This window comes from Molossus molossus, unplaced genomic scaffold, assembly GCF_014108415.1.
Source record: "Molossus molossus isolate mMolMol1 unplaced genomic scaffold, mMolMol1.p scaffold_m16_p_13, whole genome shotgun sequence".
NCBI lineage: Eukaryota > Metazoa > Chordata > Mammalia > Chiroptera > Molossidae > Molossus > Molossus molossus.
This window is the reverse complement of record NW_023425348.1, coordinates 9916710-10381705: the sequence shown is the minus strand read 5'-3', so window position 1 is coordinate 10381705 and position 464996 is coordinate 9916710. Positions and strand designations below refer to the sequence as shown.

Genomic DNA, 464996 nt, shown 5'->3' with positions numbered 1-464996 from the left:
GAATCGAACCCAAAACCTGGGCGCCTGCCCTGACCAGGAATCAAACTAGGTCTGTCCACTGGACGACACTCAATCGACTGAGCCACACGGGTGGGCTAACATTGAGTCTTCTGACTCATGAATTGCTTATTGTACCATTATTTTAGATTCTTCTTTAATTTCTCTCAGCAATATTTTGTAGTTTTCATTTTACAGGCTATATATTTGATCATTTTACTCTTAAGTGTATATAATATGTCCTTTACATTCATAAGAACATTGTCTTTAGGTCTTTCAGATTTCACCATTTTTGAGAACCCCACAATAGCATATTATCTTCTGATGAAATATACTTGAAAAGTTTAAGCAATTACTTGATATCTGCAGTGAGTATAACAGTGTGTTTGAGGAAAGTCAAGAACCCCAATGCCAAGCCAAAACACACGCCCTGTCTACACATCTGGCCTCACTGGCTGAGTGGTTTACTTTCGTTAAGTTTCATTCTAATTTCCAGCCCATGAAAATGACAAATCCCAATATCATGGATTTTCAGGGTCTCTCTCAAGACAAAACCCTGAATTCTGAAGGCCGAGAGTCCACGCATGTTTCTGTCCCAGCACCTCTGTCTCCAGCACTGTTTGTCTATATGTCGCTTTTCCTGACCAGATATGAGTTCTTCTAGGGCAGGAGCCTTGTCTCCTTAAACCACAGTGCCAGGAAGTGCATATAAATATTTCTGGGTAAACTTTCAGGTTTCAAGAAAGAAGACCAGAGCTTCCATAAAGCTGTCAGCCGATTTCTCAACAGAAACTTTGCAGGCCAGGAGGGAGTGGCAAGAAATAATTAAAGTGATGAAAATCAAGGACATACAACCAAGGCTACTCCATCCTACAAAGCTGTCATTTAGAATTGTTGGCCATCTCTAGAGTTTCCCAGACAAGAAAAAGCTAAAGGAGTTCATCACCACCAAACCAGTATTATATGAAATGTTGATGGGTCGCCTTGAAGAAGATAAAAAATATGAACAATAAAATGGCAATAAATACATATCTATCAACAATTAAATCTATAAAAAAAAAATGAGCAAGCAGAACAGAAACAGACTCATCGATACAGAGAACTTTTTGTTGGTTGCCAGACAGGAGGGGAGTTGGGTGAAAAAGATGAAGGATTAGAAAATACAAATTGGTTGTTGGACTGATGAACCTCAAAGGGAAGGTGGGAGGTGGGGTGGGAAGAGAGAACCCAAAGAAATTATATGCATATATGCATAACCAATGGACACAGACAATAGTGTGGGGAAAGCAGGAGGGGGGTGGGACTGGGAGAAAGGGGGTCAAGGGGGGGAAAAGAGGGATATCTGTAATACATTCAACAATAAAGATAAGTTTAAAAAAAAAAAAAAAACAGAGCCCTGGCCAGTTTGGCTCAGTGGGTAGAGTGTCGGCCTGTGGACCAGAGAGTCCTGGGTCGGTTCCCGCTAGGAGCACGTACCAAAAAGAAGAAACAAAAAAACAGAAAGAAAGAAAGAAGACCAGGAAAGCTGAAGGGAGCAGATTCTGGAATAAAATCAGAAATAGAAACCAGCAACAGGAACCCTAAAAGGCTGACAATGAGTGGGAGCTTGGAACGCAGGAGATAACCTGGCTTAGTCTAACTTAATTCTGGCAAACGGTCTGTTGGATCTTGTATGCTTTATTCTTTTTTTTTTTTTTTTCCCTTGGTATGTGCCTTTAGCGGGAACCGAACCCGGAACTCTCTGGCTCTCAGGTCGACATTCCAACCACCAAGCCAAACCTGCCAGGGTGCTTTATTCTTAAAGATAACGTCCAAGTAATTGACAAAGTGAGCTTTGGCCCGTTAAATGTCTTTTCATTTCAGTAGATATTTACTGAATTATTATTCTGTGCCAGGCACTCTGCTAAACCATGATTGGGGGAGGAGGGAGATGAGTAAGGTAACATTTCTTTTTTCAAGGATCTCACAGTCTCGTGATGGATACAGACTCACAAATCATTCTAATATTATGTGGAATGATAGAGGAGAGCATTGAGTGCAGTACTCTGAGAAACAAAAGGAGTTTTTAATCCAACGTAGAGGTGGGTGGTTGGAAAGGCTTCTAAGAAGGCAAAAACTAGTAAATAATTTCCTAATGACATGGATGTCTCTGCTATTAGAGACTCACTCTGGACAAGCATACGTTAGGCCTGGGGTCACAGAAACCCAGCCTCACCCTTACATTAGTGAATAAATTAGAATTGCCCCCAATCATGGATGGCCCTATTACTGCTCTTCCTATCAGTACTACGTAAGATTATACATACTAGCAGTGCCAGGTTTCTGACTACCTGTGTTGTGGTCTTGGGAACCTCACAGCCTTTTGTGTTTGGTTTTACTCTTGAAGAAGGGAGCCTCCCGAACAGTGTTCCCCCGATCTCGCTCTGCCTTTATCAAAGGCCTCAGGGATTCCTCCGCCCCTACTTTTAAAACAATATGTTTTTATTGATTTTTTTTTTAGAGAGAATAGAAGGGAGAGAGAGAGAAACATCGATGTGAGAGAGATACATCAATCGGCTGCCTCCTACACGCCCCCCACTGGGGAATGAGCCCGCAACCCGGGCATGTGCCCTGACCAGGAATCGAACCAGTACCTCTCAGTCCATAGGCTGATGCTCAATCCACTGAGCCACACTGGCTGGGCTATTTTTTAAATATCTTTTTATTTTATTTTTTAATCCTCACCCAAGGATATTTTTCTATTTATCTTCAGATAGAGTAGGAGGGAGGGAGGGAAGGAGGGAGGGAGGGAGGGGGAGAGAGAGCGAGAACGAGAGGGGGAGAGAGTGAGAGAGAGAAACATCTATATGAGATAGAGACATCTATTGGCTGCCTCCTATATGACCCCTACGGGTACCGAGCCCACAACTTGGGCATGTGCCCTAACCAAGGATCAAACCTGCAACCCTTTTGGTGCACAGATAACATTCCAACCAACTGAGCCATCTGACAAAGGTGAGAATTTCCTTGATTTTTAAGGCTGAATAATATTCCATTGTATGCATAGACCACACTTTGTTTATCCATTCATTTGTCAATGGACATTTGGGTTGTTTCAATGCTGTTATGAACATGGGTGTACAAATGTCTGTTCCAGTCACTATTTTCAGTTCTTTTGGGATATACCCAGAAGTGGAATTGCTGGATCATATGCTAATTCTTTAATTTTTTTATTTTTATTTACTTTTTTTTTCAGATAGAGTGGGAGGGAGAGAGGAAGAGAGAGAGAGAAATATTGATGTGAGAGAGACACACCAACTGGTTGCCACCCACACCACCCCAACCGGGTCCGGGGACGAACCACAACCAAGGAAGGTGCCCTTAACGGGAACCGAACCTGGGACTCTCTGGTCCATGGGCCGACGCTCTAACCACTGAGCCAAACTGGCCAGGGCTAATTCTTTAAATTTTTTTTTAATCCTCACTCGCAGATATTTTTCCATTGACTTTTTTAAGATAGAGTGGAAGGGAGGGAGAGAGAAACATTGATGTGAGAGACACATTGATTGGTAGCCTCCTACATGACCCCGACCAGGGTCAGGGATTGAACCTGCAACATTCGGTCCACCAGCCAATGCTCTAACCATTGAGTAAACTGGCCAGAGCTGTTTAAATTTTTTTTTTTTAATGGAATTGGCATACTGTTTTCCACAGTGGCTGGACCATTTTCCATTCCTACCAGCCATGCACAGGAGTCTCAATTTCTCTACATCTTTGCCAATACTCATAATTCTCTGTCTTCTTTCTTTTCGTTTCTTCCTTCCTTTCTTCTTTCCAACATGTAGCTAACTGCCTAACCCCCAGACTTTCCAGCCATATAATTTGGTCATAGCTCTACTGTACAGAATTATAATTGAACCAAGGGCTTAATAACAATAAAAGTCTGGGGGCAAAGGAGGAACATCTGTCACAAAAATAAATTAATAAAAAATTGCAAAAAAAAAAAAAAAGTGATTAATCTCTTATCCAATATGTGATTGGCAAAATAACTTTTTCCATTCTGTAAAATAAAGAACAATAAAAGTGACATTTGTACAGTGTCTCACAGTTTTAAAGTCTTATCACTAGCGTATTTAATGCTAACATAACCCTGTGATTTGGTGTTCTTATTCTTCATTTTCAGATGAGAAAACTCAGTTTGCAGAGGTTGAATACTTGGCCAATTGTTAGCCAGTAAGTGACAGCTCTGGGATTCAGATCAGGTCTTTGGACTCTATGTTGAGGCTGCGTTCTGTTTTCTAAGCTCCCAAAGGTCCTGGTGTTTTTCTTGTTTTGTTTTTCTAAACTTGTATCAATTGTTTCAACATAAGACATATGTTTCTTCATTTTTAGTACGAACTTAATACTACGAGTATGATGGGGTTCTGCTGTTTGAATTGAGCAAACATGACATCCTACAAATTTTACTCACCTGGTTAGGGCCTGTCATAATGGTATACTTGAGTTTATGAGCGAATGAGGCCCTGAAAAATCTATTTATTCATTATGACTAAAGTAGCATCAATTCGATTTGATTTATTTTCTGCAAGTCTGTAAGAATATAACTAACTGCAGTTGAACCCAATGGTAGATATGGAAGACCTTGAAACTGTGGGCATATTCATATTAACTGAGGATCTTGTTAAAATGTATGTTCTGACCCAGGCCGATTTGGCTCAGCGGTTAGAGCATCGGCCTGCGGACCAGAGAGTCCCGGGATCGGTTCCCACTAAGGGCACATACCTCGGTTGCAGTTTTTCCCCAGCCCCGTTGGGGTCGTGTGGGTGGCAGCCACTAGGTGTGTCTCTCTCACATCGATATTTTTCTCTCTCTCCCTTCCTCTCCCCTTCTCACTCTATCTGAAGATAAATGCAAAACAGTATCCTCAGGTGAGGATAAAAAAAAAAAATTGTATGTTCTGGTCCAGCTGGTGTGGCTCAGTGGTTGAGCCTCAACCCATGCACCAAGAGGTCGCCAGTTCGATTCCTGGTCAGGACGCATGCCCAGGTTGTGGGCTCGATCCCCAGTAGGGGGCATGCAGGAGGCAGCCAGTCGATGTTCTCTCTCATCAATGTTTTTATCTCTCTCTCCCTCTCCCTTCCTCTCTCTCTAAAATCAATAAAGGGAAAAACAATTTTTTTAAATGTGTGTTCTGACACAAGAGGCTGAGTGTGGACGGAGCCTGAGATTACGCATTTCTAAGAGGCTGCCACATGATATCCTGGCTGTTGGCCTTGGAACCACACTCTTAGTGCCAAGGACCTAAACAAACCCTGAGAACATAGTCTCTGTGGTACTAGTCCTGCTCCACACGTGGGTCCTTTGAAGTGGAACCCACCCCTCCAGCCCTAGTGTAAGTGATTTCTGGATCAGCCCTTTGGTTCTCCTTACTGACACCGGTCTACTCAGAACATCGCCGTTGGCTTGAGTGACAACCTGTACAATTCTTTCTAGACTGCTCTCTCTGGGGGCGAGGCCCCATCTCTGGTCCTCCTCATTAGGTGCTATTTCCGGCTAACAGCACGATGATTAACACTATCATGGTGTGATGGTCTTAGCCCTAAGGAAGAGCCGCTTGGATCTCATCGTTGACCCAGATAGATACAGAATTTGCTTTGCTTCCCTTCACATGGACTTGAATGCCTGTTTAGGTCCCTGGTCCCACTGTTGTTTCCGGTAAGAGGTAAGGTAGGGGCTTGTAGGTCGCATTTGATGGGAACAAGACTGAAGGTAAGACAGTTCTGGGTTAAGATGGCAAACTGGACACACATCTAATTTCATTGCCTCTCAAATAACCACTGTAGCTACAGTAAACATATTTCTAATTCATTTTTTTTAATTGAGAGGAGGTACTTTTAAAAGAAAAAAGCCCCTGCCCTGGCCGGTTTGGCTCAGCAGTTAGAGCGTCGGCCTTCAGACTGAAGGGTTGCGGGTTTGATTCCTGATCAAGGGCACGTATTTGGGTTGCAGGTTGGACCCTCAGCCTTTACCGGGGTCATGCGGGAGGCAACCAACCTATTTGTCTCTCTCACATTGATGTTTCTCTCTCTCTCTCTCTCTCTCTCTCTCTCTCTCTCTCTCTCTCCCCCTCACTCCCTTCCACTCTATCTAGAACTCAATGGAAAAATATCCTCAGGTAAGGATTCACAAAAAAAAATAAAAATAAGTGCTCAATAAATGTAGCAGCTACCAGCTGTTATCAGTTTCTTCCCCAGCCCCACCCCAGGTTCTCCTTCCATATCTTAAGGCAGGGGTATGGGGCATTGCTAAAGAGCTGGGTCCTCCCTGGTTCGGACAGCCCCTCACTTTCAGTCCTATGCTAGGTCAAAATGGCAAAAAGAGAGAATGATGTTGCAGCAGCAGTTGCTCCCCCCCCCCACACACACACACCGCCATATCCTTTTCTTCTATATAGTAACAGAATTTCCAGTTAGGCACGTCACCAGGCTGAGGACTGTATTTCCCAGTCTCCCTGTATCTGGGTGTGGCTGTGTGATTAAGTTACAACCAATGTGGTTCATTTGTGTTTCCCGCACAATATGCATGTTCATCTTCTACAGCCTTGATTTGTCCGTTGGGTCCAGCATCTCCAGAAGTTACCTTCTTCCTGCTTTATACCAGGAGAGGGTGAAAAATATATTGTGACATTAGGCATTCGACAACATTTTTGTTAACGTTTCTTTTTAAAATGTTAATTGCCCGGCTGGGGTGGCTCAGCGGTTGAATGTCGACCCTGCACCAAGAGGTCACCGGTTCGATTCCCCATCAAGGCATATGCCCAGGTTGTGGGCCCGATCTCCAGTGGGGGTCATGCAGGAGGTGACCAATCTATGTTATCTCTCATCGATGTTTCTCTCTCTCTCCCCCTCTCCCTTCCTTTCTCTCTAAATCAATAAAGAAATTTTTTTTTAAATATTATTAATTGATTGGTTTATAGAGAGGAAGAGAAATATCAATTTGCTGCTCCACTTATTATTATTTTTTTAAATTCTCACCTGAGGACATTTTTGCATTTATCTTCAGATAGAGCGAGAGAGAGAGAGAGAGAGGGAGGAAAAGAGAGAAACATCAATGTGAGAGAGACACGTCGAGTGGCTGCCACCCACATGATCCCATCCAGGGCCAGGGACAAATTGCAACCGAGGTACGTGCCCTTAGCAGGAACCCAACCCGGGACTCTCTGGTCCGTGGGCCCATGCGCTAACCGCTGAGCCACACCGGCCGGGGCTCAGCACTGTGCTTATTTATACATTCATTGGTTGGCTCTTGTACGCGCTCAGGACGGAAATCGAACCTGTAACCTGGTGCATGTGGGCAATGCTGTAACCAACGGAGCTACCCATCCAGGGCAGAACGCTTCCTTTTTTGAGTAAGCTAAAAAATGGGTGCAGCTTTCTTCCCTGGTACCCCAGATAACACAAGCAGAAAGCTCCTAAGATCCACAAGTTCTAAATACAAGATGGAACGAGCCACAGAGATCATATACCCTGTTAATCCATTAATAACAGGCAAAATAATCTAGAGAAGTAAAAATGATAGGTACTTCAAGGAGTAGGTATTGAATGGGAAAAAGCCAAAGGCAGCCCTGGCTGGTTTGGCTCAGCAGTTAGAGCATAGGTCTGAGACAAAAGCGTCATGGTTTCGATTCCCGTCCAGGGCATGTACCTACGTTGCAGGTTCCATCCCCAGGCCTGGGGTTGGGGTCACGCAGGAGGCAACCAATCCTTGTGTCTCTCTTACATCTTTCTCCCTTTCTGTGCCTCCCTCCCGTTCTCTCTCCCTAAAAACAATGGGAAAATATCCTCAGGTGGGTGAGGATTAACCATATTTAAAAACAAAACAAAACAAAAAGGCAGATTTCCAGCCAAGACAGGCGGGTAGGTAACCTCAGTATCGCGTCTTCCCACGACCACATCAAAATAACATCTAAACTGTCCTGGCCAGTCTGGCTCAGCAGTTAGAGCGTCGGCCTGCGGTCCAGAGAGACCCAGGTTCGGTTCCCGCTAGGGGAACGTACCTCGGCTGCACTTTGTCCCTGGCCCTGGTTGGTCGTGCGGGTGGCAGCCACTCGATATGTCCCTTTCACGTCGATGTTTCCCTCTCCCTCCCGCTCTGTCTGAATAAAAAAATGGAAAAATGTCCTCAGGTGAGGATAAATAAATAAATAAATAACAACTAAACTACAGAACTAACTGACACCTAGCTGGATGGAAGTCCTACGACTATGAGATTAAAGAAGCAGCCACATGGAGACTGGTAGGAGGGGCAGAGGCTGACAGGCTGGTCCCACACCCACATGTGACGGATAAAAATCAGCAGGACACCTTGTCTGTGAAGGTCCTCCCTGAGGAGTGAGGGGTCCCCATCCCACACCAGCCCCAGCTCAGGGTTCCAATGCCAGGAAGAGAGTCTCCATCACGAATCCCTGTCACTTCTGGCTGTAAAAACCAGCTCCGCCCTCCCCCCATAAGAAAACAAAGACAGTCCTGGCTGGTTTGGCTCAGCGGTTAGAGCGTCAGCCCACGGACCAGAGAGTCCTGGGTTCGGTTTCTGCTAAGGGCATGTACCTCGGTTGCAGTTTGTCCCTGACCCTGCCTGGGGTCGTGTGAGTGGCAACCAGTTGATGTGTCTCTCTCTCTCTCCCTCTCTCCCTCTCTATCTGAAGATAAATGCAAAAATGTCCTGGGGTGAGGATTTAAAAAAAAAAAAGAAGTATAGCTCTGGCCGGTTTGGCTCAGCGGTTAGAGCATCGGCCTGCGGTCCAGAGAGACCCGGGTTCGGTTCCCGCTAAGGGCATGTACCTCGGTTGCAGTTTGTCCCCGGCCCTGGTTGGTCGTGCGGGTGGCAGCCACTCGATGTGTCTCTTTCACGTCGATGTTTCTCTCTCTCTGTCTCTCCCTCCCACTCTATCTGTGCAAAAAATGGAAAAATGTCCTCGGGTGAGGATAAAAAAAAAAAAAAAAAAAAAAAAAAAAGAAGTATAAATTGGTTGTTAGACTGATGAACCTCAAAGGGAAAGGAACCAGGAAGAGATAAACCAAAGAATTTATGTGCATATATTCATAACCAATGGACACAGACAATAGTGTGGGGAAGGCAGGAGGGGGGTGGGAGCCGGGAGGAGGGGTCAATGGGGGGGAAAAGTGGGGACTTCTGTAGTACATTCAACAATAAAGATAAGTTTAAAAAGAAAAACAAAAGCCAAAAGTGACTTCTGAAATATTGGAAATAGTCTTCAACTGATCTGTAGGTGGCTAAATAGGTGTAATCATATAAACTTTGTGTACTTGTAAATTAAAGATTTGTGAAATCTATCCCCTATACGCTTTTTGTCACAGTAGGGGCAAGAGTGTCCAGCAACTTTGTAGAAATGAAAAATATAAGAGATTCCCTCTGCCTCTTAGTGTACAGTCTGTATTTCCCATTTTTTAAATCTTCTGCTTCATGCCAGATATTTCTTCTAACCTACCTTCCATTTCATCGAGTCTCTCAAGCTTTGTCAGATGTACCACTATACCCATCCTCTGAGTTATTCCAGATGCTATTTTTTGGTGTTAGAATTCCCAAATTGTTTCTTTCCCACAGTTTGCTGTTCAGATTTTTTTAAAAAGTGTGTCTCTTGGAATACAGGAGGCCAGTTACTTTATATTATGTGTTGATAACTCACATAATTTGAACCCCCGTGGTCCTAGTTCTATTGTCTCATTTCCCTCAGCTTTGTCCTCTTATATTTGGTTATTTTTTATTGAGTTCTCTACATTGTATATTATAAATCTTAGATCAAGATTGCTGTCAAGCCCTGGCCGGTTTGGCTCAGCGGTTAGAGTGTCCGCCTGCGGTCCTGAGAGACTTGGGTTCGGTTCCCGCTAAGGGCACGTACCTCGGTTGCAGTTTGTCCCCGGCCCTGGTCAGTTGCGCGGGTGGCAGCCACTCGATGTGTTCCTTTCACATCGATGTTTCTCTCTCTCTCTCTCTGTTCCTCTCTCTCCCTCCTACTCTACCTGAACAGAAAATGGAAAAATGTCCTCGGGTGAGGATTAAAAAAAAAAAAAAAAAAAAAAGTGCTAAAAAAAAGATTGCTGTCAAAGAAGTTGTCCTGCTGAGAGACCCTGTATTTGCTTCTGGCTGATGACAGTGGGGGGATTAACCCTCCTGATGGTTTCTGCTTCTGAAGGCTTGTCTGTTTCAAGCTCCCCCAGGCTGTGTTCTCAAAGACTGCAACCAACAACAACCCTCCAGCAAGACACCAGACCGCAGTTTGTCCTCCATGTAGGCCGGCGAATTGGTCAGAATACATCCTCAACTTCTCAGTCGCTCAGTGGCCTCTTCTGGACGTGCGGCACCAAAATGAATCCTAAAAGGTCTGACCGGCGGAGATCACATCCACAACACAAGGCCGGTGTGGAACCAGATGGCTTTATGGACACGCCTGGGTGCGGGCGGGCGAGTCGCACATTTCAAGCTCAGCATGGAAATCTCTTTGTTCTCTGGTTTTTATAGGCCCAAACTACAGAAACTAAAAAAAAACTACACAAAAAAACCCCACATTCTCTGGGCACTGCGTAATTGGTTTGAGGGCTGACACAAGTCGTCTCCGAGGTAAGGAGTCTGCTCTAGCAGAGGTCTGAGCCATCATTAATCTCCTTCCTGTTTTATGGTCCCTCCGAGTTTCCCAAGGCCACCATTAACCCCTTATCTTTATGGTTCCTCTGGGTGTCAGTCCCGGGTTTTTTAGAAAACTGCTCCGGTGTTTACGTGCAGGAATAACTAGTCAGAGTGGAATTTAATTTTGTTAAAACATTATTAACCCTTTCAAGTCCCAGATACCACAATCATCCCTCTAGGTTTCCTTTTGCCAGATGTTGGAGCTACTTTCTTCTGTGCCTTCTCTCCTGTGTCATTCAACCCTCTTTTCTAATATCTGAGCAGTACTCAGTGGGAGGTTTGCTATATGTTATTTATCCATTAAGAGCCAGGAATTTCCTTTTTCTTAGGTTGTATGTTATATTGCTACTTAGGCCAAATCTATTCTTGAAATACTTTTAATTAGTCCTCCCAATAGCTACTTAATAATATGAAACTTAGGCACTGTGATACATTATAGAAATTTTATCTCTAAGCCTTTTTTTTTTTATCCTCACCCGAGGACATTTTTCCATTTTTTGTTCAGGTAGAGTGGGAGGGAGAGAGAGGAACAGAGAGAAAGAGAGAAACATCGATGTGAAAGGGACACATCGAGTGGCTGCCACCCACACAACCGACCAGGGCCAGGGACAAACTGCAACCGAGGTACGCGCCCTTAGCGGGAACCGAACCTGGGTCTCTCAGGACCGCAGGCCGACGCTCTAACCGCTGAGCCAAACCGGCCAGGACTCTCTAAGCCTTTTGGACAGTAAGGCTTTCTCCTAGAACTATTGAATACCCAACTTTGTACTCCTATTTATTTATTTATTTATTTTTAATTAATTTATTTTTTATTAATTAATTTTTGTTACAGATGTTTCTCCTTTTTCCCCCACTGATTCCCCCCTCCCCCTGCCTCCCTGCCCTTTCCCCAGTTTGTTGTACATGTCCACTGTTCATGCATACATGCATATAAGTTCTGTGGTTCATCTCTTCCCCACCACCCCCCTATTTAGGGGATTGTCAGTCTGTATCCCACTTCCGCGTCTCTGGGACTACCCCACTCCTCAGACTGTTATGTTCATTATATTCCACAAATAAGTGAGATCATATGAAACTTGTCTTTCTCTGGTTGGCTTGTTTCACTTAGGATGATACTTTCCAGGTCCCTCCATGTCATCTCAAAGGATAAGAAGTCTTTCTTTCTTACAGCTGCGTAGTACTCCATTGTGTAGATGTACCACAGCTTTTTTATCCATTCGTCTACTGATGGACACTTGGGCTGCTTCCAGATCTTAGCTATTGTAAATAGTGCTGCTATGAACATGGGGGTACATATATTCTTTCTGATTGGTGTTTCAGGCTTCTTAGGATATATTCCTAGAAGTGGGATCACTGGGTCAAATGGAAGTTCAATTTTTAGTTTTTTGAGGTAACACCATATTGTTTTCCATAGTGGCTGCACCAGTCTGCATTCCCACCAGCAGTGTACTAGAGTCCCCCTTTCTCCACACCCTCACCAACACTTGTTTGATGATTTGTTGATGGCGGCCATTCTGACAGGTGTGATGTACTCTTATTTATAAAGTGCTCATAGGCTAATAAATCAGATAGTGCCTTACTCACTTTATTTCCATTTATTTTAGAAAATCAACTTTTTTCCCCCATGAGTAGATTAAGAAGGCTTAGACTAGCCTGTATTATTATTATTTTAAGCCTCCCCCAAGGATATTTTTCTATTTATCTTCTGATAGAGTGGGGGAGAGAAAGACAAAGAGAGAAACATCAGTTTGAGAGAGCCACACCTACTGGTTGCTTCCTACATGACCCCGCCAGGGCTGGGGACAAACTGCAACCGAGGTCCATGCCCTTGACCGGAATCGAACCCATGACTCTTTGGTCTGTGGGCTGACAGTAACTGCTGAGCCAAACCGGCCAGGGCTAGCATATATTTTTTTAAATAACAAGGCCCAAATTCAATGATTTTTAACATGCAAACCTTTATTAATTTTAAGTTGACAAATCTAGAAGTTATCATATAGTGTTATGAATAAATTATATTTGTATTACATTTATAGGAAACATTCAGAATGTTTTTTTAATGTTTTATTAAATAAAATATGTTTTATTGATTTTTTTTTAGTGAAAGAGAGGGAGAGATAGGAACATCAATGTGAGTGAGGAAACATCGATCGGCTGCCTCCTGCACGCCCCCTACTGGGGATCCAGCCTGCAACCCCAGTATGTGCCCTGACTCAGAATCTAACTGGCCACCTGTTGTTGCATGGGATGACACTCAATCCACTGAGTCACACTGGCTGGGCCAGAAAGTTTTTAATAACTACTTTGAAATGCTTTCTAACAAATTATTTTTGTAGATATCTAGAAAGGTATTATCATAAATCAAATTCTAACTTTGGAAAAGACCATTTTGCCTTAACTTGTTTTTAATTATGGGCCCATCTCCTGTACTATATTTGTCCTTATTGGCAGTACTGCTAGGTAAGATGTTACATGGATTACAATATATTTTTCAACTGACTTTTGTTGTAATTTTATTTATTATAAGTCTGGTTTAAATTGCAAACCTAAACTGCTTAACTTAGAATCAAAGTAATTATATTGTTTTTAAACATACCCTTTCTGGTATATGTGAAGCTAATCTACACCCCTTCCCCCCTCCAAATACTACTCTAATTAGGAATATAAAAAAAAACAAAATTTCACCTATTGTTTCCTGAGTCTATTTAAAGATACTTTTAAATACAGGGAAAAAAATGTGTCCGCTTTCAGGAATAACATAATAGCTTCACTTAACTCATTCAAGACTCTTCTGATTGTGGTACAGCTAACACAAATAACATCACCCTTGGAACATGTACAAAAGAATGAATTAAACATAAATGCTAACAGAGCTCTCAATTTCCCATCTTTTTGGAAAAAAGTGTTTTTAAACTGCCAACTTTTTTTCATATTGTTAATCCTCACCAGAGGATATTTTTTTCATTGATTCTTAGAAGAGTGGATGGGAAGGAGGGAAAGAAATATAGATGTGTTTCAGTTGGTTGCCTCCCGCACTTGCCGATCTCCTGCAACCCAGGTATGTGCCCTTGACTGGAAACCGAGCCTGAGACCCTTTGGTGGGGAAACTGACACTCTAACCACTGAGCCAAACTGGGCAGGGGAAACCCAGACTTTTCTTTAAAGAAGATATGCAAATGACCAATTAGCACATGAAAATATACTTAACACCACTGGTCATTAAGGAAATGAAAATTAAAACCACAATGAGCCCTGGCCAGTTTGGCTCAGCTGTTGAGTGTTGCACTACGGACCAGAGAGTCCCGGGTTCAGTTACCGCTAGGGGCACATACCACAAAAAAAACCCACAAAAAACAAAAACCCACAATGAGATTCTATTTCATACCCACTAGTATGGCAAAAATAAAAAAAGACAGATAATAATACAAGTTAGCAAGGATTTGGAAATTAGAACTTTCATATGTTATTGATGGAAACGTACACTAATACAGTCACTTTGAAAAAAGAGTCAAACATGAAGTTACCATATGACTCAGCAATTCCACTCCTAAGTATATCTAAATGAAATAAAACATATGTTCATACAAAAATTTGTATATAAATATTCACAGCAGCATTATTCATATCAGACAAAAAGGAAAAATAACCCAAATGTGTATCAACTTACTGATACATAAAATGTGGTATATCCAGGCAATGGATTATTATGCAGGTATTAAAAAAAATGAAGTACTGATACATGCTACAACATGGATGGACCTAGAGAACATTATGCCAAGGGAAAGAAGCCACATATTATATGATTCCATTTATAGGAAATGTCCAGAAGAGACAAATCCATAGAAACAGAAAGTAGATTGACAGTTGCCTTTGGCGGTGGGGGTGGGGGTAGAGAAGAATGGGGTATGATTACTACTGGCTACAATGTTTCCCTCTAGGGTGTGTGGACAAAAAGGGGCCACATACTAACCTGACAAGCTCAGGTAAGGCCTGTGTGGCGGCCTTACAAAAGCACAGGTCTAAAGTAACCACAAAGGATGGTCTGAAATTAAATCTTTTTTTTTTTTAATTCCTCACCCAAATATTTTTCTATTTATCATCAGATAGAGTGGGAGGGAGGGAGAGAGACAGACAGAATCATTGATGTGATAGAGCCACATCAACTGGTTACCCCCTGCACAACCCGACCAGCAGGGGGGACAAACCGCAACTGAGGTACGTGCCCTTTACCGGAATCGAACCCGAGATTTATTGGTCCTTGGCTGACACTCTAACCACTGAGCAAAACCGGCCAGGCCTGAAATTATAACTAAAAGCAGTTTATGGCAGGTCATCATGTCCTACACTGGCATCTTCCCAGACAAAGGTCAATCTTTACTTTAACAAAACCTGTCTATTGTGTTTTCTCACCTACGATAACATATCTTTGGAAAGTCAAAGTAATTTTCCTATTTCCGGACCCCTCAAAGCACAGGCGCCGCTCGGCAGAGACCACAGGTCCCCTCATTGTTACTGAGTTCATTGTTGACTGTTACCTGTCCTGTACCCACCTGTGTAAAAGATATGCGTGTCTATAATTTTTCTTTTTTAAATCTTTAGTGTTGAATGTATTACAGACGTTCCTCGTTTTTTTCCCATTGACCCCCTCCACCCCACTTCCACCCCCCTCCTGCCTTTCCCCACACTGTTGTCTGTGTCCATTGGTTATGCAAATAAGTTCTTTGGTTTATTTCTTCCCATCCCTCAGGCCCCCTTTTCATTGAGGTTTGTCAGTCTAGCAACCAATTTGTACTTCTTAATCTCTTCACCTTTTTCACCCATTCCCCGAACCCCCCTCCCAACTGGCAACCAACAAAATGTTCTCTGTATCTATGAGAATGTTTCTGTTCTGCTTGTTCATTTTGTTTGTAGATTCAATTGTCGATAGATATATATTCATTGCCATTTTGTTTGTTTATATTTTTTATCTTTTTCTTCAAGAAGACCCTTCAACATTTCATATAATACTGGTTTGGAGGTGATGAACTCCTTTAACTTTTTCTTGTCTGGGAAAGTCTTTATATGGCCATCGATTCTAAATGACAGCTTTGCAGGATAGAGTAATCTTGGTTGTAGGTTTTTGTTTTTCATCACTCTGAATATTTCTTGCCATTCCCTTCTGGCCTGCAAAGTTTCTTTTGAGAAATCAGCTGACAGCCTTATGGGAACTCCCTTGTAGGTAACTAACTGCTTTTCTCTTGCTGCTTTTAAGATTCTCTCTTTGTCTTGAACCTTTTGCATTTTGATGATGCTGTGTCTTGGTGTGGGACTCTTGGGGTTCATCTTGTTTGGGACTCTCTGTGCTTCCTGGACTTGTATGTCTGTTTCCTTCACCAAGTTAGGGAAGATTTCTGCCATTATTGTTTCAAACAGGTTTTCGATTTCTTGTTCTCTCTCTTCTCCTTCTGGCACCCCAAGATGCGAATGTTGGCACACTTGAAGTTGTCCCAGAGGCTCCTTACACTATCCTCATTTTTTTGGATTATTTTTTCTTTTTGCGGTTCTGACTGGGTGTTTTTTGCTTCCTTAGATTCCAAATCGATGGTTTGCTTCTTGGCTTTACCTACTCTACTATTGAATCTGTGTAAATTATTCTTTATTTCAGTTAGTACCTTCTTCATTTTTGACTGTGCATCCTTCATTTCTGACTGGTCCCTTCTTATGCTCTTGAGGCCCTCACTAAGTTCACTGAGGTTCTCACTAAGTTCATTGAGCATCCTTATAAGCAGTATTTTGAACTCAGCATCTGTTAGGTTGCTTATCTCCATTTCACTTAGTTCTTTTCCTGGGGTTTTGTTCTGTTCTTTCATTTGGGACCTGTTTCTTTGTCTCCTCAATTTGGCTGTTTCCCTGTGTTTGTTTCTGTGTATTACTTAATGAGAGGTATGGGGCTAGCTGAGACCAGATGCTGCTTGTTTGAAAGAATTTAGGGAAACCTGAAGCAGGCTTTGGCCGGTTTGGCTCAGCGGTTAGAGCGTCGGCCTGCGGTCCAGAGAGACCCGGGTATGGTTCCCGCTGGGGGCGCGTACCTGGGTTGCAGTTTGTCCCTGGCCCTGGTTGGTCATGTGGGTGGCAGCCACTCGATGTGTCCTTTTCACATCGATGTTTCTCTCTCTCTCTCTCTCTTCCTCTCTCTGCCTCCCACTCTATCTGAACAAAAAAAAAAAAGGAAAAAAAATGTCCTCAGGTGAGGATTAAAAAAAAGAAAGAAAGAAAAAAGAAAACCTGAAGCAGGATCCAAGACAGGCCTATCCTATGGTTAAGCAAGTGGCAACAGCTTGGGTGGGCCTGAAAGTTGGGTGGGGCGGGGCCTCAGGGAGTCACCAGGGCGGGGCTACCAGTGTGAGCCAGGTTGCTGGGGTCCCAGATATGGCAGCATCTGCTGTCCCAGGGAAGGGCTCACCAAAGGAACAAAGGCCTCTGACAGCACGTTTGTCCTGGAGAAAGCCCCCTCTCCAGCCCTGGCTCCAGTGCCAAACAGCTCAGTTCTTCCCTGTATTTCTCTGGGGCCCCTGGAGCTGCCTCCCCTCTGAGCTTAGAGGGAGAGAGTCCGATAAGTCCGTGCGCGGGCCCTTTAGGGAGCTGCCTGGGGCTCCAGCCGCCTCAGCCTCCCTGAGCCTCAGTTCCCGCTGGTTTTCCAGCCAGAAGTGATGGGGACTCTCTTCCTGGCACTGGGACCCTGAGCGGGGCACCTGGTGTGGGACGGGGACCCCTCAGTCCTCAGGGAGGACCTTCCCAGCCGAGGTGTCCTCCTGATTTTATCCGCCACCCGTGGGTGTGGGACCAGCCCCTCCGCCCTCCTCCCAGTCCCGATGCGGCTGCTGCTTTAACCCGTAGCCGCAGGGCTCCCTCCAGCTCGGGGTCAGGGGCTCTGAGGACGGCTGTTCTGTAGTTAGTTGTCACTGATGTGGTTGTGGGGGGCGGACACCGCGTTACCCCGCTGTCCTGACCGGAAGTTGCTCATTTTTCTTTTCATCCAGTCCCCGCGGTTCCCGCCTTGCTTCCCCCCCTCCCTGATGGGTCACCGATGATTCCATGTGACCCACTGGCGGCTCCTCTTTCGATGGTGACGAGGAGAGAAGGCGCAGAACCGCCCCGGAGCCTTGTCTCGGTCCTTGAGGCTTTGCTCCCGGCCGCGGTCCACAGTTTGGGCTCAAATAAACCCACAGATTCTGCACAGGTGTAAATGTTTCTTACGTTGACAGGTGATAAAAAATTTTGATACTTAGATCATGGTAGTGATTGCCCAAGTCTGGGAATAGAGCAAAATCATTATATTGTACATTTTATTTTTTATTTTTATTTTTTTTTATTTTTTTTATTTTTATTTTTTTAATCCTCACCCAAGGACATTTTTCCATCTTCTGTTCAGGTAGAGTGGGAGGGAGAGAGAGAGAAACATCGATGTGAAAGGAACACATCGAGTGGCTGCCACCCGCACAACCGACCAGGGCCGGGGACAAACTGCAACCGAGGTACGTGCCCTTAGCGGGAACCGAACCCGGGTCTCTCAGGACCGCAGGCCGACGCTCTAACTGCTGAGCCAAACCGGCCAGGGCTATATTGTACATTTTAAATGGGTAAATTTTATGGTATCTAATTTATATCTCAATAAGTAAAACTGCAACTGAGGTACATGCCCTTAGCGGGAACCAAACCCGGGTGTCTTGGGACCACAGGCCGATGCTCTAACCGCTGAGCCAAACCGGCCAGGGCTCAATAAAAGTTTTAAATAAATAAAAAAAAACTCAGTGGGACGGAATTCTCTACTTTACTAGTAGAGACCCAACCTAAAAAGTTCAAGAGGGGGCAAAAAAATACATATATATGTGTGTGTGTGTATGTGTGTGTGTGTGTGTATGTGTGTGTGTGTGTGTGTGTGTGTGTGTATTTATCAAGTGTTTCATCGAAGCACCGAAGGTCTCTGTCAGAACAGAGCCTCTCAAGGAAACTGGTGGGAAGGTTCAAGTTTGCACTAATTTTGTTTGTTTCGTTTCGTTTCATTTTATTGAATTTATTGGGGCGACACTGGTTCCCAAAATTATACAGGTTTCAGGTGCACAGTCCTACAACACACCATGTATACACAGTACTGTGTGTTCACCACATCAAGTCAGGTCTACGTCCATCACCATTTATGCCCCTTTCCCCTCCTCCTGGCCATCACCACACTGTTGTAGTGTCCATGAGTTTTTCTCTCTTATTTTTTTAAAATATGTTTTTATTGATTTTTTAGAGAGAGAGGGAGAGATATAGAAACATAGATGTGAGAAAGAAACATTGAGCCCTGGCTGGTTTGGCTCAGCGGTTAGAGCGTCGGCCTGCGGTCCAGAGAGACTGGGGTTCAGTTCCTGCTAAAGGCACGTACCTTGGTTGCAGTTTGTTCCCGGCCCTGGTTGGTTGTAGGGGTGGCAGCCACTCGATGTGTCCCTTTCACGTCGATGTTTCTTTCTCTCTCTCTCTCTTCCTCTCTTTCCCTCCCACTCTGTCTGAACAAAAAAATGGAAAAATGTCCTTGGGTGAGGATAAAAAATAAATATTGAGTGGCCGCCTCCCACATGCCTCCACCGGGGGTCAAGCCCGCGACCCAGGCATGTGCCCTGACCAGGAATCGAACCACAACCTCTCAGTCCATGGGACAATGCTCAATCCGCTGAGCCACGTGGGCCGGGCTCTTTTTTTTTTTTTTCTCAATATCTCAACCTCCCTCACTGAGCACCCTTGCCCTAACAGCTGTCACCCTGCTCTCTCTGAGTCTGTGAATATTTTGCTTGTTAGTTCATTTTGTTCATTAGGTTCCACATATGACTGAAAGCATATGGCACTTGTCTTTCTCTGACTGGCTTATTTCACTTAGCACAATACTCTCCAGGTCCCTCCATGCTCTTGTAAAGAGTAAAATTTTCTTCTCTGTCTCCTTCTCCCTTGTCTTCTTTTCTTCTCCTCCTCCTCCTCCTTTTCTTCTTCTTCTTCTTTTTGAGCCTTTAATTGCTTTTATAACTAAAAAACATTTCTAAAATTTTATTTAGCTTTCTGACTGTGTTTGTGCCTTCGACACTTTCACGATTCTCTGCTCCTCAATAAGGAAAGCACACTCAATCCTGTGGCGGACACATTTAGCACGCGTGGGTCCCCATAGGCCCTGCTGACATGTTGTTTTGTTTCAGGCAACCTCATGAGAGCTTGAGGTCTCAGAGCACCAACTCTGAGAAGTCGGCCTGGGCACACACCACATGCAGATTTGGGTGCTTCCCCAACCTTCTTGGTGTAAAGGTAAACAACGTGATCACCAGGGGTTCGGGACAGCCTCGTTTTATCAGAGGCTGTGTTGGAGTACAGCATCTGGCGGTGTGTCAAATGCATGACCATGTTGGATGCTCAAAGGCATAGTCCCCAGAGGGCAAGAGTTCCTTCTTTTTTTTTTTTTTATAGCTGAATAGTATTCTATTGTGTAGTACCAGAGCTTTTTATTTATTTTTATTTTTTTTTTATTTTTTTTATTTTTATTTTTTTTCATCCTCACCCGAGGATATTTTTTTTCATTTCTTTTTTGTACAGATAGAGTGGGAGGGAGAGAGAGGAAGGGAGAGAGAGTGAGAAACATCGACGTGAAGGGACACATCGAGTGGCTGCCACCCGCACGACCAACCAGGGCCGGGGACAAACTGCAACCGAAGTACGTGCCCTTAGCGGGAACCGAACCCGGGTCTCTCCGGACCACAGGCCGACGCTCTAACCGCTGAGCCAAACTGGCCAGGGCTATTTATTTTTATTTTTATTTTTTATCCTCACCCGAGGACATTTTTGCATTTATCTTCAGATAGAGCGGGAGGGAGAGAGATCGATGTGAGAGAGACACATCGATTGGTTGCCTCCTGCATGACCCAGTCCAGGACCCTGGACGAACCCAAATGGAGGTACATGCCCTTGACCAGAATTGAACCTGCGACTCATTGGTCCCAGGGTTGATGCTCTAACCGCTGAGCCAAACCGGCCAGGGCTCGTTTTTTAATTGGGTTGTTTGTTTTTTTGGTGTTGAGTTGTGTTATAAATTTTGGATATTAACACTCTTATCACATGTATCAACAAATATGTTCTCACATACAGTGGGTTGACTTTTCATGTTGTTGATGGTTTCCTTTGCTGTGCAAAACATTTTAGTTTGATGTAGTCCCACTTGTTTATTTTTTCTTTTGTTTCCCTTGCCCAAGAAGACATAACAGAAAAAAATATATTTCTATGAGAAATGTCTGAGATTTTACTGCCTATATTTTCTTCTAGGATTTTTATGGTATTGAATCTAACATTTAAGTCTTTAATCTATTTTTAGTTTATTCTTGTGTGTGGTGTAAGAAGGTGGTCTAGTTTAAATTTTTTTTTGCATTTATCTGTTCAATACTCCCAACACCATTTATTAAATAGACTATCTTTACCCCATTGTATGTTTTTGCCTCTTTTGTCAAATATTAATTGACTATAAAGGTGCAGGTTGTTTGTGTGTTTTTTTTAATCCTCACCCAAGGACATTCTCCCATTTTTGGTTCAGATAGAGTGGGAGAGAGGGAGAGGAAGAGAGAGAGAGAGAGAGAGGGAGAGAGAGAGAGAGAGAGAGAGAGGGAGAGAGAGAGAGAGAGAGAGAGAAACATCGACGCGAAAGGGACACATCAAGTGGCCACCACCCACATGATCCAACCAGGCCGGGGACAAACTGCAACCGAGATATGCGCCCTTAGTGGGAACCGAATCTGGGTCTCTCTGGACTGCAGGCTGACGCTCTAACTTCTGAGCCAAACCGGCCAGGGCAAGGTGCAGGTTTATTTCTGGCTCTCTATTCTATTTCATTGATCTATATGTCTGTTTTATGTTAGTACCATGCTGTTTTTTTGTTGTTGTTTTAATCCTCACATGAGGATATTTTTCTATTTATCTTCAGATAGAATGGGAGGGAGAGAGAGAAAAACATTAACATGAGAAAGACACATTGATTTGTTGCCTCCCACATGACCCAGGGCTGGGGACCGAACCAAAACCAAAGTAAGTGCCCTTGACCGGAATCAAAACCGTGAGTCTTTGATCCAAGAGCCAAAGCTCTAACCATTTAGCAACTGGCCAGGGCCATACTGTTTTGATTAGTATGGCCTTGTAGTATAGTTTGATATCAGGTATCATGATTCGTCAAGCTTTGTTTTTTTTTTTTCAAGATTACTGTTGTTATTTTGCATCTTTGGTGATTCCATATAAATTTTTGGAATATTGTTCTATATCTGTGAAATATGCCATTTGTATCTTGATAAATAATGCACATGAAACCATTCAGTCCAGGAGGTTTTGTGTTTTTTTTTGGCTTAGAGATTTTTGTTTTTTTTGTTAATCCTCACCCAAGGATATTTTTCCAATGATTTTTAGATAGAGTGGAAGGGAGGGAGGTGGAGAGAGGGAGAGAGAAACATTGATGTGAAAAATGACACATCAATTGGTTGCCTCCCACACAACCCCAACCAAGACTAGGGATCAAACCTGCAACCCAGGTATGTGCCCTTTTTCAGGATTTGAACCCATGACCTTTCGGTCCACAGGCTGACGCTCTAGCCACTGAACCACACTGGCCAGGGCAAGACTTTGTATTTTTTAAATTTTTAAAAAATCCTCACCCAAGGATATTTTTCCATTTATCTTAAGATAGAGTGGGTGGGAGGGAGGGAGGGAGAGAAACATCCATGTGAGAGGGACACATGGACTGGTTGCCTCCTGCATGACCCTGCCAGGGTCGGGGATGAACCACAACCGAGGAACGTGCCCTTGACTGGAATCAAACCCATGACTCTTTGGTCTCCAGGCCAATGCTCTAACCATTGAGTAACTGGCCAGGATGTTTTAAAACATGCACGACCTGACTATTTTGTCAGGGACACTGACCTCTTTTCCCTTAGACTGTCAAATAAAAATATGACAACAGCCAACACAACAATAGCCATGTGGTGTGAATGAATCAAAATCATACCTATTTTTTTTTTTTTTTTGGTCAGATCAGCAAAACATACAATATATTTTGGGGTGTGCCAAAGAATTTTAGTAATTATTTTATGTGTGCCCTGAGATGAAAAAGGTTGAAAATTGCTGTCATAGAGTAATACAACAAGTAGCAAGACTCCACAGGTGATGACTAGGCAAGCAGTCATGGTGGTTTGCCACAACTCCTTGGTGGCTACATTTTGACAATGAAACATAATGGCTCAGAGCAGTGCAGTTTAGTATTTACAACACAGCAAAAAGCAAGAGTACGGCCTTATTTGCTTATTCCTCTTGCCCTTAGGCTCCACAGGATGACACCCCGGCCCAGATGGATGCTGCACAGGCCATGGGTTGGGCCACATGGCTGGTAATTGCATGGCTAAGCGCTCAGCATCTTCTGTAGTAGCAGCAAATCAATGTCCCTCCCCCAGGAGAAAGCAGACAGTGGTCACACCACAGTCACCTTGGTCTACTCAGCTGCTCACACGACTATCTATTGAGACTGCTCTGTATCAGTGAATATTAAGTTTTATGTTTTGGTTCCCTCTACAGTGACGTCCAGGTCCCCTAGCAGACTGCCCCTCCCAACAGGGGGGATTCCAGGGGCTTTTGTGGCCACTGCCGTAAGCAGAGGTAAAGGGCACAAGGGGATTCTTTCTCCTGGATTCCGGACAGACAAGCAGGGAGTGGTGGGTGTCTGGTATCATTTTTACCCGTTCGTGGAGGAAGGAAGTCTAGGGATGCAGGTTCTTCATCCCAGTTCATGTGTCGCTCTTATCTGCTAATGTAGGTAGAAGGCCTCGGAGAGAGGAGAGGTCATGATCAGGTCCTTGGGTTCAAGTTCACTCTTGGCCCTGTTGGGGGAGGGGCAGGTTTATACCAGATGCAGACTCCACTTTTTAAAAAATTTGCCACAATTTTTATTTGCAACGTGGCCATTTTGTAAGGCTGGGGAGTTTGATCTCAAAAACAATGTTCTATTTAAGGTCCTTTTATACAGAAATTGCCATCATGACTGATCATATATCTTTTTTTTTTATCCTCACCGGAGGACATTTTTTTGTTTTTTTGTTCAGATAGAGTGGGAGGGAGGGAGAGGGAGAGAGAGAGAGAGAGAGAAACAGCGACGTGAAAGGGACACATCGAGTGGCCGCCTCCCACATGACCCAACCAGGGCCGAGGACAAACTGCAACCCAGGTACATGCCCTTAGCGGAAACCGAACCCGGGTCTCTCTGGACCACAGGCCAGCGCTCTAACCGCTGGGCCAAACCGGCCAGGGCCTGATCATATATCTTAGTGTTGCAAGACTTACATGGTAAACATAAAATTCCTTATGCAACACTTATTCAGAAGTGTACACTCCACGAAAAACAAAAAGGCATTAATAACAGCTACTTCTTTTTTTTTTTTGCTCTATTTTTTTTTTAATCCTCACCCGAGGATACTTTTTCAAATATCATCAGATAGAGTGGGAAGGAGAGAGAAAGACAGAGAGAGAGAGAGAGAGAGAGAGAAACATCAATGTGAAGGGGACACATCGACTGGTTGCTTCCCAAATGACCCTAACAAACTGCAACTGAGGTACGTGCCCTTGGCCAGGATGGAACCCGTGACTCATTGGTCCGTGGGCTGATGCTCTCACTGCTGAGCAAAACCGGCCAGGGAGGTAATAGCTACTTCTTTTAAGGAGATATGCAGGTAACAGGGATGAACACTGAAGTACTAGGATAAGTTGATGACCCTGGCTGGGGTGTCTCAGTTGGTTGAGTGTCGCCCCATGCACTGAGAAGTCTCCAGTTGGATCACGATCAGGGCACATGCCCGGGGTTGCAGGCTCAATCCCTAGTAGGAAGCATGCAGCAGGCAGCCAATCCATGTTTCTCTCTCCCTTTCCCTTCCTTTCTCTTTAAAATCAATAAGTTGATGACAAAGCTAACACAACTTAATTGGCATTCCTTTGGGGGTGGGGAATTAAACTCATCATGAGAAAGTGCTTTGCATGCACAGGGTTGTATCCGTGCCACCATACGTCACAGTAGGCTGCAGGCTCCACTTTGATACCTGTTGAAGGAGTTGAGTTTTCTCAGGAAACCAGAGGTTAGTGGAGGGTGGGGACTCCCTTTTTGATCCTGAGGATGTAGATAGACGTGTGGTCTTAGTTCGGTGCAGGGGTCCGTGCGCAGACTCCCTCTTCACTCCTGATGGTCAGATGAAAAAACTCAGGGAGACAAAGTCCTAATTCCTACCACTGGTTCACGCTAACCCCTGCTGAAGAAGGGCGCACTTACTCAAATGTTTCTTCAGTCGTTGTCTTGCTCTGTTTTTTACTGTGGTAAAACGTATTTAACATTAAATGTGCTGGTTTTTTATTATTATTATTATTATTGATTTTAAAGAGAGAGAGGAAGGGAGAGGGAGAGAGAGAGAAACATTGATGAGAGAGGACATCAACTGTTCGCCTCCTGCGTGCCCTCCACTGGAGATCAGGCCCACAGCCTGGCTATGTGTCCTGACCAGGAATCGAACCGGCGACCTCTTGGTGGGTGGGTGGAATTAAATATATGCACATTGTTGTACAACTGTCACGAGCATCTATCTCCAGAACTTTTCCATGTTCCCAAACTGAAATTCTATACCTATTAAACACTAACTCCCTACTCTCCCCCCCTTTTTTAGCCCCTGGCAACCACCATTCTACTTTCCGTCTCTATGAACTTGACTACCTATTAAGTGGGGTCATAGAGTATTTGTCCTTTTGTGACTGCCTTGTTTCATTTAGCATAATGTCCTCAAGGTTCATCTGTGGTGTGTCCTATATCAGGATTTCCTTCCCTTTTAAGGCTGAATAATGTTACATTGCATGTAAATACCATCCTGTGTTTATTCGTTCATCCATCAATGGACACTTGGGGACTCTTTGACCCTTTTTTTTATCCTCACCTGAGGATATTTTTATGTTTATCTTCAGATAGACTGGGAGGGAGGGAGAGAGAGAGAAACATCAATGTGAGAGGGACACATCGACTGGTTGCCTCCTGCACGACCTTGACCAGGGCTGGCGACAAACTGCAACCAAGGTACGTGCCCGTGACCGGAATCAAACCTGTAACTCATTGGTCCGAAGGCCGACACTCTAACCGCTGCGCCAAACTGGCCAGGGTGATTTTGACCCTTTTGATAACAATTTCTGGGGAAGCTAGAGGCTCCTTTTCTACCCTGATAATGGAGACAAGAAGTCCATACAATTTGATCATAATCGTAACTTAATCTTTGGTACATAAATACTACTAACATTGGTCCATGCATGGTCCTATTATTTATTTATTTTTTTTCCACATCTTTATTGTTGGATGTAAAATGCATTACAGATGTTCCACATTTTTCCCCCATTGATCCCCTCCTCCCCACTCCCGCCCCCCTCCCACCTTTTCCCAAACTATTGTCCGTGTCCATTGGTTATGCATATAAGTTCTTTGGTTTATTTCTTCCCACCCCCCCAACCCCTTTCCCTTTGAGATTTGTCAGTCTAGCAATGAATTTGTGCTTCTTAATCCCTTCACCTTTTTCATCCATTCCCCCAACCCCTTTCCCAACTGGCAACCAACAAAATGTTCTCTGTATCTATGAGAATGTTCATGTTCTTCCTGTTCATTTTGTTTGTAGATTCCATTGTTGATAGATATGTATTCATTGCCATTTTGTTTGTTCATACATTTTATCTTTTTCTTTAAAAAGACCCTTCATCATTTCATATAATAACGGTTTGGTAGTGATGAACTCCTTTAACTTTTTCTTGTCTGGGAAAGTTTTTATATGTCCATCGATTCTAAATGACAGCTTTGCAGGATAGAGTAATTTTGGTTGTAGGTTCTTGGTTTTCATCACTCTGAATATTTCTTGCCACTCCCTTCTGGCCTGCAAAGTTTCTTTGGAGAAATCAGCTGACAGCCTAATGGGAACTCCCTTGTAGGTAACTAGCTGCCTTTCTCTTGCTGCTTTTAGAATTCTCTCTTTGTCTTGAACCTTTTGCATTTTGATGATGATGTGTCTTGGTGTGGGCCTCTTGGGGTTCATCTTGTTTGGGACTCTCTGTGCTTCCTGGACTTGTATGTCTGTTTCCTTCACCAAGTTAGGGAAGATTTCTGCCATTATTGTTTCAAACAGGTTTTCAATTTCTTGTTCTCTCTCTTCTCCTTCCGGCACCCCCAAGATGCGAATGTTGGCACGCTTGAAGTTGTCCCAGAGGCTCCTTACACTATCCTCATTTTTTTGGATTCTTTTTTCTTTTTGCTGTTCTGGTTGGGCGTTTTTTGCTTCCTTATATTCCAAATCGATGGTTTGCTCCTTGGATTTACGTACTCTATTATTGAAGCTATGTAAATTATTCTTTATTTCAGTTAAAGCCTCCTTCGTTTCTAACTGTGCAGCGATCGTTTCTGACTGGTACTTTTTTATGCTCTTGAGGCCCTCACTGAGTTCATTGAGCATCCTTATAAGCAGTATTTTGAACTCAGCATCTGTTAGGTTGCTTATCTCCATTTCGCTTAGTTCTTTTCTTGGGGTTTGTTCTGTTCTTTCATTTGGGACCTGTTTCTTTGTATCCTCATTTTGGCTGCCTCTCTGTGTTTGTTTCTGTGTATTACTTAATGAGAGGTATGGGGCTCGCTGAGACCCGATGCTGCTTGTTTGAAAGAATTTAGGAAAAACCTGAAGCAGGATCCAAGACAGGCCAATCCTATGGTTAAGCAAGTAGCAACAGCTTAGGTGGGCTTGAAAGTTGTGTGGGGCGGGGCGGGGCGGGGCCTCAGGGAGTCAGCAGGGTGGGGCTACCAGTGTGAGCCAGGTTGCTGGAGTCCCAGATATGGGGGCATCTGCTGCCCCCGGGAAGGGCTCACCAAAGGAACAAAGGCCTCTGACAGCACGTTTGTCCCCGAGAAAGCCCCCTCTCCAGCCCTCGCTCCAGTGCCAAACAGCTCAGTTCTTTTCTGTATGTCTCTGGTGCCCCTCGAGCTGCCTCCCCTCCGAGCTTAGAGGGAGAGAGTCCGCTATTATTTAAAAAAATTGTTTTTTCTTGCCCTGTCCAGTTTGGCTCAGCAGTTAGAGCATTGGCCCGTGCACCAGAGAGTCCTGGGTTCGGTTCCTGCTAAGGGCTCGTGCCTTGGTTGCAGTTTGTCCCTAGCCCTGGTTGGGGTTGTGTGGGTGGTAGCCACTCAATGTGTCTTTCTCACATTGATGTTTCTCTCTCTCTCTTCCTCCCTCTCTCCCTCCTGCTCCATCAGAAGATAAATGCAAAAAAATAAAATAAAAAATATTGTTTTTTCTATATTGATTTTAGAGAGAGAAGAAGGGAGAGCGAGAGAGAGATAGAAATATTGATGAGAGAGAACACTGATTGGCCACTTCCTGCATGCCCCACACTGGAATGGGGCCCACAACCTGGGCATGTGCCCTGAGTGGGAATTGAACCAGTGACCTCTTGGTGCAGGGTCGATGCTCAACACTGAGCCACACTGGCCAGGCAGTCCTATTATTTTTTTTATTATTATTATCATCTTTTTTTTTTTTTTTTTTTTATCCTCACCCAAGGACGTTTTTTCGTTTTTTGTTCAGGTAGAGTGGGAGGGAGAGAGAGGAAGAGAGAGAGAGAGAGAAACATTGACATGAAAGGGACACATCGAGTGGCTGCCACCCGCATGACCCAACCAGGGCTGGGGACAAACTGCAACCAAGGTACATGCCCTTAGCGGGAACCGAACCCCGGTCTCACTGGACCGCAGGGCGACGCTCTCACTGCTGAGCCAAACTGGCCAGGGCTATTTTTTAAATAAATACATTTATTTATTTAATAAGATAATAAACTCACTGCCTAACTTATAAAATGGAACTCTGCCAAGAACTCATATCTGTTTATTTACTTCTTCCTTATTTCCTTGCCTACCCTTAGTGTTTTTTCATACATTTTATCACACTATTTATGCTTGAAAAATACGTTGTTCATGACATTATTTGTCAAACCCAGTAGAACGTTACAGCACAAGGAGTGAACATTAATGTATGCACCTTTTTCAAAAATCAACTTGGAAGACAGGTGATCCTAAGGTAGAAAATAACCTGGGACAAAATAATCTAACTCTATCTTAAACGATGTAATTTCACTGAAGGGGGTGGGGGGGAGAGACATAGGCCTAAGGAACTTGGGAAACTGTAAGACTAAAGACAAGGACCTGTACACAAGCATTGTACTCCAGTTGGTACAGTCTTTTTCCCTTGGAGGCATGTGTTAACTACTCGAAAACCACTGTACGAATATAATGGGAGTGAGCCATTTACGACGTGGATGGCAGATGGCGGGGGCCAGGCGTCTGGCTGTTGGAGGGAGAGGTTACAGATAGGGAACGAGGGCAAGTTAGAGTGAACCATATGTTACTGAACTACAGTGCCATGTATCGGCGCGAACTCATGTTAGCTTAATTTAGACACTGAGAGATGTAGAGAGATAATTATAATATGTGTATATATAGGTGTTAGCATAGGTATGTTTGTTTCCTAGCTCTGTCCTTTGAGACCTACAAGCAATGACACCCAGTAGCAATGAGGACACTTAGCAGTTAGAGCTTGGTTTCTTTCTTTTTTTTAAATATGATTTTATTGTTTTTAGAGAAAGAGGTAGGGGGAGAGAGAGAGATAGAAACATTGGTGAGAGAGAAACATTAATTGGCTGCCTCCTGCATGCCCCTCACTGGGGATTGAGCCCGAAACCTGGGCATGTGCCCTGACTGGGAATTGAATGTGTGACCTCCTGGTGCATGGGATCATGTTCAATCACAGCCACACTGGCTGGGCTAGATCTTGTTTTCTTCTTTTTTTTTTATTTTATCCTCACCCGAGGACATTTTTGCAGTTTATCTTGAGGGAGAAAAGGAGGAAGAGAGAGAGAGAGAGACATCGATGTGAGAGAGACACATTGACTGGTTGCCACCCGCACAACCCAACCAGGACCGGGGAAAAACTGCAACAGAGGCTCGTGCCCTTAGTGTGAACCGAACCCGGGTCTCTGATCCGCAGGCCGATGCTCTAACCACGGAGCAAACCGGCCAGGGCCCTGCTCTGCTCTTGATGAAGCTGTTGAAACCTCAGAGCACATCCTTGGGGCTTGACTTTGAGCTTCACCACAGGAAGTGAGCTGCGTGGGTCATTGGTTGGGGAACAAGATCCCCCAGATAAATCTCTTCCATTCTGCTGCTCTGATAGGAAAGGTGTGTGTTCTGAGAGCCTAATGGGAAAAAGGGGTTCAGGGGTCTGCATTCAGCATTCAGTATATGAACAGCCACTTAGTCCTCCTGTTTTCCTGTGCCCAGTATCCTCCAATCCAGAACCTCTCTGTTTTACCTTCTCCATTCATGAAATTGAGTGGCACTCTGTCTTTCTCAAGTCACTGTCACACACCCTCCTGTTTTAGTCCCGACCCCACACCCACGCCACTTCCAGGGGTGCTTGGTGCTGCTAACTCCTGTGTCCTCTGAAGATGTGGGATGTATTTCAGGCTGGTTCTCAGATTCCCCACTGCCATTTTGGGATCTAGCTTTCTCTGTTCTGCCAAATCAATAACCCTTTGACTCTTTTCTTTTTTTAAAATTTTATTTATGTAAAAAAATTTTTTTTCTTTATTGATTTTTGAGAGAGAGAAAGGGAGAGGGAGAGAGAGAAGGAAACAGATGAGAGAACATTGATTGGCAGCCTCCTGCATGCCCCCCACTGGGGATTTGGCCCACAACCTGGGCATGTGCCCTGACCAGGAATCGAACCTGCGACCTCTTGATGCATGGGGTCGACGCCCAACCACTGAGCCACACGGGCCGGGCACCCTTTGATTATTTTCTACTTTCCTTCCTGTCCTAGTGGGGTTTTCTGTCTTTCTTTCTTTTTTTTTAATCCTCACCTGAGGATAATTTTTAATCGGGCTTTGTTTTTCTTTTTTGAACTTTATTGTTGAATGTATTACAGATGTCCCCCTTTCTTGCCCCCATTAACCTCCTCCTCCCTGCTCCCATTCCTCTCTTGCCTTCCCCACACTATTACTGCGCCCACTGGTTATGCATATATGCATATATAGTAAGTTCTTTGGTTTATCTCTTCCTGTCCCTGCTCACCCCTTTCCTGTGCGGTTTGTCAGTCTAACAACCAATTCGTACTTCTTAATCCCTTCAACTTTATCCCCCATCCCCCCAAACCCTCTCCCATCTGGCAACCAACAAAAAGTTCTCTGTATCTAAGAGTCTGTTTCTGTTCTGCTGGTTCATTTTGTTTGTAGATTCAATTGTTGATAGGTATGTATTTACTGCTCATATTTTATTGTACATATTTATGACCTTATTCTTCAAGAAGACCCATCAACATTTCATATAATAACGATTTGGTGGTGATGAACTCCTTTAGCTTCTTCTAGTCCGGGAAACTCTGTACATGTCCATCGATTCTAAATGACAGCTTTGCAGGATAGAGCAATCTTGGTTGTAGGTCGTTGCTTTTCATCACTTTGAATGTTTTTTGCAACTCCCTTCTGGCCTGCAAAGTTTCTTTTGAGAAATCAGATGACAGTTCTAGGGAGCTCCCTTGTAGGTAACTAACTGCTTTTCTCTTGCTGCTTTTAAGATTCTCTCTTTGTCTTGAACCTTTTGCATGTTGATGATAATGTGTCTTGATGTGGGCCTCTTGGGGTTCATCTTGTTTGGGACTCTCTGTGCTTCCGGGTCTTGTATGTCTGTTTCCTTCACCAAGTTAGGGAAGTTTTCTGCCATTATTGTTTCAAATAGGTTTTCGATTTCTTGTTCTCTCTCTTCTCCTTCTGGCACCCCCAAGATGAGAATGTTGGCATGCTTGAAGTTGTCCCAGAGGCTCCTTACACTATCCTCATTTTTTTGGATTCTTTTTTCTTTTTGCTGTTCTGATTGGGCGGTTGTGCTTCCTTAGATTCCAAATTGATGGTTTGCTTCTTGGCTTTAACTAGTCTACTATTGAATCCGTGTAAATTATTCTTTATTTCAGTTAGTGCCTCCTTCATTTCTGACTGGTCCTTTTTTATGCTCTTGAGGCCCTCACTAAGTTCATTGAGCATCCTTATAAGCAGTGTTTTGAACTCAGCATCTGTTAGGTTGCTTATCTTTATTTCGCTTAGTTCTTTTCCTGGGGTTTTGTTCTGTTCTTTTATTTGGGACCTGTTTCTTTGTCTCCTCATTTTGGCTGTCTCCCTGTGTTTGTTTCTGTGTATTACTTTATGAGAGATATGGGGCTAGCTGAGACCCGATGCTGCTCGTTTGAAAGAATTTAGGGAAACCTGAAGCAGGATTCAAGACTGGCCAATCCTATGGTTAAGCAAGTGGCAACAGCTTGGGTGGGCCTGAAAGTTGGATGGGGCGGGGCGGGGCCTCAGGGAGTCAGCAGGGCGGGGCTACCAGTGTGAGCCAGGTTGCTGGGGTCCCAGATATGGCGACTGTCTGCCGCCCCAGGGAAGGGCTCACCAAAGGAACAAAGTCCTCTAACAGCATGTCTGTCCCGGAGAAAACCCCCTCTCCAGCCCTCGCTCCAGTGCCAAACAGCTCAGTTCTTCCCTGTATGTCTCTGGCGCCCCTCGAGCTGCCTCCCCTCCCAGCTTAGAGGGAGAGAGTCCGATAAGTCCGTGCGCGGGCCCTTTAAGGAGCTGCCTGGGGCTCCAGCCGCCTCAGCCTCCCTGAGCCTCAGTTCCTGCTGGTTTTCCAGCCAGAAGTGATGGGGACTCTCTTCCTGGCACTGGAACCCTGAGCGGGGTGCCTGGTGTGTGACGGGGACCCCTCAGTCCTCAGGGAGGACCTTCCCAGCTGAGGTGTCCTCCTGATTTTATCCGCCACCCGTGGGTGTGGGACCAGCCCCTCCGCCCTCCTCCCAGTCCCGATGCGGCTGCTGCTTTAACCCGTAGCCGTAGGACTTCCATTCAGTTTGATTTCAGGCGGTTTTGAAGGATGGTTGTTCTGTAGTTTAGTCGTAACTTTGATGTGGTTGTGGGGAGACGTGATACCCTGTTACCTCCCCGCCGTCCTGACTGGAAGTCCGCTGCTCCCCTTCTGACTCCTGGGAGGAGAGATGCTGCTCCCTGCTGAGGTCAACCTTGATCTCCTTTTTCGTCTTCCAGATGGGACAGTAAGGGGCCAGTGAGAGTGTCCAGCCTCCCGTCCTGCCTGTTTCCCCGTCACCGGACATCCAATGATACCTGATGATCATGACTGTCTACTAGTGATATCATTTATTTTCCACTGAGATATTTCTAGTAAAAGGATGTGTTATCAATAATTAGCTCGGCTAACAGGCCTAAATCAGGGTTGGCACAGGCAAGAACATCTGGTCATCTTCATCCTCTGTCCTCTAACTCACTCCAACCAGAGTGAAAACTGTCAACTATCGTCCAAATAACCATTCCTTCCACGTGGATCTCTTTAGAGTCCCCACCTGTCACACGGGGAAAACATTAGAACCTATTCCATAGGTACATCATAGGGCTATTGTAGGTTAAATGATTTAACATATGCCAGGCACTGGGACGCGTGTTCAAAGATATTCATTGTAATAACAATAGTCTGAAAGCATCCTAAAAATCTATTAGTATATGGCACTGGTTATGTACGTAAAGGTACTTTCATTCACGGAATTATGATATACCGTTGACCTAAGATGACTTGATTTTCTAATTTGTCCAGGGCAGTGTTAGTGTATTTCCCTTGTCCTGCGGAATTGACAACAACCCCCCCCCCACACACACACACACCTTTTATTAGAGAGAGAGAGGCAGGGAGAGAGAGAGAAATATTAGTTTGTTGTTCCATTTATTTATGCATTCATTGGTTGCCTCTTGTATGTGCCCTGACTGGGGACTGAACCCACAACCTTGGTGTATGGGACAGTGCTCCAACCAACTGAGCCACCTGGCCAGGGCAACCGCATCCTATTTCATGCACAAAAATATTCTGTTTTGGACTTTGTTATATGGTCACACTTTTTACATCTATATGTGTGGATATGGAATTGTCTTTCAGACAATTTACTGTCTTTCAGATAGTAACCCAACAACCTAATAATTCAAATAAATAAAAGTAAAAAATAAAAAAATAAAAAAGAAATAGGATTTACAATTAGACACAGACATGAGCTCGTGTGTGGGTGGCACATCCACGGAAGAGAGTGATAAATGCGTGTCAAGGGGGAGGCAGAACGGAGAAACTGGGATCGGGCAGCTTGATTTGCCCCCCCCCGAACTTGTGTTCTCTCTCTCTCTCTCTCTTTCTCTCTCTCACACACACACACACACACACACACACACTAATGAGGAAGAGCCTTGGCAAGCGTCGGAAGTCAGCTCCTGAGTATTTTCTCCCAGGAGCTGCCTGGCTGCCTCTCCCTGCCAGCTGCCCATGAGGCTCAGTCCCCGAAAGAGCCTCGGTGGTGTTGCACGAGGCAGGTGCTCAGAGAGTCGCCGTCAGGGGCAAGTGGTGTTCAGGAGGCTGATACAGGTTCAGACTCGGCGGTGCCAGGGTTCATCAAGGCTGGCGGCCCCACCGCTGGCACCGGCAGACTTTTGTGCGGGGGCAGGGTTTCAGGGAGTCGTCGGGGTGAGGCAGCAGAATCCATCAGGCCCAAACAGTCCCAGATCTGACCCCTGAAAGGAAGGCTCTGCGGCAACTGGACTTGCGAGGGGAAAGGGGTCCCCGACCTAGAGCCACACAGCTCTGTCTGTCCCAGATTCTGCCAGGAGCCTGAGTTCAGTGGGGGCACACCAGGAGTCAGAAGGGGGGAACCAGTGCATCTTCCATGAGGGGAGGCACCATTCATGCTTGGGTGAAGGTGGGTGCAGTGGCCCCTGCCCCAGAGCCACAAAACTTAGTCTGTCTTACGCTTAGCAGGGCCACCAGGAGTCGAAGGATGGGGCTAGAGGATCTCTCCTGAGGAGGAGGGGTCCATCAGGTTCACAGGAAAGTGGGGAATAATACCCCCACCCCCACCCTGGCCGGTTTGGCACAGTGGTTAGAGCATCAGCCCGTGGACCAGAGAGTCCCAAGTTCAATTCTGGTCAAGGGCATGTACCTCGATTGCAGTTTGTCCCCGGCCCCTATTGGGGTCGTGTGGGTGGCAACCACTCGATGCGTCTCTCTCACATCGATGATTCTCTCTCTTTCTCTCTTCCTCCTGCTCTATCTGAAGATAAATGCAAAAATGTCCTCGGGTAAGGATAAAAAAATAAATTAAAATGACTCCCCCTCCCCAAAGCCACACAACTCAGTCACGGAAACCCCCCGAGTCTGCTCGGATCTCTACACCCTGGCTCAGGCAGCTGACTCCTCAGTAGGGCATGAGCCCCACAGGGCAGGGTGACAGGGAGCCCAGAGGGTGGAGCTATTGTAATCCCCTAGGCTGATGCTCTAAGAAGGGGAGTGCTCCACCCAACAAAGGTGGTGTCTGCAGTGTGGGAGACTGAGTCAGCGCAGGAGTCTTGGTGGCTGTCCCTTCAGCTCTCTCCTCAGAGCCACAAACTCCAGCCTCTCCTCCCATGAGCTTACTCTGCTCCTCCCTCCCTCTGCCCGAGCCCAGGGTGAGTGGCTGTGAATGAAATTTTGTGCATTGGCCCTTTAAGAGGACACCTGTGTCTCTAGCAGACTCTTGTCTGTCCCTGGCAGACAGAATCTCCACTGATTTTCAGAGCCAGGTTTATGTGGGAACCTCTTCCTGGCTTTGGTACTCTGGACTGGGGAATTGGGTGTGGGGTTGAGACATCACACTCCTGAGGGAGACCCTTTGCGGCTGAGATGTCCCTTCAGAATCTCAGCCACCTGTCATAGGAGAAGGGCCAGCCCTTTTCACACCTCTGCCCTTCCTACCAGTCTCAATGTGTCTTCTTCTGTAAATCCTTGGTCATTAGACTTCTGTTCAGCTGGTCTTAAATTGGTTATTCAGGTTGATAGTTCTCCATTTTAGTTATAATTCTAGTTTGGTCGTGAGAGAAGATGAGTGTACCTTCCAGTACTCTGCCACCATCTTGGATCTCAGGTCCTTACTTTTCATCACCTTGACTATTCCATGCCAGTCCCTTCAGGCCTGCAAATTTTCTGTTGAGAAATCAGCCGACAGTCTTATGGAAGCTTCCTTATAGGTAACTAGTTGCTTTTCTCTTGCCGTTTTTAAGATTCTGACTTTAGCCCTGGCCGGTTTGGCTCAGCGGTTGGAGCGTCGGCCTGCGGTACAGAGAGACCCGGGTTCGGTTCCCGCTAAGGGCACGTACCTCGGTTGCAGTTTGTCCCCGGCCCTGGTTGGTTGTGCGGGTGGCAGCCACTCGATGTGTCCCTTCACATCGATGTTTCTCTCTCTCTCTCTTCCTCTCTCTCCCTCCCGCTCTATCTGAACAAAAAATGGAAAAATGTCCTCGGGTGAGGATAAAAAAAAAAAAAAAAAAAAGATTAGAGAAAGATTCTGACTTTAGCTGTGGCTGGGTAGCTCAGTTGCTTAGAGCTTTGTCCCCATATGCCAAGGTGGTGGGTTTGATCTCTGGTCAGGGCACATACAAGAATCAACCAATGAATGCATAAATAAGTGGAACAACAAATCAACGTTTCTCCCTTTCTCTAAAAAATCAATTAAAAAAAGACATTAAAAAAAAAAAAAAGATTTTCTCTTTGTGTTTAACCTTTGGCATTTTAATTATGTAGGCTTCTTTAGATTCATCTTGTTTTGGACTCTCTGAACTTCCTGGACTTGTATGTCTATTTCCTTTGCCAGATTAGAGAATTTTCCCATCATTTTTTTCTTCAAATGGGTTTTTAATCCCTTGCTTGCTCTCTTCTCCTTCTGGTACCACTATGATGCAAATGTCGTTACACTTGATATTGTCCCAGAGTTCCCTTAAAATGTCTTTATTTTGTAACTTTTTAAAAAATTCTCTCTTGAGGGTATTTTTTTTTTTAATTTATCTTCAGATAGAGTGGGAGGGAGAGGGAGAGGGAGAAGAAGAAACACGTATGTGAGAGGGACACATTGACTGGTTGTCTCCCGCATGACCCCAACCAGTCAGGGATGAACTGCAACTGAGGTACATGCCTTTGGTCGAAATTGAACCTGTGACTCATTGGTCCACAGGCCATCGCTCTACCACTGAGCCAAACTGGCCAGAGCTGTCCTTATTTTTTATTTATAGTTATTTTTTTATCCTCACTGAGGATACTTTTTGCATTTGTCTTCAGATATAGTAAGAAGGAGAGAGGGAGGAAGAGAGAAAGAGAGAAATAATAATGTGAGAGAGATACATTGAGTGGTTGCCACCCACACAATCCCAACTGGGTTCAGGGACAAACTACAACCAAGGTATGTGCCCTTTGTGGGAACTGAACCCAGGACTCTGGTCTGTGGGCCAACGCTCTAACTGCTGAGCCATACCGGCCAGGGCTGTCCTTATTTTTTTTAATTACTTTTTCTGGCCCTGGTCGGGTAGCTTAGTCAGTGAGAGCATCATCCCAATACATCAAGGTTGGGGGTTTGATCCCCAGTCAGGGCACATGTAATAATCAATCAATGAATACATGAATAAGTGGAACAGCAAATCAGTGTTTCTCTCTCTCTCTCTCTCTCTCTCTCTCTCTCTCTCTCGTCCCCTTTCCTTTCTTTCTCAAAATATCAGTCAATAAAAATATTAATTTTTGTTTTTCCTATTCAGATTGGGTGCTTTCTCACTATCTTGTCTTCTAAATTGCTTATTGTTTTATTTAATCTGCTGTTGCTTTCATGTAATGTATTCTTCCTTTCAGGTATTGTATTCTTAATTTCTGTCTAGTTCTTTTTATGGTTTCTATCTCTTTATATAAGTTCTCATTGAGTTCATCTGTTCTTCCCCTAAGTTCATCGAGTGTCTTTTCTTTTCTCTTAAATCTTTATTGTTGGATGTAAAATATATTACAGATGTTCCACATTTTCCCCCATTGACCCCCTCCTCCCCACTCCCGCCCCCCTCCCACCTTTTCCCACACTATTGTCTGTGTCCATTGGTTATGCATATAAGTTCTTTGGTTTATTTCTTCCCACCCTCCCAACCCCTTTCCCTTTGAAGTTTGTCAGTCTAGTAATGAATTTGTACTTCTTAATCCCTTCACCTTTTTCACCCTTTCCCCCAACCCCCCTCCCAACTGGCAACCAACAAAATGTTCTCTGTGTCTATGAGAATGTTTCTGTTCTTCCTGTTCATTTTGTTTGTAGATTCCATTGTCGATAGATATGTATCATTGCCATTTTGTTTGTTTATATTTTTTATCTTTTTCTTCAAAAAGACCCTTCATCATTTCATATAATAACGGTTTGGTAGTGATAAACTCCTTTAACTTTTTCTTGTCTGGGAAAGTCTTTATATGGCCATCGATTCTAAATGACAGCTTTGCAGGATAGAGTAATCTTGGTTGTAGGTTCTTGTTTTTCATCACTCTGAATGTTTCTTGCCATTTCCTTTGGGTCTGCAAAGTTTCTTTTGAGAAATCAGCTGACAGCCTAATGGGAACTCCCTTGTAGGTAACTAGCTGCCTTTCTCTTCCTGCTTTAAGATTCTCTCTTTGTCTTGAACCTTTTGCATTTTGATGATGCTGTGTCTTGGTGTGGGCTCCTTGGGATTCATCTTGTTTGGGACTCTCTGTGCTTCCTGAACTTGTATGTCTGTTTCCTTCACCAAGTTAGGGAAGTTTTCTGCCATTATTGTTTCAAATAGGTTTTCGATTTCTTGTTCTCTCTCTTCTCCTTCTAGCACCCCCAATATGCGAATGTTGGCACGCTTGAGGTTGTCCCAGAGGCTCCTTACACTATCCTCATTTTTTTGGCTTCTTTTTTCTTTTTGCTGTTCTGATTGGGTGTTTTTTGCTTCCTTAGATTCCAAATCGATGGTTTGCTCCTTGGATTTATGTACTCTATTATTGAAGCTGTGTAAATTATTCTTTATTTCAATTAATGCCTCCTTCAATTCTAACTGTGCATCCATGATTTCTGACTGGTCCTTTTTTATGTTCTTGAGGCCCTCACTAAGTTCACTGAGGTTCTCACTAAGTTCATTGAGCATCCTTATAAGCAGTATTTTGAACTCAGTATCTGTTAGGCTGCTTATCTCCATTTTGCTTAGTTCTTTTCTTGGGGTTTTGTTTTGTTCTTTCATTTGGGACCTGTTTCTTTGTCTCCTCATTTTGGCTGCCTCCCTGTGTTTGTTTCTGTGTATTACTTAACGAGAGGTATGGGGCTCACTGAGACCAGATGCTGCTTGTCTGAAAGAATTTAGGAAAAACCTGAAGCAGGATCCAAGACCGGCCAATCCTATGGTTAAGCAAGTGACAACAGCTTGGGTGGGCCTGAAAGTTGGGTGGGGCGGGGCCTCAGGGAGTCACCAGGGCGGGGCTACCAGTGTGAGCCAGGTTGCTGGAGTCCCAGATATGGAGACTGTCTGCTGCCCCAGGGAAGGGCTTACCAAAGGAACAAAGGCCTCTGACAGCACGTTTGTCCCGGAGAAAGCCCCCTCTCCAGCCCTGGCTCCAGTGCCAAACAGCTCAGTTCTTCCCTGTATGTCTCTTGCGCCCCTGGAGTTGCCTCCCCTCCAAGCTTAGAGGGAGAGAGTCCGATAAGTCCGTGCGCGGGCCCTTTAAGGAGCTGCCTGGGGCTCCAGCCGCCTCAGCCTCCCTGAGCCTCAGTTCCCGCTGGTTTTTCCAGCCAGAAGTGATGGGGATTCTCTTTCTGGCACTGGGACCCTGGTGTGGAACGGGGACCCCTCAGTCCTCAGGGAGGACCTTCCCAGCTGAGGTGTCCTCCTGATTTTATCCACCACCCTGGGTGTGGGACCAGCCCCTCACGCCACCACCACCCCTCCCACCAGTCTGGATGTGGCTGCTGCTTTAATTCCGTAGCCGTAGGACTTCCATTCAGCTTGATTTCAGGCGGTTTTGAATGACTGTTGTTCTGTAGTTTAGTTGTAACTCTGATGTGGTTGTGGGAGGACGGATACCGCGTTTACCTCCCCGCCATCTTGACCGGAAGTCTCGAGTGTCTTTATAACCAGTGTTTTTAACTCTGTATGTGGTAGATTGCTTGCCTCCATTTCATTTAATTCTTTTTTTGGAGTTTTGTCCTCTTCTTTCATTTTGAATATGTTTCTTTGTGTCCTCACTTTGGCTGCCTCCCTATGATTGTTTCTGCATATTAGGTAGATGTGTTATGTTTCCTAGTCTTGGCAGAGCGGTCTTATATAGTAGGTATCCTGTGGGGCCCAGTGGTACATTCTCTCTGGTCACCTGAGCCAGGTGATCCAAGGGTGTCTTTTGTGTGTGTTGTGGGTGCCCTCCTGTTGCAATTGAGCTTTGATGGCTGTCGGCACATCTGTTGGTGGACTGACCTACAAGCTGAGTGGATGTGAGGACTGGCTATGACTACAGCTGATGAGCTATTGTGCAGGGCCTCATCCCATGAGGTGGGACTCCCTTTAGCAGGGCTCTGGTGCCGGCTGAGTCCACCCTTAGTGTGTGTTGTTTGTGGAGCCAATCGGGTGATGCTCTGGGTGTGGTCTGCAGCTGGCCACTGGGAATGTTCCTTCTAGGGTCTCTTGGGAGGGTTTCAGTGCAGGCCCAGTTCAGGTGCTGCCTGTGCCCAACCTAGACCCACAGAGTGATCTGTGATTGGTAGCTGCTTGTACTGACCTTGAAGGTGCCTGGGAGAGGCTATGCTGTAAACTGAGGCTGTCTGCCACTCTGGGCTTGGGGCCACTTAGCAAGGGGTACAGGGCATGCCAAGGCCAACTGCTGCTTGCTTGGGGTTTGTGGACCTTTGCGAGATTTTAAGAAGGTCTTCAGTGTGGGCCAAGGATGGCTATTTGTGTGGCGTGGTGGCTAAAAGAGGTTTGGTTCGGGGGCATGAGTTGGGTGGGGCTGAGTCTCAGGGCGTCACCAGAGTGGGCAAGCATGTCAGCCAGGTTAATGGAGATTCAGATTTGATGCCTGCCTGCACCTGCAGGCTGGGTGGGGGACGGGCTCAACAAATGAGCAGTGGTGCCTGACTGTCCTGTTCAGGAGACAGCTGCCCCTCCAGCCCTCACCCTAAAGTCAGTCAATTCATTTCCTCCCCATACATCCCTGGTGCTTTTTTAGCTGCTGTCCCTCTGCTAGAACTTAGGGCAAGTGTTTGTGAGTGAGTCTGTCTCAGGCCCTTTAAGAAGAGACTTGGGTCTATAGCGGCCCTTCATTGTACCCAGACAGAATCCCCACTGATGTTCATAGCCAGGTGTTTGGGGTACTCTTCTTCCCAGCACTGGTGCTCTGGGCTGGGAAACCCTGTGTGGTGTTGAGGCCCCTCGCTTCAAAGCAGGGAGCTCTGCAGCTGAGATGTCCCTCCCTGTATCTAGTGCCACAGGTGGGTGTGAGGCCAGCCCATTTCATGTCTCTGCCCCTCCTACCAGTGTTGAGGTGGCTGCTTCTTTACATCCTTTGTTATAGGAGTTCTGTTCAGTGAATCCTCAGGTGGTTCTCACGAGTGGTTGTTTTATAATTTAGTTGTAATTTTGATGTGGTCATGGGTGAAGGTGAGCATAGCATTTTCCTTCTCTTGACTTCTTTTTTTTATTATTATTATTTTTTATCCTCACCCGAGGACATTTTTCCATTTTTTGTTCAGATAGAGCGGGAGGGAGAGAGAGGAAGAGAAAGAGAGAGAAACATCGATGTGAAGGGACACATCAAGTGGCTGCCACCCGCACGACCAACCAGGGCCGGGGACAAACTGCAACCAAGGTACGTGCCCTTAGCGGGAACCGAACCTGGGTCTCTCTGTACCGCAGGCCAACGCTCCAACCGCTGAGGCAAACCGGCCAGGGCTCTCCTGACTTCTTGACTGGAAGTCTGCAATAATTTTTTCAGCGCTCTCTGAACTATTGTGAAATCAATGTTATAATAATACCTATTTTATAGCTGAAGAACTGAGATCCAGAGAGGTTCACTAGTTTTCTAACGGTCACATCGTGCATACATTTTGGAGCCAGGATTTCAATCCAGGGGATCGGGCTGTGAAGCCTGGGCTCGGAGTAGACAGAATGTTTGGGACACCCAGAACAAGCTGACTGAGTTTGGCAGGGATTGTAAAAATCATGAGCTGAGCCGTACCTTGAGAAGCAGCAGACTTTCAGATAACAGATGAATGAGCTCGAGTAGTGTTCCAAACACCAGGAGGAGCAAGAGCAAAGGGTAAGGAGAAAGCACGACATCTGGGCAGTAAAGGAGCCTGCCGCAGTTCTGAGTGGGGGCCGGTGGAGTTGGAAAGAAAACCGACGGAACTTGAGAAGCTGAGGAAGGTTGGGGTCAGGCTGCAGAAGAGTTTGGATACTCAGTTCTGAGAGTTTAGCTTTACCAAACAATGGCTACATAAATTCTTGGTGCTTGGAAGTTCCCAAAAGAAAATCTCTAGGAAAATCAAAATTGTTCAGAGGTTGGTGGGAAGTGGAAGGGCAGATGACCGGATACCTGCTTTGTTCTGCATCCAGCTCTCACTGGGATGTGGTCTCGAGGTTCACTGTTTTCCTGGCCGGGCAGAGCTCAAATCCTACTACTCTACCTCATCCTATCTTGCCCCTGTTTTTAACTTAAAATTTACCTAAGCCCTGGGCAGTTTTGCTCAGCGGTTAGAGCATTGCCCTGCGGTCTGGAGAGACCCGGGTTCAGTTCCCGCTAAGGGCACGTACCTCGGTTGCAGTTTGTCCCCGGCCCTGGTTGGGTCATGTGGGTGGCAACCACTCGATGTGTCCCTTTCACGTTGATGTTTCTCTCTCTCTCTCCCCCCCTCCCACTCTATCTGAACAAAATATCGAAAAATGTCCTCAGGTGAGGATAAAAAAAAAAATAATAATAATTTAAAAAATTTACCTAAGTGTTATCATCTTAAGTAAGAATAAAAGGAAATAGAGCCCTGGCTGGTTTGGCTCAGCGGTTAGAGCGTCGGCCCGTGGACCGAAGAGTCCCTGGCTCAGTACCTGCTAAGGGCGTGTGCCTTGGTTGCAGTTTGTCCCTGGCTCCGGTTAGGGTTGTGTGGGTGGCAACCAGCCGATGTTTCTCTCTCTCTCTTCCCCCCTCTCTCCCCTCCCGCTCTCTCTGAAGATAAATGCAAAAAATGTCCTCTGGTGAGGATTAAAAAAAAAAAAAAAGGAAATAGAGCATTTTAATTTTATTTTGGAAAATAGAGTTAAAGATCACATATGGGTGTACAGTTTCTTAAAAGCAGATTATTGCATAAAATAGACATTAGAATGAATATAATTAGTAATTTTTTATATATATGATTTTAAATGAGTTTTAGGAAAAAAAGATGCAGCCAGGATTGACTTTTTCTTTCTCACTGAGCGCCTTCAAGTTCTCACAGAGCACTAGTGTTCTTCAGAAAGTGCAGGGGTGCACATACTTCTTAGGCAGATTGTTGCAGAGAAATGATATAAATATTTTAGCATTTTCTTTTTTTTTCTTTTTTTTTATCATCCTCAACCGAGGACATTTCTCCATTTTTTTTTTTGTTCAGGTAGAGTGGGAGGGAGGGAGAGGAACAGAGAGAGAGAGAGAGAAACATCTACGTGAAAGGGACACATTGAGTGGTTGCCACCCGCACAACCAACCAGGGCCAGGGACAAACAGCAACCGAGGTATGTGCCTCTAGCGGGAACTGAACCCGGGTCTCTCCGGACCTCAGGCCGACGTATTTTAGCATTTTCTTACATCAATACTTTAAATACATTTAGAAGAGGAAATCAGTATCATTTTTTTCAGTAGACCACAAACATTGGTATATGCTAAAGTTTGGAAAGATAACTGATTTTGGAGGTCGAAAGGCCTGGATTTCTCAAATTAACCTCTTAACTGGCTGTGTGAGCCAGTTATCAGATAGGTCCAGTAACTTGACTGCCTATAAAGTGGGAATAATACGTACTTTATAACCTTGTGAGTAGGAGAGTGTTTTCATTGGACATGTAGGGTGGCATGATAAAAACGTCCCACTTCCAAAGACTGAACTATACATGTTTAGTAAATCAAACCAAAACGTACAAATGTCTACTTTGCTCACTTTAACTCTGCAGTTAATCCACATTCACGGCGTTAGTTCTGCCCTCACTCATGCCTAGTTTCAGTGAGAGTGGCTGGCCAGCAGCATGCTATGGTTCAGGTGCTTTTGGCATTTAGAAGGACATTAACACTTCAGTACATATCATGTACTAGACTGTAATCAGGTTCCTCTACGTATTTCTGACAGTTTATTCTCCTCACAACCCCATGAGTGGCAAACAGTTTTCCAGAAGAGAAAACTGAGGCTCGCCCGGCTGGTGTGGCTCAGTGGATTGAGCATTGTCCCGTGGACGGAGAGGTCCCGGTTCGATTCCCCATCAGAGCACATGCCTGGTTGCGGGCTCGATCCCTGGTGGGGCATGTGCAGGAGGCAGCTGATTGATGTTTCTTTCTTTCTCTTTAATTATTTTTATTAATTTATTTTTGTTACAGATGTTTCTCCTTCTTCCCCCATTGACACCCTCCTCCAAATCCAATGTTTCTTTCTCATCGATGTTTCCATTTCTTTCTTCCTCTCCCTTTCTCTCTTTGTAAAAGTCAATAAAAACATCCCTGGCTGGTTTTCTCAGTGGTTAGAGCGCCAGCCCAAAGACCAATGAGTCACAAGTTCAATTCCGGTCAAGGGCATGTACCTCGGTTGCAGTTTGTCCCTGGCCCTGGTCGGGTTGTGCGGGAGGCAACCAGTCAATGTGGCTCTATCACATTGATGTTTTTGTCTTTCTCTCTATCACCCTCCCTCCCATTCTATCTGATAATAAGTAGAAAAATATCCTCGGATGAGGAATAAAAAAAAAAAAAGTCAATAAAAGCATATTTTTAAAAAAAGAACCCTGGCCAGTTTGGTACAGTGGTTAGAGCGGCGGCCTGTGGACCAGAGAGTCCTGGGTTCAGTTTCCACTAACGGCACGGGTGAGGATTAAAAAGAAAAGAAAGAAAGAAATCTGAGGCTCAGAGATGAGCTTAGAAGTGGAAAAATCCACTAAAAAGCCTAGGTCCAACTCTAAAACCCTTGCTCTTTTTACTCAGAATGCCAGACTACTCTTTAAAGATGCCAAAAGAATGAAATTATTTTAAAAATAAAAATAAGTGGAAATGAATTTCGCCCTTAAGAATTCTTTTTAAATGCCGCAAGAACTATGGGGACTGAAGATATCCTTGGGCGGCACAAAACCACAGTGTGGACTGTTCCCTAAGCCTAAAGCACCACTGTAATTTTAGCCCACTGTCCTTTTTACTTGGCCACAAAGAAATCCAGCTTCCTGGAGCTGGGTTCCATTTGGATTCTAACTTTCTGGCTCCTGATGTGGGCTTGTGGTTTTCAACTGCCTGTACTTTAAATAGAAAGGACTAGAAGATCCTGGTGGACTGGAGAAAGGAGTGCCGCTACACATCATGTAGTTAAAAACAGGGGCCAGCAGGTGTCTCTGCAGACAAGGGAGAAGGTTCCCTTTGGCCTCCGAGGGAGAAGGTGGATTTTCAAGTTTAACTGAGGAAAATTGTGGCGGAGATGAAACAAACAAGGTAGGTCAGCTACCTACAGAAATCACCCCTAATAGAATACATCTGTCTTAGCCAAAGCTGGAAAAGCTGGTGGAAACCTCAACAAACCACGATCTCATGCGTGGAAGCTCCGGTAAAGCTCCGTACTGTCTTCTGAAACGTGCACTTCAGAGGCTGCTCCCGAGGCAGGCTCGGCAGAGGGAGGGTCTGCAGTCAGGAGAGAGATGAGAACGAAGGGGAAAGAGGAAAGATAAGTTCTGTGGGTTGTGAACCAGAAGAACTTCAACATGAGGTAGATCTTTGAAGGGTGTCTTTATTTTTATGGACAGTTATAAATTCTAGAATTTTATATACACTTGTATAGCAAAAGAAAAGGATCCAAATATGCCAGAGTATTAATTAATATTTGTTGAGTATCTGACTTTTCATGTAGGAGAAAGAGGAAAAGTATAAGAAAAAATATTTATTAGTGTAAATATTAGGGTTTTGATCACAGAGTAGCTAGGTGTACCTCACCTTAGCAGCATATACTTTTGTGAACAAAGTTTTCCTGGATGAACTTTTTTTCTCTATTAAATGTGTTTCCCACAACTATGAGGTATCACTTCACACCTGTCAGAATGGCTGCCATCAACAAATCATCAAACAACAAGTGTTGGCGAGGGTGTGGAGAAAAGGGGACTCTAGTACACTGCTGGTGGGAATGCAGACTGGTGCAGCCACTGTGGAAAACACTATGGTGTTTCCTCAAAAAGTTAAAAATTGAACTGCCATTTGACCCAGTGATCCCACTTCTAGGAATATACCCTAAGAAGCCTGAAACACCAATCAGAAAGAATATATGTACCCCCATGTTCATAGCAGCACTATTTACAACAGCTAAGATCTGGAAACAGCCCAAGTGTCCATCAGTAGATGAGTGGATACAAAAGCAGTGGTACATATACACAATGGAGTACTATGCAGCTGTAAAAAAGAAAGATCTCTTATCCTCTGAGACAACATGGAGGGACCTAGAGAGTATTATGCTAAGCCAAACAAGCCAAGCAGTGAAAGACAAATATCACATGATCTCACTTATTTGTGGAATATAATGAACTAAACAAACTGCTGAACAAAATTAACCCAAGACGTAGAGGTGGGGTACAGATTGACAAGCCTTAGAGGAGGGGGGGGTTTGTGGGAAAAGAGATAAACCACAGAACTTACATGCATATATGCATGACCAATGAACATAGACAACAAAGCTGGGGATGGGGCAGTGGGGGCGGGGGGGGAGAAGGAGGGTGTCAATGGGGAAAAATGAGAAACATCTGTAACAAAAACAAATTAATAAATAAAAAAATAATAAAAAAATAAAAAATAAAAAAAATAAATAAATGTTTCCCATTGATTTTCCTTATAAAACCCAAGGTGTATTTGCCTGAGGACAACATTGATCCTAAGGAATAAAATAGTCACATCTAAGAATGGAGAAAATCCTTAAGAAAAACATACTTAAAGATGTTTTGGTTGATTTAAAGGGTAATGAGATGCTAGAACATATGCAAAGCAGTAAGGGTAATTTTTATGTTTTGTGTAGTAGTTTGAATGGTTCTATTAAAAACAAAAATGTAAGCTGAACAGAAAATCTTTGACTGACAGCTTATTTAGCTTCTTTTTAGCTCCTTCAAGATATTTTACAGCCGGAGACTATGTGCTTACTTTGACTGCTCAGACCTGCTTCTGGGTCCCAAGGGAAGCATTTGGAGATGACTAGGTTGATCCGGGATAGGAGCAGGAAAGAGCAGCCTCACAGCTGGGGTGGGAAGGCAGAACACAGCCCTAACGAACAGAAGGCACCCGTTTGGCTCACCGGGAGAACCAGGGCACACTGAGTGTTCCGACAATGTACATCCAACAGTACCCTGATTTCTGTGTGATGACAGAATTTATAGCTGGCTAATAATTCCTGGTTTGGGAGAAATGGCATGTAAACATTCTACGACGTTGCCTTTTGGTATACAGAAGTTCTGAATATGCTACTGTATCAACCAAACGCTCTTACAATGGTAGCTTTTTTCAGAGCAGTACTGAGTGGGGCCAATGTAAAGTGAGGGGCTGGACTTTGCTCAAGGTCCCGATGGCTCTGGGAATCTGGGGCTAGGTCGTGAGGCTGCGGTCTTCTTTCAGGTTGCTGGGAACTGCTCCGCATCGGGCCGTGCGGGCCTTCGAATTCTAGGAGCGGAGGCATTGGCTCCCACCGCTCCGTCACTCTGGGTCAGGCCTCAGGTCCTCGAGGTCTTGTACCACTTCTAGGAGTTTCTGAGAGTCTATCATATCCACCACGAATGCCTTGCTTTGCCCTTTTCAAATTCTAGAAACAAGACACAATGACATTACTAGAAAAATGCTTCATTTTCATCTTTGAATCTATCTTTTGCTTTTCTTGAAAAGAGTGAGTTGGTGCAGAGACTGACCAGGAGCTGGGTGGTGGCTGGCTCTCTGCCTGCCTCCGGGACTGCAGGGCCTTGGAGAATCCAGCCCGAGTCTGCGGTGGGGCAGGGACACACCTGCCCGCAGGGTTTCTAAGGGCAGCAAAACTCCTACACGACAAGCAGAGTCTCTTCATGGCATTACTTAGAAGCGAAGCCGTCAGAGGCATTTCAGTCAGGTTTATTTTTATTTTTAAAATATGTTTTTTATTGATCTTTTTAGAGAGAGAGGAAGGGAGAGAGAGATATTGATGGGCTGCTTCCTGCATACCCCCTACTGGGGACTGAGCCCACAACCCTGGCATGTGTCCTGACAGGGAATCCATCTGGGGCCTCTCAGTCTATGGGACGATGCTCAATCCTGAGCCACACGGGTCGGGCCTTCAGTTTGCAGTCTGTTGTGCTTTATTTCTGTGCTGAGGTGCCTGCTCGACCCTGCTCTCAAGAACTCTCAAAATCCTCTTCTTTCCTGGGTCTAAACTGAGCTCAGTCACCCTGGGCTTCTGGAGAAACAACTTGTCCTACTGGCTTCTACTTCAACAGGGTTTACAAGCAGTGGGGAGAGATCCCAGGCTTCAGAGGTAAGCAAGCTGCCTGGGTTTGTTTGCATCCTAGTTCTACCACTTTCTCGCTCTATGACTGTGGCCACTTACCTTAATCCCTCTGTGCTTCCTTTTTCTTCTCTGCAAAAGAGGGATGATAATATAATCCGTCTCATAGGATTGAGTTCACTTCCGTAAACTGCTTAGCATAAAGCCTGGCAAACTGTTATTACTGACTTTGAGTTCCTCCCAAACCTGAGTCGTTGGTCCTCAATAAATCCTTATTAAATACATACATCTAAACTGTTTTCTTGTTCTCCCATGGTCTTTGTTAATCAACTTTTTCCCCAATCTATATTCTCCTCACCAAAGTGAACTCTTCAGGGGGCTCTCCAGTAAATCTGTGTCCAAGTCTCAATAGGACGCACCATCTACTGGCCTCAATCCCTATAGGCAGGGGGCCAAAATGACATAACACACAACAGGCACATTCTGGCCATTGTTGGGGACAAGAGTGACATGCCTTTTCTCTTTGGAAGTTAGACCAACACTCCATTATCTAGTTTCTCTCTACAGCAGCGGTTCTCAACCTGTGGGTCGCGACCCCTTTGGGGGTCGAATGACTCTTTCACAGGGGTCGCCTAAGACCATCGGAAAACATATTTCCCATGGCGATTCATAACAGTAGTCAAATTACAGTTATGAAGTAGCAACAAAAATAATGTTAGGGTTGGGGGCCACCACAACATGAGGAGCTGTATTCAAGGGTCGCGGCATCAGGAAGGTTGAGAACCGCTGCTCTAGAGGCTTCTTTGTTTTTGACACTTGATGTTCCACTGATCTCCATGAGTAGAGGAGAGGCTACAAAGTCACTATGAGAACAGTTTCAGTGCTGCTCCTCCGTCAGAGTTCCTCGCCTTACCAGCCAGCTGGGGTTTCTGTTGAGACTCCCCATTCCCTTCCCCTCCCCTCCTGTCCTTGAGATGGTAACACTGGGACCTCGGGGCCCAGAACCAAAGTTAATGTACAGTCCTTGCTAAAGGCAGGCGAGTGGGGTCATGAAATGGTAACGAAAGCTGGCCACATCATTTATCTGGGATTGATTGATGTCAACCAATGAAAGGGTTTAACCAATGCAAGAAGCCTGGTTCTACTCTATCCTTATTTGCTAGTAAAGGAGCCAATTAGTGTTAATTGTGTTGGCAATTTGGAACAGCCACCAGGGAGTTGCTACAAGACAATTGCAGAAGGACCTCTCTGTCCCATTCTAGTCTCAGCCATTACTCATAGTCAGATGGGGAATCAGAGTACTTGCAAATACCTTTGGGTCAGGGAGAGTAAACACAAACTCTTCTCACACATTCGCAGTGCCCTGGATGTCAGTCTTTAATATTGGACATGCAGTGACCTGATGATACAGTTCTGCTTTTGAGAGAGACAAGTGTGGATGGACTGAAGGGAATGCATTTTACCATGTTCACAATCTCACAGATGATAGTTCAGTGAAGGCCGGAGGGGGTGCAGGAGCAGAGTGGAGGGGCACAGTGAGGGAAAAGGGGGAACATCTGCAGTACTTTCACCAATAAAGATTTAAAAGAAAAAAAAATGTTCACAATCTACCCCCCCATCTTGTTATTGATGACCCAATTACCTACTCTTCTCCATCCCCACCTAAAGCCGCTAATTTACTTAATAAGAGAAGATGGGGGGCGGGGGGCGGGGTGGGGGAAGAGTGGGAGCCAGTGAGTGGCTCTGGAGGGTGAGGAATGCCAGATAACGGAAGAAAAAGACAAATCTGATCACCTCCAGCGTCCTTGAAGCGTACTAGTAAGGATGGCATTGTCACCTCCTTATTTGTTTTGCCTCACAGACGGTTCTTCTCGAACTGGGACGTGGCTCCCGGACCCTGCGCAGCCCTGCTTCATCAGGGCGACACCAGGGACGGAAACGGGACAGCGCTGTGGCCCCAGACCTGGCGGAGGCGAGGTGGAGGAGGGGACGCGCCTTCTCCGGCCCTCGCCCACCCAGCAATCGCCCGCGTCCGGCCGGCCTCCCCGCCCGCGCGCACGCAAGTCCCCGCGTCCCGACCCTGAGCCCGGGCCCTCGGGCTGGCTGGCCGGGCGCGGGGCCTTCGGGGGAGGAGGATGTCGCGGGAGGGCCCTGCTCGCCACCTCCCGGCCGCGGCCGCGTCGGCCCTGTGTCTCTTCCTGCCTCGGGCGCACGTGGCACGAGGCGGGCGGTTCGGGTGATGGGGCAACATTTCGTCGGGAGGGAAGCGGGGCGACTGCCGAACCGGTGCAGCGGTCGGGGCAGGGCCGCCGGAGCGAGTCCGGCACCGCCGCCGCGGGCCAGGCGCGAAGCCCCCGGGAGCGCGCAGGGCGGGCACACTCGGGGCGCCCCCGGCGGGGAGCCCGGAGCCAGCGCCGGGGGCGCAGGCCCACGCGGGAAGGTCGAGCTCGCGGGTGAGGTCACCGTTGCCATGGCTCCGGGCAGTGACGCGCGTCGGCACGTGACGCGCGGTTGCCATGGCGCCGGGCCCCGGCGGCGCGGGCGCCCCGCCCCGGAGTGACGTCAGCGCGGCCCCCTCCTGCTCCCGCCCCCCGCCCCCTCCCCGCCGGCTCCCCGCGGCCCCGGAGGTTTCACTGCACAACAAGATGGCGGCGGCGGCGGCGAGCGGAGCCGGCGGGGCGGCCGCGGCCGGCGCGGGGGCGGCGGGGCCGGCGGGCCGCCTGCTGCCCCCGCCCGCCCCGGGCCCTGCGGCCGCCCCAGCCGCTGTGCCCCCGGCGGCCGGCTCGCCGCGGCCCCCGGCGCCGGCCTCCCGCGGGCCGGTGCCCATCCGCATCGGCCACTACGAGATCGACCGCACCATCGGCAAGGGCAACTTCGCGGTGGTGAAGCGGGCCACGCACCTCGTCACCAAGGCCAAGGTAGGCGCGGGGGCGGCGGGGCGGCGGGCCGGGCGCCGGGCTGCGGGACCGGCGGGCGCCGGACCTGCGGGGGCGTCGGGCGCCGGGACGGGCGCCGAGGAGCGGGCGGGAGGGGTCCCGGCGCCGGCGGCGGTCGGAAGGGGTTCGGAACTCGGGCCGAACCGCGGGCCAAGCTCGGAAGGCTCTGGAACCAGCAGGGAGGAAGCCCCGGGGACGCGGGCAGGGGCACAGGAAACGTGGACCGGGCCGGGCGCCGGCAGGGGAAGCCGGCCGCGGGGGTTGCGAGGGGAGCGGGCGCCGGGGCTGCTCTCGGGCTGCGCGCCGGGCGCGGGAGGCCGGAGGGACCTGGTCCCCCCCAGAGACGCCGTCAGCGCCTGGTCGTCCGGCAGGGACAGATGGCGGGATTGGAGGCCGGAGGACAGAAGGACCACTGGAGGAGGACAGGAGCAAAGTGGGGAAACGCTGGGGAGAAATCACCTTGCCTTTCCGCAGCGATGGGCCCCGGGAGCAGAGTGGGGGCGCGTTTAGGGCGGCGGTGGGTCACCAGGGGTTAAACACTTGGGGAGCGCTGGGTTCTGGTTCGTGGAGTTGTCGGAGGGTCTGGAATTGTGGGCGTTGTGGAACCCAGAGGGGCTCTCGTGGTGAGGGGACAGCCTGGTGACGAGGAGGTGTAGGAAGGACCTGGACGCAGGAGGACCCCCCCTGGGGCCCTTCGGTTCTCAGGGGAGCCGCGGAGCTGTGGTGGTGGAATGGGCCAAGGTCAGTTAGGAAGCCATGTGTGTATACGTATACGTTTTACTGTCAAGTATCCTTTGGGAGGAAATGTGGGTAGCACTTTCCTGTCGTCTTTTTCTTTGGGGGTGTCGGAATCTCAGGCATCAGGCGGAGTGGTTTGGTTTGAGGTGGACCCACAGAGCCCATCTGCACTCCAGTTTTTTCCTTCGTTCAGCCTCTCACTTGGAGGAACTCTTCCAGGGTAGTCATTGCACCATCTTGGAGATTGCAGTTGGTTTCCCCCAGCCCGCTGATGAAGAACCCTCCCCGCTGCTGCTGCTGCTGCTTCCTACCCAAGCCACATCAGTTCCCCTCGCCTCCTCAGCGGCCTCCTTGTCGTCACCTACCTGGGTTTTGCTTTTATGGCAGTGGCGTGTTTTCAGAAGCCAGCGACTTATCTAGGCCTTCTCTCCTGCTCGCTCACCGCCTGAAGTTCCTTCCCCCTCGTTTCGGCCCTAGACTACAAGGGGCCCTTGTAGTGGCAGGGTGGGTGCCTGTGGACAACTGATTGGTCAGTTTCACTTCCTCTGGGGAGGGGGTGTTCTTCAGCCTTTCTGGCAGTTTTTATCCGAGGGCCTCAAGTCTGTAGGTCTGAGCTGCGGGAGATAACACAGTCCATGGTTCCCCATGTTACCCTGGTACCCTCCAACCCCGGGGGTGGGGGGTGGGGGTAGACCGGGCCAAGACTCTGGTGCATCTCTACCCCCCTCACACCCCCAGTGTTTCCAGTTCTGTTTACTGTTGGCCAAGCCAAACATGTTGACAAACAACACTAGTTGTTGGAGCCTTGTTCCTCGTTTTGTTATTTCTTTTTTGTACTGTTCCCCCCCCCCCCCCCCATCACATTGATCTCCTGTGATTACTTTGCTCTGACTTTTAGGGGATGTACTCCATGAACTTAATTGGTTGCCTGGTTTATAGTATCTATGACTTAAAGAATTTTACATCTTCCAGCCCTGGGATACACCAAAATATTGATAAAAATGTTTTCTGACAGGGTTGTTGAATGTTTTTGGAAATGCAATTGCAAACAGTTGATTCTTGGCGTTATATATAAAAGAGACATTTCTGTTTTCAGTAGTCAGCAAAACCAGTGGCTAATTATGGCTGGTCTGCCCACTTTCTAATTTTCCTGTGTGTGTTTCTTAGTTTTTCTCTGAGGCTTTGGTATCCTTTAGGACTGCAACATTTTAAACATCGGCTTGTTTATAAATGGGTATCACTGCTTATGTTGGTTTTAACTTTGATCGTTTGTGGTGTGGAATTATGCAATTCCTTTGTATGGAAATATTAAAAATCTTGAATGAGACTGAAATGGATGGTTTGGACAGTGAGTTCAGTGAATTAGTTGCATGTGTGATGGGACCACACCAGCACTCATTTGTGTTTCTGCAGCAGTGTGCAATTTCCTAGTTACAGTACAGTTACAAGTGCCCTATCTTTTGTTGCTTAAATTACTCTGAGAACATGAGTGAAGCTTAATTCACAAGGAGTTGTCATGTGCTCTGGGTGAACGGTGAGCATATTTTGGCCTGCTCCATGCCTCGTCTGAATCCACTTTGGAAGGGTTTCTCAAATGCTGACAGCTTAGATGTGCTTAACAGCTGCGGACATACAGTATGATGGCCTGTTAAGGCCATGGCTGGTTATATAATGGCGAAGAAGGTGCCTCGGTTACCAGCAGTTACAGAAGCTGCCTTTTCAGCTGCTCAGGTGGGTAGATTTTTCTTCCCATGCGCTGCAGCGTTTACCTTACTTCTGCAGTCAGGTCGCTTGGAATCAGAGAGCTATTTTTCCCCCCATCTTTTTCCCAGAATGTATTGTTTTTGTGTTTAGTCTTTTAGAGGTATGTTTTTTCTTCTGTCTCCTTTTATCCCTGCTGGCCAGTGAATGGTCTGGGTTTTTCTTATAGTCGTATAGAACAGTTAGACTCAGGTAATTCAGATCGTATTTGTGTTGGCTGGAGGAAGCTAGGTAGTAGGTGTTTCTGAACATCAAAGAAATATTTATGGTCACCTTTCCTTATATGTACTGCCCATTCCAAGGACTAAAAGGCTGATGTACACTGCATTTATTGACTGAGCTACTTCACTCTGTCCAACAATAAGTGGTGAAGCTGGCCCTTTCCCAGATTGCTAACTCTCAGACCTCCTAGAGAAAGACCCTGGGATGGATACATCAGTAGAGAAGAGGCAGTATTTTTCTGTTTGGCTGCTGTGACTTTCGCAGCCCCGCGTGCACCAGCCCAGAGTTGACGCTGGCAGCACTGCAGTGCTTGGGGTGTCCCTGCAGAACAGTCAGCAGGAGGGGGTGTTCGTCTCTGACATACTTTGGTCAGCAGCTCACCCTGGCTGTCTTTGTCTTGCCGTCTTTGATTTCCTGTTTTTGGAGGAGCCTTAGTCTGGGATTCTTCGCCTCTAGTCTTTTGGTGGAACACTGTAAAGTATTAAAAAGATTTAAAAAAGAGATTTTCTGCTCTCAGTTACTTATAGTCTGTTGCTTGTGCCCAATTATACTTTCACTGGTTGGATGAATAAGAACAAAGAGTAGATATATTTTGCATACATTTTTTAAGTATACATGACTATAAAAGCCATTGGTCAAAGACTTAAAAAAAAATCCTCACCTGAAGATATTTTTTAAACATTAACTTTTAGAGAGAGAGATTGGGGGGAAATGGGGTGAGAGAGAAGGAGAAAAAGAGAGAGAAACATCAGTTGGATGCCTCCCATATATGCCCTGACTGGGAATTGAACCTACAACCTAGGTATGTGCTCTGATCAGGAATCGAACCTGCAGCCTTTTGGTGCACAGGATGATGCTCCAACCAACTGACCCACCTGGCCAGGGCTCAAATGCTTTTAATATGTATTTCAACAGTATTACATATCTCTTCTCCATTATTGGTTTATAAGAGTTGGACTTTTGGATAAGGCTGCTGCTTAATAGCTGGATGATCTTGGGTAAATTATTTAACTTCTCTGTGCTTGGGTTCCCTCATCTGTAAAATGAGATGACAACAGTATTTACCTCCCAAGTTGGGTATTATGAAAATTAAATAATAATAATATATGTGAAGCTCTTAGAACAGTACCTGGCATATAGTAGGCATATAGTTAGTGTTATTATTATCATCATCAGATGCTGTCGTAACAAAGATGAGTAAGACAGTCCCCCTTTTTGACCTTTCACCCCTTGGGAACATTTTACAAATGCACATGCGATTCATTTTGTGTTGGTAGCTGCCATGCTGATGATATGCTTTCTGGGTGGAAAAGAAGTTTGTGATTATGTCTGGGGCCACTCTGAGATAGTTGGGTTTAACTCCTGTGGACTATGGGCTAATTTCATGAAATTGGGAAATTGGGATTTTTTAAAATCCTCACTCGAGCATATTTTTCTATTTTTATTCAGATAGGTGGGGGAGAGAAGGGGAGAGAGAGAGAGATGTGAGAGAGGTATATCGACTGGCTGCCTCCCACATGACCCTGACCAGGGCCAGGGACGAACCGCAACCAAGGTACGTGCCCTTGACCAGAATCGAACTCTCAACTCATTGGTCCGCAGGCCAACGCTGAAATTGGGATTTTTAAAACAATTTTTCATTAGTTAAACTTTTTTTTTTTTTTTTTTTATCCTCACCCGAGGATATTTTTCCATTTTTTGTACAGATAGAGTGGGAGGAAGAGAGAGGAAGGGAGAGAGAGAGAGAGAAACATCGACGTGAAAGGGTCACATCGAGTGGCTGCCACCCGCACGACCAACCAGGGCCGGGGACAAACTGCAACCGAAGTACGTGCCCTTAGCGGGAACCGAACCCGGGTCTCTCCGGACTGCAGGCCGACGCTCTAACCGCTGAGCCAAACCGGCCAGGGCTCATTAGTTAAACTTTTAAATAGCTATGAGACTTATCTAATGAAAACTGTGACTGATGCTGGCTTTTATTTGGGCTTCTTTGGATTTTCTGTGTGTTTGTGTTACTAATCTTTGTCACTATGGAACAGAATTTGTGTGCAGTCTTTTCTCCAGAGAGTCCCTTACATTTGGTGGAGAACGTGAAGAAATATTCTTGCAAGACTTAAGAACACATTTGCATTTGAGTGCTCTTAGAAGTCCAAAGTCAGGATTCTTAACTTTAGATATTACACAGAGGAAACATTTTGCCCCATGACCCCATTCCAAATGTTGACCAGCCAGGACACATTTGTGGACTGTGGTTTAGTGCGGACTCATTTTCAAGGGGAGAAAAACTCAGTTGGCTAATAGTTTTATATCCACTTCTAAGGAAGACTTTAATGAGGCACATGAGGTGATGCTTGTGCTCATCAGAAGGCTGAAAACAAGATTCGTTGGCAAATAGAAAAGAGAATTATGTCAAAAAGAAATTGAAAGCGATATTTACATTACATTTGAGGAGATAGTTCCACCCCAGATAATAGAAATGCCTATTGAAAGATGACTAACTTCATTTTGATACTAATGATACTTCATTTGTGATGAGGTTACCTCCTTTGTTAAAACTTTGTGAGGAGCTAAGATTGGTTTGGACTAGTATCTCTAGCGTCAAAACACTAGTGTTCCACGTTCAGCATCGAGCTGTTTGTCCGAACGTTCTGACTCTGGTGCCAGCTCCCTAGAAAGCCAGAGATCCGGCTCGAGCCAGAGGTGTCCGGACTGCTTCCTCCTGCACCAGAAGTGCTGCTTCCTTTTCCAGGCACCTCTGGCTGACGTCTTCAAGGCCACGGCATGGAAGATAGCAAGATGGACGCTTTGAAAAGCAAAGGAAATCCTCTCTCTTCATCAGAGCCTCTGTAATTCTAAAACAACAACAACAAACTACTTAAAACGTCTCTGACAGAGATGGAATCTCTTATCTGTTCATTTATATATTTATTGAATCCAAATTTTGTTCAGGTTCTATCTTGGACTCTCTTATTTGTACACTGATAGACGAGAGAGAACAAGCTCTCGTGCCCTGGTCGGTTTGGCTCAGTGGTTAGAATGTTGGCCTGTGGATCAAAGGGTCTCGGGTTCGATTTCTGGTCAGGGGCACGTACCTGGGTTGCAGGTTCAATCCCCAGCCCTGGTTGGGGTTGTGCGGGAGGCAGCCAATCCATGTGTCTCTCATTGATGTTTCTCTCTCTCTCCCTCTCCCTTCTTCCCTCCCTCCCTTCCTTCCACTGTATCTGGAAAATTAGTGGAAAAATACCTCTGATGAGGATTAAAAAAGAAAAAGGTTTTGCCTTCTTGGAGCTTACTTTCTACAGGGAGGAGACAGATAAGAAACAGGTTAGCAAACAGTGTAGTGATGAGCACTGTGAAGAAGTCACCGGGCTGCCCTGCCGAGTGTCTGGGGAGGGCGCCGCTTCAGCAGACGGTAGGGGACACCTTTCCAAGGTGGTGCCGATTGAACTACCCGCATGATGAGAAGGAGCGTCAGCCGGAGAAGATTTGGAAGACAGAATAGTCAATGCAGAAGGAATGGCAAGTGCAGAGGTTTTGGGGTAGAAGAGAGCTTGGCTTTTAAAACAATTAGACCCAAGGTCATGGTGCCTGGAGTTCAGCGAACAAGGGGGAGGGTGGTGAGGGATGAAACCGGGAAGCTAGGCAGGGGTCTGATCACAGGTTTATAGTTCATTTTATGGAGCTGAGCATGAAGCAGAGCACTGACATCATCTGATTTATGTTTTTAAAAATTCATGCTGGTTATTTTATGGTTAAGGGTAAAAAAACTTTTTCTGATGCATTTCTTTAGATGGGGGAGGTGTTCAATTTTAACAACTTATATTCTTTCACATGGTGAGAGAATGGCATACATTTTGCCCTTAAATTAAACATGATCAGCCCACAAATATTTGTTAATTTTTGGACACAAAAGATATCTTAGGGATCTTCTGTTTCAGTGCTTTCTTTTCCTGAATCTAGAAAGATGGACTTAATGGAGTTTAGAATCTCAGGCCTTTAGGGGCTATTAAAGTAGTTTAGACCAATTACCCAGTAGATTCATGACTCCCTTTGGTATCTCCACCCTCCTTTCCCAGAATCCTATAGCTAGTTGGTGTGGGAGCTGGAATTAGAATCCAGGCATCCCAGTCTCTCGTTCACTCTGCTCTGACTCCTCCAGGCACAGGGAACGCTGCCCTTGCCTTCGGAGCACTCGCTCTTCTGTTAGAGAAACAGAATGTACCTGCTAAAGTCGAGGGTATGTATCCTCTCTAGTAAAGCAGACTCTAAAAGTGAGATGTCATGATGAGAGGAAACATTCCCACTAGGAGGAAGAGATACTCCAACACTGTTTCACCTGTCCTTGGGCATCATGTCACTCTGTCACTCCTGCCGCTCGCCCGCAGCCCCATGGATCCATTGCTTTGCCTTTCAGACTCCTGCTCCAGCACCCCTTGGTGCTCCCTTGACACGACTAGGTGTCCAGAAAGCCTTTCAAAGCACTAAGGTAGTGAAAAAGGAAAGGAACAGAAAAGGCAATGACCATAAACACAGTCTGCCTTATATAGTTTTCCTTTGCCACTAAATACAGCTTGCTCCAGGGAATAGGAGTGATTATACTTTTGCTCTTGGGCTGGGCTGCCTTTGAAGGTACCTTTCTTAAATGGACTCCTCATTTACCAGATCACTACCAGTTCCCAGGGCATGGTGCCATCTTACAGCTCATTAAGAGAACTGGTCACCAAGATACGAACCTTGATGACACAGGTAGGGGCCAAGAGAACCGCTTATCTAGGGCTTCTCATGTCTTACGTGGTTCTAGTGTTTGGTCTAAGAGCTGCACCTGCTCCCCTGGTGCATGACCTCACTCATCAGGTGAGTCCTGACCTCTTCTAAGTGAGTAGCTTGGTTCCCTCTGGCATTATACATACAGTACAGGCCAGTCACACTGCCCTGTGGATGACTGATCATCCAGAGGAGGGAAATCATGTACATTCTTGTGGATTTTTATCCTAATGTAAAACATAATTGTTAAATGAGTGGCCGAGGCAGTGTCTTTGAGAAGTCTCAACAGTCTTGGATGAATTAGCTTCAGAGAGCTTCTTTTAGATTTATCTGTTCACAATAAAGTTCCATCAGTTAGTACAAAACTATACGATGAATTGTTGCAGTTATGTTAGGAACATACAAGGTGGGGCGAAAGTAGGGTTACAGTTGTTTGTATGGAAAATAATACAATGATTAATAAGTAATACTACAAGAATAAACTCTTTCGCGTACTCACAACTGAAAATCTACTTTTGCCTCATCCTGTATTTCTGTTTTGGAGGGGTGCAATGCACTGTAGACAGGAGTCTAACCACTGAGTAGTATTTCATCTCGGAAGTTAGGTTTTCAGAGAGGTGGGAACCAGGTTTCGAAGACTCAGCCTCCTCCTAGAAGCTGAAAAGGAAGGAGAAGCAAACCCAACAGCTCTTGAAGTTTGTCTGTGTAGGTTGGGCTCATTCAGTGGGATACTCGGCCAGTTATCCTAAACTATATTTAGATTTAGATTAGAAAGTTCTGAGAAATTATCAAATTTCTGCTTAGTTTCAGCTCCAGTACGTGCTCACCAGCAGTGTGTTTTACTTCCAGTCTGAAATCTAGGTCGGCTTACCACACTACTTGAGATTGAAATTTTTGAAGAAGAAATTTTTCATTCATTCCAACCAAATCATCCATCCATCCATCCATCCATCCAATAAACTTTTGAAAAAATATTTATCAAAAACTGATGCATGGCACAAAATTTAAAAAGTACAGATTTGTATATAGTGAAAGTAAGTCTACTCGCCACCTCAAGACCTCAAAGACACAGTTTTTTAGTTTTGTTTCACAGATATTTATTTAGGACTTCTCAGGATCAGTCTAAATGCTAGATGCTGTTTATGCTTTGACATGCTTGAAATTTATAAACATAATTTTACTTAAAAAAAAAAAGAAAAAGAAAAGAAGCGCTGGCCACTTGCTGTTTGCTTCCTGGTCAGGGCGCAAGGCCGGGACTCAGCTCCATCCCCGAGGGGCATGCAGGAGGTAGCTGATCCAGGGTGATCAGTGCTTTGCTCTCACACTGATACTTCTTTCTCCCTTCCTCTCTAAAAACATAAGTACATTAAAAAAGAAGAATATATCTAACTTGTAATGCTTGTTAGGAGGCACAGGGCGATGAGTTAACGTAAGTTCCAGAGGGTGGGGTCTGGTCAGTTTCCCTGCCGTGTCCCTGATGACGGCGATGCCTGTGGACGTGGATTTGGTGAATGGATGTAAGGAGTGAAAAATGGGGGCTGTTTCATACTCTTAGTACGTCTTCGAATTTTACTATTGAAATTTCTTCTCTCTAGTTAAGATGTTAAATAAAAGTAATTTCCTACCTTTTTCTCACAAATCTCTAGCTAAGGAAATTTCACAACCTTTCTGGGCCAGTAATTTATTTTTGGCCTATCTCGCGCTTTTATTAAGAAGTATATCTGGAGTAAACCCTGCAATTTAAATTCGAGTCCCTCACTGGAAGAATAGAGGGCTCTTTCATATCCAGGCCCGAGTGGCCCGCCGTCCCTGCCCGCTGCCCGGAGCCTCCCTTCCCAGCGGAGCGCCCAGGGCCTCGGGCTGCTGGCACTTCCGGAGATAACTTCAGACTTCGTTGAGTTACCTCTTGTTCTGTTCTTTATACTAACTGAGCTGATTTGACAAAACAGACAAAAACAGAACAACTTTCTTGTCACTGACCCTTAATATTAATGGGTTGCTTGAAATGGTTCCTACCCTTAATGGATTCATTCAGCTAGTTTTTGTTATATCATCTGTGTGCAAAATGTAGCAACTACTGGTCCTAGAAAACAAGAACATAAATTTATTCTTGTTAGGGTAGAAAAGGGTTAAGTTAAAGGAGCCGTTGAATGCTTGCAGCTTGAACTTGGTAGAGGAGGAAGGTATTAAGCATACATTCTCCACCACCTTGCCCTACTGTTTTCTGATTAAAAAAGTAATTTGTGCTTGTGGGAGAAATTTGTGAAAATTCAGAAAATTGTAAAGAATCAGAAGGAAAAAATTTTACATATAATCCTGCTACCCAGAGGCAGTAGTCGTTAACATTGCAAAGTACATAACTGGGATCATATTGCTATACTATTTTATTCCCTTTCCCCTTGACATTTGTTACAGCATTTTCCCCTCACCAGAAACTATTTGAAGCATCAATTTTAATGGATGTGTACTTTTCCATTACATATGACTACTGTTAATTTTTGAAGCTTTCTCTTTTTTTTTTTTTTTTATCCTCACCCGAGGACATTTTTTTTGTTCAGATAGAGTGGGAGGGAGAGAGAGGAAGAGAGAGAGAGAGAAACATCGACACGAAGGGACACGTCGAGTGGCTGCCACCCGCACGACCAACCAGGGCCAGGGACAAACTGCAACCGAGGTACGTGCCCTTAGCGGGAACCGAACCCGGGTCTCTCGGGACCGCAGGCCGACGCTCTAACCGCTGAGCCAAACCGGCCAGGGCAGCTTTCTCTTGATTTAAGGTTTTTTTTCCCAGTTTTTCACTGTTACAGATTTGCTGTGATCATTTTTGTGCACAAATCTTTGATGCATTCTGATTTTTTACTCAGAATAGATTGTTAGAAGTGAAATTACTGTGCCAAGGACAGACATGTGTTTGACACCTGACATCTGTCTTGCCTCCTTGCTTTCCAGAAAGGTAGTGCCAGGGTTAGTCCCCTCAGCAGGGTATGAGAGACCCTTTATCTTGTCTCCCCTCTGTCTTTCTTGACTTGGGAGCATGGGGCTTCTAACGTCTCTTCTGCGTCTTTACAGCTAGGGTGATGCTAGATAGAGGACAGGTCACAAGAGGGTCAGAGCGGCTGCCTAACCCTTCTTTCCCAAACCTGGAGGAGGAAAGAAAAGAATAAATGTGAACCTAACCTTTCAGGTGTTCTTTATGACTCATCATTCTCTACTGATCTTTCACAAAGAGACACAAACCTTTATTGGAGAAACTGATGAAGGAAAGAAGAAATGTTAATGAGAAATAGACTCAGATTCTGAACCTTTGATTTTTTTTTAATAGGTTTTTATTGATTTTTTATGTTTATTTTTTATCCTCACCCGAGGACATTTTTGCATTTATCTTCAGACAGAACAGGAGGGAGAGAGGGAGGAAGAGAGAGAAACATCAATGCGAGAGAGACAAATCGACTGGCTGCCACCCACACGACCCCATCCGGGGCCAGGGACAAACTGCAACTGAGGTATATACCCTTAGTGGGAACTGAACCTGGGGCTCTCTGGTCCTCAGGCCAACGCTCTAACTGCTGAACCAAACAGGCCAGGGCTGATATATATATATTTTTTTTTAAAAGAGAAGAAGGGAGATAGAAACATCCATGTGAAAGACATGTATCTATTGGCTGCCTCCTTCATGCCCCCTAATGGGGATTGAGCCCACACCCAGGCACGTGCCCTGACTGGGAATTGAACCCGGACTTCTTAGTCCATGGGACGTCGCTCAATCCACTGAACCACAGCAGCTGGGCTGAACCTTTGATTTTTAAATAACTATTCTTTGATAAACTTGAGTGAGATTTTCAGAGATTAATGAAGGTTGTAAATCACTTCTCCCTTATTTTATTATTATTTTTATTAAAAAATTTTTTTTTCTTTATTGATTTTATTTTATTTTTTTATTTTTATTTTTTTTATCCTCACCCGAGGACATTTTTTCCATTTTTTGTTCAGTAGAGTGGGAGCGAGAGAGAGGAACAGAGAGAGAGAGAAACATTGATGTGAAGGGACACATCGAGTGGCTGCCACCCGCACAACCAACCAGGGCCGGGGACAAACTGCAACCGAGGTACGTGCCCTTAGCGGGAACCGAACCCGGGTCTCTCTGGACCGCAGGCCGACGCTCTAACCGCTGAACCAAACCGGCCAGGGCTTCTTTATTGATTTTAGAGAGAGAGGAAGGGAGAGGGACAGAGAGACAGAAAACATCGATGAGAGAGATACATCGAACAGCCAACTCCTGCATGCCCCCACTGGGTATCAAGCCTGCAACCTGGGCATGTGCCCTGACCTGGAATTGAACCGGTGACCTCTTGGTACATGGGTTGATGCTCAACCACTGAGCCACACCGGCTGGGCAACTCCTCTCTCATTTTAATGGTGAAAAGATGGTGAAGGAGATTGTAAGGGACAAAATTATGTAATAAATATGGTGATGCAGCAGTCCTATCGTGTTTGGCTTCTCCTTATGCACTATGCATTACTAGGAGATCTTTATGCATACTTGGGTCATATGGGGATATCGTTCTTAGAATGTTTTGGGGTTACTGTTATATTTTGAGCGTATGATGATGTGCTCTTTTCTTTAATCTCCAGTAGAAGGCCTCTTATACAATAAGTTTGGGTTATGATTTGCTTAGTAAATTGGGCAAAAAAACAAATGAAGCAGGAAAATCAGAAATATCGATGCATATATACTTTAAAAAATTAATTTATTATTTTTATTACAGATGTCCTCCCCACCTTGACTCCCCCTCCCCCCCGCCTTCATCCCACTGTTGTCTGTGTCCATTGGTCAGCATATATTTATATAAGTTCTTTGGTTTATCTCTTCCTGTTCCCCCGGCCCCCTTCCCTCTGAGGTTTGTAAGTGTGTTCCCTACTTCCATGTCTCTGGATCTATTGTATCAGCTTATTTTGTTCATTATAGTCTACAAATAAGTGAGATCATGTGATACCTGCCTTATTTCACCTAGCGTGATCCTCTCCAGGTCCCTCCATGCCATCTCAGTGGTAAGAGAGCTTGCTTTCTTACAGCTGCATAGTACTCCATTGTGTACATGTACCACAGCTTTTTTTTTATCTCATCTGCTGATGGACACTGGGCTGTTCCCAGATCTTAGCCATTGTAAATAGTGCTGCTATGAACATAGGGGTACATATATTCTTCCTGATTGGTGTTTCTGGCTTCTTAGGATATATTCCTAGAAGTGGGATCACTGGGTCAAATGGCAGTTCCATTTTTTGTTTGTTGTTTTTTAATCCTCACCTGAGGACATTTTTGCATTTATCTTCAGATAGAGCGGGAGGGAGAGAGGGAGGAAGAGGAGAGAGAGAGAGACATCGATGTGAGAGAGACACATCGAGTGGTTGGCACTCACACAACCCCAACCAGGGCCGGGGGTGAACTGCAACTGAGGTACGTGCCCTTAGCAGGAACCAAACCCGGGACTCTGAGTTGCAGGCCGATGTTGTTAACTGCTGAGCCAAACCAGCCAGAGTCCATTTTTGGTTTTTTGAGGAAACACCATACTGTTTTCCATAGTGGCTGCACCAGTCTGCATTCCCACCAGCAGTGCACTAGAGTCCCCTTTTCTCCACACCCTCGCCAGCACTTGTTGTTTGATGATTTGTTGATGGCGGCCATTCTGGCAGGTGTGAGGTGATACCTCATTGTTGCTTTAATTTGCAATTCTCTGATAATTAGTGATGTTGAGCATTTTTTCATATGTCTCTTGGCCATTTGTAAGTCCTGTCTGGAGAGTTGTGTATTTAGGTCCTCTGCCCATTTTTTAAATTGAATTCTTTGTTTTCCTATTGTTGAGTTGTATGAGTATTTTATGTATTTTGGAAATTAAGCCCTTATTTGATACATCATTGGAAATTTGTTCTCACATACAGTTGGTTCCCTTTCCATATTGATCCTTTGTTTCTTTTGCTGTGCAGAAGCTTTTTAGTTTGATATTGTGCCATTTATTAATTTTTTTTCTTTGTTTCTCTTGCCCTAGGCAATGTATTGGTAAAAACTCTGCTATGTTTGATGTCTGAGATATTGCAGCCTACATTTTCTTCTAGGATTTTTTGTCGTGTTGGTTATTACTTCATCTCTTTTCATTAATTTTGGTCCTCTCTATTTCTTGGTAAGTCTGGCTAAAGGTTAATCAATTTTGTTAATCTTTTCAAAGAACCAGCTATTGGTTTCATTGATCTTTTGTATTGTTTTTTCAGGCTCTATGTCATTTATTTCTACTCTGATCTTTATTATTTCCTTCCTTCTAACTCTGGGTTTTTCTTTTTGTTCTCTTATTCTTTAAGTTGTAGGGTTATATAGTCTATTAGAAATTTTTCTTGTTTCCTGAGGTAGGCCTGTAGTGCTATGAACTTCCCTCTCAGGACTGCTTTCATTGCATCCCATAGACTTTGTGTTGTTGTGTGTTCCTTTTCATTAGTTTCCAGGAAGTTTTTGATTTCTTCCTTGATCTCATTGGCAACCCAATTCTTTATTTATTTATTTATTTATTTATTATCCTCACCCGAGGACATTTTTCCATTTTTTGTACAGACAGAGTGGGAGGGAGAGAGAGGAAGAGAGAGGGAGGGAAACATCGACGTGAAAGGGACACATCGAGTGGCTGCCACCCGCATGACCAACCAGGGCCGGGGACAAACTGCAACCGAGGTACATGCCCTTAGCGGGAACCGAACCCGGGTCTCTCCGGACCGCAGGTGGACGCTCTAACCACTGAGCCAGACTGGCCAGGGCCCATTCATTGTTTATTAACATGCTATTTAGCCTTCGTGTGTTTGAATGTTTTTGAGGTTTTTTTTTTTTATTGTATTTGGTTTCTAGTTTCATGCCATTGTGATCCAAGAAGATGTTTGATATGATTTCAGTCTTCTTGAACTTGTAGAGACTTAATTTATGTCCTAACATGTGATCTGTCTTTGAGAATGTCCCGTGTGCACCTGAGAAAAATGTATATTCTGCAGCTTTGGGTGAAATGTTCTGTAAATATCAGTGAAATCCAGCTGATCTAGTGCATTGTTGAGCATCTCTGTTTCCTTGTTAATTTCTGTCTAGAAGATCTATCCAGTGATGTCAGTGGGGTGTTAAATTCTCCTATTATGGTTGTATTGCTGTTGATCTCTCCCTTGAAGTCCTCCAGAAGTTTTAAAATATATTCTGGTGCTCCTATATTCGGTTTACCAGGGTTATACAGTCTCTTGTTTGATTGATGCCCTTAATATTATGTAGTGACCTCCTTTGTCTCTTATGGCCTTCATTTTCTTTAAAAAAACATTTTTTTAAATTGATTTTAAAGAGAGGAAGGGAGAGGGAGAGATAGAAACATCGATGAGAAAGAACATTGACTGGCTGCCTCCTGCATGCGCCCCACTGGGGATTTGGCCCACAACCTGGGCATGTTCCCTGACCAGGAATTAAACAGGCAACCTCTTTATGCATGGGTCGACGCTCAACCACTGAGCCACACCTGCTGGGCATGGCCTTCATTTTCAAGTCTATTTTATCAGATATGAGTATTGGTACCCTTGCTTTTTTTGTTATTGTTACATTTGCATGGAAATTTTTTCTTCATCACTTCACTTTCATCCTGTGTGTCTTTTTTTCCAAGGTGGGTCTCTTGTAGGCATTAGACACACACACACACACACACACACACACACGATGTTTTGTTATTCATTCAGTTACCCTGTGTCTTTTGATTGGCGCGTTTAAGCCATTTACATTTAAGGTTATTATTAATAGATACTCGTTACCGTTTTTGTCATTTTTTTTTATCTACACCCGAGGACATTTTTCTGTTCTTTGCTCAGATAGAGTGGGAGGGGGAGAGAGAGAGAAACATCGACGTGAAAGGGACTGCCACCCATGTGACCCAACCAGGGCCCGGGACAAAGTGCAACCGAGGTATGTGCCCTTAGCGGGAACCGAACTGGTCCCTCTGGACGCTCTAATTGCTCAGCCAAACCGGCCAGGGCACTATTTTTATTCTTTATGCCTCTGTTTTTTTCTCTCTCTATTTCTTCTTCCTTTTTTTTTTTTTTTTTTTTTTGTTTACAACAATCACTTTAAGTTTTCCTGTAGTGCTGGTTTTGGTGGTAGTAAATTCCCTTAGCATTTTTTTGTTGTCTGCGAAGTTCATTATTTCACCTTCAATGTTCAATGATAGCCTTGCTGGATAGAATAGTTTTGGATTCAGTCCCTTGCTTTTCATTACTTTGTGTATTTCAATCCACTCCCCTCTGGCCTGCGGTGTTTATATTGAGAAAGCAGCTGACTGTCTAAAGGGTGCTCTCTTGTAGATAACTTTGTCTCTTTCTTGAGGCCTTTAAGCCTCTTTGTCTTTAAAGTTTGCCTTTTTTTTTTTTTTAATCCTCACCGGAGGACATTTTTCAATATTTTGTTCAGATAGAGTGGGAGAGAGAGAGAAACATCGATGTGAAAGGGACCCATCGAGTGGCTGCCACCTGCACGACCCAACGAGGGCTGGGGACAAACTGCAACCGAGGTACATGCCCTTAGCAGGAACTGAACCTGGGTCTCTGGGCTGCCGGCCGATGCTCTAACCGCTGAGCAAAACTGGCCAGGGTTAAAGTTTGCCATTTTAATTATGATGTGACTATGTCTGGGTCTTTCTGGGTTCATCTTGATTTGGACTCTGTGTTTCTTGGACTTGTGTGACTTTTTTTTCCCACCAGGTTAGGGAAGTTTTTCTGTCATCATTTCTTCAAACAGCTTCTCTATTTCTTTCTCCGATTCTTCTCCTTCTGGTACCCTATGATATGAATGTTGTTACATTTTGTCTTGTCCCAAAGCTCCTTTGAACCCTCTTCCTGCTTTTCAATTTTTTTTTTTTTCCATTTGCTGCTCCAATTGGGTGTTTTTTTTCTACCTTATCTTCTAACTCACTGATTGGTTCTTCAGCTTCTTCTAATCTATTGAATCCTTCCAGGGTATTTTTTATTTCAGCTATGTCATTCTTCATTTGTACTTGATTTTTATTCATAGCTTCTACCTCCTTTTTTATGCTGGTATAGTTCCCACTGAGCTCTTATAATTCTCATTAAGTTGCTTGTAATTCTCACCAAGTTGTTTGAGCACCCTTAAAACCATTGCTTTGAATTCTTTATCTAACAAACTGCTTGCCTTCATTTCATTTATTTACTTTTCTGGTGATTCCTCCTTTTCTTTTTCTTTTCTTTTTATCCTCACCCAAGGGCATTTTTGCATTTATCTTCAGATAGAGCAGGAGGGAGAGAGGGAGGAAGAGAGAGAGAGAGAAACATCAATGTGAGAGAGATACATCGACTGGTTGCTACCCACACGACCCCAACTGGGGCCAGGGACAAACTGCAACCGAGGTACGTGCCCTTAGCGGGAACTGAACCTGGGACTCTCTGGTCTGTGGGCCGATGCTCTAACTGCTGAACCAAATCAGCCTGGGCCTTTTCTTTAATTTGGGGGCTGTTGCTTTGTCTCACCATTTTAGAAGTCTGGTGGTTTGGTGCCCTAGGACGTGTAGCAGGTCGGTGTGTATTAGATAAGACTGCTGTGCTTGCCCTTCTTGGTGCGGTGGTCTTTTCGTGGGACCCAGTGGGGCATTTGCCTTGATTGTCTGAGCTGGGTGCTCTGGGAAGGACCCTTGTGTGAGGTGTGTGGACTCCTGCTGAATTTGGCTCTTGACTGCTGTTACCTGTTTGTGAGTGGGCTCAGCCCTCAGGGTTGTTGACTGTGAGCTTCAACCCTGTCTGCCAACTCTTATAAAGATGTTGACAGAACAAAACAAAGCAGAACCAGACCAAACCAAAAAGAACCCCCCCCAAAATCAGCATCAACAATAATAAAAGGAACAGCCTCAACAAAAGTATTAAAAGACAGAGAAACAAACCACAAAAGACACCCATGCACATGCCTAAGAATACTAGGAGGCACGAGACCAAAATAATTAGAAGAGGGTCAAAAAGAAAATGAACGTAAAGAATGCAAGGCAAAATCAGACCAAACCAAAAAGCACCTGAAAACATAGCATCAACAATGATAAAAGCAACAGCCTCAACAAAGATTAAAAGACAAAAAAATGAATAGAAAACGCACACACACAGACACACACACACACACACACACACACAGTCACACACACGGATCATACTAGAAGGTGTGAGGACCAAAAGAGTTGGGAGAGAGAGAAAAGATGAAAACAAAGAAGGCAGAGACCAGAAATAGGGTCTGTATGAAAAATAAAAGGTATAAAATAATGAAGCAGTAATAATACTTTTAGAAAGTAATAATGCTAAACTGAATAAAAATATAGAATAGGAAAGTAAAAAATGGAAGAAGAAAAAAAATTGAATTAAAATTTAAAAACACACACCAAAACAACCACATCATAACAAAAAACATTTGGATCTGCTGTGTATGGAGCTCACTAGATTTTGCTCTGTCGTTGTGTCTGGCCACTTGGTATGTGGGTCCCTGTCCTCCCGGGCAGCTCCCTGGTGCAGGCCAATATGAGGTGCTGTCCTGCCTGGCCCTGGGCCTTCTGGCTGGAGCCCTGCAGGGCAGATCCCAGGTAGTCCGGTGGGCAGGGCTTCCCTAGTCCAGAGTCTGGGTCTGCTTTGGGCCCTACCCCTTCAATGTATTCGTTCTGGGCTGCTTTTTCTTGCCCACAGCCCTGGGCTCTGCAGGGTATCGGGTCCTGTCAGGATATTTTAAACAGATTGACCCTGAGAGAGGTGCCTGCAGCTTACAGGAGGGGTAAGGCAGTCTCTTCCTGTCCTTCCAATGCCTCAGCTCTGCCTGGGTTGTTGGCATCCCCCACTTCACATCTTCTCCTGTCCCCTGTCTCCGCTCCCGACTCCCAGTGTTTCCAGTCAGCTATTTTCAGGCGGTTTTTCAAGCTGGATGTTCTGCACTTTAGCCTCAAGTCCTGTCCTGTGCTAGCAGCAGGTGCACAGAACTTCCTTAGGCTTCAGCCATCTTGCCTCCAGTCTGCATATATACTTTTACTTCTTTTTAATGTTTTGTTTTTTAAATTGATTTTAGACAGAGAGGAAGGGAGAGGGAGAGAGCGATAGAAACATTGATGAGAGAGAAGGAACATGGACTGGCCGCCTCCTGCATGCCCCCCACTGGGGATCAGGCCCACAACCTGGGCATGTGCCCTGACTGGGATTGAACTGGCGACCTCTTGGTGCAGGGTCGACGCTCAACCACTGAGCCAACCAGCTGTGCTGCATATATACTTTTAATATTTTATTTTAAAGTATACATATTACCCTGGCCGGTTGGGCTCAGCGGTTAGAGCGTCGGCCTGCGGTCCAGAGAGACCTGGGTTCGGTTCCCGCTAAGGGCATGTACCTCGGTTGCAGTTTGTCCCCGGCCCTGGTTGGTCGTGCGGGAGGCAGCCACTCGATGTGTCCCTTTCACATCGATGTTTCTCTCTCCCTCCCACTCTATCTGAACAAAAAATGAAAATAGATAAGTAAATAAAATAAAGTATACATATCATTCATTCACCAGTTTTTATAAAATTGTTTATTATGGAAAAGTCCGATGTAAAAGCAGAGAATAGTATGATCCCCCACAGATCTGTCCCCCAGTTTCAGCAGCTCTTGCCTCATAGCTACACTTTCATCTATACTTTTTCCTGTTTCTCTTTTCTCCCTCGTTTATTTTAAAACAAATCTCAGAATGCCGTTATTTTATTCGTAAATGTTTTGGTATGGTTCTCTAAATAGAGGAGGATTCCCTTTCAAAGAAACATAATCACAGTACTATTATCCTACCTAAAACAATTAGCAATGATTCCTTAATGTCATTAAATATCAAGTCAGAGTTAAAATTTCCCTGATTGGCCCTGGCTGGGTCGTGCGGTTGGTTAGAGCGTCCTCCCCATGTGCCAGGCTGCGGGTTTGATCTCCAGGGGCACGCACAAGAAGCAGCTGTGAGTGCGGGAATATGTGGACCCAAATCAATATCCCCCCCTCCCCCTTCTCCCCTTCCCCTCTCCTTCTAAAACCAATAAATAAAAAAATGTAAAATTTTATATATATATATATATGTTTTCTTTTAAACCAATTATTTGTTTGAATCAGGGTCTAAATAAAGTTTAAACATTATAATTAATTGATGTCTTCGAAGTTGTAGAAAATTGTGTGTGTGTGTTTTACTCTCTAGGTTTCTCCTCCTCCTCTTTTTCTTTGCAATTTGAGAACCACATTTGCTAATCTCGTGATGTGGGGCAAGGTCTTGCTCTGCATGCCCAGTGAGTCCCTTCGTCCTGTTTGCCTCGAGCATCCCGTAGCTTCATCATCGATGTCCAGTTTTGACTGGCGTTTCTCAAGAGGGGCAGGACTGGAAGCACACCTGGAGCAGCCTGAGTACAGAGTCCCTCTCGAGTTTATGGCCCCCTGATCTTTCACACTGTCTCACCCACATCTAATTTGACTTTACCACATCTTTTTAAGCATTCAGCTTAGTTTTTTGTTTTTATCCTCACCTGAGGACAGTTTTCCATCTTTTGTTCAGATAGAAGGGGAGGGTGAGAGAGGAAGAGAGAGAAACATCGATGGGAAAGGGACACATTGAATGGCTGCCACCCGCACAGCCAACCAGGGCCGGGGACAAACTGCAACTGCGGTACGTGCCCTTAGCGGGAACTGAAGGCCGACGCTCTAACCACTTAGCAAACCAGCCAGGGCTCAACTTAGTTTTTATAACAACATGTCTTTCTGTTCTCCCTGATCTCTTATCAGTTCACCTACGTAATTAAATTATATAGTTGTAATAACAAGAGCAACCGGTATAAATAGTTTTGGAAAAAACAATTCTTGGTCAACATGCAACTTAATGGGTGGGAGCAGAAAGCTAGAGATAAGAAAGTAGCTATTAATTAGGGCCAGTTTGCCTGCTGGGGAAACCAGTTGTTTTACAGAGAGAAGGGAAAGGATTGATTACTTTGGCAAGTTGGTTGAGGGAAGATGAGTTGGGAGAGTTTCTACATTAATTTAAAATGATAGCTAAGCCAAAGTTATGAGAAATTTGAGGACAAGATATTTTATATAATCTTTTATGTGTGGTGTATACTTCAGGTTGGTAGTTTTGTCCACTATGTTAGAGTTTACATGAACTGAACTGAAGGATAAAGGGCCAGTAGGGTGAAATATTTGACGAGGAAACAGCTCAAACTCTCCTGTTTAAAAGGCTTCACCTGCTCACTGCCAGTGTAGTGTTCTGCAGAACAAGTTGACATTTTCAGGTAGTAAGTTGTTTTCTGTTCCTGGCAAAAGAGATCCTCGTTCACACGCACCGAGGCAGATGGCCCCCTGGGAAGGCAGCGGGACTGTGTGAGGGTGGCCGGGCCCCGCAGGCGCTTTCCCCTCCTGCCCCTGTGGCCCTTCGCTTCTGTCCCAGCGATCTGTTGCTCAGAAGCAGTGTTCCGACAGTCGACACGTTTCTCTAGTGGTTCATTTTCTTGAACTCTCAAAATAATGTTTTCAGGGACTGTGTGCTCTTGGCCTACTGTCTGTGTCGACATCAACAGCGACACCGCGAGTCTAGTCAAACGGGGCAGCTGTTCCAGCAGATGATCTCGTGTCCAAGTCAGCTCCAGAGACACCACTTCATATCCTGTCTAATTATCTCGTGTGCTTGTAGTACCTCTGGAAGTAATTAAATCCTGGGGTAATGCTTTCAGAACTCTTTAAAGGAGTTTACAGTCCTTGAGAGCAACATGTTTGTAGCATGTTGCTTACTGGCCTCTGTCGTATGCAGGAGAGTGGCCAGTGATTTCAGCCTGCTGCCCTGCCCCCTGACCTCTTTTTCTTTTTTCCTTTTCAGCCAGCAGCTGCATCCAGTGGCCTGCTCTAATTGGGCGCTTAGTAAAAAGGGCTCTGTTGTATCAGTCGCAATGTCTTATACCAATGGCTGTTAGATATTTTTAGGCCAACAATCCATTTTGGAGTCACGTTAAATTTTGGAAAACCACATTTCAGTTTGTGTTACCTAACTTTCTCTTCCTTTTCTTATGCTGATACCACTGTGTTCTGCTTTTCCCACTCTTTGGGGAACCTTTTTGGTCCATCACAGTGGCCTGAGACAGGCTGGAGTGATGACCTGAGCATTGGTGTGAGAGTCAGGCCACATGTTTTCACTTTCAGTTTTACTAGTCTGGCAGTTTCTTTGGGCAAATCATATAACCTCATGGAGCCTCCAGTTTCTTTTTTATTTATATATATTTTTTTCTTTATTGATATTAGAGAGAGGGGGGGAGAGAGAGAGAGAGAGAGAAACATCGATGAGAGAGAACATCGATTGGTCGCCTACCGCATGCCCCCCACTGGGGATTGGGCCCACAACCTGGGCATGTGCCCTGATCGGGAATCGAACCGGTGACCTCTTGGAGCCAGACCAACCAGGCTAGACCTATTTTTTTAATCAGATCAGCAAAATATATATTTTTTGTGTGCCACAGAATTTTAGTAGTTAATGTGTGCCACAAAATGAAAAGGTTGAAAGTTGCTGTTAGGGTTCTAATTTTCCTACCCTCACCAAATCTTTATTTTATTTCTGTCTGATCTAGCCATACAAGTGAATGTGAAGTGGTATCTCGTGGTTTTGATTTGCATTTTCCTAATGGTTATTGGTGTTGAGTATCTTCTTATGTTAAACTGACCATTCAGCCCTGGCTGGTTTGGCTCAGTGGTTAGAGCGTCGACCTGAGGTCCAGAGAGACCTGGGTTTCGTTCCTGCTAAGGGCACGTACCTCAGTTGCAGTTGTCCCCAGCCCTGGTTGGGTCGTGTGGGTGGCAGCCACTCGATGTGTCTCTTTCACATCAATGTTTCTCTCTCTCTCTCTCTCTCTCCCCCCCCTCCCTCCCTCCCTCCCTCTGTCTCCCTCGCACTCTGTCTGAACAAAAAATGGAAAAATGTCCTTGAGTGAGGATAAAAAAAAAACAAAAACAAAAATCTGACCATTCATATATCTTTGAAGTATCTGTTTAGATTTCTTTTTTGCCTACTTTTTAGTTGGGTTATTTGTCTTTATTGTTGAGTTATAAGAATTCTTTATATATTCTGAATAGAGTTCCTTTATCAGATATATGACTTAAAGATATTTTTGCCTGGCTGGTGTGGCTCAGTGGTTGAGTGTTGACCCATGGACCAAGAGGTTGCCAGTTCGATTCCCGGTCAGGGCACATGCCCAGGTTGTGGGCCCGATCCCCAGTGGGGGGCATGCGGGAGGCCATCAGTTGATGTTCTCTCATCGACGTTTCTATCTCTTTCTCCCCCCCTCTCTAAAAATCAATAAAGAAAAAAAATTAAGAAAAAAAAATTTTCTGTTTTGTGTGTAGTCTTTTCACTTTTGTGATGGTTTTGTTCACAGCACAGACATTTAAAATTTTGATTTCCTCATTTTTTTTAAACAACTTAAAACATTTTTATTATATGCAATGATTTGTGGGTCAGCAACAAGAAGAAATATATTCAAGAGCTATATATGTGCACAGCTAGTTCACAAAAGAAGAAATATAATCAAGTCTCAAATCTATGATGCAGTATTCATTTCAACAAGGAACAAAACACAAAACAAGGCAGCATTGGGTTTGTTATTTTTATTTATTTTATTCTCACCTGAGGACATTTTTCCATTTTTTGTTCAGATGGAGTGGGAGGGAAAGAGCGGGAGAGAGAAACATTGACGTGAAAGGAACATATCGAGTGGCTGCCACCCGCACAACCCAACCAGGGCCGGGGACAAACTGCAACCGAGGTACGTGCCCTTAGCGGGAACCGAACTGTGGTCTCTCTGGACTGCAGGCCGACGCTCTAACCGCTGAGCCAAACCGGCCAGGGCCAGGGCTGGTTTTTAATTCAATAATCTTTCTGCCACCCTCTTCCGTGTCAGTACATTTTGCTGTAGACTCAATCTTTTTAATGGCTGTAGAGTATTCCAGTTAATGTATACACTATAATTTATGTAAGTAGAATTGGTAGATTTTAAGGTTATTTCCAGCTTTTTTAAAATGACAAATTATGTCAGTTAATGTTCCCTCATATTTATATGTGCACACTTATGCTAATGTTTTTTTGTATTTCATTTGCTGTTGCACCACTTACTATTCAACAGACTCTTAAGTCTCAGACTTAATTTAATTTTTTAAATACTAGATACAGTTTTATTAGGTCTAACCTAGAGTAAATTTTCTGAAAGTTATATTCTTTTATATTATGATATATACATTGTTAGGATCTTTTGAAAGTAGGTTCTTAATGTTCTCAGTAATGTAATAGTTCACTAGAAGTAGAACGTCCGAGTGGAAGTGTAAGTGCTTAGAAGTCTATAGATGTTGCCGCGTTGCCTCCAGGAAGGGCCAGGCTAGTCCCCCGGGAGTGTGTGAAACTACTTTCCTTTCCCTTCAGCGCTGCCACCAGCCATCTTTTAAGTGAGTCAATCTGACAGGTAGAATAAAATGTTTTAGTTTGTAGTTATTTATTAGTGAGATTTGAGGATCATTTAATTTGTCTGTTTTGTGTTTTGTTTTGGAACTCTCTGTGCCCTTTGTCCATTGTTCTGCTGGGCTTTTCGATTTTTTTTATAATGTAACAGCTTTTGTAACATTAGGGAAATTTGTTACCCCTTAAAATACTACAGATATGGCCCAGCCCGTGTGGCTCAGTGGTTGCAACAGGAGGTCACCTGTTCAATTCCTGGTCAGGGTACATGACCAGGTTGTGGGCCAAATCCCCAGTGGGGGTGTGCAGGAGGTGGCCAGTCGATGTTCTCTCTCATCAGTGTTTCTGTCTTTCTTTTCTTCTCCCTTCCTCGCTCTCTAAAAATCAATAAAGAAAAAAAAATACTACAAATGTGTTTCTGTGTTTGTATTTTGACTTTGTGTGTGTGTGTTAAAAAATATAAAATGTAAACATTTTTATGTAGTCAGATTTTTTTTTTTTTTACTTTATGGCTTCTTGTTTTCCTTCTTCATTCTAATCATACAAAAATATTTACCCATGTTTTTTCAAGTACTTTTATGGTTTTGTTTTTTAAATTTAGATACTTGCTTCATGTAGAATGCATTTTGATTTAAACCATATGAGGAGGGGATCAGATGTAGAATTTATTGAAGTTATAATTTTACATTTGTTCTTGTGGTTGTTACTATTTTTTAAAATTTCTTTTACTTTTTAGAGGGAGAGGAAGGGAGAGGGAAAGAGGGATAGAAACATAGATGAGAGAACATCGATTGGCTGCCTCCTGCACGTCCCCACTGGGGATCTGGCCCACAACCTGGGCATGTGCCCTGATGGGGAATCGAACCAGCGACCTCTTGGTGTGTGGGTCAGTGCTCATCTTGTGTTTTTTTTTTGTGTTTTTTTTATCCTCACCCGAGGACATTTTTTCCATTTTTTGTTCAGATAGAGTGCGAGGAAGAGAGAGAGAAACATCAATGTGAAAGGGACACATCAAGTGGCCGTTTCCCGCACGACCCAACCAGGGCTGGGGACAAACTGCAGAGACCGCAGGTAAAAGCTCTAACCGCTGAGCCAAAGCGGCCAGGGCTGTTCTTGTGGTTATTGATGGGTTTCTTCTTCCACTTGACTGGAAGCTCCTTGAGGACAATGGATTGTGGAACCTTTTTCGTTTGCGTACCTCAGATTAGGCCCTTTGTTTATTGAATGAATGAATTTATCTTTTTCTCCAGTGGTCTCAGTTGCTGTCCCAATACAGTTTATTGAATAATCCATATTTTCCTCTTGATTTAGAAAGCTGTTTTATCTGCAAATTCTCTAGATAGTTGGATACAGTTCTGAACTCTTGTGATTCATTGATTATACTGTCCTTGCTTGCTTTGATAGTGCACAGCTTCAATCATTGTAGCTTTATACTGTTTGAGCTGTATTTGCAGGCTAGCCTCCAACATTCTTAAGCAGATCATACGGCTCGGGAAGACTGCAGTCTTAGTACAACGAGCTGCCCCGCAGACGCGGTCCCTGAACCTCACTGAAGGTCCGGTCCGCCCTGGGAGCGGCCTTCGGGCGGGAGCGCTCGGGTTACGCATGACTCCTGGCTCGACGTCTAGGGTGTCGTTTCAGAACCCTCATTGCACAGTCTTGGTAGCTCTGGAAAACATTTTTTCTCACAATTTTCTTCATCCTCACCTGAGGACACTCTTGCATCCATCGTCAGATGGAGTGGGAGGGAGAGAGAAACGCGAGACGCCGAGGGCTGCCGCCCACACGCCCCAGCCAGGGCCAGGGACAAACTGCAGCGGAGGTGCGTGTCCCTCGCGGGCACCGAAGCCGGGACCCTGGTCTGGGCCGGTGCTCTGACCGCCGGGCCGACCGGCAGGGCGCTCGCCGCCCTTCAGCGCAGCGTGCCAGCCAGGCGGCGGCGGCGGCCTCGAGTCTGTTGGGGGCTGGCTTCCACCGCGCACGCGCTGACGTGGGGTCACGTGGCCCGGCGTGGCTCAGGGGCTGGGGGTCGTCCCCGCACCACGAGGTCACCGCTTGGATCCCAGGTCAGGGCGCACGCCGGTCTGGGCCCATCCCCCCTGGCGGGCGCGCCGCGGGCAGCTGATGGATGTTTCTCCCTCCTCTCTCTGGAATCAGTGACATTGTTATTTTAAAAGGGTAAGTTGGAACAGTACAGAGAAGATTGGCACGGTCCCTGCACCAGGATGACGCGCACATCTGTGAAGTTCCTGGTTTTCAGCTGGCCCCTCAGCGAGCCTGTGCCGAGGTGCGGCCGAGAGCTGCTGGATGTGATCACGCGGTCCGTGGGCTCAGACACGCCGGCAGAGGCCCCGCCGCGCCTGGAGGGCCCCCTCCCGCTGGGGCGCGCCTGCCACTGCTGCCTCCCCGCTGCCGGCACCGGCGCCGCCCCGGGGGCAGGACAGCCGCGCCGCGCTGCGCGTAGACGCCTTTCTGCCTCCCGTGTGGCTCCTGATGGGCTTGCTGACCAAGGGGACAGTGAGCCAGAGACTGGGGGACCGTGTAGCGGACAAAGACAGAAGAGCGAGCGAGCAGGGCCCTCTAAGGACAGGGAGCTGAGGTTGGGGGAATTGAGGGGAGAGCAGGGGAAAGTGGGAGGGAGGCGGGAGAGGAAGCTGGAGAAGAATTGGAAGGGGGACCTCACAGGGAGTCCAGAAATGCCCGTCCCAAGCTTGTGCTCTTTTCTGAAACTCTGCGTAGGGCTTAATCCAGCAGAGCTCTTTGGGAGCAGGATGCTGGGCGGTGGTCTTTGCCTGGAAAGTGGGTGGTAGGTGGCCGCAGCCTCCCTCTGAAAGTGTCCAGGGAGAGCCCAGGGACGTGGACCCAGTTCTTTCCTTCCTCCTTTCCTACGTCCCTTCCACTTTTGCCAGCATAATCGTGCCAGCCCTCGGGTCTCCAGGGGCAGGAGTACCGTACTACATAGAAGCGTCACGTGTAATCAGGCCAGTCAGGGAGGTGGTGCGAGTTTTATTTTATTTTTTATTTGTTTTATTCTCACCCGAGGATATTTTTGCATTTATCTTCAGATAGTGCGGGAGGGAGAGAGGGAAGAAGAGGGAGAGAGAAACATCGACTGGCTGCCATCCACAGGACCCCAACCGGGGGTGGGGACAAACTACAACCTTCTCTCCCTCCCCCCCTGCACCCCAATGCCAGTATCAGTGAGTGCCACACAGAATTCTGTATTCACCAGCATCATGAACAGCTGTGCTCTTTTGAGTTGATCTTGGCAGAGTAAAAGGGACATGTCTGGAGCCATCCTGAGCACATCTCTTCCTCCACGTGACAGCTCTCTCCCTGCTCCCACCCGTCTTGCCCCTCAGACAGACAGAGTCACTTCACTTAGAGGCCGGAGTCTTCTTATAATCATGAATATACCTTTACTGTGACGAATCTGGTCAGAGGGGTGTTAGAGTCCAGCCCACCCAGTACCAGACAAGCTCTTAGGGGAGCAGAAGGAAAGCAGGAAGAATTGAAATGTTTATTTTTAAAAAATGGACTTTTCTGGGTATTAAAAGTTGCACATTTCAGCAGTGATATTGCACGAAGAGCATCTTGTAAGATATTTCTGTCATCTTGTGCAGCGCAGTTTACATGGTGATGAGTTTGCTTTCTTTCGCCCCGTCTCCTCCCTCAGCCCCTCCTCTCTCCTTCAGGGAAGTGGGTCGGAGGCTCCTCACTGCAATCAGTACGACCTGGTGAGGGAGGCGACATCACCCTGCTTGCCCCTGTGGCTGTCCCCACCCCATTTCCATCTCCCTCCTCCTCCTCCATGCCTTTTCTGGCCTCAGACTATTCCCTGAGAACCCGAATCTTTCCGTGGTCAGTGTCAGGGGGAGGTGGCAGGAGGGATGGGAGGAGGAGCTAGACAGCCCCTCCCACGAGGACTGTAGTGCTAGTAGTTACGTTTCGACAAAACTTTGTAGTCTTTCCCTTTTATGGAAGATTTTGATAAACACAAAACAGGGTTTCATTTTATTTTTTCTATCAACTTTGATTTGGAAATTTTTAGCACCTCGGTTCTTCTGTATCTGTTTAGATAAAGGGGAAAGCATTCCATCAGGGGATTGCAATTTATAGACTTGAGAATAAATCCTCTTAGTATTACACATCCAGATGTGGTCCCTGATCTCCCCTGTCCTCCCTGTTCAAGTGGCTGGTGGATAGGGCTACTGTCCCCTCTCCCATAGGCTTGGAGTTAGCACTGACATTACAATTTCTTAATCCCAGCCACCAACACCTTCTCCTGCCTCTTACCCTAGAGCCAGTCTGTTCTTTTATTTATTTATTTATTTAAAATCTTTATTGTTGAATGGATTACAGATGTTCCTCATTTTCCCCCCATTGACCCCCTCCTCCCAACTCCCGCCCCCCTCCCGCCTTTTCCCACACTATTGTCTGTGTCCATTGGTTATGCATATAAGTTCTTTGGTTTATTTCTTCCCACCCCCCAACCCCTTTCCCTTTGAGTTTTTTTTTTTTTTTATCCTCACCCGAGGACATTTTTCCATCCTTTCTTTGTACAGACAGAGTGGGAGGGAGAGAGAGGAAGAGAGAGAGAGAGGGAAACATCGATGTGAAAGGGACACATCGAGTGGCTGCCACCCGCACGACCAACCAGGGCCGGGGACAAACTGCAACCAAGGTACATGCCCTTAGCGGGAACCGAACCCGGGTCCCTCTGGACCGCAGGCGGACGCTCTAACTGCTGAGCCAAACCGGCCAGGGCTCCCTTTGAGTTTTGTCAGTCTAGCAACAAATTTGTGCTTCTTAATCCCTTCACCTTTTTCATTCTTTCCCCCAACCCCCCTCCCATCTGGCAACCAACAAAATGTTCTCTGTATCTATGAGAATGTTTCTGTTCTTCCTGTTCATTTTGCTTGTAGATTCCATTGTCGATAGATATGTATTCATTGCCATTTTGTTTTTTCATATATTTTATCTTTCTCTTCAAAAAGACCCTTCAACATTTTATATAATAACGGTTTGGTGGTGATGAACTCCTTTAGCTTTTTCTTGTCTGGGAAAGTCTTTATATGGCTATCGATTCTAAATGACAGCTTCCCAGGATAGAGTAATCTTGGTTGTAGGTTCTTGCTTTTCATCACTCTGAATATCCCTTGCCACTCCCTCTGGCCTGCAATGTTTCTTTTGAGAAATCAGCTGACAGTCTTATGGGAACTCCCGTGTAGGTAACTAGCTGCCTTTCTCTTGCTGCTTTTAAGATTCTCTCTTTGTCTTGAACCTTTTGCATTTTGATGATGCTGTGTCTTGGTGTGGGCCTCTTGGGGTTCATCTTGTTTGGGACTCTCTGTGCTTCCTGGACTTGTATGTCTGTTTCCTTCACCAAGTTAGGAAAGTTTTCTGCCATTATTGTTTCAAACAGGTTTTCAATTTCTTGTTTTCTCTCTTCTCCTTCTGGCACCCCCAAGATGCGAATGTTGGCACGCTTGAAGTTGTCCCAGAGGCTCCTTACACTATCCTCATTTTTTTGGCTTCTTTTTCTCTTTTTGCTGTTCTGAATGGGCATTTTTTTGCTTCCTTATATTCCAAATCAATGGTTTCCTTCTTGGCTTTACCTACTCTACTATTGAATCTGTGTAAATTATTCTTTATTTCAGTTAGTGCCTCCTTCGTTTCTGACTGGTCCTTTTTAATGTTCTTGAGGCCTTCACTAAGTTCACTGAGGCCCTCACTAAGTTCATTGAGCATCCTTATAAGCAGTATTTTGAGCTCAGCATCTGTTAGGTTGCTTATCTCCATTTCGCCAAGTTCTTTTCTTGGGGTTTTGTTCTGTTCTTTCACTTGGGACCTGTTTCTTTGTCTCCTCATTTTGGCTGCCTCCCTGTGTTTGTTTCTGTGTATTACTTAACGAGAGGTATGGGGCTAGCTGAGACCAGATGCTGCTTGTTTGAAAGAATTTAGGAAAATCTGAAGTAGGATCCAAGACTGGCCAGTCCTATGGTAAAGCAACTGGCAACAGCTTCGGTGGGCCTGAAAGTTGGGTGGGGCGGGGTCTCAGGGAATCACCAGGGTGGGGCTACCAGTGTGAGCCTGGTAGCTGGAGTCCTAGATATGGGGGCATCTGCTGCCCCAGGGAAGGGCTCACCAAAGGAACCAAGGCCTCTGACAACGCATCTGTCCCGGAGAAAGCCCCCTCTCCAGCCCTCGCTCCAGGGCCAAACAGCTCAGTTCTTCCCTGTGTGTCTCTGGCGCCCCTCGAGCTGCCTCCCCTCCAAGCTCAGAGGGAGAGAGTCCGATAAGTCCGTGCGCGGGCCCTTTAAGGAGCTGCCTGGGGCTCCAGCCGCCTCAGCCTCCCTGAGCCTCAGTTCCCGCTGGTTTTCCAGCCAGAAGTGATGGGGACTCTCTTCCTGGCACTGGAACCCTGAGCGGGCACCTGGTGTGGGACGGGGACCCCTCAGTCCTCAGGAAGGACCTTCCCAGCCGAGGTGTCTCCTGATTTTATCCGCCACCCGTGGGTGTGGGACCAGCCCGTCCGCCCTCCTCCCAGTCCCGATGCGGCTGCTGCTTTAACCCGTAGCCGTAGGGCTCCCTCCAGCTCGGGGTCAGGGGCTCTGATGACGGCTGTTCTGTAGTTAGTTGTCACTGATGTGGTTGTGGGGGGCGGACACCGCGTTACCCCGCCGTCCTGACCGGAAGTGTCAGTCTGTTCTTATTAACAGGAAGCGTCCTGTGTTTCCACTTCAGTGATACCTGAATTGTTTGTTGTTTCTGTTTTTTATTTTTTTAAAACTCATCTTTATTGTTGAATGTTTTAGAGATGTTTCTTTCTTTTTTTCTCATTGACCTTCTCCGCCCCATTCCCTTCCCTTCCTGCCTTCCCCACACTATTGTGAGTGCCCATTGGTTATGCATATATGCATAGAAGGTCTTTGGCTTATCTCATCCCATGCTCCCTCCCCCTTTCCCTTTGAGGTTCATCAGTCTAACAACCAATTTGTACTTCTTAATCCCTTCATCGTTTTCACCCAGCCCCCCAGCCCCCACCCAGTTGGCAAGCAACAAAAAGTTCTCTGTATCTATGAGTCTCTTTCTGTTCTGCTTGCTCATTTTGTTTGTGGATTCAGTTGTTGATAGATATGTATTAATTGCCATTTTATTGAATTGTTTGTTGTTTTTAAATTGTCTTTGAGGAGCAAGGGCCTCATTGAGGGGTAAACTTGTAATAAATTGGAAGAAAACAAGAAGAATCTGTTGGCACCCAGCTGACATCAAAGCAGATAGTGGAAAAGAGATGACCTGAGAGTGGTGTGCAGCATTCAGGGTGGTGACCTGGGCCCCCTGTGCGTGGCACCTTCCTGGGCATGGGCAGCTCATCGGTAGGACTGGGCGAAGTTCAGATAACATTACTAAAGAATCATTTTCTATAGGTCATTTCAAAGAGAGTGTACGGGACCAAAACCAGGCGCTCTTAACGCTGTGGCCTAGGATGTAATAGACACTCTGTAGTGCTATGTTTTCCTGAGGAGATACAAGATTTCGCTACTTGTATCAATGGTTAGTGATGTGGGAAACGAAATAAAAGTTTAACACTGCCTACCCTTCTGTTTCAGGGAAAAAAAAAATCATTTTCTTTTGCTCAGTGCAGCCTCCTTTTCTCTGTAAAATGTGAGAAATTCTTACAGCTGAAATAGAGCATTTTCTTGGGGTTTTCTGTCATGTCTCTCGTATGCAGGAAGTAGCTCTGGGGTCTTGTATCAGAGAACTTTACAGCAGAGACATGGAGTCTGGGGAGCAGAGCTAGTGAAGCGGCCAGCCCGTGTGGTACATGCTTGCTTTCGGGGGAGCATGGAGTGCTCCTAAGACTGCCCGGTTCAGGGGTTCCAGAGTCACCCGTTTCATTTAAGCAAGAAAAGAGCAATGGCTTTGTCAAGCTCTTTTTGACTTTTTTTTTAAAAATAAGCCTAACCAAGGATTTTAGAGGATTAAAGTAGAAAAATATGCAAACAGGTTTGAGACCCTTCGTCTCTACCCTGGAATTAAGTGCCACTGAAAATAGCCCTGGAATAGAGGGTTTTTGTGTGGCGGGACCAGTTGACCTGTGTGATTCTTCATTTTGCAAGTTTTCAGTTGGTGGAAAATGGGTCTCTTTTAGTTGTATTCTTTCTTTTTTTCAAAGCTAGTCTAATTGAGAGAAGTTTAGGCAGTTGACTGCCCCTGTACACAAGTAGGCAGCTTGTTAGTAGATGATATCTCATGTTGATGAGTTACTCTTGAGAGTCACTATGCTTGCAAAACACCTGTCTGTATTCGAGCTTTGCTGGGTGGTTGGCTTTTGTGTTTGAGGATTTGCTCCAAAGAAAGCAAATAGCTGTTGGAAAAAGAGAAGAGGTAAAATGAGTCAGCAAGTTTCTATATGCTTTTATTGAAGAGATTTCCCAATTAGAAAGCTCCTGGAGGCTTGACCTTTCTGCACCGAAGTAACCCAGCATTTCATTATGCGTTCCGCTGAGGTTTTGGAGCTTTGTGCCGGAAAGCAAGAACCAAGGTTGAATGTGAAAGGAATAGTCAGAGGATGAAGCTCATAGTCAACAAAGTGCTACTTTATAGGGTTGGTCCAAAAATAAGCTGCTTGCACAGGAGAGCAGGACTCGGGCAGACTCGCGCTGCCTGTCCGGAGCGCGTAGGTCCTGGCACGTCACCCCCGCATGGCTGAAGTCGTGTGTGTTTAAGGCCCTATTGAAGATGTGGGTTTGGGAGGATGTGCCTTGGTAGGTTTTACCTGAGCCTGTGAAAGAGTTATTTTGCAAGGTTCAAGGTTCGGAAGGGGTACTTTTCTACCAGATTGGGAGAAATGAACATGATTTACTAAAAATGGGGATGGTTGGCCGGTTTGGCTCAGTGGTTAGAGCATTGGCCTGCAGTCCAGAGAGACCCGGGTTCAGTTTCTGCTAAGGGCGTGTACCTCGCTTGCAGTTTGTCCCCCGGCCCTGGTTGGGTCAGGGTCGTGTGGGAGGCAGCCACTCGATGTGTCCCTTTCACATCGATGTTTCTCTCTCTCCCACTCTAACTGAACAAAAAATGGAAAAATGTCCTTGGGTGAGGATTAAAAAAAGGGGGGATGGTTTGCATGATAGCTATCTAATTGTTGACACTCAAATGAGTGAATCTTGTGTGATTAAGAGGCAGAACTCATTCTTTGGTTCAGAAAAGTTAGCATTGGAATGGGTCCCTGCCAGCCCTGAAGGCAGCAGCTGTTCCCGCTCAGAGGCCCGGTAAAGGCTGATGGCAGAACCCCAGAGACGGCATGTTTCAAGCTTACAGGTAATGCGGAGTGTGAAACGCACAGCACAGATGCATGGCTAGCGAGTCAGGAAGCTGGACTGGAAGGAGAAAGGAGCTCCGGGCACTCGATGGGATGAGATCGGAGAGGGCGAACTGTGGGGGTTGTTTGGTGCTGCGAGGCTGCTGAGGGGTGGGCTGCCACGTATGCTGCGTCCTCACGAATGGGTCATGTGATTTCTCAGGTCGTAGGTGTGTGAAGAGATGTTCCTGCCTCATGGAGGGGAGTTGGGTTTCAGCATTTCAAGAGCTACTAGAAAGGTTCCTGCCCACGTATAACACACCGCCATCCAGAGCCTCTTCCCATGGGCAGTTGGCATTAATGTCTTGTGTGTCCTGGGGCATTTTATGTGTATGCAATAAATGTGTATATCTGTTTACTGTAGGCCCCCCCCCCCTTTTTTAATCCTCACCCGAGGACAGTTTTCCATTTTTTGTTCAGATAGAGTGGGAGGGGGAGAGAGAGAGAGAGAGAGAGAAACATCGACGTGAAAGGGACACATCGAGTGGCTGCCACCCGCATGACCAACCAGGGCCGAGGACAAACTGCAACTGAGGTACGTGCCCTTAGCGGGAACCGAACCTGGGTCTCTCTGGACCACAGGTCAATGCTCTAACCACTGAGCAACTGGCAATTTTTTTTTTTTTAATTGTAAATTCTACACACTAATATGCTTCTTTTTTTCACTATTATATCTTGAGGATTATTACACATAACTCTAGAAGCTTTCTAATTAAAAATAAAAGAATTTTTATTGAATGATTTATCATATTAAAAAAATAGTCCTCTTATAGATGGCTATTTATTTCCCATCTTTTGTAATATAAATAATGCGAGAGGATTTAAAAAATATGTTTGGGTTTTATATTCAGAAGTAAATGTCAAGCCAAAATAGGAACTTGCTGTAGTTGGACTGTCTGAGACCCGTGTCATGTCCTCACAGGTGTCTCATCCGCGTCTCACTGCAGTCCTGTGATCGTCTGAGACCTGTGTCGTGTCCTCACAGGTGTCTCACTGCAGTCCTGTGACTGTCTGAGACCTGTGTCGTGTCCTCACAGGTGTCTCACTGCAGTCCTGTGACTGTCTGAGACCCGTGTCATGTCCTCACAGGTGTCTCATCCGCGTCTCACTGCAGTCCTGTGATCGTCTGAGACCTGTGTCGTGTCCTCACAGGTGTCTCACTGCAGTCCTGTGATCGTCTGAGACCTGTGTCGTGTCCTCACAGGTGTCTCACTGCAGTCCTGTGATCGTCTGAGACCTGTGTCGTGTCCTCACAGGTGTCTCACTGCAGTCCTGTGACTGTCTGAGACCTGTGTTGTGTCCTCACAGGTGTCTCACTGCAGTCCTGTGACTGTCTGAGACCTGTGTCGTGTCCTCACAGGTGTCTCACTGCAGTCCTGTGACTGTCTGAGACCTGTGTCGTGTCCTCACAGGTGTCTCACTGCAGTCCTGTGGCTGTCTGAGACCTGTGTCGTGTCCTCACAGGTGTCTCACTGCAGTCCTGTGATCGTCTGAGACCTGTGTCGTGTCCTCACAGGTGTCTCACTGCAGTCCTGTGGCTGTCTGAGACCTGTGTTGTGTCCTCACAGGTGTCTCACTGCAGTCCTGTGACTGAGACCTGTGTCGTGTCCTCACAGGTGTCTCACTGCAGTCCTGTGGCTGTCTGAGACCTGTGTCGTGTCCTCACAGGTGTCTCACTGCAGTCCTGTGGCTGTCTGAGACCTGTGTCGTGTCCTCACAGGTGTCTCACTGCAGTCCTGTGATCGTCTGAGACCTGTGTCGTGTCCTCACAGGTGTCTCATTGCAGTCCTGTTTCTGTTCGGGGCCTGTGTCGTGTCCTCACAGGTGTCTCACTGCAGTCCTGTGACTGTCCAAGGCCTGTGTTGTGTGCTCACAGGTGTCTCACCCGGGTCTCCCTGCAGCCCTGTGGGCACAGCACTTCCTGCAGAAGGGAGTGAACATCCCTCCAGAACTACTTCGAGGGGCAGAGGTGGAAGCACTGGGTTCTCTCGCTCCTGTCTCGGGGTCGTGGCACTTCACCCTGAATGTGTGGAAGCGTGGGAGAGGAAGGAGAGGCAGGCCTGGGTGAGGCCAGCTTGAGGGGAGGGACACACTGTCATTCGGAAATGGGGTCCTGTTTGCCGGGGTGGAGAAGAGCTGGCAGTCGCCTGTGACGGAGACGGAAAGGCAAACAGGCTGGACTGCTGTCCTGGAGTACGGAGCATGCGTGGTGAGCCGGAGCATGGTTCCTGAGCACTGGGGGTTTCAGAGTTCCCTAGAATAGACGGGGGCAAAACGGTAGTCAGGATCTGTTAAAGGAGTGCATTTGGCCTAGGCCATAAAACAGACACAGGTAGTAGTGAAAGCACCGGACTGTCCAGGGGCCCGAGTCGGGGAGAGAGTGAGGGCATGTGATGACAAAGGTGTGGCCGCGCGGTTCACTGTGGCCTGGAGGCTGAGCACTGGGAGCCGGCCTTTCCCCCTGGAGCCAGGCGAGATGTGGGAGAGACAGGTCCTCGCAGCTGGGCCGACCCACGCCTCCATCGCTGTGTAGAGTTCGACTGCGTGGGAGCCTGCGCGTTGGCCCCGCTGTCAGCCCCTCATAGTTGCCCACTGGTTTGGGTACTTTCTGCAATTCAGGCTGTTACTGGAGGAGGACCCAGAATGGGGCCCCTGAGCACTCCTTGACCTGCAGGTTCTTGACTTTCTGCAGGAGACAAGTCAAGATGAATGCGAGGGAAAGGGAAAGCAAGTTGTATTTAGGTGGAGAGGAGGCCAGGATGTGGGTTCCTGGCGACAGGGTCAGGGTGAGCCCAGGATGAGCTGCCTCCACGCTGCTCCCTGGTGTAAGTCTCCCAGGCGCCGCTATGAAACAAGCGAAAGTACACGAGTGGGGAACTCGAGAGTGAGGTGTGGCCACTCACTTCTGGGGAATCTACGTGTTGTCGGGCTTGGGTTGATCCTGGACTTTGTGGCTCCAGTGCCTCCACCTTCTGGTTGGAAGGGGGTCTTGTTTCCAGTATGATCTGTTTGGAAGTGTTATGTTGTCAGTTTTCATTATAATGATGGTATGATGAGCTTTGGGGTCGGCTTGTTGAATTTTCCTCCATGTTGGATTGATCTGGTGTTAACAGGTGGAAGTGGGGGCTCTGGTGAGAGCACCCAAGAGTATTGGTCTGTGATGTCCGCTCCTCCTTCCTCATTCCACTTATTGGGAGCTTTGCCCACCTTCTTTCTCTCCTGCCTCAGTTTTGCCGAGTATCTGTTGTTTTACCTGGTTTTCACTGGCCCACAGGCCGATGTCTAACCGCTCAGCCAAACCGGCCAGGGCTTACCTAGTTTTCTTTAAGGAAACTGAAGTTCAGTTAGGTAAGTTGTCCGAGGTCACAGATCTTGAAGTGGTGGTGCTGAACTTCGTAAGTAGGTCAGTGTGACTGTCAGGCTCTTGTTCTTCCCATGTACCAGGTGTGAGGCACCAACACTGAACAGCGGAATTCCAAGTTCTGGAACTCATGACTGTCATTGTAACAGTTCAGATGCAACCAGATAGCTTTTCTGTTAGGGTGATTTGGCCTGAAAGGGTAGAAGGAATGCTAAGAGCTGGCCAGACTCACTCTGAATTTGCATATAATTTAAATTGAAGTAATTTATGCACTTGCCATGTGTATGTAGCTCTAAGGTAACCCCTTCCCGCATTAGATTGTAGTTCCTAAAGTGCTTCTATATAAAGATTATAGAGCTGCCACTGAAGACCACAGCTGGTAGTAGCCAGGACCTGGAATGTTTAAGGGGGGAAACGTCTGGGGAATTCGTATACCTGGAGATCACCATAATCATAAATTCTTCTCCCATTGTGAATTTTGAGGAGGTAAGAATCTCTTTGACTTAACAAATACTGGTTTCTAAACTCTAGACCCAACTAGATTTTATTGCCCCTAATCCTTTAAAATTATCTTGCAAAATATTGGAGAATACTTAATTGGACAGTGCTGTGATGTACTCCCAACAGCATGGCAGGGGTAGGGGAGTGCTGATGCGGAGGCTGGCACCAGGTGACATGCCGGCTCGGAGGCTGTGGCGCGCAGTCTCGCCGGCTCTGTGCCAGGCGCACTGTCTCCCTCATTGTGGTGAGTCGCAGGCGTCTGATCACACAGCTGTGGAAGAAGCCGGCCTGCTGATACCCAGTCCCGTTTCTAGATAGCAGAAGTGTGCGGGGGAAGAGGGGCCCTTCCGCGCTGGCCGCGGTCTCCAGGCTACGCCGTAACAGCACAAGGTGAGCGGCCGGCTCAGGGAAAGTGCAGACACAACAACGCACTTTCTGGGCACAGTCATTGTAGTGCTTAATATTGGATCAGTTTGTATTTTTTTGGCTGGTTTTTAAAACCATGGATAGTTTCAGTTCCTCCTACCTTTTTTTTTAAACTTAATTTCTCACCTAATTCTGTATCTGTCCCCTCACTGTTTCACGGAATTGCCATGTTAAATCTTTTATTAAAAAAAGATCTGTTGCCCTGGCCGGTTTGGCTCAGCGGTTAGAGCAGCGGCCCGCGGACCAGAGAGACCCGGGTTCGGTTCCCGCTAAGGGCGCGCACCTCAGTTGCAGTTTGTCCCCGGCCCTGGTTGGTCATGCAGGGGGCAGCCACTCGATGTGTCCCTTTCACGTCGATGTTTCTCTCTCTCTCTCTTCCTCCCTCTCTCCTTCCCACTGTATCTGAAGATAAATGCAAAAATGTCCTCGGGTGAGGATTACAAAAAAAAAAATCTGTTTTCCGGAATGCCTGTTCTTTTTCCTCCCATCTTTCCCTCCTTCTGTTCATCCACACATATTTGAGTGTGTCCTGTGTTCCAGACACTGTGCCGGGTGCGGGGTGGAGTGGTGAACGAGAGAGAGCCTTGGTTTGTGCCCTCCTGGGCTTCCAGTCCTGGTGCAGCTGGTTTGCGCCCTGCCTGCTTCCAGGTTCAGCTCTTCTGACCTTCTCGTAGTCCTGACTTCTTCAGCCCTGCTGGCCCACCCTTCTGCGAGCTGCGCCACTTCCAGTCTGATTCGCAGACTTGAGTGATTATTGATATATCTCATACTGCAGGTTTAATTGGTGAAGTATCTCAGCCTCATCTGACCAGCTAGAGTGTACGTTTCTTTTTTTGTTTGTTTGTTTGTTAACCCTCACCCGAGATTGATTTTGTTTAGATTGAGAGGAAAGGAGGAAGGGAGAGAGAGAGAGAGAGTGCAAGTGCCCTTGGTTGGGAATTGAACCCGGGACCCTTCAGTCTGTGGGCTGATGTTCTAACTGCTGAGCCACATTGGCCAGGGTGAGTGTATGTTTCTTTAAGACAGAGACTATCATGTTATTTTTTGTCCTCCACAATGCTGTGCTGAAGCAAGCTGGTAATAAAAGGGTTTTGATTCATCCTGCCCTACTGAATGTCCAAGTTACTAGCTCTTAGAGTTTGGAAGTTGTACAGATTATACTTTTTAAGAAATTTCTCCCAGTTGTTTGCCTAACATTTGCTATCTGCTTCTGTTAATCTTTGCTGAAAATGAATTAACGTGACCCCACTGATCCGCTGTCTGCATGTACATTATGTTCTAGAGGAGGGTTCGTATTTGGGCTGATAGTTGCAGAGCTTCTTTCTGGGTCCACTTGTGACTAACAGGGTGAATTCCATGGCTAAGGAATGGAGTTCACCTGATGTTGATATTTTTTTTTAATCCTCATCCGAGGACATTTTTCCATTTTTTGTTCAGATAGAGTGGGAGGGAGAGAGAGAAAGAGAGAGAGAAACATCGACGTGAAAGGGACACATCGAGTGGCTGCCTCCCGCACAACCCAACCAGGGCTGGGGACAAACTGCAACCGAGGTACGTGCCCTTAGCGGGAACCGAACCTGGTTCTCTCTGGACCACAGGCCGACACTCTGACCGCTGAACCAAACCGGCCAGGGCCTTACTATACCTAATTATTCTTTATTAATCTGATCTGATGACAGTGTCATGTGTTTTTGTTGCTTTTCCATGGAGGGTGTGACTTGATGGTATAGTCTTTAGATTCTTTTTCACATAGATTTTTATAAAATATATATTTGCAGTGTTCAAAAGGGGCTATCGAGGGACCAGAATTAGTATTTTTAGTTTAAAAAGGGAAGGGACCTTGAGGCGCTCAGAGTTAATGACCTTAATACATGTGAACAAAGCAGTGGTCAGTGGAGGTCTGGGTTCAGATGGGACGTCTTGGCTGCTGAGCTCCCTCCCACTTCACTCACGTGAAAGGTGACGGTTGTGCACATGACGGCGCTTCTTCTTTATTGGTGATGTGTGGTATGTGTAGATGATGTTGGCCTGTCTTTCCTGCCTTTTCCCACCTTCTTGGGAAAATATATCTGTTTTCTTTGTCCTTTATTTTTCATGTGGTTCTAGCCAGTTTTTTTCTAGCAGATCAGGGCACAGCACGTTGTTTATCCTGTCCTGTCGGTTGTTTCATGGTTACTGGACAAATATGCCCACATGTAATGTTAGGCCCCTAACTCATGCTTCTAATTGCTACCACCATGTATCCTGCCCCCACCCCGGCAATTTATAAAACGGGGATGATAATCTCAGCCTTTTCTGAGAGTCTTTGTAAGAGTGTCAAAGATATGAAAGTATTTACTGGAAGGTACTATAAACATTTTAGGAAACATGATAATTTTATAGATTTCCCCTTCAAAATAACATTTTAATATTCATAATCAACTTGATTGAGGTATAATTTGCATTCAGTAAAATTGAACTTTTAATTATATGATTTTCATTTTGACAAATACATATACCCATGTAATGACCACATAATCAAGATATTGAACTTTTCTGTTATCCCCAAAGTTCCTTTAGTACCCTTTGCATTCTTCCTTACCCTCCTTTACTCCTAGGAGACCACAGATTTGCATCACTGTAGGTTAGCTTTGTTTTTTCTGGAATTTCATGAGAATGGCCTTATTTAAGATGTACTCTTCTTTCATCAGCATCCAGCATCCAGTGTTTAAGGTTCATCGTTGTTGATGTCTGTCTGTATCAATAGTTTGTTACTTTTTATTGCTGATGGTTATATCAAGTTAGTGTTACATTGTATGGATATAGTAGGATTTGCTTATCCATTCATCTATTGATGAACATTTCAATTGTTTCTGGGTTTTGGCTGTTGTGAATAAAGGTGCTATGAACTTGATGTGGAAGTGTGGGTAAACTTATGTTTTTATTTGTCTTGGGTAAACACCTTGAGTGGAATGCTTGAGTGGAATGGCTGATCATATGAGTGGTAGTTGTGTGTTTAACTTTCTAAGAAACTGCCATTTGTCTTCCAAAAGTGCTGTACTATTTTGTATCCTGTCTATCAGTGTATTAGAGTTCCAGTTGCTCCATGTACTCACCAACACTCGCATGATACCATTTTGGCTATTCTAATAGTTGTAGAGTTTTATCGCGTGCATGCGCGTGTATGTGTGTTAATCCTCACCTGGGGATATTTTTTCATAGACTTTTAGAGACAGTGGAAGGAAGGAAGGGAGGGAGGGAGGGAGAGAGAGAAACATCGATGTGAAAGAGACACATTGATTGGTTGTCTCCTTCACAACCCCAACTGCGCCAGGGGATTGAACCTGCAACCCAGGTCTGTGCCCTTGACCGAGAATGGAACCTATGACCCTTTGGTCCATGGGCTGATGCTCTAACCACTGAGAAAACCGGCCAGGACCCTCTATATGTTCTTTTGTTTTTTTAATCCTCATCCGAGGACATTTTTCCATTTTTTGTTCAGATAGAGTGGGAGGGGGAGAGAGGAAGAGAGAGAGAGAGAGAAATATTGACGTGAAAGGGACACATCGAGTGGCTGCCACCCACACGACCCAACCAGGGCTGGGGACAAAATGCAACCGAAGTACGTGCCCTTAGTGGGAATTGAACCCGGGACTCTCCGGGCCGCAGGGTGATGCTCTAACTGCTGAGCCAAACCGGCCAGGGCTCTCTGTGTTCTTAATGCTGTACATGTACAGGCACTTCCCCTAGATCCTTGCTGCTGATTGGAAATAATAAGTTATCAGTGAACCTGAAGAACTTTTTTTTTTCTGACTGAATATGACATGTGGAGTGTGCTATTTCTTTGTTTTTTAAAAATATTTTTATTGATTTTTTTAGAGAGAGGAAGGGTGAGAGAGAGAGAAACTTCAGTGTGAGAGAGAACATCCATGGGCCGCCTCCTGCATGCCCCCCACTGGGGATCGAGCCCACAACCCAGGCATGTGTCCTGACCGGGAATTGAACCAGGACATCAGAATGGACGATACTGAGCCACTCCGGCCAGGCTGAAGTGCGCAATCTTTTTTTTTAATTTTTTTATCCTCACCTGAGGGCATTTTTCCATTTTTTGATCAGATAGAGCAGGAGGGAGAGAGAGGAAGAGAGAGAGAAGCATTGATGTGAAGGGACACATCCATCGAGTGGCTGCCTCCCGCACGACCAACCAGGGCCGAGGACAAACTGCAACCGAGGTACGTGCCCTTAGCGGGAACCGAACCCGGGTCTCTCTGGACCACAGGCCGAAGCTCCAACCGCTGAACCAAACTGGCCAGGGCTGAAGTGCGCAATCTTTAACATCAGTAATACAGTTTGTCTTTTTCTTATTTAAGACAAAGACCTTCACTAAGACCTTCAAACTTGGCTAAGCTCTCTTCCTGATAATGTCTTTTTACTCACATCTTCATTGGTAAACCAGGCCGCAGAGGCTTTTGCCTCTCGAAAACCAGAGCTGGGTCCTGCAGTGTCTTGGTTGCAGGTACCCTGGCAGCGGAGTTCTGGGTGCGCGGGGGTGCTGCCGTGCCTGGTGGCAGTGCGTGGGGTGCCCCGGAAGCCAGGGTCCGTGCCTGGGACCTGTTTGAGGTCAGGTGGGGAGTCTTTTCTTTCCTGTGGGGCATTACCTCATTAATTTATAATTTCATTTTAGTTGTGATTATATCTTGTGAGACATGGGTACTGATTATTTTAGCTTCAAATTGTTTGAGTTGCAGTTCAAGGGAAAGGGGAGGGTGTTTTTATTCCAACAACTGGCAGTTTTTATCACTTTAATAAATTCCGGTCTAATGATGTGAAGATAGATAAGTATTAGGCAAATCTACATGTAATACATTTGTTAAGTTTAAGTAATTAAAAAACCCTCTTGTCCTGGCTGGTTTGGCTCAGCTGTTAGAGCGTCGGCCTGTGGACCAATGAGTCACGGGTTCGATTCCGGTCCAGGGCACGTACCTCGGTTGCAGTTGGTCCCTGGCCCTGGTCAGGGTTATGGGGAAGGCAGCCAGTCCATGTGTCCCTCTCACATCGATGTTTCTCTTTCTCCCTCCCTCCCACTCTATCTGAAGAGAAATAGAAAAATGTCCTTAGGTGAGGATTGAAAAACAACAACCCTTTAAGTAGTCATGTAATTCATTATAGCTGCTGGAAATTTCTAAATGCATTGTAAGAAACCAGTGAAGCTAATTTCCAGTCGATCCAGAGCAAAATAATTTAATCTTCTAACTTCGGTTAAAGGCAACTAAAAAAAAAAAAAAAAAAAAGATTTTAAAGGCTTTCAATATGTTAGATTAAAAAAAATATTTTCTCATTGTTTTAATTCTTAGTCATTTATTTCCAGTAGTTTCCAAAGTGTTTGAGGGAATTAAAGTGTAGCCGTGTGCCTGTACAAGATTTTCCTGCTGTGTTTGTGAACCGCTTTTCCCGAAGAACCTTCTTCCATTGGCAGTCTTCGGGGGCAAGCACTTTCCCACACCGAGCGGCCGGGGGCGCGGCTCGCCTCTCTTCAGGGCGCCATGGTTCCCAGCCTAGTGACCCAGAAGGACGTGGAATTGAAACTGAACTGAATATGGAATTACTTGCAGGGACTCTTAAAACAGTGCTGTTTGTTACCAGCAGGCATATTTTGTACATGTGGGCTTCATTTCAATATTTTGTACAATGTTGCTAAATTTCTTGTCTGGTTTAGACTTTTTTTTTTTTTTTTTTAATCCTCACCCGAGGACATTTTTCCATTTTTTGTACAGATAGAGTGGGAGGGAGAGAGAGGAAGAGAGAGAGAGAGAGAGAGAAACATTGATGTGAAAGGGACACATCGAGTGGATGCCACCCGCACGACCAACCAGAGCCAGGGACAAACTGCAACCGAGGTACATGCCCTTAGCAGGAACTGAACCCGGGTCTCTCCGGACTGCAGGCCGATGCTCTAACCGCTGAGCCAAACTGGCCAGGGCTGGTTTAGACATTTTAATTTTGAAATTAGATTGGAACTGGCTTTGAACAGAGGGCCACTAGAAATAGAATGTTGTGGCCCATTTGGGGAGGACAAAAGTTGGCTTATTTTTACTTATATAATCCTTAGCAGAGTGTTGATAATGTGAAGATATATTTTCCAAATATCATAAGACTTTGAGGTTAAATAATTGTTGGGAAAATGAGGAAGCTTGTGATTCTTACTGAAAGTATTAGCCATTTAAGCTAAAACTATCATTTAGTATTTTTTCTTTTATAATTGAACAAGGGTAAGAAAAAAAAAAGCATGTTCAATGTGAAAGGTTCATTTTATATAGAAGTTTATAAAGGAAAAAAAGTCTTAATAGTTTGGTATATATTCTTCCATACGCTTTTCTGTGTATACGCAAATTTTTATAGGCAGATTTTGGGGGGTTATTTTATTTTGTTCTGCAGTTTTTGTAACTCAGTCACTCTGCTCTGAGTATATAAATCTACTTTGTCTTCTTATTCATGTAAAAGACCTTTTAAATCATCATGTTATGATTATTAAGCTTTTATTACATATGATGTATTTTTTTCTCCACATATCATTTGTCTTAGCTTTTAACTGTTGTGGTATCTTTTGTTATATGAGAGGTTTTCTTGTCTTTTTTCTTTGAAACTGTTATTCCAATTTGACTTCTGTTCTTTATGGTATACTTAGGAAGCTAGATCCACACCAAAAGATATAACATATTCTTTTTTTCTTTTAGTACTTTATAAATTTTTTTTTTAATCTTTATTGTTGAATGTAGAATGTATTACAGATGTTTCACATTTTTTCCCCCATTGACCCTCTCCTCCTCACTCCCGTCCCCCTCCCGCCTTTTCCCACACTATTGTCTGTGTCCATTGGTTATGCATATAAGTTCTTTGGTTTATTTCTTCCCACCCTCCCAACCTCTTTCCCTTTGAGGTTTGTCAGTCTAGCAATGAATTTGTACTTCTTAATCCCTTCACCCTTTTCACCCATTCCCCCAACCCCCCTCCCATCTGGCAACCAACAAAATGTTCTCTGTATCTATGAGATGTTTCTGTTCTACCTGTTCATTTTGTCTGTAGATTCCATTGTCGATAGACATGTATTCATTGCCATTTTGTTTGTTCATACATTTTATCTTTTTCTTCAAAAAGACCCTTCAACATTTCATATAATAATGGTTTGGAGGTGATGAACTCCTTTAGCTTTTTCTTGTCTGGGAAAGTCTTTATATGGCCATCGATTCTAAATGACAATTTTGCAGGATAGAGTAATCTTGGTTGTAGGTTCTTGCTTTTCATCACTCTGAATATCCCTTGCCACTCCCTTCTGGCCTGCAAAGTTTCTTTTGAGAAATCAGCTGACAGCCTTACGGGAACTCCCTTGTAGGTAACTAGCTGCCTTTCTCTTGCTGCTTTTAAGATTTTCTCTTTGTCTTGAACCTTTTGCATTTTGATGATGCTGTGTCTTGGTGTGGGCCTCTTGGGGTTCATCTTGTTTGGGACTCTCTGTGCTTCCTGGACTTCTATGTCTGTTTCCTTCACCAAGTTAGGAAATTTTTCTGCCATTATTGTTTCAAATAGGTTTTCGATTTCTTGTTCTCTCTCTTCTCCTTCTGGCACCCCCAAGATGCTAATGTTGGCACGCTTGAAGTTGTCCCACAGGCTCCTTACACTATCCTCATTTTTTTGGGTTCCTTTTTCTTTTTGCTGTTCTGATTGGGTGTTTTTTGCTTCCTTATATTCCAAATCAGTGGTTTGCTTCTTGGCTTTACCTACTCTACTAAAGAATCTGTGTAAATTATTCTTTATTTCAATTTAGTGCCTCCTTTGTTTCTGACTGGTCCTTTTTAATGATCTTGAGGCCCTCACTAAGTTCACTGAGCATCCTTATAAGCAGTATTTTGAACTCAGCATCTGTTAGGTTGCTTATCTCCATTTCACTTAGTTCTTTTTCTGGAGATTTTTTTTGTTCTTTCATTTGGGACCTGTTTTTTTTGTCTCCTTGTTTTGGCTGCCTCCCTGTGTTTGTTTCTGTGTATTACTTAACAAGAGATATGGGGCTAGCTGAGACCAGATGCTGCTTGTTTGAAAGGATTTAGGAAAACCTAAAGCAGGATCCAAGACAAGCCAATCCTATGGTTAAGCAAGTGGCAACAGCTTGGGTGGGCCTGAAAGTTGGGTGGGGCGGGGCCTCAGGGAATCACCAGGGCGGGGCTACCAGTATGAGCCAGGTTGCTGGAGTCCCAGATGTGGCAGCATCTGCTGTCCCAGGGAAGGGCTCACCAAAGGAACAAAGGCCTCTGACAGCATGTTTGTTCCTGAGAAAGCCCCCTCTCCAGCCCTCGCTCCAGTGCCAAACAGCTCAGTTCTTCCCTGTATGTCTCTGGCGCCCCTCGAGCTGGCGCCCCTCGAGCTGCCTCCCCTCTGAGCTTAGAGGGAGAGAGTCCGATAAGTCCGTGCGCGGGCCCTTTAAGGAGCTGCCTGGGGCTCCAGCCGCCTCAGCCTCCCTGAGCCTCAGTTCCCGCTGGTTTTCCAGCCAGAAGTGATGGGGATTCTCTTCCTGACACTGGGACCCTGAGCGGGGCGCCTGGTGTGGGACGGGGACCCCTCAGTCCTCAGGGAGGACCTTCCCAGCCGAGGTGTCTCCTGATTTTATCCGCCACCTGTGGGTGTGGGACCAGCCCCTCCGCCCTCCTCCCAGTCCCGATGCGGCTGCTGCTTTAACCCGTAGCCGCAGGGCTCCCTCCAGCTCGGGGTCAGGGGCTCTGATGACGGCTGTTCTGTAGTTAGTTGTCACTGATGTGGTTGTGGGGGGCGGACACCGCGTTACCTCCCCGCCGTCCTGACCGGAAGTCTCTTTTTTTTTTTTAAATTAAATAAACAGTTCATAAGTTTCATTTGTTCATTTTTATTTTTGGGATTTTACAGAGAGAGAGGAAGGGAGAGAGAAAGAGAGAGAAACCTCAGTCTGTTGTTCTATTTATTTGTATATTCTTTGGTTGCTGCTGGTATGCACCCTGACAAGAGTTCGAACCACAACCTTGGTGCATCAGGATGACACTCTAACCAACTGAACTACCCAGCCAGAGTGCATTTCTTTCTATAACTGAATAGTATTGTGTGGTTTGGATGTACCCTGGTTCATTTATCTTCTGCCCCACTGAAGGACATTTTGATTAATTCCAAGTTTTGACTATTATCAATTATGCTGTCATAAACATCCTGGTGCAGATTTTTTTGTAGACTTGAGTTTGCAACTCATTTGGGTAAATTCAGAAGCACAAATGCTCTGTCGTATGGTAAGAGTGTGTTGGTTTTATAAGAACTGCCCAGCTGTCTTCTAACGTGGCTGTGCCATCTCGCACTTCTGCCAGACAGTGAATGGACTTCCTGTTCCACGTTCTGTCAGCATTTGGTGTTGTCAGCATTTTGGATTTTTGCTGTTCTAATAGGTATATAGTGTGGTATCTTGTTTTAATTTGCAATTCACTAATGACATGATGTTGAACTTCTTTTCATCTACTTATTTGGTATCTGTGCATCTTCTTTGGTGACATTTCTTTGCATCTTCTTTGGTGACATTTGGATCTATCACCCATTAAAAAATTTTTTTCCCCTTTATTGATTATAGAGAGGAAGGGATAGGGAGAGATAGTAGTATTAATGAGAGAGAACATCGATTGGCTGCCTCCTGCATGCCCCCAACCTGGGCATGTGCCCTGACCAGGAATTGAACTGGTACCTCTTGGTGCAGGGTCGATGCTCAACCACTGAGCCACACCAGCCAGGCTCTTTTGACCATATTTAAATTGGGTCTTTTTGTTTCCTTATTGTTGAGTTTTAAGAGTTCCTCGTATGTGTTGGATTTCAATTCTTCACCAGATACATGTTTTGCAAATATTTTCTGTTAGGTTTCGGCTTGTTCTGTGCTTCAGTTTTCACTGTTACCATGTTTGCTCTCCAGTTGTGGCTAATAATAAAGTGAAGAGAATTTTCTTCTCATTGTCTAAGAGCTTTTGTCGGGAATGTCTTCAGGGAAGTTCTTGAAAGTTGTTTGGCTACATGAATAGGTTAAGGTTTGTCTTTAGCAAGTCATCTTTGTCTTAATCCAGATACTTAAAAGCCTTACTTATGGGCCCTGTCCCTCCACTTGTCTGTAGCCATCTACTCCCTGCCCATGGAGACTTCACCTCTGGAATCACACATTTGGAAATTTTGCTCTCTGAACACAGTTTTCTGTCTCTCCAGTTCTGCGATTTACGGAGCTCATTCCCAGACCTCACTGAGGCGTCCAGCCCCCGAAATCTTCCCTGCCTTCGAAAGTGCGACACTCTTCCTGCATCCCTTAGTGCCACGTGGCACCAGAGCTGGCCAGTGAGTCAGATGTCCTCAGTTCTCCTGCACCTGTGTTCTTTTGTCCCACATGCCACACAGATCTCCAGCTGTGGATGAGCGCGCTGGCCCCCTTCTGTTGTCCTTGCTCTGGGCCTGAAGCAGTGACCGACTTGTGTCCATTCTGTTGCTAATTCAGGAGTTCTCCCTCGTATGTGCTTGCTGCTCTCTTCAGTCGTCTTCTTTCTTGTCTGTAGTTGATTTCTTTTCTCCTTCACCAGAGTGATTGTTCTTTCTAAATTTTTACCCATTTTTGATAAGCTCAGGTTCATCTCCCTTTATCACAGAAGACTCTATACCCCAGGAAAGGGACCTTTAAAACACACCCAACTAACAAATGCCTTCTGTCATTTCTGGTGTAATACCTTTTGTTATTCAGGTAAAGATCAGATTCTTAAAGTTGAACTTGTCCTGTTTAGCTTCCAGCCTCCTGTCCCCTTGCAGAGCCTCCCTGGCCTCTCGGCAGCCTCGGTGTGGCCGGCTTCCTCCCAGCACCGGCGCTCGGTCGTTCTTCCCTGTGCAGACCACTCGTCCCTTTTGGTGCGTAACTTGTGTTCATCTTTGGAACTTAACCTGTATGTGTCTTTCTCAAAGAAGCGTTTCCTGACTTTTATTTGCCCGAAGATAGAAGGGAGGGTCCCTGAAATGAAGAACAGCAACGAGAGTGACGGGCAGCGAGTGCTCAGTGCCAGGCACTGCTCTGTGTCACACGTGGGCACAGATGCCCCTCCATCCCCACAGCAGTCTGGGGCACAGACAGCTGGTGCGTTCATGAGACCTGTCATGATTCCCATCGTACAGAGGAGGGAACTGATACGAAGAGCAAGTGACTTGTCCAGAGTCGCGCAGCCATTTGGTGACAGCGGGGGTTGGAACCCAGGCTGTGTGGCCCTGAGCTGCTGCACTGTGCTGTGGCGGTAGTTTGCCTGTGGAAGTTGTGGTTCATGCTCACCCTCTGGGGCTCCCAGGCTCTGAGTTCAGCATCGCGCCTGTCCGTGCGCAGCCCCGGGCCGGGCAGTGAGGGAGCTGCGGGCTGTGCCGTGCACCGGTCTGCCCCCTCCCGAGGGAGGGCATGGGGGCCCCAGTGTGGTCCTCCCCAGGCTGCTTCCCCTCTGCTCCCCACCTTCCAGCCGATTGAGGGAACAGGGGCCTCTCTTCATTTCAGAATTTAACTGCTCTACCTGTTTACCCCTGTAACCTAAAAATAATGTATGCATTTTATAAGAAAAAGCAGTGTAACTGTACATAAAATAAAAGTAAATATTCTCCATTTTCTTTTTTTTCATTTAAATTTTTTTTCTTTATTGATTTTAGAGAGATACAAAAGGAGAGAGAGAAATAGAAACATGGATGAGAGAGAATATCCATTGGCCGCCTCCTGCACGCCCCCCACTGGGGATCGGGCCCACAACCTGGGCATGTGCCCTGACCGGGAATCGAACCGGCGACCTCTTGGTGCAGGGTGTGAGCCACACTGGCTTGGCCACATTCGACATTTGGTAAAAGTTGGTAGGCTGGTCTCCAAACCAGTCTATACTTTCACCAGCAGCTGGGACAGAACCTGTCCTCCGCACTCACCTGCGCTGTACGGATCCCATTCTTTTTTCTCTTTGAGACTAAAAATAAAATTATTCTGCCCGGGTCAGTTTGGCTTAGCAGTAGAGCATCGTCCCTCGGACCAATGAGTCTTGGGTTCGATTCTGGCCAAGAGCATGTACCTCGGTTGCAGTTTGTCCCCCTGGGGTCGTTTGGGAGGCAGCCAGTTGATGTGTCTCTCTCTCTCTCCCTTTCTCCCTCTATTCCCCCCCCCCTCCGTCTGCAGATAAATAGAAAAATATCCATGGGTGAGGATTAAAAAATAAAAAAAATGGTTCCATTCCCATTTACTGTAATCTCCTCTGATGCTTTCTGTCTGCCCATCCTCTAACAAATCCTCCTTATTGATAGGCCTTTCTCTATAGTTAAGTGCTGTACTTGTATTTACTTCTTACGAAAGCCTCAGAGGTAGTTCCTGTTATTACCACCCCTTTACAGGTAAGGGTACTGAGACACAGGGAAGTTAAGTGACTTGCCCAAGGGCACCTAGACAGGGAGTGGCTGAGTGTTGATCTGTCATTCTGGCTGCAGAGCCTGTGCCCTGACCACCGTGTTCTGAGAGGGGTTGGAAGCTGCTGGCCGCTGCTCACCTCTGTCCTGTGGCCGGACCTCTGTTCAACCCAGCTAAAATGCCCTTTACATCTTCAGAGTGTTGTCTAAAAAAAAGCAAAATATGGGACAGTGTGTGACTCACAAAACCTAGAGGAAAAAGTTCACTGACTCCTGCTAAGTAACTCTTTTTTATCACCAGACTTCCCTACTGCTTCCCCTGCTGTCCTTCCTGCACCTTGGTGGTGTTAAACAGGTGGGCCTAAAGCAGTTCACAGTTGTTTGTGTTGACTACAGTATTTAATGAGGAATACCACCAGAATAGACTTGGCCGCGTGCTGACAGCTGTGCACCTGCTTTTGCCCCACCTGTGTCTGTTCTAGTTTCCTAATTGAAACTCTTGTTCCCTCTGAGCTCTTTGTATCATTTGACACCAGTTACTCTGCTCTTTTATTTATTTATTTTATCCTCACTCGAGGACATTTTTCCATTTTTTGTTCAGATAGAGTGGGAGGGAGAGAGAGGAAGAGACAGAGAGAGAGAAACATCGATGTGAAGGGACACATCGAGTGGCTGCCACCTGCACGACCAACCAGGGCCGGGGACAAACTGCAACCGAGGTACGTGCCCTTGGCGGGAACCGAACCCGGGTCTCTCTGGACCGCAGGCCGACGCTCTAATGGCTGAGCCAAACCGACCAGGGCTGCTCTGCTCTTTTAAAAAATTTCCTTCCTTGTAGCTTTGAAAACAGGAGTGGCTTCTGTTTTTATCTGATCACTGGCATACTATCACTACTTCCGAAGCCCCTTTGCTACGCTCTTTCTCCGTCTGCTTTGCAAGTGATCATATTCTTCTGTATTCAGTCCTTGGAACTCTTCCTCCCAACCCATCTCCAGCCCCACTTTCTCTTTTCTTCCCTCCTCCAGATCAAAGTGATCTGCGTTTGAATCCAGTTTCATTACTTTCTGTCTGAGAGATTTGCATGAGTTACTTCATCTCTGTTTCTTTCTCTGTACGAGTGAGAATAGTGGTCCCTAATCTCAGAATTGGGTGCACTAAATGAAATAATGCATGTAAATAATGCTTACTGAAACAGTGTCCCATTTACAGCAAGTACTTAGTAAGTACTAGTATTAGGAGGAGGAGTGAAGGAGAGTTGCTGGGGTGATAGCCGGCCCTCTCGGACGTAGCAACCCTGCAGTCCACACAGACATTCCCAGCTGCTCGCTCAGGTCATGTTGCAGTCCTCTGTCTGAGGTCTGAGCGTTCTGTGGCTTCAAGGCCCAGCGACTGTGGCCTCAAATAAATTACTTCTTTTCTTTAAGCCCCGATTTCTCCATTCTTGAAAGGGTGATAATAGAACTTACCTTATTAAGTTAGATGGTTCTTGTGAACATTTTTGGCATAGTGCAGGCATATAATAATAGCTTAAGAAATATAGGGATATTGTTATTATTCCTCTTAAAATTGATCTTCCTTTTGCCCTGTTTTTCCCAGAACAAGAGCCTTGGAAATAGCTTTTCTGGCCTATTTTCTCTTCCTCATCCTCCACATACAGTCAGTCACTAAGTACTGTTGGTTTTACTTCACAAGCGTGTGTTTGCATTCCACTCCTCGTCATTTCTTGACAGAATTATTGTGTAACTTCCTAACTGGTCTCCGGGCCGGGGGCCACCTTTCCCCTGCCACCCAGACTCCTGGCTTCGGAAGGCAGAGCTCACCGCACGCAGCGGAGAGCCGCCCACGCTCCCCTCCCACCTGCCGCGCAGCCTGCAAGGCCCCTCCCTGCGGTCTTCGCAGGGCCTCGCCTCCTGTTCCCGGGACCCCCACTGGGCAGTAGGGAGTCGGCTGGCTGTTCTGTGGCTGCACCGTGCACGCCTTGTCCCTCTCTGTGCTGCTGCTCCACGTCTTTCTGTTCAGAGTGCTGCCCCGGTCACTGCAGATGAGCACCCAACTGTCCACCCCAAGTGCCTTGTCGGTCTGGTGAATTCCTGGTCATCTTGCAGTCATGGGTCTCAAATATGTCCTGTACTCTCATCTTCTCTTTTTAGCCTTAACTAAAGGCCTCATTAATTTGTAGCAACATTAATTCGTCCTCCGTTAAGAGGCAATATAGTGGGTAAACCCCCTTCCTTAGGAACTAGACTGCCTTAGTGAATAATGCAGCTGTGGAGCTGGGATAAAAGTGTGTAACCCACGTGTGCCTCCATTTTCTCATCTATCAGAGGCGGATAGTTATAGTTTCAGTGTGAAGAGTAAATGAATTAATAGAGGAAACATGTGTTGACTGGGGCCTGTGTATACTAAGCACTTCATATACATGACCTGCTGTTTTTAGTTTCAGAGCATCTCTTACATACCTATGTAATGCATTTACCACTCTGTGTCACAGTTGCCTCTTGTGTGTATTTTTCCCAACAGACTGCTTCTTTGAAAGCAGGCTCGTAGTCATCCTTGTGCTGTCGGTAACTAACGCACAGCGGGCCTCAGTGGCCATGGAATCGTTTGTGCCGTTTGCTTGGTCCATATGCAGCCCCGGACCCCCCTTCCTTCTGCAGGCAGCGTCCCACACGGGTGTCCTGCGACTGCGCTTCTAGAGCATGGCACTGGCGACACCTCCGATTTGTTCCTGCAGCGCAGCTTCCGGCCTGCGGCAGCAGCAGAGCCAGCAGAGAGCTGGCAGCCCCGAGGGGTCTCCCAGGGCGCGGGTCTCCCAGGGCGCGGGTCTCCCAGGGCCCAGCTCTGGTGCTTCTGCCTCCATGGCCATAGTCCGAGGCCAGGCGTCTCCTCTCAGACTTGTTTTGTTTTGTTGGAAAGAAAAGGCTGCATCTTCCTTTTCACCTTTATTCTTTTGTTTGTGTTTTCTTTTTTTTTTTATCCTCACCCGAGGATATTTTTCCTTTTTTTTTTTTGTCCAGATAGAGTGGGAGGGAGAGAGAGGAAGAGAGAGAGAGAGAAACATCGACGTGAAAGGGACACATCGGCTGCCACCTGCACGACCAACCAGGGCCGGGGACAAACTGCAACCGAGGTACATGCCCTTAGCGGGAACCGAACCCAGGTCTCTCTGGACCGCAGGCCGACGCTCTAACCGCTGAGCAAAACCGGCCAGGGCTTGTTTGTTTTTTCTTAATCCTCACCCAGGAATATTTTTTCCATTGATTTTTAGATTGGGAGAGAGGAAGAAACATTGATGTGAGAGAGATACATTGATTGGTTGCTTCTCACACCCATCCCTACGGGGCTGGGGATGGAACCTGCAACCAGGTACATGCCCTTGACGGAAAATTGAATCTGTAGCCTTCGGCACACAGGCCGATGCACTAACCACTGGACACACCACTAGGGCTTTGCCTTTATTCTTACAAGCCTGCTTAGGGTCGAAGTGTTAAAACTTTTCCTTTAGTGATTCAGACATGAGGTTTCATTATTGTAGACATGATATGGAGCTCAGAATGAATCCCAGATATGGTTTTTTATAGACAATTCTATAATATTAAGTCATTAAATTCTGTATGGTCTAGTTCTGTTGCCAACCCTTAATACACCACCACGCCTGGGCTGTTGCAATAGTAAGTGCTCTTCCTGCCGTTAGGCTGGCTCGTCCCTCCAGTCTGTCCTCTATATTGTTGCCATATTAATCTTTCAAAAGCCTTGCTTTGATTTTTCTCATGTGTATTAAAGTCCTCCAAAAGTACCCCATTGTGCACAGTGTAAGTTCCAAACTCTTTAGTTTGACATTCAGGACTCTGCAGTCTGACTGCTGTTACCTTTTCTACTTTGTCTTCCATTGTCTCCTACAATGAATTTTGTGGCTTAGACGGGCTAGTTGTGATTCCTGTAATGTGGATTACATTTTCCTTTTTTTTTTAATCCTCACCAAAGGACATTTTTCCATTTTTTGTTCAGATGGAGTGGGAGGGAGAGAGAGAGAGAGAAACATTAATGTGAAAGGGACACATTGAGTGGCTGCCTCCCACATGACCCAACCAGGGCCGGAGACAAACTGAAACCAAGGTACGTGCCCTTAGTGGGAACCGAACCCGGGTTTCTCCGGACCACAGGCTGACTGACGCTCTAACCGCTGAGCCAGCCTGGCCAGGGCTACATTTTCCTTTTTTACCTACTTAGAGTATTTTTCATTTCTCCCCATTTACTTTGGAAATTCTGCCTCTTTTTTAAGATCTGTATTTTTAAGACCTTTTATTTTGAAATAATTATAGACTCACAGGAAATTGCAGATGGTCCTCTGTACCCTGCCCCAGCTTCCCCAACACAAGCTCCATTTCAAACTCCATTTTAAAGAATATTCTGGGCTGTAGGATAACAACTCTTCCTTCTTCCTTTCTCTCTCCCTTCCTCCCTTCCTCTCTCCCTTCCTCCATACCTCTCTCCCTTTCTTCCTTTCCCTCCCTCCTTTTTTTCTGGATTAGATTTGTGGAAGTGGCCAGGAATCATTTGGACTCATGTCTGTAAAACAAACTAGTTGGGTGACCAAGTTGGGTAACATGGTGGCTATATGACAGTGTAAGATGGACTTATCTGCCTTTATCAAATGGCCTGGAAAGTAACTTTAAGAGAGGAGTTTCCAAATGTATAATTTTCTTAAGTAATCAAGTGAGGCGTGATAATCATTTAAATGAGAATATTCTAGTGTGTTGGTTAAGCTAGTCTCAATATTTTATAACCATACCATTTATATTCCCTTTTAATGCTTATGTTCTTCCTAGACAATATGTCTGCATAAAATAAGCTACATTCCCACGGGTTTGTGGGAAAAAGGTTTATTTTCCTAATGTTCATTTTATAAAGGAAGTCAGAAGGCTTATAAAGGAAGAGATTTTGGAAAATAAAGTTTGTCTACAAGCTGGAACCCGCGGCCATGGCTGGAGGGACTGTGAAGTGCACAGCGCCTGGAAGCCGCCCGCACGGCTGGGGCGCGTTCGCCGCACACCCGCAGGGCCGCGCGGCCCCGGGAGCAGCCTGCCACGCGAGGTGCTTTTGAGACCATCAGGACTGTGTCACGACTGAACACCGGAGCTGTTTAAGCCTTACATGAAAACTATAAATTATAATATAAGTGTGACAGGCTGGCAGGGTGGCTGAAGCCTAAGGACGTCCAGTCCGCTTGCTGCAAACACAGGACCGGACCTGAGGCCGGACTGCAGAGCATCTACCTGGAAAGGCCTCCTGCTAATGGCCGGCTGGGCAAGGAGGCCGTGGAGAGGAGAGCAGAGGAGATGGCGAGGCCGGGGCTGCCAGCCCCCCGGGCGGAACGGAGGCATCGGAAGGGTAGGAAGACTGCCAGCCCCTCCTGCAAGCTGCCCCGCCCCCAACACTCTGTGTGCGCCCCCCTCGCCGGACCTGAGACCCTGCAGAGCCCAGGCCTGGGGGAGGGAGAGCAGCCCAGACAAATGCGTGCAGGCGGCTCGCCCTGAAGGCACCCAGCCTCTAGGCTAGGGAAGCCGGCTCGTGGGACTAGCTGGGACCCCCCCCCCTTGGGGCTCCAGCCAGGAGGCCAAGGCCTAGGCAGGGACAGTGATTCACATTGGCCTGCACCAGAGAACTGCCCGAGGGGACAGGGACCCACATGAAGGGGCCAGATCCAACAACATCAGACGAAAACCCAGTGAGCCCATAAAGAGCAGATCCAGGGGTCGGCAGAGCCAGGGTTGAGACTCTCATAACCCCGAGGACCGAGCCCACCCACAGGTGGACAACAGCAACCAAGACAAATTCAGCAGGAGAGCCACGCAGCCCACACAAGGGTTAGTCCTAGAGCACCAGCTCGGAAGATGGAGGACGCTGCTCCACTGGGCCCCCGAGAAGGCCGCTGCCCCGAGACGGGGAGCCAGCAGTCTTGTCTGACACACTGACCTGCCTGTGTGGCCCAGCACACCTCACCTGGCCCTGAACTACCGACTACTGGAAATGTGAGACCAAGAAACAACCCCCAAATGAAAGAGAAGGAGGAATCACCAGAAAAGGAGCTACATGACATGGAGGCAAGCACTTTGTCAGATAAAGAAGTTGAAGCCAAGGTTCTCAGGGCGCACACACAGCTCAGTGAGAACTACAAGCAGCCCAATGAGAACAGTGCCTGCATAAGCCGAGACGTAGACGCTGAATGAAAAGGAAGAGATCGGCAGAAATACAGTCATATTGGGGGACTTTAAGAGCCCACTGACACCACTGGATAGATCTTCTAGACAAAACATTAATGAGGAAACAGAGACCCTAAACAACACACTAGATCAGCTGGATTTAATTGACATTTACAGAACATTTCACGCAGAGCTGCAGAATATACATTCTTAAGTGCACACAAATCATCTCAAAGATAGACCACACATGCGGACACAAACTAGGTCTCTGCAAGTTCAAGAAGACTGAAATCATGTCAAGCATCTTCTTGGATCACAGTGCATTAACTAGAAATCAATTACAATGAAAACACTCAAAAACACTCAAACACATGGAGACTAAATAGCATGTTATTAAACAATGAATAGGTCACCAATGAGATCAAGAAGGAAATAAAAAAAATTCCTGGAGCCTGGCCGTTGTAGCTCAGTGGATTGAGCATCATCCCATGCATTGAGAGGTCCCAGTTTGATTCCCAGTCAGGGCACATGCCTGGGTTGTGGGCTCAGTCCCCAGTAGGGGGTGTGCAGGAGGCAGCTGATCAATGTTTCTCACATCGATGCTTCTCTCTCTCTCTCTTCCTTCCTCTCTCTAAAAAATCAATAAAAACATATTTTTAAAAAAGGTAAATCAATCTGAGTTTTTATCTGTCAACACTATGATTTTCACAAACGAAATACTTTTTTTTTTTTCTAGATTTACATAAAAAGCCTTCCAGTTCTTAAATTGACCTGTGTGTTTGTGGCGTAAAAGTCGTTGAAAGTATAGGAATGGTACTAAGGTGGTAGTCCCGAGTCATTATTCTTTGGCATACTGAGCTCTGTGTATGTTTTAAGAATAAATCATACTGTCATATCTGAATAGGACTTTAATATTATTAAATAAATGTATGAAAGGTGGAGAAAATAATATTTGACTAAAGGCAGTAACATGTCTGAGTCTTACTATTTGCCAGGTGCTGTTTTACATTCATGATCTTACCTAATCCCAAACAGATATAAAAGTTTCACCAAAAAAAACCCCCAAAAATCAGTAGTCCTGGCTACTGTGGCTCAGTAGTTAGAGCATCGACCCGTGGACCAAAAGGTTGTGGGTTTGATTCCTAGACAAGGGCACGTCCCTGGGTTGCAGGTTCTATCCCTGGCCCTGCCCCGGGGCGCATGCGGGAGGCAACCAGTTCATGTGTCTCTCTCACACTGATGTCTCTCTCTCCGCCACTCTATCTGAAGATGAAAAATGGAAAAAAGTATCCTCGTGTGAGGAATAAAAAAACAAACAAACACCACCACGAGCTCCTGGTCGACTGGCTCTCGTCCTTGTCCTTGGGGAAGGACCGCAGACACTTGCATGGGGGAGGAGCCGCGTCCCCTCCTCTGCAGGCACAGTAGCTGAATGCAGTCCTGCGGGGAGGTCCGATGACCATGTGCTCGGCACGGTGCAGGTGCAGGTGCAGGTGTAGGTGCAGGTGCAGGCCCGCCCTGGGGCTCGGGGCTCGGAGCTCTTCCGCGAACTCGGCTGCTCTTGGCCACCGAGTGGGGCTGCGGGTTGTGGGAGTCCTTGCGACCCCACTGAGCACGGGGCTTGGGCTGGGCGAGCGGACCACGTCTTCTTGGAGTTTGTGGGGCGCAGAGGCCACGGCGTGGGGCTAGAGTGATGGGTGCGGAGGGACGTGGGCCCGATGGGCCTTGGAGCTCGCACATCTTTGAGGACGAGGGGTGCTGAGGAGGAGGAGGCGGTGTCGGTGCTCCCGGAGGGGGTGCCGCCCTTGCCCTTCTGCTTTAACTACCCATGAGGCCCTCACTTTTGGATCTATTCTCGGCCCCTCTGTCATCCTCACCACTGATGTCACAGCTGGCCATGCCCTTCCCATAGCAGCCACCAAACAGGAGATTTCCCTTCCAAACTCACCGCTGGTGAGGCCGTCGCACTGCCATGAAGTCCGCGTCGTCTTTACTTTTATTCAAGTTGAACGATTTCCGGAAGGTGTTAAGACTAATTTTCTTCATTATGACTAATGAGTGAATCCAAGGGGATCAGTCTCACTCTGTAATCGTATCCGCGAACATCTGGACAGGCTGCATCGATGTGTTCTCCGGCTTCAGTGACCCTTCGGAGCCATTTTCTAAAAACAAAAAAGAATGACATAAATTTTTTAAAAAGGTAAAAAAAAGAAAAAATAGTAAAATTTCAAAGAAGAAAAGAAATACTATGACATTTTATATCATAAATGAAGATTATATTCTTATAGTATTTTTGTTTATTTAATTTCAGGAAGGGAGAAAGGGTTGGGGGGAGAGAGAAAGAGAGAAACATTGTATAGGAGAGAATTTGAAACCTGGGCATGTGCTCTGACCAGGAATCAAACCCACTACCCCTGGGTGCACAGGACGGTGCTCCAACCAACCGAGCCACACCAACCATGGCTACTGTAGTCTCATAGTTTTAAAACGGAGGATGTGGGTATCAAATTGCTCAGGTGTTTAGATTTTTTTGGATTCATTTAAATTACTGATATTATTATTTTTTAATGTCAGTTTTAAATTGGCATTTATTTGACAGCTTTTGCAATGATTTAAACTTTTGATGCAAAATTTTGGATGTCAACGTAAAAATTCTCGTGAAAGTGCCCCGGCCAGTGTGGCTCAGTGGTTAGAGTGTTGGCCTGTGAGCCAGAGGGCTGGGGTTTGATTCCTGGTCAGTGGCAGGCACCTGGGTTGCAGGCTCCATCCCTGGCCCTCATCGGGCATGTGCAGGAGGCAACCAATTAGTGTGTCTCTCTCATATCGATGTTTCTCTGTCTCTGCCCGCCCCCATTCCCATCTCTCTGAAAAAATCAGTGGAAACAATATCCCCAGGTGAGGATTAACAACAACAGAAAATTCATGGAAGTGCTTTTCTCCTCCCAGTTTTATTTTAGGGGTGTATGAACAAACTTTTTATTTTTTGTTATTTTTATTTATTAAAATGTATTTTAAAAATGTGTTTTTATTGATTTTAGAGAGGGAAAGGGAGATGGAGAGAGAGATAGAAACATTGATGAAAAGGAAACATTGATTGGCTGCCTCCTGCACTCCCTCTGTGGGGATCAAGACTGCAACCCTGGCACGTGCCCCAACGAGGAACCGAACCTGTGACCTATTGGTGCATGGTCGGTGCTCAACCACTGAGCCACCCTGGATTGCTTATGAGCAAAACTTTTTAAAGAATAATGCTGGAGCCCTGGCCGGTTTGGCTCAGCAGTTGGAATGTCAGCCTGCAGACCAGAGAGTCCCGCGTTTGGTTCCCTCTAGGGGCACGTACCAAAAAAAAAAAAAAGACCAAAAAAACAAACACACACACACACACACAAAGAATAATGCTCTAAAGGATATAGAGATTAAGAAGAATCAGTTTCTGCCCTCAAGAAGCTTCATCGTTGAATGATGGAGTGGAGGACATATGTACACGATTTGGCTTGAATGAAGCCTTTATGGGGTCCTATTTTTAGTTGATTTTACATGGGTATTGGCCTCAGTGTTATGTTCTGCTGGTTGAAATGACCATTGCACAGCAGTTTAGCTCATGTGTGCTCTATTTCTCCATTGGCTAGTTGTGCAGAACAGAGAGGGATTGTATCTTTAGAAAGACAGATGGATAGGAAAAGTGCCCAGTGCACTTACCACTGACGAACCAGGGCTTTCTCTTGTCTAGTTCCTGCGGTTGAAAAGAACCTGAGATGGGGGGAGTCAGTCTGGAGACCCTAGTTCTTGTCCTGACTCTAGCAAGGCAGTGTGTCCTTGGCCAGATCACTGAACACATCTGAATTCTTGTTTTCCTCATATAAAAAAAGTTTATGCCTGGCTGGTTCGGCTCAGTGGTCAGAGCGGCGGCCTGTGGTCCAGAGAGACCCGGGTTTGGTTCCCGCTAAGGGCATGTGCCTCGGTTGTAGTTTGTCCCTGGCCCTGGTTGGTCGTGCGGGTGGCAGCCACTCGATGTGTCCCTTTCACGTCGACTTCTCTCTCTCTCTCCCTCCCTTCCTCCCACTCTGCCTGAACAAAATATGGAAAGGTGTCCTCGGGTGAGGATTAAAAAAAAAAAAAGTTTAAACTGGATGACCTTCTAGCTTTGGAATTTAGAATCCATCAGCTGAATTCATGCATTTTACACAGTGCGTTAGTTCGAAGTGGTGGCTGCAGCAGACTTTGGAAATAGACGCCAGAGTAACAGAACAGATTATGTGCTAGTGTAACGAAGGGAAGGGTGGCATGATTCTCACCGTTACCTGAAGTGTGATCGAGATAGTCTGTGACACAGTCCTGGAGTGCTGTGGGTCTTGTCACCTCTGCTTTTTTCTTTTTAATCCTCACTTGAGGATATTTTTCTATTTATCTTCAGATAGAGTGGGAGGGAGGTAGGAGGGGGCAGAGAGAGAGAGAGAGAGAGAGAGAGAGAGAGAGATTGATATGAAAGACACACATTGACTGGTTGCCTTCTGCATGACCCCAACCAGGGCCTGTGATGAACCACAACTGAGGTACGTGCCCTTGACTGGAATCGAACCTGAGACTGATTGGTCTGCAGGCTGACTGATGCTCTAACCGCTGAGCCAAACCTGCCAGGGCACCTCTGCTCTTTTTATTTAAAAAAAAAAAAAAAGGTGGTGGGGTTGGATTGGTTGCATTTCCCCTTACTCTTCTGAGAACGAGAACAGATTCCGCACAGGCTGAGCACTGAGAATCCCACGCTTAGCTCCATGCCAGTGCCTGCGGGGAGAGCCCAGGGCCGCAGTGTGCCGCAGTGTGCCGCAGTGTGCCGCAGTGTGCCGCAGTGTGCCGCAGTGTGCCGCAGTGTGCCGCAGTGTGCCGCGGCTCGCAGAGGGTTCCGGGCTTTGCGCTTTCGAGGTCCCAGGGGGGAGCCAGCGGGCGGTGTTCACTCTCGCCATGGACTGGCCTCTTATCCAGGCTCTTAGGGAGCTGCAGTGAAACTCTCTGGACTAGTTCCCCTAGAATGGCTTTCCTGGAGGCTTAGGAGGCTTACACTCCGAACCCGATGCTCTTGTAGTCCAAGAATAAGGGCACGCCGATGTGCGGTCAGGAGGCCGCGGAGGAGAACCCCCGTGCGGCCCTCGTTCTCCGGCGCTCCTGCGGACTGGAGACGCCCCTGTGCTCCACTCATCAGTGAGCAGATGTTTGGGTACATGGACAGAGCCTCTCTGAACAACTTCTAGACTCAAGACTCTGCTTCCGTTGTGCCTTTGGAGCCGAGAAGAGCAGGACTGGCTTGTGGGGTTTCACACGCAGGTGTCCCCTGTCCAACGCTCTCTGGGCTCCATGTCCTGGCTGTTCTTGCGCGCGGGCGCCGTTGTTGGTGGCCAAGAAGTTACTGAATACATTCATGTGCTGATTTGCAGGTGTTACTATTCTTTATTTACTATCTGCAAAATTGGATAGTTGGACTGATTTGCCTTGTTTAGGTAGACACTTAGATGGACCCTGAGGTTTTATTTTTTAATTTTTAATTTTCCTCACCTGAGGACATTTTTTTTGATATTTTGTTCAGATAGAGAGGGAGGGAGAGAGAGAGAAACATCGACGTGAAAGGGACACATTGAGTGGTTGCCACCCACACGACCCAACCAGGGTCGGGGACAAACTGCAACCGAGGTACATGCCCTTCTCTCTGGACCACAGGCCGATGCTCTAACCGCTGAGCAAAACCAGCCAGGGCTGACCCTGAAGTTTTAAACATTTTTTCAGCATGACAAAAAGTGGGCTTCAGAGGTATTTATTTAATCTTTAAAAACAAGTGCTTACTTTACTTCATCACTTTTTACATAGTTGGAATAGAATATTCTTAAAAATTTATTTTTATTTTTTTTAATTTATAAAATTTTTATGTATTTGAATTTTTCTTAGTAAATTTATTTTAAAAATATATCTTTATTGTTGAAAGTAAATTTTTGTTTTTTTATGAAGGTATTGGGGTGTCATTGATTAATAAAATTATTTAGGTTTCAGGGGGTACAATTCTATAATATATCATCTGTACATTGTATTGTGTGTTCACCACCCCAAGCAAGTCTCCTTCCATCACCCTTTTTAAAAGATCTATTTTTAAAGTGATCAGGCTTGGTGCCTTTGATGCCAAGAGGGAAATACTATTTCCTGGCAGACTTTATTGTGTTTTGTATCATTAAATCTCTAAGTCAGCAGTTCATTTTTGTTTAGTAGTATGTCTTGGCTTGTCTGAATGAGTCATAATTAAATATAGTCACTGGGACTCATGATCTTGTCTAAACAAGAATTAGAGTAGTATAGAGATACTGCGCCTGACCATGACAGAAGTCTGCTATGAGTACTGACATCGGTTTTATTTATATGGCTGCAGAGAGGGGGGGGGGGAGAGACATGGATCTGCTGTGCCACATGTTTATTCATTCATTGGCTGCCTCCCGCACGTGCCTCCACTGGGGGCTGAACCTGGACACTTGTGTGTCGGGTCGACACTCGGACAGCTGAGCTGCTTGGCTGGGTGAGATAGCTTTTATAAATACTGAACGTGGAAGAATTTTTTTTTAAATAATTTTTTTTCTTTATTGATTTTAAAGGTAGAGGAAGGGAGAGGGTGAGAGAAAACATCAATGTAAGAGAACATCGATGGGCCGCCTCCTGCATGTCCCCCACTGGGGATCAGGCCCACAACCTGGGCGTGTGCCCTGACCGGGAATCGAACTGGCGACCTCTTGGTGCACAGGTCGATGTTCAACCACTGGGCCACAGAATCCAGGCTTGAAGAATTTAATAGGTTGCTTTATCATCTACCAAAAAATTAAACAGGAAAGTAAGTAAAAAGAAATCTGAAAATCCCTTTTATCTACTTGATTTTTATATTTATTATGTAAAAATGATTTTTTTTTTTTGGAAAAGATTTAAGGAATAGAACAGTTTTAAGAAAACAGTTTTGTCATTGCTTTTTTCATTGAGAGAATTGTCAGGAATACCAACTCCCGTGGCTTCTGGCTCATGTCAGTAGTGAATATTGTAAGGTTGCTGTGGCATTTGATGTAAATGTCTCACTGAGCCGAGCTGCAGTGGGCAGCAGCCTGCAAGTCAGCGAACTGGGTTAGGAGTTTATATGCAGAACTCGCACTGAATGCTGAGGATGCAAAGTTGAATGAAACGTTATGTATAGTATTACATTTGTTCCACAAAGGATTTGAAGTAGGGAAAATAGAAATTAGATTTGGAGGCCAAGATATGGTTGAATAATAAGACATGGGCCCTATGGCTGGGAAAGCTCAGTTCAGTGTTCGTCCGAGCAGTGGTTTGCTACAGAAGCGACGCTTTGCTGTGTTCAAACTATGCTGAGGCATGCTTACTGTATTTAGTAGAATTATGAAGGCATTTGGAGGGAACTCCCATGAAAGAGTCATCTGGAGTCGGTTTTGTAAGTGGTAATGCTTTTTTTGCTTACTTATGTGAATTGAATATCAGATGGATTTCAGTATTATTTTAAAAAAGTTATTTATTTATTTTTTTAAGCCTTACCTAAGGACATTTTTTTGCACTTATCTTCAGATAGGGCGGGAGGGATAGACATAGAGAGAGAGACAGAGAGAGACAGAGGCATCGACATCGACATGAGAGAGACGCATTGAGTAGTTGCCACCCATATGACCCCAACCCCAGGCCGGAGATAAACTGCAACTGAGGTACGTGCTCTCAGTGGAAACCGAACCCAGGACTCTCTTGTCCAAAGGCTGCTTCTGTAACCGCTGAGCCTAACTGGCCAGGGCATTATTTTTTTCCCTTATTGATTTTTTTAGAGAGAGGGAGAGAGAGATAGAAACATTGATGAGAGAGGACATCGATTGGTTGCCTCCTGCATGCCCCCACTGGGGATCTGGCCCACCGGATCAGACCAGGAATCAAACCAGCGACCTCTCGGTGCATGGGTTGACGCTCAACCACTGAGCCACACCAGCCGGGCAGGGTAGATATGAATTTAATATTCAGATAGAAAAAGCAGAAGTAAATTGAGTTTAGAAATTTTTCTGTTTTCTCTCTTCTGTTTTTTTTTTCCTTTCAGTTATTAAACTTGCCCTTTCTGTGCTTTCTAGAGGGTTTCATGGCATCTGGGTGGGGTGAGTGTGATGCTTTATGCTCACTCAGAACCTACTCTTTCTTCGGTTTTATAAGTTAGGGAAACTGATCAAGTAAGTAATTTGTAGTTTTAGTATAAGAGACTGTTTGGGGACTCTTGTGTGGGCATATTTTGGCTTTAAAAGGGAAAAAATGACTTGTTGTTCTAAGGGGATATATAAACAGCTTTATGACGGTAGTTTTCAATTTCTGGTTCAGCAAATACTGTTGTTGCCCAGTACATACCCTTTCACTGCAGTACCTGATGAGAGACAGAACATCAGGAACGCACCAACAGTTACTTTCTTACAGAGTTTAACTCCTACTAAGTAAACAATATTTCTGCTTATCTTATTAGCTTAGTTATGTGCCATCATTAAAATAATTCTTATATATTTCTTCATGCTGCTGCACTCGACATTTTTAGCTAAACTAAAAAGGAGTAATCATTTTTAAAAGAGGGCTTGTTTTTACAGCATTTTAACCAATTTGACTTTCCTTATTCAGAAAGGTTACTTATATTTAGAAGAAATCCATCTCAGGAAGAAAGCACAATGAAATACGTACTAAAAATAGTTAGGTCGTCATTATGGAGGAAAGTGACCTAGAAGAAGGTAAATACTTAAAGGTTATTTTAAAGTTTAGCCTCATTGTTTTTTTTGTTTTTTTCTTTTTCTTTATTGATTATATAGAGAGAGGATGGGAGAGGAAAAGAGAGAGAAACACCGATGAGAGAGAACATTGATTGGCCGCCTCCAGCACGCCCCACACTGGGGATCAGGCCCACAACCTGGGCATGTGCCCTGACGGGGAATCGAACCAGCGACCTCTTGGTGCAGGGTCGACGCTCAACCACTGAGCCACACTGGTCAGGCCAGCCTCATCGTTTTCATTTATCTTGTGTGTGCTCATGTGCAGAGGTTCCTGGTTGTGGTGCTGATATTTTGACAAAGGCGGGTCTTATGTCTCAAGAACTTCTGACTTGAAAAACTAGATACTTTAGGTGTGTAACCAGACACCACTCCCGCCTTCAAGGCCAGCTGTGTTTTTGCCCTAACCTATAAGCTATGTTTCCTAGTGTATTTCACTTTTCAGCCAGTAGAATCTAAAGAATGCAAATGGGAATATAGACAACATGCCTGTAAATAGGTTTCACTTTCATGAGGCTGGAGCTAGCTGTTGAGAGCACTGTGGTTTTATGTTATTTTATTATTGTTATTATTTTTTTAATCCTCACCCAAGGGTATTTTTCCATTTACCATCAGATAGAGTGGGAGGGAGGGAGAGAGAGTGAGAGAACTATCAATATGAGAGGGACACATTGACTAGCTGCCTCCCGCACGACCCGATCGGGGCCGGGATGAACTGCAACCGAGGTCCGTGCCCTTGGCTGGAATCGAACACGGGACTCATTGGTTTGTGGGCTGACACTCTAACCGCTGAACAACACCGGCCAGGGAGAGAATACTGTGGTTTAGTGGGAAGGCGTGCTTTGGCGGGTGGGCAGTATCTCCTATGGGTTTGAGTGGAGGACCTGTGACCTGTGCTCCTTGAAGTCAGTTATTAGCATTTGAACATGTTCTCTGGCCATAACAGACCCCTCAGGCTCACGATAGTAATTTGAGCAGCATGATGAGAGAAATAAAGAGGACAGAGGCACATAGCACAAAAATGGGCCATAAAAGGAAAATCACATATAAAGAACAGAGAAGGGTATATTGGAAAGAAAAAGATTAAAAAGAGAAAGAACTTGCAGTCAGGATGGTGGGGAGGTAACGCGGTGTCCGGCCCCCCACAACCACATCAGTGACAACTAACTGCAGAACAGCCGTCCTCAGAGCCCCTGACCCCGAGCTGGAGGGAGCCCTACGGCTACGGGTTAAAGCAGCAGCCGCATCGGGACTGGGAGGAGGGCGGAGGGGCTGGTCCCACACCCACGGGTGGCGGATAAAATCAGGAGACACCTCGGCTGGGAAGGTCCTCCCTGAGGACTGAGGGGTCCCCGTCACACACCAGGCGCCCCGCTCAGGGTTCCAGTGCCAGGAAGAGAATCCCCATCACTTCTGGCTGGAAAACCAGTGGGAACTGAGGCTCAGGGAGGCTGAGGTGGCTGGATCCCCATGCAGCTCCTCTTAAAGGGCCCACGCACGGACTTATCGGACCTGCTCATCTGGGTTCCATTGTTGGGGAGGCAGCTTCAAAGGTACCAGAGCCTGGCCGGTGTGGGTCAGTGGTTGAGCGTCAGCCAGTGCACCAATGGGTTGTTGGTTCGATTCCCGATCAGGGCACATGCCCAGGTTGTGGGCCAAATTCCCAGTGGGGGGCCATGTAGGAGGTGGCCAGTCAGTGTTCTCTTTCATTGATGTTTCTCTCTCTTTCTCTTCCTCTGCCTTCCTCTGTCTCTAAAATCAATAAAGAAAAAAATAAAGAAGGGCACCAGAGACATACAGGGAAGAACTGAGTTCTCTGGCACTGGGGTAAGAGCTGGGGAGGCAGCTTTCTCCCTGACAGACCTCCTGGCAGAGGCTGTTGTTCCTATGGTGAGCCCTTCCCCCTCGGGGCAGTCAGACATGTGTCATATCTGGGACTCCAGCAACATGGCTCACACTGTTTGTCCTGCCCTGGTGATTCCCTGAGCCCCCCACCCACCCAACTTTCAGCCCACCCAAGTGGTTTCCTGTGGCTTTACCATAGATTGGCCTATTTTAGCTCCTGCTTTAGATTTTCCTAAATTCTCTCAAATATCCATTACCTGGTCTCAGCAAGCCCCATACCTCTCGTTAAGTGGCCCCAGGCCCAGCACTAGAAGCAGCCAGCCCTAGTTCACAGCTTAGCTTTGCCTGGGCACCTCCAAGCCCAGCACAAGAAGCAGCCATCTTCGGATCACTTTGTAGTTTATGCCTGGTGGCCCCAGATAGAATACAGGCAGTGGCTGACCTTGCCCCAGAGCCGGAACACACAGTGGACAGCTTCAGACCACATCGAAGCACCACCACCCAACCACTTCCACAAGTTATACACTCAAGGAGTGAGCTCAGTGGGTTCCAGAGCCCTGCTGAAGTAAGTCTTGCTCTGTGTGGTGGGCCCTGCACAGCTGATCCTCCAAGGTAGTCAGAGGTCAGTGGGCACAGTCAGTCTTTACAGCTGTTCAGCCTGAGTAAAACCCTCTCATTGATGTGCCAACAGCAATCAAGACTCAACTACAACAGAAGGGTGTACAGTCCACAGGAGGGGTGCACCTCGAGAACCCAGCTGGGGTCATCAGGGAGGCTGTGCCATGGGACCCTACAGGAAACCTGCTATAATAGGCCACCCTACCAAGCCTAGGAAACATAGCTACTCCACCTAATACATAGAAACAAACACAGGGAGGCAGCCAAAATGAGGAGACAAAGAAACATGTTTCAAATGAAAGAACAGAATAAAACTCCAGGAAAAGAACTAAACGAAATGGAGATAAGCAATCAGATGCAGAGTTCAAAACACTGGTTATAAGGATGCTTAAGCCCTGGCCGGTTTGGCTCAGCGGTTAGAGCATCGGCCTGCGGTCCTGAGAGACCCGGGTTCGGTTCCCGCTAAGGGCATGTACCTCGGTTGCAGTTTGTCCCCGGCCCTGGTCGGTTGTGCGGGTGGCAGCCACTCGATGTGTCCCTTTCACGTTGATGTTTCTCTCTCTCTCTCTGTTCCTCTCTCTCCCTCCCATTCTACCTGAACAAAAAATGGAAAAGTGTCCTCCGGTGAGGATTTAAAAAAAAAAAAAAAAAAAAAAAGGATGCTTAAGGAACTTAATGAGGACCTCAAGAGCATAAAAAAGGACCAGTCAGAAGTGAAGGATGCATTAACTGAAATAAAGAATAATTTACCAGGGAATCAATAGTACAGTAGGTGAAGCCAAGAAGCAAAACATCAGTTTGGAATATAAGGAAGCAAAAACCCAATCAGAACAGCAAAAAGAAAAAAAAAAAATCCAAATAAACGAGGATAGTGTAAGGAGCCTCTGGGATAACTTCAAGCCTCTGCAAATTTATATATGTATTCACTTCATGGGGTGACAGAAGGAGAAAAGAGATAGCAAGAAATTGAAAACCTAATTGCAAAAATAACGACAGAAAACTTCCCTAACTTGGTGAAGGAAAGAGATGTACAAGCCCAGGAAGCACAGAGTCCCAAAAAAGATGGACCCGAAGAGGCCCACACCAAGACACATCATCAAAATGTAAAAGGTGAAAGACAAAGAATCTTAAAAGCAGCAAGAGCAAAGCAGTTAGTTACCTACAAGGGAGCTCCCATGAGACTATCAGCTGATTTGTCAGCAGAAACTTTGCAGCCAGAAGGGAGTGGCAAGAAATATTCAGAGTGATGAAAAGGAAGGACCTACAACCAAGATTACTGTACCCAGCAAAGGTGTCATTTAGAATTGAAGGACAGATAAAGAGTTTCCCAGACAAGAAAAAGCTAAAAGAGTTCACCACCACCAAACCAGTATTATATGAAATGTTAGAGGATCTTCTTTGAGAAGAAGATAAAAAATATGAACAATAAAATGGCAATAAATTCATATCTATCAACAGTTGAATCTATAAACAGTGAGCAAGCAGAACAGAAACAAACTCACAGATACAGAGAACTGTTTGTTGATTGCCATATGGGAGGGGGAATGGGTGGAAAAGATGAAGAGGTTAAGATGTACCAATTGGTTGTTAGACTATGGAACCTCAAAGGGAGAGGGTTTGGGAAGAGATAAATCAAGGACTCATATGCATATATGCATAACCAATGGACACAGACTGTAGTGTGGGGAAGGCAGGAGGTGGGCTGGAGCGGGGAGGAGGGGGTCAGTGGGGGGACAAAAGGGGACATCTCTAATACATTCAACAATAAAGATAAGTTAAAAAAATAAAGTAAAAATATAAAAAGATGTAACAAAGAGTAAGAATAAACGGGCTTTGGCAGTTTTTGTTCTTTTTTTGTTTTTTGTTTGTTTTTTAAGGAAAGGAAAATACATCTGTGAAATACTTGGGCCACTTTGGGAAAGGAAATTAGAAATTAATTCAAGTTGTATTGTCAGACTATAGTCTTAAAATTTTCGTGGTTCTCAAAGTGGAAAACAAAGTATGATAGTCACTGTGCTTCTTTAGCTGGTTTATTTGCCATTTAGGGTATTAAAAAATAACGGAGATTTTGAGTAGTTGTGATCTTGGAAAAGTCTTTCTGAAATCTGATTATACGGCTAAACGATGGCTCCTGTCCCTCATGTGAGATCACAACCCGTATTTTTCAGATACTTTAGTATTAAAGTTTCCCAGAATGAGCTCTGCAGAACCGTAGAGTCCCTCATTCTTTAAATATATGTTCTAGGAGGAAATGAATTGTTAAGTGAGTGCTTGAACTCTCAGAGTTCCAAAACAAAATAACAAAACTAAATAAATGTAATCAGTTTCATTACTATAGGACATATGAGTGCTGTTAAAATACCAGCTGCTTTGTAAACCCTTGGAGAGAGAAATGGAAAAGCCTGTATCTTTTCTTAAGTTTAGTTGCTTTGCCTTTTTTTTGTTTGTTTGTTTTAATGTACCTCCCCTCCCCCCATTGAGAATTCTCTGTTCTCTCATTTATATATGTATTCCATTTGGGGGAATAGTAATACTAGTTTACATTTTAAAATATAATGTGATTACAGTATTTGTCTGAACTCCTTATTGGAACCTTCAAGTTTCTTCATCACCTGACCCTAATCTTGCCTACATTTTCAGGTTTATTTACTACTACTGTCCCATAATTCTTCACTCGAACACGTTTATGTTTGTTTGTGTTTACTATCCCATGATTATATTCCGTACTTGCAGTGTTCTCTACCTTTACAGTATAGTGAGGTCTGGCTTTTGTCACCTCTTCTGAGGTCTTCCTGGTCCCTTTAGTTGCAAGCACCCTCTCCCCCTCAGCAAATCGAAAGCATTTATTCACTGACACCTGCAGTGCTCTTGCAGGTTGGCTTGTGGTTATTCTGCACGTCTTAGATTGCAGGTTGAGAAGAGAGGACATGCCGTGCCATACCACCCAAAGCTCCTAGCTTAACTCTTCCTTCACGCAGGGCAGTCACACAAGGAACGCTTATCCTTGACCAGGTGCCAGGCGATGGTCTGCCTTCTTCCCGGGATTGAGCTTTACCATACTGTGGGCGCCTCTGCTTTATAGAGGAGGAAATGAAGGCAGTAAGAGGTAGGATAACTTACTCATAGTCACATAGTACGTTGTGATGTGTCCAGAATTTGAACCTGAGCAGTTCCACACTCACACCCACTGCACAGGACTGTTGCTTGCAGTGGGTGCTCCGTGAGCATCTGGAGAGGAGGCGCTCGCTGGGACTCAGGGTGTGAGCTGCTTTCTTGTCACCTTTTTGAAGTCGACATTTATCTAGCTGTGTGATAAGTTCTAAATTACTAGGAACAGTTAGCAAGGATTCAGGGGCGTGCGGGCGTGGTGGAGGCGGGTGTGGGGAGAGGCGGGTGTTGCGGTCAGGAAGGCCATGGGCACGGGGAAGTGCTGCTCTCCTTGTCCAGGGAGTGCTGTGAGTCCCGCCGGCGTCAGCAGGCCCGGTGGGGTGCCAGCTCCTTCCTGCAGCAGCAGCTCAGGCTCATTGCTGCCTGTCTCCCTGCTGCCAGCAGCAGTCCTGTTTCACTGCTGTCTGTGGAAGGACTGAGTCAGGTAGTAATGGAAAGCACCTAGCTTCATGCGTAGAACGAATTAAGTGCTCAACAAATGTCACTTACAGTACAACAGGTTTTACTCAATGTAAAGTTAGCCCTTTATCGCTTTTCAAAAAACAATAATGAACCTGGACCTTCAGGCTTTAGTCCGTTAAATATTACAAGGATCTGTTTTTTATTATTTTTTTCCCTTTCTCGCCACGTCACATTACTTTATCTTCTGATTTGGAGAAGATGGTATCCCGGCATTTTATTCTCTGTTTCATGGCAAATAAGTGAGCACTAGATTAGGAGCTCAAAATACTAGGTTCCAACATTTTTCTCTTTTTTTATACTAATCAGTGTTGTTGTTGTTTTAATTGATTTTTAGAGAGAGTGAGCGAGAGATATTGATTTATTGTTCCACTTATTTATGCATTCATTGATTGATTCTTGTTTGTGCCCTGACTGGGGGTTGAACCCCTAACCTTGATCTATCAGGATGATGCTCTAACCAACTGAGTTATCTGGCCAGGGCCCAACATTTTTCTTGTTCAGTCAGTTCATCTTTTTTTAAAAAAAAATGTTTTTATTGATTTTTTTAGAGAAGAGGGAGAGATAGAAACATCGATATGAGAGAGAAACATCTATCGGCTGCCTCCTGCACGCCTCCTACTAGGGATTGAGTCCGTAACCCTGGCATGTGCCCTGACCAGGAGTTGAACCGGCACCCCTCAGTCCATGGGACGATGCTCCATCCACTGAGCCACGCCGGCCGGGCCAGGCAGTTCATCTTCTGTGGGCCGTGTGGCTGTGTTATCTGCCTGTGTCCTAGTCACTGATAAGGGCTTTCCAGTGCTTTTATTGCCTCTTTTGATAAACAAAATTCTTATTCCTTATTGTCCTTTGTACTATTTTGTTTTTTGTTAATCCTCACCCAAGGATATTTTCCTTTTATTTTTATTTATTTTTTTAAGGGAGAGATGAAGAGAGGGAGGGAGGGAGGAGGGGGGAGAGAGAGAGAGAGAGAGAGAGAGAAACATCGATGTGAGAGAGACACATCGATTGGTTGCCTCCCACACGTGCCCCAACTGAGTCTGGGTTCGAACTTGCAACCCAGGTACTTGCCCTTGACCAAGTATCGAACCATGGCCCTTTGATGTGTGGGCCGATGCTCTAACCACGGAGCAACACAGGCCAGGCTACCTTTTGTAATCTTTTCAAATAATTACAAAGTTAATTTATTTTTTAAGTAAGGATATCATCTTTATATTGAAAATATCATAAATTTAACTATTTTCTGAGGAAAATAGGCAGCGTTTCTCTCTGTGATCTGCAGGAGAGTTCTGTGCATTGCGCCCTTTGAGCGCTATAACCGTCATATTAATAAGAGCGAGCCTGTCATAAACTGAGTTTGTTCCGAGTATTTTCTCATTGTTAAACTGTATTCTCGGTGTTTGTAATGTGAAGACAATGGGCATCTTTTTGTTTTTTATCAAATAAAGTTTATTTTATTAATTATGCTTTTTCTTTTCAACTGCACCTGAAGTCAGATTCCTACTTCTCTGCTGCAAACGGCTGTAGTCTCAACATAGAGCCGAGTGGTTCTGGTCTGAGAGACCCTGCATGAGTGTGGGCCGTGTAGAAGAATCTTAGCCCTGATCCACCTGCAGGGAAGACAGACGACGTTATCACCGAAGATGAGAGTGGAAAGTCATTGCAAATAAAGGATCTTGTAGTGATTTATTCTAGACTGGGCAGGGTGTGGTGATGTGGCTAGAAACGATTAAAGTTGGTCCTTTGTGAAGTTTCCTTTGAGTGGTTCTTTGTTTGGTGGGCCAGGTTCACAGGAGGCTGAGAAAACTGGAGGGTTATGCTTGGAGGGGAGAGGTTGTCTTTAGGCCACGGCAGGTCAAAAAGTCTTGTGAGTCCCCAGACAGGATGTGTTTGCTTTTCAAAATATTGTTTGATATGTAAATTCACGTATCTGGTATAAATTATTCTGGCCTGAGCTTTTTGCTTTCTTTTGATTCAGAAATAAGACAAAACAGATCTCTGACCCAGAACACACAACAGAAAAGAGAAATAAGACGTTTCGGAACGTCTTAATTGGTATGATTTCTTGATGCATTCAGCATTTGAAAAAACACGTGAAAACAGAGGAAAGGTGTTTAGCATAGAAATTAACTTATTTTTTGGCAAGGAAACGAACAAGGTAGCATTTGAACACAGGCTCTGTGGTGGTCCTGCTGTTTTTCATGCATGCTTTGTTTTTCCTTCTGCTTGATTGCCAGCTCTTACAGTTTCTGTCTCGGAAGATGTCTTTTTACGGTCATTACCCTGCTTACTTACACAGAAGACACATTCAAAGCAAGCAGTTGTTTAGTTTTCACCGGAGCTTCCACTTACAGCTGGTCCTAAGCTGAGCCATGAGGTTTGTTTTATCCCGTGTAGGTCTTGATGCTTGCTTACTTCATTATTTGCGAGTGTCAGGAACTTGGAATCTGGTTACATTTTTTTCCATCCTTATTCATATTAGCTGCTTAATGCTGATTACAGGTCCACATCTTTCTTCCAAAAGAGCTTTCTTCAGCAGACTGGGGCCGAGGCCTGGAGCGCAGCTAGGACCTGAGTGTCTCCCTCATTCCTCAAGTGCCCATGTGACCCTCCCTGCTGAGACTCAGCTAGCCGAATGGTCTCGGGTTCCGTGGCAATTAATCTCAGTTTGCTTTGTGATATCTTTTGTAGTTGGTGTTCATTGTCAGTGTTAAACTACTTGAGGATAAAGGCTGTTGTTAATTTATCATTATCTATATATTTTACAGTGACTCTTGATTTTTTCTTGGGATGTTTTCTTGTCTTTCAGACGGACAGGAGGACCCTTTAGAGAACCATTCATAAGAAGTCTCAGCGTCTCCTGGGCTTCTCAGGCCTCGCTGTGTTTGCCTGTTGCTCTGGTTAAAGCGGTTTTCTCGTGTGACAGTCAGTCATCGTTCTGGGCGAAGACCCGGCACGTAGGCTTCCTGGATTCACACTTGAAAGGTTTTCTGGAGAGAAAAGTGACATGTCCTCATACTTGGGCTTAGTTTTCACCACCAAATATTTTATTTTATTAGCATTATTATTTTTTATCCTCACCCGAGGACTTTTTTGCATTTATCTTTAGAGCAGGAGGGAGAGAGGAAAAGAGAGAGAAACATCGATGTGAGAGAGACACATCGACTGGCTGCCACCCACACGACCCAACCAGGGCTGGGGATGAACTGCAACCGAGGTTTGTGCCCTTAGTGGGAGCCGAACCCGGGTCTCTGTGTCCACGGGCCGACGCCCTAACCACTGGGCCACACCGACCAGGGCACCACCTAATATTTTAAAGATGGAAACAAATGATGTATAGCACTTAGCAGTGGTGGCAGGTAAACAAACAGACATTTAGAATTAAGGTCCTGCACGGCTAGTCACCGCTGCATAAAGCACATTGTCATTCGCTGCGTTCCCTGTGACATCAGAGAGGAATGACCTGAGCGGTGTGCGGTGCTGAGTCTCCTGTGAGAGGCCCCGGCCCCACGGCCAACAGGTGGTGGGGCACCGACCTGAGTTAGTGCCTGAAGCATTTCCCAGGAGACAGTGATGCCTCCTTCAGGAGCTGTGCTTCTGTGACCGCAGTCAGTGCGCTGACCTTCTCCCGGCAGGGGCCAGGAGCTGGGCGTGCGCCCCCGAACCCGAGCTGCCCCCAGCACCCAGCTCTCCATGCTTTCTGTTCTTCTTTACCCTCCCCGAGGACACACTTCCATCTTTGCTCAGACAGAGCGGGAGGGAGAGGGGAAGAGAGAGAGAGAGAAACATCGACGTGAAAGGGACACATAGTGGCTGCCCCCCCGCACGACCAACCAGGGCCGGGGACAAACTGCAACCGAGGTGCATGCCCTTAGCGGGAACCGAACCCGGGTCTCTCTGGACCGCAGGCCGACGCTCTAACCGCTGAGCAAAACCGGCCAGGGCAGGTTTTCTGTTCTTAACAGTTCTTTCTTTCTGAGGACATTTTGCACAGTATCTTTATACCACATTATCTCAACTTTCAGGAGAACACAACTTACATATTCTTTATGTTATTATGAGAAGCAATTTATTATTTTCAAAAATTTTATTTCCTATTTCTATCTTGTCCAAAAAGAATGGATCTTGGATTGTAGGAAAGTATAGATATGCTATGCATGGGGTCATGGATATTAATTTATTTTGTTTTAATTTAATAATTTAAAAATTGTGCTAAAATAGTTTTAATTTTTATTTTTTCCTTTTAATTCTGCCTCTCCCCTCTACTGTTTCTAGTCTCTCACTGAAAACATTTCTCGTTACTGAGCCTCACAGATTTCTCTCATCTTGTTACTCGGAGAGGGAAAAAATTCATTGTTCTCCCCCCCAACATTTTTTGGAAATATTTTTATTCTGGAAAAGTTTACCTGGGAGCATCCAATTTTAAGCTTGGATGAATTTGCACTGTTGTCTGTATTAGATATTTTAAAGATTGAAGGTAAGACCACTTTTGATTAAATTGCTTCCTGAAATAACATTATATAGCCAACATTTGTTTCCTAAACTCTTTGACCTCATCTGGGGTTTTACTAAAGAAATTTTATCGAGAGCTGTAATAAGTGTGAAACTATAAAAGTACAATTTTAGTATAAATTTATTCTATAAGTTTATAAAATTTTGAAGGAAGTCAGTCATTTTGATAAGCTCTAGGGAGCTCTAGGTTATTGTTCTGTTTTGGTTGTACAGTATCAGAAAATTTTGGTTTACATAGGAAAGTCCTTGTAAGCGGCAGGAATTTTAAATCACCTTGCCCAGCACTAGCAGTGAGAGCGGCACCTGGCATCTCTGAGCTAAGCACCAACTCTCGATGAGAGCTTTCTATGTGCTATTTACACAACAGCCCAAACAGGTAGAGTGTTATTTTTATCTTTATTTAACAAGTGAAAAAATAATTAAGGCACAGGGAGGTAAGGTGACCAATACAACTGCGCAGGTAGCAGGCGGCAGCGCTGGGCTCGGACCTGGTGCCCTGACCCTTGTGCTGTTGGTGTTGGTCTGAAGGGTGGCGCTTAGTCCGACCGAGGCATGCTACATGGAGGACGAGGACATTCTGATTCCAAGTAGAAGCACCAGTGCTCCCGAATTCACCCTAATGCAGTTTGGAGTGATTGTCGAATAAATTCCTTGGCTCATAAAATCTTCATTGTGTGTTTGAAAACATTAAAAAAATAGTCAAAATTTTGCCCTGGCCGGTTTGGCTCAGTAGGTAGAGCGTAGGCCTGCGGTCCAGAGAGACCCAGGTTTGGTTCCCACTAAGGGCACGTACCTTGGTTGCAGGTTGTCCCCGGCCCTTGTTGGTCGTGCGCGTGGCAGCCACTCGATGTGTCCTTTTCACTTCGATGGTTCTCTCTCTCTCTCTCGCTCTCTTCCTCTCTCTCTCCCTCCCATTCTACCTGAACAAAATACGGAAAAAATGTCCTCAGGTGAGGATAAAAAAAAAAAAATAGTCAACATTTTAAAACATAAAACATTTTGTTTTTCGCATTCAATTCAATTTTTGTTTTAAATTTATCGCTGACATCATTTGCAGCTGTAAAAGTATGGTAGCATGGCACCTTGCAAAGCGATGTGAACATTGGTGGTGTGTGCCCTCTGGTGCAGCCTGTTAGAACTGGGAAGTACCAAAGCAGTTTATTGATAATCAGAAGTAAAAAAAGGTGCCCTGGCTGATTTTGCTCAGTGGTTAGAACATCGTCCTGTGGACCAAAGAGTTATGGGTTCGATTCTGGACAAGGGCACGTACCTCAGTTGCGGTTGGTCCCCAGCACTGTTAGGGTTGTGTGGGAGGCAACCAGTGCGTGTGTCTCTCTTACATCAGTGTTTCTCTCCCTCCCTCCCTCCCTTCCTCCCTCCTTCCCTCCCTCCCTCCCTTCCTCCCTCTCTATCTGAAGATAAATGGAAAAATATCCTCAGGTGAGGATTAAAAAAAAGGTAAGAAAAGGCAAGTTAAAAAAATTTTTTTTCCCCTTCACCATTTAGCCCCTGCTGTACCCTCGCCACCTCTACCCACCTAGTCACCACACTGATGTTTGTTTGGCAAGTTATTTTGTTTGTTTTATTTGAACTATTTACAATAGAACTTGCTTTAGATAGCCAACAATTGCACAAACGAGAGGGGATTCTGGAATTCATCATGTACGTAATTATACATTACTTGTAAAGTCTGAAATTTAAAGACCTTGCCTTAATAAAATGGATAATTTGAATCATGCTTCTTCTTAACAGCTCATGCTTCTCTGTGGAGCATGCGGTACTGTGCTTAGACGATGCCTTTTAGAGGGGCTGCTGCTTCTGTAGGTCTCCTGTCATTGTTCCAGTGCCACTAGTGTAGCTCTCATCGTAGTTACAGCAGTGTTTTCTTTCTTTATTGGTTTGAGAGAGAGAGAGGGAGATTGAGAGTTGTTGTTGCACTTGTTTATGTATTCATTGATTGGTTCTTCTTTTACATGCCCGGACTGGGGATCCAACCCGCAACTTTGGCATATGGGATGGCGCTCTAACCAACTGAGCTACCTGGCCAGGGCTCTCATTATGTTTTGACCAATTTTTTTGAGGGTGTACTAAAAAGTAATCTAGCCCTGGCTAGATGACTCAGTTTGTTGGAGCATTGTTCTGTACACCAAAAGGTTTCGGATTCAATTCTGGCTCAGGGCACATACCTAGGTGTGGGTTTGATCCTGGGTCAGTGAGTGCGGGAGGCAATAGATTGATGTTTCTCTCTCTCCCTCTCCCCCTTCCCATTTGCCTCTCCCTTTCCCCTTCCCCCTGTCTCTAAAATCAGTAAGAATGTCTTCAGGTGAGGATTAAATTTTTTTTTTTTTTAATTGAGATTTTCAACATTTATGACCTTGCCTAGTTAAAGTGTAAAGATTTCACATAATTGTAGCCTTTTCAATTATTCAAGTATTGGAGATGCTTTTCTCTAGTTTTTTTCCTAAACAAAACTTCTAATTATATTTAAATAGTAGTATATTAATCCAATAAACTTATATGCAGTGTTAGTGTAGGAATTAATAATAAGCGTGTCCTCAGGAGTGTGGGCCAACGCTCTAACCGCTGAGCCAAAGCGGCCAGGGCTGGACATTATTTTTGTACTAAAGTGTATAGGGTTCTTTCCCATGAATTGGATGAACTAATTGTTTTGTTGAATTCTGTTTTGTAATAATTTTGCTTCTTCCCTTTCTGTTATCTGACGATTTTTTTCTCCCCTGAACCCCCTTTCTACTTTTTTTCTTTTAATATGCAGTGTCCTGGAAACAAAGCTTACTAATGATATTTATAGAAAAGAAGATTTTAGTAAGGATCTGAGAGCCCCTCGTTTTCAACACAATGTATGAGCTTTGGTGCATGAACCTTCTGACATATTTTGGCTGCTCAGAGCCATGAGTCCCACCCTCCTGCCCCCCACCCCCTTTTAATTTGCCTTTGGGTTTTTGGTTATGTTCTAGTTAGAAGATGAAACTAGAGGAGTAAAATAGCTTTTTGTGTCTGTGATAATTAACAACTAAAACGGCCCTTTTTTTGGGTGCAATTTTTATTAATTTGTTACAGATGTTTCTCCTTTTCCCCCATTGGCACTCTCCTCCCGATCCTGCCCCTCCCAACCCCCAGCATTATTGTCTGTGTCCATTGGTTATGCACACACACATATAAGTTTTTTGGTTTGTCTCTTCCCTAACCCACCCCCCTCTTCCGAGGTTGTCAATCTGTACCCCACTTCTATGTATCTGGGTCTATTTTGTTCATTAGCTTGTACTGTTCCTTATATTCCACAGATAAGTGAGATCGTGTGATACTCGCATCTCTCTAATTGGATTATTTCGCTCAGCATGATCCTCTCCAGGACCCTCCATGTCCTCTTAAAGGATAAGAGATCTTTCTTTCTTACAGCTGCATAGTGTTCCATTGTGTACATGTACCACAGCTTTTTTATCCACTTATCTACTGATGGACACTTGGCTCTTTCCAGATCTTAGCAGGACCACATTAAAAGGATAAAATGACAAACTACTGACCAGGAGAAAATGTCTGTGAACCACATATCCAACAAAAGGCATTATATAGAATCCATAAAACACTCCAAAACTCAATAGTAAAAAACTAAATAATACCATTAGAAAATGGCTGAAGACATTAAGAGCCATTTCACCAAAGCGGAAATACAGATGCACCTAAGCATCTGAGGAGATGTTTGACATCGTAGCTGTTTGGGAATTGCAGATTCAGGCCACAGTGTGAGATCTCAAAATAAAAAGTTTAGTATTAAAAACGGGAGAAATAATACATGAACATTATTAAATCTGGTACATGCAGAAAGACTAAGGAGGGGAAACACACACGTAATTTCAGTGCCTATGTAAACTCTCACCAACATTTTGTTGTATTTTATACCTTTTCCTTTTTTACTCTTAATTTTTATTTTACATAGTTAACTGAATATGCATGGTTATGTCCTTTTTAAAACAGACATCGTGAGTATTTTTCCATGTCACTTAAAATTATGAATATAGTCTGTAAGTGTTAGTAACATTTATTGTATGGATGTACTCTAATTCAACCATTCCTCCCTGATACATTTAGAATATTTTCATTTTGTTGCCATTATACATAACCCTGTGATGAACGTTTTTGTATATAACCACTGTAAGGATTTCTGGTTCCTCCTCCGCACAAGATTCTTAGATGTGGAATCACTGTGTCAGTGGTGTGGCCATCTTAGTGGGCTTGGAAAACTCCAAATGCAGACTATCTGAGAAATATCGTTCCCTCAATCCTAACACAGTTTTTTTTTAAATTGTATCTTTTGCTCTTTCTTGACGTTCTTCTTTTCTCTGGATTTCCAAGCACTTATTTTGCCCCTGCAGTGCTGTCCTCTGAGTGTTCCGACGCGGTTTCCTTTACCCGTAACTGTTTGGGTTCCCTCAGAATCTGTTTCAGTCTCCTCTGGGTAGATTCTTCCTGGGACGACCACAGCTTGCACTCTAATAACCCTCGAGTTCTAGGGCCCAGTTTTTAATGTATATTGGACGGTTTTGTCTTATGCTATATAGATCTGACAAACTTAACCCAGGTATCTAAAACTGAACTCATTATTTACCTAACCAAAACAACTTCTCCATCTCTCCCCAGTGGGGTAGGCCAGAAGTCTGAGAGCCTAGATTACTTGAATCTTGCCTGCCACTTCTCGCCAGTCACTAAGTTTTAAGATTCTACTTCCAAAAATAGCTCTCTAATCTGTCACCTGCGCTTTGCTCTCCTCCACATGCCTCCATCTGGGCGCCGGTGTGCCCCATTCCGTCCGGGCGCCGGCCGGCGTGCCCCATTCCGTCCGGGGCCGGTGTGCCCCATTCCGTCCGGGCGCCGGTGTGCCTTTGTCTGGGCGCCGGCGTGCCCCATTCCGTCCGGGGCCGGTGTGCCCCATTCCGTCCGGGGCCGGTGTGCCCCATTCCGTCCGGGCGCCGGTGTGCCTTTGTCTGGGCGCCGGCGTGCCCCATTCCGTCCGGGGCCGGTGTGCCCCATTCCGTCCGGGGCCGGCGTGCCCCATTCCGTCCGGGCGCCGGTGTGCCTTTGTCTGGGCGCCGGTGTGCCCCATTCCGTCCGGGGGCCGGTGTGCCTCCATCTGGGCGCCGGCGTGCCCCATTCCATCCGGGGGCCGGTGTGCCTCCATCTGGGCGCCGGCGTGCCCCATTCCATCCGGGGGCCGGCGTGCCCCATTCCGTCCGGGGGCCGGCGTGCCCCATTCCGTCCGGGCGCCTGTGTGCCCCGTCTGGGGCCGGTGTGCTCCATTCTGTCCGGGCGCCGGTGTGCCTCCATCTGGGCGCCGGCGTGCCCCATTCCGTCCGGGCGCCTGTGTGCCCCGTCTGGGGCCGGTGTGCTCCATTCTGTCCGGGCGCCGGTGTGCCTTTGGGCGCCATTGTGCCTCCATCTGGGCGCTGGTGTTCCTGCACCACTGCAGTAGTGAGGTAACTGATGTGCCTGGTTCCAGCCTGTATCCCTTGTTTCATCCTCCACACTCAAATTGGGTTGATCTTTTTTGAAAATTAATATTAGAAAGAGAGGAAAGGAGAGAGAGAAGGAAGAAGACACACTGATTTGCTGTTCCACCTATTCATACACTCACTGGTTGACTCCCCTATGTGCCTTGCCTGGGATTGAACCCACAACCTTGGTGTATCAGGGTGACCCTTTACCAACTGAGCTCCCCGACCAAGCCCAGTCTGATCTTTTGAAAGCGCACATTCATTTCATCATGTTACCTTCACTGCCCTGTCTCCTGCTGAACGAAGCCCATCTCCTTCGCAGGCGCCACCAGCCTGGCCGCGCCCACCAGCCTGGCCACGCCCACCAGCCTGGCCGCGCCCACCAGCCTGGCCACGCCCCCGCTTGTCCTCCAGCTTTGTGCCTGATGCCACGGCCCGTCCTCCTCAGCTCGTTTCCTCAGTGTGTTGGCTACTTTTTCTGGGCTTTATGCCTTTGCCCATTTTGTTTGTTTCTTCCCAACATGCCCCTCAATCTCCCATCCACTTGCCTGATTTCTTTAATGTTCCAAGATGCAGGTAGTAGTATAATCTGTGGGAAGCTTTCTTGGCCTCCATAGTTAGAGTTAAGTGCTTCCTCATCTGTGTTTGCCACTCCCTACATTGTTGCCCTTTTTGGGAGGAATCTTTCCCAGACGGTTGCACTGGGTTGTAATACACTCACTCCGCCCACTAGAGCAGGAGTCACGGACCGTTTTGTTTCTCAGGCTGAGAGAGCGTGTGCACCCTGTCGTAGGGGTTTAACACGTGTTTCTTGACTAGATGAAGAAACGAATGGGTGAGAGGTTTCATGAATGAAGAGTTGCATGCTGACCAATAAGAAAAGGTTAACTTTAAGGAAAAATCACAGAATTTGGAGTCATAAGATATGAGTCCGCGGTCTATCATCATTTCTTAGTGACTGTTTAATTTTAGGCAAGTCATTTTCCTTCTCTGAGCTTTAGTCGTTCTTTTGTAAAATGGAAGTAGTAAGAGTAGTAGTGATAGTAATACAAGTGCTTTTTAAGCAATAACTCTATAAATTTTAGCTAATAATTACAGTAATAAAAAGCATCCTGTATTTCAGGCTGAACATGTGTAGCGCACTATCTTCACTGAAACGAGAGAGTGACTCAGAACTGTGGGCAGCCGTCCCCGGCGGCGCAGGGCAGCTGTGCTGACCCACTGCTCTGGTCTTGCATTGTCTCGTCACGTGCTTACACACCAGATGGACCAGGGTGCGTCAGCTCCCCAAAACAGCCTTCCCTGAAAGGAGTCCATAGCGCCTGTGGGCTGTGACGGGAACTTCCCAGGGCGATGAAGTGCGCAGACGTTAAGAGTTCTCATGTGGTTTGACTTGTATAACTGTTGTCAGTGACAAACTTGTGTGCTGCTGGTCTACCCTGTCTTCTGTACGAAGATGTGTCATTAGAGCAGTGGTGAGTAATATATTTTCAAGAAGTGCTGCTATAACCTTTGAGTCCAGGTAATTAGATTCACGTTGGAAGCTGTAGTTTTTACCGCTTGCGGATGACTCTGTTTCTGCCACATGAATCACTTCATGAATATCCATAAGCTTGTAAGCACAGCTTTTCAAAAGACTCCTGTTTTCTGAAATAAATCACAGTGGTAGTATTTTCCAAGGTTTTTTTGATTTTTATTTTTTTGTGGGAGGGAAGTTTTCCATCAGTCTTAGAAAATCTTTGATGTGTGTGTGGACACATATACATGTATTTCCACTCATGCTACATTTAAGTGACATCTCTGGCTTTATTTTTTTTAATTCCACTGTTTCTTCTCACCCTCAGACAGGGAGACGGGGACTCACTTAGACTTGTGAGCAGGGGCCTGCAGGGGTGGACAGCTGGCGGCAGCCGGTCACGCTTCTCCTCGTCCACACGGACTGGGAGCAGCGGTGTCTGACTCAGTGTTTGATTATAGTTTGTGGGTCAGGTAACTGCATCAGATTGTATTTGCATTTAGCCCTGGCCTGTTTGGCTCAGCAGTTAGAGCGTCGGCCCTCGGATCAAGGTCTCGGATTTGATTCCCAGTCAAGGGCATGTACCTGGGTTGCAGGTTTGGTCCCCAGCACTGGTTGGGGTCATGCAGTAGCCAACCATTCCATGTGTTCCTCTCACATCAGTATTTTTCTCTCTCTACTTCATTGCCTTCCACTCTATCTAAAGATCAATGGAAAAATATCCTTGGGTGAGGATTAACAACAACAGTGGCAACAAAATTGCATTTACATTTAACCTGGAGGTTCAACCATGTGTTGCTTTGAGATATTTTTAATTGTTAAACATCACAGTTGGGTTCTGTTCAGTGTGTATACCCTCAAGTTGTTACTCAGCCACATTTTAGGATTTTCTGTTTTCTTCAGCACATCAACAACACATGGCGACTCAGAATGGTCAGAATTGTTTCTTGGTGCCCGGCTGACTGGCTCAGATGGAGTGTCGTCCGTTCACCGGAGAGGTGGCAGGTTGAATTCCCAGTCAGGGCACATTCCTAGGTCCCGGTTGGGTAACCTATCTATGTTTCTCTAACATTAATGTTTCTTTCTCACTCTCTCCCCCACTCCCTGTCTCCCTTCTTTACTCTCTAAAATCACGATACATACCCTTGAGTGGGATTTACCAGAAAATTGTTTCAGTACTCCGTAGGGAGCATTACGTCATCTTATAGCACGTGTATTGTTTTCCTGCAGCACCCCTTGTAGCTTGCATGAGCTGTACATTCCTTGCATGTACATTTATTTGTGTAATTTTAAGGAGTTTGTTTTATGCCTGGCACCCTTTTTGTTTTCCTGATAAAAATGGTTATTATAAAACCCAAGTTGAGAAGTTGCTAACAGTCGCTTAGCAGTGGACACAACGTGGTGTGAAGAGTAGAGGGGGCCTTGGCGAGGCAGCCGGGGACCTGCGTGCCAGCCCTAGCTGGCACGTCCCCCCTGGCGTCTGGCTGATGATAACCCAGCAGCAGACGCAGTGCACCTTCACCTGCAGTGCCCTGCCCTTCACAAAGGACCGCTGCAGAAGGCGGAGTTCCCATTTCATGAGGAGGAAGCGAAATCTCAGAAAGTTTATGAGATTTGCTCTAGGTCATATATTTGGCAAAGGCTAGAATCATGGCTGACTTTTATTCTACTGTTTTCTTTTACGTTATACCATACTGCCTCTTATTTTACTGTTAATTGTAAGATGAGGGAATGGACCACATCAGGGATTTTCCAACTACACATACGTAGAGTCCTAGCAGTCAGCACAGCAGCACCGGGGCCTGCTTGCGAATACGGGTGGCAGGAAGGGAAAAGCTGTTTAGACTCGGCACCAGAGTGGGACATGTGGATTTGAGGGCATGTTACACATTTCCAAATGATGTTACACATTTCACATTTCCAAATGATGTTACACATTTCCAAATGATGTTACACATTTCCAAATGATCTGCTGATCTGTTTTTTTTTTGCATTTGTTATTATCCATGGATGATTTTTGTGTCCTTTTAGTGTGATGTGGCTGAAAGAAGGTGGATAATCATGTGATTGCAATTTTTTTTATCCTCATCTGAGGACTTTTTTTTATTTTCAGGTAGAGCGGGAGGGAGAGAGGGAGGAAGAGAGGGAGAGAAACATCGATGTGAAAGAGACACATTTACTGGTTGCCACCCCACACGACCTCACCCGGGCCAGAGACGAACTGCAACCAAGGTACGCGCCCTTAGCGGGAACCGAAACCAGGACTCTCTGGTCCACAGGCCGATGCTCTAACCGCTGAGCCAAACCGGCCAGGGTCAATTTTTTTTTTAAGGAGGAAGGATTCCATAACTTCTCTAAAAAGTTTGAAAAGAACCACAGTAGATGATTTCTAAGGCCATATGTCAGCCTAGGAGTCTGAAAAATTACGCAGCCTTAACTTTGGTATTGTTACCAGATGGGCCTATGGTGACTTGATACACGTTGAACCTCACCGTCATTTAGTGTTACCAGATGCTGTTGAAGCCCTGTTTAACCTTTGAAGATAGTCTATTCTTACATGCTAAAGTGGCTTATTTAGCAGTCTTTAGGGAAAAAAAGCAAAATATTAGAAATGAGCATGTTTATGAGGCCAGTGTTGAAAATGCGTTGTTTTAAAGTCAGTCTGCTAGTAAGAATGACCGACTTTGGAGTTGTGCTGGAGTCACTTTGAGAAATGAACATGTTATACTTTGGCCTACACTGGTTACCTTGGGTGTTATCTGTGTGCTCTACCATCTGGCATTTCACCAAGGAGCGCCTTTCTCTCTTCCAGGGTCCTGTGTACCTGTGTGTTCTTTTTTGTGTTTATTTCTGAACAAAATAGGCCTGGCTTTTTGGCTGAAATACTCTTCTAGCTTTTCTAACAGAAAGAGATTTGACTTTGAGTAGTAAATATACAGTGCAGTATACAGATGACGTTACAGAATTGCACATGTGATTTTATTAGCCAGTGTCACTCCAGTAAGTTTAATGGAAAAGAAAAGGGAAACCTGACTTGAACTAACCCTCCCTCTTGCCTGAACTCTGACCCTGTCCCTAAACCTAATTTAAACCCAAGCAGTAAACTTAAATCTAACTCTAACCCTGTCCCTAATTCTTACCCTGACCCTGACCCTGACCCTAATAAAAATAATCCTTTCAGTTGCTGGCAGATGGAAGTGGGTGTTTTCTTTGTAACACACGCTGTTTACTCTCCTTCCACTTTGCAGTCCTCACTGGCCCTCCAGTCTGATAAGCATCTCATTGACAGTTATGAAAGACTGATTTGGACCGTGTGGTTATCAGTGACATTTCTGTTCATTTCTGATTCTCTCAGTCTGCCTCAGAGAAAATATCTGTGCATTGGTTGATGCCTTCGACGCGGGGATGGTCTGTGTTTCGTTGCCTGCGGCACTTGGACAGAGGCAGTGCTAGTTGACGACTTTGGTGGACGTGCTCAGAGGCAGATGCAGTGTCCATACCATGAGACTTTCTCCTTCCGGTTCAGGAGGGGCTGTGCGAGCCCTCTGTGGGTTCCTTAAGGATGAGTTAGTGGCGGAAGTGGGAAGTAGAGGCTGAGGGGAGAGAGACCAGGGTTTTCCAGCTGGGATTTTGTCTTGCGGTGATGTGGGACTTCCCCTTGGACTTTGGTTTCTGTAGCAACTGATTGTATAAATAATACAAAGTGAAATAAAACTAATCCTTTTTTTAGTAGATAGAGCTGTATGTATAGACAAAAAGTACTCAAAGCTGCTTCCTTGACAAACTAATGAAATGTTTGATTATAAGCAAAGTAACCCTACCTTTGCTATAGACTTTACATCCTAAAACATAGTCTCTTGCGTGTGGATCGAGAGCAGCTCTCTACAATAAAATGGTAAACAGGCATCAAGCCGTCTTTGGAGTGGTCTGGACACAAGTAAAGGCAGGGAGAGCAGTGGTTGCCCAGGGGCCAAGTCTTCCATTTTTGTATCACCAGGATACATCCCCATATTTGTAAACCATCGTTTATCTCACTGGGCTGCTGTGGGCATTGGTTCATGTTTGGTAAATTCTGTGTGAAGAGTGGGGCTCTGTCCATGTGCTCTTACCAAGGAGACTGAACAAATTCCTACTAAGGTTGACCTTTGATAACACCGTTTCTTCCCAGCCCAACTTCTCACTCCGCCCTGTGCGTGTGAAGTAGCTGTGGGGGCTCGCTGTGCTGTTTCCTGGCCATGCATGTGCTTGCTCTCAGGTCTGGAAACTGCCCGTGTGAGTGCCCGGGACTCGGGCTCCTCGGGCGTGTGCTCGCTCGGTGGGGATGCCAAGTGGGCGGCGACACGCGATTTCTCTGAACAAACGAATATGTAGTTTCTTCGGCTCAAAGGAAAACCTCTGGTTTGGGAGGTGGTGGTTCTTTTTGTGTATTTCATTTTGCTGCAGCTGGTAGTACTTGATGCGGTGGAGGTGGGGCTTTTCTTTGGGGAGATACCACTTTGAGTTTTCCTTCCCTTCCAAGGAGAAATAATGTAGCCCTTTACGGCTCAGGAGTATCAATAAATTCGTTTTTGTCCTCTTCTTTCATTAAGGGAAATACAGGGATAGAAAATGATTTTGTTTTGTGGCCCTGATGTTAGATAACAATGGTTTTTTTTTTTTTTTTTTGAGATACCTCTTTTTCTAATATGGAACATAATGTTTATTGTCAGTGTTATCCATGTACATTTTGGAAACATTATTTAGAAACAATGTCAGCCCTCCATTCTGCCAGCATCAAGTTTCATTAGTAGTAAAGTTTCAGGCCAATAGCATTCCGCCTCTGCATTGCTCCCGCCCTCCGCCCGAGCAGCCGCTGACTGACTGTTTCACTGCTTTCAGAGTTTGCATTTCCCAGAATGTCATATAGCTGGAACCATAGGCGATTCCGATCGGCTTTTCCACTTAGCAGTATGCATGTAAGGGTCCTCCGTGGTTCTTCATGGCTTCATAGCTCCTTCCTTCCTTTCTTTTTTTTTATCCTCACCCAAGGACATTTTTGCATTTATTTTCAGATAGAGCAGGAGTGGGAGAGGGGAGGAAGAGAGAGAGAGAGAAACATCGGGGAGAGAGGGAGAGAGAGGGAGAGATATCGTTGTGAGAGAGACACATCGAGTGGCTGCCACCCACACAACCCCAACCAGGGCCGAGGACAAACCACAACCGAGGTACATGCCCTTAGCGGGAACCGAACCCGGGTCTCTCTCATCCGCTGGTCGATGTTTAACCGCTGAGCCAAACCAGCCAGTGCACCATTTTTATTCTTTTTTATCTTCACCCGAGGACATTTTCCCACTTTTTGTTTAGATAGAGTGGGAAGGAGAGAGAGGAAGAGAGAGAGAGAAACATTGACGTGAAGGGACACATCGAGTGGCTGCCACCCGCACGAACAACCAGGGCCCGGGACTAACTGCAACCGAGGTACGTGCCCTTAGTGGAAACGGAACCCGGGTCTCTCTGGACTGCAGGCTGATGCTCTAACTGCTGAACCAAACTGGCCAGGGCTAGACTGCCACTCTTAACTGCTGAGCCAAACCAGCCAGGGCTTTGGCTTAGTTTTTAAAATTATTTATTTATTTATTTTATTAATTTATTTTTGTTATAGATGTTTCTCCTTTTCCCCCGTTGACACCCTCCTCCTTATCCCGCCCTCCAGCATTGTTGTCTGTGTCCATTGGTTACATATACATGCATATAAGTTCTGTGGTTTATCTCTTCCCTTCCCTCATCCCCCTCTTCTGAGGTTTGTCAATCTGTACCCCACATCCATGTCTCTGGATTTATTTTGTTCATCAGCTTATTTTGTTGATTATATTCCACAAATAAGTGAGATAATGTGATATTTGTCTTTCTCTGATTGGCTTATTTCACTTAGAGTAATACTTTCCAGGTCCCTCTATGTCGTCTCAAAGGATAAGAGATCTTTCTTTCTTACAGCTGCATAGTACTCCATTGTGTAGATGTACCACAGCTTTTTTATCCATTTGTCTACTGATGGACACTTGGGCTGTTTCTAGACCTTAGCTATTGTAAATAGTGCTGCTATGAACATGGGGGCACATATATTTTTCTGATTGTTGTTTCAGGATTTTTAGGATATATTCCTAGAAGTGGAATCACTGGGTCAAATGGCAGTTCAGTTTTTAGTTTTTTGAGGAAACACCATACTATTTTCCATAGTGACTGCACCAGTCTGCATTCCCACCAGCAGTGTACTGGAGTCCCCTTTTCTCCACACCCTCGCCAGCACTTGTTTGATGATTTATTGATGGCGGCCATTCTAGCAGGTGTGAGGTGATACTTTATAGTCATTTTAATTTGCATCCCTTCAGTGATTAGTGACATTGAACATTTTTTCATGTCTCTTGGCCATTTTTATGTCCTTTTTTCCACAGCCAAACTGTAAAGGAGTACTTCATTCTCGCCGGCGGGCTGTGGAGGGTATAGTCTCCCCTCAGATCAGCAGCCCCAATTCTCCTTGCTCGTCTGATTTTTTTTTAAATTAATTAATTTATTTTTGTTACAGATGTTTCTCCTTTTCCCTCCACTGATACCCCCTCCCTCTCCCTGCCTGCCCTGTCCCCAGCTTTGTTGTCCATGTCCATTGTTCATGCATACATGCGTATAAGTTCTGTGGTTTATCTTTCCCCCCACCCCCTCTTCTGGGGATTGTCAGTCTACCCCACTTCCATGTCTCTGGGACTACCCTGTTCCTCAGACTGTTATGTTCATTGTATTCCACAAATAAGTGAGACTATGTGATATTTGTCTTTCTCTGCTTGGCTTGTTTCGCTTAGGATAATACTCTGCAGGTCCTTCCATGTCGTCTCAAAGGATAAGAGATCTTTCTTCCTCACAGCTGCATAGTATTCCATTGTGTATATGTAAAAATCCTCTTTTGGGCTTCATTCGTGAAATTGAAATTGGGGCCAATAGCCTGCCTGACTGACAGCAAAGCACCACTCTGCTCTTGCTAATTTTTGATCATTGTAGCTCTATCAAAGCCAGAAATAGACCAGATCTAGATTTTACTAGATTTTGTAGGATTATAGGAAGCACTGAATCTTATAGAAACCTCCTAAAGTCAAAATAGAAGCCCCAGTATAGTGTCTTTGGAAGAGGGAACTTTTGTGGATATGATTAGATGAATTGCTTTTCTGGTGATGTCTTTCTTTTTTCTTTACTACTTATGCCTAGGCTCTGGGGTCAAACTGAGCTCAAATTCTAGATCCACCATTTACTGGCTGTGTGACCTTGGGCAAGTCATTTAACCTCCAGGTGTCTTCATTTCCTTGCAGTCGTCCCCCACCACTTTGTGCTTTGGAGGTCGTGGCTTCACTCTGTTGCGGTTTAGTGAAGCCGTGACTGTCGAAGCGCGAAGAGACGAGGGACAACTGTGGATAAATAAAGACTCCCACTTCGCAGACGTCCATTTATCGCGGTAGAGTCTGGAATTGATTAACCGTGATACACAAGGGCCGACTGTATCTGTCAAAGGATGCTAGTAGTCATACCTACCTGGAGGGTTGTTATGAGGCTTAAAGGAGAAAATGCACCTAAGTGCTTAACAGAGTGCTTGACAAATAAGTTCTCAATAAATGTTACTGGTTAGTATTTTTAAATTTGTTTCCAGCGCTTCATCCTTTGTTCGCACTTTATATATATATTCTGAGTATTGGTTGAAAGGAAGGCCACTGATATGATCTTCTAAAAACTGATATCATAGATTTAGTAGGAAAAACATTGAATTCGGAGATAAGAGCTTTGGGTTCTAACCCTGGCTTTGCAGGAGACTGGGCAGCTCTTACAGTTTTATTACCATTGAATTGAGGGAGCTATACTAGATGTCTCTAACATGCCTTCCAGAGCTCAAGTCTTGTGACTGTCACAAACTTTAATTAGAAATCTTTGGGTTGGGGACCTCCATATTTCCCCATAGCCTTTAAGCTTTTCTCCTCATTGCCTAGAAGGATTTGGACCCGTGTTGGTGGCAGGTAGGACAAAGAGAGGAGGTAGGAGTTTCACCACAGCTGGAATAAAGTTACGGGCAGGAAGAAGTGTTCCTGTGACTCTGTAGTTGTTTAAATCTTTTTAAGATTTGAAGAAAACAGGGCAAGGGGCAAGGGCTAGGAGATGGTCAAGAGGGTGTAAATGATGGTGAAAGAGAGTTTGACTTGGGGTGGTGAACACACAACACCCAATACAATATGCAGATGATGTATTATAGAAACTTCTATAATTTTATTAACCAGTGTCACCCTAATAAATTCAATGAAAAAGATTAGAAGGAAAGAATTGAGTCAGGTCTTAATAGAATCACTTCCTCCCTTCCCTTTTATTACTATCTTTTGTCAGAATTGATTAGCAAACTGCATTTACCCAAGCATTTTCAGGGTTCTTCTTAGTGTAGTTTAAATAATACTGTTACTAAAAAAAAACCAACAAAAAACAACAACAACAACTATTCCATTGCTTATATATATACCACAAGGAGAAAAAAAAGAAAAAAAGAATAATACTCTTACTTAATAAACATATGCAACCTTCCTATCAAAGCCTAATTAGGGAGAGCTCCAGTCTTAGTTTAGACTAGTTAAATTCAGGGATGCATTCTATCAGTTTTGCGTGTTATTTGGGTACTCTCAATAGGATATTATTAGGAAAGGATTTTTAATATATACAATTCCTAAAGTGGGGGATGGGGATCCAATGTGGCAGCAAAGTAGGTGGAAGCTATACTCATCTCCTCCCTGGACCAAACTGGAATGACAGCGAAGTCATAGAACAGTCATCCTGAGTAACCAGTGAAGACTTGGCTGAAGGGAAGTCTTCTAACCGAGGACTTGTGGAAGGAGCCACAACAAGACTGGCGGGAAGAGCGGACAAAAAGGGCTCAAAAGGGCGGGCCCTGCTCCCAGTTGCTGCCCTGAGGTTCTGGAGGGGTATCACAGTGGTGGGAGTCCCCCTGAGAAGCATGGGGTCTGAATCCCAAGCTGGGCTCACCATCCCAGAACCAGAGCGGGAAGATGTGCTCACATAACCTCTGGCTATGCACAGCAGCAGGATGCTGGCCATGAAGGAGAGGGAGTTCCAGAGGAACACAGGCCAACACGCAACATTGCGTCCTCAGCCACTCACCCTGGGCTGCGGCAGAGGCGGCCGGAACAGATCGGAGTCATGTGAGGAGAGTCTGGGCTTGTGGCTCTGAGAAGGGAGCTGAAGAGACAGTCACTCGGACACCTGTGCTGAGTCACTCTCCCACACTGACAACAACATCTTTCTTGGGTGGAGCGCTCCCCTCTGCAGCATCAGCCCGGGGGGAAGCACTAGCTCCACCTTCTGACTTCCCTCCTCACCCCACCCTGTGAAGCTTATGCCCTGCTGAGGGGCACTGCCAGCGGTTCTTGCAGTGACTGAGCCCAGGAGGCGGCGTACCTACTGGTGCCTTGGGACTTTTGCTGACCTGCCCCCCAGGCCCAGTGCTGGTAAAAGCTGCCTTTGGTGCACAGCTTGGTCCTTCCCGCATGAGTCCAGGCCCAGCAGATGTAGCCAGAAACTGTGGAGTGCTCGTAGCTCTAAACAGATTGCCAAGGGCCAGTCACAGGCACTGTCTTACATTGACCTCTACCAGAGTCCTTCCCAAGAGGCCTATAATGAACACACCCAGTGACCATCTTCAGACAACATCAGAGCAGGAGCCAGTGTGCTTTACGAGTGATATGTCCGCAGGGAGATCTCAGCGCACACCAAGCCCTGCTGAGGCGGATTTCGCTTCCCGTGGTCAGCACCTGCACAGCAGCTCGCTCTCGGGCTGGGCTTGAGCCCCACAGCCAGCCAGTCTGAGGGTCGGTCCCATTAACAGATGGGTCAGTAGCAATCAGGATTTGGTTACCACAGGAGGACCTATATAATCCACACAAGGGACATTCCTGGAGCACCCAGCTCAGGTGATCAAGGAGACTGCACCGTTGGACCCCACAGGACACATTCTACAGTAAGGCCACCAAACAAAAACTGGGAGTCATAGGAGAGCTACCTAATGTATAGAAATAAACACAGAGAGGCAACAAAAACGGGGAGACAAAGAAACATGCTCCAAATGAAAGAACAGGAGACATCTCTAGAAAAATAGCCAAATGAAATGGAGGCAAACAATTTATCCAATATAGAGTTAAAAAAATGGTTATAAGGATGCTCAGGGAACTTAAAAAATGAAACATGAAAAAGGTGTTAGAAACTATGAAAAGTTTTTGTTTTGTTTTTTTAAATGAAGAATGCAACATCAGAGATGAAGAATATACTGGAGGAATAAACTGTAGGTTGGATGAAGCAGAGGACTGAATCAGCAATTTGGAAGATAAGGTAGAAAGAAACCCAGTCAGAGCACCCAAAAACTTTTTTTTTTTTAAAGAAAGGAGGACAGTTTTAGGGACCTTTGGGACAAAATGAAGCATAACAACGTCCACATCATGGGGTACCAGAAAGAGAATAGAAAAAGCAAAGGATCGAGAACCTATTTGAAAAAATAATGACCAAAGTCTTCCAGAGTGTGGTGAAGAAAAAGACATACAAGTTCCAGAAATGAAGAGTCTAAAACAAGATGAACCCAAAGAGGCCTACACCAAGACATATCATAATTAAAATGGCAAAGGTTAAAGACAAAGAGAGAATCTTAAAAGCCACAAGAGAGAAGACAGTTGCCTGTAAGGGAGCTCCCATAAGACTGTCAGGTGATTTCTCAACAGAAATATTTCATGCCAGAAGGGATTGGCATGAAATATTCAGAGTGATGAAAAGCAAGGACCTACAACCAAGACAACTTTCCAAGCAAGGCTGTAATTTAAAATTGAAGGCGAAATAAAGAGCTTCCCTAACAAGAAAAAGCTTAAGGAGTTTGTTACCAAACCAGTATTACAAGCAATGTTAAAGGGCCTGCTTGAGCCCTGGCCAGTTTGGCTCAGCGGTTAGAGCATCCGCCTGCGGTCCAGAGAGACCCGGGTTCGGTTCCCGCTAAGGGCATGTACCTCGGTTGCAGTTTGTCCCCGGCCCTGGTTGGTCGTGCGGGTGGCAGCCACTCGATGTGTCCCTTTCACATCGATATTTCCCTCTCTTTCTCTTCCTCTCTCTCCCTCCCACTCTGTCTGTACAAAAAATGGAAAAATGTCCTCGGATGAGGATAAAAAAAAAAAAAAAAAAAAGGGCCTGCTTGAAGGGGAAAGAGAAGGGGGAGCGGAAACAGAGAAACTTAATTAAAAAGAATAAAATGTCGCCCTGGCTGGTTTGGCTCAGCGGTTGGAGCATCTGACTGCGGTCCAGAGAGACCCGGGTTCAGTTACCACTAAGGGCACGTACCTCGGTTGCAGTTTGTCCCCGGCCCTGGTTGGTCGTGCGGGTGGCAGCCACTCGATGGGTCCCTTTCACGTTGATGTTTCTCTCTCTCCGATGTTTCTCTCTCTCTCTCTCTCTCTCTCTCTCTCTCTCTCTCTCTCTCTCTCTCTCTCTCTCCCTCCCTCCCTCCTTCTCCCTCTCCCTCTCCCTCTCCCTCTCCCTCTCCCTCTCCCTCTCCCTCTCTCTCTCTCTCCCTCTCTATCTGAACAAAAAATGGAAAAATGTCCTCGGGTGAGGATAAAAGAAAAAAAAGAATAAAATGTCAACAAATACGTACTTATAAGTAATTAGTTTAAGTGTAAATGCCTTAAATGCTCTAATCAAAAGACAAAGAGTAGCTGAATAGATAGGAATACAAGACCCATATATATGGTGTCTATAAGAGACCCACTTCAGAATGAAAGATACACACAGACTAAAAGTAAAGGTATGGAAAAGATATTTCATGCAAATGGAAAGGAATAAAAAGCTGTGGTAGCAATACTTATTCGTAAGAGATAAAGAAGGACACTACATAATGATAAAAGGAATAATTCAACAAGAGGATATAACCCTTGTAAACATTTATTCACTCAACATATGACCACCTAAATATGTAAACCAAATCTTTTTTTTTTTTAATCCTCACCCGAGGAAATTTTTGCATTTATCTTCAGATAGAGCAGGAGAGAGAGAGGGAAAAAGAGTGCGAGAGAGAGAGAGAGAGACATCAATGTGAAAGACACACATCGAGTGGTTGCACCCACACAACCCAACCAGAGCCGGGGACAAACTGCAACTGAGGTACGTGCCATTAGCGGGAACTGAACCTGGGACTCTCCAGTCCACAGGCCAATGCTCTAACCGTTGAGCCAACTGGCCAGGGCTTTAAATCAAATCTTAATGAACATAAAATATGATGGACATAATATAGTCATTTTAGGGGATTTAAACATTCCATTGACATTAATGGATCTTTGGGACAGAAAATTAACAAGGAAATGGTGGCCTTAAATGACACACTAGATTGGATGGATTTAATTAATAGCTTTAGAACATTTTACCCCAAAGTGGCAGAATAAACATTCTTTTTAAGTGTACATGGAATGTTTTCTAGGATAGATCACATGTTATCCCACCAAACAAGTCTCAATAAATTTAAGAAAATTGAAATCATATCAGGCATCTTCTCTGACCGTAATGGTATGAAACCAGAAATCAATGACAAGAAAAAAACCGGAAAACACACAAAGACATGGAGGCTAAATGACGTGTTATTAATCAATGAATGAATCAACAGTGTGATCAAGGAAAAAATTCTAAAGGTACTGTGAAACAAAGTAAAATGAGAACCAACAATCCCAAATCTGTGGGACACAGCAAAAGCAGTCTTAAGAGGGAAATTCATAGCATTACAGGTCTATCTCAAGAAACAAGAAAAATCTCAAATAAACACTCTAATTTTACATTTGAAGGGACTTAAGGGAAAAGCAAACAAAGCCTAGAGTGAATAGAAGGAAGCAAATAATAAAGATCAGAGCAGAAATAAATGAAAACAAAACAAAAAAAACCCAAAACAACGTAAATGATCAGTGAAACCAAGAACTGGTTCTTTGAAAAGATAAACAAGATTGACAAAGTTTTAACCTGACTCATCAAGAAAAAAAGAGAGAGGACCCAAATAAATAAACTCAGAAATGAAAGAGGATAAGTAACAACTGACACCAAAGAAATACAAAGTATTGTAAGATAATATTATGAACTACATGCCATCTATATGCCAACAAATTGGACAATCTGGACAAAATGGATAAATCCCTACAACATATAATCTTCCAAAACTGAAATAGGTAGAAGCAAAGAATCTGAATAGACAGATTGAAACTAGTGAAATTGAAACAGTAATTAAAAAAAAAAAAAATTCCCAACAAACAAAAGTCCTGGACCAGATGGCTTCACAGGTGAATTTTACCAAATGTTCAAAGAAGAACTAACACCTATCCTCAAACCACTACTAAAAATTGAAGAGGAAGGAACACTCCCAAGGTCATTTTACGAGGCCAGCATTATCCTAATTTCAAAACCAGATAAAGGCACTACAAAGAATGAAAATTATAGGCCAGTATTTCTGATGAACATAGATGCTAAAACCCTCAACAGAATATTAGCATACCAGATCTAGTAATAAATTTAAAACGTTATACACCATGATCAATTAGGATTTATTTCGGGGATGAGAGCTTGGCACAATATCCAGAAATCAATAAACATGATACACCACATAAACAAAATGAAGGATGAAAAACCACATAATCATATCAATAGATGCAGAAAAAGCATTTGATAACATCCAGCACCCCTTTTTGATCACAATTCTCAGCAAAGTGGGGCTAGAGGGAACATTTTTCAACATAATAAAGGCCATATATGACAAACCCACAGCCAACATGAGACCACCTCCTTATACCGCACACAAGAGTAAACTCAAAATGGATTAAAGACTTAAATGTTTGACTCAAAACCATAGAAGTCTTAGATGAAAACATAAGCAGTAAAATCTCGAACATTTCTCTTAGCAACATTTTTTAAGTAATGATCTATAATAGTGATATATCTCCTCGGGCAAGGGAAACAAAAGAAAAAGTGAATGGGACTACGTCAAACTGATTATGTTTTTGCACAGCAAAGCAAACCATCAACAGAATGAAAAGACATCCCACTGGATGGGAGAACATACTCACCAATAATACATCTGAGAAGGGGTTAATATCCAAAATTTATAAAGACCTTATAAAAATCAATGCCAACCCCCCCAATCCAATTAAAATGGGCAAAGCACTTGAATAGACACTTCTTCAAAAATGACATACAGATAGTAGACATGAAAAAGATGCTCATTGTCACTAATTGTCAGATAAATGCAAATTAAAACCACTATCATATATCATCTCACACCCGCCAGAATGGCTTTCATCAATAAATCCACAAAAAAGTGCTGGTGAGGATGTGGAGAGAAGGGAACCCTTGTGCACCATTGCTGGGAATGCAGACTGGTGCAGCCACTATGGAAAACAATATGGTGTTTCCTCCTTATGGCCTACGGATTCCAGTTCTGGGAATTTTTCTGAAGAAACTTGAAACACTAATTCAAAAGAATATATGCACCCCTGTGTTTATTGCAGCATTATTTACAATAGCTAAGAAAAGGAAGCAGCCCAAGTGTCCATCAGTAGGTGAGTGGATAAAAAAGCAGTTGTACATTTACACAATGGAATACTACTCAGCTGTAAAAAAAGGAAATCTTACAGTTTGCCACAGCATGGGTGGACCTGGAGAACATTATGCTGCTAAGTGAAATAAGCCAGTCAGAGAAAGACAAGTACCATATGATTTCACTCATGTGGGGAATCTTTATGAACAAAAGGAACTAATAAGCAAAATAGAGACAGACTCAGGGATAGAAAGCAGGCTGACAGCCGTCAGGGGGAGAGTGGGTGAGGGGAGTGGATTGGAGGGGTTGAGGGATTGAACTAAAAAGAAAAGGAGGGGGCAAATGTATGGACAGGACAATCATGTGGTGATTGCTGGGGGAGGATGTGGGGAGCGGTAGAGGAGGGTGGAGGGGTGTGAATGATTATGGAAGAAGACTTGACTTGGGGTGGTAAACACAATGCGGTGTACAGATACTGTTTTATGGAAGTGTGCCCCTGAAACCTGTACAATTTTGTTAACCACTGTCACCCCAATAAATTCAATAAAAATCACACAAAGCAATTTCTATGGTGGCATTTTGCTAAATACCTTAGTCTGATTTCTTCTTTTTCTTTCCTTGTTTGTAGTCTGTAGATGCCCATGTGAAGCCCAACGGCACACCAGTGATTAGGGTTTATCATTTTGAGCATTGCTTGCTAAAGTTTATTTTCAGCAATGCCTTGCATCTGAAAAGGGAACCAATGTCTAGTCCTCTCCTATATATCAGTCTATGAATAAGTAGGTTGCTCTTCCTTTAAATTCTCATTTTGAATTGTTTATTTTTTGTATGTGGCATTCATAACCCTCTGTGATATTGACCCTGTCTGAAGCAAATAGAATAGCTTCAGCAGCAGAATCAAAGTAACAGTAAGGGTGGCTTTTGTTTACAGAGTATTTACTGTATACCTGGTATCGGGTTGAATATATTATTTTATTTAATCCCAAGAACACCCCTATGAGCTAGGACTTTCGTTATTCCCATTTTGCATTAGAAGAGGTGCTTAAAGATTAAGGAAATTTTACAAAGAGCAAAACTGGTAAGTCATGGAACTTGAATTCCAAAACAGATTTGTCCGAGTCAAGCCTTTCTTGTATGTTCTCATTCACGAAAAACTCGTTGAACAGAAAGGGGTGAGCATTGGCACGCGCTGCGGATCCAATCTATATAAATCCTGTCAGGTTCTGAATAGTGTGGGCCTGATAAAGTCAGTGGATTTCTCAGCGTTGCAGGACACTGAATGAAGCCAAAATCAGGATCATGGGAAAGGAGATGTTAATCTGGCAGGCAAACTAACGCTTTTTCCCTTTGGCCGTGGTTGTTGGTTATTGCTCTAGAAAGGACTGCAAAGCCAGCATCTCCTTGCCGAGCCTCGCATACTCAAGGCAGCGCCCGGGCGGCTGCTCCTGCTGCAGCCGCTCTTCAGCGCTGGCTGCGTGCGCTGAGCCCGCGGGGTTTCGAGCAGGACACCGCGTCCACCCCTTTCTGGGGAGAGTTCACTTCGGATACAGACTTCTGGTGATAGTGACTGCTACTTTCTGGTTGTGATTTCTGATACTTGCGTAATGCTACCTGATAGATATAGTCAGATGACAAGCCTTCCTCCTACTTGTTCTTCATAAAAGAATTGCTAGTGACAAGCATTTTATTATATTGAGAATTTTGCTTGATACTGTTTTAGGTTAAAACAGTGTATTTATTGTGAAGCTAATATTGTGAAATGTTCTTTATTTCCTTCTTCTGGAACTTGGTATTTTTTTTCCAGTAATGGACTAGGATGCAAGTGTATTGTGAAGAAGGAGCAGTTACTGCCCGGAGGAACCCTAGTGAAAGTAACCTAAGTATGTAAATAGATTCTGCTTCTATTTGGGAAAATGATCTACGATGGATGCTATTTTTTTCCCCCTTGGGAGACTAGTACTTTATCCCAATATTTGCAACTTCAGGTTAGTCTACTCCGGAATCAGAATGTTTTGTAGATGCTACTGTAATCTTCAAAATGTAGGCTTTAGGAAATAGGCAAGAGAATTTAGGATAGATACAAGGACAGAATTAAAAAGCATAGTAACTTCAGGAAACGATAAATGGTGTCCTAAGGCCAAAGCACAATGACAGTGGGGGAGGTGGCAGGAGATGAGAAAGGATAGGTTAGTAGGGACCAGACAATGAAGGAGTTTTGAATTTTATACCAAGAAGTCTGAATTTGTTTCTGTAAATTATTGGGAAACTTATAACACCTTTTAAGAAAGGGACACAGAGAATCAAGTTTGCTTTTAGATACTCATGTGGCAATGTGGAGGGTGAATTGAAGGTAGGTAGACAGTTATTCATGACATCATCATTAGGAGACTGTTGTAATCATTCAAGCAAGAAATAATGACTTGAATTAGGGAATTGTTCTAGGGGTACAGAAAAAGGATGCACATTTTTCATTCATTATTTGAGAAATATTTATTCAGTTCCTGTTATGTGTCAGACACAGTTACACATTGGATTGACAAGGTGAACAAGCTACAGTTACTGCCTTCAGGGAGCTTACAGTCTACTGGGAGATTTGACAAATAACAGGCAATTAAATTGTCAAGTACTGATATGTCATTATTGATGGCGTGTAGACCTGACCCCAGGCCCAGGGGGCAGGAAGCTTTTCTTAGGAACGTGAAGTAGAAGTCAAGTGAGTCAAGTTGTGAAGACGTAGGTCGGGGCGGGGCTTGGGGTGCTAGAAGACAGGTGTTTTAGTTAGGAAATAGTATCTAAAAATGGCCAGAGAAGGTGAGAGAAAAACTAGTTTGTTGAGGGAACTGCAGATCGTTTAGTTAGGCAGGGTTGTTTGAATGCTTGTTAGTTTCTCCTAATTTTGCAGGACAGATAGAGTTTTTGTTGGAAAGTGGAAAATCTGCCCAGCTCCATGCAGATATTGGACATCAGGATTTCAGTACTGGAGTAGTTGTGCATGGTGACTGCTTCAGTCGTGGGGTTGGGGTCACCACGTGGAGCGGCAGTCAAGGTCCCTGGCAGCAGTGGTTGAGAATGATGGTTGTAACTGGGATGAAGACAGAGCCAGACACCGGGTCTTCTCTCAACACGGCAAGGTGCCCTGGAAGTGAGTGTGACATCATGTAGATCGCAGTCTGGGTGAGTTACGTGAACCTCTAAGGAGAGGAAGGTGTCACCGCTGTCCCTCTACCCGGCTGAAGGTGAGAGAATAATGATTATATATTCTAATTTCTGTACATGAGGAAATTTTGCCAAGAAGGTAGATTGTGCTCTCTTGCTGAGAGTGTTTTATGAATACATTGTCTCTGATTCTCTGTGGAGAAGATTGTTAGTTTTTTATACAAATGCATTTGAAACACTGCTGCTAAGCAACCTGTTGTCATTTCCTACTGTTGCTACACGCTGGTGTCAGTGACTGATGACCCGCCCTGCTGTGCTGGCACCACAGGTGCAGTGACAGTCCTAAGCGGTGCGTTCGTGCAGCGGTGCCCATGCGGGCTGGCCTTGGCGGGGCTGACTGCGCTGCGCCAGTCAGGGACCTGAGCCTGGCAGCTGTCTCGGCGTCCCGTTGGTTTGGCGAGGTAACAAGAGATGAGTTAGTGGTAATTTAATGGGATTTGACGTTGCTTTTATAAGTATATTACTTTAATATGATTCTTTGTCATTAATGTTTTAGTAATCTGACAACATTAAAGATATTCCCGTTTTATTATTTCTTGGCTCCATGACAGAACTATGTATTAAAATGCACTTAGGATTTTAAAAGAGGCCCTGGCCAATTTGGCTCAGCAGTTAGAGCGTTGGCCCTCAGACTGAAGGGTCACTGGTTCGATCCCCTGCCCTGGTGGGAGTCGTGTGGGAGCAAGCCAATCAATGTGTCTGTCTCACATTGCTCTCTCTCTGTCTCTTGTCCTCCCTCTTTCCCTTTCTCCCTTGCACTCCCTAAATTTCAATGGAAAAATATCCTCAGGTGAGCATTAATAAAAAAAAAAGATTTTAGAAGGGATGTCTAAGAAAGTAATTAAGAAAAATCCTAAGTGGGTTGATCCGATTTATAAACTCTAACAACGTGTAGCTAATTGCAGGTAGATTTTACTATTCAAGGTATTGTGTCAGCGCTCTTGTGTATACTTTTTATATTGGAGCTTAAGTAATAGAGATGTTATCTTGCCCAACATTAAGTTTAAGGAAGTAGTTTCCATGCGATAAGAATAGTGTTGTTTTTTTTTTTTTATGCTGTTATTTTTTGCTATTTCCCTTTATTAATAAGCCTACTAAAATCAAGAGGTTGGGCAAGAGGCCTTTGACTTAAAGTAAGCTCATGGAACCCTAGCCGGTTTGGCTCAGCCATTGGAGTGTCGGCCCACAGACCAGAGAATCCTGGGTTCGGTTCCCGCTAGGGACACATACCTTGGTTGCAGTTCGTCCCCTGCCCCGGTTGGGGTCGTGTGGGTGGCAACCACTTGATGTGTCTCTCTCACATAGATGTTTCTCTCTCTTCTTCCCCCTTTCCTTCCTGCTCTATCTGAAGATAAATGCAAAAATGTCCTCAGGTAAGGCTAAAAAAAACTAAGCTCATAGAAATTTTAGCAAGAATGAAAAAAACCCCATAATTATGTAATATGCATATATGATATTAGCTATATCTTATATACATATCACCCACAATCAAAGAAATGTCAACTGCAATGGTATTCTTTTTTACTTGCCCTAATGACAAACCATTATTATTTTTTTTAAAGTATAGTACTCAGTGTTGTTGTGTGTGTGTGTGTGGGGGGGGGGTGCAGGGGGATAAGTAGGCACAACTTCAGTGCTTTGTATCAATAGACTTAAAATGTATATTCTTTGACTTACTGGTTTCAGTTTTAGGAGTCTGTCTTATAGAAGTAATCATAGGTCAAGACAAGAATGTAGCCATAAGAATATTTGCTGTAGGAGTGTTTAGAATAGAAACAAAACCCCAAAAACAAAACAAGACAAAAATAAACCCCCAAGAAACCTAAAAGTTCAATCCTGGAATGTCAATTTTAAATTATGACACACTTTAATAATGCTGTAGAAAACTGTTAAAAGGCAATGAAAAATAAATAGTATGTATTCCTAAGTGGGAAAAAAATTATGGTATGTGTGCACAGTACAGTTTTATTTTTATTTCATATATATGAAAGAACTACAGCCACATTCAAGGAATTTAGGATGAAGTATTGAGCAGGTGGTCCGGGTGCACCTGGAAGAACTGGGTGCCGATGGAGCTAAGGCTGAATGGGAGGTGTGAGACCAGGTGACAGAGGTGCACTGCTGTCACTGAATGTCAGTGTTGCATTTCATGGGTGGTGACATGAGTGGTTTTTTCATCTGTATTTTCTAAACTTTCTAAAATAAACATGTATCACTTTGTAATTAAAAATAATGTTTAAAAAAAAATCCTCACCAGAGAGGGGAGGAGGGGAAGGGAGAGAAACATAGACGTGAGAGAGACACATGGACTGGTTGCCTCCTGCATGACCCTAACTAGGACTGGGGATTGAATCACAACTGAGGTATGTGCCCTGGTCCGCAATCGAACCCAAGACTCTTTGGTCCGAGGGCTGACACTCTAACTGCTGAGCCAAGCTGGCTAGGGCTAAAAATTCTTTTATTTATTAAAAAAAATTTTTTTTTCTTTATTGACATTGGAGGGAGAGGAAGGGAGAGGGAGAGAGAGCTAGAAACATCGATGAGAGAGAACATTGATTGGCCGCCTCCTGCACGCCCTGCACTGGGGATCGGCCCGCAGTCTGGGCATGTGCCCTGACCAGGAGTCGAGCTGGCGACCTCTTTATGCATGGGTTGACGCTCAACCACTGAGCCACACTGGCCAGCCATAGGGGAGTCTTCTGAAAGAATCGGGGCTGTTTTCTGGAAGGAGAGATAATGTTTGCACAGGTAAAAAGTATCAGTAAGAGATGCCTGGAAAGAGGGTCTTTGAAAAAGACTGTAGTTGCTGTAGAGGCAGAAACAAAAATCTGTGTTTTGTGTGAAGGTGAGTGAAAAGTAGCAGGATTAAAACAGATTGTTTGGGGGCAGTTATTGGAGATACTGTGTTGGGACAGTTTTTAGAGGATCTTGAAAGCCAGACTGTCCATAAGTGTGAGCTTGTGGGAATGAACACAGATGGTCTGAGGCACTGTGGAAGGAGTCTTTTTCGGAAGTTGAGGCTGACAGTGATGCTGTGGGGGATGGTTTGCAGTGGTCAAGATGAGGAGCTTCATTACATAATCTCAAAGGGGTTTTGTGATCATTTATTCAGGCCTTACCTAGAACCGCCTGTTCTGAGTTCTTTAGTCACTATTTCATTTAAACCTCACAGCTACCCAGTGAGTTAGATCTTATTACTATCTTCGCCTTAACTAGTGAGGAAACAAGCTCAGGAAGGCCAAGCAACTTCTTTATGTGGCACAGCTACCAAGGCACAGAGCCTGCCTTCAGAAGCCGGAGCCCACGCCAGGGCCTAAGCACTGTGCTCCAAGACGTTGTTTTCCAGAGGAAATGAAATCAGCACCCTTTTCTTCTGCGGAAGCTTTCTCTCACCAGTTCCCTCTCCTTACCTGCAGCACGGTGCAGTGGCCTTAGAACACAGCTCTGGCTCGGGGATTTCAAATAGGCCTGCTACTTTCAAGCTTTTCAGCACGAGTGACTACTGATGGCTTGTAAATAATACTTTGTAATTTCACTTTTTTCCTTCTGAACTGTGACAAATAAAATAACTTTAGACTGGACTTCAAGAGGAAGGGAGGCTAGCTAATTTCATAAATGTTTCTGGTTTGCTGAGTTTCTTTACCTAGGTCATATTATAAATAGTAGTGGTTATTTTTATTTATTTATATCTGCTTAAATATACCATTTATATCCATTTAAATGATAAGCTGAAAAACTCTCTTAAAAATATGCACACACATACAGATTTGGGGTTTCAGCAGTCAGAAGATTCATAATGATTTCCAATTCATTGGAGTCATTCTATCGGATGTACATGTGCTGTGTATGTGTATTGATATATGTGTGCTGTGTACGTGTATTGGTGTACGTGTGCTGTGTACATGTGCTGTGTATGTGTATTGGTGTACGTGTGCTGTATACATGTGCTGTATACGTGTGCTGTGTATGTGTATTGGTGTAAGTGTGCTGTGTATGTGTATTGGTGTATGTGTGCTGTGTATGTGTATTGGTGTATGTGTGCTGTATACGTGTGCTGTGTACGTGTGCTGTGTATTGGTGTACGTGTGATGTATACGTGTGCTGTGTATTGGTGTACGTGTGCTGTGTACGTGTATTGGTGTACGTGTGCTGTGTACATGTGCTGTGTATGTGTATTGGTGTACGTGTGCTGTATACGTGTGCCGTATACGTGTGCTGTATACGTGTGCTATGTATGTGTATTGGTGTAAGTGTGCTGTGTATATGTATTGGTGTATGTGTGCTGTGTATGTGTGTTGGTGTATGTGTGCTGTATACGTGTGCTGTGTATGTGTGCTGTGTATTGGTGTACGTGTGCTGTGTATTGGTGTGTGCTGTATACGTGTGCTGTGTATTGGTGTACGTGTGCTGTGTATGTGTGCTGTGTATGTGTATTGGTGTACGTGTGCTGTGTATTGGTGTGTGCTGTATACATGTGCTGTGTATTGGTGTACGTGTGCTGTGTATGTGTGCTGTGTATGTGTATTGGTGTACGTGTGCTGTGTATTGGTGTGTGCTGTATACATGTGCTGTGTATTGGTGTACGTGTGCTGTGTATTGGGGTACGTGTGCTGTGTATTGGGGTACGTGTGCTGTGTATGTGTATTGGTGTACATGTGCTGTGTATTGGTGTGTGCTGTATACGTGTGCTGTGTATTGGGGTACGTGTGCTGTGTACGTGTATTGGTGTACATGTATTGAGAAAAGGCAGTAAGTAGGTTGCTTGGTGGTGGTTGTGCTCAGGTTCCCTTTGTCGCTCATGACAGTTGTGGTCTCTGTGCTGCATGTCTGTTAGGACAAGGGATTGAGCTCCTATAAATACATTTCAGAGGTTTTCCCACTACTGATTTTTCCTCTTATTCTTTACTGGTTGGTTTCTTTGACAACCTGGCTTCCCCTAGCACCCTGCTGATGTCTTTATAGCCCCTCTTCCTCCCCGGGATGCCTCCTGATACTTGAGTTTCTTCTCTTTGCTGCTTTAGGACTGCACTAGAAGAAGAAGCTGTTTTCTTTCTTTTCCTTCTCCCTTTCCTCCTCACCCAAGGAAACTTTTCTCCTGATTTTAGATAGAGAGGGAGGGAGGGCGGGGGGGAGAGAGAGAGAGAGAGAGAGAGAAACATTGATGTATGTGTGACAGAGAGAGGGAGAGGGGGGGAGAGAGAGAGAGAGAGAGAGAGAGAGAGAGAGAGAGAGAGAGAGAGAGAAACATTGATCTGAGAGACATTGATTGGCTACCTCCTGCACAACCCCAACCAGGGCTGGGATCGAAACCCACAACCCATGGTCCATGGGCTGACACTCTAACCACTGAGCAAAACCAGTCAGGGCTAAGCATGTTTTCTTAAATCTATGTTCCCGTATTCTTCTCAGAATATATTGAAAGGGTGGAGAAAAGAAATTACTGTCAGAAGCTAAGTAGCCCTGGCCGGTTTGGCTCAGCGGTTAGAGCATCGGCCTGTGGTCCAAAGAGACCCGGGTTCGGTTTCCGCTAAGGGCACGTACCTTGGTTGCACTTTGTCCCTGGCCCTGGTTGGGTTGTGTGGGTGGCAACCACTCGATGTGTCCCTTTCACATTGATGTTTCATTCTCTCTCTCTCTCTCTCCCTCCCACTCCATCTGAACAAAATATCAAAAAATGTCCTCGGGTGAGGATAAAAAAAAAAAAAAGAAGCCAAGTAACTTGTATTTTTGGGTTCTAGGGTTCCAGTGTAGAAGGCTGAATTCATTCTGATGTCTGCATTGTGTTTTTTTGTTGTTGTTGAACAGTAATAATGAAAATGTTTTCCAGTTAAACCAGGCATTTTATAATTAAAATATCTTAGGAATGTATGGTGTTGCAGAGAGAAAGACAGTCTGAAAATGGTGTGCATAGTTTCCTTGTTATGGGATTGTGCTGTGATTTTTTAAAAAATCATTTGTGTCTATGAAAAGCATTCTGTTACTCTGGGGAGGGGAATGAAAGTAAAGATCTAAAGTCCATCTGTTCTTTTTTTTTTCTTTATCCTCACCTGAGGACATTTTTTGTTCAGATAGAGCGGGAGGGAGAGAGAGGAAGAGAGAGAGAGAGAGACAGAGAGAGACAGAGAGAGACAGAGAGAGAAACATCGATGTGAAAGGGACACATCGAGTGGCTGCCACCTGCACGACCAACCAGGGCCGGGGACAAACTGCAACTGAGATACGTGCTCTTAGCGGGAACCGAACCCAGATCTCTCTGTACCGCAGGCTGACGCTCCAGCCGCTGAGCCAAACCGGCCAGGGCAAGTCCATCTGTTCTTTACATTTGGTCACTTAGTGTTATTTTTCGAGTTCTAATTCCTTGACCCTGTAGCGTCACTGTGCTGGACAGAAGTTGCCATTTTTACTACCTAAATAAAGCACAGTGAGAAACCCTACTGCTTTCATACAGATGAACCAGTTTGTACAGTTCGTGTGGAGTGGGTGCCACGTGGTTGACTCTAACTGCGAGTAGTTGCCACTTTGCATTTGTACAGCTCGTGTGGAGTGGGTGCCACTTGGTTGACTCTAACTGCGAGTAGTTGCCACTTTGCATTTGTACAGTTCGTGTGGAGTGGGTGCCACATGGTTGACTCTAACTGCAAGTAGTTGCCACTTTGCATCTGGAAAAGTTTTCCTCTGGCCTCAGCGCTGTGGGGTGTGGAGCGTGGGTTTGGAGCGGCTGAGAAAGGAAGAGATGGGAACAGACGTAGTAGGAGGAGCTACACAGATGCCTGTCCTTACAGGACACGGATACATGAGGCTTCTGTGTGTGTCTAAATACAGATACTCTTTGACTTGTGATGGGCTTGATAAACCCATAATAAGATGAAAACATCCTAAGTCAGAAATGCATTTAACACTCCTGACCTACTGAACGTCAGCCTACCTTGACCACAACCAGAACACAACGTCCAAGAGACCGCTGGCAGCACAGCCCTTTGTGGAGCGGTCCTGGCCGCCCTGGGGACTGATGGCGGAGTGGCAGCTGCCTCGCCCTGCCCGCGGCATGGGAGAGCACAGGCCTATCGCTAGCGAGGAGAACGCCTGCTCTCTACAGGAGTCTGCTTTCTACAGAATGAGTGCTGCTTTCACTCCATCGTGAAGGTGCAGAATCGAAAGTTGGGAACTGTTTGTATATGAAACTGTAAGATGACTGCTTTTTTAGGGGTTTGTAATACATTTGATGATACACGTGTATGCGTGTGTATGTGCTATGCACATCGATGTATGTGCTGTAAGTTAGGGATGGAAGCTCTGTGGAAGCAAGAAGGTGGAGGGAGGGTTTTGCCTGAAGAAGTCAGGGTGCTACACTGGGAGAGGTGGCTGCAGACCTGGCCCGAGGAGACTGAAGGAGAAGGACCAGGGTGCCGTGGTCGTGCCAGAGTGTGGGCACCCTGGGAGAGAGAGGGGCTGGAGGCAGCTGTGAGTACTGTGTGACTTTATTATGGAAGCAGTAGGCAACCAACAGAACAGCTTTTTAATGTGGTCTTTAACATCAGGTCAGTGTTTTGAGAGTATCTTTAAAATGTAAAATTATGTGTACTTCATGACTGAAACTGTATGATAAATAATGAATTAATAATAACTTAGTTATTAGGGTGATCAAATTATACATGGTTATCTCCTTTCCTCAATTAAAAATAAAAGCATTCTTGCCCTGGCCAGTTTGGCTCAGCGGTTAGAGCGTCGGCCTGCGGTCCGGAGAGACCCGGGTTCGGTTCCCGCTAAGGGCACGTACTTTGGTTGCAGTTTGTCCCCGGCCCTGGTTGGTCGTGCGGGTGGCAGCCACTCGATGTGTCCCTTCACGTCGATGTTTCTCTCTCTCTCTCCCTTCCTCTCTCTCCCTCCCACTCTATCTGTACAAAAAATGGAAAAATATCCTTGGGTGAGGATAAAAAAAAAAAAAAATAAAAAAAATAAAAGCATTCTTTAATGAGATAATTTTACATAGTAATCAAGAGTTAGGCCTTGGCGGGTTTGGCTCAGCGGTTAGAGCGTCAGCCCACGGACCACAGAGGCTTGGGTTCGGTTCCCGCTAAGGGCACGTACCTCGGTTGCAGTTTGCTCCAGTTGGGGTCTTGTGGGTGGCAGCCAGTCGATGTGTCTCTCACATCGATGTTTCTTTCTCTCTCTACTCCCCTCTCTCCCTCTCGCTCTTTCTGAAGGTGAGTGCAAAAATGTCCTCGGGTGAGGATAAAAAAAAAAGAGTGTATCTGGCCCAGCTGGTGTGGCTCAGTGGATTGAGCATTGTCCCGTGGACTGAGAGGTCCTGGTTCGATTTCAGTCAGGGCACATGCCTGGGTTGCGGGCTCCATCCTTGGTGGGGGCATGCAGGGTGCAGCTGATCAGTGTTTCTCTCTCACATTGGTGTTTCTGTCTCTCCCTTCCTCTCTCTAAAAAAAAAAAAAAAATCAATAAAAATATTTTTTAAAAAAAGTTAGTATCGGATAGTTAACTCATAATCTCTCACTTAGTAACTATCTCTGACTTCAGATAAGCCTTAAGTTTGGTTTAATTCATTTGTAAAACAGGCATAATAATGTCTACATTAGAGAATTGTTTTGAGGATTGGAATGAAGGAGATAATACATCTAAAGCCCACCAGTTCACACAGAAACGTTATCTAATAAACAGTAGCAATTACTATTTTGTGATACTGCTTTCATTATAGAAGAAAAATTTTGGAATTTGAGGGAATTAATGGTTTTGAGAGGTGGAATGGGTGACCTTGGGTAAGTAGATTAAAACTGCTTTATCCAAAAAATGCTTTTAGGTGACAGAGAGATTCAGGGTAGAGGAAGAGTTTGGGCAGGGGAGAGAAAACGCAGCCTGTGATTTTAGACGGGCTGACTTCCGAGCATGGAGCCCGAGGGGTCCGGCGGCTGGAGAGCAGAGGTGGCAGCGTCGCCCTGATCCGAGGCCCTGATCCGACAGCCGCGGCGTGGGAGCGCCGGAGAGAGCCCACGGAAAAGCCACGTTGAGGAATTGAGAGCCTGTCAAAGAGAGTGTCCCTGTTTGGCGCTAGGAATCCAGTTCACTGATATCTTTCCTGTACTCTCAAAGCAATGAGGGACTAAGGGAAGTTTTTTTTTTTTTTTTCATATTCTCACCAGAGGACATTTTTTCATTTATCTTCAGATAGAACAGGAGGGAGGGAGAGAGAGAGAAAGAGAAACATCGATGTGAAAGGGACACATCGAGTGGCTGCCACCTGCACGACCAACCAGGGCCGGGGACAAACTGCAACTGAGGTACGTGCCCTTAGCGGGAACCGAACCCGGGACACTCTGGTCTGCGGGCCGACGCTCTAACCGCTGAGCCAAACCGGCCAGGGCTGTTTTCTTTTTCTAAATGTACTTTTTTAAGTACTGCCAGTGAAACAGTCTCTGCTGTTGTCCTGTTGCCTGGACTGTGGCCTGCGGCCTGCGCGCGTGTCCCGTGCGGGTCCCTCCAGCGCTCAGAGGTCGCCGTGAGGGAGGCTGGGGTGCTGGCTCTCCTCTGAACGTGGACGCTCTCTGACGCTGGTAGTTTCCTCCTCGTGTGTAGACACTTGCCCTCTGGTAGGATTTTATTCAGGAAGGTTCTCACCTCTGAGTTGGAGACGAGGGCGGATTTCGTGGCGGCGGCTGGCCAGGCTCATTCCAGTGATTGGCCCTGGGAAGCACCGTGCGGGGTGTGCCCGCAGCCTGCGCGCGCCAGGCTCCGCGGGTCACCGTCTTCCACGCCCGCCACTGAAGTGCACGCGGTCGTCCTGCTTTCTCAGTGTCTCCTTCAGTGCTTTCTTCGAGTGAAAGGACAAAACGTCTTTGGCCATTGTCTTCAAACTGAAACTTAAATTTCAGCAGCTTTGGATCTGATGTGGTAAATATTAAGAGATTCGGAAGTTACTCTTATAAATTTCTGTTGCTGACTTCTCAGTTTATAGTGGGATTGAAACCTTGAGCCCTGTGTGTGGGTTTAGTTACCTGTTTGAGTTGAACTGTCAGAAACTATCTAGGTTAAAGATTTACAGTTGTTCATTATTCTGCCTTGTGCTACTTCATGTGTCACAATCCATGGGATTTTAATTTGGAAGCCCGCAGTAATAGGGGTTTAACAGTTCCACAGGGCCGAGTCTAATTTTTCATTTAAATTTAGTCAGTCCTTTCCCCAGGATACTAATGGAAAATAACTTTTATTAGGACTTTGTGATACTGTTTCTTTTTGGTCTGGAGGTCTCAAGGGACTGACCTTGTTCTTCCTGATCTTTAGGGACTTAGAAGGGTAATTTATATTGGTATCAAACCAGCAACATTCTGCTTGTTTTCAAGAAGCATAACGGCATTATACCAAGTTGCAAGTTTGCAGCTTTTTAATAAGCGTATGGTGAGTGATAAAGTTACAATGTTAAATTGGTTTCTGGCCTGTTCACATTGTTTCTAAAGTTGACTACATTTTAAAAGCCCTTAATAATTGTACTGCTGGTGTGGCTTGTGTGCTCAGTGGTTGAGCGTTGACCCATGCACCAAGAGGTCACCAGTTTGATTGCCAGTCAGGGCACATGCCCAGGTTGTGGACCCAGTCCCCAGTGGGGGGCATGCAGGAGGCAGCCAGTCGATGTTCTCTCTCATCGATGTTTTTCTCTCTCTCCCTCTCTAAAAGCAATAAAGAAAAATATGTTTAAAAGCCCTTAATGATCTTAAAGTAAATATAGAGAATTGTGTGGAAACATAGATACTATGAGAGACACTTCAACTTTCAAAAATAATGACTGTTGAAGGCGAGGTGCTACTGGCGGGGCATTGTAGACTAGAAGCCTGCATTTAAATGTTATACTCTGGGGTGAGATGACATGTTTTCTTGTTATCCTCATGTCTTCTCCCCCTGCCCCCCCCAATCATGTTTCCTTGCCATTATCACCCACAATATAGAAGAATACGGTTTTTTAAAATTTTAGTTTTATTTGGAAGAGAGCCTAGAGTCTGGATTATTTAGGGGCAAGGAAGGAGAATTGAGGTCTTTTCAATATTAAGTATTTTTGTCTATGAGCAAGGCATATGTCCTTTTAGTTCTTTTACTAATTAATGTTTTGTAGTTTTCTCCATAAAAAATTCACACATTTTGCCCTGGCCGGTTTGGCTCAGCGGTTAGAGCGTCGGCCTGCGGTCCTGAGAGACCCGGGTTCGGTTCCCGCTAAGGGCATGTACCTCGGTTGCAGTTTGTCCCCAGCCCTGGTCGGTTGTGCGGGTGGCAGCCACTCGATGTGTCCCTTTCACATCGATGTTTCTCTCTCTCTCTCTCTCTGTTCCTCTCTCTCCCTCCCACTCTACCTGAACAAAAAATGGAAAAAATGTCCTCGGGTGAGGATAAAAAAAAAAAAAATTCACACATTTTAATAATTTTTTCCTCCAAGGCTTCATAGTTTGTGGCTTTGTGAATGTGTTTTAAAAGCGTTATCATCATCAGATCTTCTTATCTCAACGCTGGTATGTGAGAGAATGTTGTACTAAGGTTTTACTTGTCCACACGGTGCTTCGTTTTCATCATGTGTGGGACAAAGGGGTTGGGTTCGAACAAGACATGTCCAGGGATCTTTCTAGTGTCAACAGCCATGGTTCTGTGCCTCTGTCAACTCTCTGGTGAGGGGGAGCCGTACCAGCCAGACTCAGATGACGTCTGTGCACTAGCCCAGCGTAGATAGGCTGATATGTGTTTGCACGTGTTTGCCACACCTTGTTCTCTGTATAACGATTTTTTAACATCTTGAGGCAAAGAGCGAATATTTACCATTAAAAAGTAACCCTCAAAAGTGCAGTTTCGGATTCTGGTTGAAATGGTGTACTGTTCTCAACCTGCATGTTACTGTGTTAGTTTTACTGCATATTTTCTCTCCTAAAAATAAATGGCCTTCAAACCATAGTTTTTATAAATATTTGCATCCCAAGGAGAATTTTTCCATGACATGGATGTCATTAGAACAGGTCCTGCTGAGAGCCTTCCCCCATGCTTCTCTCCCGCGCCTGCCGGGCCTGGCGTGCGGATGCCGGACCGGCGGGATGGGAGTGGTCTTCCGGAGGGATCGTCCAGTGTTGATTCTGCTCTTGGAGGGAGGCAGATGGATTTGTAATGTCTGAGAGCACATTCACTCCTAACCCCAAATATATCTGAACAGGTCATCTTGTATAAAACCATAGGTTATATAGGTTTCTATCTAGATGCTGGCCAGGAATTTCTTTCAACAAATTAAAATGGCCAAACAAATTTTAACCCTCATTTAAATAGGGTTCCAGAAAATGAATTCAGGGTGAAGGTTGGTGGAGGCCATACTGGGTGGCTCTAGCTAGTACTGATATGTGTGTATGTGTGTATTTAGATGTGGCAAAATGAACACATAGTGTAAGACTACCATCTGCACCATTTTTTTTTTATCCTCAACTGAGGACATTTTTCCATTTTTTGTTCAGATGGAGTGGGAGGGAGAGAGAGAGAGAGAGAGAGAGAGCGAGAGAGATAAACATCGACGTGAAAGGGATACATCGAGTGGCTGCCACCTGCACGACCAACCAGGGCCGGGGACAGATTGCAACCGAGGTACATGCCCTTAGCGGGAACCGAACCCACGTCTCTCCGGACTGCAGGCCGACACTCTAACCGCTGAGCCAAACCGGCCAGGACCATCTGCACCATTTTTAAGTATACAGTTAAATAATGTTAAGTACATTCACATTGTTGAACAGCCAATTTCTAGAACTCTTCATCTTGCAAAACTGAAACTTGATATTCCTTTATAAACTGCCCATTTCCCCCTCTCCCAGCCTCTGGCAGCCGCCATTGTTTTCTGTTTCTGAGTTTGAACCAGTAGTTATTTTTTGAGAACTTGACCTTTATGTAAGTGGATGTTGAGGGTGAAGAGGAGAGTGTCCAGTAAATCCAGTAGCTATTCTCCATAATCACATTGGTCAGCTTCTGTCATGTGGACTTTGGAAATTGCTGTTCCTTTTATTTGAGGAAGAAGAGGAGGATGGTGGTGATGATGATGATGATCGCAGCTAGTGTCTAACGTTTATTGAACATTATTACCGGCCTGAGGTTGGAGGAAAGACCTCTTTCTTCTGGGATCAAAAAAGGGCAAGTTTGATGCTCAGATGAATAGCGATGTGGAGGAAACGGAAGGAATTCTTTGTGTCCTCTGTCAAGCACAAGGCAGGTCATCTGTCGGATGTGAGGGGTCTGAGGTTGGTGGGGGGCTGGAAGAAAGTGACAGCAGTTTGGAGTTGCCAGGAAACAGGGCAGGGACCTGATCAGGGATACACATAATTAATAATAATAATAGTAGTAATAATAAAACTAAGAATACCAACATTAAGAAGAGCCAATATCTATTAGTTACCTGTCCTTTGCCAGCTTCTGTTCTAGGTGATGTATGGTGTGTGTGTGTGTGTGTGTGTGTGTGTGTTTGCTTTTTATAAAGTGGGATGGAGGGAGGGAGAGGGAGAGAAAGGGAGAGAGAAAGAAACATCTACGTGAGAGGGACACATCGAATGGTTGCCTCCCAAATGACCCCGACCAGGGCCGGGGACAAACCGCAAGCATAGTACATGCCCTTGACCAGAATGGAACCCGCAACTCTTTGGCCCGAGGGCCACCGCTCTACCGCTGAGCCACACGGGCCAGGGCTAGGTGATTTATATTTTAACCGTTATAGAAACTCGATGACAGTGGTTGTTCCACAGAAACTGAGCGGTAGTTAGGGCTCCAGCTCCATTCTCCCCCACGTGTGGCGCTGTCCCCTGTCGTAGTGCCGTGAGGAGTGTCCGCTCGATGCCGAGAGCCAGGACGTCACTGAAAAATGATTGTCCTTCGGAGAGAGGAGGAAGAGTGGACTGCAGAAAAGAAAGCATATATCCAAAATATCACAAATATGTTAATGCTTTTCCCCCACCAAAGGAGTGAGGCTCTTGTGGGGTCCTTCCACAGCTGAGGTGGCCACACAGCCCATGGGGGCCCGACCTGGCCGTGTGCCTGGCCCTGTGCCCGGGCAGACAGAGGGGTCCGCGGTGCAGACTCACTCCCCTAGGCTGCTTTCCGGAACCCTGAATTGAGGTTGATGCCAGTAAGTTCTTCGATTTTCATGCAGGGGAAAGTGAAGACCTTTTTATTTGTAATTATTCTATTTATTGAATAGGTATTAGTTGTGTTCCTTTTTTCTGAATGAAGGGATTTTGGTACAAAGTATAAAAACTTATTTTTTATTTATTTATTTATTTATTTTTATCCTCACCAGAGGATATTTTTCCATTTTTTGTACAGATAGAGTGGGAGGGAGAGAGAGGAAGGGAGAGAGAGAGAGAAACATCGACGTGAAGGGACACATCGAGTGGCTGCCACCCGCACGACCAACCAGGGCCGGGGACAAACTGCAACCGAAGTACGTGCCCTTAGCGGGAACCGAACCCGGGTCTCTCCGGACCGCAGGCCGACGCTCTAACCGCTGAGCCAAACCGGCCAGGGCAAAAACTTATTTTTTAACAGTAGCATCTCTTTATGTATGTTCAATATTGCTCTAAAACAAATGCAAATTTTATAAAAAGAAAGGCCCATTTTTCTTAGAATAATAAATGCAAGCTTAAGGTTCTTGTTTGCTTCTATTTGACATATAGAAGGTCCTTCAAAAACAGGTGAGCAAATACAGGGAGGCCAGAAGAGTTTGATGTGCAGCAGACAAGTCAGATTAAGTCATAACTGAACCTTTGTACCAACTGGCATTTTAATGTCCAGGTGGACAAGCATACCCTTATTAATTATAAAAGTAAACTATCTAGTAAGATCAAGTCTTTAATTTCTAGGCTGTAATCAATTTATATCAATACCCTTATTTCTCAGATGTGTTGTAGATTAGGTTTACGTTGCCCAAAACTTTAGAATATAACTCTGCCCCCCAAATCTGCATATGTTAGAGTACTTATAATTAAGGCTGAGCATTTCTCTCTTCCAGGTTAAACCTCATAATATTTCATTTGCTAAATGTATCCTGTGTACTCAACTGTCTGCCTTGTTATGATGTCTAATTCTTTGATTTGAACATTAACAAAAGAACTGTCAATAAGGTATGAGATGAAGTACAGTATAAATGAATTCTAACAGCATGATATATGTACAGTACTATACAATAGGAGTTGGGTTTGTAAGCATTTTCTACTTGTGATTCTTTTCACAGTAGAAAATGTTTACAAAAGGTATTTTTGAAGTTCTGCTATGAAGAAAGTTTCATTCACTAGTTCTGCTAGTAAGTGAAAAGAACTTTCTGTAGACCCTGATTTCAGAGTCCAGTAACTGGTATTTTCGGGTCCTAGACACAGAGATCCAGGCTGGAGAGTACCCCAGAATAAAGTTATCTAAGTTTTGTATTCAAAGATATTAATTTCTTTAATTATGAAAAGAAACCACAGATTGCATAATGGCCTTGGTATTTTGTTTGTATGGAGATGATGATCTCAGAATACTTGGAAGTCTGTGTTTGGATGTGTGTGACATGTGCCTTTTTTTTTTTTTAAATCTCAACAGTCTTAAACACATTTTTGAAACTGTAGATATCCTAAGTCAGTGAGCCCAAAGCAGTGCACAGAGCAGCTGTTTTTGCCTGTGTCAAATGCATTCTTTGCTGAGCTTTCTAATCTGGGCTCCAGACTCGATACACAGCAAGTTCTAACCTCTGTCAAGTTGTGTATGACCCAGAGAGCAGCAGAGAGAGCAAAGATGAAGAATCATAGGGTAAATTACTTCTGGAATTTGCTTTCTTGTGAATTTTCTCCTCATGGATGGACCACTGATACTTAGTAGGCTGAGCTGAAAGGTCATTGCATAAGATGAAGAAGAGTGTTCCTGGTTGAGTGGCTCAGTTGGCTGGAGTGTCATCCTGTACACCAAAAGACTGAGGGTTTGATTCCTGGTCAGGGCACTTACATAGGTTGTGGGTTTCACTCCCGGTTGGGGCACGTACAAGACGCCACTGATCCATGTTTCTCTCTCACATTAATGTTTCTCTGTCTCTCAAATCAGTTTAATCCTGTCCATGCCGACTGACAACTGTAGCAGCCCTCTGTCCTCTGGGATGTGATTGGCTGTCATCTTGAGAAGATGGCCATTTGTGGCCATTGCTCTCAGCGTGGTGGGAGCTCACGCTCCAGGCTGTCCTGCCGGCCCAGCTCTTTGCTGCTGGGAGCTGCTGCTTTTGAGCCTTGAGTGTGATTTACAGTAAGAGTGTCTGTTTCAACAAGTGCATATTAAATCCACTTAATTCATTTTCTTTTTTTTGAAGAGAACTTGAATTGATCTCTTCTTACAAGACATTGCCCCATCTTTTTTTATTTTAACCTTAAGACATTGGCCTTAGAAATAGTTTATTTTCCCCTTTACTTTCCCTTTAAATCAATAAAACTTACCTTTTTGTGCGTTGTGTTACAGTTTTAAATATGTTTAAAAATGTATAGGGAGTCCAGCCAGTGTGGCTCAGTGAATTAACTTCGTCCCATGGACTGAAAGGTCCCAGTTCGATTCCTGGTCAGGGCTTGATCCGCAGTAGGCGGCGTGCAGGAGGCAGCTGACCGATGTTTCACTCTCACATCGATGTTTGTATCTCTCTCTAAAAAATCAATAAAACCATATTTTAAAAAATATGTCCTATAGACCTCAATAGGATTTAAAAGATATGAAGAGTCTAGGGCAGAAGTTAGTGTATCTGATAAGTTTAAGTTCCTTCAGGTTATTTGCTTTATAGGAAGTGTATTATTTACAGACATTTCCCAAATCATTCCCGTTCAAGTGATATATGGTATTTTACATAGCTGCCGTGCAAAAATATAAATGTATTCCTGAAATTATCATTTTTTAAATAAGGGAAATAGCTTAAAATAAATGATGAGTAGTTCTTTTTCAGTAGTATGGTAGATTAGATGTCCAGAGAAGGCTTATGCTGGTAGGAACATTTTTTTTATTTAATTAATTTTTTTAAACTTTTCTTTATTGTTGAATGTATTACAGATGTTCCTCATTTTTTCGCCCATTGACCCACTCCTCCCCACTCCCAACCCCCTCCTGCCTTTCCCCACACTGTTGTCTGTGTCCATTGATTATGCATATATGCATATATACATATAAGTTCTTTGGTTTATTTCTTTCCATCCCCCAACCCTCCTTCCCTTTGAGGTTTGTCAGTCTGACAACCAATTTGTACTTCTTAATCTCTTCACCTTTTTCACCCATTCCCCCAAACCCTCTCCTATCCGGCAACCAACAAACTGTTCTCTGTATCTATGAGAATGTTTCTGTACTGCTTGTTCATTTTGTTTGTAGATTCAGTTATTGATAGATATGTATTCATTGCCATTTTGTTTGTTCATATTTTTTATCTTTTTCTTCTAGAAGACCCTTCACCATTTTATATAATAATGGTTTGGTGGTGACGAACTCCTTTAGCTTTTCCTTGTCTGGGAAACTCTTTATATGTCCATCGATTCTAAATGACAGCTTTGCGGGATAGAGTAATCTTGGTTGTAGGTTCTTGCTTTTCATCACTCTGAATCTTTCTTTCTTTCTTTTTTAATCGTTATTGTTGAATGTATTACAGATGTTCCTCATTTTTTCCCCACTGACCCCCTCCTCCCCACTCCTCCCCCTCTCCCACCTTTTCCCACACTATTGTCTGTGTCCATTGGTTATGCATATAAGTTCTTTGGTTTATTTCTTCCCACCTCCCAACCCCTTTCCCTTTGAGGTTTGTCAGTCTAGCAATGAGTTTGTGCTTCTTAATCTTCACCTTTTTCACCCATTCCCCCAACCCCCCTCCCATCTGGCAACCAACAAAATGTTCTCTGTATCTATGAGAATGTTTCTGTTCTGCCTGTTCATTTTGTTTGTAGATTCCATTGTCGATAGCTATGTACTCATTGCCATTTTGTTTGTTCATATCGTTTATCTTTTTTTTCAAAAAGACCCTTCAACATTTCATATAATAATGGTTTGGTGGTGATGAACTCCTTTAGCTTTTCCTTGTCTGGGAAACTCTATATGGCCATCGATTCTAAGTGACAGCTTTGCAGGATAGAGTAATCTTGGTTGTAGGTTCTTGCTTTTCATCACTCTGAATATTTCTTGCCACTCCCTTCTGGCCTGCAAAGTTTCTTTTGAGAAATCAGCTGACAGCCTTATGGAACTCCCTTGTAGGTAACTAGCTGCCTTTCTCTTGCTGCTTTTAAGATTCTCTCTTTGTCTTGAACCTTTTGCATTTTGATGATGATATGTCTTGGTGTGGGCCTCTTGGGGTTCATCTTGTTTGGGACTCTCTGTGCTTCCTGGACTTGTATGTTTGTTTCCTTCACCAAGTTAGGGAAGTTTTCTGCCATTATTGTTTCAAACAGGTTTTCAATTTCTTGTTCTCTCTCTTATTCTTCTGGCACCCCCAAGATGCGAATGTTGGCACGCTTGAAGTTGTCCCAGAGGCTCCTTACACTATCCTCATGTTTTTGGATTATTTTTTCTTTTTGCTGTTCTGATTGGGCGTTTTTTGCTTTCTTATATTCCAAGTCAGTGGTTTGCTTCTTGGATTTACGTACTCTACTATTGAAGCTGTGTAAATTATTCTTTATTTCAGTTAATGCCTCCTTCATTTCTGACTGTGCATCCATCATTTCTGACTGGTCCTTTTTTATGCTCTTGAGGCCCTAAGTTCACTGAGGTTCTCACTAAGTTCATTGAGCATCCTTATAAGCAGTTCACTAAGTTCACTGAGGTTCTCCCTAAGTTCGTTGAGCATCCTTATAAGCAGTATTTTGAACTCAGCATCTGTTAGGTTGCTTATCTCCATTTCACTTAGTTCTTTTCCTGGGGTTTTGATTTGTTCTTTCACTTGGGACCTGTTTCTTTGTCTCCTCATTTTGGCTGCCTCCCTGTGTTTGTTTCTGTGTATTACTTAACGAGAGGTATGGGGCTAGCTGAGACCAGATGCTGCTTGTTTGAAAGAATTTAGGAAAACCTGAAGCAGGATTCAAGACAGGCCAATCCTATGGTTAAGCAAGTGACAACAGCTTGGGTGGGCCTGAAAGTTGGGTGGGGCGGGGCCTAAGGGAATCACCAGGGCGGGGCTACCAGTGTGAGCCAGGCTGCTGGAGTCCCAGATATGGTGCCGCCCCAAGGAAGGGCTCACCAAAGGAACAAAGGCCTCTGACAGCACGTTTGTCCCCAAGAAAGCCCCCTCTCCAGCCCTCGCTCCAGTGCCAAACAGCTCAGTTCTTCCCTGTGTGTCTCTGGCGCCCCTCGAGCTGCCTCCCCTCCAAGCTTAGAGGGAGAGAGTCCGATAAGTCCGTGCGCGGGCCCTTTAAGGAGCTGCCTGGGGCTCCAGCCGCCTCAGCCTCCCTGAGCCTCAGTTCCCGCTGGTTTTCCAGCCAGAAGTTATGGGGACTCTCTTCCTGGCACTGGGACCCTGAGCGGGGCACCTGGTGTGGGACGGGGACCCCTCAGTCCTCAGGGAGGACCTTCCCAGCCGCGGGAGCCTCCTGATTTTATCCGCCACCCGTGGGTGTGGGACCAGCCCCTCCGCCCTCCTCCCAGTCCCGATGCGGCTGCTGCTTTAACCCGTAGCCGTAGGGCTCCCTCCAGCTCGGGGTCAGGGGCTCTGAGGACGGCTGTTCTGCAGTTAGTTGTCACTGATGTGGTTGTGGGGGGCCGGACACCGCGTTACCTCCCCGTTGTCCTGACTGGAAGTTGGTTGGCACATTTTTAATGAAGGAAGAAGTAGGGGATACATATAAAAGGTACGTACATACCCGAACTCATGTACGATTTGGCTTTACTTAGCGATTCTTAAGTAACCCTCATGAAACTCTTACACTCATGGCCCAGGAGACATATATAAGGACATTTAAAGTACTGTTCTTAATAGGTAAAAATATTAACAACTCAAATGTCTTAGCAACTGTAAAGCAGTAAATAAGGCTATCGGAGACCTAGAAGGGACTGGGCAGCAGTTTCGTGGGCAGAGTAAGCACTGGGGGTGTGTTCATCCTGAGGGTCTCCTGCACGACCAGAGCAGAAGGGGGGCACAAATGAAGGACAGTATCCAAGCAGAGTGGGAGGACATTTTGGACACTGGTCCCAGAGAGGGGCCTCCCTCAGTGGCTGGCAGGATCAGAGATGCCCTGCACAGACACCCGTTCGTTAATATCCGGGATCTGGGTGGGGTGGGGGCGGGGTCTCCCATGGGGCTGCCTGAGCGGACCCTTGCACTCATGGGGTTTGCAGCCAGCGTTTCTGTCACCCAGAAGCCCCAAACCTCTGGGCTGATTGCTCAGTTGGAAGTACTCCCAGTTACTTCTGATTCCATGTCTGGAGAATGAAATTCCAGTGTCTGATTTGAAGTACACTTTATAGACAGGCCAGCAGAATTTCTATACATAAAGTTGCAAGAAATGTGAATTTGCCTAAGAAAATAGGCAGCTGAGTTAGATGTGACAGATGGCATTTTCCAAGGGTGGCTGTAGCAGTGTTGGCTGGACTGCTCGTTCTTGGACCCATCACTCTGCTGTGAATGGTCCTGTACAGTCCACGGAACCACATGGGGAGGGTCTGAGGCCTCAGGCCCATCGTACCAACTCAGCTCCCAGCCCCCAGCCCCCAGCCCCCAGCCCCCAGCCCCCAGCTCCCAGCCCCCAGCCCCCAGCCCCAGCCCCCAGCCCCCAGCCTCCAGCCCCCAGCTCCCAGCTCCAAACTCCCAGCCCCCAGCCCCCAGCCCCCAGCTCCCAGCCCCCATCCCCAGCCCCCAGCCCCCAGCCCCCAGCCCCCCCGCCCCCAGCCAGCACTGACTGCCAGCCTTGGAAGGAAGTCATCTTTTTTTTGTTTTTCTTGTTAATCCTCACCCAGTACATTTTTTCCATTGATTTTTTGGAGAGAGTGGGAGGGAAGGGGGGAGAGGGACACACACATATGGATTGGTTGCCTCCCACACGCGCCCTGACTGGGCCAGGGATGGGACCTGCAACCCAGGTACGAGCCCTTGACCAGGAATCAAACCCATGACCTTTCCATGTGCAGGCCAACGCCCTAATCACTGAGCCGCACTGGCCAGGGCAGTAAGCCGTCTTGAAAGTGGATCCTCCAACCTTCTGTCAAGCCACCCTGGGTGATGCCCCCTGCAGCACTGACAAGCTGTCCTTTTGAGTCCTGGACAAACTGCACATTTGTGGGCAAAATAAGGGTGTTTGTTTTAATCCACTAAGTTTTAGGGTGATTTGTTACATAGTGATAGATAACTCAAATATCAGTCGTGACTACAGTTTTGTAAAGACTGTAGATGTTTAAAAACTGAGGGGATTAAAGTAGGTGATGAAGCGAACACTCAAGATTGCCGAGGGAGATGTCAAAGGTCTCAGTCACAGTAGAACTTCCAGAAATAAAAAACCATGAATGGAAAACCGTGGAATGATGCTACAGATTGCAGAGAGTGAAGATTAACCTGGAAGACAGTTAGATCTAAAGAGAATTCCAGAACCTCGTACAGAGAAGGCAGAGCTGGGACATGTGAGGGTTAGTGACAGAGGATGATGGGAGAGCGATCACTCCCCTCTGGCTTATCAGCTCTCAGACCTTCTGATCTTTCTCTTAAGTTTTAAAGATGATTGAGAGCCTGAACTTGCTTTTTTGTGTGTGGGTTATACTTACAATTCGGTCATATTCCTGTATATATGTTATAATTTAATAAAAAATTTACTAAAAAAAAAGATGACGACATAAAAACAATGAAAAGATAAGCCAGACATGCAAAGATGTACTAAGTTTGTTACCCAGAATATAAAAAAGAATTTCTCATATTAGGAAAAGATAGAAAAAAAATGAAATAGAAAACCCATGAATAAGTTTATTTCACAGAAGCAAAAACAGATGGTCCATAAACATGAAAAGATTCTCAACTTTTTTTTTTTTTTTTTAATCCTCACCCGAGGACATTTGTTGATATTTTGTTCAGATAGAGTGGGTGGGAGAGAGAGAGAGAAACATCGACGTGAAAGGGACACATCGAGTGGTTGCCACCCACATGACCCAACCAGGGCCAGGGACAAACTGCAACCGAGGTACGTGCCCTTAGCGGGAACTGAACCCAGGTCTCTCCAGACCGCAGGCCAATGCTCTAACCGCTGAGCCAAACCAGCCAGGGCTCAACTTTTTTAATAATCAAGGAAATGGAGATTAAAACAGTGAGTAACTATTTGTCCCTCACCCCCTACCAGACTGGGAAAAATGAAACATATCAGTTGTTGGAGATGGTGTGGATCAGTGGAAACAATCTCACGGTTGGATCAAACCATTTTGGAAGTGATTTGGCTTTACTTAGCGATTCTTAAGTAACCCTCATGAAACTCTTACACTCATGGCCCAGGAGACATATATAAGGACATTTAAAGTACTGTTCTTAATAGGTAAAAATATTAACAACTCAAATGTCTTAGCAACTGTAAAGCAGTAAATAAGTTTAGCATATTCATAAAAGGATTACTATTTCTCATGAAGCATATTAGGTACCAGTACGGTCATTTTCATTGAGAAATATTGTAAATATAATAAGGATCAAAAATGACTTAGAATAATATCCTATTTTTATAAAGTTTAAGGAAAGGCAAATGTCTGTGATCTGCTGTCTGCTGACACGGGTGTGGTAGGGGTGTAGGGAAGAGCAGTGGAGGGCACGTCCAGTCTGGGACCCTGGCTCTCTCAACGCGCCTTATTTCACAGCAACTTTCCACGAGCATGTTGGAAGGAACCCTGCAGCGATGCTTTTCTAAGCACAGGATTGTGGTCATGTAAATACTGGTTCTTAATTAATCTTTTAGTAGGTGTTCTTGCATAAAATCAATAGATGTATTTTGAATCTAGTTTGATGTCAACCTTGTTCAGTAGGGAGCATGCCTAAGAAGAGGGTGGAGCTTGGAGTCCTGTCCACAAGTTCAAGTTTGGTGGTCGCAGCCTTAGAATAAGAAATCAGACCTCTAATTCTGTCTTATTTCTGCCTTACTATTGTTAAAAACAAAAGACTGTTTCTTTTTGGTCAGCGGCTGAGGTACTCTTTTGCCTGAGTCTGCTGTTTATTAAAAATCTCCATGCATTGACATCTCTCCTTTTTGTAAGGAATATGAAACCCAGTAATTACACACAGACCTGACCTACTTTGGAGGAACCAAAGGACAAAGAAACCCTAGCTTTCTTCATCCTTTTTTGGTTAAAAAATAGAGATTTGGGGAGGTGAGGCCCAGAGCTTCCTATATTTATTTTTCTTTGAAGACTCTAACACCTTGTTCCTGTGCCACACAGTAGAGATTTCCCCACATGTATTCAAAAGCAAACCCAAATCATCTTCTACTTCTAGTTGGAGATCAGCACAGTGATAACCTTATTTTGATAACTCCTTTCAAGTCACACCCAGGCACACCTTTTACTAATAGGTGAGTGCCCCAAGTGCTGTTAGAGATTAAGGTGATTGGCCCAAGGTCACAGACTTTTCTCAGAAATGGAGTTGAGAATCGAACTTAAAAAAAATATAGATTATTTATTAATTTTTATTTTTTAAAATTTTATTTTTATTACAGATGTTTCTCTTTTTTTACCCCATTGAAACCCTCCTCCACATCCCCCCCACCCCATCCCTGGCTTTGTTGTCCATGTCCATTGGTTATATGTACATGCATATAAGTTCTGTGCTTTCTCTTCCCTCCCCCTACTACCCCCTCTTCTGAGGGTTGTCAGTCCGTATCCCACTTCCACGTCTCTGGGTCTACCCTATTCCTTAGACTGTTATGTTCATTATATTCCACAAATAAGTGAAATCAGATCATATGGTATTTGTCTTTTTCTGCTTGGCTTGTTTTGCTTAGGATAATACTTTCCAGGTCCATCCATGTCGTCTCAAAGGATAAGAGATCTTTCTTTCTTACAGCTGCATAGTACTCCAATGTGTACATGTACCACAGCTTTTTTATCCATTTGTCTACTGGTGGACACTTGGGCTGTTTCCAGATCTTAGCTATTGTAAATAGTGCTGCTGTGAACATGGGGGTACATATATTCTTCCTGATTGGTGTTTCAGGCTTCTTAGGGTATATTCCTGAAAGTGGGATCACTGAGTTCAATGGCAGTTCAATTTTTAATTTTTTAGGTAACATCATATTGTTTTCCATAGTGGCTGCACCAGTCTGCATTCCCACCAGCAGTGTACTAGAGTCCCCTTTTCTCCACACCCTCGCCAACACTTGTTGTTTGATGATTTGTTGATGGCGGCCATTCTGACAGGTGTGAGGTGATACCTCATTGTTGTTTGAATTTGCATCTCTCTGATGATTAGTGATGTTGAGCATTTCTTCATATGTCTCTTAGCCATTTGTATGTCCTGTTTGGAGAGGTGTCTATTTAGTTCCTCTGCCCATTTTTAAATGGGGTTCTTTGTCTTCCTTTTGTTGAGATGTATGAGCACTCTATATATATTGGAAATTAACCCTTTATCTGATATATCATTGGCAGTTATGCTCTCCCATACAGTGGGTAGCCTTTCCGTTTTGATGATTGTTTCTTTCGCTGTGCAGAAGCTTTTGAGTTTGATGTAGTCCCATGTGTTCATTTTCTCCTTTGTTTTTATTGCCTTAGGTGATGTATCACTGAAAATTCTGCTGCATATGATGTCTGAAATTTTGTTGGCTACAGTTTCTTCTAGGATTTTTATGGATTCATGAATCACATTTAAGTCTTTTATCCATTTTGAGTTTATTCTTGTGTATGGTGTAAGTTGATGGTCTAGTTTTACTTTTCTGCATGTAGCTGTCCAATTTTCCCAACACCATTTATTAAAGAGGCTGTCCTTACTCCACTGTATGCTCTTGCCACCTTTGTCAAATATTAATTGAGCATATTGCCTTGGGTCCATTTCTGGGTTCTCTGTTCTATTCCACTGGTCTATATGCCTGTTCTTGTGCCAGTACCAGGCTGTTTTGATTACAGTGGCTTTGTAGTATAACCTAAAATCTGGTAATGTGATCCCTCCAACTTTGTTCTTCTTTTTCAAGATTGTTGTGGCTATTCGAGGTCTTTTTTGGTTCCATATGAACTTTTGAAGTACTTCTTCTAATTCTGTGAAGTACGCCGTTGGTATTTTGATGGGGATTGCATTGAATCTATAGATTGCTTTGGGTAATATGGACATTTTAATGATGTCAATTCTTTCAATCCATGAACAGGGTATGTGCTTCCACTTTTTTATATCTTCCTCTATTTCTTTTTTCAATGACCTGTCGTTTTCTGTGAATAGGTCCTTTATTTCTTTGGTTAAGTTTATTCCTAGGTATCTTAATTTTTTTTGCCGCAATGGTAAATGGGATTGTTTTCTCAGTTTCTCTTTCTGTGAGTTCATCATTGGTGTATGAGAATGCCATCAATTTCTTGACGATCATTTTGTATCCTGCTACTTTTCCAAATTCATTTATTAAGTCTGGTAAATTTTTGATGGAGTCTTTGGGGTTTTCTATGTACAGCATCATGTCATCTGCAAATAATGACAGTTTCACTTCCTCCTTTCCAATTTGGATCCCTTTTATTTTTTCTTCCTATCTGATTGCTGTGGCTAAGACTTCAGTACTGTGTTAAATAAGAGTGGCGAAAGTGGGCATCCTTGCCTTGTTCCTGTTCTTAAGGAAAATGTTTTTAGTTTTTGCCCATTGAGTATGATGTTGGCTGTAGATCTTTCATATATGGCCTTTCTTATGTCTAGATATGATCCCTCTATTCCCACATTGCTGAGCGTTTTTATCAGAAATGGATGCTGGATTTTGTCGAAGGCTTTTTCAGCATCTATTGATATGATCATGTGGTTTTTATTCTTCATTTTATTTATGTGGTGTATCACGTTTATTGATTTGCGAATATTGTACCAGCATTGCATCTCTTGGATGAATCCCACTTGGTCATGGTGGATAAGTTTTTTGATGTATTGCTGGATCCGATTTGCTAGTATTTTGTTCAGGATTTTGGCGTCTATGTTCCTCAGGGATATTGGCCTATAGTTTTCTTTCTTTGTAGTGTCTTTTTCTGGTTTTGGAATTAGAATTATGCTGGCTTCATAAAACGAGTTTGGGAGTCTTTCTTCTTGAGTTTTTGGAAATAGTTTGAGGAGAATGGGTGTTAGTTCTTCTTTGAATGTTCGGTAAAACTCCCCCGTGAAGCCCTCCCGGCCTGGGCTTTTGTTTGCTGGGAGAGTCTTGATTACAGCTTCAATTTCTTCTGTTGTTATTGGTCTGTTCAAGTTTTCTTTCTTTTTTTTTTTTATCCTCACCCGAGGATATTTTCCCATTTTTTTGTTCAGGTAGAGTGGTAGGCAGAGAGAGGAACCGAGAGAGAGAGAAACATCGATGTGAAAGGAACACATCGAGTGGCTGCCACCCGCATGACCGACCAGGGCCGGGGACAAACTGCAACCGAGGTACGTGCCCTTAGTGGGAACTGAACCCGGGTCTCTCCGGACCGCAGGCCGACGCTCTAACCGCTGAGCCAAACCGGCCAGGGCTGTTCAAGTTTTCTATCTTTTCCCAGTCCAGTTTTTGGAGACTATGTGTTTCTATAAATTTGTCCATTTTGCTTAGATTGTCGAATTTGTTACCATATAATTATTCATAGTAGTTGTTAACGATCTTTTGTATTTCTGTGGTGTCATTTGTTACTTCTCTTTCATTTGTGTATTTGCATTCTCTCTCTTTGTTTCTTGGTGAGTCTAGCTAAGGGTCCATCAATCTTGTTTATCTTTTCAAAAAACCAGCTCTTTGTTTCATTGATCCTTTGAATTGTTCTTTTGGTCTCTATGTTATTTATTTCTGCTCTGATCTTTACTATTTCCTTCCTTCTACTTGCTCTGGGGTTTTCTTTTTGTTTGCTTTCTAGTTCTTTTAGTTGTGAGGTTTGATAGTCTATTAGAAATGTTTCTTGCTTCTTGGGGTAGGCCTGTAATGCTATGAACTTCCCTCTCAGAACTGCTTTTGCTGCCTCCCATAGATTTTGTGTTGTTGTGGGTTCGTTTTCATTGGTTTCCAGGAAGTTTTTATTTCTTCCTTGATGTCTTAAGTAACCCATTCATTGTTTAATAACATGGTATTTAGCCTCCATGTTTTCCAATGTCTTTGCATGTTTTTTTTGCAATTTATTTCTAGTTTCATGCCATTGTGATGTGAGAAGATGCTTGATATGATTTCAGTCTTCTTGAACTTGTAGAGACTTTGTGTCCTAACATGTGGTCTGTCTTTGGGAATGTCCCATGTGCACTTGAGAAGAATGTGAATTGTGTAGTTTTGGGGTGTAATTCTCTGCAGATATCTATTAAATCTATTTGGTCTAGTGTTTCATTTAGAGTCTCTGTTTCCATGCTAATTTTTTGTCTAGAGGATCTATCCAGTGATGTCAGAGGGGTGTTGAAGTCCCCTGCTACGATTGTATTGCTGTCGATTTCTCCTTTGAAGTCCTCTAGAAGATTTTAAATATATTTTGGTGCTTCTATATTGGGTATGTATGTTTATCAAGGTTATATCTTCCTGTTGGATAGATTCTTTCAATATTATGTAGTGGCCTTCTTTGTCTTTAGTCATGGCCTTCATTTTGAAATCTATTTTATCTGATATGAATATTGCTACCCCAGCTTTTTTTTTTCATTTGCTTGGAAGATTTTTTTCCATCCCTTCACTTTCAACCTATGTCAGTCTTTTGTTGTGAGGTGAGTCTCTTGTAAACAACATATAGATGAGTCATGCTTTCTTATCCAATCAGCTACTCTATGTCTTTTTATTGGAGCATTCAGTCCATTTACATTTAAGGTGATTATTGATATGTACTTATCTATTGCCATTTTGGTTTAGTTTGGTTATATTTTTCTTCCTATTTCTTCTACTAATTACAGCAGTTCTTTTAACAATTCTTACAGTGCTGTTTTGGTGTTAATGTATTCCCTTAGCCTTTTTTTTTTGTCTGGAAAGCTCCTTATTTGACCTTCTATTTTCCATGATAGCCAGCTAGGTAGATTAGTCTTGGATTCAGATCCTTGTTTTTCATGACCTTGTTTGCTTCATGCCATTCCTTTCTGGCCTGTAGTGTTTGTGTTGAGAAGTCAGCTGATAGCCTTATGGGTTTTCCTGTGTAGGTAACCTGTTGCTTATCTCTTGCTGCTCTTAGGATTCTGTCTTTGTCTTTAATTTCTGGCATTTCAATTACTATGTGTCTTGGTGTGGGCCTGTTTGGGTTTTTCTTACTTGGGGCTCTCTTTGCTTCTTGAACTTGAATGCCTTCTTCCTTCACCAATTTAGGGAAGTTTTCTGTGTCTTAACTCATGGTGTTGATGTCCTTACTCATACTGTTGAGCCTCCTCAAGATCATGGCTCTGAATTCTAGCACTATTAACTGCTTAACTGCTCCACATTTGTCTCATCTTTGGTAGAGGTCTCTTGTTCTTTCATTTGGCTTTGTTTCTTTTTTTCACCATTTTGGCTATCACAGTGTGCTTTGCAGCCTGCCAAATTTTCTCTATGGTTGTTGGCGTTCTGCTGTTTCTGGCTCCCTGTCCTGGGTTTGGAAGAGCGAGGGAGGACTCACATTAAACACCACTGTCAAGTCTTACTTTCCTGGTTAGAGTTGCTAGCCCAGGAATGGTTCAGTTATCCTCTAGCTTTTTGTCTGGAGACTATCAGTAGCCGTTATTTGAAGAGCCTTGGGTTCTCAGTGGAATAAAAAACTCCCTCTGGTGCTCTGAGTAAGGGGATTTCCCGAGGGTGGGGCAGGTGCTGTTTGTTAATGAGCCTTCATTTGCATTTCAATGGCCACCGGATGGGGTTGAATCTCCCAGGGAGAGGCCGCCTCTCCTGTAGCCCTGGGAAGGAGTAAGATGACCACAGTCCTGTGTGGCTGAAACTCAACAAAAGCTCGGAGCGCCCTCCAAATCCTGAGTGTCCCCACACAGTTCCAGTCCAGTCTGCATTCCCTCTGCCAGAGCCCAAGGTGAGTGGCTGTGCCTATTTTAGCGTCTCTCCTGGCTCTGCGCTCTGGGGCCGCTTGGGAGTTTAACCCGAGGGCGCTGCTCACAGCTAAGGCCACTGGGGACCGTGGGCTCCCAGCCCCTCTCTCGCACCTTTGCAATCCTACCAGGATCGAGTCAGTGTCCCTGGTTATATGATCCTCGCAAGCTGCTTTTCTGTTGCTTTTTCCCGACGATTTGTCTTTATTTTAGTTGTAATTCCTGTTTGGTCCTGGGAGACGGTCTTTGTACCTTCCGTTCACTCCATTGCCATTTTGAAATCTCTATTCATTTTTCATGGTAGTCCTTGGGAGATTTCTTGAAAGGAGGTGGGAAGGTGCTCAGAATTGGGTTGGGGAAAGGAGTAAAAAGCTGAACATTCGATAATGGAACTCTTGATACCACCTCTCAGTCCAGTGTTCTTTTTACTGTCCCAGTGATTTCTGAATTGTTGTCCTGAGCCCTGGTGTTCGAAAAACTTTTGTCTGACTATGAATCTTTTAGCCAGCATTAACAAGAATAGATTCTTTTTCCTTTCTTGTGTTATATATTAAGGTTTCTATAAGATTTTGTTCAGCAGGGAAAAGACTCTGCTACTGCATAGGCTAGTTTTCCCTTGCACCTACACTGAGCTCTTTATTTGGTGCCATATTCTACTCAGAAAAGTAAGTTTGATTTATTGGAGTTTTCTTTGACTTTCAAAGAATGCCAGTGTGGTCGCAATAGAAATCTGTGACCCAGAGACCTCAGGAAAATTCCAGAGGACTTTGAAATGTGAAAGGATAATTATTTTTAGTATGAAGCTATTATCAATTAACATCTTATTTTCTTTCAGCTGTCTACATTCTTCATTCATTTTCTGATCTCACAAACCTCATCCTTGTCATTTTCTACATGGAGTTTTTCAGGATCTGTTTTTCTTTCTAAGAAGATTTATGCAAATATGTCTATTTCAAATGAAACTGTAGCTGATGTCTGGAGAGTCTTTTGGGTCTCTTTGGTAGTTAATTGGCGGTCATATTAGTTTGCTTAAAAGTGATATTGTCATTAGATCAAAAGAGGGCTCAATAGAAAGTGTCATAGGTTGATTTTTGCATAATACATTAAATAAATGATTAAATTTAATGATTGAAGTGATTTTAATGGTTAAAAATTCAAAGTAAAAGTCTTGGTGCTGCTTTAGCAGCTTTTCAAATTTCTAGACTCGTGCAGTTTTGTCCGTTTAGAGCTCCCCCCATAGGTTAGGATTTAGGCTGCATGTAATCCTGCTGGGGGCAGGGGCAGACACCCTTACTAAATGTTAACTCTTATGTCACGTAGTTGTGTGTTTGTTGTTGTTAATCTTCATCTGAGGATATTTTTCCATGATTTTTAGAGAGGGTGGGGGGCGGAGAGACAGAGACATCGAGACGTCTTATCAGTTGCCTTCCGAACACACTCTGACCACACGAACCCTGACTAGGGCCCGGGATGGAACCTGCAACCCAGGTACATGCCCTTGACCTGGCATCGAACTTGTGACCCGTTGGTCCGAAGGCTGATGCTCCAGCCACGGCTCAGGGCTGTAGTTTTGTTTCTGACGTTACCGTGAGTAACAGTGCTGACATACACGTGGCATATGCAGTGGCCCCAGACTCTATTTGCTGGGCCAGTGTTTGGTTTCTCTGTGGCAGTGTTATCCACGGTTTCACTCCCACCTTAAGTCAACATCAGGGATTTGAGAATTGATTAGTGTTTACCATTCGACTTTCCGGGGAGTGATTTAAGTTACTTAAACTGTATAGTTTAGCACATGAAATGGGAACATTTATTATGGAAATAAAATCTGTTTGATTTGAAAATGTGATGACTAGTAAATATGAGGAACTCATTGAATCCAGAATAAATGCAAGACAGCATCACACAAACTGTTCCCTCCTGATGCAGTCCCAGAGGGCCGCCCCTGCAGCACTGATGGGGCGCAGAGGGGGTGGGCGCCGGCACTAGGTTCTCGGTGCAGTGTCCCTGCCTCATTAACTCCAGCGTGTGGAGAGATGGATGGTTTGACAAGATGTATGTCTTGACAAACAATAGTTCACACTACTGGCTTCTACAGATAGAAGAGTTTAGAAATAGGAAGGGTAAGATGCTATCTGATAATGGAGAGAGATCCCTGTTTCCTCTTAGTCTTCGTTACCAAATAACGGGGAGATATAAGAGAGGAGGACTTCAGGATGGTTTTCCAACTGTGATTGTGTTTCGTGGTGCACTCAACCTCCGCTACTGCAGTGTATGTTATTAGGCCTTGGGCCATATTAATTTAATTTAAGACAATTTAAAATATGAACTGTTGCTGACTGTGTTCTCCAAGAACAACACTGCCATTGTATGGCTAGCAAGATAGGTCAATACAATAATCTCCTTGGGGGCGTTGAGGAAAGTCATGCTGTGCCAGTTGACCTGAGTTCCCTTGCTGGCTGGTGCTGTAAAATGCTGTGAGTGTTCTAGGTGCTACCTCTGCACAGGCTCCGTGGTGAGTGCTCTTCGTTGGCAGTGCACAATTCTTCTGTGAGTGTTATTTTCAACTGTGAACCGGCGGCACTCCAGGAAAGAGTAACATATGCTTCATTAGGAAAACTCATCTTGAAATCCCTTCAGCTTTCTGCCTCCTTCTCACCTTACAAGTCAGGCCAGTGCAGAGGTCTTTACCCACGTTGTCTAATCTCTGCAACGAATATTTCATCTTTCATAGCTTAATTTACAACCATAACTTTAAATTTTTTCTTGGAATAACTGCTGTTGCCTGCTTTTATTTTATTTCAAAACATTTCTGTATGATCATTATTCTTTCATTGTACCATTTTCTTAAATATTGTCTTCTTCAGTTGCTATTTTGAACTTGCTTATTAAACCTTGTAGCTCTTATCCATTTCATCTGCATCTTGCTAATGCTTTCTGCCCAATCCTCCTCTCTGTTTTTTTTTTTTTAAACTTTTTTTTTTATCCTCACCCGAGGACATTTTTTTTTGCCTTTGTCTTCAGATAGAGTGGGAGAGAGAGAGGAGGGAAGAGAGAGAGAGAGAGACATCAATATGAGAGAGACACACTGACTGGTTGTCACCCACACAACCCTAACCGGGACCGGAGACAAACTGCAACCAAGGTACATGCCTCTAGCGGTAACCGAACCCGGGACTCTCCGGTCCGCAGGCCGATGCTCTAACCGCTGAGCCAAACCAGCCAGGGCCAATCCTCCTCACTTTACAGAGCATCTCCTAACATGTGGTCTGTCCTAGAAAATGTTCCGTGTGCACTTGAAAAGAATGTATATTCTGCTGCTTTGGGGGTGAAATGCTCTGAAGATACCAATTAAATCCATGTGATCTAGTGTGTTATTTAAGGCCATTGTATCCTTGTTGATTTCTCTCTGGAAAATCTGTCTATCCATTGATGTCAGTAGGGTGTTAAAATCCCCTGCTATGACTGTATTATTGTCAGTCTCTCCCTTTATGTCCATCAAGATGCACTTTACATGTTTAGACCATACATTAGGATACAAAACAAGTCTCAATAAATTTAAGAAGATTGAAATCACATCAAGCATCTTCTCTGACCATAATGATATGAAACTAGAAATCATTCACAAGAAAAAACTGAAAAACAGGCAAAGACATGGAGGCTAAATAACATGTAACTAAACAAGAAATGGGTTGACAGTGAGATCATGGAAGAAATAAAAAGACACCTTGAAACAAATAAAAATGAGAACGTAAAAATTTATGGGACATAGCAAAACCAGTCCTAAGAGGGAAATGCATAGCATTACAGGCCTATCTCAAGAAACAAGAAAAATATCAAACAATCTAACGTTTAACACTTAAGGGAACTTGAAAAAGAACAGCAAACAAAGCCCAAAGTGAGAACAAGGAAGGAAATAATACAGATCAGAGCAGAAATAAATGAAATAATAGAGGTTAAAAGAACAGGACAGGAATGCCCACTTTAACCACTCTTACTCAACAGGGCACTGAAAGTGCCAGCCGCAGCACTTAGACGAGACACAATGGAAGGCACTCACATCGGAAAGGAAGAAGCAAAACTGTCATTATTTGTAGATCACACCCTAAAGAGTCCACAAAAAAACTATTAGAACTGATAAGTGAATTCAGTAAAGTAGAAGGAAACAAAATAAATATCCAGAAATCAGTTGTATTTTTATACAACAATAATGAACTATCAGAAAGGGAAACTAAGAAAACAGTCCCATTCACAATTGGTTCAAAAAGAATGCCCTGGCCGGTTTGGCTCAGCGGTTAGAGCGTTGGCCTGCGGTCCTGAGAGACCCGGGTTCGGTTCCCGCTAAGGGCACGTACCTCGGTTGCAGTTTGTCCCCGGCCCTGGTCGGTTGTGCGGGTGGCAGCCACTCGATGTGTCCCTTTCACATCGATGTTTCTCTCTCTCTCTCTCTGTTCCTCTCTCTCCCTCCCACTCTACCTGAACAAAAAATGGAAAAATGTCCTCCGGTGAGGATAAAAAAAAAAAAGAATAAAATACCTAGGAATAAATTTTACCAAGGATGTAAAAGCCTGTACTTGGAAAATTATAAGACACTGAAGAGAGAAATTAAAGAAGATAAAATAGCCCTGGCCAGTGTGGCCCAGATGTTTGGAACATTGTTCCGTACACTGGAAGGTTGTGGGTTTGATTACCTGTCAGGGCACATAACCCAGGTCGTGCGTTCTTTTTCTGGCTGGGGCATAAATGGGAGGCAGCTGATCAATGTGTCTCTCAAGTTGATGTTTTGCTCTCTCCCATTCTCTGTTTTCTCTCTCTCTAAAATCAATGAAATAAACTAAAAAGAAGATGGAAATAAGTGGAAGCATATACCATGTTCATGGAGAGGAGGAGTTAATCTTATTATGGACATTATTAAACTGTCCATACTACCCAGAGGAATATATAGATTCAACACAATTCCTATCAAGATATCAGTGGCATATTTCACAGAACTAGTACAGATATTCCAAAAATTTATATGGAAACACAAAAGACACTGGATAGCCACAACATTCTTGAGAAAGGACGAAGTTGGAAGAATCACACTACCTGATATCAATCTGCACTACAAGGCCATAGTAATCAAAACAGCACGGAACTAGCATAAAACAAACCTGTAGGTCAGTGGAACAGAATAGAGAGCACAGGAATAAACCCACACCCTTATGGTCAATTGCTATTTAACAGAGGAGGCAAAAAACACACAGTGGGGTAGAGATAGTCTACTCAATAAATGTATTGGGAGTATTGAACAGATAAATGCAAAAAAAATGAAACTAGACCACCGTCCTACACCATACACAAGAATAAACTCAGAATGGGTTAAAGACTTAAATGTTAGATTCTATACCATAAAAATTTTAGAAAAAAGCATAAGCAGTAAAATCTTGGATATTTCTCATGGGTATTATTGGAACTGAGAAATTATTTCTGTTTGTTTAAAAATTTTTCCTTAAGCCTTGACTTCCAAGTAATCACCAGAAAATTTCTATTTATTAGTTATGTACACTATATCATATTCTACCTTAGACATACTTTCAAGAATAATGCATCTTTTATGAATACTTTTTACTTCAGTAAGGTCTTAGTTCTTTATCCTCCAAACATTGTAAGTGCATGAACTATTTTATTTTTTATCATTAAGTATAGCCCAAATAGAGAGTATGGAAAAATAAAAGTCACCTAAATCCCCGGCTGGGTGGCTTGGTTGGAGTGTCATCCCATACACCAAAAAAAGGTTGCAGGTTCAATCCCAAGTCAGGGCACATACCTAGGTTGTGGATTCTATCCTGATTGGGGCATGTACAGGAGGCAACCAATTGATGTTTCTCTCACATTGATGTTTGTTTGTTTCTAACAATCAATAAAAACAACATATCCTCAGGCAAGGATTAAAAAAAAAATGTCACCTAAAGACCTGCTAGATATTTTCCATTGATTTTTAGATAGAGTGGGAGGGATGAAGGGAGGGGGGAGAGAGAGAGAGAGAGAGAAAGAGAAAGAGAGAGAGAGAGACACACACACATCAGTGTGAGAGAGACACATCGATTGGTTGCCTCCAGCATCGAACCTGCAACAGAGGTATGTGCCCTTGACCGGGAATTGATCCCAAGACTCTTTGCTCCGCAGGCCAACACTCTGACCTCTGAGCAACACAGTCCAGGGCAACACCAGAGTATTCAAAACTCTTTCAGTGAGTCCCTGAGGTCAGAATTGATTTTATAATTATTCAGATACCATTTTCATTTATCACCTCATTCTTTCACAAACTGGAGATTTTGAGAGACCACCTGATGTGTGATGATATAATTACTCTGATGGCTGGTGAAGTGTGTGTTTGTGTATTGTTATGTTTTATAATTTTCTGTTTCAATATTCATCCAGTTTTGATGGATACCATCTATATAAGCAAAACTTCTTTGGAGGTTCTTGATTTAAAAAGAATTATCTTTATTGTTGAAAGTATGTCCCTCCTTTTTTCCCCCATTGACACCCTCTTTCCTGCTTCCGTCCCCCCATCCTTCCTTCATTTCACTGTTGTCTGTGTCCATTGGTTATGCATATTTGCATATTAGTTCTTTTGTTTAATTCTTCCTGCCTTCCCATCCTCCTTCCCTCTTGGGTTTGCCACTCTGTTTCCTACTTCCATGTCTCTGGATCTGTTTTGTTCGTTAGCTTATTTGGTTCATTATATTCCACAAATAAGTGAAATCATGTGATATTTCTCTTTCTCTGATCAGCTTATTTTGCTTAGCATAATACTCTCCAGGTCCCTCCATGTCGTTTCAAAGGATAAGAGATCCCTCTTTACAGCTGCATAGTATTCCATTGTGTACATGACCACAGGTTTTTTTATCCACTCATCTACTCATGGACACTTGGGCTGTTTCCAGATCCTAGCTATTGTAAATAGTGCTGCTATGAACATAGGGGTGCATATATTCATTTTCATTGGTGTTTCGGACTTCTTAGGGTATATTCCTAGAAATGGGATCACTGGGTCAGCAAGTTCTCAATTTATTATTATTATTATTATTATTATTATTTTTCTTAGTTTTTGGAGCTTGAGTTCTGGCTAAGAAAGAATTCAGCGCCAAGACTCAAACTAGAAGAGAAAGTTTATTTAGAAAGTTGCAGAGGTAGAAGAAGTGAGCCATAGAATAAACGGGCACAGGAAACAAGTTACAGAAGCCAAAAAAGGGCCCTTGGAGCTTAGGAGAAAGACAGAGGCAAGGAAAAGGTGCCTGGGGGAAGGGGTGTGGAAAGGTTCAGGGATGCTCCACAGAGAGAGCCACCTGGGAAGGGGGTGGTGGAGGGAAGGGGGTGGTGGAGGGAAGGGGGTGGTGGAGGGAAGGGGGTGGTGGAGGGAAGGGGGTGGTGGAGGGAAGGGGGTGGTGGAGGGAAGGGGGTGGTGGAGGGAAGGGGGTGGTGGAGGAAAGGGGAGGGGAGAGAGTGAGGGGGAGAGAGAGTCAGGTTTTCCATTTTTAAGAGGAGTCCTGAGACCAAAACATTTTTGAATTGCTGCTGTTTCAAGAGTGTGAATTCCTGTTGAGGGTAGCTGCTAGTGAGCTACTAGGGCACTCTCATAAACCAGTCAGTTGTCCAGTAAACATTTTAAAATGAAATTAAATGAGTTGCAATTTTTGAGACCTTAAGAGTCTCTCCCAAGGCTCATGTGAGCACTGAGTGCCTTGCAGACTGTAAGTTTCTTCAGTGGGTTAGCTCACATTCTCAGAGCTGAGTCAGGTATTTCAGAAGTCTTTTTCTGGAGTACCTGCTCCCTGGTAGCTGACTGGCGTCATCGAGACCAGTGCAGTCCTCTAAGATGAGGGCCATGTGTATAACTTAAAATTTTATTTTAAAAAGTAAAAAGTGCCGTGACCTGTTTGGCTCAGTGGTTAGAGCGTCAGCCTGCGGTCCAGAGAGACCCAGGTTCGGTTCCCGCTAAGGGCATGTACCTCGGCCCTGGTTATGTTGTGTGGGTGGCAGCCACTCGATGTGTCCCTTTCACGTCGATTTTTCTCTCTCTCTCTTCCTCCCTCTCTCCCTCCCACTCTATCTGAAGATAAATGCAAAAAAGATAAATAAATAAAAAATAAGAAGTAAAATGTTACAGGTGAAAATAGACCCCCCCACCTTTATTGAGGCATAATTGAAATATATATAAAACAGTTAAAGTGTATAATTTGATTATTTGATACAGGTATACATTGTGAAAGGATTTCTCCCATCAAGTTAATTAACATATCCATCACCTCACATATTTGCCTTTTCTATTCTATTTCTGTTTTGTTTTGTTTTTGGTGAGAACATGTAAGTTTTACTCTCAGGAAATCTCAATTGTACACTACAGTGCTATCAACAGTAGTCATAGTGTCTTATATTATGTGTTCAGAGCTATTCATTGTGTAACGGAAAAGTAGTGCCCTCTTACAGACCTCTCCCCAGCTCCTCCTTCCTCAACCCCAGCCTCTGGCAACCCCTTTTCTACTTTGTTTCTGTGAGTGTAACATTTTCTTTTTAAGATTCCACGTGTAAGGGAGAACATGAGGTGATACGGTGTATGTCTTACCGCGCTCTGACATTTTATTTAGCACAATGCCTTCCAGGTTCATCCATATTTCCACAAATGACAGGATTTCTTTCTTTTGAAGCCTGAATAATAATATTTCTCTCTGTCATTCTGTGTGTGTGTGTATGTGTGTGTGTGTGTGTGTGTGTGTGTGTATCTATATATCAAACTTTCTTTATCCATTCATCTGTTGATGGACACTTCGGTTGTTTCCACATCTCGGCAGCTGTGAACACGGGAGTACAGGTGTCTCTTTGAGATGATGACTCGGTCTCCTTTGGGGTGATGCCCAGGGAGGCACCGCTGGTCCCGCGGTAGCTCTGCCTTCGTTCCTGGGGACCGCTCCTGTTGTCCGCGTGGCCGCACCGGCGCACAGCCCACCAGCGTGTGTGTTCTCCACTGCTTTGCAGCATCTCTTATCTCTTGTCTTCTTGGGGGGCTGAATTTTAGCGTCTTATTAACACAGATCAGTGTGTGCACACTTTCTTCGTGTTCTCCGCTGTGCACGCTGGCACTGGGCGTGGCGCTCAGGTGGCCAGCGGGGCTGCTCTGTGCACAGGGCTCGCGGTGCTTTGAGGAACTTGCGAGCCGTCTCACTCAGCACAGGGGGGGTCTGTGGCGCCTCAGCAGCCTTCAGGCTCCTCGACTCTGAGGACCAAGGTGCCGGTGGGTTTTCCTCTTGCTCCCGTGACCAGTGCTGGGCATCGAGGTCTGGCCCTGGAATGTTCTGCGTGCCCTGCTGTCAGTGCCCCTGGGCTCCAGCAGCGCTGCTGCGTTGGGACATTGGTCCGACTGCGCCGAATGATCTTCCTGGTCCTCCTTCTGACAATCGGGTTCCACCAGGGGGCTGAGGGTAGCCGCGGTGCCAAGCAGAGGACCTCCTTCGCCAGCGCCCAGAGTGCACCCTTGTCTTTCCCGCACACACGTCCTGATAGGTGAGGTGATAGCCTCGTTATGGCTTTCTTTGGCATTTCCCTGATGCCCAGGGGTGTGGAGCTCCTTTCCACGTTCCTGTTGGCCATTGCATGTTTTCTTTGGAAAATGACTATTTAGACCCTTTGCCCATTTTTAATTGCGTTATTTGGTTGTTTTTGCTATTGAGTTGTGTAATAGTCACAATCAATAGTCCCATGTGGCTGGTGTCTACTGGACAGGCACATATCTAGACCATAGAACAATTTTAGATCTGAGCCGAGAATGATCTAGACTATATAAACTTTGTCATGGAATTAAAAAGTAAAAATTTAGCTGCAGAAGTTAATATGAAAACCCCATTGAAAATAGTTCACAATGGCAAAAGTTTGACACCTGGCTGTTTTAGGACAGTTCAGTGAGAAGTAGATCTTTTCCTGAAAGAACGTTGGGAAAACGAACCCTTCCTCCACCCTGTCGCAGTGTCTTCTCTTCCCCTCTCCCCAGCAGGCGTGCTGTTGGCCGTGCTCTGTGGGGTCCCGACGGGGCCTGTTCGCCAGTGTCCGAGCACTGTCGTCCTCGGAGGAAGCGCAGCGTCTGCGGCCTTCGTGGCCTGTCCCCGCAGCGCAGCTCTGCTGCCGCGCACAGTGCAGAGCAGCCTGCTTGTTCCTGATGGGCGGGCTCGGCTGCATCTCTGCTGACCTCTCCCCTGGCCCATTGGTTTTTATTTTAGCACCTTATCTTGCCTGTGGATATGATATCAGGATATGCTCGTGAATTCTTGCTGTAGTGAAGAAACCACTATTTTTTTCTTTTAACTTTATTCCCTGTGAGCATTAATTACTGTGCTTGCAAAAATGAGGTAAGAGTTGAAGGAAATGTAGTTTAGAGTGAGAATTAAAACGGAAAATGGCTATTTCCCCCTTCTATAATGAATAATAAAGAACTGTGACTTTAAATTTGGCACAATCTGAATTTATTTTTTTGGTACCACATGCCAGTGTAAAAAGAAGTTGTTAAAAGGATATTGAGTAGAGAAATTTCCACACTATCTATTAGCAACATATTTGATGCAGTGCCATGCTTAATTAATATTAGTGTCAGTTCACAAAATTGTGCTCTTTGCAAGAGAGGAGGATTCTGTGTAGAGCAGGCAGACTTAAGAAATGTATGGTCTCTGCGTAATGTGTTGAGAGTCTCCTCCTTTGCTTGTTAGACTTTTTATAAGTAGTCCAAGTATGCGATTCATAGATTTTCAGCACTGATCGAAGAACATTCTTTGAGGGTTTATCTTCTATTTGCCTCCAATTTACTTTTTTCTAAGGACATATTTAGTTTTCCATGCATCTGGTGTGTACCTTAAGCTAAAACCTTTATAAACATGTAGCTCCCAGGAACCCGTAGCAGCCCGGCAGAGTAATCATGCCGCTTGCCAGCGACCTGCGCTCCGGCGCCTGGGTCCTGTCTCAGCCCCTTGCTCTGCGCTGCCGGTGGCCTCCGCGTCCCCGCTTGGGGAGCTGTCGCTCTGTTCAGTGCTTTGATCAGGCACGCGTGCCGTGCCCAGTGGCTCTGAGTGTCCCCTCTGGTGTTAGCTGCTTAGTACAGACGAGGGCGGAAGGGGCTGGGCCTGCGTGAGGAAGCAGGCCCTCTGGCACAGCCCTCAGGGTCAGGCTTGCTGAGGGTGCCATCCTGTGGCTCAGTGTGACCTTCCTGAACGGGGTGTTTCCCCAGCTCCATTCCTGCCTCGTCTCCCCCAGCAGCTGGAGGCAGCCGGTCGATTCTGAATGCTGCCCACAGATTGTTAGCTATTCTGCTTCTGGGTCCCCAGCTAGCCCCTTGAGTAAGGAATTGATGTGTTTAAGATCCTGGACTATGTTGCTTAGTGACTCAAATTTAATGTGCGCCAAGGAATGCCTGGAGTTGAAGGCTCGACCCCAGACAAGTGGAATGCAGACCGCGTCTGTGCGGCTGGCGCGTTGTGTGCTCCCCGCGCAGGCCTGGGGCCCAGACGCCACCGTTCGCTCGGCTGGCCCCCGGCAACCTGGACTCGTTTGTTTGTTTGTGTTTTAATTCTCACATGAGGATATTTTTCCATTTATCGTCAGAGAGAGTGGGAGGGAGGGAGGGAGGAACATGGATGTGAGAGGGACACATAGAGTGGTTACCTTTCGCAGGACCCCGACCAGGGCCGGGGACAAACTGCAACCGAGTTACATGTCCGTGACTAGAATCAAACCACTACTCTTTGGTCTGTGGGCCGATGCTCTAACCATTGAGAAAACCGGTCACAGCCCCAACAACTTTTAATATATGTTCCATTGTTGCCCACATTTTATAGATAAAGAGCCAGAGAAATATTAAATGCCTCGCTCGAGATGGTCTGTTGAGGGACAGTCGCACACCCCGGAGCCCTTCCTTTGACCGCAGCGCCGGCCACTGCTCTGTCGCGTGTGGATCTTACTGGAAGGAAGACAGGAATCTGATGTTTTAGTTTTTAAAACCTCTCGTGTCCTTCTTCTATGATAGATTATTACTTAATGCAGTTTTCTCTGGAGAGAGAAGAATACATTTCAGTATGTATTACCACATTCCCTTTGTGTGAAGTCAGATATACTTGTTATGAAATCTAAAAGCACATCCACGCTATACCACTATCTTAGTAAACTGAAATATTCATTAAGTGCTTAGTGCATGTTATAAGACCTTCATAGCCAACTTTGTTCTCACGGATAATTAGGTTTGGTTTTCTCTTTACCATATGGAAGTCCTGTTTCCTCAGAATGCAAATGCAATTCACAGCGTCCACTGTGCTCAGGAGGCCCCGCTGGAGTGTCCTCCCCTTTCAGAGGGCCAGTCCTCTTTGGGTGTGAAAAAGTGCAAAACATTGTCAAATGCATTGAAGACTCTCATTCCACACCTCCGTCCCCCCGTCCCATCACTTGCTCTGTGTTATCCATTGTAGGCACGGCAGAGAAAGGGGTTTCAGGCCAGTCTTTGGACAGTTGATGATAAACACACCGTAGCTGTGCTCCCCAGCCTTTGTGCGCAGTGGCACACAGAGAACGCAAAGCATCTTCTCTGGGGGAAACAAACGAGGTTCCTTGAGACTAGAGGTGCCCACTGTCACCTACCCACGACCTCAGTTGTACCTGTATCCATTTCCCATCACGTGCATGAGTTTCTAAGCTTATTGTGTACATGACAGCACTCTGTCAGCTATGATGTGCTATTCATGTGTGAGATGTTATTAGTGATTCATTATTAGGACCCAGCTATTCTATAAAAGGACATTGTGTACTATGATTTTTGTTGTTGTTGTTTTGGGAACTGTTCTTAAAGAGCTAGGTGCAGATGCCAGACCAGCTGCTGGAGTTAAGGTTCCTGTGTGTGATTTGGTGCAGAAGTGGGAATGCCAGTGGTCAGGGACCTTGTGGTTCAAGACTTCGTAGGAAATCAAACAGCGGGTGAGATTTGTTGGTGATTCTGCCGTTTCTCCTCATAAACTTCTCTACCCTCCTTTCTGCCTATCCCAGTTCTTTCCCAGGTTCTGCCTTCTTTGTGAGGTCTTTCCCTATGCCTGCTGCTTCCCCCAGGTGAAGGTCACACCCTGTCCTCTGTCTACCATTACACCTTGTGTAAAACGTCATTGCTTATATTGCAACACTATTGCTGGTCTGTTTCACACACGTCTTTCCCTACTGACTTGGGAGCTCCTTCAGGCTGAGGCTGTCTGGTGCATCTCCAGCTCAAGCTACACCAGCTCATCTTACTATATCCTGCCATCGGGCAGGGCTCACCTGCTCTTCGAGTTGAGCTAAAGGCTGTCTCCTTGCACCTGCTTCCCGTTGTTCCTTATTCTAACATCTGCAACGCTCCAAGCTCAGTTCCTCTATGCTGGCCATCACACATTTGAGCCGTCTACCAGGCAGAGTCCTACACAGTCTTCATTTCTCTGGGCTAAATGTTTTTAGTACTGATAGTTTGTTTTCCTGGTCTTTCTCCTGTGGTTTTTTTTTGTTTTGTTAATCCTTACCTGAAGATATTTTTCCATGATTTTTAGATAGAGTGGAAGGGAAGGAGAGAGAGAGAGAGAGAGAGAGAGAGAGAGAGAGAGAGAGATTGACGTGAGAGAGACACATGATTAGACACAAAGGCTGGGGAGCACAGCTACGGTGTGTTTATCATCAGCTGTCCAAAGACTGGCCTGAAACCCCTTACTCTGCCGTGCCTACAATGGATAACACAGAGCAAGTGATGGGACGGGGGGACGGAGGTGTGGAATGAGAGTCTTCAATGCAGTTGACAATGTTTTGCACTTTTTCACACCCAAAGACACAATCATGAACCTGACCAAGGCTGGGGATCCAACCTCTAAGCCTGGTACCTGCCCTTGACTGGAATCAAACCTGCGGTTCTTCAGTCCGTGGGTCGATGCTCTAACCACTGAGCAAGCCAGCCAGGGCTCCTGGTCTTTCTGTTTTGTTTAAATAAGTGTGAGTTTTCTTTATCTCTCCCAGTGTTTAGAATCATAGAATTTTAAGAATTGAAAGGGGCTAGAATTTGCCTAGTCCTGGCTCTTCATCCAACTAATACTCACTGATTACATACTGATTGGGTTATTGAAAATGGCATACAGAGAGATTTGGGGCACCACAATATTTTAAATATTTCACTAAGAATAAAGAGGAAGTTTAGATTTAGTAGATTTTTTAAAAAGTACATCTTTCATTGTTTTAAAATTTTTGTGCTGCTGGGTATGTTCAGAATAATGAGCAAAATAAGGTGTTTATGCTAAAACATATACAGTACAGGAAGATCTTTAGATTTTTAAAAATGTTTTTATTGATTTTTTTTTAAGAGAGAGGAGAGATAGATATAAACATTGATGTGAGAGAGAAACATTGATCAGCTGCCTCCTGCATGCCCCCTGCTGGAGATCAAGTCTGCAACCTGGGCATTTGCCCTGACCGGGAATTGAACCAGGACCTCTCAATCCACTGAGCCACACTTGCCAGGCAGATCTTCAGATATTTGTAGTGTTGTCATTAGGAATTTGACTCTTGTCCTGGCTGGTGTTGCCCAGCGGTTAGAGCACCGATCTGCACGTCCTGAGTTCGATTTGTCGGTCGAGGGCACACACCTGCTTTGCAGGTTCCGTCTCTGGCCCCGGTTGGGGTTGTGCAGGAGGCAACCAATCGGTGTGTCTCTCACATGATGCTTCTCTCTTTCTCACTTACCCTCCCTCCCTGCCTTCCACTCTATCTGAAAATTGGTGGAAAAATATCCTTGGGTGAGGATTAACAACAAGAGGAAAAAAAGAATTTGATGACAAAGCTAAGCTACCTGGGCCCCGGTCCTGGATCTGTATATATAAATGTAATCTCTTTGTGTCTCAGTTGCTGTATTCGTGAAACAAGGTCAGTGATAATGTGGGGTGTTGTGAGGTTTCTGTGAGGTAGTACTCGCACAGCTCTGAGAACTGTGCCTGGGGACTGCCACCACCCAGCACCATCGCCCAGCACACATGCTCCTACTGAGACGTAGGACGCGTCTTGGGGTTCTGCTTGGCCCTTACCCATCATCTGTACTCACCACGTGATTCATTGGCTTTCTAAGAGGCCCCGCGTGGAATTCTCTGCACCAGGCGTGGCCTGTGGAGCAGTGAAGTTCTTTCTTGGTGTTTTCCTGCAGAAGCAACTGAAGAACTGGCAAGAGGCTCACTAGCTTTTGAGTCTGTCCCTCTGAGACAGATTTGCTGAAAAGCCATTTCCTGTCTTTTTAAACAGTAAATTCATTTTCTTCATTGATATTCTGTAAACAAAATATTGGCAGCTTGTGTTTTGTGGAATACAATGTTTTAATTTTCTTCAGTTAAACTGCTTTTATAATAATCAGAGTGAATTTCCCCGTTGCCAGGTTGCCATCAAGATCATAGACAAGACACAGCTAGATGAAGAAAACTTGAAGAAGATTTTCCGGGAAGTTCAAATCATGAAGATGCTTTGCCACCCACACATCATCAGGCTTTACCAGGTGGGCGCCCCGGGGTACACTGTGCGCAGCAGAAGCCAGCCTTTGTGCAGGGGCGGGCGCCTCTGCAGCTGCTCTGTGTTCGCGTGTTCATCCCGCGCCCCCGCCGCTGTGTCCTCCTGCTCGGTGCCCATGCTCCTCTGGCCCTTGACGAGAAAGGTCCCACCCAGACTGGCATTTCAAAGTTGTTCTTTGAAACTTGGATGCCATTCTTAGTGAAAATTACATAAAAAGGTTATTCAGAAGATGATGAGAACTTACTTATTTAGGTCAGAACCCTAAAACAGAATGGGAAACTCAAAAGGAACAGAATTTTGAGAGGTGCAAAGCTAGAGATGAGTATAACATTATGTTTATAAGATTATTTGAAGACTGATTTCTGTGATGATGTTATGAGTTATGACGACAAAGGATATTTTAAGCATGGCTTTTTTGTATTAGTCAGAACTTACCTCCTTTCTATTCTAGTAGTGCTGTGATGTAGTTTTTAGTTTTCCAGGGAAGCATTTGATTATTTTGATAGCCAAGAGACTGAGTGTGTGACAGAAGAGACTCCTAATGTAGTCTCCTCACCTTCCCAAGAAGCCTGCGTACTCTGCGGTCAGCACAGGTCATCCCCGGGCCCGGCTGCGGGCAGTGGTCTGACTGCTGGAACTCGGTGGCAGTGACCGTTCTGGAGAGGTGGGCTCAGGTTGCAGCACTGGCGGCCACAGCTCTGCCCCTGCACAGAGCCCGTCCTGCTCGCTGCTTCCTGCTGCAGACACCACCTCGTTCTGTAGGAAGTGGCCCCCCCGCTCAGGTGCTGCTGTGCGTCTGCAGGAAACGGTTGCTGGCTCAGAAGAAATCAAGTCGTGATGTTGGTTTGTTTGGTTAAGGCTACAGCTTGAGGGCTCTTTTCAGGCATCAGCTAGCCACACAGTGAAGGACCTAGGCCATCAGAGCAGACCTGCTGACGTAGATCAGGCTGTTACGCTGAGCCACACCTACACTGTGCCCCAGGGAAGACCTGTGTCTGCAAGCTCAGAGGTGTCTAACCTCTGCTTCCTTCCTATCCTGATAGACTGAGTCAACTTTTTGACCTCATTTTAAAAAATAATCATCTTTAAATGATTATAGGTCTTTTCGGCCGACCTTTCTCAAGAAATTAACTTACAGTGTTCACCTTATAACTCAATTCTTCAGGTTTGCCTTTCTTGCCCCAGATTCATGAGCCTCTGAGTGTCCACGCTGTCAGCCCTGGCTCCGAGGGGGCTGCTCTCTGGCAGCTTTGACTCCGCTCTGGCCGCTGGGCTGAGAGGGAGAGGCAGCTGCCGGGGTGGGGGTGGGGGTGGGGGTGGCTGCAGCCTGTTTCCAGGGCGTTTGCAAAGCTCCCTTCTCCTCAGGGTTATAGAGCCAGCCAAATGTAGGTGAGCTCTTGAAAAGTTTAATAATACAAGAACCTTTGCAGTCAAAGGTCTGGGTGGGAAAAGGGTACATTTACAATATGGCATTTCTTTTCTAAAGACCTGCATATATTTAGAGCACCTACTTTTTGTTATATAAATCAACAGAGAGAGAGAACTTGGAAGCAATGGGTTAATGTCACCAATATATAGCTTTTTTTTAAATCTTCACCCGAGGATATGCTTCACTGATTTTAGAGAGTGGGGAAGAAGGGAGAAAGAGAGAGAGGTACAAGAGGAACTTCGATTGGCTGCCTCCCGTATGTGCCCCACTCGGAACAGAACCGGCAGCTTTTCGGCCGGTGCACAGGATGACACCCCAGCCAACGGAGCCACCGGCCAGGACCACATAGAGTTCTTAGACACCGGTATTAGATTGAGAAATTAAATTAATGGGCACTTACACAGTGGGGTGCCATGAAACCATTGAAAAAGAAGAGGTAAATCTATTGTAGTGTGATGCATTATACTGTTACATGATACTAATGTGTGCAGATGCCACAGATAAAGTAACTGGGAAGTAATTAACAAAATAATTAACTGAGAAGTGGAGTGAAAGTCTGGAATATCTCAATATGATAACCACTAGCGCACATGCTGTTGAATATTAAAATGTGGCTGGAACAAATGAACTGAATTTTAATTTAATTTAAATTAATTTGAATGTAAAAACTGAAGCAGTTTACAGTTTTAAGAAATTTTTGAATTGATTTTGGACATATTGGGCTAAATATTAGAATTAATTTAGCCTTTTAAAAACGTTTAATGGGATTACTAGAAAAGTTAAATCATATGTGCTGCTCATATTATATTTCTAATGGCAATTCCCTAGGATGATGTAGAATAAGCTACTCACAGTGTTTCCTCTGGGAAATAAAGTGGAGGGGTTTGGGAAGAGGTAAGCTTTTGGTCTTTATTTATATACTAGGTATTTAAAATGTTTATAATGAGATTATACATTCATATCTTAGTTAAAAAATATTTAATGAAAAAGACAAGAAGGCTGACAACACACTACAACTAATTTAAAAAGTAACAAATATTAGCAAAATATATACTCATTAATATTTATTATATTTATATAATATATTACATGCTTATATAATTATATATCAAATATATAAATATATAAAACTATATTTAGCCCTGGCTGGGTGGCTCAGTTGGTTGGAGTGTCGTCCTGATAAGCCAAAGTTGCGGATTCGATCCCAGGTTGGGGTGTGTACGGGAGACATTTAATTGATGTTTCTCTCTTGCATTAATATTCCCCCCCTCTTTCTCTCTCTAAAATCAGTAAAAACATGTCCTCAGGTGAGGATTAGAAGTAAATTTTAAAACTATATCTAAGTATATATTAGCAAAATAAAGACCAAGACAAAGTACAAATAGGTAGGTTATGTTATTAGAAGTGTTGAATATTTACATTATTGATAAATGGATGGTGGGAAGGAAAGTTGTCATTTCTATTTTTTAAAAATCAGAGCCATATGTGATTTCTGTGCATTTTTTTAGTGATTCCTGTTGTTTTCTTAAGGTTTTGCTTAGTTTAAATTTTGGGGGGAACATTTTGAGCTTCAAGTAATCAGTTCTAAATGTGAACTTTGGGTTCTTGGCGGCTTCTTTGCTTCTCGGTTTTGTGGAGTTTACGGGTCACAGAGGCCTTATGGAACAACTGAAGAAATACCTCTCAAGTAGCAAATATTTCCTACTTTTAAGAACTTGAAGGAATGCCTATTTTCCCCCTTTCCTCTTCTTTTTTTTTTATTATTGTTATTATTATTATTTTGCTACATATGTTTTTTCTTTTTCCCTCATTGACACCCTCCTCCCAATCCCCTTTCTTCTGAATACATTTATATTACCCACTCCCACCAGTGTTTCAGTTTCCTTTAAGCAATAATGATGGTTGATATCTCAGATGACAAAAGAGGAGTCATTAGTTTCTCCTGTGATGTCAGTGTCACTGTGTCACTGCCTGTCCCTTTCCTGCCTTTGCACCAGGTGATGGAGACAGAACGGATGATTTATCTGGTGACAGAATATGCTAGTGGAGGGGAAATATTTGGTAAGTACATTTATTGCATTCTTTAAACAGCTCTGGAGCACAATGTCAAACCTAAAATAGCTGTTCGATGTCTTTGTCGCTTGAGCAGCTGTCACTGGATGCTGCCCTTGAGTGCTGTCATTTTCTGTCAACACAGTCATTTTAATTACTTTTGATTCACCCATTTAAGTCTCTTCACTGTCTTCATTTCCTTTGCAAAGGTGTTTTGTTTATTTCAATCAGGTGTTGACAGTTGAGATGAAAGATCTCTAAGAATGAACGTTCCTTCTGAACATGTGACGGAGGGTCTTTCCTGGTGCCAGGTTCTCACTGGGTCACCGGGGCAGTCTCTGCTGTGTGAGAAAGAGGCAGTTGGGGCGAGCGTGTCTCCCTGGCGCAGCCTCGCACCGTGTTTAAGTGGGACATGTAACTGGAGTCCCTGCCGTGTGCGTAGCACTTCCTTGGTGATTCTCGTAATATTGGAGGTCTGTCTTCAGTGGCTGTTTTTGCCTCTGACACTTAGCACAACATGAGAATTAAGCAGGCTAATCTGTTACCATGAAATCTGACTTTTCAAGGTGATAAAAACTGACTGCCCCAATTTTTTTTATGACAGTTGTAAATGGAGCCAAAGGGAGCTGAAGGCTAAACTTCAGGTCTGGGTGGGTGTGTCTTTCTAGTCCTGGTTTTTTCCTTTTGGCAAAGTGACTGCAGAGAGAAGTTCTTCTTACATAATAGAGGGTTATCTAGTTTCGTTTTTTGGTTTAAATGTGGATGGTAAGGTATTGACACTTACTAATTTAAAATATGTTTAAAAGTATGAAATCACTTTTAAAGTGGAATCTCATAAATGACAGATCAGCTGTGAGTGGAATTTTTGGTGTGTTGACCTTTCTTCCCTTCCCCTTTCTCCTCCCCTGGGGTATTTTCTGTTTACTTCAGACAGAGCAGGAGGGAGGAAGAGAGAGAGAGAGACAATCGATGTGAGAGAGACACATCAATTGGTTGCCTCCTGCACAACCCCAACCAGGGCCAGGACCCAACTGCAACCCAGGTACATGCCCTTGACCGGAATTGAACCCGAGACTCATTGATCCACGGGCTGATGCTGGGCCACACAGGCCAGGGCCCCTTTTTAAAAAAATATATATATATTTTGCCCTGGCCGGTTTGGCTCAGCGGTTAGAGCGTGGGCCTGCGGTACAGAGAGACCCGGGTTCGGTTCCTGCTAAGGGCACGTACCTCGGTTACAGTTTGTCCCCGGCCCTGGTTGGTCGTGTGGGTGGCGATGTGTCCCTTTCACGTTGATGTTTCTCTTTCTCCCTCTTTCTTCCTCTCTCCCTCCCACTCTATGTGAACAAAAAAATGGAAAAACGTCCTCGGGTGAGGATAAAAAAAAAAAGAAAGAAAATATTTTTATTGATTTTTTTTCTTTCTTTTTTTTTAGAGAGAGAGGAAGGGAGAGAGTGAATGAAACATCTATGTGAAAGAGAAACATCCATCGGCTGCCTCCTGCACGCCCCCTACTGGGGATTGAGCCCTCAACTCAGGCATGTGCCCTGACCGGTATTCAACCTGGACCCCTCAGTCCATGGGATGATGCTCAGTCCACTGAGCCACACCAGCTGGGCTATCATTGTTTCTTAATAATAGGTTTAATTAGCTTTGTATGTGTGCTTTTGCACAATGTTAATCTTGGGAGAAAGGAGACCATGTCATCTTGATGTTCATAATAATAAAATAAACAAACATAGTACACGTCAGAATTACTTTGCTCTTTAGGAAAACAGATTTTACAGGTGCAGAAAAGAGAACAATCCCCTGGTCACATAGATTCTTTGTGAGAGTGTAGCTCAGGGTGTGAGGAAGCAGAACAGTACTTCTCAGAGGATTATTTTAAAAGATTCAGATGAGGAATAAAATGATGTATTACCCAAAGAAATTATTGTGACTGCAACAGGGATATAACTGACTCATGAATTCTGATTTTTAAATGTGTCTGTATACAGTGTGTCTGTATAAAAGATGGAAGGATGGGCTTACTCAAGTATGTCAGCTTTGGAGGCAGTTAGACCTACTTTAAAAAAAAAATTATTGTTGAAAGTATGGCAGATGTCCCCCCTTTTTTGACCCATTGACACCCCTCCACCCCTTTCCCACTCGTTTGCCACACTATTATCTGGGTCCTTGGGTTATGCATATAAGTTCTTTGATTAATCTCTTCCTGCCCCTTCTCCCCCCTCTCCTCTGAGATTCATCAGTCTATTCCTTTGCCATCTTTCACTGCTTGCTTTGCTTAGAGCAAATAACTGATTCTGGTCCCAGTGTCATTTTCTGTAAAAGTCAGATCTGCAATACCTGCGTCACAGTGTGAAGCTCATGAGCTAGCCAGTGTGGGGCCCAGCACTGCGCCCCAACCTTCGTGTCGAACAAGCCAGAGATAGACTCCCGGCACAACGGAGCTCTGCTGACCCGCTCCCCAGTGAAAATGATTTGTACAAAACAACAAACCCAGCCATTTAAAGTCTCTGGAAATGGTCCCAAGGGTAAATGGCAAATGAAACATTTATTTAAGAGCATCTGTAAAAATTTGGCAAGTGATGAGAGAGTCTGGATATTTTAATCCTCACCTGAGGATATGTTTGCTTTTTTAATTGATTTTGAGAGAGAGAGAGAGAGACAGAGAGAGAGAGAGAGAGACAGACAGACAGACAGACATCGATCAGCAGCCTTTCCTTATGCTCCCTGACCGGTAATTGAACCCGTAGCCTTTTCGTGTACAGGACGATGCTCCAGCCAGCTGAGCCACCTGGCCAAGGCGAGCATCTGGGTTTTTGTCCTGGTGAGTGCAGTTGAAGAGTGGGGACTCCCTTCCCACTTGGCCCTTATCACAGGTGTGGGCGTGGCACGCCAAGGATGCTCCTGCTCCGAGTCACAAGTTGGGGACTTCGTCCTAAGAGAGGGAAGCTGAGAGCTCAGACTGCATCTGCTTTCTCTCCATTGAGCTCTTAGCTCCTAGAGTGAGAATGTCACTCAGAGAGAACTTTGCCCTTGTCCCCACACCTAACTTTTGAGCCCTGGCTCAGAGATTTTCCCAGAGGGAGAAGCAGACTGTAAAACAGCTCCTGATTTCTTGCACAAAGGAACTAATTTTATTTGTTGTAGAGAGTGAAGCTCGAGCCGGAAGACCCTCCCAAGAACAGTGAGGGTTGTGGTAAAGGCATTCAGAGGAGATTCAGGAGACAGGCTGGCTGTCGGCCAGCTGCTTTGCAGGAGAAGAGCCAGAGAATGAACTCAGGAGCCTACTGATGTCAGAGAGCAAAGCAGACACTAACCCTAGACACCATTGCTTCAAAGGAACCAGCATTTGATCGGATGGTTTGTAGAACAATTTTCTAGGAACCAGCATTTGATTGGATTGTTTGTAGAACAATTTTCGATCCAGGGCATTGTTGAAAACAATAGAACGACCAACCAGCCAGCAGTCACTGGAGTTGAATAGCTTGGTGTGGTCAAGGAGAGACAGGAACAGAGCCCTGCCCATACCATGGTGATCCAGTGATCTGAGGGTAACTGTGAATATGCCAAAGCTGTGTTTCCCTGAGGAACTGACTTCACTAAGACACTCTATCCAGTCACTAAACAAATAAACAAGCAGTAACAATAATATGCTCCAGAGTTCAGGGGGGTATGAGTACCCAGCAGTGCTACAATGTATTATTTGAAATAACAAGGAAGACTACCAGGCATGCAAAGAAACATGAAAGTGTGACCTATGCACTGGGGAAAAAAGCAGGTCACATAATCTGCCTGTGAGAGAGACAGGTGTCAGATTTCTCAGAGAAATACTTTAAAGTAGCCATCATGACATGTTCACAGAAACAAAGGCTCTCACAATTGAAGTAGTAAATGAAGATATGATGACAATGTTGTATCAAATAGAGAATATTAATAAAGAAATAGACATTATTTTTTAAAAGAACTAAATGGAAATTATCAAATTGAAAAATAAAGTAATAAAATATTTATTAAAGAGGCTTAACTGTAGATTTGAACTGGCAAAAGAAGTGAATTTGTAGGTAGATTGTTAGACATTATGCAAATTGAAAATCAGAGAGAAAAACAAATTAAGAACAATGAACAGAGCCTCAGAGAAATGTGGGACACTATCAAGTGCAACAACGTATGTGTAATAGGAGTACCAGAAAAGAGAGAGAGAAGAAAAACTTAACAAATATATAGAAAAATAATAACCTACAGTACATGTCTAGGAAGCTCATCAAAATCCAAGTAGGATTAAATGCCAGAGATCTACAAACAGATACATCAGAGTATGAATAGTGAGAGTCACAAAGAACGAGAAGCTATTGAAAACATCAAGAGAAAACTGATGTGTCACTTAAAGGGATCCATTAAGATCAATAGCAGATTTTTTAGCAGAAACAACGAAGGCCAGAAGGCAATAGGATAAAGTGCTGAAAAAGAACCGAAACCCACTATTAACCAAAATCCTGCATCAGGTAAACCTGTCTTTCAAAAACGAAGCCATAATACTTTTCCAGATAATTAAAAACTGCATTTTCTGTGCTGACAGACCCACTTTACAAGAAGTACTAGAGGAAGCTCTTCAGGGAGGGCAGGGGACCCGAGATGGCACTTTGAGCGCAGAAAGGCAAGAGCGCGATGAAGGCAATTGGGTGATTATCAAGACACAAGCGATGCACACTTCTTTCTTCTCTTAAACTATTCAAAAACCATCTGTATGAGATGTATTGTATGAATTAAAAGTTTTATATGTAATGAATTGTTAGGCCTACAGTGTAATAGGATATGTGTAATATACTTGCTAATAACAGCACAAAGTAGGTATGTGTGAGAAAAACTACACTGGGTCAAAGACATCTACAGGTGGTAAAGAAATAATTATAACAATGTATTGTTGGATTTGTAACATGAATTGATATAATATTTGTTAAAAGTACTACATAAGGGGGTAAAAGAATAGATCTATAAAGGAGTAACAGTCCCGTATAATCACTGGAAATAAGCTAGTATAAACCAGAGGTACATTTGGATAAGGTAAAATATACATAGTAAAACTTAAAGCAATTACTGGAAAAAAAAAAAAAAAACCCTAAAAAATTATAATATAAAAAAATCTTTAAAGAAATTGAAATGTAGACTTCCAGTCAAGATGGCAGCATAGGTAAATGTGATACTCCTCCTACAACCACATCAAAACTACACTAAACTACAAAACAGCCATCATTCTGAATGGCCTGAGATGGGGCCGAGCGGAAGTCCTGCTACTAGGGAATTGAAGGATACACATTGAGCGCGGCCACTGTGGCTCAGTGGTTGAGTGTTGACCCTGCACCAAGAGGTTGCAGGTTCAATTCCTGGTCAGGGCACATGCCCAGGTTGTGGGTCTGATCCCCAGTGAGGGGCGTGCAGGAGGCGGCCCATTGATGTTCTCTCTCATCTATGCTTCTCTCCCTCTCTAAAAATCAATAAAAGGAAATAAATAACTAGAACACACATTGAAGCTGGTAGGGGGCGTAGACGTGGAAGAGGCTGGTCCTGCCCCATTTCGTGGCTGCAGAGTTCCTCCCTGGAGAGCAAGGGGTCCCAGCCCCACACCATGGTTCCCATCACAGGGTTCCAGTGCCAGGAAGAGAAGTCCCTGAAACTTCTGCCTGTAAAACCAGCACCAGTTGTGGCTGAATGAGACGGAGGCTCCTGGAGTCCCAGGCGCTCCTGGTGCAGGACCTGCGCACAGACGTACTCCAGCTCACTCCCTCTGAGGCCCAGCCCTGGGACGGAAGCTCGAAAGGCACAGGGACACACAGGAGGGAACTGAACTGTCTGGCATCAGGGCAGCGCTCTCCCAGACAGAGGGCTGGCAGAGGCCACTGTTCCTTCGCTGAGCCTCCCCTTTCACAGAGCAGGCCTGGCCATATCTGAGTCTCCAGCAACCTGGCTCTCACTGGTTGCCCCGCCCTGGTGATTCCCTGAGGCCCCGCCCCACCCAACATTCTGGCCCACCCAAGCTGTTTCCAGTGGCTTTTCCATACAAGTGGTCTAACTTGGCTAATGCTTCAGGTTTTCCTAACATCTCTTAAATAAGCAGCGTCTGGTCTCAGCACGTCCATACCTCTTGCTAAGTAGCCCCAGGCTCAGCACTAGCAGCAGCAGCCTTAGGTCACAGCTCACCTGGACACCTCCAAGGCCAACACAAGTAGCAGCCATCTGCAGCTCATTGTGTGGCTCATGCTGGGTGGCCCCGGGCAGAACACAGGTGTTGGCTGTCCTCTGCCTGTACTTCCCAGGAGGCCACAGAGCCATTGTACCCAGTGGACAGCTTCAGACTAGGTCGAAGCACCACCCAACCACCTCGACAAGCGACACACTCCAGGGGCGGACTCAGCGGCATCAGAGCTGTACTGAAGTAGATCCTGCTCCATGGGGTCTCAGCCAGTCCTTGCCACCAGTGGGCCTTGGGGTAAATCACTATCCCCCATTGGCCTGTCAACAGCAGTTCAGGCTCAACAACAGCAGGAGGGTGTACACAGCCCACACAGTGGGGCGGGGGGAGCACACCTGGAGTGCCCGGTGCAGGTGAACAGAGAGGCTGTGCCACTGGACCCTACAGGACACCTACTTACCTGAGGCCACTCTACCAAGCCTGGGGAACTTAGCAGCTCTACCTAATACATAGAAACAGACACAAGGAGGCTGCCAAAATGAAGAGACAAAGAAACAAAAATGAAAAACAGAACACAATGCCAGGAAAAACAAACAAAATGGAGACAAGCAATCTACCAGATGCAGAGTTAAAAACACTGGTTATAAGGATGCCCAATAAGGACCTCAACAGCATAAAAAGGCCCAGTCAGAAATGAAGGGTACACTAACTGAAATGAAGAATAATTTACAGGGAATCAACAGTAGCGTAGATGAAGCCGAGAATCAAATCAGCAATTTGGAATATAAAGAAGCAGAAACACCCAATCAGAACAGCAAAAAGAAAAAAAATTTTTAAAAATTGAGAATAGTGTAAGGAGCCTCTGGGACATCTTCAAGCGTGCCAACATTCGCATCAAGGGGGTTCCAGAAGGAGAGAGAGAGCAAGAAATTGAACACCTATTTGAAACAATGACAAAACTTCCCTAACTTGGTAAATAGACGCATAGAGAGTCCCAAACAAGATGAACCCAAAGAGGTCCACACCAAGACATATCAAAATTAAAATGCTAAAGGTTAAAGACAAAGAGAATCTTAAAAGCAGCAAGAGAAAAGCAGTTAATTTCCTACATGGGAGCTCCCATAAGGTGTCAGCTGAGCCTTGGCCTGGTAGCTCAGTTGGTTAGAGCATTGTCCAGACATGCCAAGGTTGTGGTTTCGATCCCCAGTCGGGGTACAGACACAAATCAGCCAATGAATGCATAAATAAGTGGAACAGCAAATCGATGTTTCTCATGCCCTTTCTTTCTCGCTCTCTCTTTAAAATCAATAAATTAAAAAATAATTTTATAAAGAACTGTCAGCTGATTTCTCAGCAGAAACTTTGCAGGCCAGAGTGATTGGTAAGAAATATTCAGAGTGATGAAAAGCAAGGACCTACAACCAAGATTACTCTACCCAGCAAAACTGTCATTTAGAATTGAAGGACAGATAAAGATCTCCCCAGACAAGAAAAAGTTAGAGGAGTTTCATTACCACCAAATCAGTATTATGTGATATGCTAAAAGGTCTTTTAGAAGAAGAAAAAAAGATAAAAAAATACAAGCAGTAAAATGGCAATAAACACATAGTTATCAACACTTGTATCTTTAAAAAAAAAAAAAATGAACAAGCAGAACAGAAACAGACTCATAGATACAGAGAACATTTTGATGGTTTCCAGATAGGAGGGGTTGGAGGAATGGGTGAAGGGATTCAGTACAAATTGATTGTTACGTAATAGTCACAGGGATGTAAAGTACAGCATAGGGAATATAGTCAGTAGTATTCTAATAACTATGTGTGTTGTCAGATGGGTGCAGGATTTATTGGGATGATCATTTAAAAAGTTATATGATGTCTGATCACTGGGGTGTGTATCTGAAATTAATATAATGTATGTCGCTGCAGTTGAAAATTTAAAAATGATTTAAAATTATAAGAAGAAATAGGAATGTTTCATGGGAAAATATTTACTTAATAGAAAAGAAAGCGGTAATGGAGAAATACAACAACAAAAAGGCATGAAACATAGAAAACGAAAAGTAAAATAGCAGACATAAATTCAACCCTACCAGTGTTTACTTAAGTATAAGTGGATGGGATAATCCGATGAAGAGGCAATTGTTAGACCGAGTAATAACATGTGACCCAAGCGTGTGTTGTCTACAGTGGACATTCTTTAAATTCAAAGGTACAGGGAAGACATAAATCATGCAGATAGCAACCTCAAGAAAGCTGGAGCGACTGCTGACAGAGACAAAATAAACTCTAAAACAAAAGGGCGTTTACTTACTAGAAGTAAAGAGGGACATTTTATAGTGATAAAAGGGTCAACATAGTAGGAAAATACAACAGTTATTAAACGTTGTATCTAATACTAAAGCAACAAAATACATGAAACAACAATGATACTAGTTGGAGGCTTCAATATTCCACTTGCAGTAATGGATAGAAAAACTGGACAGGACAGCAACAGGGAAAAAGTCAGACTTGAACCGCACTGTAACCCACTAGACCTAGCAGACATCTGTAGAACACTCCATGTAGCAAAACACAGTATCCATGCTTCTCAGTGAAACAGACATTGAGCGTAAGACCATAGCTAACAGCCTGAAGAAATTTAAAAATTTAGCAGTAATACGAAGTGTATATTACAACCACAATGGAATGAAATTAGAAATGAACGGGGGAACTTGCAGATATATGAAAATGAAACAGTATATTTTGAAATAAGCAAAGAACCAAGACACCAAAAGCACATTCAGAAAATAGTTCGAGAAGAATGAAAAGGAAGACACAGCAGACACAGCCTGCGGGGTGCAGCGGAGGCTCGCTCACACCTCCTCCCCGCCGGCCTCCACCCAGCTCCGGGCTGTGTCCCGGCCGGAAAGGGATTCTTGTTGCTGCTTCAGAACTGTCACTTTGCTATTGTTATGTCTTAGGCGACCCCTGTGAAAGGGTTGTTTGACCACCAAAGGGGTCACGACCCACAGGTTGAGACCCGCTGGCTTGGAGGAATGGAAGAAGTAAAACCACATTTACAGATGACATGACTTTGTATGTGGGAAACCTAACTAATCCACTAAAAAACTAAGAACTGTAGAGGGGGGCTTAGAAGTAGGTTTCGAATTGTGAGTACGTTAAACACAGAGTTTATTTTTCTATTACCGTGTATTAATTATTGTATTATTTCCATTTGAATAACTGTAAACTACACCCCCCCCCCCCCATAAGATCTCAGTAAGGTTGCAGGACACAAAAGCAATGCAGTATATGCAAGACATTTGTATTTTTGTACTCTGAAAATGAACTGAAAATGAAAGAAATAAAACAATTCAGTTGAAAATAGCATCAATAAGAATAAAATAGGGATAAATTTAAGAAAAGCAGCAAATCTTATACTATGAAAAGTATAAAGCAGTGGTGAGAGAAATTTAAGATCGAAATGATTGGAAAAACATCTCATTCATAGATTGTAAGCATTAACATTGTTAAAGATGGTAATACTACTCAAAACTGATGTACAAATTCAGTATTATCATAATCTAAGCCGACATTTTTGTAGAAATTAATAACCTGATTCTAAAATCCATATAGGTCCTCACTCTGGCAGCACATATACTAAAATTGGAACAATACAGAGAAGATGAGCATGGTCCCTGTGCAAGGATGATGCAAATTTGTGAAGCGTTCCATAAAAAATAAAATAAAATAGCCCTGGCCGGTTTGGCTCAGCGGTTAGAGCATCGGCCTGCGGTCCGGAGAGACCCGGGTTCGGTTCCCGCTGAGGGCATGTACCTCGGTTGCAGTTTGTCCCCTGCCCTGGTTGGTCGTGCGGGTGGCAGCCACTCGATGTGTCTCTTTCACGTTGATGTTTCTCTCTCTCTCTCTCTTCCTCTCTCTCCCTCCCACTCTATCTGTGCAAAAAGTGGAGAAATGTCCTCGGGTGAGGATTAAAAAATAAATTAAAAAATAAATAAATAAATAAAATAAAATAAAATAAAATAAAATAAAATAAAATAAAATCAATATGGAATTGCAAGGGACCCAAGAGCAGCCAGAACAGTCCTGGAAAGGACAAAGTGTCGGAGTGATAGGGGCAGCTGCACAGCGAGGAGGGCCGACACCTGGCGCCGGAGCAGGCGCAGAACGACTGCCTGAGGCCGTCCGGACAAAGCGAGGCCCTGCACGTACCTGGATTTTGACCTCTTGCTTTCCGAGCTGCGAGTGAAGAGATTCCAGCTGTTTCAAGCTTCCCACTTTGTGGCCGTTTGTCTGGGCAGCCCTAACAAACAAGTACGGATGAGGACAGGGTTTTCGGCATCATCTCTGTATATCTTCCCATGAAATAGTAGTGTTTACAAGGGGGACTCAGTTACCAGGTGGAGGAATTGGCAGACACCAAAACGATGAGGTGATTAATATTAACATCGTATGGTGAAGGCTTTAAGGAAGTAATGCAAATAACTGCAATCTTGGGATATTTGCTGAAATTAAGTAGGGGGCAGCAAAGTATTTCTGAAATGTTGTAGCATGTTCAAAAGATTGCAAGATGAGAGAGAGTATGGTAGATTTCCTATTTTTTCGTTGTGTAGCGTGGTTTAAACACAGGCTGGCTGCGCGAAGTGGCTGGGAATGAGCCGGAGGGATCGGAAGGCTCGCTCGGGGAGGGCTTGGTGCGGGCTCTCTGACTTGGCCACGTCCTGTCACATCCTCCCCGCACTGTGTCCTTTCTTAGCAGAACCTGTGTCAGTTGTGGTTTACATTTATTTTTGTAATTAGTTAATGGTTTCTCTCTCCCAGGAGACAACAACTGTTTCCGCAAGTTAGGGGCCCTGTTTGTTTTTGCTCCCCTTGTATCCCTGTATCTCTTCGTGTTCTCCAGCTTGTACAGTTGGACGCAAACACTGACAGAGGGAAATGACCAGTAACGGTTTACTGAACAAATGAGTGACAGAACTGAATTTTGTCTCGATATTGCTGTATGAGGAAGAATTGGTATGGAACCTACCAGGACCAGTTGGGAAGTTGTCTAGTGAAGTCTGAGCATGATTAGGTGTTTTTGTTTATTTGTCTTTCAGACTCTTTAAAAAATTTTATTGGGTTTATTTAATAAAATTATATAGGTTTCAGATGTACAGTTCTGTGATACATCATCTATACATTGAATTGTGTGTTCACTATCCCAAGAGAACAATGAGGTATTGGAGTAAGGTAGTGCCTTCGTCTATTTGTTTAACTTCACAGTAATCTTATAATGGAGATCTTTTCATCATCATTTTACAGACAAAAACTGAGGTTCAAGGAGGCTAAATAATCTGCTTAAGGTCATATAATTGATCATTGATGGAGCTGGATTTAACCCACGGACTATCCAAGCCCAGAGCACACATTCTTTCCCATTCACTATTGTGGAGAATCTGTACTTCCATGTAAAAAGAACTTCGATTAAGTGTTCTGGGAGGATTTTTTATTATAAATATAAGCCAAATTTCTGTTTTGGAAATTTTAGGTCATGGACATAGCAGTGAAACAATCGTAATATGAAGTATTTTTTACCCTCCTATTATTAAATCCCAATTGAAAGAGAGGGTGAGACAGATTTTCCTAGACGAGTATCATCACCGTGAGCTGGAGGCCCAGGCAATGGCTTGATCACAGAACCAGTGTCATGAATTCACCTTTTCTCTACTTACATAATGACAACTCCAGCTTCTCCCCTTAGGACTTTTTAATTTCATCATTGTTTATGGAAAAGAATTGGCCAGTATTCCTAAAATTTTAGGTAATTAAGCAGATCCGTAGTTTATTGAACTTTTTGAGTTACAGTATGCTATAAAGGAGAAAACGAGTACGAGGATATTAAGATGAGTTTTGGATCTCTGACCCTGTTATCGGTAGTGTCATTTTCTGAGATAGAGAATACCAGGGTTAAGAACAGATTGGGCCCTGGCCGGTTTGGCTCAGTGGTTGGAGTGTTGGCCTGCAGTCCAGAGAGACCTGGGTTCGGTTCCCGCTAAAGGCACGTACCTCAGTTGCAGTTTGTCCCCGGCCCTGGTTGGTTGTGCGGGTGGCAGCCACTCGGTGTGTCCCTTTCACATTGATGTTTCTCTCTCTCTCTCTCTCTTCCTCTCTCTCCCTCCCACTCTACCTGAACAAAAAGTGGAAAAATGTCCTCGGGTGAGGATAAAAAAAAAAGAACAGATTGGATGAACTGTGTTGTTCTAGACATACTGAATTTGAGGCACCAGCTAGGTAAAAGTTGTTCATTAAATGATTGGATACATTAGTCTGAAAATCAGGGATAAGATGAAGCCCAAAGATACTGTTTCCATTAGCAGATAGATGGTACATAGTAATCAAAATGGGATAATGCATACAGTAGGTTTAAAAATGAAACCCTAAGTTCTGGCTGGTGTTGCTTAGTGGTTAGAACGTAGACCTGTGCACCAAAGCGTCACGAGTTCAATTCCCAATCAAGGGTATGTACCTGGATTGCGGGTTTGATTCCTGGGCCCGGTTGGGGTTTGCAGGAGACAGTCAGTCAATGTGTCTCACGTCGGTGTTTTTCTTTCTCTCTAGCTCACCCCTGTCTCTCCCTTCCACTCTCTCTCAAAGGAAAAAAAGGATCAATTTAAAAATTAACCTTTACATTGTGAGGATTAACAACAACCAAAATGAAACCCTTAGTACCATAAGGATTGAGTTGAAAGTGCAGCCATGGGCTATATGAAAGAGCTGCTGTTGATGATAAAGGACAACAGGAATTTCAAACAGGAGCAGGGTTCAGTGCTGTGGAAAAGTCAAATGTAAGGGCTGAGAGGTAGCCTGTCTTTGTGACAGATGTTGTCAGTGCTCTGGGAACTGTTGCACCAGTGGGACAGAAATAGACCAGAATGTCGTGGGGTGAGGTACGAGTGCGTAGTAAGAGGGAGCAGGGTTTTCACCAGCATTTTCTAAACTTGATCATATAACATATGATACCTTTCGAGTTGTTTACTCCAATTAATCAAAATATATTTATAGAAACAAATCTATAATATAATAACTGTGTCCTAAAATATATACAGATGTAGAAACTGAAATAAGATAAACAGAAGTGACGGAACTTCTGGCAGAGGCAGAGTAAAGAAGTTGGCAAATCTTACCCCTAAAGAGCAAATATAGAACCAGATTAAAATGGGCAAAAACGACCATTTAGGGCTCTGAAATAACCACTAGGAACGTCACCTTGGGAGGCTGCAGTGAACATCCGAGCGGGCGACGAGAGCAGTGGTGGGAGTCTCTGGCTTCAGCCTGAGCCCCCGCACCTTTCCCTCGCCTCCCACGCAGACGCATGATGTGATAAAGGCGGCTGCCCTTAGACTGGCAGCTTTGTTGCCAGAGGCAGCCAGCTTGATTTGGAAGGAAAGAAAAATATAAAACAAAACAAACAAACAATGCCCAGTCGTGCAAGTCAGTTTGGTAGCAGGTGTGAAAGGAAACAGGTGGAGGGCTCACAGCCGTGATAACTGGAAGTGTTGTCTTGTAGGGACAAGCAACAGAATGGTTGAGTGGCCAGAAACTGTAGGGCGATCCTGTTAATGAGAGAACTATCACAGAATAAAAGTTCTCCATTTATCTCTTCCTTACTGGGGACTGGCATCTAGTAGGAAGTCCTGAGAGAACCCAGCAACGAGTAAAGTCTCAGGTGGACTCGGAAACTTTTGAACTTTGAATGCACTCCTCAACCCACCAACAGATTTGTCAACAGAGGGTGAGAAATCTATTGGCTTGTTCACTAATTTATGTAGACATAGGGATGACCTCAAGGAAGCCAGGCTAAAAAATAAAAATAAGAATTTTAAAAAATATTGAGCAGAGAAATCAATGGCTATGTACTATAAGGAGACAGATTCTCAAATTATTTCCAAGAGGGTTACTAAGAAACAGAACAAACAAAGAAGAACAGCAACAACAGCAGTCCTCAGGAGGGTAAATCATAATCTAGAATTGGGTTAATATATCATCTGTAATATGCAGTGTTATAAAAAGAACACTACAGGATGTTAAAGAAAAAATCCGGAACATGTGATCCATACTCAGGAAGAGAAGTAATCAGTAGAAACTTTCTCTGGGTCTAGATGTTATTTTTAGCAGAAACTTCATGGCAATTATTATAAATTTGTTTAAATGAAAGAAATCCTGTCTAAATAACAGAAAATATGATGACAGTGACTTAAATTGGGAATTTCAGTAGCCCTGGCCGATTTGTGTCAGTGGTTAGAGCGTGGGCCCATGGACCAGTGAGTTTCAGGTTCATTTCCAGTCAAGGGCAGGTACCTTGTTTACGATTTGTCCCCAGCTGTGTTTGGGTCGCGCAGGAGGCAACCACTCGATGTGTCCATTTCACTACGTTTCTCTCTCTCTTCCTCTCACTCTATCTGAAAAAGATGGAAAAGTGTCCTTGGGTGAGGATGAAAAAAAAAGAAAAAGAAAAGAAAATTGGGAATTTCAGTAAGGAAATAGAAACTATGAGAAAGAACAAAATGGAAATTCTAAAGTTGAAAAGTAGAACTGAAATGAAAATAAAAATCACTAGATGAATTCAATAGCAAATTTGATGTGGCAGAAGATAGAACCAGCAAACTTGAAGAAACATCAATAAAAGTGATCCACTCTGAAGAACAGAGATAAAATAATTGGGACAAAAAGTCAGAGCCTCAGAGATCTGTAGGACAATATCAAGTATACCAGTGTATTTGTAATGGGAATTTCAGAAGGAGAGGAGGAAGAAAAAGGGACAAGAAACTTGAAGGCACAGTGACCAAGAACTCCCCAAATATATCATGAAATATTAATTTAGATTTTCAAGAAGCTCAACAAAACTAAAGTCGGATAAATACAGCGAGATCCACATCTGGGCACATTGTCAATTTGCTGAAAGACAAAGACAGTGAGATAATTTTGAAACTAGCAAGAGAAAAATTACTCATTATATACAGGGCAATGATATGATTTATAGCTGAATTTTTATCAGGAAAAAAATGGAGGCCAGAAGACAGTGGGTTGACACTGTAATAAAAATAACTGGGAACCGTAATTTCTACATCAAGCAAATCTGTCATACAAAATGAAGGCACTGTAAAGACATTCCAGGATGACCATCCACAGAGACTTTCTTAAAGCCAGACCTGCTCTATACATGACATTCTGAAGGACATGCTCAGGCTGAGCAGAAATGACACCAAATGGTAACTCATATCCACAGGAGGAAATGAAGAAAAGCAGAAAAGATAAATATGTATGAAATAACAGACTATATAAGCATATGTGTTTTTCCTTTGCTTTTCCTGATTTCTTTAAAAGACATAAAATGGTTTAAAGAAGTAAGTATAGGTCCTGGCCAGTTTGGCTCAGCGGTTAGAGTGTCGGGCCGTGGACCAAAGAGTTGTGGGTTTGATTCCAGTCAAGGGCACATAGTTTGGTTGCGGTTCGGTCCCTGCCCCTGGTCGGGGTCCTGCGGGAGGCAGCCAGTCAATGTGTCTCTCTTATGTCGGTGTTTCTCTCTCTCCCTCTCTCTCCCTCTCTCTCCCTCTCTCTCCCTCTCTCCCCCTCCCCCTCCCTCCCTCCCTCTCCCTCTCCCTCTCTCCCCCTCCCCCTCCCCCTCCCTCTCCCTCTCCCTCTATCTGAAGGTAAATGGAAACATATCTTTGTCTGAGGATTAAAAAAAGAAAAGTGTAGAAAAAAATAAACAAAAAGTGCAGCACTTTATTTCTGGATCCCTAACATGTATTGATGTAAGTACATAAAGGAAAGTTGAGGAAATGGAGTTATGTTTGAATACACTTGCTGTACATTTTTTTCATTATTGATCTTTAGAGAGAGAGGAAAGGAGAGGGAGAGAGATAGAAACATCGATGAGAGAGAACATTGATTGGTCGCCTCCTGCACGCCCCCCACTGGGATCGGGCCCACAACCTGGGCATGTGCCCTGACCGGGAATCAAACTGGTGACCTCTTGGTCAACTCTCCACCACTGAGCCACACCAGTCGGGCTAAAGTTCCTATATTTTACCAGAAACAAGTAAGTATTAAAGTAGATTGTGATAAATTAAGATGCATATTATATCCCTAGAGCAACCACTGAGATAAAAATTAGCACCCTGTTTTGAAGGCCAGTGGTATAAATGGCTCTTGAGAAACTTGATGTTGATGGGAAGGAGCAACTATAAGGGGCATTAGTTGAATGTGTGATGTCTTTTTATTATGTATTTGACTTAAGCCTGTGGTTCATGCTGAGGGAGAATCAGCAGTGCAGATTAGCTGTGGACCTAGGGAGGGAACGAGACCTAGCGGTGCGTCCCGGAGGAGGTGCGCTGGAGACGCTGCAGGGCCAGGTGAGGGGTGCGGCGTGGCGGAGCGACAGCGAGAAGGTAGGGTATAGCTGAAGGCTGGTAAGTTTGCAGAAATATTTGTGTGAGATTGATGTCTGGGGGTTAAAGTGAAGAGTCTGACTACCTAATACTAAGTTTTGAGAAGTAGGAACACAATTTGTTTGCTGAGATGACATCTTGCAATAGCAGCTACAGGGAAGAAGCTGACGCTTGGGGACAGTTGAAGGACTGCTAGGAGCAGTATAGGCTGGCAGTTGTTGAGAGCCTCACTTTGCTCTTCACGTGTGACTTAGCGTATGGGTTGTTTGTTCATAGTGCTTGGCAGTTTAGTTATAGGAGTGATCCAGAGTTTTGCAAGGTTAGTTGAAATGATGGATTACGGTGCTTAGAAGTTTCTGCTCCAGGTGTAAATGTGACTAGCTGGGAACTTGATCCTGGTGTTGGCAGATTAAGACACAGAGTGCTTGATTCCAAGCTCACTTCAGATTGCTGAGCGTCGGGCAGCCTTGCCCTGTGGCCGTCACGCTGGGCCTGCAGTGTCCCCTTCAGTCTGCACACGGGATTGCACAGGGGACGGCAGCAGTGGGAACGGGATGCAGGTGGGGGGCCAGGATTTGCAATCGTTGGAATAGAGTGGGTTAGAGGAGACCTTATAGAGGAGAATGTTTGAACAGAGTTTTCAAGTATAAGTTTGCCACGTGGAAGTGAGTTTTCCAGAAGGAAAGTGTGAAGACTCTATAAAATATTGAAATAACTTGGTGTATTCAGGGAATTAGAACTAGTTTCTTAAGAGGACTAAGTGATGGGCTCTTGGTTTCTCAGATTGTTCTACATGTCCTTAGGGTCCTTTGGAAATGTCTAAAATGCCTTCTCTAAGAAGGTAGGTGTCTGAGGCTAAAAGACTGTTTTCCTTACCAATGCATTTGACCCATTTTCTTCCTGTTTAACAGGAGCGTCTCTGCTTTAACATCTAATATGCCTGTTGGATTTCCTCATGGGATTTCTTTTAAATGAATGAATTTGTGGCCAGTAGAAGTTTGTGTCCCACAGACAATAGTGTGGGAAAAGGCGGGAGGGGGGCGGGAGTGGGGAGGAGGGGGTTAATGGGGGAAAAATGTGGAACATCTGCAATACATTTTACATTCAACAATAAAGATTAAAAAAATAAAAAATAAAAGTGTTTACAATAGTTATAATAAGCTCTCACTATTATTTAGGAAGTATTTAGTGCATAGTAGCTCTCGCTGTAATTTGGGAAGTATACGCGGTAGGATTAGTAATAGATTGAACATGGGAGCTGAGAGAGATCAAGCATCCAGGGCAGAGGCCGCAAACGTGTCTTTCCCTAAAAGCCAAGACAGTAAGTATTTGAGGCCTTGCAGGCCGTGGGTCTCCGTGCAAAGCCACTCAGCTCTGCTTTCACGCCGCACGGAAAACACCGCAGACGGCATGCAGACCCGTGGCGTGGCCGTGTTCCCGTGGAGTTTACGGAGACAGGTGACACTTAGTACACTGGAGCCACTGATGCTGCCTTTTAAAATGGAGGGCTTGGTGGCATGTGAATTACACCTAAATAAAGGTGCTGTTGAAAAAAGCATCAGGCCCTGGACAAGTGGCTCAGTTGGTTGGAGTGTTGTCCCGTACACCAGAATGTTGTGGGTTCAATTCCCGGTCAGGGCACATACCTAGGTTGCAGGTTCAGTGCCAGTCGGGGCACATATGGGAGGCAGCAGATGGATGTTTTTCACATCAATGTCTGTCTGTCTGTCTGTCTCTCTCTCTCACGTGTGTGTGTGTGTGTGTGTAATCTCCCCCTTCCTGTCTGTGAAATCCATAAACATATCCGCTGGTAAGGACTGAAAACCCGTCAGTCCTCAGGCAGTAGGCTGGGTAGGGCCCGTGGCCGTGGTTTGCCCATGCTCCATCTAGGCTCCATCTAGGCTCGCTCTCAGTTTTGTGATTTGCTCTATTGGCTTGGTCCTAATGCTGCCAGTAGAGATAGGAAGTTACAGGTTGAACAACAGTTTTACAGAGGGAATGTGGCCCTGGCCGGTTTGGCTCAGCGGTTAGAGCGTTGGCCTGCGGTCCAGAGAGACCCGGGTTCGGTTCCCACTAAGGGCACGTACCTCGGTTGCAGTTTGTCCCATGGGTGGCAACCACTTGATGTGTCTCTTTCACGTTGATGTTTTTCTCTCTCTCTCCCTCCCACTCTATCTGAACAAAATATAAAAAATGTCCTCGGGTGAGAATTAAAAAAAAGGGAATGTGAATTATTTGGGTGGGACTGTGAGTGGGGAATAAGAATGGCATAAGGCAATTTGATTTTAAGTCTGTAGGATATCTGGCTAGAGATACATAGGAAACACTGGAGTTTGGCTAATTTTGGCTGAACATAAAACTTTGGGACCCAGCCATTGTGGCTCAGTGGACTGAGAGGCCCCGGCTGGACTCCAGGTCAGGGCACAGGCCCAGGTTGTGGGCTCGATCTCCAGTAGGGTGTGTGCAGGAGGCAGCCAATCCATGTCTCTCTCTCTCTCACGTTGTTTCTATCTGTCTCTCTCTTTAAAAAAAAAAATCAATAAAAACATATTTTAAAAACTTTGGTAGTTACTAACATATATAGGTGGCCTTCAAAAACGGGGGAGTAGAATCCTGACTGGTTTGGCTTAGCTGCTAGAGTGTCAGCCCATAGACTGAAGGGTCATGAGTTCAATTCCCAGTCAAGGGCTTGTGCCTGGGTTGCAGGTTCAGGTCCCCAGCCCCAGTCATGGTCATGCGGGAGGCAACCAATTGATGTGTCTCTCTCACATCAATGTTTCTCTCTCCCCCCCCCCCACTCTATCTAAAAATCAATGGAAAAATTTCTTCAGTTAGGGTTAATAAAAAAAAAAGAACACAAAAAAACGGGAGTAGGTATTGTTCACATTAAGTATAGAGAAAAGGTGTGAGAGGAAAATCAGTGTAAAAGAGTGGTCAGAGAAAGGAGGCCCAGCAAAGATACTAAGAATGAGCAGTCAGCACAGCAGGAAAGAGAATCAAAAGTAGGCCCTGGTCAGTTTGGCTCAGTGGTTGGAGCGTCGGCCCACTGACCAAAGAGTCGCAGATGATTCTAGTCAAGGGCACGTACCTTGGTTGCGGTTCGTCCCCGGCCCTGGTCGGATTGTGCAGGAGGAAACCAGTCGATGTGGCCCTATCGCATCGATGTTTTTCTCTGTCTCTCTCTCCCTCCCTCCTTCCCACTCTGCCTGATGATAAATAGAAAAGTATCCTTTGGCGAGGAGTAAAAAAGAAGTAGAGCACTTCGTGGAAGCCAAAGGAGAGAGTTTTGGAAGCAAATGATCAAGAGGTTACATGCTTCAAAAAGGTAACTAGGAGCCCTGGCCGGTTTGGCTTGGCCGTTAGAGCGTTGGCCTGTGGACCAGAGTCACAGATGCGATTCTGTCCAAGGGCACGTACCTCGGTTGCAGCTCGTTCCTGGCCCTGGTCAGGGCCCTTCAGGAGGCAGCCAGTTGATGTGTCTCTTTCACGTCGATGCGCACCCCACCAATCTGTAGATGAATGGAAAAGTATCCTCATGTGAGGATTGAAAAAAAATAAAAGGCAGCTAGGACATCATTTATGACTTTGCCAAGGGAAGTATCAATGGAATGAATGAGGTGGAAGCCAGGCTGCAGTATGTTAAAGAGTTGGAGACATTGAGTAAAACAGTAGCTGGAGCAGGAAACAGGGAGTTGGGAGAGCATTCTTTATAGTTGTCACATTTCTTCATGTCTCGCTAGCAGGGCACTGACTGCCTTTGTCCCAGACTGTCTCTTCAAGGGGATTTGTATAGTGAACAACCTTGGAAGATAGAGGTTACTTCTTCCTCTGGAACTGAAGGTAAATCAAAGTATTTCCTATCATGAAAGATGTGGATTCCCCGAGCTCAGAGCTTCTCTCCTAAATGCACCCAAGTGCGGTGCAGATGTCACCAGGCCCTGTTCACATCGCCCTGTGGGAAGGAGCATGTGGGGCCAAGCCGACCTGTGGATGCCCACACTGCTTGTTCTGCCCTGAGGACCGGAGTCCTCTGTCTCTCGTCTTCTGCCACCACTCATGCAACTGTGTTATATTAAATTGTCAGCTTGCAAGGAGGGTAAAACCTCAGAGGCTTGATTGTAGGTTGAGGTTGAGACCATAGTAGTCAGCAAGATGAGTTGACTAATTGTTACTGAAAAGTTAGCTTGTCCAGCCAGATCCGTGGGAAGAGGTGACTGCATATGAGCATACAGTTGCTAGAAATTGTCCTTGCACGAGAAGGATAGAGGAAGGTGAAGGATGCAGTGGCTGCAGGTAATTTTTTAGGTAGAAGAATGTGAAGTGAGGGACTCATGCCTGTTGTCTAATTTCCTATTTGTAGGAGACTAGATCCTAACCTGGGAGTGTATGGGTGCCAGGATAGGGACATGGTTGAGGGTGGAGAAAGTAAAATGAGCTTCTTGGGGAATGAGAGAGGGAGTGATCAAAAACAGCTAAAATAGTTTACTAAAGCCCCAAGAGATGTTGTTGTTATTTGTTACGCTGATTGATTCACCCCTCAGCATGTTCAGCTGCCTGGAGTAGATGCGGTGAGAAAGCCAGTGGGACTGATCCAGTGTCTGGAGTTTACGGGACATGTGCAGACAGAAGACAGGCAGGTGGCAGGGGGCTGAGACCACCAACGGTAGAGTGACTCGTGTTTGGGGCATGGGCTTCGGCCGAAGGGGAGGGCGAGCGAGAGCAGGATGGGTGGGGCTTGCCAGCAGGAAGATGTGGAAGCCAGCCGGCCAGATGCAGGGGAGCACGTGCAGGGCGCGAGGGCTGGAGCATGAAGCCAGCCGGCCAGATGCAGGGGCGCGTGTGCGGGGCGCGAGGGCTGGAGCATGAAGCCAGCCGGCCAGATGCAGGGGCGCGTGTGCGGGGCGCGAGGGCTGGAGCATGAAGCCAGCCGGCCAGATGCAGGGGCGCGTGTGCGGGGCGCAAGGGCTAGAGCATAGAAGCGCAGACCCGGGAGAGGCGTCACTCCTCACGCACCGCTGTGGCGCGTTTGAAATGTCTGTAGTACAACCGAGGAACTGAGTTTTGAATTTAATTTGTATTTAAATTTTAAAACTGAGACAGTGTGCAGGAGGTTTAGGCCAACAGAGAGTTAGACAACTGCAGAGTTTTCACGACACCCTCCCTTCTGACACCACTGGAAGTTAGAGAAGTTCTCCGATCACCCCACCTTTGACAGTTCGCTAAAAAGAACCCCCAGAATTCACTGAAAGCGACAGTGCTCGCAGTCCCACGGTGCAGCAGGGAAAGTGCAGACTGGACGAGCCAGGGAGGCTGCAGAGTGTGCGAAGCGCCAGGCAGGCTCGTCTCCTCCCCTGTGGTGTCAGGACGCGCTGCTCTCCTGGTGCTGCCGTGTGACAGTGAGGAGCCCCCGCTGAGCCTCCGTGTTCAGGGTTCACATAGGCTTGATTGGTTGGTTGGTTGGTTGCCTACATGGTGGATCTGTCTCCAGGGCAGCTGATGCTGCGTGAACCAAAGCTCACCCTGTGTCACATTGTTGGTCTTTCTAGTGTGGCCAGACTTTTTCCTAAGACTATATGGGTCTGGCCAGTCCCATGTGAAATCACATCGTGAGGTTATGAGGCGTGACCCTGAGCTCTCAGGCACACTCTCGCGTCAGCACGGTATTCCCTGGGCCGGAGCGTATCTGCCAGAAGCCAGGGGGAAGGGCAGACTTGCCCTCTGGGCAGGACCAAGCTCCTTACCATGCAGTGCGAAGTAGTTTCCACGAAACACAGCACTTACTTTGTGAAATTACATTTTACCTTGACTATAGACAATTTAGTGTCTGAAATGTGATAAGCTGTAAGTATAAAGTACACTATGGAGTTTGAAGACTTAGTATAAAAAAAAAGAAAATATCTCATTGCTCATGTTTATGTTGATTACATGTTGTATTGATTATATTTTTGATGTATTGGATTAAGTAAAATATATTAATAAAACTAATTTCAGAGTTTGGGACTCTGAGAATGTGAAGGCTGACCAAGGTTATGCGTGGGTTTCAACTGCTCAGAGTCAGCACCCCGACCCCGCTTGATCAAGGGTCAGCTGTCCTGGCTCCAGTGTAACAGTGTGGTTGCGTGTGCAGAGGTCAGCACCGCCGCCCAGGGAGATGGAACAGTGCGGTTGCGTGTGCAGAGCGTGGGCACCGCCGCCCTGGGAGATGGAACAGTGCGGTTGCGTGTGCAGAGCGTGGGCACCGCCGCCCTGGGAGATGGAACAGTGCGGTTGCGTGTGCAGAGCGTGGGCACCGCCGCCCTGGGAGATGGAACAGTGCGGTTGCGTGTGCAGAGCGTGGACACCGCCGCCCTGGGAGATGGAACAGTGCGGTTGCGTGTGCAGAGCGTGGGCACCGCCGCCCTGGGAGATGGAACAGTGCGGTTGCGTGTGCAGAGCGTGGATACCGCCGCCCTGGGAGATGGAACAGTGCGGTTGCGTGTGCAGAGGTCAGCACCGCCGCCCAGGGAGATGGAACAGTGCGGTTGCGTGTGCAGAGCGTGGATACCGCCGCCCTGGGAGATGGAACAGTGCGGTTGCGTGTGCAGAGGTCAGCACCGCCGCCCAGGGAGATGGAACAGTGCGGTTGCGTGTGCAGAGCGTGGGCACCGCCGCCCTGGGAGATGGAACAGTGCGGTTGCGTGTGCAGAGCGTGGGCACCGCCGCCCTGGGAGATGGAACAGTGCGGTTGCGTGTGCAGAGCGTGGGCACCGCTGCCCTGGGAGATGGACTTCAGTAGGCAGCCTGCTTGCTGAGACTGTCCAACAATTTATCATTCATCTGCTTTCTTATTCTATTGAAGAGCACAGAATATTTGCAAACTAACATATTTTCTGTTAGAAATTCGAAATATACTTTTGCTGTGCTCTGTTATTATTGTAGACACTATACATTTAAATTACATTTAAGACCAAACATCTCTATTACCTTTTATATTACTTTGGATAATTGCAATGATTCTCTCAGGATTTCACATAATGTGTAGAAGAATTATGTCAGTACTTCTTCCCATTGAATTTATATTTTGTGCTTTATGTTTGTATTTTTCAGACTTTAAAAATGATCAGCCTGCATTTTTGTAACTTCAATAAATGATAATTATAATTTGTAGTCTAATCACAATAATAAAACATTTTTTATCATAAAAAATATATACAATTAATTTCAAAATGCATGATTAATTTTATACTTCCTCCAAAGGCTTTTCTATTTATTTATTTACTTACTCATGTTAATTTTCTTTATTTTTGAGTTACAGTTGACATACAATATTATATTACTTTATGATAATAAACTGTGATTAGACATTTATATAACTTACAAAGTGATCACCCTGGTCATTCTAGCACCCATCTGACATGCACAGTCATTACAGCATCGCCGACTGTTCCCTGAGCTGTACTTTACATCCCACAACTGTTTTCATAACTGCCAATTTGTACTTCTTAACCCCCCCCCTTTTTTTACCAATTTCCCCAACCTTCCTCCATCTGGCAATCATCAAAATGTTCTCTATCTGAGGGATTTTTTTTAATGTGACTACTAGAAAATATTAAATTATATAAATGGCTTGCATCTTATTTCTGTTCAGCATTGCTGATCTAGAAGATTATGTTGAGAGAGATGTACTGTTCGAGTTTAGAATTTTAAAGGCAGACAAAGGTAAGTCCAAGATGTAGCCATAGAAATAGTTGCTGAACTTTGATGGAGTTATTGGTCACTCACTGGAGATAAAGAAGATTCAAGGAATTATGAGGTTTAATTTTCAAATAGGCGGTTGTCCCTATGGAAGTTGATTTTGCCTAAGCGACTGGCAGAGTCTGGCTGCAGCAGCGGACTGTGGACTGCATGTCAGTGTCTCTGATGAATGTGAAGGCAGGAAAGGCAGGAGGCGACCAGACTCCCTAGCACGGACTTGTGGTGCGGAGCCGGTGGGGACTTCCAAGAGTTTACATCACTTCCTCATCTCTCATGGAACACTGTCCTGTTATTCTTTCTTTTTATATCCTCACCCGACATTTTCCCCATTTATCTTCAGATAGAGTGGGAGAGAGAGAGAGAGAAACATTGATAGGTTGCCTCCTGCACGACCCCAACTGGGGGCTGGGGACCTAACTACAACTGAGGTACAGGCCCTTGACCAGAATCGAACCTGCACCTCTTCGGTCCATGGAATGGTGCTTTAACTGCTGAACCAAACTGGCCAGGGCATGTCCTGTTCTTCTTTTCTTTTTTTTTTTTTTTTTAATCCTCACCCGAGGACATTTTTCCACTTTTTGTTCAGGTAGAGTGGGAGGGAGAGAGAGGAACAGAGAGAGAGAGAAACATCGATGTGAAAGGAACACATCGAGTGGCTGCCACCCGCACAACCGACCAGGGCCGGGGACAAACTGCAACCGAGGTACGCGCCCTTAGCGGGAACCGAACCCGGGTCTCTCAGGACCGCAGGCCGACGCTCTAACCGCTGAGCCAAACCGGCCAGGGCTGTCCTGTTATTCTTGAAGAGGCTTAAAAAGGAATTAGTCTGAGAGGAATTGGTTGGAAGGGTGATTCTCAGTAGATACCAGGACACAAGATACAAAAGCCTTGTTACGATCCTTTGCCTTATTATTAGTTGCTACTTGACTTGCATGACCTTTCTTAAATGTTATGCTTTCTGTGAATAACGCCCGATTCTGCCAGAATTCATTGCCCCTTTCCTCTCTCTCTGTGAGCATACCTTTACTATAGCACTATTGTAGTATTTTCTTTTCTGTACTTTATCCTTTACTGATACTAACTAGAAAATTTAGTCTTTTAACCTGTCGCCTTTCTTTTTGTGGTTCTCTTGACAGACCCTCCTCATCTTCCTGACATCTGAATTTGGACTGCTCCTCAGTTCAGTCCTTGGACTCTCTTTTCTTTGCTGTCTACATCTGCTTCCTAGTTGATTATAGATTATGTATTAAACTCTTGGCTCCCAAATTTTAAATCTCAGGTTCCACCTGTCATCTGAACTCGCAGTTTCTATTTCCAGCTGTTTACTTGACATCTCTATTTGGGTGCCTAGTAGAATCTCATCTGAACTTAGGAAACTGAAGTCTTGATTTCCACTCACCAGCTTTCTTCACTGTCTTCCCTGTCTCAACTTCATTGATACAGTTGCTCACACCAAACACTTGGGTAGAGTCATACTTACTTTTTCTTTTACTCTTGGAAACTCAGTCTTCAAATATATGCTGAGTTCAGTCACTTATCAGCACCTCCACCAGTACCAACCTGGTCTAAGTCACAGTTGTCTTTTGCTAGGATTACGGAAGTAGCCTTGACGAGTCTTTTTGCATCTGTCATTCCCCCGTTGAAGCTAGAGTGATTTGCTTTTTTTTCAGATGAAGGTAGACTCTTACCACTCAGTACTTCTCTTGACTTTCCCTTCTGTTTGAAATGAATGTATGGTCCTTTGAGTGATCTCTAAAACTCTGTGTCATCTGGTCTCCAGCTGCTGCTCTGACCTCAGCTCCTGGTTCTCCACCCTCTTGTGCATCGGCATCTCTTTCCTGTTTATGTGAGTCTCCAGTGCGTCCCCACTTCAAACATTCCATTTCTTCTCCTGAAATACTCTTCTTTCAGATATCCACATGGCTATCTTTTCCATTTCATTCAGGTCTCTCATCAGTGTTACCTTATTCGGGAGGGCTTTGCTAGCCAGGCTGTCCAAAATCTCACTCTTCCTACTTTCCCACAGCTCTTCCTGGTTCTTACCACAATTGTTCAACTGCTGGGGTGTCAGTGGGGGGAAAATGAGACACATCTGAAACAAAACCAAATTAATAAATAAAAAATTAATTAATTAATTAAAAAAAAACAATTGTTCAACTGCTGTTGTCTCATGTCACTAAAATGTCACCATCAGGAAAGTAAGGACTTGGTCATTTTTGAGCTTTGCTAAATGTCTGGTACTTAGAATAGTGCCCATAGTGACTGCGTGCGCAGTAAATGTGCATTGACCCGTTGAATGGAAGACTTAAGTGAAAGAATGTCATAGATTACAAATTGCGGCATTTGAATCTCATTCATCTGTGTTTTCATTGTTTAATGGAGTTGTCTAATATATAGTAGGCATTGAGTAAATGTATTTCATTGTATCACAGTAAAATTAATCAAGTCAGGCATGGAATTTTCATGTTATTCCATAACATTTTAGTCAAATTAGTTTTTTTTTTTATCCTCATCCTAGGACACTTTTGCATTTATCTTCAGATTGAGTGGGAAGGAGAGAGGGAGGAAGAGAGAGAGAAAAACATCGATGTGAGAGAGACACATCTAGTGGCTGCCACCTACACGACCCCAACAGGGGCTGGGGACAAACTGCAACCGAGGTACGTGTCCTTAGCGGGAACCGAACCTGGGTCTCTCTGGACCGCAGGTCAACGCTCTAACCGCTGAGCCAAACCGGCCAGGGCTCAAATGAGTTTTTGATGTGTGTATGGGGGCACCTATGTGTTTTCTGGGTAACTTCTGAGCAAGACATAAAGATTATGAAAAAGCATTGATTACTCATTTAATTGATTTACTGAGATGATTACTGCTTACTATTCAGCACTGTGTCGTAAAGGGGCAGCCATGACAATGTGGGCCTGTTTAAGTTTACAGACAGAATTGAGAAACTGGTCAGTATTGTAAACCACTAAACTCAACATTTAAGTCATCCACAGTATGATTTATTTAGATATATATCCCCAGCTTCTCTAGTTGAGACCATCAAGTCATGGATGCAGCACTTTATCAAGAAAAGTTTCCTGAATCCCGGGCAGAACTCATAGGCATTTAAAGTAAGCTACTGAGTTAAAACTAGTTTTCAAGAAGTGTGTGTGATTTATTATGGACATTCCCAGCACCTGAAGAATTTTATTCCCTAATGGTGCCGACATATGTGGAACCCAGAACTTCTCGCAAAGTCACGTGTTTGTGTTAGGGGTCACTCACGCCGGACTGAAGGCAGAGGGTGGGAAAGACCGCGCGGCCCCCCTGTGCGGATGCCCTGCGTGCTTCGCAGCAGAGCTCCAGCACCACCTGGAGTTTGAGGGCACTGTCACATTCGTGTGTTCGAACACACTGCGACGTGCTGGTATTTCGTTTTTTTAAATGCCATGTTTTTCTTATTTAATCCTCTCAACATTCTGCGCACCTTTACAACTAAAGTACTATTTTCCCACCAAATTATTTACTTCCTTTGGCTATAAAAACTAGGTGTTTTCTAAGACTTTACTGACAGAAACAAATAACTGTATCACTGGAATTAGTGACTTCACTTTATTCCCATTTAAAGCTGAATACTATTTCATTTATGTATATACCACATTTTGTTTATCTGCTGATCCGCAGATGGACACATGGGTTGTTCCACATCTTGGCTAGTACACATAATGCTGTTGGGAATGTAAGTGTACAAATGACAGATAACATTTAAAAAAACACTTATCATATATATTTTCAAATATATATATAAGAGGAAAGAGAATAGCATAATGAATACTGATGGTATTCACCCAGTTTTAACAGTTATCAACATTTTTGTTTTATCCTTTCCCCAGCTTCCCTTTTTTAAAAGTATTTTAAAGCAAATTCAACAGTACAATTTTATTAACTAAAGTCACCCCAATAAATTTAATAAAATATAAAGCAAATTCAAGAAATCATATCATTTCACTTACACATACTTCAAATTTTCTTTTGTATATAAGGATTTTAAAAAACTTAACCATAATACCTATCTCAAGGTCGTTAGTCCTGTCTATTGCTTTGACAGCTTCTAAACCTAGTCAATAAATTCTCAATTTCAGGTGCTTTGTCATTTTAGAATATACATTTATAGATCACATCTATTTTAGAGATTCAGATTTACTTTTGACATATTCTGCGTTTTCACCCTTTTTATACATCTTTTACTGTGTTTTCTTTAACATGTCGATCAGTCATTTGGAAGTCCGTGCTTGCAAACTCTAATATGTGGTCATCTCTGGTTCTGCTGCTGTTGACTTTAATCTCTAGGTTATTAGTCACTCCCCTGCTTCTTCCCGTGTCTGAGAATGTTTCCTTGTATCCTGGATATTAAGGGTGACAGGTAGGGACTCAGCTTTATGCTGTCTTCTGTAGGGTTGAGATTGTTCTGGACTGAGTTGATTATATTGATGTGTGGTTTAGGCTTTGTTAGAGTGGTTCTATTTTAGTTTTGTACTTATTCCAATGGCATAACCTCACTCCAGTATCCTGTCTTCTGGGGTCTCAACTGAGTGCCTAGAATATTCACCAAAGTCTTTCATTATGAGCTGAATCTGAACTTTAGCATCTCGTGAGCACTGAGTAACTTCTAAAATTGTTTTAGCTTTCATTCTCCCGGAAATCTTTTCTGCTAAGCCTCCCATAGTCTTGCTTTGTCCATGTTCCACGTGGGAGTTGGCCAAGGACCTGAGTGGAATTCCTACACTAATTTTTGATGTTCCTTCCCTTCTTCTCTCTCTTTCTCTGCCGTCTTGCCACCTTAAGTGTAGCTTGCTTTGTACCCCGACTGCTCTGTTTCCTCTACCCTGACCCACTTCCTTCTCTTCACTGGGGCTCTGTTTCCCTAGGTTGTTGTTGGGGCTCACCTCTTAGCTTTCTTTCTCTGAAGCAATATATCCTTTTGTTGGTTATTGTCCAGTGTCTGCAAACAGTTCAGCTTTTATAGTTAGCTAAAGTGGGAGAGTAAATCCAGTATAAAATACTATTTTATAATTAAAATTAAAGTGCACAATACCATCCTTACACCCCACAAAATTAATAGTATTTCTTTTTACTGAAAGACAGGTATGTTTAGCTTTCTCCCGTTGTCTAAAAACACCTTTCCATAGTGTGTTTAAATCACGATGCAGCGAAGTGCGTGTTCCTCCGTGGAGCTGACAGTGGCTTCACTTTGACCCTTTGCAGCAACCCTTTCTTCTGCAGACACACTTTTCTCTGTGCCATTACTTGTTGGAGGACCTGGATCGTCTTACAGTTTCTCACATTCTAGATTTAGATCCTTGCTGTGTCATCTAACATGTTTCTCTAGCTTACTGTTTCTTTGTAGAGTGCTGGGGCAGGCCAGGGCAGGAGCACTCAGTCTTCCTGTTACATGATGCCAGGAGCTACGTGATGTCTGATTGCTCCCCGTTTAGTGATGTGTAAATTTTTATAAAGTTCTTAGGAAGTTTCTTATCAACCTTTGACCTAATATGTTAGCCTCTCTTATTGTTTAGTTGCCTAGATACATTTTTTCATTAGAAGTTGCAAAATGGTGATTTTTTAATTCTCTCATTTTTCTACACTTACTAGCTATAATATTTCTTTAAAGAACATTACCTATAAACTAATTGGAAACTGCATTCAAGGCAAAATAAATGCTTATTATTCTTCATTTATTAAATTTCAGAATAATTTGGCACCTATTGATTTCCATTGGTGACCACTGAGGTTGATTTTGTTAATTTTGTAATATCTTTATGAACTTAGGACTCTTAATACATTTGATGTGTTTCAGTTTACTGAGTCATTATTCTTTTGATGCTCAAATTATTCCACTTAGCTAATGGGAACCTTTAAAAGGTGACTCCTGTGTCCTTTCCACATGGCCCCAGGCCTTGGTTAGTTTTCTGCTTTGAGGGGGGATGTCCCAGGCTTGTCTTGCACATTCCCCGCCCCAGCTGGAACCAGACGCCTCTCCGAGGGCCTCTGCCTTCGCGTGTAGAGCATGTAGAGCAGCATTTCGGGGCCTGACATGTCGCTGCTGCACCGCTGTTGCTTAAAGGCCTTTTCAGGGCACAGAAAAGTCTAGCTTCTGCCCCTTTTCTGTTCCTAAATAACCATTTCAAAACATTTTTCACTTACTAGTATTCCTTTTGGAAAATAAAAACAAATACATGTAGACATGCGTATGTGTATTTTCTCCTCTTTCCCACGCTGACAGAAGCACACAGCATACTTTCCTGCATCTTGCTGGGAGAAGTCCATGGACAGAAGCCCATCCATGGATCAAGAATCCCTGGTCTAGAAGGAAAGGCTCATACGTTAAGAAATCATTGTGATACAGTTGTTCCCTGATGATGTAGACTAACGGCCATTAGACAAATCATGAAGCAGTTCTTCTAGGCTAGGTGAGTAGATTAGGAACGTTTCAGAGAAATGACCTTTGGGCTGGATTTTAAAGAGCGAGCTTGATTGGAGAGTGTAGGTTATGCTAGGAACCAGGGAGGATCCTCTGTCACAAAATCAGCTGACTTCCCTTTGCTGTTAGTATGTTGGTGTCGCATGAGGAAACATTTGCACTACGTCAGAAAAGTCAGAACTAAATCATATTTTGTGACCATAGTATTTTACAGAGAAATTGTATTTTCTCAAACCTTTACGGAAAAATTTTAATTTTCTTGGAATAAATAGGGAAATAGAATGTGCTGTACACACACACACCTGCAGGAATATTCAGTAACGAGTACTCCCAGTAATTCTGTATCTTGATTGCAATGGTAGTTCCACAGACATACATGTGATAAAACGACATGTAAGTGTCCACACATTGTACCCATGTGAAATTCTGGGTTTTGATAATTGTTCAATAATGATGTAAGATTTAACCATTGAGAGAAACTGGGTGAAGGGTACATGGTATCTCTCTACCTTTGCAATTTCCTATGAATCTCTCAGTATTTCAAAATAAAAGGTCTTTTCAAAAAGGATTATTACTCTGGCTGCTGCTGTTGTAATTCTCTCCTGAGGATATTTTTCCATTGATTTTTAGATAGAGTGGGAGGGAGAGAGGAAGAGAGAAAGAAAGAAACATCCATGTGAGAGAGACACATCAATTGGTTGCCTCTTACACGACCCCAACCAGGGTCGGGGATCGAACCACAACCGAGGCACGTGCCCTTGACTGGAATCGAACCCGAGACTCTTTTGTCCTAGGGCCCATAGTTCAGCCACTGAGCCAAACTGGCCAGGGCTTGTTTTTTGGGGAAAGATCAGTTTATGTAAATGATTATAATTTACAGATGATTTGGTTTCTGACCTGGAAAACTCAAGGGAATCAATTGAAAAACTGTTGCAACATTGTGAGACTTCTTTAACATGGTTTAGTCCAAATATAAAAAAAGCCTTTCATATGAAAACAATAATCTTGGAGAAATATAAGAAAGAATCTCATTTAAAATAACACCAAAAAAGCCCTGGCCGGTTTGACTCAGCGGTTAGAGCATTTGCCCTTGGACCAGAGAGTCCTGGGTTCGGTTCCCGCTAAGGGCACGCACCTCGGTTGCAGTTTGTCCCCGGCCCTGATTGGGTCGTGTGGGTGGCAGCCAGTCAATGTGTCTCTCTCGCATCGATGCTTCCCTCTCTCTCTTCCTCCCTCTCTCCCTCCCGCTCAATCTGAAGATAAATGCCAAAAATGTCCTGGGGTGAGAATAAAAATAAAATAGCACCATAAAGACAAAGTACTATGACTAAAAGCCACAAAACATCAGGTTTTCATGGGAAAAGTATTGAATATTATAGAAATGTAAATTATCTTTTTTTGTTTTTATCCTCACCCGAGGACATTTTTCCATTTTTTGTTCAGATAGAGTGGGAGGGAGAGAGAGGAAGAGAGAGAAACATTGACGTGAAAGGGACACATCGAGTGGCTGCCACCCGCACGACCCAACCAGGGCCGGGGACAAACTGCAACCGAGGTACGTGCCCTTAGCGGGAACCGAACCCGGGTCTCTCTGGACCGCAGGCGGACGCCCTAACCGCTGAGCCAAACCGGCCAGGGCAGAAATGTAAATTATCTTTAAAGTAGTTTTGTAATTTAATCTCAAAATATGTTTTACATTAGGCATATATAGATACAGACATAGATATACACAGTACAAGAATACAGGAACACCCAACAAATCTAAAGCGAAAAAGCATAGAGCCACCTAAATACCACACTGTCTTGTTTATTATAGTTTTGAAATATCTTGAAGTCAGGTAGCATTAGTCCTGTAACTTAATTCTGACTTTTCAAAGTTGTTTTGGCTATTATATGTTCTTTCTGTTTTCATTGCATATGACCTTGAGAATCATTTTGTCAGTTTATTTATTTATTTATTTTTTCTAATTAACAGACAAATTTTTTTTTTTTCCTCACCCGAGGACATTTTTCTATTTTTTGTACAGATAGAGCGGGAGGGAGAGAGAGGAAGAGATAGAGAGAGAGAGAAACATTGATGTGAAAGGGACACATCGAGTGGCTGCCACCCGCACGACCAACCAGGGCCGGGGACAAACTGCAACCGAGGTACATGCCCTTAGCGGGAACCGAACCCGGGTCTCTCCGGACCGCAGGCCGACGCTCTAACCACTGAGCCAAACTGGCCAGGGCGTCATTTTGTCAGTTTATACCGCCCAAAAAGCCTGCAGGTATTTTAATTGAGGTTGTATTAGATCTAGTATGTCAGATTTATTCCTAAGTAATTTTTAAATTTTTACTGTGTCTGTCTATATAAACACACTTTTAAAAATAGAAAGCATGTCACTGGTGTCTAAAAGCAAATGTGTTTTTTTGTTGTTGTTGTTTTTCTTCCCATCATCATTTATCCCATCCTCCACCCTCTTCCACATCCCCCCACAATCACCACACTGTTTGTTGTTTATGTCCATGAGTTCTTTCTGTTTTGCACAATCCCTCCATACCCACTAACTCCCCCTAGTTCTTGACAGCTGTCAGCCTGCTCCCTGTGAGTCTGTCTCTATTTTGCTTGTTAATTCATTTTTTCATTAGATTCCACATGAGTGAAATCCTATGGTACTTGTCTTTCTCTGACTAGCTTATCTCACTGAGCATAGTGCTCTTCAGGTCCATCCATGCTGCCACAAAGGGTAAGGTTTCCTTAGTTTTTACATCTGTATAGTATACCATTGTGTGACAGTACCATAGCTGTTTTTATCCACTCATCTACTGATGGACACATAGGCTATTTCCAAATCTTGGCTATTGTAAATAATGCTGCAGTGAACATAGGGGTGCACATATTCTTTCAAGGTAGTGTTTCAGGTTCCTTTGGATATAGTCCCAAAAGTGGAATCGCTGGGTCAAACAGCAGTTCCATTTTTAATTTTTTGAGGTAACTCCATACTGCTTCCCGCAGTGGCTGCACCAGGCTGTGTTCCCACCAACAGTGCATCAGAGTCCCCTTTCTCCACATCCTCACCAACGCTTGTTTGTTTACTGATGATAGCCATTCTGGAGACATCTCATTGTGGTTTTTAAATTTGCATTTCTCTGATGATCAGTGACATTGAGTATCCATTCATATGTCTATTGGCCATCTGTTTGTGCTCTATGGAGAGGTGTCTATTTAGATTTTTTGTCCATTTTTTAATTGGATTGTTTGTGTTTTTGCTGTTGTGTCAAATAAGTTTTTTAATAAATTTTGGATATTAACTCTTTATCAACTGTATTGGAGAATGTGTTCTGTTCAGTGGCTTATCTTTACATTTTGTTGATAGTTTCCTTTGTTGTGCAAAAACTTTTTAGTTTGATGTAGTCTCATTTGTTTAATTTTTCTTTTGTTTCCATTGCTTGAGTAGATATATCAGGGAAAATGTATTGCTATGGGAAATGTCTGAAATTTTACTGCTCATGTTTTCTTCTAGGATTTGTATGGTTCCTAGTCTGACATTTAAGTCTTTAATTTATTATGAGTTTATTCTTTTGTATGGTGTAAGACAGTGGTCTAGTTTCATTATTTTACATGTATCTGTCCAGTTTTCCTATCACCACTTATTGAATAGACTGTCTTTTAGCCCACTGTATGTTTTTGCCTCCTTTGTCAAAATGTCGACTATAAAGGCATAGGTTTATTTCTGGACTCTCTATTTTGTTCAGTTGATCTATATATCTATTTGTATGCTAGTACCATGCTATTTTGATTACTATGACTTGTAGTATAGTTTGATATTAGGTACTGTGATTCCTAACTTTGTTCTTCTTTCTCAAGATTGCTTTTGCAATTTAGGGTCTTTTGTGGTTCCATGCAAATTTTTGGAATATTTTTTCTAGTTCTGTGAAATATGCCATTGATACCTTGATGGGAATTGTGTTGAATCTGTAGATTGCTTTGGGTAGTGTGGGCATTTTAATGATGTTAATTATTCTTATCCATGAACACTGTATATGCTTCCACTTACTTATATCTTCTTCAGTTTCTTCAGTGTCTTATAATTTTTTGAGTACAAGTCTTTTATATCCTTTGCTAAATTTATCCCTAGGTATTTTATTCTTTTGGAAACAATTGTGAATGTGATTATTTTCTTAGTTTCCTTTTCTGATAGTACCTTATTGGTGTATAAAAATGCAACTGATTTCTAGATATTTATTTTGTACCCTGCTACTTTACTGAATTAATTTGTCAGTTCTAGTAGTTTTATGGTGGACCATTTAGGGTTCTCCATGTACAGTATCATGTCATCTGCAAACAATGATAGCTTTACTTCCTTCCGATTTGGGTGCCTTTTATTTCTTATGTTTTTGCCCATTGAGTATGTTGTTGGCTGTGGGTTTGTCATATATGGCCTTTATTATGTTGAGGTATGTCCTCCCTGTTCCCATTTTGCTGAGAGTTTTAATCATAAATGGGTGCTGGATTTTAACAAATGTTTTTTCTCCATCTATTGACATGATCATGTGGTTTTTACCCTTCATTGTGTTTATATGGTGTATCATACTGATTGATTTGCAGGCAGTGTACTAACCTTGCATCCCCCGAATAAATTTCACTTGATCACGGTGTATTATTTTTTAATGTATTGCTGTATCTGGTTTGCTTATATTTTGTTGAGGATTTTAGCATCTACATTCATCAGGAATATTGGCCTATACTTTTTTTCCTTTGTGGTGTCTTTTTCTGGCAAATAGTAATTGAGCATAATGACTTGGGTCAATTTCTGGGTTCTCTGTTCTGTTCCATTGTTCTTGTGCCGGTACCAGTCTGTTTTGATTACTATAGCTTTGTAGTGTAATTGGATATCTGGTATTGTGATTCCTCCTACTTTGTTCTTCTTTTTCGGGATTGCTGTAGCTATTTGGGGTCCATTTTTGTTTCCATATAAACTTTGGAGTATGTGTTCTAGTTCTGTGAAATATATCATTGGTATTTTGATGGGGATTGCATTGAATCTTTTATTGCCTTTTTTTAAAAACTGTGTTCCTCTGTTTGTTAGTTTGTTTCTGTATTCTTCTACTTAACGCAAGCCCTTTAACGTTTCTTGTCATACTATTTTGGTGGTAACATATTCCTTTAGCTTTTTCTTGTCTGGGAAACTTTTTATTTCTTCTTCAATTTTAAATGATAGTATTTCTGTGTAAAGTAGCTTTGGTTGTAGGTCCTTGCTTTTCATCACTTTGAATATTTCATGCCTGTCTCTTCTGGCCTGAAATGTTTATATTGAGAAATCAACTGGCAATCTTATGGGAGCTTCCTTGTAGGTAACTAACTCCCTTTCTCTTGCAGCTTGCTTGCTTGCTTGCTTGTTTGCTTTATTTATTTATTTATTTATTTATTTATTTATTTTTTATCCTCACCCAAGGACATTTTTGTATTTTTTGTTCAGATAGAGCAGGAGGGAGAGAGAGGAAGAGAGAGAGAACCATCGACGTGAAAGGGACACATCGAGTGGCTGCCACCCGCATGACCCAACCAGGGTCGGGGACAAACTGCAACCGAGGTACGTGCCCTTAGCCGGAACTGAACCCAGGTCTCTCTGGACCGCAGGCTGATGCTCTAACTGCTGAGCCAAACCGGCCAGGGCTCTTGCAGCTTTTAATATTCTCTCTGTCTTTAACCTTTGCCATTTTAATTATGATGTGTCTTGGTGTGGGCCTTTTTGGGTCCATCTTGTTTGGGACTTTGCGCTTCCTGGATTTGTGTGTCCCTTTCTTCACCAGGTTTGGGTAGTTTTTGGTCATTATTTCTTCAGATAGGTTCTCAGTCTATTTTCTCCTTCTGCTACCCCTATAATGTAGGTCTTATTACACTTCATGTTGTCCCAAGGTCCCTTTAACTGTCCTCATTTTGTTTTGTTTTGTTAATCCTCACCCGAAATTATTTTTTCCCATTGATTTTTAGAGAGCTTGGGAGGGGATGGAGAGGGAGGAGAGAGAGAGAGAGAGAAGGATCTATCAGTTGACCTCCATGCATGCCCCGATCAGGGATTGAACCCGCAACCCAGGTACATGCCCTCGCTGCGAATCAAACTGGCAGCCTTTGAGCACTTTGGAGTGCTTGGGATGACGCTCCAACCAGCTGAACCTGACCACCCAGGTTCTGGCTGTTGTTTTGAGAGTAGATTGCAGGGGACCAAGGCCAGAAACCGGGACACTAGTTAATATTAGGAGACTGTTACAATAATCCAGGAGGAAGATAATAGCTCTTGAACTAGAATTAGGGGCACTGTAGTGGGGTGGGGATGGGGATGAGGAGTAGTTGAAATCTGGATCTGTTTTGAAGGTAGAGTTAATAAAATTTGCTGAGGGATGATGTGTGTTGTGGGAGAAAGAGAACGAGGGCACCAAGTGTTTTGACCTGGACAACTGGAAGAATGAAGAAAATGGTGACAGGAAGTAGCAAGTAAAAGCCTAGTATGGGATCATTGGATTCTCGGCAAGAAAAACAAAATAGCAAGCCCTCTTCCTCTGGTCAGTGGCGGCTTGGGGCCTACAGGAGCGGGGACAGTGTGATGGCAGAGCGAGTGCACCCAGGCAGCCGGGTTGTCTCGGCCTTGCCCTGGCTCGTTTGGAAAGAGCGTTTGTTTGATAACTAGGAATTGGTCTCCGTGGGTATAGAGAGAGGAAATGATAGAATAGTGGTGAGGTGAAGAGCGACGGGCGGTGGCCAGCTTGGCCTGGCAGGCGTTCTCCAGGTCGCTCCTGAAGCTGAGCACACGTCGCTGTTCTCTGATCTAGACAGGCTACTGCTTCATCGTGAAGTGACAAGCTTCTGCCCTGCTGCTTGACCTCCCGTCAGGGCGTTTTCACTGAAGCTGGTGTCTTGGGTCAGTCACGCGTTGTAGACTGGGCAGACAGGCAGAGACACTGTTAGTGGTGCGAAGTGACTTACAGCGTGTGGGCCCCACCACTGCTCCGTGTGGTGCCCGACATGCAGGGCGGCTGCGCGGGGGCTCGCGGTGCCTGGTGTGTGTGCCCCTGAGAGGTTAGAGTCTGCATGTGGCTGTTTGTTCCTGAGTCAGACTGGGACAGAATGACAGCGAATTCTGAAGCCAACTTTACGCATGCTGGTGCTCCAGTAATTCTGAAGCCTCAGAATTCATTCCCGCCACGTCTAATCATGTTCCTCATGCGATACAGAGATCCCTCAGTGTCATCACTTCTTTTTATTTTGGAGGAAGAGGAGATTAAAGACAGATGGAAGCGCTGGTGCCACCGGGTTGTGTGACCAGAATGTGAGAAGGAGAACGTGGACTCCTCGCTCTTGGGGGAGCTCGGACGAGTCCCTTTCCCCTCCCAGCTGAGTCACTTTGTCCTGTCGGGCTGAAATGGTTGCAGTGAAGTTGTGATAGAGAAAAACCTCACTTTTGCCTGACACATTTAGTGGCAACTAAATAGATAAGTAGTTGACCGTGAAGAACTTAATTGTGAGGACGTGTGTGTGGCAGGATGTGATTGGAGACTGTCTGGACTGTGGGGGGGGGGGCGTCCAGGAAGCCAGGTTGCTGGGGGGTTTGGACCAGAGCTGTGGGTGGCATCTCGCCCAGTATTGAGGAGAGCGAGTTTATTAAACTGCCTAGAAGAAGCAGAGCAACTCGGTTCATCCTGACAAGATTCAGAATATATTTTACTTTAAACATTGCATGGCTCAGGAGCCATTTTGTTTCATTTGCCTTTCTTACGTTATTCCAGTATTTATTCAAATCTGTGATGGCAAAGTCCACTCTGGGCCATTGCTCTGGGTTTCTTCACTGCAAGTCAAACATCGCATTTGAACTTGAAGAATTTCTGCTCACTGCCTCCAGAGCCCACATGAGCATAAAGCAGCCGCTTGTCCCCGGACAGCTGGGAGGCAGTGCCCGCAGCCTGCAAACCACTGCAGGCTGCTGGCGTCCTGGCGCCCAGGGGCCTGTGGGCTGCGCCAGTGACTAGCTAACGGTGGGGGGCGCCAGCGAGATGGGCGAGGACAGGCGGGAGGCGGGAGGCGGGAGGCGGGAGGCGGGAGGCGGGAGGCGGGAGTCTGATGTCTTTCAGACGGCTAGGAGAGGGCGCAGCACTCCCAGAGAGGCACTCGGCACCGCACACGGCCGGGAGAGGGCGCAGCGCTCCGGGAGACACTCTGCACCGCACACGGCCGGGAGAGGGCGCAGCGCTCCCGGAGACACTCTGCACCGCACACGGCCGGGAGAGGGCGCAGCGCTCCCAGAGAGGCACTCGGCACCGCACACGGCCGGGAGAGGGCGCAGCGCTCCCAGAGAGGCACTCGGCACCGCACACGGCCGGGAGAGGGCGCAGCGCTCCGGGAGACACTCTGCACCGCACACGGCCGGGAGAGGGCGCAGGGCTCCGGGAGACACTCTGCACCGCACACGGCCGGGAGAGGGCGCAGCGCTCCGGGAGACACTCTGCACCGCACACGGCCGGGAGAGGGCGCAGCGCTCCCGGAGAGGCACTCGGCACCGCACACGGCCCGGGAGAGGGCGCAGGGCTCCGGGAGACACTCGGCACCGCACACGGCCCGGGAGAGGGCGCAGGGCTCCCGGAGAGGCACTCCGCACCGCACACGGCCGGGAGAGGACTCCTCGTGCCTGCGGCTGGTACTGCTTAGGAAGCGATTGTACACTTTCCTCATTTTTATACCTGTGGGGGTTCTGTAGAAACCTTTGGGGAACATACTACATAGTTTAAGCTGTTTTACACACTGTGCTGTTATAAATACCGGAACCATGTAACAGTGACAAATGATGTATCTGATAATCACCTTAAAGCACTACAGAATCTTGAAGAACCTTGTGATCTTAATCAAATTCTTAAATATTCTCTGTCTAGTGTTGAGTAAACCTTTAAAAATAACTTTTCACATGTCTTTAAAGTTAAGCCATATATGATAATTCTTATTCACAATACACATTTATGCCCAAATACACTACCGTTTCTTTTGCCCTAGCATGTAACACTGTATTTCTCGTTGGCAGATCAAGAGGTGGGGACGTTGGCAGCGTAAGTGGTTTGTCCAGGGCAGCCCGGGTGTCAAGGCAGAGGTCAGGCGGAGCGAGGCTGCATGCCGCTGGCTTCTGGCCTGTGTGCAGCTCTGAGAACTTCATGATCATTTTAGGAGAATAGAGTACTTAGAAAATATAAAGAGTTTTTTGTTTTGTTTTTTTTTTAATCCTCACCCAAGGACATGTTTCCATTTTTTTTCAGATGGAGTGGGAGGGGGAGAAAGGAAGAGAGAGAGAGAGAGAAACATCGATGTGAAAGGGACACATTGAGTGGCTGCCACCCACATGACAACCAGGGCCGGGGACAAACTGCAACCGAGGTACACGCCCTCAGCGGGAACCGAACCTGGGTCTCTCTGGACCTCAGGCCGACGCTCTAACTGCTGAGCCAAACTGGTCAGGGCTAAAGAGTTTTTTTAAAAGAAAAGAAAATCACATATTTTGGAAATTACTAAATTAATTATTCTGTTGTATATAAGGAGCTCTTTGATGTGTCTGGTAATTAGTATTTACTGCCAGACAAATGTCTCTTGGGCATTTTAATTAATGGTTGGCTTGCTCAAATGAGCTGCTGATGGTAAACCTTCATAAGGGTTCATTTTTATGTTTCTCAAGAATAGCTGTCTCTTCAAAGCTCTTTAATTAGACAAAGTTTAGCAGCTAAAACATATTATTAGAATAATGAGGCCTCAGGCTAAGAGGAGTGGGGGTTGTCCGTGGAACAGCACTGCTAGCGGATGGCCTTCGGAAACAGGTCCGAGCTGTCCCTCTGATGGGTGCCCGGCCTGCAACAGCTCATGTTAACTTACTGTCCCTAGTGAGGGACTTGGTGGTGTTTACAGTTCATGTGACAGGTCTCACCAGAAGCCTAAACACATCCGAGCATGAGCTCATTTATCACCACCTCGGGCTCCCATAGAAAGCAGTGTCCTCGTCCTCTGGACTTCAAAGACTCCTTATATTCTCCTTTCTTACCAGATTGGTCATCTTGACCATAGTAATGATTGTTTTTGAGGGAAATGCTTCAAGAAGATCTTGTGTGTGGGTCATTTATAACCCTAACAATTACAGCAATGCCTTTGAACAGTTTTTCTTAATAATTTAAATGTTCTATAAGACATTGTTATTAAAATTACTACATTTTTGGTCTCCAAAATTTTATGATCTTTGAGGTCAGAATTTAAATTGTGCTATGTAGATGGCTTGTCCTCAGCTCCTCCGCCCTCCAGGGTCTTGTCCCGAGGTCGCCGCTGGCGGGAAGGTGTGCTGCTGGCCGGGCCTGCTGGTGACCGCAGTGCACCGCCACGGTTGGGCAGTGCTGCTGAAGCAGCCGTTGATAGACAGTAGTGAATTTACAGTGCTCAGCTTCTCTTTCCACTATCTCAAGATACTTATGGTGTCAGATGTGTCCTTTCCCAGCTAGGCAGCTGGTTTAGGGATGGCGCTGATGAAACTATTAGAAATTTGAAACAGAGCAAATTGTATCATTGCTAACATGTCTGATCCCATCAGCTGTCATGTGAAGGCCTGGGTGAGGATGTGTGTTCATAGCTCGGTGTACGCCTCCTGCTGCTGCTGAGAAAGAACTTGAACATGTGACGTTGACTCAGCCCTTTCACTTTAAATAGAGAAGGTAGCCTGATTGACAGGTTTGCAAAGTTTACGACATAAATTCTTTTGCTATATACCTTAGTTAGCAACATAGCCAATGAAATTATTTCATTTAAAGTAGTAGAAAATTCACCTGGTTTTCTGTTGATGTTATCTGTAAAAATTAATAATATAGTTTAAAAAATATTTGCTAAGTACAGTCAGTGCAGGTGTGAAGATGCAGGCGTGTTATTATACATTACAGAAAATAGCCACCAAATAAATATATGTCTGATCAAATTATAAAGCTTTGAGAACGCAGAGGAGACATCAGCCTGCAGTCTATCGTGACTCTGCTTTCTGAATCGCCCTTTAACACAGGAAGTATTGCCGATCTTATCTTCCAGTGTCTGTTTGCTGTGATATGTAAACGTTCACAGTGGAGATAAGAAGAGGAAGATGTTAAGTGTCATGATCCATTATGTCCCTCAGAACTCTTTTTGTTTTTTTTTTCTTGTTGTAGGGCAAGTATATTCCTAGGCATATTTATGTATAAGAGGATTTCTACTTAAAATAGTTTGGGTACCGATTACTAATGAATTTTTATAGCTATACACTCTGACTGTAAATGCATTGTAAATGTATTTTTTTTTTTTATCCTTACCCAAGGACATGTCTGCATAGAGCGAGAGGGGGAGAGAAAGGAAGAGAGAGACATCAATGTGAGAGAGACACACATAGAGCCTGGTTGCCACCCACACGATCCCAGCCCGGGCCGGTGACAAACTGCAACCGAGATATATGCCCTTAGCGGGAACCGAGCCCGGGACTCTCTGGTCCTTGGGCAGATACTCTGTCTGCTGAGCCAAACCGGCTGGGGCAATGGATTTTTATAGTTATACACTAGGACTGTAAATGCATTGTAAATGTTTTTGTTTTTGTTTTAATTTCACTTTTTTTTAATCCTTACCCGAGGATATTTTTCCATTTATCTTCAGATAGAGCTGGAGGGAGGGAGAGAGAGAGAGAGAAACATCGATGTGAGAAAGACACATCAATCGGTTGCCACCGCATGACCCCAAACGGGGCCAGGGACGGACCGCACCCGAGGTACATGACATTGGCTGGAATCGAATCCAGGACTCTCTGGTCCGCGGGCCAACACCCTAACTGCTGAGCCAAACTGGCCAGGGCTTATCTCACTTCTTTTAGCTCATTCATGTGGTGCCCCCCGCGCTGCATCCCTCCCTCCTTCTGCTTTTGAAAGCACAGCAGAGCGCACCTGAGAACTGTGTCCTTCCCCCCCAGACCACCTGGTGGCCCACGGGAGGATGGCGGAGAAGGAGGCCCGCCGCAAGTTCAAGCAGATCGTCGCCGCAGTCTTCTTCTGTCACTGCCGGAACATCGTTCACCGTGACCTGAAGGCGGAGAACCTGCTGCTGGACGCCAATCTGAACATCAAGATAGCAGGTGAGAGGCGGGGAGGGAGTGGGGCGGGGCAGAGAGCCTTTCCCTCGGGGTCTTGCAGCAAGGAGTTGTCTGCTCCCTCTGTTCAGAGAGGTGCTGTGAGAATAAAGGGGGGAGGGGGTGGCTTGAAAAGTGATACATTTTCAAAATACATTTATGCTGCTTGCCGGGGGAAAGAAGGAGAAGGGTGGTATGCAAGGGTTTATTGTTTTGGTTGACAGGTCCCTTTTAAATAACAAGGAATGAAGTATAGAAAAAGTAGTAAGAAAACTGCTGACATTATTTGCCCTCTCAGCCTCACTTGAGAAGGCTGGTTTTTGTCACTCTAATCTAGAGCATGCTTATTCTAAAGACTGCAGTTCATGATCACTTAGGAAGGCTCGGTCTTTCGGTAGTTTCGAGGTCGTCCATCTCTGTTGCTCAGAGGTCACTCACTGCTCATCCGACAGCTTAGAAAGCCCTTTTCACTGCCTCAGTCCGCGCTTCGCCTTGGGCAAGCTGTCGGCACCTGCCCGGCCAGCGCAGGCCCGCACCTGTTGCTGGAAGGCTCGGCTGCGGGCGCCCGGCGCTACGATGTGAAATGAACCATGTGTGTTTTCTGGCGGTTTTCAGTATTGCAGTGTGTCCCCCATCTTCCATACCAAAGGGAGGGAGTCTCATGTAGAATACCGAAGTGTAGCTGGAATACCATTGCCTTGAAAAGCAATTCTGAGAATCTCTCTCCTTAATAGGGCAGGAAGTCAGAGTTCTATTATAGGTCGAAGTACCTATGTGCACCCTTGCAGGCTGGTGATTCTTCTGACAGTTTCTTTTGTGCAGATAAGTTTGTTCCTTTTCCAGGCTCTGCAGGTACAGCCTTGGAGCTCAGTCATCTTTGCTTTGTATTTCTCGAGTCAGGCTGACGGTGCAGTTTGCTTTAGAACTCCCACACAGTTCTAAGCTCCGAGACCTGCGCTTGCTCAGTGTGCAGTGGGTAGGAATTGGTGCTTCTTCATCTTACGTAAAATCATGTTCCCTTTGCCCTGCGTCTGTTTTATACCCTCCACAATTCTCCAGGTGCTGGCAGTTCCCCGAGGTGGGCAGCCTGGAAAGGCCTGGCAATTTCAGACTTCTTTGTTTTGGAATTATTCATTGTAATTTCCTACTGTTGCTGTAACAGATTACTACAAATCTAATGGCTTAAAGAACACAGATTTATTATCTTACAGTTCTGGAGGTCAGAAATCTGAAATGAGTCTTAGGAGGCTAAAATCAAGGTACTGGTACACCGGTTCCTTCTGGAGACTGGAGATGTGTCTTCTTGCTTTTCAGCTCAGAGGCCTCTGCACTCCGTGGCTTCAGCTCCTCCACATCTCTCCACCCCTGCTTCCGCATCACAGCTCCCCTCCTGATCGGCCCCTCCTGTCTTTCCCTTAGTGATCACATGGGGCCTCGGAATGGTCAGGCTGTCTTCCTATGGCAAGATCCTTACCCTAAGCATGTCTGCAGAGTCCCTTTCACTGCTTAGGTAATGCATGCATTCATAGTTCTATGGACGGAGACATGGATGTCTTTTGGGGGGGCTATTATTTAGCCTACCACAGATGTTATTATAGGTTTCTTTGGATTCCTTATTAGGGTAGTGAGTTAAAAGAAGGGCCTCTATTTCTTCCACAGTTTTATTTTACTTACAATGACCAAAGGTTAAATTTTTTAATGCTTCCTTGGTTCTTGATTTTGAATTTAGAACCATTTAAATTTAGTTAGGAGACTTGCATAGCTTTAATTTTTGCACTGAGAAAGCAAATGTAAAAGCACTGGTCAGTGATAATTGAACGCAGGAACTCTACTGACAAATACTTGGATAAGGAGACTTTTAAACGCTTTTCTTTGTTAACAGTTAAAACAAATGCATGTAGTCACAGTAGGTCTCTGCCTCCTGGTGTGTAATTACAGGCTCCTGGTGCTGGCAGCCGGCCGGGCGCTGTGTTAACACGTACGCTTTGGCAAGGTTGTTAAATTCATTAATCCAAAGTCTGTATTTTCATTATTTGTTTTTAGAGAAAAGCAAAAAATAAATGAATACTTCTAATTTTGTGCTCTGCTAAATATAATATCTAACGTTGTCTTTGCTTATGCATTCTTTCTTACATGTCACCATTATTCAGTTTCTTAATTATTGCATGAACTTCCTGTCTTACACAAAAATTAGATATAATTCCCATTGTCATCTGCCAAGTCTGCTTTGAACTTAATGGACCAGTGGGAGAAACGCTTCTGATTGAGGCTGACTACATGACTCGTTCTGGAGAGCTAGGTCGGATGGTTGACAGGGTAAGGTCAGAGAAGTGATGAAATCAACTTTTTATTCTAAAAGCTAAAAGTAACTTCCAGATCTTTTCAGTGACCTTACTGATGAATCATTATGAATCTCAGTAAGAAGGAACTACTACCTATGAAAGAAACACTTGAGAGAAAAACGTTTTTTGTTTTATTTAAAATATTATTAGTCTTGCCATGGCTGGTTTGGTTCAGTGGTTAGAGCGTTGGCCCGCAGACCAGGGAGTCGCAGGTTCGATTCTGGTCAAGGGGTCACGGACCTCGGTTGCGGTTTGGCCCCAGCCTTGGTCAGGGTTGTGCAGGAGGCAGCCAGTCTACATGTCCCTCTCACATCACTGTTTCTCTCCCTCTCCCTCCCCCCTCCCGCTCTATCTGAGGATGAAAGGAAAAAAATATCCTCAGGTGAGGATTAAAAAGAAAAGAAAAAAAATTATACATATATATATATATATAAAATTAGTCTTAAGCACCTCATTTAAAAATCATTAATATATGTTACAGTGGCAAATTAATGTGGATTTAATAAAAATTCAGACAAGGAAAGTTAAGCAATGCATGTTCTCCTTCTGTCAGCATTTACCTAAGTGGTTTTAGTGAAAAGATCATGTATCCTGTTCAAATGCAGAAGATGGATAAGTTGATCTGGGGATGCTTGCGTTTATATTAATTCACTTTTCATATGAATTAATGTTATAATTTATGTTTAATACCTGACACTGTAAAACAGTGTGGCTATTGTGAAAGCCCTCTTCGAGACAGTATGTGTTTTCTGGAGGACATGAAAAGTCAACTGTGGCTACATGTATTAAAAGATCCAGTATCATTCTGTGCTTTAAGAGTCTTTGTGCTTAAATTCTCATCTGTGCTATTTCTGGACAGAATAAAATCCAGGTAAATAACTTGGTTTTCTTTCTGGCTTTAGAATTAGTAAGTATGTAAGTAAGAATTAATTAAATAAATAAATAAATAAATACAAAACTCTTCTTAATGGCAGTAGCAAACCTGTCTTCAATAGAATTATTTAAAAGATGTTTCTAGCATTAGTATCCAGAATAAGCATTGATTGTTTTCAGAATAAAAAATTTTATTTCTGAAAGGCAAAGTTACCAAGTCTAAAACTAAGACTGTAGTGCCTATCTGAAATCTTAGCTGTTATTAAAAAGGTTCTTTGCTCAGGTGTCAAGTAGAGAAAAAGGAAGTGTAAGAAGAGGCTCCTAACCTCAAGATTCACAGTCTGTGTAGGCAGCAAATGTTTAGACCTCTGAAAAGTTAAGTAACAGAAATTTATGTTTTACACATATAAAGAACTTTGCAAAGTATTTTCACATATATCATTTAATTTAATTATATTTGGCATGTAAATATAGCTTTTTCAGAAAACATTACGTTGCTGGAGGATTGAGTGGGTTGAATTTCTCCATCACTAGTGAGAGTGGGGTTCTTGTGATACTTTGAGAAAATTAATTTTCTAAGACTCGCATGGGAGAAGGATTGATTTTTATTTACTTAGAGTTACATCCCTCGGTTTGCAAAGTTCCAGTTTTCTTAAACCAAGCCTGGAAAATATGCAGCTGTGAGTTCAGTAGGGCTAGAAGCAGGGCCAGTGTCCAGAGTTTCTGTTCCATCATGGAGTTGAGTCCAGCAGAGCATTAGGCTAATCACAGTCCATTCGTCCATTGTATGGGGTCCACATGGCCATAAGCCATGTGGGTGACTGCAGGGGAGCACACCCTCTGCAACAGGAGAGCCAGAGTTTGGGCACCTAGCAGAGGCAAGAGAGCTCCCTTGTTCAGCAGTTCAAATATCTCAGATTTTACACCCTTGCAGTAGACACACCTGTTCTGACCAATTACCTGTTTCTAGGTGTAACTGACAGGTCAGCTTCTTCCCACATCACCCAGACCTTACTGGGCATGCATTTATTGTCCAGTCCCTTTCTCCAGCTGACCCGGCCCGCAGGTCGAGCAACGAGGACTCTAGAGGGGGAGTGAGGATGAGGAGGGACAAGAGACACGAGAAATGGAGACAAGACAGGATTCTGATCAAGTCTCGTTTATTCAGGGGGAGTTCACAGTATATATAGGGGGAAAACAGGTGAAACAGTTAATGAGTATCCCACCTGAAGCAAATTCCAGTAAATACCCCAGGTGGAACAAATAAGCAAAGAACGGAGTAAACAGTTATCTAGAGGAATGCAGGCACTGCACGCAGAGAGACCCGCCCTGGGGCCAGGAGACAGCAGAGCAGACTTAACAAGATGGATGCCATGCACATGGTCTCCCACATCCAGCGATCTGCCCGGATTAGATCTGGAGAGTGTTAACTGCAGTTTCCTGGCAGAGTTGTATAAATGGCATGCCTATGTTTGTTCCTTTCCATTAAATAATAACCGGGTTATTATAATGGTATCAGTTAGAGTTATCAAAACACACACCTTTAACATTCCACAACTTTGAATTTTCTCAGAACACTCATGTAAATCTCTTTCATGTGGAGTCCAACTCTGGGAAAAGAATGGGACTCTTGGCCTCTGACCTTTCACTTTTCCTGCCTCAGCTATGCGAGGCCCCACAGGGCAGCTGAAGGGCGGGAGGCACAGCGCGGCGCTCTCGGACATCCGCGTTCCTGCTGTGGTCCGTACAGGACAGATGCTGCCAGGTGCGTTGGGAGTCGTCGTCGCATTCAGTGCACAGTCTGGTGACCGCGGGAGCTCAGAGGATGAAGAAGCCACTTGAGTTTATAAAATTCCTTTAGGTTGTAAATGCCACAGGGGCTGTAACCATACCTTGTTGATTGGGTACTGGTTCACCATCACTGCCTAGCAGGAGCCCTTCTGTAGTAGGGGCTCAGTAACTTGACTGATCTGAACCTTAGACAGTGGTGATGAGGACAGAACCACCCTGTTGAGGACATAACACTGGAGGTGACTTTTAAAGGATGAGTAGCGTTCTTTAAGGTGTAGGTGTAGAGGAGAGAATTCCAGGAGGGTTGGGGTTAGTCAGTCAGCAAATGTTAAGAAAACACCTGCTATGTGCATGCTCTGATCTAGGGATGGGTGCAGCTGCAGATAAAATAGTAACAAATAAGCTGTCATAAGGGCTGTGAAAACGATAACATTGGTAAAGTGATAGATTGACTTGTGGGAGATCGACTTGTGTTACTTTTAACTGGGATGATCCGAGCCTTCCGGGCAGAAGGAAGAGCGATGTAAAGGCCTGACCAGAGAGGAATTTCACGTATTTGAGGTGGTTGGAGAAAGGTTAGTGTGGCTGGAGGTAATAAATAAGGGGGAGTCGTGGAAGGAGAAGGGTGAGGGATCCAGCCAGGGTCAGCTCATGTGGGGAGTCGCGGAAGGAGAAGGGGTAAGGGGTCCAGCCAGGGCCAGTTCGTGTGGGTCCTTACGCATGTGGTGAGAGTTCAGGGTTTTGTTTTGATTCCGGGAGAAAGTCAGTTGGAGAAGCATGAGCGGTGATAGCTGCACAGGGCGTATTTGCAGGAAGGTAAAGCAGCTGGGCGGCAGTGATAGCTGCACAGGGCGTATCTGCAGGAAGGTAAAGCAGCTGGGGGGCAGTGATAGCTGCACAGGGCGTGTCTGCAGGAAGGTAAAGCAGCTGGGGGGCAGTGATAGCTGCACAGGGTGTATCTGCAGGAAGGTAAAGCAGCTGGGGGGCAGTGATAGCTGCACAGGGTGTATCTGCAGGAAGGTAAAGCAGCTGGGCGGCAGTGATAGCTGCACAGGGCGTATCTGCAGGAAGGTAAAGCAGCTGGGGGGCAGTGATAGCTGCACAGGGCGTATCTGCAGAAAGGTAAAGCAGCTGGGGGGCAGTGATAGCTGCACAGGGCGTATCTGCAGGAAGGTAAAGCAGCTGGGGGGGCAGTGATAGCTGCACAGGGCGTATCTGCAGGAAGGTAAAGCAGCTGGGGGGCAGTGATAGCTGCACAGGGCGTATCTGCAGGAAGGTAAAGCAGCTGGGGGGCAGTGATAGCTGCACAGGGCGTATCTGCAGGAAGGTAAAGCAGCTGGGGGGCAGTGATAGCTGCACAGGGCGTATCTGCAGGAAGGTAAAGCAGCTGGGGGGCAGTGATAGCTGCACAGGGTGTATCTGCAGGAAGGTAAAGCAGCTGGGGGGCAGTGATAGCTGCACAGGGCGTATCTGCAGGAAGGTAAAGCAGCTGGGGGGCAGTGATAGCTGCACAGGGCGTATCTGCAGGAAGGTAAAGCAGCTGGGGGGCAGTGATAGCTGCACAGGGCGTGTCTGCAGGAAGGTAAAGCAGCTGAGAAGGCGGGGGAGGTATGCGCTGATACTAGATTGTGAAATTATTTGAATACCAGGCTTAGTAAATCAGAGACAAGATGGATAAGAATAAACAATGGCAGTGAGGGGAAGGGACAGGAAGGCAGTAGGAAGGAAGATCAGTTGAAAAGCTGTGAAATGGTAAAAGCCTACGCCAGGGTGCGGTAGCTGACATGAAAATGGCAAGGGGAGAGAGACTTCCAGTTAGAGATGTGTTTAGAAGTAGAGAAATCCGATTGCTTATTCCTGCAATGTTAAGCTATCAAAGAAAAATAGTGGTGTCTTATTTTTAATTGTTGATGCACTGCTAATTAAAAAGTAATTTTAACTCTTATCCCCAGAGATTAAGTAGAGAAATTCCTATGTTGAAAAAAAGATTGCTCAAGAAAAAACTTAAATGTACTGGCTTACTCCCTGAAGCAAAATTATTTGAAATACTTAGATGTTTTGAGAATGTTTTGAAAATTGTGGAAACTTTTTTTCAACCCAAGGAAGTTGGGAAACTTCTCTTTTTAACTGTCGACTCCCAGAAGGGTCTCCATGGATCGTTTCCAGCCGGACTGTTCGAGTTGGCCGGCGTGTGCTGCAGAGAGCTGAGCGCAGCCGCAGCGGGGCCAGCGGGGGCAGAATCGCAGCTGCATGTGTTTCAGGTGGTGCGCGGAAAGTTTTGACCTTGACATGGGGGGTCTAGACTATTTCATTTTCTCAAAGTGAGAAACTAAAAAATTCATAAGTCCATTGACCTCCAGTATGAACATTCTGAGATACAATCATATAGGGAAAAAAGGGTGAAAACTTGGATTTCTGAGAACCCTTCCACAGTGTGGTTATTGATTATGTCCCTGATTGGTCACAGGAAGTAGTTATATAATATTCATCATATCAATCCAAATTGTATGTCATAATCTTAACACCTTTCATTTAGGTAATCACTAAATACACCTCCCTGGTTGACAGATCAGTAAATTGAGACCCACAGAGGCCCTGTGACTTTCCTGAACGCAGGCCATCCTAGTGAGCCGGCGGCATGGGTGTTGCCGGGAGTGATCACATAGTCTGAATCGGCTCACTTTTAGCACAGTTTTAATCACATGCTTTATCTTTTAAATTCGTGCACATCTTATGTTCTCCTTAGTCTCATCTGTATTTGTTTTAATATTAAAATTATTCAACTGTTTACCTTAGAAAGAGTGGAAGTTCCAGGAAGATGTACTGTGCTCAGCCTGTGGTTTCCCAGGGCCTTCGGCACACTTCCGTGTTGTGCCCGAGGGGAGGTAAGCCCAGCCTGGGGAGAGGAGGAAGAACTCCGTGCACAGCTGGAGTGCACGCCGCTGTCCTCCGCTCCTCGTACTGGACCCCAGAGATGTCCGTGCCGCTCTCTAGTAACTGGACATCATTTATTTGGGGGATAATTAGGGAGGAAAAGACATTGGAGGTTGACAGTAGGAAAAGAGGGGGGGGAGCAGGAGGTAGAAAAGAATGGAAGCTTGTGCTACGAGGTCTCGGGGACAAGAGGAAGCTGGGGAAGGAGACCTGAGCCCCACAGCTCCTCCTGCAGTGGGGAGAAGGGAGCTCGCCGAGGGGGAGAGGGCTGGGCGGCCCAGAGTTTCAGATCGCTCTCTGTGTTTGGGACCACGTCGGGCACAGCATTTGATAAAATGTAGATATATTGATTAAAAGCAAAAGCCACATCTTAATCTACATATTATCTGGAACAAAGCAAAATTAATTGACCAGCATCTTATTGAAGCTACAAAAAATGACAATGAGTGTACCCAGAGATCTCTAGCAAGTGAGGGAGCGCTGCAGGGCACCAGGTGCAGGCCTGCCTGTGGTTTCTACTGTAAGGTGTTTTTAAGGACATAGGTATTCTAATTAAAGTGTTTGAATGTTATTGATGGATATATAAAAACTGTAAGAACTTTTGCAAGTGTACCTGAGACCCTATTTCCCCAACTCTGGTTTCGTACAGGGTCTTAAAGCTCCTCTGCTGCAGCTGATGTTGGGGAGGGGCTGACCAGCCATCCAGAGCCCTTTTCACGCAGACTCTGTGTTGTGCAAAGTGGAATAGAAACTGTTCAAGTGGAGCAGATGTCAAAAAGAGTGAGGCTGATTTCTTTCTTTTTTTTAAGATTTTTTTTATTGATTATCAGAGAAAGAGGGAGAGAGAGAAAAAAAACGTTGATGTGAGAGCCAAACATCTATTGGCTGCCTCCTGCACACCCCCCTTGGGAGAACAAGCCCACAACCTGGGCCTGTGCCCTGACTGGGACTCAAACCAGCAATGTTTCCGTGCGTGAGATGACACCCAACCAGCCGAGCCACACCAGCCAGGCGAGACTGATTTCTTTTTGAGTGTATCCAAAACTTTTGAATTTCGAGATGCAGTTGACATATAACATTATGTTCATTTCAGGCATGATGATTTGATATTTGTCTATATTGCAAAGTGATCAGCACAGTAGGGACTGATTTCTTAGGTGGGCCTTCTCTAGGTGACAGAATGTTAGTAAGAGTTCCTATTAGTCCAGAATTTAGTTCTCATTTTTATAAATCCTGAGACTTATTTTATCAGTTCTCTTAAAGTCATGAGAAAAATCCCATTATCTAGTGGTAGGCAAAAATTCAAATAAAAAGGAGTTGCAAGAGCTTGAGGAGTAGTTCATCCAGGTGTTTTGGTTGTTGTTAATCCTCACCTGAGGATTTTTTCCATCGATTTTTAGAGAGGTAGAAGGGAGGAATGGCGAGAGAAACCTGCAACCCAGGTACATGCCCTTGACTGGGCGTCGAACCCACAACTCTTGGGTCCGAGGGCCAGCACTCTAGCTGCTGAGCCAAACCAGTCAGGGCTCATGTGGGTTCTAAGGAACATCCTGTGTGTGGCCTTTGACTACTCCTTGCTCAGGCTACACACAGACCCCTCTTAATCGAACACCTCAGATGTTTAGGGTATCTTCCCTGTCAGTGATTTCTGACTCCTAAGAGGTTCTCTGTGTTCTAGGAGACTGATGTCATAAAAAGTAATAATGGCGTTGCTTGCCTTTTGTATTTTTTAGAAGTCAATAAACAAAGTAATGAATTTGGTCTCCCTGCTCTCCTCAAATGGAATAGTTTGAGAGCCTCCGAGTGTAAATCAGGAGTCCACCTGCGGGCAGAGAGCTCGTGGGCACGTGTGCAGAGCTCACGTGCAGAGCTCACGTGCCACCTGTGCTCAGGCAGAGCGGCTGGTGCCTCGATGGCGTCAGCCAGTGTGCAGCTTTGCATCGTGTTCTGTTCAGTTTCGTCATAGTGGACCATTGGGCAGCATAGAGCATAAGGAAAACGGATGGAAAATTCAAGTTAATGAAGATAAAAAGGATAATTCTATGCCCTCAAAACAAACTTGACCAAATTTATGAATTGTCTTCATTTGATCACATCAGGATGTTTCTTCAAAAACCAAAATTTTGTATACACATACATATATATAAAACGAAGTTTGCTTTATTGGGAATAAAGTCTATTTCCAAAGTGCTAAACTTGCTTATCCATGCCATTTGAAAACAACATGAAAATAATTTATAGAAACAAGTTTGTTTTTTAGATTAAACACTGTGCGCATCCCAGACACCAGGTCATGAAAGCGCTTGGCTGTGTGGGACAGTGCAGCCTAACACGCACGTGGCTTCGAACTGACCCTGAGACACCAGGTCATGAAAGCGCTTGGCTGTGTGGGACAGTGCAGCCTAACACGCACGTGGCTTCCAACTGACCCTGAGACACCAGGTCATGAAAGCGCTTGGCTGTGTGGGACAGTGCAGCCTAACACGCACGTGGCTTCGAACTGACCCTGAGACACTGAGTTTAAGTGCATACTTTCCTCACCTGATTTAAATACATTAGCGATTCACTTGTAAAGTAGGGGAAAATAAGTTTTTCTTAAATAATATTTATAATAATGTTTACATCAATCTTTAATAAGATACTAATGTAAAATAAAATCTTAAAGTTACTTCTTTATCATAAATTATGCAAAAATAAAATTATTTTTAAAATTTCTTTTTTAGGAGATTTTTAAGATAAAATATTCCTCTGAAAGAAGGTTGTGAAGTAAACCAGTTGGAAAATACTGAGTAACTTCACAATTAAATAGGTCACAGTTTCTTTACATTTTAGTCCAAATATAATCTTGGTAGACTTTCCTTTAGAAAAGCCCTTCTTCTCTATTATATACCAGTTGCCCCTGAATTTCCCTAAAACTCACTTGATGCTTATAATTATACAGTTGAGGTGTGATCTTGTCATGCGTGCCGCCCCACGGGACTGATCTGCTCCAAGGGGACAGGGACCTGTGTCTGTCCACCTCGTGCCGGGCGTGCATTAATGGCCCCTCAAACACTCAGAAGCACCTGCTCCTGTTACGTGTGCGTGGCACCTTTCCGGAGGGTTACTTTCAGTGTTCGCCCTTATTCGAGTTATCTGTATCCTACTAGCTTTAACCTGAGAGGGGGTTTTCTTACCTGCTTTTAATTTCTGGGTGATACTTAGACCTTCATATATGATAATCATCCCTTCTTTGATCCAAAAAGGGGCTTCTGCTTACTTTTTGTTAAGCAAACCAGGTCTTAAGACCATATGTTTTAATTTTAATTTAGAAATTATTGTTATTATACCTATGTACTATATTTCCATTTGTTATCTTCAGTTTCTATTGAGAATTTAGGGGTCTTTGATTTATCATGGTCTAAAAAGGCACTTAAAATTTTTGTATGGTATTGTCACTTATCAATATTAGAAATTTATGTGATTGAATGATTGGATTTATATTATTCTAACTGGTATGATTTAGAATCAAAACTATAATGTATGTATTGATGTTTTTCAGTAATTCCAGCAACTGTAGTTCACAGGTGTTACAGAAAATGTGTCATTACAGCCCTCCCCTGTACCTCCGCTCAGTAGTGAGCCGGACACAAAGGTCCCCTGCGGAGGGGCTTCTGGTCTTCCTGAGGGCTGTAGCGGTGCTGTCTGCAGCGGCGGGAGGGTTGGTTTTCACCTCCCTTAGAAAGAGCTGAGTTCCGTGATTCTAGCTCTTAAAGTATTTTACAGTTTGGGGAGAAACATGTATTAAAAACATCATTGTAATGCTGTCCAGCATTTTTGTTTTTAAACTTTAATTTTCTACAGAGAGTGGATCTACTATGTCGATAGATAGTGCTTGGGGGTTGGAGAGGGTCAGGAGATTTTAATAGAAGTGACGGGTGTGAGGCAGCCCCAGAGATGGTGTCAACGCAACCGCTGCAACTAAATAGTCCTGTAGTGCGTCCCCACACACCTTTCCAAAAGGCGGTGTGTTCTTTCAGTCTCCCGAACCGTGCCCTCTCCCCTCCTCCAGGCTGACCTCCGTGGTTTCTTAAACTAAATCCCCCCCCCACACACACACACCAACATGCTGATCGCTTGGCTTTCTCCCCAGGAAGGAATCTTCTCTGTGTGTAAAGCTCAGGCTGTGAGTTAGTGGCTTCTGGCACTACCTCCCTGTTAGCTCCTAGTCAGGAAGTTCAGCCAGGGGTTGGAGCGATTGCTCAACACTGAGGACTTCCAAGACCCGCTTTTAAGAGGGAACTAGCACAGTGACCCCTGGGAACTCTGAAACTCACCTTCATCACAAGTGTTAATCTGAGATCCACGCAGTAGACTCTTGTTTTGTTCAACTCTGAGTAAAGCTTTTGGGCCGCATGATTTCTAGACTAGTAATATTGTATACAAAAAGGAAGATTAGTTCCTTATGCGCCGTGTTCCATTCTAACAGTCCCCACAAATGACAGTTTAATCCCTTTTATATAGTATTCTTACATGGGTGTCGATCTTTGGTTCTTTGAGTCATTCCAGCAAGCACACCTGACAGTTTGTCCCCCACCCTCAGTCCATGGAGAAATCGATCAGGGCCAAAATCATTTCTGTACTTGGCTTTGTCTTCCATTGTAAGCGCAATATTGGGGTTATGAGACCTCAGAAGTTTTCAGATTTTAAAATATGAAGGATCTTATCACAGTGTTTCTTGGTGAGGTTTTAGGATAAATAGATATTTTCCCACTTCACGTTTTTCTCTGTCCCCTACTCACAAGCTGTGTGCTTGTGACAACAGTGAGGGAAGCACAGCTTAGTCTCAGGATCGGCTGGAGTTGTATCAGACTGTCTTACCTTGACAGGCTGTGGACATTGGACCTGGCTGCAGCCGTGCCTGATCAGTTTCCATCTGCTTTGGATTGTTCCTTGGTCAGCCAAAAAAGGAGTCGAGGGTATCGCTCTGAAGTGGTGGGCCAACAAAGAAAATGTCCTCCTGCAGTTGTCCTGATTTTTAAATTAGTGCCGCCGGTTCTTTCCTCGTTCCCCTGACCACATACACATACCCAGCTGATGATGAAGTTACTTTCAGGGATACAGTATCACTGCCTGGGGCTCCTGATCCTGCCTAGAACAAAGAATTTCAAGTCTCAAAATTGATAGTAAAGCTCTGGTATTTAAACCAGCCCTAGAAGAAAGACATGTGGTTCAAATTAGAGTCTGCTGTTCTGTATTACGGGAAAGAGATATAAGATACCATTTCAGCCTGCAGACAGATTCTAACTAGCCAACCAGAGCATTGGGGGTTGGAAAAGAGGCTTAACAAATTATGTCAGGAGCCATGTATAAGTGGAGAAATAAATGACCATGGGCCACAGAACAGAACGGCTCCACCCATGTGGCTTCTGTTGTATGGGTGTGAATATCCATCTTAACCCGTTTCTTCTGTGGTTTCTCCCTCTTCTCCTGTAACTTTAGAATAGTCATTATTTTAATGTTGAATCTGTAGGTTATAAATCTTTCCTGTTGCAATAAGTAAATAGTAAGGGATATAAAGTATCTTTTCAGGCATCTTTCTACCTGAGAATTTTCTGAAACTAACTGTTAAGTATTTTATTTCTTTTTATTTAAGATGATATTTTAAAGTCTTTAAATTAAAATTTTAATTATAGAATAATATAAGCATACTATAGGAAATTTAAACAACAAAAGATTTTTAAATATTCAAACTGGAATCCCACATCCAAAACTTATTTTGAGTGCATTTGTTTTGTTCTTTAACTATGTATTTTTCCATGATTATAATCAGTGCATATATAATTTTATGTCAATTTTTATTCTATATATTATATCAAATATTTCTCTATGCTGCTCCATATAATAATTTTTAATGATTCTCTATCAAGTAGATATGCCATAATTTACATGTACTATCCCATATTGTTTTAAAACTTGTTTTTCATTTATGGTTGATATATTAGTTTTAGGTGTAAAACATAGTAATTAATTTATATACCTTTTGAACTCATCACCCCCATAAGTCTGATACCATATATATTTATTACAGTATTATTGACTATATTTCCTTTCCTGTACCTTATATCCTTGTGACTATTTCTTTTTCAAATTTTTACTTACTGGTTTTAGAAAGAGGAGGGAGGGAGAAGGAGAATGTGGAGGGGGGGGAGAGAGAAACAAACCTCCACCTGCTGTTTCACCCATTTATACATTCATTGATTGATTCTTTTTTAAAAATTGTTTCAGATAGAGTGGGAGGGAGGGAGAGAGAGAGAAACATCAGTGAGAGAGACACATTGACTGGCTGCCTCCCACATGATCCCAACCAAAGCCGGGGACCAAACTGCAACCGAGGTACGTGCCCTTGACCGGAATTGAACCCGCAACTCTTTGGTCTGTGGGCTGATGCTCTAACTGCTGAGCCAAACCGGCCAGGGCCATTGGTTCATTCTTATACGTGCCTTGATCAGGGATTGAACCCACAACCTTAGCTTATTGGGATGATACTCCAACCAACTGAGCTACCTAGCCAGGGTATTTTATTTTATTTTTCATTCACGCTACATTCAGTATTATTTTGTGTTGGTGTCAGGTGTACAGCATAGTGGTTAGACAGTCACACTTCACAAAGTGTCCCCTCAGTATTTCCAGTTCCCACCTGGCACCATGCACAGTTATTACAGTGTTACTGACTGTGTTCCCTGTGCTGCATTTTACGTCCTTAATGACTGTTTCGCAGCTGCCAGTCTGTGCTTCTCCATCCCTCACCTTCTGCACACAGTCCCCCACACCCCCTCCGGCCTGGCAGCTGCCAGTCTGTTTTCTGTAGCTATGAATCTGTTTCCGTTTTGTTTGTTCATTTATTTTGTTTTTTAGATCTCACATCTAAGTGAAATCATATGGTATTTGTCTTTCTCTGACTGACTTATTTCACTTCATTTATACTGTCACAAATGGTAAGATTTACTTCTTTTTACAGTTGATTTGTATTCCATTGTGTAAATGTACCACGACCTTTCTCTCCACTCATCTATTTATGGTCACTTGGCTATCATAAATGAAAAAAGGGTGCATATAATATTTCACATTAGTCCTTTATTCAGATAAATATCCAGAAGTGGAATCACTGGGTCATAACACAGTTCCATTTTTAATTTTTTGAGGAACCTCCATACTGCTTTCCACAGTAGCTGCACCAGTCTGCATACCCACCAACAGTGCACAGGGATCCCCTTTTCTACACATTCTAACCAGTACTTGTTTGTTGATTTATTGATGATAGTCATTTTGACAGATGTGAGGTGATATCTCATAGTGGCTCTAATCTGTATCTCTCTGATGTTAGTGATGTTGAGCATCTTTCATATGTCTATTTGCCATCTTAGGAGAAGTGTCTGTTCAGATCCTTTGCTCATTTTTTAACTGGATTGTATGGGGGATTTTTGGTGTTGAGTTGTATGAGTTTTTTTATAAATTTTTGGATATTAACCCCTTATCAGATGTACCATAATGTTATAAGAGCACAAAAATTGCCCTGGCCGGTTTGACTCACCGGTTAGAGCATCGGCCTGCGGTCCAGAGAGACACAGGTTCGGTTCTTGCTAAGGGCATGTCTCTCAGTTGCAGTTTGTCCCCGGCCCTGGCAAAATTTTTATAGGGCTTTGGTGCTAACATCATCTCCTCCTTTCTTTGACATTTATTAGACACTTCAGAACTACAAAATATATTTACTTAATCTTTTGAACATACAGTGAATCCGTTCTTTGCCTTAAGTTTCTGGTTATCTTCATTCTTGTTCTTTTTTTTTTTTTTTAATCCTTACCCGAGGACATTTTTCCATATTTTGTTCAGATAGGGTCGGAGGGAGGGAGGGAGGGAGGGAGGGAGGGAGAGAGAGAGAGAGAGAGAGAGAGAGAGAGAGAGAGAGAGAGAGAGAAACATCAGTGTGAAAGGGACACATCGAGTGGTTGCCACCCACACGACCCAACCAGGGCCGGGGACAAACTGCAACCAAGGTACATGCCCTTAGCGGGAACCGAACCCGGGTCTCTCTGGACCGCAGGCCTATGCTCTAACCGCTGAGCCAAACCGGCCAGGGCTCGTTTTTGCTCTTGCTCTTGCTCTTGCTCTTGCTCTTGCTCTTGCTCTTGCTCTTGCTCTTGCTCTTGCTCTTGCTCTTGCTCTTGCTCTTGCTCTTGCTCTTGCTCTTGCTCCTGCTCCTGCTCCTGCTCCTGCTCCTGCTCCTGCTCCTGCTCCTGCTCCTGCTCCTGCTCCTGCTCCTGCTCCTGCTCCTGCTCCTGCTCCTGCTCCTGCTCCTGAAGTTGTCACTGTTCTGTTATTATTTTGCACTGGTGTTTAGCCTAATTGTGCTCTTCATCCCGACCACATGAGTTAGACCCGAGCCTTGGCCGGGCGGTTCATTTCACTTCCATCCCTAGTTCGAGCGATGCCAGGCTGAGCGTGCGGCCCGCCCGCGCTCCTCAGGGCGGCGTCCGTTCTGGAAAGCCAGAGTGGTTACTGAAGACGGGGTGTGCAGGGTTTTAGAGGCAGGGTTAGGCTTTGTTCATTCACTGGCTTGTCACCTGTTGGATTTGAATAATTTTTTTTTTTTTAATTTTTTTTTTCCTCACCCGAGGATATTTTTCCATTTTTTTGTACAGATAGAGTGGGAGGGAGAGAGAGAGAGAAACATCGACGTGAAGGGACACATCGAGTGGCTGCCACCCGCACGACCAACCAGAGCCGGGGACAAATTGCAACCGAAGTACGTGCCCTTAGCGGGAACCGAACCCCGGTCTCTCCGGACCGCAGGCCGACGCTCTAACCGCTGAGCCAAACTGGCCAGGGCGGATTTGAATAATTAAAAGGTATAATAAAAATATGTTCTATAAAAAGGGGAGAGTGAAGATTATCTGAAAGATTTGCCAAAATTATGTCAACTGTTAGTTACCCCCCTTTTTGTTTGCTTACTACCCAGTATCTGTGTGTTTTTCTTCCTTTTCCTTCTGGCCATCTATGTTTTTTGATTTGCTGGTTTATCAAACCTGTTTACCTAAAGTTGGACATATTAAAGAAGAAGAAGGGAAACTCAGATCTTTGTAAGCAGCTCTTGTTCAGTTAAGGGAGACAGTGACATTATAGACAAAAACGAATTTTTAAATTATTTAAGGTAATGTGTCTTAGTATTCAGGTTGCTGTAACAAAATACCACCTTCTGGGGAGCTTGTAAACAGCTCTGGAGGCCGGGAAGTGCGAGCTCAGGACCCCGGCAGAGCTGCCTTCTGCTCAGGGCCGGCACCTGTCTGTGTCCCCAGCCGGCGGAGGTGGCGGAGATTTCTCTGGAGCCTCTTTGGGGGCACCCATCCCCTTCGTCAGGACACTGCTCTGGTGACCTGAGCACTTCCCAAAGGGCCGACCGGCTGATGCCGTCATATTGGGCACTAGGATTGCAACATAAGATTTGGGGGACACAGGTATTCAGACTGTAACAGAATGTGTGCTATCTTTGTCCTCAACAGGAGTTACTGAGTAGTTATTTTATTATAAGATGAATACTAATATTTTTAATGATGTGAACTATTATTTATTTAATGGCTGTTATATTATGATAGTAATTAAACATATGACTCGAATATTTACTTCTCCTTTTTAATTGTATTTAATTACAACTGTAGACTTTATCATTGTGTATAGAGTCTGGAGTTTGCTGTTCTGTAGGCTGGTGGCTGCTTCCAGCCAGCGCTCCACTGGGACGGTCCCTGTTCGAGCAGGAAGCTCCCAGGTCCTGCCTCGTAGCTGTTCACTAAGAGCTGCTCCGAGTTCGTACATTTGTTTCCTTTTTTATACTTCTCTTTTCCTTTTTTCCTCCCTCCCTCTCTGTTTTTAGTTAATCAGTGACTCATGTGCAAGACATTTATTGCAGCCTTCTCTCACAGAGCACTAGGCGCGAGAAGTCAGCTGGGAGAGAAGCCGCCCGTGCTCGCCCTCCCAGCCCGCCGACTGCAGCTTAGATCTCAGCGAAACCACCCTAAGGACAGGAAATGGCCGTGGCGGGGAGAGGAAGGAACATGCTCTTCTCTCCTTCTTCCATAGCTCATTATGAGCTACTATGTACATACACAGAAATGTGCCTTGACCGTATATGAATCACTCTGATGAATCACCGTAAAGCAAACACCTGTGAGTTACCAATTACATCAGGAAATACATAGTAACATCAGCCCAGACCACACCCCCCCCCATCAAAACTTCAATCTTTCCGCAAGAGGTAATTACTGCCTTGGTTTTTGTGTTAATTACTTACTTGCTTCCTTTAAGAGGGTTTTTAAACAGTAGTTTTACCACCTGTCTAATGGGCCCTCAGGAGGTTTGCCCCAAGGGTTGCCAGTTATCTTGCATGTAATGTGCAGTGGCCGGCATCAATGTGGTTCGCTTGCTTTCGAACTATATGAATGGAGTCGCACTGAGTATGTTACTTAGTGTCATTTCACACAGCTCTACACTTGTGTGATTTATCATTGATTCCACGTGTCTGTGGGTGGCTGTTCGGACGGCTTTCAGTTTGGAGCATGTACAGCTGCAAAACATTCTCATTATTTTAAATCCTCACCTGAGGATATTTTTCTATTTATCTTCAGATGGAGTGGGAGAGAGGGAGAGAGAGAAACATCACTGTGAGAGAGACATGGACTAGTTGCCTCCCACACGACCCAACCAGGCCGCGGACAAACTGCAACTGCGGTACATGCCCTCGACCAGAATCGAACCAGCCAGGGCTGTTCTTAAACATGTAAGAGTGTGAACTAGGAGTGAGTTTGCGGGTCACACAGCAGGCCCGTCCCCAGCTTCCACGGGGGAGTGCAGCCTGGCAGGCCTGTGGGAGCTTCGTGTCCAGCCGCTCCCCGCACTGCGTGCACGGCCTTCGGTTCCGCAGGCCGGGCTTGTGACGTCACCTCGCTGTGAGTCTGGGGAGTTTGTGATTGGTGTCACCTTGCTGTGAGTCTGGGGAGTTTGTGATTGGTGTCACCTCGCTGTGAGTCTGGGGAGTTTGTGATTGGTGTCACCTCGCTGTGAGTCTGGGGAGTTTGTGATTGGTGTCACCTCGCTGTGAGTCTGGGGAGTTTGTGATGTCACCTCGCTGTGAGTCTGGGGAGTTTGTGATGTCACCTCGCTGTGAGTCTGGGGAGTTTGTGATGTCACCTCACTGTGGTTTAGTTCTTTTCAATAGTGAGGTTGAGCTCCTTTTCATGTCTGTTGGCCTTTTTTGTGAAGTGTCTGCTTAAATAAGTCTTTTGTTCATTTTTCTGTGGATTGTATGTTTTATTGATTTATAGGAATTTTGTTTCAGTAGTAAGGATATGAGTCTTTTGTTTTATGTGTATAAATATTTTCTCTCATTTGTGGTTTCTCATTTCACTCTTTTTTAAATGTCTTTAAGCCCAGCCAGTGTGGCTCAGTTGGTGGAACATCCTCCCATGTACCAAGAGGTTGCTGGTTCGATCCCCAGTCAGGGCACACACCTGGGCTTGCCAGCCCGATCCCCAGTAGGGGCGTGTGGGAGGCGGCTGATCAATGTTTCTCCCTCACATTGATGTTTCTATCTCTCTCTCCAAAAAAAATCAATTAAATATTTTTAATAAATGCCTTTAAATGAAGACATTTTAATGTAACCAAAATTAGCACTTTTTCTTTATGATTAGTACTTTGCATTTCTGGCTTAAGAAATCCTTTCATTCCCCCGAGGCTATAAAGATATTCTTCTTTACTATTTTATGAAAACTTTATAGTTTTACCTTTTACATTAAGTCTGTGATCTACCTGGAATTGATTTTAGGATTTAGTGTGAGGAAGGTGCCCTATTTAATTTTTTTCCATGCAGAAAATGCATTGTTCCTATGCCATTTACTGAAAATTTTATTCTTTTTTTTAAAATATGTGTTTAGCCCTGGTTGGTTTGGTTCAGTGGTTAGAGTGTCAGTCTGTGGACCAAAGAGTCGAGTGTTTGATTCCCAGTCTAGGGCACATACCTGGGCTGCAGGTTCAATCCCCGGCCCCAGTTGGGGTCATAAAGGAGGCAACCAATCGATGTGTCTCTCTCACATTGATCTTTCTCTCTCTCCCTCCCTCCTTCCTTTCCCCTCTATTTAAAAAAATCAGTGGAAAAATATCCTCAGGTGAGGATTACAACAACGTGTGTGTGTGTGTGTGTGTGTGTGTGTGTTTTAGAGAGAGGGGAAGGGAGAGGAAGAGAGAGAAACATCTATCGGTTGCCTTCCGTGCACACCCCAACTCGGGATATAACCCGCAACCCGCAAGGTATCTGCCTTGCCTGGGAATCCAACCTGCTACTGTTTCAGTGTGGAGTGACGTGGAGTGACGTGGAGTGACGCTCAGCCAGCGGGCCCCCTGGCCGGAGCAGAAACACGTCCTCCCCCGACGTGCAGTGCCTGACTGCTTTGCCACGCACTGTGTTTAGAGAAACTTGTAGACATGTAGTGTCCCTCCGACACTATGCGCCTCTGGGGTTACGTAGGCAGAACAGAGGTTGACAGTAAGAACAAAAGGAAAACGGTGGAATTTGGAAGTCGTATAGAATTAGTTGTGGGATGTACACTGGCTCACCGTAAACACACACATGATGCTGAGCCCTCAGTCCGGGGTGGCTCGCGGAGCATCCAGCCTGGCATTTAGGCCGGGCCTTGTTCTCAGAAATACCTTTAAACTATAAATGTAGGCATGTTACCTAATGGACCTCACTTCCCCATACGTAACACTGCTCATGCCGAGGAGGTAATACATGCACGGTGCAGGAACAGCACTGCACAAAGTGTCTTTGACATTTTTTTCTTTATTGATTTTAGAGAGAGAGGAAGGGAGAGGGAGAGAGAGACAGAAACATGGATGAAGAGAACATTGGCCGCCTCCCGCATGCCCCCCACTGGGGATCGGGCCACAACCTGGGCTTGGGCCCTGACCGGGAATCGAATTGGTGACCTCTTGGTGCAGGGTCAATGCTCAACCACTGAGCCACACCGGCTGGGTGACAAAGTGTCTTTTAAAAAACAGGTGTTTCCTTTATTCACATCATCCAACGTGCTGCAGAGATGGGAGACCTGCTGCCGCAGAGACAGTCCGGGCGGCCTAGCTGTAGTCCACTCAGGACACCTGCTCCCCCGGGGCTCGGGCCACCCCGCTGCGGAGATGGGAGATGGGAGACCTGCTGCCGCAGAGACAGTCCGGGCGGCCTAGCTGTAGTCCACTCAGGACACCTGCTCCCCCGGGGCTCGGGCCACCCCACTGCAGAGATGGGAGACCTGCTGCCGCAGAGACAGTCCAGGCGGCCTAGCTGTAGTCCCCTCAGGACACCTGCTCCCCCGGGGCTCGGGCCACCCCGCTGCAGAGACGGGAGATGGGAGACCTGCTGCCGCAGAGACCGTCCAGGCGGCCTAGCTGTAGTCCACTCAGGACACCTGCTCCCCCGGGGCTCGGGCCACCCCGCTGCAGAGACGGGAGATGGGAGACCTGCTGCCGCAGAGACCGTCCAGGCGGCCTAGCTGTAGTCCACTCAGGACACCTGCTCCCCCGGGGCTCGGGCCACCCCGCTGCAGAGACGGGAGATGGGAGACCTGCTGCCGCAGAGACCGTCCAGGCGGCCTAGCTGTAGTCCACTCAGGACACCTGCTCCCCCGGGGCTCGGGCCACCCGGCTGCAGAGACGGGAGATGGGAGACCTGCTGCCGCAGAGACCGTCCAGGCAGCCTAGCTGTAGTCCACTCAGGACACCTGCTCCCCCGGGGCTCGGGCCACCCCGCTGCAGAGACGGGAGATGGGAGACCTGCTGCCGCAGAGACAGTCCAGGCGGCCTAGCTGTAGTCCCCTCAGGACACCTGCTCCCCCGGGGCTCGGGCCACCCCACTGCAGAGATGGGAGACCTGCTGCTGCAGAGACAGTCCGGGCGGCCTAGCTGTAGTCCACTCAGGACACCTGCTCCCCCGGGGCTCGGGCCACCCCGCTGCAGAGACGGGAGATGGGAGACCTGCTGCCGCAGAGACAGTCCAGGCGGCCTAGCTGTAGTCCCCTCAGGACACCTGCTCCCCCGGGGCTCGGGCCACCCCCGCTGCAGAGACGGGAGATGGGAGACCTGCTGCCGCAGAGACCGTCCAGGCGGCCTAGCTGTAGTCCACTCAGGACACCTGCTCCCCCGGGGCTCGGGCCACCCCGCTGCAGAGACAGGGAGATGGGAGACCTGCTGCCGCAGAGACCGTCCAGGCGGCCTAGCTGTAGTCCACTCAGGACACCTGCTCCCCCGGGGCTCGGGCCACCCCGCTGCAGAGATGGGAGATGGGAGACCTGCTGCCGCAGAGACCGTCCAGGCGGCCTAGCTGTAGTCCACTCAGGACACCTGCTCCCCCGGGGCTCGGGCCACCCCGCTGCAGAGACGGGAGATGGGAGACCTGCTGCCGCAGAGACCGTCCAGGCGGCCTAGCTGTAGTCCACTCAGGACACCTGCTCCCCCGGGGCTCGGGCCTTTCCCTGCAGGGCCCCAAATGAGTTTACTGATGCTTCAAAATTATTATTCATTGGTTGTCACCAAACATTATATGAAGGCCTTATTTTATATTCACATTGTTGCACTCTGGATGATTCAGAATGAATCTGGATTATGTTCATAGTCCGTTTCCCATGACTTAGCCTGTCTTTATGACCAACTGACAGAAATTCTGGGGGACATCACACCATTTCTCATCCAGAGTGAGTATGTCATCATAGTCTCACCCAGATGAAAGTTGCACACTTGCCCTGGCTGGCGTTGCTCAGGGGTTAGGGCTTCAGCCCACACACTGAAGGACCTTGGTTCAATTCCCAGTAAAGCGCATGTGCCTGGGTTGCAGGTTCGATCTCCAGCCCAGTGGGGTGTGCTTCCAGGAGTCAACCAATTGATGAGTCTCTCTCACATCAATGTCTGTCTCTCTCTCTCTCTCTCTCTCTCTCTCTCTCTCTCTCTCTCTGTCTTCCTCTGCCCCTCCCCACCTTTGTTCCTCCCTTCCACTCTCTAAAAATCAATGGGAGAATATCCTTAGGTAAGGAGTAACAAGCAGATAAAGTTGCATACTGCTTGGATGACTTCTGTGGCTCCTGCAAACCATCTTCTCCTTCTCTGAAATGCGTTTCTCTCAGCTTCCTTGTTATAATGATATTTTTCTGATTTTCTTTCTTTAAGGAGAAAATTGCCCTGTCTTCTTTCTTTTTGTGGTTCTCTTTCTGTTTCTGCGCCAGTGGGGTAAGAAGTATCTTTGGGTGTTTCCTAAGCCGTAATTCCCAGCCATTCTTTCTTCTCTACTTCTTCAAAAACATTTCTACTTAATTCATTTTTTAATTCCACAGAACCTCATCACTGGAATTTCTTCTTACCTTCTTAAACTCAGGCATAACAAAAAAAAACAAAACACATTATTTTCCTTCCCAAACCAACTTCTTCCTTCCTGAGTCATCTACACAGACATGCATGGTCGTACTCTCTACTTTTCCCTACGGAAAAGGGTTCAGTCTGTCTTCAAAATGTTTTCAACACTGTCTCTCTCATCTGAGTGATCCCTCCTTTATCACAGGCCTCAGCTGACTGCACCCCGGGTCTTGTCGCGCGCTTGCCCCCAGAGCCCTGCAGCTCCTCACCGCGGTCCTTCGCTCTTTGCCGACACCGGGACTCCGAAGTCCAGGCAGGGTCGCAGTCCACGGCTGGGGAAAGGACAGGACGGGCCGGGTGGTGCTTAACCTGTTCACTGAGCGGGACGTATAGATACGTCAAACGTTGCATACAGTGGAAAGGGAATTCCCCGGTTAACAGGTTAAGACTAGGTGTAAGTAGTTATCAGGGTAGTAGTTATTTTTTTATTTAGGTGGTAGGTTCAGGAATGCTTATTTGCATTACTAAAAATAACTATTAGAAGAAAACAAAAAGGTGAATCTTTGTGACCTTGGTTTAGGCAGTGGTTTCTTAGCTATGACACCAAAAGCATAAGTGACCACAGAAAATCCAGATAAATAGAACTTCGTCAACATTAAAAGTGTTTGGGCATCACAGGGGACATACTCAAGGCAGTGCAGAGATAATCCACGGGGGGGGGGGGGGGAAATCTGCAGATTATATTGATAGACTTGTATCCAGAATACATAAAGAACTCTTCAAATTCAATGAGACAACTCAACTTAAAAATGGGCAAAATATTAGAATAGACATTTATCCAAAGAAGATAGCCAATAAGCACATTAAGTGATCATCAACATCATCAGAAATCAGGGAAATGCAAATCAAATCCATAGAAAGATACCACATTACCCTATTAAGATGACTGTAATTAAAAAAACGGCAACCACAATAAGAGTGTGGAGAAACTTTGTACATTGTTGATGGCAGTGCAGAGTGGTGCACGCACTTTGGCTAACAGCTGGGCAGCTCCTCCAAAGGCTAAACATGCGGTTAGCACAGCACATGACCCAGCAGTCCCACTCCTGGGCATGTGCCGGAGACATTAAACATGCATCCACAGAAGTCTTACACGGATGTCCACAGCAGCGTCGGTCCTCACACTGAGAGGGGGAACGGTCCCAGTGTCCATCAGCTGACGGTAAATAAACTATGGCATGCCCACACATGACTGCTCTTCAGCAGTGAGAGGAGCGGGCGCGTGCTGCAGCATGGTGGGAACACGCTGCGTGGAGAAGCCCGTCACAAAGGATCACACACTGTCGGTTCCTTTCGTTCGAAATGAGAAGAGAGAAGTCGCAGAGACCAAGTTGACTAGTGGTGGCCTGGGCTGGGCATCTGTGGGAGAGTTGAAAAGGGGAGAGGAGCGGCTGCTGACCGGTTGGGGTTTCTTCTTGGGGTGATGAGAATGTTCTGAACCTGATCGAGGGATCATTGTAGAACTCTGTGCTGGCAGCACTGAACCGTGTGCTTGAAATGGGTGGATTTTATGGGATGTGAAATGTAGCTCAATGAGGCTGTAGAAAAAAAGCTAAATAAAAGCAGGCCATGAGTGGAGCAATGGTGAAACTATCATAAACCAAGGATGGTAATTCATAATCATTTTTTGTATCTGAAGTCTAATAAAATTTTTTAAGTTTTTGAAAGAAAGAAAAGCACTGGTCCACAGGATGAACTCTAGGGTTCTTGTTCTTCAGGTAAAACTATGTTTTGTCTGGCCTCATGCTACTGTATAATCTTATTTCTTGCCACACATATACTTCTGCAAACCCTACACCATACCCAGGGCAGGCAGTCTCTATTGTTGCTTGAACTAGTTCCAAGTGTTAAACTAAGTTCTACTTCCTCTTGAAGTCCTTCCACAGGGACCTATCTTTCTGCCTTCGATTCTTTCATAGGAACCAACCCATCCCTGTGCCCATGGGAAGGCAGCTCCCATATATGGGCGAAAGAGAGGGTGGGGCTGTTTAGAGATTAGGAAAGAGACATTAAGAATAAAAACGTTGCCCTGGCTGCTTTGGCTCAGGTTAGAGCGTCGGCCCGTGGACTGGAGAGTTCCAGGTTCAGTTCTTGCTAACGGCACGTACCTCAGTTGCAGTTTGTCCCTGGCCCTGGTTGGGGTCTTGTGGGTGGGAGCCACTCGATGTGTCTCTCTCATGTGGATGTTTCTCTCTCTCTACCTCCCTCTCTCCCTCCCGCTCTATCTGAAGATAAATGCAAAAATGTCCTCGGGTGAGGATAAAAAGAAAAAGAATAAGAACCTTGCCCTGGCTGGTTTGGCTTAGCCCAGTCGTGGTCATATGAGAAGCAATTGATGTGTCTCTTTCATATTGTCATCTCTCTTCCTCTTTCTCCCCCTCCTCCTCCCCACCTTCCTCCCTTCCACTCTATCTAAAAAATCAAGGGAAAGATATCCTCGGGTGAGGATTAAAAAATAAAATAGCCCTGGCCGGTTGGGCTCAGCGGCTGGAGCGTCGGCCTGCCGTCCAGAGAGACCCCGGTTCGGTTCCCGCTAAGGGCACGTACCTCAGTTGCAGTTTGTCCCCGGCCTTGGTTGGGTCATGCGGTGGCCGCCACTCGATGTGTCCCTTTTACGTCGATGTTTCTCTCTCTCTTCCTCTCTTTCCCTCCCACTCTATCTGAACAAAAAAATGGAAAAATATCCTCGGGTGAGGATAAAAATAAAATAAGATGTTTTAGTAAATAATGGAAGACATCATGGATAAGAACAGCCCCAGAGCCAGAATAAGAGGAAGTGAAATATGGCTTCTGGGCCCAAGGTGCCCGAGCAGACTTCGGTTCTGAGGGCTGTTTCCTGCTGCTCGGGCTTCTCTGACCCGCCAGGCGGAGCTCTTCCTCGTCATGTCATCATCGCTTACCTTCGTTGTGATAACTTGCTCTTCCAAGTTGGGTCATCTTGTGGATTTTTCATTTGTCTATATGAGTAGATAATGAAAAACCAACAAAAATTGTAGTAATTCTGTTCCATATCCATCTATTCTCCACCTACCCCATCCCACCTTCAACTCCTACCACATACCCCAGAAGCATCCCCTAGCACTTCCCTAAACTACCAACAAAACCCAAAATGTACTGGTTTGACTTGCAACTGCTTTTATTTTTTCTTCCAGTCTTGAAATATGTAGCGAAATGCCCCCCAATGCAAGCAGTTGAGAGAATAAAAAGGAGTATTCTTTCCATCCAATTATTTCAGTCCCTGAAGTGTTGATTAGAAGGAACTGAACTTGCAAAATGAGTTCCAGGTTTAGTATATGTTAATAATTTGAGGTTTCACCCACATCCGTAATTTAAAGTTTGGGGAAATAAGTTATGTTATAGCCGAATCGACAGTGATCCAGCCAGAATTTTCACTTACCAAGCTGCACTGTATTATTGAAGATGAATGTGAACTACTTGTGAAGAGGCACTAGTCGGGAAGATAAGAGAGCAGTATGCTTTCAATAAAACTGTCAGTTTACATGTATATTGAAGCCGGAGGGTTGGTCAGATCCTCAGGTTTGGTAATGAGACGTAACTGATTGGGTGTCTCAGGATCGCTCACTGGAAAGGAATGGGAGAAGGTGCCGTACAGGCGGGAGCAGCAGGTCCTGCTTCTCTGTGCACAGCGCCTTTCCAGGCAGGAGCAGGAGCAGGAGCAGGGCCAGGAGCAGTGCTCGGAGCGATCACGGAGACCCTGGGAGGCCACAGGCCGGAAGGTGTGCTTGCTGTGTGGCTGGAGACAAGCGCAAAGGGTGGGTTTGTTGTTGACTCTTACTGAACTCTCGCTGTTGGTCGTGAGGTCCAGCTGTGGAAGCAGCTGTTGGTGGTGACAGGCTCTGGAAGCAGGCGTGTCCCTGGATGTGGCCTCTCTGACTGTTGGGCCCCAGTCATGTCATTCATTCTTGCACACTCATCTCTCGTAGAAACACCAATGACGATCAGCCTGTTGCACAGGTAAAGTAGTCCGGCCTTTTATGCTGCTTCCTTTGCAAAGTTTCCTGTTCGGCAGACAGTCAGCAAGCTCATGCCCTTACCTCTGTGCCTCCCCTCCCAGCAGAGAGACTGGAGAGACGGGGTTATCCACAGAGAGCACTTATGATTCAAATGAAAAATTTCCTATGTATTTTAAGTTGCTTATTAGGAAAAATTGAAAGTCAACTGGTTTTAATTCATTGCTTGGCTTCTTGACAGAAGAGACATTTATTTTCCATTGAGGAATGAGAGCATTTGATTTCTCAAAGAAGTAACTAGAAAGACATTGTAATGATGGCCCTGACGTCTAAGCCCCTTGTGGTCATTAAGTTAATTTTAGAACCTTCCGAGGGCTGGCGAGGAGGCAGCGGCTCCAGCAGCTGGCCAGCTGCCACTGTCAGTGTCGCAGGCTCTGGTAGACAGAGGCGGTGGCGAGAGGGCTGCCGGGATTTCAGTGCAGCTTTGTTCAGCGACCTTTCCTTGAGTCCCGGCTACATGTGGGAACTCTGCAGATTCGGATAGATAAAATGATCTCTCTCCCACTGAGTGACTGTTAAAAGGAATAAACACATAGTGTAACTGAGTCTAATGTAAAGCAGAGTTGGGATCGGGGCATAGAGACACACACGAAGGACTGGGGAAGCACCGCCACCACACCAGTGACGTGGTATTTGTGGTGGGCGTAGGTCCAGGCTTCCTACAGGAAGTAGTACTTGACTGGGCCTTGAAACAGGGACATTTCAGATGTAGAAAGGGAAGGAAAAGGCAGAGCCTGGGGGAAATAGTTCAGCAAGCACGTAGCACAGGGTGTGCGCAGGCTGCTGATGCTACAGTGAGCAGGGATATGTTGTAAGGTGGGGTGGAGCTGGATGGGGAAGGACCTGAAATCACAGGGCTCAGAGGTTGAGACTGTTCTGTAAGCAGAAGGGGGCCACCACGTGTTTCTGAGCAAGGAAGTAACAGTGCGATTTGTGTAGCATTCACTGTGCAATGAATGGATGGCCGAGAAGGAACTAATAGGTACAGGTGATAAGGAGTAGTATCCATCTATGTCCGAGACGACAAGACTGTGAACTGAGGTGTAGGGAAGTAGACAGAAAGGAGGAGCTGGACCCAGGGCACACGTACAGGTACAAGCAGTCACGTCTCACCAGGTGGAAAGTGAGGAAGGAAGGAGAGGTGACTCTAGTGTTCCTGGTGACTGAGGCAGTGATGCCGTTAATGACCGTTAGTGACCATGGGAGCGTCGCTGGAAGAGCAGATTGGATTTTGGAAAATGGTGAGTTTGAGGTGTTTCTTTCCAGGCAAAGGTTAGAAGTTCATGTTAAGGACTTAAGAGTTGGAACTAGTGGCAGAGATAGAAAGATGGAGAATTATTAGCAAACAAATAGCAGTGGGAACTGCGGTTCCAGAAGAGGTTCGCAGAGAAGATGCTGAGTGAGGCGTGGTGCAGACAGCACACGTCCTGGAGTGCTGGAGTGCGGCAGCCCGGGGGCGGCGAGGGGACAGCTGACGACAGGCCAGCTGGGATGGGGAGGGGGGGCTGGGAGAGGGTTGCTGAGCATCTTCAGATGCTGTGACCACAGAATGGGGCGGGTCTGGGGCAGAAGGGAATGGAAATAAGTTGCATATTCTTTATTTTGAATAATCAACTTTAGCCCTGGCCGGTTTGGCTCAGCGGTTAGAGCATCAGCCTGCGGTCCCGAGAGACCCGGGTTCGGTTCCCGCTAAGGGCATGTACCTCGGTTGCAGTTTGTCCCCGGCCCTGGTCGGTCGTGCGGGTGGCAGCCACTCGATGTGTCCCTTTCACGTCGATGTTTCTCTCTCTCTCTCTCTCTTCCTCTCTCTCCCTCCCACTCTACCTGAACAACAAAAAAAAATGTCCTCGGGTGAGGATAAAAAAATAATAATAATAATAATCAACTTTAATAATAATGCTACTTTGATTTTTTTTAAGTCAGTGTCATAAATGTTTGCCCTAAGAAGTGAAAGTACTAGGAAATGGTGAGTCCGTGAGCAGGCTCACGGGTACTTAGATCTGATGCGGCCTGGACACCAGCCGTCTTACAGCCTCATGTTCTTCAGGCGCTGAGCCTGGGTGGGAAGGGAGCGGCCCGCACACTTGCTTTCGGTTACCGGCGCCCTCCCACCCCGGCTCCTGGTGTCTCTCCTCCGCTGTTGTAGGGTTGAGTGGCTGGTTACATTGTTTCCAAGTGTTCTCTTTTTACACTGGATATTCAGAACCTGTATTCTAGCGCCTAGAAACCAGTACTTGCGAGGTTAAGATGACTTGACTTACGTCCGTTTGCCTTTCCAGATTTTGGCTTCAGTAACCTTTTCACCCCTGGGCAGCTGCTGAAGACCTGGTGCGGCAGCCCTCCCTATGCGGCTCCCGAGCTCTTCGAAGGGAAGGAGTACGACGGCCCCAAAGTGGACATCTGGGTATGTGGCCGCCTTCTCTGATGCCCGTGACCTGAGCGACCCTTGACGGATGAGTGTCCTCCTGGGCTGCAGAGTGTTGCATGTGAAGTGAGACCTCGCTCACCTGCTCTCCGCACCCCGGTTCTCTGCCGGCTGCCCCTCTGGGTGGGTGGCCTTGTGAAGGACAGAGTACTGAGGGAACTCTAGATTATTCCCAGGATTAGTGTCTGGGAGAATGGTAAGTGTTGTGAAGATGATTGGCTTTGACAGTGCCCTGTCTTATTTCTCATAAGAAGAAAAGGAAGAAAAGTTTGTTCCATTATCTTGTGCATGACTCACAGCATCTTCAGACAAATACTAGAATGGCCTCTTCTGTTTCCTCTGAGATTAATGGTCCGTCCTCTGTTTGGGTGCAGAGCCTGGGCGTGGTCCTCTACGTGCTTGTGTGTGGCGCCCTGCCGTTCGACGGGAGCACGCTGCAGAATCTGCGGGCCCGGGTGCTGAGCGGCAAGTTCCGCATCCCGTTCTTCATGTCCACAGGTGAGGGTGCTGCTGGCACTCAGCTGGGCCTGGGTCCAGGGAGAGCCGGACGTGCCGCATTGTCCCAGGAGCGGCGTGATGGGGCGCAGACGCCCGTAGCCACCTCTCTGGCTCCAGCTTGCTGACTCGGTGTCCCGGGAGGCACCTGCGGGAAGTGTGCAGCCTGGGGCGGCGGCTGGCGCTGCTGAGCCTGCCTGGGTTTGGCCCTGGTCTCTGCACATGGCCCCTGCTGTCGTGTGGCAGATGACGAGTTCGAGTCTTCGTTTCTTCATTTGTGAACAACTGGGGGTTTTGTGAGGATTCTTACTATGATTCTAAATTAAATAGAGTCAGTAGGTACAGTGGGCTTCGCGCCTCCCCCGCGCCGCTGCGTGTCCTGCTGCTGTGACCCATCCCTCAGGCGCACGCTTGTTGCCGACATAGTGGGGACACTGTTAACACAGTCGTTTAGGGTTCAGGTGTGCGGTTCTGTGACACATCATCTGTGCATTGTGTGTCCACCACCTCAGTCCAGTCTCCTTCCAGCACCGTGTACCCCCTTTGCTCTTCTACCTCCGCCCACCCCCACCCCCCCAGCAGTCACAGCACTGTTCTCTGTGTCCGTGAGTCTTTCTTCGCTTAATCCCTTCGCCCAACTCACCCAGCCCCCCACCTCCTCCCCTCTGGCAGCTGTCAGTCTGTTCTCTGTGTCCATGAATCTGTCTCTACGTTTGTCCATTAGATTCCACATATGACTGAGATCATATGATACTTGTCTTTTCTGACTGGCTTATTTCACTTAGCATAATGCTCTCCAGGGCCCTCCATGCTGTCACAAAAGGTAAGATTTCTTTTTTATGGCTACATGGCATTCCATTGTGTACATGCACCACAGCTTTTTATCCATCATCTACTGATGGGCACTTGGGCTGTTTCCAGATCTTAGCTATTGTAAATAGTGCTGCTACGAACATGGGGGTACATATATTCTTTCTGATTGGTGTTTTGGGTTTCTTCGGATGCATTCCCAGAGGTGGAATCACTGGGTCAAATGGCAGATCCACTTTTAATTTTTTGAGGAAAAAAAAATTAATCCATACTGCTTTCCACAGTGGCTGCCCCAGTCTGCATTCCCACCAGCAGTGCACGAGAGTCCCCTTGTCTCCACACCCTCGCCAGCACTTGTTGTTTGTTGATTTATTGACGATAGCCATTCTGACAGGTGTGAGGTGACAGATCGTTATTGGTTTATTGTGTCCCTGCCCCGTGTCCTCTGCCTCCTGCTGTACAGCGCTGCCGGCCGGGCGCAGGACATGCACGGAGTGAGCGAGCACGTGCGCGGGCCGGTCAGGGTGCCGCCGCCGAGCGCTCCCTTCCGATAGCAACGTCTGGCAGTTCTTCATGGCGTTTGCGTTGGCAGTTTCCCTTACTTGATCCGATTTGAACTGCGTGACGGTGCTGTGGAATTGGTATTGACACCTACTGCTTTATCAATTTGCCAATGAAATTTAAGAAGCTGAAGTTTAAAGAAATTAGTTGATTTGCCTAAAGCCACACAGGGAATCAGTGACCACGTGAGAACGCATCTCGGTGTTTGCCCTGCTGCCCTGCAGTGGGAGGGGCAGCGACGCAGCCCGCTGCCCTGCCCTCAGGGTCCACAGTGTCTCCCCGACCTCCGCCCCACCCCTGTGCCCTGCGAGACCTTCACTGGAGCCCCCTGGGGCTGGCTCGGGCTGGACCGGTGAGCCAGCCACACTGGCTGCTCCTGCTTGGAAACAAGCCCGCAGCCCTCAGCCACTTAGGAGACTTCTGTTTGTGATGTGATCTAAGTTAAATGAACGTTTGAGAGCTCGGAGAATACCAACATAATTATCCTAAATGTCATTTTTTAATCCCAGACAAATAATTCCTTCGGTAGGAATAATAACTTTTGTGAAATTAAGTGCAGAGAATGAGAAACACCCCGTCTGGGAAGTGAGCAGATGATTGTACATCGCCAGCAGGACCTCTCCTGCCCTCGGGGGTGGGCATGCGCTCAGCCTCGCCCGACAGCAGGCCCGGACCCAGGCTGTCCGCGGGGTGCTTGTCCGGACAGCGAGGTGTCAGAGAACATGGGCTTGTTAGGTTGTGAGTCCTTTTCTTAGGTTAGACATCGTTACATCAAGTTTCGAGTTCAGGTGAAGGACACCGGGGCCTGTCCTCAGAGCCCTTTTCTGCATACATCTCGTTTCTGGGCACAGTGGCCTCACTGGACCTAGAGGGACGCGTTCTCTGGAGGCCGGGCCGGCTGTGTCCGGCTGCAGGTCCGCTGTCACTCACTGCAGAAGGCGATGCGGTTGGAGAAAGTTCTGAAAAACAAGATTCTTTTCTTAGGCTATTGTTCTAGACCTGATCTGAGTTTATCTATTTTTCTGCCAGAAGGGTCTAGAAACTTTAGCAGAGCTGGTATGGCTTTCTAAATGAACACTCGGGAGGCAGAGTGGGGAAGGCCCCAGGGCTGGCTGCTTCTAGCCTAGGTAAACTCCAGCTGCGCACAGACTGTGCCGTGGGTACGCCCAGTTCGGGAACTCCAAGCACCTCTTTGCTGTTGGTGACGTGTGGATGAAGTGTCCTCACGCAGTGGGCACTTCTGCGCCTGGGTCTTGTTTGCGACGAGCTCCCTTCATGGCATCCTGACGTGTGTGCTGAAGACACGTGTCACGTTGGAAGAGCAGTGACTTATGTTTAGAGGAGGGCTTGCTGGAGGCCGGACTAGCGCTGTGCCACCCAGCCCTGCATCTGTGTCCTCCCCCTCCGCCCTGGGCCGTGCCACCCAGCCCTGCAGTGTGTGTCCTCCCCCCTCCGCCCTGGGCAGTGCCACCCAGCCCTGCAGTCTCTGTCCTCCCCCCTCCGCCCTGGGCCGTGCCACCCAGCCCTGCATCTGTGTCCTCCCCCCTCCGCCCTGGGCTGTGCCACCCAGCCCTGCATCTGTGTCCTCCCCCTCCGCCCTGGGCCGTGCCACCCAGCCCTGCAGTGTGTGTCCTCCCCCCTCCGCCCTGGGCAGTGCCACCCAGCCCTGCAGTCTCTGTCCTCCCCCCTCCGCCCTGGGCCGTGCCACCCAGCCCTGCATCTGTGTCCTCCCCCCTCCGCCCTGGGCCGTGCCACCCAGCCCTGCAGTGTGTGTCCTCCCCCCTCCGCCCTGGGCAGTGCCCCCCAGCCCTGCAGTCTGTGTGCCACCCAGCCCTGCAGTCTGTGTCCTCCCCCCTCCGCCCTGGGCCGTGCCACCCAGCCCTGCAGTCTGTGTCCTCCCCCCTCCGCCCTGGGCCGTGCCACCCAGCCCTGCAGTCTGTGTCCTCCCCCCTCCGCCCTGGGCAGTGCCACCCAGCCCTGCAGTGTGTGTCCTTCCCCCCTCCGCCCTGGGCAGTGCCACCCAGCCCTGCAGTCTGTGTCCTCCCCCCTCCGCCCTGGGCTATGCCTCTTCCACGTCCGGGCTGTGCTCCCGTCATCTCCCATGAACCCTAACGGCGCCCTATGTGCTGTGAACATTCAGCAAGTACGTTTTCATGACAAACCGTGTCATCATCAGCTACCTATACACTTTTTTTTAAAAGAAAAGCCTTTTTTAAAAATGTTTATTGATTTGAGAGAGAAAGGAAAGGAGGGAGGGGGAGAGATTTGTCGTTACACCTGTTTATGAGCTCATTGGTTGATTCTTGCATGTGCCCTGACTTTTTTTTTTTTTACAGACTTTCACATCAGACTCTGGTGTTTTATTATTATTAAAGAGTGGCTCACTGACGATCTCAATTATTCATTGGTTGTATGTACATTTGTTGTGTAGGTGGTTATGTAAAGTCAAGTGACTTCTAGGTTTAAAAAGGTTTTGATCTGTAGACTTTCTTTTTGGTTTACTGTAAACTTATTTTAATTGAAACAGAAAGTGAAGTTGACTTTGACTTGCTGTGTGTCAAGGACTACGTTTGATCTAGACCAGTATTTTGGGGTTAAATTTCTCAGAGCATCTCAGAGAGCAGTTAGGTAAAACCCTAAGCCTAAATTATACAAGGATTGAAAGTCGAAACTTGCTGTTCTTCGAGCTGTTTCAGAAGCTGGGAGCTGGCCTGACCACATGTGTTAGCAGAGGCTTTCTCGGACTCCCCCTCTCACCAAGGGAAGGCAACAGCTTAATTTTTTTTAATATGTTTTTATTGATTTTTTTTTTTAGAGAGGAAGCAAGAGAGAGAAACATCGATGTGTGAGTGAAACATCAATCAGCTGCCTCCTGCACGCCCCCTACTGGGGACTGAGCCCACAGCCCTGGCCTGTGTCCTGACTGGGAATCAAACCGGGACCTCTCAGTCCCTGGGGCAACACTCTTTCCACTGAGCCACACCAGCTGGGTACAACTTAAACTTTTTGAGTACCAGACTCATTCATTACTAATATATTCTTTTAAACCATCAGAGGCCTATTTCTTAATGCCTAGTTTGTCTTACCAGTCATACTGACTGCTAGCAAATGTGGTAATATCAGTCCTTTATTTAACTGAGGAGAATTAATTTACAGTGAAAAAAACTGCAGTGACAGCAAGTTCATAGAGAGCTCTCATGGGACAATGTTTTTGAGTCCTTATCGATTAGACTTCATTGCGACTTAATGAATTGTAATGCTGCATGAGCATCTCGTCACGGGGAATGCAGGCCAGACGTCCACAGTGCTGATGGGGACTCTGCAGCTCTGCCCCAGCGGCGTCTCGCCCGGAGCCTCGGCGTCTCGCCCGCTGAAAGCGTGGCGGTTGGAGGGCAGGGGCAAGAGGTTCACGCAGCTCACCCGTCAGCCCCGTGTGCGAGCGGGCTCAGAGTCCTCCCCGCGTGGGGGGACACCTGTGTCGTGCTGCCCTGTTCTGAGCGCAGGGTCTGCGCAGTTCGACTGAAGCAGGCCCCCGACCTCTCCGTGACCACACCAGGGCAGCAGAACCAGTGGCTTAGTACTGCTGCTGCCCTGTTCGTCATTATCCTTTTTCAGCAAACTGTGCCCTGCCCCGTGGAGGAGCACCAAGGGAGCCGTGAGTGGAGGGCTCCGGAGATGGGGACAGTAGCTCACAGTCACTGACACTCTACCCTCCAGACATTGCTGCGTTAGCTTATTTAGTGTCCAAACTGCCCTGCGAGCTAGGTTTCTGTTGTCACTTGATAGACACGACATTGAGGCAGGGTCAGGTTACATAGCGCCCCCAGAATCTCAGCTAGTAAGTGGCGGAGCGATATCTGAATCCTGCAATCTGGCTTCAGAAAAACTCTGTCTTTGGTTACGATTTAATTCTCAATCAATACATGTCTGCCAAGTTATTCCAGGTGTCAGGAGAGTCCTGGAATAGATGTTTTGTCCATCCACCCCTGGATTATTAGTTGAAAAAAGAGTATCAAGTAAAACTGAGCCAGAATTTTGTTCTATAATGATTGATATTAGGACTTAAAAATATATTTGAATAATGATATGATAGCATAAGCAACAAACTTTTATTTAAAAAATGAGAACTGCAAATTGGACAGTGTCTAGTGTAGCGGTGTAGCTCGGGCTAGAGGCGAATGGGCAGTGTCTAGTGTAGCGGTGTAGCTCGGGCCAGAGGCGAATGGGCAGTGTCTAGTGTAACGGTGTAGCTCGGGCCAGAGGCGAATGGGCAGTGTCTAGTGTAGCGGTGTAGCTCGGGCCAGAGGCGAATGGGCAGTGTCTAGTGTAGCGGCGTAGCTCGGGCCAGAGGCGAATGGGCAGTGTCTAGTGTAGCGGCGTAGCTCGGGCCAGAGGCGAATGGACAGTGTCTAGTGTAGCGGTGTAGCTCGGGCCAGAGGCGAATGGACAGTGTCTAGTGTAGCGGTGTAGCTCGGGCCAGAGGCGAATGGACAGTGTCTAGTGTAGCGGTGTAGCTCGGGCCAGAGGCGAATGGACAGTGTCTAGTGTAACGGTGTAGCTCGGGCCAGAGGCAAATGGACAGTGTCTAGTGTAGCGGCGTAGCTTGGGCCAGAGGCGACTGCTGACATCAGCAGCATTTAAGCAGCATCTCCTAGTTCTGAATCTCAATTCTGACAGTGCCACGGCCACCTAGGAAACTACTGAAAATAAGGGAGTTCAAGAAATAGGTGGTGTTTTCTAATAATCGAGACACGTGAGTCAAACACTTGCTTTCTGCTCGGGTTGGGAACCGCGAGGCGGAGAGAAAGCCCCTCCGCCTGTTCCTCGGCCCCTGGTGGAAGCTTCTCGCAGCGCCTTCTGGGCTGCTCGGTCTGCAGGCCATGTCCCTTGGGCCTCTGTTCAGCCACAGAAAACCCTCGCACGATACAGTTATCAGGAACTTTATTTCTATGTGAGAACCTTCTGATAATAATTTGCAGGAAACAGTGGTGTTGGGATTTGTATAAATCTGGAATTCTCCACTTTCTTGTCTGATCTCTTGCTGTGTGATTGTCCTTCTAGGAGTTTTACTGAGTCCTTCAAGTCCTGCGACTCCCATTTGTCTTTCCCAACAGGACTGAAAGCAAATGGTTTCAAAATAAGGCATTTTATTTCTCAGGGCCATTGTGTTTAGAGGAACTGATCTCAGGGTTTATTTTATACGAGTCAAATCTTACTATAACCAGCCCATTACAGCTAATTCCAAGATTACGTGTTTTCTTTGTTTGAGTGAAGCTGTAGTATTGACTATTACTGCAACAAAATCCCTTACCTCGCAAGTTAGAAATGCTTATATAGTTCTATTGTGACAGTAATGTATCAAAATTTAATTTATAGAGTAAAAATCTTCCAATCCCTACAGCACCATTGTTCTAACAATATCCAGTATAACATAATTTCATGGCAACAATGAAAATAAAATACTGTTATTGTGTATATTTTTGTATATATGCAATCTCCAAATTCATCTATAGGATAGCACATTCAGTGTATGTTATTTATACATAGAAATGTCTTGTTTTCAGACCATATGTCTGCGTTGTTTAGATTTTAAAATAGTCACTCTGTAAAAGAGGTTGGACCTCAGCTAGCAGCTGACAGTGACGGGTTTCCCTGGCATCTTAGTGTCATTTCCAGGGCTTAGTCCCCAGCAGAGCGAGGATTCTAACTCTGGTCAGCTTCTTCTTGGCAGAAACACCTATGATTTTCTACTGATTCTTTTTCTTTTTAATACAAGTTTTTTTTCTTTATTGATGTTAGAAAGAAAGGAAGGGAGAGAGCGAGAGACAGATACAAACATCAATGAGAGAGAACATCTATTGGCCGCCCCTGCATGCCCCCCACTGGGGATCAGGCCCACAACCTGGGCATGTGCCCTGACCAGGAATTGAACCAGCGACCTCTTGGTGCAGGGTCAACGCCCAACCACTGAGCCACACCAGCTGGTCAACTTACTGATGTACTTTTTAATTATTTATATAGGGATCATGACATAGCAAGATAGTCACACCGTTTTCACATGTTATGACAGGATCAGACCATTATGACAGACTTCAGTTTCTTTTGTTAAGAAAAGGCATCTTTTGTGCATGGTCTTTCTCGTCGGTGAAGGCAGATCACTTTAAAGAGGCTCTGGCCACAAACACGTGTACGTCCAGAACACGTGACGTCAGGGCGGGGCCTCTTCCCCTGGCCGTGCTGCTCCCCCGGTCAGCCGCGGATGTCGATCTCCCCAGACTGGTCCCAGCACAGAGGGAAGATGACTGCCTCGGGTAGTGTGTCGTGCAGTGTCCTTGTTCTGTGAAGTTGAAGACTTCAGTGCCACGTCACTTTAAAAAAATTATTCAGTTTTCAAGGGAAACGTGTATTAGAGGTTTAATAGCCAATTTATTGTTTCCTTTTTGGATTTTGAGATTTGAGAAAAAATAGAGCCCTCTTTGAAATTTGAATTGCTCTGGAGAATTAAACGTTATTAAGAAGTTGGTTAAAATTATTGAAAATAAACAGCTCTTGGGCTAAGTGCTTTGGATTTATCTTTGAACACCTGGTATTTATGTGACTGAGGACGCGAAGGCAGACCACAGCCTTCCGCCGAGCACCTGTGACAGGCTCGCGTCTCCGGGGGTGCTTCTCCCTGCCTCCTTCCCTGTCTTCTGCTCGTCGAGGTCTCGTTCCCCGCAGTTGTCTGTGGTCAGAAAGAACCCATGACTCAACTTCTTTCGGACCACTGCTCTGCCACGTCCCATGCTTGGGCATCACAGGGAGGGCGTAAGGGACAGTTGGCATTCCCTCTGGTGTAGGATCAGCCTGGAGATCCTGATGGTCCAGCTCCCTGATTTCACTGTCCCTTCTCGTCTGGGACTCCTGGACTGGGCGTCTGTGTCTCCGCCTCCATGACACTGTCCCTGCCAGGCAGCAGGCCAGGAGAAACCAAGTCCTCTCCTCGGGGTGCACTTCGTCCTCGTCCGCCTTAGTCCAGCTTCTCTCCTCCCTCAGTGCCGCTTTCCAGCTCGCTCAGCCTCCTGACCGGGCGTTCGCACAGCCCAGTTTGAGATTTGGCTTGGAAGTGACATTACCACGACGAAATCTGTGGCGGTTGCGTGGCGTTTGATCTGTCAGAGGAGGAATAAGATGGATTTGATTTTTTTTATTAAGATATGCTGGCTACTATTTAAATATCAATAATTAATTTATTTTAGGTACTATATGGATTAAGAACTCTAGCTTTGGAGTAAGACTGGCCAGAATTTATATCCCGGTCAAGTTTCTTCACTTCTCTGATTTTTAATTTCTTTTTCTATAACATTAATATAGTAAATTATAGAAGTTGGTTTATCAATTAAATGCTTAAATGAACTTAAAAGGTTTAGCACTCTGCCCTGGCCGCTGTGGCTGGTTGGTTGGGCATTGTCCCATGGAGCGAAAGGTTGCCGGTCCGGTCCCCGTGGTCAGGACCCGGCCCAGACGGTGGGCTCGCTCAGACCCACGTGCGGCTCTCACGTCAGGTTCTCACTCTTTCTCCTCCCACCTCCTCTTCCTCTCGCTCTAAAAATCCATTCAAAAATCTTAAAACAAAAGCTTAGCACTCTGTCTACCATATGAGTGCTCAGTAAATATTAGTATTTATTATTAAATCATATATTTCAAGAATTGTTCTTTTAATCTTTCATTCCTTTCTTCCTTATTTTGCTTTTTAGTCTTTTCTGTGTGTTTTTCACTCTTACTGTCTTAACACACTAAAGATATATTATTAACACTTTTAGTTAAAGCCACAGAATTTATGAAGAATACTTACCTGCCAGAAGTCTTGGTTTGTTATATCATAACCTTGATGCTGTAGCTAAGCCCACATGCAGATAGGTCCTCAGCTGGTAATCTGATTTACAGGTTAGTCTGTAGAGCAGCGGTTCTCAACCTGTGGGTCGCGACCCCTTTGGTGGTCGAATGACCCTTTCACAGGGGTCGCCTAAGACCATCGGAAAACACATGTTTCCGATGGTCTTAGGAACCGAGACACGGCTCCTCTGTCCGTCTCCAGGCGGGTCCACCCACGTGCAGATGCGCCCACAGACAACATGAGGAGCTGGATTAAAGGGTCGCGGCATTAGGAAGGTTGAGAACCACTGCTGTAGAGGCTCAGAGAAGGTCAGTAAGGAAATACCCCCTATGAACATGGGGGTACACATATTTGTAAGGAATCGGGGGCGCCGCCGAATAAAACAGAGAAGAGACTGGAGAGCCAATCAGCCGAATAAACAGGGATCAGGCTTTATTGGGTGCACTCCGGGCGGGTTCACAGACTCCGGGGGTCGAGTCCTAGAAGCCGCGCTCAATGTAGGGGCTCGTGTCTTTTATATCTGCCTGTTGCAGCTGGAATTTGTCCCTTAGGGTTTGGCCCTGCGGGGGCTATGCATGGAGCCTCTGGAATGTGGATCGATAAGAGCAAGATGGGAGTTAATCTACAAAGAGGCAGGCCGTTCAGGGTGGGAGGCAAGGCTGAGCAAGGAGACAATGGTCGAGCACTTTGCCTGGCGCCAGTCCCCAGGCCATCGGACAATATTCTTCCTGATTGGTGTTTCAGGCTTCTTAGGGTATATTCCTAGAAGTGGGATCACTGGATCAAATGGCAGTTTAATTTTTGAGGAAACACTGTATTGTTCTCCATAGTGGCTGCACCAGTCTGCATTCCCACCAGCAGTGCACTAGAGTCCCCTTTTCTCCACACCCTCGCCAACACTTGTTGTTTGATGATTTGTTGATGGCGGCCATTCTGACAGGTGTGAGGTGATACCCCATAGTCTTTTTAACTTACATCTCTCTGATGATTAGTGACTTTGAGCATTTTTTCATATGTGTAGGCCATTTGTATGTCCTGTTTGGAGAGGTGTCTATTTAGGTTCTCTGCTCATTTTTTAATTGAATTGTTTGTCTTCCTTTTGTTGAGTTGTGTGAGTACTCTATATATTTTGGGAATTAACCCCTTATTCTATGTATTGTTGGCAAATATGTTCTCCCAGAGAGTGGGATCCCTTTTCATTTTGTTGACGGTTTCTTTTGTTGTGTAAAGCTTCTTAGTTTGATGTGGTTCATTTGTTTATTTTTTTCCTTTGTTCTCTTGCCCTAGGCTATGTATCATTGGAAATTCAGCTACTTGAGATGTCTGAGATTTTGCTGCCTTTGGTTTCTTCTAGGATTTTTATGGTTTCATGATTTACGTTTAAGTCTTTTATCCATTTTGAGTTTATTCTTGTGTGTGGTGTAAGTTGGTGGTCTCATTTCATTATTTTGCATGTACCTGTCCAGTTTTCCTAGCACCGTTTATTGAAGAGACTGTCTTTCATCTGTGTGCCTGTCCTTGTGCCAGTACCAGGCTGTTTTGATTAAAATAGCTTTATAGTATAACCTGATATCCAGTATTGTGATCCCTCCTACTTTGTTCTTCTTTCTCGTGATTGCTGTGGCTATTCGGGGTCTTGTTTGGTTCCATATAAATTTTTGGAGTATTTGTTCTAGATCAATGAAATATGTCGTTGGTATTTTAATGGGGATTGCATTGAACCTTTGGATTGTTTTGGGTAATATGAACATTTTAATGATATTAATTCTTCCAATCCATGAATACAGCGTATGCTTCCACTTGTTTACATCCTCCTCTATTTCTTTTTTCAATGTCCTGTAGTTTTCTGAGTACAGGTCTTTTACCTCCTTAGTTAAGTCTATTCCTAGGTATCTTAATTATTTTTGCCGCAATGATAAATGGGATTGTTCTTTTAGTTTCTCTTTCTGTGAGTTCATTACTGATATATAAGAATGCCGTCAATTTTTAGGGTTTTCTGTGCACAATATTATATCATCTGTGAATAATGACAGTTTTACTTCCACCTTTCCAACTTGGATGCCTTTTATTTTTCTTCTTGTTTGATTGCTGTGGCTGTGTATAAATTCTTATTTGCATTTTTCTGGAGGCTTTTCAAGCCATCTGAGACCAAAAAAATGGTTACAGATGACTAGATAGAAATTCAAGATCCTGCGATTGAACTACATATGTCTTGTAATCAGGATATACCGTGGTGGTGGTGATTTATTTTGTATTTAAGGAAATTGTCTTTAAAACAAATCTCTGTTTTAAATCAAGCTTGTCACTGAATGTGATTCTGTGATTCTGCTTTGGTTGTTGAATCAGGACCAATATGGTGACCTTTTTGCACTAAATGCTGCATGGAAACCCAAAGAGAACAGGAGCGCCATCTAGGGGTCCTGACAACAATGTCACATTTGGAATCGCCCAGGCCTTCTCCCCTACACAGGGGTCTTCCTTCCCTCCCTGCCTCCCTCCCTCTCTCCCTTCCTCCCTCTCCCCTTCCCTCTCCTCCCCTCCCGTCTTTCTTCCCTCTCTCCCTCCCTCCCTTCCTGTTACAGATGTTTCTCCTTTTTCCCCTGTTGTTACCCTCCTCTCCCTCCCTCCCCGCCCTGTCCCGAGCTTTGCTGTCCATGTCCATTGTTCATGCACACATGCATATAAGTTCTGTGGTTTATCTCCCCCCCACTTCTTCTGGGGATTGCCAGTCTGTACCCCACTTCCACGTCTCTGGGACTACCCTGTTCTTTAGACTCTACACAGGTGTCTTTAGCTTTAGTAACTTTCTAAATTAAGAACACTTTTTCCCTCAAGTAATTGCAAACCATAAAGGTGTGTGTCAATATTTATAACCTATTCAGATGTTATATTTGTGGGTTCTCTTCTTGCTACTCTGGGAACATAATTTTAATAGAAGCTTAATATTGTAGATAGTATTAATTAGGAGTATTTTGCCTTAATTTCTCTTAGTGTTTCTTTCAAGATGGTGATATAGAGTCGTGTCTGCCAAATGCTGTGGGGATGGTGGGGCCGCGGAGCCGAGTTCACCCTGGAGACGCGCACGGTCAGCACGCAGTGGGGAGGCGGGACGGGTGGCGGGGCATGCTCCAGGCCCGCTGCGCTGCTGCGCTGCGGTGCGTCCATTAGCTTGTTTCTTCTGCTCTTGTAGATGGTGCTGATAATAGTGTCTAGTTTAAAGTTGTTGTGGAGATTAAATGAAATAAAGTTGGTAATCCCAGTGCCTGATATATAAAGAGCCTTGTAAAATTAGCAACACTTTATTTTTGTTAGTGTCACTGGCTAGTTTTGTTTTCAGGACAGCTGTAATGAAATAGAAACAGAAAATTTTAGACCTATAACTTATAGAAGTTTATAGTTTTAAAAAGCATTTTCACAAATACCAACTTGTTTGGTTACAGCGGTTGGTGAATGTCCTTCGCGCGCCCAGTGGCTGTGTGGAGCTGCTGCAGGAGGGGCACCGCCTTGGTGGAGCTTGTTTGGTTACAGTGGTCGGTGAATGTTCTTCGCGCACCCAGTGGCTGTGTGGAGCTCCTGCAGGAGGGGCACCGCCTTGGTGGAGCTTGTTTGGTTACAGTGGTCGGTGAATGTCCTTCGCGCGCCCAGTGGCTGTGTGGAGCTGCTGCAGGAGGGGCACCGCCTTGGTGGTGGAGCTTGTTTGGTTACAGTGGTCGGTGAATGTCCTTCGCGCACCCAGTGGCTGTGTGGAGCTGCTGCAGGAGGGGCACCGCCTTGGTGGTGGAGCTTGTTTGGTTACAGTGGTCGGTGAATGTCCTTCGCGCACCCAGTGGCTGTGTGGAGCTGCTGCAGGAGGGGCACCGCCTTGGTGGAGCTTGTTTGGTTACAGTGGTCGGTGAATGTTCTTCGCGCACCCAGTGGCTGTGTGGAGCTCCTGCAGGAGGGGCACCGCCTTGGTGGAGCTTGTTTGGTTACAGTGGTCGGTGAATGTCCTTCGCGCGCCCAGTGGCTGTGTGGAGCTCCTGCAGGAGGGGCACCGCCTTGGTGGAGCTTGTTTGGTTACAGTGGTCGGTGAATGTTCTTCGCGCGCCCAGTGGCTGTGTGGAGCTGCTGCAGGTGGGGCACCGCCTTGGTGGAGCTTGTTTGGTTACAGTGGTCGGTGAATGTCCTTCGCGCACCCAGTGGCTGTGTGGAGCTGCTGCAGGTGGGGCACCGCCTTGGTGGAGCTTGTTTGGTTACAGTGGTCGGTGAATGTCCTTCGCGCACCCAGTGGCTGTGTGGAGCTCCTGCAGGAGGGGCACCGCCTTGGTGGTGGAGCTTGTTTGGTTACAGTGGTCGGTGAATGTCCTTCGCGCGCCCAGTGGCTGTGTGGAGCTCCTGCAGGAGGGGCACCGCCTTGGTGGAGCTTGTTTGGTTACAGTGGTCGGTGAATGTCCTTCGCGCGCCCAGTGGCTGTGTGGAGCTCCTGCAGGAGGGGCACCGCCTTGGTGGAGCTTGTTTGGTTACAGTGGTCGGTGAATGTCCTTCGCGCGCCCAGTGGCTGTGTGGAGCTCCTGCAGGAGGGGCACCGCCTTGGTGGTGGAGCTTGTTTGGTTACAGTGGTCGGTGAATGTCCTTCGCGCGCCCAGTGGCTGTGTGGAGCTCCTGCAGGAGCGGCACCGCCTTGGTGGAGCTTGTTTGGTTACAGTGGTCGGTGAATGTCCTTCGCGCGCCCAGTGGCTGTGTGGAGCTGCTGCAGGAGGGGCACCGCCTTGGTGGTGGAGCTTGTTTGGTTACAGTGGTCGGTGAATGTTCTTCGCGCGCCCAGTGGCTGTGTGGAGCTCCTGCAGGAGGGGCACCGCCTTGGTGGAGCTTGTTTGGTTACAGTGGTCGGTGAATGTTCTTCACGTGCCCAGTGGCTGTGTGGAGCTCCTGCAGGAGGGGCACCGCCTTGGTGGAGCTTGTTTGGTTACAGTGGTCGGTGAATGTCCTTCGCGCACCCAGTGGCTGTGTGGAGCTCCTGCAGGAGGGGCACCGCCTTGGTGGAGCTTGTTTGGTTACAGTGGTCGGTGAATGTTCTTCACGTGCCCAGTGGCTGTGTGGAGCTGCTGCAGGAGGGGCACCGCCTTGGTGGTGGAGCTTGGTCCTGGAGACAGCAGGGGGCATGGACCTTCCACTGTCGCGGTGGCGGGGGTGCGGGCAGTTAGGCGCCAGGCAGGTACATGAAAAACAAGATGGTTTCACGAACAGGTCATTGATGTGCGGAAAGTGGTGTGATGCACCACTGAGTGACTGGAGGCTGTGTCGAGGTGGCCGTCAAAGAGCGTCTGAGGAAGTGACATTAGCTCTTACCCAGATGACAGGGAGCCAGCCGTGCGAAGGTCCGAGGAGCAGCCATTGCAGCTGCAGGAGACGGCAGGTGCAGAGGCCGGCGCTGGGGTGTGAAGCATGTGCCGCTGGGCCCAGTGCGGTGCGGGGCGGCGGGGTGTGGTCACAGACCGGGGCTGCAGGCTGCAGGCGGACTTGAGAGTTTATTCTGAGGGTTACGGAAGCGTTTGGAGAATCGTAGGCAAGGTGGCAACGTGCCCAGATTTGTGTCTTAGAAATAGGCCCTTCGCTCATCTGTGGAGCAAGCGTGGAGGCAGGAGAGCCGCGCGGGAGACCTTATGGTCTCAGTGAGAGGTGGCCGTGTCCTGGATGCAGGTGCCGAGAGAACGTCTCGGGAGGTAGGTCCCGCACAGCTCTGTGCCGTGCATGCGTGTGGTTTGAAACCTGATCGCACATGTGACCTGGGACGGCGCCGTCCTTCCTCCTAGCCTGCTCTCAGTAGACGAGATGGCCGCAGTTGCTCGGAAGTGGCGAGCGTGTGTCCTCGCCATCGTCACCGCCTTCGTCTCAGCACATCCCCATCCTCCTCGGTGCCGCCAGTTTACAGATGAGAAAACACCGAGGGTGGTTTTGAAAATCAAAATACAAAGTTTTTGATTTTGAATCCATTATTTGTTCAGCAATATATTAGGTAGTGTGAGCTCCCAGCGAGAAATGCCTGTCGGTGTGAATCTGTAGCTGGGAGTCCAGTTGCACCTGGGACACTCCCGCAGCACAGAGACGTGTGAGGCCGTGAGCGTCCTGGTGTGTGAAGGAGACGCCGGTGCCGCCCCTGCCCGGCCTGGAACCCAGAGTGTGACGCCCTGAGTGCTGATGAGAGCTTGGGTCCCCTGAAGCCAAAGCTTTTGTGTGCGCAGCGTGATCCCTGTAGGAGGAAAGAAGTCACTATTTCGAGGACCTTATGAGATACTGAATCTCGTTTGAGGACAATCAATTGTGTTAAATGGGGCCATACTTAATATAAATGGATTATCCCCAGACTTTTTCTTTCTTTTTTTTTATTTTTATTTTTTGTTAATCCTCACCCAAGGATATTTTTTCATTGATTTTTAGATAGAGATAAAGTAGAAGGGAGGAAAAGAGAGAAAGAGAAACATCGATGGGAAAGAGACACATCAACTGGGTTGCCTCCTGCACAACCCCACCGGAGCCAGTGTTCAAACCTGCAACCCAGATTTGGGCCTTTGACCAGGAATCAAACCCGAGACCTGCAGGCCAGCGCTTTAACCACTAAGAAACCGGCCAGACTCCAGAGTTTTTCTAATCGGACTCTTAGTGAAGGTGTTAACCAGATTGGACTTTCCCTTCTCTCCACCTCTTTCCACCCTGCCCTGCCCCGGCCCGTCTGAAGTGAGCAGTGACGTAGGTGAGGAGCAAGGAGCCAGAGACAAATGAAAAGCAAGGAGCTGACTGTCCCTGCTCCTTGCCTCAGGAGGCGTCGCTGGCGCCCCCTTGCGCGGTTTACAGCGGACTCTCTGTTGCAGAGTGTGAGCACTTGATCCGCCACATGCTGGTGCTGGACCCTGGCAAGCGCCTCTCCATGGAGCAGATCTGCAAGCACAAGTGGATGAAGCTGGGGGAAGCGGACCCCAACTTTGACAGGGTGAGCACACCGCTTGCCTTGGGGACTCTTCTCGGAACTGCTGGATCTCCTACGCATGAGATTGCGATCGGGCCAGGGCGAGATGAGGCAGCGCTGGGAACAGATGGTTGTGTGAGACTCAAGGAGCGAAAGCAGCAATTTTAAACCAGCAGAGTTGTTGGAGAATAGTGATCCCAGTTCCATACTACTTGTCCCCAAATCAGTCTCCTCTTGGCTTTTGAGACAGTACAGGCCACAGTTCCACAGATTACCCACCATGGGGATGTCTCCTTGTCATAGTGTGCATAGTTCAGTGGCTCCTGTAGCAGACCTTTATTCAAACCATGATGGCCATCCCAGGTACCCCACAGTTGCTCAGGAAAATGGGGATCTCGTCTGCTCAGAGCTGAGTGCCCGGGGCTTTGTCTGAGGCCCAAAATATCCCAAGCTGAGGACATGGAACAGCAGTTTGATGTGTAAGGACATGGGTATGTGATGTGTCCTCTTAGCGTGGCTATTGGGGGTTTGATGCCTCACCTTTCTATGTTACAGTTAATAGCTGAATGCCGACAACTGAAAGAAGAAAGACAGGTAGACCTTTTGAATGAGGATGTCCTCTTGGCCATGGAGGACATGGGACTGGACAGAGAGCGGACACTACAGGTATCTGAAGGAATGGAGGGCACAGTGAGATGTAGCCGTGTTTCCTCTGTCCTGCCTTTTTCCTCTTCCTGGGATGTTGGGTCTTTTTTATTTAAATAATTAAAAAATTTTTTCAATTATAAGTTGACACACACTTATATTAGTTGCAGATGTATATTAGATATTTATATAACTAACAAAGTGTTTCCCCAGTAAGTCTAGTACTCATCTGACACCATACGGAGTTATTACAGTATTATTGACGACATTCCCTATGGTGTATTTTACATCCCCAGACTATGTTTTTAAAATTTTTTCTTTATTGATTTTAGAGAGAGAGAGATAGAGACATCGATAAGAGAGAACATCGGTTGGCCGCCTCCTGCACGCCCCCAGCTGGGGATCAGGCCCACAGCCTGGGCATGTACCCTGACCGGGAATCAAACTAGCAACCTCTTGGTGCAAGGTCGACACTCAGCCACTGAGCCACACCAGCTGGGCCCCATGACTGTTTTGTAGCCACCAATCTGTACTTCTTAATCCCATCTCCTTTTTCATCCCCACCCCCCACCCCCATCTGGCGACCATCAGGATTGGGTCTTTTTGTTTTCCTCCAGTTCTTATGCCCTTCTGTGGACCTTGGAAAGAAGGTGCTTTGGTCTTACAAAGTCACTGTGGACAGAGTAGCCGCCGACATGCCCCTTCACCAGGCTCTGCTCTGTTCCTCTCTCCCCTGGCAGTCGTTACGGTCAGATGCCTATGACCACTACAGTGCGATCTACAGCCTGCTGTGCGATCGACACAAGAGACACAAAGCCCTGCGTGCCGGAGCGCCTCCCAGCATGCCCCGGGCCATGGCCTTTCAGGCACCAGTCAACACTCAGGTGGGCAATAGAGACATGAACTCTGCGTGCTGGAGCGCCTCCCAGCATGCCCCGGGCCATGGCCTTTCAGGCACCAGTCAACACCCAGGTGGGCAATAGCTCCCATGGCCTGGTTCAGGGCCGGTGACATGTGGGTAGGGTTGGAGGGTGCTTAGCCACTTCTCAGGAACTGTTTATATATATGTTTTTATTGATTTTTTTTTTAGAGAGAGAGGAAGGGAGAGAGAGAGAGAAACATTCAAGTGAGAGAGAAACTTCTATCAGGTGCCTCCTGCACGCCCCCTACTGGGGATGGAGCCCACAACCCTGGGCATGTGCCCTGACTGGGAATAGATCTGGGACCACTCAATCCATGGGACAATGCTCAATCCACTGAGCAACACCGGCCGGGCTGCTCAGAAACTCCTAAGTCAAGAGCATTACCTGCTCTTAACTCTGTCTCATCCATCTGTCACCTCTTCTTTTGTCAGAGATCAAGCAAAGATCTGAACTTTTCTTAGAGAGGATGGAAAGGTGTTCAAGTACTCAAGATGGATAGCAGTAGTTGCAGTTTTGTTGTTTTTTAAAGAAGTAGCGAATCATTGAGGCTATTGTCTCTCAAACAAAAAATGCTTTCTTAATGTAGCTTCTGCGGGTAGAGGAACCAAAGATTCAGAGGTAGAAACAGACTTTAGCACTCAAGAATACTTTGAGCCCTGGCTGGGAGGCTCAGTTGGTTGGAGCATCGTCCCCTACATCAAAAGGGTTTGATTCCCGGTCAGGAGAGTGTATGGGGAGGTAACTGATTGATGTCTCTCTCTCCCTCCTTCCCTTTCTTCCTTCCTCACTCCCCGTCCCCCGTGCCTTCTTCCTCACTCTCTCTCTCTTGCTCCCTTTCTCTCTAAAATCAATAAAAGCATATCCTCAGGTGAGGATTTTAAAAAAGGCAACTTTGAAAGACTGCACTTCCTGTGGTGTGTAAGGGGTGTAAGGGGTGTGTGCTCTTTCCAGGCGGAGCAGGCCAGCGCCGCCATGAGCATCAGCGTCCCCCAGGTGCAGCTGATCAACCCAGAGAACCAGATCGTGGAGGCAAGTAGCAGCCTGTCAGCGGAGGCACTTTCTTTCCCGTGGTCTTGCTTCCTTCCTTCCTTCTGATTCTAATTCTAGTTTCTAATTCAGTTGTGTTTTCCTTCACTTCAGCCGGATGGGACAGTGAACTTGGACAGTGACGAGGGTGAGGAGCCTTCCCCGGAAGCACTGGTGCGCTACTTGTCCATGAGGAGGCACACGGTGGGCGTGGCTGACCCACGGTGAGCACCTGGCCGGCAGGGACTTAACGCCAGGGCCAAGCATTCCCACCCGCTGAGCTGCTATGTTGGTGCATTTTTCCTACTTCATTGTATCTCCCAGATGAAATCTAATTCAGTGGCCAAGTCATGTTCTTAACCCAGTTCAGGGTCCCAGATAGACCAATTTGCTTTGCTAAAAATATTAAAGAGCTGCCCCTCGTGGTGGGCCAGTGACCACCATCATGGCCATCGCTCACAGCAGTTTGGTGAAGAGGATGATCGTCTCTGCCCACAAAGACGGGTCTCTGGTCTAAGGCACACGAAAGTGCCCTCAGCGCCCACCGCCCTTGGCAGCTTCTCAAGGTGCTGGCCACCCGAGCTGCTGCAGGACTCTTCCGGGCGGTGCGGCCAGGAGAAGGTGCGATTTGTGTGTGTGACAGACTAGGTGAAGTGGACAAGGATTGAAAAGAGCACTGAATAAGTACAGTTTCCCAAAATAGCCCTTCAGCATGTTCCTGATGCCCTCACACTGGGGAGCCGGCCTGAAGGGCAGCTCTCCCTTCTTTTTTAATTGTATTTATTTTATCTTTATTGCAGCGATAGAGTATTTTGTAGAGAAAAGAGTATTACAGATGTTCCCCTCCCTCCTTTTTTTCCCATTACCCTCCTCTACCTGGTTTCCATCCTGTCCATGGGTAATGCATATATGCGTATAAGTTCTTTGGTTAATCTCTTCCCACCCCACCTTTCTTTTTCCCTGTGAGATTCATCCGTCTCTTCCATGCCTCTTGTTCATCAGTTTATTTTGTGCATTAGATTCCACATTTAAGTGAGATCATGTGATACTTGTCTTTCTCTGACTGGCTTATTTCACTTAGCATAATACTCTACAGGTCCATCCATGCTGTCTCAAAGAGTAATTGATCTTTTTTACAGCTGCATAGTATTCCATTGTGTACACATACCACAGCTTTTTTATCCACTCATCTACTGATGGACACTTGGGCTGTTTCCAGATCTTAGCTATTGTAAATAGTGCTGCTGTGAACATAGGGGTGCATATATTCTTTCTGATTGGTGTTTCGGGATTCTTAGGATATATTCCTAGAAGACCGGCTCTCTCCTTTTTTGTTCTACATTTTAAGACTCTCAACATTAAAAATACCCTTACGTCTTTTCTGTATATTTCTTTTACTGAGTAGAGAAGATTAGATTGTGTCAAGAGTTCTCTTGAGAGTTCAATTAGGGACAAAGCTACTTTTTTATAAATACCTCTTTTCTCTAAGTGATTTCCAGAAAAACATCCCCAGGCTTGCTTATTTGCTTGCTTTATATTTCTCATTCTTGGCCTACATTCCAACTGGCAATAGGGGAACATCCTGGCTCCAGACCGTGTTTGCATTGCTGCTCTGCTAGTGGAAGACCTCTTCCTTTAAAGTGTCCTGTGCTGCGTCTCTGCCCTGCCATCCCCACTACTCTGTCCTGTCTGCACCGAAGGAAGAATTGTGTCCTTCCCTGGGGAATGGGTTGCTGCCTCAGGCAGCCATGGCTCGAGTGGGGGGCTCACCTCCGGACTCCGCAGCCCGGAGCTGGACGGTGCTAGAACTGCCGGTTTGACACGAGTGTCGGTGAAGAAGAGCAGTCCCCAGTTCCAGACCGTGGTGGCAGAGAGCCAGCTTCCACACACTAGGGTTGAGAGAGAAATACAACTTTAGGGAAAAAGTTAAAAATATATAATAGAACAAATTGTACTGACCTTATCAGTTTTGGGTCATAGCACTTTTGAGTAAGAATAGTAACCAGACGCGTGTCGCCCTGTTTCTCACAGCATGGAAGTCATGGACGATCTGCAGAAGCTGTTCCCTGGCTTCCCTGGGGTCAGCCCGCAGGCCCCACTCCTCCAGGTGGCCCCCAACATGAGCCTCGTGCACAGCCCGCTGCCCGTGCAGCCTCTGCAGCCGGCGGGGCCGCTCGAGTACAAGGTACCCAATGGGAGGGGGCTTACCCAGGTTTAGGGGTTTCCCTGGAGAGAAGGACGATTTCTCCTGCAGAGCATCTGGGTGAGAGGGGAGACCTCTCGTCTCCATCACAACCAAAGGGTCCCTGAACGTCAGTAGCTCAGAGGACCACTGTTGAGTCTCCACCCTCCCCCACCTCACCAACCTGTTCTTCCCACTCCACTCCTGACAGGAACAGTCCCTCCTACAGCCGCCCCCCCTTCAGCTGCTGAACGGAATGGGTCCCCTTGGCCGGAGGGCATCGGACGGAGGAGCCAATATCCAGTTACATGCCCAGCAGCTGCTGAAGCGCCCGCGGGGACCCTCCCCGCTTGTCACCATGACACCAGTGAGTAGCAGCAGGGAGCCCAGCGAACGCACGGAGGCTTTTGATAGTGAGGTTGTGGACATAGGAGAAGAAAACAGGACCTCCAGCCTGAATGTCTGAATTTCCTCTTCTTCCCTTATGGTGCACAGTGTGTGCCCATTGTTCTCAAGCTAATAGAATTGTCCAGGTTTAATTCTGGCTCAGTTCTCTTCTTAACCAAATAATTAATGCCCCAATGAGACCTGCTCCCAGAGAGCCTCGCCCTCAGCAGGCCCCGCCCCTGACCACACCCATCTTCCCCATCTCCACCCTCTGGGCTTGTCTCTGCCCCAGGGCAGTGCCGCCCAGCGTCTTCTCCTGATAACTGTTTTTACCTTGGTTCCCAAATTCCCCCTGGTTAACACCGCCACTTCCGGTCTCAGTGCCTCTCAGTGCCCGAAGGTGCTTGCCCCGCCCGAGCCCTGGGTTCTGTCTGTTGCTTGTGGTTTTCCCGTCACAGGTAAAGTCATTCATTTATTCATTTGCTTACTCAGTCTCACAGTACCGCATGATTGGATAGTAATGACATTCGTAGCTCTTTAAAATCTTTCTATTTTTTAAGATTTTTAAACATTTTTAAAATCTCACTCTATTTCTGCACTTACCTTATCGTGGATTAGTGACACCGCAGTTTGTGAGTGGCACCGGTCCACGGGGCATGCCTTCAGTAACAGTGCTGTCGGCAAAGGGAAAAAATTATATTTACAGTTCTTGGCCTCACTGAACTTACAGTGTGTGAAGTGTTGGAATCATAGTGAGAGACCACGAGTGATTCAGGGCAGAGGGGAGACCACGGACTCGCAGGCGGCAGGAGCCCTCGGGGCGGAGCGAGATGAGGGACCCGCACAGCTGGGGGAGGCGGAGCCACCTGCTCCTGCCCACCGCACCTGTTTCTGCTACGATCAGGAACACGCTTTGTTCGTAGACCAGTGGACGTCTTTAACTTTGTCTTTTCAGACCTCCCAACTGTATGAGTCACTGTTGATTGTTTCTCTTTGAAGTATTTTCTTTTGTTCTTTTCAGGTTCCCTTTCTGCTTTTCCTTAAAGTTGGTGAAACCCAGAGTTCTATCTTAGGCCTTATTTCTGTCTCTTTTTACATACTCTGGATGACCTTGTCCACTCCCATAATTTCAGTTACCAGGTGATCCTGCAGCCCAGCATGCTCTTCTGATACAGACACACCCACACCCACATACGTACACATCTGTCTGCCTCCTGCGCAGACTCAGTTGGCTACCCCACAGGCGCTCAGTTTCCTTCAGCATGTCCCAAAAGGAACTTCCTGACTCTAAAACCTTCCCCCCCCAAGTGACTGATGCTGCCGTTCTCCCGGTTACAAGCTGGGAACGTGGATCTTATCTTCAGCTCCTCCCTTTCCCTTATTCCCATATCACATGATTTACCAGTGCCTGTAAAGTGAGCGTCTGCTGCGCTCCACCCTCTGTCCTTCCCGGAGCCACTGTCATCCTTTGCCTGAATGAACACCGTGACCTCACTAGCTTAAGAGAACTCACTGTGCAGCTTGAGGAAACTAGCTTTCTAAAATGTGAGTCTTGTAACATCGTGTCTCTGCTTGAAGTCCTGTGGTGGTCTCGCACTGCCCCTTCCTCAGAGTAAAGTTGTCATGTGGCCTGCAAGGCCGTCAGGAGCTGTCCACTCCTGCGACCGCAGCCACTGCCCAGCCCTGCTCACTCCAGGCCTCCCCGGACCGATAAGGGGTCTGGAAACCTAGAAACAGTTGAACAATGGAGTTATCCCAAAATTGTGTTTTATAATCATTATCTATTTCATAAAATGTTCTTGGGTAATAATTGAAGTGTGACTTCTGCCCCAGTGCCTGAGGCCGGTGATGTGAGGCAGCGTGAGGAGCTGTGGGGCCGCAGGGGCGCACGCACTGTGGGGCGGTCCTTCCACGGTCACCTGTGGTGGGCACAGCTGTTGGAAAGCATTGGGTCGAGGAGCTTGGTCGGGGGGAGCATCGTCCCGCACACTAAAAGGCTGCAGGTTCGACTTCCAGTCAGGGCACACACCTAGGTTGTAGGTGTGATCCCCGGTCTGGGAGTGTACAGGAGGCAACCAGTTAGTCGATGTTTCTCCCCTCCCCCGCTCCCCTTCGTCTCTAAAATCAAACATATGCTCGGGTGAGGATTTAAATAAAAAGGCATTGAATTGAAACTGCACAATTAGATACTACGTTCTAAAATGTACTTTAAAAAAAACCATCATGCCATTCTGGAGCTCAAGGTGCTGAGGTCTGAGAGCATCAGTGTGCGGCACAGGCCGTCCGCAGACAGGCCAGCCAGCGAGCTGGGCTGCGTGTGCAGTTCTCGGGCACCTGCAGGCCTCTCTTCTCTCAGGCCAGCCAGCGAGCTGGGCTGCGTGTGCAGTTCTCGGGCACCTGCAGGCCTCTCTTCTCTCAGGCCAGCCAGCGAGCTGGGCTGTGTGTGCAAGTTCTCGGGCACCTGCAGGCCTCTCTTCTCTCAGGCCAACCAGCGAGCTGGGCTGTGTGTGCAGTTCTCGGGCACCTGCAGGCCTCTCTTCTCTCAGGCCAACCAGCGAGCTGGGCTGCGTGTGCAAGTTCTCGGGCACCTGCAGGCCTCTCTTCTCTCAGGCCAGCCAGCGAGCTGGGCTGCGTGTGCAGTTCTCGGGCACCTGCAGGCCTCTCTTCTCTCAGGCCAACCAGCGAGCTGGGCTGTGTGTGCAGTTCTCGGGCACCTGCAGGCCTCTCTTCTCTCAGGCCAGCCAGCGAGCTGGGCTGCGTGTGCAGTTCTCGGGCACCTGCAGGCCTCTCTTCTCTCAGGCCAGCCAGCGAGCTGGGCTGCGTGTGCAGTTCTCGGGCACCTGCAGGCCTCTCTTCTCTCAGGCCAGCCAGCGAGCTGGGCTGTGTGTGCAAGTTCTCGGGCACCTGCAGGCCTCTCTTCTCTCAGGCCAGCCAGCGAGCTGGGCTGTGTGTGCAGTTCTCGGGCACCTGCAGGCCTCTCTTCTCTCAGGCCAACCAGCGAGCTGGGCTGTGTGTGCAGTTCTCGGGCACCTGCAGGCCTCTCTTCTCTCAGGCCGGCCAGCGAGCTGGGCTGTGTGTGCAGTTCTCGGGCACCTGCAGGCCTCTCTTCTCTCAGGCCAACCAGCGAGCTGGGCTGGGTGCAGTTCTCGGGCACCTGCAGGCCTCTCTTCTCTCAGGCCAACCAGCGAGCTGGGCTGTGTGTGCAGTTCTCGGGCACCTGCAGGCCTCTCTTCTCTCAGGCCAGCCAGCGAGCTGGGCTGCGTGTGCAGTTCTCGGGCACCTGCAGGCCTCTCTTCTCTCAGGCCAGCCAGCGAGCTGGGCTGCGTGTGCAGTTCTCGGGCACCTGCAGGCCTCTCTTCTCTCAGGCCGGCCAGCGAGCTGGGCTGTGTGTGCAGTTCTCGGGCACCTGCAGGCCTCTCTTCTCTCAGGCCAGCCAGCGAGCTGGGCTGCGTGTGCAGTTCTCGGGCACCTGCAGGCCTCTCTTCTCTCAGACCGGCCAGCGAGCTGGGCTGTGTGTGCAGTTCTCGGGCACCTGCAGGCCTCTCTTCTCTCAGGCCAGCCAGCGAGCTGGGCTGTGTGTGCAGTTCTCGGGCACCTGCAGGCCTCTCTTCTCTCAGGCCGGCCAGCGAGCTGGGCTGCGTGTGCAGTTCTCGGGCACCTGCAGGCCTCTCTTCTCTCAGGCCAACCAGCGAGCTGGGCTGCGTGTGCAGTTCTCGGGCACCTGCAGGCCTCTCTTCTCTCAGGCCCGCCAGCGAGCTGGGCTGCGTGTGCAGTTCTCGGGCACCTGCAGGCCTCTCTTCTCTCAGGCCAGCCAGCGAGCTGGGCTGCGTGTGCAGTTCTCGGGCACCTGCAGGCCTCTCTTCTCTCAGGCCAGCCAGCGAGCTGGGCTGCGTGTGCAGTTCTCGGGCACCTGCAGGCCTCTCTTCTCTCAGGCCAGCCAGCGAGCTGGGCTGTGTGTGCAGTTCTCGGGCACCTGCAGGCCTCTCTTCTCTCAGGCCGGCCAGCGAGCTGGGCTGTGTGTGCAGTTCTCGGGCACCTGCAGGCCTCTCTTCTCTCAGGCCGGCCAGCGAGCTGGGCTGTGTGTGCAGTTCTCGGGCACCTGCAGGCCTCTCTTCTCTCAGACCAGCCAGCGAGCTGGGCTGTGTGTGCAGTTCTCGGGCACCTGCAGGCCTCTCTTCTCTCAGGCCGGCCAGCGAGCTGGGCTGTGTGTGCAGTTCTCGGGCACCTGCAGGCCTCTCTTCTCTCAGGCCGGCCAGCGAGCTGGGCTGTGTGTGCAGTTCTCGGGCACCTGCAGGCCTCTCTTCTCTCAGGCCAACCAGCGAGCTGGGCTGTGTGTGCAGTTCTCGGGCACCTGCAGGCCTCTCTTCTCTCAGGCCAACCAGCGAGCTGGGCTGCGTGTGCAGTTCTCGGGCACCTGCAGGCCTCTCTTCTCTCAGGCCAGCCAGCGAGCTGGGCTGCGTGTGCAGTTCTCGGGCACCTGCAGGCCTCTCTTCTCTCAGGCCAACCAGCGAGCTGGGCTGTGTGTGCAGTTCTCGGGCACCTGCAGGCCTCTCTTCTCTCAGGCCAGCCAGCGAGCTGGGCTGCGTGTGCAGTTCTCGGGCACCTGCAGGCCTCTCTTCTCTCAGGCCAGCCAGCGAGCTGGGCTGCGTGTGCAGTTCTCGGGCACCTGCAGGCCTCTCTTCTCTCAGGCCAGCCAGCGAGCTGGGCTGTGTGTGCAAGTTCTCGGGCACCTGCAGGCCTCTCTTCTCTCAGGCCAACCAGCGAGCTGGGCTGTGTGTGCAGTTCTCGGGCACCTGCAGGCCTCTCTTCTCTCAGGCCAACCAGCGAGCTGGGCTGTGTGTGCAGTTCTCGGGCACCTGCAGGCCTCTCTTCTCTCAGGCCGGCCAGCGAGCTGGGCTGTGTGTGCAGTTCTCGGGCACCTGCAGGCCTCTCTTCTCTCAGGCCAACCAGCGAGGACTGGTGTGCAGTCTCGGCGCCCGCGGCTCTCTAGGCAGCCACGAGCTGGGCCTGTGTGTGCAGTTCTCGGGCACTCTGCAGGCCTCTCTTCTCTCAGGCCAGCCAGCGAGCTGGGCTGCTGTGTGCAGTTCTCGGGCACCTGCAGGCCTCTCTTCTCTCAGGCCAGCCAGCGAGCTGGGCTGTGTGTGCAAGTTCTCTGGCACCTGCAGGCCTTCTTCTCTCAGGCCAGCCAGCGAGCTGGGCTGCTGTGTGCAGTTCTCGGGCACCTGCAGGCCTCTCTTCTCTCAGGCCAGGCCAGCGAGCTGGGCTGCGTGTGCAGTTCTCGGGCACCTGCAGGCCTCTCTTCTCTCAGGCCAGCCCAGCGAGCTGGGCTGTGTGTGCAAGTTCCTCGGGCACCTGCAGGCCTCTCTTCTCTCAGGCCGGCCAGCGAGCTGGGCTGTGTGTGCAGTTCTCGGGCACCTGCAGGCCTCTCTTCTCTCAGGCCAACCAGCGAGCTGGGCTGTGTGTGCAGTTCTCGGGCACCTGCAGGCCTCTCTTCTCTCAGGCCAGCCAGCGAGCTGGGCTGCGTGTGCAGTTCTCGGGCACCTGCAGGCCTCTCTTCTCTCAGGCCAGCCAGCGAGCTGGGCTGCGTGTGCAGTTCTCGGGCACCTGCAGGCCTCTCTTCTCTCAGGCCAGCCAGCGAGCTGGGCTGGTGTGCAGTTCTCGGGCACCTGCAGGCCTCTCTTCTCTCAGGCCAGCCAGCGAGCTGGGCTGTGTGTGCAGTTCTCGGGCACCTGCAGGCCTCTTTCTCTCAGGCCAGCCAGCGAGCTGGGCTGTGTGTGCAGTTCTCGGGCACCTGCAGGCCTCTCTTCTCTCAGGCCGGCCAGCGAGCTGGGCTGTGTGTGCAGTTCTCGGGCACCTGCAGGCCTCTCTTCTCTCAGGCCAGCCAGCGAGCTGGGCTGTGTGTGCAGTTCTCGGGCACCTGCAGGCCTCTCTTCTCTCAGGCCGACCAGCGAGCTGGGCTGCGTGTGCAGTTCTCGGGCACCTGCAGGCCTCTCTTCTCTCAGGCCAGCCAGCGAGCTGGGCTGCTGTGCAGTTCTCGGGCACCGCAGGCCTCTCTTCTCTCAGGCCAGCCAGCGAGCTGGGCTGCGTGTGCAGTTCTCGGGCACCTGCAGGCCTCTCTTCTCTCAGGCCAGCCAGCGAGCTGGGCTGCGTGTGCAGTTCTCGGGCACCTGCAGGGCCTCTCTTCTCTCAGGCCAGCCAGCGACGCTGGGCTGTGTCGTGCAGTTCTCGGGCACCTGCAGGCCTCTCTTTCTCTCAGGCCAGCCAGCGAGCTGGGCTGTGTGTGCAGTTCTCGGGCACCTGCAGGCCTCTTCTCTCAGGCCGGCCAGCGAGCTGGGCTGTGTGTGCAGTTCTCGAGCACCTGCAGGCCTCTCTTCTTCTCAGGCCAGCCAGCGAGCTGGGCTGTGTGTGCAGTTCTCGGGCACCTGCAGGCCTCTCTTCTCTCAGGCCAGCCAGCGAGCTGGGCTGTGTGTGCCAGTTCTCGGGCCCTGCAGGCCTCTCTTCTCTCAGGCCAACCAGCGAGCTGGACTGTGTGTGCAGTTCTCGGGCACCTGCAGGCCTCTCTTCTCTCAGGCCAACCAGCGAGCTGGGCTGTGTGTGCAGTTCTCGGGCACCTGCAGGCCTCTCTTCTCTCAGGCCAGCCAGCGAGCTGGGCTGTGTGTGCAGTTCTCGGGCACCTGCAGGCCTCTCTTCTCTCAGGCCGGCCAGCGAGCTGGGCTGCGTGTGCAGTTCTCGGGCACCTGCAGGCCTCTCTTCTCTCAGGCCGGCCAGCGAGCTGGGCTGTGTGTGCAGTTCTCGGGCACCTGCAGGCCTCTCTTCTCTCAGGCCAGCCAGCGAGCTGGGCTGCGTGTGCAGTTCTCGGGCACCTGCAGGCCTCTCTTCTCTCAGGCCAGCCAGCGAGCTGGGCTGCGTGTGCAGTTCTCGGGCACCTGCAGGCCTCTCTTCTCTCAGGCCGGCCAGCGAGCTGGCTGCGTGTGCAGTTCTCGGGCACCTGCAGGCCTCTCTTCTCTCAGGCAGCCAGCGAGCTGGGCTGTGTGTGCAGTTCTCGGGCACCTGCAGGCCTCCTCTTCTCTCAGGCCAGCCAGCGAGCTGGGCTGTGTGTGCAGTTCTCGGGCACCTGCAGGCCTCTCTTCTCTCAGGCCAGCCAGCGAGCTGGGCTGCGTGTGCAGTTCTCGGGCACCTGCAGGCCTCTCTTCTCTCAGGCCAGCCAGCGAGCTGGGCTGTGTGTGCAGTTCTCGGGCACCTGCAGGCCTCTCTTCTCTCAGGCCAGGCCAGCGAGCTGGGCTGTGTGTGCAGTTCTCGGGCACCTGCAGGCCTCTCTTCTCTCAGGCCAGGCCAGCGAGCTGGGCTGTGTGTGCAGTTCTCGGGCACCTGCAGGCCTCTCTTCTCTCAGGCCAGCCAGCGAGCTGGGCTGTGTGTGCAGTTCTCGGGCACCTGCAGGCTTCTCTTCTCTCAGCCTGGAAACCTCAAGGCTCTGACCCTTCCCTCTGCTTGGCTAGCTCCTGTTCATCGTCCAGATCTCGGGGGGGGGGGTCACCTCCGGGACACCTTCCTCGATTCCCAGGTGCACCATGGAGGACTCGGTCCCGCTGGTTTGAAATTGTCTGTTTATTTGTCTCTGTCCTGCACTAGACTATAAAATGAGGGCCAGGACTGTATCTGTCAATTCACATTTAATCCTGGAACATAGTAGGTGCTCAGCAATGTGCTGGATGAATGAATGAATGAATGAATGAAGATAAATAAGAGGAAGCAATCCAAATTAAAATCACCTGAACAAGATAAAAGTGGAAAAATAGAAAGGTGCATGAAAGTCTGTGTCGCCCGGAGATCTGAGAAAAGTTCTGTGAATGAGCAACTGGACGGAAGACCTGCCCAGTGCAGCTCCCGAACAGCTGCTGCAGAGGCCGCGGCTGCAGCCTGTGTTCTGTCTCCCGCAGGCAGTGCCGGCGGTCACCCCCGTGGACGAGGAGAGCTCGGACGGCGAGCCGGATCAGGAGGCTGTGCAGAGGTAACGTGCAGCTGCGGAGCTTGCAGAGCGCCCGGGCAGCTCCCTCCAGCAGCGGAAGGTCGCCTCTGCCCCAGGGGCTGCCGGGCAGCTTCAACATGTGCGGTCTCTTTGCTCGAGCCAGGTGGCATGTTCCTCCCGGTGGAAGTCACAGAAGACTACCCAGAAAGTTTTATTTCCATAAGTTCCATTAAAAGTCCCCCAAGTGACAGCAGTAACTATGAGAACTTTCCTCTCCTCCCACCACCTTGTCTCCTGCCTTCAGACTGCAGCTCTGACTGCACCAGATGCCAGCCTGCACCTGCTGCAGGAGCTGCTCACTGTGGGGGAGAGAGGTCTGGGCTCAGGGCCCCTGCTGGTCTGCAGCTCTGACTGCGCCAGATGCCAGCCTGCACCTGCTGCAGGAGCTGCTCACTGTGGGAGAGAGAGGTCTGGGCTCAGGGCCCCTGCTGGTCTGCAGCTCTGACTGCGCCAGATGCCAGCCTGCACCTGCTGCAGGAGCTGCTCACTGTGGGGGAGAGAGGTCTGGGCGCAGGGCCCTGCTGGTCTGCAGCTCTGACTGCGCCAGATGCCAGCCTGCACCTACTGCAGGAGCTGCTCACTGTGGGGGAGAGAGGTCTGGGCGCAGGGCCCTGCTGGTCTGCAGCTCTGACTGCGCCAGATGCCAGCCTGCACCTGCTGCAGGAGCTGCTCACTGTGGGGGAGAGAGAAGTGGGGGCGCAGGGCCCCTGCTGGTCTGGCCGCGGCCCTCTGGCATGGACTCTTCCTCCCCAGGGGAACGAATGCCCTTGCACCATTTGCTGAGTGCTGCTTCGTCCCCAGTTCCAGCAGAGGAGAGGGGAGGGACTGCAGGGCCTGGCCAGGGGCAGATGCAAATACCCGCTGTGCGGAACTTTGCCGAGCAAAGCCGATCCACAGAGAGCAGCAGAGGCCCTTGGGCACGCTGTGCGTGCGTTTCCCCTGGGCTCCAGTAGCATGGCCCTCAGCTTCGTGCCTGCCCCTTGTGGGAGGTGGCGTTCTTGTTTGGGGGGAGGGGCTTTGACCAGAATCTAGCATGTGTTTTCCCAGAAATACAGGTGTTCTTCAAGATTATATGATTTCCCCTTGAGAGAAGTTGAAATAAAATGTTTTTTATGGGCTCCTGGGGAAACTTTGGGTGTCTTTATCAAATAGATATTAGACCACTAATGGCTTACTCTTTTCCAAGTTTACATGCCATTAATTACTCTATAGTCTGTTAAGTGTTTTAGCTAAAATGACACGAACACTTTATAAGAGCCTGTTGGTTTCCGGCCGGTCCTCCGCGTGAGAGCTGCGCCCCAACAGGGCCGGCCCCGGGGCGGGGGGGGGGGCGGGGGGGTGCTGGAGGAGGAGGAGGAGAGCCTGCCGCTGCGCCAGTGCCTCTGCCTCTGCCGCTCAGCCCCGAGAAGAAACCTGGTACCTTTTCCTCTTGACGCTGCTGTTTCTGCAGTCTGCTGTAACAGTCTGTAAAGTTGCAGTGGGTCCTGCTGGTGCCACGAAGAGAAATGAGGAAAAGCTGCCCCCCTGCTTCAGTTGCCCAGCAGTCTGCTTTCATCTTCTGGTCTCGGGCTCACCTTGAGCCACCTCTTTTCTTCCTGGGAGCAGCCCTGAAAGGGCGACCGCGCATCTGTTCCCAGGCCGTGAGGATGAGGCTTACCCAGACGCAGGGCGCCAGGGGGTGCGCGGTGCTCCCAGGGCTCGGTCGGAAAGACTTCAGGGGAAACACATCAGCTTGTCGGCTGTCAGCTCTTGACACTTCTGTTTTCTTGCCTTTTTCCCCAAAAATTGACTCTAAACTTTTCATGTGGTTTCATTTCTTTATCCTCTAGAGAATGTTGATTCCCAGGGACAGTACCCGTTTGTCTTCCCGGGCACGGGCAGAGGGAGGTGTCGATTCGCCGTCCCTGAGGGGAGATGTTTCTGAGACTTGCCGTGAGTGAGGACAGTCTCAGCACCTGGAAGAGGATCAGAGACATAAGTGGAACCCTTCTTAATATCTCCCTGCTCATCTTTAGGGCTCATTTTCTCTTACATTTTTTGAAATTCAGAGGGGAAAGGAAGAATAGTAAGCAGGGAGTAAGTCTTCTGTTGACTGGAACGAAACGAGGAAATCCTTCTTGTCAACCACTCTGCTCTCTTCTCTTCATTGGCTGCTCTGAGGCCCCCGGTGCCGCCCCTCGGTGGCGAGCCAGCTCCTGCTGGCGGTGGACCCCGCCCTCGCACCCACGGGCCCGCCGCAGGGAGCCCGTGCTGAGCTCTGGCGCTGCCCGTCCGAGTGCCTAGACTAGCTTCTGACGCTTCTTGCTGAGGAGCACCCTGGCTGTCCTTCCACTGTGACATGTGCTCCTGCTCCTTGCAGGTACTTGGCAAATAGGTCCAAGAGGCACACGCTGGCCATGGCCAGCCCTGCGGCCGAGATCCCACCGGACCTGCAGCGGCAGCTGGGACAGCAGCCCTTCCGTTCCCGGGTCTGGCCCCCTCACCTGGTACCGGATCAGCATCGGTGAGTAGCCACTCGAGCTCTGTAAGCTCCTTGAGGCTCATCGGACAGGCACCCTTCTGGCTAGGCAGCGCGGTGGCGGGGACGCGCAGCGAGGCCTCCAGGAGCACCCTGAGCTTCCGTCTTCACTCCTCGTGCTGAGCAGTTCAGAGCGAGCGGGGTTCTTCTTCCCTGTTACCTCATAGGCAGGCTCATTGTCTCATGGTTCTCTTAAGAGGTCAGTGGCCATGTCGATAGACTTGACCTTTCATAGCTCATCGCCCTCGAAGGAGTGAGCTTCTCTTATGCTGCCGCTGAGCAGTGAGCTCAGACACGGAGACATCGCTTTGTGAGCGGCCGAGCAGACACATCCTCTCGGATGCTGTGCTTGCGTCTCCGTTCTTCTAACCCTCTGACGGCAAGTTGCTTTCCTGGGCTCTGTCACATTTACCACTGATTTCCTCGAGGAGATAAGTTTAACCATACCTGGCCAAGAAAACTTCACAAAATTGAATCCAAGTGAGCCTGGAGCAAAGAGGAGCAACACTTGACTAGATGAAGATGGTTCTGTCCCGTGGACACCTTGGTGACTGAAGACCCCGCTGTGCTCACCCTGAGCACGTCGCCAGGCCCATGCGTCACACCCCCAGAGCCACCCTGAATTGCTAGAGCTAATTTCATTTTACTCTTTTTGAGAGGACAGTGAAAAGCATTCTTACTTGGGAAGGTTGAAAAGCAGTCAAATGTCAAAGAAATTAAGTTTGTAACTGCTGCTGTTAAATCTTGCAGCCAGTTCACACTGGCAAGCCTACAGTGTCTTGTTGTGACTGGTCACCGGGTGGCATCGGGGCTCAGCAGGCCGGCGAGCTCTGCACGGCCGAGACCTGGCTGTGCCACAGCGGAGCTGCGACAGAGGGGGATGAGCTTCACCAGTGACTGTGCATGACCTCAGGAGGAGTGGTCTGTCCAGAGCAGCGCGGATGACGAGCCTCAGATAGACTCTGGTGGCCCAGAAAGGGTACTTCTCCAAGGACGGTCTCAGGCCCGGCCCTGTCAGGTGCTGCATCGGGCACTTTGAGCAACTGCTGGAGGGCGGCCTCCCCACCTGCACGTCCGTGATTCCGATGGCTCTGAGCTCCACGCTCTCTCGCGTCTGTCTCCTCCTCCACAGCCTGCTCAGCTGCAGCCCGGGGCGCCCTTGTGGAACTGCAGTGTTCCTCAGGAGGAATTGGGATGGAGGAGCGAGGATGGGCAGTCCCCACGGTTAGCCTTCGCACGGACCCCGCGTCCTGTTCACATTGGTTACGGGAAGACCACCTGCCCGCGGTCACTGTCAGGCCTTGCCTGCTGTCTGCTCTCCCCGGCGCGAGCCGGTCCGGATGGAGAGGTGCTCTATGGGGCAGAGTGCCGGACATGTCTCGCTGGGGCTCCTGTGGAAATAGGGCGACACGGAGGCCGAAATTGTCTTCAGGGGAAAATGGACATTTTCCAAGGCCGTGGAACACTTCAGTGGTGGCCCAGATGGAGCACTGCTTTCTTTTATTTTCCTGGAGGAGACGACTCAGGAACAACATGTATATATTTTCTTCTGGGGTGTAAGAGATGAAAACTAATATTGAGACAAAAGAGGACAAAAGTCTGATCGACCTTTCTAATTTCGGAAGTATGTACTTTAAAATGTTCTTAAGTCTAATTCTTTTAAAAAACCTAACACAAGATGGATATTATCTAGGTGGGGAACTGATTCTTTTTGAGAAGTGTAGTGGCAGCATTAGCCTGATGGGAAACTGTCTTGAGTTTGAACATGATTGTTGATAAAAATAAAACACAGTTGATATTATTCATGCTTCCAAAATGAGCAACGACATCAGAACTGTCCCCAGAAGTGGCTGTGCTGGGTGACCTGGGTGCTGGGCTGGAAGAGCGCGGGCGCCCTGGACCGAGGGGCTCCGACGGGGAGGAGCGTGTCCCGCAGCAGACGGTGCTCACGGCCCGCGGAGCAGCTTTCTGAGCGAGTCAGCGATGTGGCCACGATCAGAAAACATGGAAGTGTGAGAATCAGATTTAGGAGAAAGTAGTGTTTGCTTGCTTTAGCTCCAAACACCTGAAGTCAAAACAGATCAGCAGTGGAGGACGTGCCTGAGAGCAGCCCTCACGACCACCGTTTCTGGGGCGTGTTTGCCAAGATCACTTGTCTTTTGTGTTACTGAAACAGATGCTCGTTCATGCCCGTTTCATGGACTCACGACTGGCAGGTGTCGGTGGGTCTGAAACGGGAGTCATCGGGGGACGGCTTCCGTCTGCTGCCAGCACGGCCATCAGACCCTCCCCAGGCCTTGTAACTGAACTCGCGTGTTAACCTGTTTCCTGGCCTCGGTTCGGCTTCAGTCCAGAACGAGGACCTGGCACGGGCGCATTGTCTTGCCCAAAGCTCAGTGTGATAGCAGCTGCCCTGGGTGTGAGCCCAGATCTTTCTTCAGCTGTCTGCAGCCTGTGTCTGCTCAGCCCTAAGACCTCCTCCTGAGTAGGTGACGAGCGGAGCTGTTCGCCACGGCCCGTCGCAGGCGTCCTTGTCACCAGTGCTGCTCTCTGTCAGCAGAGAAGCCCTGTCGTGGTAGCTAGCCTCATTGGCGTTGGCCAGGTGTGTGCAGGGTCTTGTGACCCATATTCCTTAAGAATGTGCTGTCTTGCTCGGCCGGTCGCTCAGTGGTTGAGCGTCGACCCTGCACCAAGAGGTCTCTGGTTTGATTCCCGGTCAGGGCACATGCCCAGGTTGTGGGCCTGATCCCCAGTGGGGGGCGTGCAGGAGGCGGCCAGTCGATGTTCTCTCTCATCGATGTTTCTGTCTCTCTCCCTCTCCTGTCTTCTCTCTCTAAAACAAATTTTTAAAAAAGCACTGTCTCCATCTGGGGATCGGAAGTCCCCACTGCCTTCCACTTTCTAGCCAGAACCTGTGGGCGCCAGGCCAAACGATGCCACCAAGCTGGCTGCCGTCTCCTTCCGGTCGCACAGAGCTTATGCCCAGGGACTGCGGGACAGCGAGGCGGGTTTCTCGAGGCACTAGACAGGCGTGGTGATAAGAGTCCTCCTGCAGCTCGGCCTGAGGGGTCCCTAGAAGCTCTTCTCTCCTGCTAGGGCATTTATGAGGACTGGGTGCAGTTGTCCCAGGACAGGGCCTCCCTGGGCTTGGACACGAAGCCCACCCAAGGTAAGAGGAAGTGGAAGGCGGGCACCTGGAGCCCCTGAGAGGAAGGCAGGCTGGGCGGTGCCAGCTCCGGGAGGCCGCAGGGCAGCAGCCGTCCGCTGCTCAAGTGGAACTGTGGTCCAGGTGGTTTGTCCGAACCGAGTCCTACCCTGACCTTCTCTTCCCGTGTGTTCAGCTCCACCTACAAGGACTCCAACACCCTGCACCTCCCTACCGAGCGCTTCTCCCCTGTGCGCCGGTTCTCAGATGGGGCCGCAAGCATCCAGGCCTTCAAAGCTCACCTGGAGAGGCTGGGCAACAACAGCAGCATCAAGCAGTTGCAGCAGGTAATGCAGGAGGTGGCGGGCATGTCTGGAGGAGCGGGGTGCAGACCCCTCCCCTCCCGCAGCGAGCTGCGGCTTCCCAGGTGCTCTTCGTTCGCCTGCGTGCGCTTTCCCGGGTCAGACTCGCTTGCCCGTGCGGGGCTGTGCTCCTCCTGCCTCTGCAGCTCACGAGAGAGGCGGCTCTGGGCCTGGGGTTCAGTGGGAAGGCCCAGGGAAGGGAGTGAGCAGCCCTGGCATCCCTCTCGGAGCGGGCACCGGGTCTGGTGGGCACTTGCCCTGCACGGTCGCTGCCTGGCGTTGCTGCAGTTGGCAGGGAGCGGTGCTGGGGGGGGCGGGGGGGGTCCGGCTTCTGAAAGGGCCAGCCTCCTTCCTGCCTTCCTGACGGCCAGGCTTCGGGTGCGTGTTCTTGGCGCAGACCTCACACCGGACACTCCACTGGCACACAGCCCGTCCTGGTGTTTTCCGTTAGTCCGTGCGGAACAGTGTGACCAGATCGGCACACAAACACCTGTGTCCGTGGGTGGGTGCTCCTCAGGGACACTGTTCTCTTGCGGCTTTCTGTCCGCGAGGCCTTGGGGCAGATCCGCCCTGCTGACATGACTGGGGGCTGGCTGCATCCCCTGTGTGAACTGCTTTCCCTTCAGGAGTGTGAGCAGCTGCAGAAGCTGTATGGGGCGCAGATGGACGAGCGGGCCCTGGAGCAGACTCAGCAGCAGCACCTGCTGTACCAGCAGGAGCAGCACCAGCAGGTTCTGCAACAGCAGATGCAGGTCAGCCGCCACGCCGGGCGCTCGAGCGGTGCCTGCCCCGCGCCGCGCGCTCCAGCGGTGCACTTTGCGCGGGTGCCTGCCTGCGGGTTTTAGGAGATCGTGCGGGCGAGGTGGACTTAGGTGATGTTTATGGTTGACGTGTTTGGGTAAAGGTAATCAAACTTTTTGATGAACAACAAAAGCATAAGTCTCAGTTACAGATGGTTCTTTGTCTCCTTCCTGAGAATAGCTGGTGTCGATCCCAGGCTCAGTGATTCCCTGTGTGTTTCAGGATTCCGTCTGCCCTCCTCAGCCCTCTCCACCTCTGCAGGCTGCATGTGACAGTCAGCCCGCCCTCCTCACCCACCAGCTCCAGAGGTAATGAGCCACTGTGTTTCACGCCTAAGCCATTGTCTCTGTAGCTTGGTGCCCTTGGTCTGACTCATGGGGGAGATTCTGACTGACTCCAGCTTCCGTCTTGGGAAGCAGTTTGGAGAGCAGAGACTGATGTAAATTTCGGCTGCCTCCTTGGACCCCGGACGCCCGTGCCGCTCATTTCCGTGGCCTGTGAGCAGAGCCATCCAGTGTCTAGTACAGGAGGCCAGGGCCAGGCCCACCGTGACCTCTCCTCTTTGGGGGGTCTGGTAAAATCATATACGAATAGGTTTGAAAATAATATGTGGTGGGTGGTTTATGTATGTTTTTGTAGCCTGGAGACTTAATCAAAACTAAGAAAATAGCCCTGGCTCTTGTGTCTCAGTGGTTAGAGCATCAGCCCATGTGCTGAAGGGTCATGGGCTTGATTCCCAGTCAAGGGCATGTACCTGGGTTGCAGGTTCAATCCCCAGCCCCGGTCGGGGTGTGTACAGGAGGCAACCAATACATATGTCTCTCACATCGATGTCTCTCTCCCCCCTCTCCTTCTCTCCCTTCGACTCTCGCTAAGATAAATCAATGGAAAAAATATCCTCAGGCGAGGATTAACCCCCCAAAAAGTTTCTGCTTATATACCTCATATGGCTGAAGCTAACTTCCAGGTTATAGTGTCACCTCAGGAACTGTACTTACCTGGTTTTGTTGTTTTTTAAGGTTAAGGATTCAGCCTTCAAGCCCACCGCCCAACCACCCGAACAACCATCTCTTCAGGCAGCCCAGCAGCAGCCCGCCCCCGATGGGCGGCGCCATGGCCCAGCCCCACGGTGAGTGCAGGGCGCCAGCCCGGGAGCCACGGGCCCACGCGGCACAGGTGTGAGGGCCACAGCAGTGGGTCTGGTGGTCAAGGGTGTGGGCTCGAGCCAGGCTGATTGGTTTGAATCCTGTCCCCAGACGACCCCAGGACCGTGTGAAGCCTCAGAGAGGTTACTCGGTTCCAGTTGACCTCAGCTTCTCCATGTAGAACAGGGATCCTGAGCGAGATGATGAAGGAGCAGGTGCACTGCAGGTCTCTGCACTAAGCAGTTCTCAGTAAAGGTCACCTGTTCATGTTTCATTTTGTTGTTTTTTCTTTTTTAATTATTTTTTCTTTATTAATATATTAGAAGAAGGGAGAGGGAGAGAGAGAGATGGAAACATAGATGAGAGAGAACATTGATTGGCCGCCTCCTGCACGCCCCCCACTGGGGATCAGGCCCACAACCTGGGCTTGTGCCCTGACTGGGAATTGAACTGGCGACCTCTTGGTGTAGGGTCAACACTCAACCACTGAGCCACACTGGCCGGGCCCTGTTAATGTTTTTAATAAAACACCCTGCAACTCTACCAAATAAAAGCTGCTACCGAGCTCCTTGCCGTGCCTCTGAGTCTCCGCCGTGCGCTCCCTCTTCGGAGTTGGGCGGGGTGAAGATGAGCACACCCCAGTGAGAAGGGTCTTTGGAGACCAGCCCTGTGAGGATTGAGTATTCCAAAAATTGGTCATCTCCTGGATGATCTGGATCCCCTGAAGAGTCTGATCAGTCTCTAGTCTTATACTCAGAGTGGGTTCCCTGACCAGCAATACCAGCATGAAAGACACTCTCAGGTCCCATCCCAGACCTGCTGCCTCAGAGTCTGCATTTAAGTGAGACCCAGGCCCTTGGCATGCATGTCAGAGTCTGAGACACGCTGCTCCGAATCAGCGCTGCCCGGAGGGGTCCATGGCCCCACTGTCGGAGCAGCTTACTGGAGACAAGTCCCGGCGCCCCCTGACCTGGGGTGCCAGGGTGGGGCCAGCGTCCCTTGGAACCAGCCCTCACACGAGCCCCAAGCACTCCGAAGGGCAAGGGCATGGCTCTGGGTGGCTTGCTGTGCGGTGTCCTCAGTGGTGCCCGTCACTTGGCAGCTAGCAGCCGCCTGGACGGTGGTCACCCCGAGACTCCTTCTCCCCAGGTGCTGCGTCTCCGCCTCAGCTCCAGGGCTTGCCCCCCCGCAGTGCCATCTTCCAGCAGCCCGAGAGCTGCTCTCCTCCTCCCAGCGTGACCCTCACCTGCTTGGGCATCCAGCAGCCGGCCCAGTCACCGCAGGTGACCATCCGCGTACAGGAGCCCGTCGACATGCTGAGCAACATGCCGGGGACCGCTGCGGGCTCCGCGGGGCGAGGCGCCTCCATCAGCCCCAGCGCCAGTCAGATTCAGATGCAGCACCGTGCCAACCTGATGGCCACCCTCAGCTACGGGCACCGGCCCTTGTCCAAGCAGCTGAGCGCTGACAGTGCCGAGGCCCACAGGTACGGCCACCTGCAGCCCCCGCCAGCTAGGAGGGAGGGAGCCCTTAGCAGGGCTCGAGGGGGGGAGGGAAGAAGAGCGGGTCCGACTGGGCTGTGCTCAGTCCGCCCTTTCTAATCGGGGGGTGGGGGGAGCTTGGGACCTCTCTGTTGACCAGCTAGGGGATCAGAACGCTACTGAGACGAGGGAGGAGGCTGCCGAAGCTGTCTCACTATTTGTCTGCAAAGAGGAGAGTGCCTGTTAGAGAAGTCTGCGAAGTGCCAGCTTCCCTGTCTGTTCTGAAGGCTCCTTCCCTCCCTGCCGCTCGAGTCCGAGACCTTGGTGCTTCCGGGTAGCTCCAGCCAGGGTGGCAGAGAGTTGCTCCCTCCATCCTGGAGCGGGGCCTACACACAGGGCCCTGGTCCCCGGATGGTGCTGGGTGGGGCGCAGGGGAGCGAGGCGATGCGCCGCCTCTGGGGGTGCCGGCACTCACTACCTTTTGTGTCTGCAGCTTGAACGTGGATCGGTTCTCCCCTGCTAACTACGACCAGGCGCATTTACACCCCCACCTGTTTTCGGACCAGTCCCGGGGTTCCCCCAGCAGCTACAGCCCTTCACCAGGAGTGGGGTTCCCTCCAACCCAAGCCCTGAAAGTCCCTCCGCTTGACCAGCTCCCCACCTTCCCTCCCAGCGCACATCAGCCATCTCCCTACACCACGTCAGCCCTGCAGCAGGCCCTGCTGTCCCCCACGCCGCCAGACTACACCAGACACCAGCAGGTGCCCCACATCCTCCAAGGACTGCTGTCCCCCCGGCACTCGCTCACCGGCCACTCGGACATGCGGCTGCCGCCGGCAGAGTTCGCGCAGCTCATTAAAAGGCAGCAGCAGCAGCAGCAGCAGCAGCAGCAGCAACAGCAGGAGTACCGAGAGTTGCTCAGGCACATGAACCAGGGGGATGCAGGGAGTCTGGCTCCCGGTCTTGGGGGACAGAGTATGACGGAGCACCAGGCTCTACCGTATCAGAATGCTGACTCCTATCACCACCACAGCCCCCAGCATCTCCTGCAGATCAGAGCGCAAGAATGTATCTCACAGGTCTCCTCGCCCAGCCCGACCCACGGTTACGCCGCGCCGCCGGCACTCCTGCCCCCGGAGAGCATGGAAGAGGAGTGCTCGTGCGAGGGGCCCAAGGGGGGCTTTCCGGACAGGAAGGGCTCCAGGGCGCTGGCCAAAGGCTGTCCGGACAGCCCCCTGCTCTTGAGCACTGGCGGACCTGGGGACCCCGAATCTTTGCTGGGAACTGTGAGCCACGCACAGGAGTTGGGGCTGCATCCCTACCGGCGTCAGCCAGCTGCTGCATTCAGTAGAGAGAAGGTGTCCAGCCGAGGTAAGCGTCCCTTCAGAGTAAAAGGCCTGGACCACTGGGCTCCAGTTCAGTCAGCTGAGTGATGTTATCTCTCCCCACTGGTACTCTGCGTTCCTTCGAGAGACCGTTCCAGAGACGACCCCAGGACCCCCCGGACCGTGTGAGGGAGAAGCCTGTGGGGAGTGGGTATGGGTCGGTAAGGGGTCTATTTTCAAAATTAAAAGATAGTGATAGGAAATTAACAATTAGAGCCCTAGCCAGTTTGGCTCAACAGTAGAGCGTCGGCCTGAGGACCAGTGAGTTATGGGTTCGATTCCAGCCAAGGGCACATACTTTGGTTGCAGTTCATCCCCAGCCCTGATCATGGTTGCGCAGGACGCAACCAGTCGATGTTTCTCTCCTTCCCACTCTGTCTGAATATAAATAGAAAAAAATCCTCAGGTGAGGATTTTTTTTAAAAAGTGAAAATTAACAATTAGTACAATCAGTAAGATATTCTATTTCGCAAGTTCATACCTTATTTTTTAGCTTCCAGAATTTCTTGACTTTTTTCAAACTAGCCAACTTTAACTTCTACAATAAAAAAAGTCACTGAGTGGCAAGGAAATAATGATTTAGTATGAATAGCATCGTACTGAAGTCAGAGCATCGGCCCTGGATGGGCTCTGTCACCGACGCACTGGCCTGTCACAACCCTGGGGTCTCCTCACCTGCGGAGCAGGGCAGCGGGGCTTCGTGGGGCATTTGGAAAGATTAACACGCGTGTGCGCGCGTCTGTGCGTGTGTGTGCGCGCGTGCGGGCATGCGGGAGAGGTGCGTCCCGAATGTGTGGTGTGCCTGTGAGGCGTTCTGATCACTCTGTTAAGAACCTGGGTTCAGCCCTGGCCGGTTTGGCTCAGCGGATAGAGCGTCGGCCTGCGGTCCAGAGAGACCTGGGTTCGGTTCCCGCTAAGGGCATGTACTTCGGCCCTGCAGTTTGTCCTTGGCCCTGGTTGGGTCGTGTGGGTGGCAGCCACTCGATGTGTCTCTCTCACATCAATGTTTCTCTCTCTCTCTCTCTCCCTCCCACTCTATCTGAACAAAAATGGGAAAATGTCCTCGGGTGAGGATAAAGAAGAAAAAGAACCTAGCTGCAGACGTCTGCAGCATCGGGCCCCCTGGTGTCTGTCTCATTTGTGTTCTTTGTGATGAGCGAGCGCATCCCTTTTGTCCTGAGGGAGTGGTACTGCCGCCAGCAGGTCGTGCTCAGAAAGCATCGCTCCATTCGCATCATGACGTTCATCCGAAACAAAGTCTGGACTGGTGTCCACGCGCGTCGCAATCGTGGGCAATGAGTGTCCATAAACTAGACGACCCCGAGCTGGGCAATTCTTACATCCTGCCCTTCTTGGAGCTACCTGCCTCTCCTGCTCTGCCCTTGAGCATCAGCACACAGTTCAGCTCCTTGGGGAGCTGGGTCCCACGCCCAGGGCAGGGGCGCCCTGCTCCCTGCACCATGTGAGGAGGCCTGGTTCCTTCCGGCGTGCTCCCTGCGGTGAGGGCGGTCAGTCCTGGGCCTTCGAGCAGCGGGTGCCGCCGCTCGGGGGTGCCCCGCGGGGGTGCCGTGTCCACCTGTGGCGGCTGTATTTTAGGATGGTGGGAGGTTTCAGAGCCAGGTCAGAGGGGAATGGCTGACCTACCTGGGGACGTTTACTCTCAGGGGAATTACTCTGCCTGTCGGGTGGAAGAAGGGATTTGATTTTTCTGGGTTCATATTGGGGGCAGAACCAAGATCGGAAGAGAGGTGACAGCAGATGTCAGCTGGCAGGGTGGGGGTGCTGGGGGAAGGCTCCCTGTGTAGACCGAGCTTTCGCTCCAAGTGTGCGAGAGGAGTTTTTCTGTAGAGGCAGCAAGTGCTATTGTATATAAACTCACTTAATCCTCCCAGCAACCCAGTGTGGTAATGACTCCCAATTATCCTCGTTCTATCAGGGAGACAGCTGAGGCACAGATTAAGTACTTTGCCCCACGGTCAGCAGCCAGTAAGTGGCGTCTGAAGCCAGGGGGCATTCAGGCCACTGCAGCAGGTACATCCTGAGCATGTCCTTGGTGTGTGCGGCTCCTGGGGGAGAGCACGCTGGGCAGCCTGTGCAGCCCACCCCACCCTGGGCGTCCACGCACTGAAACGCCTTTCGAGATGTTCTGTTCAAACACTTCTCTCTGAGTTCTCGTTTCCCCTGGTCTGACCCCTGTGCAGACAGCTGGGGGGCTTGAGCTCACCTGTGCCCCATCGTCGTCAGGAGACCGCTCCGTGGGCTTGCTGGTCTGTCTGCTTAGTGCTAAAGGGACACGTGGGAGTTCCGGGGGGCACGTCTCTCCCGGAGGAGCTGGGTGGAGGCCATCTGGCCTGGGCGAGAAGCATGGGGAAAGACCAGTGGGTACGTCTCAGGTGTCGGGGGCAGGACAGGCGGGCGTGGATGCTCGGAAGAGTCGTGTACGTGAGGTGTTCGCAGAAGCTCAGGGCGGAGGCTCTCTGCGACCTGGAGGAGGACTGAGACCCAGCTGCGGGGGTGGGGGCGTTCACGCAGCTCTGCTGCCAGCTGAGTCAGTGCCAGTCTGTCCGCAGGGCAGCCAGGCCCCTCCTGTACATCAAAGGCCTGAACTCCCTGGTTCCTCCGCAGGCCTCTGCTACTTCCTGGCGCAGCACTGTCGTCGCCTGTCTCCTCCGCCTCCTGCTCCCCACCTTCTCACACCATCTCTCTTTTCTTTTCTTTTTTTTTTATCCTCACCCGAGGACACTTTTGTGTTTATCTTCAGATAGAGCGGGAGGGAGAGAGGGAGGAAGAGAGAGATAGAAACATTGATGTGAGAGAGACGCCCACACAGCCCCAACCGGACAAACCGCAACTGAGGCACGTGCCCTTAGCAGGAACCGAACCGGGTCTCCCTGGTCCCCAGGCTGACGCTCTAACCGCTGAGCCAAACCTGCCAGGGCTCGCACCGCCACCATCTCTCCCGCCACCCCACAAACATTGCTGAAGGTTTCAGCTCAACTCCCCCGGCCTTGTTGCTTGTCATCCGCTTTGCAGGTGTCTTTCCCCCGAGTCCTCTTTGTCGTACGAGCTGTTTTCTGATCTTCGGTGGTTTGGGCTTTGCCAGAGCTGCGGTCTTGGCTCCTGCCAGTGTCTCCCAGGAGCTTCCTTCCTTCTCTCTACCCCGTTGACTCCGAATTCTTCTCTACAGACTGTGCCTCTTTTTGCTTGAATGCTCTTCACCTTTTTCTAACATCTCCCAGTTTGTGACTTTTGGAGCCACACACATTTATCTTTAACAACTAAAGCCACCGATTATTACTGTGTTTAGAATCCAGTGTCGTAAAATAATGCACTAGGGAAGCTAATGGTCTCAGGAACCCAGTGCTGCTCAGGAGTTAAAGTCCCTCTGGACAGGTGTGTCTGTTTACAATGGTCTCGTATTCTGGGACCCGCTCGCTCTTACCCTAGGCGATCACTCTGCGCCCATGGCTGCGGGGCCTCTCCCTCCCTCTGTGAGTCAGGGGTGGTAAGCTCAATGCCCCCGAGAGACGGAGAATGGAATTAATGTTTGCGGTTGGTCTGCTCCAGGTGTGGTGCTTTTAACTCATTTCTTTTCATGACCACCCTGGGATGGATGTGATCCCTTTTACAACAGGAACTGAGACTCCACAGTCTCCCTGCTTCACCCTGACACGGTTTTTTCTGTTGTTTTAAAAACTTGAGAGCTCCCGGCTTCCCATTGCCAAGAATCTGCTGTCCTTTGTCGAGAAAGGGTTGTGACCCCGCCACCACCTGCAGGCGAGCAGGGTAGGCTCACCCTCGACCTGCTTCTGTCTGGACGGAGGGTGCTGGCTGTTTCCTTCCGTGACACTTCACCTCTGTGCGGTCACCTGCGGGTCCCCACACTGCCTCTCGTCTCCACGGGAGAGCAAGTGCAACGAGACTGCGGGGCGGCTGGGTCGGGGCCTGCGGCAGGTGCGTGTGGACCGCAGGCAGACCGCTGAGATCTGTGAGTGTCTCAGGGGTAGGCGCACGGCCCCTGCGTCAGCCGGGAGCATCACAGCGGGGTGTGGTCACCGGGTCTCCACGGCTGTCCGCTGTGGTCAGCGTGAGGCCAGGTGCGCCCGGGCGGGGCAGGCAGCACGGGCCCCTGCGTCAGCCGGGAGCATCACAGCGGGGTGTGGTCACCGGGTCTCCACGGCTGTCCACTGTGGTCAGCGTGAGGCCAGGTGCGCCCGGGCGGGGCAGGCAGCACGGGCCCCTGCGTCAGCCGGGAGCATCACAGCGGGGTGTGGTCACCGGGTCTCCACGGCTGTCCGCTGTGGTCAGCGTGAGGCCAGGTGCGCCCGGGGCGGGGCAGGCAGCACGGGAAGGCTTGTCTGCGGCGTGTAGGCGCCTCTGGCCGGGCGTGCTCCGTGCTGCCGGCTGCCCCTCCAGAGATGGGATTACGACTTGTCTTCTGTACATGATTTCTTCTTTACTTTGCAAGTAAGTGGATGGCCAGTTCACACAGCGAGGTCACTTAACTCACTTAAACTCTCAAAGAAAACCACATGCTGCCCTGGCCAGTTTGGCTCAGCGGTTAGAGTGTCGGCCTGTGGTCCAGAGAGACCCGGGTTCGGTTCCTGCTGAGGGCATGTACCTTGATTGCAGTTTGTCCCCGGCCCTGGTTGGGCTGTGTAGGTGGCAGCCACTCGATATGTCCCTTTCACGTCGCTGTTTCTCTCTCTCTCTCTTCCTCTCTCTCCCTTCTACTCTGTCTGAACAAAAAAATGGAAAAATGTCCTCGAGTGAGGATAAAAAACAAAATTAAAACCACATCCTCTGCTCTGAGCCAAATTGGCCTCACCAGTGTCCGTGGGCCGGGCCTCAGGGAAATGACAGGCTCGGAGGGCTCACCCCGCAGAACCTCTAAGGAGCACACGCACACATGTCATTTCTCTCGTCTTCTTCTTGCAACACAGTGAGTGAGGAAGGACAAGTCGACAGTGACAGATTCAAAAGAAGGTTGTGCAAGCCGCCCCGAGTTCCCCGACCTGGTGTGCGCTGTGTCCCTTTGTGCTCTGTCCTTGTGCAGTCCGTGTCCATGCCGCGCTCGGCGCCCTCGGCCACTCGCAGACGCCTCAGGAGGCTGTGCTTGGAGTCCCCCCGTCACTTCTCATCCTCTGGGAGCCTGCCAGTGGGGCACCCGTGTACCCCTTGACCCACCCCTAACCGGTCAGTAGGTCTCCTCTCAGAATGTCACAAAGGACTTCCAGACTCCGGACACCACGTTCTTACTGAGCATCAGACTTCACTTGTGTGTCCTTTACGCTTTGTTACCGACCTCTTCACGTGTGTTCTCTCTTGAGCGCCAAACAGCTGTCGTTCTCGAGAGAGAAAAACTGACTGAGACCAAACAGCTTACCAGCACCGCACATTCCGTGGGCGTGGAGCTAGGTCCCGACCACGGTTTCTGATCCCTCCGCCTGCCATTGTCTCCTCTGCGCCCCCATCTTGCACCTTCGAGTGGGTCTGCCCAGCGGCGGTGCCGGCCCTGCAGGCTTCAGAGACAGAGCCCCGTGTTGCCAGCTCCTGCTCCGCCTAGTGTGTGACGGGACTGTGCTCCTGGACCAGAGGCTGCTTCTCCGGAAAGGAGCGCTTCGTTGACTCGTCTGCCCACTCTGTGTGGGGACAGTGCATCCGTAACTGTAGAAGCAGGTTCTGTGATCAGATTCGTTTCTCTGGCTGTCACCTGGCTCAGAACGGACGTCTCTGAGGGGTGTGGGGCCAGCAGTCTGTGCTGCGCTCCCATGGGGCCCGAACCCCAGCACCCACTGCACCCCCCTGCGGCAGCCCTGCTGCCCGGACAAGGAGCGGGGCCGCTGGGGACGCCAGGAGGCAGGCTCGGGTCTAGGTGGGCATCCCTCGAGCAGGGGCCGGTCTGTCCTAGTGGCACTGTCAGCGTGTGGGCAGCGGACAAGGAGGGCCGGGCCATGGCACCTTCCCAGAGGCAGGGCAGAAGGGTTCGGAGAAACCTCATTATTAGAAATAAAAATAAATTTTAAAAAAAAGAGGGGGAGAGGTGACTTAGAACACACATCAAACGCACACAGAGGCCTCTCAAGGAGGGGTGGGAACTGCGTATCGGGAACCAGGGCTCACACGCTTGGTGAGCTTCGCCAGTTCCTCGTGTCGGACAAGGGCCCTGTAAAACGGAACAGAGCGCTCCACAGACGGCGCTCGGCGAGGAGGGGCACTGAGGAGGTCTGCGTCCAGTCTGTAGCCCAGGACGAGACCAGGAACAGACGGTGCCAGCAGTGGAGAGAAGGTGGGCGCTAGGAACTACTCTGGGGAGGAGAGAAGGTGGACTAGGAACTGTGGGGAGGAGAGAAGGTGGACTAGGGAGCACTCTGGGGAGGAGAGAAGGTGGGACTAGGGTGCACTCTGGGGAGGAGAGAAGGTGGACTAGGGAGCACTCTGGGGAGGAGAGAAGGTGGACTAGGGAGCACTCTGGGGAGGAGAGAAGGTGGACTAGGGAGCATTCTGGGGAGGAGAGAAGGTGGGTGCTAGGGAGCACTCTGGGGAGGAGAGAAGGTGGGACTAGGGAGCACTCTGGGGAGGAGAGAAGGTGGACTAGGGAGCATTCTGGGGAGGAGAGAAGGTGGGACTAGGGTGCACTCTGGGGAGGAGGGACTAGGGAGCACTCTGGGGAGGAGAGAAGGTGGACTAGGGAGCATTCTGGGGAGAAGAGAAGGTGGGACTAGGGTGCACTCTGGGGAGGAGAGAAGGTGGACTAGGGAGCACTCTGGGGAGGAGAGAAGGTGGACTAGGGAGCACTCTGGGGAGGAGAGAAGGTGGACTAGGGAGCACTCTGGGGAGGGGAGAAGGTGGACTAGGGAGCACTCTGGGGAGGAGAGAAGGTGGGACTAGGGAGCACTCTGGGGAGGAGAGAAGGTGGACTAGGGAGCATTCTGGGGAGGAGAGAAGGTGGGTGCTAGGGAGCACTCTGGGGAGGAGAGAAGGTGGACTAGGGAGCATTCTGGGGAGGAGAGAAGGTGGGACTAGGGAGCATTCTGGGGAGGAGAGAAGGTGGGACTAGGGAGCATTCTGGGGAGGAGAGAAGGTGGGACTAGGGTGCACTCTGGGGAGGAGAGAAGGTGGGACTAGGGAGCATTCTGGGGAGGAGAGAAGGTGGGACTAGGGAGCACTCTGGGGAGGAGAGAGGTGGACTAGGGAGCACTCTGGGGAGGAGAGAAGGTGGACTAGGGAGCACTCTGGGGAGGAGAGAAGGTGGGACTAGGGTGCACTCTGGGGAGGAGAGAAGGTGGGACTAGGGAGCACTCTGGGGAGGAGAGAAGGTGGACTAGGGAGCACTCTGGGGAGGAGAGAAGGTGGACTAGGGAGCACTCTGGGGAGGAGAGAAGGTGGGTGCTAGGGAGCACTCTGGGGAGGAGAGAAGGTGGGACTAGGGAGCACTCTGGGGAGGAGAGAAGGTGGACTAGGGAGCACTCTGGGGAGGAGAGAAGGTGGACTAGGGAGCATTCTGGGGAGGAGAGAAGGTGGACTAGGGAGCACTCTGGGGAGGAGAGAAGGTGGGTGCTAGGGAGCACTCTGGGGAGGAGAGAAGGTGGGTGCTAGGGAGCACTCTGGGGAGGAGAGAAGGTGGGACTAGGGTGCACTCTGGGGAGGAGAGAAGGTGGACTAAGGAGCATTCTGGGGAGGAGAGAAGGTGGACTAGGGTGCACTCTGGGAGGAGAGAAGGTGGGACTAGGGAGCACTCTGGGGAGGAGAGAAGGTGGACTAGGGAGCATTCTGGGGAGGAGAGAAGGTGGACTAGGTTGCACTCTGGGGAGGAGAGAAGGTGGACTAAGGAGCATTCTGGGGAGGAGAGAAGGTGGGACTAGGGAGCACTCTGGGGAGGAGAGAAGGTGGACTAGGGAGCACTCTGGGGAGGAGAGAAGGTGGACTAGGGAGCACTCTGGGAGGAGAGAAGGTGGGTGCTAGGGAGCACTCTGGGGAGGAGAGAAGGTGGGTGCTAGGGAGCACTCTGGGGAGGAGAGAAGGTGGGACTAGGGTGCACTCTGGGGAGGAGAGAAGGTGGACTAGGGAGCATTCTGGGGAGGAGAGAAGGTGGGACTAGGGAGCACTCTGGGGAGGAGAGAAGGTGGGACTAGGGAGCACTCTGGGGAGGAGAGAAGGTGGGACTAGGGTGCACTCTGGGGAGGAGAGAAGGTGGACTAGGGAGCACTCTGGGGAGGAGAGAAGGTGGGTGCTAGGGAGCACTCTGGGGAGGAGAGAAGGTGGGTGCTAGGGAGCACTCTGGGGAGGAGAGAAGGTGGGACTAGGGAGCACTCTGGGGAGGAGAGAAGGTGGACTAGGGAGCACTCTGGGGAGGAGAGAAGGTGGGACTAGGGAGCACTCTGGGGAGGAGAGAAGGTGGGACTAGGGTGCACTCTGGGGAGGGGAGAAGGTGGGACTAGGGAGCACTCTGGGGAGGGGAGAAGGTGGACTAGGGAGCACTCTGGGGAGGGGAGAAGGTGGACTAGGGAGCACTCTGGGGAGGAGAGAAGGTGGACTAGGGAGCATTCTGGGGAGGAGAGAAGGTGGGACTAGGGTGCACTCTGGGGAGGAGAGAAGGTGGACTAGGGAGCACTCTGGGGAGGGGAGAAGGTGGACTAGGGAGCATTCTGGGGAGGAGAGAAGGTGGACTAGGGAGCATTCTGGGGAGGAGAGAAGGTGGGACTAGGGTGCACTCTGGGGAGGAGAGAAGGTGGACTAAGGAGCATTCTGGGGAGGAGAGAAGGTGGGACTAGGGTGCACTCTGGGGAGGAGAGAAGGTGGACTAGGGAGCACTCTGGGGAGGAGAGAAGGTGGACTAGGGAGCACTCTGGGGAGGAGAGAAGGTGGGACTAGGGAGCACTCTGGGGAGGAGAGAAGGTGGACCAGGGAGCACTCTGGGGAGGAGAGAAGGTGGACTAGGTTGCACTCTGGGGAGGAGAGAAGGTGGGACTAGGTTGCACTCTGGGGAGGAGAGAAGGTGGGTGCTAGGGAGCACTCTGGGGAGGAGAGAAGGTGGACTAGGGAGCACTCTGGGGAGGAGAGAAGGTGTGACTAGGGAGCACTCTGGGGAGGAGAGAAGGTGTACTAGGGAGCACTCTGGGGAGGAGAGAAGGTGGGACTAGGGAGCACTCTGGGGAGGAGAGAAGGTGGGACTAGGGTGCACTCTGGGGAGGAGAGAAGGTGGACTAGGGAGCATTCTGGGGAGGAGAGAAGGTGGGACTAGGGTGCACTCTGGGGAGGAGAGAAGGTGGGACTAGGGTGCACTCTGGGGAGGAGAGAAGGTGGGACTAGGGAGCATTCTGGGGAGGAGAGAAGGTGGGACTAGGGTGCACTCTGGGGAGGAGAGAAGGTGGGACTAGGGTGCACTCTGGGGAGGAGAGAAGGTGGACTAGGGAGCACTCTGGGAGGAGAGAAGGTGGGACTAGGGAGCACTCTGGGGAGGAGAGAAGGTGGGACTAGGGTGCACTCTGGGGAGGGGAGAAGGTGGACTAGGGAGCACTCTGGGGAGGAGAGAAGGTGGACTAGGGAGCACTCTGGGGAGGAGAGAAGGTGGACTAGGGAGCACTCTGGGGAGGAGAGAAGGTGGACTAGGGAGCACTCTGGGGAGGAGAGAAGGTGGGACTAGGGTGCACTCTGGGAGGGGAGAAGGTGGACTAGGGAGCACTCTGGGAGGAGAGAGGTGGACTAGGGAGCACTCTGGGAGGAGAGAAGGTGGACTAGGGAGCACACTGGGGAGGAGAGAAGGTGGACTAGGGAGCACTCTGGGGAGGAGAGAAGGTGGACTAGGGAGCACTCTGGGAGGAGAGAAGGTGGACTAGGGAGCACTCTGGGGAGGAGAGAAGGTGGACTAGGGAGCACTCTGGGGAGGAGAGAAGGTGGGACTAGGGAGCATTCTGGGGAGGAGAGAAGGTGGGACTAGGGTGCACTCTGGGGAGGAGAGAAGGTGGGTGCTAGGGAGCACTCTGGGGAGGAGAGAAGGTGGGTGCTAGGGAGCACTCGGGAGGAGAGAAGGTGGACTAGGGAGCACTCTGGGGAGGAGAGAAGGTGGGACTAGGGAGCACTCTGGGGAGGAGAGAAGGTGGGTGCTAGGGAGCACTCTGGGGAGGAGAGAAGGTGGGTGCTAGGGAGCACTCTGGGGAGGAGAGAAGGTGGACTAGGGAGCACTCTGGGGAGGAGAGAAGGTGGACTAGGGAGCACTCTGAGGAGGAGAGAAGGTGGGACTAGGGAGCACTCTGGGGAGGAGAGAAGGTGGGACTAGGGTGCACTCTGGGGAGGAGAGAAGGTGGACCAGGGAGCACTCTGGGAGGAGAGAAGGTGGACCAGGGAGCACTCTGGGAGGAGAGAAGGTGGACCAGGGAGCACTCTGGGAGGAGAGAAGGTGGACCAGGGAGCACTCTGGGGAGGAGAGAAGGTGGACCAGGGAGCACTCTGGGAGGAGAGAAGGTGGACCAGGGAGCACTCTGGGAGGAGAGAAGGTGGACCAGGGAGCACTCTGGGAGGAGAGAATGTGGACCAGGGAGCACTCTGGGGAGGAGAGAATGTGGACCAGGGAGCACTCTGGGGAGGAGAGAATGTGGAACAGGGAGCACTCTGGGAGGAGAGAAGGTGGACTAGGGAGCACTCTGGGAAGGTGCAAGCCGCTGTCTGTGTTGCTTCTTGGCAGCACAGTCCAGGCAGCTGGGTCCTGCCTCCTCATACCATCGCCACACCCCTTCCTGTCAGTGGTTTCTGTGGGCCGTGGGCCATCGGAGACTGCCCCCGAGAGGGGTGGGGACAGAGATCTAATGCCACAGAGCGGCCTGGCGCAGGCTCTCTCTCCCTCTCTGCTCGGAGCGTCCAGACGTCCCCTTGCTTTCCTCGGGGTCCTTGCGGAGCTCCCCTCCGCTCGTTTTCCTCCGGAAGGTTTCGCATCACGAGCAGTGTGCACGCCAGTGAGTTCCCTCCCTTCACACCCCACCTCAGCCCCAGCCCAGGCAGAGCCTGGTTGTCAGGGAGACCGCTTCAGGGTGGAGACCTGAGACCCCACCCGCTCAGGCAGGCGTCCTGCTGTCATCGCTCCAGGAGCTGTTGGAATGGCTGTTAGCCTTGGGGCTGTGCCTCCTGCAGGAGCCTGGCCTCGCCCAGGTGCCTCATCGGGAGATGGCCCGGGGTTTGCCCAGGAACTTCACCCAAAGAAAACTCCCAAACCAAAGGGGCGCCAGGCTCTTAAGGGCGGAGCCAGACGCGCATCCCGGAGGATGCGCTCTCTCCAGCGGCCTGGTGCTCTCCTCCACCACCCTGGCCAAGAGGAAACGCTCACTCCTCCGAGCCCTCCAAAGCCCAGTCCAGGTGCTGCATTGGCTGCCGGCGCCGGTCCACACTGACAGCATGTGCTACCTCAGCTGGGGCGGTGACTGCTGGCTGCTCCCTGGGTGGAGGACAGTGTTCGGGGACACAGAGGGCTCACAGACATGCATAAGATACGATTCTTGTCCTCAAAGAACTTACAGTCCAATTTGATTGGTTAAGACAAGTTCACAAACCCGGTGCCAGGAATAATGTTAGACTCATCAGTTCAATCGAGCCTTCTGACAAAGGAGAAAAGGGAAAGTTTCATGAAGATGTTAACATTTGAGATGGCCCTAGGAGGTGCGTTGGTCTGGACGGGCAGGCGTGGGAGTGGGAGAACCAAGCATTCTCGGGGAGAGCAAACAGCAGAGCAAACAGAGTTGTGATTGGGGGGGGAAGGGTTCCGTGGTCCCGTCTGACCAGAGCCTGGACGGCAAGGGGCAGGGGTGCGGCGGACTCACCGGAAGACGGGCTGGGAAGGCGTGAGGGTGAGGTGGCAGGTCAGCCTCCCGGGAGGCCGGCCTCTGGCGGTGGCCGAGGGTGTCAGGAGCAGCCGCAGCGGTCCGGGCGGGAGGCAGGAGGCTCCAGGGGAAGCGACGGGAATAGAAGGACGGCCGAGTGGCCGTGAAGCGAGAATGCGGCCCTGGGAGCTCACACCCAGACCAGGGAGACAGGCACCGAGAACGCGGGTCTCCGGAAGAGGAGCTGGCTGTGGGGGAGTTGGTGAGCTCGGAGTTAGACACGAAGTGTTGGGTGTTCGTTAGGAGTGCAGAGAAGGCGTCTGGTGAATAGTCGGAGCTGCGGATCCGCAGCTTAGAAGAGCGTCCGGTCATTCTGTACCGGGGCCGTCTCGGGGGCCATGACCGCAGATGCTGTCGCCAAGTAAGTGTGGGGAAGGAGACGGTCAGGGACAGAAAGGTGAAGCTGAGGAGCTGCAGGAGGGGGGAAGGAGTTGGATGAGCAGGGCAGCGGCCTGGGTGCCCTGAGACGGAAGGCGGGGAAGGAGACGGCACCGCAGAAGGGAGGCCACCCTCCCAGGCTCGTCCTGGCCACTCCGAGAGTGTCTTCCGCGTGCATCTAGGTTTGAGAACACAGTCCTATCGAGTCGACAGAAAGGAAGAAAGAAGAGAAGACTCAGTGTGGTCAGCCTTCAGCGTGTGGGGTTTTTCTCCCTGGGGTACGATCCCTCCATAAAGAGGCTCAGGTCGCAGGGCTGTGGGGTGGACGCCTGGCCCGGGCTCCTCTGAGCGCCGTCACCCGCTAGCTGAGGAGTCGCAGGTGGTGCACATGTGGTCCTGGCCACTGGCCACTGCCCCTTGCGAGGCACTTTCTGATAGGCGTTGGCTGTGCTGGGAGGCTCGAGGTCTGCTGACCCTGTTTGCCGTGTGCTCAGAATCTGTCACAGGGAACTGCATGGACCGGAGCTCTCCAGGACAAGCAGCCGAGCTGCCGGAGCGCGATGGGCTGGGGTACCCGGCACGCCCCCCGGCCAGTGAGCACTACAGGCCCCGGACGCTCCAGAGACACCACACGATCCAGAACAGTGACGATGCCTATGTATGTTGGTCCCTCCTGCTTCTCAGAAATGAGTCCTGCCAATCCCAGCCTTGACACAGAACTTAGCCACGTGGGCTGCCCCAGACTCCCCAGCCAGAGCCCAGCCCCTCTGCCCCCAGGGCAGTCCTTGAGCGCAGAGCCTCGAGAATCGACTCCGCATTTCCCCTCCTCTCTAGGCTGTCAGTCAGCTTCTCCCTTGACCGCCAGATGCGAGCCCAGGACGGCGGGCCCTCCGGCAGCCACGCTGAGTGTGCTCGGTACAGGCACCCGCCGTGCACAGCAGGCGTGGTCTCCTCGGCGGGCGGCTGGCACGGCACCGGTCAGCACAGTAGCAACCGGCACACGTAGCCATTCCGATTTAAATGTCATTATGAAATTTAAAATTTGGTTCCTCAGTCACTCTGGTCATATTCAAGGGCTCAGTAGCCACGTGGCTGGTGACCCCATGTTGGACAGGCATCGGGACATTCCGTCCTCTCCGAGGGCAGTGTTGGACAGTGTGGTCCTAAGTCAGACTCCTGGGGCTGGGGCAGGTCAGGAAGCTGGGAGCCCCACGCCCCCAGTGGGGGAGGGTCTGGGAGCACGGCGTGGGGCCCGCCTGCGCCCTCAGGAGGGTCGGTCCTCACGGCGCGCCCGCCCGCAGGTGCAGCTGGACGACCTGCCTGGGATGAGCCTCGTGGCGGGGAGAGCGCTCAGCTCGGCCCGCATGTCGGACGCCGTCCTCAGTCAGGCCTCGCTCGTGGGCGGCCAGCAGCTTCGCGACGGGGACGACGAGGGTACGCAGCCTCGCATAGGGTGCCAGAGAAGTTTCTGGAGCCCGCTCCACCCTCCCCTTGACTGCTCCTCTCTGCACAGACTTCACGGGCACACAGGGCCCACAGGGGTCTGGACACAGCCCTTCCCACCTCTGGGTCGCCAAGCGGGTGCGTAAAGGAGGCAGGACATCGCAGCTCCATTTGTGTGTGTTTAGGGCTCCTTTATGGCTGTTTCTGTTCAGACGAGAGGTCACTATGTCCAGATGGAATGTGTCTGCCTCCCCTTAGGGCCAGCCAAGGGAGGGTGTCGTCACAGGCGGCCTGTGCAGCAGCGTGGGCAGGGCACCGGCCTTCCTGAGCCCCCCCCACCCCCTGCTGGCGGCAGGGCCCTGAGCCTGTGCCTGGACTGTGGTGAGCATCGCTGGGGCGCTCAGCGCTGGGCCGACCCACACGCACCCCGGCAGCCACGTCTGCGGGCTGTGCCGTCGTCGGCTCCCTTCCGGAGGAGAGTCTCCCCAGGAGCAGCGTCTGTCGCCTCCGCAGTTGTTGATGGAGCTTGACGGTGGGGACAGTAAGGAGAGCGAAAGACAGACACGCAGGAGAGCCCGGCTGGACCACAGCCCTGAGCACACCGAGGCCTGCTGGGAGGCAGGCTGTGGGCCCAGACTTCTCTCTCCCTTTGTCCGCCTCCCCCTCTCCCCCCAGCTCCCTGCAGTTCTCACATGTTCTCTCTGGTCCTCAGAATTCGGGGACAGTGTAGGAGGTCACGAGCACGCAGACCTGACCGATGGCAGCCAGCATCTGGGCTCCTCTCGCTACCCGTCCACGTGTATGACAGACATGCTGCTCAGCTACAAGCACCCCGAGGTCTCCTTCAGCATGGAGCAGGCAGGCGTGTGACAGGAGCCACAGTGAGTGTCGCCAGGCCAGGGCCAGACCCACCCCTCGGCTCAGCGCAGCTCCGGGTCCGGGGGGAGGGCCCTTCCCCACGGCTCCACCGCGCCCCTGTCCCTTCGGTCCGCAGCGGCCGCTCTGCTGCCAGGCACCACGCGCGTCGCTGGGGCTGTGGGCGGTGCGTCCAGCAGAAGGTGCTGGCCGGGGTCACGTAAGGGATAGGACTCGTGCGTGCAGCCTGGGCGGGCGGGCGGGCGGGCGCCTGTGGCCATAGTCCTAGGAGGTGGTCCTGGGACACAGTCCCGACAGCTGAAGCCCCGCAAGAAAACCTGTCTAGCCGTCATTTTTAAGGCTGTGCTGCAAGTGGCAGAAAGTAGACACGGGCAGTGGCCATCAGAAACCAGTGGTAGAAAGGGGTGAGCTGGCCTGGCGGGGCTGATGCTGACCGAGCATAGCAGGCGTGCTGGTTCTCTGGACAGACTCGGTGAGTCCGGCAAGTCCATCTCAGAGCCTGTGTGGCGGGCCAGAAACCCGAGGGGGCTCAGCCCACCCGTAACCGGTGTTGTGGCTGCACCGTCCCTGTGCTGCTCACTGTGACTGCGAGATGCCCTCAGCGGTGGCCTTCAGTCAGGGAGCTGTGGAAAGGTGAGGTTTACTCCTCAAGGCCTGGAGCCCGCAGGCCACCTGGGCACCCAGAGATCGTGCAGTCGGGAGGGAGGAACGGGCCAGGCGGTCCTGGGGTCTGCAGGCTCATCGGTGAGTTTAAAACGTACAAGAGCAGGAACTCAAAGAGGGGAGAGAACACAGACAAGGAGCCCAAGTGGTCAGTTCCTGTGAAATCCAGATCTCTAAAACTGGAGGCAGGTGGGGGAGGGGCCTGGCTGCCGGAATGTTCCGCAAGGTGGGCTGAGCAGGGACTCGCACGGCAGAGAGAGGTCCCGCTCACGCTGCGCAGCTGCGTTTGTGAGAAGTTCTCAGTGGGACATTTGAGTCCCTCTGTCCACCCTGACTGCCGTGTGTCCGCTCTGTTGCAGGTTTGTGTACAGCTCGGGATGAAGAGTGGACTTCGAACCCACAGCACCCAGCAGCATCCCCGGGTCGCCATGTGTCTCCCCCCAGATGCCGGCTCCTCCCCCACGTTGGCTTCACTGTGTGCTGTCCCTGGGGCTCCGAGGGACAGAGCCCGTCTGCTTGTACGACCAGGTCACCGAGGAAATAAACAGGAAGTCACGGTCGCCACCTCTTGTGAAAGTGTATTCGGTGTATTTCAGTTGGTGGTTTGGTTTGGTTTTGGTTTGGGGTTTTTGGTGTTTTCTTTTGGAGGTGATTGTCTTTCTTTTTTTTTACTTTGCTTCTCTTTCTTTTTTTCTCTTTTGAGAACGAAGAGCAGAGCAGAGTACAGAGGCCAGGGGACCCATAGCCGCTCCCTCCCCCCATCCTGAGGGTACCCTCCAGTGCTCTGCATTGCTCCTCCAGGAGCAAAACCAAAGGATACAGCTGCCGGAGGCTTAGGGCTGGGAGGGCACGGGAGGGGTGAGGCCTTTGGCCCTTGGGGAGCAAAAGGAGCAAGCCCGAGCCCGGAGCCTGGGAGCCCTTGGTTGCTGGGACCCACTGAAAAGCGGTCTGGTCCAGCCAAGGTCCTACCGGAGTGTGAGCCTGCGGCTGGGCGGGGCCCGTGGTGGGCGTGCGGCTCGGTGTGAGCTCAGCTCCCTGCTTGTGACCTGGGCAGTTGGTCGCCTTACCATCCTGCTGGCTCTGCCCGTGGACCGGGCACGCCGCGGGCACCTGTGCTTCTGTGCCTCTTACATTCTTCTTGGCGTCGTGCTCCACAAAGGGTCGTCCCCCCGCACTGCCCCACACCGTCCCGTCAGCCTCCGTCACAGGCAGGAGACGCGGAGGCTGTCGGGCCTGCCCCCGCCTGCCCTCGCCTGCCCTCCTCCTCCCGGCATCCTCATTCCCTATTTTAATTCTTGATCATGTAGGAATTGTTTTCGTAAATGTTGATATTATTGTTATTATTATTATTAATAAAAACAAGGAATTTTTGTTTAAAAGAGAAATGTTTAACCAGATTCTGTTCTATTTGAACTGTGACTTGCACCTTTTGTTCAGAGTACTTTCTGCAGACGCCGCGGCCGTGGCCAGCCCTCCCCGTGCAGTGCAGGCGGGCCGTCGCCGCAGCGCGCGGTGGTGTTTGTGTCATCGTCTTTGTTTTCTTCACGTTAGAGCCAGAGTCCGTGTGCTGGCTGGGCTGACAGAGGGTCTGGCTGTCTCCTTCGATCTTCAAAACAAAAGGGATGTTAAATATTCTGGCTCGTGATCCTGCTTTTCTGGGGAAGGAGAGTAAATGCCCCCGGTCCCTACTGGTCTTTCATCCGGAACTCGCACAGAAAGATGTGAGCGCCCAGTGTGGCCGTCGGCGGTCAGAGAAGGGTCCCCGTGGCGCTGGCTTCTCTCCGGTACTGGCAGCTCAGCTCTCGGCCACTGCCCTCGATGGTCTCCGCAGTGCAAGCCTTTCTCGGGGTGTCCCATGCTCCGTGGTCCCCGTCACCCTCCCCTTGGGGCCACCAACGACTCACCAGAAGGGGGCCACCGTGAGGGCCTGGACAGCTGCTGTCTGACTTCTCTGGGCTCCTTCACCTCCAGTCCCCGCCTGCCGCCCAGCCCGCCTGCTGTGTTTACATGGAGCTGGGCTGGCGGGAGAGCAGACTGCCACCCTCCAGGGCGCCAGACGGCAGCAGCGGGCCTACAAATCGTGCCATCTTGCGAACTACACTTTTAAAATCATTGCTTTGTATTGTAGTAACCCATATGTGCAGTATATGTTGAATGTATATTAATATACTTTCTTAATTCTGTTCTTTGAAAATGTCAGAAGTATTTTTTTCTTTTTCATTTATGTTGAACTAAAAAAGGATTTAAAACATCTCCAGACCAAGTTGCGGTAAGACCTTGAGCCCCTTTTCGTGGGCACTGACAGCTTAGTAACTTAATTGGACAGCAGGGGATTGTGGAAATAAAAGACCGATTGCCGTCTCATGCTGACGCATGGTTCGCTTGTGGTTCCCAGTCTTGGGAGAGGCATCCAGGCGGTGGCGACGGAGACTGGCCACAGGAGCGGGGGCTTGAGCAGTGCACTGTCTCCCCACCTTGTAAACCAGCATTCGCTGGGAGCCCGAGCCCAGCTCCGCACGGTGGCCCCGCACCCAGCTCGGACTCGGCCCTTTCGGGGGAGTTTGCTGAGCTGGGTGGGGAACAGATGCCTGAGAGGGTCCTTGGGAAGGAGTAGCAGTTGGGCCTCACGGACCTGGGGCCTCCAGGGTAGGCCTTTGTGAGGTGCCCCATCCGCCCAGGGTTAGGTAGCAAGGGGACTTTTCCTGTTCTTTTTGCCTTTTTTTTATTTCTCACCCGAGGATATTTTTCTACTTATCATTCGATAGAGTGAAAGGGGGAGAGAGAGAAACATTGATGTGATAGAGCCACATTGACTGGTTGCCTCCCACACGACCCGACCAGGGCCAGGGCTGAGCTACAGCCGAGGTACGTGCCCTTGGCTGGAATCAAACCCAGGACTCTGGTCTGCAGGCTGACGCTCTGACCCCTGAGCCAGACCGGCCAGGGCTTGCTTGCCTTTTGACACCTGGACTCCCAAGAGCAGGACAGCAGTCCCTGCAAGGGCCCGGCATGGCTAGCTGGAGGTCAGCTAAGGGAGGACGAGCCGAGGGTGCTGGCCGAGGTCACAGAAGGCAGAGTGACGGGCACTTACAGAAGCTTCCGAGTCCCTCGTGGACTGAAGTCACAGTGGGGCTGTTTGGATCAGAAAAGAACCTTCTCGAGAGGGTCCTCCAGTAGTCTGGTCTGTCCTCCCTCCCACGGAAAGCTGGGTGTGTCTGAGACCAGTGACTTACCCAGATGCCTCCCCACAACTGTCACAATCTTTTTTGTTTTTAAATCCTCACCCAAGGACATGTGGCTTCTTGTTGTTGTTGTTGTTGTTATTATTATTATTGGTTTTAGAGGGGAAGAGAGAGAAACATCAATCAGTTGCCCTACGTGCCTCGACCCGGAAGTAAACCTGCAACCCAGGTGTGTGTCCTGACCGGGAACCAAACCTGCAACCCAGGTGTGTGTCCTGACCGGGAACCAAACCTGCGACCCAGGTGTGTGTCCTGACCGGGAACCAAACCTGCGACCCAGGTGTGTGTCCTGACCGGGAACCAAACCTGCGACCCAGGTGTGTGCCCTGACCGGGAACCAAACCTGCGACCCAGGTGTGTGCCCTGACCGGGAACCAAACCTGCAACCCAGGTGTGTGCCCTGACCGGGAACCAAACCTGCGACCCAGGTGTGTGCCCTGACCGGGAACCAAACCTGCAACCCAGGTGTGTGTCCTGACCGGGAACCAAACCTGCGACCCAGGTGTGTGTCCTGACCGGGAACCAAACCTGCGACCCAGGTGTGTGTCCTGACCGGGAACCAAACCTGCGACCCAGGTGTGTGCCCTGACCGGGAACCAAACCTGCGACCCAGGTGTGTGCCCTGACCGGGAACCAAACCTGCGACCCAGGTGTGTGCCCTGACCGGGAACCAAACCTGCGACCCAGGTGTGTGTCCTGACCGGGAACCAAACCTGCGACCCAGGTGTGTGCCCTGACCGGGAACCAAACCTGCGACCCAGGTGTGTGCCCTGACCGGGAACCAAACCTGCGACCCAGGTGTGTGCCCTGACCGGGAACCAAACCTGCGACCCAGGTGTGTGCCCTGACCGGGAACCAAACCTGCGACCCAGGTGTGTGTCCTGACCGGGAACCAAACCTGCGACCCAGGTGTGTGTCCTGACCGGGAACCAAACCTGCGACCCAGGTGTGTGTCCTGACCGGGAACCAAACCTGCGACCCAGGTGTGTGTCCTGACCGGGAACCAAACCTGCGACCCAGGTGTGTGCCCTGACCGGGAACCAAACCTGCGACCCAGGTGTGTGCCCTGACCGGGAACCAAACCTGCGACCCAGGTGTGTGCCCTGACCGGGAACCAAACCTGCAGCTTTTCGGTGCATGGGATGACACTCCAACCAACTGAGCCACGCCAGCCAGGGCTGGTCACAGCCTCTAAACTAGGTGCCACGCCCTCCTGGAGGGAACCAGGTGCCTTGGGGTGGACACAGGAATCAGGGCATTGCGTCCTGCACGCAGCCCTGGAGATCTGAGCTCTAGGAAATAGAAGCATGCTGACAGATCGTCCCCGACCTTTCTGACTTTGTGGTAGCCCCCAGCCCACTCCACCTGCAGAGACCAAGCAGGGAAGGCTGGTGTGCCTCCCCGGGAGCCAGCCGCCACTCACGCTGGTCCCAGGGCATTGTCTTCACCTCATCCCCTCAGCAGCAGGGCCTGAAGGAACCTTGCATTTGGTTAGCTACAGTGCCCTGCCCTAGGGTCTAAACTGGGGCTCTGTCACCGAAAGCTGCAACAAAGTTGCCAAATCGGAACTGTGGGCAGGGGCACCCTTCCTGCCCGGTGGGAACCTTCGGACCGGTGCTGCACAGGCTCCAGAGGAAACGCTCTGAGCAGGGTGCGCATGCAGTGCTGTGCCCCAGGGTTCCCTGCGTTTGCTCCCAAGGCCTGTTCTTCCAGTGACCCTTTGTCATCCTGGTGACCCTTCCTTCAGTGTGCCAGTGCCATGCCGTGCACAATATTTGCTGAGTGTCTGCTGCGTGCCAGGCTAGCAGGGGACAGAGTCCTCCCCGTGTGACACTGGGACATCAGTTGTGAAACAAGGAGCAAAATCCACTCCTGCCGTCCACTGGCAGCACTCCACAGGTGTCGGGGGTCCCAGAGCTAGCCGCTGGGTGACCCACTTCAGAAACTCCCTCTGGAGACTCCTGAGGTCGGGACAAGAGCGTAGCTGCGCAGAGGGCCACACGGGGGTCCCTGCAGGCACCCACGGTCCAACCCACTCAACATCTGACAAGGACTGGCTGGCCCCCAGTCTGGATCTGAGATGCACCCGTTTGTTGGTCGTGGTGTTTCCCATTGGCCTCTGTCCAGAAAGACACCCCCCCCCCCCGCCCTGAAATACCAGTAATGACGGGCTTGGACTAGTTTAAGCCAAATACCTGACAGTGAAATGGAGCAGACACCCGAGTGAGCACGCTTGTCAACTGCCCTCCAGCCCGTGCTTCCAAACCCCCGAGCCAGAGAGGGAGGTCCTGAGCAGGCCACCCGGGCACCGGTGGTCTGGGGCCCGATCCCAGTCCTGCCAACCCCAGTGCTGGGCTGTGGGCTGCGGTCTTCTCGCAGACGGACGAGCAAGGAGCAGGCCTGGCCTGCAGCCCGCCAGGGCCACGCTCGGTTCTTCATGACAGCACTTTGGCCACCAGAGAATGAGGCGGATGCAAGGTGGCGGGTTTGGCCATGGTGGTCCTTCCAGTCACAAACCAAGGAGGAGGAAGAAACAGGGACGAGTAGTTTGGAGCCCAACCTGGAGCTTCTGAGAGCCCCATGTCCTGGCTAGGATGAGCTCTTCCCCAGAAGGAAAGGAACCCCTCAGCCTGAGACACCTACTTGTGAGCTGACCCAGCAGGGGACTGCCCCCCACTCTGTGAGCAGGCAGGAAGCGGGGCTGTTCGCGAAGGCTGTGCTCCCACAGGCCTCTGGGGCTGGCTCCGTCCTGGACCAGAGACCCCACTTCTCAGCATCTGCGCCAAGATCGTGCAGAGAAATGAGGTCCCCTGCCTTCCCCCTTCTGCCTGGAGCCAAGGTCTTAGCACTGCTCTGACCATGTGTGGTCAGTGGGAGCAGAGTCTCCTGTTCACTAAGTGCCAGGTGCTCATTCAGTCACGCTCATACGTGTTCGATGTTAGTGCCCAAGACAGCAAGGCCTTCTCTTCCAGTACAGCTCTCAGAAGTCCGGAATGGATCGCACGGGGCTGAAGCATGGTGTCAGCAGAACAATCTCTTCTGGAAGCTCTGGGGAGTCACTGTTAAATCGCCTCTTCCAGGTCCCAGAGGCACCCGCAGCCGTGGTGCGTGGCCTCCTTCCGGCGGCCACGTCAGTCTGACCTCTGCTTCCATTTCTGGTCTCCTCTGACCACTACCTTTCCCTCCTCCTCCAGCGTATTTAAAGGTGCTGGTGCCCTGGCCGGTTTGGCTCAGCGGTTAGAGCGTCGGCCTGTGGTCCAGAGAGACCCGGGTTCAGTTCCCACTAGGGGCATGTACCTTGGTTGCAGTGTCCCTGGCCCTGGTTGGTCATGCGGGTGGCAGCCACTCGATGTGTCCCTTTCACATTGATGTTTCTCTCTCTCTCTCTCTCCCCCTCCCTCCCTCCCTCCCTCCCACTCTATCTGAACAAAAAATGAAAAAATGTCCTCGGGTGAGGATAAAAATAAGTAAATAAAAATAAAGGTGCTGGTGATGACATGGGCCCCCCTGGATAATCTGGGATAACTTCACCATCTCCAGGTCCTTATGGTCACCTCTGCGAAGTTCCTTTTGTCATGTTAGGGAACAGTTGCAGGTTCTCGGGAGCAGGACATGGGCATCTCTGAGGGACCATTATTCTGCCTGCCCAACCTATCACCCTCACCAAGAAACTGATCCACCGGAAGGTTCTGGAACATGCCCGGGCTCACACAGATAGCAAGTGGCAGAGCTGGGATTCAAGCCCAAGGTTGCCTGGCTCCAGAGCTTGCTTCTCCGAGGTGAGGCTTGGGACACTAGAGTGACAAAGGCCCGGAGCCTGCCACTCCAAGGCCCGGCAGATAGACGCACCGCACTGGTATTTAGAGTAGGAGGGAGTTTCTTGAGCAGATGGTGAGGTCACCTTCCTGCCTAGGGTTCCAAGCCTGGAGACCTTCCTCCAACTCGCTGGGAGACCAGAGACATTGGGCAAATCCCGTTCACTGTCTTAGATTCCTCATCTCTAAGGTGGTGGCGGGTCGGGGAGGCTGGAGTCGTCGATCTCAAAGTACCTTTCAGCTTGGCCATTCAGAGGTAGGGCTGGACCTTCTGAGAGAACCTTGCCGAACGGCATCAATGAACACAGCGCTTGACATCTTCAGGAGTCACGGGGGCCTCCCACAACCCCAGCCACTCTCGTCTCCATTTTGCTGACAGGAGACGAGGCTCAGGGAGATGCTCCTCCAGCCCCCCCCCCCCCCCCCAGCTCAGCAGCAGTCCTGCTGCCTGCTCCCCACCCCTCCCCTGGTCCCAGAGGGCTGGCACCCATTCTCGCCTGTGTGAGCCAATGGAAATGAGAACCATGCAAAGGTAGCTATATTCCATTTCAGCGACTGTCCTCTATTCTGAGATCACGCCCTGCTTTGGTGTTAGGAGTCTTTTCTTTTTTGAAGCTTTGGTCGTGGTAGATGGTAGGGTGTTGGGGGGCAATAGGTAAGATGTTTACATAACCATGTTGGAAGTTGGCAACTTGATTGTTGGCCTCTAGGGTCCGTTTGGAACTGGTAGTGGTCTCTGAGATCTCGGAGTTAGGAGCGACCCCCCCGGCCCCCCGCCGCAGCTGCCTCTGACCACGGGCCTTTGTGCAGGAGTCTGCGGGGGCTGTTGGGATGCGAGTGCGGCTGGAGGCCAGTGTTGCCCTTGTGGGGAGAGGCGGGTGGGTGTGACGTCACTCCCTGGAAGCCAAGGAGACGTCCTCTGTCGCTGCCCAGTGTGGGCTCTGCTGCCCGTCCCCTGCTGGCACAGTGGACGATGGTGGGAAACAGCTGACCGACCCTGGGCCCTGCAAGTCTGCCACCACCCTCCCGCCCCGTCCTAAACCCTTGATCCCTGGCCTGCAGCCCCCTCAGCTTCCTGTTTGCCCACTCTGTTTGCCCAGTCCCAGGGACAGAGCTGACCCTTGAACTCTAAGTTCCACATTGCTAGGACCCGTGCGCATTGGCAAGGCCCGAGCTGGGCTTATCAGCCTCCTGGTCCAGCCCCTGCTGGACACATAAAAGGCCCCGGGCAAGCTGCTGCCCAGAGACCTCTGAAGTCTCAGCCAGGTAAGTGCCGCTCTCCGCCCACTCCCTCTGCGCCCCCAGCTCCGAGCGCAGGCTCTGCCCCACGCTAGGGCTCTGGGTGCCTGAGGCCTTCTGCCTCCTGACCCCCTCTTCCCTTGCCTGGAATGAGCTGGGAGAACACACGGCTCCCCTGCACCACAGACCCACCCACTCAGCCGGGCCCCTGTCCTCCAGGTCACCCAGGATGAAGGCAGTGCTGCTGATCTTGGCTGTGCTCTGCCTCACGGGTAAGTGCCCCCCAACCCAGAGAGCCAGCCCTCCGGAGGGCCTTCCTCCCTCAGTCCCCAGAAGTCTACCCTTCTGGGCCCAGGGAGCAGACTTCGCACCAGGCCCCTCTCCTGCCCCTGCGCCGGCCTTTCGGCGGGGATCCCGGCGCAGAGCCGGCCTGAACTGGCGAGTGTCCCTCCCTCCTGCAGGAAGCCAAGCCCAGCACTTCTGGCCACAGGATGACCACCAGTCACAATGGGACCGAGTGAAGGATTTAGCCACAGTGTACGTGGACGCGCTCAAAGACAGCGGCAGAGAATACGTGTCCCAGCTTGAAGACTCCACCGTGGGCAAGCAGCTGAAGTAAGGGCCCAGTCTGGGGTCTGGGGTGGGGCAGAGCCTGCTGGCCCTGAGGGGCAGATGCCAGGCCTGTGGGAAGATGTGGCCAGACTGGCTGAATCCCCACCTGCTATCCGATGTCCCCATGCCTGGACGGAGAAACAGGAATGGGATCTCCAAGCAGGGCCACAGCCTCCCAGCAAGGGACAGACCACCGCTGCCGGGTCAGTGACCGCAGCATCACGTTCTGCCCACAACCAGCTCTTTGCCCTTCTTGCCCCGTCTGCTCCTGCCCTGCAGCCCGGTGGCTGTGTTCAGAGAGGAGAATGGTCTGGAAGTGTGGAGATGGGTCCTTAAATGGCCCAGCTCTGGGCACAGACAAGACTGAACACCAACCCCAGATCTGTCTCCCAGTAGCTCTGTGGTCTATGGATATGGTTGGGGGAGCGGGGTTGCCTTGGGTGAGACACCACATGGGAAAAGCCAGCCCCGGGTCTGACCCGTAGCTACCCTACGTTCAGAGGCAGTTGTCACCACGTGTAAGCTGAGAAGCTGGGGCGCTGGGCATGGAGGTCTGGGGGTGTCCAGGGTGCCTGGGCCGCACCCCTTAGACCTTCTCTCCCCACCTTCAGCCTAAAACTGCTGGACAACTGGGACAACTTGACCACCACGTTCAGCAAGGTGCGCGAACAGCTCGGCTTGGTTACCACAGATTTCTGGGACAAACTGGAAAAGGACTCACGGGGGCTGGTCCAGCAGTTGAACTCTGATCTGGCAGCCGTGAAGGAGAAGGTGCAGCCCTACCTGGAAGACTTCAAGAAGAAGTGGGAGGACGATGTGGCGCTGTACCACAAACAGGTGGTGCCGCTGGGCCTGGAGCTCCGCCAGGGCGCGGGCCAGGGGCTGCAGGAGCTGCACAAGAAGCTGACGCCGCTGGGCGAGGCGCTGCGCGATCGCGCGCGCGCCCACGTGGACACGCTGCGCAACAACCTGGAGCCCTACAGGGAGCAGCTGCGCCAGAGCCTGGCCGAGCGGCTGCAGGCGCTCAAGCAGGGCAACTCGCGGCTGTCCAAGCTGCAGGGCGAGGCCAGCACGCACCTGCGCACGCTCGGCCAGAAGGTGTCGCCCGCGCTGGAGGACCTGCACCAGGGCCTGCTGCCGGTGTGGGAGAACATAAAGGCCGGCTTCCTGACCGTCTTGGACGATGTCATCAAGAAGCTCACCCAGTGAGCCGCGCTGCTGGGACTCTGGCCCTCTGCGGGCTCCCTCTGTCGCTCGGGGTCTTAGAATAAACGTTTACAAAGCGGCCGCAGGTGTTGGCTTTTGTGCTTTCTGAAGCTCCATGATGACTTTTAAACAGTAAAACGTTCCCCCTAAATTCTGTCTTGGAAGAATGGGGAGGGGGTGCGGGCCACTGGAAGGGACCTCTGCGGAGCCCTGGCTCTGGAACCCCAGGCTCTCGGGGTCTCGTGCCGGAGGAGCCGCTAGGCGCCCGCTGCTGGGCTGAGGTAGTGTGGGTCCCTTCTCCAGACGGGAAGTAAGGGACCGGCACAGTGGCACATACTCCAGTGCCCAGGGCCCTGAAGGAGCCTCAGACAAGACTGCAGCGGTGTGAGGAGGGAAGGGAGGCAGAGCGGGTTTGCGCGGAGAAGTGGGCTCCTGTCCCCAGGGGTGTTCCCTTGGGCAGAGGACAGGAGCCTCACAGTCCTCTCTGGCTCTAGGAGGGGGAGGGTGGACCTCAGGAGCACTTGAAGGGTTTGGGCAGGTTCAAAGGAAGAGCTTGGCCCTTGCTCCCTCCCCCTTGATTAATTAAACGGCATTTAAATAAACGCTCCCCTTTTCTGTTTTCGCAAGTGCAGCCTCTGTCTCTCACTCCCACCCCATCTGCAGACAGCTCCTGGGTCCTCAGGCACAGCGGTGCCAGCCCCCCAGGGGGCTCCGGCCCTGGCGGCTCTGGCCTGAGCTGGGGAAAGAACCGCCACCTCTTGCAGAGTCAGCACACGTTTATCTTCAAGATGCTTCCCTGTCCATCATCCCACTGCGCCCATCTCCACATTCTGGGTGGACAGCCTTTAAACTCCTGGTCCGGAGGAGCAACTCAGGCTTGGAGCTCCGAACTCGCCGAGGCTGAAGGCAGATGGAGAGGTTGTCCTCTTCAGCCCTATTTGCCCCTGGGCATCTCCGTTATTTAAGGAAACAAGTCTATGGCCAGGCACTCAAGTTTGCCTGGATGCGCACACAGGTATCCACATTCTTGTGCACAGCCCTGTCCACAGCCAGCCCCTCTTCACAGTCAGGCACGTGTACCCTCTGCACGCGCACACGGTTCACAGATCGTCAAGACAGTGCCTTCCCCACTTCCCCCCTCAGGGCTCTTTTGCCCCCTCATATGTACGGACCCCTGGATAATTGCCCCTCCTCCATCTCCAGTGTCTCACCAGCTCTTGGATAAAGGAGCAAGCATTTTAGTTTCTAACCACCCTGGGGTCTAACCACCTACAACAATAAGCATCAAGCCCGGATTTGGGTGAGACCGTTTCCCAGGTGTGGGTGCTGGGGTCCCTGCCCAGGGAGGTTTGCAATGGGACAGTAGATGTCTCCAGGTGGGGCTGGGTGTGCATTCACCACCAGCATCTGTCTGGCCCCTGGCATAGGTGTAGCTAAGGGTCTCCGAGTCAGCTGAGCAGAACATGGGCCGCTGACCTGGACTTGAGGTCCGGCTCTGGCACTTGCTGGCTCTGCGACATTAGGCAAATGCCTTTCCTCAGCCCCTTTTTCAGTGGAAGAGTGGGGAGACCGCTCAAGTACAATGTGGTTCTAGAACTCTCTGACGAGAACATCTTGTGGGCAGTAGGGACACAAGCAAAGCACCCTCTGTGGGTGACCTTGGGTACCTTTTTAGCTCCCAGGACACTGGCCCTCCCACTCCAATCCTGGTCCCAAGGGAACAATCAGCTCAAACGAGAGCAACAATGACAACGATTTAAGGAACCTTTGATGTGGCACAGGCCGTGCAAGGTCTCACTGCATTGGTGCATTCATGCATGCACTTATTCACGCATTCATGCATCCATTTACACATTCATTCAACAAACCGACAATGGAGGGAGTATGTTTGTGCCCACTTCACAGATAAGAAACTGAGGCTCATAGAACTTGATGGAGCTGAAAATCGAGCCGAGACAAATGATACTCCAACCATGACCCCAGCAGCTTCCTGTCCTCCCGTGCGGCTGCGAGGGGCCAGGCAGTGAAGGGCAGCTCCGGAGCTTTGGTGGACACACAGTCTCAACTCTGACGATGACATACACGGCTAAGCACAGTGCCTGGCACACAGGACACACTCGAGTCACGTTGTGCAGTATTTGACAGTTTATCGAAGTGGTTAACCCTGTGACCCTGTTGGCCCCTCCCCACAAACGTGCCGAGGCCGGCAGGGTAAGGAGGGCGTTTCTAAGTTACAGATGAAGAAAAGCAGCCCAGACACCAAGCGGCGGGAGGCGCCGGCCCCGCCCAAACACACATAGCACGTGTGGGATGCCCACTCGCAGCGGTTTTCCATCCAGCTTTATTGGGAGGACAGCATGCCTGGGGATGGGCCAGGCCCGGGGGTGGGATGGGAGGACAATGGAATGCTGTCCCTTTCAAGCGAACTTGGGGGGCAGTCCTGGAGGCTGCAGGGTCCAAGGAGCCGGCAGGATGGACGGGCAGGCACACTTGGGTGTCAAGGCCTCAGGTGGCCTAAAAGTCCGGAGCTGGTGTGGCCTCTGGGGCCGAATCCCAGAGCCCGGAGAACTTGTCCGTGAGGCTGCTCCAGTAGTCTTTCAGAGAGCTGAGGCCATCTGTCATCCAGCCCCTGGGGAGCACGGGGGGGCCACAGTGAGGGGAGAGCTCATCCGCAGGCCGGGGCACCTGGGGCCCGTGTCCCCACTGCCCCCCACCCGGTGCCACCCCTGAGACCCCAGGCAGAGTCCCCTCCAGCCCACCAGGCAGGACAGCTGCCGAAGGTGGCGACGGGACCCCAGGCAAGTGCAGGGCTCTTTGTCCCGGCCACCCCGTTCTGAGGCAAGGGGGTGCCTGGCGGGAAGGCGTGTGCGGTCGGGTCTGCCCCTCTAGGCCAGGGATGCCCCTGGAATCAATAGTCTGGGGATCTGAGTGGGAGGCGTCAGAGGAAAATGATCTCTCGTTTGGAAAATCATCATAGGATTTATCAGCTGTGGGGTCTGGGGCAGGTCACTTAACCTCTCTGAGCCTCGGCTTTCTCATCTGCAAAGTGGAGAAAATAGGACCTGCTGCACAGCCCGCGCTGAGGACAGGTTTGGGAACGCCTCTGCCACGGGGATGGCAGGAGGGCCTGGCGGGCAGGGCAGGTGGAGAAGAAGGATGGGCGTCTGCTCAGGACAGACCCCGGGCTCGAGCAAGGTAGAAACAAACACACACCCCACCCCCACCCCCGGGCTGAATCAGGTCAGGTGGGGCGTCCCAGCCGAACTTCTGGCCAGACTGTGAGAAGAGGAGACGGACGTGAGGGCCACGCAGGCGCCTGAGCGAGGAGAGAGGGACAGCAAAGGGAGAAGGGCCAGGAGGTGGATGCCTCTGTCCTCTCCATGGCCGCCTGGGAGAGCCCTGTGAGGGACCCCGTGGTGTGGACCAGGGCACAGGGGCTCAGAGAGAGCAGGTCTGTTGCCAAGTCAGGGTAGGTGGGACCGAGGGAGCTGGTGCCAAGGACGGAAGTGAGGATACCTGGCCTGCTCGGCCATGTTGGACTGCACAGTGGTCAGCGCGTCCTGGGCTGTCTTGCTGGCCTGCTGCACGTAGCCGTGCATGACGCCCAGAAGGGAGTCCTCCCTGGTCTCCTCAGCTCCTGTGAGGACAGCAGGGCTGAGTAGGGTGGACCAGCCTCTGGGGATCCCTTGGCTGCCGCCCAGCCACCCTTCAGCGCCCAGATCACCAAGCCACCCCCCAAGGGTCCTCTGGGCAGAAAGCTGCCCCCACCTGTCCCCGGCCCATCCCCACAGCTGCTTACGAGCGGAGGCCAGGAGCACCAGGATGGCGGCAACGAGGAGGGCCCGGGGCTGCATGGCACCTTGGTTCCTGCAAGGGTGGGGCTGTGAGGGGCACTGCAGTCCCTGGGGTCGGTGCAGCTTGGGGACCCCGGGCCGGGCAAAGCAGGCAGAGAGGCCGCGCCCACGCCAGTCTGAGGACACGAGGGGCTTCCAGACGGCATTCGGGCAGACACGGCCCAGAGCGGGGAGGTGTGGGGTGCAGCAGAAAACGCCCCAGACTAGGAATCAGGTTCTGGTCAGGGCTCTGCCGCTCACATGCTGTGTGACCCGGGTGACTCTCTGCCCCTCTCCGGACGGTCTTGTCTGGGAAGGACTGGGTGTCTAGGCCCCTTGCAGTCCTCAACGTGCCGTCGAGGGACAGTGTGCAGCCAGGTCCAGTTCCTGCCCTGCCCCCACACCTTCTGCAGCTCAGGGCCAGCGCCTCCCTCCATGGGCTGCTGTTCCCCCCAGCGTGCAACCGGAGGTGGGGGCCACTCGCCAAGCCCTAAGTCTTCCTGAGCTCCGGGGAGACCCCCCTTTCCTGCTCTGTCCTGCTCCCCTGTCCATGCCCCCACGCCCACCCCGGCGGGGACAGTACCTGCAGCAGCTGCTTCTTGGCAAGAACTGAGTAGGCAGACAAGAGGGTTCCGACCTGTTTTATATCGTCCCCAGGGCAGTGGGCACTGAAGATCCTGTGAGCTGGGCAAAGGTCACCTGCTGATCCGCGTCGACCAGGGCCTAGGCAGGGCGGCCAGATGCAGCCGGGCCTGCTGGGAGAGTTGGGAAATCTCTAGAAGGCTGTGGGTATTCATGCCACTCTCCTGTCACCCCTACAGCCCAGGTGGGTTCAGGCACTGGGGGTACATGGAGCCCGGAAAGGTCACATTGCTTCCCAGCAGCCCGGCTCCCCCGGAAGAAGCTGGTGAGCTGGGAGTGGGGCTGAGGGATGAGCCAGGGGCCTCTGGGCCCACCTTCGCCCTACCCCCTTGGTCCTTCCCTTCCCCGCCCCAAGCCCTGGAAACGGCCTGGCTGGGCTGGGGGGTGGGGTGAGAGGGTAATGGGCTTCTTTTCTTTAAACTTGGGAACAAGCCAGGGCATTGGGGGGGTGTGGGAAGGGGATCACGCATCTGCGATCACCACTGTGGGCAAGGCCCGTGCGGGAGGGTGCCGCGGTGGTTTACACAGCGCCTCCCGGCATGTCCAGCCCTGGCCTGAGTCCCAGCGCTGCTTACCCAGAAGCCTCCCTGAGCTGGCCAGGGCAGGGGGTGTTGGGAGCGGGGCCAAGGCCACTCGGAGCCCAAGGCCTTTGCCCCGCCCCCCTCCCCTCTCCTCACCTTGCCCTCTAGCCCCACTGATAACATTCCCTGGACAGGAGCTGGGCTCGTGGCTGGGCCCTCCCCAAACGGTGGCAGTGGGGGTCAGTTCCCAGTGCAGAGAGCTCTCAGCACAGCTGACTCGGCTTGGGGGCAGCTGGAGGACAGCAAGGCCGTAGAGAGGCCCTGCAGGGCAGCTGGCTGTCCGGGGAGACCTCAGGCCCTGGCTGGAGGGAGTGTCCCCTGGGCCTGGATGGCGCGGTCAGGGGACTGTGAGTTCTGGACGCTGCGACTTCAGAGCCAAGACATCCTGGGTTTAAATGGACTGACCTCTTACTTCGGCCTCGTGTATCGCGGCTAATCAGTCCCAGACTCTACTGTGATAAATGAGTTTCTGCGAAGTAGGATTCTTTATTTACACAGTCGTCCCTCGCCACCTCGGCTCGGAGGTCCGCGCCTTCGCCCCAGGGTGATTTTTCCAAATGTCCTCTGTGAACCGGGGCTGGAGTTCCGATAGGTCAGAGCTGCAGTGAGGAGCGCAGGGGAAGTGTGCCAAGTGGCTGATCCGCGAGGGCCGAATAAAGCCCCCCTCCCTCCCGAACACCGTGCCTCCCCCTCCCCCTCCGCGCAGTGCGGAGGCAGGTGCTTCCAGGAGAAACTGGGCTTCGGAGGCAGACACCCCCTCAGGGGCCCCAGTCAGGGGCCCAAGAACAGGGCCTGGCCCTGCCCTCAGAACCCTTCCTCCACGGCTAAGGCTGGAAATTCCCCTCTTAGAGACTCATTGCTTGGACTTAGCCCTTGTTTTCTGTTACAGCTTAATTGTTCAGATTCCCGTGAAGGAGACATCATTCACCCCGTTCTATGGGTAGAGACGGATCCAAGGCACAGAGCCCGGCAGCGGAGGGGCTGGGGAAGACCCGGCCCTCACGCCCACGCTGGACCAAACAGCGTGCCTCACAGTGGCAGTGACCTTCCCTTCCTGAGCACAGCTCTTGGTGCCGGGGAGAAAGGTGGCTAGAAGGTCACTGAAGGACCTGGGCACTGGGGAAGGTTGGGGGCAACTTTGCCCACTTCCCGCTTCCGTTCTGGCCTCTTCCTCGTCCCGGGAGGTGAGGGCCACAGTGGACTCCCAGAGTCTAGACAGGGCTGAGGCACAAAATCCTCCCCCGGGTGCGCTAGATTGAGTGGGACAGCTGGGTCCCTCAGCCCTGACCCCCAACTCCCCTCTCCTGCACGGCAGGGGCTGCCGAGTGAGGGCAGGCGAGAGGACGCGGACAGGGACCCAGCAGCCAGGTGTGTGGGCCCCTGCGGCTGGTCACAGCAAGCCCTGGAACCTGGGACCTGTCTCTTAAAGGGCCTGGCGCCTGAGTGCCTGCGCCCCTCCTAGCAGCTCAGACGGGTCTCTGCAGGGTGGGGGCTCTCTGGGTCGGGCCCTCTCAGTGGCCAGCCTACGCTGCCTCTCTCTTCTCCTTCCTCTTCCCCCCTCCTCCCTGGCTCCCCCACAATGAGGAGACTACTTTGGGCTCAGCCTACAGACCAGCTCTAGGGAGAATCCGTGTGAGAACGTGGCGGGGCTGGGAGGAGGGTGGCCTGACTCTGCTTCCACTTGCGTCCGTGAGCCCCTGTGGTCGCTGCCCTGGCACCAAGCTGGACTGGGCAGACGTGACTCAACCTGCCCGCCAAAGGCCCTGGTCACCATGCCTGTCCACACTGGAAGTCCCTCCGAGTATCCTACCCAGATCCTTTCTGTTCCAACAGAGGTAACCCTTTGGGTTCTGCCCTGAGGCAGGGCCCATGTGGAGCCCCTGAGGGGACACATGTCCATGTGACTTGTCTGTTCCTGCCTGGGCCTGTCTGTGCCTGAGCCTGAGACGTCCCCTTCGGACTCCTGTCTCTCGGCGGACCCCTGGCCTGACCGCAGGGGGTGGCTGCAGGGCATGCTGGGCTACCGGCCTGCAGGTCTGTCTGTTGTTCGGACCGGGGGCTGAAGCTTGGAGAGGAACAGGACTCGCCAGCACCATGCGGGGCCTCTGTGCCCACACGGTGGCCGTCCCCTGACTCACAGGGCCCGGCCCAAAGAGAACCAGAGGCCCGGCCGAGGCCGACTCTGCCGGCCCACCAGCACCTGCGCCTTCTAACCGGCCCGCGGCGCTCACCGCCCACAGGCGAGGAAACGTGCCCCAGGCTGGGCAGCGCAGGCATCGTCGATGGCACGCCCGCCGCAGGTCAGGCGGCGCAGCCTCCCGGTGTCCGCGGGGGCACGCACCGGCCGCCATCCCTCTCCGAGGCCTGAGCTGTGTGCCCACAGGCAGCGGATGTGTCTGCGTACTCGTGTGAACCTGTACACGCCCTGGCAGCCACGCTCAGACATGCTCCCAGGCGCAGACACTCAGCGTGTGCACCGGGCGAGGAGACGGACAAACTCCAAACCTGTCATGTTCTGGTGGCACCTGCTACTTGGAATGTAAGTCCAGGAGGTCACACTGCAGCTGAGGTGTCCTCATGACTCACTGCCGTCCTCAGCTCTGGCCCTGGCAGAGGGAGGGGGATCGGATGGGGGCCCTGAGCACCAGGCTTTGTGCCGCCCCCAGCTGCACTGTGCCTGCCCGGGAGCAGGACCAGGCCATGGGTCAGCGCTGCAGGGGAGCGCACAGCGAATGCTGGACAGGTGCCCATTATGTACCAGGCACCGTCCCCAGTGTCGTGGAATTCTCTCATGGGATCCTCACAGCAAGGAGGCAGCTGAGGCTCAGAGAGGTGGAAAGACTTGCCCAAGGTCACACAGACAGTACGTGGGAAGCCCAGACGTAAAACCAGGGCGTCTGACTCCAGAACAGAACCCTTAACTGCTGCGAGGCAGCACAAGGAGCTCCCTGACACCGGGGCGACCGTGAGGGACCCTGCAGTAGGGGTGTGAGCAACGGACGGCCTTCAGGGGTTACCATCCCGTGAGACATCGAGCGCCTCCGGCACGGGAGACGGGAACCACGGTCATCGCGGTGAGCACAGTGTGGCCTGTCCTGGCCAGCTAACCGGGAGCCACCTGCATGCAGGCACTGCCTCCGGGGAGCCAGCAGTGCAATGCCACAGGTTCGTCTCACAGTCCAGCAGAGACGTCCTTTCGCGACTGTGTGTGTGACCTAATCTGGAGACAATGTTAGAAGTCCAAGGAGAAGCGCTCCTGGGCACCCCCTGGTGAGAGGCCCCCTGAAAGACTCAGGTCCCGAGAGTCGCCTGAGCTGAGCACCCCTGTGCAGGGTACGCGGCGGGGAGTGGACAGGAGCCAGGCCTCGGGCTGCCCCGTCCATCACCCTGAGCCTGCAGCGGGCTGAGTCGACTCCCTCACACTCACTGGAGGGTGCGCGTTCTTTGGTCCAAATCAGGAAAAAATGTTTTTAACAGCAACACCCACAATGTTTTAGTCTTACTCTGTGCCAGCACCGTACTGCTCCCTTCAGAAGAAACAGCTCATTCAGTCCACCTGACAACCCGTGTGTCCAGGAGAAACGGGCTCAGGGCTGGGCCGCTTGAATCCTAGACAAGGACAAGGTGGCACAGCCTGGCAGCACCAGGCATGAGGCAAGCACCAGTACAGGGCCCTGCCCAGGGCTCGCAGGGCCCTTCCTCCGGGGTGCCCTGCCCCAGTAGTGTCCCAGTCCAGTGTCCGGGCTCTGAGATGGAGTCAGAACTGGGGTGCTCTCTCCCCTGGGGTAGACAGAGGAGGTGTGCACCTTGCTCCCCAAGCCTGGCGCAGACCCAGAGCGGCCAGCAGGGCCTCTGAGGCCTCGTCCTGGGCTCAGGCACGCCCTGGGCCTCACTCCTCCAACAGCCCCCGCTCCCCGCCCTCCGGGACTGGGCGGGGCGAGGCAGAGAGCAGCTGCTTCTGACTGTTGCCCAAGTCCCGTCAGCTTCCACGTCGTCTTCGGGTCACCAAAGTCCAAGAGGCCTCTCGGGAATGTGTCACCTTCCAGCGTGGAGCCACACTGGGAGGGGGCGAGGGGAGGGCAGCTCGTGGTTTAAATGTCTAGCAGGCCCGACCTTCAGCCAGTTTGGAGAGCAGCACAGGTGAGCTACCTGGGACCTCCGTGCCAGCGCCGATTCCAGGAAGGTCCAGTGCGGTGCCAGCCTCCTCCAGCCCAGGATGTCCCTGAAGGCTGTGGTCCTGACCCTGGCCCTGGTGGCTGTCACCGGTGAGCAGGAGCTGCCCTCGGATGGGGCTTTCGGGCAGGACCCATTCACTGTGCTGAGGGGAGCAGGAGGACAGTTCCGAGTGCCTGTTGGCCTCTGGCCGGACACAGGGCTGCCCAGTTGCCACCCGGCTCCCGGGAGAGCTGGCCCATTCACAGTTGTGGGCCCGGCGGCAGGGGGCCATCCTGATTCCACATGCCCACTGCCACCCCGTCTGCAGCGCAGGCTGTCGGAGGAGCAAGGCAGTTTGGTCCTCATGCTGTTTCCTGCACAGGTACTCGGGCCGAGGTCAATGCCGACCAGGTGGCCACTGTGATGTGGGACTACTTCAAGCAGCTGAGCGACAACGCCAAGGAGGCCGTGGAGAACCTCCAGAAGTCTGAGCTCACCCAGCAGATCAAGTAAGAGGGGCACAGCTGCCGGGCAGGGTTCGACTTGAACGCCATGCGGTGCGCTGGGCGGGGCTGGGCTCGCCCCCTGCCCACCACCCTCACCAGGTCTCCGGAGCCGGAGTCCGCGCAGGAAGGCTGGACCGAGTATCCCTAAGGTGTCTCCCTGCTTGAACTTTCCGAGTGTGACAAATGGCCACGTCTCAGCACTGAGCTTCAGGAAGAAAGGGAGGGAGGGCGGTGGTGGGTGCGCTGGGTTCGGATCGAAAGCTCAGGTCCCTGCGAAGTCACAGGAAGAGAGGTGGGGATATCTGGGAAGCCCTGAGGGTGGGCACCTGGGAGGGGAGCAGCACCGTGTCGCTAGAAGACACTGGAAGGAGCCGGAACATGGCATTCTAGAGAGAATGTGACCTATGTCCCAGCGCACCTCAGGGGAAGGACCTCTGGTCCACTCCTCAGCCAGGCAAAGGAAAGCAGTCCGCTCAGGTCACGTGCTTCTGCGACTCAGACTCGGGGAGACTCAGAGGGTCGATTACATCCCTTCCCTCAGATCACGATCCACCACAGGGAAACGGTGGGTGAAGTCGGTACCCCAAACACTCCCCGTCCTAGGCAGGGTGTATGAGGTGAGCGCCGAGTCAGGAACACGGTCCTGGCTTTAATGCCAAATGTCACCGTGGCCCCTTGCGCTCTTCCCCCACAGCTCCCTCTTCCAGGACAAACTCGGGGAAGTGAACACCTACGCTGGGGACCTGCAGAAGAAGCTGGTGCCCTTCGCCACGGAGCTGCATGAGCGCCTGGCCAAGGACTCCGAGAAGCTGAAGGAGGAGATTCAGAAGGAGCTGGAGGACCTGCGGGCCCGGCTGCTGCCCCACGCCAGCGAGGTGAGCCAGAAGATCGGGGACAACGTCCGCCAGCTGCAGGAGCGCCTGGGGCCCTACGCGGAGGATCTGCGCACCCAGGTCAAGGCTCAGACGGAGCAGCTGCGGGGCCAGCTGGTGCCCTACGCCCAGCGCATGCAGAGCGCACTGCGGGAGAACGCCGACAACCTGCAGGCCTCGCTGACGCCCTATGCCGAAGAGCTGCAGACCAAGATCGACCAGAGCGTGGAGGAGCTCAAGGGGCGCCTCACGCCCTACGCCGACGAGCTGCAGGCCAAGATCGACCAGAGCGTGCAGGAGCTGCGGCAGGGCCTGTCCCCTTTCGCGCAGGATGTCCAGGAGAAGCTCAACCACCAGCTGGAGGGCCTGGCCTTCCAGATGAAGAAGAACTCGGAGGCGCTGAAGGCAAAAATCTCCGCCAGCACCGAGGATCTGCGGCAGAGGCTGGCGCCCGTGGCCCAGGACGTGCGTGGCAAGCTGAGGGGCAACACGGAGGAGCTGCAGAAGTCGCTGGCCGAGCTGAGCAGGCAGCTGGACCAGCAGGTGGAGGAGTTCCGCCGCAACGTGGAGCCCTACGGCGAGACCTTCAACAAAGCCGTGGTGCAGCAGGTGGAGGAACTCAAGGAGAAGCTGGGCCCCCATTCGGGGGACTTGGTAGGCCACTTGAGCTTTCTGGAGAAGGATCTGAGGGACAAGGTCAACTCCTTCTTCAGCAGCCTCAAGGAGCAGGAGAAACAGGACGTGCAACGGGCTCTCCCCGAGCAGGAGCAGGCGCCCGCCCCCCTGGAGAGCTGAGCTGCCCCTGGTGCTGGCGCCCTACTGCGGCCACCTGCCCTGCCGTGCCACCTGTCTGTCTGTCTGTCCCAAAGCAACTCTGGTACGACCTTGAGGACACATGTCCTGTGGAAAGTGATACTACCTCTCGCTACTCAATAAAAGTGCTAAGAAACTAGCCCAGGCTGGTTGCAGTGTGACTTCTTGGCATTGCTGCGCCCGAGGTGGGGAAGGGACCACTGCTTGGCAAAGCTCAGAAGGGGGCGGGAGGGGAATACTTTGGGGGACACCAGGGCTGGAAGATGAGAATGTGGAGGGGCGGGGCAGGGTGTTCTGAGATGGGTGTGGGGAATACCCTAAGGGGAAAGTGGAAAAAGATGTCACACATTATCTAGAGATGAAATAGGCAATCCACTTATATTCACTTAGCCAACAAATATTCATTCAGTGCCCTCAATGAGCCAGTCACTGTTCTCGGCCTCTGACAAGGAGAAAAACACCTTTTGTGGAGCATGAGTCCGACATGCTCCACGAGGTGTCCACGAGGTAAGCAGGACACAGTCCCTGGCTTCGGGGAGCTCACCGCACAGTGGGGGAGACGGTCCCTCCTTACAGGAGAGCTTCTGTGCCTTGAACTTGACTTATTTATGTGAATGATGGTTCAGCCCACCCCAACCCTACTCCCACTGTGAACCACATCCCTGCTTACTTCCCAAAGCTCTTGACGGAGAAGCCCACAGACTCCAGAGTTAGGAGCAAGGCCTAGAAACATGGAGGGGTCCTGGAAGGTGGGTGAAGCAGGTGCCTGGGGCCTGGGGGCCCCCGTGTGCTCTGCCCATCTGGGCCAGGGGTTGCCAGGCCCTGGGTAGATAGGGGAAGCGGGGTCGGGCCCCAGGCAGCCTCTGGGTGGGTTTTCCCTCCACCCTCAGTGCCTCGGGAACAGCCAGTCCAAGCCTTTGTCCCAGATGACTTACATCCTGGCTGTTATCTCTGACCCCAGGTCTACAGTCCAGCCTGACACCTTTTCCTTCCCAGAGGGGGGTACAGGCCTCTCGGCTTTCCTCAAAGACTCCCGGAGCACGCCCCGGGGAGAGTTCTGGGGTCCCCTCTCCACCCTGCCCTTCCCCCTCCGAGGTGCTCTCGGGATGGGGGCCCCACAGGCACGGCTGGCCTGGCCCATCGCGCTCTGGCCTGTGCAGCCGAGCTGCCGCCCACGGGGAAGCGTTCCGCGTGGGGATCAGGCAAACCTGCCTTTGAACCCGCTTTGCCGCCCACTCCCGGGGGATTCGCGGCAGACGATTCGCCGCCGGGAGGCCGGGATGGCCGTGCCCGCCCCCCGAGCTGCTGTGAGGGTTGATGGCATGTGCGGGGCGAGCACGGCACAGCTGGGCAGGGGACGGCCGGGGTCCATGTGGGTGTCGCCGCTGCGGTAGCACAACGGGGCCCAGCCAACCTGCTTTGCCCCCGTGCTCACCGCTCCCCCGACGCCAGGCCCCGTGTCTGTGACGGGGAGACCGCTGGCCTCCCGCGCCGGCTGCGCACTCGCACCCTTGGGGTCCGGAAGGTCGCTGCTGCCTTCGGGAGGCTGGAACCGGCCACGGGCACCTGGAGGCCTGCGGCGGCTTCGGGAAGGGCCAGAGCGCGGCCCGAACGGGCAGGACAGCCCTGGCGGCGCTCGCTGGTTGCAGTGCTGTCCCGCACAACACAAGGGTGCGGGTTCGGTCCCTGACTAGGGCACATACCTAGGCTGTGGGTCCGATCCCTGGTCGGGGCATGTACGGAGGAACCAACTGATGTTTCTCTCTCACACTAATGTGTGTCTCTCTCCCTTCCTCTCGCTCTAAAATCAATGATCCTCTGGTGAGGATTAAAAAAAAAAAAAAAAAAGAGGGCCCTGGCCGGTAGCTCAGTGGTTAGAGCACCGGTCCGCAGACCAGAGAGTCTTGGGTTCAATTCCAGCCAAGGGCACGTACCTCGGTTGCGGCTTGTCCCCGGCCCTGGTTGGGTCGTGTGGGAGGCAGCCAGTCGATTGCCTGGTTGCTCTATCACATGATGTTTCTCTCTGTCTGTCTGTCTCCCTCCCTCCCTCCCACACTACCTGATGATAAATAGAAAAGTGTCCTCGGATGAGGAATGAAAAAATAAATAAATAAATAAAGTGGGACAGAGAGTGAGCAGGTTTCTGAGCGGGTCTGGACGCTTCCGGAACGTTCTCAGACCTCACCTGAGGGCCGCCAGGTTGAGCCTGCTTCCAGGATCGCGGCCTCAGTCCCCCCAGAGCCTGGTCCTCACTCCGAGTGACGGTCCCCAGGCCCCGAGCCCTCCTGCACTGCATGAGGACTCCTCCCCGACACCCAGGGCTCTTGCCTGTCCCCGCTCTCCCAGGGTCCGACCTGGCAGGTGTCCCCTGGCCCCGCCATCTCTTCTCTCACTTAAGAGTCTTGATGAGGGTCAAAGTCAGCCTCCTCCGAGAGACACTCAAACCGCCAACCTCTTGCCTTTCGGCCTCCTTCTGCAATAACCCCATTCTGACCCTCAGTGACTGCACGTACACGCCTCGGCAGCCTCTTTCTTGTCAACAGAAGGGCCTTGAGAAACCCAGAGAAAACTATAAAGATAAGGGGTTCGTGGAGGCCTTGGGAAACGCAGGGGAACCATGAGAAAGAAGAGATAAATGGCTGCCCTGAGCTCTAGCAAGCTCCTCTCTCCCCCTTCTCTGAATCAGCCCCTTAACGGTGCCAAAAGTGGCACCAAGAGAGTGTAGTTTGTTTGTTTGTTTTTTCCTCTGTAGTTTGTGCCTTTAAAAGCAGGCAACAAAGAAGGCAGGTGGCTGGGATTTGGGGAGAGCCCCCCCAGCCCGCCGGTGTAATAAAGTGCTTCTTTACAGTTCGGCCGTGCGTCTCTGGGTATCCGGCTGACACCTTACAGCATTGGGAGGCCCCAGCGAGACCCCTGGTGCTTTAGGACACCAGGGGAGGGACGCCTAGGCTGAAGGCCTCTCCCGGTCTGGCCACCAGGTGCCTGTCGTTCTTTAGGGGCGTACCCCTGAGACGTTCCAGGGCCCCAGAGATCCTACTTAGGTTTCTGATGAGTGACCAGGAGATGCCAAGGCGTCCTCGAAAGATTTAAGGAGACCTGGTAAAGCCTCCGGCGGTAGGTTCTGGGTGACCGGTCTTTCTGGGTGAGAGAGGGCCGGACACAGCGTACCTCTCCTCTCCGGGATCCCCCTAAGACGTTAGGTGGGGTTCATCATGTTCCCACTGGGTAAGGAATTTTCCTTGGTCCACTCTGGGGCAGAAGGGGAGTCTGATAACCTCCCGGCAACTTCTGGTGTGTGAATGTGACTGTGTGGATGCAATTGTGTGTGAGTGACCGTGCTCCACGACACTTGTTATGAAACCTGTATCAGTCCTTACCTGTGGATGGGAGACAGGAATGTTTTAATATTCCTTTATATTGTGGGAAAATATGTATGACATAAAGTTTGCCATTTTAACAGTTTTTAAATGTATAATTCAGTGGCATTAATTGTATTCACCATGTTGTACAACCATTATCACTATCTCCAAAATGCCTTCATCACTCCAAACAGAAACTATGTATCCATTACGTGGTTCCCCATTACCATCCTCGACTCCAACCACTGTAAATCTCTAGTCTACCTTCTGTCTCTACGAGTTTGCCTCTTCTAGACAATTCGGGTAAGTGGAATCATACAATATTTGTCTTCTTGTGCCTGGCTTCTTTGACTTAGCTTGTTTTTAAGGTTTATTCATGTTGCAACATGTATCAGAATTTCCTTTCTTTGTTTGGCTGGATAATATTCCATTGCATATACGTACCACACTGGCTTATCCAGCCACCTGGCCATGAACATTCGGGTCACTTCTACTGTTTGGCTATTGTGAATAATGCTGCTCTGCATATTGGTGGAGAAATACCTCTTCAGGCCCCTGCCTTCAGTTCTTCTGTGCATATACCCAGAAATGGAATCGCTGGATTGCATGGTAATTCTGTTTAATTTGGGGGGAACCAGAATGTTGCTTTTTACAGTAGCTGCACCATTCTATGTTCCCACCAACAACACACAAGGGTTAAGTTCTCCCCATTCGCTCTAACACTTGTTATTTTCTGTATTTTTTAGATAGCCATTCTAATAGTATTACTTTATTTTTCAATGTAATTTAACTTTTGCATCACATTTATTCCCTCAATGACCACTTCCACCTCCACCCCTCCCCCACAATCACCACACTGTTGATTGTGTCCATGAGTTCTCTCTCTCTCTTTTTCATCTTTTTTGCTCCATCACCCCCCTCCCCCCCAAGCTGTCTGCCTGCTCTCTATCAATGAGTCTGTCTCTACTTTGCTGGTAGTTCAGTTTGTTTATTAAATTCCACATATGAGTGAAATCATATGGCACTTGTCTTTCTCCATAACGACAAAGGAATGAATAAAATAAAAATAAAAATTCACCAGCGTTTCTCCCAGATCCAGTCACTACCAACTGGCAGGACTGAAGTGCTGGCATCAGGACCCACGGGCTCCGAGTCCTCACCAAGTGCCAGGGAAGGGCGTTTTCCAGCCCGCAGAGCAGCCCACATCGATCTCTCCCAACACTTCCCAGAGCTCAGCACAATTTCGGGCCTGAAGTCCCTCTGGCTCCCTCTGCTCCTCAGGTGACCTGGAGATCATGGACTCTGCCCCGGGTTAGTGTCCCAAAGAGTCTCAGCCAGCACCAGCGCGGGCCAGGCTGAAACGCTGACCACACCCCTGCACCCTTGCCCGGGGCTCAAGGCCATCACCTCTGACGTCTGTGGTGTGTGGAATGGCCCTGATTAGGGAGAGGAGAGAGCACAACAGGGCAAAGGAGGGGTCTGGGGCCCGCCCTTCTCTTTACCCACAGAGCCTTGCTGCTGTGGAGGGTTGGTCCCAGCTGGGTCAAAAGCAGCCCCTGCACTGGGACACTGTGTCCTCCTGGTGTTATCACAGGGCAACCTGTGTTCCCAGTGGAATGCTCTGGAGAGAAAAACAACAAGGGTGGGGTTACCTAAGTACTTCTGTATCTGAGAGCAGAAGAGAGGGACCCTGGTTATCTCACCGTGTGATGATAAGCAGCTAGTTATGGAGGAGCACAGTCAGGGACCCCAGAATTACCCATCTCAAGAATAAGGCTTCGAGCTGCTGGTTCTCGGATGTAGATTGGTGACCCTGGGACTAGAGAGCTAGACCTAGACTCACAGCACGCTGGGACTGCGGGGAACCGTCTTATCTCTCAGCCCAATTCCTTTGCCATCGCTTCCAGTGAATGATCATAACTCTACACTGACAGTCGCCTCCTGAGGCCAGGATCCCTTCTGTTCAGTCATCGGTGTATTTACAGAGTGTGGCTCCAAGACTGATCCTCATTTTTAGTACTCACCCCCTTGTGTGGTCCCTCTCGAACTGAAGAGGGCTGCCCTGTGCCATCCATAGGCTATTGTGGAAGTAAGTCATACTATGTGACTTTCAAGGATGGGTCATAAAGGGCATTATGGCCACCAGCTTGCTTTCTCTTGGATCACTGATGCTGAGGAAAGACAAGCCCCATGTTGAGAGGGCCCTCAAGCAGCCCTGAGGAGGCCCCCGCAGGGAGCAACTGCAGTCCCTCCGCCACGGTCACACCAACTTGCCAGCCGTAGGAGTGAGCCACCTTAGAAACAGATTCTCCAGCTTTGGTCGAGTTTTCGGATGACTGTAACCCAGTCAACGTCCTGTCTGCAACCTCGTGACAGACCCGGAACCCAAACCACACGGCCAAGCCACTGACCCATAGAAATTGTGAGAGATCACATGACACTAAGTTTTGGGGTGGTTTGTCATGCGGCAGGAGCTAACTAATACACAGCCTCTAACAGTGCCTGGCGAACGGTCATCACTCAGTTGGCGAGAGAACGGACCCTCCTCAGTGCTGAACACCTCCACCGACAGACAACTTACCATCTCTCCACATAACTGATTAACAATTATGTTAAAGATTATTAAAATTAAACTGGTTCATTCTCAATACAACTTTGGGCTTATTTTTACTCCTCTTTTGAACCATAGAATAGTTATAATTCCTTATATATATTTTTTCTGCTTAAAGGAAACCTCCCCAGAGACTCCTTGCATAAAACCCCAAAACTTACGGATAAAATTGAGCCCGGGAGGCGCCATACTTCACAGCTGCCTGGGATGTAGAATCTTGGTGGTTTCTGAGAGCGTAGAGGTCTTGTGTAAGTTGTTATTCTTGTATACTCAGTGCCTAGCACAATGACCAGAACTTAGCAGGTGCTCAATAAGTGTTTGTTTAAAAAAAATGAATGAATTTGACATCTTTGTTCCTGCTCAGTTGGGTAGAATGTGCATGCTCATCTTACCAGGCAATGCTGAGCTGTTCCCACGGTGATTCCACTGCTTTTTCTCTTTCAATAGGAGGGCCTTTCTGGACGGGTTTTCTAATTTTCTTATTTTTTCTCTCATTTCTCCCATCTCTGCATACTCTTCTTTCGGGAAGGCATCTTCTCCCTCTATTCAGTTTTTTACTTTTGAAAACATGTTTTTTCATTTGCAAGAGGTTTTGTGTGTGTGTGTGTGTGTGTGTGTGTGTGTGTGTTTTAATTCTGTGACTGTTCTTTTACAGTAGTATCCTGTTCTCATTTCATCAGTGTTATGCATTCCTTTACCTCTCTGATGATATTAATGGCATTTGCAAGTGTTCTTCCTATATAGTCTCAGTTTTCTTCAAGTTTCTTTTAAAATGTGTTTGCTGCCCTGGCTGGTTTGGCTCAGTGGTTAGAGCACCAGCCCGTGGACCAGAGAGTCCCGGGTTCCTTTCCCACTAAGGGCACATACCTCGGTTGCAGTCTGTCCCCGGCCCGGGTTGGGGTCGTGTGGGTGGCAGCCACTCGGTGTGTCTCTCTCACATTGATGTTTTTTTTTCTCTCTCTCTTCCTCCCTCTCTCCCTCTTGCTCTAGCTGAAGATGAATGCAAAAATGTCCTCGGGTGAGGATTAAAAAAATAAAATAAAATAAAATAAAATAAAATAAAATAAAATAAAATAAAATAAAATGTGTGCTTGTTTTTCTTTCTTTCTTTCTTTCTTTCTTTCTTTCTTTCTTTCTTTCTTTCTTTCTTTCTTTTTCTTTCTTTCTTTCTCTCTTTCTTTCTTTCTTTCTTTCTTCTTTCTTTTCTTTCTTTCTTTTTTAACTAATGAAGTGACAGACCAGAATGTATTTATTTATTTTTCTTTATTGATTTTTAGAGCGAGAAGAAAGGAGAGGGAGAGAGAGATAGAAACACCGATGAGAGAGAACATCGATTGGCTGCCTCCTGCACGCCCCCTACTGGGGATCAGGCCCACAACCTGGGCTGTGCTCTGACTGGGAATGGAACTGGCGACCTCTTGGTGCAGGGTCGACGCTGAACCCCTGAGCCACACAGGCCGGGCTGGTCTCTATCTTTCACGTTAGGACCTTTTCTCAGATGACTGGGGATCCCTGCTTGTCGCTGAAATGTCAGAGTGTGGCTCCGAAGCCTCTCTGAAGCCCCGAGTGCACGCGCAGTGCTTGCTGACCGCGAGCTTCGCTGTCGGGTGATCCGCTGGAACGAATTGGGGGACGCCCAGTGTAAACATATTCGGGTCTTTCTTTTCTGCTGGTCACGGTTCCCCAGGCAGTTCCGCCCACCCTCCGGCCTGGAAGGTTAAGGCCTGGACAGCAGGGCCAAGTGGAAGCAGCAGGGCGGACGTGGGCGCACGCCCCGATGTCATCCCTCAGCTTCCAGCACAGTACCTCTGTCCTCAACTTGCCTGGTGTTCTTCTCCCACAGATCTGCGGTCTCCCCTTTCACAGAAGAAACCTCGCCTTCTGCCGAGGAGAGCAAAAGGGGCTAACGCTCCACCTGCTTCTCAGATAGTTCCCACCGATCGCTCACGTTTCACAACAGCTCCCCGTTCGCCTCTGCTCTCAGGGTCCCTGCGCTTCCAGTTCAGGGCTGCTGCACACGGCGGCCGGCCGGGACCCCAGGGCCCCTTTCTCGCACCCTAGGCACAATGGAAGCGCATGTCACTTACAACAGACTTCCGCAGAGTGTCTGGAGAAAGGGGGGCTGTTTCTGATCCCCGCGCCGGTGTGACAGGAGCTAGCACCAGACCGACTATGCTTAGCCTTTTGCAAGGTCAGTGCAATAGGTCAGATGGGAGCTTGTCTTTGTCCACTGCCAACCTACAGTCAGCTTCCTCGGGCCTGGCGAATTCATTGCCACCGGGCTGTTGGCTCTCCGGCTTTCAAAATCTTCCTGTGGTCTTTCTTCCGTTCTTCTTGTCCCTATATGTCTCCATCTGTTCTAGAAAGATCTCTCCACGATTGTTTGAGAGAGGTCTCAGAAAGAAGAGAAATGAGCCCTGGCCGGTTTGGCTCAGCGGTTAGAGCGTCGGCCTGCGGTCCGGAGAGACCCGGGTTCGGTTCCCGCTAAGGGCACGTACTTCGGTTGCAGTTTGTCCCCGGCCCTGGTTGGTCGTGCGGGTGGCAGCCACTCGATGTGTCCCTTTCACATCGATGTTTCCCTCTCTCTCTCTTCTTCTCTCTCCCTCCCACTCTGTCTGTACAAAAAATGGAAAAATGTCCTCGGGTGAGGATAAAAAAAAAAAAAAGAAAGAAGAGAAATGAGATACGTGCTCTCCGTTCGTCACCTGCACCTGGGCGTCCAGGGAAGCAGCGCCGACGGAAGACTCCGTGGCGCGTCCTTCCTCGAGGGGAGACCGCCGGGAGGTCGGCAGTGTTCTAAGGGCTCTGTGAATGGAAATGAACTAAGAAATATTCTTTCGTTTTAAAGTCCACATTAACTGAATGACCATGGAATGCCTGCATTCAGCTGCGAAGATGTCCACTGCAGGACTGTTTATAACTTTTTCAATTCAAAACAAACCAATGGGCCTTGGCCGAGTAGCTCAGTTGGTTTGGGCATCATCCCGATACATCAAGGTTGTGGTTCAATCCCCGGTCAGGGCCCATACAAGAATCAACCAATGAATGTGTAAATAGGTGGAACAACAAGTTGATCTCTCTCTCTCTCTCTCTCTCTCCTTCCTCCCTTCTCCTCTCTCTCAAAACAATAAACAAGCAAACAAAAAAGTACAATGTACAACAAGAGGATATTGTTAAATTATGGTATGTCCAAATTAATTTCCATTAAAAATCATATAGTGAATGCCATTTATTGACCTAGATGCATATACATGATGTATACAAATACTTCAAATGATAAATCAGGTTACTAAACAAACAGCTTGATCACATAAAAATATATTTGTAAAAAAAATATGTAAATACATTCCTAGATAAAAAAAAAAATGTGGAAGAATATACAGATGCTAATGGTGGAAAATATATAATCATTTTTTTTTTTGCTTACCTGTACTTTATACTTTTTGTGCATTGTACCCTTTTAAATATTAACAAAATAAAATGCTATTTATTAGTGTTTGTTAATATTTTAATAGACAAGACTTCCTGCTCAAAAATACCAGGCACTCTTTTTTTTATCCTCACCCGAGGACATATTTCCATATGTTGTTCAGATAGAGTGGGAGGGAGAGAGAGAAACATCGACGGGAAAGGGACACACAGAGTGGCTGCCACCCACACGACCCAACCAGGGCCAGGGACAAACTGCAACCGAGGTATGTGCCCTTAGCGGGAACTGAACCCTGGTCTCTCTGGACCGCAGGCCGACACTCTAACTGTTGAGCTGAACTGGCCAGGGCTTACCAACCACTCTTAATTCTATCCATAGATCTTCTCGGGTCACCAGAAGCGTAGATATTCGAGTTACCTCACCTTGATCTTAAGCAAAATCGCCATCCTTCAGCAACTTCTAATACAATTTAAGGCGCCTGCATATAACGTCTCATGGAGATATTTGTTTTGCAATTCACTGTTGGAAAAGCTTTATCTTCCTTGGGAGTCTGGTGTGCTTTCTGTTTCTGATTACCACGGTTATGTAACTAAGTTTCGTGGGCTTCTAGGAAACCCAAAACCAGTGTGAAAGTAAATTGTTACAACTTTGTCTTCCTTTATTGCCTCTCCGCTTGTGTCCTTCAGGTCTTGAGCTTTGTCAGGTCATGATTTTCTGCCATTCTTTTTATTTTTGCTGGTCCCGAGGGTCTCCTCTCTCCCTCTCTCATTATCATTATCATCGTCGTCGTCATCATCATCATTTCAATTTTCACTGACATAGCTTCAAATCTTTGGTAATGAAGAACGGCATCTGTAAACAAAACCCAGACAAACAAACAATTAAAATCCTTATCTTTGCTGGCACATCACCATGTTGACTTCGAATGTGCTCAGTCTACTTCGCGGTATTCGGTCTACGTCACTGGTCACACCGAGCTGTTGCGCCACCAGCAGGTGTTGCTGGCACAGACATCTGGCTGCAGGGCATTTCTCAGACAGGACAGATCGTGGTCTGGGGAGGGTCAGGCCACAGCGACAGGGCTAAAGACCTAAGGACCTGGTGTTCTGTCCATAGCTGAGTGGGTTCTCTGCGGGGGACAGGCGAGGAGCGCTGAGGGGTCACATGTGTGAGATGAGACAAGGAGGGAGAGGTAGACTCCATTCCCCGTGATGACTCGGCAGCTGTCCCTTCCCTGGCTGGCCCTGAGCTACCGTGCCTGTGCCCAGATGGACCCTGGTTTCCCTGCATGTCAACAGCCCTTTCTCCAAAATCATGAACCCCTTGGGGTGAGGGGACTAGGACCTGGCTTCTCCCGGTGAGGAGCACAGAGGCTCTGTTTTGGTTCTGGTCCCAGGAGCAGGGTTCTCCTATCAGACTCAGGACTGGCCCAGGGCAAGACCCTCAGCATGTCACCAAATCTCTCTGAGCCTGTTTTTCTGTAAGTAAAATGAGGATAACAACCCTACCTTGGAGTATTGACTTGAGCAACCAGTCGATGTGTCCCTCTCATGTCGATGTTTCTCTCTCTCTCTCCCTCCCACTCTGTCTGAAGATAAAGGGAAAAATATCCTCTGGTGAGGATTAAAAGAAAGAAATAAAAAGTTAATGTTGTTTAAAAACAAGTAGGAACATTTTAGTAGAGTTGAAAGAGTACTGAACCAGGGCAACGCACAAACCTTTATTGGATCTTGATAGAAGAAAAGAATGAAACAATAATGAAGCTTTTTCGAGGATAAAGGGAGAAATCCGAGCGCGGACTGCATCTTCATGGATGTTATGGAATTGTCGTTTGATTTCCCAGGTATGAGGACAGTGTTGTGGTTTTGTAGAAGAGTGTCCTCATTTTTTAGGATACGAAACAGGTATTTAGAGGAAAAGTGCATGCTATCTGCAACTTCCAAACTCATAAACAGACACAGAGAGAGGGAGCAAGCACGGCAAAAGAACCCTGGCTGGTGGCTCAGCTGGTTACAGCATCGTCATGTACACTCAAAGGTCGTGGGTTCGATTCCCGGTCAGGGCACATACCCAGGTTGTAGGTCTGATCCCTGGTCGGGGTGCACATGGAAGGCAACTGATCAATGTTTCTCTCTCTCTCCCCCTTCCTCGCTCTAAAATCAAAAAGCATGTCCTCTGGTGAGGATTAGAAAAAAACAAAACAAAACACAAAAACACAGCAAAGTCTTAACAATTACTGGACCTAGACGGTGAGTACAAGGGTGATCATTGTACTGGTCTTTCAGCTTTTCTTTGTGTTTGGAAATTTTTGTAGTAAATTAGAAGAAAGAAGCTGATGTGAAGTGCTGAGTCCATGGGTCACTTTAGGATGGACCATCTTGACCACAAAAACCCCTAAAAGTGTTTCTTTTTTTTTTTTAATTTTTTTTTTTTTTTTTTTGTTCAGATAGAGTGGGAGGGAGAGAGAGGGAGAGAGAGAAACATTGGCGTGAAAGGGACACATCGAGTGGCTGCCACCCGCACGACTAACCAGGGCCGGGGACAAACTGCAACCGAGGTACGTGCCCTTAGCGGGAACCGAACCCGGGTCTCTCCGGACCGCAGGCCGATGCTCCAACCGCTGAGCCAAACCGGCCAGGGCTAAAAGTGTTTCTTATTAATTTAAAAAATTTTTTTTTCTTTATTGATTTTAGAGAGAGAGGGGAGGGAGAGAGAGAGCGAGCGAGCGAGAAACATTGATGAGAGAACATCTACTGGCCGCCTCCTGCATGCCCCCCACTGGGGATCGGGCCCACAACCTGGGCATGTGCCCTGACCAGGAATTGAACCGGTGACCTCTTGGGGCATGGGTCGATGCTCAACCACTGAGCCACACTGGCAGGGCTAAAAGTGTTTCTTTAGTTCTACTTTCTTGGGTCGATTTTCCTCATGGAGAATGCTCCGGGCACCGTCCTGGATGGTGAAGTCTAACTGGTTAACACGGTGGCCAATGGGAAAGATGGTGTGTGGAGGAAGGTGTCTTATAATTTAATAAGTAAAGTTTACTTAAATCCTCCTTTTTTGAGTACAAGAGCCGTGACCCTCAGCAATGCCTTGTTTATCCCAGGCCAGAGACCCATTTTTGTATCCTGTCCAGAGAAGAAACTTCTGGTTTTCTGCTGCTCTGGGGAAGGACAGAAATCCCCGAGTGGGGTAGGTGGGGCAGGGGGGATCCGCTTTGCAAACAGACACACACACAGTTGACACATTGGCAGCGCCTGTCACCCACGCTTCCAGAAGAGTCTGGGCTGCTGGTGGCTGAGCTTTGGGGAGTTCAGGGGCACAGGTCAGGGGGCTTCTGGGCTTTCTCCATCGCTGCTTCAAAACTCGCCTCCTCGGGTGTCCAGTGACTCGTACATGAAAGCCTCTAGCTTCCAAATGCCTTTTGTCTCCTCTTCTGTTCTCTTTGTGGGTTGTTTTCTTAATGAACCGCACTTCACTGTCATCTCGTTGGGACTGCAGAGAGGAGCGGGGCTAATGCAGGCGATCGACCCACCGTGCTCTGCTAGAAATCAGTCTGTTTCCCCTACACACTTGTGTGAAAGTTAGCCGTTCTTTGTATTCTCTTAATGGGTTATCCTGAAACCTTTAATATTCTTGCTCGGCTTAACAAAGTCTAAAGATTATCAATATTCCTATCTTCTTCCTGAATAACGCAGGGTCTGCAGAATGCTTTACCTTTCATCTTTTCGTTCCCGTTGTCCACGCTACTTTGGTCTAGTATCTTAGTTCGTCCTTGTTTAGAACACTTCCTCCAAAGCAGTTCTTAACACTTCCATCCATATGCATTTATGGAGGCCCCCACCATGTGACAAGCAGCGTCAGAAGCACTGGAAACACAGCAGTGAGTAGGACAGACTAAGCTGCATATAAAAACATTTTATTAGGTCGAACTATACGAAATTGCCAACATTGGACCAAGTTTTAGTTATAAAAAAGCTAATCTATGTGGTTTAAATAGATGTGTGCTTAAATATGTATATACACCTATTTATAAATGCATGTAAAATTACGAATGCATTTTCAATTTATCTAAACACTTACTCATTTTATTGTGTGTTGCTTCCCAGTCTACTTGTACCCCACTTCTCTGGGGTGCTGTGTCCTTTTCAGACCCTTAGTGAGGATCTATATAACTAATATAATGCTATGTCAACTGTAGTTGAAAAAATAAAAAGTGATTTAAAAACAACAAGAAATAGGTAGGAAAACGCGGTATCGCATTCTCCCACAACCACATCAAAGTTACAACTAAACTACAATTACAGAACAACCATCATTCAAAACTGCCTGAAATCGAGCTGAATGGAAGTCCTACAACTACGGAATTAAAGCAGCAGCTGCACCAAGACTGGTAGGAGGGGCGGAGGCGGAGGGGCTGGTCCCACACCCACGTGTGGTGGATAATACCTCGGCTGGGAAGGTTCTCCCTGAGGACTGAGGGGTCCCACATCCCACACCAGACGTCCTGCTCAAGGTGCCAGTGCCAGGAAGAGAGTCCCCATCACTTCTGGCTGGAAAAACCAGCGGGAACTGAGGCTCAGGGAGGCTGAGGCAGCTGGAGCCCCAGGCAGCTCCTTAAAGGGCCCACGCACGGACTTATCGGACTCTCTCCCTCTAAGCTTGGAGGGGAGGCAGCTCAAGGGGCGCCAAAGACATACAGGGAAGAACTGAGCTGTTTGGCACTGGAGCGAGGGCTGGAGAGGGGGCTTTCTCAGGGACAAATGTGCTGTCAGAGGCCTTTGTTCCTTTGGTGAGCCCTTCCCTGGGGCGGCAGACAGAAGCCATATCTGGGACTCCAGCAACCTGGCTCACACTGGTAGCCCCGCCCTGGTGATTCCCTGAGGCCCTGCCCCACCCAACTTTCAGGCCCACCCAAGCTGTTGCCACTTGCTTAACCATAGGATTGGCCTGTCTTGGATCCTGCTTCAGGTTTTTCCTAAATTCTTTCAAACAAGCAGCATCTGGTCTCAGCTAACCCCATACCTCTCGTTAAGTAATACACAGAAACAAACACAGGGAGGCAGCCAAAATGAGGAGACAAAGAAACAGGTCCCAAATGAAAGAACAGAACAAAACCCCAGGAAAAGAACTAAGCGAAATGGAGATAAGCAACCTAACAGATGCTGAGTTCAAAATACTGCTTATAAGGATGCTCACTGAACTTAGTGAGGGCCTCAAGAGCATAAAAAAGGACCAGTCAGAAATGATGGATGCACAATCAGAAATGAAGGAGGCATTAACTGAAATAAAGAATAATTTACACAGCTTCAATAGTAGAGTACGTAAATCCAAGGAGCAAACCATTGGTTTGGAATATAAGGAAGCACAAAATGCCCAATCAGAACAGCAAAAAGAAAAAAGAATTAAAAAAAAGGAGCCTCTGGGACAACTTCAAGCGTGCCAACATTCACATCTTGGGGATGCCAGAAGGAGAAGAGAGAGAACAAAAAATTGAAAACCTGTTTGAAATAATAATGGCAGAAAACTTTCCTAACTTGGTGAAGGAAACAGACATACAAGTCCAGGAAGCACAGAGAGTCCCAAACAAGATGAACCCCAAGAGGCCCACACCAAAACACATCATTATCAAAATGCAAAAGGTTCAAGACAGAATCTTAAAAGCAGCAAGAGCAAAGCAGCTAGTTACCTACAAGGGAGTTCCCATAAGGCTGTCAGCTGATTTCTCAAAAGAAACTTTGCAGGCCAGAAGGGAGTGGCAAGAAATATTCAGAGTAATGAAAAGCAAGAACCTACAACCAAGATGACTCTATCCTGCAAAGCTGTCATTTAGAATCTATGGCCATATAAAGAGTTTCCCAGACAAGAAAAAGTTAAAGGAGTTCATCACCACCAAACCGTTATTATATGAAATGATGAAGGGTCTTTTTGAAGAAAAATAGAAACTATATGAACAAACAAAATGTAAATGAACACGTATCTACCGACAATTGAATCTACAAACAAAATGAACAGGCAGAGCAGAAACATTTTCATAGATACAGAGAACATTTTGTTGGTTGCCAGATGGGAGGGGGGTTGGGGGAATGGGTGAAAAAGGTGAAGGGATTAAGAAGTACAAATTCATTGCTAGACTGACAAACCTCAAAGGGTTGGGGGGTGGGAAGAAATAAACCAAACTTATATGCATAACCAGCGGACACAGACAGTAGTGTGGGAAAAGGCGGGAGAAGGGAGGGAGTGGGGAGGAGGGGGTCAATGGGAAAAAATTAGGAACATCTGCAATACATTCAACAATAACGATTAAAAAAAACAACAAGAAATAAAACTAGAAGATGTCATCCGCTAGAGAAGCAGGAGTGTGTGCTGCGTTTACCTACTGCATTAGTCTAGGTTCAGTGAGAGAAACAGGAGCCACTCTTTATTTCAAGTGTGCAAGGCTTGGATGTAGAAGAGTAAAGGTTCATAACAGGGGAAGAGCTGGAGGAGTAACAGCTCAGCTTGTCCTTGGAGGACTGGTTCTCAAAAACTCACCTGTAAGTGGCTACAGATACGCAGCTCACGGAATGATCGGAGCCATGTGGTCCCAACGGAACTAGAAAGAAGACTAATGAGAATGGAACCCGTCTGTGCCGAGCAGAGCGTGGGAAAGTAGCAGAGGGTGCTCAGGGGGATACCCGAGCTGGCAGCACAGCCCACTGCTGTCCCCGCGCATCTGTCCTTCTTCCTGAGTAACACAGCTCTGGTCAGGCTAGGATAATAGTCATCCAGAATGAAGACTACGTCTTCCACCCCTTTTTCCAGCGAAGTGTGGCCATGTGACTATGTTCTGGCCAATGGGATGTCATTAAAAGTGGTCAGAAAAATTTCTGGGATGGGTCTTCAAAGGGAGTGAACATGCCCTGGCCGATGTGGCTCCGCAGTTAGAGCATCGGCCTTGGACCAAAGGGTCACGGGCTAGATTCCCATTCAAGGGCACACACCTGGGTTGCAGGTTCCATCCTGGCTCTGGCTGGGGTGTGTGCAGGAAGCAACCAGTTGATGTCTCTCTCTCACTTCAATGTTTCTCTCTCTGTCCCCCTCCTCCCTTCTACTCTGAAAGCAATGGAAAGAATATCTTTGGGTGAGGATTAACAAAATATAAAAATAAAGGGAGTCAACACGTGCTTCTTTGCCTTCTTCCTGCTGGCTGGCAGGTAGACTTGATGGCTGGAGCTGGAGCAGCTGAACCTTGGACATGACCCTCTTGTTAAAGACAACAGTGCGACAACACCGAGGAGCCCTGGTTGGCCTATGTTTACACGCGAAGTAAAATGCCATTTTGTTCAGGCTGTTCTTTCCCACCCCACCTCCCTTTCTTGTTACTTGTTGTTGAGCCTAATTCTAATACAAACTAAGTCTGAAGAGAAAGGAATATAAGTTCACCAAGGAACCGACTGTCTCACAGAGGACCAGCATGTGCACAGCTCCGCGCTCCGAGAGGCAGCGTGCTCGGGGACCTCAAGGGCTTCGTGTGGCAGGACGAGGCTGGAAGTGGGCTGGGATGAGCCACCGCAGAGGACAGACTGAACAGACACACCCACTGGAGACTATGAATGTGATCCAGCTGAGAGACAAGTGGGGCTGTGATGTGGCTGGTGGTGGAAATTGGGAGAGGGGACAAGGCTCATTTAGGGGCAAAAATCAGGAGTTTATACACGTGTGTGTTTAAATATGGAGTGGGCATGTCATCAGAGAAGCGTCTGGTGACATTCAGCCTATCCCCACAAGGAGAATCCTCCTCTTGCCCCAATTCTTTGGGCCCAGAGTCCCTGGTGCAGATTCTGCCTCTAGACACCCCCTCTTCACCCCATCTGACGTCTGCTTATTCCAGGACTATACCCTGAGAGGGGGGTGGGAGGGTCTTTAGCCCTCTAAATGCTGACTCTCCCATCCGCCTGAGTGGCCTGCAATGGAGCTATCATCAGGAGCTGCAGGGTCAAGCTGGCAGCTGGCCACCGTCCCTGTCTGGTTGGGCACAGGGCCTCCGGGCAGTTGAGTAAGAGTGGGCCCTCAGCAGACAAACAGGTTTGTATCTGTTGCTAGGCCAGCTAGCAGCTGAGTGGGAAGGTTGAAGGTCATGGGGCTTGGGGTGAAGTGGGTGAAGAATTCGGCCCCACTCCTTGTAAAACTTTCCAGGAACCCTCTTCTACTGGGACAGCCCCCGATAGGAGGGCGCTCATTAAGCCTGTGGGTGCCTGGGAAGGGCAGGAGGTGGGCACTGGAGGCCGCTGAGGTCAGGCTTCTCTGAACCTCCACGTGGTATTTACTCAAAGGAAGCGTTGCCAGAGGCCCGGGCCCCGGAATATAAAGCCGCATGTCTGCTCTCTGTGCCCAGAACTGAGCAGGTGAGCCACTGGGGCAGAGGGATTTGGGCCAGAGTCCTAAGGGAGGAGGTTGCAGGGGTCTCAGCAGAGAGCTGGGGGGAAACGAAGAACATCCTCATGGGGCACTTTGACAGAGTCCCTTCCTCCCCTTGGGATATCTGTTTCCCCAGCCAGGAAATGGGAGGCAGGAAGATAGGGGGATGAGGGGGTGGGGCCTCAGTGGCCTCGGGAGCTCTCCTGGAGTCTGGGACGGTGGTGGGGGGGGGGGGACCACTACAAAGCAGTTTGAGCTCCACACTCCATGTTATGTGATTGAGGTGAACAAGGAGCCCCCTCCCACAGGAAGGCACCCTTTTCTCCCCAGCCACACTCCCCTAGGTCCGTCCTCGAGAGCCCCAACAGCTGTGTGCTCCCTACACCCCAGGGAAGGGTTCACAGGGTTTGGGCAGGTTGTCCCTGGAGGGGCCCCTGAGAGATGTCCCTTTCTTTGCTCCTTCACCTCCGCCAGGCCTCCGCCGGCTCTCCTCCTCAGAGTCGGCAATGGCGAGCACGGCCGCAGTTCTGACCTGGGCTCTGACGCTCCTCTCAGGTGGGTCCCCAGCCCTGACTCCACGGTGGAGGTGAGGGTGGAGGCTGGGCTAGGGGCCGCCCACCCTGGGGAGAAGCCCCGCCGCTAACCACCGGCTGCCTCTCCACAGCGTTTTCACCCACCCAGGCATGGAAAGGCTTCTGGGAGGACTTCAGTCAGAGCAGTAGGGACAAAGGCAGGGTGGAGCAGACCCAGCAGCAAAAGCTGGCGCGGGAGTCCACGTGAGTGGCGGGGGGTGGGGTGGGATGGGGGGGTGAAGGGAGGAACAGGCCGTGGGATGATGCGCTGCCTCTGATACTTCAACCTCCGCGGTCTGCACTGGGACACAGGGACCGAGAGGTGCCAGTTCTGCTCCCTCTGCCGGCAGCAGTCCCCCACCCACTTTGACCTGCTATAGCTGCTACCCCTTGCCCGCTGAGGCGTGGGACCTGGGAGCAGCGTAGAGCCCCCCACTGCACCCCCAGAGGAAAGGGATGGTGTGAGTCCAGGCGGATCTGTGCTCCCTTGGGCGGTGTTGGTCTGGATTTGCATGTGCCAAGTTTTGTACTTACTGCGTGAGGAGGTCCGATGGCCCGAGGCTAGGACTAGGTAGAACCCCAGCTCTGGGACCACCGCCCTGCGCCCTTGGCTTCCTCAGAATATCAGTGAGCGATGTCTGCGGGGAGAGCAGACGACGGGGGCCAGCAGTCTGACCGCCTGGGTGTCTGACTCCTCCAGGAACCTGAAAGACAGCCTCGAGCAAAACCTCAGCAATATGGACAAGTTCCTGGAGAAGCTGGGCCCTCTGAGTGGGCAGGGGAGGGAGCCTCCCAGGCCCCCACCCGACTCGGAGGGACTGCGGCAGCAGCTGCAGGAGGAGCTGGAGGAGGTGAGGGCGCGCCTGGAGCCCTACATGGCCGAGGCGCACCGGCGCGTGGGCTGGACCCTGGAGGGGCTGCGGCAGCAGCTGAAGCCCTACGCCACCGACCTGATGGAGCAGGTGGTGCTGCGCGTGCAGGAGCTGCAGGAGCAGCTGCGCGTGGTGGGAGAGGACACAAGGGCGCAGCTGCTGGGGGGCATGGACGAGGCGCGGGGCCTGCTGCGGGAGCTGCAGGACCGCATAGTGCACCACACCGGCCGCGTCAAGGCGCTGTTCCACCCGCACGCGGAGCGCCTGGTGGCGGGCATCGGGCACCACGTGCAGGAGCTGCACCGCAGCGTGGCGCCGCACGCCGTCGCCAGCCCCGCGCGCCTCAGCCGCTGCGTGCACATGCTTTCGCACAAGCTCACGCTCAAGGCCAGGGCCCTGCACGCGGGCATCCAACAGAACTTGGACCACCTGCGGGAAGAGCTCAGCGCCTTCGCCCGCTCCCGCGCGGCCAGCGCGGAGGAAGGGGCCGACACGGACCCCCAGGTGCTGTCCCAGGAGGTGCGCCAGCGACTCCAGGCCTTTCGCCACGACACCTTTCTGCAGATCGCCGCCTTCACGCGCGCCATTGACCAGGAGACCGAAGAGGTCCAGCAGCAGCTGGCGCCGCCGCCGCCCAGCCACAGCGCCTTCGCCCCCGAGCTCCTCCAGGCGGACAGCGGCAAGGCCCGCAGCAAGCTGCAGACCCGCCTCGACGACCTGTGGGAAGACATAAACCACAGCCTTCGGGACCACGATCCCGCCGTCTAGGGGAGCCCTGAGGGTCTACTTGCCCGGCCCACTTCCCAGCTCCTTGTTTTGGGAGCCCCAAGTTTGGCTCAGTCTTTACTGGGCAGAGGGTGGAGGGCCCTGCACAGGACAGGTGAGGCCACCGAAGGGGCTGTTGTCCCTCGCAGATCCAGCCTCCTGCGATTCCCCAATCCGGATGCATTACACATTCACCAGGATTTGCGGACCTGGCTTCCGGTGCTCATTTGGGAATCCTCACGAGTTGCTCCATTCCGTGATGGCGGGCGTGGGAAGGGAGAAAGGCACTCTATGAGCGCGGTACTCATGTGCCAAGCCTGCTGCCATGGTGCTGCAAGCTGTGTCTCTTAATGCCAGGGCTTGACTCTGATCACTCCTGGCCCCCTGGCGGCCACTACTACAGCTGGTCCACAGAGAGCAGGGCCTTATCTCCCAGGGCTGCTATGACAGCTTCTTTTGGGGGAGGAGAGGGGAGAAAGGAGGAAAAGGTGACCAGGAGAGCATGTGATTGTGTGTGTGTGTGTCCCTGCTGGCTCTGATGCTGGTGGGTACAAATGGTGGGAGTGGTGATGGAGGGAGCAGAGCCCATCTTTTCTTACATAGCTCTACATTTGCACAGCCGACCAAGCCCTCCAAACGGGGAGGGGGGGGGGCGCTTCTCAAACACTCTGGGGGTATACTGTATGCCCTCCCACCTCTGTCCCCTCCCTCCTGCCTCTCAGGTTAAAGTCTAGATTTCTGATCGGAATGAAATAGATACTTACAACGGAAGCTTATCCGCCTGGTGTGACTCTCATTTGGACCATGTCTGAAAGTAGTGACCTCACCACTATCCCCAAATCATGTCCATCTGCTGCTCCAGGCCCTCGCTGTACTTTCGCATCGACCCCCTTTCAGTCCAGACCTGTCAGAGGGGCCTGGCTCTGGCTGTGCTCTGCTTTAGATGAGAGCTGTCTGGGTGTGGGCGTGGGTTAGAGACCCCTCCTCTGCACCTGACTGTTCATGGGCCTGCTCATCACAGGCCAGTGCGCACGAAATGCAGGCTCCCGAGGTGACTTCGCCCCTTTGTTCCTGCTGTCCCAGATTTTGAATGGCCCCTTTTTATGACACTGACCCTTTTCTTGGGACCTCCAAACTCTTAAGCCCCCAGTCCCTCCATGCAGATTCTCTTGGGGGCAATGAAGCTCCTCATAGATCCTCTGAGAACTCTGAAATTGGGGGTAGCACCCTTCGAATGTCTTGTCCAGCACCCTTTCCTCCCAGCTCAGCCCGCCCCGCACAGGGTTCTCAGCACCGCCACACTCCCTCTTCACACAGACCCCACATAATTCTGCCTTCGTCATGCAGGGGGGCTGGGTCTCTACCCTGACCGCCTAGATTTAGCAACAGAACTGTGAGAGAGGTACCCAGGGAGAGGAGGGGCTGGAAAGGAAATGTTACCCGCCCCCAAAAAAGGTGTTTTTGCTGTTAGGAAACCGGGAGGGGAGGTCATTGGGGGTCGGGTGTGGTGGGAATGGAGGGGGGAGGTAAAACTGAGGCTGTGTTTGAGGCTGGCATGTGGACAGGTGTTTGTGAGGACAGACATAGGGATGAGGACACAGAAGGGGAGGGTGATCGAGGGACTGAGGGACTAGAGCCGGAGCAGCGCCTGGTCCAGCGGTGGACGGAAGGAAGCCAGGTCAGAGCGCACTCTCCCAGGGTCACCGGGCCAGGCCTCCTGCCGGCCAGGCTCGGGTAGCCAGACTTTTATGGCCAGTAGTCAGAACCCTGTGCAATGGAGGTACTGGGGAGGGACAAAGCCCTGCCCTGGGTCAGGGAGGACGTTCTGGGGGAAGTGATGCCTAAATGGAGGTGGAGGTGAAGCCTGAATCCGGCTAGGGAAGTTCGGATCCCATAATCCCTGCAACAGGGAAACGCTGAACTGCTCTTTGAGGGCCCAGAGCTGGCTGGCGGGTGTGCTCAGTGTGTCAGCAGCCCCGGCTCGGAGAGGTTTCCCGCCGGATTCCCGCTCAGGGCACATGTCTGTGGCCGGCTGGATCCCAGGCAGGGGCCTGCAGGAGGCAGCCAATGGATATTTTGCTCTCACATCAATGTGTCTCTCTCTCTCCCATCAATGTGTCTCTCTCTCTCCCCCACTCCCTTCCCTCTTCTCTTAAAAAAAATCCCGGGGGGGGGGGGCGGGCAGGGATTGGGAGGAGGGTGCCAATGGGGGAAAAAGGAGAAACATCTGTAACAAAAATAAATTAATAAAAATAAATTTAAAAAAATCCTTAAAGCCCTGTCCGGTTTGGCTCAGCGGTTAGATCGTCGGCCTGCGGTCCAGAGAGACCTGGGTTCGGTTCCCGCTAAGGGCACGTATTTTGGTTGCAGTTTGGCCCGGGCCCTGGTTGGGTCGTGGGGGTGGCGACCACTCGATGTGTCCCTTTCCGGTGATGTTTCTCTCTCCCTCCCACTCTGTCTGGTAAAAAAAAAAAAAAAATGAAAAAATGTCCTTAGGTGAGGATAAAAAAAAAAAAAAAAAAAAAAATCCTTAAAAAAAGGGCCCAGAATCCGCGGCCTCTTTAAGGAAGGGCGGGGCGGCAGCAGGCGGAAGTGCCGCAGGAAGGGGTGGGGCCAGGGGAGGAGACGGAGAGGAAGCCGGAAGTCGCGGGCCGAGCTGCGCGTGGTGGCGATGTCGGCCAGCGGGGCGGTGGAGCCCGGGCCCCCGGGGGTCGCTGCCGCCCCCCCGCCCGGCCCGGCCCGGCCGCCCGGCCCGGCCCGCCTGTTCCGGCCCATCAGCGCCGAGGACGAGGAGCAGCAGCCCACCGAGATCGAGTCGCTGTGCATGAACTGTTACCGCAACGTGAGGCGGGGCGCGGCCGCGGGAGGGCCGGGTGGGCGGGAGGGCGAGGGCGGGCCGGGGTCCCGAGGTGAGGCACCCCCGGAGTGAGGCACCCCGGAGTGAGACGGGAAGCCGGGCTCCGTGGCTCTCGCCGTAGCTGCCTGCTCCCGCAGGGCACGACGCGCCTCCTGCTCACCAAGATCCCCTTCTTCCGGGAAGTGATCGTCAGCTCCTTCTCCTGCGAGCACTGCGGCTGGAACAACACGGAGATCCAGTCGGCGGGCAGGATCCAGGACCAGGGCGTGCGCTACGCGCTGACCGTCCGCGCCCCGGAGGTGAGGGGACGCAGCAGGCCCCTCTGGCCCGGAGCAGGGCTGGGGTTGGAGCCTGAGCTCTGTCCAGGCGCTCGGCCTGGGGTCAGTACCCCTAGGTGCGCAGGCCTCGTTTTCCCCTTTATCAAGTGGTGTCGGTGCGCCCGGCCGGTGGCTCCGTGGTTGAGCGTCGACCCTGCACCAAGAGGTCGCGGGTTCGATCCCCGGTCAGGGCACATGCCTGGGTTTGGGCCCATCCCCAGTCGGGGGCGTGCGGGAGGCGGCCAGTCCGTGTTCTTTCTCATCGCTGTTTCTCTCTCTCCCCCTGTCTCTTCCCCCCTCTCTCTAAAATCAATCAATAAAATAATTAAAATGGTGTTGGTGCTGTCAGCTGGTCAGGTGAGACTGTGAAAGTGCTTTGCACATTCCGTGAGGGTATCAGATGAGCAGTCGTGGTTATGCGGAAAATGGCACCATTCGGGCAGCCTGGCTCCCCCCCATGTCCTGCTCTGCAGGGGTAGCCTGGACCCGGAAGAGGAGAGGGAGAAACAGCCGGGCAGGGGTCTGGTGGACCCGGACAGCCTGCTGTTTCCTGAGGACACGCTGTGCTGCTGACCTGTCTGGACTGCACGTGTTTCTTTCTGCCCAGGACATGAACAGAGAAGTCGTGAAGACTGACTCTGCCACCACAAGGATCCCAGAGTTAGATTTTGAAATTCCTGCCTTCAGCCAGAAGGGAGGTAAGTTTAAGATCAGGGTGTTTGGGCTGTTTATGCTGAGCTGGAATCTGACTTTATCGTAAAACCCTGGGGCCAGGTCTAGTGTCTGTGCATGGGTTTGGCAGTGTAATCATTGTGATCTTCATTGGTTTATTTTATTTTTTAATCCTCACTCGAGGACATTTTCCTATTTATCTTCAGATAGAGTGGGAGAGAGAGATAGAAACATCGATGTGAGAGAGGCACATCGACTGGTTGGTTGCCTCCTGCACGACCCCCACCATGGCCGGGACGAACCGCAACCGAGGTACATGCCCTTGACTGGAATCGAACCCGCGACTCTTTGGTCCGCGGGTTGACGCTCTAACCTCTGAGCCAAACCGGCCAAGGCTTCATTGGTTTAATATAAGCAGAGAACTTAAATGAAACGTCCTGAGATGGTATTTATTTATAGAGTTTTGTCACCACTGTTGTTAGAGCCAAATGGAACCTTGTTCCTGGCCTCATTTTACAGATAAGTTCAAGGCCCAAAGAGTTCAGACGAATTGCCCTGGGCCAGACAGGCACTTGGGAGCAGAGCCGAGACTCACCTGCCTTTTGTTCTTATTTACCAGCGTTGACCACTGTTGAGGGATTGATCAGCCGCGCTATCTCTGGCCTGGAGCAGGATCAGCCCACACGAAGGGTGCGTGGGGTTTTCTGATTGCAGCAGCTCGGGGAATGATTACTTACATGTGTCTGAGTGTTCAGCTTTCCATGGTGCTGAACTGTCTCTGACTGAATGTTGGAAGACTTTCAGGGGAAGCATATGGCGATGCTGTAGCTTCCAGGATGTTGCCTATGGAACACCCACTGTCCTTTTCCCTTCCCTTTGCCAATGTGTGTTCAGGCCTCACTGCTGACAGACAATGTATCATTACCTCTGGAGAGCTTTTCCTAGCCCCTTGAGTTTAGCTGTGCTTTCTGTCTTCCGTTGTTTATTATGTTCATTACGACAGAAATAATGTAATTGCACATTTAGTCATTTGTCTCCCTCACTGGCTGGGGCCTGTGCGGGGACTGATCTGTAACATGGCACAAGTGCCAGGTAGAATGAGAGAAAATGAGGCTCTTATGTCGCCACCCATGAACTTCAAACTACATGCTATCTCTTATGGTGAAGTCAGAGTCTCTCTGTTCCCGCTCACGCTAAGGGGATGGTTTTCTGATGGAAATGACTCGGGCACCACAGGGAGTCAGGGTGTCACGGCAAAAGGTCAATCACCTGGGCTGATGTTTTAACTCTCGGTTCCTGTCAGGCAAAGGAAGAAGCCGTAGCTGAAAGAATTGATGAGTTCATTGTCAGACTGAAAGAGCTAAAGCGTGTGGCCTCTCCTTTCACCCTGGTGAGCATTGAAGGAGGCTGCATGTCCTAAATTTAGGGGAGGAGAAACCATTGAGACTCTCTGGGACTTTTCCTCTGTGGTGCCTGAGTAGTCTGATGGTAGGCAGAGGATCGTACGTGACTTGTAATGACTCTTCACCCATCTGTTAGATCATTGATGACCCCTCAGGAAATAGCTTTGTGGAAAACCCACACGCTCCCCAGAAAGATGATGCCCTAGTGATCACACATTATAACCGGACTGTGCAGCAGGAGGAGATGCTGGGGCTCCAGGTAAGTGGACAAAGAAACCAGAAGAGGAGTTAGTGGGAACTCACTTCGCTGCACTGCGCACTGTGTCAGCCTGCTTCTGCTTCTCTGCTCATGTCAGGGACTCCGGGCACACTCTGCAGTAGCGGGCGCAGTGGCTCTGGTCTTTTTTTTTTTTTTTATCCTCACCCGAGGACATTTTTCGATATTTTGTTCAGATAGAGTGAGAGGGAGGGAGAGAGAGAGAAACATCGACGTGAAAGCGACACATCGAGTGGTTGCCACCCACACGACCCAACCAGGGCCGGGGACAAACTGCAACCGAAGTACGTGCCCTTAGCGGGAACCGAACCCGGGTCTCTCCGGACCGCAGGCCGACGCTCTAACTGCTGAGCCAAACCGGCCAGGGCAGTGGCTCTGGTCTTGTCGTGCGCTCTGCTTGCCCCTTGACTGGGGCTTTGCTTCTAGCTTCTGGGTCACTCTCAGGCAGTGCATCTGACAGAGCGAGCCGCAGCGTTTTCCCTCGCTCCAGGGCAGGTGTGGGGAGGCTGAGATGCACGTGCAACGTGTGATTTGCGTCTCTGCTACTTTAGGCAGAGGCACAGGAAGAGAAGCCGGAAGAGGAAGATCTCAGAAATGAAGTGAGTCCCGTTAGCCACTGTGGAGGAAGGAGAAGAGAGTTGTGGGCTGAGCTAGATGCTGCTCCATGGCTCTCTTCCTCTCCACCAACACGGGCGACTGCCAGCACCCCGGTAGAGTTCTAGCCTGCCAGAGCCCACCTGCCGGGGGCGCTCACCCCGCATGCCCATGTTGTGTTCCAGGTGCTGCAGTTCAACACAAACTGCCCAGAATGCAACGCTCCGGCTCAGACCAACATGAAGCTAGTTCGTATCTTTTGTCAGGCAGTTGGGTTTTCCATATCTGATTTAGGTGTGAAGATTGTCTTCAGGTTGGAGAGTGCTGCCTTCCTGGAAAACATGTTTTATTCCGAGTGATGAGGATGCTGGTTTGGGGTTTAGGCTATAGTCTCTGGGCTCCTGTGTGTGGCCTGAGCCATGCCAGCTAACACTTGTGAACAGGGGTCACCATGGGTTGTGACCTTGCCCTCTTCTGGGGGACTGAGGCTGCTGCCTCTGATCTGTTTCCTGCAGTCCTGGGACCAGCAGTTGTGTTGGGGTTTGGATTTGTTCTCCCCCCCAAGGGTGGTCTTGCTATTGTGGAAGCAGATTTCCTTAATTCCATCTTCCAGAAATTCCCCACTTTAAGGAGGTTATCATCATGGCTACCAACTGCGAGTACTGTGGACATCGGACCAATGAGGTGAGTGTGCTCCATCGTTTGGGAAGACTAGCTAGACTCCAGCTGCTAGAGGAATAATCTCTGTCTAACCTGTATCCTTCCTAAATCTGCTTTGCGATGGGGCAATGGGGTTGGATCTTTCTCTTAGGCTTAGTGTAGGGTGAGGAGCCATTGAAGGAACTGGGAATTGGCTTAGAGGAAAAAAGCTAGAGATGTCATAACTCATTTAAGACATTTTATTTATTTTAATCCTCCTCTGAGGACATGTTTCCATTAATTTTGGAGAGAGAGAGAAACATCAGTCGGTTGCCTCCCAAACGCACCCTGACTGGGGATCCCACCTTGATGGGGGATAGAACCCAAGATTGGTGTACACCACAACACTCTCTTAAGACATTTTAAAGTTTGATTTTAAGGAACAGGAAGGCAGATTTTGACTCAGTAATACTTTCTAGGTTCGTCAAAACAGAATGGGCTGCCTTGGAGGGCTGTCCATTCCCTTGAGTGTATTCAAGCATCAGCTGTTGAATCTGTTAAATTCTTAAACCAGACTATTAAAAAGGGGATCCACACGTTGGATGCAGCTGAATGTCTGTTTCAATCCCAATAATCATTTTTTAAAGGTAAATTCAGGCGTAACTGAATTTACAACTTGGCAACTTGGGGTTAGCTTTGGCAGGCTACTGGTGCTGGGCACTGTGCTCCTGGCCAGCTCTCAGTGTTTTTGGTCTGGGTGACCGCTGCTGCTGTCGACTTAGGCTCTGTGCTCGGTCACCAGTAGTGGGCTGAGAAGAGGCCCAGGCCCCCCCTGGGGTCTCCTGGGCAGCAGGTGAGGAAGGGTCTTCCCTGCTCCTGATGACGGTGGTCTGTGCAGGTGAAGTCGGGAGGAGCGGTGGAGCCCTGGGGCACCCGGATCAGTCTGCACATCACAGGCCCCGCAGACATGACCAGAGACCTGCTCAAGGTAACGGCTTGCTTGGGAAAGTGCCTGTCCTCCTCACGTGACTGATCTCAGTCAGGTCCTGGGGGTGCTGCGCGGTACCTCCTTGCTTGTGTGGGTTGGAGGCTCCCTGAGTCGAGTTACGTGTAGGTTCAGAAGGCGACCTCAGCTATTTCTGACGAGTTGGCAGCTTTTCGCCTGCAGTGTCTGTGAGGGCTCTTGTCTCTGGCCTCTGAAGACGGGGCCTGCGAGCTTGGAGCCATGGCTCAGTCCCTTCATCGGCTCGGTCCCGCTCCTGGGGTTCATGTTCATAGGAGTGAGTCGAGCTTTAACTGGGAAGCCAGAAAACTGGGGTAGTTGGTTTTGTTCCCAAACTGTCACTGGTGGTATTCATTGGGCAGGAGGACTCTGGCTAGCTTTCTCCAGCAGCTCCTGATGTAAAACTTACGTTGACCTCTTCTCTCAGTCTGAGACGTGTAGTGTGGAAATCCCCGAACTGGAATTTGAGCTGGGAATGGCTGTCCTCGGGGGCAAGTTCACCACGCTGGAGGGGCTGCTGAAAGACATCCGGGACCTGGTGAGTGGTGCCGGGCTGCTTCAGCGGTGTGGCGGGGGGAGGGGTAGAAGGCTGCACGTGTCCTGGTTTCGGAGTTGACTGTGGGGTTTCTTTGCCTTAAAGCTAGTTTAAGAGACTTAAATATTATTTTGGATTGTGAAGGTAAGTTTATGGGAAATTCCCAGGATTTAACTCCGAGACAGTGTAAAGATACTGTGTGTGGTTCATTTCACTGTAAAATGAGGGTGATGCTCCTGACATCACTAAAACTTCCCAACATACACGTGTGTGTTGACAGCCCATAGCGTTAGCTTCCTGGTGAATCATTTCCCTTCGCTCAGTCGTTAGGCGTTTGTCTTTGTAAATTAGACTTTGCATTTCTTCAAGTTGGGGCTGGAACCCGTAAGAACATTATTGTTTGTCTCACATTGCCAGTTGTCACCTTGGCAGATGTACCCTCATAGAGTGGCTGCCTAGGTCAGAAGGGTGGTCATGGGATGTGAAGGCCAAGCTGCCCTGGCTGGATACCCGGCAGGAGTTTAGCAGAAGTTGGCTTAATTCCACCCCCGCCAGGTTTGTGGTCAAACCTGTAACAGAGCCAGCATACGAGCAGTTTGGATGACATTTATTGCAGGTGACCAAGAACCCTTTCACACTGGGTGACAGTTCCAATCCTGGCCAGATGGACAAACTGCAGGAGTTCAGCCAGAAGTTGGACCAGGTGAGAGGACTCTGGCTGGTCTGTACTTGCCCTGGGGCTCCAGTGAACAAGAGGCTACATCCCCTTTCTTGCCACTTGGAACATTTAACCAGCGCGTTGGGGACTCTCCTGGTTTGCGATCACATCACGTTGTCTTCTTGGGTTCCTCCCTAATGTTGTTGGAGCATCTTCTCCAGTCGCTTCCTGAGAAAATGCAGGGGAAGTAAGACTTCTGGGACCTTGCATGTCTGAAAACTTCTTTATTCTACCCTCACACTAGATGGATCAATGCTGGGAATAGAATTCTAGGATAAAATTTTTCATTGGAATTTAAAGACATTGCTCTAGTGTCTTCCATGTTCCAGTTTGGCTGTGGTGAAGTCTTCACGCATTTTGATTCCTGACCTTTTCTATGTGACTTATTCTTGTGATGCTTCTTTGTTCCTGTGTTGTGAAATTTCAGGGTGTGCTTTGGTATGGGGTCAGTTTGCAACCACTGCTGAACATGTGGTGGGGCCTTTGAATCTGGAAACTCGTGTGGCTTTTTAAAATGATTCTATTGAGCCCAGCGGTGTGGCTCAGTGCTTAAGCATCGACCCGTGTATCAAGAGGTCGCCAGTTCAATTCCTGGTCAGGGCACATGCCCGGGTTGTGGGCCCAATCCTCAGTGGGGGGCATGTAGGAGGTGGACAATCGATGTCATCGATGTTTCTGTCTCCCTCTCCCTTTCTCTCTCTCTAAAAGCAATAGAGAAAAAAATTTTTTTTAAATGATTCTATTGAGAATTCCTTTCTGTAACCACTGTTTTAGAAATATTAGACTGACTTTCTAGTCTTCTCTAATTTACTTATCATTTTTCCAGTTTTCAGTTTCTTTCTTTCTTTTTTTCTTTTTGGTACATGCCCCTAGCGGGACCCGAACCCAAGACTCTCTGGTTCGCAGGCCGACACTCCATCTGCTGAGCCAGACTGGCCAGGGCAGTTTCCAGTTGCTTTATGAGATTACCTCAACTTTATTTCCCAATCCTCAATTGAGGTTTTCCTTTCCATTAACATATTTTTATTTTCTAAGAGTTTTTTTTGGTCTTTGCCTTTCTTACAAAGTAGCATCCTGTTAAAAGGATGTGGTATGTTTTCTTCTTGAGAAAATTAATGTTGGATTTATTGGGCACTTTATTTTCCTTGTACGGTCTCCATTTCCTCTAAGTTGTTCTTTGTTTTTTTTTCCATGTAATTCTTTGTCTTTCAATATTAGAGGCTTTGCTCAGATGTCTGGTAATCATTGATTGTCTAAGAGTGGAAGACTAAAAGCCCTGAGTAGGGGCGAGCCTTGCTGACATTGGGCTTGTGGTAGGGGAGTTAGCTTGGCCATTCTGTTGAGTCGTCCCGTCTTGCTCAGGCTGGTCAGGGCCCCCCAGTGGGTGTCCACGTCCTGGTCTGCAGTGTTCTGAGAGCTGAGAGTGGGGAGAGTGCGTGTGTCTGTTTCCCATTAGGGTGCAGTCACTTAACCTCCTGTCGTGATTCTCTTCCGTCTTCCCTCCGCTGGCTGGGGGCCCCGTCCATAGCGTGTCGTAGCTTCACAGCGTCTTCAGCCTTCTGCTGGGGTAGAGGAAGGGCACTTGTTGCCTGTTTGGAGTGGGAGACGAAATTGGGGATGTAAAATTGTTTCTTAAATAATTTCAAACAGTTCTTATTTTAGATCCTTTCCACTCTACTTTTAGGGGTAGCTCGTTTCACCAGTTCACAAAACTTGGGCAGACTGCACTGTAAATTGGCTTGGTTCTTATCCGGCAGACAGAGCTGCTTCCTACTGTGTAAAATTTACATACTGGATTCTCTTCTCTTTAGATCATTGAGGGTAAAATGAAGGTCCACTTTATTCTGAACGATCCAGCAGGAAACAGCTACTTGCAGGTACAGTATTCCTTCCCTGATGTTTTGTGGATATATATTTTCTGACCCTTCTTGAACATGTATCATTTCTCCAGAAGCAGACTTGGTTCTAAATGAACTGTTCCTTACCAAGAAACCTCTTAGCAGAATTTAGAACCTAAGGGAAGAAGTGGGGATGGTGGGAGGGTTTGTAAGTATATGTCAAGAAGGGACAAAGGTACTTCTGGTCTCCTCCTTTCTGTAGTGTAGTTGTCCCCAGGAAGTCCAGCAATGGAGTTTTCTTCTGCAGACCTGATTGTGGAGGGAGGAGAAAGGGTGCCTTGTCCACAGGCCAAGATAGAACTGAAAGGCGTTCAACTGACTGGGGAGATGTTCTGGCGATTGACTGTAGCATTCATATTCATTGCGCACTTATTATGGGTCAGGCAAAACTGTTGTAAGGTCTTTTCCACGATAAAGACTATTGCTATACTCTTTGTTTTTTAATCCTCACCTGAGGATATTTTTCTATTTATCTTCAGGTAGAGTGGGAGGAGGGAGAGAAAGGGAGAGAGAGAAACATTGATTTGAGAAGGACATTTGACTGGTTGCCTCCCACACGACCCCAACCAGGGCTGGGGACAAACTGCAACTGAGGTACGTGCCCTTGACCGGGATTGAGCCTGTGACTCACTGGTCCACGGGTGGACACCACCGCTGAGCCAAACCGGGCAGGGCAACTGTTGCCATACTCTTACTTTTTCAATAAAAGTTTTTAATGTATTGATTTGAGAGAGAGATCGATTTGTTGTTTCATTTATTTATGCACTCATTAGTTGATTCTTGTGTGTGCGCTGACCAATGGATCGAATCCACAATGATGGAGTAGTAGGGAGACGCTCTAACCAAGTGAGCTACCTGGCCAGGGGTACTGCTGTACTCTTCATAAGGTGCAGAGAGAAAGTATTTTGGCGGACTGTTCCCCAATTTTGCCTGTGGTGGTTGGTCCCACTCCCGGCCTGTGTTGGCTCTGTTGCTTCCCACGAGTTGAGCCTCGCCATGGGGAATTGGCGGTGCATAGAGAGGAAAACACTCACTGAGTTCTTGCGAAAGTGGGACTTGAAGCTGCCGGGGGGTGGGGTGGGCAGTGGGCTGGTGCAGGAACTGATGATGTCCTTGACCTTACAGAATGTGTACGCACCTGAAGAAGATCCTGAGATGAAGGTGGAAAAGTATAAGCGCACATTTGACCAAAATGAGGAGCTGGGGCTCAATGACATGAGGACGGAGGGCTATGAGACAGGCCTGGCCCCACAGCGGTAGCAGTGGATGGTCTCCTGGCCCGCCTGCACTGCTCAGGTCGCAGGGCTATTTATTACTTTGGAAAAGGCTAGGAGCGTCCTCCCCACTAGGCCTTGCCCATGTGGGAGGGCACCTGGTCCGAATCAGAGACCTTGGCACACTTTCACACAGTTTGCGATGGAAGTGCAAGGCTGCTGGGTCATTTGACCTTGTTCTGGAGGTGTGAGTCAGCTGGGAAGAGACCTGGACGTGAGCCGTGAGGGATGTCACTACCACCCTTCAGCAAGTCTTGACCGTCCGTACAGTGCTCTCCTCGAGGGTTGAAGCTCTGCAGGTGAGGACATGGAAGACAGCTGCGGTGGAGCTCAGGTGTTGACTCGGGGCGTATGAAATGCTTGCAGCGCAGAGGGAGGCCTCTGAGGAGGGGTCCAGCACAGGTGAAGTTCTCATTAAAGTGGTGGCTTTCAAATAGCACTGGCCTCTGAGTGCAGTCCTTTGGTATGCTGGTGGAGTCCAGCCTCCCGAAGAACCTTCTGCAGTGTATCCACTGATTTGGAGACGAGCTGGCATTTCGTTCACTCCTTCACAGGAGTGTGAGTGCGTCCTCTGTGCCAGGCACACCGCTGAGCAGGCAGCCAAACGCGCTGCTCTCCTGAGGCTTCAACTCTGTTGGGGAAAACTGACGCCCGGGGCGGTAGAGGACGGACAGTAAACCAGTAAGGAAAACAGCGTGTGAGGTGGTGATGAGTGGTGCAGAGGGACGGCACACCAGGGAAGGGTGCAGATAGCGCCAGGGCGGGCAGGGCAGGGGCTTTATTTTATTTATTTATTTTTTTCCTTTTTTGATTCGAGAGAGAGAGGAAGTGAGAGGGAGAGATAGAAACATCAATGAGAGAGAGAACATCGATTGGCCGCCTCCTGCAGGCCCCCCACTGGGGATCAGGCCCACAACCTGGGCATGTGCCCTGATCGGAATGGAACTGGCGACCTCTGGGGGCAGGGTCGATGCTCAGCCACTGAGCCACACTGGCTGGACAGGGCAGGGTTTTAAATAGAGTAGTGGGGACAGTCTTAACAAGATGATGGTAATTCGGCATTTAGGCAAAGCTGAGAAAGAGGCAGAGGAATAAGACGTGAGAATAGCTGGGAGGAATTTCCAGGCAGAGGAAACTGCAGATGCAAAAGCTGTGATCTGGAAAATGTTGGAGCCAGTCGGGGCTGCAGGCGGCCCTTGTTATTGCGGTTAATCAGTTCCCGAGTCTACCGCAATGAATGAATGTCTGCGAAGTAGGATTCTTTCTTTACACAGTCATCCCTCGCCACTTTGGACTTTGACTTTTGCGGCTTCACTCTATTGCAGTTTTCAATGCCAAGTGCGGCCGCTAGAGTCTGGAATGGATTAACCGATAAAGGAGGGACGACCGTATTTGGATCCTCAAGTTCCAAATACTCAGTACAAATGGAGAAACGGGTTCAACCAGTTGTGTGACTCAGCACTCTGCAGCCCAGGGCCCTGACTCCCCAGCTAGTGCTCTTTGCACTGCATCAACCACTGATGACTGCTGGTGTCTGCGTCACTGATGGCTGACGGACTGGTTCAGGAAAGACCTGTCGATTAAATCCTAGGCAAACCTCAGTGCTTTGTGCTGCAAACTCGGAATACTTGCCTCCTTAGAGGATTTAGTAATCACACTCCTCTACTCTCACCGCTCAAACCATTCTCGGCGATCACAACGTGCACCCTTGGCAAATGTTCTCGTTTCCTGCTCTCTCTTTCTGTCGCATTGGACAGCGGGCCATTTCTTTTCTCACCCCTTCTCTTTGCTCCTGTGCTACTGCACCCTTGCTTCCCCCTTGAGCATTTCTTGTGTGGACTCTGCCTTCTCCCTCTTTAAAATCTGTCTCCAGAGGTCATTTTCAGTCATCTCTCCGTATTTCATTCTTTGGCACTTTACTCCTCTCATGTGGGACTGACTCCTGTATCTCAGATCCTGTGAGAGCAAGAGCAAGGTTTTTGAAGAATTTGGAGACCAGCCCAACCAGTGTGATGGAGCGTTGTCCCATGGGCTGAGAGGTCCCCATTCGATTCCTGGGCAGGACACGTGCTCGGGCTCTGGCCTCAATCCCCAGTTGGGAGCGGCAGGAGGCAGCCGATCCATGTGTCTCACATCGATGTTTCTATCTCTCCCTCTCAAACTATAGAGCTTACAGCACTTTGCCCAGCTGGTGTGGCTCAGTGGTTGAGCACTGACTCATGCACCAAGAGGTCTCCGGTTTGATTCTCGGTCAGGGCACATGCCCAGGTTGTGGGCGCGATCCCCAGTGGGGGGTGTGCAGGAGGCGGCCAATCAATGTTTCCCTCTAATATCAATAAAGAAAAAAAAATTTAAAAAAAAGCTTACAACACTTTGAATAGGCTTCTAAGCAATTGTTCTACCCTAATAGATTGCCCACAGTCGTATTTCCAACTGACTTGGGGATCTGAGTTCACCAGGCCACCTGATTGATCCTTTGGCTTCTTGAATGACTCCCTATGGGATAGTTGTGCTTGGAAGATGGGCCCTGATGTCAGGTTCATTTCCCGTTGTGAAGTGAAAAATAGTGGCATTCTGGTTTAGTACTGTCTTGTGAGTTTGGTGTGAGGCAGTCTTCCAGATTCCAACCAGTTGTCTGGAAACGATAACCTGAGTTTCTGAACTGGCAAAGATTGAGGAGGTGCCAGGCTGGGATAACCCAGCTGAGTAAGGGACTTCCTGCTCTGATAGGGTCAAGGATCCTTCAGTTTGACACTCACCCCCAGTATGAAGGGCAATGAACTGCTAGCTGCGCGTGTTACTGGTTCAGTAAGACGTGCTGTGACATCCTGTTTCCTTTGTACATCTGTGGCACCCTGCAGGGAATGGCTCCTCTAAATTTAGGGCAGTGGTGTTTGAGACACTTGGCTTCATTTTTATTTTTAAACATGTCTGCACACGCCTCTTCAGAATGTTTTCCGCTGAGGAGAGGAGAGTCGGTGCTGGTTGTGGGCAGGACTGAGGACGCCCGTTAGTGCTGGCTCCTCAGGCTTCAGTGTCCTGGTCTGCAAAGCGGGGGTAATAAGAGCAGCTGCTTTGTAGGGTTCTTGTGAGGATTAGTGAGCTAGCAATTGTGAAGTGCTTTTAGATGTAGTTTCTGTCATATTACAGAAAGTTTTAAAGTGTCTGTTTCCGCTGTACACCCTTTCTGGGAAAAAGTATCCCCATTTTAAAGATGAGGAAACGGCCTCAGAGAGGTTAGGTAACTTGCAGAAAGAAGCAAAGCTTCTAAGAGGCAGGCTTCAAACCCAGGCCAGTCAGAATCTGAGCTCTGAGCATTTTGAGGTCAAGTCCATAATGACTGCGTCTGCTTTATCAGTGCAACAGCAGAGAGGGCAAAGCCCACAGCAGGCCGCCGCTCATAAATGCATCTGATCCTGCTTCACTGCCCAGGCTTGGGCCATGAGCTTGGGTCTTGTCTCGCCAAGGCTGGGTAGCGGAGGAACTGAACAGAAACGGGCTGGCGGGGCTGAGACGCCTGCACTGCTGATGCCAGAGCAGAACGACTTTCAGACGTCAGCTGACAGCAGGGCGGTGGCAGGGCTTTCGGTCTGAGGGACACCGGGGTGATTAGCAGCCGGTTGCGTATGCGGTGCCCTCGTGGCCCTCCAGCTAGGGAAGCCCTGTGTTGGTCCAGTGTCGCCTTCTCACCAGCCGGCTTTCCTTCCTGGGTCTGTGCTGTGACCACTCAGTAGAGCCCAGTGGCTGACAGTTCATGCTTCAGCGTGGTGGTCTCCAGACCTGTTCTATTTTTGTTTTTTTATCCTCACCCGAGGACACTTTTTCATTCTTTGTTCAGATAGAGCAGGAGGGAGAGAGAGAGAGAGAGAAACATTGATGTGAAAGGGACACATCAAGTGGCTGCCACCCGCACGACCAACCAGGGCCAGGGACAAACTGCAACCGAGGTACATGCCCTTAGCGGGAACCGAACCCGGGTCTCTCCGGACCGCAGGCCGATGCTTTAACCGCTGAGCCAAACCGGCCAGGGCTCTATTTTTGAACCTGTATCCCAGATATGTGTATTTATAAAGTGTAACAATACCTTCTTGACTGATAGTACTTTAAAATAGTGACAAAAATTTAACATATGTGAGATATAAAGAAAATATTTTATTATCTAATTTTTTTTCCAGAAATATTGGGTTACCTCTTGCACCCCACTTTTCTGGGTTCTGCTCCCAAGCGTCAGTCATGTTTGGCTGTGTGAAGTCGGGCAGCTTCCTTAACCTCTCCAAGCTTCACTTTTCTCCTCTGTAAAATAAGGCTGATAAAACAATCTGACGATTGTGAAGGTTAAATAAGATCATTCAAGTAAAGCTTTGAATGCCCACGAGAAAAACCTTTCCCCAAAACTTGGGCATCAGAATGCAATCTTTCTAGCTCCCTCTCTCCCCTTTTTTTTTTTCTGTTCAGATAGAGTGGGAGGGAGGGAGAGAGGAAGAGAAAGAGCGAGAAACATCTACATGAAAGGGACACATTGAGTGGCTGCCACCCACACGACCCAACCAGGGCCGGGGACAAACTGCAACCGAAGTACATGCCCTTAGCAGAACGAACCCGGGTCCCTCTGGACCGCAGGCCAATGCTCCAACCGCTGAGCCAAACTGGCCAGGGCCTAGCTCCCTCTCTCTTGCTATGCTCCTAACAGATCCGGGTCCTTGTCATTGGGAAGGTTCTGTATGAGAGCTAGGGACTGTCGCTGTCAAACGTGGGCAAGTTGCAGCCCAGAAGCCTCCGCTCTCACAGTAATTACATTTAGCCTGGATTTCCTCTTGAGTGGTACTTGGAAGCCTATTGGAGCAGATTCCTCGCCACCTTAACATACTTACACTAATGAAAATAAGCCCGGCCGGTGTGGCTCAGTGGCTGGGCGTCCACCCTGCACCAAGAGGTCCCCACGTGCCCAGGTTGTGGCCCGATCCCCAGTGGGGGGCCTGCAGGAGGCGGCCATCGATGTTCTTCATTGATGTTTCTGTCTCTCCCTTCCTCTCGCTCTAAAATCAATCAATAAAAAATACTATGTGTCAGTCACTCCTACCACTGAGGTGCCATTATACCAATTTGTTAAATAACTTGCCCAAGGTCACAGAGCTAGAAGTTAGGGGACCAGAACTCAAACTTGGATACACTGACACTCCAGGGCTCTGGTTTTAACCAGGACCCCACGGTCCTCCCGAAGGTGCGGGGAAGGCGCGGGGACGGGGCCCGGCGTGGGCCGCGGCCTCACGGCGACAGCAGCGCGCGCTCCGGAGTCTGCGCACCGAGCGCGGCGGACGAGGAAGGCGGGGCTGCGCCGGGCCCGCGTGGAGTCGGCCGGGCCCGCACCTTCCGGAAGCCGGCCGCGGGCCCACGGCGCCCACTTCCGGCCCCGCCCCCCGCCCTGCTGCGTCCGGGAGGTTTGTCCCCCGCGCCGAGCCGTCGGCCCGCCCTCGCCGCTGCCATGGCGGCGGCTCCGCCGCTCTCCAAGGCCGAGTACCTGAAGCGCTACTTGTCCCGGGCAGATGCGGGCGCCCCCGGGGGTTCCGAGTCCGTGGCCAAGCGTCGCAAAAAGCGGCCCAAGCCCGGCGGTGCCGGCGGCAAGGGGTGAGTTGGTCCTGGCGGGCTCCCCGCCCCTCACCGCTCCCGCTCCCACGGCGGCCGGCCCTTCCGCCCGGCCCGGCCCGGCCTCGCCGTGCTGCCGGAGCCTGCCGGGAGCCTGCCGGAGCCCGGGCCCCAAGCCGCCGCGCGCGGCGCCCCGCCCTGTCCGCCCAGGCCCGCTGTCACCCCCGGACCTCCTGCCGCTCCCGCGGAGGCCGTGCTGGCCCCGGGAGAAATGCTGCAGCCGGGCCAGAGCCGCTGTGCGTGGGCCGTGGCTCAGCACCTGCCGGCGGGGCTCCTCCAGCCCGAGGACGCGGCGCGAGCCAGAGACCCGTGCACTTCCGGTGCCTCCGGCCGCCGCTGACCGAGCAGCAGCCCGCGCGCCGCCCTTGCCCGCGCCCGGCGCCGCTCCGGACGGGGGCGCGCTCCTCGAGCCTGACGCTGCCCCGCGCAGTGCGCGTGGGGGCCTGGTGGGTTGGGGTGGGCGCCGCGTCCCGGTGGCGGTCCTCGGAGGAGCGGAATTGGGTCCGCCGGTGTGGCTCCGGGCACCAGGGTCGCCGGTTCGATTCCGCCAGGGCACCTGCCCAGGCTGTGGCCTGATGCCTAGTGGGGGCGCGCAGGCGGCGGCCAGTCGACGTTCTCGCTCATCGATGTTTCCATCTCTGCCTCTCCCTTCCTCTCTCTCAAAAAAGCAATAAGAAAATAAACAAATAAGAGGAGAGAGAAATTGGGACGCAGAAGCAGGCATAGAGGGAAGACGGCCGTGCGGAGGGGCAGGCCGAGCTCGGACGGGCTGTCTTTAGCCCAGGCGTGCCCGGGCTGCCCGAAGCTGGAGGAGGCGGGGAAGATCCTCCCCTGGAGCCGGCGGGGCCTTGCACATACCTTGTGATTTCAGGCTCCAGCCTCCAGAACTGCGAGAGAGGATGTTTCTGTTGTTTGAAGCCACCCAGTTTGCCCTAGAAAGCTTTATGCGCTGTGTGGCTTTGGCCACGATAGTCCATCTCTCTTAGCCTTCGTTTCCTTGTCTTTGAAATGCGAGCAATATCGGACGATGTCACTTATATTAGACACCTGTTTTTGTGATTGGAGATGTATAAAGTGGTCTTGGCTGTTCAGATAATAACTGTTCACGGCATGGCAGTCATTGTTGTTTTCAGTCATTCATCGCTTCTCTGTGTAACAAACATTTATTGAACGCTTATGCCGGTTACTGCAGGGTGCTGAGAATGCCTCTCTGAATGAGAGTCATAGTCCCTGTTCTGATGGAGCTTATAGTTTAGTGGGGATGCAGGCTTTAAACAACTAAGTATGCAGCTAACTGATTTCTTTCCATTGTGATAAATGCAATCAAAGTGTTCCAAGAATGTGTAACAGGGGTTCTTAGATAGGGCAGTTAAGGGAGAGTAGTTAGGGAGGTATGGTCAAGGAAGTTATATATATGTATATGCCAGGATCTTACGAATGAGTAAGAGTTTCCCAGTAAAGAATGAGAAGAGTTGGTTAGGCAGAGGGAAGGAGCTGAGCATGTGAAAACAGATGGTAGACCATGTAGGGTCTTGTAGGATTTTGAGCTTTATCCTAAAATCAATAGATACGTGTTTATACGCTGCTATCTGAGAATGTTTCTCCTTTTTTATCCCCCCACCGCCACCTTTAGAATGCGGATTGTGGATGATGATGTGAGCTGGACATCTATCTCCACCACTAAACCGGAAAAGGAGGAAGAGGAAGATGATGGAGATTTGCCTGTGGTATGTCTTTTCTGAGGCTGTAAGGACTTTGAAAATCAGGCCTTTCAGTCTTGACTCCCAGTGCAGGGCAGATGTGTGACTGGGAAAGTTGGGCAGAGAATACTTCCAAAGAGCTCTTTTAAAATAGTCTGTGATGATGCGTATCCTCTATCTTCCTTGTTTATAGAGGGGCCCATCAAACTCAAAATAGGCAGGCCTCCTCAACATCAGTGATAGAACTATGATTCGAATTTGCCAGGTTCAATTTGTTGGAATTAACCTTAAAAACAATGTTCAGGTTCAGTCGTAGGGAACTTTCTCTTTGTTTCTTTTATTCATTGATTCAACTAAACTTTAAACTTTGTGTACTCTAGTGTAAACGCTGGAGATATGTAGGTCAGTAGAACATGGTGTCTGCACTCTAGAGGGCAGTAGAGTGACGAATGTGGAGCGGTGTCACATAGGCGCCAGATGCTATGAGAGCACAGGGGGAGTAGCACACTTTTTTTTCCCTTTATTGGTTTTAGAGAGAGAAGAAGGGAGAGGGAGAGAGAGATAGAACCATCGATGAGAGAGAACATCTATGGGCCGCCTCCTGCATGCCCCTCACTGAGGATTGGGCCCACAACCTGGGCATGTGCCCTGACCGGGAATCGAACCGGCGACCGCTTGGTGCCTGGGTCGACACTCAACCACTGAGCTACACCGGCCAGGCAGTAGCACACTCTTTATCCCACTGGGAAATGCCATGACGGATGTGAATATTTGACAAGAGTTTTGAAGGTTGAGTAAGAGCCAGGTGGGCAGTAGCACAGGCAGATGACCTCGCACCGGTGTTGGAGCCTATGCTGAGTGACTATGCTGAGTGACTGAGAAAGCTGAGAAGGAGAGCTGTCGATAGGCTCTTTCATGGTAAAGTGGTAAAGGTGAATTCTACATGAGCATGTTTAATGTTAATTCCCAGCATATTCTACAGTAGATTAATTTAAAAGATGATTTGTTAGAAGGGAAATTAGAAGGGAAAGAGTGATCATAAGGAACCAATTACTTTCAGTTATAATCAATCACTTAAACCCAATTAATGTTTACAACATTTGTTTTTATTTTATAAAAGTAATATAGCCCAGCTGGTGTGGCTCAGCAGTTAAGCGTCGACCCATGCACTAAGAGGTCACTGGTTCAATTCCCATTCAGGGCACATGCCCAGGTTGTGGGCCCGATCCCCAGTGGGGGAGGGGGGCATGCAGGAGGCGGCCAGTTGATGTTCTCTCTCATCGATGTTTCTGTTTCTCTCTCCTCCTCTCTCTAAAATCAAGAAAGAAAAATAAAATAAAGCAATATATACTTGTTATAAAATATTTGGGAATTTTAAGAAACTTTAAAGTTTTAAAAAGTATAAAAATCACTATTACTGTGACTACCTAGAGGTTACAACTTCTAACATTTGGATGGCTATCTCTTTAATTCATAGATTATACATACTTTTATTTTCTTTCAACTATAATTGGGATCATACTGTACATGTGGTTTTTGAGCCTGCTCTTTCACTTAAAATATATTGTGAATACTTTAGTAAGACTTTAAAATATTCTTTGAGAATGGGGTTGTTAATGGTGCATAGTAGTTCAGTATACATATTATTTTTAAATGTTCTATTACTGGACATAGGGGTTGTTTCCTGTCTTAAAATATCATAAAGCTTTGATAAACATCTTACACATAAATCACTGTAGGAATCCATTGTTTCTTCATTCCCATGCGGTGAAATTATGGTCCATTTGAGCTGTAGTCCCATATTGCTCTCCAAAGGTGGCCCAGTCCCCACTCGCACTAGAGGCGTGTGACGCCAGCCCTCCGTTCCCTCGGCAGTGCTCAGCACTGCTGACCCAGCACGCCGTGCAGCCTGTGCCAGCGTGGCAGCTGAACAGTGGTTCCAGCTTCCTTGAGAAACAGTGAAATGAATAATTTTTCATATGTTTGTCAGGCATTTCTGTTTTGTGAATTTCTTAGTATTTTGTCCATTTTTTAGACAGTTGGGATTTTAATTGTTTTTATTGGTTTATTTGATATTTATATAATAAGAATATATTATCTGTTTTACATGTCAGGTATATGTTATCATTTGTCTTTTCATTTATAATAGTTTTGACATTTAAAAGTTATAATTTTTATGTGGTCCTCTATTAATTTTCCTTTAGAATATTGTCATTTGCTCCTATGATTGTCCCAAAACCAAAACAAAGAAGGCTTTAGCTCTCTGTACTGTTTAAAACAGATCTTGGTTATTGAATTCATTTTTGTTACTGTAAACACCATTGCCACCTCCAGTAATCCTGGCACAGTAACCAGGACAACCACAATAGCAGTCGCAGCACAGGAATGATAGGTATAATTGATTGAGTGTTTCCCGTGTACAAGCACCACTCAGCTCACATGACCTGTCTCGTCGGGTCCTCATCGCAATCCTTTGGAACCTCTTTTTACAAATGGAGCACTTGAGGCTTAGAGAAAATAACTTGCCAAAGGTTATGTGAATACCAACCGGCAGAGCTGGAGATTGAGGTCTCAGTTCATCTTGCTTGAACGCCTGTGCTTTTAGTGAGAGGTCTCCAATCTAGGTTACATGAGGAATGATGATCGGATCTTGGAGAAGAGAAGTAGAGAGGAGTTATGACCTGGGTTTGAATTCTAGTCCTGCCACTTACTAGCTTGTGACATTGAGAAAGTTACTTAACTTCTCTGAGTCATAGTTGCTCTTGAGTAGTGTAGACCCTTTCTTTTCAGGGTCATTGAGCATTGAGTGAGATAGTAAAAGTACAAAACACAGTGCCTTGCACATCGTTGCTACTCTGTAACGAGAATGTATTGTGCCAGCCATCTTTGAAAGCCTGTTGTATGGAAAGAGGATTAGTTGTCACTGGTCAGAACTAGGGTCCATGGAAAGAAGTTATAGGAAGGTGGATAACAGTCTGATAAAACTAAGAACTTTCAAGCACTGCCCCGAAAATGTAGTGGACCACCTTGTAACATAATGAGTTCCCTGTTAGTGAATTGACTCCCTGACAGGGAGGGACTGGGTATCATTTACCAAGGATACTATAAAGAAGATTCCACATTTGTTCGGGAGTTTGGATGATATGAGATGTGGTTTTCTCTCCTAAAGATTCTATGATTCTTGTACATCTTACTGACTCCTTTTGGCTGGATTCAAGAGTACCTGTCATTGTGACTTACCCATAACAAGAAAGGGTCATAAGGGACCTGAAGCCCTGATGACTGGTAGGCATGGCAAGGAGCCTGTCTGTTTTCACTCCGAATGCAATAGAATGAAAATAAACAGGTAAAAATAAAACGGTAGAAGAAATTTGGCTTTTGTCTTACAAGTGGCAGTTGTGTCCCCGGCAAGTTGATTAACCTTGGAGGGAAATTGATTAGTCAGAGAAAGATCTAGAATTAAACCATCCAGTGACAATCAGATATTTATGGAGCACACATGACTGAGGACCACTACATGTTTCTTCGTGGCTGTGTTGGGTCTGTGTGTGCCATGTGTATTAGGAATGGGAATGGTTATAACTCCAGGTTCTTAGAACCGTGCTCCTTGGCTGGATCCTGTGGATTTCCTCAGTCTGGTGTCCTCACTGCCACAGGTGGCTGAGTTTGTGGATGAGCGACCCGAAGAGGTCAAGCAGATGGAAACCTTTCGTTCCAGTGCCAAATGGAAGCTTTTGGGAGGTGAGTTCCAACGACGGATAGATCTCAATGTCCTGTTTACAGGGGAAGCCTTTCTTTCTTTTCTAAACTTTTTTTTTTTTTTAGAGGAATGCATAGTGTGTCATTGATCCTGAAAAATATAGTATGAAATAGAAATTCAGACCTTATTCAGAGGTAGTAAGATATGGGAACTGAGAGACTAGGTGGCCCACTTTTTCTTAAATTTTGGTATTAGGCTTACCGAGGTTATTTTGGGAACTTTTGGTACCCATCCTTCTCTGGCCCAGAATAGGTGAGCACTTAATACACAGGCAGGACTGGGGAGGAGTTTACAAGCATCCGAGGAACAGAGTTTGGAGACTGAACAACTTTTGTCCTCTCAGAATGAAGCACTCATCTGTGGGTCAAGGACCATTGTTTTCTGTCTTTTGTATTTGTGTTGGTAAATCTGTGTTTGTTCTTCCTTAAATATTGGTATTTTACAGTGTATTAACCTTCTCATGCCCATTCTACACTGTCTCCTTAGGCCAATAATTTCATTCCTTATTTTAAAAAAATCTTTGAGTTCTCAAGTTGGACAAAGGGCTTTTGTCTGTCATGTCTGAGCAGAGAGGAGCCCAAGTCTTTTTTTTTTAAACTCATCTTTATTGTTGAATGTATTACAGATGTTTCTCTTTTTTTTCCCCATTGACCCCTTTCTCCCCATTCCTACCCCCTCCTTCCTTCCCCACACTATTGTCGGTGTCCATTGGTTGTGCATAGAGCCCCAGCCTTATTTACCTTGATATTCCCCCAGCCTGGTATAAGGAGGTGTCACTAATAAATATTTGTTGAAATGCTCAAAGTTATTAGATTCTTGTAGCCTCCTGCTCCTTGGTAAATCATTACTTGAGTCTTAGAAGTCATTTCTGCTTTCCCAACAACTTGGTAGATAGGTCTACCTACTAAGGGACACAGACTCAGAAATACTTAGTCCCAGAGAGTCCCAGCCCTGGTCCAGCAGTCATGCAGGCTCCTGTGGGCACTGAAAGTGTGCCGGTTGTTTATTTCCTGTGTTCATTCCTTCATGAATAAGGGTCTTGCTGGCTGATAGTCGTTTAACTCCAGTTTACACTTGATACTCATTCCTTTTTCACACACGGAGGATTGAAGCCTTAACTCCTAAACAGGATTTGTTCTTTCTGTGTAATGTATAGTCTGTGCCTTTTAGGTTGATGATCCTGTAATTCTGATTAGAAAAAAAATTCATAGCCAAAGTGGCAATGGGTGCCTTAGTTGGTGTGGATCAGTGGTTAGATCACTGACCTGTGCACTGAAGGGTCTCAGGTTCGATTCCTGGTCAAGGGCATGTATCTGGTGTGCAGGTTTGATCCTTGGCCCCTGGTTGGGGCATGTGTGAGGGGCAATCAATTGATGTGTCGTTCTCACATCGATGTTTCTGTCTCCCTCTCTCACCTCCCCCTTCCACTCTCTAAAAATCAGTGGAAAAAATGTCCTCGGGTTAGAATTGGAAAACAAAGTGACAGCTGGCTCTAGGTTAGTGATCACCATTTCCAGGTAATTTTCAGTGCATTATTTTTATGTTTTATGAATGAAAACATTAGTATTTTATCAGGATCCTGTTCTCTTTAAATTAAAAAACAATTTTCAATTACAGTTGACATTCAATATTAATTTCAGGTGTACAACATAGTGGTTAGACTGTTTTAAATCCTTATTTTCTGCCTTATCCTATAGTAGTGTTTCAGACTTTTCCATAATCCTTTTTTCAGAGACAGTCTCTTGATTTCCGTATCTGTAGGCTAGGAAGTCACACAAGCACGTATTTCCTCACTGATTTCCAACCCTTACTTTTTTTTTTAATCCTCGCCCGAGGATATTTTTTCATTTTTATTTTTTCAGACAGAGTGGGAGGGAGAGAGAGAAAGAGAGAGACATCGACGCGAGAGAGACACATCGATTGGTTGCCTCCCACTCGACCCTGACCAGGGCCAGGGACCCATCTGAAAATGAGGGACGTGACCTTGACCGGAATTGAACCCATGGACTGACTCTCCAACCACTGAGCCCAACCAGCCAGGGACCTTACTTTCTTTTAAATAAAGATCAGGGCACTTACCAGCTTTGTGGATGAGATTCACTGTCAGGCCTCCCACAGAGATCAGTACTGTTCTCTGGGGGGCGGGTTCTAATCAGGTAGGCCCATTTCCCAAAGTAAAGGGGTGGAATTGGTGTAATTCATCCATTTCACAAGTCTTCACTGCGCCCTGCCCAGCTCTTACTTGTGCTTGGGCATGGCGCTCAGTGTTAACCAGAGGGAGAGGAGGGACTGGGTTTTGGAAGGACCCTAAGTTACTGCAAACATTTTTCTGCTGTGACTTTGAAATAGAAGTTCAAACTCTTTCCTCAGCTACATTTTTTTGATGATACTAGAAATGTATTAAGTTATATACTTTAAGTGAGTGGATTGTATGGTATTTGAATTCTATCTCAATAAATCTGGAAGCAGAAATAAGTGAGATAATTAGGGAGCTCTGGAGATCGCCAGGACTGTGAGTCTTCTAGAACCACCCTGCATTTCTAGGCGAGATGGTGGTGTCGAGGTTATATTTGTGAAAAAGAATTTTAACTTTTAGAAATACTATATTTATGGATGAAATAATTTGAAAATTCTCTCTTGGCCTTGAAGTATCATACGACTTTAATGTTCCCTACTCTTAAAACCAAATTCCTCTCCCAAATGACCTGTCCCCCCTCTCCACTTCTGTTGTCACCATTCTTCTGGCACCTGATGGGACCATCAGGCTCTCACCCTCACTGCCCATGTGGCAGCCAACGGCCAGCTGTCGCCCTTGGCGGCTGACCTGGTTCTCTTCCTGATTTCCTCTCCCAGTTCCTCCTGTGTCAGCGGCCGCTCTTTCTGTCTCCTTGGTTCAGTGCCATCTCCGTCCCTACATGCTTAGTGCTCAGGGTCCTCAGGCACCACTGCAGCGTCTGTCTGCACTGCGCAGGGCCCTCGGGCACCTCTCTGCAGCATCTGTCTACTGCGCAGGGCCCTCGGGCACCTCTCTGCAGCATCTGTCTACTGCGCAGGGCCTTTGGGCACCTCTCTACAGCGTCTGTCTGCACTGCGCAGGGCCCTCGGGCACCTCTCTGCAGCATCTGTCTACTGCGCAGGGCCCTCGGGCACCTCTCTGCAGCGTCTGTCTACTGCGCAGGGCCCTCGGGCACCTCTCTGCAGCGTCTGTCTGCACTGCGCAGGGCCCTCGGGCACCTCTCTGCAGTGTCTGTCTGCACTGCGCAGGGCCCTCGGGCACCTCTCTGCAGCGTCTGTCTGCACTGCGCAGGGCCCTCGGGCACCTCTCTGCAGCGTCTGTCTACTGCGCAGGGCCCTCGGGCACCTCTCTGCAGCGTCTGTATGCACTGCGCAGGGCCCTCGGGCACCTCTCTGCAGCGTCTGTCTGCACTGCGCAGGGCCCTCGGGCACCTCTCTGCAGCGTCTGTCTGCACTGCGCAGGGCCCTCGGGCACCTCTCTGCAGCGTCTGTCTGCACTGCGCAGGGCCCTCGGGCACCTCTCTGCAGCGTCTGTCTGCACTGCGCAGGGCCCTCGGGCACCTCTCTGCAGTGTCTGTCTGCACTGCGCAGGGCCCTCGGGCACCTCTCTGCAGCGTCTGTCTGCACTGCGCAGGGCCCTCGGGCACCTCTCTGCAGCGTCTGTATGCACTGCGCAGGGCCCTCGGGCACCTCTCTGCAGTGTCTGTCTGCACTGCGCAGGGCCCTCGGGCACCTCTCTGCAGCGTCTGTCTGCACTGCGCAGGGCCTTCGGGCACCTCTCTACAGCGTCTGTCTGCACTGCGCAGGGCCCTCGGGCACCTCTCTGCAGCGTCTGTATGCACTGCGCAGGGCCTTCGGGCACCTCTCTGCAGCATCTGTCTACTGCGCAGGGCCCTCGGGCACCTCTCTGCAGCGTCTGTATGCACTGCGCAGGGCCTTCGGGCACCTCTCTGCAGCATCTGTCTACTGCGCAGGGCCCTCGGGCACCTCTCTGCAGCGTCTGTATGCACTGCGCAGGGCCTTCGGGCACCTCTCTGCAGCATCTGTCTACTGCGCAGGGCCCTCGGGCACCTCTCTGCAGCGTCTGTCTGCACTGCGCAGGGCCCTCGGGCACCTCTCTGCAGTGTCTGTCTGCACTGCGCAGGGCCCTCGGGCACCTCTCTGCAGCGTCTGTCTGCACTGCGCAGGGCCCTCGGGCACCTCTCTGCAGCGTCTGTCTGCACTGCGCAGGGCCCTCGGGCACCTCTCTGCAGCGTCTGTCTACTGCGCAGGGCCCTCGGGCACCTCTCTGCAGCGTCTGTCTGCACTGCGCAGGGCCCTCGGGCACCTCTCTGCAGCGTCTGTCTACTGCGCAGGGCCCTCGGGCACCTCTCTGCAGCGTCTGTCTGCACTGCGCAGGGCCCTCGGGCACCTCTCTGCAGTGTCTGTATGCACTGCGCAGGGCCTTTGGGCACCTCTCTGCAGCGTCTGTCTGCACTGCGCAGGGCCCTCGGGCACCTCTCTGCAGCGTCTGTCTACTGCGCAGGGCCCTCGGGCACCTCTCTGCAGCGTCTGTCTGCACTGCGCAGGGCCCTCGGGCACCTCTCTGCAGTGTCTGTATGCACTGCGCAGGGCCCTCGGGCACCTCTCTGCAGCGTCTGTCTGCACTGAATATCTAGATGGTCTCATGGCCTTAAATACTTTCTATGTGGTGATGCCCCCTAAATTTACATATCCAGCCTGAGCCTTTATTCTGAATTTGACTCATATATCTGCCTTCATGATATTTCCATGTGTTAATTTAATAGGCATTTCAAACTTAACATCTCCAAAATTAAATTGATATTTTCCCATTCTTTCCCATTTCAGTAAATAGCAACTCTGTTCTCTAAATGGCTTAGGCCAAAATTTTGGAGTCCCCCTAACTCTCTTCTTTTTCTCACACCCTGTATCAATCAAGTCATCAGATCCTGTGCACCATCTTATCTGAGTACATGCAGACACTGCGCCCCCTGCTTACCCTGTGCCCAAGCCACTCACCACTGTCTCTCACTTGGAGGATTCTAGCAGCCTCCTGAGTCATCTCCCTCTTGCTCCCCTATAGTCAGTTCTCAAAACAGAAGCTAAAGTGATTCTTTAAAAATAGAAGTCAAATCATCTTACTTCTTTACTCAATACCTACCAATGGCTTGCCCTCTCACTAAGTCCTCACAGTGCCCTGAGTCCCTGCTTACAGTTGGGTATCCTGTTACCTATGATCTCATTTCCTGCTTTTCCCCTCCCACGCTCTGCTTCTGCCACCCTGGCCTCTTAGAATGTTCAGCTGCGTAATTTTGTTTTTTTTTTTTAATCCTCATCCGAGGACATTTTTCCATTTTTTGTACAGACAGAGTGGGAGGGAGAGAGAGGAAGAGAGAGAGAGGGAAACATCGATGTGAAAGGGACACATCGAGTGGCTGCCACCCGCACAACCAACCAGGGCCGGGGACAAACTGCAACCGATGTACATGCCCTTAGCGGGAACCGAACCCGGGTTTCTCCGGACCGCAGGCAGATGCTCTAACCGCTGAGCCAAACCGGCCAGGGCTCAGCTGCGTAGTTTTAAAGATTGCACGTGGACTTTGGAGTCAGACAGATCTGGCTTTAGATATTCACTCTACCACTTATTAGCAGTATGACTTTGGCAAATTACTTAATTTTTTTTTTTTTATCCTCACTCGACATTTTTTCATTTTTTTTGTTCAGATAGAGTGGGAGGGAGAGAGAGAAACATCGATGTGAAAGGGACACATTGAGTGGCTGCCACCCACACGATCCAACCTGGGCTGAGGACAAACTGCAAACGAGATACGTGCCTTTAGCAGGAACTGAACCCGGGTCTCTCTGTACTGCAGCCCGATGCTCTAACCGCTGAGCCAAATCGGCCAGGGATACTTAATCTTTTTGAGTGTCAACTTATCTATATAATGGGGATAATATTTATCTCCTGGGCTTTGAGAACTAAATGAGGTGCTCTATATAAAACTTTGGCATGCTGCCCTGGCCGGTGTGGCTCAGCGTTTAGAGCGTTGGCCTGCAGACCAGAGAGCCCCGGGTTTGGTTCTCATTAAGGGCATGTACCTTGGTTGCAGTTTGTCCCTGCCCCAGTTGGGGTCGTGTGGGTGGCAACCAGTTGATGTGTCTCTCTCACGTTGATGTTTCTCTCTCTCCCCCCCCTCCCTCCCATTCTTTCTGAAGATAAATGAAAAAATGTCCTCTGGTGAGGATAAAAACAAACAAACAAACAAAAAAACATTGGCATGTAGTGGGTGATCAGTAATGCTGATTATATTTTTCTGCTGATCCCCCCGTGGAGCACAGCGGCATGGACACCATTCATTTTGGTGTGGCACAGGTTTAAGTCTGTATGTCCTTTGAAAGAAGAGGGAGTACACGCTAAATTTTCTAGGCTAAATTTCATAGGAGCCTCTGACTAGGAACTCTGCACAAATAAGGTTTTGGGAAAAGCACTGGGTTAAGAGTTAGAAGACTGGGGTTCTAGTCTGTCTCTTCATCTTGGAGCTGTGATCTTAGGTAGGAAACCATTCAGCTCCCTGGAGCCTCACTTTCCATGACTGTAAAGCAAGGTGACCGCCCTGCTTGCCTTACAAGGTATAATATGAAAATGAAGTTAAAATGCTTTGAGATTTATGACTTGTTAGGCAAATAAAAGAGATTTTTTTAATCCTTACCTGAGGACATTTTTGCATTTATCCTGAGATAGAGCAAGAGGGAGAGAGGAAGGAAGAGAGAGAGAGAGAAACATCAATGTGAGAGAGACACATCGAGTGTTTGCCACCCACATAACCCCAACCAGGATCCAGGACAAACTGCAACCGAGGTACGTGCCCTTGGTGGGAACCAAACCCGGGACTCTCTGGTCTGTGGGCCGACGCTCTAACCGCTGAGCAAAACTGGCCAGGGCAAAAGAGACTTTTTTGCTGCCACTACACAGGGGAGCTGTGCACAGTAGTTTTGGGCTTTCCAAGTAGTTTTGAGATGCATGCTGCTGGGGCATCCTTTGAAACCGGGTACTGGTGGTGAATACAGCACTTGTGGGAATCTAACTCTTTGCTGTTTGTGTTTAGGCCACAATGAGGATCTATCTTCGCACAGACATTTCCATCTTGATTCCCCAGATCCTTCTCCTCCTCGGAGGGTTCGTCATGACTCCCCAGATCCTTCTCCTCCTCGGAGGGTTCGTCATGATTCCCCGGATCCTTCTCCTCCTCGGAGGGTCCGTCATGATTCCCCGGATCCTTCTCCTCCTCGGAGGGTCCGTCACGACACCCCAGATCCTTCTCCACTGAGGAGGGTCCGTCATGACTCCCCGGATCCTTCCCCGCCTAGGAGGGTTCGACACGACTCTCCGGATCTTTCTCCACCTAGGAGGGCCCATCATAATTCATCGGATCCCTCTCCTCTCAGGAAGCATCGTCTTTCAGGTGCATCTCCTAGGAGAGCTCGTCATGACACACCAGACCCATCTCCTCCTAGGAGGGGCCATCACAGTTCCTCGGATATCTCTCCCTATAGAAGGGTCCGTAGTAGCTCCCCTGACACATCTCAACCTAGAAGGACTCTTGACTCCTTGGACACATCGCATCTCAGGAGGGCCCGTCACGACTCCCCTGATTCATTGCCCAGAACCAAAAGCAGTAAAGGCCCAGAGAGACCCTCTCACAAAACTCCACATTGGAAGGAGCCAGGACCTTCTCATCCCTCATTCCCGAAGAATAGCAAGTATGAATATGACTCGGACCTCTCTCCTCCACGAAGAGAGCAAGCAAAGTCCCATTCTGGAGGTAGACAGCATGACTCTAAAGGTGAGCCTTGATCGTTTGTGTGGGGGACTTGTTCTCTAGGTGCTCTGTTCTAGGGTTCTACTTGCTGTGTTAGGTATTCATGTCTTTAGAAATGAGAATGTCTTTAGAAAAACTTCGGAGAGTTTTTTTTTTTAATTCTCACCCAAGGATATTTTTCCATTGATTTTTAGATAGAGTGGGAGGGAGGGAGAGAGAAACAGCGATTGGTTGCCTCTTGCAAGACCCCCAGTTAGGACTAGGGATTAAACCTGCAACAGAGGTATGTGCCCTTGACTGGGAATCGAACCCGTGACTTTATTCCACAGGCCAACGCTCTAACCGCTGAGCCAAACTGGCCAGGGCTTTTTGGGGAAGCTTTAAAAATTGTAGGGAGCCCTGGCCGGTTTGGCTCAGCGGTTAGAGCGTCTGCCTGCGGTCCAGAGAGACCCAGGTTCGGTTCCCGCTAAGGGCACGTACCTTGGTTGTAGTTTGTCCCTGGCTCTGGTTGGGTCATGTGGGTGGCAGCCACTCGATGTGTCCCTTTCACGTCGATGTTTCTCTCTCTCTCTCTCTTCCTCTCACTCTATCTGAACAAAAATGGAAAAATGTCCTTGGGAGAGGATAAAAAAAAGAAAAAAAACATTGTAGGGAAATGGTGAGAGGTTGGGCTGAAGAGAGTTAAATATTTGCAGTGGGAGAGAAGAAGTTTTATGTACCTATTTATTTATTCTCCCCACCCACATAAAAGTGCTATATGTTTGTTGTGGAAGCTTCAGAATGCCTAGAAATACATAAAGAAGCAGAACAAGGTCAGACTTTGTCATTCAAAGGCAATCACTGTTAGTGTTGTAGCCAGTGTTCTTTTAGTCTTTTCTCTGTTCATTTTTTCAAAAGATTTTTTTATTGATTTTTAGAGAGGAAGGGAAAGGGAGAGAGAGAGAAACATCGATGTGAGAGTGAAGCATTGATCGGCTGCCTCCTGCACGCCCTCCCACTGGGAATCAAGCCGCAACCTCAGCTTGTGCCCTGAGAATCAAACGACAGCCTTTGGGCGCGCAGGGCCACACCAGCCCACGGAGCCCCCGCCAGGGCTCTGTTATCTCTGACGCTGTGAGCCTCTCTGTGCACGGTGTGTGCTGCGTGCATCGCTTTGCCTGGGGCTTCCACTTACCACTAGATGTCATGAAAGCATTTCTTTGTCAATACAATTTTTATTGGTGGTGTACTACGTAAATTTCCTAATGCTGCATATTTTATATTATTTCTAAATTTTGCTTTCATAATTGTACAATGAACATCTGTGTATGTAAACTGTGCCCATTTTGGATTATTTCCTTCTCTGGTTCTAGATACATTTCCTGGAAATTAAATATTTCTAGATATATTTCTTAGGAAACTAAGTAGAAATTGATTTACCAGGTTAGAGATTGTGTGTTTTACTTTTTTTTTAATCCTCACCTGAGGATATTTTTCTATTTATCTTCAGATAGAATGGGAGGGAAGGAAGGAGGGAAGAGGGGAGAGAGAGAAACATCGATGTGAAAGGGACACATCGACTGGTTGCCTCCTGCATGACCTGACCAGAGCCAGAGATCAAACTGCAACCAAGCTACGTGTCCTTGACCAAAATCGAACCCGCAACTCTTTGGTCTGCAGGCTGATGCTCTAACCGCTGAGCCAATCTGGCCAGGTCTAGAGGTTATGTGCTTTAGTGTCATTGATACATATTGCCAGTTGTTTTATTGGGAGGTAATTTGTGATGCTTATATCTATAATTCAGGCCTATGTGGTAAATATTTTACTCCATCTTTTGTCCCTAGTTACTGTGTTAATTTTTAAATTAAATATATTGTTATCTTTTTTTTTTAGAAAAGCAAGCAAGAATTTATTGGCCACAGCAAAAACACATTTAGGACAGTGAAACTAGGAAGGCCGTAGGATAAATAGCAGGAGAGCCTGGGCTGGGCTCCCTTGGCTCACCGGGAAGTCAGAGGAAAGGGGGCCTTGGAGACAGGTCCAGGGGCTTGGCCTGGGACGAGCTGCCACTGCCTGTGGCGCTCCTGGTTGCAGGTCTCCTGGGTCCCTTGGAGTCTAGGAGGTCAGTGCCTTGGGGGAGAGAGGGGGAGGGAATGCACGGCGTGTTCTCTGCAGGGAGCGCGCACAGTTGTCCTTCAGTCTGAGGACGAGGGTGTATCCCAGGAGTCTCGTTTCACCACAGCACTGGGGTCTGAGTGCCGGTTATCTTACCCTTCTGTGTGTGGGTGATTACGACAGGTGAAGATCTGAGCTCTCACACACAAATCATAGTCACTCATAACTTGGGAACAGAACCCCACATCCTGTGTATTTAAAAATTGTCTCTGACTTTGCTCTTCTCTGATGTCATCTGTACTTGTGTTAGGTTAGTGATGCAGGAGGACTAAATGAATGTTGCACGTTAACGCGGTAAGTTCCTTTTTAAGATTCTGACGTGGATTAAAGCCTTTTTTCTTTAATTTCTAGGCTCTTCACCCAGCCATAGGAAATATCATACAAGCTCTTCACCTAGAAGACATCAGAGTCACATGTTGGACTCTTCTTCTTACCCAGGTGACAGTCAGAAAGCCTCTGATTCAGATCTGTCACCTCCACGGAATAAGCGGAGTTCAAGGCACCAGGATTCTGATTCTGATCTGTCACCTCCACGGAACAGACCTCGGCACCAGAGCCCTGATTCCGACCTCTCTCCACCAAGGAGGAAGCAGAGGGCCAGATCTTCTGATTCCGACCTCTCTCCACCAAGGAGGGCCCGGCCTCTGGGGAAGAAGGTAGGGGTTTTCAGGAGCTGTGTCTTTCTCTGAGAGGGACTGTCTCCAGCTCTGCACAGGTCCTGAGAGCCAGCCAGCGGAGGGGGAGCAGGTCTGGCCAGCATGGTTCTTTCCTGTACTCTTTCCTTCTCTCTGAAGGCAGGACTGCCTGTAGCCCAGCCAGGTGCACCTGCACGTACCCGAGTTCCTACGTAGTTTCTGCCTTTATATCGTCTTAATCCCACAAATCTCATTTTAGTAGGTCTAGGAAAACTTCCAGTTTTCTTAGGGATAAACTGAGAACTGCAGTTTACAGAGTGGAGTTAGGATCACAAACAAATCATGTATTCAGATCCTACTTTTCCCACTTCCTAACTGTGAGATTTGAGCAAGATACCTACTGTCTCTAAGCCTCAGGTTCTTCACTGGTGAAATGTGGATAGTAGTATGTACTTCATAGGATTATTGTGAGAATTAAATGAATTAGTGTAAGTATTAGCACGGTGCCTGGGATAGAGTAAGTATTTAAAGTAAGCATTTATGCCCTGGCGGGTTTGCTCAGTGGTTAGAGCATTGGCCAGCAGACCAATGAGTCGCAGGTTTGATTCCAGTCAAAGACACCTACCTTGGTTGTGGTTCGTCCCTGGCTCTGGTCGGGTCGTGCGGGAGGCAGCCAGTTGATGTGTCTCTCTCACACTGATGTTTCTCTCCCTCACCCTCTCTCCCTCTCTCTTCCACTGTCCCACTGTATCTGATGATAAATAGAAAAATATCCTTGGGTGAGGATCAAAAAATAAAGTAAGCAATTTATTATTATAAATTGGAGTGCAGGTTTCTGTATCCGGAGCTTAAAGAAAAGCACTTAAAATATAATACTGTTTTTAGAAATCATATCACCTGGGAAGTCATTGTTTTATTTGAACTCTGTGATGAGGCCTGAGTTAGTGAAAAAAAACTCCACGTGAACCCTGAGTAGGTATGTTGTCAAGAACAGCAGTGCTGGTACAGGAGCTGGTTCCGAAACAGTGGCAGCCCGTGGCGTGCACATCTTCCTTTTCCGGCGAGTCTCCTGTCGCCCACGTGGTCCTGGCAGGGAGACTCCCTGTCCCTACCTCAGGAAGTGGGCTTCTCTTCTGGGTCACAAAGTGAGAGCTGTGTTTCAGCTGGACTCCGTGACATTTTATGTATCTGTTTAGTCCTTGGAAATTTTAATATTGGCCAAATTTGACGCATGGCTTAGGGATATTAGGATATACTGTGTGTTCCATTTTGGGGTTAATTTGTTATCTTGATGCAAGGTGGACTTTGGTAAAAAGTTTTGATTTGGTCATATCTTTTCATCATCCTGAAGGATATCCACAATTTAAGGGTCTTAGGTTTGAGTTGGTATTTAAATGGAATATTTTATCAGTGTGAGTCGCTACTGGAGGGCTTAGAGCTCGACACAGGTTTCTGGTCAGGTGGCCTGAAAGAGTTATGCAATTTATATGCTGAAAAATCAGAAATACAGATACTTAGCCTTCTCTTTTTTAAATCCTCACTTGAGGATATTTTTCTATTTATCTTCAGATAGAGTGGGAGGGAGGGAAAGAGGGGAGGAGGGAGAGAGAGAGAAACATGGATGTGAGAGGGACACATCGACTGGTTGCCTCCCACATGACCCTGACCAGGGCCAGGGGCGAATTGTAACTGAGGTACGTGCCCTTGACTGGAATCGAACCTGCACTCATTGGTCCATGAGCTGACGCTCTAACCACCAGCCAGGGCTTAGCCTTCTCTTTAAGATCTTCTTGGTTTGTGTTTACTCTTAAACTTGATAGTATTAATTTTTCATGCAATTCAATTTTATTTCTTCTCTGTTTTGTGAATCCTGTAGCTGATAATAAGAATATAAAGTTAGGGTTTTTGGTTTGGTTATTGCTGATCTTCAGACAAAATGCATGTAACTCTGTATGCCCATGGAGCCTACTGCCGCCGTGTCTCACTAACGTTGGATGCTCCCTTTTCCATTGCGTAGGCTGCACACATGTATTCTGGGGCCAAAACTGGGCTGGTGTTACCTGACACACAGCGTGAGCAGCAGGACCTCAAGAAACGGGACCAGGAAGCCGCGGCATTTGAAGGTAAAGATGTGAAAATGCAGAAACAGCTGAGACTCGCGTAGCTTTTCCTTTTTAATGTAGCGTATTGTACCTGGTACTTTAAACTTTTATTGCTGTCAAGTTTCAGCTCTGGTTTTATGCATCATTGTAACTTCTCAGTGGGTCCAAGCGGTTCTTTTCCTTCTTGAAAAATAATAGTTTTCAGGATCATTACCAATAGGCACTTAGGTATTAGAAGGAACTACTTGTGGTCCGGCTGCAGAAGTTTTTATTTAGCATCAGAACCCCAAGTGGTTGATTAGAACTTTAAAATATTATTTCTGTCCCAGCCGGTGTGGTGCAGTGGATTGAGTGTCATCCCATGGACTGAGCAGTTCCTGGTCAGAGCACGTGCCCAGGTTGCAGACTCAGTCCCCAGTGGCAGGCGTGCAGGAGGCAGCCAATCAATGTATCTCTCACACATCTGTGTTTCTAGCTCTTTCTCCCTTCCTCTCTCTCTCAAATATATACATTTAGATATTTAAATATATATATATTCTGATTTTGATACCTGATGTTTATCTTTAAAAGCATAATTTCCCTTTGCAGCTGAATTCCAGTATGCTGAAACCGTATTTCGAGATAAGTCTGGTCGTAAGAGGAATTTGAAACTGGAACGTTTAGAGCAAAGGAGAAAAGCAGAGAAGAACACAGAGAGAGACGAGCTCTATGCCCAGTGGGGAAAAGGGTAAGGGAACCACTGACAGGTAAAATAAGACTACTGAGATTGGAGGGTGTTATTTCTCTCCTCTTCCGACGGCGAGTTCACGTTCTGCCTTAAGGCTGTTTTCAGACCCTGGCCTCTGTGGCTCAGTTGGCCGGGTATTGTCCTTTGCGCTGAAAATTGGCCGATTTGGTTCTTGGGCAGGGCACACATGCCGGGGTTGGGGGCTCAATCCCCAACTGGGGACATGCAGGAGGCACATTGTTATTCTAGAAATTGTACCCTTTTCAATACCTGGCCTAGGCTGCTAAAAACAGGGGGCTCTGTTGGTGTGGTCCATGTCAGTGCAAGAGTGGAACAGTTCAACAATATAGCAGACACTCTTGGTTCTTGTCCCCAGGCTTGTCCAGAGCCGGCAGCAGCAGCAAAATGTGGAGGATGCAATAAAGGAAATGCAGAAGCCTCTGGCCCGCTACATTGATGACGAAGATCTGGATCGGATGCTGAGAGAACAAGAAAGAGAGGGGGACCCCATGGCCAACTTCATCAAGAAGAACAAGGCCAAGGAGAACAAGAATGAGAAAGGTGAGCCTGTGGGAATTGTCAGAGGTGGAGGTGATTTATTTGAAGAGAGAATCATTAGGGTGATGATACATAGATATGTGCAAAGGTTTTCCTATGCAATCTAGATTCCTTGTATTTGGGAGTTTAGGTTCAACTTCATAGAGATTTCTGTATAAAATTTTTCCCCTGCTGCTATTTACCTGAATTGAATTGTACAGATAACTAACTCGTTTTCTGTCTCTTCTCACTAGCGAGACCTCGCTATAGTGGCCCTGCACCTCCTCCCAACAGATTCAATATCTGGCCTGGATATCGCTGGGATGGAGTGGACAGGTAAGTCTGAATATTTCCTACATCTTTGTTGTTTCTTCCATCTGACCCTAACCTTCTCTAACTATAAATCACTTTATACTCTGCTTCATTCTCTGCTCTAAAGACAAGGTTAATGACTTGAAGTTTGCTTGTTCTGTTTCCGAGGCCCTGAAGTCCTATTTCTCATGCTCAGAACACTCTTCCTCCCTTTTTCCTTTGCAAAGCTTAAAAAGATCTGGACAAACAACTCGGATGGTCCAGATAGGACACCCCTTGGTTTTTTTTTTCCTTTTTAAGTTTATCTTTATTGTTCAATGTATTATAGATGTCTTCCCTTTTTTCCCCCTTTACCCCCTTCTCCCCACTCCCGCACCCCTCCTGCCTTCCCCACACTATTGTCTGTGTCCATATGCATATAAGTTCTTTGGTTTATCTCTTCCCCCTCCACGCTTCCCTTCGAGGTTTGTCAGTCTAACAACCAATTTGTACTTCTTAATTTCTTCATCTTTTTCACTCATTCCCCCAACCCCCTTCCCATCTGGCAACCATCAAAAAGTTCTCTGTATTTATGATTCTGTTTCTGTACTACTTGTTCATTTTGTTTGTAGATTCAGTTGTTGATAGATATATATTTATTGCCATTTTATTGTTCATAGTTTTGTTCTTCATCTTCAAGAAGACCCTTCAACATTTCATATAATACTGGTTTGGTGGTGATGAACTCCTTTAGCTTTTTTTGTCTGGGAAACTCTTTATATGGTCATTGATTCTAAATGGTAACTTTGCAGGATAGAGTAATCTTGGTTGTAGGTCCTTGCATTTCATAACTTTAAATATTTCTTGCCAGTCCCTTCTGGCCTGCCAAGTTTCTGTTGAGAAATCAGCTGACAGTCTCATGGGAACTCCCTTGTAGGTAACTAACTGCTTTTCTCTTGCTGCTTTTAAGATTCTCTCTTTGTCTTGAACCTTTTGCATTTTGATTATGATGTGTCCTGGTGTGGGCCTCTTTGGGTTCATCTTGTTTGGGACTCTCTGTGCTTCCTAGACTTGTATGTCTGTTCCCTTCAACAAGTTAGGGAAGTTTTCTGTCATTATTTTTTCAAATAGGTTTTCAATTTCTTGCGTTCTCTCTTCTTCTGGCATCCTCAAGATGTGAATGTTGGTACGCTTGAAGTTATCCCAGAGGCTCCTTACACTGTCTTCATTTTTTTTTACTTCTTTTTTCTTTTTGCTGTTCTGATTGGGTGTGTTTTGCTTCCTTATATTCCAAATTGTTGGTTTGCTACTTGGCTTCACCTACTGTACTATTGAGTCCCTGTAAATTATTTTTTATTTCAGTTAGTGCATCCTTCATTTCTGACTGGTCCTTTTTTATGCTCTTGAGTGAGGTCCTCATTAAGTTCCTTGATGTACTCACTAAGTTCATTGAGCATCATTATAAGTAGTGGTTTGAACTCTGCATCTGTTAGGTTCCTTATCTCCATTTTGTTTAGTTCTTTTCCTGGAGTTTTGTTCTGTTCTTTCATTTGGGACCTGTTTCTTTGTCTCCTCATTTTGGCTTCCTTCCTGTGTTTCATTCTATGTATTAGGTAGAGTAACTATGCCTCCTAGGCTTCCTAGGGTGGCCTGTTGTAATAGGTGTCCTGTAGGATCCAGTGGCACAGCCTCCCTGTTCTCCCCAGCTTGGCCCACGAGGGGTGCACCTCGTGTGAACTGTACCCTCTTCTGTTGTAATTAAGTCTTGATTGCTGTTGGCATGTCAGTGGGAGGGATTTACTCAGGCTGATCAGCTGCAAGAACTGGCTGTGCCCACTGACCACCAACCTCTGACTGCCTTGGAGAATCAGCTGTGCAGGGCCCACCACACAGAGCAAGACTTACTTCGGCAGGGCTCTGGGACCCACCGAGTATACTCCATGAGTGTGTCACTTGTGGAGGTGGTTGGGTGGTGGTGCTTCAACGTGGTCTGAAGATGGCCACTGGGTGTGCCCGCTCTGGGACAAGGTCAGCCACTGCCTGTGTTCTCCGCGGGGCTACCTGGCATAAACTACAGAGAGATCTGCAGATGGCTGCTTCTAGTGCCAGGCCTGGGGCCACTTAGTGAGAGGTATGGGGCTCACTGAGACCAGATGCTGCTTGTTTGAGAGAATTTAGGAAAATCTGAAGCCAAGGTAGACCCATCCTATGGTAAAGCCCCTGGAAACAGCTTGGTGGTCCCAGAAGATGGGTAGGGCCTCGGGGAATCGCCAGGGTGGGGCAAATAGTGTGAGCCAGGTTGCTAGAGTCCCAGATATAGTGTCTGTATTCTGGGCCCATGGGGGAAGGGCTTACCAAAGGAACAATGGCCTTGGCCAGCACATCTGGAGAAAGCTGCCTCTCCAGCTCTTGCCCTGATGCCAAACATCTCAGTTCTTCCCTGTGTGTCTCTGGTGCCTTTCAGGCTGCCTCCCCCACACTGTAGCCTGGAGGGTGGTGCAAGACCGACCATGCGAGTAAGTCTGTGTGTAGGTCCTTTAAGAGGACCTGCCTGGGGCCCCAGCAGCCTCAGCCTCAGTTCCCGCTGGTTTTTACCACCAGACATTATGGGATTTCTCTTCCTGGCACTGGAACCCTGAGCTGGGTTCCTTGTGAGGGACAGGGACCTCTTCCTCCTCAGGGAGGACCTTCCCCGCTAAGGTATCTCCTGATTTTTATCCGCCACAAGTGGGTGTGGGACCAGCCCGTCTGCCCCCCCTACCCGTTTCTGTGTGGCTTCTTCTTTAATTTCAGTTGTAGGATTTGCATTCAGATCGATTTTAGGTGGTTCTGAATGATGGTTGTTCTGTAGTTTAGTTGTAATTTTGATGTGGTTGTGGGAGGAGGTGATACCGCGTTTACCTACGCTTCCTTCTTGACCAGCAGTCAGGACACCCTTTGTTTTTGACATTGGTCATTTTTAATGATACTTTCTAAGATTTAGGGGATGAGTGATGGGTGGTTCAAGAGCCGTCTGTATGTTGTATCTAAAATACAGCCCTTGAGCCCTGCCGGTTTAGCTCAGTGATTAGAGTGTCGGCCCTTTTACTAATGAATCTTAGGTTCGGTTCTGATCAAGGGCATGTACCTTGGTTGCGGTTCGTCCCCGGTCCTGGTCTGGGTCATGTGGGAGGCAACCAGTTGATGTTTCTCTCTCTCTCCATCTCTCTCCCTCCTACACACATTATCTGAAGATAAAAAGAAAAATATTCTCAGATGAGGAATAAAATAAAATAAAAATAAATAAATTACAATAAAATATAGCCCTTGAACCATCTACACTGTCTTAGGAGTGAGCTACTTGAAATACCTCTTGACGCCTACCACCTTATCTTTTCCCCTGCCTGCACCTGTAGCCACGTGCTCTAGCTTCCTGTTACTGCGGGGGACTGTGTGCTCCTCTCCATAGTCCGTCCTCTACCGACAGGGGGCCCACCTCCTTTTGCTTACTGAAAGACCTGTCCTAGCACCTGACACAGTGATTCTCAAACTCTTTGCTCTCGAGACCCCTTCACACTCTTAAAAATTATTGAGGACCCCAAAAAAACTTTTGTTTGTGTTGGTTATAGCTATTAATATTTCTGATATTTACATTAGAAATTTTATTTTGATTTTTCATGTATTTATTTTTTATTTTTTAGATAGAGTGTAAGGGAGGGAGGGAGAGAGAAAAAAACATCGAGAGACATATTAGTTGGTTGCTTCCTGCATGACCCTGACCATGGCCGGGGATTGAACCTGCAACGCCTAGATATGTGCCCTTGACCGGAACTTGAACCCACAACCCTTTGGTCCATGGGCCAGTGCTCTCATCTCTGAGCCATACTAGCCAGGGCACCATATTAGAAATTAAACTGAGAAGTTTAAAAAGCATTCATTAATTCATTTAAAAACAGTAAAACCATTGCGTAATTACCATATTTTTCAAGAAAACTGATTATATTTTTCAAACAAGTGGTGAGAAGAATGGAATTGGTTTACATTTTTGAAAATCGTATTATGTCTGGCTTAATAGTAGACAGGATTCTGCATTTATTTTGTTGCAATATATTTAGTTGAAGAATAGGAAGAAAATTGAACTTTCTACATAGGTGATTAGAAAAGGAGAATGCATTATATTTTTTTGATACTGTGCAAAAAACTCCAGTTCCTTAAAGGTTATTTGTAATATGGAATCTCAAACTATACCAAAAAAACTTTTAATACTGTTACATTAAAATCTATTGTTGGTTTTGTTTTTTTTACCTCTACTTTGGGATGGATCCTTTACCCCTGCATGATTCTATAACATTGCGCACTGGTCATTTGGAAAATGTTATTTTGTTGAGTTTTTCAGACCTTCCAAATATTGACATACTTCATTATATAATATTAAATAATCATGTATTTGTTAACATTACCTCTAATCTCATCACAAAAATCTTTAAATAACAGGAAGCTAAAGAGTTAGTGGTGGTGGACGAAAGTTTTCCAAAATTCTAATTTACAGTTGAAAGCTCAAATTTGTCATTGGCAACAAATATTATCAGTTGTTTTCTTTGAAGTAAAGTACAATCGCTTTTTTAGTATTTTTATTGATTGATTAATTCCAGAGGGAGAGAGAGAGGAAGGAAGAGAGAGAGAGAATTTGTTGCCACTCATTTATGCATTCATTGGTTGCTTCTTGTATGTGTCCTGGTCAGGGATTGAACCCACAACCTTGGCGTATCGAGATGACGCTCTAACCAACTCACCTACCCAACCAGGGCACACAGTAGCTTTGTTGTAGATTCCATCATATTTTGTACTTGGAGGATGAGGTCCTGTGTGAATAGACAGTTTGATGTCTTTCTTTCCAACCCAAATGCCTTTTGTTTCTCTTTCTTGCCTTATTGCATGGCCAAGACCTTCCAGTGCCCATGTGGAATACAGGTAGTAAGAGCTTTGTTCCCGATCTTAGAAGGAAAACATTCCGTTTTTCCCCATTATGTATGTTTTAAGCTAATGCTTTTTTATAGATTCCCTTTATTTTATTTCATTTTTTATTGTTGAAGGTATTACAGATGTGCCTCTTTGACTGCCTCCTACCCACTAGGTCCCCTTTATTGAGTTAAAAAAGTTCATTTCTATTCCTAGTTTGCTGAGAGTTTCTTTTTTTTTTTTTTTTTTTTCAGGAACGTATGTTGGATTTTGTTCAAAATTTTAGTTTTCCTTTTGGTTCATTCTTTGATTTGTGAGTTGCTTAGGGAGGGCATTGTTTAATTCCAAATATTTAGACTTTTCTAGCATCTCACTGTTATTGATTTCCCCTGAGTATATAATTCCCCTGAGGTCAGAGAATATACTGTGCAATATCTTGAGCTTTTGAAATTTGTTAGGACGTGTTTTATGGCCCAGTCTATAGGGTTTACCTTGGTGACTAGGCCATTTGTGCTTGAAGGTGGTGTGTATTCTGCAATTGTTTGGTGTTGCATTCTGAAATTTTTTTAAATAACTTTTTGTTTTAGAATAATTTTAGATTTATAGAAAATGTGCAAAGATAGTATAAAGAATTTCCATACACTCCTCATTCAGTTTCATTCCCTTTCATCACATCACCGTGGTACATTCATCAAAACTGAGAAGCTAACTGTTAATGTGCCAGATTTTATTTGGATTTTACCAGCTTTTCCATTAATGCCTTTTTTCTGTCCAAGGATCCAGTTCAGGAGACCACATTACTTTTAGTTGTCATGTCGCTTTCATCTCCTCTGACATGTGATAGTTTCTCAGTCATTGCTTTTTGTAACCATAATTTTTTGGAGTATGGTCAGATATTTTGCAAAATGGCCCTCAAATTGGGTCTGTGTGATGTTTTTCTCATGGTTAGACAGGTTACAGGGTTTTGGAAAGAGTGGTGGATTGTTCTTTCATCACCTCGTTGTAGTGGGCACATGACATCCACGTGGTTCAGGTAGTGTTTGCCAGGCTTCTCCACGTTCAGGTCACCGTTTCCCACCCTGGCCAGTTTGGTTCAGCAGTTAGAGCGTTGGCCTGCAGACCAATGAGTTGCGGGTTCGATTCCAGTCAAGGTAACATACCTCAGTTGTGGTTCGTCCCTGGTTGGGGTTGTGCAGGGGGCAGCCGATCGATGTGTCTCTCTTACCTTGGTGTTTCTCTCTCTCTTCCTCTCTCTCCCTCCCACTCTGTCTGAAAGAAACGGAAAAGTGTCCTCGAGTGAGGATTTAAAAAAAATAAAAATAAATAAAGTTACCATTTCCCCCTTTTTGTACTTTGTTCTCTAGAAGTGCGATTTTGAGTTCAGCGTACATTCAGAAGGGGACCAGTGAGGGGATATCTACCTATGTTATTTGGACTTTTTCTGGGAGGAAGATTTGTTTCCTCTCCCCATTTATTCAATCATTTATTTATATCAATATGGATTTATGCATATTTTATACTCTGGATTGTAGTCTAGTAGTGTGTTATTTTGTTATTTAAATTGTTCCATTCTTTAGCCATTGGGAATTGTTTCAGGTGTCCCTATCACATGCCCCGTTTTATTTTTGAGTACCCTATTCTTGATACTATAAGCTGCTCCAGGCTCATCTGATATATCCCCTGCCCCAACCCTAGAATCAGCGATTTCTCCAAGGAGTCCGGACTGCTTTTCGTGGAGGGGGGTGTGTAGAAACTAAGATCTGACTGCTAGAAGAGCTGACTGTACCGCGTGTCATTGGGCTAGGCCCTCGGTGCAGACAGAGCTAGGTAATGCATGTATGGTAATCTATGTATGCACGCGTATCTAATTACTTCTGTATCCATCCGTGTGTGTCTGTGTATATACATTTACATACATAGGAGTTCATACTGATGTAAGTGACTCTAATCCAGTAGTACCTTTCCTTCTTGCTTATCTGTAACTTCCCTTGCCAACATTCAGAAATCTGACACTCACCATCCACCATCCATTTTGCTCATCGCAATGTACATGTAAAATAGTTTCAGAATTTTAAGATTCAGAAATGAGAAACAAATTTACCAACTGGAGTATAGCATTTATATGCATTTCCTTTTGTTATTATCCTTATAGTTTAGTCAGAATACCATTTCAACATAAAGGGTCAGCTCCATGTCCACCACCAGTGCTGTTATGTCATCCATTTGTAATATGGTTAGATTCGTTTGTCAGAGTCTGCAGTCTATCCTGGATCTCCTGGCACCCTGGGTAATGTTTTCCTTTCATAGTTTACTTGTGTTAATATTTATTCTTCATGACAGTGTACAGTTCTTTGAGGCTCCACAAACGCAGTCATTCATCCACCGCCCTCGTAATACAGAGAGTAGTTCAATCACCCCAAAATTTCCTCTGAAAGTACCCTTTTAGTCATTTGTACCCCTCCACCAGTCCCTTGTAATTACTGCTTTCTTTTCTGTCCCTACAGTTTTGTCTTTTCCAGAATGCCTCATGAATGGAATCATACAATACATAGCCTTTTGGGTCTGAATTTTGCAAAATGCAAAAGATTTAATGTTCTTGCATGGATCAGTACTTTATTCCTTCTTATCACTTAGTAGTATTTCATTGTGTGGATAATTATCGATATCTTGGTTGCTCCTAGTTTTTAGCGATTGTGAATCAAATTGCAATAAACATTTGTGTATAGGTTTGTATGTGGACATAGTTTTCCATTTATTTGGGTAAATACCCAGCAGTTGCTAGGTTTTATGGTGAGACTATGTTTAACTTCATAAGAAACTGCCAGATTGCCCTGGCCAGTTTGGCTCAGCGGTTAGAGTGTCGGCCTGCGGTCCAGAGAGACCCATGTTCGGTTCCTGCTAAGGGCACATACCTCGGTTGCATTTTGTCCCCAGCTCTGGTTGGGTCGTGCGGGTGGCAACCACTGGATGTGTCCCTTTCATGTCGATGTTTCTCTCTCTCTCTCTCTCCCTCCCTCCCACTCTGTCTGAACAAAATATTGAAAAATGTCCTCGGGTGAGGATAAAAAAAAAAGGAAACTGCCAGATGTCTTCCAGAGTGGCTGTAGTGTTCTAAATTCCAGCAGAGAATGAGGATTCCTGTTACTCCATATCCTCGCCAGCATTTGGTATTGTCATTTTCTTGGATTTTAGGTGTGTAAGTTAGTATTCAGTTTTAATTGCTTTGTTATCTTTTTAGTTAACAATTTTTTTAGTGTTTGCTTTAAGGATCACAATATGTATCTTTAACTTATCACGGCCTACTGACAGTTATAATTGCACTATTTCACATAAAATATAAGAACCTTGCAACACTGTAGTTCACGTTACCCTCTGTTCGTAATACTGTTGTCATACATATTACATAAAAAAATGGTGTAAGTCCAATAAAACAATGTTACAATTTTTACTTTATAGTTATATTTTTTAAAGAAACTAAGAAAACATAAGAAGGTCCTGGCCAGGTAGCTCAATTCATTGGAGTGTTGATCCAATACTCCAAGGTTGCAGGTTTGATCCCCAGTCAGGGCACATACAAGAGTCAACCAATAAATGCATAAATAAGTGGAACAACAATTTAGCGTTTCTTTTGCTCTTTCCCAAAAAACACCAAATAAATTAAAAAAATAAAAATTGGTTGGAAAAAAAAGTTTTTTAATGTATAATTATTAATGTTTACTCATGTATTTCCCATTTCTGGTGCTCTTCCTTTTTTCCTAAAGAGCTTCTTTTTTTTTTGCCCTGGCTGGTTTGGCTCAGCGGTTAGAGCATTGGCCCGAAGACCAGAGAGTCCCGGGTTCGGTACCTGTTGAGGACACGTACCTTGGTTGCAGTTTGTCCCCGGCCCCGGTTGGGGTCTTGTGGGTGGCAGCCAGTTGATGTGTCTCTCTCACATCGATGTTTCTCTCTCTCTCTCTTCCTCCCTCTCTCCTTTTTTTTAAAATCCTCATCTGAGGATATTTTTCCGTTTATCTTCAGATAGAGTGGGAAGGGGAAAGAGAGAAACACCAACATGAGAGAGACACATTGATTAGTTGTCTCCCACATGACCCCGACCAGGGCTGGGATGAACCACAACCGAGGTACGTGCCCTTGACCAGAATCGAACCCGAGACTCTTTGGTCTGTGAGCCAACGTTCTAACTGCTGAGCCAAAATGGCCAGGGCCTAAAGAACTTCTTTTAACATTCCTTCAGCACAGATCTAGTGGCAACAGATTTTCTCAGTTTTGTTGATATGAAACTGTTTTACCTTTATATCTTTAAAATGTTACTTATGAAATAATTGTAGACTCACAAGAACTTGAAAAAATAGTACACTGTATCACAGTGAATCACTTCCCTAATGATAATATCTTATATAACCATAGTACCTTATTAAAATAAGGAAATTGAAATAAAGATATAAAAAAAGAAAATAAGGAAATCGACATTGGCACAATTATATTAATTAAATTAGAGACCTTTTTCTTGCCTTCATTTCTGAAGGACAGTGTCACTGACATGACTGCCTGCCGGCCCACAGGCTGTGCCGGGCAGTCAGAGGCTTCTCATTCTGTCTGTGGGGTGTGTGTCACTATTCCCAGACCAGCAGTCAACTCAGGGGTGTAGTTTTCAGAGAGTAAGGTGTCGAAACCATCTGGACTGAGTATGTGATAGAAAGTCAAAGCCTCTGTGTGAACTGTGAAGATTCTGGTGGGCCAGGTGCCTGAGAGAAGCCTTATATATAGGTTCCTTTGCTTATTAAAACTCCAGTCTGGAATGGTCTGCCTCTTTCTTTGGTCTCTTTTTGCCCTCTGCATACAGAGTTCAATTTCAGATTTCACCTGGGGAACTTCTGAGTTTGCAATCTCATACATAGAAGTCTGGTTGATGAGAGTTCTGACAGTTTTGTGAGCCCCTTAAAGATGTTTCATCATTTTCTGTCCTCCATTGTTTCTGATTAGAAGTCAACCCTCAGTCCTCAGTTCTTTTATTATTAAACACGGCCTGCCCCCTCCCCTTCCCCAACATACACACACATATTGTAATTTTTTCCCCCCCCTCTGGCAGTTTTCAAAATTTTCTTCTTGTCTTTGGTTTTCAGCAGTTTGACAATGATGTACCTAGGTGTGATTTTCTTTGTGTTTATCCTGCTTTGGGTTTATTGAGCTTTCTGAATCTATGAGTTTATGTTTATCATTCTTGGGAGAAATTTGGCTATTTTTTCTTCAATTACTACTATTTTTTGAACTATTCTTTCTTCTCCTCCAATTACACTATTTTCTACCACTGATATTCTCCTACAAGTCTCTAAAGTCTTGTTCATTTTTCTCTATTCTTAAGATGGGACAATTTCTGTTGATCTGTTTTCAAGTTCTTTGACTTTTCATCTGCCATCTCCAGTCTATTAGGTCCATATAATGAATTTTTCATTTAAGCTAGATCATTGTATTTTCAACTCTAGAATTTCCATTTGACAGTTCATATTTTTTCTGCTGAGATTTCCCATCTGTTCATTCATTATGAGACATTTTTCTCTTAAGAATATTTATAAATTAGAGCTTTAAAATTTTTTTTGTTTTCTTGATTTTAGAGAGAGAGGAAGGGAGAAGGGGAGAGATAGAAACCTTGATGAGAGAGAACATTGACTGCCTGCCTCCTGCATGCCCCCCACTGGGGATTTGGCCCACAACCTGGGCATGTGCCCTGACAGGGGATTGAACTGGTGACCTCTTGGTGCAGGGGTCCACACTCTAACACTGAACCACACCAGCTAGGCTAAACCCGTGCTTTGAAGTCCTGTCTGCTAATTTCAAAGTTGGTTCACCTCAAGAGTGGTTTCTGTTAATAGCTTCTTCTTGCGTTTGATCACATTTTCTGTTTCTTTGTAATTTTTTTTTATTCTTTTTAAATTATTGTTTACTTTTCATTTTCCCCCTCATTTTAAAATTATTTTTATGTTTCAATTACAGTTGGCATACATTATTAGTTTTAGGTGTACACTCCAGTGATTAGACATTACATAACTTAGTAAGTGATCATCCCAATAAATCTTGCACCCATTTGACACCATACATACTTATCAGACTATTATTGGTTGTATTTCCTGTGCTGTACTTTACATCCCCTTGATTATTCTGTAACTACCAATTTGTACTTCTTAATCCCTTCACCTTTTTCTCCATTCTCCCAAACCCCCTTCTATCTGATAATCATCAAAATGTTCTCTGTGAGTCGGTTTCTGTTCTGCTTGTTCATTTATTTTGTTTTTTAGATTCAGTTGTTGATTGATAAGTATTTATTGTTCATATTTTTTTTCTTTTTCTCCTCTTCTTCTCAAAGAACACCCTTTAACATTTCATATAATATTGGTTTGGTGGTGATGAACTCCTTTAGCTTTTTCTTGTCTGGGAAGTTCTTTTATCTGTCCTTTGATTCTAAATGATAGCTTTGCTGGGTATAGTAATCTTGGTTGTAGGTCCTTGCTTTTCATCACTTTGAATATTTCTTGCCAGTCCCTCTGGCCTGCAAAGTTTCTGTTGAGAAGTCGGCTGACAGTCTTATTGGAACTCCCTTGTAGGTAACTAACTGCTTTTCTCTTGCTGCTTCTAAGATTCTCTCTGTCTTTAAACTTTTGCATTTTAATTGTGATGTGTTTTGGTGTGGGCCTCTTTGGGTTCATCTTGTTTGGGACTCTCTGCGCTTCCTAGACTTGAATGTCTATTTTCTTAACCAAGTTAGGGAAGTTTTTTGTCATCATTTTTTCAGATAAGTTTTCAATTTCTTACTCTCTCTGTTCTCCTTCCAGCACCCCCATGATGCAAATATAGTTATGCTTGAAGTTGTCCCAGAGGCTCCTTACACTATCCTCATTTTATGTGATTCTTTTTTTTTTTGCTGTTCTTAGTGGGTATTTTTTGCTTCCCCATATTCCAGATTGCTGATTTGAGTCTCAGCTTCATCTACTCTACTGTTAATTCCCTGTACATTATTCTTCATTTCAGTTAGTGCATCCTTCATTTCTGACTGGTCCTTTTTTATGCTGCTGAGGTCCTCAGTAAGTTCCTTGAGCATCCTTATAGCCTGTGTATTGAATTCTGCATCTAGTAGATTGCTTGTCTCCATTTTGCTTAGGTGTTTGTTTTTCCTGGTGTTTTGTTCTGTTTTTTTCAATTGGGACATGTTTCTTTGTCTCCTCATTTTGGCTTCCTCCTTGTTTTTCTATGTATTAGGTAGAGCTGTTACATCTCCCAGGCGTGGTAGAGTGGCCTCATGTAGTAGGTGTTCTGTAGGGTCCAGGGGCACAACCTCCTCAATCACCCAAGCTGGGTACACTCTCCTCTTGTAGTTGAGCCTTGATTTCTGTTGGCACGTCAGTGGGAGGGATTTGCCCCCAGGCTGATCAGCTGCAAGGACTGGCTATGACCAGTGACCTCTGACCATCGCGGAGGATCAGCTGTGTAGGGGCCCACTCCACAGATCAGGACTTACTTCAGTGGCACTCTGATGCCTGCTGAGTCAACCCCTTGAGTGTGTCACTTGTGGAAGTAGTTGGATGGTGATGGCTTCGACGTGGTCTGAAGCTGTCCACTGGGTGGGCTGGCTGTGGGGCCTTCTGGGAAGTGCAGGCCAGGGTCAGCCATTGCCTGTGTTCTGTCCGGGGCCACCCAGCATGAGCTACAAAGTATCTGCAGATGACTGCTACTTGTGCTGGCTTGGAAATGCCCAGGCAAAGCCATGCTATGAACCAATGCTGGCTGCTGCTAGTGCCAAGCCTGGAGCCACTTAGCAAGAGGTGTGGGGCTCGCTAAGGCCAGATGCTGCTTATTTAAGAGGTTTTAGGAAAATCTAAAGGTCGTTCCTATGGGAAAGACATCAGAAACAGCTCGGTTGGGCCTGACAGTTGGGTACGATGAGGCCTCAGGGATTCACCAGGGGCAAACAGTGTGAGACTCAGACATGGTGCCGACCTGTGAGCCCTAGGGGGCTCAGTAGAGGAACAATGGCCTCCGGCAGCACCTCTGTCTGGGAGAAAGCTGCCCCTCCAGCTCGTGCCCTGATGCTGGACAGTTGAGTCCCTGGTGCCTTTCAAGCTACTGCCCCAGTGCTGAATGTCAGAGGGAGTGAGTCCGAGTGAGTCCGTGCGCGGGCCCTTTAACAGGAATTACCTGGGACTCCTGCAGCCTCAGTATCCCTCAGCCTCAGTCCCTGCTGGTTTTTACAGCCAGAAGTTATGGGGATTCTCTTCCTGGCACTGAGCCCTGGGCTGGGAGTCTGTGTGGGGCTGGGCTCCCTGGCTCCTCAAGGGGACCCCTGCCACGGCGCTATCCCTTCTGATTTTCTCTGCGCCTCCTACCATCTCGATGCGGCTGCTGCTTCAATTACCTCATCGCAGGACTTCCATTTAGCCAGCTTCCCAGCATTTGTGAATGGTGTGGTTCTGGGGTTTCATTGTAATTTTGATGTGGTTGTGGGAGAATTTGAGTACTGCGTTTACCTACGCCGCCACCTTGTCCGGAAGACTCCCATTTTCTGTAACATGCTGGACCTTATGAATAATACATTGTAGAGACTCAGTTTTTTATATTTCCTGAAGTGTGTTGATTTTTTTAAAATATGTTTTTATTGAATTTTTTTTTTTTTTAGAGAGAGAGGAAGGGAGGGAGAGATAGAAACATTGACGTGAGAGAGAAACATCTATATGCAACCCGGGCATGTGCCCTGACCGGGGATCGAACCGGGACCTCTCAGTTCCATAGGGCGGCGCTCAATCCACTGAGCCACACCAGCTGGCTGAAGTGTGTTGATTTGTATTCTAACAGTTAACGTGGCTGTTTTGAACTCCAAACTGGGTCTCCTTTGTAGTGGGCAGCAGCTAAAATTTCTGCTCAGTTCTTTTAATTTCTAGCTGCTGGTTTTTCATTGGTCCAGTGGGCTTTCCTGTACAAACACAGTTAAGGAGCTAGCCAAGGAATTGGGGGCAGTTTACATGTAGATTTCAGGGTGCATCCCTTTTGCAGCGCCCCCTTCAGGATTCTAGCTGCAGCCCACGTCGCACTGACACCTGAGGCCTGTATGGGCTGTGCAGGTTCGGAAGTGCCGCTGGCAGACCCCCGAGTCTCTTCACACAGCCTTCACCCCGACTCTGCCTGCTGCGGGTCACTCCCATGCCTTCACATACTTCCAGCACTTGCATTTCTACATGTCATCCACACTTAGAATTGCTCTCTGCGAGTACGTCAGTGTGCCCACGCCTGTGCTGGGACCGGAGCCCACCGCTCCTCTCATGTGGCCTAAGGCATCAGCCTCTGTCCCCGAAGCGGCATCAAAATTCAGGGCTCTGGCCCTGGCTGGTGCGGCTCAGTTGGTTGAGTGTCACCCTGTCACTGAGAGGCTGCTGGCTCCTGCCCGGTCAGGGTGCGCGCCGGGCGGTGGTCGGCTCCATCTTCAGTGGGAGGCGTGCAGGGAGCGTCCAGTTGATGTTTCTCTCTCTCTCTTCCTCTCCTTTCCCTTCTCTCTAAAATCAATACAAACATTTAAAAAGAAAGAAGACGGAGGGGTGCATAATGTTAGAAGGGAGCTGACGCTCACTGCCCGAAACTCCTGTGCTGCTTTTATGACCCCTGTCCCACATTGTTTCTTCTGTGCACCCCTTAAACGCGCCTCAGGGCTGCACCCATGCCCTTAGCTGTTCTCACTTCCTGTGCTCTCCTGGCCGAATCCTGCCTCCTCACCTACTCACTAACACTGTTACCCTGGGGTTAGCACTTACCTCTGCCTTCCTTGCTCTCATGTACCTAACCAGTCACCAAGTCCTACTGTGTCTTCTCTCTCCCTCTCCCTTGTCATTGCTCTCACCGTCTGTTGTCTCTACCACTGCCGAAACTTTCCTGCCTGAGCTCCCTCTGAGCGTTCCGACATGCAGCTTGTGCTGCTGCTTTAAATCTCTCCTGCTGGGTGAGACCTGAGCTGTTACTGTGGCCTCCAAAGCTCACTGTGGTTTTGCCTCCACCTACCTTTCTGCCTTTGCCTTGCGCTCTTCCCTGTGTTGTCCTTGGGGCTCCAGCCATACCAGTTTGCCTTTGCTCCCTGCAGGCAGCAGGCTGTTTCTCATGTTTGTGCTCTGCCCTTGGTGCTCATGCTGTCCTCCCTCCGGAGATGCCGTCGCAACCCTTCTGCTCTCCCTGCCTCCAGCCCTCTGGTCAGTTCTGCCTTTTAGACTTAGCTCAGGGACCACCTCCGGAAGCCTCTCCTGACTACTCTGCCCTCCCGAGCTAGCTGAGCTCTCCATTCTGTGTCTGTGATGCCCAGTACATGCTTTCACCGTCGCTGATGCTTTCGTTTGATCACTTGTCAAAATGCTGGCCTCCCATGAGTTCGCCAGGACAGGCGCTGCACCGCGCTTGCCCTCCTGGCGCAGCACCCAGTGTGAGGGCTCGCTGGTGCTGGCGCTGGTGCTGGCGCTGGCACTGGTGCTGCTGGTGCTGCTGCTGGTGCTGCTGCTGGTGCACCGGACGAGCAGGGTGCAAGATGTAGATGTCAGCGGAGCGTGAGCTGGGCCTCCAGAGGCAGGTGATGTGTCTGAGGCAGTTGGCGAAGACTGGGCAGAGTCTGGACAAGGACCACTAAGAGGACGAATTATATGTTTAGTCTTCTAGATTCTATCGCATATGCCTTAAATATTTCGCGTGCCTTATTCCTTATTAGTGTGAACTCTTCTCTTTTCCCAAAAATAAATGTCCAGTTCAGGGTTCTGGCTGATCGGTGTCTCTCGATTGCAGGTCCAATGGGTTTGAACAGAAGCGCTTCTCCAGGATCGCCAGCAAGAAGGCGGTGGAGGAGCTCGCCTACAAGTGGAGTGTGGAGGACATGTAACTGTCCCGGTGGGGTGCTGTGGGTTGTGGTAGAGGACAGAGGGCAGTCAGGTGTCCAGCTGTGACAGCTGTCTGTGCTGATAATCAGGGCCCACACACACCAGCAACTCTTTGATGTTAGTTCTGACCACTAGCATTTGAGAAGAAGAGTGTTCGAGACCCGACGTCAGGACCGAGGCCCTGCGGTTCCCCAGCTGCGCGGACGCTGGTGATTCGCTGGCTTCCGGAGAAGCATGGCTTCCCAGTGCCCAGGGTTTGTTTTCGGTTAGGTTTTTTAATAAATATACATTTATTTTTTTAAAAACACTTTCTGAACTGGGTATTCTGTTTTGGGAAGAATAAAGGCTAATATATTGAACCCCCAGGGATCATGGAGGTGATGGGTGGATTAATGTAGAAAAGCAGCATCGTTGTCTAAAACCGCTCTTATCTGGGGTTTCGCTTTCTGTGGTTTCAGTTACACGGGGTCAGACATGTCTGGAAATATTAAATGGAACATTCCAGAAACAACAAGTTTCAAATTACCCATTGTTTCGAGTAGCATGATGAAATCTTGCTGTCTCAGTCCTCGCCCAGGGTCTGAGTCCCTTGGTCCGGCGTCTCCGTGGTGTGTCCGGGAGCCGCCCAGCGGCCCGCAGCAGCCGTGTCAGCCGGCGGGCCGACCGCGGGCGCAGTGCTTCTGTTCGAGCCGCACTTCCGGCTGCTCGTGGCCCCGAAGCACGAGCAGTGATGCTGCCAGAGCAGCTGCGCATGCTCGCTTTGCGAGGAGGGTGTGCACGCGTGTGCAGAAGAGCGTGGTGTGCTGGGCGCTGGCGTGCATCCCCTGCAGACGGGCACTCCTGTGCCCGCAGAAGCTTTCACAGCGACGGAGCCCTCTCAGAGCGAGAGTCCGTGCTGAGCGGGACGAGGCGCAGACATGGCTACTCAGAGGCCTGGTGCAGGCGGTGTCACGAGAGGAGGGGAGGTGGGGTGATGCTCAGAAACTGGCTTGTTATATGGACGCAGATGTAGTTGGATCCCTATCTCAAAACATAAAACAAAGACATACCACAGTGATTGAAGACCTAAATGAAAGGCAAAATGCTAAAGCCAGTAAGAAAAAACAGGATGTCTTTGTGACCTTGGGGTGAGGATAGATTTGGTAAGATCCCCAAAGCACTATCCATAAGATTTGATGCTTTGACTGCTTCATAATGAAAGATTTCTAGTCAACGAAGTATCCTATAGGCAAGGCTACAGATGGGTATAGTTTAGAAGAAAGTATTTGTTCTGGAGAACAAGCGGCAGCACCCCATCGGATGAACTGATTGTGGGTGCGGTGCTGCTTAGTTTTTTTGCTTGTTTTTTATCCTCACTCAAGGATACCTTTCCATTGGTTTTTAGACAGAGTGGAAGGGAGGGAAGGAAGGCGAGAGAGAGAGAGAGAAAATTGATGTGAGAGAGACACGTTGATTGGTTGCTTCCCACATGACCCCGACCAGAGCCAGAGAGCGAACCTGCAGCTCAGGTACGCGTGCCCCTCACTGGAATCGACCTTCCGATCCAAGGGCCCACGCTCTGAGCGCGAGCCAAGCTGGCAGAGCAGCACTGCGTCGTTTTTAAGAATGTGCTTTGGCGCTCTACTGCCCGAGTCAGAATCCCAGCTGTGGCTCACGGAGTGCATGGCCTTGATAAGCCACTCACTTTCTCTGTGCGTTAGTGTCATCGTCTGTGAAATGGGGACACCAGTACTTAACTCATAGGTTTATTGTCAGCTTAGAACAGTGCCTGGCACATATCACGTGTCACTGAATTGTCATTGTCATTGTCTTCCCGATTAAGTGTTCATAGCCAGCTTCCAGGGTGGCCCCAATGACCCCTGACCCCTGCTATCCCAGCCCTGTGTGGTCCCTGCAGGGGTGTGTGACTGCTGGGATGTATGGGCAGCGTGCGACTTCCGAGCCTGAGTCATAGCAGACATTGGCACCTCTGCCTTGAGGACACGCACGCAGCCTCTGGAGAAGCCCGTGTGGAGAACAGGCCTGTGGCCACAGAGAGCGCCGGGCTACCAGCCATTCAGGTGAGCTCCGCGGGAGTGAGTGGGTCTTCCAGCTTCGTTCAAGCCTTGAAAGAGAGCAGCGGTGTCGGTGGGGGGAAGGGAGAGCCATCTGTAACAGAAACAAATTAATAAAAATAATTTAAAAGAAAAGAAGCCCTGGCCAGTGTGGGCCAGCTGGTTGAGTGCCATCCCGTACACCTAGAGGTGCCAGTTCGATCCCTGGTCAGGGCACATGCCCAGGTTCAGTCCCCGGTTGGGGTGTGTGCGGGAGGCAGCTGATTGATGTTTCTCACATCAGTGTTTCCCTCTCTCTCCCCCCGTCTCCTTTCCTCTCCAAAAAAAAAAAAAAAAAGGCAATATAAACATGTTTTAAAAAATGTGCATGGCCCTGGTCAACAGTGTGACCACAGTCAGAATCACCAGTTTCAAATTCTTAACCCAAAGGAACTGGGGTTACAGGGTTATTTTGTTAAAACCGCTTTATTGAGGTAGAATTCATATATTATACATTTTGCCCATTTAACGTGTACAGTTCCGTGGTCTTGAGGGATCACAGAGTTGTGCCACCATCACCACAATTTTAAAACATTTTGTTTACCCCGTGGGTACAAGAAACTGTGTCCATTAGCGGTCACTCGTCCCCTGTCCCCGTCCCCTAGTCCTAGGCAACCTCTAAGTTCCTCTCTGTGTAGATCTACCTATTGCAGACACTTCATGTCATGTGGGAATGGGACTCATATACTATGTAGCCTTCTGTGTCCGGCTCCTTTCAAGGTTGGCCCATGTTGTGTATGTATCAGTACTTCCTTCCTTTTTGTGGCTGGATAACATTCCCTTGTCTGGATAGACCACCTTTCACTCGTGCGTCAGCTGGTGGACATTTGAGTTGGTTCCGCTTTTTTTTTTTGTTTTTTTGTTTTTGTTTTTGTTTTTTTTATCCTCACCCGAGGACATTTTTTGTTCAGGTAGAGTGGGAGGAAGAGAGAGAGAGAGAGAGAGAAACATCGATGTGAAAGGGACACATCGAGTGGCTGCCACCCGCACGACCGACCAGGGCCGGGGACAAACTGCAACCAAGGTACATGCCCTTAGCGGGAACCGAACCCGGGTCTCTCAGGACCGCAGGCTGATGCTCTAACCGCTGAGCCAAACTGGCCAGGGCTGGTTCCGCTTTTTGACTGTTGTGAATAATGCTGCTAGGAGCATTTACGGACAAGTTTTTGCACGGACAAGTTTTCATTTTTCTTGGAGTAGAATTGCTTCTGGGTCATACGGTGACTCTATACTTAACTGTTTGCGGGACCACCCAACTTCCAAACCGGTGTCTGCGAGTTCGGTTCCTCACGGCCTTGCTGACTGGAGCCGTCATGGTGGAGTGGACTGGCGTCTCACTGTGGTTTTATTTGCATTTCACTACTGACTGTGGTCATACAAAATTATGACTAATTTTTGTCTTTAATCCTCACCCGAGGATATTTTTTCCCCATTTTTATCTTCAGATAGAGTGGGAGGGAGAGAGAGAAACATTGACGTGTGACAGACACACATCAATTGGTTGCCTCCCACACGGCAGCCAGAAACTGAACTGCAACCAAGGTACGTGCCCTTGACCGAATCGAACCCGTGACTCTTTGGTCCGCGGGCCAGTGCTCTAACCGCTGAGCCAAACTGGCCAGGGCTTTATGTATTTTCTCTACAGAAATGTTTATTCAAATCCTTTGCCCTTATTTTTATTGTTGTTAATCCTCACCTGAGCATATTTTTTCCATTGATTTTTAAAGAAAGTGGAAGGGAGAGGGAGGGAGGAAGGGAGGGAGAAATACAAAGAGAAAGAAACATTGATGTGAGAGAGAGACATCAATTGATTGCCTCCCACGTGTTCCTCCACCTGGGCTGGGGATTGACCTGCAACCCAGGTATGTGCCCTTGAGCAGGAATCAAACCCATGACCTTTTGGTGCGAGGGCCAACACTCGTACCACTGACCCACACCGGCCAGGGCTGCCTATTCCTTAACTGGGTTATTTGACATACACTTATGTAGAGTTCTTTATATATTCTAGGTTACCAGATATGTGGTGTACAGTAAATACTTTCTCTCATTCTATGTGTGTGAGGCTAATTTGAAATAATTTGTTACACAGCAGTAGATAATGAATGCATTAAATATGTACATACCTTACCTCATACCAGTTCCACCCTGGCTAGATCCTTCGAGGAGTATGCAGATTCACCAGGAGATATATAAAAGGATGTTTATTTAGTATCGTTTCGGCAGCAAGACGTTGGAAGCAACTTAGCTGTCCCTACAGGAAATGGTGAATAAAATGTGGTGCATGCTTATGATGGAATATTCTAAAAAGCAGTCAGATGCAACAGTTAGGGATTTAGTGACATGATAGACTCCAGGTGAGGAAAATAAGGAACAATGACATTTACAGCAAATATCAGCTAAGTAAATTAAACACACAGAGCAGCACTTGTTTAATTTAATTTTCAATTACATTTAACATTTAATATTATTCTCTCTCAGTTTCAGGTGTACAGCATAGTGGTTAGACAATCCTATACTTCACAAAGTGCTCCCCCTGGTGTTTGCAGTGCCCCCCTGGCACTATAGACAGTTATTACAATATAGTGATACCTCGGTTCTCGAACATAATTCGTTCCAGGAGGACGGTCGAGAACCGAATTGTTCGAGAACCGAAGCAATGAAACCAATAGGAAAGCGGACTCCACAAAGCGTGACTCTCTCTCTGCACTCACACTGATGACGCAAGCAAGGCGCGCTGGGCCGAATGAACGCCATTCGGCTCAACTTGGCTCATCTCGGAAGTTCGAGTTCCAAATATTTGTTCGGATTCCGAGACAAAAGTTTCTCGAATCTCCATTTGGTCGAAAACCGAGGCGTTCGAGAACCGAGGTATCACTGTATTACTGACCATATTCCCCATGCTGAACATGACATCCCCGTGACTGTATTGTGACTGCCAATTCGTAGTTCTTTTTTTTTTTTTTTTTTATCCTCACCCGAGGACATTTTTCCATTTTTTGTACAGACAGAGTGGGAGGGAGAGAGAGGAAGAGAGAGAGAGGGAAACATCGATGTGAAAGGGACACATCGAGTGGCTGCCACCCGCACGACCAACCAGGGCCGGGGACAAACTGCAACCAAGGTACATGCCCTTAGCGGGAACTGAACCCAGGTCTCTCCGGACCGCAGGCCGACGCTCTAACCGCTGAGCCAAACTGGCCAGGGCCCAATTCGTAGTTCTTAATCCCTTCCCCTTTTCATCCAGCCCCCAGCCCCCACTCCTCTGGCAACCGCCAGTCTGATCTCTATCTGTGAGTCTGTTTCTTTTCTGTTTGTTCGTTTACTTTGTTCTTTAAATTTCACATATAAATGAAACATATGGTATTTGTCTTTCTCTGTCTGGCTTATTTCACTTAGCATAATACCCTCTAGGTCCATCTGTGCTGTCGCAAATGGTAAGATTTCATTCTTTTTTATGGCTGAGTAATATTCCATTGTATCTGTACCACAGCTTTTTTATCCACTTGTCTATTGGTGGACACTTGGGCTGCTTCTATATCTTAGCTATTGTAAATAATGAGAGCATTATTATTATTATTATTATTATTATTACTTTTAAAGAACATCCTTTAATCTTTCTTCTTTATTGATTTTTAGAGCGAGTGGAATGGAGAGGGAGAGAAAGATAGAAACATTGATGAGAGAGAACATCGATTGGCCACCTCCTGCATGCCCCCCACTGGAGATTTGACCCACAGCCTGGGCATGTGCCCTGACCGGGAATTGAACCAGCCACCTCTTGGTGCATGGGTTGACACCCAACCACTGAGCCACACAGGCCGGGAAGAGCAGCATTATTTTTAAGGAGTTTTATATATATATAAAACTAGGGACTGTGGGAGGAACGGAATGGGGAATGGCGGAGGGAAAGAGGAACGAGAGAGTGGACTTTGTGGATGAAGGTGATAGTGTGTCCTGAACTCAGGCATGTGACAGCTCGGCTCAGCACCTGCGGTCTTCGTCTTGTGCTAAGGGAGAGGACTCGTGGAACTGGCGTTTAGTACCCGTATTGGTAGGTGGGCCAGGCTGCTCTGACAGCCTCCAGATGGACTGGTTTACCAGCACAGCACAACCGTGTTCCTCCTTCCTCGCTGATGTCCAGGGTAGTTTCATGTCGAGCTGGGAGGGGTAGGGGGGAGTAAACTACTCAGTGCGGCCATTTAGGGACGAGGCTGATTCCCAGGTTAACGCGGCCTCCGGGATCGCCCTGGGCATCGCCAGTGCGTTGAGCAGAGCTGGGAGGAGAGCCTGGCAGAGGTTACGGCCAGCTCTAGAAGGGGCCCACACTTTCTGTTGACTGCGCTTAGTTCTGTGGCTGCCCCTTAATCCAGGGGAGCCCGAGAAAGTCACGCACACCCAGGAAGACGAGAACGGGTGTGGCTGGACAGCTGTCCTCTCTGCTGCGGAATGCGCTCAGGTTCCCCAAACAGGCTGCCCGTCCCCCAGCCGCTGGAGACATTCATGGATTCTGAAATAATTTTGAGATTGGAAAACCCCAAAGGTACTCTATCCTGTCACTGGAGGTCCTCAGCTGGAGTCACCACCAAGGCAGGGATGTCTCTTCCCTAACCGTGGCCAGTGGCTGTCGGTGAGGGTCTTGGGCAGAGAGACGAAGGGTAACCTGGACTAGTGTCTGGAACCAGCATCTGTGCTGGAGACACTTTGGGGAGGACACAAACCGGGAAGATGAACTCAGGCTCTGCATTCGCCCGCGGCAGAGCTGGGACTCACCCCAGTGTGCTGCTGGGCTCCGGGCTGCTTGTCGTCCTTGGCTCCTGGCTGTAGACTAGAAGCACCCACGGTCAGCAGCCCGGAGTTCAGGTTGTAGAAACACACCGGCGATAGTCTTTTAGCTGCCGCAAGTGTACCCTAGTCCTGTGAGAAGTCCACAGGTGTGCCCCAGTCCTGTGAGAAGTCCGCAAGTGTGCCCCAGTCCTGTGAGAAGTCCGCAAGTGTGCCCCAGTTCTGTGAGAAGTCCGCAAGTGTGCCCTAGTCCTGTGAGAAGTTAGCAGAGCAGTTTGGAGGAAGGGTAATGAGACGCTTCACAACTCTGTGAATATCAGAATTTTTGCAAAATAAAAACATATTTTAAAAAAGTCTTCAGTCCGGCAGGTGTGGCTCAGTGGTTGATCGTCGACCCTGCACCAAGAGGTCGCTGGTTCGGTTCCTGGTCAGGGCACATGCCCAGGTTGTGGGCCCGATCCCCAGTGGGGGGCGTGCAGGAGGTGGCCAGTCCATGTTCTCTCTCATCAGTATTTCTCCCTCTCTCTCCCTCTCCTTTCCTCTCTCTGAAATCAATAAAGGAAAAAAAATTTTTTTTGAAGTTCAGAGAATATAGGCTCTAGACACTAGCCCTTACTCTTGAGTTTATGCTTCTGTAAGTAGATTGTTTAAGCTAGCGCTTCCCTTGGCCAGAGGTGGCAGTGAGGAGTCACCCCTAGTCCACTGTCACACCTCCATCAAACACAGCTGGGTATTGTTCCCTTAGGGGTGCAGGTTCTGACTTCATTTTTATGGGGCACAGTGTCATAGGAACAGCTCGCTTTAAGAGGCTGTTTTGGATGGAATGTGGTATCCCCTCAACATCTGTGTGTTGAAATCCAGCCCCCAGTGTGATACTACTGGGAGGTCATTAGGACCTGCGGGCAGGGGAGGGGGTGATGAACGGGGTCAGTGACCTGTAGAAGAGACCAGGGAGCCCTCTTGCTCTTTCTGCCGGTGAGGACACAGCTAGAAGCTGGCCTTCGGAGCCAGGAAGCCGGCGTCATGACACTCAGTCTGCTGGCACCTTCATCTTGGCTCCAGCCTCCAGAATTGGGACAAAGAGCCACCCCGCCCGCGTGGACGAAGACAGAGGCCCAGAGGGTTCAGAACTTATAAGCCAGGATTGTTTCCCTTAGAAAAGGAATTCATTATCTGTTTACAAGCAGAGTTGCCGTGGAGGGAAAACGCTCTATTCCAAGTGAGCGCTGTGTGTAGTAGTCATTGGTAGGACTCTGTGAATTCCACCCTGGCCGGATGCTCAGCAGTTAGAGCATCGGCCCGCAGACCAGGGAGTCTCGGGTTCGGTTTCCGCTGAGGGCACGCACCTCGGTTGCAGTTTGTCCCCAGCCCGGTTGGGGTCGTGTGGGAGGCGACCAGTTGATGTGTCTCTCTCACATCGATGTTTCTCTCTCTCTCTTCCTCCCTCTCTATCAGAAGATAAATGCAAAAATGTCCTCAAATGAGGATAAAAAAGAAAACCTGTGAATTCCTCCCTCTGATCTCTGGGCCTTCAGTGCGTGAGCACAGCCTGCCTGTAGGGCGGACACCTCCGAGCCTGCTCGGCTGGCAGGTGTTATTCCCTAGGCTGGCCGCTAGAGGGCAGTGTGACACGCCTTTTCTGGCCTGGGCAAAGCAGGGCCTGGGGCTGTGCACAGTTTTCAAAATAAGACTTAATTCAGTTGCATATTCCTCCATTTCTTATCCCTCCCTGACATCCAGAAACATAACTCTGTCTTCAACATGGTCAAGATTTCTAAAAGGACCTGGTATTTAGATTGTGATCACAATCCCTTCCTCGGGCTTTGGAAACCCCAGTCTACATGGAAGCCTTTCCCCCCCCCTTTTAATCAGATCCAGACGCTGTTGCTCTCCCTCCTTTCCTCTGCCTTCTCCACTCTGAAGTTTAGACGTACAGAGCAGGGGACGGCACCGCAAGCGACGGAACTGTCCACTGAAAGAGTGAGTCTGTGATGTGCCTCAGACGTCAGATCTCAGAGCACAGTGAGTGGATCTGGCTGCAGAAGGCTGGACGCCCCAGCCTCGGTCCGGTGGTCAGAGCGGGATGCTCCGACCTCTTCTGGCTTCGGGTCTGCTGGACACAGGCATCACGCCTTCCTGAAGAGGCCCCTCACCCTGGCGGGTGGCGCCACCGCCCGGTGCGGGTGGCGCGGCTGGGGAGCCCCAGAGGGAGCCCCAGAGGGAACGCGGCCCAGGCTGCGAGGCAGCCGCCTCGAGCGGGTGGAGGTTGAGTGGTCAGGCCGTGTGTGCCTGGAACTGGACGTTCTTGCATCGATTGCTGGAGCCGTTTCTTTCTCCTGACTTATTTACTTACTGAGTTTTGAGTCCTGTTGTCGGCACAGTACTTTGGGGGGGGGGCTTTCAGGCCGCTGGCCTGGCCGGTGAAAGCGGGCAGAGCCATTCGGGGCCAGGCCGGGGCTGCGTCTCCGCGCCACGGGCTGGAACCGCCATCTGCGTGGCCGTACCTGGGAATGACCGGTCCCTCCTTCAAGGCCGAGCGTGGGCCTTTGCTCGGCAGAGGAACCGGGGGCCTCGCCTCCATGCTGGGCTCGCACAGGGGCACGTGGGAGGTGCTGGCGGTGGACCCTCAGCTGGGGCCTGTAGCCCACACCCCGGGAGGGGACAGAGCCGTCAGCTGCAACATTGCCTTCAGACCCTCTGTCAGCTAAGGACTCCAAGGAGTCCCCGGTAAATCGAGCTTAGTAAGCAGGGCCTGTTTCCTGTCTCGCCTTTTTCTTCTGGCAAGAGAGAACCCATCTGTGCAGAGGTCCATTCCCTCAGAATCTCTGAGCTGGAAACAGGCAGGACTTACACATCAGACCCTCCCCCCCCCCCCTCCAGGTAGCAGGGAGAACCGGGAGACCGTCCCGCCCACAGCAGTTCTGACCCGGCTTCGCGCAGCCCTTGTAACGAGGGTTCCCACAGGGCATGTGGACCGAGTTCTGCAGTCCTGGACGAGCTGCATGCTGGGACTTCCGTTCGGAACTTGGCTTTCCCGGCCGAGTGTGCTGGAGGGGCATCTACCTTGGGCCCTTTTACCAGGGATTGGGAGGAGGTAGATAATCCACCTGAGGAGAGAGGAATGTATGTCTGGGGAAAGAATAACGATGATTTTTAATTGCTACTTTTTGTTACGTACTTACCATGTGCCAAACATGCCTTAGGTGCTAGGGCGCCCCCCTCTGGTCAGGGGGATATCGGTCTGTAAGTGGCTGTGGATTCGGGAAAGCCGAATTTCTGGGTTTCCTAAGAGAAGTGGGGTGGGGGTGTCTTGGCAGGGTAAACTCATTCCCTGCTTCTACCCCTTGGGTGGAGGAGTCATCAGGACCCTGTACCGATCGCCTGTTGGCAGAGGGCTGGGCACTTGACCCTGTCACTGTGTCTCCATCCAAGTTGGCGAAGCTCCTCCCCCGCCGGTGGCCAGCTCGGCTGGGCTGCAGCCCGCGGCAGGGCCCTGCAGTGCGGACCCCGCAGTGTGGACCCCGCTGCTGCACGAGGCACAGGCACCTCTGCAGATCGTGATCTGTGCCCTGAGCCCACGCAGGCCTGCCAAGGAGGAGGGGCTGTGCCCGCTGCCGGCCTGCCTGCCTTTCGTGGTGTATCTGCCGAGACCGGACCCGGTGTTTCAGGTGATTCCAAAGGAAAACGTTTGTATCCTTCCCCTGAAAATGAAATTTCAATTGATTTTATCTCTGTTTCTTTTCACACTCGCCAGCCATCAGGCGAGGACCCAGCAGAGGGCTCTGCACCGGAGGCCAGGGCGCCAGCGAGCAGTACTGAGGCCCCGGGGGCCCCTGGAGCCCGGCCTGAGGTGTGTGGCCCTGGCAGGCAGGAGCGGGGTGTGCTGGGAGGGGAACAGCTGTTCTTGTCCCTGGGCTGTCATTTAGGCTAAAGGTTATTTGCAATGTACCACTTTGGAATAGGACTGTGGAGAGGAGGTGAGGTCGTCATGTTCCTAGTGGCGGGCTCCTGGGACCAGCCGCTCAGGGCCGGTGACTGAGGCACGGCCCAGGCCTGCACTGTGATTGTGAGCAGTGTGTGTGCATGTGTGTGCCCTCGCGCTGGCCCTTCAGATATCATCTTTTCCTGCCCTCATCTCCACACACACACACACACACACACACACACACACAGCTGACACTTGCAGAACCTGGGATCACAAAACAGGAACCTAAGAGTTGGAAGATACCGTGACGGACTTCAGTTCACTCCACTCCCCCCACACAGTCAATTCAAAAGTGTCCCCACCAGTTGCCTAGCACAGTCGCTGTCCTGGCCTCCGGCTCCCTGCAGCTGCGACGCTGACGTTGTTAACCCCAGAGCAAGAGCGGGGATCCAGCCTCGTCCCACACCAGGACTGGGATCCCTGGCACATCACGTTTCCGGGAAGCGTGACTCCCACACTCGAGCACTTTCCACCTGTCACCACCTCCTGGGACACACGCATTCCATTCTTGGGCAACTGGAGCTATTTGCGGTGGTGGTGTCCTGTGCTACCATTTGTCTGATCGATCCGTCTTGGAGCTTACGAAAACAGACTAGTACCCCTCTGCTACTTGAGACATTTGGAAGTGTTGGGATAGATTTTCCCCCACATCCTCCTTGCTTCCCTTCCTAGAGCCACAGGGTTAGGTCAGGGGAGGAGGGTTCTGTACTGGAACTTATACTGGAAAAGAAGTAGACAGCGTTTGCGTAACAAGGTACAGGAAGTAAAGTTTCAGACAGAATGTTCGGTTGTGTTCATAGACAATCCACATGGGGCCAGTGAGCATGCCCGGCTGGAGGCCCACGGAGAGGACGAGGGGAGAAGGATGACCCCCAGGAGAGGGCCGAGGCGGTCAGCGGGGAGGGCAGGAGGCAGGCTCGTAGGGAACCTGGGAGGGTGGTCTCAGGGGTGGTCGCTCAGGGACAGTGAATAGGCCACAGAACTAGTCCTGAGCGCTCCCTCCCTGAAGGCGCCGTGTGGGTCTGCCGTAGCCGAGAACCTGAAGCAGGGACCGCGGGAATCTCTGGGACTCCCTGTGCTGAGCGCTGACGCTAAAACATGTGCCCCCTTAACATGGCACCTCTTTATGATCAGGAAGTAGTGTCACAGGTATGCTGACATCAGAAGAAAGCCGTCGGGCCCCTCTGACACCTTTGCCCTCCTTCAACCACCTTAATGCACAGTCTTCTCTGAACTGACTCCAGGCAGCTGCTGCCCATTTTAAACCAGCAGCTGGGCCCAGCTGGTGTGGTCAGTGGCTGAGCGTGACCCTGCACCAAGAGATCGCTGGTTCGATTCCCGGGCAGGGCCCAGGCCCAGGTTGTGGGCCCGATCCCCAGCGGGGGGCATGCGGGAGGCAGCCAGTCGATGTTCTCTCATCGATGTTTCTGTCTCTCTCTTGCCCTCTCCCTCTCTACTAATATCAATAAAGGAAAAAAAGTGTGGCAGCTGGCTGGGCCTGACAGTTGGGGCGCAGGTCAGAGTGCAGTGGGGCTGCTGCCCCTCCGTCCAGACACCTGTCTGCAGGGCGTGTCAGGTGTCTGCCGGCCCTTTCCACCTGGCCAGGCTGCCCCTCCCCCACTCTCAGGACTTCTCACTGCCCCTGGGCAGATGCCACCGGTGCAGGCCTCTGTGCTTTCCCAAGCTGCTGCCTGTCCTTCCCTCCTGCACAGCCTCGCTCATCCTCAGGCCCGGCTCAAATGGTGCCTTGGTGGCGTCTTCCCTGGCCCCTGGCCCCTGGCCCCTGGCGGAGTGGCGGGACCAAGAGCTTCTCTTGAAGCTGGCTCCTGTGGAACTGGGAGCCGACCGTACATCACAGCCCATCGCGGGACGTGCGCTCCCCTGCCCCACTTGAGTTTGTTTATTTTTTTATCCTCACCCGAGGACATTTTTCCATTTTTGTTCAGATAGAGTGGGAGGGAGGGACGGAGAGAGAGAAACATCGACGTGAAAGGGACACATCGAGTGGCCGCCTCCCGCACGACCCAACCAGGGCCGGGGACAAACTGCAACCGAGGTACGTGCCCTTAGCGGGAACCGAACCCCGGAATCTCTGGACCACGGGCCGATGCTCTAACTGCTGAGCCAAACTGGCCAGGGCGTCAACTTTGAGTTTAATAAAGGCGGGGACCACCGTCTCCGGCATCTAACGAAGCCTGGGCTATAGGAGACACTCAGAAAGCATGTGCTGAATTCACCTAAATGCCAGGGCGGGCGAGGGCTGGGCAAGCATGACCTTCCAGGACTCAGAAGTGGTGGGCAAGGGCGGCAGGGCATCTCTGGGCCTTCTCTAAGCGTCTGGGATCCTTTTCCCGTTTCACAAGAACCTCTCCTGCATGGGCAGGAAGGGGCATACAATCCCACTGGGCCCAGCTTCGGGCCTAGGCGGTCTGGGCATGAGGCTGGAGGAAAAGCGGTGGTGTCGCAGGGACTGAGGCCCAGGGCCAACCAGCCGCGACCTCCTCGGCCTCCAGCAGGGCCTGGCCACCCCCTGGGGGCCCTCGGAGTGGGGAGGCCCTGCAGGAAAACCTGTGGCCGCTCCGTGTCCTCCCCACTCGCCTGACAAGGGTCCCCAGACTCCACAGCCGTCCGATGCACCTGCAGTGCTAATTCGCACGAACCTGTCTGAAGGGCAGACTGTAGGTGTTTCCTGAGTTCCATGACTCCGTCCCCACCGCACAAGGAGACAGTGATCCCTTTATACGCGGGATCCCAGCCCAGATGGGTGGAGAGGGGTTCCCTCAGAGCCCCGCACCCGCCGGGCAGCAGCGTGAGAGGAAGGGGTACAGGAGCCCTGCTGGGCGGCCCTGGGTCTGTCTCATTGCTGTCACCCTTCCCCCCTTGAGATGGCGCAGGAGATGGGGGCGGGGAGCTCTTGGAAAGTCTTAATTTATTGATTTTGTGATTTGGGCTAGAAAGCCAGCTGGGAAAGGTGGGTGATGGGTAGTAAAGGGGAGAGAGAAGCTCGGAGCCTAGGTGAGCCTGGTAGAAGGGCCCCCCACGCCCAGGGCCTCGCAGGGCAGCAGCCGGCGGGGCTGCCCAGCTGCCTGGGGCAGGGCCCTGAGAGGTGCTCGGCGCTGCCATCTGCTGGGCATCTGTGAGACGGCACTTCACTGCCTCCAGGCTTCCACCCCTTTGCTGGTGGGCTGCCCAGCTGCCTGGGGCAGGGCCCTGAGAGGTGCTCGGCGCTGCCATCTGCTGGGCATCTGTGAGACGGCACTTCACTGCCTCCAGGCTTCCACCCCTTTGCTGGTGGGCTGCCCAGCTGCCTGGGGCAGGGGCCCTGAGAGGTGCTCTGCGCTGCCATCTGCTGGGCATCTGTGAGACGGCACTTCACTGCCTCCAGGCTTCCCACCCCTTTGCCGGTGGGCTGCCCAGCTGCCTGGGGCAGGGGCCTGAGAGGTGCTCTGCGCTGCCATCTGCTGGGCATCTGTGACACAGCACTTCACTGCCTCCAGGCTTCCCACCCCTTTGCTGGCGGGCTCTTCTGACCTTTCAGTTCCTTCAGTTGTGTTTCCCCCCTCGGGGAGGACCTGCCCCGCAGGCCTGGAAGGAGGCCTCGGTGTGGCCCAGGGCGGGCTCTGCCTTCCCTCGGGTGCTGACCGAAGGGAATGTCACTAATGGCTGGGGTCAGCGAAGGTCACTGTCTCCATGCTTGGAGTTTCCCCACCTTCTCTCTTGTCTCTGGGGCCCCGAAGAGACCATTTAACCTGTTGCCCCAAACAGGCTCCTTGCGAGAACCAGTGTGTGTGGGCGCCCCTGAGTCAGCAGGTGTAGGCCGGGCTGTCCCAGCTCAGCTGCGGGCCTCCCGGGGCCATGGTCCGAGGCCGGCCGGAGGAGAGGTGTGGAAGGTGCTGGTGGCCAGCAGGCTGCTGTGACCCAGCTGTGTGCAGGTCCCCTGCCTGCGGGCTCCCTTTGCCATTCAGAGCCCGGGGCAGGGAGCTGGTTGTGGTGGGTGAAGCTGGGTGTGGTAAGGGCTGGGGTCCCCAGTGAGGAGGTAGGAGACCCTGAAGCCGGGGCTCCCCTGGACCTGGTTTACAATGAGAAGGAGGCTGTGCGCTCCCTGTAGTTGGGCTGGGGACGCAGTCCGGCGACCAGGCCTCCAGTGCTCCTGTGTTCCGGGGTGGCACTGCCCGTCCTGAGTCCTGCCGTGTGGTCCTGCCCCCAGGTCCTCCCAGCTCCCGAGGCTGGACCTTCCTAGCTGGGTTAGCACTTGCTGGAAGCGTGTGGGTCAGCCCAGGGACACCCTTCGGCCAGTGTGGACCCCAGGAGTGCCCGAGCCTTCTGGGCCTGACCTTGCGAACTGCCTGGTGGCGGAGTGCAGAGTGCTACGGAGCCCGTGGAGGAGGCTCCCCTCGGAGCACCCAGCCTCTGGCCCGGCTCCTTCTCCCCGCTAGGAGACCCCTTGACCCTCAAGTGCACGGTGGGAAACCTACCCTCTGCGGGAGGAAGGGATTTCTGTGGTAGGGTGGGGTCCTTCCCTGGGGAGACCCGGGGGGGGGCTCAGAATGGACTTTGGTCCCCTGCCCCCAGCTGTGATGGCCTGGCCCCGGCTGCCGCTCGCCCGGTCTCCCCCCACCCCTCTCTCCCTCCTCAGAGGCCAGCATCTGACTTGCAGAGCACGTGTTGGTGATCGTCCCTTTGTCCGCGGTGATGGGGAGAGGGGCGGGGTTCTAAGCAGGCAGCAGCTGCCTAAGCAGAGAATTCGGGAGCAGCAGTGGGTATCCCGGGCAGCCACTGGCATTGCTATGGCAACACAGAGGCAAGCAATGGTGGCGGGAAGGCGTGTTGGAGCTGCCCCTCTTCTAGGCCAGAGGGGTTCCTGCACTGGCCAGAGGGCCTGGGGAGGGGGGGAGTGGAGGGGGACCCGGCCCTTCTGCAGGGCCTGCGAGGAGCCCAGCCCGCGAGTGGAGAGGTGGTGCCTTAGACGGCCAGGCCAGCTGCTTCTCCACCGCGCACCGAGCCAGCAAGTCCGCCCCGCTGGTGCCCAGGCCCGGTGCGGCCTGTGTGTGCTCTCCTCTCGCAGAAGCAGCCTGTGTGGAGAGAACCACGTGCCCTTCTCCATCTCTGGCCACTGTGTGGTCCTTCGCTCCCCGGGCCTTGGCCCCCCCCCCCCCACCTCCACTCATTGTGCAAGGCTGGGCCAGCCCCTCCAACGCCAGGTCTGGGATGGTGGTGGTCAGTGTTTCCTCCGGACAGGCCTGTTCCTGGCTCCGCTCCCAGGGCACAGAGCAGGCCAAGTCCGTGCCTGCCAACCTCCTCCCTCTGGCTGCCAAACCTGACTTTGATGAGTGCGTGGAGGGGAAGAAAGCAGGAAAATAGAATATTAAAATCTTAATTCAATTTAAAACACTGTCATTCACAGGCATGCCAAACAGTGAGATGACTAATTATTATGCAAATGAGGCAGATAGAAAAGTGATTAATAATTGCACAAATTAAAAATTATTGTAAACATCCTGTGACGAGCGATAAGTCCAATGGAGAGATGGGGGCGGTGGGCTGGGGAGGCGATGGAGCCGCTCCTGCACCTCATTTCCTCATTAGGGGGTTTAATTAGCACCTGATGATGGGCTCGGGCGCCGGGTGGAGGCGCGGTGGCCAGGCTGAGCAGGAGGGGCTGGGGGGCCCACGGAGGGACAGGGGTGCGAACTCTGCGCTGCCTCAGCTCGGGCAGGGGTGGTGCTCAGGTCTCTGGGTCGGGCACCGAAGGGCATATCCTGGTTCAGCCACAGTCCTCAGGTCTAGTGAAGGGCACACAGAGCGGACTGCATTGCTGGGAGCTCAGTGAGGGTGCACACATGTTGGCCTCCTGGTCACCCTGGGTCCAAGTTCCCGAGGCCGGGGGTGTGGTGGGGTGCAGAGAACCAGGTGAGGGTCCTGAGCCCAGTGACTTGCCTGCTCCGTGTCCAGCCTGAGTACAGCCCCCCTCCGCCCCCCCCAGGGGCATGCACGGGCTGCTTTGGCTTCAGCTGACAGGCTGCTCCAGGCTGGGCAGAGGTGGCCAGCTTCTCCGGCCCAGCAGCTCGGTTGGTGCGTCCCAGGGCATGCGGCCATCCTGGGTCCCGGCTGCTGCAGCAGGGCAGCCGCTAAGGAAGGTCCTTCAGCAAACCTACCCCTAGCTAGGGCACAGCTGCCTGCCCCTGGCCCCGGGAGCTGAGCCGGGCAGTGGGGCTGGGCCGGGCCCAGGGGAGGTGGCCGGGGCGTCTCCCTGCTCTCCCCAGTCCTCGGGTCTTGGGGAGGTGTCCCTCACAGCTAGAGAAGCCGCGGGAGAAGCCGGAGCCCGGGGCCTGCGAGGGGCTCCTGCCATCAGAAGAAGCCGCGGTGCCAGCAACGAGGAAGGCTCCGGGGGGGGCTGGTGGGGAGACTCAGAACAGGGGCGGTGGGAGTGGGGAACAGGGACAAGGGTGATCCAGGCCTTTGTCTTTTCCCCAAGGACCCCAGATTTCCTAACAGCGTCACCACCACGGGCTAAGAGCTGAGATTTTCAGAAGCCAAAAGTCCGGCCTGTGAGTCCCCGATTTCGCTTCCCCCTGCTGGGGCCTGGGCGAAGGAGGACTGAGTCCTCTTTCCGGACTCGCCCCGTCAGTCCAGGCAGGGTCACCCGCACAGGGCCTGGCGGTCACACCCAGCAGGGCCCCTGTCTCCGCCTGGTGCGGTGTCCAGCCCAGGGTTTTCTCTAGTCCCCTTCTGATCCCTAGAGGGGCTCTTCCCTGCCGCCCGTGCTCCTGCCCGAAGCTCCCGGTCCCTAGAGGGGCTCTTCCCTGCCGCCCCGTGCTCCTGCCCGAAGCTCCCGGTCCCTAGGGGGCGCTCTTCCCTGCCGCCCGTGCTCCTGCCCGAAGCTCCCGGTCCCTAGAGGGGCTCTTCCCTGCCGCCCCGTGCTCCTGCCCGAAGCTCCCGGTCCCTAGGGGGCGCTCTTCCCTGCCGCCCGCGCTCCTGCCCGAAGCTCCCGGTCCCTAGAGGGGCTCTTCCCTGCCGCCCGTGCTCCTGCCCGAAGCTCCGGATCCCTAGAGGGCGCTCTTCCCTGCCGCCCGTGCTCCTGCCCGAAGCTCCCGGTCCCTAGACGGGGCTCTTCCCTGCCGCCCGTGCTCCTGCCCGAAGCTCCGGATCCCTAGAGGGCGCTCTTCCCTGCCGCCCGTGCTCCTGCCCGAAGCTCCCGGTCCCTAGACGGGGCTCTTCCCTGCCGCCCGTGCTCCTGCCCGAAGCTCCCGGTCCCTAGAGGGCGCTCTTCCCTGCCGCCCGTGCTCCTGCCCGAAGGTCCGGATCCCTAGAGGGCGCTCTTCCCTGCCGCCCGTGCTCCTGCCCGAAGCTCCGGGTCCCTAGAGGGCGCTCTTCCCTGCCGCCCGTGCTCCTGCCCGAAGGTCCGGATCCCTAGAGGGCGCTCTTCCCTGCCGCCCGTGCTCCTGCCCGAAGCTCCGCTCCGGGTCCCTAGACGGGGCTCTTCCCTGCCGCCCGTGCTCCTGCCCGAAGCTCCCGGTCCCTAGACGGGGCTCTTCCCTGCCGCCCGTGCTCCTGCCCGAAGCTCCCGGTCCCTAGAGGGGCTCTTCCCTGCCGCCCGTGCTCCTGCCCGAAGCTCCGGGTCCCTAGAGGGCGCTCTTCCCTGCCGCCCGTGCTCCTGCCCGAAGCTCCGGGTCCCTAGAGGGCGCTCTTCCCTGCCGGCCCGTGTTCCTGCCCGAAGCTCCCGGTCCCTAGAGGGCGCTCTTCCCTGCCGGCCCGTGCTCCGGCCCGAAGCTCCCGGTCCCTAGAGGGGCTCTTCCTGCCGCCCGTGCTCCTGCCCGAAGCTCCGCTCCGGGTCCCTAGAGGGCGCTCTTCCCTGCCGCCCGTGCTCCTGCCCGAAGCTCTGCTCCGGGTCCCTAGAGGGCGCTCTTCCCTGCCGCCCGTGCTCCTGCCCGAAGCTCCGCTCCGGGTCCCTAGAGGGCGCTCTTCCCTGCCGCCCGTGCTCCTGCCCGAAGCTCTGCTCCGGGTCCCTAGAGGGCGCTCTTCCCTGCCGCCCGTGCTCCTGCCCGAAGCTCCGCTCCGGGTCCCTAGAGGGCGCTCTTCCCTGCCGCCCGTGCTCCTGCCCGAAGCTCCGGTTTCTGAGGCCTCTTCTGGGAGGCGCTGACCCGCAGCCCCCCTTCCTGTCCTCATTCTCCGCCACGTCTGGTCTCGGCTGCCCCTGCCGGGCGTCCCTGACCTCCCGTGGGCTCTCATCCCGCTCTGCCCGTGTGCGGGTCTTCTGGGCTCCTGGAGGGAGCGCAGGGTGCAGGATGGCACCACCCTTGGGACCTCGGCAAGGGCTCCAGGTCCCGACTGCTTCCCTGTTACGATGGGAAGAGGCTGTGGCCTCAGAGGGTTTGTTACTTCTTCCCGGGTCCTGGCTGCTCCTTCAGATGAGACAACACTTCTTTGTACCCCGTGCTGGGGACGCCGAGCTGTGGGCTGGCCTCACGGGAGGAAGACGGGACATCACGTGCAGAGGCCGGAGGACGGCGGCGGGGGGATGACGGAAGACTGACGGGCCTGTGGTTCTGGGGAACGTCGATACCATTTGGTGGGTTCTGAGCAGACAGGACGGGCTTCAAGCAGGAGCAGGCTTACGTGATTGGAATCAGGGTTAGAAAGACCACTGCAGCCCTGGCCGGTTCGGCTCAGTGTAGAGCGTCGGCCTGAGGACCAAAGAGTCTCGGGTTCGATTCTGGTTAAGGGCACGTACCTTGGTTGCGGTTCAGTCCCCGGCCCTGGATGGGGTCGTGCGGGAGGCAGCGTCGATGTGTCTCTCTCTTTCTTTCTCCCTCACTCTATCTGAAGATAAAAATGGAAAAAAGTATCCTCGAGTGAGGATTTTTTAAAAAAAGGACCATTTCAGCCCAGCCGGTGTGGTTCAGTGGTTGAGCGTCGACCCTGCACCAAGAGGTCACTGGTTCGATTCCAAGTCAGGGCACAGGCCCAGGTTGTGGGCCCGATCCCCAGTGGGGGGCGTGCAGGAGGCAGCCAATCGATATTCTTTCACTTCGATGTTTCTATGTCTCCCTTCCTCTCCCCCTAAATTCAATAAAGGAAACAAAGAAAGGCTGTCTCAGCAGCAGCGTGGTGGGGTGCGGCCCAGGAGCCAGCTCCGGAGCAGGGAGCTGTCAGGGAAGACAGCCAGGGGCTGACCTCTGAGTGCCCTGCGGGGGAGGGCGGGGGGCAGGTGACCCCAGGTTCTGGTGAGGAGGGTGCTGTTCCCTGAGAAGAGGCACGTGGGGAAGGAGAGATGACAGAGGAGGATGTTGCCTGGGGACCCCTGGGGATGAGGGCTTAACTGGGTGGAGCCGCCTGGCAGGTGGTAGGCTTTGCATACCTGCTAGTTGATATTGAACATTCTCAAGTTCAGGCCTTTTTTCCTTCTTGCTCCATCTTGAAAGAGATGCTGCCCTTCCTGGAGCTTGGCCCCGACCTTCAGCCTCCGGTCAGTGGGCGTCTGCAGTGCCTGCCTGGGTTCCGCAGGGCTTCATGGGTCAGCGCCCTGCTACTCGGATCTCTGTGTTCCCGCACCTGCCCCGGGCCTGCCAGGTGGGAGGACCCCAGGGACTTGATGGCATGGACTGGGGTTGCCGTTGCCTCCCTCTGAGCTGTGACCCTGGAGGAGAAGAAGGTTCTCTGCTCAGAAGTGCGGGGCGTGCACTTGGCTGTGGTCCTCCCAGGTCCCTGTGCTCGGCTCCCGGACTGCAGAGGGGCCTTCCCTGAGCTGTGACCCTGGAGGAGAAGAAGGTTCTCTGCTCAGTACTGTGGGGCGTGCACTTGGCTGCAGGTCCTCCCAGGTCCCTGTGCTCGGCTCCAGAACTGCAGAGGGGCCTTCTCTGAGCTGTGACCCTGGAGAAGAAGAAGGTTCTCTGCTCAGAAGTGCAGGGCGTGCACTTGGCTGTGGTCCCCCCAGGTCCCTGTGCTCGGCTCCCGGACTGCAGAGGGGCCTTCCCTGCCGGTGACGGGGACCCTGCCTACCCCAGCGAGGCTGCTCCCTGAGCCATGAGAGGGCCTCCGGGCCAGCAGTCCTGCCCACCGGGCTCCAGGTCGTCCCCTCACCCCACCCCGGGGTGGACGTGGGCCTGGGGCCTGACTTTGGGAGGACTGAGACCAGGCCGGCTCCGGGCCTTCAGGCAGAGATGCTCCCCTTGCACAGTCCCCTGAAGCGGCCCCCACACCTGGGGAGCACCAGTGGGTGGCCAGTCACTGCGGGCTCCCCAGGGCAGGCCGCTCCCCCTTCCCCACGCCGCAGGCTCCCCTCCCCCACGCTGCAGGCTCCCCTCCCCCACGCTCCTTGCCCGAGAGGAGCAGCCTCTGTCCAGCAGTAGTGGGGCCCGTGAGAGGCCACAAGGAGCTCCTGATGATCCCAGAGGCCCCAGTTGGTATCGTGCCCCCTGCACCCCCAGAATGCCCTGAGAATGTCCAGGCATGTCTTCTGCTCCCACAGACACCCAGAGTTCCCCAGTGACCTCTCAGTAGGTCCCCAGCAACCCTCGCCGCGGTCTCCTTGTGCCCGGAAGGCCGCACCCGGGGCTTCGCGAACCCTCAGGGACACTAGCTGCGCGCTCCGCTCCCGCAGGGCTCGGGCGGTGACTCCAGGGCAGCTGGGGTGTGAGGGGCTCCTGGCGCCCACATCTCAGCACCCTTGCCGGGTTCCAGCAGAGCCCCCCAGTTCCCTCAGGGCCTCCTTGCCCCACACCCGCTCAGGAGGCCTAAGGGGAGGACCTGCTGCTTGGGCCCAGCCCGCCTGCTGGGGGGAGTAAGGAGACGGAGTGCGGGTGTTGACTGGTGTCTCCAGCGCTCTGTGTGTGATGAGGTGGGTGGGATCCCCATTCCAGAAGCCTCCTCAGAGAGGCGAGTGGCTCTGCCCAGAGCGGTACGTGGCAAGGGGCCAATGGAGGCTCTGTGCGGGCTCCCACCACACCGTGCTGGCCGGAGCCCGCGAGGGTCCGGGCAGGTCCCAGCTGCGGAGGCCACAGGAGGCTCGGGGTGCGGTGTCCCCTCCCTTCTTTGTTTTCAGTTCCCCCAGAAAAGGAAAGGGGTGAAGAGGGGTGACAGGGGGGGCAGCGCTGGTTCCTGGGAACGGGACTCTCAGGTCGCTCCAGTGCCAGGACGCCCTCCGGCCTCACCCGTGCCTGCGCTCCCGACCGCGCTCAGGGTCCGCCTGGGGTTCTGGGCTCACACCTGGCCGCCCTGGTCCAGCCCCAAAGGCCAGGTTCCAGCCTGCGCACCGGCCTCTGTACCCAGCCCCAGCGGCTGTCCACGCTCCCTCCAGCTGCCCGTCAGAGCCAGGCTCCCTGTCTCCCACCGCTGCCTTCCCGGGCACAGCACTCGCGAGGTGGCTCTGCTGGTGCAGACTCAGCAGCAGGGAAGTGGGGAGCAGCCCGGCAGGTCCTGGGGAGGCGCAGGGGCCAGACCGGGCCCCTCCGTCTGACCCAGCTGGGTCCCCTCTGCCCTTGGGAGAGTGGATGGCAGGGCAGAGAGGGCAGGGAGGTTGAGGGCACTGGGTCTGGGGAGAGTGTGTTCCCCACCCAGGGGCCTGACCCCCGCTTCTGCCTGGGGGCAGAGAAGAGAGCAGACTCTGGTTCTCTGTGGGGCCTCTTGCCTCTCTGACCATTTCCTCCCCGCCCCACCCGCCCGGCAGACATCACTGACAGGCGTGTGACGAGGGTTAGGGTGTAGGCAGTGTGGACACACTGTCTGGGTTCCTGTTCCTCACCATTACCTACTCGCTCTGTGACCTCGGACATTCCGCGTAGGGTCTCTGAACCCCTACATCTCCACTCATAAAATGTGCTTGATAATGTTGCTTACCCGTCACATAATAAATGCTCAAGTAAAAACCCTAATGATACACGCACTTTTCATATGTCGGTTATACTGCATATAATCATACTTGCACATATATGTGGTTCGTATGGGCTTTGTATGTGCTCTGCCTCTCTCCCCTTGGCTCTTGGTGTTGCCTCCAGAGGGTTGACAGGGGTGAGGGGTCTGCTTCTGAGCCCGCTGACTGCTCAGGGACTGAGCACTGCTCTGGAGAGACAGGTACAGAAGGGGAGGGCTTCCCTGGCTGGAGCCAGAGCCTTGGGGGGGAAGGAGGGTGGACGGGGGGCCTGCGTGTGGAGGGGTCCCAGGGGGTCCCAGGGGGCCCCAGGGGGCCTCAAGGCAGCAGAGGCTCAGCATCCACCCTCTGGTGCCCATTCCCTGCTCTCCACACAGACCCAGCAGGAGCCTGGCCAGGTGGTCTGCACCTGCTGCTCATTCCCACCCCCCCGAGATTCTTTTGGGGAATTTTGAGGGCTCTCAGGCTCTGCTTTTCCTACTGGTTTACCCTGAACGAGCAGTTTGGTGGGAATGGGAGACTGTAGTGAAGGTTGGGTCTCCCCTGGGGTGGGCCACTTCGTGGAGTCTGCGGGTCTGCGGCTGCTTCTGTGAGGTGTCAGGGACAGGACGGCCTCTCCCTGGACCCTCTGGGGTGTGAACGTCTTTGCCGCGGGATCTAATGCGGGGGTGCCGAGGTTGGCGTGGCTGGCCTGGGGGCGCTCCCTGTCCTCTCTGCCCCTGCCCTTCCTGCAGTCTGTGGCCTGACAGAGGCCGTGGGCAGGGGGCCAGGGGAGAGATCCCTGACCACAGTGTATCTCTGATGGCAGCGAATTTGGGACTAAAAGTCAGTCATGCTAACAAATGGCAGCCATACTAAACTGTAGGCTCACTGAGGACAACCGGGACGGAAGTCACTGAAAACGTGACCAAGGCTCAGGTTCGTGCCTCCTCCTTGCACACCCCCGGCTGCAAAGGCATCTGTGCGCCCTGTGCCTCTGCTGAGCGTGTCTCGGCAGCTCGGCAGTGTCTGCGGCGCGGGCAGCCTGCCCCCCCGTGCCTGGTCCCCACAGATATCCCTGTGAACACGGGGGGGCACGGGGAGAAACCCCGAGGGGACGGCCAGTGAGCAGAGCCAGGCGGAGGGGCCCTGCCCTCCCCCCAGCGAAGGAGAGAACAAGCTGGGAATGGTTATGAGCCTCTTCTCTCGCTCTTTCTTTTCAATTACAATGATACAGTGCAAGCAGTTAATTAACTGCTAATAACCTTGTTCATTTAAAATGGATCCTCCCTCCCTGCCATCCAGGGAAGACTTGACGTCCCAGGAACCAACAGGCTTGGAGGAAAGGGGCCGGGATGGGCTGAAGGGAGGAGGGGAGGACCTGGGCGGGGCAGAGCTCAGCTGCCTGGTCCCACCTGGTACCCCACAGAGCTCCGGGCCTGTAGGGGGTGCTCCTGAGGGTGGAGAGCTCTCCCACAGGCCTGCGGCCCTGCACGTTCCCAGGCACTGGAATTCCAGCCCCACCACACTCCCAGGCAGCATCCCAGTCACATGGGTCACCGGGTCACTGGGTCACCGGGTCACCAGGTTTAGGAAGAGAGCAGGTGGGCTGCGCTCAGCCAAGGCGTCTGCCAGTCAGGAACTGTCGCTTGTCCTTGGCTCCTGCTCTGGAAACCCAGCCTCCGGAGTCCTGGTCATCTCTCCCCTCCCCTTCCAATCTCGGGGATCGGAGACATATTCAGGGAGAGAATACACTTCTCATTCCGGACGGCGGAGGCATCTTTCAAAAGTCAGGCGTCTGGACGAGGTGAGATCTGTGATCTTTCTTGTTCAAAAGATGTATTCAGTCGACAGACTTTGAAAGTGTGGCCCAGGTTTAGTGACACAAAGATGAAGAGAGATGTAGGGTCCTTCCAGGAGCTCACTGGTTCACGGCCAAATAACTACCACACGACTCCTGCAGAGCCCGGGAGAAGGGCCCTGGCCTGCCCGGTGGGAGTCAGGGCAGGCGGCCAGGGGAGGGCCGTCTGAACTGGGGACAGATGCGGTCCGGTCCCGCAGAGGGAATGTGCGGACGTGTGAGGCCCCGAGGCTGCTGGGGGTGGGACGTGCTTCATATAAAGGGACAAGACGGCGGCTGGGAAGAGAAGCGGATCCAGGTTATAGAGTTGGTAGGGTTTCTTTGGAGAGGTGACCGTCCTGGCCCATGGGATTAGCCAGGGCATCTAGGACCATGCTCTGTGGCTAGGTGCCTAGGGAGGCTCCAGCCCTGTGGTTTTACCTCCCAGGGGCTCGGTAAGGGTGCTTTTCCTTTGATTTTCTGATAGAGCAGGAGGGAGGGAGGGAGAAACATCGATGTGAGAGAGACACATTGATTGGTTGCCTCCCGCGTGACCCCAACCAGGGCGGGGGACACACTGCACCTGAGACGTGCCCGGGACGGAATCAAGCCGGAGACCTTCGGTCCTCCAGCCAGGCTCTAACCGCTCAGCCACACTGGCCGGGGCTGAAGAGGTGGTTTGAATGATGAGCTGAATCGGATGGTCTCTTGGGATCTCCGAAGATGCTCACTCAGGACTGCACCCCCGCCCTGGCCGGGGCCCCCAGATCCAGCTGCTGTGAGCAGAGGCCCCGCTAAGCTCTAAGTCACAGCAGCGCTGCTGGGCACGGAAGCCCGCCTCACAGGGGGACCCCAGCCTTTCGGGCGCCCAGCAGAAGGCCCTGTCCGGAAGCAGGGTGCCGGGGCGCTGTGGCACCATGGAGAGCCCGCGGGCGGGACGATGAGCCGGGGGGAGGGCCCAACGTTTACGACCTTGAGGTGATTTCAGGGGCAAAGCCCGTGTGCCTGGACAAGTGCAGGTGTCGGGCAGGAGAGGCACAGTCCTCACGGACTTCCCCAGCCCTGGGCTTGCCTCTGCCGCTGGAAGGGGAAGGGACCTCAGGCTCTGTGACCTCCAGCTGTGACCCCTTTTCCTGTAGAACTGCCTGTGTTTCCTGACACCCAACAGTGCACCAGGGCCGCCCTAGGACCCTGACCTCAGTAGAGGGCCCCCTGAGGGTGTAGAGGGCCAGAGGGGACAGGAGGCGCCTTAGAGCCCTGTGGGCGGGGCCTGAGGGTGTGGCCTGGGGGCAGTGTGGGGAGTGTGGGGGTGTGGCCCGGGGGGTCAGTGCGGGGTGTGTGAGGGTGTGACCTGGGGGGCAGTGTGGGGAGTGCGAGGGTGTGGCCTGGGGGGCAGTGTGGGGAGTGTGGGGGTGTGGCCCGGGGGGTCAGTGCGGGGTGTGTGAGGGTGTGGCCCGGGGGGGCAGTGTGGGGAGTGTGAGGGTGTGGCCTGGGGGGCAGTGTGGGGAGTGTGGGGGTGTGGCCCGGGGGGCAGTGTGGGGAGTGTGGGGGTGTGGCCCGGGGGGTCAGTGCGGGGTGTGTGAGGGTGTGGCCTGGGGGGCAGTGTGGGGAGTGTGAGGGTGTGGCCTGGGGGGCAGTGTGGGGAGTGTGGGGGTGTGGCCTGGGGGGTCAGTGCGGGGTGTGTGGGGGTGTGGCCTGGGGGGCAGTGTGGGGAGTGTGAGGGTGTGGCCTGGGGGGCAGTGTGGGGAGTGTGTTGGTGTGGCCTGGGGGGCAGTGTGGGGAGTGTGAGGGTGTGGCCTGGGGGGCAGTGTGGGGAGTGTGTTGGTGTGGTCTGGGGGGCAGTGTGGGGAGTGTGGGGGTGTGGCCTGGGGGGCAGTGTGGGGAGTGTGGGGGTGTGGTCTGGGGGGGCAGTGTGGGGAGTGTGGGGGTATGGTCTGGGGGGCAGTGTGGGGAGTTTGAGGGTGTGGCCTGGGGGGCAGTGTGGGGAGTCTGAGGGTGTCCTCTCGGAGGGATAGATCTCACCTTGAGGAGAGGGTTCATCGGAAGGTTAAGGGGTGATGGGTGTCATCTCCGTAACTAGCTAGTCATTGACATTAACACTGGGACGAGGGCAAGGAGAAGACCGGACGTGTGAGCACGGTCTCTGGGCAGCTCTCGGGAACCACCGGGCCATTCCCGGCAGGTCCCAGGGACGGGCCAGCAAGGGGAGATGGCTGTAGGCGGGTCAGTCGGGAGCCGGGGAGGTGCTGGCCTCTGGGTCTAGCTGGGGTCCCTGGGTTGGCCAGGGGGCTGGAGCCACGGCAGGCACCCGAAGTCTTTTCCTTTCCTTTCTCACCCCGTGACCGGTGTCACCTGTTCTCTCTCCACAGGCTGGTGGCCTTAGAAGCCACCAGCCCAGGGCCACGCGGACGGCACAGGCAGGATTGCGGGCTGGACTGTGCTTTGGGTTAGTTATTTTTGGATATATCTTTATGTTGAAAGTATCAGAGATGTCCCTCCCTCCACCCCACTGTCCCCTCCTTCCCACTTCCTCCCCCACCTTCATGGCACTGGTGTCTGTCCACAGGTGTGCATACATGCATATCAGTTCCTTGGTTTATCTCGTCCACCCCCCCCCCCCTTCCCTCTGAGGTTGTCAGTCTGTCCCCTACTTCCACGTCTCTGGACCTACTTTGTTCATCAGCTTATTTTGTTCACTCTGTTCCACAAATAAGTGAGATCGTGTGGTGCTCGTCTTTCTCTGACGGGCTTATGTCACTCGGCAAATGCTCTCAGGTCCCCCCACGTGGGCTCAGTGGGGAAGAGACTCTTCCTCACAGCTGCGGAGCATCCGTGGACTCCCGCAGTGCGCAGCAGGGATCTGGGCAGTGGCCTTCATCCAGCCCTGTGGACGACAAGATGGAGCTTTCCCCGCGAGGGACCGGGGACATGGGACACGGGAACCCAGAAACCCAGGGTCTCTCATCATCCCGAGAGAGTCTCAGGAAGTTCCTCCCCTGTGGCATGGACGTGGGAGAACACAGAGGCTCCCCGATGGCACGGACCCGAGGGTGGGAGAACACAGAGGCTCCCCGATGGCACGGACCCGAGGGTGGGAGAACACAGAGGCTCCCCGATGGCACGGACCCGAGGGCGAGCAGGCTGTGAGGCCGACACGGGCCGGAGCGCCAAGGGCCCTGGCCGGCTTCGGGAGGGGCCGGCACGGAAGCAGGTGGAGGATGAACGCCCTTAGGATGGGGGGCGGGGGGCGCCGAGAGCAGACCCCAGGCTGCGATGTGGAAGGCTCTGGAAGGCGGCTGTCTTCCTGCCTGGGCTTCCCGGTTCTGAGCAGGGCGTCTGGGTAAAGCCAGGGAACTGGGGTAAGGTCTGGACTTCATCTCTTGATTGATTTAACCCTCAGAGACACGTGTGATGGTGTTGAAAGGGAGACAGACTTGGAAGGTCGGGAGCCAGCTTTGTTGAGATGGGAGGAGGGAGGGCACTATGGTGGGGTGACTGCCCCCCGGTGGGGCATCTACAGGGATGGGAGGAGGGAGGGCACTGCGGTGGGGTGACTGCCCCCCGGTGGGGCATCTACAGGGATGAGAGGAGGGAGGGCACTGTGTGGGGTGACTGCCCCCTGGTGGGGGCTTTGACAGATGCTTGTGGAAGGGGAGGAGCTGGGACTTGAACCGAAGTGATTCGGAAGTGATTCCAAGTGATTCCAAGATCCGAGCTATTTATGTTCTGGGAGGCAGTGTCCGTGAATGATAATCAGAGAGGTCCCCTGTCTTTAGTTCATAGTCCCCGGACTTGGGGACCCTGCTGTTTGTGGAGTTGGCAGTGGCTTGGTTTCTGACTGCGGAGGAAGGGCTGGAAGCTGAGCTTTGGGGGGTGGCCTTTCTGGGCTGAGCATGTGCAAGAAACCAAAGAAGGGAGACCGTCTGGGTGTTCCTCCCTCCCTCCCTCCCTCCCTCGCTCCCCCTCCCTCCCTCCCCCCACCCCCTTCTTTCCCTCGTCCACCCCTGCAATCAGCCAGCCAGCAGCTGCTCACTGGGTGCCACTCCGTGCTGGGCGCTGTATGTAGCACTGAGGTTACACAGCAGTGACCAGGCTTACCTGGTCCCTTCCCTTGTGACTCAGCGTGGACCACGGAAGAGATACATTAAAAACCCACTGTCTCCCAACGGTGTGTGGAGACTCGACTAAGGAGGCTCCGTGGGAAAGGGCTTTGCCCCGAAGGCGTGTTCTCACGTGGACTTCTTGTCAGAGGCTCAGTCCGAGCCGGAACCCGAGTCGGGCTTAGTCTCCGTACCCTGCAAGCTCCCCTCTGGTCCAGCTCAGCCACCACCCTGCACCAGCCGCCCGCCCGCCCTCTTGCCCCTTGTCTGAGGCTGCGCCAGCCCTGTCTGGGGTGAGGGAGCACCGGGTTGATGGCTGAACTGAACCTTGGCCAAGCTGGAGAGGAAGATAAAGGGAACCCGGTGGGGGCCGTGCACGGAGGTCCTGCTGAGGGTGTCGTGGGTTCTCTAGGGACAGGGCCTGAGTAGCCCCTCCTCCATGCCACCCGGCTGTGTCCAGCCAATGCCGCCATGGATGCACGGTGGCGGGGCAGGGCTATGGGCGGCAGAGGACGAGGGTGTTCCGGAAGGCAGGACCCTTCCAGTTGGTGCCATCTCCAGATTCAGGGGAGCGGGCCTGCCCCTCTTAGGATTCTTGTCTCAGACCTCTGCGTGGGCCATCCCTGTGCTGGTGCCCTCGGATGCCCTCGGCGTGCCCTGCCTTCTTCGTTACCAGACCAGAGCGCACGTCTTCTCCTCCACCAAACCGCAGCCCCAGAAGGGAGCAGCGCCTTCTTCCCCTCCAGTTCTGAGCATCTGCTTCAGGCCCTGTGACCCCTGTCCCATCCCCCGGATCGCACGCGCTGGGCGTGCGTCTCCTCTCCCCGGCCTCACCGAGATGCTCTCCACGTAAATCCTGTCTCCACCCACGCAGCCCACACCGAGCCTGACCCTGAGCGAAGTGCCCAACATCGTTTCCGAAGGCGCAAGAAGCCGGGCGAGCCAGTGGGGGCTCAGGTCTGGAAGAGCGTTTTGCAGAGGAGACGGCGTCAGGGAAGCTGAGCGCTTTGCGCAGAGGCGGACGGCCCGTAGGAAGTGGAGACGGACTCCCAGGCCCGGTCTGTTGGGGCACTTCTGGTGCGGGGGTCTCCCACAGACAGTGGTTCCAGCAGCTGAACAGGTGACGACGGAAGTGACCGCAGCAGCACCCATAGGGGAAGGACACCCTGGCCGTACTTCTGCTCCATCCACTGGACAAGGCCTAGGCGCGCGGACCCTGTGGGCGAAGGGGAGGCTCTGCGGCCAGGGGCCTGCGTCCTGGGAGCTGGCCCGGCTGGGCCTCCGCGAGCCTTCGGGCTCCTGGAGCCCTGCAGACACTGCGGCCCGCTGAGCTCAGTCAGCACCATGGCGGGGCGGTCTGGACCTCGGTTTCCAGGGAGGTGTCTGGAGAGCCCGAAGACTCGCGGTGGGGGAGTCCCGGGATGTCATCTGGGTCACCGACATGGCGAATGGTATCTGACTTCGTCGTTTCCAAGACCTTGGGTGGGGGTGGGGCGCATCTTTTACTTCGCCAGGTGCAGTGCAGGTCTGCTCTGTCTCCGGCCCCATGGCCCCGCCTTTTGGGAGACATAGCCCTGCTTCCTTTAGGGCGTCAGCTGTTCCTCGCTCCAGCGGGGCGGCCGCGCAGTACTGCGACCCGGGCCTCAGGACTAATCCCACGACTGAGGCCCGGTCAGCTTGGTGTCCCTGCCCACAGGCTTGGTGGCCTTTGCATATGTGTGACCCACGTGGGGCGATCAGAGTGTGCCCTGGATCTCATCTGTGGGTGCTGAGGGAGACTATCTCTTCCCTCTGAGACCCTACGTGAGGGGAACCTGAGAAGTCTTTTTTCTTTTAAAAAAAATTTCTTTTTCTTTATTGATTTTTAGAGAGACAGAGGAAGGGAGAGGGAGAGAGAGAGAGAAACATCGATTGGCCGCCTCCTGCATGCCCCCAACTGGGGATCGGGCCCACAACCTGGGCATGTGCCCTGACCGGGTGTCGAACCGGCAGCCTCCTGGTGCAGGGGTCGACGCTCAACCACTGAGCCACACCGGCCGGGCCCTGATCAGTCTTGAGCATGGCAACCTATGGGTCATTTCTCCCATGACCTTCACCCAGGGAGGAAGCTCAAGTTGAGTAAGAACAGGGCAATGCAAAGAGAGAAGGGAGCGGGACCTGAGCACGCCCTCTGACCTCGGGTCCCCCGTGCTGCCTGGCCACGTCACCCACACGCCTCCAGTGCACGTCACCAGCTGAGACCCATCCTTTGCCCCTGAAAAGTCCCGAGTGATCACCAAGTGAGGTTATGTACATAACACACACACGTGTGTATATAAAATCAACAAAATAGAAGTTTCAGAATTTAACACATCTTTAAAATGGAGTCTATTTAACGTTGTGAAAAGTTACTGCGTCCCCCCCACCCCCCTTTGTCACGAGTGGACCCCTCCTCAGGAGGTGGCGCCTGTTTCAGACCCGCGTTTGAGAACCACAGCCAGCCCTGTGGAGAGCAGAATCTGGGCCCAGAGGGGCTCAGGAGACTGAGGTACTTGGACGCAAGGCGGGACCCTGAGGGCTCGGCTTTCTGGTTCTTTTCTCGAGGGCCGTCCCTGCCCTTGCGATCACCCTGGAGCGTGTGTGTGAAATCCTGGTCTCCACCAGGCCAGTGCCCCGCCCGCCCCACCAATATTTGGCTCCTTTGGTGGTCAGGCGCTCAGACCTCCAAATCCCTGGACAGTGGGCACGTGGCGGCGGGGCAGGGAGCCAGCAGAGGTGCCTCCGGCTTAGCCTGGTGTGAACCGCGGGGACTTTATGTCGCCATGAATGGTTTTCTAAATTGGTGGCCGTGGAGCAAAACACCCAATTTGTGCCTGGAGCATGCTTGATTACTATTGTAATAACCTCAGCTAATAAGAATATGATGTGGGGCTAGGCCGGGAGAGAAAACACATTTCTCATTAGCTTTTGATGAAGCGTGCTACATAATGTCCTCGTCGTGGTGGCTAACGGGGAGGTGCTGCCACTTCCTGGCCTCACCTTGACCCTGGCGCGCTAGGGCGGTCTGGGGGTCACGGTGTTTCCACAGTGGCCAGCAAGGGACACATTCCTGCCTCTCCCCCACTCCCTTCTCTCTCCCCTCACACCCTGTCCCTGTCCTCTCCTCTGCCCCTCTCCAGCCCTCCCTCTTCTCCCTCCCCCTTTAGCCTGTCCCTCGTGGGTGTCTGACTGGCTCGTGGTGACAGCCAGGTGGCCTCCTCGCACCACTGGGTCGGTAGGGGGTGGCTAGTTCGCAGGTCCTGGCTGGTCTACCCTTAGCCCCGCGCCGACTCCCTCAGGCTCCGCTCTGGAGGCCCTGTTCTCCCTGGCGCACCTGCTCCGGGCCAGGTGGTCTCCGCCTGGCCGAGAGGCCGCCCCAGGCCTTGTCAGGGCTGCCAGGGATTGGGAACCATCCGCTGCCTTACCCCTCACTGCAGGCAGAGGGCCTTCTCCTGGTCCCTGCCGCTAGGTCGCAGCTGGATGGGACCTCAGACCCCACACCTGGGATCAGCTGCTCAGTCGGTCAGTGGCTGGAACATTTTCATTTTATTTGTAACGCAACAGGGTTCTGTTGCCTCCTGCTCTGTATCCAGCATTGTGCTACACACGGTGGGAACAGAAGGCACATGATAGCTGTGGGTCCCGCCAGCAGGTCGGGAGGGTGTCAGGGTGCCGAGGGGGGACGAATCTAGCACGAGGCAGTGTGTACACACCGTCCGCGCAGCTGGGGGTCCTGCAAGGTGTCGGAGAGTGAGGCTGAGTTGGGAGCAGTGGTTGCTAAGTGGAGAGCAGTGGGGTGCATTCGTTTTCCATGGCCGCTGCAGCACCCCACCACAGCCAGTGGCTTAGAACAGCGCACACTATTCCCTCACAGTTCTGCGGGTCAGCAGTGCGGGTGAGCTGGGCCAGTGTCTCCTCTCTGGGTTACACCAGCCTGGAGCCAGGTGCTGGCTGGGCCAGTGTCTCCTCTCTGGGTTACACCAGCCTGGAGCCAGGTGCTGGCTGGGCCAGTGTCTCCTCTCTGGGTTACACCAGCCTGGAGCCAGGTGCTGGCTGGGCCAGTGTCTCCTCTCTGGATTACACCAGCCTGGAGCCAGGTGTTGGCTGGGCCAGTGTCTCCTCTCTGGGTTACACCAGCCTGGAGCCAGGTGCTGGCTGGGCCAGTGTCTCCTCTCTGGGTTACACCAGCCTGGAGCCAGGTGTTGGCTGGACCAGTGTCTCCTCTCTGGGTTACACCAGCCTGGAGCCGGGTGCTGGCTGGGCCAGTGTCTCCTCTCTGGGTTACACCAGCCTGGAGCCGGGTGTTGGCTGGACCAGTGTCTCCTCTCTGGGTTACACCAGCCTGGAGCCGGGTGTTGGCTGGACCAGTGTCTCCTCTCTGGGTTACACCAGCCTGGAGCCGGGTGCTGGCTGGGCCAGTGTCTCCTCTCTGGGCTACACCAGCCTGGAGCCGGGTGTTGGCTGGACCAGTGTCTCCTCTCTGGGTTACACCAGCCTGGAGCCGGGTGTTGGCTGGACCAGTGTCTCCTCTCTGGGTTACACCAGCCTGGAGCCGGGTGTTGGCTGGGCCAGTGTCTCCTCTCTGGGTTACACCAGCCTGGAGCCGGGTGTTGGCTGGGCCAGTGTCTCCTCTCTGGGTTACACCAGCCTGGAGCCGGGTGTTGGCTGGACCAGTGTCTCCTCTCTGGGTTACACCAGCCTGGAGCCAGGTGTTGGCTGGACCAGTGTCTCCTCTCTGGGTTACACCAGCCTGGAGCCAGGTGCTGGCTGGGCCAGTGTCTCCTCTCTGGGCTACACCAGCCTGGAGCCGGGTGTTGGCTGGGCCAGTGTCTCCTCTCTGGGTTACACCAGCCTGGAGCCGGGTGCTGGCTGGGCCAGTGTCTCCTCTCTGGGTTACACCAGCCTGGAGCCAGGTGTTGGCTGGGCCAGTGTCTCCTCTCTGGGTTACACCAGCCTGGAGCCAGGTGCTGGCTGGGCCAGTGTCTCCTCTCTGGGTTACACCAGCCTGGAGCCAGGTGCTGGCTGGGCCAGTGTCTCCTCTCTGGGTTACACCAGCCTGGAGCCAGGTGCTGGCTGGGCCAGTGTCTCCTCTCTGGGCTACACCAGCCTGGAGCCAGGTGCTGGCTGGGCCAGTGTCTCCTCTCTGGGCTACACCAGCCTGGAGCCGGGTGCTGGCTGGACCAGTGTCTCCTCTCTGGGCTACACCAGCCTGGAGCCAGGTGTTGGCTGGGCCAGTGTCTCCTCTCTGGGTTACACCAGCCTGGAGCCAGGTGTTGGCTGGGCCAGTGTCTCCTCTCTGGGTTACACCAGCCTGGAGCCAGGTGCTGGCTGGGCCAGTGTCTCCTCTCTGGGTTACACCAGCCTGGAGCCAGGTGTTGGCTGGGCCAGTGTCTCCTCTCTGGGTTACACCAGCCTGGAGCCAGGTGTTGGCTGGGCCAGTGTCTCCTCTCTGGGTTACACCAGCCTGGAGCCAGGTGTTGCTGGCTGGACCAGGGTCTCCTCTCTGGGTTACACCAGCCTGGAGCCAGGTGTTGCTGGCTGGGCCAGTGTCTCCTCTCTGGGTTACACCAGCCTGGAGCCAGGTGCTGGCTGGGCCAGTGTCTCCTCTCTGGGTTACACCAGCCTGGAGCCAGGTGTTGCTGGCTGGGTGCTGGTGGGAGGCTGCGGGAAGGATCCACCTCCGGCCTCATGCAGGCTGCTGGCGGAATCCTGTTCCTTGTGGTTGTAGGACTGAGGTTCCCATTCTCTTGCTGGCTGTAAACTGGGGCCACCTCTCTCCCCTGCAGGCGCCTCCCCAGTTCTTGCATGTGGACCCCTACATCTCCGAGCTGGCTGCAGGGCACAGACTCGTTCTCGTGCCCGACTCCCCTCTGCTGCGTCTCTCTGGCTTCAGCTGAAGAGAGTGCTCAGCTTTAAGGGCTCATGCGATCAGACTGGACCCACCTGGATAATCCAGGATGAACGGTTTTAAGGTCTGCAACCTACATTTTAAACATCTGCACAGCCCCCTGTGCAATGTAATATAGTCCCAGGTTGTAGGGATTGGAGGATGGACATTTTCGGGGAGAGGAAGTGGTTCTTGCAATAGTCCTGGCGAATAGAAATGAGGGCCAGAGACAGGGTGTAATGCGAACGGGGAGGCTGGGCAGGAATCAAGTCATTTCAAAGGAAGGTCGAGGACGCTTGACAATTGGCTACGTGTGTGTGTGTGTGTGTGTGTGTGTGTGTGTTAAAGAGAAGGAGGACTTCACCTTGGATCCAGCCTAGGACACGAGAGAAAGATGGTCACTGGTCACTGGAAGAGGGGCCGCTGTGAGGGCAGGCAATGCATTTGTCCCAGGCAGGATGTCTTAGGGGTGACGGCTGAGTTCCTACCAACCTGGAAGGCTCTCAACCTGGGGATACTGATCGGTGAGCTGGTCACATGGAAGCGGTACTTGAGGGCGTGGGGGCATCAGGTCACCATGTGCAAGGGAGACAGAGTCAAAGGAGATGGGCTAGAGCCTTGGGGGACGACCAAAGAAGAGACTAGAGGAAGATGAGCTAGACAGAGAGAGAGAGAGAGAGAGAGAGAGAGCCGGCGCCGCTGGGCAGCTGGACAGGAAGGAGGGAGCTGGGAGAGGTGCCATCTCCGGGGCTGCGCAGGGCTGGGGGCAGGTCAGGAAGGACAGAGCTCTGGCAGGAGAGAGGGACAAAGGCCATGAGTCACGGTTGTGGTGGGCGGTGGGACTGGGGAGAGGTGGGGTGGGGTGCAGGGAGGGGGGCACTGTGTCAGCCGCGGGAAGGGTGGGGCGAGGCCAGGGCACAGCAGAGGAGTCGGGCAGCGCTGGAAGAGGACCTACGGCTCCAGAACCAGGTCCCGAAGGGCTGCCGAGGCCGAGGATGGAGCTGGAGGCCTCAGGGGAGAGCCGGTGGTAGGGTTGAGCTCACAGGGGCCGTGCACCTGCTGGGGGCGGAGGCTCCTGGGCTGGAGATCCTGGCTGGGCACAGCCCCTGCGCCTCTGGAAACGGGCCGGGGGATGGAGGCCTGGCCTGTGGGGAGGGGCCGAGGACAGCCAGGCGGCACCGGGGTAGCGCCAGTGCGGACCCTGCTCCTCTCCAGCTGTCTCCTCTCCCCTGCTGATCTTGGGGTCCCAGGTCTCTGCAGCACAGGAGCTCCCAGGGTGAAAGGAGTTACTTTATTCAAGGGGTTCGGGGAAAGGGGGCAGAGGAGCGTCTAACCTCGCGAAGGCTCCGCGGGAGCCCTGGGTGCCGTCCCCAGGGCTCCTGGCTCAGGCCCCCACACGCCCCAGGCCCGAGTCCCCCCTCCCTGCTTTGCGGCCTCCGGGGGCCATCGCCAGAGCCTGGCGCCCACACAGCCGCTGCTTGAGCCCCAGCAGCCCTCTCACGGGCTGTCGGTGGGGCCGCTCCCACTGTCCCCCGCGGGCAGGCCCAGAAGGCACTGCAGCCGGGCTTTGCGGGCACTTGGTGTTGGCCCGCGACGTGTGCACGTCTGTGCGTGTCTGTGAGTGTCTGTGCGTGTCCGTGTGTCCATGCAGACTCGTGGGCCTGTGGGTGTCCTCAGCTCAGCCCTCTGGGTACTTCAGCGTGGGAGGGTCACGGAGAGGAGGTGCAGAGGGGACCTACTGGGGAGGCCGGGCCCATTTTGAGGAGGGCCTGCCGTGCCCTGCTCCCCTGGGCCCCCTGCACCCCTCCGTGTCCCCTCCACTCTGTCCCCCCCAGGGAGGAGGAACCCTCACTGGAGATCTGTGTAAAAATAGATGCATTTCTGGATAAGCAGGGAGCCTGAAACACGGCCGAGCTGAGTCGGCCCGCTGACAGATCTATTACCAAATTCCTCTTCAGAATCTGTTTCCCTGGAAATGTTTTCTTGCGGGGCTGCGGCGAGCGGGGGAGCATCCCGAGTCAGAATCAGGGACTGGGTGCCGCTGCTCCGCCCTTTCCCGAGGGGCTATTTCCCAGCGCGAGCTGTGGTCAGATGGGGCGGCAGCCGGTGGGCACTGGCCGCTGGTGCAGGAGAGCCGGGGGGCTCGGAACGGCCAAAGGTCGCCGTCGTGCATTCCCCGGGCTGGTCGAGGCAGCGTGGTGCCGCAGGAACCCGTCCCGCCGGCGGAGAGAATGGGCTATATTTATGTTTCCATCTCAGTGCATGGATCAAAGCAGACACTTTAATCTATTCAACAACAGCCCGAGGATTAAAAAGTTGCAGGCAAATCACACTCTTAAATTGGTAATATATTTTTGCTTGTCACTTGACAAATCATTTTAGAGAGGGACTCCAGGCTGGGTGGGGGCCCTGGAGACTTGAACCTGGCTCCGTCCTGGAGAGGGCCCTGGGGTGCGGCCTGGCCCGCTGTGGCCTGTGCACCCAGCTGCACTGGGCTCGGAGGGCAGCGGGGGGCGAGTCCCAGGCCTTGGGCCCCATCTCCGGATCTGTTCCAACCTTCATACCAGCCTGGCAGGGGGACACTGTGATCACCCCATGTGACAGAGCAGGACACCCAGACAGGTGGCTTGCCTGGGTCACGGTGGAAAGTGGGGTGCAGAGCCAGATGTGCTGAGCCCAAGTCCAGTGCTCCTGTCTCTCTGCTGCACCTGCCAGCTAAGAGGAATGTCCCCTCTGGGGGCCGCAGGGACGGCAGAGGGGAGGCTGCTCTGCCGCTGGGGTGAAACTCCGCCGACCTGCTCACCTCCCGGGTTCCTCAGCTGCAGAATGGGGCGCCGACCACGCCCACCTGCGGGGTGTTGTCCTGGGTAAGCGGTGACATGCGGGGCCTGGCATGGTGGGAACGCACCTGCGTGCTGAGCTCTGAAGGACAGGACAGCACGGCACGGGGGTGTCTGGAGGCTGAGGAAGGGGATCACAAGCAGGACGCGAGGAACAATGGAAGGCACCTGGGCTGCTGAGTCGAGTGCACCTGGGCTGCTGAGTCGAGTGCACCTGGGCTGCTGAGTCAGTCAAGCGGAGAGAAGGCAGTCTCCTAGCGGGTGCGGGACTGTGAAGGGAGGTTTGATTTGCTCTGTGTGGCCCCAGCAGGGACAATGGGTCCTTAAGGAGATGGACAGATTTCTGCTAAAGAGGAGCAAGAACTTCCTGGCCACCAGAGCTGGGTAAGGAGGGCATGACGAGCTCAGGTTTGGGAGGTGTGTGAGCTAAAGCACTGGGCGACCACTAGGTGACGATGTTCCGGCAGACGTGCCTGCCCAGGGCGGTGTTCCAATGAGATTTCCCCTCCCTCCCTCCCTCTCTTCCTTCCTCTCTCTCTCTTCCTTCCTCTTCCTTCCTTCCTTCCTTCCTTCCTTCCTTCCTTCCTTCCTTCCTTCCATCCTCACCTGAGGACATTTTTTTTTCATTTATCTTTAGATAGAGCAGGAGGGAGAGAGGGAGGAAAAGAGAGAGAGAAACATCCATGTGAGAGAGACACATGGAGTGGTTGCCACCCACACGACCCCATGGGGCCGGGGACAAACTGCAACCGAGGTACGTGTCCTTAGCGGGAACCGAACCCGGGTCTCTCTGGTCCACAGGCTGACGCTCTAACATCTGAGCCACACTGGCCAGGGCAAGATTTCTTTACTTTTTTAAAGATTTGTTTTTCTTTATTGATTTTAGAGAGAGAGGAAGGGAGACGGAGAGAAAAACAGAAACACTGATGAGAGAGAACATTGAGGGGCGCCCCTTGTCTGCCCCCCACTGGGGGTGGGGCCCACAACCCGGGCATGTGCCCAGACAGGGAATTGAACCGGCGACCTCTTGGTGCAGGGTCCACGCCCAACCACTGAGCCCCACGCCGGGCTCGATTAGATTTCTTTAAAGGCTCTTCCCAAGCAGCAGAGACTAAAATTCCAGCGCAGCAGGGCTAGCTCCCGATGTTCCCAGTAACAGAGGACAAGACAGGCGGCTACTTTACTGGGAACAAATCATCTATTTTTTTTTTTTTAAAGGCATTCTTTGTGCCTATTTCATGATTTCCTTCTACTGATTCATGCTCGGCTCAGATCCTCACTGATCTTAGGGTATGTGGGTGGCACCAGGGCTCAGGGGTGGCCTGTGCCCAGGGATGGTCAGGTGTTCAGCCTGGAAAGAGGCGAAGCTAGAAGAAATTCCCGTGGGTTCCAGGATTGGCCAACGTGATTGTGGGACCAGAGCCGCGCCCAGCGGACGACCGTGGACTTGGAATTGAGAACACGTGGGTTTCTGTCTGTCTCTGTCTCTTAACATCTGTGGGTACAGCCGAAAGTCACCTAATATCTCTGAGCCTCAGAAAATCAAGAGCTCCACCTTTCAGCCGGGGTACGAGAATTGGGGAGAAGCTGACCTCGTGCTCCCTGGTCTTGGAAGAGGGGTGCCCTGGGCACTGGCGTGGTCTGGCCACCAGCGTGCCCCGCCCGCCCCTCCTGGCATCCCTGTGGGAGCTCAGGCCCCTTCCCTTGTGTCCCAGGTGTGGCCAGAGCCCCCCCAGCGGCCTGTAGGGAAACACGGCGCAGGTGTCAGGTGCCGGCTTGGGGCGCAGGTAGCTGCTGACGCTGAGCCCTGGCTCCCTGCATCTGGTCCCCGAGCAACAGGAGTCTGCAGGGTCCGAGGGCCCTGCTCGGCCGCGCTCTGCTCCTTCTGCCTGTTCCCGCCTGAGCACAGCTAAGCCGGGAAGGTCAGGGCATTATTGGATTTGTTTTACCAGCGTGCACAGCGAGCACCGGAGAGGTCAGATCTCGGGCCCAGGGTCTGGAGCCAGTCAATAGTGGGCTTGAACTAGCCCTCCGGGTCACCAGGCCCTTGATTCCATTTTCCTCGCGTGCTCCGGAGTGTCTGTGGGTCAGCAAACATTTATGCAGGGCCTTCTATGGGCCAGGCACCAGCTACCTGGGGGGAGGGGGCGCCGACCGGCTCCTGCCTCTGTTCGTGGGAAGGTCTATTTGAACCCCGACGTTGGGCCCGAGGCTCGTAGTGGTCCCCCACTTCAGTGTCCGCCGCCCAGCTACCCGCTGTTTCTCCGGAGCACCGCCTGACCTGTGCACACACCTGAGGGCTCCCCGAGGCCACACTCCTGGGCTTGTTGGGCTTTTCTGAACCTGGCTGCAGTCCACCTTTGCAGCCCTGCCCCCTGCTCCTGCCCGGCCCTCCGGGACTTCTGCTGTTTCCCTTCCCAGCCCCCCAGCCCGCACTGGGCTGGTCTAACCCTACTTGTGTGGTCGGGCCCAGCGGAAATGTGGCCCCTCCCTGCGGCTTCCTTCTCCGGTCCTTCCCCACCGACCGGTGTCCTTCCCTGTGCTTCGAGCCCTTTGTGTGGGCCGTTGGGTATCGAGAGGCCGTGTTACAGCTTCAGAGCTGTCCCCCCTTCTCACTAGGCTGGGGACCGCTCCAGGCCTGGGTCTGGGTCTTATTAATTTATGATCACCTGGCTGTGTGCACCAAGAAGTTGCCAGTTTGATTCCTGGTCAGGACACAGGTTGTGGGCCTGATCCCTGGGGGGGGGGGCGGGGGGGGGGGCGCATGCAGGAGGCGGCCAATCGATGTTCTCTCTCATGGATGTTTCCCTCTCCCTTCCTCTCTCTCTAAAATCAATAGAGAAAAAAAAATGTATGACCCACCCCATTTTCCCACCATGATGCTTGGCACACGGCAGGTGCTCAGGGTTGCCGATGAGGTGGTGTATGCGAAACTGTTTCGTGAAGTTCACACGATGCTGCTGCCAACATGGAAATGTGCTTGTGACGATTCTGTAGGATGAGAAGGTTCCTGCCAACAGCCCCTTCTTTTTCAGTTCTAGATTGTTTTTATTATCCATCCCAAATCACAGTAACAGTAGCTTCACATTTATGGACATTTTTGTCCCCAGTAAGCACTAGCTGTTGTTATAGTTACAGTGATAGCACATGTACCTACATCTTTCCATTTCTGCACATTAATTAAATGATCATGAGGACAATATTGAAATAAGGTCCCAAATCTTCAAGTGGGCTTCAAGTCATTCTCCACAGAATGACTCCAATACTCCACCCCCAGACTCTCAAGGGCCCAGGCAGACGGAGCCTGTGGTTGGCAGGTGTCCCCGCCAGGTCGGGAGATAGACATTCCTGCTCCGTGACCGTGTCCCTCCTCTCTAGGCACCGAACCAGCGGGTGTCTTCTTGCCTTTTGGGGGCAGCAGGCAGGGAACCTACCTGAGCGTGTTCAGGGATGGGCCGGCTCATTACAGAGGGGACACGCACAGGTGTCTTAAAGAGGAGTGTGCGTCTGTGTCTGTCATCAACGTTTCTATTTCAGGTCCGAACCACAGAGGACTGCTGCGTTCCTGTCCTGCATTTCTGGCGGACACAGAGAGGGACGCTCTGAGTACACACGGAGAGGGCGCCACGCGGGAGACGACAGGCCAGCAGGGTCATTCCTGGGCCCTGTGGTGCCGCACAGCACCGGATGGCACCGCGTCGGATTCTGAGTTGTTCAGAGGGCCTGGGCTCGCTGTTCTGTTCCGGTCCGTGCGTGTCTGAGAGTGTCCCTGGACTGCACGGGGAGTGTGGCCATGCACTTCTCCCTGTACATGTGGGTCTGCGGTTCTGGGTGACCCCCTCTGCGTGTGCGGTGTCGGTGCAAGTGGGTGTGCACAGAGAACGCATGCTTGGGGGTGAATGGATTTTTC

The 464996-nt window shown here is 48.9% G+C and overlaps 7 protein-coding genes, 2 non-coding genes and 1 pseudogene across 16 annotated transcripts; 8 read left to right on the top strand and 2 right to left on the bottom strand.

Moving 5' to 3' along the window:
* Positions 1-19744: 19744 nt before the first annotated feature.
* Positions 19745-20088, bottom strand: LOC118627772 (annotated as a pseudogene).
* A 30934-nt stretch (positions 20089-51022) lies between these two features.
* On the top strand, positions 51023-331224 carry SIK3 (SIK family kinase 3). Of its 7 annotated transcripts, none has more exons than XM_036257869.1 (25): positions 51023-51295; positions 196383-196499; positions 199940-200003; positions 242795-242956; positions 272684-272808; positions 273204-273327; positions 289420-289538; positions 290070-290180; positions 290900-291043; positions 292034-292111; positions 292223-292332; positions 294140-294293; positions 294502-294657; positions 302615-302685; positions 305063-305206; positions 308563-308713; positions 309355-309480; positions 309752-309837; positions 310549-310658; positions 311824-312160; positions 312829-313526; positions 326283-326446; positions 327090-327222; positions 327944-328112; positions 329130-331224. In XM_036257869.1, the coding sequence occupies exons 1-24, from the start codon at positions 51023-51025 to the stop codon at positions 328099-328101; spliced, it is 3915 nt and encodes a 1304-aa protein (XP_036113762.1). In that variant the 3' UTR covers positions 328102-328112; positions 329130-331224. The 7 variants fall into 7 exon arrangements, with proteins under 7 accessions (XP_036113762.1, XP_036113759.1, XP_036113763.1 ...); XM_036257866.1 differs by having other exon boundaries at positions 312649-313526; XM_036257870.1 differs by lacking the exon at positions 290900-291043.
* LOC118629126 lies at positions 77461-77569 on the top strand. The gene has a single exon (XR_004959373.1). It is a non-coding gene; the product is annotated as a U6 spliceosomal RNA (small nuclear RNA).
* Positions 209805-209909, top strand: LOC118629120. Its single transcript, XR_004959368.1, has one exon. It is a non-coding gene; the product is annotated as a U6 spliceosomal RNA (small nuclear RNA).
* A 6071-nt stretch (positions 331225-337295) lies between the features above and the next one.
* APOA1 (apolipoprotein A1) lies at positions 337296-338932 on the top strand. Its single transcript, XM_036257904.1, has 3 exons — positions 337296-337338; positions 337528-337681; positions 338290-338932. Exons 1-3 carry the CDS (start codon positions 337296-337298, stop codon positions 338885-338887), a joined length of 795 nt encoding a protein of 264 aa, XP_036113797.1. The 3' UTR covers positions 338888-338932.
* A 2466-nt stretch (positions 338933-341398) lies between these two features.
* APOC3 (apolipoprotein C3) lies at positions 341399-342753 on the bottom strand. Its single transcript, XM_036258216.1, has 3 exons — positions 342684-342753; positions 342401-342521; positions 341399-341513 (listed from the first exon to the last, which is right to left on the bottom strand). The coding sequence occupies exons 1-3, from the start codon at positions 342736-342738 to the stop codon at positions 341399-341401; spliced, it is 291 nt and encodes a 96-aa protein (XP_036114109.1). The 5' UTR covers positions 342739-342753.
* A 5250-nt stretch (positions 342754-348003) lies between these two features.
* APOA4 (apolipoprotein A4) lies at positions 348004-350346 on the top strand. The gene is made up of 3 exons (XM_036257902.1): positions 348004-348205; positions 348478-348604; positions 349296-350346. Exons 1-3 carry the CDS (start codon positions 348157-348159, stop codon positions 350266-350268), a joined length of 1149 nt encoding a protein of 382 aa, XP_036113795.1. The 5' UTR covers positions 348004-348156; the 3' UTR covers positions 350269-350346.
* Positions 350347-368592: 18246 nt separating this feature from the next.
* APOA5 (apolipoprotein A5) lies at positions 368593-370298 on the top strand. The gene is made up of 3 exons (XM_036258214.1): positions 368593-368641; positions 368751-368862; positions 369359-370298. The coding sequence occupies exons 1-3, from the start codon at positions 368593-368595 to the stop codon at positions 370296-370298; spliced, it is 1101 nt and encodes a 366-aa protein (XP_036114107.1).
* Positions 370299-372940: 2642 nt separating this feature from the next.
* ZPR1 (ZPR1 zinc finger) lies at positions 372941-383196 on the top strand. 2 transcript variants are annotated; one of them, XM_036257901.1, is made up of 15 exons: positions 372941-373137; positions 373290-373451; positions 374077-374167; positions 374761-374831; positions 375445-375531; positions 375681-375803; positions 376373-376420; positions 376601-376667; positions 377029-377099; positions 377953-378042; positions 378485-378595; positions 379209-379295; positions 381122-381187; positions 382334-382504; positions 382619-383196. In XM_036257901.1, the coding sequence occupies exons 1-14, from the start codon at positions 372967-372969 to the stop codon at positions 382466-382468; spliced, it is 1380 nt and encodes a 459-aa protein (XP_036113794.1). In that variant the 5' UTR covers positions 372941-372966; the 3' UTR covers positions 382469-382504; positions 382619-383196. The 2 variants fall into 2 exon arrangements, with proteins under 2 accessions (XP_036113794.1, XP_036113793.1); XM_036257900.1 differs by having other exon boundaries at positions 382334-383195.
* Positions 383197-387937: 4741 nt separating this feature from the next.
* Positions 387938-423970, top strand: BUD13 (BUD13 homolog). Its single transcript, XM_036257899.1, has 10 exons — positions 387938-388107; positions 389759-389852; positions 393482-393566; positions 400707-401444; positions 403926-404230; positions 406227-406332; positions 406900-407038; positions 407415-407599; positions 407830-407911; positions 423605-423970. Exons 1-10 carry the CDS (start codon positions 387965-387967, stop codon positions 423696-423698), a joined length of 1971 nt encoding a protein of 656 aa, XP_036113792.1. The 5' UTR covers positions 387938-387964; the 3' UTR covers positions 423699-423970.
* The last annotated feature ends 41026 nt before the right edge of the window (positions 423971-464996 follow it).

Excerpts from the sequence above, each read along its gene's own strand:
- SIK3 (XM_036257866.1), top strand. The coding sequence starts at position 51,023 with ATGGCGGCGGCGGCGGCGAGCGGAGCCGGCGGGGCGGCCGCGGCCGGC. Across the intron at positions 312,161-312,648 it reads GACAGTGCCGAGGCCCACAG|CTTGAACGTGGATCGGTTCT; the intron begins GTACGGCCACCT and ends TTGTGTCTGCAG. Across the intron at positions 326,447-327,089 it reads AGAACAGTGACGATGCCTAT|GTGCAGCTGGACGACCTGCC; the intron begins GTATGTTGGTCC and ends GCCCGCCCGCAG.
- APOA1 (XM_036257904.1), top strand. The coding sequence starts at position 337,296 with ATGAAGGCAGTGCTGCTGATCTTGGCTGTGCTCTGCCTCACGG. Across the intron at positions 337,339-337,527 it reads GGCTGTGCTCTGCCTCACGG|GAAGCCAAGCCCAGCACTTC; the intron begins GTAAGTGCCCCC and ends TCCCTCCTGCAG. Across the intron at positions 337,682-338,289 it reads ACCGTGGGCAAGCAGCTGAA|CCTAAAACTGCTGGACAACT; the intron begins GTAAGGGCCCAG and ends CCCCACCTTCAG.
- APOC3 (XM_036258216.1), bottom strand. The coding sequence starts at position 342,738 with ATGCAGCCCCGGGCCCTCCTCGTTGCCGCCATCCTGGTGCTCCTGGCC. Across the intron at positions 342,522-342,683 it reads GGTGCTCCTGGCCTCCGCTC|GAGCTGAGGAGACCAGGGAG; the intron begins GTAAGCAGCTGT and ends CTGTCCTCACAG. Across the intron at positions 341,514-342,400 it reads AACATGGCCGAGCAGGCCAG|GGGCTGGATGACAGATGGCC; the intron begins GTATCCTCACTT and ends CGTGCTCCCCAG.
- APOA4 (XM_036257902.1), top strand. The coding sequence starts at position 348,157 with ATGTCCCTGAAGGCTGTGGTCCTGACCCTGGCCCTGGTGGCTGTCACC. Across the intron at positions 348,206-348,477 it reads GGCCCTGGTGGCTGTCACCG|GTACTCGGGCCGAGGTCAAT; the intron begins GTGAGCAGGAGC and ends TTTCCTGCACAG. Across the intron at positions 348,605-349,295 it reads GAGCTCACCCAGCAGATCAA|CTCCCTCTTCCAGGACAAAC; the intron begins GTAAGAGGGGCA and ends CTTCCCCCACAG.
- APOA5 (XM_036258214.1), top strand. The coding sequence starts at position 368,593 with ATGGCGAGCACGGCCGCAGTTCTGACCTGGGCTCTGACGCTCCTCTCA. Across the intron at positions 368,642-368,750 it reads GGCTCTGACGCTCCTCTCAG|CGTTTTCACCCACCCAGGCA; the intron begins GTGGGTCCCCAG and ends GCCTCTCCACAG. Across the intron at positions 368,863-369,358 it reads AAGCTGGCGCGGGAGTCCAC|GAACCTGAAAGACAGCCTCG; the intron begins GTGAGTGGCGGG and ends TGACTCCTCCAG.
- ZPR1 (XM_036257901.1), top strand. The coding sequence starts at position 372,967 with ATGTCGGCCAGCGGGGCGGTGGAGCCCGGGCCCCCGGGGGTCGCTGCC. Across the intron at positions 374,832-375,444 it reads AGGATCAGCCCACACGAAGG|GCAAAGGAAGAAGCCGTAGC; the intron begins GTGCGTGGGGTT and ends GGTTCCTGTCAG. Across the intron at positions 381,188-382,333 it reads CAGGAAACAGCTACTTGCAG|AATGTGTACGCACCTGAAGA; the intron begins GTACAGTATTCC and ends TTGACCTTACAG.
- BUD13 (XM_036257899.1), top strand. The coding sequence starts at position 387,965 with ATGGCGGCGGCTCCGCCGCTCTCCAAGGCCGAGTACCTGAAGCGCTAC. Across the intron at positions 389,853-393,481 it reads ATGATGGAGATTTGCCTGTG|GTGGCTGAGTTTGTGGATGA; the intron begins GTATGTCTTTTC and ends TCACTGCCACAG. Across the intron at positions 406,333-406,899 it reads GGAAGCCGCGGCATTTGAAG|CTGAATTCCAGTATGCTGAA; the intron begins GTAAAGATGTGA and ends TTCCCTTTGCAG.